The following is a 576,716-nucleotide window of genomic DNA, read 5'->3' as shown; positions in this document are numbered from 1 at the left end:
AGACCAATCTGCTGGTCAAGCCCTTTGTTTGGAGAGAAAGAGTGGTTCTGTGTGTTGTATACAGAGTACTGGACTTGCCATTTCAGCCCTGTGAGGGGATGGGGGGATTTGTAAATAAAAATTGTGAAAACAGTTCCTCTGCACACTGCCATACAGGGGTCCAGCCAACACAGCCTGGAGATCCATTTACAGACTATGGCAAAGGAGATGGAGGCATCCTTCTTGGGGCCCTAAGACGGCGTGAGTGCATGTATGATGAGCCTGGTGGAACAGAGGTCTGGGAGTGGCCTCACTGTGGTGAGCACGTATGAAATTCTCTTACGTGTACAATGGTCCCTGATTCTGTTTTTTTACAGGCTTAAAAAATAGCTTCCTGGGTATTATTTTATTGAATGCTAACAGCAATCTTTGGCATAGGCTTGTTAGATACATGAACCTCTGAAACAAAATGCTGGGGGAGCCCCAAACATCTGTCACCCTCTGTTCTTTGCTGATTGTGTCCTTTGCTGTCAACAGATAAAAGTGGACTCAATCTTTAAGCTATAATGTTATTACCACATTCTTGTTCTCATCTCCTAGACAACACTCTCCTTTATAGCATTACCAGAGTCTACTCTCTGGATACCTCCTATACCGTCAGCCCCCTTGTAAAGAAGTGATATCCACAGATTTTTTCCTTAAGAAAGTTGGTGTAGAAGAGAACAAGATGGCAGAGGAGGAGGTGGATGTGGAGTACATCTCTCTCCAAGGATACATCGGGAATACACCTTCAGACACAGAACTGCATGAAGAACACCAGCGGAGAGTGGACAGGAGAGCCTGACCAGCAGAAAAGAATATATAGAACCATGCAAAACGTGGTAGAAGGAAGGAACTGGGGGAAAAACAGGAGTGTTAGTAGGCCTGGACCTGCCCTCGGTGGGTGGGGGAACTGAGGCAGGGGTCCAATCCCTACATCCGGGCAATTGTCTGAGTCAGAGGAGAAGCATTTAAGGCTGAGAGTGAAACAGCTGATCTGTGGCAGCCTAAATGGAATGAGAATCAGACAGTCCTTGCCACAGTCATACATACCCTGGACAGGGAAGCAGGTCCCCTGGAAGGCTCAGCGGCTGGGAGCTGGAGTTTAGGGATTTTGGAGCAATCCCAAGGCGAGGGCTGCTGTTGACTGTGGAGAGACGGATCGAGGGGAAATGGGGGAGGAGACTGTGGTGGGAAATACCTGTGGAGGAAAGCCAGGCAGCCATGGAAGCAAGGCGATACTGCTGAGTCATGTACAGGGGATGGAGCCATCACCATAGCCTCTCTCTCTCCCCACACACCAGCATCGGCAGCTGAAGAATAGAGAGGCTGGCCCATCAAATGTCTGACTCACTGAACTACAGAGTAGGACCCCAGCCAGGGGGACCCCTCTATGTGCCTGATGTGCCAAACAACAGAGACAGACCCCAGGCAATGGAGCCCTTAAGTGCCTGAATGGGTGGAGCTACAGAGAAAGACTGGCCAAAGAGGCCTTCTGATTGCCAACTACAAGAGGCTTGAAAAAAGACTCCGATAGGGCCATAACTCCTGCAGCGGAGGCAGTCCATGTCCCTGCACACTTGGTGCCACCAGGGTCCCCACAAGCCAAGTAGCTGCATCACTGTCTTGCTCAACCCTCACTGGGGCAGAGCTGCCACAGGCAAAAAAAGTCTTGCATCTATGCCCACAGGATCACTTCGGTCCTGTCCAACTCTTTGCGACCCAGTAGACTGTGGCCTGCCAGGCTTCTCTGACAGGCGGCTTCTCCAGGCTAGCGTGTATTGGCCAATACTGGTTGCCATACCCTTCTAGAGCACTGTATTTCCTGCTACCCTAGCCGTCAACTTCCCTGAGTACCTGGTGCTGCCAGAACCCCTGCGACCCAAGCAGCAGACCACCTCCACACCTGGCCCTCACAAGGGCAAACCCAAGTCCTCCCAGGCAGCCTCAGGAGCAAACTCCAGTGCAGAGGTGGAAATAACACCATAGGTTTAACCCATGGGCAGTGTGGCTAAAAACCTTTCCACTAGCTGTAAAAGCTGCAGATTAAATCCACACGATCAACTAGCCAGACTCTATGTCTATGGAATATATAAAAGGTCATTGAGAGCTCCCACAAAAGAAAATGCACTAGTTCTCATAGCTGTGGACACTGAAGGCAAGTACACAGAGGAGAAGGACCAGATTAGAATCTGAGCTGCCCCCACAGCAGGTCCAGAAATCAGCACAGTGTTGGAGGGCATCCTAGGGAGGTGAGGTGGACTGTGACTCCCAGCGATGGACAGGACTCTGACAGCAGTGACTCAAGAAAAATATTTTTTATTCTTATGTTTTGACTTGTTCTGTAGATTCTTTTGGATTCTTCCTCTTTTTTTTTCCCTTTTTTCTTTCCCCCCTCTGTTGTAGTTGTCAATTTTATTGGCACTATGAAATCTAATTAAGTTTTTAAGCTTTTTTTTCCCTCAGTCACATTTTTTATTGATGGTATAAACCTCTGCCTCTACGTTGGGCTTTTGCAGTTGTGTGGAGTTTTCCTTTATTTTTTTCTTTCTTCTTGCTTTTTTTCATTATTTTTTTCTTTTCTCTTTTTCATAATTTAAATTTTTAATTTTTTTAAACCTATTGTATTTTTCTACATTTATATCTCTGTTTGCCTTTCCTACTGTTCTTTCCCCTTTGCAGTTAATCTTTAATATATATAAATCTTCTTCATCTACCCAATTTAACTTTGCATATCTATTCTTTCTTTTTCTTTCTTTCCTTTCCTCTCAACATTATTTATTAGATTTGCTTTCATGGCTTTATTCCCCACGTGGCACCTTGCTTTAGTTTTGTTTTCCAGCTTGTGCTTTAGTTAGTTTTGTTCTTAACTGGTAAATATAATTTTTTATTTCCTTTGTTCTCCAGGTCAATTTACTGTACTTTATTTTTGTTGGACTATTTTGACTTTGCTTATGGGTATACATGTATATGTGTATATTCCATTATTTTAATTATTATTTGCCTGATTTTACAACTGCCATTGGTCTGGGGTTCCTCTGGTATTTGTTTTAATTTCACTTAAAGCCATAACAAACCACTTGTGGAATCTTTGTTCCTGACCAGAGATCAAGCCCTGAGTCTTTAGAGTGGGAGCAGTGACTCCAAGACCCTAGGCTACCAGAGAACTAACCTAGGGAGTATCAAATGGTGAGAACTCACACAAAGGAAGCCACTTGGATACAAGACCCGGCATCACCCAATCACCAGTAGCACCCTGTGCAGGACGCCTCATCTAAACAACAAACAAAACAAAAATACAAACCCAGCCATCAGCAGACAGGATTACCTCACTCAGCCTTGCCCGTCAGAGGAAAAACAAACAAACAAAAAACTCAGCACAAATCTCACCCCATATGAAGCTTACACAAACCACTGGACCAACATTCGGTTCAGTCCAGTTCAGTTCAGTCACTCAGTCGTGTCCACCTCTTTGCTACCCCATGAATCGCAGCACGCCAGGCCTCCCTGTCCATCACGGACTCCCGGAGTTTACTCAAACTCACGTCGATTGAGTCGGTGATGCCATCCAGCCATCTCATCCTCTGTCGTCCCCTTCTCCCCCTGCCCCCAATCCCTCGCAGCATCAGGGTCTTTTCCAATGAGTCAACTCTTCTCATGAGGTGGCCAAAGTATTGGAGTTTCAGCTTCAGCATCAGTCCTTTCAATGAACACCTAGGACTGATCTTCTTTAGGATGGACTGGTTGGATCTCCTTGCAGTCCAAGGGACTCTCAAGAGTCTTCTCCAACACCACAGTTCAAAAGCATCAATTCTTCAGTGCTCAGCTTTCTTTATAGTCCAACTCTCACATCCATACATGACCACTGGAAAAACCATAGCCTTGACTAGACGGACCTCTGTTGGCAAAGTAATGTCTCTGCTTTTTAATATGCTATCTAGATTAGGAGGGCAGAAACCAAAAGGAAGAAAGAATTCAGCCTTGAAGTCTGGGAAAAGCAGACCTCACACAAAACAAGTTAAAAAATAATAATAATGTAAAGGCAGAGAAATACTACACAAATGAAAGAACAAACTAGAAACACAGAAGTCCAAACAAATGAAAAGGAAATAGGCAAACTACCTGAAAAAGAATTCAGAATAATGATAATAAAGATGGTCAAAAACCTCGAAAACAGAATGGAGAAAATGCAAGAATCAATTAACAAAGACCTAGAAGAATTAAGAAATGAACATACAGAGAGAAATAACACAATTACTGAAATTAAAAATACTTACAAGGAATCAATAGCAGAATATCTGAAGCACAAAAGCGAATCAGTGAGCTGGAAGATAAAATGGTGGAAATAACTTCTGAAGAGCAGAATAAAGTAAAAAGAATGAAAAGAACTGAGGATAGTCCCAGAGACCTCTGGGACAATATCAAATGCACAAACATTCAAATTATAGGGGTCCCAGAAGAAGAAGAGAAAAAGAAAGGGTATGAGAAAATTTTTGAAGAGATTATAATCGAAAATTTCCCCAACATGGGAAAGGAAATAGTCAATTAAGTCCAAGAGGCACAAAGTCCCATACAGGATAAACCCAAGGAGAAACACACCAAGACACATGCTAATCAAACTAACAAAGACTAAACAGAAAGGAACACAAAAGCAGCAAGGGAAAAGCAACAAGTAACATTCAAGGGAAACCCCGTACACTTAACAGCTGATCTTTCAGCAGAAACTCTGCAGGCCAGAAGGGAATGGCAGGATATATTTAAAGTACTGAAAGGGAAAAATCTACAACCAAGATTACTGTACCTGGCAAGGATCTCATTCAAAATTGATGGAGAAATAAAAAACACTTTTCAGACAAACAAAAGTTAAGAGAATTCAGTACCACCAAACCACCATTACAACAAATTTTAAAGGGACTTATATAGTCAAGAAATACAAGAAAAAAGATCTACAAAATCAACCCCAAACAATTAAGAAAATGTCAATAGGAACATATATATTGATAATTACTTTATTTTTTTTAAATTTTTTTTCCTGGGGTTAAGTTTTTGTTTTTGTTTTTTAACTTTACAATATTGTATTGGTTTTGCCATATATCAACATGAATCCGCCACAGGTATACACGTGTTCCCCATCATTAACCCACCTCCCTCCTCCCTTCCCGTACCATCCCTCTGGGTTGTCCCAGTGCACCAGCCCCAAGCATCCAGTATCGTGTATCGAACCTGGACTGGCGACTCATTTCATATATGATATTATACATGTTTCAATGCCATTCTCCCAAATCATCCCACCCTCTCCATCTCCCACAGAGTCCAAAAGAGTGTTCTATACATCAGTGTCTCTTTTGCTGTCTCATATACAGGGTAATTATTACCATCTTTCTAAATTCCATATATATGTGCTAGTATACTGTATTGGTGTTTTTCTTTCTGGCTTACTTCACTCTGTATAATAGGCTCCAGTTTCATCCACCTCATTAGAACTGATTCAAATGTATTCTTTTTAGTGGCTGAGTAATACTCCATTGTGTATATGTACCACAGCTTTATTATCCATTCAGCTGCTGACGGACATCTAGGTTGCTTCCATGTCCTGGCTATTATAAACAGTGCTGCGATGAACATTGGGGTACATGTGTCTCTTTCAATTCTGGTTTCCTCAGTGTGTATGCCCAGCAGTGGGATTGCTGGGTCATAAGGCACTTCTATTTCCAGTTTTTTAAGGAGCTGTACTAGTTTGCATTCCCACCAACAGTGTAAGAGGGTTCCCTTTTCTCCATACCCTCTCCAGCATTTATTGCTTGTAGACTTTTGGATCACAGCCATTCTGACTGGCATGAAATGGTACCTCATAGTGGTTTTGATTTGCATTTCTCTGATAATGAGTGATGTGGAGCATCTTTTCATGTGTTTGTTAGCCATCTGCATGTCTTCTTTGGAGAAATGTCTATTTAGTTCTTTGGCCCATTTTTTGATTGGGTCATTTATTTTTCTGGAATTGAGCTGTAGGAGTTGCTTGTATATTTTTGAGATTAGTTGTTTGTCAGTTGCTTCATTTGCTATTATTTTCTCCCATTCTGAAGGCTGTCTTTTCACCTTGCTTATAGTTTCCTTTGTTGTGCAGAAGCTTTTAAGTTTAATTAGGTCCCATTGTTTATTTTTGCTTTTATTTCCAATATTCTGGGAGGTGGGTCATAGAGGATCCTGCTGTGATGTATGTCGGAGAGTGTTTTGCCTATGTTCTCCTCTAGGAGTTTTATAGTTTCTGGTCTTAGGTTGAGATCTTTAATCCATTTTGAGTTTATTTTTGTGTATGGTGTAGAAAGTGTTCTAGTTTCATTCTTTTACAAGTGGTTGACCAGTTTTCCCAGCACCACTTGTTAAAGAGATTGTCTTTAATCCATTGTATATTCTTGCCTCCTTTGTCAAAGATAAGGTGTCCATAGGTGTGTGGATTTATCTCTGAGCTTTCTATTTTGTTCCATTGATCTATATTTCTGTCTTTGTGCCAGTACCATATTGTCTTGATGACTGTGGCTTTGTAGTAGAGCCTGAAGTCAGGCAGGTTGATTCCTCCAGTTCCATTCTTCTTTCTCAAGATTGCTTTGGCTATTCTTCACAGAGCCAGAACAAATAATTTCACAATTTGTATGGAAATACAAAAAACCTCGAATAGCCAAAGCAATCTTGATAATTACTTTAAATGTAAATGGATTAAATGCTCCTACCAAAAGACACAGACTGACTGAATGGATACAAAAACATGACCCATATATATGCTGTCTACAAGAAACCCACTTTAGACCTAAAGACACATTTAGACTGAAAGTGAGAGGATGAAAAAATATATTCCATGCAAATGGGAAGCAAAAGAAAGCTGGAGTAGCAATCCTCATATCAGACAAAACAGACCTTAAAGAATATTGCAAGAGATAAGGAAGGACTCTACATAATGACCAAGGGATCAATGCAAGAGAAAGACATAACAATTGTAAATATCTATGCACTGGCACCCCACTCCAGTACTGTTGCCTGGAAAATCCCATGGATGGAGGAGCGTGGTAGGCTGCAGTCCATGGGGTCGCTAAGAGTCAGACATGACTTAGTGACTTCACTTTCACTTTCCACTTTCATGCATTGGAGAAGGAAATGGCAACCCACTCCAGTGTTCTTGCCTGGAGAATCCCATGGATGGAGTAGCCTAGTGGGCTGCAGTCCATGGGGTCACACAGAGTCAGACACGACTGAAGCGACTTAGCAGCAGCATGCACCCAACATAGGAGCACCTCAATACATAAGACAAATACTAACAGACAAAAAAGGAGAAATTGACAGTAACACAAGAACAGTAGGAGACTTTAACACCCCACTCACACCAATGGAAAGATTATCAAAACAGAAAATTAATAAGGAAACCCAAGTATTAAATGATACATTAGATGAGATGGATCTCATTGATATCTTCAGGACATTCCATCCAAATGCAGAAGAATACACCTTCTTCTCAAGTGCACATGGAACATTCTCCAGGATAGACTACATCTTGGGACACAAATCAAACCTCAGTGAATTTAATAAAATTTAAATCATATCAAGCATCTTCTCCAACCAAAAGGCTATGAGACTAGATATCAATTACAAGGAAAAAACTGTAAGAAACACAAACACTTGGAGATTAAACAACACATTTCTAAATAACAGGTTACTGAAGAAATCAAAAGGGAAAGAAAAAAATTTCTATAAACAAATGACAATGAAAACACGACAACCCAAAACCTATGGGATACAGCAAAAGCAGTTCTAAGAGGGAATACAATACAATCCTACCTCAAGAAACAAGAAAAACATCGAATAGACAACCTAACTTTACACCTAAAGCAGCTGGAGAAAGAAGAACAAAAAAGCCCAAAAATTAGTAGAAGGAAAGAAATCATAAAGATCTGAGCAGAAATAAATGAAAAAGAAATGAAACAATAGTAAAGATTAATAAAACTAACAGCTGTTTATTCGAGAAGATAAACAAAATTGATAAACCTTTAGCCAGATTCATCAAGGAAAAAAGAGAGAAGAATCAAATCAACAAAATTAGAAATGAAAAAGGAGCGGTTACAACAGACAGTGCAGAAATACAAAGGATTATAAGAGACTATTATGAACAACTATATGGCAATAAAATGGACAACCTCGAAGAAATGGAAAGTTTCTTAGAAAAGTTCAATCTGACAAGACTGAACCAGGAAGAAATAGAAATTATGAACAACCCAATTACAAGCACTGAAATTGAAGCTGTAATCAGAAATCTCCCAAAAAACAAAAGCCCAGGACCAGATGGCTTCACAGGAGAACTCTGTGAAACATTTAGAGAAGAGGTAATGCCTATCTTTCTAAAACTCTTTCAAAAAACTGCAGAGGAAGGAACATGTCCAAACTCATTCTATGAGGCCACCATCACCCTGACAACAAAACCAGACAAAGACAACACCAAAAAAGAAAACTACAGGCCAATATCACTGATGCACACAGATGTAAAAATTCTCAACAAAATTTTAGCAAACAGAATTCAGCAACACATCAAAAAGCTCATATACCATGATCAAGTTGGGTTTATTCCAGGATGCAAGGATTCTTCAATACACACAAATCAATAAATGGGATACACCATACTAACAAATTTAAAGATAAAAGCCATATGATAATCTCAATAGATGCAGAAATAGCCTTTGACAAAATTCAGCACCCATTTATGATTAAAACTCTTCCAAAAATGGGCATAGAAGGAACCTATCTCACACAGTAAAGGCCATATATGATAAGCCTACAGCAAACATTATTCTCAATGGTGAAAAACTAAAAGCATTCCCCCTAAGATCAGGAACAAGACAAGGGTATCCACTTTCACCATTATTATTCAACATTTCTGGAAGTCCCAGCAACAGCAATCAGAGAAGAAAAAGAAATAAAAGGAATCCAGATCAGAAAAGAAGAAGTAAAGCTCTCACTGTTTGCAGATGATGTGACACTATACGTAGAAAACCCTAAAAATAGTATCAGAAAATTACTGGAGCTAATTAGTGAATTTAGCAAAGTTATAGGATACAAAATCAATACACAGAAATCACTTGCATTTCTATGTACTAACAATGAAAAATCAGAAACAGAAATTAAGGAATAAATCCTACTCACCATTACAACAAAAAAAATTAAATATCTAGGAATAAGCATACCTAAGGAGACAAAAGAACTGAACACAGAAAATTATAAGACACTAATGAAAGAAATCAAAGATGACATAAACAGATGGAGAGATATTCCATGTTCCTGGATAAGAAGAATCAATATTGTGAAAATGATTATACTACCAAACAAAAACTACAGATTCAATGCAATCCCTATCAAATTACCAATGACATTTTTCACAGAACTAGAGCAAAATACTTCACAATTCATATGGAAAGGCAAAAGACCCTGAATAGCCAAAGCAGTCTTGAGAAAGAATGGATCTGGAGGAATCAGCCTTCTTGACTTCAGATTATACTACAAAGCTACAGTCAAGACAGTATGGTACTGGCACAAAACAGAAATATGGACCAATGGAACAAGATAGAAAGCCCAGAAATAAACCCATGCACCTCTGGGTACCTTATTTTTGACAAAGGAGGCGAGAATATACAATGGGGTAAAGACAGCCTCTTCAATAAGTGGTGCTGGGGAAACTGGACAGCTACATGTAAAAGAATGAAATTAGAACACTTCCTAACACCACACACAAAGATAAACTCAAAATGGATTAAAGACCTAAATGTAAGACCAGAAACTATAAAACTCAGAGGTAAACATAGGCAGAACACTCAATGACATAAATCAAAGCAAGATCTTCTATGACCCACCTCCTAGAGTAATGGAAATAAAAGTAAAAGTAAATAAGTGGGACCTGATTAAGCTTAAAAGCTTTTGCACAGCAAAGGAACTATAAGAAAGGTAGAAAAACAACCCTCAGAATAGGAGAAAATAATAGCAAATGAAAGAATTGACAAAGGATTAATTTCCAAAATATACAAGCAGCTCAATAGCAGAAAAATAAATGATCCAATCAGAAATGGGCAGAAGACCTAAACAGACATTTCTGCAAAGAAGACATACAGATGGCTAACACACACATGAAAAGATGCTCAACATCACTCATTAGTAGAGAAATGCAAATCAAAACTACAAAAAGATATCACCTCACACCAATCAGAATGGCCATCATCAAAAAATCTAAAAACAATAAATGATGGAGAGGGTGTGAAGAAAAGGGAATGCTTTTGCACTGTTGGTGGGAATGTAAATTGATACAGCCACTATGGAAGACAGTATGGAGACTCCTTAAAAATCTAGGAATAAAACCACCATATGACGCAGCAATCCCACTCCTAGGCATATACTCTGAGGAAATCAGAATTGAAAAAGACACGTGTATCCCAGTGTTGACTGCAGCACTATTTACAATACCTAGAACATGGAAGCAACCTAGATGTCTATCGAAAGATGAATGGATAAAGAAGTTGTAGTACATGTACACAATGGAATATTACTCAGCCATAAAAGGGAACACATTTGAGTCAGCTCTAATGAGGTGGATGAACCTAGAACCTATTATACAGAGTGAAGTGAGTCAGAAAGAGAAAGATAAATATAATATTCTAATGCATATATATGGAATCTAAAAACATGGTACTGAAGAATTTATTCACATAGCAGCAATAGAGAAACAGACATAGAGAACAGACTTATGGATATGGGGAGAGGGGAGGAGAGGGTGAGGTGTATGGAGAGAGTAACATGGAAACTTACATTGCCATATGTAAAATAGACAGCCAATGGGAATTTGCTGTATGGCTCAGGAAACTCACACAGGGGCTCTGTATCAACCTAGAGGGGTGGATAGGGTGGGAGGTGGGAAGGAGGCTCAAAAGGGAGGGGGTATATGTATACCTATGGCTGATTCATGTTGAGGTTTGACAGAAAACAACAAAATTCTGTTAAGCAATTATCCTTCAATAAAAATAATTAATTAATTAAAAAAAAAAAAAAAGAAAACAGCAGAAGAGATCCTCTGCCTGGAAAAGAAAAAAAGAATTCAAAGTGGATGTAGCTAACCCATTAAACTACGGCTATGTCTGGTGCCATGTACCTCCACCACCTGACTCTATGTTTTGGACCAGGAGAGGGACCTGACTCACAGACAATAGATCCCTGAACTGACAATCATCCCATAAGAGGCCTGACAGTTCAGTTTTGTCCAACAAGGATGACAGAAGTTAGGCAGACAGCAAATTCTTAGACTTCTGGAATTTGGAGTTTACAATACAGAATTTGGAATGGAGTAAGGGAAGCTGAAGCAGAAAGACCCAGAGAATACAGGGCATAAGGGCCACTGCTAAATACTGGCTCCCCAACGTATCACCAAAACAACCTGCTGATGAGACAAAGCTGAGCGTGTTCTTTACCTACTGGGAGAGAATACTACCTTGGTAACACCTTAAATGACAGTCAGGATATTGAATGAGATTCTAAACTCTGGTTCTTTTCATGAGTGGAGGGGCTTATAGCTCCTCACACACAAAATGGTACCAAGGGCTGTCGCACACCAGACATCTCTGTGACGATTAAGTTCTTCCTCTTACTTCTCCAACTCACCTTTTTTTCCTTAGAGCCTCCATCTTTCACCAATATATTACATTTGCTTAATTAAAAAGTTACAGAAAATTGTTTATCATTGAAATGACAATACATACGCCCCTATCATTCTGTTTGCTTGCCTATGAGCATGGCACCCTACTCCAGTACTCTTGCCTGGAAAATCCCATGGATGGAGGAGCCTGGAAGGCTGTAGTCCATGGGGTCGCTGAGGGTCATACACAACTGAGCAACTTCACTTTCACTTTTCACTTTCATGCACTGGAGAAGGAAGTGGCAACCCACTCCAGTGTTCTTGCCTGGAGAATCCCAGGGATGGAGCATCCTGGTGGGCTGCCATCTATGGGGTTGCAGACAGTCAGACACGACTGAAGTGACTCAGCAGCAAGCTACATAGCACAAAGAAAAAAAAAAGAGTCTAAACTCCAGCTTTTATTTATTCCAGGGACATGGAGAAGAATTTTGTTTGGTTCACTGTATTTACCAAAGTACTGGAGTGATGTTTAGGGCAACTGATAGAAGGTTACTGTTCCTTGAGTAGTGTGACACTGTATAATCCCAGCTCTACAAATAATTGGCTCTGTGGCCTTGCATTAACCACTTAAAATTCCATCTGTTCATTTATTAAATAATTTTTTTTTCAGTTTAACTATGCCTTATCACAACAGTATGAAGATTTCTACTGTGTTGCGTATTTTAGTGGTAGATACCCTGCAAGGCCTGTTCCAATTCTCTAGCTTGTTCAGAAGAATCCAGAATCTCTCTCTCTCTCTTTTGGCAAATGTTTGGGTTACCAGTGGTTCTGAGAGCTCTGTTCCTGAAACACGGGGTGAGAATGGTTCACCAGTCTTGGTGTCCTCCAACTACTTCTGACACATCCAACCTACAATCCTGGAACCTAGGAAGTCCCTGGAAGTTCAGTGGGATCGTTTCCCATCAGATGATGGGGCTGGAATCAGTCTTGCCATCCTATATACAACTACATACACTGTACATGTAGTGAACTCAAAAGCTTTCAGAATGACAGCCCCCCCTCTGACCCCAAAACTACTCCCATGTCTGCTTAACCCCCAATTTTCCCAAGACTTTCTAACTATCTCCCTATTTTCCAGTACTTAGACTTAAGCCCATTACAAGCTTATTTTCTGGGACCCTGAGATGTATCTTGCTCTAATTTATACCACCCAGTGTAGGTTGGATCTTTTCCTCCAAATACAATGGATTATCCAGAAGCATGATACTGTTACCTACCTGACTGCAAGTATGGTCAATTTCTGGAGACTCTTGATTCATAAATAACTCACTAGATTAGATATTGGGGACTTCCAATACTTTCACTCCACTCCTTAAGACACCATCATTTGGGAAACCCTAAATTACTAGGTTGGGCCCAAGCACCTGATATCTCTCTCTCCCACTGGCCCATTCCTATGGCCCAGTATGCCTCATAGAAAACCTGGTTTGCATTTGCCAGGAATGAATCGGGGCCTGGTTTGGACTGACCTAAAATGGATCAGGGCCATTCTTGGATTTTCACCTTTATGGCTTCCACTGTATCCTAAATCAAATGTACTCTTCCACCATATGGGAAAAAGAGAATTTGGCCAACTGAGAGTTACTCCAGCCCACCTGGCTTGATCTTCCTCTTGGGCGATGTAATCTCAGCAAATAGTCCAAAACCAATTAAGCTAAAGTACATTACTTTGGCTTTATTCTGAAATAATTCTGCAAATATTTTCTGTGGAAAACTTTTATACATTCCTCTGTTTCTGTTGGTTTCCTCTCTTCTAATTGGCTATTACTTAAGGGTGAGAAGAAAAGTAATGGGGCCTTGCAGAGTTTTTATCCAGGGCCCTCCATTGAATTAAAGTCTAAAGTGATGTAAGGTAATGCAAACAAAAACAAGGTCCCAGTTGATCATATCCCACACACTGTTTATACTTGCTCCAACTGTATCATGATTTTTGACATTTTTTGTAGCCAAGGATGTATTCTTTTTTCTATTTAAAAAGAAGATGAAGCTATTTTAAGCATGCAATAAGATGGAATCAATCAAATACCTGTTGAGCCTAGTACGTACATTGGTTCGCTCATTCCACAGCTATTTCTGGAGTGCTCTACAACAGGCATCATCAGGGCGGCAGCAACAAACAGCAAGGCATAATCCTATAGCTCTGGAGTTCCCCTGGGAAGGTGGTGGTGGTATGAATCTTTGTGATTTTACGTCTTTTGTGAGGGGGATGGGGGGAAATGAGTATAATTTTACCACCTGTTATTTTGGGAAGTTGAGAAGGATAAATGAAAAACATTAATTAGTTTATGGATTTAGGAGAGTGACATCACCAAGATGGTAATATTGGTCATTACCAACTCAGCTTTCTCTCATAAGAACAATGTGCAACTATTCACAAGATAACATTGAGAAAAAAATCCTAGAACAAACTTGGCAGTAGCTTGGGCTTCGAGAGAAAAATAGGCTAAAACTAAAGGCCAACACATGTATTTATTGCTACCTATGTTCTCCTAGAGTCCCAACAGGGACTTTATGGAAAGAAACTGAGAGCAGAAACAATTTTACCACTCAACAGGGATATTAAAAAAAACAACAGCCTCTAAGATCAAAGCTGCCTCCTCTACCTTTAGCCCACTTGTTGTCTCATTCTTGCCTCTCTCCCACAGACATACCATTTTCTAGTCCTCACACTCCCACAGTACGTCAACAGAAATGAGAGCGTGTACTCAGCAACTGCAATTAGCCAGTCACTGAGACAGTGCAAATCCATTCACCTCCCCCGTTTAAACTAAGTGACATTAGAGCAGCATCTGTGGTACCAGAGAAAAGGCAAGCAGAATCACAGATGCCTCTGCCACCTCCAGATAAAAAGGGCGATTCTTAGTGTCTTACCAAGATAGCAAGCCTCTTGACGAAAGAGAAAGAGGAGAGTGAATAAGGTGGCTTAAAGCTCAACATTCAGAAAACTAAGATCATGGCATCCGGTCCCATCACTTCATGGCAAATAGATAGAGAAACAGTGACAGACTTTATTTTGGGGGGGCTCCAAAATCACTGCAGATGGTGACTGCAGCCATGAAATTAAAAGATGCTTACTCCTTGGATGCAATGTTATGACCAACCTAGACAGCATATTAACAAGCAGAGACTTTACTTAGCCAACAAAAGTCTGTCTAGTTAAGGCTATGGTTTTTCCAGTAGTCATGTAGGGATGTAAGAGTTGGACTATAAAGAAAGCTGAGCGCAGAAGAATTGATGCTTTTGAACTGTGGTGTTGGAGAAGACTCTTGAGAGTCCCTTGGACTGCAAGGAGATCCAACCAGTCCATCCTAAAGGAAATCAGTCCTGAATATTCATTGGAAGGACTGACATTGAAGCTGAAAATCCAATACTTTGGCCACCTGGTGTGAAGAACTGACTTATTGGAAAAGACCCTGATGCTGGGAAAGATTGAAGTTAGGAGGAGAAGGGGACAACAGAAGATGAGATGGTTGGATGGCATCACTGACTCAATGGCATGAATTTGAGTAAACTCCGGGAGTTGGTGATGGACAGGGAGGCCTGGTGTGCTGAAGTCCATGGGGTCGCAAAGAGTCAGACACGACTGAGCAACTGAATTGAACTGAACTAACTGAAGGTAGCTAGCAGGGAGATCATTCAGGACTCTGACACATGAGGATGGGCTGTCATTTGCAGACCGATTCAGCCACATCTTGCTGTGGTTAGCAGTGCACTGTGGACATCAGCATGCACCCTTAGGAGGGAGGAATAGAGAGCTGGTCAGCAAACCACTGATTCTGGAGCCAATGCTACTGCCTCTGGCTTGTGAGTGTCAGTATCTCTGCCAAGTGAGGACAGTGACATCCACCTTCCCACAGTCAAAAGGCATGATGCCTATCAGAACCACAACCACTGAATGACGTTGCTGAATGTCAAAGGGGGATTCAAGTACAAAATGAGGCAACTTCGTAAGAGGTTATTATACAAGATGATACTGAACTGCTGGAGAGGTTAAATAGCACTTGAAGAAGGACTGGCAGAGACTGGTGGGATCAAAACCACTGGCAAGGATAAATCCACCGAATTGGAGGAACAGAAAAAACAGGAATGGATGGAATTGTGGAAAAGGCTGAGTGACTGGCATAACCAAACCCAGATGTCCATGGATGGAGAGAACGGGGAATTGCTGGGACTGGAATACACTAACAGGCCCTGGGTCACCGGGTATGTAAGAATTTTCTTCATAACTCCATAGACAGAGTGGGTTCTGCTGCTGCTGTTGCTGCTAAGTCACTTCAGTCGTGTCCGACTCTGTGCGACCCCATAGACGGCAGCCCACCAGGCTCCCCCGTCCCTGGGATTCTCCAGGCAAGAACACTGGAGTGGGCTGCCATTTCCTTCTCCAATGCATGAAAGTGAAAAGTGAAAGTGAAGTCGCTCAGTCGTGTCCAACCCTTAGCGACCCCATGGACTGCAGCCTACCAGGCTCCTCCGTCCATGGATTTTCCAGGCAAGAGTACTGGAGTGGGGTGCCATTGCCTTCTCTGAGAGTGGGTTCACTGGTACCCAAACCAAGAAGCAGATTGGAACTCATCATTTCCTTTGCTCATCTGTCATCCAAAAATAATTAATACAACTTATTGCTGGAAAGAATCCAAACATCTACCAACTGATAAATGAGCAAACAGAAGTGGAACATCCATTCAATGGACTATTATTCCACTATAAAAAGGAATGAAGTACTGTTACTTGCTACAACATGAATGAAGTTTGAAAACATTACACTAAGTGAAAGAAGCCAAACCAAAAGACCACATGGTGTACGATCCCACCTGTATGAAAAGTCCAGAACAGGCAAATCCATAGAGACAGAAAGTAGATTAGAGGCTGCCTACTGCTGGAGGGAGAGGGGAATGGGAAGTGAATGTAAATGGGTAGTCTTCTGGAGGTGATGAAAATTCTCTCAAATCAATTCACATATAATCTGTGAGTACACTAAGCACTATTGAATTGTATGCTTTACATGGGTGAATTGTATGACGTATTCCAAAAAGCTCCATAAAGTTGTCATGGAAGAAAAGTCATACTCCCTTTCCAACTCATTCCCAGCTGACACTGGCATTCTCTGGTCAAGGCCAAGAGCACCACCCAGTTAAATCCCCCTTTCCCGGGAATGTGCCTGCCAGGAGGTGAGGAGCAGAGACAAGGCTGTCCACGTAGGGACAGGGCTCAGAGACCTCATCAGAGGTCCATGGTGGTGATTCTAGGGTCTGGCTTCTTCAAGGCATGTTTAATATTCTGTCTTCCTTCAAACCTCTATTACATTAGAACAATTTAGATATTTTGCTTCACCTGTTTTCTTACCTGGTTACTCAGAATCAGAATAAAGAAAAGAAAATTAACCATCTACCTGCCTTTCCAAATTTATGATAGTTTAAAGATCTGTCTCGGTTAGGGCCAACCTTGGTCTGCACCAGCGACCACATTTCTGCACAAACCCGTATTTACGTCTGCCTTTGAATTCCATGGACAGAGGATAGTCTAGTCCATGGGGTCGCAAAGAGTTGGACATGACTGAGCGACTTCACTTTGTCATTTTGGTGGCTCATACAGTAAAGACTCTGCCTGTAATGCAGGAGGCCTGAATTGGATCCCTGGGTTGGGAAGATCCCCTGGAGGAAGGCAGGGCAACCGGCTCCAGTGTTCCTGCCTGGAGAAGTCCATGGACAGAAGAGCCTGGCAGGCTACAGTTCCTGGGGTCGCAAAGAGTCAGACATGACTAAACAACTAACACTCACTTTTCACTTTTGCTCTCACATATGCCAGGTGACAAGTGTCCCACCTACCCAAGATCAGTCATTCCTATTAAGCTCTCTCCAAGGGCCATTTTCCTTCTTAGCACTTATCTCAGTTTTACATGGGTGTTTGCTCCTATCTATCTCCTCCATTAGCCTTGTAAGGATCACCACAGTGTAGCAACCTGACAGTAAAGTTCACCACCTTGGCTCCTGCATCCTGCACCTGGCACAGAGCCGGGCACAGATAAGAATTTCTGTGGGCATTTGCTGAAGGAATCATCAAGCCCTGGTACGCTCCTTTGGAGATGTGCCGTGATCAAGATCGCCTTGTTTCTTTTCAGTAATACTTCAGTCAAGAGAGTCAGAGCACCTCTACTTTCTCCTTAATGAGCATGCATTTTCCCCCAAGCATTCTACCCTTTGGGGACTGCCCCTATTTAATGTGGTATAGATGGGGTTAACCATGAGGCCCTAGCAGTTGCTATTATGGCCAATTTGATTGGTTCAAAGTTGGGTGTGTGCTGTGCTTAGTCCCTCAGTCATGTCCGACTCTTTTCGACCCCCTGGACTGGAGCCTGCCAGGCTCCTCTGTCAATGGGGATTCTCCAGGCAAGAAAACTGGAATAGGTTGTCATGCCCTCCTCCATGGGATCTTCCCAACCCAGGGACTGAACCCAGGTCTCCCTCATTGCAGGTGGATTCTTTACTGTCTGAGCCGCTAGGGAAGCCCTAGTTGGTACATGACCCAAACTGGGCCAATCAGAATCCCCCAGAAACTTCTCCACCAGCACCTTCAAAAAAAGATGCTCTAAGGCAGATTTTTCCAACATCAGCCCTATTTACATTTTAGTCAAGATGATTATCTGCCCTGTGCATTCTATGATGTATATTGTACATTGCATGCTCAGGCGTGTCTGACTCTTGGTGACCCCACAGGCTGTAGCCCCCCAGGCTTCACTGTCCATGAGATTTTGCAGGCAAGGATATCTGAGTGGGTTGCCATTTCCTTTTCCAGGGATCTTCCCGACCCAGGGATCGAACCTGTGTCTCCTACATTGGCAGGTGGATTCTTTACCACTGAGCCACCATGGAAGATATTTATTAGCATTCCTAATACATTCCAGTAAGAAGCCCCAGCTGTGACAGCAGAAAAATCCTTTTCAGAGATTGCCAAAAATCCCTTGGGAAGTGCAAGATTAACCCGTTAAGAACTGCTGCTGTACGTTGTGCCGGTGAAAATAAAATAAACTGGGTTTGCCTGCATCCGTGTTCCCTGGGGCTTCCTGGAAAGAAGCTTCTGTGCAGAAGCCATGTGCAGGAGGAGAGGCCAACAACAAGAGTTTGCAAGCTGAGAGGTGGAGAGAAGCCTAATGACAGCTAAATCTCATTTGGGTGTGATTCTTAGTGATTCTAAGGTTATCTTCAACTAAAGCAGATTCCTGACACATGTGTCGATAATTAACTATCTTCTGTGAAGCCAGGTGTGACCACAGTATCTCTTGCAGAGTCATAGTTGCCGATTCCAACCACAGGTGACCTGGTTTAAAAAGGTTAATAATCAGCCAAAAACAGACACAAAAAGCAAAGACACAAAAAGGGGGCATCTTTTACAACTGTTGCATTCTTTGTATCTTTTTCAGTACAGGGTGGGACACAAAGCAGCTATGCCTAGAAGTGGTTGAAGGATAGTGGGTGTGTTAGTTTCCGTGAAAATTTCTTCTTTCACAGTTCTAGAGTCCAGAAGTCTGAAATTAAGGTGTCAGCAGGATTGTTTCCTTCCAGAAACTCTTAGGAAGACTCTGCTCCATGCCCCTCTCCTAGCTCCTGGTGGATGCCAGCAACCTTGGCATTCCTGCACCAGTCACCGCATCACTCCAGGCTCCGCTGCACACGGCCTTCTCCCCTGTGTGTCCGTGTATACAAAGTCACCTCTTACAACACTGGTCATTGGATTTGGGGCCCACTCTAATTCACTATGACTATCTTACCTAATTACATCTGCAAAGACCCTAATTCCAAATCAAGTCACATTCTGAGGTCCCAGGTGGATATGAATTTGTGGGGGACACTATTCAATCCACTACAGATGGCATAACAATATATTAGAAAGCTGTACAGCTTTTTCAGCATTTTCAAGAAAAGAAATAGAGCAGACTGGCATGCAAGTTTTTTGTTTTTTCAAGGATGCTCTGAAGAGAACTCTTGAGTTCCACAGAGTAAGTTAGAAAATCACCTTACAGCATCAGCTGGGAGACTGGAGACAAGCTGGATTGCCTGTCCACAGACCATTATGCTTTTCTTTCCTGCTCTGCCTCAAATTTTATCTGAAGCCTCAGCATGAGGATCTAAATGCTGGTTATATTGTTTCAAGAACCATCTCAGCTTATGTTCCAAAGACCTGTTTTAAGCAAACAAAGTATCCTAGCCAAAAGACATAATAGGCAATACTTTTATAGGCAATAATTGAATCACCCAAATCAGAAGAGAAAAAAAAAAAAAACACCTCATCTCTCCCTAACCTTCTGAAGCTACACCAAACTATATAAAAAATCCCACCCATAAGAAGTGAAGAACACATATTTGGTCTTGACCTGTAATGTGTAATTCATGCTTTCAATATCCCACGTGTGCTTATGCAAACCTCTTTAACCATTCTCCCCAGATAATTGTATCCTATGAGTGTGCCTTCCATAATATTAATTGATGGCTTTTTATCCTTTGAATAAAAGAATAATGCAAGTAGCAACCTGAGCTGTAAACAAAAACTTAAATCTCAAAACAGAATTCTAAAGCTGAAGTTGATAATTCTACTTGTCTTGGTGGCTTCAACCCACACAGTTCCCCTAACATCCAGTCAATTGTACTAGTTGCCAGAGATCCAAAGTCCTTTTTATCCTTGGCAACGTCTCTGGGCTCTCAAACAAGAATGTTTCTCTTCCTCTATCTTATTTCCTTTCAGCATATTTCCTCTATGCCTTTCGCATGGCAGTTGTGAAGTAATTTTGTTGACTCAAATTCCAGTGTTAGAAGTTAGTCAAACCCACAGAAAATTTTATTGACCTCATGGACCACAGCCTTGTTGTGGCGAAGGGGCTTGTGTAACTCAGTGAAGCCGTGAGCCATACCATGAGGGCTACCCTAGAGGAGCAGGTCATAGTGAAGAGTCCTGACAAAACACGGTACCCTGGAGGAGGAAATGGCAGCCCACTCCAGTGTTCTTGCCCAGAGAACCCCATGGATAGTATGAAAAGGCAAAAAGATATGACACCAAAAGGTGAGCCCTGCCCTCCCCAGCTCAGAAGGTGTCCAATATGCTACTGGGGAAGACTGGAGGCCAGTTACTAATAGCTCCAGAAAGAATGAAGTGGCTGGCCAAAATGGAAATGACAACTGGGGCTGGGGCTGTTTCTGGTGATGCAAGTAAAGTCCGATGCTGTAAAGAGCAATATTGCTAGGGAACTTGGAATATTAGGTCCTCGAATCAAGGTAAATTGGATATGGTCAAGCAGGAGATGGCAAGATTGAACACTGACATCTTAGGAATCAGTGAACTAAAATGGACAGCAATGGGTGAATTTAATTCAGATGACCATTTTATCTACTACTGTGGGCAAGAATCCCTTAGAAGAAATGGAGTAGCCCTCATAGTCAACAAAAGAGTCCAAAATGCAGTACTTGGGTGCAATCTCAAAAATGACAGAATGATCTCAGTTCATTTCCAAGGTGGTCCTGAAGTAAGGACTGGCATTTTAGGCAAGGCCAAAATCAAATCTAAAGAACAAAAGAGGTCAAACATTTCAAAGGCAGGTAAAAGAGTTTTAACTTGGAGATGGAGGCTGAAATTTAAGATTCTGAAAAGCACATAGAGCAGTAAGAAACAGGCGATCAAATTTTGTTTTGCAGGTCAGGGGTTATCAGGCCCTAAACTGTTTTTAATGGACCAGCATGCTCAAGACATTCTGGGTCTGTGTCTTATCATAGATCCCTCCTAGCCCCACTCAGATCTCTGCAACACAAAATAGGCAGTGCCAGCTCCTAGTCTAGACACAGCCTAATAAAGATGAAAAGGGAGAAGGAAATTTATTCTACAATTCAATTATGCCAGTCAGTGGCACGTTTCTTTCCCAAGTCACAAACACATTTACATAGTCTGAGATTGCAAAGCAGATACCTCAAAAATAAACTTCTGGAATAAAAGAAAATGGATTTTAAATTGCAGAGATAACATTTCTATTTCATGCCATCTGTTATAACTCAAGTTTCCAGCAAATAGATTATTCACCAGAAATGATGCAAAAAAAAATGGAGATCAAAATTATGTTACAGGAAAGAGATTTTAAAATGATGATAAATAGATAATTTTTAAAGTACTGAATAAATTTTTTAACTTAAAAATGTACTTAGAGATTACTGATTACACATCAGTGTTCTTGGATGGACCAAAATGATGATATATTAAACCCAGAACAAGCCTGCACATCGTATCTATTTTACAGATCTCCCAGCACTAATATAAAGTATGGGCATGTGCCTTATGAGTGTCCTACTCTGCAGAGTCCCTGAAATCTGCAACGGTAGATAAAGGCACCTGGTCAAGGATTATGAGTTCTAAACATATCTTGTTTCTCCACCGCAGGCACAGGTAAACCCAGTGTTTGAGTCTGATCAATAACCAAAGTCTCAAAGACCCTAGTTTTTAGTGCAATCAATATCAGTTACTGATTGGTGTCAGATGAGATGGTTAGATAGCATCACCAACTCAATGGACATGAATGTGAGCAAACTCCAGGAGACAGTGAAGGACAGGGAGCCTAGCATGCTGCAGTCCATCAGGTCACAGAGAGTCGGACACGACTAAGAGACTGAACAACAACAACAAAATTAGGGCTGGGACAGTACCTCAGAATTAAAAAGGACACAGTCAGTCCACCACACAGCATGCTAAAGAATAAGGAACAACAACAATTGTGTGAGACCCCACCATCAGCTACCCCCTCATCCACACAGCAGTGCTGTTCAGAGAAGCAAAGAGCCCTTCAATGCCATCCTGACTCTGATATCTACACATGCCCAGCTAGAAACAAAATGAGGGAAGGCTTTCTTAACATGAGAGGAGCATCACTGGGAGTCCTGCACTCTGCTAACACTGATGCAGAGGCCCTGGCCCCCATCAGCAACAGGCCTCTCCCCATGCAGTAGTCAGCAGGCCCTGAAGTCCAGGGCAAAGGGTACCCGTGGTATTCTCACTTAGGCCAGTTCTTATTCTTGTTTCATTGAACCTCACAGGAGCCTCAACAGGGGAGCCTAGGCAAAGAGGTATACACTCTGTAGACCCCCAGTTCAGAAGACAACATTCATACCTTCCTCCAAGCAGGGGATCGACCTGGTGGCATATAAGTGTTATCATCATGCTACCATCTTGTTCTTTTTTTCCCTTTCTTTAATCAGTGGTGGAATAATGGAGGTTTATAGAAATAGGGTGAGCATTTGGGATAGTATGCAGGGAAGCATCAGCTTTGAAGGCAGCGAGGCTATTGCCACATACTCTCAAAAGCAACGGCTAGCCGTCTTCCCCGCTCTGCCCAACCCAGGGAGAGAACAAAGGTGGCTGTGCACTATTCTATAAGCCTTCACTGAGTTCTATACATAAAATAGATTTGCCACAATGGGAGGAGGTTTGCTAACACTCACGGCTCCTTGAACAAGTGTACCTGCTTTGCAAAACACTGACTTAGGCAAACAAAGGAACAGTGGCACTCCTTGAATGTTGACTTCATTTTCATATATAACTTAAAGTCTAACGAGTGTATGATTTTCATTAGAAGGAAGGTGTGCAATGTATTAGAAAGCACAGAGGAGGCCAGGCATCTCATTTTATATATTAGTCTTATTGTTGTTCAGTCACCCAGTTGTGTCCGACTTCATGACCCCATGGACAGCAGCACGCCAGGCCTCCCTGTCCCTCACCATCTCCGGAAGTTTGCCCAAGTTCACATCCATTGCATTGGTGATGCCATCCAGCCATCTCATCCTCTGACATTCTCTTCTCCTTCGTGCCCTCAATCTTTCTCAGCATCAGGGACTTTTGCAATGAGTCAGTTGTTCACATCAGATGACCAAAATACAGGAGTTGCAGCTTCAGTACTAGTCCTTCCAATGAGTATTTAGGGTTGATTTCCCTTAAGATTGACTGGTTTTATCTGTTTGCTTTTCCAAGGGACTCTCAGGAGCCTTCTTCAGCACCACAGTTCGAAGGCATCAATTCTTCAGCGCTCTGCCTTCTTTATGGTCCAGCTCTCACAACTGTACCTGACCACTGGGAAAACCATAGTCTTGACTATGTGGGCCTTTGCCAGCAGACTATGATCTTATATGATCTTGGGCAAGTGCCTAAACTTTTGAGGCCTTCCTTTCTTCAAAATTAGGGGGACTAGAATGGATTAGTAATACTTAAGACTAACTATGCATTAGAAGAACCTATGGAGCCTATAGAAACAGAGATGCCGTTGGCCAGTCCAAGCCCTTAAACTAGCATCTCTACAACACGACCCTCAGACAGGCATTAAGCTTCCTTCTATTTTACAGTCCTTGAATGCCATGATAATTGTGAAATCATTTATTCATTCTGTATATACTTATTCAGTGTCTACTATTTGTCAGGGTTTTAAACAGGCTGAATTATGTCCCCACAAGTCATATGTTTCAGTCCTATGCCCTAAAACTCAGGATGTGACTATATTTTGCAGATTAGATCTTAAAGAGGTAATTAAGTTAAAATTCAGGCGATGGCACCCCACTCCAGAACTCTTGCCTGGAAAATCCCATGGACGGAGAAGCCTGGGAGGCTGCAGTCCATGAGGTCGCTAAGAGTCGGACACGACTGAGCAACTTCACTTTCACTTTTCACTTTCATGCATTGGAGTAGGAAATGGCAACCCACTCCAGTGTTCTTGCCTGGAGAATCTCAGGGACGGGGGAGCCTGGCGGGCTGCCGTCTATGGGGTCGCATAGAGTCGGGCACGACTGAAGCGACTTAGCAGCAGCAGCAGCAAGTTAAAATTAGGTCATTAGGGTGTGCCTTAATTTGACTGGTGTCCTTACAAGAAGACACAGATATACAAAGAGGGAAGACCCGGTGAAGACATGAGGAGGACATAGTCCTCTGCAAGCCAAGGAGCAGAGTGTCAGAAGAAACCAACCCTGAGGACGCCTTGATCCCAGACCTCTACCCTCCAGAACTGTAAGGAAATGAATGCTGTTTAAGCCACCCAGTCTGTGGTGCTTTGCTGTGGCAGCTCTAGCAAATGAATAATAACAGAGTAATATGCAAAACTCTGGGTGCTGCACAGGGAAAAACACAGAAATGGCCCCAGTCCCATGGAGTTTTTGGTCCAGTGGAGGGTCAGAGAAGAAATCCTATGTTGTCGTAGGTCCTAGGAAGCTCACATATTGGTTGCTGGAATCAATAAAGACAAGTGGGAGCTGACCTACTTTAGATGAAGTCGACAGAAGAACTCCCCGAGGCACTGACCCTGGAGCCATCAAGCCAACACCTGCAGGAAGAGAATGAGGCAGCCACTTGAAAGCTAAAGGAATTGAGCTGTAGGAGTTGCTGGTATATTTTTGAGATTAGCTGTTTGTCAATTGCTTCATTTGCTATTATTTTCTCCCATTCTGAAGGCTGTCTTTTTACCTTGCTTATAGTTTTCTTTGTTGTACAGAAGCTTTTAAGTTTAATTAGGTCCCATTTGTTTATTTTTCTTTTATTTCCAATATTCTGGGAGGTGGGTCATAGAGGATCCTGCTGTGATATATGTCAGAGAGTGTTTTGCCTATGTGCTCCTCTAGGAGTTTTATAGTTTCTGGTCTTAGGTTGAGATCTTTAATCCATTTTGAGTTTATTTTTGTGTATGGTGTTAGAAAGTGCTCTAGTTTCATTCTTTTACAAGTGGTTGACCAGTTTTCCCAGCACCACTTGTTAAAGAGATTGTCTTTAATCCATTGTATATTCTTGCCTCCTTTGTCAAAGATAAGGTGTCCATATGTGCGTGGATTTATCTCTGGGCTTTCTATTTTGTTCCATTGATCTATATTTCTGTCTTTGTGCCAGTACCATACTGTCTTAATGACAAACCACTATGAGGTACCATTTCACGCCAGTCAGAATGGCTGCGATCCAAAAGTCTACAAATAATAAATGCTGGAGAGGGTGTGGAGAAAAGGGAACCCTCTTACACTGTTGGTGGGAATGCAAACTAGTACAGCCACTATGGAGAACAGTGTGGCGACTCCTTAAAAAACTGGAAATAGAACTGCCTTATGATCCAGCAATCCCACGGCTGGGCATACACACTGAGGAAACCAGAAGGGAAAGAGACACGTGTACCCCAATGTTCATCGCAGCACTGTTTATAATAGCCAGGACATGGAAGCAACCTAGATGTCCATCAACAGATGAATGGATAAGAAAGCTGCGGTACATATACACAATGGAGTATTACTCAGCCATTAAAAAGAATACATTTGAATCAGTTCTGATGAGGTGGATGAAACTGCCTATTACACAGAGTGAAGTAAGCCAGAAGGAAAAACACCAATACAGTATACTAACGCATATATATGGAATTTAGAAAGATGGTAATGATAACCCTGTATATGAGACAGCAAAAGAGACACTGATGTATAGAACACTCTTTTGGACTCTGTGGGAGAGGGAGAGGGTGGGATGATTTGGGAGAATGGCATTGAAATACGTATAATATCATATATGAAATGAGTCGCCAGTCCAGGTTCGATGCACGATACTGGATGCTTGGGGCTGGTGCACTGGGACAACCCAGAGGGAGGGTATGGGGAGGGAGGAGGGAGGAGGGTTCAGGATGGGGAACACAGGTATACCTGTGGCGGATTCATTTCGATATTTGGCAAAACTAATACAATATTGTAAAGTTTAAAAATAAAATAAAGTTGAAAAAAGAAGGAAAGAAAGAAAAATGGCAAAAAAAAAAATAATAATAATATAAACTCACAGGAAAAAAAAAAAAAACAGCTAAAGGAAGAGGCTTCCACTCTAAGGAAGGACCAGATATAAATACCCAAAGGGGAGAAGGAAATGTGCTTATCTGGGGAAATGAAATGGCCTAGCGGCCAATTTGTGATGAAGGACATGACATTAAATGGAGTTGGGTAAGTGGGCAGGGGGAAGCGGTACCTTTAAAATCCACAGTAAAGAGCTTAAATTTTATTTCCAAGTACCAAAAAAATAAAACCCGGAAAACAAAAAGCAGATGATTTAAATTTTATTTTTTCAATGCAAAGTAGTTTTGAGTTCAGCCTCAAATAAACCAAGCCCCAGCATAATTTTTTTTTTGGAGTCACAAGTTTGTGATCAAAGTGTTCCTCCCTGCTGGTTGCAATGTACTAAAGTGCCCCTTTAGTTCTTTTATGGTAATAATAATGGTAATTATTATTATTATTATTAATGGTAATAATCCTCCTTTGACAGGTTCAAAATTTCCATGATGGACTGAGATGAAATGTTAAAAGTATAAAGAAATGTAACTTTTAAAATTTGCTATCAGTTCAGTTCAGTCACTCAGTCGTGTCCGACTCTTTGTGACCCCATGAATCACAGCACACCAGGCCTCCCCGTCCATCACCATCTCCCGGAGTTCACTCAAACTCACATCCATCGAGTAGGTGATGCCATCCAGCCATCTCATCCTCTGTCGTCCCCTCTTCCTCCTGCCCCCAATCCCTCCCAGAGTCAGAGTCTTTTCCAATGAGTCAACTCTTCGCATGAGGTGGCCAAAGTACTGGAGTTTCAGCTTTAGCATCATTATAGCCAAACACAATTTCTGAGATTCTTTTTTTCAATTATAGTCAAATAAAAGTTTATTCTTATTTTTTAAAAACCTCACAATTGAATGCTTTTGAGCAGAGAACTAACATTTAAGAAATGAGAAGTAAGATGAGGTTCTTGTTACCTCAGATTAGGCTGCAGCATCAAGAAAAGAGACACCATATTTTGAAGTCAGATCCATGCTGAGAGTTCAAAATAGGTGTCTAAAAAACTGGTTAGATGAAACCAATATTTTGTATACATTTTGAGTATAAAATGATTAGGATCTAGAGATTAAAGAAGAGGGTTTTTTAAAGGATTTCTGGAGAGAGCTGTAGGAATGCCCTAAATTCCATCGTTGATTGCCCAGACCACCACATTAGTCCACGATGTTAATTTCACTTTGACCAGATGAGCGAGAAGCAACAAGTATATTGGAAGCCTTCTTATAGTACTGAATTCCAGAGAATGAGAGATAAACTGACAAGATGCAAGGTCCTGCCCCATCTGTGAAGATTTTAGGGTCCAGCGTGCTGTGACATGCCGGGATACCCCCTCTAAAATGAAGGACAAATTGCTACATCTTGCACTTTCCACCACTAAGGAGGAAGCACCATGCCTGGTAGGTGTAGGTTGACCAACCATCTCAGTTTGTCCAGTTCTGGGCCATTTTCCAGGGCACAGACTTCCAGTGCTAAAACTGAACAGTCCCAGGCAAACTTGGATGGGTAGTCAGCCTAGTAGTCCTCTTATATTTTAAAAGCTTCCGGAGTCAAGTCTTTATTCCCTGCAGCTATAAACATTTTAACTTAATACTACTCCAGAGTCTCAAAGAGACCTGGGCACAAAGTAGGAACTCTGTTAAGTGTCTGCTGAATGAAATGAGCTCACAGTTGAACCATTACTAAGCAAGTGAGAAGAACACCTCCATCGATTAGATCCTAAGTGTCTGGCACAACCGCTAGACCAGAAAAAGTGTTTGGTAAATATCTACTTAAAGTCAGAATGGCTTCAGGATCTTTGCAAGCAAAAGAGAAACTTTAGAAGTCTGGATGAAGGCTGAAGATGAGAAAAGAATTAAGTGAAAACTCAAGTGCTGGAAGAATCTTTCTGCTCAAATGGACAAAGAAGGAGCTTCCCCAGACAGGGTTAAGAAAAGAAAAGCTGAAGAGGTCTCTAGCCTCCTCTCGTGACTCAGAGGGGAGGCAGTGTGTCACTTAGGAGCCTGTGCAAGGGCGAGGTGGGAGTGGAAATAACCCCCCGAGACATCCCTTGGTAAAAAGAGGCAGAGTCTGATGTCTGGAAACTTCCTTAGAATGGAAACAGATGAATGAAAGGAAATTCCAAACTGTCTTGCCTATACCCGCTCCATTAGCTCGTGGCAGCTGAGAGCTCTCAGCTGGGTCCATCTCCTGGACCTGCCCTCAGCTAACTAGAGGGGACTTACTCAAGGTCAAGTCCCCTTCCTGAGGGCCACTCAAATACAGACTTGTCCGTGCAAACAGCATACAGGCCAAACCCTTCTCTCGAGCTGGGACAACAGTGAAAGGCCATCCTGGCTTCAGAACAGGCCATGGAACTGACTGAGGCTTGCGGCTGCACTGCAATCCAACAGCTTAACTTTTCCATCAGCCCAGCCTTCTTTCCTTGATCGCCTTCTTTCCAAGATCACCTCCCACTGACTTTGTGCTTGCCAATCTCCTCCCAGTCTGCTTCTCAGTGTCAAAAACTGAAGGGTCTGAAATCTTTACCTGAAAGCTAGCAAGTTAATCTGCCACAGGCTCATAGATTCTAGAAGAAGACATAAGACACCAGGGTCAAAGACAAAGACTGTTGTTACTTATGGCCCAGTGGGCAGCATGAACTTCACGTTCACAGGGTCCTTGCTCTCCAAATCCTACAGGGTGATACAGAACACAGGGTAGGTTTGCATCACAGCCAAAGAACCCTGAGTTTAGGAAACCCTATCTTTTATTTTATTATTTATGAATATAATCAAAGGTTGTCATGTTTATTTTTAAAGTCTTGAATGAAGTTGCTAGATATTTTATATTTTTATTTTATACTGGAGCATAGTTGATTAACAATGTTGTGTTGCCACAAGTTGGGGGGGGGGGGGAAGAAACTCTATCTTTTAAAAGGAGTAACTAGAAAATCTTAAAGCTCAACATTCAGAAAACTAAGATCATGGAGTCCAGTCCCATTACTTCATGACAAATAGATGGGGAAACAGTGGAAACAGTGTCAGACTTTATTTTCCTGGGCTCCAAAATCACTGCAGATGGTGATTGCAGCCATCAAATTAAAAGACGCTTACTCCTTGGAAGGAAAGTTATGACCAACCTAGATAGCATATTAAAAAGCAGAGATACTACTTTTGTCAACAAAGGTCCGTCTGGTCAAGGCTATGGTTTTTCCAGTGGTCATGTATGGATGTGAGAGTTGGACTATAAAGAAATCTCAACGCCAAAGCATTGATGCTTTTGAACTGTGGTGTTGGAGAAGACTCTTGAGAGTCCCTTGGCCTGCAAGGAGATCCAACCAGTCCGTTCTGAAGGAGATCAGTCCTGGGTGTTCACTGGAAGGACTGATGTTGAAGCTGAAACTCCAATACTTTGGCTACCTGATGCAGAGAGCTGACTCATTTGAAAAGACCCTGATGCTGCGAAAGATTGAGGGCAGGAGGAGAAGAGGACAACAGAGAATGAGATGGTTGGATGGCGTCACTGACTCAATGGACATGAGTTTGAGTAAGCTCTGGGAGTTGGTGATGGACAGGGAGGCCTGGCGTGCTACAGTTCATGGGGTCGCAAACAGTCAAACACAACTAAGCGACTGAACTGAACTGAACTGAACTAGAAAATCAGCTTACACTTTGCCCTGCAAGGAGACATTATATTTATTCTACTGGTCAGGAAACAAATCCACTGCCTTCTGTCCTGGAGGCAGAATCTCTCTCTAGCTTCTGAGTCGGCTTGCCATATAAACATCCTTTAAATTTTTAAAAAAATTTTATACAACCTTTGGATATGTACTATTCCATTGTATATAAATGGGCTTCCCTGGTAGCTCAGCTGGTAAAGAATCCATCTGCAATGTAGGAGACCCCAGTTCAATTCCTGGGTCGGGAAGATCCCATGGAGAAGGCATAGGCTACCCACTCCAGTATTCATGGGCTTCCCTGCTGGCTCAGAGTATAAAGAATCTGCCTGCAATGCAGGAGACCTGGATTCAATCCCTGGGCTGGGTAGATCCCCTGGAGGAGGGCATGGCAACCCACTCCAGTATTCTTGCCTAGAGAATCCCCATGGACAGAAAAGCCTGGCAGGCAACACTCTATGGGGTCTCAAAGAGCTGGCCATGACTGAGCAACTAAGCACAGCACATTGTATGTAAATATCACATCTTCTTTATCCATTCATCTGCTGATGGGCATTTAGGTTACTTCAATATCTTGGCAATTGTACATAATGCTGCTATGAACATTGGGATGCATGTATCTTTTCGAATTAATATTCTTGGGTTTTTCTGGATAACCCCAAATGGAACTACTCCAATCTTCTGTCTAAGAGGTATATAGCATTCTCAGAGCCAAGAAGAAGAGACTGAGGATGGGGCTCATCCCTCAGCTTATGGATTTTCATTTAATTCCCTTGCCTTATTTTTAGTCCAGTGCCATGCCACTGTACCCATCTATGTCTGGTCTCCTTGACACCTGACTTCATATGGCTCAATATCTCTAAGACAGTGAACATCCAGCCTTCTGCTATGGGGAGAATTGGCTGAGCGTGCTTACTGATTAGCTGAGGGGGTTGGAAGAAGGAACCTGGAAATCTAGCTGACTCTTCAAAAGGCTTTCAACTAGTTTTCTGTTTGGGGTTCTGCCCTGTAGTCTCACCTTTAGGAATATCTGGTTTCTCTAATTCCTGAAATTTTCTAGGGTTCAGTGATGCAAAAATTACTTTCTCCTTATTGATTTCTCCCCTACAGTGTCACAAGTTTCAGCTTTCTTTGGCAGGCTAACTGTTTTTACATTTATCCATTTGTTTTCCTTATTCCAAAATGGCAGTCATTATCTCTCATCTGCTGCCATAATTTCTTCCATTCTCAGCATCTCTGTGGTTCTTCACCTTTGTTTATCCTTTGATTGTCATGTTAGTAGGAGAGGGAGTCGAGAAGAACTAATGTGCTCACGCTATCATGTTTAAGAGGAAGGCTAGGGATGCCATCATCTTTTCGTATCTTATGATCTCCAAGATTTGTGAACTAGCCTTGAGGAGATTTTGTCAAAGCAAAAACTACTCATTAATCACTTACAGCCTCCCCAAAGGTTCAAAATAAGTTGGTCTGGTTCGGAACACATACATATTCATGTCTTATAAGGAGGAAATAACTAAAGATTATATAAGCTAGGAAATAATAACAACATACTCCAACTGGATGATACAAATAAAGACAAGACCAAGGGCCTCCCTCATTCCACACCTCTTGGAGAGGATCTGTGTGGTACTTGGTGTGAGTTTGCAGGAGAAGACAGGGGACCGGTCCTGAAGACTCTCAGAGAATACTTGGAAGCTCTATCTCCTGGGAGATGTGTAGGAAATAAAATAAATTTTGAAGAATTAAAACCTCAGAAATCTTAGAAGCAGAAGCCTATGATAAGATAGCGCACATATGCAAGTGTTTTAAAAAGAATTTACTGAGTAAAGAGGCTTCCCTGGTGGCTCAGTGGTAAAGAATCCACCTGCCAAGCAGGAGATGCAAGTTTGACCCCCTGGTCGGGAAGATTCCCTGGAGAAGGAAATGACAGCGCATTATAGTGTTCTTGCCTGGAGAATCCCATAGACCCAGGAGCCTGGCGGGCTGCAGTCCACGAGGTCTCAAAGAGTCGGACGTGACTGAGTGACAAAACAATAACCAACACCTGAGTAAATAGTACAGCTGCAGAAAGAAGGCAGCTAACAATAATTTTCATCTTTGAGCAATGACCCACTCACTTTTAATCTTTCTTTTCTCTTATTTAGACTTGCTAACTTCTAGCGCTCTATTCCCTCCCTCTTGAGCACAATGTTATCAAAGAAAATCATATTTCTTTAAGTGAAAGTGAAGTCACTCCGTCATGTCTGACTCTTTGTGACCCCATGGACTATAGCCTGTCAGGCTCCTCCGTCCATTGGATTCTCCTAGCAAGAATAATGGAGTGGGTTGCCATTTCCTTTCCGGGGATCTTCCCAACCCAGGGAATCAAACCTGGGTCTCCCGCACTGCAGGCAGACTCTACCATCTGAGCCACCAGGGACTCCATATTTCTTTAAATATGTTGTATTATTCAGATCACTTGTTAGCACAGGCTGATTTTCTCTGCTCTTCCATTTCCTGCCCGTTAATAACTTTAAAGCCAGAAACAGAAGTGGAATTACCAGGGGCAGAGGGCAAAGGTCAAGCAGAAGAGAAAGGTAGGCTCAGAAAGTGACAAGGACACAGGGAATAAAAAAGGACTCAGAGGAGGTGATTGATATAAGTGGAGAAGGTGGGAGTTGCAAGAAAAAAGGGGAAACAAAGGGATGGAATAAGCAGAGACGACACAGAACAGGGTGAGGAGCTAGCACAATGGGAGATTCCCCTGCAAAAGGAAGACCTCAGAGCAGTTGTTAGACAGGAAATGCAAATGTTCCAAGCTCCATCCGTCTTCTGAGAAAGTCTGTGGATTTCAAGGGTTCCAGGAATTAAGTGAGGAACACTGATTTATGAACATCAAGTCTTATGAAAATGTCTCTTAATCATGAATTATTTTTGCACAAAAAGAGGTTTTGATTTTTATCCTTTTTTTTTTAAGTTTTAAATTTTCATAAAAATAAAAATACAATGTTTAAAGAACCTGACAGAACTTGAGCCAAACACCAATTTGAGAGATTGTTGTGGCAGAAGGCCAGGCAGAGGTGTTCACAGAAGTGTCACCTAAAGAAGGCTCTGGAGTGTTGGGCAGAGAACACAGCACACCCTGACATCTCAGTGAAAACAGACCGGTGGTGCTGCCTGCCTGGCTTATCGCTTAAACAAAGCAGGAGTGTAAGAACAGTGATGACAGAGGCCAAGGCAGGGAAGAAAAGCACACACAGAAAATGAGTATTACTTTCTCTAAGGATTTACCGAAGTCTCCAAAAACGTGGTCACTAATGCCCACAGTCATAGGCCAAAAAGGACTCAACAAGGTTGTTTAACCTGGCTCTTTGCTTCAGATATTCTGGTAGTCAAACTCCCAGGGAGGGAAAAAAAGGTCAAGTCACAACAGATTGGCAGCTATCTAAATGTGAAATTCTGCTTTCTTTACCAATGTGAGCAAACACTATTATAAATACAGCTTGTTTTAAAAGCCTTTATTTGAGAGTGCCTTGCAATAAACAAAAGAAATCTGCAGCCCAGGGCACTGAGTCAGAGCTTGTATGCTGTACTATCTAATTGCAACCAAAAGCAAGACTGGGAGACACTGGACTGTTTGTCCAGCAGCCACCCCTGCAGCCACACTCACACTTGGTTTGGTCGTGGAGCAGGGAACACGCACTACGAGTAGATACCCACAGGGCACTGCTCCAAGGAGGTGTGCTAGGCCTCCAGAGTAAACTGCCTGAGAGCCCCGCGTCGAGTCTGGCGGGCCCTGGCTTGAACTCTGACTCTGCAACTTAGAGCTTTGTGATTCCAGAGGAAGTGGGAAGACAGAGAAGAAGGTAATAAGTAAGAAATAACGTTACATGCCTCCTAGGTCTATTGTAAGGGTAAAATGAAGAAATGTGTAAGATACTAAGAAGAATGCCTGCAAACCCCTCCAGAAAAAAAAAAAAAAATGTCAAATGCTATTAGCATTAGCAGCAGCAATAGCACCAGTATCACTAGCAGCTTTAGAATCTCTCTATTAAAAGATTTCTATATTATTGTAAGACTTAGAAGGGGCAATTTAATTAGAAACAAAGGGAGTTTGGTAGGATGGGATCTTAAGCTGTACTTGTGTAGTAAGAAAATTAATATGTGTGTGTGTGTCTGTCTGTGTGTGTGTGTTAGTCACTCAGTCGTGTCCAACTTTTTTCGATCCCATGGATTGTAGCCCACCAGGCTCCTCCGTCCATGGGATTCTCCAGGCAAGAATACTGGAGTGGGTTGCCATCTCCTTCTCCAGAAAAAAATTAACAATGTGTATTTATTTGGAATGGTTTAGCAGGGAGACAAATCGCTCTAGGCACTACCACCTAGCATTATTATTTTGCTTTGTGCTTGTAATTACCACACTGACTACTACAATGTTTGATACCCGAAGAAACATACCTGGGTGCCATGTTTGGAGAGAAATGGCTCCCGAGGATTGATGCTTTACATCAAAGCCCTCCATGGTCAGTGGTGGAACACAGGGAAAGAGAACTCAAAGGGAATAATCAGGCACTGAGCCACACAAGAAGTACAGAAAAATCACAGACATACACACAAGTGCATTTGTGTACATTTGTGTACATATACATTACAACAAACCCTCTGGAGTCCTGGGAACTTTCTATAAGATATCTTATTAATTCTCTGAATAGTTCTGTGATCCAAGTATTCTTAGCCCCATCTTTAGAGAGCCAGTCTTCCTGGCTTTGCTACTTATTAGTCATTTGACCTCAGCAAGTCATGTACCCACTTTCTGCCTGTTTCTTCATATTTAAAATGGGGACAATAATTTACCTATCTTGTAGTGTTCTTATTGAGGATTCAATGAGTTAAGGAATGTAAAGCATCCAAATAGTGTCTGGCACATAACAAATGCTATACTAGTTGAGGTGAATATTATTTTAATAGCTAAGTCGACACAGAGAAATTGCAGAATGTCCCATCAGTGCAAAACATTAGACATCCCTAGACTCTAATTAGGGCTTCCTGGGTGGGTTAGCGGTAAAGAATCCGCCTGCCAAGCAGGAGATCTGTGTTCCATCCCTGGGTCAGGAAGATCCCCTGTAGAAGGAAAAGGCAACCCACTCCAGTATTCTTGCCTGGAAAATCCCATGGACAGAGGAGCCTGGAGGGTTATAGTCCATGGGGTCGCAAAAGAGTAGGACATGACTCAGGGACTAAACAACAACAAAGACAGACTCTAATTAGGGTTGGGGGTGCAGGGGTGATAGGATGATGAGGGGAATATTTACTTGGTAAATCCCTATAATTTTCTTTGTCACAAAGAGCCACGCTTTGGAACAATGAGCACTAAATTTCTTGTATGTGTCACATCTCTAGGATAAACAAGCCCTGTAAAACCTTCACATGTTGAGTCACAAATGCATTACGGGCACTCAAAATAGCCTCTCTTCTATTGTTTCCTTGTTTTTGTTGCCTTGAATTTCAAGTATTATTTAGCATCTTAAATGTCACAAAGGTTTTTATTATTATCACTAATTGTGCTGTGAAGATCTAATACTGTTTGCACACTAGAATGAAGTATGTTGTTATTGAGTTCTATAGAGTTTTTTTTACAATGTGTTTTAAATTCATTATTTAGGTAAGTCTGCAACATACTCCGGAGAAGGCAGTGGCACTCCACTCCAGTACTCTTGCCTGGAAAATCCCATGGACGGAGGAGCCTGGCAGGCTACAGTCCATGGGGTCGAGAAGAGTCAGACACGACTGAGTGACTTCACTTTCACTTTTCACTTTCCTGCACTGGAGAAGGAAATGGCAACCCACTCCAGTGTTCTTGCCTGGAGAATCCCAGGGACAGGGAAGCCTGGTGGGCCGCCGTCTATGGGGTCGCACAGAGTCAGACACGACTGAAGCGACTTAGCAGCAGCAGCAGCAGCAACAAACTCAACAAGCACACCTCAACCCAGTTTTACATTGTGAAATAAGAATAAGCAAGTCTATCAACCCTATGAACAGTCAGAAAAGGCAGGGCTTCCTTGAATGGTTATATTAAACCATTATTCTAGAACGTAAGGATGTGGCTTCTGTAGGATATTATTTAGCCATATAAAAACAAAGTGTATTATTTATTATTAGAGTTAAAATAGTCTCTTATTATGCACAGTTTGAGATCAATAACCTAAAAGCAATTACAGTGCAATCAAGCAAAATGGCATTGTTGGCAGGTTCCACTTATCATTCCAAAATTACCACATTAACAAAAGTCAAGCATTTATGAGGCTACTGAAAGCCAATCAGACAGTCCATTCGCATGGCCCCTTTGGTGTTTCTAAAGTTGTGCTCACACCTGTGGAGCATGATTAAGTCAGAGTGTTATTTTTCTGTTTGCCCTCCCCAAGAAAGTGCCCCAAGATTGGAGTTAATCTTTCCAAGTTTAGCAGAACCCAAACGCACTTTTGTTGAGCCCCAGATTTTATTAATTTCTTTATTAATCAGAATTTTTATTTTCTTGCATCTTCAATTATTGGAGTGGCTGGTAAACAATAGCATTGTGAAAATGCCTTGAATAGAATTTCAGACAAAGCTCAGCTCTAGTGAATGCTATTTCCCAGTTAACAAACCAGAAATATACCTGAAACAATTCAGTCTGTTGAAAATTTTTCTAAAATAATATTATGTACTTTCAAGATTTAATACATTTACTAATAAAAATAATACCTCACACTATGTAGTACTTACCATGAGCCAGTCACTATGCTTTACACATATTAACTCACTTACTGTTCAAAGTAAACAAGGAGGAAGCTACTACTTTCCTCTTCATTTTACAGAGAAAATGACTAATTTCCTCAGATCAGTTGACTTACCCAAGGTGAAATGAATGGTAAGTCTAAGGGAGGATTTGGACCCAGCACTCTGGCTCCACTCATTTAGGCATTACAGTATATGGTATGGCCAGTGTAGGGTTTATGTTTATGTTTAATAGCTCTAAATGATTTATTATCTTATATTATGTCAAGACCACTAATTATGGACATGAATTCTCACTGCTCTTATGGTTCAATTGCTCAGATGTGTCCAACTCTTTGCAATCCCATGGACTGCAGCACGCCAGGCTTCCCTGTCCTTCACCATCTCCTGGAACTTGCTCAAGCTCATGTCCATCGAGTCGGTGATGCCATCCAACCATTATCATCCTCTGTTGTCCCCTTCTCCTCCTGCCTTCAATCTTTCCCAACATCAGGGTCTTTTCCAATGAGTCAGTTCTTCACATGAGGTGGCCAAAGTATTGGAATTTTAGCTTCAGCATCAGTCCTTCCAATGAATATTCAGGACTGATTTCCTTTAGGATGTACTGGTTGGATCTCCTTGCAGTCCGAGGGACTCCCAAGAGTCTTCACCTACACCACAGTTCAAAAGCATCAATTCTTCAGTGCTCAGCCTTCTTTATGGTCCAACTCTCACCTCCATGCATGACTAATGGAAAAACCATAGCTTTGACTATACGGACCTTTATCGGCAAAGTTAATATCTCTGCTTTTTAATTTTTTAATTCTGGTGGTGAAAGAATTCTCACTGAGAACCTATGTGCTAGGGAAGGAGAGGAAGTGGTTTAGGGCTTGAACTAAGTTAATCTGGGGATTTAAAAATTGTTGAAGCTTTCTCTCTGAAATAATACCAATCCATATTGATTGGGGAAAATAATAAAAATATAAAAAAAAAGAATTACCCATTTTCCTGCCATTATAGTATTTTAAAGGATATTTTATCAGTCTTTCTATGTATTACATAGATGTATTTAAAGAAATTAAAGGAAGTAGATTCTCAAAAAGAGACAGACCTTTTCTCCTCTGCAAAATGGGTATAAGACTTGAACCTACACGCAGTGAAGGATAGGCAGATGTTTCAGGTACAATATAAGTATGATGCTTGGCATTTAGCAAGCCCTCAACAGATGTTATAGACAGTTATTAGTATCAGCAATACATAACACTGTCAGTTTGCCTTCCACCCAAATCTAGATTGTGTTTTCTCACTTTATTGAATATTCTTCAAAAATATTTTAAAATGTTCATTAGAGATTTAATTGGTCCTTCCTTTTTTTTTTTTTTTTTTACATTTTAAATATGCTGCAATGAACATCCTCATAAATAACTCCTTTGTGATTGTCTGATTCTTTTTCCTTAGGATAAGATTCCAAAAGTGAAATGGCTGTTTCCAACATAAACACAAATGTTTTGAGACTTTTAATGTATATTCCCATAATGCATAAACCGATGTCTAGAACGAGTATGTCACAACAATATTATCTCGGGTATGAGAACACAGGACTCTGTGGGATTAAAGTACTAGGATTATTTCTAATATTTGCCAATTTAGTTAAGAAATGGTGACTCATTTTAACTGGATTTATCTTATACTAATGCAATTGAATTTTTTATATGTATGCTAAGCACTTGTATTTCTTTTGTGAAATTGCTTTTCATGCCCTTTGCCCTCATTTCCACTGGGACTTTACTGTCTTTCTCATTGTTTCCTAAAAGTGCTTTTCATTTCCACTTATTGATTCATATATTCAACAAGTATTTATTATTGGCACCTACTGTAAGCCAGTTTTATAACCTCTTTCACAGATTATGACATATTTTGCTTTCATTACTTTCATGTTTTGTACATAATGATTTTAACAGATAATTTTAATTTTGAGGTAGCTAGAATATACTAATGTTCTCCTCTGGTTTCTGACTTTGGTACTAAATTATATATTCATCTACATCTTTCTAATTTTCTTAATGACTTTATTTTTCATATTTCTATATTTTAACTACCTGGAATTTATTTCAAGGTAATGAAGTAGGAATCTAACATAATCATTTTTATTTCTAAATTAGCTGTTGTTTGAAACCTATGAGCTTTATTTCTCTAAAATACTTACATCAAATATGATATTTTTCTGGTTTGCAGTTCTCTTCTTTGAATCCACCTATACCTTCTCATTCCAGAGAGAATGAGCAGATATTTATAGATGTTTTAATTATTGTATTTTTTAAATTATATTTTGATATCTGGTTTTCCCCCCCATTATATTGTTTTTCCTAGAAACTACTCTTCCAGAGAAACTTAAGAATAATTTTGTTTGAATATAAAAATAATCAAATTTGGGTCTTAATTGGAATTGACTTCACGAGGTATAAATTAATTTGGGAAGAATGTGTATCTTTTTGGGAAGAATGTATAATTTTTATTCTTCCCAACACTAACCATGATGTCTCTTTATTTATTCAGATCTTTTTCTTACTACTAATAAATTTAATAAATGCTCTTATATTGGTCCTACACATTTCTTATTATGATTTTTACAAGTTATTTATTTGGCGTTTTTGTCCTATCATGAATGAAATTTTCCCTTTGTAATTTCTAACTGGTTGTTTGCAGCATATAACAAAACAATCTTATTTTTATATTTATTTTTAAACTAGTAACAATAAGTAGTGTTTCCCTTATTTGGGGAGGTTTTCTAGGTAAATAGTCTTGTTATTTTCAAATAAAAATAATTTGTATTTTTCTCTTCCAGTATCTGTATTTCTTAACTCTTTTTCTCACATAATTGTAATAAGAACTTCCCAGAAAAAAACAATGGTAGTATCAGGAATTCTTGTCTTGTTCTTATTAATAGCAATCCCTTCACTGCTTCAGTATCAGGCATGATAGTAGATTTGGATTAAAAAAAAAAAAAAAGCTTCTTTCTACTTATTATTCATTATAAACATTTTAAAGCCAGAAGTTGGAGTTGAATTGTATTAAATGCCTTGTTTTCTCTATCTGGAACCTTTTTTTTTTTTCCCCCTTTGGCCTCTGATGACATACTGCATGAATAGATTTCCTAATATTAAACAGTCCTTTCAATTCTGAAATAAACCCACCTAAACTTGGCATATTATTTTCACATTATGCTACTGAATCAATTTACTTATTTTCCCCCCACATTTTAAAATCTATATTTATATGAAGCTATCCTGTCATTTTTTTCTGCTATATCCACCAGATTTTGACATTAGGCTTATGCTAAACATGTTTAAATAAATGGAAAAGATTTCCATCTTTTCTATGCTCTACCATAAGAAAAACAGAAGAAAAGAACTGTCCTCTAGATGTTTAATAGAACTTGATAACAATATTTATGCACATGTGACCTTCCATTTTCTTAAAATGTAGCATTTTATTTTTAAATTCCTCTCTCAATGTCTATGTAGTAAAATCTTTGTGTCACATCTTTCTCCCTCAGAAGTCTGTAACAGTTACTCCTTTCTCTTTAGACATTTGGTAGTAGAGAAACCCTGGGGCTTTTCCTTCCTGCTGCTGCTAAGTCACTTCAGTCGTGTCCGACTCTGTGCGACCCCATAACGGTAGCCCACCAGGCTCCTCCGTCCCTGGGATTCTCCAGGCAAGAACACTGGAGTGGGTTGCCAGTTCCTTCTCCAATGCATGGAAGTGAAAAGTGAAAGTGAAGTCGCTCAGTCGTGTCCGACTCGTAGCGACCCCATGGACTGCAGCCCACTAGGCTCCTCCACCCATGGGATTTTCCAGGCAAGAGTACTGGAGTGGGGTGCCATTGCCTTCTCCATTTCCTTCCTAGTAGATAACTTTTTATGAATAGGTGTAGATTTTTCTCTCGGAGAAGGCAATGACACCCCACTCCAGTACTCTTGCCTGGAAAATCCCATGGATGGAGGAGCCTGGTGGGCTGCAGTCCATGGGGTCGCGAAGAGTCGGACATGACTGAGCAACTTCCCTTTCACTTTTCACTTTCATGCACTGGAGAAGGAAATGACAACCCACTCCAGTGTTCTTGCCTGGAGAATCCCAGGGACGGGGAGCTTGGTGGGCTGCCGTCTATGGGGTCGCACAGAGTCGGACACGACTGAAGTGACTTAGCAGCAGCAGCAGCATAGATTTTTCTCTAATCTTTGAAAGTCAAAATATTTTCCAGGCTCTGTCTAGGGGTTGATCTTATTTAATTTTACCAGAACTTGTTGACCTCTTAATCTGAAAACAATTAATGTTTAATATTTGTTCAGCTCCAGGAAGTTTTTAAATCTATTTCCTGGTTATTTCTCTTCCTACACCTACTGTACTGTTCTCTTTTTCTGAGATTCTTGTTCAGTCTTTCATTACTTATCTTTAAAATTTTTTCACATTATTTTATCTCTTTATTCCTCTGAATCCTGGATGAATTCCAGGGGTTATCATTTACTTCACTAATTGAATTTTCTGCAACCCCAAACCTGATCTTCATTTAGGCTTTAACCATGACAATCAGTCGTTTTTCTTCTGTTCTCTTTTTTCCAACCTCAGATTGTTCTTTGTGACCACTTTCTTTACTTTTGTAGACTCAGTAACCTCTTCTCTATTATGTGAAGATCATAAATTTAAAACTTGAACTTCCCCCCTGTATTCTGAACAGTAACTGCAGTTCATAAGAAGGCACTTGCTTTGGCTCTACAGCATAGCTCCCTCTTTTAAAACAGCAATATTTTTTTACATGTCAGATGGATCTTTCCTGTTTGCTCATCCTTAAAGAGGTACATCTGTACTTGTTCAGTTGTGGAGGCGAGAAGGAGTCTGTCAAAGATTACTTGGATCTTCGTCCAGATCTCTCAGGCCCAGATAAAAAGTGAAGCGTAAGGTTGGGATTTAATACAATTTTCCATTCAGAGTGTAAATACTGAACTGCCTGGGTCACTAAGCCAGAGTCTAAGCCAAAGGCAGTCACAGCACGAAGAACAGTGCTTAGGCTGGCGCTAAGCTCTGAGTTTACTGAGCAGCCAGGAATTAGCTGCAGCAATACCCGGAGTCCTTGTTTGGCATGTTTCTCCTCACGAGGAGCCAGATGAGGCCTTTGTTGGGGACAGATGTCTGTGTTTAGTACACACCGGGAACAAAATCGCTCCTGGCCCCACTCAGTGTGGCGTGTCCCAGGGGCACAGGCCCCACCTGTCACCCACTGCCAGACCACAATGCCAGGCATCCTCCTAAATAAGAGAAGGAGAGGAAGTTCTGCTGAGAACTGTGTGCCTCGACTCCCCGGGCTCCAAGTTGGACAGCCTTGATTCACCTTAGTCCAGCCTTCATTTCAGTCTCATCTGCCCAACAGACTGACTTCCTGGCAAACTGGGCCACCCTTTCATATCTTCCATGATCAGTTTTTAGTATTTCTATTGGACTGTTTTGTAGGTGTGTAAGTGGAAATCTACAGAACCTGTGGTCTTCTTGTCTGTGCTCCACTTGTTTCTGACCCAGGGATCCCTTATTTCTTTTCTTTTTTTTTTCCTTATTTCTTTTCTAACCTGCACTGAGGAAAGTGCTATTGTACACTGCTAACGGGGAATGGGGAGAAAGCCATGACAATTTTATTTACAGACAAAGGGGAAATTACCTTCTTTACTTAAGGAAACTAGCCATACTCTTAGTATGGTGATCTTCACAAGCTGTTTTTTTCTTCTTTCTTTTCTTGATTGAACGAAGCAACACAGAAAAACTAAGATAAAAGAGTGTCATGTGAACTGCACAGACTTTTCTAATTTGCTAAACTTGCTAAAGATTAAAATTTAATTCATTTCTTCAGCCTAAGCCAGTAAAAAATATTTCCTTTGGCTGAGACAACAAGTAACCACTGCTGAAACTACACAAATCTGGTTTTTTATAGAATTCATGGTGAGTTAAAATGAAACATTATTAAAGTAGTCCAAGAACAAAATTGTTAAGAGGTGTGAAGGATTAAGGAGGAACATACCCAAACGTGTTTGGCATTTCTTTCTAATTAAAACTTGTTAGAAAACAAATGCTTGCTTGGCTGCTCCTTTTTAGGTTTGTCTTAATAAAATATTGTCTCCGATAAATAAAGAAGGAAAACTCAGAATTCTGAGAGAAATCTCTCAAGCAAAACCTGTACCTTGCAATTCATGCCATGAACCAGAGAAGGCTTGTCAGGGGAATGCTGTCGACAGCTGTGGCCGTGCAGTAGTGTTGGCAAACCAGTCTGGTGAGCAGGTCCCAGGAGCAGAAGGGTGCTGGTTTCCAGTCTGCCTTCCCTTTGATGCTGGCACCACCCAGCCCTGGGCTCTGTGTCTTCACCTCCAGTTCCCTTCTCAGCCCTCAGCAGCATGACTCTCAACTCACAGCACAACAGCTTTTTATTGATGGGCTCAGTGAAGAGAAGGTTTTTAAGTGAGTCTTGCTAAGCAAACTGCTTCAGGAGTTCTATTCCAGGAACAAGTATTTCCTGGTCTGACTGTTTAACACAGAGATTCCCTCCCTCCAGTCTTCGCCCCTCTCTGACCCACTTCACATACAGCAGACAAACTGCTCCCTTCAGAGAACAAATGTGTTCTAATATGAACACTCCTGGTTTTGTTTTTAAATACTGTCACAAATGGCAGAGAAAAAAAAATCAGTCCCTGATGAGTTTCATATTCAAGTGTTTTATGAATTGATTCCCACCACATCACTCCTAGGGGAACTTTCCAGGCCCTGCTGGTACATGCTAGTTAATTCTCGCTGGTCCTTCAGAGTGTGATTTCTTACCCCCCTTAACAGCTGGTTATGCCAGGATTGAATCCCTGGCAGCCTGTAGAGGAGGTAGTTGGGTTCTTGAGGAAATAGTTTTTTTTTTTTAAATAGTTTATAATTAGCTGTAAATAATATAACTTTGAACTCTAGTGCATGCCACTAGGCTGGGTGGGACTCCAACAGTGTGGACTGAGACTTCAGGGGAGACCACAGAGCCAAATTCCCCAGGGACATCCACCCACATGGTCCTCAGCCTTATTTCAAGGTCCCAGTTTTCCAGCCAAGCAAGGTCGATGTAACGGATCTGTCTTGGCTGTCAATTTCCATCTTTTTGGGAAACTTGATTCTAACTATCCAGCCTGGAATCCAACCCCCACCTGTGTCAGCTTTCACTGAAGGAGCTCAGAGCAGCTACACAGTAGGTTCTGTTTGGTAAATAAATAAGTGAATGGCACTCAACAAGTAGTTTGGAAAACCAGAGATGTCATTACAAAACTCAGTTTTGTATTATTTCTAAACAAAGCAGAGAATATCAGAATCAATTTTTCTAGAAAGTCCTCTTGTCCTTTATTTTCTCTTATTATACGATAAACATAACCACAAATTATTAACCAGAATGTGTTTTTTATATTGCTTCTCATCTCTTTGGCAAAATAAGAAACTGTAAATAGGATGTTTAGAATATTACATTAAAATTGTTTTAGAATAATTCAAATTATTGTGAATTCAAACTTATATTATTTTGGACTAATTGTAAACTTCTTTCCCTATGTAATGGGCAGAAAGTTGAGTATGTCCAAATTTATATTAGCCATGTATTGAAAATTGAAAGCCATGTATTGAAAATTAATATATTTTAAAGTTTCTCTAGTAAGCAAATTGAATCGGCAGACTAAATCAACAGAGGAAATGTAATTAGGGGTTCTGGAAAACAATAGGAAAAAGTGACACTCAGCTCAGAAAGATATCTGGGCACAAAATCTTGTTTGGTAAATGAGCTATTTCACTATCAGAATATGAGTCTTCTAAAACATCTCAGACACTAATGTCACCAAGTGAGTCAGAACCAAATAGTTGAAATGTGAAGCCATGATATGGCATAAAAACCCTTCCGAACCAGAGCAGCTGAAGGTAAAGGACAAGTTAGAAAAGCCACAAGTAAGGGAAAATGGTCCCAGAACCTCATAAATGTTCTACATAAATAATCAGATTATTTGCAAATAAAAAGACATTTACCTCTACATTTCCAGTATTAAAAGCAAAGGCAATCAATACTCAAAAATCATAACTTTCCAGTTTTACAGCTTTTTGTTCTCTATGCCCTTAAGATATCTGTTGTTCAAAATGGCTTAAAGAGTTAAATATAGACATGACATCATAAAACTCCTAGAAGAGAACGCAGGCAAAATATTCTTTAACATAAATTGTACCTATGTTTTCTTAGGTCAGTCTCTCTCAAGGCAGTAAACATGGGAGGAAAAATATAGAAACGGGGTCTAATTAAACTTACAAGCTCTTGTACAGTAAAGCAAGCCATTAAAAAAAAAAAAAAGACAACCTATGCAAAGGGAAAAAATATTTGAATGATGCAACTGAAAACAGCTTAATTGCCAAACTATACAAACAGTTCATACAACTCAGTAACAAAAACAGCCAACCTAATCAAAAACTGGGCAGAAGACCTAAATAGATCTTTCCTCAAAGAAAACATACAGAAAGCCAACAAATGCAAGAAAAGATGTTCAGCATTGCTAATTATTAGAGAAATGCAAATCAAAACTACAATGAGGTACCACCTCACACTGGTCAGAATGGCCATCATCAAAACTTACAAATAAAAAATGCTAGAGAGGGTGTGAAGAAAAGCGAACCCTCCTACACTGTTCATAGGAATGTAAATTGGTGCAACCACTATAGAAAGCAGTATGGAGGTTTCTCAAAAAATTAAACATACAGTTTCCATACGATTCTGCAGTCACACTCCTGGGCATATGTCTAGACAAAACTATAATTCAAAGAGATACGTGCATCCCGGTTCTCACTGCCACACTGTTTATAATAGCCAAGACAACTTAAGTTGTCCATCAACAGACAAAGATGTGGTAGATATGTATGTACAACAGAATATTACTCAGCCATAAGAAAGAATGAAATAATGCCATTTATAGCAACATGGGTGAACCTAGAGATTGTCGTACTGAGTGAAGTCAGTCAGAAAATCAAATGCCATAAGATATTAGTTATCAGATCAGATCAGTCGCTCAGTCGTGTCCGACTCTTTGCGACCCCATGAATCGCAGCACGCCAGGCCTCCCTGTCCATCACCAACTCCCGGAGTTCACTGAGACTCACGTCCATCGAGTCAGTGATGCCATCCAGCCATCTCATCCTCTGTCGTCCCCTTCTCCTCCTGCCCCCAATCCCTCCCAGCATCAGAGTCTTTTCCAACGAGTCAACTCTTTGCATGAGGTGGCTAAAGTACTGGAGTTTCAGCTTTAGCATCATTCCTTCCAAAGAAATCCCAGGGCTGATCTCCTTCAGAATGGACTGGTTGGATCTCCTTGCAGTCCAAGGGACTCTCAAGAGTCTTCTCCAACACCACAGTTCTAAAGCATCAATTCTTCGGCGCTCAGCCTTCTTCACAGTCCAACTCTCACATCCATACATGACCACTGGAAAAACCATAGCCTTGACTAGACAAACCTTTGTTGGCAAAGTAATGTCTCTGCTTTTGAATATGCTATATAGGTTGGTCACACCTTTTCTTCCAAGGAGTAAGTGTCTTTTAATTTCATGGCTGCAATCACCATCTGTAGTGATTTTGGAGCCCAGAAAAATAAAGTCTGACACTGTTTCCACTGTTTCCCCATCTATTTCCCAGGAAGTGGTGGGACCAGATGCCATGATCTTAGTTTTCTGAATGTTGAGCTTTAAGCCAACTTTTTCACTCTCCACTTTCACTTTCATCAAGAGGCTTTTGAGTTCCTCTTCACTTTCTGCCCTAAGGGTGGTGTCATCTGCGTATCTGAGGTTACTGATATTTCTCCCGGCAATCTTGATTCCAGTTTGGGTTTCTTCCAGTCCAGTGTTTCTCATGATGTACTCTGATATTAGTTATATGTGGAATCTAAAATATGACTTTTATAGAACTTTCCCACAAAACAGAAACAGATTCACAGACATAGATAACAGACTTGTGATCGTCAAGGGAAATGGTGGGCAGGGGAGGGATGGATTGGGAGTTTGAGGTCAGCAGATAAAAAATACATTAGAATGGATACATCAGTTCAGTCAGTTTAGTCGCTCAGTCGTGTACGACTCTTTGCGACCCCATGAATCGCAGCACGCCAGGCCTCCCTGTCCATCACAAACTCCACCCAGACTTGACCGTACATGACCACAGGAAAAACCATAGCCTTGACTAGACGAACCTTTATTGGCAAAGTAATGTCTCTGCTTTGGAATATGCTATCTAGGTTGGACATAACTTTTCTTCCAAGGAGTAAGCGTCTTTTAATTTCATGGCTGCAGTCACCATCTGCAGTGATTTTGGAGCCCAAAAAATAGTCTGACACTGTTTCCACTGTTTCCCTAACTATTTATGGATAAATAAGGTTATTCTGTATAGCACAGGATTATATTCACTATTCTGTGGTAAACCATAGTGGAAAATAATATGAAAAAGAATGTATACATGTACAATTAAATCACTTTGCTGTATAGTAGATATTAACACAACACTGTAAATCAACTATACATCAATAAAGATTTTTTAAAAGTTTATGTCTGTTTTGTCTCTGTTGTGGAAATGCTACTTCAGGTTGTTCCACCATGCATCTCTACCCAACTTCAAGTTCATTAATATTACATTGGTAGCTTGAAATCAGCCATGTTGGGAGTATCTACATCACAGAAATTGGTAATAGTATAATACTGTTGGAGTTTTTTCTTTCTTCAGAGACCTGGTTAGTAAACACTTACCATCACACCCTGGCAACATTCTTCACCAATCTCCCCTCATCTCCATGTTTGACACCCTGCTGCTAAGCTGCTAAGTCACTTCAGTCGTGTCCGACTCTGTGCAACCCCACAGACGGCAGCCCACCAGGCTCCCCGTCCCTGGGATTCTCCAAGCAAGAACACTGGAGTGGGTTGCCATTTCCTTCTCCAATGCATGAAAGTGAAAAGTGAAAGTGACGTCGCTCAGTCGTGTCCAACTCCCTGCAACCCCCTGGACTGCAGCCCACCAGGCTCCTCTGCCCATGGGATTTTCCAGGTAAGAGTACTGGAGTGGGGTGCCATTGCCTTCTCCTAGAAGTTCTCCAAACCTATCCTTCAGGGGCTTTATGGAGGACTCATTAGATAGGCATGATTGATTAAATCATTGGTCACTGGTGATTGAACTCAATTGCCAGCCTCTATCCCCTCCCAGGAGATAGGGCAGGGGGACAACTGAAAGTTCCAACCCTCTAATCCCATGACTGATTCCCCTGCCCATCAGCTCCCATCCTTAGGTGTGGGTCCAAAAGTCACCTCATTAACGTAAACACAGTTTTTGTGGAAAGGGGCTTATCGTGACTAGCAAGACCCCATCTCACCTTTATGGCTCTGAGTGATTTCAGAAAGCGAGGACAAGAGACCAAATGTTATGACAAAAGATGCTCCTATTGCTCTTATTTTTCAGAAAATTCTGAGCATTTTGGGGACCCATGAGCCAGAAATCATGGGCTAAGGCCAAATTTATATTTCTTATAAACCACAACATCACACTTCTACAACCTAGCCTGAAGTGGAAGTGCCTACACCAGTTATTTTATTTTTAAATATAGTCTTTTGTGAATAGTATGGGCTTTTTGATTCAGATAGATACAAATTTAAAACTTGGGCTCAAAGTTTTTATAGTAATTCAAAACTATACTTACTAGCAGAATATACTTCAGTTAGCAGCTAATATATAAAATATTATCTAGTTGGTAAAAACCATTTAAGATATCTCACTGAAGCATCCTTTATATCAAACGGTCACATTGTATGCTTTAAATATATTCCAATTTTAGTCATCAGTTACACCTCAATAAAGCTGAAAAAAGTCAACTTTGAAAGATTAAGAAAAAAGATATTGCACAGAAGAAGAATGAACTGTGAGAAAACAATTTCTGCTGAAATTTCCTGGGTCACTTTGCATAGCTAGAATTGAAACTAGTGACTCAACCAAAACTGAATACTAATCTGTGTGACAGCCTGGGATTTAACAATTAAATTCTGACTAGTGTTAGGTAGCCATGGTAACAAATCGGTCATTTTGATCTCAGAAATGAAAAGTAATGGTCCACTCCAAAAGTTGATTTCATATTATCGATTAAAAAAATAAGAAGCTGCAGTTTCAAAGCCTATCTTTAAAAGCCTAATAAAAACAAGTCTTTTGTGTTTATTAAAACGAATACATTCCAGAAAGTGTCTTCTTTTTTTGCATATGTATATCACAAAGCAACAGAAAATCAACTTGCCTCAAAGGTGAAAAGCATGATCACATCAATCATCAGAGTGGACAGTGCTTAAATATATTTATAAAACCCATCTTTTGATTCAGAGCATATAATTCAGTAAATAATTCTGCAACAGAAAGAAGTACTTAATAATCATTTTGGCCTCTTCCTAACATATGATTTTATCTATTAAATCTGCTTAATAAAAATCTGCAGTCAATAGGGAAACAGCAAATGTTCTACTCAGAGTAGTGATCTCTGAAGTTCTAATTCCACCTTAGTTAGGACAGGGCTCAACTTCCATTCACTGGTAAGTTTTTTGAATACCTTCTGTGTGTCAGACTCTGTGTTAGAACTGGGGGTACAGCCATGCGTAAGAATTTTGTGGCCTCTGTCCTTTAAAAATATACAACGTTCCAGAAAGACAAACATTACTACGGTGACAAATGCCACAAAGACGTACAGAGAACTGCAATAGTATTACAACAAAGGCTAACCTAATCTGGAAGCTCCCGTCCAGGAAATGAAGTTCAACCAAGGCCTGAGGATACCCTGAGGTTAACAGATTCCTGTGAGCATAGAACACTCAAGGCAGCAGAAACAGTCAAAAAGGAGAAAAAGCAATTCAAGCTAACTTCTTGGTTCCATTCTTGCTCATCTTCAGCTATCCTAAATAGTTTGATGATCTAAATTTATTGCATTCATCTTTTCATGGAATATCCCTGAATTGGATTTCTTTTTCATTTAAATTTGCCGCATCTACTAAATCAGTTCTATTCAAATCACAGTCCACTTACCTGAGCATCTGCTTGTAGGAAATGCATGTTCTTGATCTACACCTGTTTAAGTAGCCTAGGGCTGCTGAAGCAGTTTACAGTAAAGCAACAAAAATTTATTCTCTTACAGTTCTAAGGGTCAGAAGTTGGAAACAGAGTTGTCAGCAAGCCTGTGAGTCCTTCCAAGTTCTAGGGAAGAATCACTTTGCCTCTTCCAGCTTCTAGTGGCTCCAGGTGTTCCCTGGCTTGTGGCCACAAAACTCTAACCTCTGCCTTCAAAATGGCTGTCTCCCCTCTGTGCCTTTTCCTCTTCTGTGTATCTCTTATAAAGACCCTTATCTCTACAGATTTAGGGCCCACCCTCATAATCCAGGATGACTAAATAAGGTCATATTCACAGATTCTGTGGGACAGAATGTGAAATATCATTTTGGAGACCACCATTCAGTCAACTACACTATCCAGTAAATGAAAATCTCTGGGTACAGGGCTTAGAGATTTGCAGTTTAACAAATTCTTCAGGTGTTTCTCATAACACTAAAGTTCGAGAATCACTGGACCAAATCCTTCCCACTCAGTTGGATTCTATTAGCTTCCCCTAAATAACTCTTTCCTGCTATTGATCTCAGAAAACGATCTTTACGGAAGCATGAAACGTTTGTTCTACCTTATTCAATGATGACATATTCAAATAGTTATTTTCAAAGAAAAAAAGAATTAATCTTTTCTCACAAATAAAAGAGCACTTATGTATAGCTTGATGGAATTGTCATAATATTAGGGCAGACCACTTGTACATAGGGCATTCCTTATGTGGCAAAGAATATGGAAATCAAATGAGGAGGACTTTCAAGAAAAACAGTGTTAAACAGCATCACTATGTCAAGGGTATTAAACCTCTTTAAATATTAGAAACATAAGATTTTATTCCTTTTGAAAACTATTACCCATAATTTCTGGCAATTATGATAAAATAATAAAAACTCTAGTTTCTAAGTGTTTTATATTTTTACAAAAGGAGAAGAAAGAAAGAAGGTACACTATGTCCTAATCCCATTAGCCTTTACAATTTTGCTCTTATTCCAAGGTCAATCCTGTTACCCATTTTATAAATGAACCAGGTCTAAGGGCTAATTATATTCTAAAAATTTACAGTGGTCTTGAAGTGTCAAATGAAAATCTTTTCAAATCTTCTTCATCTTTACAAGCTCTTAAAGCTTCTTAAAGCCATGCTGCTGTTGCTGCTAAGTCATTTCAGTTGTGTCCGACTCTGTGCGACCCCACAGACGGCAGCCCACCAGGCTCCCCCGTCCCTGGGATTCTCCAGGCAAGAACACTGGAGTGGGTTGCCAGTTCCTTCTCCAATGCATGAAAGTGAAAAGTGAAAGTGAAGTCGCTCAGTCGTGTCTGACTCTTAGCGATCCCCTGGACTGCAGCCTACCAGGCTCCTCCGCCCATGGGATTTTCCAGGCAAGAGTACTGGAGTGGGGTGCCATTGCCTTCTCCTCTTAAAGCAATAGAAGTTTTTTTAAAAACAGATTCTTAAAGTGTTAGTACTGATCTTGTGATATGGTTAAATTCTATTGTTTACATTTTTCATGTAGAAAAACCCATTTTTCCTAGGACAGATGGATAAATTAAATAGATATAGAGATCTAAAACAAGCAAGTCAGACTGAAAAATCTAGTCTAAGTCTTTTACAGACACTCAGAAACACACAGTAGAAACAGACACAGATGCACGTCCCCATAAAGAGGAAAACTTGTTGGAAAATACAACCGTGCGTGTGCGCTCAGTCGTGTCCAACTCTTTACGACCCCATGGACTGTGGGGACCTCCAGGCTCCTCTGTCCATGGAATTCTCCAGGCAAGGATATTGGAGTGGGGTGCCATTCCCTTCTCCAGGAGATCTTCCCAAGCCAGGGATAGAACCCACCTGTCCTGCATCAGCAGGAGGATTCTTTACCACTGAGCCACTGGGAAGTGATGAAAAATACAACAGTGGTCTATAAAGGTATTTAATTGCTCAGGAATTTTTTGTCCATGCACACCATGGATAAATGTTCCCTTTCTGTTGAATACATATGTGAGCATATGACCATGCTTATTTTCTGTGTCCTTCCCTTTGATTACAACCTGCTCTCCTGAGACTCATTCACAACCATCCGCTCTTTCATTTACCTCACTGAAGTCATTTGGGACTTACCCAAGGGCTTCCCTGATAGCTCAGTTGGTAACGAATCTGCCTGCAATGCAGGATACCCTGGTTTGATCCCTGGGTTGGGAAGATCCACTAGAGAAGGCATAGGCTACCACTCCAGTATTCTTGGGCTTCTCTTGTGGCTCAGTTGGTAAAGAATTCACCTGCAATGCAGGAGACCTGGGTTTGATCCCTTGGTTGGGAAGATCCCCTGAAGAAGGGAAAGGCTACCCACTCCAGTATTCTGGCCTAGAGAATTCCCTGGACTGTATAGTCCATGGGGTCACAAAGAGTCAGACACGACTGAGCGACTTTCACTTTCAATAGGGAGAACCCACTTTAATACACTCAGCTATCTCTCCAGACTCCTTTCTAAATTATTCATTCAACAGCTATTTATTGGGCATCTACTTTGTGCCAGACACTGTGGATACAGACGTGAATAGGGAAGAAGTTCTACCTGTGTGGCACCTTCTTTTATGCTGAGGGGTGGGAGGGCTTGGAGGTGGCATGAGGATGAAGGAGCAAACTGGAGGTCAAGAATATGATACTGTTTCTCTGTTGATGGACACTGACGTTGCTTACATGTCCTGGCCATTGTAAATAGTGCTGCAATGAACACTGGAGTGCCTGTATCTTTTCAAATTGTGGTTTTCTCTGGGTATATGCCCAGGAGTGCGATTTCTGGGTCATGTGCTAATTCTATTTTTACTTGTTTAAGGAACCTCCATACTGTTCTGCAGAGTGGCTGGACCAATTTACATTCCCACCAATAGTACAGAAGGATTCCCTTTTCTTCACACCCTCTCCAGCATTCATTGTCTGTAGGTGTTCTGATGATGGCCATTCTGACCAGTGTGAGGTAGCACCTCACTGTAGTTTTGATTTGCATTCCTCTAATAATTCGTGATGCTGAGCATCTTCTCATGTGCTGTTTGGTCATCTGTATGTCTTCTTTGGAGAGGTATCTATTTAGGTCTTCCACCCATTTTTCGAGTGGCTTATTTGTTTTATTATATTTAACTGCATGAGCCGTTTGTATATTTTAGAGATTAATCCCTTGTCAGATAAAGAAGATGTGGTACATATGTACAATGGAATATTACTCAGCCATAAAAAGAAAAAAATAATACCATTTGTAGCAACATGAATGGACCTAGGTATTGTCATACTTGTTTGAGTGAAGTAAGTCAGACAAAGAAAGGCAAATATGATATTGCCTATATGTGGAATCTAAAAAAATGGAGGGGTACAAATGAACTTATTTACAAAACAGAAGTAGAATCACAGATGTATAAGTATGGTTACCAGGGGATGTGGGGGGGTGATAAATTGGAAGACTGAGATTGACATATACACACTACTATATATAAAATAGATAACTAATAAGAACCTGCTGTATAGCACAGGGAGCTCTACTCAATATTGTGCAATGTTCTATTTTGGAAAAGAATCCTTTTTTAAAAAAGCAGATATATGTATAACAGATTCACTTTGCTGTACGCCTGAAACTACTACAACATTGTAAATCAACTTTAATAAAAATTTTAAAAGAGAATATGTTACTGTGATTTTATTCTAGACACTATGTGCCAAAAGTGTGGTATATTTCATCTCATAACCTCCCAACAGCCCTATGAAGTTGAACACTTCATATTTCTGCTGATGAGAAAGGCCAAACTGAGTAGAGTCAAATAATCTGCCCCTAAACAGAAAACTAGTTTTCTGTTTCAAATTGTTTACTCTTAATCATAGCACCAAACTATTCCATCTAGGACAGAAACTTCACCGTCATCCCCTCAGCCTCTGCCATCTTGACACAATAGCAGGCTGAGCACACAGATACAGGTTAACAGGGTACAAACATGTTTGCTCTATTTGTATAACAATTAAATCTGTTTCCCCTGTCTGTACAAAGGGAGGGAACTTAAAACAAGAAGTTCCTGGATTTTCTTGGTCCAGCAGTGATTTTTCACTCAATCAATTCCAACTTGTAATCAAATCATTTACCAAGTTAAACTTTGGCAAACTGAATGTTCAGTCTTCCTCCATCCTTGTCTCTGGGGTACTATCCGAGTCCATGCAGAAGCATTGCAACATCGGTAGACTGGATGTCACCTGTCTGAGATTGCATCTCTGCTGATGTCTCCTGGGGATGTAACTTGTCTGTCCTCTTGAAGTGTTCAGTGCTTCCTCAGACAGAGCTCAGGTTCAGTTCTGCAATCTGCCTTGTTCTTGGCTGAAACTGCAAACAGCATTCTTACTGTGAAGACCTTCTCAACCCTATGGGCTTCCCTGCTAGCTCAGGCAGTCAAGAATCTGCCTGCAATGAAAGAGACCCCAGTTCAATATCTAGGTCAGGAAGATTCCCTGGAGAAGGGAAAAGCAGCCCACTCCAGTATTTTTGCCTGGAGAATTCCATGGACAGAGAAGCCTGGCAGGCTGCAGTCCAAGGGGTCGCAAAGAATCAGACACAACTGAGTGACTAACCCTTTCTTCCTTCCTTCCTATTTCTCAGTCCTGTAAAGTGGCCTTCTGGCAGATGGTTCATCAGCTCTCACTCAGCACTAACTTCCGTGTCCTCATGCTGGGGACCCAGGAATAACTGGATCCCAGGAACCATGGGAAATGTGAGTGTTCTGCCATTTTTTTGAGACAGCATGGACCAAGGTATTTCTCTGGCAGGCTTGCAGCTGTTTCAAACTTTCCTGAGACTCTCCTCCCTGTGATCTTGAAATGTAAGGAAGATTTGAGAGGGTGGAGACATACGCTTGGGTGTGAAGTCACTACATTGATTCTAATTTCCATTGTCCCCTCTCTAACTCTCTCCTTACCTCTAGCTTGGATGTCAATTATTGAGTTTGGGGATTAACAGGCAGAAATATAAACATATTGTTTCAGCTCCTCAAATCCATTTCTGGTCTCTTCTATCTCACAATCACCTCAAACTCAGAATCAAAGAATAAGTCGGCTTTGACCTCAGCTGTGAATTATTCCTACATCAATAGTTCTTCCTGCCACATGATAAAAAGTGGGCAGCTATACAAGGTGGACTTGAAATCAGATCAGATCAGATCAGTCGCTCAGTCGTGTCCGACTCTTTGTGACACCATGAATCGCAGCACGCCAGGGCTCCCTGTCCATCACCAACTCCCGGAGTTCACTGAGACTCACGTCCATCGAGTCAGTGATGCCATCCAGCCATCTCATCTTCTGTCGCCTCCTTCTCCTCTTGCCCCCAATCCCTCCGAGCATCAGAGTCTTTTCCAATGAGTCAACTCTTCACATAAGGTGGCCAAAGTACTGGAGTTTCTGCTTTAGCATCATTCCTTCCAAAGAAATCTCAGGGCTGATCTCCTTCAGAATGGACTGGTTGGATCTCCTTGCAGTCCAAGGGACTCTCAAGAGTCTTCTCCAACACCACAGTTCAAAAGCATCAATTCTTCGGCCCTCAGCCTTCTTCACAGAAATATTATCCTCAAACACTAGCAATAAGTGTTTAACAGAACTCTAGCTTTGGCGCTTTCCTCCTTCAAGTCAGTGTGCATATGCAGACACAACTGTAAAAACTGAAGTTACGTGCCAGGTGTCCGCTTAGACGCCACATTTTTTTAAATAGCAATATAGACATTTGATTAATAACAAGAGGTGGGATGAGGGACAGAAGCAAAGAGAACATTCATATGGTGCACATTTTGAAACATGGTTAAAGACTGGTGGTGTGTGAAAGCATTTAGAATTATTTGGAATGGAACCGAAGATTTTCATGATTCTTCACAAGTTTCTACCCTCAGCTGTTTAAAAAAGGCAATATGAAAAGATATACAGAAAAACAATGAAGGAAATGACAATGTACAATCATTTGGAAGTCTCATTTTGTTCAAAGGCAAATAGTGGTCACAACAAAAGTGGCTCACCTTAACAGAATTTAAAAAGGCAAATAATTTGAAATTAAAAAAACGAGGGTGTTTAATATGTTGAGTTGCTTAGAGAGTGGTTCAATGCAGATTAGCTGGATCAATGTTTCCCTGGAAGAGAGGCAATTACACTTAAGAAACTTTTAAAAGGTGGTTACTAAGCAACGACATTCAGCCTACCCACAGTGTTCATCATCTCTGGTAAATTACAGAAAATGACAGCCTGTCATTATAGAACAGAGACATACAAAATTAGAGCACTGTTACTCTATGTTCCCCTACAGGAGAAAGATCAATTATATCTTTGGCACAATGGTTAGGTTAAATAGCTACAATAAGTATTAAATGTTAGTGTGTCATGGTGAACATGTGTAAAAGGCACAGGAGTTTTTCAAAGAACGACCCTTGTTAGCAGGTACAACCCTCCCCTAATCTGACTTCATATCATACAATATCTATTAGCATTATTCACAACTCAGAATTCTTTACTCTTTCTAATAAGAAGATGATATTCTTGGTGTCAATGCTGTTTCAGTAGTGGTACCTTGCTGCTGCTACTGCTGCTAAGTCGCTTCAGTCGTGTCCGACTCTGTGTGACCCCACAGACAGCAGCCCACGAGGCTCCCCGGTCCCTGGGATTCTCCAGGCAAGAACATTGGAGTGGGTTGCCATTTCCTTCTCCAATGCATGAAAGTGAAAAGTGAAAGTGAAGTCGCTCAGTCGTGTCCAACTCTTAGCGATCCCATGGACTGCAGCCTACCAGGCTCCTCCATCCATGGAATTTTCCAAGCAAGAGTGCTGGAGTGGGGTGCCACTGCCTTCTCCAAGTGGTACCTTAATGATTGCTTAATTATTTAAGGGAAAAATACTAATATATGCCTTTTTCTTACAGATCTCTTTGACCACAGACTCAGAATTCTGCGAATAAAGTTGCACTTTTTGAGCTGCTCTTGCTGTGAGAGTAAAGAAATAATCTGAAATCGGGTCAGGGGAAGGTTGTACCTGCTAGCAAAGATCATTCTTTGAAAAGCTCCTGGGCTTTTTACATACTTTCACATGACTCACTAATATTTAATACTTATTTTAATTATTTAAAATAATCATTGTGCTTAACTATCCCTTTAGATAAGAGGGTCAATATATACCAGTAGCTGAAATCCAAACACCCCATTTAAGACTACCCTGGGAACATCTAGTTTCTTGGGTAGCAAAATATTTCTTTGAAAATTGTGTATCACCCACACATCCAGACAAAACTTGTAGTTCAAAAAGATACATGCACACCTATGTTCACAGAAGCACTATTCACAATAATCAAGATATGGAAACCTAAATGTCCATCAACAGATAAATGGATAAAGAAGATATATATATATATATATATATATATATATATATATAATGGAATACTACTCGGCCATAAAAAAGTGAAATCACGCCTTTGCAGCAACATGGATGGACCTAGAGATTCTCATACTAAGTAAAGCAAGTCAGAAAGAGAAAAACAAATACCATATGATGTCACTTATATGTGGAATCTAAAATATGACACAAATGACCTTATTTATGAATAGACTCATAGACATAGAGAACAGACTTGTTGATGCCAAGAGGGAAGCAGGCAGGCAGGGATGGATTGGGAGTTTGGAGTTAGCAGGTACAAACGCTTCTATGTAGAATGGATAAACAACAAGGCCCTACTGTATACAGCACAGGGAACTATACTCATAAACCACTATGGAAAAGAATGTGTATAACTGAATCACTTTACTGTACAGCAGAAATTAATGTAACATTTTAAATCAACTATATTTGAATAAAATAATTTTAAAGCATATGTCACTGAATTAAATAGTCATGAAACCATCATACCAGATAATGCAAATGTTCTCGAATTTCAGGGAAAGCCTATTGAATAAATATATTTTGAAGTTTTTTCATTTCTTATTTACAAATATAATCCCTGTGGTTACATAAAACCAGATTTCTACTGGTTATTCACTGCCATTTCAAAATGCATTTGAAAACGATCCATCTTTAGAAATAACACATTATTTTCTTGTGCCCACTTCCTACTCCTCTTCCTAGCCTCTAATGATCAACTTTAGGTGGACATAATGAGCAGAGTGGCTCTTTCTCACCACTCAGCAGTACCACTTCACACAGTAATTTCTCTCTAATGGTGCTTCTCAATCATCATGTCAGTAACAACTCTGAGAAAAGAGGAAACTTGTTTCCCAACCTCATTCATTTCAGCATGTCTTGCCATGTAGCACACTGTTATTAACTGTGACCTAGAAAACCGGGTAAGAAAGATAATCCCATTGTGAAAAGCAACGCATGAACTGGAACTGAACAGGAATTGCCAGACAGGAGGCCATTCTAGACAACTCCTGTCTTATTATGGCCCTTCCCCAGGGCACATGAATTTTACTTCATTTCTCCTTCTCTCTTCATTGTATCTCTACTCAACAGACGTTCTGCTGTCTCATGGTTTCTGCTTCTTCATAACCTTGGTTTACCCTTGGCCTTGTCTATTTGTCAAGTTATTCTTTTCATCTCTACCTCCCAATTCTAACTATATAATTCCCTTATATTACTCAGTTTAAATTTTCAAAAAAGAGAAAATAATTACTCCAGTTCATCTCTTTGGACCAGGCCATGTTACAGATCAATACCTAGACTACGGGTTGTGTGATAGATGGTAATTTAAGTGCATCCAAAATTCCTGAACACCCCTCCCATCCAAAGATGAGACTGTATGTCTTTTCCCCTTGAATTTAGGATGTGTGACACAACAGAAGTGACACTGTGCAGTTTTCCAGGCCTTAAGAAACTATTAGCCTGCTCTTGGAATCCAGCCACCATGCTATGAGGAAGCCCCAGGCCAGGCAGAGGAGCCAGATAGGTGCCCCAGCTGAGGTCCCAGCCAAGAACCAGAGTGAATCACCGCACATGTGTGGGGGAGCTGCTTCCACACGATGCAAGACCCCAGCCATTCAATCATCCCCAGCCTCCGAGTCTTTCCAGCGTATGCATCAGATATCATGGAGCAGTGACAAACCATCCTTACTGCATCTGTCTAAATTCTTGATTGACAGTATCTAGGGCTTCCTGGGTAGCTCAGCTGGTAAAGAACCCACCTGCAATGCAGAAGACCCCAGTTCAATTCCTGGGTTGGGAAGATCCCCTGGAGGAGGGCATGGCAACTCACTCCAGTATTCTGCCTGGAGAACCCCCATGGACAGAGGATCTGTCTATTCTCATGGGTCTCAAAGAGTCAGGACACAACTGAGCGACTAAGCAAAGCACAGCATATTAACATAAAAGAGTGCTTTATACCACTAAGCTTTGGAGTAGTTTGTTATCTACCAATAAATTTTTGGAAAATATTTTGGTACTGTAAGTAAACTGTCTATAACTGTGTCAGTTAACAATATACTTTAGTGGCTTAAAACACCAACCATAATTTTCTTTTCTTTCCTGTTTCTGGGGGTCAAGAATTTCAGAAGCACTCAGCTGGAGAGCTGTGGGCCAGGGTGTCCATGCAGTTGTAATAAGATGAAGGTGGAACTAGAAGACCACCAGGCGTGAAGCAGCTGGTAGCTAGCCAGGCACCTCTCTTTGTCCTGAGGTTTCAGGGGCTCTCTGTGTGGTCTCTCTATATGGATTGTTTGGGGTTCATTGCAGAATGGCAGCCTCAGGATGATAAAATTTTTACATGGTATGCAACAGCCTAGTGTGACCATTCCAGTGAACCAGGTGAAAGATACATGACCTTCTCTGACCTAGCTTCCTAATCATATAATATCATTTCTACCATGTGTGTGTGTGTGTTAGCTGCTTAGTCGTGTCCAACTCTTTGCAACCCCATAGACCACAGCCCACCGGGCCCCTCCATCCGTGGGATACTCCAAGCAAGAACACTGGAGTGGATTGCCATTTCCTTCTCCAAAAGAAACTATAGAAAGAAAGAAAGTGAACTCACTCAGTCGTGTCTGACTCTTTGCGACCCCATGGACTGCATTTCTACCATACTCTACAGGTTAACTGATTACTAAGTTCAGCTTAGACTCAAAAAGAGGGGACACAGACCCCATCTTTCAAAAACAGAAGTTTCAAAGAATTTGCTAACGTCTATTAAACCACCACAGTTTAGTTCTAGGTCAAAGTGAATTCCTCTTCTAATGAGCTATGCCCAGGGTGGGATCATAGTATACCTACCAGTGCTCTTGTTGTGGGCTAGGGGCAAGGAGGTCTCCCTTAGAAGGAGCTCTGCTGGCCTGTTCAGAGCATGACACCCCTTTCCCACCTGGTACCTAGGATCCTTCTTCCTCTTCTGTATGCCCTCTGCCCTCTACATCCTATTGATGCCATCTGTTGGAATTCTCTTGAACTTCTTTTCACTGGCATTTATAAGACAGTCTTTACACAAAATTTGGAGAACACAGAAAACTGAGAGGAAATACCTCATTGTACATCCCAGCATGGTCTGACTGACATGTTTACAATCATAAATAGGCTGAACTTCGATAACAGAGGAAAGCAATCCAAAGTCATAGCCAGTTATAGCAGCCAGAAAAAAAACTATCAAGGACTGCTTTCAAAGCTGCTTGCCTGTCAGAGTTCCGTGTCTGCAAAGGTATGTAGCTCTAGTCTATTCTCCTTTGGCTCTGCTTCCACCCTGATGTTATTTCTTACCCCTTTATAGACTCAATCTGACTATTGGTAAACATCAAAGCACTGTGAATACAATGAAGAAAAAGTAAATAATATTTACAATAACAATTTTTATTTGAGTATGGAGAGAAAATAAAGAATCATCTTTTAATCTTGACATTCTAGACTTACATATCTGGGATTGAGCAATATCTACAAATTTGTATTCTGCATTTTCTGAGTATTTTAAGTTTTTTATTATTATAATCTCTTGCCATCTTCTCCTTATTTTCTTTTTTTTAAATTTTATTTTTAAACTTTACATAATTGTATTAGTTTTGCCAAATATCAAAATGAATCCACCACAGGTATACATGTGCTCCCCATCCTGAACCCTCCTCCCTCCTCCCTCCCCATACCATCCCTCTGGGTTGTCCCAGTGCACCAGCCCCAAGCATCCAGTATCGTACATCAAACCTGGACTGGCAACTCGTTTCATACATGATATTATACATGTTTCAATGCCATTCTCCCAAATCTTCCCACCCTCTCCCTCTCCCACAGAGTCCACAAGACTGTTCTATACATCAGTGTCTCTTTTGCTGTCTCGTACACAGGGTTATTGTTACCATCTTTCTAAATTCCATATATATGCGTTAGTATACTGTATTGGTGTTTTTCTTTCTGGCTTACTTCACTCTGTATAATAGGCTCCATTTTCATCCACCTCATTAGGACTGATTCAAATGTATTCTTTTTAATGGCTGAGTAATACTCCATTGTGTATATGTACCATAGCTTTCTTATCCATTCATTTTCTTGAAATAAATTAGTCAAATGAAGAGAAAATTAAAGTAAATATCTAATAATGTAAGCAACTGTTTCCATTTTTCCTCATCATCTTACTATTAATAGCAAAGCATTTTAAGTTGAATTAGGCATAAAATTAATTTGCCTAACTATAACTATCAATAAAATCATTTCTTCTTATAAGTTCTTTTCATTATTTAAAATGTAATAATGTGACATTGTGATAATACATAAATATGTGAGTAAACTTGGTGGATTGAATATAATTATTTTTTCCTTGTTTCCTCTGAAATCCTACTAAAATGAGAGGAAAGGGAATTTAAAACTATACATCCACAGGGAAAAAAATAAAGGATAATTATAGCATACGAGTATCCCAAAGAAAGACAATGCCAAAGAATGCTCAAACTACCGCACAATTGCACTCATCTCACATGCTAGTAAAGTAATGCTCAAAGTTCTCCAAGCCAGGCTTCAGCAATACATGAACCGTGAACTTCCAGATGTTCAAGCTGGTTTTATAAAAGGCAGAGAAACCAGAGATCAAATTGCCAACATCCGCTGGATCATTGAAAAAAGCAAGAGAGTTCCAGAAAAAACATCTATTTCTGCTTTATTGACTATGCCAAAGCCTTTGACTGTGTGGATCACAATAAACTGTGGGAAATTCTGAAAGAGATGGGAATACCAGACCACCTGACCTGCCTCTTGAGAAATTTGTATGCAGGTCAGGAAGCAACAGTTAGAACTGGACATGGAACAACAGATTGGTTCCAAATAGGAAAAGGAGTACGTCAAGGCTGTATATTGTCACCCTGCTTATTTAACTTCTATGCAGAGTACATCATGAGAAATGTTGGGCCGGAGGAGGCACAAGCTGGAATCAAGATTGCCAGGAGAAATATCAATAACCTCAGATATGCAGACGACACCACCCTTATGGCAGAAAGTGAAGAGGAACTCAAAAGCCTCTTGATGAAAGTGAAAGAGGAGAGTGAAAAAGTTGGCTTGAAGCTCAACATTCAGAAAACGAAGATCATGGCATCTTGTCCCATCACTTCATGGGAAATAGATGGGGAAACAGTGGAAACAGTGTCAGACTTTATTTTTCTGGGCTTCAAAATCACTGGAGATGGTGATTGCAGCCATGAAATTAAAAGACGCTTACTCCTTAGAAAGAAAGTTATGACCAACCTAGATAGCATATTCAAAAGCAGAGACATTACTTTGCCAACGAAGGTCCATCTAGTCAAGGCTATGGTTTTTCCATTGGTCATGTATGGATGTGAGAGTTGAACTGTGAAGAAAGCTGAGCACCAAAGAATTGATGCTTTTGAACTGTGGTGTTGGAGAAGACTCTTGAGAGTCCCTTGGACTGCAAGGAGGTCCAACCAGTCCATCCTAAAGGAGATCAGTCCTGGGTGTTCATTGGAAGGACTGATGCTGAAGCTGAAACTCCAATATTGTGGCTACTTCATGCGAAGAGTTGACTCATTGGAAAAGACCCTGACACTGAGAGGGATTGGGGGCAGGAGGAGATGGGGACGACAAAGGATGAGATGGCTGGATGGCATCACTGACTCGATGGACATGAGTTTGAGTGAACTCCGGGAGTTGGTGATGGACAGGGAGGCCTGGTGTGCTGCGATTCATGGGGTCGCAAAGAGCTGGACATGACTGAGCAACTCCACTGACTGACTAGACAGCATATAAGAGATGTCAACAAAATCTGAATACTGAAAAACAATAAGTGAAAAATAGCCTAATAGACCAGAGAAAAAATACACTGGAACCTATAATGAAAACTCCAATAAGTAAGCTAATTATGTGTCAAAAACTTGATTAATTACTGAACCTTGGGAATTTTCAAGAACTGGATAAGCCAGATATCACTGAGTCCAACACTTTAGGTTGGGCTAACAACAAGAGGATTGACTGTAAGTTTTTCCAAGTAGATAGGACCCCAATGCCCAGAGTACTTCACCAGCCCATTCAGACAAGGTGTGAAGAAGAGCAAAAAGACAAGAGATCAGAAGATCTCTCTAGCCTGGGCAAGATCAATCACAATTGAGGGCATGGATGGGGTGAGTTAGTAAAAATATAACACTGTTAAAATGTCAGTACTACACAAACAATCTACAGACTTAATGTAATCTAAATCAAAATCCCAAAGGAGATTTTTTAGAAATTAAAAAAAAAAAAAAGAAAGAAATCTGTCCTAAAATTTATATGAAATCTCAAGGGATCCTGAATAGCCAAAACTATCTTGAAAAAGAAGAATAAAGTTGAAAGTCTCACACTTGTAGACTTCAAAACTCATTACAAAGCCACAGTAATCAAACACTGTGGTACAGGCATAAAGAGAGACATACATATCAGTGAAACAGAATAGAGATCCAAGAAACAAACCCTCACATATATGAGCAAGCAACTTCTGACAAGGGTACCAAGACCATTCAATGGAGAAAGAACAGTCTTTTCAACAAATGGTATTTGGAAGACTGGATACCAACATGCACAAAGAATGGTTTTGCACTCTTAAACCATATGCAAAAGTATACTCAAAATGGATCAAAGACCTAAATGTAAGACTTAAATCTACAAAACTCTTAGAAGGAAATATAGAGTGAAAAGTTTCATAACATTGGACTTGGTAAGGATTTTGGGGGAATCATACCAAAAGCATAAACAATAAAAGTAAAAATAAATCACTAGGCTACATCAAAACAGAAAACTTCTTTATGTCAATCAGTGAAATGAAAAAGCAACCTATTAAAGAGGATAAAATATTTGCAAATCACATATCTGATATAAGGGATTAATATGGAGAATATGTAAAGAATACCTACCATCCAACAACAAAAAACAAAAAACCTAATTTAAAAATGGGCAAAGGACTTGAATAGACACTTCTCCAAAGAGGTTTTAAAAATACCCAAGAAGCTTATAACAAGATGCTCAACATTACTAATCATTAGGGAAATGCAAACAAAAACCAGAATGAAGATATCATTTCACATCTATTAGGATGGCTGTTATAAAAAAGACAACAGAAAGTAACAAGTGCTGGGAATTCCCTAGAGATTAGGACTCTGTGCTTTCACTGTCATGGCCAAGGTTTGATCCCTGGAGGGCAGGAGGAGAAGGGGACGACAGAGGATGAGATGGCTGGATGGCATCACCGACTTGATGGACGTGAGTTTGAGTGAACTCTGGGAGTTGGTGATGGACAGGGAGGCCTGGCGTGCTGCGATTCATGGGGTCACAAAGAGTCAGACACAACTGAGTGACTGAACTGAACTGAACTGAGAAACAAAGATCCCTCAAACCACATGGCACAGCCAAAAGAAAAAGAAAGTAACAAGTGGTGACAAGGTTGTAGAGAAATTAGAGCCCTTGCACACTGTTGATGAGAATGTAAAGTAGCACAACCACTATAGAAAACAGTATGGTTCCTCAAAAAAAAACTAAAGATAGAAATACCATATGAACCCACAATTTCACTTCTGGATATTATATCCAAAAGAACTGAAAGCAGAACTCAAAGAGACAGTTGTACGTGCATGCTCATAGTGGCATTATTCACTATAGTCAAAAGTGGAGCAACCCAAATAAACAATGATGAATGGATGGACAAACAAATACGGTACATACATACAATCCAACATTACCCAGTCTTTAAAAGGAAGGAAATTTTGACACAACATGGGTGAACCTTGAGGACATTATACTGAAACAAATACTGTATAATTCCATTTACATGAGGTATCTAGAGTAGTCAAATTCATAGAAACAGAAAGTAGAATGATGGATATCAGGGGTTGTGGGGAGGGGCAAAGGGGGAGTTTCTGAGTATGAAAAAGTTCTGAAGATTGGTTACACAACAATTTGATACACTTTACACTACTGAGGGCTTCCCTGGTAGCTCAGCCAGTAAAGAATCTGCCTGCAATGCAGGAGACCCTGGTTCGATTCCTGGGTTGGGAAGATCCGCTGGAGAAGGGATAGGCTACCCACTCCAGTATTCTTGGGCTTCCCTGGTGGCTCAGATGGTAAAGAATCTGCCTGCAAATGCGGGAGACCTGGGTTTGATCCCTGCATTGGGAAGATCTCCTAGAGGAGGGCTTGGCAACCCACTCCAGTATTCTTGCCTGGAGAATCCCCATGGACAAAGGAGCCAGAGTCAGACATGACAGAGTGACTAAGCACAGCAGAGCACACAACAGAACTTAAGTGTACACTTTAAAGTAGCCAAGATGGTAAATTTTATGCTATGTGTATTTAACCATGCCAATGCAGGAGACATAAGAGACACAGGTTCAGTCCTTGGGTTGGGAAGATCCCCTGGAGGAGGGCATGGCAACCCACTCCAGTTTCCTTGCCTGGAGAATCCCATGGACAGAGGAGCCTGGCAGGCTACAGTCCATGGGGTTGCAAAGAGTCAGACACGACTGAAGTGACTCAGCATGCACACACGTATTTAACCACTGGGCTTCCCTGATGGCTCAGCTACAGACAGGTACATACATATTCATAATATTGTAGCACTCATTTATTTAGACAAAAACTGTAATATAACTACATTTATAAGATAGAGGAAACTTAGTATGGAGAAGGAAATATTCCATCATTCTATATTTCATCCTTCAGCTACTATGTTCTATCTAATAAGGGAGGTAATTTGATCTCAGCAGGTTACATTCTCCATGCTGTCATGTCAGTTGAAAACAGCTGGTTTGGCCAATGGGTGGCATTGTCAGAAAACTGAATGGAAGAGGAAGAGAAGATAGTATTTTTTTTTTTCTTCTCCAATGTCATAAAAACCATTTCAAGCAGTGTTTGTGTTATCCCTATGGCTCCAGCTCCCACCAGACAAGCTCCCCCCCCCCCCCCCCGCAATGGTTTCAGATTCTGCTTGGTTACCCTAGCTACTGGAACAGCACCTCCTCCCTTCATGTCCCAGACTAGGCTTCCTGACATTGCAAATCTTTGATTTGCTCACCAACCCCTATTAATTGGCTTCTCAGCTTTTCCATTATAGATTCCTGTATTAAAATTCCTCTATTGTGAGAATTTTGTTTCTGCCTAGCAAGTAGCTGGAAAGGTATCATTCTCATCCCAAGAACAACAACCACCACCACCAAAGGATGAATTGCTAGTTTACAACTTTTTAAAAACTCATCAGAGAGCTGAGATCAAAGGCCAGTGAAGCAGTTTGAAAGCCAAGGAAAGACAGGAGCCTCCAAGGAGGTAGAAAACGTTGGCTTACTTGTGGCTGAGTATGGGAGAGAGAGACGCTAAACGCAATACAAGTGGGCAAGAAGAATTCAGCTAAAATTCTTAACAACTTGCTTAAAGCCCCAGTAGGGACTAGTGTGATATCACAGACTTCGTGGGAGCTTCAGACACAGGTGGAGTTCATATTCACTTGCGATTCTTCCATGCAGACCTCCAAAGGGTGCTCCTGAGAAAGACTAAGCAGGGGGAGAGGCAGGAGAGGGCTTCCCTCGGTCAAGTGGGAAAGGCACAAAGCCCATCTGAACCTCATTTTCTGTTGAAGTCACTGGGGAAAGAGCAACCAACCGTGTGCATGCGTGCTCAGTCGTTTCAGTCGTGGCTGACTCTTGACAACCCCATGGACAACAGCCCACCAGGCCCCTCTATCCATGCGATTCTTCAGGCAAGAATACTGGAGTGGGTTTCCATGCCCTCCTCCAGGGGATCTTCCCAACCCAGGAATTAAACCCGTGTCTCCTGCAATTCCTGCATTGCAGGTGGATCCTTTACCGCTGAGCCACCTGGGAAGCCCCTAACAAATTCTGCCACCTGTCAATGGAGGGTGACAAGTAAAGGTGTGCATTCTAAACTAGAAAATAACCTCTAAAAACAAACAAATCAAGGATAGCTAATAAGTCAATTGTGGAAATAAATGAAATATTAGAAAATACTCTGTCCACGGAATTCTCCAGGCAAGAGTACTGGAATGGGTTGCCATTTCCTTCTCCAGGGGATCTTCCTGACCCAGGGATCGAACCCAGGTCTCCCACATTGCAGGCAGACTCTTTACCAACTGAGCCACAAGGGAAACCATATAAAATACTCACTTAACCCCCAACAAGAGGAACAAAGAACACAGGAGATTAAAAAAAAGATTACAAAATAGTAGTTTTAAATCCAACCATATCAATAATCACACTAAATATAGATAATCTGTACATTCTAATTAAAAGAGATTATCAGAGTGAATTAAAAGAATTGTACAAGAATGTTGTTAGAAGTTCCATTCATAATAGCAAAAATTGGGAGAAATCCAAATGTCCATCAACAGGTGAACAGATAAACAAGTTGATTTGTTCCTGCCCTAGTGCCATCATGCTTTAATAACTATAGATCGTGGGACTTTCCTGGTGGTACAGTGGTTAAGAGTTCCCCTGCCAATGCAGGGGACATGGATTCTATCCCTGGTACAGGAAGACTTCCACTTGTCCAGGAGCAACTGGGCCCCTGCACTGAAGTTACTGAATGTGCCTAGAGCCTGTGCTCCACAACAAGACAAGCCACCGCCGTGAGAAGCCCGAGCACCCCAGCAAAGTGTAGTCCCACTCACCGCAACTAGAGAAAGCCCGCACACAGCCACAAAGATCCAGGGCAACCGAATACAAATAAGTAAATTATTTAAAAAATAACTATAGATTGTAATATATTTTCATACCTTGTCTGGGAACTCTCCACTGCTTACTACTCTTTCAACTATGTGTGTGTGAATCCCTATATGTTTTCCTTTCAAATTAACATTAAGACATTCTTTTCAACTCACCCTTCACACCTACCCAAACTCAAGTCTTGATTTAAGGGGAAAAAGTTTCAAACAAGGTTAAATCTACCTACCCAAGGTATAGATTATTTTTTCAGGTGCATCTCAAGAAACAGAACTGCCTCTACTGGTTACCTGCTAAGCTATAACACACCTCACTCCTAATATCCTATCTAGGATACTTTAATTTTTTTATTAACAGAGCTGTTTTAAAGAGTTTGGGGCTATGGAGATGAAGAGATTTGCTGTCATCTTAACAGTTCTTCATGGGCTCTGAACCAGTTCTTCACAGACATGATCAGAATTAGAAAGCAGGATGTTTGTTATTTTATTAAATTCAGTTTAACGTAATTCAGTGATCATATGTCATCCACCTATTTGTGCCAGACAAGTCGCTAGTATCTGTGAGTGTCACAGATGAACTAGCCATGGGCTCTGCTGTCAAGGATCTTCTGCAATATGATGGTAGCAACCACATGAACCAAAAAGCTTCATGGAAGGCAAAAACCTCCTAAAGATGCAGAGAGGCTGTGTGGGCACAGAGAAGAGACTTCCTCTTTATGTAATCAAGAAGCAACACGATGAACTATAACATTCTGTGTGAAAATACTGATTCAGCTTCTTGTATCTTCTTCCTAACAAACTCTAAGTCCAGAATTTTGCTGAACCTGGTGCTTTGGTGACTGAATCCAATTTACTTCACTGCTCTTCCAACTCCAACGTTTACAACATCCTGAGCTTGTCTTTTGTTTTGCAATCATATTCCTCACATTACCTATTTAGGTGATAATTTTTTTTTTTTTTTTAGCTAAGAAAAGAATTTGCCAAAGAAATTAAAGAGAGAGAGTAAGGTGGGGGGGAATGAAGGGACAACTCTCCATTCAAAACTTTATTGTTAATTATAAATTTGCGGCATAATTTCAGTTCCTAAGGAAGCTTAAATTCTGTTCTAATTACAAGAGACAAGTGGTGTGTATCAGAAGCAGCTGCTCCAGAGAGGTTTTGCTAATAGTCATTTTCAAATTGCACACATGCCAATGATTCAGCTTTGCTTCTTTCCATTTCAATCTTGATTGAAATGTTTGAATTTTTCATTTCATCACATACAATGTAAGAAAATTGGTTAATCTCTCAAGATTTTATTATACCTATTCACTTTATTTTCTCAAATCTATGAATAACTGTGTAGGATAACCCAACTAAAATCACTTTTTAAAATACAGGGATAGAGAGAAGAAGAAAGGGAGGGAGAAAGGGACTAAGGGAGAGAAGGAAGAGAAAAGACGAAGGCAGCAAAGGATAAAAAGAATAAATGGAAAGAAGTCTGAAGAGAGGGCAGACTATGGGAGGAGTACAGAATGCAACTTCTTGCATTGTTTATGCATTTTAATAACACATCCAGGCCTGAGTCAAGTGTTAGCTAAAATGTTATAGCTTGGAATTGAGTTTCTCCAGGATCATTCCTGACTTCTTGTCCTCTACTAAGTGTGAGGCCTTGGACAAATTATTTTCTAAGTCTTACATTCTCCATCTATAAAATGGAGTTGATAATAATACCTGCCACCTAAGTTTGACATCATGTGAGGAATATAAGAACTATATTCAGTCATACCCATCAGATAAGCAAATTGTTAATATCCAATAATAACAAGTGTTACTGAGGAGATCAGGAAATAAGATTCTCATACGGTTGATGGGACTATAAAGTGGAAAGCAATTTAACAATAGAAGAATTTAGAAATGCACCATACTCTGACTCAGTTATTCCTCTCCTAGGACGTAGCCTAGAAAAACTCTTGTAAAAGTGAATCAAGAGACACACACAAGAATATTTAGTACTGTATTATTTACAATTGCCAAAAACAGAACAATTCAAATGTCCCTCAGCAAAATGGGCAAATCACAGTATATTCATAGTGAAAAGGAATGATTTAGAGCCACATGTCAATACAGAAGATTCTTCCATACAAATTAAATGAAAGAATCAAGTTTGAGGTTTTAGAATGTCAAGGCAGAATCATAGTGGAATGAGAAGAGGGATGAACTCCACCCAGAGAGCCTAAACTTGAAGCTTAGGTTATTAGCTTACAATAACTAATGTGTTCTTGGTCTTTCATAAGATATTTTTAATATTAGGATAAGGCATTAAAAATTCTCCCTGAAAATCCATGTGAGATGTGGAGGGAAGGGAAATGAGCCTAAAAGTGGTATTTGTTCTTATCTACCCAGGATTCCTAGCCTATTACTTGTTAAACACACTTTTTGTTCCGGTCAGTCATAATTCCCCTAAAACCTGCACCCCAGCCAGTGATTGATGTATTATTAACTAAAGTCCAGAGTTGCTCAGATGGTAAAAAAAAAAAAAAAAATCTGCCTGCAATGCAAGAGACCCAGGTTTGATCCCTGAGTTGTGAAGATCCCTTGGAGTAGGGAATGGCAACCCACTCTCGTATTCTTGCCTGTACAATTCCATGGACAGAGGAGCCTGGTGGACCACAGTCCAAGAGGATGGCAGAGAGTCAGACATCACTGAGGGACTAACACTTTCACTTTCATCGTTAATTCAGATTCCCTTACTTTTTACTTAATGTCCTTTTTCTGGTCTAGAAGCCCATCCAGGATACCACATGACTTTAGCCGGCACGTCTCTTTAGGCCCTCTTGGCTAAGACAGTTTCTCAGACTTTCCTTGTTTTTGATGATCTTGACAGGTTTGAGGTGTACTGATCAGATATACTGTAGGAAGTCACTTCATTTGTCTAATATGCTTCTCACAGATAGACTTTTGGGGAGAAAGATCATAGAGGTGAAGGATCACTCTCATCATATCATATTAAGGGTACATTTTGTCAGTATGATTCGTGGCCACTGACACTGACCTTGATCACCTGGCTGAAGCAGTGTCTGACAGCTTTGTCCACTGAAGTCACCCTTTTCTCCCATCACTTTCCACACTGTCCTCTTTGGAGGAAGTCACTATGTGCAGCCCACACATAAGGAGTGGGGTGTTACGCTCTCCCATTTTTAGGGCAAGGTACTTACATAAATTATTTGGGACTCTTCTGCATGGATGATCCTTAATTATCCAATTCCAGTATACATGCAGAGTAGTAATAGAATTGCTAACCTGCACCCCCATGAAAAACAATTTCATCCACTAGAGTAAGCACTCATAGACAATTCTTTTTTCATTCATCTTACAAACTCCTCTCATTTCCAACGTGATTGAGGTCTGTTCATCTCCCTTTACTCACTTGGGTGAGATTGTATAAAATATTTGAAATACATTCAGATTCTCTTGTCCCAGTCTGCATTCTATGCTGAGATCCCCTGACCTCCTATTATAAATGATTCTTTCTTAATTTTTATACATTAAGAATTTGTGCTGCAAAATTTTATGGGTTTTGACAAATGTATAATATCATGAATCCACTACTATAGTATCATACAGAACAGCTTTACCCCACCCTAAAATCTGCATTTCCCCTACTAATCCCTCACTAACCACTAATATTTCCACTATCTGTATAGTTTTGCCTTTCCAAAATGTCATATAATTGGAATAATGCAGGATGTAGCCTTTTCAGACTGGCTTCTTTAACTTGGCAACATGCATTTCAGTTTCCTCCATGTCATCTTGTGGCTTAATGGCTCATTTCTTTTCATCCCTGAATAGTATTCCATTGTATGAATGTACCAGTTTGTTTATCTATTTATCTACTGAGGGACATCTTAGTTGCACAGAACTCTTAGAGATTGTGAATACAGTGCTACAAATATTCATGTACAGGTCTTTGTGTGGACAGAAATGCTCAATTCATTTGGGCAAATATCTAAGCAGGTGATTTCTGGGTCATATAGTAAGACTACATTTAGCTTTGTACGAAACTGCCAAACTGTCTCCCAAGTGGCTACAGCAACCACTTTACATTCTTACCAGTAATAAATGAGAGTTGCAATGACAGTTCTTATAGAAACTGCAAGTACTAGCAAACCTTCAATTACATAGACTCTCATTGCTGTAAGACAGGTCTGGGAATTAGGTAGACATTCAGTTTTCACAGTCACGCCTTCTTGGGGGTAAACCTGCACTTCTTGCTATAATTGTGTGTAGACAGGATTTATATTTGAGGGAACACAAAGGTATAATTCTTTTCCTCTTCTGCACAGAAAACACATTCTACACACATCCACATTCACAGTTTTCCCCAGAACTGCCATAGCAGCATACACTGGCTAGCTTCTTACTGTGAGGGGCTGCTGGGAGAACTGAGCAAATAAATCTAATCCCAAGCACACTGGTATTCTATCAAGAAGGGAAATGATGTACTGTTAACATCACCATTTTAAGTTTAAGAAATTCCAACAATTAAAAGACTGATTGTCACCAGGAAACTAAAAGCAAGACAAGCAGAAAAGGATATTCCCTGGGTTTAAACTCTTCTTTTCCTATATACTAACCATGTGCCTGTAGGCAAGTTTCTTAGTCTCACTAAGCCATGATTTCTTAATTGTTAAATAGGAATAACAGTAGTAATACCCTTCTCATTGGGTAATAATAATCAACCAATATATAATGACTATCACTTCCCCGCTTTCTTGCTCAATTCAGGACAGCTCTGAAGGGTCATCCTAGCTCTGTAAAATCAGCAGACTCTTCTGTTGCAACTGTATCTTATTTTCACATTTCCCTCTGCCCAATCTTGCCTCCTTCAATCCCTGACAAGTGTTATTCCTGAGAGCTCTTCCTAATGAACTTCCTGCATACACATCTCCAGCTAAGAAAATCTGGCCTAAGCAGCTAGCATCACACCCACTATTGTTGTTTATTCCAAGGCCCTGGGTCTACGGGGGTAAATGTACAAGCTTCGGTTCTTCATTTGAAGACCCACCTCTTCCTTGAGGACAGAGTGGTCCTCATATACCCCAAAATGATGCTGCACCTGAATTGTTCAACCTACTCTTAAGCGTTAGTCATCTCCCTACCATAGCTAGTAATGGTGGAGGATGATGGGCAAGGATGAGCAAAGAGAGCAGGAAAGAGACTAAATCAATAGAAGAGAATAAAATATGAGATTTCAAGGAAGTTTAATGGCAAGAGGCAATTTATCAGAAACAAGTCCCTTACCAGGAAAGCTGAGCTGTCCGGAAGTGAGTTATACAAAGAGAGATTAATAATAAGCTCCAGGAGGTAGCATTTCCAGAGCTCTGTTAATGTGCACACAGCCAAAGGCCCAGGGAAAAGTCCCCGAGAATTGAACCCATGCCTTGGAATGGCAGCAACCTTAAGTGGGAAATTAAATGATTCCTAATGGTACTGGGGTCCAACTGGACCATACAAAGAGAAAATCGTATTATTAAATGTCAGAGTTCAGTGATTCCTTTTCCTCCCATCTAGCAATTTATAGAATATACATATATTGTATATATGAACACGCAGATATGTTTCCTTTAAAAAAATTCAGAGATATTTGTAGTAAACTTACCTTTGGTCATCCTGTTTATTAGTGTATTTCCCTAAAAAAGTATATATTCACTCTTAAAACTATGGTCTTTAAAACAATAAGGCTTCCCTTGTGGCTCAGCTGGTAAAGAATCTGCTTACAATGCAGGAGACCTGGGTTCTGTACCTGGGTTGGGAAGATCCCCTGGAGAAGGGAAAGGCTACCCACTCCAGTATTTTGCCCTGGAGAATTCCATGGACTGTATAGGCCATGGGGTTGCAAAGAGTCAGACACGACTAAGCGACTTTCACTTTTAAGACAGTAATAAAAGGGGCCTCAACACTAGCAGTCAAACTGTCAAGAAATCTTTCTTATTAAACTTGGGATGTTGGCTTCTCCTTTCTGCAGAAAGCTTTAATTATCTGATGACTACAGTTTGCAGATTTACTCTAAATGGCTTTCAGGAATAGTGGCTATGAGGGCACAAACAGTGGGCCCTGGGCAAAGCTGTCCAACAAAACAAACATATTTGGAGACCTCGAGGAGTGTACCACTTGCAGTGAACCCATTCCAAATGTATAAAACATGCTGTCCCTCATTTCAAATTTTCATCTCAAATCTCATTGCAAAAGACACTTATGTTTAAACTACTTATGAAAAAAAAAGAATTGCAAGAAAATGTAGGGACAGATAAGAGATTCAATTAAGGCAGCTCTGCTACCCTTGAATTCACCCAGACATGAAAATTACCCTTTCTCAGTTAGCCAGTGTGCTAAAGGCCTAGCTCATCAATCAGGTTGTGTCTACTGATGAACCAAATGCACATTTGCCAAGTTCAACTCTCTCTATAGAGACCAAAAGGAGGACCACGACTAAGGGCAATCAGAGATCTGAAGGGTGTGTGCTCTGGGCTCCCGGGGAGCCAGCAGAGGTAATGAATGCCCCATGACCCTGAACACCACTGGGGACACCGAGACAACTGGACGAGCAGACACATGCTGAGACTGAGGCCACGCTCAGACAGCTCACTGGGCCCTGAGGTGAAAACCAGACTAGAATCTGATGCAACTCAACAGTCGAAAGGAAAGGCGCTGAAGACAGAGTGACACACAAGAGTACTTGCTATACACCATGCAAACATCAACCAATGGAGAGAATAAATAGTAAAGAACTTGTTTGTAACTTTAAAAGAAAAATAGAGGGGAGGAGCCAAGATGGCGGAGGAGTAGGACGGGGAGAACACTTTCTCCCCCACAAATTCATCAAAAGAGCATTTAAACGTCGAGTAAATTCCACAAAACAACTTCTGAATGCCGGCAGAGGACATCAGGCACCCAGAAAAGCAACCCAACTCTTCGAAAGGAGGTAGGAAAAAATATTAAAGGAAAAAAAAGAGACAAAAGAGGGAGGGACGGAGCTCCGTCCCGGGAAGGGAATCTTAAAAAGAGAGAAGTTTCCAAACACCAGGAAACCTTCTCACTGCCGAATCTGTGCCGAGCTTCGGAAGCACAGAGGGCAACATAACAGGGAGAAAAAATAAATAAACAATTAAAACTCACAGATTGAGAGCCCTATGGTAACTCCCCCAACGGAGAAGCAGCACAGACGCCTGCATCCGCCATTAGCAAGCGGGGGCTGGGTAGGAAGGCGCGGCGCGGGCTGCATCGCTGAGAGTAAGAATCTGGCCTGAATACCCTGAGCACTATCTGAGCGAAATAATTTGGGCTAGCAAACCAGACTGTGGGATATCTACCACGCGAAAAGCCAGTCCTAACCTAAGACCGCCAGGACCACACACGGAACAAAGGACTGAACAGAGATAGCCGGCTGCAGACCTTCCCCCTCCGGTGACAGGCAGCCAGAGCCGGAAGGGGGCAATCGCAGCCCCAGAGAGACATTATCTATAAAACTGTAAGCAGGCTTCTTTGCTAACTAAAACTTCTTGGGGGTCTGGACGGTCAACATCTGCCTGAGAAGGTGCGCCGGTTTTACACCCAGATAACCGAGTGGCGGGGAGGCGTTAAGTCGCAGCATTGGCGCTCGCCAAACACCTCATCACCTGAGCTGCTCGGACCTGGGAAGAGCACAAAACGCAGGCCCAACTGAGTCTGCGCCTCTGAGGACTACCCGAGTGCCTGAACCTGAGCGGCTTGGACCTGGGAGGTGCAGGCAACCCAGGGCAGGCCTCAGATTGTTCCCAGCGGAACAACCTAGAGCCCGAGCAGTGTGGGCAGGGTGGCTACATGCGCCGTGAGCGGGGGCAGACCCAGGGTGCCTGAGGCACTGCGAGCCCACGCCAGTGTTAGTTGTTTGCAGCATTCCTCCCTCCCTCCCCACAGCGCGACTGAACAAGTAAGCCTAAAAAAAAAAAAAAAAAAAAAAGTGTCCTCCACCGTCCCCTTTGTGTCAGGGCGGAAACCAGATACTGAAGAGACTAGCAAACAGAAGAAGATATAACAGAGGGAAACGCCTTGGAAGCTACAGGCAATAGACCAAAACCCTGTGGTCACTACGGACTACATAGGAAGGGGCCTATAAATCTTGAGAAATATAAGTCTGACCAAGGAACTAGCCAAAAATGAACTGAACCCACAACAACACCAAGAAAGTCCTAGATATATTTTTATTATTTTTACGATCATTCTTTTTTTTTTAATTAAAAAAAATTTTTTAAGTCCTCTATTGTTCCTTTAATTTTCACTTTTATAACCTATTACTTTGCAAAAAAAAAAAAAAAGACCCTATTTTTTTCTTCTTCAGCAAACTTCATATATATATATTTCATAATTTTTTGACCTTGTTTTTTTTTTTTTTTCCTTCTTTTCTTTAACATTGTATTTTTGAAATTCCAAACTCTACTCTAGATTTTTAATTTTCGCTTTTTGGTATTTGTTATCAATTTTGTACCTATAGTTTTTTTTTATATAATTTCTGTGACTTCTTTTTTTCTTCTTCTCTGTTTCTTTCTCTTCTTCTTCTATATAACATTGTATATCTGAATAATATCAATTTTGTACCTGTATTTTCTTTATAATTTTTGTGACATTGTTTGTTTTTGTTTGTCTGTTTTCTCTCTTTATTTTTCTTCTTCTTCTTCTTTTTTTTAACATTGTATTTTTGAAATTCCAAACTCTACTCTAGATTTTTAATTTTTGCTTTTTGGTATTAGTTATCAATTTTGTACCTGTACTTTCTTTACAATTTTCGCGACCTTGTTTGTTTTTGTTTGTTTTTTCTCTCTTTCTTTTCCTTCTTCTTTTCTTTAACATCGTATTTTTGAAATTCCAAACTCTACTCTAGATTTTTAATTTTTGCTTTTATGTATTTGTTACCAATTTTGTACCTTTAAGAACCCAATCTTCAGGACCCATTTTTCACTAGGGAGCAAGAATACTGGCTTGACTGCTCTCTCTCCCTTTAGACTCTCCTTTTTCTCCACCAGGTCGCCTGTGTCTCCTCCCTAACCCCTCTACTCTACCCAACTCTGTGAATTTCTGTGTGTTCCAGACAGTGGAGAACACTTAGGGAACTGATTACTGGCTGGATCTGTCTCCCTCCTTTTCATTCCCCCTTTTATCCTTCTGGCCACCTCTGTCACCTTCCTCCTCCTTCTCTTCTCTGTATAACCCCGTGAACATCTCTGAGTGGTCCAGTTGTGGAGTGCACATAAGGAAGTGACTACTGGCTAGCCCACTCTCTCCATTATTGATTCACCTCATCTCATTTGGGTCACCTCTAACTCCCTCCTCCCTCTTCTCTTCTCCATGTAACCCTGTGAACCTCTCTGAGTGACCCTCATCGTAGAGAAACTTTTCATCTTTAATGTAGATGTTTTATCAATGGTGCTGTATAGAAGGAGAAGTTTTGAAACTACTGTAAAAATAAGACCGATAACCGGAAGCAGGAGACTTAAGTCCAAACCCTGACTCCAGGGAACTCTTGACTCCAAGGAACATTAATTGACAGGAGCTCATCAAATGCCTCCATACCGACACTGAAACCAAGCACCACACAAGGGCCAATAAGTTCCAGGGCAAGACATACCAAGCAAATTCTCCAGCAACAAAGGAACACAGCCCTGAGTTTCAAGATACAGGCTGCCCAAAGTCACCCCAAAACTACAGGCATCTCATAACTCACTACTGGACATTTCATTGCATTCCAGAGAGAAGAAATATAGCTCCACCCACCAGAACACCGACACAAGCTTCCCTAACCAGGAAACCTTGACAAGCCACCTGTACAAACCCACACACAGTGAGGAAACGCCACAATAAAGAGAACTCCACAAACTGCCAGAATACATAAAGGACACCCCAAACTCAGCAATTTAAACAAGATGAAGAGACAGAGGAATACCCAGCAGATAAAGGAACAGGATAAATGCCCACCAAACCAAACAAAAGAGGAAGAGATAGGGAATCTACCTGATAAAGAATTCCGAATAATGATAGTGAAATTGATCCAAAATCTTGAAACTAAAATGGAATCACAGATGAATAGCCTGGAGACAAGGACTGAGAAGATGCAAGAAAGGTTTAACAAGAACCTAGAAGAAATAAAAAAGAGTCAATATATAATGAATAATGCAATAAATGAAATTAAAAACACTCTGGAGGCAACAAATAGTAGAATAACAGAGGCAGAAGATAGGATTAGTGAATTAGAAGATAGAATGGTAGAAATAAATGAATCAGAGAGGATAAAAGAAAAACGAATTAAAAGAAATGAGGACAATCTCAGAGACCTCCAGGACAATATTAAACGCTACAACATTCGAATCATAGGGGTTCCAGAAGAAGAAGACAAAAAGAAAGACGATGAGAAAATACTTGAGGAGATAATAGTGGAAAACTTCCCTAAAATGGGGAATGAAATATTCACCCAAGTCCAAGAAACCCAGAGAGTCCCAAACAGGATAAACCCAAGGAGAAACACCCCAAGACACATATTAATCAAATTAACAAAGATCAAACACAAAGAACAAATATTAAAAGCAGCAAGGGAAAAACAACAAATAATACACAAGGGAATTCCCATAAGGATAACAGCTGATCTTTCAATAGAAACTCTTCAAGCCAGGAGGGAATGGCAAGACATACTTAAAATGATGAAAGAAAATAACCTACAGCCCAGATTATTGTACCCAGCAAGGATCTCATTCAAGTATGAAGGAGAAATCAAAAGCTTTTCAGACAAGCAAAAGCTGAGAGAATTCTGCACCACCAAACCAGCTCTCCAACAAATACTAAAGGATATTCTCTAGACAGGAAACACAAAAACAGTGTATAAACTCAAACCCAAAACAATAAAGTAAATGGCAACGGGATCATACTTATCAGTAATTACCTTAAACGTAAATGGGTTGAATGCCCCAACCAAAAGACAAAGACTGGCTGAATGGATACAAAAACAAGACCCCTACATATGTTGTCTACAAGAGACCCACCTCAAAACAGGGGACACATACAGACTGAAAGTGAAGGGCTGGAAAAAGATTTTCCATGCAAATAGGGACCAAAAGAAAGCAGGAGTAGCAATACTCATATCAGATAAAATAGACTTTAAAACAAAGGCTGTGAAAAGAGTCAAAGACGGTCACTACATAATGATCAAAGGATCAATTCAAGAAGAAAATATAACAATTATAAATATATATGCACCCAACACGGGAGCACCACAGTACGTAAGACAAATGCTAACAAGTATGAAAGAAGAAATTAACAATAACACAATAATAGTGGGAGACTTTAATACCCCACTTACACCTATGGATAGATCAACTAAACAGAAAGTTAACAAGGAAACACAAACTTTAAACGATACAATAGACCAGTTAGACCTAATTGATATCTATAGGACATTTCATCCCAAAAAAATGAATTTCACGTTTTTCTCAAGCGCACATGGAACCTTCTCCAGGATAGATCACATCCTGGGCCATAAAGCTAGCCTTGATAAATTCAAAAAAATAGAAATCATCCCAAGCATTTTTTCTGACCACAATGCAGTAAGATTAGATCTCAATTACAGGAGAAAAACTATTAAAAATTCCAACATATGGAGGCTGAACAACACGCTGCTGAATAACCAACAAATGACAGAAGAAATCAAAAAAGAAATCAAAATTTGCATAGAAACGAATGAAAATGAAAACACAACAACCCAAAACCTGTGGGACATGGTAAAAGCAGTCCTAAGGGGAAAGTTCATAGCAATACAGGCACACCTCAAGAAACAAGAAAAAAGTCAAATAAATAACCTAACTCTACACCTAAAGCAACTAGAAAAGGAAGAAATGAAGAACCCCAGGGTTAGTAGAAGGAAAGAAATCTTAAAAATTAGAGCAGAAATAAATGCAAAAGAAACAAAAGAGACCATAGCAAAAATCAACAAAACCAAAAGCTGGTTCTTTGAAAGGATAAATAAAATTGACAAACCATTAGCCAGACTCATCAAGAAACAAAGGGAGAAAAATCAAATCAACAAAATTAGAAACGAAAATGGAGAGATCACAACAGACAACACAGAAATACAAAGGATCATAAGAGACTACTATCAACAATTATATGCCAATAAAATGGACAACGTGGAAGAAATGGACAAATTCTTAGAAAAGTACAACTTTCCAAAACTCGACCAGGAAGAAATAGAAAATCTTAACAGACCCATCACAAGCATGGAAATTGAAACTGTAATCAAAAATCTTCCAGCAAACAAAAGCCCAGGTACAGACGGCTTCACAGCTGAATTCTACCAAAAATTTAGAGAAGAGCTGACACCTATCCTGCTCAAACTCTTCCAAAAAATTGCAGAGGAAGGTAAACTTCCAAACTCATTCTATGAGGCCACCATCACCCTAATACCAAAACCTGACAAAGATCCCACAAAAAAAGAAAACTACAGGCCAATATCACTGATGAACATAGATGCAAAAATCCTTAACAAAATTCTAGCAATCAGAATCCAACAACACATTAAAAAGATCATACACCATGACCAAGTGGGCTTTATCCCAGGGATGCAAGGATTCTTCAATATCCGCAAATCAATCAATGTAATACACCACATTAACAAATTGAAAAATAAAAACCATATGATTATCTCAATAGATGCAGAGAAAGCCTTTGACAAAATTCAACATCCATTTATGATAAAAACTCTCCAGAAAGCAGGAATAGAAGGAACATACCTCAACATAATAAAAGCTATATATGACAAACCCACAGCAAACATTATCCTCAATGGTGAAAAATTGAAAGCATTTCCTCTAAAGTCAGGAACAAGACAAGGGTGCCCACTTTCACCATTACTATTCAACATAGTTTTGGAAGTTTTGGCCACAGCAATCAGAGCAGAAAAAGAAATAAAAGGAATCCAAATTGGAAAAGAAGAAGTAAAACTCTCACTATTTGCAGATGACATGATCCTCTACATAGAAAACCCTAAAGAGTCCACCAGAAAATTACTAGAAATAATCAATGACTATAGTAAAGTTGCAGGATATAAAATCAACACACAGAAATCCCTTGCGTTCCTATACACTAATAATGAGAAAACAGAGAGAGAAATTAAGGAAACAATTCCATTCACCATTGCAATGGAAAGAATAAAATACTTAGGAATATATCTACCTGAAGAAACTAAAGACCTATATATAGAAAACTATAAAACACTGGTGAAAGAAATCAAAGAGGACACTAATAGATGGAGAAATATACCATGTTCATGGATTGGAAGAATCAAAATAGTGAAAATGAGTATACTACCCAAAGCAATTTATAGATTCAATGCAATCCCTATCAAGCTACCAACAGTATTCTTCACAGAGCTAGAACAAATAATTTCACAATTTGTATGGAAAAACAAAAAACCTCGAATAGCCAAAGCGATCTTGAGAAAGAAGAATGGAACTGGAGGAATCAACCTACCTGACTTCAGGCTCTACTACAAAGCCACAGTTATCAAGACAGTATGGTACTGGCACAAAGACAGAAATATAGATCAATGGAATAAAATAGAAAGCCCAGAGATAAATCCACGCACATATGGACACCTTATCTTTGACAAAGGAGGCAAGAATATACAATGGATTAAAGACAATCTCTTTAACAAGTGGTGCTGGGAAATCTGGTCAACCACTTGTAAAAGAATGAAACTAGACCACTTTCTAACACCATACACAAAAATAAATTCAAAATGGATTAAAGATCTAAACGTAAGACCAGAAACTATAAAACTCCTAGAGGAGAACATAAGCAAAACACTCTCTGACATACATCACAGCAGGATCCTCTATGACCCACCTCCCAGAATATTGGAAACAAAAGCAAAAATAAATGGGACCTAATTAACCTTAAAAGCTTCTGCACATCAAAGGAAACTATTAGCAAGGTGAAAAGACAGCCTTCAGAATGGGAGAAAATAATAGCAAATGAAGCAACTGACAAACAACTAATCTCAAAAATATACAAGCAACTCCTACAGCTCAACTCCAGAAAAATAAATGACCGAATCAAAAAATGGGCCAAAGAACTAAATAGACATTTCTCCAAAGAAGACATACAGATGGCTAACAAACACATGAAAAGATGCTCAACATCACTCATTATCAGAGAAATGCAAATCAAAACCACTGTGAGGTACCATTTCACACCAGTCAGAATGGCTGCAATCCAAAAGTCTACAAATAATAAATGCTGGAGAGGGTGTGGAGAAAAGGGAACCCTCTTACACTGTTGGTGGGAATGCAAACTAGTACAGCCACTATGGAGAACAGTGTGGAGATTCCTTAAAAAACTGGAAATAGAACTGCCTTATGATCCAGCAATCCCACTGCTGGGCATACACACGGAGGAAACCAGAAGGGAAAGAGACACGTGTACCCCAATGTTCATCACAGCACTGTTTATAATAGCCAGGACATGGAAGCAACCTAGATGTCCATCAGCAGATGAATGGATAAGAAAGCAGTGGTACATATACACAATGGAGTATTACTCAGCCATTAAAAAGAATACATTTGAAACAGTTCTAATGAGATGGATGAAACTGGAGCCTATTATACAGAGTGAAGTAAGCCAGAAAGAAAAACATAAATACAGTATACTAACGCATATATATGGAATTTAGAAAGATGGTAACAATAACCTGGTGTACGAGACAGCAAAAGAGACACTGATGTATAGAACAGTCTTATGGACTCTGTGGGAGAGGGAAAGGGTGGGAAGATTTAGGAGAGTGACATTGAAACATGTATAATATCATGTAAGAAACGAGTTGCCAGTCCAGGTTTGATGCGTGATACTGGATGCTTGGGGCTAGTGCACTGGGATGACCCAGAGGGATGGTGTGGGGAGGGAGGAGGGAGGAGGGTTCAGGATGGGGAACACATGTATGCCTGTGGCGGATTCATTTTGATATTTAGCAAAACTAATACAATTATGTAAAGTTTAAAAATAAAATAAAATTTAAAAAAAAATAAAAAAAAAAAGAAAAATAGCTGGAAATCATTTTTTTCCCTATGATACATCTTCCTCTGATGAAGTCAGAACAATTAACACACCTAATAAGTCTTCACAGTTTGAGTTTCTTCATAATTGAGAAGATTTTCCAGGGATTCTATCCACTATTCCCAGAAGAGATTCTGAAGGAATGCTTTTTAAAAGCAAAGACACGTTTATAAATCTAATCAGGTCACTTCTGTCCTCTGTCTGGTGGCAGAAATAATGGTCAGTCTGGAGTTCTCCTGAGTGTTGTTAGGCCCAGCACACCCCTGGTACTGGGTTTGAAAACCTCTTGTGTGATGTCCCTCATTTGGCAGTATTGGGAGCTCTAAATAGAGAGGCACCAAGAGATCCAATCACAGCTTAGTGGGGAAGGATGATATGGTAAGTTTCTATCTCATGTGAACAGAGAAGCAAAAAAAAAATATCTGAGAGCAAGCTTGACTGGAAAAGGTCAGTTTTCAATTCAGTCCCAAAGAAAGACAATGCCAAAGCATATTCAAACTACCACACAATTGCACTCATCTCACACGCTAGCTAAGTAATGCTCAAAATACTCCAAGAAATGCGTCAACAGTACATGAACCATGAACTTCCAGATGTTCAAGCTAGATTTAGAAAAGGCAGAGGAACCAGAGATCAAATTGCCAACATCCATTGGATCATCAAAAAAGCAAAAAGAGTTCCAGAAAAACATCTCTTTCTGTTTTATTGACTATGCCAAAGCCTTTGACTGTGTGGATCACAACAAACTGTGGAAAATTCTTCAAGAGACGGGAATAGCAGACCACCTGACCTGCCTCCTGAGAAATCTGTATGCAGGTCAAGAAGCAACAGGTAGAACCAGACATGGAACAACAGACTGGTTCCAAATCGGGAAAGGAGTATGCCTGCTTATTTAACTTATGTGCAGAGTACATCATGAGAAATGCTGGGCTAGATGAAGTGCAAGCTGGAATCAAGATTGTCAGGAGAAATATCAATAACCTTAGACATGCAGATGACACCACCCTTATGGCAGGAAGTGAAGAAGAACTAAAGAGCCTCTTGATGAAAGTGAAAGAAGAGAGTGAAAAAGTTAGCTGAAAACTCAACAATCAGAAAACTAAGATCATGGCACCCAGTCCCATCACTTCATGGCAAGTAGATGGGAAAACAATGGAAACAGTAACAGACTTTATTTTGGGGGGCTTGAGAATCACTGCAAATGGTGACTGCAGCCATGAAATTAAAAGATGCTTGCTCCTTGGAAGAAATGCTATGACCAACCTAGACAGCATATTAAAAAGCAGAGAATTACTTTGCCAACAAAGGTCCATCTAGTCAAAGCTATGGTTTTTCCAGTAGTCATGTATAGATGTGACAGTTGGACTATGAAGAAAGCTGAGCGCCGAAGAATTGATGCTTTTGAACTGTGGTGTTGGAGAAGACTCTTGAGAGTCCCTTGGACTGCAAGGAGATCCAACCATTCCACCCTAAAGGAAATCAGTCCTGAATATTCATTGGAAGGACTGATGCTGAAGCTGAAACTCCAATACTTTGGCCACCTGATGCAAGGAATTGACTCATTAGAAAAGACCCTGATGCTGGGAAAGATTGAAGGTGGGAGGAGAAGAGGACGACAGAGGATGAGATGGTTGGATGGCATCACCGACATGACAGACATGAGTCTGAGTAAGCTCTGGGAGTTGGTGATGGACAGGGAGGCCTGGTGTGCTGCAGTCCATGGGGTTGCAAAGAGTCGGGCACGACTGAACTGACTGAACTTGCCCTAAGATCTTCCCTAGTAGCTCAGCTGGTAAAGAATCCACCTGCAATGTGGGAGGCCTGGGTTCCACCCCTGGGTTGGGAAGATCCCCTGGAGAAGGAAACGGCTACCCACTCCAGTATTCTGGCCTGGAGAATTCCATGAACTGTATAGGCCATAGCGTTGCAAAGACTCAGACACGACTGAGCAACTTTCACTTGCCCAAAGAGGCTCTGCTAGAGAAGATGAGTTCCAGAACTGACAACTTCTCCATGTTACCATGCTGCCAATGAGAGCAACTATATGGTAAGGGCATATTACCCTTACCTAGCTTCACAGAAACTGGGCCAGGACCAACAATAACGTAAAGAAAAGGTATGGAATGATGGGTGTCCAGGTGCCTCACCTTGGGGCAGGGTGGAGTTTTAAAATCCCTCCATCACATTCCTTCCCAGGAAGTTGGAAAGCTTTCAGTAAAGCTGTTACACCATGAAAATCAATCCTTATTAACAAGAGAAACATTTGCTTATGATTTGGATGTTCCTGTTGTGACGAAGGACTTGAGGAAGCTGCTGACTCCAAAGTGAAAGTCGCTTAGTCCTGTCCGACTCTTTGCAACCCCATGGTACAGTTCAGGGAATTCTCTAGGCCAGAATACTGGAGTGGGAAGCCTTTCCCTTCTCTGGACTCCAAAAGCCTACTGCTATCTGTTCAGGATATGACCACTGGATTCACTCCCTGTGGCTGTATGTATCAGCACAAATTGGTACTCAAAGTAGCACACATGCTTTCTCAGCACTTACAGTTTTGGAGGCTTAAATCAGTTTAATTTAAACTGATTTAAATTTATTAATTTAAACTGATTTAAATAAAATTAAAAGTCTTAAATCAGTTTCATTAGACTGATATGAAGGTGTCTCAGGGCTGCTCTCTCTTTAGAGTCTCTAAGGAAGAACTCATCTCCTTTCTTTTCCAGCCTCTAGAACTGAGTCTTTGCATCCCTTGGCTCATGGCCTCTTCCTTCATCTCCAAAGCCAACAGAGTGTTGTCTTGCTTGTCTTCACATTGCCTTCTTCTGGACTCAAATCTCCTTGCCCCCCTCTTATAAGAATACTGATGATTACATTTAGGGCCCAGCAGATAATCCAGGATGATCTCCCCTATCACAACATCCTTAACTTAGTCACATCTGCAAAATCTTTCTGCCTTGTAAGGTTCCAGGGATTAAGCTCTACATACCTTTAGGGGTCATCATTCAGCCTACCACAGCTAGGAATCACGACTCCCCTGCGTTCACCACACTAGTAAAATAAAGCTAGGCATGTGCGGAAAGGAAGAGGATAGGAAAGGGAAATGAAGGGCCCCAGCACAGGGGGACTGTCATCTGAGACAGCGATTTTAGGGCCTCAAATACCCACCTCTGGGCTCCATATTGTTATGGAGTGAACCCACTTGCTCTTGTGTATAGATAGCAGGCTGCCATTTATATAAAAGGGAGAAAAAAGAAATAGAAATATGAATGTGATTTTATACAGTTAAAATATCTCTGAAAGTATATAAACAAAACTGGTAACACAGATTAATCCTGGAGAAGGTACTGGGGAGCAGAGGGTCAAGGGTAGGCAAATGAATTTCCTCAGGATACTCTTTTTGAATATTTTGAATTTTCTACCATATGATTGCTTTATGTGTTTAAAAAATTAACAAAAATTAAAACTTGGACATCCTGGAAAGGCCATTCTAGTTCGAGTTCTTCGTAAACTCAGGGTAACAATTCAACTTCTCTTTCTGCCCAATCTTGCCTTCTTCCATTTCATCCACAGGTGTTGACCCCAAGGGCACTCAATAATGAACAAATGCACACTAAACTCCTTCTCCGAGTGTGTCCAGGGAAGGAATCTTATATTCATTTTTTCAGCAAATTTGTAAAATTTTCAAAAGTCAGATATCTTAGCTATAATTGATTAAGGTTACTAACAGTTAGAACTCGACATGGAACAACACACTGGTTCCAAATAGGAAAAGGAGTACGTCAAGGCTGTATATTGTCACCCTGCTTATTTAACTTATATGCAGAGTAAATCATAAGAAATGCTGGGCTGGAAGAAGCACAAGCTGGAATCAAGATTGCTGGGTGAAATATCAATAACCTCAGATATACACATGACACCACCCTTATGGCAGAAAGTAAAGAGGAACTAAAAAGCCTCTTGATGAAAGTGAAAGAGGAGAGCGAAAAAGTTGGCTTAAAGCTCAACATTCAGAAAACGAAGATCATGGCATCTGGTCCCATCACTTCATGAGAAATAGATGGGGAAACAGTGGAAACAGTGTCAGACTTTATTTTTCTGGGCTCCAAAATCACTGCAGATGGTGATTGCAGCCAAGAAATTAAAAGACACTTCCTCCTTGGAAGGAAAGTTATAACCAACCTAGATAGCGTATTGAAAAGCAGAGACATTACTTTGCCAACAAAGGTCCATCTAGTCAAAGCTATGGTTTTTCCAGTGGTCATGTATCAATGTGAGAATGGACTGTTAAGAAAGCTGAGCGCCGAAGAATTGAAGCTTTTGAACTGTGGTGTTGGAGAAGACTCTTGAGAGTCCCTTGGCCTGTAAGGAGATCCAACCAGTCCATTCTAAAGGAGATCAGTCCTGGGTGTTCTTTGGAAGGACTGATGCTGAAGCTGAAACTCCAATACTTTGGCCACCTCATGCAAAGAGTTGACTCGTTGGAAAAGACTCTGATGCTGGAAGGGATTGGGGGCAGGAGGAGAAGGGGATGACAGAGGATGAGATGGCTGGATGGCATCACCGACTCGATGGACGTTAGTCTGAGTGAACTCCGGGAGTTGGTGATGGACAGGGAGGCCTGGTGTGCTGCGATTCATGGGGTCGCAAAGAGTCGGACACGACTGAGTGACTGAACTGAACTGAACTGAATTGACTCTCCATCTCAGCTTCTGCTCCTTCATGTTTCCCATCATGCTGTGGAGTGCTGGAGGGGCTGTGGCTCTTGAGGACTCCATTAAGTTTAATTGGGAATACAACCAATGAGGTTTAAGTCCATTTTTCTTGGTTAAATTACATTTATTAATTTTTCCTAATGATAATATCATTTTGGAAACTACAGAAAATAAAAATCACCTATGACACCTCTACCATTAATCATTCTGTATATTTCAAGCCATCTGCACCCACCATACTTGAACTAAGTAAGTCCTTGGATCATTTCAAGTTCAGTCCTGTCAAGAAATTCTTACTCAGAAAGTCAGAGACAGTCTTTAAATATGTAGTTTTTGGATGGAAACACCAAGATAACAAAAAAGTGAAGTGCGTCATCTAGAATCATTCAATAGGATCAATTCTAAACAGTGAGGCTTCAGCCTCTTCCTTCTCACTACTGTCTTCCAGTTGTCATCAAAACCTTCCTGTGTCCCACACGCAATTAAACATGCGTCAACCCCTAGTCAGGATCTCAGTGGTTCATTTGTTTATACATGCTGATAGCCCATCAACAGTTTAACCATTTTTTCCCAAGTCATAAATCAATATCCTCCTTTCTCCAGTCAGAAGCTCCACTGCTATTCTAAATCATAAATTGGGACACAAACTGATAGATTATTTAGCCTGTTAAATCTCTAAGAGAAGAGCAAGAATAAACGTTAAGCAATTATTTTACTGTTGTCGAGCGTGCTTTTAATGGTGAGAAAACAAACAGGTGTTTTCCTTCTCCACTAGTCAATTTGAATCTCACCCACAAATAAGTAGAATCAGCCTTAGCTATTAGACAACAAATCAATCACCACAGTGCTGTTACTCTTCAGGGTGAGTTTTTTCCTTTATTGACCAAAGGAGACTCACGACAGAGGGAAGAGTGCTTAATGAGCTTGAAAATGAAGCCATTCATTTGAACTGAACAGATCACCACATTCTCCTTCACCTCATATTAACCTGCTTGCTCCTGTTATGGAGAAAGCCGGAGGCACCAAAAACGTGGAGGGCCCACGTCTGCACACTCTCTGAGTGCAGTACCTTCCAGGTCTCCAGCGCTGCTGGATAAACACTAAGCAAATTTTCCTTCAGTGACTCCTCACTTCCTGAAATCCTCACAGATAGATTGCAGTATGTTTCTGTTTTATTCCATCCTATTTTGTTCAGTATAATTCTGATCAGACTGCTAGGATTTAAATATTCCCAGAAGTGGATTCAGACATGGGCTACCAAGCAGCAGTCAGCTATAATGGGCATTAAAACAGATCTGAAGTAAAGCAGAAATACAGTGCCACTAACTCAAGCCTCCAGAATCAATTCTTTACATAAGTGGCAAAATGTAATTTGGCCCCCCTTCCTCTAAAGGAGAAGTAACCGTGAGTGATGGAAAAAATGCTCTTTGCCAGAGCCAACCCATGTTCCTTGAGTATTTTTGTGACGTACAAGTTGTTTGGCCCAACACTTAATAGCCGCAACACTGAGACTAGCCATTCACAGAAGCTTACAAGCTAATGAAACAACTGAGCTAAAATGATGTACAGCATAGTTTATTTATTGAGAAGAAGAAAGAAATTTTAAGTTCTGTAATATACCTCTCAAAGACTTGTTTCGTTTCTTGCTTGCCTAAGAGAACAGAAGGGAAGACAAGATGCACAGACAAGTGGGAAAAAATAGCTTTAAAACATGAGTAAGACTCCCACCAAATCCTGTTACCACTATCATTAGAGAACTGGTTACAAGGCACAATAGGAAGAACTGGTAAATGAAAGATAACTTAAAACAAGTATGAATTTTTATGAATAGTCAATATATATTTAGAACATGAAAAAGTATAACATTATTATTAACAGAAAATCATCTTCTTCATAACCCCATGAAAATTTGTTTTTTTTTTTTTTTAAGAAATATCTATCGAAAAAAAAAAAAAGAAATATCTATCGGCTTTAAGGGGGCCAAAGGTGTCAGGTTGCCTAGGATACTGACATGTCTCACTCTAGGCTGTCCCCATGTCTGGATCTTTCCTCTGCCCCATAGTTACACAGTCTCTCTCAGCTTTCATTTATAATGACTAATCCTACAAGCACAATTGCTACAGCCAAATCACTGGACCCAGATCTAGACTTGGCCACTTTTTACTTCTATGACCTCGATTACATTTCTTAATCTCTGGATGCTTCAGTCTCTTTATCTGTAAAGTGTGATCATCACAGTACTGCTTCACATGGTTAGTGCAATAACTGAATGTCCATAAACATACAAAGTGCTTAGAATTCCCGGGAGGGTCGTAAACACTCAACAAATTATAATGTTGAGCATTATCATGACTTTGGTGATGATACATGGATTTAATTCTACATTAATTTACTATTTATTTAGGTGTTACTATTTTAACAAAATAGCTTTATTGGCGTATAATTGACATATAACAATTACATATATTGAAAGTGTATAATTTGACAAGTTTTGACATATATATACCCTAAACCATCACCACAATCAAGATAGTGAACATATTCATCACCCCAAAGTTTCCATGTGTCCCTGTGTGATCTCTCTCCTGTATCCAAATTCCCTGGTAGCTCAGACACTAAAGAACCCACCTGGAATGCAGGACACCTTGATTCGATCCCTAGACCAGGAAGATTCCCTGGAGAAGGAAATGGCTACCACTCCAGTATTCTTGCCTGGAGAATTCCATGGATGGAGGAGCCTGGAGGGCTACAGTCCATGAAGTCACAAAGAGTGGGACGTGACTAACACTTTCACTTTTACACCCCCAACACAAGACGACCACTATTCTGTTCTCTGTCACTATGCATTTTTCTATATACTATTGGCCCTACAGAAATGTTTGTCAACCCATGACAAAGGCTATCAAATAATTTGACTCAATATAAAACATCAGCATATCCAAACTCCAATTTGGTTGCTAACATACTAGCCAGTTGGAGAAAACTCTTGATCTTGATGACTGGTTTCTGACATATTTTCTGTAAGAGAACATTTATTCTCTTACTCATGTCCCTCAATTGCTACATAATATCCTGAGTTAAGAATGTGATAATAAAATATAGTTTATTATTTGTAATATGTGATATGGCTTTCACACATAAAGCATAAGATAAGTGTGAAATATCATTTGTGGACTTGCTAGAGTATTTTTTCTGAATTGCTTTTTAGAGGCACTTTTTGTTTTGACAGGAGGAATCCTCCTAAATTATTTATATAAAATGTATTATCATCTTTTTGTTGGATCAGTGAACTAGATGACAGCTCAATTTGAGGCATTAAAAAAACCTTTAGGGGAACCATTTGTGGTCTTGGCAAAAAAAAAAAAAAAAACTGCCTTTCAGAATAGATATCATGCGATACTGAATAAGAAAACTGTAAAAGAATAAATACTTGTGTGACAGCAACATGCCTACTCACTGAAATGAGATTTTTTTTAGTAAGCAGCAACTGAGGAAAATAAAAAGGGAATGCAAATACATTTTCAATCAATTTGCTACAGTCCATGAGGTCGCAAAAAGTCAGACACAACTGAGCAACTAAACAATGACAACAATGTATTTAGAGTCTTGAAAATATTCATACCTTTTAAACTCAGTTAGTTTCCTGTGGAAATAACCTACAATGTGGATGGAGATATTGCACAGTGATGTTAATTGCAGCATTACTCATCAGCAAAAATAGGAATAACATAAATTAATTAAATGTCTACTATAGCTCAGGCATTGTGCTAGATGTTGGTGATTGACTACAACGGGCTTTGGTGAGGGAATAACATTTCATCTGAGACCCAAAAGAACTAGAAATTAACCACCCACAATAGTGAAGAGAGAAAATGTGTGTCTTTTGATGACTGTTCTGTTATATAAGATGTTAACTCAAGGGGAAGCTGAATAAAGGTACATGGAAACTCTGTACTATTTTTGCAACTCTTCTGTAAGTCTAAAATTAACTCAAAACAAGTTTTTAAAAAAAAATGAAGAACCTAGTGTATAGTATGCTGCCATTTGTATACAAGGGAGAAAAAAAGAAATAGAAAATTGAAATGTGATTTTACATGCTTAAATATCTCTGAAAGTACATATACAGAAGTTACACCGGTTAACTCTGGAGAAGGTACCTGGGAACTGAAGGTCAAGGGTAGGAGAATGAATTTCCTCTGGGTACTCTTTTTTAATATTTTGAACTTTCTACCATATGACTGTTTTACCTCTTTAAATAAATAATGAAAATGAAAAGCTAGACAACTTGGAAAGGCCAAGGACTCTTCGAAGGCTCCAGAGTTCTTCATGAAGTCAGCAGAGGCAACTCAACTTCTCTTTCTGCCCAATCCTGCTTTCTTCCATTTTACCCCATAAGTACTGACCCTAAGGGCACTCACGAATAAACACACTGCATGCAAAACTCCTCCACAGAGTGTATTTCCAGGGAAGGAATCTTACATTCACTCTTTCACAAAATTTGTAAAATTTGCAAAAGTAAGCGATCTTGGGTGTAATTGGTTAAGATTATGACTCGCCGTCTCAATTTCTGCTCTTTCATGTTTCCCATCATGCTGTATAGTGCTGGAGGGGCTGTGGCTCTTGGGGACTCACCTAAGTATAAGTTCATCTGGGGATAAATTTCATCTGAGTTGATGGGATACATTTATGCAGTTCACAGACAACTCCTGTATAAGCAAGTTATGGATAGCTATCCTCTTGTGGGAAAGGTTTCCAGGAATACTACCACCACCCACTGAAGTGCCAGTTCAGCATCAGGACACAGTGGTGCAAGTACAGTCATTGTATTGAGATGTGACTGTGTCCTATGGCACATGACACTGAAATTCTGTAGGCAGTGGTAGGAAAACAGTATGATAGGTGAGGATCCAGCTGCTAGTCTGTGGAAATCCTTTCAACATCAGACATATACAATAACAAGTAAAAGATATTCTCATCAATGCCTAGACAAAAGGGAAGTTCTCTCCTGTCAGATAATGTAAAACTTGTAATATGCTAGGAAAATTAGGACAACACTTGATGACCTGGTAAATGAGTGTTAATGACTACTTTCTGTCAGTTCAGAAAGTACTTAAGATTCATTACTGCACAAGAAAACTTAAAATGAGATCTTATAGCTCATATGTAAAAGAAGTTTAACAAAGATTTTCCAAAATTTAACAAGAACCCTAAATACTACCTGATATTACCAAGAATGAGTAGTCAAAGACACATTTTTTAACTATTACAAAATAAATTCTAATCAACTACAAGTGAAAAGAACTAAAGAGCCTCTTGATGAAAGTGAAGGAGAAGAGTGAAAAGGTTGGCTTAAAGTTCAACATTCAGAAAACTAAGATCATGGCATCACTTTACCATCACTTAATGGCAGATAGATGGGGAAACAATGGAAATAGTAACAGATTTTATTTTGGGGGACTTCAAAATCACTGGAGATGGTGACTGCAGCCATGAAATTAAAAGACACTTGCTTCTTGGAAGCAAAGCTATGACCAACCTATACAGCATGTTAAAAAGCAGAGACTTACTTTGCCAACAAAGGTCCCTCTAATCAAAGCTATGGTTTTTCCAGTAGTCTTGTATGGATGTGAGAGCTGGACTATAAAGAAGGCTGAATGCCTAAGAACTGATGCTTTTGAACTGTGGTGTTGGAGAAGATTCTTGAGAGTCCCTTGGACTTTAAGGAGATCCAACCAGTCCATCCTAAAGGAAATCAGTCCTGAAAATCACTGGAAGGACCGATACTGAAGCTGAAACTCCAATATTGACTCCCTGATGCAAAGAACTGACTCATTTGAAAAGACCCTGAGGCTGGGAAAGACTGAAGGAGGAAGGAGAAGGGGACGACACAGGATGAGATGGTTGGATAGCATTACTGACTCAGTGGACATCAGTTTGAGTAAACTCCGGGGGTTGGTGATGGACAGGGAGGCCTGGCATGCTGCAGTCCATGAGGTTTCAAAGAGTCAGACATGACTGAGCAACTGAACTGAACAACAGAGGAAAGATTAAATTATCTTTCTATTTTTTCTACAGAAAACATTACAAAGTCTTTGCCATATGAAGAGTCAAATACTGGTCAAATACTGTGTAGATAAAAAAAAAAAAATGTAGGGGTAAAAAGTACTAGAGAGGTTATGTTAAACATAATGTTATATACTTTTCTGGATTTTTGTGATACCTGTGTATTTGCCACCTTTTTAAATTTATCAATTGTCTTTATTATCTTCTCTCATTATAAGTAAGTTTTCACATTTACATCCATTTTATATTCTCTTCTTAAAGAAGGCCTGTTTTTTTAACTAAGTTTCAGGTCCTGCAAAACCTAGATCCACCCATGAGAGCCATACTTTGAAAATGTCTTTTTAAAATATATAAAATAGCATTATTACTACATGAAAATTCTATAATGGCTCTCAGAGTGCCTTTCAAAACAGAAATTCTGGTAGTGAGAAATCATATGTTCCCAGGGGATGGTTGTGGAGGAAACTAACAGAGCACTTTCCTGAGTATTAGTGCACACCACTGCAGTTCATGCTGACAACAATAATGCTCACTAAAGAGATTATTAACATCTCTATTGAACATCATTTATATGCTCATTTTATTTTTCAACCATATCTTATAGGCAATAATTGGGCAGCGAAGTACTAACCATTGCTATTTAACAGCTAAATGCTGTTGTGCATACTTGAGAAACTTCCCTTATCATCCCCATTTCCTTTGCCCCATTTCTATCCAATTGACAATCTCTAACTCCTGTGCGTTAAATAAAATGACAGACGTATGCCACAAATATCACCAGGTAAAATGTGAAAACCAAAGAAAAGTTTAGGGTTCCCCAATGACTGTACACACAAAAGACAACAGATATCGTCATTCTTACTGGGAGCAGTCATACGATTCAGCTCACACGTATTTGCATACAAATTGGTCTCCACCAAAATGGTGATATGAATTGAAGAGTGTGAATGCACAATGATGTTACACTGAACAAAAAGAAAACAAGACATTTCTGGTCCCGTCATTGCAAAACTGTGCAAGAACAGGACAGTGGCATACACTGTTGGTTATCTACTGATATCTAATCTCCTTCCTTATGAACAGTATTCTGATTTTTAATGGGCTGGCAACTGTGCAGCTGATAAACTACATCTCCCAGCTTTCTTGAAACCAGAAGTATCTATAAGATAGACTTTGGGTCAACTAAATGAAAGCACAGGCCACTGGGCAAGGCTCCCAGAATGCTCTGTAGAAGAAGACCAATCAGCTAACATCTTTTGCCCTTCCCTTACCTGGAATTCAGAGATGATACTGTAGTAGAGGGCTTCCCAGGTGGCACAGTGGTAAAGATCCCACCTGCCAATGCAGGAGACATGAGAGACAGGGGTTCTATCCCTGGGTTGGGAAGATCCCCTGGAGAAGGAAATGGCAATCCACTCCAGTATTCTTCCTGGAAAATTCCATGGACAGAGGAGTCGGGAAGGCTACAGTCCATGGGGTCAAAAGAGTCAGACATGACTGAGCATGCACACACACACATATATATACTGTAGTAGAGGCAGTCATCTTACAACCAGAGGCATCAAAAATGAAGCTTAAAAGCAGCATGACCTGCAGCTATGAAGGCATGGAGGAAGCATTTGACCAAATGATCTAAAACTAGACATATGAGGTATTGGGGGAAATCTGAAAAAGAAGGGACTAACTGAAATCTAGCACCTCCACAATTAAAACATCATGTGGTGGCGGTGGTTTAGTTGCTCAGTCATGTCCAACTCTTGTGACCCAGTGGACTGTAGCCCGCCAGGCTCCTCTGTCCATGGGATTCTCCAGGCAAGAATACTGGAGTGGGTTGCCATTTCCTTCTCCATTAAAACATCATAATTTTCCATTAACTTGGCCCAGACTGTAAAGAATCTGCCTCTGGGGCAGGAGACTTGGGTTAGATCCCAGGGTCGGGAAGATCCCCTGAAGAAGGAAATGGCAGCCCACTCCAGTATTCTTGTCTAGGAAATCCCCTGGCCAGAAGAGCCTGGTGGGCTACAGTCCTTGGGAGTCACAAAGAGTTGGACATGACTGAGTTACTTTCACTTATAAATATATGACCATCCAAGACTAATAAACATCAACTAATGGAACAGATTAGAATACTGAGCTAAACACAAGTATAAATAAAAATTTAGCTAATGATAAAAGGTGGTATTTCAAATCTGTGAGGCAGAAATATTGGAGCAACAGGCTAGCCATTTGGAAAAAATAGCTGGATTCCTAACCCACTCCTTCCACCAAAATAAATGTCAAAGAGATCAAAAATTATAATAATTGCAAATGGCACAAGGACTGTTTTGGGGGTAATGGAAATATTCTGAAATCAGACCACAGCAGATGACTGCATAACTCTGAATTCACTAAATGTTATTGAGTTGTACACTTCGGGCTTCCCTTGTGGCTCAGCTGGTAAAGAATCTGCCTGCAATGTGGGAGACCTGGGTTCGATTACTGGGTTGGGGAGATCCCCTGGAGAAAGAAATGGCTACCCACTCCAGTACTCTGGTCTGGAGAATTCCATGGACTATATAGCCCATGGGGTCGCAAAGAGTCGGACAACTGAGTGACTTTCACTTCACTTCACTTCAGTGGGGGAACTTGGTAGTATGAAGGCAACACAAATTTCAAAATGTATGTGTGGATAAAGGCACTAAACAAAATCCAAAGAAAAAGGCAAACTATGGAAAAATGTGAATATGTATGACACGGGACTAATTTCCTTTGTACAGTCAATAACAAAACCAACTCAGTAAAATAACAATACAAATAATCCTTGCATCTACCCTGTCTCCACACATGATAAATTATCACTATATTATCACCAATTCATACCAAGTTTTACCAATCCAATAGCCCTCAAAATCTTTTTTTCTCCTAATACAGCATTGAACAAAAACAGCAAAATTACTATTCTAGGTTCAATTCCATGGTGTTTTTAGTCATCTCTGCAGTCAGTTTACAGCTGGGACGAACGTAATTGACTTTCAGACTATTATATGTCCTGTGTGTGGGCAAAATGTACTTGACAAGTGAGTCACAAAAAAAGAGGAGATCATATGCCCAGAAAAACACAAAAAAGGTTGGTCAGATGCTTGTCCAAACATAATGGACTTCTTTTGTGGATTCCTGTTTTGGCTCTAATCTATCCCCAAGGGGCCATTTCATGTGAAACAGATTATGTCACCCAGTTCTCCAGCAAAACCTTGTATTAGATGACTGTGCAAAGAGAGCATGATCTCACGTGGCTTCCTTCCTTTGGGATTTTCATGTTCTGTACAATATCCTCTCAGATTTATAGACAGTGGCATAGCATCATTAAGTAATTCCAGAAGCACCGAGGACTTCCCACATATAAATCAATCACTTGATGATAAAAGGATCTGCAATGTTCTATTTCCATTGCCAAGAAATGGATTCCAAAAGTATTTCCAAATTATTTATAAGAAACCTTTTTCAGTAAATCTTGTTTTCATCACTGTCCGCTGGCAGCCACTCACGCTGCACTAGCCTTGTTCAACTGGCAGCCACAAGTATTGCAAAGGTGAAAAATAGAGAGGAAACACTTTTTAATTCTGTGTAACCGTCCAGCTGCACTTCCACACAGTTTGTTCAGAATGCTTCTGGGTGAAGTATAATAAATACACTGTTCTCTTGTGCTTCCAGATATGCTCCCAGAGGATAGCTTTCCAAATAGCTTAGAACATCAGTGTGGCTCATGACACATCAGCATTACCCAGGAGCATGCAAGAAATGCAGAATCTCAGGCCCTACCCCTGCTATGCTCAACCATAATCTGCATTTCAACAAGATCCCAGGTGATTCGTATGTTCATTCACATTTCAGAAGCACTGCCTCAAAGTATCACATTCCTTTTCTGCTGGACAATTTCTGCTTCAAAGGCAAACTTCTCACCTAACAGTCTTTGGGGTCTTCTAATTTAGGTATACTGCCTTGGAATTGATCATTGTATGTAGAAGGGAACCAGGAAAACATCATCTGGAAGGTTTCTCTGAATAGACCAGCAAATGTGTGTTCCTCTCCATTGAGCTAAACCAAGAAATCTTGATGAAAAAAGAAATCTATTTCACAGGAACAATCTAGACTTTTGGAGTTTTTCTTAAAGTTCCAATCCTACCTACTTTACTGTAACCATCAAGACTCTGAACAGACATTGGCAACATCAAATCATTACTAGACACAGTTGTTTCTGACCATGGAATCATAATTTCTTAGCTAAGTTTAAAGAATCTATGGTCAGCACCAAAGAATTGATGCTTTGGAATTGTGGTGTTGGAGAAGACTCTTGAGAGTCCCTTGGATGGCAAGGAGATCAAATCAATCAATTGTAAAGGAAATCAACCCTGACTATTCATTGGAAGGACTGATGCTGAAGCTGAAGCTGCAGTACTTTGGCCACCTGATGCAAAGAGCCAACTCATTGGAAAAGACTCTGATGCTGGGAAAGACTGAAGGCAGGAGGAAAAGGGGATGACAGGATGAGACAGTTGGATGGCATCACCGATTCAATGGACATGAGTCTGAGCAAACCCCAGGAGACAGTGAAGGACAGGGAAGCCAGGCATGCTGCAGTCCATGGGGTGGCAAAGAGTTGGACATGACTCAGTGACTGAACAACAACCACAACCTTATCAGAACCATCACCATTCACGCTTCATCACCTTCAAGTAAACAGTCAAGCTAAGCCCTAAGGATGGTGCAGACGTCTACGCAAGAGCCTCAGAAGCAGACTGTTGGAGTAGATTCTGCAAGAAAGGTGGCCAGGTTTCTCTCCACTCAACTGTCACTCCATGTACAATCAGTGTCATTTCTACCAAAATACTAAAAGGGCAGTTTAGTCTGTTTATTTCCCCAGATTAAATCCTTCTATACTTGAATTGCAGATTCATAAAATTATTCTGTATGCTATCCTGTCATCTACCTTTCATTAAATTCCTTAAATAGCATTGTTTTTATTTAAAAATAAAAGGTAACACATTCAGAAAAACTAACTTTGTTAAAGTAGAAATCTGGAAGAAGAAAAATTACTGGGTTTTGCTTGCCTTGGGCACCAGAATTTGGGCTCTGAAGTACAGGTAGACTATATTCAGTTCAGTAACTGAACAGCAGCAGCATATATAACACTACCTACATGGATTATCTGAGTTGATCTTCACAGAGCCAGCAAAAGCTTAACTGGAACACCCTGAGCCCATGGTGTCTAAAGGCTGATCCATAGAATGCTTCTGGACTGGCTCATAATTACTACCAGGGAAACATTTTCAAAGTATAGATCATAAGACCTGATCATCTGGATTCAGATTTCTTAGATTAAGGATGAGATCTGAAATGGGCATTTTTTACAAATTTCCAGATGACCCTGATGCACTAGAGTTGAGTACATTTATCGGAATTCTGGATTCTGATATCCAGTTCTCACGGCTCTACATTATATGGTGATAACCACTACCGTGGCATTTCCATAATGTATTCAACAGGACACACTTTCCATTAGATATAAACAGTCAATATCTAAATAAGGTTTTATATTCAAAAAGTTTGAGAAACACTGGGTTTAAATGAAGTTAGAATGCTTTTTTACTTCACACAACTCTACAGTCTATTATACACCTCCACCTGGGAGGGTATGATAGGAAGTATCTCCTAATTTATTTGATCATGGAATCCTCTTTTTGGTGTGTCCTATCTAAACAGAACTGGTATTCTGTAGAACACAGGAAACTACCTTAACCAGAGTGATCAGGAAATAGTATCTGGGATGCAGCTGTCTAGATCCTCTACTATGAGCCCAGTTGTTCCTGTCCCTTCTCCCCTCTTTCTCTTCAGTGTTGTGCTGTCTCCTTTCCCCAGAGCCCCTTGTGTCTGATCACAGACAGCCCTCATTCTTGTTCCATGGACTTCATGGTGAGGATTAAATCCACACCATTGATTAGCATGAAAGCATGAAAGTCTCTCTTCCTTCTAGTCAGCTCTGCAGTACTGCTGTGGCCATGATGGTTAGAGCTCACTGCATGTATGTGTGTGTCTATCTGTCCATCTCTGTCTCTCTTTCTCTGTGTGTGTGTGTGTGTGTGTGTGTGTTCCTGTTTCTCTGTGTGTCTCTCTCTCACTGGAGGGCACATTCTTTCTTCAGGTATCAGCATTCTTGCTGAAAGAGTAGTTGGAAAGGGGTCCTCCAGTTGAGATTCTCCATTCCAATTCTTGCTTGACACCATTAACACCCTCAAACAACCACAGGATATTACAGTTTTCCTTCTTCGTGGCAAATGTATGAGTAAAACTAAAACAGCATTACAAATGCAAGAACATATTCCCCATCAGCCACAATCTCTAAAGTCCTGAGAGGATGCAAAGGGACTTTTTTAGAAGATGGTATTCTTCACAGTTACAATAGGAATCAGCCAATGTCCAAGTCAGAAATAAATTTCACATGGATTTTATAAGTTCTGGTCCTTTCCCAATTCTACTCCCTTCCTATCACCATGGCAATTCATGAAACAGATTAGAGAGGTTTCTGATCCTATCTTGACCAGCGGTCCTTATATTACTTTGATGATGAAAACAGGTGGTCACTATACATGAAAAATGTATATTCCTTGTATTTCCTAATCCTAATACTCTACAAGTATCTAATGTAAAGAATCAGAAGAGAAGAAAAAAAATAAAGCGACCCAGAAAAACCACCATGAAAGTATATAGCCACTCAAAACCAAGTTGCCCTGGGGAGGGAAGGTCAGATAATGAGAGAGAGGAAATTTGAAAGCTTTTTACCCCTCAATGCTATTTCAATATCAGACCTCTGTATTATGATTATTAGTGCTCTATGTGATTGATTCATAATTACATATAAAGAGAGTACAAGCCTGGCCTAAAATCAAGGTCTGTGAAGTCTGGGTCACCTCAGAGTGAGAATGAATATTTACCCATGTGGCATCACCATGGTGACCACGCTTGAAACTGTTCCTCCAAGGGTGTCTTGACAAGGATAGCAACAGTGCCATTAACAAAACTCCTCTAGGGGAGAATGGAATTGATGATTTAATTGTAACTGATGAGGACAGATGAAACTCCAAGGAGAAAACAGGAATTGATCTTCTCCAGCCTTTACAAGTGCTTATTATCCCTAGGTCTTTACATTTCTCCAAAGTAGAACTCACTGCCAAGTAATAGTGATTAGCCACTGGAACTGGAGGTGCTTTTATGATTAAATATTTCTGAATTTCTGTTCCTTTGAATTCTTACATGTTGCAATATTTTGGAAGTGGCTGTGCCTGAGAACTTTAACAACAGTGAGGATGGTTCACTAAAGTCTTATCTCTATTCCTCATTTTTTTAATTGTTCTTTAATCCAACATTGGAATAACCGAAGACCAACCTGTCAGTTCCAAGCAGTAAATGCTCATGAAGAAGTGAGATCCATATTGTCTGGAATATTCAGTAACCTGATGGCAAACACAAGTTAGGCCAAGAAGTTTGGTAGCATTATTGAATGAACTCAGTCAAATTCATGGAGGAACATATATGTCATTAATTACAAACTAGTCAATAAAAATAAAAAAATATGGGCCCTGCCCCCAGCACTGTGTATAGATAAACTACAGTATGTTGGACAGATGATACACTTCTAGATTTCTGGGTGTGAATGCCATGTGAATGCACCACTCAGCTCTCCTGCTGGCATGAGCACAATGGATCAACAGCCTCAGCTGCATCCCTTGGGATCCACCACCATGTTTGCACCAAGGTCTCGCTTTCTTTCCCCTGGGCCCTCCCCAGTCTTGGTTCCACATGGCAGTGGTCCTAGTGTAGGTCCATCTTGCAGGATATGAAACTCCTCTAATGGGTGGCAGGCTGGAGAACTCTTCATTGATTTGCTTGGCACATTCTTAGACACATAATGAAGTCAGAGACTTTTCTGTCAAATTCTCCTTCCTTTTCGCTGTCCTTCAAAAGTGTCTTAATTGCCTCACAGTCTGAAGAATTCCCCACCTACTCCAGCTTTCTCCCCTTTATATTTAATATACATTTTCCTCAAAAAAATCTCCTGCAAATCTGAACCCATTCTGGTGACTGCATCTCAGAGAATTCAAAGTGTTGCAGAGAACTTACATGGACTAGCCAACATCTGAGTAATTATTTTAACACCTTGCAAGTCTCTTTATGTATGTAATCTTTATTGCATCCATGGAACTATTTGTGAAGTTTTCTTGAGATCTTTCATGAATATAGAATTTCTTCTTCCTTAAATGAGTAATAATACTCTACCAGTATCTGTGACACATGCAGATATTAAGAATAAGCTGTTGTTATTCAACAAATATTCACTTCAATAAACACTGAGTCACTTCTATGCACCCACTGACACAGAGTCTTTGCTTGACCAAACTTTAGTCAGGCTTCTAAACACTTCTCAAAGGCTCATCTGTGTACTCCTTGTAAAATTCAGTTTTAAGAAGAACTCTGCTAAGTCACTGAAACAAGAACACCCCACCCACCCAATATTTGATGATACTCCTCATCGTCTGCCAACCACCAGGTGGTATCTGATCACCCTGGCCTATCTTCCATAACACCCCTGTTATACAGGTGTAGCCAGAATTCCACATTGCTCTTGGCATTTTCCTTAGGGATTTTTCATCCACTGATCCCCATCCTAAATTCCCACTTGCCCATGCTCTATTCAGAGCTGAGCCCAATCTCTGTTCCCACTGAAAAAGTCTATCAATGTGGTCCCTATATTTGTCACAACAAAACTAAATAAAATCTGCCTTATCATCTTTAACAAAAGCCATAAATAATTTCTTTTCACTGTCTTTAACACCATCTCTGTGCTGGACTCTCTTGGCAATACAGCAGTGAGCAAGATGGAACTGGTACTTGCCCTAAAGGACTCACAATAAATAAATAAATAAATATATATATATATATATTCAAATTTTAAAGTTCTAACTGGCGTAAGAGATACTCAGGAAAAGATTAAGGTGTTAAGCTATTAAAGAGAAGTCTAGGGAACCTACTTTTGAGAAATGACTTAGAGAAGGCTTCTGTAAGACCTTACACTGAAGTTTGGTTCAGAAGGATGAGTGGACATCATCTGGCTAAGGGTAGTTGAGTTAGTTTTGGGGGCAGAGTGGTGCCATTAAGTAGATAAGGAAGGAGGAAAAATCCTTAGGCAAGAAGCAACTTGAAGCATCCAGAGAACTAAAAAAGAATCATTGAGCTTTGGAAGAAGAAAGTAAACAAGAGGAAAGCACCTGATAAGGCTGGAGACAGGCAAATGCTATGACAGTCAGTGCTTCTTAGCCAGAGGAGTTTCCAAGATTTACTTATATTTCCCTTCAAAATAATTATGAAAAACTATGTACCATTCACCAGGTGTTAATTCACACCTAAGTTATTTCATTTTAAGTTTGCATGGTTGCTGTAATAGGGTAGTCAGGTATAGATTTTTTTTATATTATTTTAGCAAGAAATTGAGGTCAGAATACTTCAAATACTGAAGAATGAAATGGCAACCCACTCCAGTATTCTTGCCTGGGAAATCCCATGGACAGAGGAGTCTGGCAGGCTACGTCCATGAGGAGGTCACAAGAGTCAGGCATGACAGCAACTAAACCACCACCATCACACATCAAATATAGACTTCTTCATCTTCTATATCTCCACACAATGTATGTAATGAACTTTATAATTTAATCATTTAGAATAATGATGCAGAATTTCTACAGGATCTTAAATTATCAAACATTTCACCATGTTCACTTAAAGTGAATATAAACTTCAATTGAGAATTTCAGTCAAGACTGTAATAAAACAGAGTTTCTGGACAAAAAAAATTTACATGGTTGCAAAGGATTTGATTTTTGGTATGTTGTAAAGTTGACATTTTAAAATAATTAAATAATTAATATATCAAAAACATATAAATACCAAAGCTGCTGTATTAATACCCAAATACCATGCATTGAAATATATATATTTATATGAACAATCTGATCATCAACACTTGTTGATATTCTAGAAATGTTGTATCATTCTTTATTCTCCTTGAACTTGTGTTTCCATTCCAGCTTTCCTACAGAGTATCTTTATGTAAAATATTTTCATTCTTGAAAATCTTTTCCTGATGTGGTTTTATCTTTCCAGAATTTTTCCTCCTAGATTGAATCATAATTATCATTATTACTAATATAGAGTTTAACAAAAGCAATATAATATAGATTTTAAACATAAAAGAATTTAGAAATTCTTTCATTAATGGAGTAGATGAAGATTTTTTTTATCTCAATACACGTTTTAGTGGGTGAATATTACTTATTGCTACAATGAGACTGGGTTCAGTAACAATTATAAAGTGTTTTTTGTGAGCTCTGAGAATCTTTGTTCACATGTATAAATAAATGGAATTGGAGAAAAATTTGTTATAGAAATGTCATTCATCTCTGAACATCTTTTACTTTATATTCCAAAACCACACAATGGCACATCTTCAAATATTACTTTTGTGATCCACGAGTTAACAACTCAATTAGACATTCCTCAGTTTTGTTGAAAGCAAAGAAACAGAAATCATCCTGAATTGTGAAGAGATTTGTTATCTATCATTAGAGACACCAAAAAGTTTTTTCTAAGACTGATCAAATAACTATTAACTATATCTCTTAAGCTTTCATTTAGCATCATTTCCTATAGCCTAAGAACAAGCTGGGAAAACTAAGACATTGTTAATTATATTCAATATTGTCAGTATTGTTAATATATATTGCTTTTGTTAAACTTTCAATAAACTGACTTAAGTCTTCAGCTTGCATATTTTTAAGAAAGGTATTAACAAAGTATATCAAGAATACTCATCACATAACCTAATTATCAAAACTATTTGTCATTGTCAAACCAATAATCAATAAGCATCTGACTCTATTTTTCATTTCATAGAACTCTGCCTTCTGAATTTTAATTGTAGGTGTATAGGTAAACAAGTCCTGGAGTCCTGCCTGAGTCTGTCATCTGGATATGAGAGAGGTGTGGACAGCCTCTGCTCTAGGAGCAAATACGGCTTTTGATGTGAATCTTAATTTTTGAACAGGTATCATATTTATTGTACTATTTAAGTATAAAGACATTTACTGAGAACTTTTAAAATTGGCATTTGCAATAAAATATTTACATTATTACTGACATGTTATATTCAACTAGGAATGCTTAATGATTAGGTTGATGGCATAGTTACAGAGTATGATCAAATAGAAAATCTTTTTAGATTCAATTTTTTAAAGTGGGAAAGGACAAAGGATGAAATGGATGAAATATTTATCATCTGCTACATGAAAAAGGCTGCAGTAGATTCCTGTGTGGTGATCAAGAGCAGGGATAATTTTTCATCACCTCAGTTCAATTTAATTCACTCATAAAATATAGTTGGTTCTCACCCAGCACTGTACCAGTATTGCATACAGAATAAGCTATGGTCCATGTCCTAGCAGAACTTATATTTTTACTGACTGGACAATACATATCCTTATCAATTTGAATTTTAAAAGCCAAAATAATGGTACAGAATACATGCTATCCTCCAAAAAAACAAAAGGAGTAACTATGAACCTGTATAGTTAGGACAGGCTTCAGGGATCTTGATCTGTGCCTTGAATGTTCAGTGGAAAGTCAGCATTCCAGGCAGAAGGGAATATATTAAAAAAAAAAAAAGACTTGGAGATAGTTCAATGATCAGTAAAGAAAGCAAACAGGCTGGCATTGTGGCTTTTGATTGGGAAACAATGTAAGTGGCTTATGAGAAGCCTGAAGTGAAACCATAAAGACTGGGGCTTGCTTGTATAGGCAGTGGAGAGCCATAGGAGCTTGCTATACCAAGGAACACAAAATACCTTCTGTTCCGTAGATGAGGCTGTACAAGGGGAGAAATCAAAGACAGCTAAGAATGTATTGCAATAAGCCAGGTCTCTGGTGGCAATGGCACCCCACTCCAGTACTCTTGCCTGGAAAATCCCATGGATGGAGGAGGCTGGTAGACTGCAGTCCATGGGTCGCTAAGAGTCGGGTACGACTTAGCGACTTCCCTTTCACTTTTCACTTTCATTCACTGAAGAAGGAAATGGCAATCCACCCCAGTGTTCTTGCCTGGAGAATCCCAGGGACGGGGGAGCCTGGTGGGCTGCCGTCTATGGGGTCGCACAGAGTCGGACACGACTGAAGTGACTTAGCAGCAGCTGGTGGTGATAGCAATAGTTAAGGGTGATGGATCCAAAGGGCTCTAAATTGTAGCAACTTCTAGTCTCAGCTCTGCACTAGCTGTCTTAACGATCTTGGACAAGACACTTAATCTCTGGACCTTTGTTTAATAAAGTATCTTTGAAGGTGACAGCAAGCCAAGAAAAATGGACCAAACAGATAGAGGTCTATGACCTTCCTGTCTACCCTTACTTCAACCAAATCAGACTCAGCAGTAGTAACAGCGGTAACAGTAAATTGGGGGCTTCTAGGTATCATTCAGAGAAAAGGTTCTGTTACTTTAAATAAGTCTTGAAAAAACTGGACTACAGAAACTTTCTTCTAAGACATAAAAATCTGTGATTCTTTGAACGTTTTTCTTTTTAAAAGAGAAAACTTAGAAAAAAAATTTTAAAAAAAGAGAAAACTTACAACTATATTCAATATCTTGTAATAAACTATAATGGAAAAGAATCTGAAAAGAGCATATAAAAATATATTCATGTACATATAAATATATGAATCACTTTGCTGTATACCTGAAACTAACACAACACTGTAAACCAACTATACTTTAAAAAAAATAAAAAGACGACGACTTGGTAGGACATGGTAACTGATTACATAGAGAAGGAAAGTATAAAAGGTCTCAAAGAAGATCCAATAACCAGAATATATTAAGTAATAATGATCAAAAGGAGCAGGAGTCTGTTCCTGGGAGAAAACATTCAGTTTTGCCTAGAGCTTGAAGGAATAAACTAATATAAAAATATGTGTTTTCCCTTCAAATATGTTACATCTCAAAGTAGGTCTTTCTCTATAATATTCAACATCCAAAAAGAGAAAACTTATATTCTAAACATACTTTAATATACTAGATATGATGCATTTTATTATTAAAAATCAATACAATCTCCAATTAAAGATAAATTTTCTTTATTGTGTATCGAGGCAAAATGCTTTTGCTTCAGTAATATAGGTATTTGCAGTATACCTTTCGGGCTTAAATTATTGGCTCTGTTTCCCACATTTAAACAAACTCACACTCTCACAAAGTATTTTTCTCTTAAGATAATTCTGTTAACAAAGAAGGAATATTAATTTGCCATATTCTTTTTTGAAATGTTACCTTTGCCCTGGGTTTTCATACTATATTCTAGAAGGTATAATATAGTCAAGAATGCTTTGAACAAGTGAAACTATAATCCTTCCAAATGTAAAGTCAGCATATATTTTAAATTTTCTTTCATAATCAACAGTGTCACACGCAACTGGGAACAAAAGCTGCAGGGAACAAAGTGTAATGGATCGTGATGACTATTTTAGAACAGCTTGAACCTCCTTACAGCCTACAAGACGGCTATGTGAGCTGAATTCTGAAGTGCTCAAAATGGATTTTACTGCAAGCTACACAGTTTCGGGGGCAAATACGCTTTTTTTCAAATATGCTTTTTTATAACTTGTAACTATAGAAAGATTCTCAAGCAAAAGGATCATATCATGCCAACGAAAACATGTTTTATTCCCTCACATCCTTCCATTCTATGTATTTTTCCCTTCACACAAAGCACACACATAATTACTCACAGAATGATTTCTAAATCAATATGTTTTGTTCCAACTGCTCACCATTAATGCAATAAATTGCATTTTCTGTCATTTTACTACGTGCTATTGTTCCTGAGTCTTGTGAAGGGAATTATTACTGTTATAGCAAATAAATTAGATTTCAATGCTTTGAGGCAAAAGAGAGGTCAAAGAGTGATTTTTGATTCATTGTCTCCATCTTCTAAATGTATCATACTTACATTTGAAATAACTGTATTAAGCACAGAAAGAAGGAGGAAAGAAGAGAAATGTACCACACTTCCATCCTATTCCAGCTTTCAATATCCTCAAGGTATACTGCCCTTGTCCTATATCCTGGGAAGTGACTCCCACTGAGTTCAGGGTCATTATGTTCAGATTAAACTCATCAAGGTACACTCAGCTTCAGCTTAACGAACAGAAGGCTCCCACATCCTGGAAAATCATGTCTTTTCAGTGAGACTGGATGACATCCTTCAACTCCCCACTGAGGGATTAGATGAATATGTATATGGGGAAGACTATTGACCAAGGAGATGTGACATTTGGTAATGCTGTTCTGCCACTAAGGTGATCCCTCCCCCCAGCCTACATCGCCTGCCTAGGAACCTGGTATGCTCGAACGGAATCTTCCATCAGGAGAGAATGCCACTGTTAAAAGCTATTTGGTTGTTTGAGAATTTTGACACACAAGAGATTTCACAAACATTAGTTCATTATTTTTTTTCCTAGGAAAACAACGAAAAACTCTCTTAGTTAATCTCATTTCTACTAATCCTGCCTTTTCAGGCAGAATCCTCATACTCCCATTTTTCCCCGTGTCGTGACTCTCCAAACTATTTCTTATAGGAAGACTCAAGCAAGCATTTAATGGTGCAGAACAAGCGAGGCAGCTCTCTCTGCAGTGTACCCCATCACAATGAGAGTGTGCTCCCCATGACTCAGAATGAAGCAGATGGGGAGGGAAAAATAGCAGCACAAAACTGCAGCTTAAGAAATAAAGGGCAACCTGTGATCTTAAGAAAGAAGCCTGCACTGCCGATCACAGTTACCCAAGAGCTAGTTGCCCAGGCTTCGACATTCTTCAAAGAACAGGTCAAACATAGAGCAGGTTTCTCTTCCAGAGGAAATCAAAACTTCCTGTTGTTTTAAACACACTCTGGAAAAATCAATCATTTATCTCTGTTCTCCCCAACTATGTTGTATCAAGAGTAGAGATACATGTCAAAAACCTGTTCTTTACATTTGTATTTTTTATTGCCTCAATGTTCTGCTCTTTGTACTAGAAGTTTATTATGTATACACAGACATATACACACTCTAATACAAAATGCATGTGTGTGTTGTATATATGTGTGTGTGTGTGTGTGTATTTGCATTTCAAAATATTGGAAAGGGTAAGTTCCTCAGGTTTTACACCTACTTTCCTTTTCATTATTTCTTTTTTTAAATTTTTTGTATTATTTTTTTTTACTTTACAATATTGTATTGTATTAATACAATATAATATAATACAATACAATATTGTATTATTTCTAATTGAAACACATTATTTCTAATTGAAACACAGAAAGTTCTTCACCAGGAACAGCCAGCAAATTTGCTTACGTGCAAAGCCTTTGACTGTGTGGATCACAATAAACTGTGGAAAATTCTGAAAGAGATGGGAAAACCAGACCACCTGACCTACCTCTTGAGAAACCTATATGCAGGTCAGGAAGCAAAAGTTAGAACCGGACATGGAACAAAAGACTGGTTCCAAATAGGAAAAGGAGTACGTCAAGGCTATATATTGTCACCCTGCTTATTTAACTTATATGCAAAGTACATCATGCAAAATGCTGGGCTGAATGAAGCAACAAGCTGGAATCCAGATTCTGGAGAGAGATATCAACAACCTCAGATATGCAGATGACACTACCCTTATGGCAGAAACTGAAGAGGAATTAAACAGCCTCTTGATAAAGGTGAAACAGAGAGTGAAAAAACTGGCTTAAAACTCAATATTCAAAAAACGAAGATCATAGCATGTGGTCCCATCACTTCACGGCAAATAGATGGGGAAACAATGGAAACAGTGACAGATTTTATTTTCTTGGGCTCCAAAATCACTGCAGATCCAAAATCATTGCAGATAGTGACTGGAGCCATGAAATTAAAAAATGCTTGCTCGCTGGAAGAAAAACTATGATAAACCTAGACAGCATATTAAAAAGTAGAGACATCACTTTGCTGACAAAGGTCCATATAGTCAAAGCTATGGTTTTCCAGCTGTCATGTATGGATGTGAGAGCTGGACAATAAAAAAGGCTAAATGATGAAGAACTGATGCCTTCAAAATGTGCTGTTGGAGATGACACTTGAGAGTCCCTTGGAGTGCAAGGAGATCAAACCAGTCAAACCTAAAGGAAATCAGTTCTGAATATTTATTGGAAGGACTGATGTTGAAGCTGAAACTCCAATATTCTGGCCACATGATGCAAAGAACTGACTCATTGGAGAAGACCCTGATGCTGGGAAAGATTGAAGGCAGGAGGAGAAGTGGATGACAGAAGATGTGATGGTTCGATGGCATCACTGACTCAATGGACATGAGTTTGAGAAAACTAAGGGAGATGGTGAAGGACAGGAAAGCCTGGCATGCTGTAGTCCATGGGTTTGCAAAGAATCGGACATGACTGAGCAACTGAACAACAACAACAATCTCTGAAAATAAATTAGAATATTGGAAACTCATATTCTCTACCATGAGCTTGTCAGCTTCCCAATACTTAGATTTTTTTCTTATTTTACTTCTCAAATGGTAAATATGAATAGATATAACACACATAAGCAAAAGCTCTTTGGTTTGTTCGATAATTTTTTTTTTTAGTTTTTTTTTTTTTAAACTTTACATAATTGTATTAGTTTTGCCAAATATCAAAATGAATCCACCACAGGTATACATGTGTTCCCCATCCTGAACCCTCCTCCCTCCTCGCTCCCCATACCATCCCTCTGGGTCGTCCCAGTGCACTAGCCCCAAGCATCCAGTATCGTGCATCGAACCTGGACTGGCATCTCGTTTCATACATGATATTTTACATGTTTCAATGCCATTCTCCCAAATCTTCCCACCCTCTCCCTCTCCCATAGAGTCCATAAGACTGTTCTATAATTTTTAAGAGGGTAAGGGGTCCTAAAAACAAAAAGTTTGAGAATGGATGATTTGTCCCAATTATTGTGTTACCGTTCTTGTGCTGTACAACCCTAACTACTCCCAAGAGTATGTGACACAAGAGAATACACTTAACCCTTGCACTTTCACACTAGGACCCACTGGCACTCTAAATCATTTATTTTTGTTGTACAACTAAGGGTTGTTTTTAAGGTAGGGCCTCTATAACTGAGATCATTGCTCAGTGGGAGGGGGAGGGGCTGGTGATCAGGAGAGACCAGGGATTTGCTCTAAGACTCACCAACCCCAAATGAACTTCTGAGGTTTCTAAGGCCAGACATTATCTGATACCTCATGATTTTCAGACAAATTCCCAAGGGAATAGCAAGAACCACTTGATTTACTGTACAAAGTAAATATAGCAGATCAACAAGTGCTTTTCAAGCTTAAAGTTCACCTCAGACCCTAATTCCCCAACCCATGGAAGTACAGTTGCATGTACAAAATAAAACAATAAAACTTTATATATTATATATATATATATATATATCACACATGTATATATACATTCGCAAACTAATTTCGAATTGGAGGCTAGGAGACAAAAATATCTGAATATCTGTCACCACTGAGCCCACTGAGTTTCCCTGGAAAAACAAGATGGAATCTAGATGATAAAGTTTAACCTCTTCTTTTGTGCTTAGACTAGTTCCACATACCTCTAGGGAGCCATATGCAGAGGCCTTAAGAGTTTCCGGTGCAGAACTGCCACACCAACACCCCAAGTCCACGAACAGTGTGCTGAAGAGTTGCTGCCCGCACCTCAATACAACATGGCTGCGCCCGGCACCTCCGTCGGAAGTGCAGAGAGCAAAGCGCCTGCGCAGCAAGGGCAAAGGCCACGGCCCTCTCCGCTCCCGCCACCACAAGAGCGCCGCAGAGCAGCCCTGCGGAGGGCTTGTGTGGAGAGGCTGTGCTCAGGAACCAAGCTCCTGCCTCGCCAATACTAGAACTTTTCTTTGCTTCTGAACCAGACTCGATCTTATCTTACTGGAGTGAGTGACAATGGGCAGGAGGATTCTTGCTGGACTTCGACTCAAAACAGTCAGTGACATCCAGGAGTAATTTTCTTTCCTGAGTGCTTAGTCGCTCAGTCTTATCTGACTCTTGCAACTCATTGGACTGTAGCCAGCCAGGCTCCTCTGAACCTGGGGTTTTTCAGGCAAGAATACTGGTGTGGGTTGCCATTTCATTTTCCACGGGATTTTTCTGTCCCAGGGATCAAGCCCGCATCTTCTGTGTCTCCTGCATTGCAGGTGGATTCTTTACCTGCTGAGCCATCCAGTTAGTTAGCATAAATATTAACTATCCTTTCCTCTCAGGGGTGTTGTAATGCAAGAGCCATTGAAAGCATCTGTTATAAAAAGATGCGCCGACAAAAAGCTTCCCACCTCAACATGAGACAGAATTCCTGCTTATCTGTACTCACTGTTCCCACAGTTGAACATCATCTTATAAAGACAATAATGAAGTTTTTGTAAATCTAATGTGAAGAACTGACTCATTGGAAAAGACCCTGATGCTGGGAAAGATTAAAGGCGGGAGGAGAAGGGGATAACAGAGGATGAGATGGTTGGATGGCATCACCGACTCAATGGACATGAGTTAGAGCAAGCTCTGGGGAGTTGGTGATGGACAGGGAAGCCTGGCATCCTGCTCTCCATGGGGTTTCCAGGAGTCGGACACGATTAAGCAACTGAACTGAACTGAACTGAGTGTTTGACTTATAATATTTTTCAGAATTATTACTCTATAATTTTAAAAGTTGTCTGATTTGAAGAACTGGAGTAAACTCACACTAGAAAATAAATTTCCTCTTGTTTATCCTATCCTATCTGACTATTCAAAAGAGAAGAAATTCAAACTGGCAGTAAACTGTTACAAAAATGGAGACAAGGTTGAGTTAGACAATTCACTGGATAACTTATGTGAGAAATAAACCATAGGTAAGTAGAATGTAAGGGTTTCCCAGGTGGCACTAGTGGTAAAGAACCCACCCGCCAATGCAGGAAATGTAAGAGATGAGGGTTCGGTCCCTGGTTAGGAAAATCCTCTGGAGGAGGGTGTGGAAACCTACTCCAGTATTCTTGCCTGGAGAATCCTACGGACAGAGGAACCTGGTAGGCTATAGTCCATGTGTTTGCAAAGAGTGGGACACAACTGAAACGACTTAGCATGCACACACACAGGTGGAATGGGAATAGCAATTAGGTTTTTTTCCTCCAGAAACATTGTAGACTAATGTTTCCAGATGTTAGTATAGTTAAAGTCATAATTGTCTCTTAATTTTGTGAAAGGATTTCAATCCAAACTGGAACCAGAGTATGTGAAACGGAAAATCTCACGCATGGACCCTCAGGAAAATGAAACTTAATAACAGGAATAATGATTTCCCCTAGAAGCCTGATTTACAGAAGAATGGAAACTTATTTTCTGACCAATAAACATGCGCCAAGAGTCTCTCGTCATACTTAAGCCAATGGACTTACTGCTTGGACTTTGGCTGGATGATCTGCTCTTTATATACCTTTTCCATAAATACAGTCTGCCCCAAATCCTCAACAGCTAGACATGCTTAAAGCTAGCTACAATTTGCATTTCCTAAATTACAATTCCTCTTTTATTCCAGAGTAAACTCTTTGGCCATTTAAACTTGCCTTGGTTTACCTCTTTATTTAGGTTGACAATTTGTTCTCAAATGCAAGTCTACAGATCATAGCATCCCCGTGTGATGGTCTCCAGCTGCAGTGGACACTGCTGGTGGCCCACCCACATCCCCCTGCCAGCGTCACTTCAGTGCATACAACCTGTTAAATTGATTAAGCAAGGAGGCCATTAGACTAAGGCTTTAATGCCATGGCAGCCGGCATAGGCAAACCAAAATCTAAGCCTGTAACCATCTCAAGGTTACGAAGTGGAAACCTACAGACAGCAGATCACAAACAGCTGGAAATGCTTTAAGCCATAGCCAATCAATAATGTCCTTAGTTAGCTTCTGCCTTTCTCCATAAAGGTCTCTCCTCCAGCTCCAGCTGTAGTGGTTAGAAAACCACTTGCATTGTCATTGCCATATCAATTTTTCGCTCAAACTCTTTAATTTTAACAGGGCTCAGTTTCTCTTTTAACATGACTTACTTCCACCTTACCAGGACCCCCATTTCTGTCCCTAAGGGCCTTCTCCCGCCACTTATGCACACAGTGCCCCACGTGGGCAAGTAGAAAGTACAGAGATGCTAGCATTTCATCAACTTCATCAGTAATGCTCGAGATTGCAGGGACTTTGCTGGCATGGGGTCAGCTGTGGACTGAAATTCAGCTGCCCAGGGCAGGGATGGGGAGGGTAACCAACTCAATAAACACACGCTCTTTTGATCACCTTCAGCTCCTTCTCTCAAGCCCATGTGGCCCTGCCTTCACCTGCCAATTAAACCTCAGTAAGTCCTCCTTCGATATGAGGGGATTGGTTTTAGGACCCTTGCAGATTCCAAAGTCCACAGATGCTCAAGTCCTTATATAAAATGGCATAGTATTTGCATATAACCTATGCACACCCTCCTGAGTACTTTAATTCATCTTTAGACCACTTATAGTATCTAAAACAATGTGGGGGCTTCCCTTGTGGCTCAGCTGGTAAAGAATCTGCCTGCAATGTGGGAGACCTGGGTTCGATCCCTGGGTCGGGAAGATCCCCTGGAGAAGAAAATGGCTACCCACTCCAGTATTCTGGCCTGGAGAATTCCATGGGGGTCACAAAGAGTCGGACACAACTGAGCAACTTTCATACAAAAACTAAACTAAACAAACTTTTGGGGCTTCCCTAGTAGCTCAGATGGTAAAGCATCTGCCTGCAATGCAGGAGACCCAGGTTCAATCCCTAGGTGGGGAAGATCCCTGGAGAAGGAAATGGCAACCCACTCCAGTATCCTTGCCTGGAAATTCCCATGGACAGAGGAACCTGGTGGGCTACAGTCCACGGGGTCAGAAAGAGTCAGACACGACTGAGTGGCTGACACACAATACAGTGTGAATGGTATGTACGTCATTGGTGACCTGCAGCAGATTCAAGTTTTGCTCTTGGGAAGTATCTGAAATTTTTTCACATATTTTCTATCTGAATCCATGGATACAGAGGACCAACTGTACTTTTATTGAGTCCTTAAATCTCAGGATCGGCTTCAAATACAAGAGACAAAAAGAAAAAAAATAAAATGCCAAATTTTGAGTTGGCCAACTAGGTTTTTCCTACACTTTTAAGTACACAGAACATGCCCCCACATCTTTATGAGGTATAGTTGAGAAACAAGTATATAAGGCGTGCAACGTGATGATTTAATATTTGTACACACTGTGAGTTAATTACCAGAATCAAGTTATTTAACACATCCATCACCTCACACAGTTACCATTTATGTGTGTCTGTGTGGTGAGACCATGTAAGATCTACAGGTTCATCAAATTTCAAGTTTATAATACAGTATTATTAACTATTAGGGGCTTCCCAGTTGGCATGATGGGAAAGAATCTACCTGCCAATGCAGGAGACACAAGAGATGCAGGTTTGATCCCTGAGTTGGGAAGATCCCCTGGAGAAGGAAATGGCAACCCACTCCAGTATTCTTCCCTGAAAAATTTCACGGACCGAAGAGCCTGGCCGGCTACAATCCATGGGGGTGCAAAGAGTCGGACACAACTGAGCAACTGAGCACACACACATTATTAACTATAGTCACCATGTCACCATACTGTACATTCAGATCAGATCAGATCAGTCGCTCAGTCGTGTCCGACTCTTTGCAACCCCATGAATCGCAGCACACCAGGCCTCCCTGTCCATCACCAACTCCCAGAGTTCACTCAGACTCACGTCCGTAGAGTCAGTGATGCCATCCAGCCATCTCATCCTCTGTCGTCCCCTTCTCCTCCTGCCCCCAATCCCTCCCAGCATCAGAGTCTTTTCCAATGAGTCAACTCTTCGCATGAGGTGGCCAAAATACTGGAGTTTCAGCTTCAGCATCATTCCTTCCAAAGAAATCCCAGGGCTGATGTCCTTCAGAATGGACTGGTTGGATCTCCTTGCAGTCCAAGGGACTCTCAAGAGTCTTCTCCAACACCACAGTTCAAAAGCATCAATTCTTCGGCGCTCAGCCTTCTTCACAGTCCAACTCTCACATCCATATGTGACCACAGGAAAAACCATAGCCTTGACTAGATGGACCTTTGTTGGCAAAGTAATGTCTCTGCTTTTTAATACACTATCTAGGTTGGTCATAACTTTCCTTCCAAGGTTCCCAGAATTTATTCATCTCGTAACTGCAAAAGTTTAAAGTACACAGATCTAATCCAGTAATGTACCCTGTCTCCAGCAGCTAGGCTTTTGCTATGTTTAATTAACTGGGAGACCTATAGGAACAAAATTGAGAAAACCTGTGATTATTATCACTTGACTCCTGCATGAAAGCATTTAGGGTCTCCCTTGAGCCCCTCTTCAAAACCAAAATGTCAAAGAACGTAAAGTGAAGCTAGTAATGGGGTCACCAAGTCTATCAGGTTCCCTGAATCAACCCTCAATCTTCCTGAGTTGAAATGGATAGGTTAGAAGCAAATGGCTGTGGGAGGGCGGAGGACAGGAGGAAAAAGGAAGATTCGCCATTGAGAGTAGGGCCCTAAGTTACTGTGTTGCTCCCTCCTTTGATCACCTTGGTCTCCATGAATTTTAACAAATTTCAAGGACAACATCCCTGGGTGAACTGATGTGCATGATTATCACTTGTAGGACATGTAGATTATATTCTATATGTTCTACTAAGATGGCAGGAAATCTAATATTACATTTTTGATTGAAGAATAATTGATTTATAATATTATATTAGTTTCAAGTGTACTGGGCTGCCCGGTGGCTCAGACGATAAAGAATCCGCCTGCAATGCAGGAGACCTGAGTATGATCCTTGGCTTGGGAAGATCGTCTGGAAGAGGGCATGGCGACCCACTCCAGTATTCTTGCCTAGAGAATCCCTACAGACAGAGGTGGCTGGTGGGCTACAGTTCATGGGGTTGCAAAGAGTCAGACTTGACTAAGCAACTAAGTATATCAAGGGTACTACATAGTGATTCAATACTTTCATAGATTATACTGCATTTAAAGTTATTATAAAATATTGGCTATATTCTTTGTGCTGTGCAGTACCTCCCTCTAGCTTTTTAAATTTTATGCATAGTAATTTGTACCTCTTAATCCCCTCCCTGATCTGGTCCCTCTCCCCAAGTTTTAAGTTTAAAAAGAGTATTGTATCACTTGTTAAAAGAAAAAAGGCAGCTCTTGAAGACATAACCTTGAGGTGTTCAGAAAACTTATTCTAACAAATTCTTCCCCCCAAAGTCATAGAAGATATTTATATTGTGCTCTAAGATCATATTCCCTCCAATTTTTATTTCCTCTTCTCAATTAAATATTTTAAAGCAAGTCATTAAAGCCCTTGTGTTTTACATATAATGTTACATCTAAGTGATGTTTGGCAAGTACTATTCTAAATGAGCTGTTCTAAAACAGAAGGTGTTTTACTCACAGTTGCTCATAGATAATCAGTATAAATATACAAACAAAAGCCTACAAATATTGTACCCCTGCCACAAATAATCACAGACTTTAAAATACCAATTTACCTTAATTGTCCAAGCAACTCATGAAAATTCATTGTTGGGGAGAAATGAAATGAGCCAAGAGAACAATGTGTTCTTTGTCTTTTACTTCAATTATCTTTATGTAATTTCTAATTTTGTTATGAGACATTTTGGAATCTTGATTGCTTTCTTAAAAATTTGCTGATTGACTCAGTACAGCTGAGTATTTAAGTATACAGGAAAGAGCGGTTCCAGTAAATTAATTATAAATCTTAACTCGGAAAGATGGCAATCTTCTATATCTTAATTTTGATTGTAATTACGTAAGCATTGTGTGTTCAGTCACTCTGTCATGTCCAACTTTTTGCAGCCCCGTGGACTATGGCCCATCTTCTGTCCATGGGATTCTCCAGGCAAGAATACTGGAGGAGGTTGCCATTTCCTCCTCCAGGGGATCTTCCCAACCCAGGGGTAGAACCCATGTCTCCTGCATCTCCTGCATTGGCAGGTGGATTCCTTACCACTGAGCCACTTGGCAATTACATAGGTGTATATATTGGTCAAGTCATCAACCCACATACTTAAGATATGTGAATTTTATTATAAATCATATATATATATTATTTAAAGAAAGAGTATTATTGAAAATGGATGAACAATATCTTTTTTTTACCAAAAAGCCTTTTTTTCATCTCAATGCCAGTGATTCCATTCTCTGACGACCACTTTCTCCCATTCACTTTGTATACTACCTGTGCACTGACACCAGTGGGCTTTCCAGCTTTTCATTCTCCCTCACCTACCTCGTGTCCTGCTTTTCTCCCTTATCACACTAAGAGTCCATTGTCTGTCTTTAGAATCCCTCTCTCGCATCCTTCACTATATTTGCCCTGCACTTCAACTGGCTAAACAGTATCCCACACTAAATTATTCTACCTGCTTCACACCCACACCTAATCAGCTGAGCATGATTGGACAGAAACCACATAACTAGAAGGACTGAATTCATTTTAAATTCATGACACTGTGCTGGCCCATGGTACTGCCTCATGGCCTTGGGTAATCCTTTGCCTCACTTTCTTCAACAGTTATTTCTTATCTTCTCATAAATAATCCCATACCAAGCCTTTCCTATAATAAAGAGGGATTCTGTAACTAGAAGAAAAACGGGGTACTGGTCAAACAAAAGCAAGTCTTCTATTTTGCTCTGCTAAAAGACTGGTACTTTGCTAAATTACTCTTTGATATCAAGTTAGAGTGTTTCCTAGTACGAACATTAAAATTCTTAGTTCTGAACGTTAGGGTTATTTCCCCCTTATTTTCTTTTCTTCAGGTAAATTTCTATTTGTTCAACTCCTCCCAAATCTACACTGAAACATCAGAAAAGAACATTTTTAAAGGACGCAAAATCACAAGGACAAAGAAAAAAAGGGACAATTGCAGCATAATTTTGAAAGCTAGATAAATGGGAAAGAATCTAAAGAAAGCTCAATCCTAAACCAGTCGTGGAGGAAGCCAGGAAGAAACTGAATAGATTTGCAGAATCCACAAAGATTCTGGAATTGGCAACATTAGGTCCTCTATTTCCTTCTTATTTATAAAAAGCATTTTACTTATAATTATAAATATTAAAATGACCTCTTGTTAACTCAGTTTTGGTTGCTCTATCTCACTTGTTAGATCTTTATCAGTTCCAGATTATAATATTATATTGTATTATATCATGATATTGTAGTCTTTCTGTTTTCCTTTCTTGGTTTCATATAAAACTTTCCCTGGACTTACAAAACAGTAAAGTTTTTACAACTTTTCCCAAAATTTATGTCTAGGAAAAAAATGAAAGTGTTGTCGTTCAGCCATGTCCGACTTTTTGCAACCCCATGAACTGTAGCCCACCAGGCTTCTCTGTCCATGGGATTTCCCAGGCAAGAACATAGGAGTGGGTTGCTATGCCCTCCTCCAGGGGATCTTCCTAACTAGGGATTGAACCCATGTCTCTTACATCTCCTGCATTAGCAGACAGGTTCTTTAAGACTAGTACCACCTGGCAAACCCCAAGAAAAAAAGAGTATGTTCTATCATTCCTTGTTTCTATCAGGATTTTTTAAGTGACAAACAACTTAAAAAAGGTCACCCTTTTTTAAGGACCCTTAAAAAAAGCCCCTTCCAGGGTCCACCTTGGAAGGTTTAAGTGGAAAAAAATTAATTAAAGGCTGTATGAATCTCTCGGGCTTCGCAGGTGCTGCTAGTGGTAAAGAACACGCCTGCAATACAGGAGACATAATGAGACATGGGTTCAGTCCTTGGATTGGGACAATCTCCTGGAAGAAGGCATGGCAACCCACTCCAGTATTCTTGCCTGGAGAAGCCCATGGACAGAGGAGCCTGACAGGCTACAGTCCATAGGGTTGCAAAGAGTCGAACACAACTGAAACAACTCAGCACTCATGCATGTGAGCACAGGTAGCTCACAGAAGTGTCAAGAGGGTTTGAGAACCAAGTCTGGATGCTGAGCAGACAGGAACGATGTCCAGTTACTCTGCAGTGGCCCCTGCAGCTCAGACACCCCTGGTACCACTGGTTGGTGCCTCCACCTTGACTTGCACAGATGTCCAACTCATGCTGGTGATGCTCAGTAGATGCCAGAAATGGCAGCGATGCCCCTGTAGAACCCAATACTACTGTTGCCATACTTGCCAGATGACAAGTTCTACAAGCCTCCTTCTCCATTGTTTGCTGCTGATCAAAGTCATGTGCGAGAGCATCCGATTGTTGGAATCCAGGCCATACGCACCAGTGCCGTTACAGCAAAGGAACCTGGCAAAGTTAGTTTTCTACTTCAACCTGGGCAAGGGGAACTCATAAGACAGGACGTTTTCCTAACATTAGAAGAATGCTCATAAGTGAAAGTGAAGTCACTCAGTCGTGTCCGACTCTTTGCAACCCCATGGACTGTAGCCTACCAGGCTCCTCTGTCCATGGGATTTTCCAGGCAATAGTACTGGAGTGGATCGCCATTTCCTTCTCCAGCGGATCTTCCCGACCCAGGGATAGAACACAGGTCTCCCGCATCGTAGACAGATGCTTTACCGTCTGAGCCACCAGATAGGTAATCTGAAATGCCCTACATAACAAATGTCCACGATAACACCTAATAACAAATGTCCACAATAACATCTAAAGGAGAGACTTCTCTCTGTTGGTGTGGCTTCCTATATCTTATAGTTGCAAAGAGTACTCAGAAAACCAACTGAAATGTAGACATGATAATAACTTGCCAAGCGTTGCAGACTCTGCTACTACATGGAGGAATATGGTAGATACCAAAATAATCCAATTATCCCTTATCCCACTATATCCCACATTCAGAGGGACTTCAGTTATAATCCCAACTTTAAGACAATAATACATGCATGGAAAACATTTTGCAGAAATTAATGATTTCTGCACCAGAACTCAACCATTTTATAACTTAAAAAAAAAAAAAGACTTCTTGACAATCAGATTAATCTCTTAATTTTTGATAGGTAGCATAGTCCTGACAACTTGAATCCCAAAGAATAACTGTGCCTTTAACAGCTACTCTCATATTTAAAAAATCATATAATAGCAATAAATTTCAATATGATCACTTTTATTCCCTTATGTAATACAAATATTTACTCTTGTTTGCAAGGATACATATTTATTAATTCTCTGTGTACCTGTTGGCAGCACAAATAACAAACTTCCTTTTTTCACTTTTCCCTGTCAGCAGCTATCATATAAATCACACACATCTTGGAAGCTCTGATAAAAATATAGAAAGTTGAGTTCAATTATCCCTTTTGTGTTATGTTATTTTCAAACGTTTTCTTTGTGAAATCACTGCATTGTTTTTCCTCGTACATGAACCCTGATGGCCATGCAGCCGTGGCCCACACTGCCACCTGGCGTGGCTGGGACAAACTTCCTTCCGCTTTGTAGAAGCTACCAAGCCGGGACAGCTTTGCTGAGTCATGTCAAGCTACCAAGCCGGAACAGCTTTGCTGAGTCATGTCACAGGCTGAACTTCGCTCTGGAGTTTGTGGGTCTACATGAAATGAGGAGAGAGGTTTACATCAGTAGACACCACAAATCCTGTTATAGAGGAGGGGAAAACTGTACATATTCAGCATTTTTGATTCAGCAAGTGTTTATTTAGGTAAGGTAAGGTATTTACGCAGGTAAGGTCTGTGCTTAATCCCACAGGTGACACAAAATTGAGGAAGGCACAAACACTCTTCCAGAGGATTTAGCAGCATATGACAGAATACAATATGAGTTAAGCGTGCAAAGTGCACAAGTTGGGAAGAGATCACAAGAAATAATACAAAAACAAAAATGGACTTCTTAAAGAAGTGGTGTTTGGCATAGGCATTGAAAGAAATTTGGGTGTTTACGGGCTGCGACAGGAAACTGAGGAGAAAGGAAAAACACATACCCAAAGTAACAAAATGATAAATTAAAAGCCCTTTTTATGTATTCATTTTTTAAAAAAGACTCACTTAACTTTTATTTTGACATTCTATCATAGGCAAAGTATAGAAGACAAAATTTATAGTTTTCACAGACACTTGTGATTAGAATTTTATTATTAGAAGAGTGAGTTATTTAAATAGAAATACTGAAATATTTTGCTTTCCCTGAAAAGTAATTCTTAAATGATAGTGTTGGATAACAATACTTCCATTAAGTTTTCTTCAAATCTATTTTACATCAAAAAAAAAAAAAAAGACAAAACCCTTCCCATACAAATGTTCCATAATTTTAAGACAAGGTTATTTAAAAAAATTTTTTTAATTTAAATTATATACTTATCATATTTATAATATTATATATTCACTGACCATAAATGAATTAATAGTTATTTACTTTTAAAGCTTTTTAAGAAAACAGTGCTTAGGGGAATGACTTCCCTGGAGGTCCAGTGGTTAGGATTCAGTGTTTTCACTGGTGGGGTCCAGGTTCAATCTCTGGTCAGGGAGTTAAGATCCCACAAATCCAGCAGCTGTGGGGGGTTGTACTGGGTGGGGGTCAGGAGGCCTAGAAGATGTTTGAGTAGTCAATGTTACTTGACTTAGAAATTCAGCATAACCATTTCATTCCCTCATTTACTTACATGGTAAAATTAATACTTTTATACTTCACACATTTCTTTCCACAGCTTCAGCTGAATTTCAATTATAAACTAGGCAGATCTATCATGATATTTAGCAATCTCGAATTTAAATTTTGATTTTATAGAACAGCATTTTCTTAACATTTTCCTTTTAGAATTCTGAGGTGTTTACAGAAATTTTGTAACTGTTCAGTGTCATAAAAATAAAAAATGACTTGAATTTTTACTAGAATAGTCTCTAAAGTCATGTCCACTAATCTTGAAAAAAATGATTGAATAAAGTTGAATAATAACTAAAGCAAAATGATTTTAAATATAAAATTCTATCAACCATAACTTTTAATGTTTTATTTTATTATTTGTTTTATTTATTATTTATTTGGCTGCACTGGGTCTTCATTGCTGCCACCAGGCTTTCTCTAGTTGCAGCCCCAAGCAGGGGCAACTCTTTGTTTCCCCACGCGGGCTTCTCATTGCAGTGGCTTTTCTCATTGCAGAGCATGGGCTCCAGACACAGGGGCTTCAGCAGTTGCAGCACATGGGCTTCAGTAGTTGTGGTTCATGAGCTTAGTTGATCAGCAGCATGTAGAATCTTCCCAGACCAGGGATCAAACCTCTTTCCCCTGCCCTGGCAGGCAGATTCTTATCCACTGTACCATCAGGGAAATTCCTCAACTCATAATTTTTAAAATGAACTTTCCATTTTTATATTAGCAGAATTATATATATATGTGTGTGTATATATATATATGTATACACACATATTTTAAGGTATATGATAGAGCATGCTTTATATAATATTAGGATTACGTATCTTACATATCTCAAGTGGGTAAAAATGACACTTGAAGAATATTATAAAATCTCAGTTTTCAATATCATTTCTCTTCTAGGAAATAAACAATCTTTAATTGACCTGGTTTTATTCGTTTGCTTTTTTTATTACTAATAAAAATTCTAAAATGCAAATAGCATTCTAAAAAATAATTCTATACTTTAGGGATAAATATACAATACAATATTGTAAAATGTAATAGTGGTTAATATTGCATCACATTTCCCCATATATAATCAAATTAAATTTTCAGTTCTTCTCCCATGGCTTAATTATGCAGAATTTTATAACAACTAATAGCAAAATATACATTAAATGGTCCAGCAAATTGCTTGATACATAACAATTACTCAAGTACTTTTGGGGTTGAGTCCTCCAAAATATAAGAATCTGCCCTTACTGTTTGAGTGGAAATTACATCTGTTATTAATGTAACATTTTCTATTTTGTAGTAAGAAGCTCATGTCAAACTTAAATTATCTACCCAAGAGTCGTCTATATGTGGGTAGGACTGGAGGTGCTATGAGGTATACCATCAGTAGTATCAGAGTTAAAACTTAGGTAGCAGCGATGTGTGCTCTAGCCAGGTGTGTGTACTGTCTCTTTTGGTCTACAGAACCCTCATAAGAACCTTTGAAAGTAAGTAATGCTATTGCCCCATTTAGAGGTTAAGACAACCAAGACACACAAAGGTTAAGTAACTTGCCCAAGGTGACACAGCTAGTAAGAGGAAGAGCTGGGTTCAAATCCAGGCACCTTGTCCTGGAGTCTTTGAGCCAAATCACTATTCCAGAATAACAGGAGTGTTTCTAGAAAGGTCTTTGAAGATGTGCTAAGGGAGTCCAGGCACAGAAAAACTTGCCAAGGACAAAAGGCCAATGTGAAAAAAGAAGTGAAACTTGGAGTGTTGCCCCTGATACATTCTGTGCGAGAGTTATACCACGGTTCTAGGAAATGAAGTCTCAAATAAAACAACTTTAGGGAGTTGAGAGTCAATTTGGGTAATGGTAGCTGCTGTACAAGTAAACATCAAATTTTCAATAACTTATCACAGTAGTAATGTATTTTTTAAATTGTGGTAAACTATGCATAACATGCAGTTTACCATTTTAAATGTTTTTATGTGTACATAAAATATTGGGCTGGCCAAAAAGTTGGTTTGGATTTTTCTGTAACATCTCATGGAAAACTATTTTTCTTGCTTACAGCAGAGTCTGAGGCGGATGTCCTGTTTCCTTCCATCCTACACTGTGACATTCCCTGAGGTCTTAGAGCCAGCCCGAGGGAAAAGAAAGAAGAGAAAGGAGGCACGCCTACTTCTTAAACTCCTTGGCCTGAAAATGATGTACATCACGCTCTGTTCACATTGTGGGCAACCAGTTCCATAACTCCACTGAATACAAAGGCGGAGCAGGGAGTTCAGGAAAGTTTTAAATTTCTATGCAGAGACTTCTTGGCACTAATTCTACACAGTGGAATTCTGGGAGGCGGACAGCCATTTCTTCCAAAGGCTCCTTCACTGAATTCTCTCCTGTCACAGGGCAACATCAGGAAGCACTACCTGGGAACCCAGGTAAAAGGCACTGGGCGATAGATACAAAAGGATCCTTCCCACTTTATGGGGACTTCCCTGGTTGTCCAGTGGCTGAGACTCTGAGCTCCCAATGCATGGGGACTGGGTTTGATCCTTTGTCAGGAAACTAGATCCTACAGGCCTGCCGCAACTCAGAGTTCGCATGCCACAACTAAAAAGGATCCGAAAGGACTCGGTGAAGATGCAAAATCCTGAGTGCTGCAGCTAAGACTGCAGCCGAATAAGCTAATTAAGAAATAATAAATATTAAGGCTCCTTTCCACTTTAGCAGAGAACCTATCGTCTTTATCACATGAAAGCCACCATCTTTTTTCGCATCAAAAAAGCAACTCTGGCCGCAAGAGGGCCAGTGCATTCAGCAGAGACGTTGGCAGTTTTGACCAGTGCTGTTTTGCCCCTGCTGTAGCAGAATGGCCAGCAGTGCCTCAGGGGTCTGAGAGAGCAGAGCCACCGTGGGAACAGATGGGTGTGGGGGGTGATGGCATGCTGGGCTGCAGCAGTGTCTCTGGGAAATGGGAGGTCTCAGCTGCAGGCCATTTGAGGACAGGGATGGTGGAGGCGCGGGGAGAAATCCTGAGTGAGAAAGGAAGAAAATGGCAAAACCCTTCACAGGACCTGACGGGAGGCTGTTTGTGACTCACAGAAGGCAACTAAGAAGAAGGTTTTGTCATCAGGTTTGTGGGGACCAAACAAAAGTAATATTATTGAGATTTTGGCTTTACTCCAAGGCTGCTGTGGGCTTGAAACTACAGCTCTGAAAAACCACTTCTCTGAGAGAAAGGTCAACGAGTGAGTGATGAGACGTGGGAAGTATTTGAACTTATCAGGGAACCAAAGCTGTAGAACTAGTCTCCCCAGAAGCCAGTTCACAGCTTCTATTACAGCAGCTCTGAGGCAAGGGACAGAAGTCTGGCTAAAAGCTATTGGAGGGAAAAGAGGTGACATAAGCTGGCTTTCAGGATCACATATCTGTCACAGACAGGATGAATTAAGACCTGGTGCTACTTAGAAGAGGTGGCAAAAAGCTGCACTTCAGCAGAGCAGATTTGCTGGGGGTTGGATGTGCCACAGACAACTGAAAAGAGCAGAGGAAACTGGGGTGAAGAGAGAGTGAAACTTCCAAGATTCAGGACACCAGAGATCTCCTAGGTGAACAGCTATCAGAACTGGGGCTCCACAGTCTTTAGTCTGGAAAGGTATCTTTGGGACTTGGGAAGAAAATGACCTTCAACCTGCAGAGGATCAGATACAAAGCTTGGAAGGTCCAGGGCAGAGCCAAAGAAATGTCTGACTGTGACAGGCTGGGAAGGCTGAAACTTGTACCCAGAGAGCATGCGGCTCACAGGGAGCGGCAGGACAGGTCTGACCCAGGGCAAAGTGTGGCCCCCAGATCCGCAGCATCACGTCGTCACCTGCAAATGTGTTTGAAATGTGAATTCTTGCCTCCCCGCCCCCCCGCCCCTTAGCCCACTTAATCAGAAAATCTGAGAGTTAAAGCCCAGCAAACTGTGTTTTAGGAAACCATCAAGTGATTTTGATGCAGGCTAGGAGAAGGCAATGGCACCCCACTCCAGTACTCTTGTCTGGAAAATCCCATGGACGGAGGAGGCTAGTAGGCTACAGTCCTGGGGTTGCTGGGAGTTGGACATGACTGAGTGACTTCACTTTCACTTTTCACTTTCATGCATTGGAGAAGGAAGTGGCAACCCACTCCAGTGTTCTTGCCTGGAGAATCCCAGGGACGGGGGAGCCTGGTGAGCTGCCGTCTATGGGGTCAACTCACGAAGTATTTTGTTTGAGACCAGCACTCACAGATGCTCACAAGGGCTAGGAGCAGGGAAGCTTCCGGTATTATCTTAGAGCAGAAAACATACATCTGTTTCATGCTAATTTCACCATGTCTTCTCCTCTCCTGCCATCCCCCCATCAATTCCCCAGGCCTTCAATAATATTTTCCTGTGGCCGTCTTCAAAAAAAGTGCATCCTCACACCCACCATATCACCCTTTTTCTTTCTCATCAGCATTCAATATAAGAACACAATAAAATTGTCATTTGGTATTATTTCTCCTCTTTATTACATCTACTAGTGTTGCAAAAATGTTGTTTTCTACTTTTTTTTTTTTTTTGACTTCTGAACATTTCAGCCCTATTATGGACTCAAAACGGAGCTGACCTTGAAGTTAAAAAACAGTTTCATTTTTTTGGTAGAAAAATGCATTTCAACTACAAACAATAAATTTGCAGTTGAACTTTAGAACGTGTACATAGATAGAGGTGGACTGATTGGCATGACCCATCACATACAAACTGGAACAACAACAAAAATCTATTCAAATGGTACTATCAAGGAGATGAAACAAAGTCTATGACAATAGTGTTCAAATCTGCTTCGAAATGCTGGCTCTAGCTTCTCTCCCCTTCCCTTCATAAAAAAAAGGGGGGGGGGTGGACAGGAAAGAAGGAAGGCAGGAGAGAGGGACAGAAGGAGAGAGTCGTAATTTAGAATTGCATAGATTTTCATAAGATCTAAATAGACATATCTCCAAAGAAGACATACAGATAGCCAAGAGTAACATAAAAAGATGCTCAACATCACTGATTATTACAGAAATGCAAATCAAAACTGCGAGGTGTCACACCAGTCAAAACGGCCATTATCAAAAAGTCTACAGATAATAAATGCTGGAGAGGGCATGGAGCAAAGGGAACCCTTCTACACTGTTGGTATGAATGTAAATTGGTGCAGTCACTATGGAAAATAATATTGAGGTTACTTAACTACCAAAATAGAACTACCATATAATCCAGCAATCCCACTCCTGGGTATATATCAGCAAAAGATGAAAACTTTAATTTGCAAAGACATAGGGGCACTATTTACAATAGCCAAGACGTGGAAACAGCCAAAGTGTCCATTGACATATGAATGGATAAAAAAGGTGTGATAGATACAGATTAAAATGGAATATTACTTACCATAAAAAAGAATGAAATAATTCCATTTGTAGCAATGTGGATGAACCTAGAGATTATCACACTAAGTGAAGTAGTCAAACACAAATGCTATATACACTTATATATGGAATCTAAAAAATAGTATAAATGAACTTATTTACAAAATAGAAACAGACTCACAGACACAGAAAACAAACATGGTTACCAAAGGTGTTGGGGGGTGGAAATTAGGAATATGGGATTAACAGGTACACACGACTATACATAAAATAGGTAAACAGTAAGAACCTACTGTATAGCACAGGGAGCTACATTCAATGTCTTATAATAACCTATGATGGAAAAGAATTTTAAATAAGAACATATATGTATAACCTTATCATTTTGCTGTATACCTAAAACTAACACAATACTGTGAATCACCAGAAGGTGAAAATGAACGTCGCTCAGTTGTGTCTGACCCTTTGAGACCCCATGGACTATACAATCCATGGAATTCTCCAGGCCAGAATACTGCGGTGGGTAGTCGTTCCCTTCTCCAGGGGATCTTCCCAACCCAGGGATCGAATCCGGGTCTCCTGCATTATGCACTAATAAAAAAATTATGGATTGAAAAAAATAATTGCACAGATTCCTATCACTGAGCTGAATTACTCTCATCTGCAAACCTACCCTCAGAAGCCCTAATGACTCAAGAATACAGCATCTGTATAGTACTCAAAATACCAGTGGGACTCAGTAATACTGTGCTCTGAAAAACTAATTAATCTACCTCTCGCAGCTAGTTCTAGATTGTTTTATCAGAAGAAAGAAATGCTAAGGATAAAGAAGTTTTTATTTGACTAGAGAATGCTAACTGAGAGGTTCAAGGGCATGTCTTCATAATTAGGAAAAACAGAAGGCAGATAATGAGGGCTAAGAAACAAAAGGCCATTAAAAGGCCATGGAATGCTGTGTTGCAAAATGCAACTATGGATTCCAGGAAATAAGATATTCTGAATAAGCTCTTATTGCACTGCAAATACCTGCCTTGCACAGCGCTGCCACAATGCCTCGTCAGCGCCCATGATGCACACCACCTCCCTTCATCTTCGCTTATTGACAGTCTTTCTCCCTCTTCTCTCTCTCAGTTAAATGTGTTCAATAAATCCATCTTTTTGGCTTTCAGTGTGCACAGGCATTCTAAACAGATTGTGTAGTCCAACTACAGAACTTCTATGTGGGGACACGCACTGTAAGCCAACTGCCCAAAAATAGTCTACCATGTTTTTTGCAAACCTTCCTGAGGAAACTCAGATTTCACCAAGTCACGGTGTTTTAGAGCATTGTTTCCAGAAGGCCAGTACTCATAGTTCATAAAGAATGGACCTCTCTGGAGACGCCACAGATGGCCTCTCACATCTGTGGAAGTTAATTTGCTATGCCAGCCACTTATAACCTGAAGAAACAAAGCCCAGCCTGAGAGGCTGTGACAAAAGCAGGTTCATTTGAATGGAGGAGTAGATGATGAAAAAGAAGGGAGGGAAAATCTGTGAGCCAGCAGTCTTGTTGGAAAAAACATTCATTGGGCTAGCTGTGATACATCAAGATCTCGGGGCACACCATGGCACTCTCACCCAGTATAACCCTAGCAAAGGTTCTAACCCTGAAACCTCTCCCATCTCCACCGCCTATTCGTTTTCCCTGGACTTCTCTTTACTTGCCTCTTTCTCCCTCTCTCTAGATTTGCAACTCAAAGAAAGCAATTCTTTAAATACTCATCCTTCAGGTCTCAGCTAAAATGTACTTTATCACACAGGCATTTCCTGATTTCTCCTCACTTCAAACATAATTCATAATTATTTATGCATTTGTGAGGGAGGTTTGTCATTGTTAACTTTGTTTTTTCCAGTTAGACTAAGTTCCATGACAGCAGAGTATGTCTATTTTGCTTACCATTATATTCCTAGTACCAACAGAATGCTTTGTACATGATGACTGTTAGATAAATATTTGTTGAATGAGTAAGCATACAGGGTTCAAGCTGGCAATTCAATTTTTATGGATTTGTGGGAGTACTAGTCTCCTCTCTTTGGCTCCCCCTGTAGGAACCTTGGAAAAGAGTCTGTTCTAAATTAATAACATAGAGACAGGTTTGTTCTCTCTTTTAAATGTGGCTTCATGGAAGAGTGGTGATGGCTTACCCATCAATTTTCTATGAAAATCTGCCCCTCAAAGAGATAGAGAAGAGAAACATGGAGCCAAGTACAAGAAGGCACAGGGATAATGAATCAGAAACAATTACCTTGTAAGGGGTCACCATGTGGCAATCCAATTTAAAAACAGATTTTTGAACCAGTTGTGAATTTTTATCTATCAATAGGAATTTGTCCTTATAATAAGCATGGAAAAGATGGAGGACGGGGAACAAATATAGCTTGTGCCAAAGAAACTGCTGGTGCTCTTCTTATTTCATTGCTTGCATAAATAGAAGTCTGGCTCTACTCACAGGTAAGTAGGTGAGATCCAGGTTATGCCACTTCTATCTACAGAAAAAGAAACGGATACTTCATCCTCTAGGTACCACAGGGAGCCTGAAAATTCACCAGGATCTCATTATTTGCTCTTCAGCCTGGAACATTCCCTTTGCAATGTGGATCCTAACGTACCTCTAGCAGTTATGCCAATACAAGCTGAAAGGCTAGTTTTTTGATGTTTGTGTGATAGGTATTTTTAAATATAGTAAGTCATTTAATCCCCCTACAACCCTATATGTGGATAGCATTATCCAAGGTGACAGTAAGTAGGTGATACAACCAGGATGTACTTAACAATGACTCTAAGGGCAACACTCACTTCGCCAGAAGGGCTTGCCTTGCAATCTGACACGTCGGAAGTCATTAATATAACCTAGTCTAGCAGTTTCGTAAAGTGTGGTCCGCAGACCCCTGCAATCATAATCACTGTTCAGTTCAGTTCAGTTGCTCAGTCGTGTCCGACTCTTTGCAACCCCATGAATCGCAGCACGCCAGGCCTCCCTGTCCATCACCAACTCCCAGAGTTCACTCAGACTCATGTCCATCGAGTCAGTGATGCCATCCAGCCATCTCATCCTCTGCCGTCCCTTTCTCCTCCTGCACCAATCCCTCCCAGCGTCAGTCTTTTCCAATGAGTCCACTCTTCACATGAGGTGGCCAAAGTACTGGAGTTTCAGCCTTAGCATCATTCCTTCCAAAGAAATCCCAGGGCTGATCTCCTTCAGAATGGACTGGTTGGATCTTGCAGTCCAAGGGACTCTCAAGAGTCTTCTCCAACACCACACTTCAAAAGCATTAATTCTACATTTGAATCAGTTCTAATGAGGTGGATGAAACTGGAGCCTATTATACAGAGTGAAGTAAGCCAGAAAGAAAAACACCAATACAGTATACTAACGCATATATGTGGAATTTAGAAAGATGCTAACAATAACCGTGTGTACAAGACAGCAAAAGAGACACTGATGTATAGAACAGTCTTATGGACTCTGTTGCAGAGGGAGAGGGTGGGAAGATTTAGGAGAATGGCATTGAAACATGTATAATATCATGTATGAAATGAGTTGCCAGTCCAGGTTCGATGCACGATACTGGATGCTTGGGGCTAGTGCACTGGGACGACCCAGAGGGATGGTATGGGGAGGGAGGAGGGAGAAGGGTTCAGGATGGGGAACACATGTATACCTGTGGCGGATTCATTTTGATATTTGGCAAAACTAATACAATTTGTAAAGTTTAAAAATAAAATTTAAAAAAAAAAGCATCAATTCTTCAGCACTCAGCCTTCTTCATAGTCCAACTCTCACAGCCATACATGACCACTGGAAAAACCATAGTCTTGACTAGACGAACCTTTGTTGGCAAAGTAATGTCTCTGCTTTTCAATATGCTATCTAGGTTGGTCATAATTTTCCTTCCAAGGAGTAAGCGTCTTTTAATTTCATGGCTGCAGTCACCATCTGCAGTGATTTTGGAGCCCAAACAAATAAAGTCTGCCACTGTTCCCACTGTTTCCCCATCTATTTGCCATGAAGTGATGGGACCAGATGCCGTGATCTTCGTTTTCTGAATGTTGAGCTTTAAGCCAACTTTTTCACTCTCCACTTTCACTTTCATCAAGAGGCTTTTTAGTTCCTCTTCACTTTCTGCCATAAGGGTGGTATCATCTGCATATCTAAGATTATTGATATTTCTCCCAGCAATCTTGTTTCCAGCTTGTGCTTCTTCCAGCCCAGCGTTTCTCATGATGTACTCTGCATGTAAGTTAAATAAGCAGGGTGACAATAAACAGCCTTGACGTACTCCTTTTCCTATTTGGAACCAGTCTGTTGTTCCATGTCCAGTTCTAACTGTTGCTTCCTAACCTGCATACAGATTTCTCAAGAGGCAGGTGAGGTGGTCTGGTATTCCCATCTCTTTCAGAATTTTCCACAGTTTATTGTGATCCACACAGTCAAAGGCTTTGGCATAGTCAATAAAGCAGAAATAGATGTTTTTCTGGAACTTGCTTTTTCCATGATCCAGCGGATGTTGGAAATTTGATCTCTGGTTCCTCTGCCTTTTCTAAAACCAGCTTGAACATCAGGAAGTTCATGGTTCATGTATTGCTGAAGCCTGGCTTGGAGAATTTTGAGCATTACTTTACTAGCATGTGAGATGAGTGCAATCATGCGGTAGTTTGAGCATTCTTTGGCATTGCCTTTCTTTGGGATTGGAATGAAAACTGACCTTTTCCAGTCCTGTGGCCACTGCTGAGTTTTCCAAATTTGCTGGCATATTGAGCGCAGCATTTTCACAGCATCATCTTTCAGGATTTGAAATAGCTCAACTGGAATTCCATCACCTCCAATAGCTTTGTTCGTAGTGATGCTTTCTTTTTTTTTTTTGTAGTGATGCTTTCTAAGGCCCACTTGACTTTACGTTCCAGGATGTCTGGCTCTAGGTGAATCACTGTTGGTCTTTGTTAAAAATTCAGTCTTGCCCAAGATTGAAGTAATCAGCAGGTGGCGGGGGTAGTGATTCTGTCGTGGTGCACCGGAGGAAGGAGACAATTCATATGCCTGAGGACCACACGCATAGACTACGGGCATTTTCGAAAAGACAACAGTATTCCACTCTAGCTGACTTCAGTCCCGCTTGGCAGTCTAACCAAATCGGTTCTCAGGGTTGCCCGGTAACCCGCAGGCCAGAACCGCACTGATTTCGGGCTTCTGACCGCGGGGCGGAGCTACCTAAAACTGCGCCCTCTCCGAACCAGCCATAGCCAGGCTGCTTCTCTCCGGAAGCAACTTCACTCCGGCTTCACCCTCCCCCGGTCCGGAGCCCCGCCCCCGACGCCCGGACCAATCAGACGGCAGGTTGCTGAAGCTCGCGGCCAATGCCCAGGGCCGTCTTTACTTCCTCTTTGCAGTTTGAAACTGTCAGGTTGCTGCTGGGGAAGCTGTTGGACTCGCTGTTGTTGCAGCGGCGACGAGGGGAGAAGACACGGAGCGTGGAGTTGGGGTTTGCAGAGAGCCTCGGAGGTGGGTAAGCGGCGCCCCTGGCGGAGGCTCTGGAGTGGGATTTAAATAGCCTCGGCCGGGGTTGCAGCCCCTGGGGATCGGACACGACGGGGTTGGGGGCGTCTTCCGAAAAGTAGGGCCCTTGAGCTGCTGCGGGACGGCAAGATCGAGAGATTTCCCCTCCTCCGCGTCGGGGAAGAGAGGGCAGGAAGGAAAGTTGCCTGAAGTGTAATAACGGTATTGCAGCTGCAGGTTCGGGTCATTTAAGACGTATGGGGTAAAATGACCGTGTGTGACACTTCATTGTATTTAAGTAACAATTTGATGTGACACAGCGGTAAGAGAACTTGTAGCCCTGTGCTTGCTCGCAGCTGCCTTTTCCTCTGCCTGTAGTCCGTGGCGTGGGGAGGGGCTGGCGCACCCCCTTGCCTGCATTTAGGACCGGTCAAGGCCGCAGGAACCTCACTCAGCTGCCAGCTTGCACGTTAATTCACTCTTCCAGTGCCTCCTGGGGATTAACTTGAATTCCTGGACCCCGCTTCCAGTAACAGCCAGGTAATTACCAAGATCTAATTTGACTTCTTTGGCCTTAGACAAATGCTCAGAACTTTTTATCTCGTGATTTCTGAGCTCTTGGGTTAGAGAATTCTGAAAATTTGATTGTCTGATGTCCATCTGCTTTCCATCAAAGCAAGTTTGATTTTCTCCTTTGTCTCAGAACTAGAAACAATAAGGAAATACTACTGTTGTAGGGTTTTAGATAAATTGTCATACTTTTGATGTCATCAAAGCAGGACAGATGGAAGATTTATAGCATATTTTCTAAAAGTATACTGTTTTGCATCTGCAGGATATATATATATATATATATATAAAAAGAAGCTCTTTTTGAGATGTGACCATGATTTTCAGCTTATTTGTGTACCCCCAATCCCAGCCCCCTTATTACCAGTCTTCAGACACATCCTAAAGGAAGACGTGAATGGAAATAGAAAGGACAAAGTTACCACAGTGGTGGATTTGAGTCCCTTAAAGCAGCCTTCCTTGCTGCAGATGCATGTGCTTATTTTATCCTCCCTAATTGGCTTAACTAAAGTCAGTCATGCTGAGATTTAGTTTACTTATCTTGTGTCTACACAGTAATGCTCATTGAATACAGTTAATATTTCCTTTCCATAGTCTAGCCTCAATCTGTATTTCCATTCTAATACTGCACTTCTACCTGGATCTGCCCTTTCTCCTTCAATTTCTTCATCTGGTAATTTTCAGCCTACTTGATTAAGACTTGTTCTACTTTGCACTGAAATTGTTCAGGCAAATGCCCCAGCGACTTCTGATTACCAAACTCAAGGGATTCTGCCAGATTCTCATCTTCCTTTGGCATCTGTCTCTGACCATTCCCTCCTGGAAGTTTTTGTGATGCTGTTCTCAATGTTCTATTGTTCTGACTTCCTTTTCCATCATTTTCGGTTCCTCTTCACTTATCCTTTAAATATTAGCAGTTCTGATTTTAACTTTGCTCTTGTTACAGTGGTGGTGGTGTAATCACTAAGTCATGTCCCACTCTTGCGACCCCATGGACTGTAGCCTGCCAGGCTCCTCTGTCCATGGAATTTTCCAGACAAGAATACTGGAGTGGGTTGCCATTTCCTTCTCCAGGCATCTTCCCGACCCAGTGATTGAACCAGTGTCTTCTGCATTTCAGGTGGATTCTTTACCTAGTGAACCGCAAGGGAAGCCCATCCCAGCTACAGTAGTGGTCCTTAACTTTACTAAGGCTTTAGTACCCTCCGGACACATATTGGAAGATGAGGAGCCTCTTTCTAGAAAAAAATATGCATGCGCTAAAAAATACTGCACATGGTTTGGGTCTAGGGACCTCAGAATAAGAACTCACACTTCTTTTCCTAGGTGATCTTAACATCCCCCTTTTATCAGCAGTTCCCATTATGCTGATTCCTCAAAATGAATTTCCAAACCTTTACCTCCAGTGTAAGGCTCCCACTTTGCTTAACTCCATGAAGCACCTTTCACCTTGTAGCCATTGTGAGTGGCGGTACTTGGAGTTGTGCGTCAAATAACTGGCATGGCCAGATACTGCATACGTGCAGCCTCACTTCAGTGCCTTAGAGTCACCTCACCCCAGTAAGTCTGATAATGAGACCACATTACCCTTCCCCCAGCCTACTCATCTTCCTGTATTCCTTGCCTTGGAGAGTATCACTACCAACCATCGTTGCCAGCCAGAAATCTGGGCCAGACCAGCATTTCTTCCCTTTAACCCCTTAACTGATTATTGATCACAGTCTCGAATTTCCACTGCCACGACGCAACTTAGAGTCATACCTCTGACCCCGTTTATCTCCTCGGATTACTACCAGAAGGAACATATATGTCTTGGACTACTGCAGTTGGCTCTCAGTTGCTCTCTCTTTAGTATCCCACCTCTCAAATCCATCCTGAAAGCTGCCAGAGTGATCTTTCTAAAAGACAAGCCTGATCATGTTATCACTTGTTTAATTAAGAGTTTAATAACTTCTCCTAGAAAAAAGGCGAAACTTTTTAACATGATGTAACTGTGATCTTCCATGATCTGGCAGCTCCTCACCTTGCCTGTTTCATCCTTAGCCAAACCCTGATCTGTGCCCTTTGCTCCAGCCTCACAAAATACTTGAAGTTCCTGGCATATATGTCTACATCTCTTTGTCTTTGCCTATGCTGCACTGTTGCCGCACATATCCTTTAATCTTTTATCTGTCTTTCAGGTCTCAACACCCCAGTCGGCTCTTCCCATTTCTTCACACCCTCACTGTCCTACCCCATGAAACAGGCTACTCCAACCTTTCTACTTTGTGCTTCTGTTGTTTTAGTATTTAACAGCACTTTTTTCAAAAGTAATTAAATTTATAACATCCTTAAAATCATACTGCTGCTCAAAGCAGAGAAGGCAGTGGCACCCCACTCCAGTACTCTTGCCTGGAAAATCCCATGGACAGAGGAGCCTGGTAGGCTGCAGTCCATGGGGTCACTAAGAGTCGGACACGACTGAGCGACTTCACTTTCACTTTTCACTTTCATGCATTGGAGAAGGAAATGGCAGCCCACTCCAGTGTTCTTACCTGGAGACTCCCAAGGACAGAGGAGCCTGTTGGGCTGCTGTCTATGGGGTCACACAGAGTCGGACATGACTGACACGACTTAGCAGCAGCAGCAGTATATGCATGTCTAGCCCTTCTTGTAGATTGCAAAGTCCTTGAGGACAAGGACTTCTTCATCTTACCTTTTTCCCCAAGTCTTACATATAACTGGTATTCAGATCATTTTGAATAGTCATTATTTGCCTTTTAAATAATTTATGTACTTGTCACTAATAGTACTTATATCATTACTTATTTTTTGGTTAAGATCTTAAACAGTGTTTCTTTGCATGGTATTAGAATTTGTTGTTCTGTATAATCTTGCTTTTCTTAAAAGAGTATTCCCAAAAGGTCAGTTCCCCAAGCAGAGAATTTACACAAATCGTTCATTCCCTCTGGGTTCAGTGTCTCGTAGGAGAAGACACAGCATCTAGGTGCTCATGCGTTGTTCAACATCAGTCACACTCTATGATGATCCACACCCCCCGCTGTGGCTGTTTCTGAGGAGCTTCCATTTTCCTTTAGTCTTTTCATGTGTTTACCTCATCTCCTTGACCACATCATAAGCTCCCTACTTGGGAGCTGAGTATTTTTTTCTTACCCAGTGATTTTTGTCTGTGGGTGTTCAGTATGTTGAATGATTTTAACATGTTGAATGATTATTGTTTCCAGGATAGGATGTAATTACACACAATACACACACACATACACTCATATTTAGAAAGCATTTTATTTTAGTTTAAATATTGCAAAAAAATAAACTAAAGTTAGCTTTTACTGTTTTATAGTATTTATACAGAATGTCATCAGACGGGGAGATATGCTCACCTCCGGTTTTGCAAAAAGACTCCGACCGAGGCAGTTCTGTCTCCTCAGATCTTCAGGTAGGAAGACATGTCTAAATTTACTATGACTTTCTTATTTCAAATACATGACGGTATGAGGAAAACCTAAGAATACATTTCTCATTCATTCATGCCTTTACATTCATAACTATAATATGTTTATAATGTGTGTAAAATTATAATGATATCAAATGTTGGGAATTATTTTACACACTTGGAAAAATACCTTGCATTGTTTTAATTAACCTTTCAGAAAATAATCATGAACTCTTTTAGCATTCTCTGTACCAAAGCTCCAAAAAATAAAATGAGAGGAGAAGCTGAAAATCTGAAGAAACACTTTTTTGGTTGAAATTTTCTCTTTGTAGCTCTGTCTCATGAGTGTTGCTTTCACTTTAATGCAAATCAGCCTGATGTGGAAACTGTCCAGAGTTCTGGGGCCCTAGACTCCCCAGTGTTCCACTCTTGGTTCTGGCCCCTGTTGCCGCACCATCGAGCACCCGCTGGTGCCCAGGACCTGGGCAGTGACAGGTACACCGACTATGCAAGGTGTGGCTTTTATACGAAATGTTTTAAATTCCTGTTAATTCTAAACGTTTTACCATCAAAAATATGGATTAAGATTTCTAGAGTAGATTTTAAATGGGAGAATACTGACATGGTCTATCTTGGGTTTTCTCCCTCTTAAGAGGGGAAAAGCTGGATGGTATGTTTATGCCTAAGTAGAATAAGTGGCGTTTGACACCGTGGAAGATGACAGAAGCTTTAGGGAAATATTTTATGAAACAAATGTGTTCCTTTAATTGAAATTACAGGTTGAGGAATTGGGAAGCTATTGGAAAAGTATCCGTGAGTTTTTACTAGGGTAAAAGTGGTCTGAAATTGTGACATAGATGTTTCATCCTTGCCTTCCTTTTGAATGGTATCTCCCCCATTTCGTGCTTTCTTTTTAGGTGACAGTGCTTTACTGCATCCTTCATCTTTTCTGTATTCCAACTTCTTCAAAAGAGAACGGTTTAACTTAGGCATACCAGTGATACTGTGATTTATAATAAAAATATTTGGTCATCCTCACATTTCTGGCACAGAGCTCCTAAAAATATTGGAATTTCCTAACTAGTGAGGAAATGAAGGTATTTTTTGTTACATTGATGACATGACTTTTGGACTTCAGCCAAGGATGAAGACTGGTTGCCAGGAGAAGGCCAACCACATGATTAGCTGGTTGGAAATTGCCATCACACACACTCCCCCACTGTGAGGGAGGGGAGAGGGCCTGGAAGTTGAATCAGTCGCCAGTGGTCAGTGATTTAATCAGTTGTGCCTATTAATAAAGACCCATAAAAACCCAAAAGGACTGGGTTTGGGGAACTTCCCATTGGAGAACGCGTGGAGGTGCGGAGTGACTGGCCTGTCAGGAGAGGGCATGGAAGCGCCACACCCCTTCCTCGTACCTTGCCCTGTATATCCCTTCCCTCTGGCTGTTTCTGGAGTACAGCCTTTTATAATAAACTGGCGGTCTAGTATTATGTTTCTCTGTGTTCTGTGAACCCTCTAGCAAATGAGTCAAACCCACTCTGGTCCATAGCTGGTTGGTCTGAAGCACAGATGATAATCTGGCTTTGGACTGGCATCTGAAGTGTGGGGCAGGGAGGGCAGTCATGGGACTAACCCTCAACCTGTGGAATCTGATGCCGCCTCTGCTGGAAAGTGTCAGAATTGAGACACCCAAGTGGTGTTGGAGAATTGCTTACAAATCACACTTTGTAATTGTTGGGTCCAGAACCCTTATAAGACCTTATAATGTGAACACCTTGTAAGATCTCGTGTTGTCATTTTTGTCGAGAAACAAAGCTTTATGTCAAAAGAAATCTCTAGAGTAGAATTTTAAGAGATGGAGGGGGAAGAATCTTCTAGACATGCCAGAAATCATTTTGTGTTATTGGTTACCTGTGCTTAGAATGCTACCCTAACTGAGATTCTGTTTTTAGTAACCCTCAACTTATGACTCTACTGGTCCTTGACAACAATTGAAAGCCTTCCCATATTCCATTACTGGAAACATTTAAAAATATAAATGCCAAAAATAATGTTTAAAATAACATAAAGTAACTATATACTTTGACATATATAGTAAATATTTAACACCAGACACTTAGTACAAAAGCCCCTCATAAATCAGTATTCCCCGTAAGGGCATTTTCATTACTGTTTCCAACATGTGAATGCTTCATAAGACCGATGATGATAAATGCTGAAGGATGGGCAGCATCCGTAGTACTTATTGACTTATCATTTCCTCTAATCACAACTTTGAAGTGTCAGCCAGTTGCCCTGACCGCACTTGGTAGGCATGGGTTCAGCTCTATTATAGGGTCACATCAGTCCAGCGATTGAGGGGGGAGGCAGAATTACAATTTTTGGTCATTAGGGTTCTTTTTTACCTTAAGGCAGGTTACCTTTGACAGTTAAGGAGAGATTATTAAGCTCAGCTCAGTGCTCTTTGATGACCTAGAGGTGTGGAACAGAGGGGTGGGTGGGAGGGAGGCTCCAGAGGGAAGGGATGTATGTATACCTATGGCTGATCCACGTTTCTGTACAGCGGAAACTAACACAGCATTGTAAAGCAGTTGTACTCCAATCTTAGACACAGACGTAGAGAGCAGACTTAGGGACATGGGGTTGGGGCAGGGAGGGAAGGAGAGGGTGGGTTGTATGAAAGAGTAACATGGAAATATACGTTACCACATGTAAAGCAGATAGCCAAATGGGAGTTTGCTGTATGACTCAGGAGCTCAGACTGGGGCTGTGTAACAACCTCGAGAGGTGGGATGGGGAGGGAGGTGGGAAGGAGGTATACGAGGGAGGGGACATGGGTATACCTGTGGCTCATTCCTGTTGATGTTTGGCAGAAACCAACACAATACTATAAAGCAATTAACCTTCAATTAAAAATAAATAAATTCATAAAAATAAATTATAGTCCAATTTTTTTAAAAAGGTACGAAAAAGGAAGATGGTATTATTTATATTTATCCTAAACTAAAAAATAACCCATGTGGCCTGTGTCTGCATATATGAAATGTAAATAATTGTTTAAATGACTAATTTTTCCATTTTTTCCCTTAAAGGCAGTTAAAATATATATGTATATTAAACATTATTAATGTATACGTATTTACATCCCCTTTAACTCATACTGATTGTTGTGGGAACTTAGAAATATGTGTTTGGATCTTTCTCCCTTTTCTGAGGTCAAACTAGGGAAGCCTCAAGTTAAAGTCATTGACTGTCCCTTCCCCTCCATTCCTTGAGGCACAGTTTATTCCTGTGGTAATAAGCTAACTGAGCAGAGCTGATGTGGCTGGCTAGTTGTTACTGCCTCCAGAGGAAGTGGATTCTAAAAAGTTAAAGATAGCAAAATACTTGGGTGTGTTTAGTTAAGTATTCTTACTCACAGAAACCCATAGGGAAACAATACGGGTTACTAATTTTCAAACACCCATACTGTATCCTAATGTTCTTATTAAAGGTGGGGCTCTTTCTTTGATGTAGACAATCTCTGTTAATTCAATTCAGCACGTAGTTACTGTGACATTTCAAGGAGGTAATTTGGAGCATCACTTAACTCTTCATCCTGATGGTGAATCAAATAATAAGACACTTATGACTAATGATGATAATGGAATTTTCTGTATCTGAACTTTTTATGGAGAAAAATTAATATTAAATAATAGAGTAAGACACTTCATAGCTTTTAAACCTTCCCCCAATTCCTAATGCAAAGACGTTCTCTAGGTCCGTGCCATAAGACCCTTAGAGGGACTTCAGCTAGCTGCATGTGCAACTAAAAATCCTGCATGCCACAACTAAGACCCAGTGCAGCCAAAATAAAGAAATTAATTTAAAAAAAAAGACTCTTAGAAGTCCTTAATAGGAATATATGTGGCCTCAGTGACCAGCCCCTTTTGAACAGAGACTAAGTTCCAGTACTGAGAGAATTTTTTTTGACTTGGCTAAACAAATATCTATCTATCTGTATCAGGAAATTCCTTTTTGCTTTAACCTTGAGGAATATTCCTGTAGTGCCTACCCTTGGTGACCTGCCATTTTTTAATCCTCTTTTCTCATGTGCCATGATGTTGCCAGCAGGTAGAACTGAACAGGTTGGCATTCGTGTTCTCTTTTTCACCTTATTATTCTTTCTCTACCAGTATTTCTCTTAGACTCTTTCCATGCTTATATATGAAAAGAGACTCAGGGTGGTTGTAGAATTGGGTGGGGCAGGAGGCGATAAGAGCCAAAACTACTTTTCATCCCTAGACCCTCCCACTGTAGAGTCTTTGGGAACAGCATCATGGAACTAAATTCCAAACAGGCATGACTGGGTCTTTTTCTCCCCTGCAAGCAGTTGCCAGTTGAGAGAAGGTTCTTGTGTGTTGTAGCTGCTGATAGGCTTCAGGAAAATGCCCCAGTAATCTTTGTGTCACTGCTTTAAATTGACATGCTGAAAGCATATGGGTGCTAAAGCATTATCACCAGAAGAAATTGGGGTAGGTCTATTTGTTGAATTTCTTGCTTGTTTTTAAGAAATTTCACTTACTACAAGAGAGTAAGTAAATGATGAATGAAAAACATAAATCCCAAGTACACATTTCTTTCTGTTGTTTGGGCATACTGTTTTGGAAACTGGAGTAGAAAACATCTTTGTGACCATTCCTTTACCAGAATGTCCATTGTGACAGGGGTATAATGCATTTTTTTTGTTGTTGGCTTTTCATAGGAAGAGTATGAAGAACTGCTTCGTTACGCTATAGTGACTCCAAATATTGAAGCAGGTGTTTCACAGCCGTCTCATTCAAAGGGAGAAGCAGTGCCAGATATTAAAATTCCTGCTACAATTGATGATATTCTTCAAAATTCAGGTTATGTATATTTTTCAAGATGTCCCTTAATTTAAGATGTTTACTGAGCTTTTTAATTCTGTTGATTTATGATAGTGAAAATACTTCTGTAGTGCTTCTTCTCAATCAACAGTATATGTCTGTCATCTGGGGGAGAGTTTACATTTTAATATGTTTTTCTTGGCTCTTATATGACAGTTGAATTTTTATTTGAACTTCGTTTGACTGTCATGAAAAATCATAAAATTAAAGCAAACACTGTAGCAATTACATGTCTCTTAGTGTAGGGTGTTGCATCTCTTTCAATACAATGGTTTTATGCCGAGAAACACTGGAAATGAAATTCCCAAGCCCCCAAACTGGAGATAGTCCATAGATAGCCCGCAGAACCCCTTAAGTTCATGACCACGTGATCGGACTTTGTCAGCAGCATTTATCTGGGCCTGGAGGACTGTCTGAATTGTCACCACGAGGACGAACCCACTTGGGAACTGTGTTACTGAAAGAACTGAGAACTAATACAAACCAGGATGTGTGTTGATAGATGAGTGAGTGAAAGGTGGAGAAAGGAGGATGAAGCTCCTTTTACTGTCTGTTCCTTATTCAATACAAGATCCCAAACAGCTCACTCAAAATGAGTGTTTTTCAAGGGGCACAGACTACCCTCCTGAATCAGCCCTGATAATGATCAGTTATTAGCAGTAGGTAAACCCCAAAAACCCTCCTCCAAGCGCACAGCACAGCCAGCTCAGCCACAGGCTCTCGGGCGCCTTGGGGGCCACAGCCCTGCTGTCTGCCATTCCTCTCCCCCGTAGTCGTGGAGTCTCATTGCTTCTCATCCTACAGCACAAGATCAACGAACAGGACCAGAACCTCAAAACGTGTATTTCTTCTAACACTGAAACATACTAGCACTGAACAGTTTCTGCCCAAATTTTGTTGATCTTCAAGAGATATGACACTTGGATTTATTCATTCTCTATGAGTGATCTTGACCATGTTTTAATTACGTGCATTTTCTACTGAGCAAACCCAAACCCAAATACTCTCCTACAGCAATCACTTGGGGCTTTCCAGGTGGCTCAGTGGCAAAAGAATTCGCCTGCCCATGCAGGAGACATGAGTTCAATCCCTGGGTCGGGAAATCCCCTGGAGGAGGGAATGACAACCCACTCCCATATTCTTGCTTGAAAAATCCCACAGACAGAGGACCCTTGCAGGCTGCAGTCCATGGGCTTGCAAAGAGTCAGACATAACTGAGTCCACATGCACATACGCAGAGTCTTTGGGACCTAAGAATGCTTGTCTTTTCTAGCATCTACAATATAGTCAAAGCTATGGTTTTTCCAGTAGTCATGATGGATGTAAGAGTTGGACTGTAAAGAAAGCTGAACGCCAAAAAATTGATGCTTTTTACTGTGGTGTTGGAGAAGACTCTTGAGAGTCCCTTGGACTTCCAAGGAGACCAAACCAGTCAATCCTAAAAGAAATCAATCCTGAATATTCATTAGAAGGACTGATGCCAAAACTGAAGCTCCAGTACTTTGGCCACCTGATGTGAAGAGCCGACTCATTAGAAAAGACCCTGATGCTGAGAAAGATTGAAGGCAGGAGGAAAGGGGATGACAGAGGATGAGATGGTTGGATGGCATCACTGACTCAATGAACATGAGTTTCAGCAAGCTCTGGGAGATGGTGAAGGACAGGGAAGCCTGGTGTGCTGCAGTCCATGAGGTTGCAAAGAGTTGGGCAGGACTGAGCGACTGAGCAACAACAATGACAGTATTTGTATTTGCTCTGCCCTTTCCAAAAAGTATTTGAGATCAAAGTGCATAAATTCAGTGAATTTAGACATTCTTATTCATACATAGACTTAGTTAGAGTGAACTTTGTAAATTTATCACCCCATTCTCTTTACTCTTGGTATTGCCATTGCTTGGTGTAAAGAAGGTTGTGTTGAAGCTGGCCAAGTATCTAAGCGTCTGACAAAGCCATCCTTGTGAGGTTCTTTTCCAGTTTCCTTTTTGCCATGTATTGACTAAAGGTTTCTGAGGTAGAAGTGAAGAAGTCCCTATTTGGAGGGAACCAGTGTCACTTAGGTTTTAGTAGAGCTAGTGAAAAGCAGCAGACCCTAGAAATGTCCAGTGTTGTAGGACATGACACTTACACTATATCAGTATGAACTGAATGCCACTAGTAAACTGAATTCTTTTTCATCCATATTTGTTGGGTGAATTAAACTTATTAATGATGCAATAAGACTTTTTTAAGTCTCACAGTTTTTCCTTCCTTCTTATTCTTTGTCTTAGTGTTCCTGTCCCTAGCCTACTGTATTTTCCTTGTTCTAAAATCTTACTTACGCACAGCTACCTTCTTCTATTAGGTATGTGTGATTAGGTATTTTATATAAGACTGATTAGGTTTAATTAAAAGAAAAACCTCTTTCTTTTCATCAGGAAATAGCCCTGCAGTGAGAGAAACAAGGATGGAAGTTGGAAAAGGATGTGATTTAAATACTTCAAGTCATTCAAAGACAGATGGTATGACTTTTCCTTAGCTTGTTTTTGTTAATATACAACATTTTGTGCTTTGGTGAATATTATCCAGGTAGTGAGGGGAATAATTTCAGCATATTACTTACTGCAAGGATTTTTAAATGCTACTATGGATAATTTGTTAAGCAGTACTTTTAAAAATAATTATATAAGATGCACAGTACACTTAAGACAGATTTAATGCATTATAATGTGTGGCGTTTTTTCTTAAAACTGCTGGATTAGAACGCAGATTAGATTACTCCAACTTTCCTTTTCTTCACCAGCAGCAGCATCCCCAAGGAAGCCGCCTCACCCGGTCATGGATTTTTTCAGCTCAAATCTTTTAGTTGACTCTTCCTCACCAGGGTCTAATTCCAGTCCTGTCGATGCCCATGAAATAATTGTGACCGATTTTCTTATTTCTGATGAAAACCTTCAAAAGATGGAAAATGTGCTTGATCTCTGGAGTTCAGGTCTTAAGGTATTACAGTTGTTTAATATGTAATGTAGCAGTTTTGCTCGAGACCACTGTTTATTCTTCATTTCTTTGAATTAAAAAGTTCAAAACGAAACAAACTGTAGCTGCCAAAGGTCAGTCCAGTGTTGTAAATCTGTGCTTCTCAGTCGTTACTGTCCATATGAGTCACCTGGGGATTCTGATAAACTGCAACTTCTTAGTCAGTCCTGGTTCAAGATGGAGCACTGCCTAACAAGCTCCCGGGTGACAGTTCAGAAGCCATACTTGGAATAGCACAGTTTTAAATAGTTGCTGGAACAGCTCTGCATATTCCCCTGAACTTCTCCAGTATTTTGAATGGCTCAGCCTGTGTGTGACTGAGAGAGACACTTGTTGAACCTTTCCCACGTCATACCTATGACTAATGGAATGGTCTCGTTTTATATGAAGCACAAGACCCAATCTTAGCAACATGTATTCATTTTATAGCCACTTACAGCAACCACAAGGTATAACTGATAAATTGATAAGAACTTATTTTTATTTTGGTGATGTTAGTGATCCCTAAGTAAAACAAAGTATTCCAGAAATGGCAGTTTTTCTGCAGCTTAAAATATAGTGGAGAAAATGACAGTTTTTTCTGAAACATAGTTTGAGAAAACTAAACTGAGTATTCACATACACGGAGAAATTATGATCATCAGAGTTTTGTGGCATCTATATTTTCTCCAATATTTGAAACCTTAAATTCTAGAAGTAAAATTTTGGTATAATTTTTCTCCATGAAACAGGTTTCATGCTTCTAACCATGGTGTAAGTCCACTGAGGTAGTACACCACCAACCATTTCAAGACTGTCACATGTTCAGTTAACCCTACTGTTATCCCTACTGTTTTTTGATAACATGATTATTTGGTCTTTTTACTTATGCCAGTCAGTAGGGTAAAAAGCGATCAGTCTTAGCAATTCATTGTAAGGTGCCCATTGTGATGAATGATTTGCAGGAAGAAAACATCAACTCTGATGGTCTCCACTGTTCATCTCTGTCTAAATACCATCCCAGTCCAGTGGCTTGACCTCAGCCATGGTCCTGCATTTCCTTTTTCTCTCATTCACCTAAATATGGATATTTAAGTCCTTGACTTTATTTGTCCTAGTTATTAATGAATGAGACCTAAAAAATTTTAATGACAGTTGAGTTCAGTCGCTCAGTCGTGTCCGACTCTTTGCGACCCCATGGGCCGCAGCACGCCAGGCCTCCCTGTCCATCACCAACTCCCGGAGTTTACCCAAACTCATGTCCATTGAGTCAGTGATGCCATCCAAGATTTCATAAAAGTAACTTAAAATGGGAGAAAAAAGTATGTACTTAGTATGGTGTGTGAACTAAGAAGAGCTGTGGCTTGTTGAACATGCACACGTTTTCATTAGTGGATTTTTTTTAATAGCTCTTATGTTGAATGCTTGTTTTGAGTTTTTTAACTTTTTTCCTAATTTCAGTGTCATTTTATGAGGAGCATTAAGGAGCAAACTACTTAATTGTCAGCATATTTATTTTTCAGACAAACATCATATCTGAACTAAGTAAATGGAGACTGAATTTTATTGACTGGCACCGAATGGAAATGAAAAAAGAGAGAGAGAAACATGCAGCAGATTTAAAACAACTGTACAGCCAGATCAACAGCTTGAAGGAGCTGCAGAAAACCTATGAGGTCTCCATTGGGAGAAAAGATGAGGTCTTCTTTCTCATACTGCTTTTTAAGTGAGAGTCAGTAAATGTCTTGTTAGGTAATAAATGCCAGGAACTGAGTGTTTAGATTGTACAAGATACAAAGGGAAGATCACTTCAGAAACTAGTAGAAAAGTAGATACATAAAAATAAGATTTATTCTTCATATTAAATGTGCTAGGATCATGTCATTTTATCTTGGCCACCACATTCAGTGTGCTCAAAGAGTGCTATATTGAGTGTGGGAACACTATTTTTTTCTTCCCCATCTTTTCTTCCTAACTGCCCTAAAGAGAATGTCAGGGATCCAGCATTACCCACATTTTAAACCATCCTTTTAGAGGGGTATAGATATCCCACGTTCCATCTGTGATATTTCTTTATTCATTCATGAAGTCCTGTCTTCATTATGTTGATAAGCACAAGAGCACTGTGTGTTTTGCTTTCTGTTAGCCTCTTAAAGAACTTGAGAGTAGGGTTCTGCTGCTGCTGCTGCTGCTGCTGCTGCTGCTGCTAAGTCGCTTCAGTCGTGTCCGACGCTGTGCGACCCCATAGATGGCAGCCCACCAGGCTCTGCCGTCCCTGGGATTCTCCAGGCAAGAACACTGAGTAGGGTTCAAATCTGTGCTAATCTGGGGCTTCCCAACAGCGCCTTGAACAAAGCAGATGGGCAGCAAACCTACAGCTCCCCTAGGAGGACGGTGGCTTTTGGAGAACAGCAGACAGCTCAGCTACTTGTCTGCAGATGCAGCCCTCACTGTTCTAGTGAACTAGATAAGACTGTGGTTATTTTTTAAATACATTTTTTGAGAGTGTCATAGGATGCAGTGTAGAATCAGTCATTTTACATAACTTGCTTGCTTTTTTGAAACAATGATACTAATGTCAGTCATTTTCTATATTACCCTCAAAACCCTGTCCTTGACAGTTTTAAAATATTTTATTAAATTTTTTTGTTTCAAAGTGTATCACACAAAAAGAGTATACATGCATATCTAGTTTTTGAAAACAAAGTGAACAGCTATGTGCCACTACACAGCTTAATAGAATACTACTAGTATCTTAGAATGCCTGCCCTTTTCCACTTTTGGAAATTATTTAAAGAACCAGAATAAATATCTCTCAGCAAATATGCCTAATTTACTAAATCTCTTTTAATGGGCCCAGTTGTTCAGTTCTTTATAAGAGAGAATATTATCTCAGGATTTAAAAGCCTTCATAGATTTTTTTTTAAAGAGAACAGGAATACTATCGCCGAAAAAGTACACCAAAATGTAACTATTATTTACTTTTATGAGTTTGTTGAATCCAGAAAATCATTAAACAGTTATTGAGGAACTTCTAATCCAAGCTATTAAAGGTACTTAGGGACTAGAAATATATTTTAAAACTGGTCTCTGCCCTCAAGTCTAGTGAATAAAAACATTTTGTATACATAGCAAAACTCTCCAATGTATGATGATTTTTCTTGAATTAAATGCCAGTGATCATATTAATTTTCATACACCTAAACATTTTATTGATTATTACTAGGATACACATAATGAAGATTTCTTTCCTCTTTTGTTCCCCTTCATTCATTGATAAGTAGTGTATTCACATGGGGAAGTTTTTTGGTCTTTTTAAAGATAATGAGGTTACCTAGATGAATACAGTAATGATCCGTAAGTATTCTTTCTAGCATTTTTTGATATATGAAAAAGTCATTTTACTCGTTGCTGTTTACAGGTGATTTCTAGCTTGTCTCATGCAATAGGCAAGCAAAAGGAAAGGATAGAGTTGATGAGAACATTCTTCCACTGGCGAATCAACCATGTCAAATCAAGGCAGGATGTAAGTGTGAAAAACAAAAGCTGATTGATATTTATTAGACTTCTGAACTCAGAAGCATTTAGAATCACGTATTAGAACTCTTGTTCAAGTCAGAGAAAGACTTGTTTTTTAATAAGTCAAAATTAATTTAATGTTACTCTTATTTTAAACTTGATGTTGGTACAGTTTGGGGAAAAAATACTTCCTTATATTTTGTTGACTTGTTGATACACATTTTCTGCCTCATGGTAGGTTAAATACAGAGTGTACCTAAATTACATATGTCCTGGTTATGGAACCCCTTTAACTAATTCGACCTCAGATTTAATTACATGAATTTATCATCTTTAGCATATCATAAGCTTCCTATATTGTTTCTACTTCTAAAATGCCTGAATTATCATCTTTAAAGAGGCAGTACTATATTTATACATTATAAAGTTGCATAAATGTTTGTTGTGTAATTTGCCTCAATAAGAATTTTAAAAATCCATGTCCATAAAGATTTTTTAAAATTGTTCTGAGTTTATGTATAATTTAAACTTGAATATGTTTGTTTTAATTACGTGAATATGTTAAATTTTAATTAATTTATTAAATTTTAATTAATTTATTTTAATTAAGTATATCAGTGTAAATATAAATTGAAAATAGTAGATGATTGTATCAGAAGTAGAAAAGTATGAAAGTATATATGTATCCCACAAGAAGACAAAGACTCAAGAATGTAGGGGATGGAGATACATACGTATAGATGTATTTTATTTATGATAATCATGTGAGTCATGGAGTAATCTTTATGCATTTAGTTCCAAGAGAGTAATATTTAAGGAAAAGGCTGTTACTGTCATGGAGTACGATTTCTCCTTTAAGAGTGCTTCTTAGTGCTTTCCTTTATTTCCCAGTAGATTAAATCTACATTAACCATATTTAAAAGGGCTATTTAAAATTGAGTCCTATTTGGAAGGTTATTTATTGGGTGACATAATGATAATATATTATATTCAAATGTTAGTTGAAAGAGTTTAAGTTGCCATCACTTTTTGAATAAAAATTTTTTTTAAGAAAATTGAAAATTGGAAATGCTTCTTCAGGAGACTTTAAATTCTTTGATAGAGGAATAGCATGTGTTCCTGCTAGGATCAATTTGCTATAAAATATGATGGCAAAAGTTTGCTGTAAAATATGATGGCAGAGTGTGTAAACTCATCTGCTTACGGTGGCCGCCAAGCTGGAGAGAAAGGGCCGTCTCGAGCCACACCGCCACCCTTTCTGCCATCCAGCTCCTAGTCCTGTTCTCAGCCAGAAGGTCATCAGATTCATAACCAAGATAGCATGGGCAAGTCACTCATTTTCTTCCATCGGGTGTTTTGTGTCTCCCCTACCTTGATGAGTTGCATGAAGCCGTGATGTAATGGATAGGAGCTTAGACTCTGGAATGAGGCAGGGCTGGCTCTGCACTTTCTGCCTGTGTGGGCTGGGCGTGTCGCTTAACCTCCCTAAGCCCGTCCCGTCTGCACATGAGAAGAGCGTGAGTACACGCTGTGAAGTGGTAACGCAGGCACCCCGCTTACCCCACAGGCTATGTTCTGTATTGCTGCTGCCAGTGTATTTACCAGTCCACTGTGTTTTGGGTTTGTGTATTACTTTCACTCAGGTTTATGAAAGTAAACTAGCTGACCAGTATTTTCAGCGAACTTTACTGAAGAAAGTCTGGAGAGGCTGGCGGGCCGTAGTACAGAAGCAGTGGAAAGAGGTGGTGGAACGAGCTTGTCAAGCCAGAGCTGAAGAAGTCTGTGTCCAGATTTCCAATGACTATGAAGCCAAAGTTGCTCTGGTAGACATTTTTTGCTTTATTTTCTCCTTTTTAAGTAAAAATTAAAAAGTTGAGTAGCCATCACTCAATGGCGAAGAAACCTGTTTCTCAAGTTTCATTCACTGTGGTGTGGGTTCAGATAGACTGTTGGGAAGGAGCAGCGCTGAGTCAGACTTACAGACTTTATTCTTTTAGCCAGTTATAATTTTGACCTCCAGACCTGTGTAAATCTCTTGTATGTACATTTCTCTTAGAAGTGTAAATCACCCACAGATCATTACCTCTCTAAGAAAGTGTACTTTATTAGGCTTCTTCTGGCCTTTATTTAGCTAAAAATGAAGACTAAAAACAAAAATGTTTACACCCATGGCAGATCCACGACAATGTATGGCAGGAACCGCCATAATATTGTAAAGTAGAAAGTGAAGTCGCTTAGTCGTGTCTGACTCTTTGCAACCTCATGGACTGTAGCCTGCTAGGCTCCTGCATCCACGGGATTCTCCAGGCAAGAATACTGGAGTGGGTTGCCATTTACTTCTCCAATTGTAAAGTAATTAGCCTCCAATTAAATAAGTTAGTTAAAAAAAAAAGTTTATCCTTATGTTATTTTAAATAAACTGTGTTTTTATAAGTTTGATAAAGCAGTTATATATAAATTGAAGTTATTTAGACTTATAACAATAATATAACATTGTTTCCAAGTGAAAACATTTGAGACACAAAATGAAAATAAGCACCATATTGAAGAATGCAGTAGGCCTCTTGAAATCAAATATTAAAAGGAAAATTTTTTTTCATCATTATAATACTAAATTCTTAAAAGTTTTATTATGCAAATAACATTCTGTGATTGACAATGACATGCAAAAAAAACGTAGTCCCTTTAGATTTGGTCTGTGGGTAGGTGTTGTACCTAATGCCACTTTGCACTTTAAATTCTGTAGATAACACTTAGCTAAAAAAAAAAGAAAAGAAATCAGGTACTGTTGCTGGCAGGATATTTTACTATCCAACATAAAAGTATATGGTAAGAAATAACAGCCTTTTGTATAATTAGAATACACCAGTCCTGATTGAAGCCAGTATGAAATTCCCTTTGTTTAAACCTTGACCTTATAGTTAAGAATGAAAATGTTGTGTTGATGGAGACACTGGAGGTAAAATGCATCTTTTAAAATAATTTGAGACTCCGTGGAAGAAGTATGCTAAAGTGATTTTAGTATTTCATACGAAAATAACTTCACAGTATAAGAAGTCTCTTTTTTAAAACAATAAATGATATTCTTCCTTGTAGCTCAGTTTTTTTTCTTCTTTTTAAAAATTCTCCTGATTTTAGTTAACTGGAGCTTTGGAAAATGCAAAAGCTGAGATCCAAAGGATGCAGCATGAAAAAGAGCACTTTGAAGATTCCATGAAGAAAGCCTTCATGAGGGGTGTGTGTGCGTTAAATCTTGAGGCCATGACGATATTTCAGAACAGAGGTGATACAGGTTAGTGTTTATTTAAGATTCTCTGCCTACTTTCAAAAAGGATTTGAGGAGATTTCAGTGACTGGTGTGGTCTGCAGCACTAATTTTCTTAACCAGTATCTTATCCAAACACTATTTTAAATATCATAATGTTATATCCAGTTTTAAATCTGCCATGAAAATTCTCTCTGTCATGGTTACTTACAGTATCTTATATCTGATCCAGTAAACTGTTAATATTTAGGCTCAGTGCTGTAATAATGCTTTGAATATATAACATTATTTTAAAGCTCTTTTAACTATAATGGTAATGCCTTTAAGTATAAAATTTCTGCTTGTTTCCTAAGTAGCCAAATGCCTTGAACTGTTTTGTTGATTAAATATTTCTTGTCTATTCATGGTTCCCCGTTTTTGCTTGTCTTCCAGTGTAAGAGAGGCCTCAACTAAAACTCATTTCAACAAATACAAATATAGGCCTATCTGTAGAAGTCAACTAAAATAATGCTGTGTCAAGAAAAGTCCATGTATTGGCTCAGATCTGAATGATTCTTATCATCCTCATGACATAAAACAGCTTTGCCACCAATTTACAATGGGGCCTATTTTGCTCACTGGGTTTTAGAAAACTAAAATTTCTTCTATGAACAAAGAAGATAATATAAATCTTCATTACCTGCTTTATAGCGGGTTCTTGTGAAAATGCAATGAAATACAATTGCAAGCACTTTAAAAGACAAAAAACACTTAACATGTAAGAGGCTAGTAATGATATAATTGTTGCAGTCTTAAGTTGGCCTCATAAACTTAATGTATATAAATATGTGAACATTTTTGCAGTATTTTTAAATCCTGCTTGAAAATCAGATTATTCATCAGTGACACAGTTTTATTTTGTAACATCGTTAATATGATTTCAGTCCTGTGAACAACTTGTCTGTGCTTGTTATGCCCTCATTTCAAAGCACCAACAAATATTTTTTATTTCAAATGTGTGTGCTGTGGATGGTGGTGAGTTCAGGCAAGTTGTGTTCTTTCTAAAGCAGTCGTGGTCTGTGGACCCCTGGCAAGTTAGAGACTTAGGCTCAGATAGACCCTCAAGACTGAATCTTTATCTTGCTGATACCCAAATGAGTACTGGATTTCTCCAACAAGTGGGCTTTTAATTGAGTAGTAATGCTGGAAACAAATGTACCATGTCCAGTGATTGAAGAATCTGCTTTCAGTTTTAATTGTTAGCAAGTTGAATATATTAAATTGAAGAAGTTAACTATCTACTTATAAAAACATGTACTGGGTTTCACAAGTGCAGTGAGAACTTAGAATCATTAGAACTTGCTACATTCGATTACAAGAAGTCTAACATAACCTACTTAAGGTTGTGAATTGACTTAGGATACAGTGTTTTACCACCTCAATATATTTACCATCTTAAATTTTTAAATTCAAATACAGCAGTGTCTCCTACGGGCAAATATGCATAGTAGGATTTCTGATGTGTATTCTGATCGTTATACAATGTGACTTATTTTGCTCCTGTTGCCTTTAAGTCTATTGTCATCTGTAGCTAATGCCAGGTTCTGGAATCTGAGAGGTTTTGCGTGGCCGTGTGCTTTGTTTATTATAACAATGGAAGAAAAAGATGGCAGGAATAGTAAGACACACATCAGCAGTACACTCTAGTATTGATGAAGCTACCAAAGGCAAAAGCTCATTGTAATCTAATGCTGGGCTTGCTCTGTGATAATTAAGTCTTGTGGCATTTTAATAACAGCTATTAAAATAGAATTTTTAAAATTCTCAAGAGAAAAGAAAATTATTCCTGGTCCCCTGAAGATAATTGTTTTTTATAATTTTTTAAATTTCTTCCAATAATTTGCTAGCCATAATCCTCAGTGCATCATATTGTACAGTGTCCTAATAAATCTTATAGTTCAGATAGAAGTTTCTCCTGCTGCTGCTGCTGAGTCGCTTCATTCGTGTCCGACTCTGGGACCCCATAGACAGCAGCCCACCAGGCTCCGCCGTCCCTGGGATTCTCCAGGCAAGAACACTGGAGTGGGTTGCCATTTCCTTCTCCAACACGTGAAAGTGAAGTCGCTCAGTCGTGTCTGACTCGTAGCAACCCATGGACTGCAGCCTACCAGGCTACTCCGTCCATGGGATTTTCCAGGCAAGAGTACTGGGGTGGGGTGCCATTGCTGTCTCCGAGAAGTTTCTGTGAGGTAGACAAATTGTGACAATACAAATGGCCTTTAAAAGGATACCTGCCAATTTTTAAAGTAGTTTTAGGAACAGTATAAAAATACTTTCTAGCTGAAAAATGTGTCCAGTTAGAATAATTACGATACTGGTTCCATACCTGATAAGTCTGCCGCCCACCTAAAAGTAGACAATCAGAGTCACTTCATGAAAAACATGTTAAAACTCAGTGTGTATGTGTGTTTTCAAAGCAAAAGCAGTCTTTTTATTTATTTTTATTTATTTATTTTTTTTTTGGTTAGAAATAATATTTATTATTCCCTCCCGCCATGTACAGATTACTTTTCAGAAACATGAACATATTATCCATGTCTTCATCAATAACAGTTTGTAGAAAATAAACTTAATTCATATCTTGTCAACAATATAGTTCTATCATTTTTTTGAAACAATAGCCATTTTATTTTTCCATGTTAGTTCAAGAATAGCTTCAAGTTTTACATTTCAGATCAAACCAAGACAATCTTTGTTTCTAGGTAATTGCCTCACAGAGCCCCCCCACCACCCCCTAAAAAATTCTATACCCTAAGTGATCAACTCTTCTTGTACATTCAGCAAACTTTATATTGGAAAAGAAAAAGAATAATTGAGATAGGTACTTACTCTCGTGCACAGTAATAAATCTAGCTGAGCTTCTACTCCTTGCTTTGCAATGATGTTTACATAAAATAAATCGTATCTTATCAAGTTACAATGGTAATTTCTTGAAATGTGTTTATGGAAGCTATACACTTAATCCACTGAAATTTCCTTCTGGTTTTTGAATCTGCAATTAAACCATCGCCATAAGGAAAAGCTTCATCCCAAGAAGCTTTTCTCTCTAAAGGCTTGAATCGTCTCTCAGATCATGTAAAGAGATACGTTAAAAGCACAAGAAAAAAATGTTTAGCTTGCTGACATAATGCCCTTAAGTTTGCTGACATAATGCCCATGTCTTAACTTTTTATATTGAATTAGTCTCTCCAAATTATTTCAAAGGACCTAGGCATTATAATCCTCATTAAAGTTTGTTAATGAAGTAACTGTTGCTCAATTTTATATAAAGATATTCTCAAGACAAGAACTTACATAGTAGCCCAAATTTCTAGATGGAAAGAGGACAACATAGAAAACCATTTAAACATAGGGTTACACAATGCCCTCTATTCAAATATTCTGAAACATCTCAGTGACTGAATATTGAAATCCTCACCTGATGTTTGATATCAGGTATATATGGATTTCCCTGGTGTCTCAGATGGTAAAGAATAAGATCTGGGTTCATTTCCTGAGTCAGGAAGATCCCCTGGAGAAGAGAATGGCTACCCACTCCAGTAGCCTTGCCTGGAGAATCTGTGCACTGAGGAGCCTGGCAGCCTACAGTTCATGGGGTCACAAAGAGTCAGATTTGACTGAGCGACTAAGCACACGTGCATATACAGTCTCAAATGGAAATTTTAACCAAATCCTCATACTGAGAGGGAAAAATCTAGAATAGGACCCTTCATCCTAGCTTCTGGAAGCTGACATTTTATATTTCTTTGATCTAAGACTAAGTTTCAGTTCTGAGAAAAGGTTACTATATGTCACTAAATCAGTTGTGTACAAATATGCTCTTAATTCATGACATATAATCTACCTGCAAGAATTCATTTCTTCTACAGGATCAAAAGTAAAGATTTTCGTGTTACAAACTGATCTATTACTGTTTGCTGAAAAAATCAAGAATTAAAAATACATTGGTTTTTAAACCACAAGTTGTGAGTGACAGTGATGTGTCAGTGTTGGTTAATCGACTGTAACAAATGTATCACTGTGTGCATAATATCCATTGTAGGGGAGGTTGTGGGTATGTGGGAACAGGGAGTATATGGGAACTCCATACTTTCATTCAGTTTAGTTGTAAACCTAAAATGTCTCTAAAAAGTTTATTTAAACAAAAATTCATTGGTCTTGTTAGAATAGCAGTGATAGATGGTAAATGAAGAGGGTAGGGTGATTATCAGAAAATTATTCTAAAGATCTAAATACCAGGCCATTTATCAGGGTAGTTGTATGAAATAATGGAAAGAACATAAATCCTTAGGCACAGTGTGACTGTATTATTGTAGTGGTTGTAAGGTCCCAGGTGAGTACCTAATTTTTTTTTTTCTTTTCACATAAAAGCAAATCACTCATTAACTGTCATGTGTCAAAGTGGTCTGAAGTCTTTAATGGTTAATGCTGACATTAACCAGCCAACACTGACATAGTGTATTCACTGAACCCTATTGACATATCCAGTGATAACACATTTCTGTATTTCTGTGGGACCAAATTTTAGCTAGGACGGATTTTCCTTGTCGGGAAGAGAAAAGTAATCTTAACTTGGAAACGTGTTAATGGAATTAATGTGTGGTTTCTAGGAACAGATTTCACAACCAATAAAAGGGAAGAGTATGGGCCTGGTGTTCAAGGGAAAGAGCCTCCTTCTGCTCATTTGGATGCTTCAGCTGCTCCGGTGCCTTCAGCGGGCGCAGTGCCGCCGTCCCCACCAGCAGCGGCCCTCGGAGCCACCTGCGCGGCTGCCTTTCCCTCGGCGGCTTCCGTCACCTCTGCCGGCGCCACTTCCTCTTCCTCAGCCCACGTCTCGGTCTCTGCCCCCCATGGCGCTGGGCTGATAGCTACAGCTTCTGCTGCACAGGAGGAAATGGTCAGTACAGTAATGTAGGTGCTTGTGCTGGGAAAAGGGTTCCAAACTTCTTTGTATAGTGGATATTTTGAACTCAGAACCTATTTTGCCATGGAGAAAAAAAAATCTAGATGGTCTTTAGGCCAATCCACAGAAAATATTTAATATACAAATTAACTAAAACATTAATTTATAGTGAAAATAATACCTGACAATTCTATTACAGGAGTGATAATTAAAAATGAAGAACGTTTTAATTTTAAAGGAAAGAAAGTTTCAAGGGTCTAGGAGGCTAATGGCTCTTCTGTACATTTTCTGTTCAACTGTCTGTGTTAGTCACTCAGTTGTGTTCGACTCTGTGATTCCCATGGACTGTAGCCCACCAGACTCCTATGTCCATGGGATTCTCCAGGCAAGAATACTGGAGTGGGTAGCCATGCCCTCCTCCAGGGAATCTTCCGGACCCAGGGATCAAACGTGGGTCTCCCACGTTGCAGGGAGATTTTTTACTGCCTGAGCCACCAGCGAGGCCTTCCCTCTTCATGGATGGCAGATACTAATGCTACTCTGTAGTGACTCTATCTTAATTTGATTAGGTTTTAAGTTTTCATTTATAATTGGAATGAAGATAGCAATTGTTTTTCCTAAAGTCACTAGCTGCTAATAGAGGGGTCTATAGAGGGGGAGGAGAAGGCAATGGCACCCTACTCCAGTGCTCTTGCCTGGAAAATCCCATGGACAGAGGAGCCTGGTGGGCTGCAGTCCATGGGGTCGCTACGAGTCAGACACGACTGAGCGACTTCACTTTCACTTTTCACTTTCATGCATTGGAGAAGGAAATAGCAACCCACTCCAGTATTCTTGCCTAGAGAATCCCAGGGACAGGGGAGCCTGGTGGGCTGCCGTCTCTGGGGTCGCACAGAGTCGGACACGACTGAAGCGACTTAGCAGCATAGAGGGGGAAGAGTACTGAAGGAGGATGGAGTATTTGTGGGAGAATTTACCTGAAGTTCAATTAATCAAACTATTTATCTGCATATCATGGTTCTGACTTCCTGGCCTCCTGTTGTGAAACCTGTATTCTTCAGTGTCTCTCAAAGGGCATAAGGATACTGGCCAAGTTTATCAAATTCAACTCTGCAGGGCTTTTTAAAAATAACCATATGCCCTTCTTCCCTACTCTGGCTTGGATCTGGCACAAAGCCTTCTATAAAGGCACTGGGATGATTCTTACTTGCTTGTCTCCCTCTCCTCCCTGACCCTAACCACTTACATGAAAGGAAGAAAGATGGCCGAGTAGGTTTTAGGTTTTAAAAGAGTTAGATTGGAGATGTGCTCTCATAGTGCTCGGCAGCTCTCTGTAGCTAAGGGAACATATTGAGTCAACTGGACGATTAATCATCTGAAGTATTCCTGCTGACTTGAATTTCTGCCTTTGGAAAGCTACTAACTTTAGGGGGAAATTTTTAAAATCTATTTTTGCAAATCTCAACGTATTTTTGCTCCTCATTCAAAGAGGCTTAAAAAAAAAATGACTTAAATTTGAATGTGTCGGGGAGTTTTGATTTAGAAAGATACTACAGTTCTACTGGCATGTGTTCAGCTGTGTTTATTTTTCATGATTACACATTTTGAAGTGAGATCCTATACTAATGATCTCATTTAAATAAACATGGTGGTTTGTCATTCATATGCATATCCAGATAACACAGAGAGCTAGATTTTTCAAAATTCCCTTCTAAAATATGACTACACGTACATTTGTACATCTGGGTTTGTATCTGAATCTGAATGTGTGTAGGAAGAACCCAATGAATGAGTCTGTTTACCACCCTTTTTTATTACTTTTTGAAACAGTTTGGTTACCTGAGACAATTTTGAAGTCTTTGAAACCTAAAAAACACAATATTAGATAGGCCTTTTTCTTCCCCCATCCCTCCAACTACATTCTGCTCCTTCAGAACAGTCACACATTCCATTTCATTGACCTAAGTACAGCCTTTAGAGAGAAAGGAGAATGACAAACTAATCTGTAGGTATCATGCTAGTTTTCTTCCTTTTCTATTTAATTAAATACTCAGTTCAGTCGCTCAGTCATGTCCGACTCTGAGACCCCATGGACTGCAGCACACCAGGCCTCCCTGTCCATCACCAACTCCTGGAGCTTACTCAAACTCATGTCCATCAAGTCAGTGATGCCATCCAGCCATCTCATCCTCTAAATTAAATACTCAGATTTACCTCAAATATGTCTTCTTGCTTTTGGAAAGAACCATAATGACAAAAGCAGAAACAAATACAGTACTTGGATTACTTACCTTACATGAAACCATTGTTGCTGGACACAGGAAAAGAAGAGAGATTTGTGGTTCAGGACCGGCTGTCTTTCTCTTCATTTGAATCACAGAAACTTCTTTCCTTCCAAAACGTTTTCTAGTCTTCCTCAATATTTCCAGGACCTGAAGGAGGTGTGTATAGAAAGTAAACTGCAGAGTATCAGGAGACAAATAACTGAAGAAGGGAGGTATACTGTTCTAGTGAAAGAACGTTTTCATCTGTAAAATTATTTCATTTCTGCAGACATCATCAGTGTGTTAAAATATCATAATTTCATGATGAAAATAATTTTCAAAAAATATACGTGCTCGCTTTGACAGCACGTGTACTGAACGTGTGCTGTTTAGCAAATGTACTATTGTAGTTCACAAAGTGGAACAGTAGATGGCACTTGACTTTTTATAACTCCAGTTGAAATAATTGGAAGAGTTTGAATTAAATTTTTAAGCTGTTCAGTAAGGTTTCTCTTTACTCTTCATCTGAACGGAAAGTGAAAGGCTAGCATTAGTCAGCTGGGGCTGCTCTCCCTGTTTCATAAATGAGGAAGCTGAGGGCTAGGGAGAATAACTTGCCAGTGGACACAGTTACTAATGCAGTTTGAATTCAGAGTTTGACAATCTGGCTTCAGAGCCCTGTACTCTTGAGCAATAATCTGCATTGTTTTCATGTCAGATACTAAATACAAATATTAGAGTTGTCTAAATATGCCATTTCCCTTTTTTCTTACTCCTTTTAATTTTTGCCCAGCTGGAGTATTGTCCAACTGTAAGCAACAAAAGCTGTAAAACCTGGCATTACCTTTTGATATGATCATCCCATTTTTTTTGCAATACACTGCAAATAGCTCTCAAAGGAAAAGGAAGGTCCAGTGGTTAGGATTCCGTGCTTTCACTGCTGAGGGACTGGGTTCCATCGTTGGTCGGGTAACTAAGATCCCACAAGCCACATAGTGCGACCCCCCCCCCCCACCAAAAAAGAAAAACCTATTCGTGAAGAAAAATTATATTAACAATGCCATAAGGAAAAGGGGAAGACAGAAAAGCATATGTGTACTGGTAATTTATCCATAAGGGTCGTTCATTAAACAGATTAGTGGTTCTGAAGAATAGGGATTGTTTGGGAAGGGAGATGGATATGACTCTAAAGAAAGGACAGTGTGAGGGAGAGCCTTGTGGTGATGGAACAGCTGTGTATCTTGATTGCAGTGATAGTTACGGAAGTCCACATGTGATAAAGTGGCATCTGTGCCAGTGCCGACTTGCCGGCTTTGCTGCTCTAAGTATGCAGTAATTGTCTAAGGTGCAGTCGTTGGAGGAGGCTGGGTGCAGCACACGTGGGGCCTCTCCGTGCACTCTTTGCCGCTTCCCATGAATCTGTAGCTGTTTCAAAATAAAGCTTTAGAAGTTCCTAAAATCCTATAAAATAGCTGGAATACCAAGGTTAAAGGGGTATTTGAAATGGTTGGTTTTATGTTATGTTTTTTGTCTTGTTTAAAAAATTTTCCCCATATTAGAGTTGGTTGAATGTACAATTATTTTAAGCGCCTGTGTATTTTCAAGTTACAGAAGCAAAAGTACCGTAGATTTTGCCATAGATTTTCTGCCAACCAGATATTTCTTTTACAGTATGGGCCCAGGGTGGTGACATCAGCGCAACAGAAAGCTGGGAGAACAATCACGGCCCGGGTCACAGGGAGGTGTGATTTTGCTTCAAAAAACAGAATCAGTAGCAGTTTGGCTATAATGGGAGTTTCTCCTCGCATGAGCTCCGTTGTTGTGGAAAAACATCATCCGGTCACAGTGGTGAGTCTGCTTTTGATAACTTTTGGTCACAAAACCTTTTTCCTGAGAGATGATAGACTAATAAGCACTTAAATGCCATGTTGAGGAGAAGATCAAAATCCATGATAACTGGTACTTGTTGTGCCTTTACGACCACAGTCTTTATATACTTAAATGGTCACATCTGCTTTATATGTGTACCTTTCCTATTTTAAGAGATGAATTTCAGAGACTTGTTTCTTGTCAGTTGTGTGCTGTGTGTGTGTCACTCGGTCGTGTCCGACTCTTTGCGGTCCCGTGGACTGTAGCCCCCCAGATTCCTCTGTCCATGCGATTCTCCAGGCAAGGATACTGGGGTGGGTTGCCATTCCTTCTCCAGAGGATCTTCCCGACCCAGGAATCGAACCCAGGTCTCCGGCGTTGTGGGCAGATGGTTTACCATCTGAGCCACTAGGGAATGAGGGTAGGGGCTCATCCGGGATAGTATAAAAATTATCAAATACAAAAAGTAATCCAGTGTGTTGATGGCCAAAAGGGTAAAATACATAAATGATTTCTCAATAATTTTTTTAAAAAGACAAAAACTGTTTACTCATTAACTGCTATCCATATAGCATATTTTTTACCCTAAGAAAAACTTATCTACTTTTATGGTGTTTAATTTTTGCTCCTTTTTTTTTTTTTTTGGAAGTCTTCTTCCTACTTTTTCAAATACAATTGTCAACATATTTCTAACTTGGGGAAAAAATGAGGTTGCAATAAATTCATGGGATATAAAGAAAAGTACATGGAATTTAAGCAAAAATAAATGAGAAAACCTGAGTTAATGCCTTAGTTTAGCTAATTACTTCCTTTGTGATCATATACAAATCAAAAAATATTAGAGCCTCCATTTTTTTGATGTGTAAAACAGGAGCAATAAGAGTACTTAGCTCCTAGAGTTAACTGTCAGGATGCAGGATTAAATGAGGTACTGTGAAAATTAAATGAGATGCATAAAGGCACTTTGTAAACTGTAAAGCCATAAACAAATTTAATTTAATAAAAATTACTAGAGAAGGACACATGGGATATCTCCTGTTATTTCTTACAATCATACATGAATCAACAATTATCTCAAAAAGTTTAATTTCTAAAAGTTATGAGAACATATCCCTAAAGAGAAATAAAGATTGATTTTATTATAACAGAGAATGCCCTCTATATAAACTTGCAGTCTTAAAAAACATTCCTGTCTACTTAATACATCAAAAAGATGCAAGGAATGATTGTAAATGCTTTTTTTTGTGGATACTAGATTGTTGCTAGATGATTAAGTCAAAAGAAGCTGGATTGATTGTTTAAATTTAGCCTCAGGTAAAGTCCGACAGTGAGGCTGCAGACTGAGATGGAAGTACCGAGTCCAGACTGAACACGTGGAGGGTGGAGAATCATCTTAGCCTCTGTAGGTTGGACAGACTTTGAAAGTCCTTAGATGAGTTCTCTACGTATTTTTGAAAATGTGAGCTTAGTTATCAAAGATGAGAGGAAATGAACTCATTTCTGTTTTGATCAGCACATAGGATATTTATATAGAAATGGGGGAGAGAGACTGTCCATTTGTAAGATAAGATGTAAAGAGAGCACCTGTGTTTATTTTTAATTCCGACAAACTGTGGTTTTGTACTGATTGGAGTGATACTTTACAGAAAAAGAACCAAGAAACTATAAAGACTTAAAACCCCTGTTTGATATTTATCTAACTGCCTTTTGTTTATTTAGTATGTCCAATGACTCTTCAGTAATTGGCCATGAATTAAATAGCCATAAACTGCTTCCATTATTACCTGCTTTGGATTGTGTAACAGGCACAGTGGCAGTCCTCTGTACTATTTTTCATTTTATTCCAGGATCCCAAGAACTAGAACTATTAGAAACAGTTACTTACTAATAAACCATTCTCCAGATTTCTGACACTGGAGCTCCGTCTGCTGGATAATTGCTTACCCCTAAGGCTACTTGCAGAGAAGGCAGTGGCACCCCACTCCAGTACTCTTGCCTGGAAAATCCCATGGATGGAGGAGCCTGGTGGGCTGCAGTCCATGGGGTCGAGAAGAGTCGGACACAACTGAGCAACTTTACTTTCACTTTTCACTTTTATGCACTGGAGAAGGAAATGGCAACCCGCTCCAGTGTTCTTGCCTGGAGAATCCCAGGGATGGTGGGGCCTGATGGGCTGCCATCTAATGGGGTCGCACAGAGTCGGACACGACTGAAGCGACGCAGCAGCAGCAGCAGCAGCAGGGCTACTTGGTTCTGTGCTATGTTTTGTAGACACGATGCCAGTGGTGCCATGGTCTGTTTCTGCAGTTCTCTTGCCTATCATCCCTAAGGAGAAATAGCTCTTTTTTTATGGTCAGATCAGGTGGTTAGCAACTAAAATTTCATACCATTTGCAAAAATCTCTTCCATTTGTAGCGGTTATCCAGTTATTTATGTACAAAGAAACATTTATATAAAATACTTCAAGAAAGGAGCTTATTTTTTATTTCTTTAAAGAGGAACTCTAATTAAATGGAATCTGACATGAGGATCTTTGTTTCAAGAGGTTTTGTCCATTTCCTAAGCAAAAGCTGTATCATAGAGCTTTTGGAATGCACAGTGAATGTTTTGATATGATATGTATAATTTTACGTCAAAGTATTTTAAAGATGACTTTTCTAAATGGAAGACCCTAATAGGAATCTACATGTACTAATGTTTGTTGGGTTAAACTGTAGATAATGAAATAATATTGAAATAATATTTATTATGTATAATTTTATAGAATTGTTTAAAGTATATTTTTGCTTTTCAGCAAACCATTCCTCAAGCTACTGCAGCAAAATATCCGCGGACCATTCATCCTGAAGGTAGTACCTCAGCTTCCAGGTCTCTTGGAGCCAGATCAACTCACACCCAGTCTCTCACAAGCATTCAGTCCATAAAAGTGGTTGACTAAAATGAATATGTTCATGTAGAGGACTTTTAATTCTGGCTTTACCAAGAATTAGAAGTCTTTAGTTTTTAAAATTTCATATTCTTAGAACATTATGGATATATCATGTTCATTTTTTCAAAGTTACAGGAGACTTTTTCAAGCTGTACCATCCTTTGTAACTATATGTAGAATTATTTTAATGTTATTTTTTATTTAAGCAATTAAGTAAAATGTTTTTTTTTTAATTAAAAAAGAAACTGGACTTAATTTTTTTAATAGGGTCAACGTGTCACTGATTATATCAAAGTGCATAAATCCTGTTTTTGTAAAAGGCTAAATCATTTCCAGTGTTACCAAGTAAACTCTGAAAGAGAACTTGATTTTAAAAAATTATTTATACTAATAGAGACTAAGGTATTATTTGAAAATTTAAAAGATAAAAGCCAAGAATAATAATACCACAGAGTTTTTTTGTGACTTTAGTATATTAGTCCTCATTTTTCTAGGATTCTAACAATTAAAAATAGGGGAAATAGCAATACCTATGAGTAAAATTTTTAATGTTAAAAGAGGAAAAACATTTTACTAGCACAAAAACAGAGTCACCGGAACATCAAAAAGCGGTTTCCTAGTAGAAGGATTCTATTTCTCATGTTCTTTCTCACCTTGTTGAAACTCTGTACCTTTGAACCCTTTTTTGCTCTGAACATGCAGACATTGTCCTGTGGTGGTATAGCCCTGGACAATTCGTCGAGACTTGTCCTTCCAGGCCTGGCAGAGACTTGTCCATGGCTGGACTAAAGGAAGAAGCCATCTGGACAAACAGATTTAGGAGAACAGAGACCAGGCTTCTGATGGTTTTACTGCTGGCTGACTGGGCTGTCTTGAGCCAGATACTTAATGGCAGGATCCTTACCTGTGAAGTAATGAGATCTACCTACCCCACCTCTTTCCCAAAGTTCTTAGGCTTACATAAAAATGAGCAGATTCCAAAGAACTTGTGTAGAGCCTAGGTTTCTGTATCTTTCATAGAAGTGGGTGGTTTCAGCCTCTTTCTGTCTGAACATGACCTAGCCCTGTGCTCTAATTTTACCACTGGAAATACAGTTTTTCTTACTGCCTCGTGTAGTAATAGGACTAGAGAATAAATGTGAGGTCAGTAAATATCCCATTTTCTAAAGGACACACCAAGGCTTTTTTGAACTATAAAAGCATCTGGCTGTGTCTTAAAGATTGTTCACCAGGGAAACCCAGGAGAGTATTAGAGCCTTCTCACGCAATAGCATACGATCCTCCCTATACTTGCTGTGGGTTCTGGCTGACGACAGCCAGCTTCTGCTGTGGCAGGCAGCTCTTGGTCTCCAGTGAGCACAAACCCACAGCACCTCCTCTCCCGCCGCCTGCACCACAGGCCTGTTCCTCCCAGGCCTTCCCTGCCCACCAGAGAGTCGAGACATCTGAAGTCTCTGCTCACCTGCAGCGTGGAGTCAGCACCCCACTGGGGCAAACATCCGTTCTTAACTTTCCAAACCCTGTATAAATTGTCCATCCTTGAGGTCAGTCAGTTGTACTTGATACCAGGTGTTGGCCAGTTAGATAAATCGTGCTGGTCTCAGCTCTCCCTCCTTCCCCATCTCACTTCCTTTTTCATTCACTCCTGCTTCCCGGATTTCACTCCTGAGAAAAGCGGTTGCTAATTACTTTGGTCTTGGGCTCTGCTTTTTAAGGAACTTACATGACAGCTAGGGATGGTCTTCAGTATCAGAGCCGCAACCACATAGACAGACTAACGTCAATATTAAGAATACTGTAATTAAGAATATCATAAACATCTTTTAAAGCTTTAAACTCTAGAAATTGTATATTGTCTGCAGCACCAAGTAATTAGTATTAGCCCAATTCAACTGAAATTCAACAGTTAAAACACTTAAACAGTAAAAATATGTATTCAATCTTTGTTTATGATTGCATAAAGAAGTGACCCAGATTTTGAAGCACGGTCCGTGGAAACCGTGGTCTCAGGCGGCAACAATGCTCTAAACTTTTTAGCATCATGTGAACATCATACCTGTTTAAAACCTGTTTTAAAAGTTAAATGTACCATTTACAATCAGCATGAGATGAAATGTAGAACTATAAATTCATGATATAATAACTGGAATTGCTCACGATTTTATTTCTGGCCTTACAGACTTACAGTCAGAATTTGATAATGGAGAGCCTTAAGTTATAATGAATAGGTACACATAAGCTGATAGAAATCAATACTTGATTTCATATTTCAGAACTGTCTCAGATTACAGAAATAATGCATGGTCAATATGAAAAAAAATGGAAAGTACTGAATCACCTGTAACTACATCACCAAGAGATTAAAAAACATTGGTGTATATACCTCTGGTTTTAAGTAAAATATTATATTACATATAGGTGTTATTTAAAGGCAACAGCTACAAAATTTCCAAAGCAAGTTTCTCTTGTGGACTAGAAATCAACAGTTCATTTCAGTACTATAGATACGAGGTTAGGCATTTCACAGGCATGGCACCCTCCATCATCACTCAGCTTTACAGAAGAGACAGCCCTTTCCCCCAACCTATGGAGAAGGAAATGAAAGATCTGAGAACTTGAATATTAGACCAAAGGCTCACAGCTAATAAATTGCAAACCATGTCTGTCTGTTCTAAAACCCTTGGTTTTTTTCATATACCATAATGTTCCCACCATCATAATTTTTAAAACATGATATACAAAATCGTAGATTATTCTATCACTAGATAAGCTATCAGGTGTTGCATCAAATGACAGAAATGGGAAAATCATATACAACTTGCTTTAAGCAAAACCAAAATTTTTTTGAGTTCAGTGGTTGGAAAGTATAATAATACCATTTCATCATCTGTTAGAGAATCCTGTCACTGCCATCTTCATAGTTGAAAGGAAAATGAATACTTCTGCTGAAGAACTTGATGACATTTAAAGAACTGAATTTAAGAGGATTGAATACTGAATGGAAAATCATTTTAGTTTCATTTCTTTAGGCATTTATGAAACTGCACATTTCTTGGGCCTTGAGTCAGCTTCACTTTTAAATTGACGAATCTTTTCTGGAAAAAATCAGATAGCATGATTAATAGCTGACCTTTATTAAGCACTTGCTATAAGTCAGGCACTATCACTCAATCCCACAACGGCCCTTTGACACAGACGCTTTTCTAGTTAACAGTTGAGAACACTGGTGGAGTGAGTTCTCTAGAGAACTTGCTCAAAATCACACAGCCCATTATCTGTCGGAGTTGAGCTATAAGCTCACACAGTCTCACCTGGAGTGCATGCCCTCACCCACTGCAGTGGGCCGCCTCTGAGGGCTCTTGCGGACACTCTTTCAAAGAAACCAAATTCAAAGCATAGGGAACAACCCGGAGCTAGAAGGATAAGACCATGGAAGGTAGACATCATCCATGCACTATTCCTTTGTACCTGCCACTGCTTGAAACAATACTGGATTCGTAACCTGATGTGCTTTTATGTTCTCAGTTTCAGGTAAAACTATACCAGCGAAAATAATGGCAGATGTCCCTATATTTTGCTTAAATGATTATTACATGAATTATAAATAACACCTCTAACATGCTGATAAGGTTTCAAACCATCTTCCCTGACAGTACGGTCCCTGGTAGAGTGCTTTTTAGCTGTTAATCCCAGCTGGCAAAATAATAGCCCATGAGCTCTCTCCTCTCAACGCAGAGAGAACTTCTTCAAACACGCGAACCTGTAGAGGTCCCAAGAGGAAGAGGCATTCTGAGCAAGACCATTCGTAGCTGTGGGGCACTGTCCTGTAACCGCATGAGACGGTTCAGCTCTCTTGCCCACCTCCCATCCCACACCCACCGTGCCCCTCACAAAAGTTCTACACTTTTCAAATGCTCAGCTGGGGAATGACACTGAACCGTCAGGCTGACAGTGGGACCAGAGTGACTAAGTCACCAAAGGAGAAGCTGCGTGTTCAGACACCTAGCTGGCACTGCCGTGGCTCAGGGGAGCACATCTGCCAACTGTCCTCGACCATTTTAAGGGAGCAGCGGTTTCCACCTGTTTGTTGAAAAGTCTAACTCATCAGCTGGTTCTGGAAAGTCCGTGCGCACCAGCTCCTTGTCTAGGTGTTTGACCGGCGTGGCCTGTGTCGCCAGGGCCCCATGCAGCCAAATAAGCAGAGCCCTGTGGCCGTGTTTGCAGAAGCTCTCCTTTCCAGAGCCAAGCACAAAGGGCAGGTGCTGACGCCTCCTTCCTGGGAACTCAGTTCTAACTCAGTTTCCACATGGCTGTGGTTGCAAGTTCATTCCCCCTCTGGCAGCTGTGAGATAGGAAGCCCAGTGCATGAAAGCCCTTCCTTCACTGGTTCTTCTAGGGGGCACCAGAGTTTGGAGTTCTTGTCACACATCTACTGTGCTTAACACGGATCAAAGCTGAGGAGAAGGGAGGGAAAATCTTAAAGCAACGTGGAGCTTTTTCTTCAGCATTCAAATGGCCCTGGGATAGGCTGGCGCTTCTGGTTCAGCAAGTCTGGAGTGAGGATCTGCAGGTCAGTAAGCTCCCAGGTCCTGCTGCTGCAGCACATTAACCACAACCTGGGCAGCCAGCATGCACCCACCTGCCAGGCCAGCTTCCAGAAAGCTCCTCGGATGGAATCTGCAGCTCCTGGCCAGGCAGGACTCCACTGGGCACGTCTCAGTAGACTTTCTACCCCTAAGAGGTGTGGGGGAAGTGCTGGGTGTAGAGATGAGAAGCCATGGGCACTTCTGCCTACAGGTCACAGTTACAAACCCCTGCCAGATGCTGAGGAATGGGGGGCCCGAGCTCTGGGGAGGAAGTCGACTGTTAGACGGACAGGCATTTCAGGGGGAGCAAACTGTACCCATAAAGAATGTACCCCTAGGTAAATCTGGTGCCCCTCCTTATCCTGCTGCCTCCAGACTAATTTTTCTTAAATACCATAATCAACATGTCATTCCTTTGCTCAAACGCCCACCGATTCCTGGGCTTCCCTAATAGCTTAGTAAAGAATCCACCTGCAGTGCAGGAGGTCGAGGTTCAATTTCTGGGTCAGGAAGTTCTCCTGGAGAAAGAAATGGCAACCCACTCCAGTATGCTTGCCTGGGAAATCCCACGGACAGAGGCTACAGTCCATGGGGTCACAAGAGTCAGACATGACTGAACGACTAAGCCACCACCACCACTTCCTTCATGCCAGCTACAGTGTAACTGGATTGTGACTGTTACCATTGATACTGTCATGCCAACCTGATTATCAACTCCATCAAACATGCACCGCAACTGACAGAGCTGACGTATGGATCCCCTCACAGCACTAGACACATTCTAGGCACCCTGTCATGTGTAAATGCAATACACCAAAACCTTTATCCTGACAGCAAGTACTCTGAAGGCATAATGTATTTCCAAATCAATTTTTTAGGTCGAGAGAAATTTCCAGAAGGCAATTCCATTTTTCTGAAGACTTTGCAGAACACTATATGACTAATTAGCAACAAGGAGAAATCTTAACAATACAAAAGAAATCTTTTTAGAAACTGTAATCAATATTCAACATTTTCAATGCATTATCTTCCTTTTTTTTCACATGAAAATGTATCCTTAGAATTAGCAATAAAAGTGCCATAATGTCCTTGTATGTGGTGTAAGTGAACTGACTGCCTCTTGCCCACGTGGCCTGGGCCATGCTGACCTGACCACTGCTCCTCGATGGCTCTAATCTGGGCGTCCGTAAAGTTCCGCAAACGGGCAGCCTCTGCTGCTCATTGGCCTTCAGCTGACAGTAACCAGGTGCCAGAGCAGACTGCGAATGTGCCTGGTCTCCGGGTTGTGAGCCTGCTTGATCTGGTAGAGCTGGTTGATGTATCCCTTCATGTTCTCGCTCTGCTCCTACATTAAAAGGAACCATATCAGATGATTTCAGATGTTTTCTGCTGATTGCCTCATTTCAGAGTATATATGAATGTATTTTTTTCAGATGGAATCTATAAGGTGGTAACCAAGACTATGCTTTCAACATTAACTGGATTGATGTTTTTTGTCATCCAACATAGAGACAAATGTCTGAAACAAGCTGGGGTCTGTCTGACTCAGGAAGCGTGAGGGACTTTGCCACGCTGTGTCCCATGCCTCTACCCCAGCCTGCTTACCACTCCTAAGGAAACAGACGGGGGTGCCTTGGCTATGGGAATGTCACCACAGCACATGCACCTTTAAATGCCTTACTTCCAGCCAGTATTGCTTTTTCTTCTTTGGGGTGTTTAATTTTCTCCTGTCAACATTTCCATGGGGCCCAGAGAGGATATATTCTTCATGAAACCCCATAGTCGATGCTTCTGTCCCTCCTGCTCTCTGATGACTGTGGGGAGAGTGAACGGGCACCCTGACTCTCAGGGCTGCAGAAGACAGGGCTCCTCCACGTTGTATGTAATACAGCTGCACAGTACATGACACAATCACGTATACAACACAACTGCACTCTATGTAATACAATCACGTTGTGTGTAATACAACTGCACTGTACGTAATACAACCACATTGTGTGTAATACAACTGCACTCTATGTAATACAGTCACATTGTGTGTAATACAACTGCACTCTGTAATACAATCACATTGTATGTAATACAATCACATTGTATGTAATACAACTGCACTGTATGTAATACAATCACGTGTGTAATACAACTGCACTCTATGTAATACAGTCACATTGTGTGTAATACAACTGCACTCTATGTAATACAATCACATTGTATGCAATACAATCACATTGTATGTAATACAACTGCACGGTATGTAATACAATCACGTGTGTAATACAACTGCACTCTATGTAATACAGTCACATTGTGTGTAATACAACTGCACGGTATGTAATACAATCACGTGTGTAATACAACTGCACGGTATGTAATACAATCACGTGTGTAATACAACTGCACGGTATGTAATACAATCACGTGTGTAATACAACTGCACGGTATGTAATACAATCACATGTGTAATACAACTGCACGGTATGTAATACAATCACGTTGTGTGTAATACAACTGCACGGTATGTAATACAATCACGTTGTGTGTAATACAACTGCACGGTATGTAATACAATCACGTGTGTAATACAACTGCACGGTATGTAATACAATCACGTGTGTAATACAACTGCACGGTATGTAATACAATCACGTGTGTAATACAACTGCACGGTATGTAATACAATCACATGTGTAATACAACTGCACGGTATGTAATACAATCACGTTGTGTGTAATACAACTGCACGGTATGTAATACAATCACGTTGTGTGTAATACAACTGCACGGTATGTAATACAATCACGTGTGTAATACAACTGCACGGTATGTAATACAATCACATTGTGTGTAATACAACTGCACGGTATGTAATACAATCACGTGTGTAATACAACTGCACTCTATGTAATACAATCATGTGTGTAATACAACTGCACGGTATGTAATACAATCACGTGTGTAATACAACTGCACGGTATGTAATACAATCACGTTGTGTGTAATACAACTGCACGGTATGTAATACAATCACGTGTGTAATACAACTGCACGGTATGTAATACAATCACGTGTGTAATACAACTGCACGGTATGTAATACAATCACGTTGTGTGTAATACAACTGCACGGTATGTAATACAATCACGTGTGTAATACAACTGCACTCTATGTAATACAATCATGTGTGTAATACAACTGCACGGTATGTAATACAATCACGTGTGTAATACAACTGCACGGTATGTAATACAATCACATGTGTAATACAACTGCACGGTATGTAATACAATCACATGTGTAATACAACTGCACGGTATGTAATACAATCACGTTGTGTGTAATACAACTGCACGGTATGTAATACAATCACGTGTGTAATACAACTGCACGGTATGTAATATAATCACATGTGTAATACAACTGCACGGTATGTAATACAATCACGTTGTGTGTAATACAACTGCACTCTATGTAATACAATCATGTGTGTAATACAACTGCACGGTATGTAATACAATCACGTGTGTAATACAACTGCACGGTATGTAATACAATCACATGTGTAATACAACTGCACGGTATGTAATACAATCACGTTGTGTGTAATACAACTGCACGGTATGTAATACAATCACGTGTGTAATACAACTGCACGGTATGTAATACAATCACGTGTGTAATACAACTGCACGGTATGTAATACAATCACGTTGTGTAATACAACTGCACGGTATGTAATACAATCACATGTGTAATACAACTGCACGGTATGTAATACAATCACGTGTGTAATACAACTGCACTCTATGTAATACAATCACGTGTGTAATACAACTGCACGGTATGTAATACAATCACGTTGTGTAATACAACTGCACTCTATGTAATACAATCACATGTGTAATAACAACTGCACGGTATGTAATACAATCACATGTGTAATACAACTGCACGGTATGTAATACAATCACGTTGTGTGTAATACAACTGCACGGTATGTAATACAATCACGTGTGTAATACAACTGCACGGTATGTAATACAATCACGTGTGTAATACAACTGCACTCTATGTAATACAGTCACATTGTGTGTAATACAACTGCACGGTATGTAATACAATCACGTGTGTAATACAACTGCACGGTATGTAATACAATCACGTGTGTAATACAACTGCACGGTATGTAATACAATCACGTGTGTAATACAACTGCACGGTATGTAATACAATCACATGTGTAATACAACTGCACGGTATGTAATACAATCACATGTGTAATACAACTGCACGGTATGTAATACAATCACGTTGTGTGTAATACAACTGCACGGTATGTAATACAATCACGTGTGTAATACAACTGCACGGTATGTAATACAATCACGTGTGTAATACAACTGCACGGTATGTAATACAATCACGTGTGTAATACAACTGCACGGTATGTAATACAATCACATGTGTAATACAACTGCACGGTATGTAATACAATCACATGTGTAATACAACTGCACGGTATGTAATACAATCACATGTGTAATACAACTGCACGGTATGTAATACAATCACGTTGTGTGTAATACAACTGCACGGTATGTAATACAATCACGTGTGTAATACAACTGCACGGTATGTAATACAATCACGTTCTGTGTAATACAACTGCACGGTATGTAATACAATCACGTGTGTAATACAACTGCACTCTATGTAATACAATCATGTGTGTAATACAACTGCACGGTATGTAATACAATCACGTTGTGTGTAATACAACTGCACGGTATGTAATACAATCACATGTGTAATACAACTGCACGGTATGTAATACAATCACGTGTGTAATACAACTGCACGGTATGTAATACAATCACGTTGTGTAATACAACTGCACGGTATGTAATACAATCACATGTGTAATACAACTGCACGGTATGTAATACAATCACATGTGTAATACAACTGCACGGTATGTAATACAATCACGTTGTGTGTAATACAACTGCACGGTATGTAATACAATCACGTGTGTAATACAACTGCACGGTATGTAATACAATCACGTGTGTAATACAACTGCACGGTATGTAATACAATCACGTGTGTAATACAACTGCACGGTATGTAATACAATCACGTTGTGTGTAATACAACTGCACGGTATGTAATACAATCACATGTGTAATACAACTGCACGGTATGTAATACAATCACGTTGTGTGTAATACAACTGCACGGTATGTAATACAATCACGTGTGTAATACAACTGCACGGTATGTAATACAATCACGTGTGTAATACAACTGCACGGTATGTAATACAATCACGTTGTGTGTAATACAACTGCACGGTATGTAATACAATCACGTGTGTAATACAACTGCACTCTATGTAATACAATCATGTGTGTAATACAACTGCACGGTATGTAATACAATCACGTGTGTAATACAACTGCACGGTATGTAATACAATCACGTGTGTAATACAACTGCACGGTATGTAATACAATCACGTTGTGTGTAATACAACTGCACGGTATGTAATACAATCACGTGTGTAATACAACTGCACGGTATGTAATACAATCACGTTGTGTAATACAACTGCACGGTATGTAATACAATCACATGTGTAATACAACTGCACGGTATGTAATACAATCACATGTGTCATACAACTGCACGGTATGTAATACAATCACGTTGTGTGTAATACAACTGCACGGTATGTAATACAATCACGTGTGTAATACAACTGCACGGTATGTAATACAATCACGTGTGTAATACAACTGCACGGTATGTAATACAATCACGTTGTGTGTAATACAACTGCACGGTATGTAATACAATCACGTGTGTAATACAACTGCACTCTATGTAATACAATCATGTGTGTAATACAACTGCACGGTATGTAATACAATCACGTGTGTAATACAACTGCACGGTATGTAATACAATCACGTTGTGTGTAATACAACTGCACGGTATGTAATACAATCACGTGTGTAATACAACTGCACGGTATGTAATACAATCACGTGTGTAATACAACTGCACGGTATGTAATACAATCACGTTGTGTGTAATACAACTGCACGGTATGTAATACAATCACGTGTGTAATACAACTGCACGGTATGTAATACAATCACGTGTGTAATACAACTGCACGGTATGTAATACAATCACGTTGTGTAATACAACTGCACGGTATGTAATACAATCACATGTGTAATACAACTGCACGGTATGTAATACAATCACATGTGTCATACAACTGCACGGTATGTAATACAATCACGTTGTGTGTAATACAACTGCACGGTATGTAATACAATCACGTGTGTAATACAACTGCACGGTATGTAATACAATCACGTGTGTAATACAACTGCACGGTATGTAATACAATCACGTTGTGTGTAATACAACTGCACGGTATGTAATACAATCACGTGTGTAATACAACTGCACTCTATGTAATACAATCATGTGTGTAATACAACTGCACGGTATGTAATACAATCACGTGTGTAATACAACTGCACGGTATGTAATACAATCACGTTGTGTGTAATACAACTGCACGGTATGTAATACAATCACGTGTGTAATACAACTGCACGGTATGTAATACAATCACGTGTGTAATACAACTGCACGGTATGTAATACAATCACGTTGTGTGTAATACAACTGCACGGTATGTAATACAATCACGTGTGTAATACAACTGCACGGTATGTAATACAATCACGTGTGTAATACAACTGCACGGTATGTAATACAATCACGTGTGTAGTACAACTGCACTCTATGTAATACAATCATGTGTGTAATACAACATGTATTTCAGCACTGCAGCCAGGCTGTCCAACAGTACCATGCCTGGATTGAGTCTTGTTTTCTGACTTGTCAAAGTTCCTTTTGTCCCTTTTAAGAATACACACACACACACACACACACACACACACAAGAAGATTCCACCAGAGTCCTACAGAATCCAACCAGAACAACTGGAGGAAATCACAAAGTGGAAGCAGAGGTCATGGTTCCCTACGACTGCACCTGCCGTGCATGTGCCATCAGGGCTCCAGACAAGCCTCCCTCCGGAGGGAGGGAATACGGGACTCCCAGGACACACAGCCCACCAAGAGGCCTCCTTCCCTCTTTTATGTATAGTGACTTCTATTTTTGTCTTTCTTTTTAATAAAAGTGAATCTTAGTGAAAGATATTCTGAACAGCAATCTGGAAGTCAATGCTGGGGCAGGAAGTGGACTAAAGGGGTGCGGGAACCTGGTTTTCGAAACCTACGAAAAGAAAGTGGGTGGGCTTGTGCCCCAGCCTCCAGCATGGACCAGGCTGCACCCTCACAGCATCAGTAAACTCCTCTGGAAGGTCCACAAAAACTCCCGGGAAACTTGACCTAGGGGCACAGCAAGACCTTTTTCTAGCATCTGGACGCTAGCATCTGAACAGACGCTGAGATAAGAATGGGAGGAATGACTGTGCCATAATTATTTAAGGTTTTAGAATGCAGGGTCTTTTTCACCCCAGCCTTTCTCTACCTAAAAGAGGTAAGGGTGGGGGTGGCGGACTCCAACAAACAGGAGTGGGGGCTGCCCTGTTCCTTTTCTTGTAATCCCATCTCCTGAAAATGGGAAATCGAAGATGAAAACCCCAAACACCACCAGTTAAAGAGAAGGTTACAAAATGCCTCTGCTCTCAACTCTGCACTACAGCACTTTCATTTCTCTGGAAGCATGCCTGCTGTGTGCATTCCAGGACTGGGCTGTCCTTCAGGCTTCCACAGAAAGGGCCAGGGATTTGGAAAGCCCAGGTCTTTTTCAACAGGCAGTAAAAGCATTAATAGCTCATCCATAAAGCACTGCACTATTTGCGGGAATAACATAAGCCAGAACTGGTGGAAATTAAAATAGCATAAGCCAGATGTTAGGAAGCTCCCATTTGAACCATTGAATTTAATGATGATGATTAGGTGGTTAGGTAGATGAGTAAATGGATATGAGACAGAGAGGAAATTTCAATGGTTTCTCTAATTTTCTCATTAGGAACCATTTTATATTAGGTCAGGATATAAACTTAATAACAAAAAGAGTTTAAAATAATAAAATAACAATAAATAACTTTGGTTTAAAAAATGTTAAGGATATATATTAAAAAAAAATAAGTCTTCCTCCAACTCCAGACTTCAGGATCCCAGTTGTCACCAGGGGTTAACAACTCTTAGCATTTTCTGTGGGTCTACATCACCAGCTATAGGCGTGCATTATTTATGATTTTCAAAGTTCATCTAATTCTCCAATCTTAAAGATTGGCAAGGAAAGAGGCCTTATTCTTCTGGTAGAAAAATGATTTATTCTCATCTAGGAGAAAGAATCTAAAAATGCTAACAGGAATTAAAAATAGAACCAGTGAATATTACTATTTTTGAAGAAAATGTGAAAACAACCATTTAAAAAACAAGCAAAAAGATGGAACCTGGGAAAGTCATCCTCAATTAAACATAGTGATGATCTAAGAAAGTGAGAGTGAGGCTAGACAAAGAGGGAGAGGAAAAAGAAGAGGGAATAGAAATCAGAGGGAAAAGAGCGATTAAACAGAATTCTAATTGTCAAGTGTTGTCAACTTTGTCAAGTTTGCTTTGTCTTAAAGGCAAATAAGAAAAGTCTGGGGAGGACAGAGTGGACTCTGAAATAATCCCAATGTACCAGGATTATTGAGCCAATTAAACAGTACTGTGAGCAAAAAGGCAAATCAGTGCATTCTGCCTTAAAAGGCCTTAAGGGGACATTTCTCAGCATTGGCAAATTAGACATCAATCCAGGTGTGAGGTTCTTCAGGGGAAGAGGGACTAGGACCTAAATTCTGGCTCCAGCCTATTGGACCAGGGATTCAGTCTAGGACAGTGGAGGGTGGTTGTTGGTGGGGTGGGGGGGTGGGGGTGGGAATTCTATTGAGATGCTACATGAGTGGCAGCTATCGGAGGGAATACTGATGCAAGAAGGCAGAGGAATGTCCTGGAGACCAGTTTTTGTATTCTCAAGATGAATAAGGTTTGCATGACCATTGCAGAATACTTGAGTACTGAACAGCCAGCACAGTGGTATGTTGCAAACTGCAAAACTCTAAGTAGGAATAATATCTAATAAAAATATAAAGCAAAAGATTTGATTTTAACAACTTTTAACTTAGGATTCCTAAGGTATCTGAATAATCACTGGCTGCTATTTCAGCTCTTCTATCCCCACCTAACAAAAGCTTCACCATTTCTGTGCAGCACATAAAAATGTCAAACATTTGAGACGTGGATAGGACTGACCTTTACTAATGGTCACAATCATTTTCATTATTGGTTTCTTACTAGAATACATGTATCCTCAGTAGTATAGTTCATCAATGCATTTCTCTAAGATTGGCAGGGGTCACTCTGGCTCACTGCACTGGGAAGTCCTCAGCAAATAAATAATGTGATCACACACATTTCTCCTCCAAAAGCTAACTCCACCTGTGGCACAGACTTTAGCTAATATCCCATGCCTACTTCCCCCACCAAATTGCCTTTCTTCCTTTCTTCTAAAACAGATCTCCTGATTTTAGCTGAGCATTTGGCCACCCGAGTATTTCCGTATGTGAACTAAGTACTGGCCAGCGTCATGTAAATGAAGCAGCACATGCAACTTCTGGGAAGTATCCTTAAAGAGAAGAGGGGTGTCATTCCCCTTCCTTCCCTCCTCCTCCCCAGGTGGAATGCTGACATGATGCCAGGAGCCCAAAGAGCCACAGTAGATCAGCAAGTGAAGGCCATCTATTGAAGAGGGTGGAGTAATAAAACAGAAAAGGGATGAATTTTATTCAGAATAAATATCAATAATGGTAACACTAAAACAATGTAGAATTCAACTTCCTGGACTCCTATCCAGAGATTTTTCTATTCTATCATATCACCTTTAAACAAAGATGAGGGGTTGGAATCTTAACCAAATCATTCATGCATGCTCAGTTGCTCAGTCATGTTGGATCCTTTGAGACCCTATGGACTGTAACCTGCCAGTCTCTTCTGTCCATGGAGTTTTCCAGGTAAGAATATTGGAGTGGGTTGCCATGCCCTCCTCCAGGGGATCTTCCCGACATAGGTATCAAACCCCCATCTCCTGTGTCTCCTGCATTGGCACGTGGATTCGTTACTACAGCGCCACCTGAGAAGCCCTTGGAATGAACAATAAAGGATGTTTTAGACATAATTTGGGGGCATAAATCCTTGGAGCCCATATGGCGCCTCATACAAATTACAAACGGCATACCTTTGTCAAGGTGGATATAGTTCAAGTTCCCCTAGATTTTGTGCAGTGCACAAGCCACACATCTATACTGTTTCCCCAAGCAAAAGATGCTGGTTCTCATTTGCTTTCCAAAGGACCCGTGGAAAGTCTGCTCAGAGACCCTGAAGATGATTAAAATGAATGGTCAGAAAGAATCTCAGAAGGCACTTCCCTGGATGTCCTGAGGCTAGGACTCCCCGTCCCCAATGCAAAAGGCCTAGGTTTGATCCCTGGTCAGGGAACTGGATCCCACATGCCACACAAAGACCCAGAACAGCCAAATAAACAAATAAATATTTTTCCTTAAAAAAAAGAAGAAGAAAGAAAGAAAAGAAATAACCTCGGAAGAAGTTCCAACCTCAGAAACCCATGTTTCTATGCTTAGAGATCCAAAAACTTATCCTGATAAGTCTCTCATACGGCTGAGTATTTGTGAAATGCAACTCCCACCAATTCAAATGATTTGTCTGCTAGTCCAGACACTGAGACCCAGGTGAACCTGAAAATTAGAGCTGAAAGTAATCAGCTTCTAATCAAAAGAGATAGTAATGAAATTAAGAAGAACTTCATTCTGCAGGCATTTAGCAAGCATCTAATTGTATGCTCTCTAAATTCTGGCTTGTAAAGCCATCTGAATCACCATAATTAGCCTATTTGGGAAAGGCAGCATTCTGAGAGCCAGAGGTTTCAAGCTCATAGGAAAACCTTTGCAGGGAGCATGGCTGGAGTAGAAATGCAGATACTTGTGCTGTTGAGGGTGCGTGGCCCTCTTGGGAGCTTTGTGACACCAAAGGCTGAGAGGACAGGGAAAGTCAACTTTACCCCAAAACTTGGCTCCTTCTTTTCCATCCAGTGTGTGCATGTGTTAGTCACTCAGTCGTGTCTGACTCTTTGTGACCCCACGGACTATAGCCTACCAGGCTCCACAGGATAGACCAGGCAAGAACACTGGAATGGATAGCCATTATCTTCCTGACCCAGGGCTCGAACCCAGGTCACCTGCATTGCAGGCAGATTCTTTACCATTTGAGCTCTAGGGCCAGTCCAGACCTTCGTTCAGTCTTAGAAACAGTCACTTATCTTTGGTAAAAATCATGGGAACAGGGAGAAAAGAGAGTTTTTATCATTAATTATATACATCCTGGATGCCAACTAGGTACCAGACCTGATGAGAAAAGAGGGAGGAGGAGAAAGGAAACCTGGAAAACAGATCATGAGGCCCAGGAAACTGTGGCTTTTGTTTTGAAAAGAGAATCGAGCTGTAGCAGAGACATGTTCACTGCAATATTCAATCCACTTGCGTTAGGGGCCCAACATAAGTTCCCTGCCCAATGCTATGGATTCTCTACTCACCAGACTGCCCTGGAGGTGTTGTTAACGAAAAAGTAGAACAAAGCACAAAAAGAAAGCACGAGAAGCTACTAACGCTAAATGTTAATATCGGGCTGGACGAAAGTTCCTTTGGGTTTTCTGTAAGATATCGTGACAGAAAAACCTAATTGAACTCTTTGGCCAAACCAATACTAGCACTAAATGTTAATGGAAGTTAATGAGCCACCACTGGAATTTCACCTAAGTGATGGAAATATGGCTGGTTTTGTTTTCCTCCACAAACTGTAACAAACATGTTTTCCAAACTGTATTACTTTTATGTTCAGAAAAAGAAAACTGACATACAGAGACAAGCAAAATAACATTTCACCACTTCAGAATCCACAAACATGAAATGTGTGGTCCTAAAATAGACTAGGGAGGATGCAGCCTTGCAATGGGAATTAGGGATGCCCTGAGCTCATGACCAGTGAGGGTAGAGATCTGGAAGGAAAAACTGCAACTTCTAGAAGTGCTGGGGAGCCAAGCAGCCAGTAGCTTTGGCTTTGATGCTCAGCCGCCTCTTACAATGGCCCTGATGTCATCAAAAACCTCCCAAGTCTTCTCTTAAAAACTGGGATAATTCCATCCACCTCACAGAAGAGATGCAAGAATTGAACAAAGATGTGATTGTGAGTGAGTGTGAGTACCTAGCAGAGCTGCCGCACAATGACTTCTTTATATCTTTTCAGGAAAGCTGGGACCTAACAGGTGGTCACCCGAGCCCCTCCATGGTTGAGCCTGCAGAATTGCGTCACTTGCAAGATATAAAGCTGGCCATCTTTAAAAACAAATATACAACACGGCTTAATGGTGCAAGCAACCCAAATGTCCACTCACGGATGAGCAAAAGGTGGTATATTTACAAGGGAAACTTCAGATCAGATCAGATCAGTCGCTCAGTCGTGTCCGACTCTTTGCGACCCCATGAATCGCAGCACGCCAGGCCTCCTTGTCCATCACCAACTCCAGGAGTTCACCCAGACTCATGTCCATCGAGTCAGTGATGCCATCCAGCCATCTCATCCTCTGTCGTCCCCTTCTCCTCCTGCCCCCAATCCCTCCCAGCATCAGAGTCTTTTCCAATGAGTCAACTCTTCGCCTGAGGTGGCCAAAGTATTGGAGTTTCAGCTTCAGCATCATTCCTTCCAAAGAAATCCCAGGGCTGATCTCCTTCAGAATGGACTGGTTGGATCTCCTTGCAGTCCAAGGGACTCTCAAGAGTCTTCTCCAACACCACAGTTCTAAAGCATCAATTCTTCGGTGCTCAGCTTTCTTCACAGTCCAACTCTCACATCCATACATGACCACAGGAAGAACCATAGCCTTGACTAGACAAACCTTTGTCGGCAAAGTAATGTCTCTGCTTTTGAATATGCTATCTAGGTTGGTCATAACTTTCCTTCCAAGGAGTAAGCATCTTTTAATTTCATGGCTGCAGTCACCATCTGCAGTGATTTTGGAGCCCAGAAAAATAAAGTCTGACACTGTTTCCACTGTTTCCTCATCGATTTCCCATGAAGTGATGGGACCGGATGCCATGATCTTCGTTTTCTGAATGTTGAGCTTTAAGCCAACTTTTTCACTCTCCTCTTTCACTTTCACCAAGAGGCTTTTTAGTTCCTCTTCACTTTCTGCCATAAGGGTGGTGTCATCTGCATATCTGAGGTTATTGATATTTCTCCCAACAATCTTGATTCCAGCTTGTGTTTCTTCCAGTCCAGTGTTTCTCATGATGTACTCTGCATAGAAGTTAAATAAACAAGGTGACAATATACAGCCTTGACGTACTCCTTTTCCTATTTGGAACCAGTCTGTTGTTCCATGTCCAGTTCTAACTGTTGCTTCCTGACCTGCATACAAATTTCTCAAGAGGCAGAGTCGACCCTAAAAAGTAAGGAAATTCTGATACATGTTGCAACTTGGTTGAGCCTTGAGTACACAGTCACAAAAGGGACTATATCATATGATTCCACCTAGATGAAGTGCCCAGAGCCATCAAATTCAGAGACAGGAGGTAGAATGGGGCTAGGAGAGGAAGAAATGAATGTTATAGTTTATAGAGTTTCAGTTTTGTAAGATGAAAACGTTCTGGAGGTTGGCTATATAACAAAGTGAATATTCTTAACACTACAGAACTGGACATTTAAAAATGGTTAATGGGGACTTCCCTGGTGGTCTGGTGATTAAGATTCCATGCTACCAATGCAGGGAGCGTAGGTTCGATCCCTGTTCAGGGAACTAAGATCTGACATGCTGCACAGAGAGGCCAATAAATAGCTAAATAATTTTTTTTAATAAAATAAGAAAATCAAAATGGTTAAGATGTACATCTTATATTGAATATATTTTACAATTAAAATATCTAAATAAATTTAAAAAGCAAGTTTAGACACATATAAATTTATTCATTGTAGTTCTGTTTATAATAGCAAAGGGTTAAGAACAATTTGAGCTTCCCAGATAATGCTAGTGGTAAAGAACTCGCCTGCCAATGCAGGAGTCATAGGAGATATGAGTTCAGTCTCTGGGTGGATCGGGAAGATGCCCTGAGGAGGGTATGGCAACCCACTCTAGTACTGTTGCCTCGAGAATTCTACAGACAGAGGAGCCTGGTGGGCTATAGACGAAAGGGTTGCATTGAGCTGGACACAACTGAAGTGACTTATCATAAGCATATAAGGATAATTTAAATGCCCATTAGCTGGAAACTAAACAACTTGTGTTATGTTCCCACCACAGTCCATTATGTAACTGTAACAAAAGAAGAAACTCTCTCCATGTGCTTATATTCTTATACCTAAAGTATACTGCTTTATACTGGTACGGGGAAAATGCTAAATATAGGACAATGTGTTGTCGTTCAGTCCCTCAGTCATGTCCAACTCTTTGCAACGAATGGACTGCAGCACGCCAGGCTTCCCTGTCCTTAACCATCTTCCAGAGCTTGCACAAACTCATGCCCATTGTGTCAGTGATGCCACCAACCATCTCATCCTCTATCATCCCCTTCTCCTCCTGCCTTCAGTCTTCCCCAGCAACAGGGTCTTTTCCAATGAGTCAGCTCCTTGCATCAGGTGGCCGAAGTATTAGACTTCAGCCTCAGTATCAGTCCTTCCAACTAATATTCAGGTTGATTTCCTTTAGGATGGACTGGTTAGATCTCCTCACAGTCCAAGGGACTCTCAAGAGTCTTATCCAGCACCACAGTTTAAAAGCATCAATTCTTTGGTGCTCAGCCTTCTTTACAGTCCAACTTTCACATCCATACATGACTACTGGAAAAACCATAGCTTTGACAAGAAGGAACTTTGTAGGCAAAGTAATGTCTCTGCTTTTTAATATGCTGTCTAGGTTGGTCATAGCTTTTCTTCCAAGGAGCAAGTGTCTTTTAATTTCATGGCTGCAATCACCATCTGCAGTGATTTTGGAGCTCAAGAAAATAAACTCTGTCACTGTTTCCACTGTTTCCCCATCTATTTGCCATGAAGTGATGGGACCAGATGCCATGATCTTCATCTTTTGAACGTTGACTTTTAAGCCAACTTTTCCACTCTCCTTTTTCACTTTTATCAAGAGGCTCTTTAGTTCCTCTTTGCTGTCTGCCATAAGGGTGGTGTCATCTGCATATTTGAGGTTATTGACATTTCTCCTGGCAATCTTGACTCTAGCTTGTGCTTCATCCAGCCCAACATTTCACATGATGTGTCTGCATATAAGTTAAATAAATACTTATATTTATATATATATATTAAATAAATACTTATATTTAACAAATACAGCCTTGACGTACTCCTTTCCAGATTTTGAACCAGTCCATTGTTCCATGTCCGGTTCTAACTGTTGTTTCTTGACCTGCATACAGGTTTCTCAGGTGGCAGGTACGGTGGTTGGTATTCCCATCTCTTAAAGAATTTTCCACAGTTTATTGTGATCCACACAGTCAATGACTTTGGCATAGTCAATAAAGCAGAAGTAGATGCTCTACTGGAACTCTCTTGCATTTTCTATGATCCAATGTATGTTGGCAATTTGATCTCTGGTTCCTCTGCTTTTTCTAAATTCAGCTTGAACATCTGGAAGTTCTCAGTTCACATGCTGTTGAAGCCTAGCTTGGAGAATTTTGAGCATTACTTTCCTAGCATGTGAGATGAGTGCAATTGTGTAGTAGTTTGAACATTCTTTGGCATTGTCCTTCTTTGGGATTGAAATGAAAACTGATGTTTTCCAATCCTGTGGCCACTGCTGAGTTTTCCAAATTTCCTGGCATATTCAGTGCAGCACTCAATATAGGACAATATATGTATATACTATTGTAAAAAAAGGATGGAGGAATAGACTAAAGGTATAATATATTTATGTTTGCTGTTTATACATAAAGAAACTCTGGGAAGAAAAGAAGAAATTTATAATAATGGGTATGTATGCAAGGATAGCGTGAGAACCAGACAATAGAGGGTATGGGTGGATGGGAAATGTTTACTGGAAAACATTTACTAATTTGTAAATTCTTGGACCATGTGAATTTATCGTCTTTTCAAAAAAATAAATAATTTGCATTTTAAAATATATTTTTTATTGTTGGGAATAAACATTATTAACAACTTATCTCAATTAAAATTGGGATGTTAATATCAAGATACAGGTTTGTCCAATTTAGGTCCATTTCACAAAAGGATAGACTACACAGAAGAACTGTACAAAAATGATCTTCATGATCCGGATAATCAAGATGGTGTGATCACTCACTCAGCCATCCTGGAATGCAAAGTGAAGTGGGCCTTAGAAAACATCACTATGAACAAAACTAGTGGAGGTGATGGAATTTCAGTTGAGCTATTTCAAATCCTAAAAGACGCTGCTGTGAAAGTGCTCAATATGCCACTCAATATGCCAGCAAATTTGGAAAACTCAGCGGTGGCCACAGGACTGGAAAAGGTCAGTTTTCATTCCAACCCCAAAGAAAGGCAATGCCAAAGAATGCTCAAACTACCGCACAATTGCACTCATCTTACAGGCTAGGAAAGTAATTCTCAAAATTCTCCAAGCTAGGCTTCAACAGCACATGAACCGTGAACTTCCAGATCTTCAAGCTGGATTTAGAAAAGGCATAGGAACCAGAATCAAATTGCCAACATCCGTTGGATCATAGAGAAACCAAGAGAGTTTCAGAAAAACATCTATTTCTGCTTTATTGACTATGTTATGTGTGAATATCCTGTTCATTATACATAGACATCCTAGAAAGAGTAGAAAAATGGCAAATTTTTACAGCAGAACAATTTTAGGAACAAAAAAGAGGAAAGGAAACTAGAAAGGAAGGGAGCAAAAGAAATAAGCAAGGATCTTTGAAGGTAATGCCTAGATTAACTGTTGAAAAAGTAAAGCAATAATCATTTTTCTAAACAGCAGGAAATAGATTTTCCAATGTACCTTTCGTTGTACCTTTCAATAACCCTTTGAAAAATTTTCCATATAACTTTCTGATATTTTAAACCATACTTTTATATAAAAGTACTTAATACAGGGGCCTTGTTCACCGAAACTTGGTCTCACCATGTCGTTCTTTCTCTTACCTTCTGTCCGAATTATTCAGCCTCTTTTCTCCACTGAATTTCCTCACTGAGCTATCCTTATTCTATTACTCTTTATATCCTTAATTAAAGTTTAATTAAGCAGTTGTTTCCTGATCCTCGCTGACGCCGTCCCCACTTCGAATTCCCTGGATCCACTGGGGTGGACCCCGGCAAGTGGTGCCCGGAACAGGCTAATTCGAAGGATGCAGATTCTCCAATTTAGATCCAGGACAGGTTGATTCGCCATGTTGCAGACCCCCAGACATCCAGTTCCCCCATTGCTTCCAACACAAAAGAGAAGCCCACCGGAAGGGGAGGCAAGATAAACATCGAGATCCCAGCGAGACCGACGGGGCTGCTGCAGCGCGAACTCCAACCAGAAAATAATTTTACTTATTCTGTTTTGGCTCATCTACCCTCTCCTTATGTTTTTCTCTTTACCAATGGTTCTGGAAAACTTAATGTACATGTGACTTTCACTGGTGGACCCAATGTAGTGACTTGTGAACAATGCATGCTCTCATCTTGTTTAAACCCTCAATATAATGTCTGCTCCTTTGTAGTGTTACAACGTCCACCTTATCTTATGATGTAACCACTTATTCATATAACTATAGTCTTGCTGTGTTACAACAACTACAAGATTAAATGTGATCATGACAATTTGTGGGTACTTATTTTAGGAATATCAGCTTTAATAGCAGCAATTACTTCTGTTACTGTGGCAGCAATATCATTGACTCAACAAGTGCATACTGCTCAATATGTTGATGCTATGTCTAAAAATGTCTCTTTAACTCTAGCAACACAGGAAGTTATAGATAGAAAATTGGAGATGAGAGTAGACGCCTTAGAAGAGGCAATAATGCATATTGGGACCGAGTTACAGGCTTTAAAAGTGAAAATGGCTCTGTCTTGCCACGCTGATTACCGGTGGATATGCGTGACATCTTTAAAGGTAAACGAGACAGATTATGAATGGGAAAAAAATCAAAAATCATATCTCAGGTGTTTGGAACAGCTCTGACATTGGCCTGGACTTAGGGAAACTTCATAATCAAATACAGACCCTGGAACACTCTCAACTGGATTTTACCGCCGCTGGAGCAGCTAATGACTTTTTTCACACTTTCTCTAACTTCATTTCAGGAAAAAACATTCTGTCTAATATCCTTGGATACATTGCTGCTGGTGCTTTAATCTTGCTTCTCATAATCATTCTTCCTTGTATTGTCAGGATTCTTCGGCAGAACATTCAGAAGCTCGCAACTGAGCTGCATCTGGCTCTTTTAAGAAATAAAAAAGGGGGAGATGTGGGGAGCGAGCTCTGCCCCTGGCAAAGGTCTTGAGGAAGGAGGCTTGGCATACGCAAAGGCGGGATCAAGCCTCAGGAGTCTCCCTGGAAATTCTCAAGCATCTACCCCCCAAACCAGAGTCTGCCTACTTTCTGCTTTGTGCTTTCACCTACACCTCTGACTTTACGGGGGGCTGTCCCCCACTACCTCTCTCTGAAAAAGAGTTAGCTTACAGCTCCAGTTAATAATTCCTGGGTGTGACAGTGTTTCAACCTACAAACTCCTTTGGAAGTCCTCTAGCCTGCCTGAATAGGTTTTTCCGGCCACATGTGATTGCTCAGAGCCTCCCAACTGTGAGAGGCATGAGATGTTCTAAACTGTCTAAATACAGATTCCTTTGAGCAGTTAAAAGATTGATTAGAAATTGTATTGGTGAAGGGATTTTCACTTGTTGGGCCAATGTTTGCTGCTAAGTTTCCATATCCCTTACCTGCTGTGTCCCTGGCAGTGTATTGATTAATATAATTGGTGTAAGTAGTAGCTTTAATGTTTGTAACCTGGGACCCTTGAGTTAATTCTTTTTCTTGTTATAGCCCACCACACCTTTGCTCTGTAGGAATGCAACTTTATCTAATGCTTTTGGAGGGTGGCTCCTGACCAATCACCTTTAGAGAAAAATAAGTTTTCTGAAGAAAGGGTCTTAAAATGTTAACAGGCCTCCGGGCCAGAAGATGATGCAAATCACCTAAGCTTTTGCATATGATAAGTTTGCAGGAAGAAAGCCTGGCTTGCTGCATGACTCTACCCCTTCTCCCATTATCCTCTATGCATAACTTAAAGTATAAAAACTACTTTGGAAAATAAAGTACGGGGCCTTGTTCACCGAAAAATAAATAAATAAATAAATAAAAGTACTTAATACACTAAAACTAACAGCCAGTGTAGCAAGTTATTATAAATTCCTGGTGAATTATATTATAGTTTCTAGTGACATCTTTTTTAGTCCTGTTTACAGCAGATTGCTGACATGGTTGCTTGTAGAGTTCTTTACAATCGGTGATGACAAAGATGAAAAAAAATGGAAGTGGTTTTACTGACTTACCTTGGATGCTATTTTGGTTGTATCCTTATTCACAAATAAAGTTAAAGGGGAGTTTCTAAGCCCAAATTGGACACACTAGAATGTAGCTCTAGACTGCAAACTATAGCAAGGGTACCTCATGTTCTATCAAACCTAGTTTATCACCGATTTCGCTACTAAGGAAATCAGATGTTTAAACAGTTCTCAATGGCCATATTTTTGCAATAATTTATTAATGAGAAGCAAAGGATAGTAAATTCTTTGGAAGCAAAATCAATGTCCAGAATGTGGGGAACATGACATGTGTTTTACTTAGAAGCCAAACGTCCTTTGTCCGAAGCACATCAGACCGTCCCCAGACATCCTGGGGGCACCAAGTTGGCTTTCTTTGCAGCAGAAGATAGTCATGCTTTTTCTTCTGCACGTGTCTTTCCTTCTTTCCTTCCTCTCTCCCTCCCTTCTTTCTTTTTGTTTCTTTCTTTCTCTTTCTTGATTTGTTTGATTCAATACAATTTACAGTCCAAAAAACTACAGGGGAAAGAGCCACATATGGACTGAACTTCTAGGAAAATTTTTTGTTATGCATTATGAGTATATCCTACCATTATTAATGATTGCATACAGGAAAAATACAGCTTTTACACTCTAGTTGAAATCTATTATATTGTTACAATCAGTCATAGGTTATGCAATGGATTTCAGCTTGATGTATACACTCCAGTTGGTTGCTAAATTCTCTGATGTTGTCTAATAGTACAAAAATGTCAGATTATGCTGGATACAATTCTCACTGCTTTTAAAGAAAAGGCAAAGAGTAGATAATTAAAACACAAACACCAGGTAAAAAAAAATTGTGGCCACTTCAAGAACCAGGAATCTTAAGAAGGAGAAATACTAATCAGATGACTGAAGACACAAATTATGTTTCCTCAGAAGAACCTCACAGTCTTGCATTTTGCAGTGGGACAAATCGTTTATCTGCTGTGGATTTCTTGCTTAATCACAAGGTCAGGGTGGTTATTGCTGATAAAGTAAGCCCATCATTTGGTAGAATGGATTCAGTTCAGTTCAGATCAGCTGCTCAGTCATGTCCAACTCTTTGCGACCCCATGGACAGTAGCACACCAGGCCTCCCAGAGTTTACTCAAAGTCATGTCCATTGAGTTGGTGATGCCATCCAACCATCTCATCCTCTGTCGTCCCCTTATCCCTCTGCCTTCAATCTTTTCCAGCATCAGGGTCCTTTCCAATGAGTCAGCTCTTTGCATCGGGTGGCCACAGTATTGGAGTTTCAGCTTCAGCATCAGTCCTTACAATGAACACCCAGGACTGATTTCCTATAGGAAGGACTGGTTGGATCTTCTTGCAGTCCAAGGGACTCTCAAGAGTCTTCTCCAACACCAGAGTTCAAAAGCATCAATTCTTCGGGGCTCAGCTTTCTTCACAGTTCAACTCTCACATCCATACATGACCACTGGAAAGACCATACTCTTGACTAGATGGACCTTTGTTGGCAAAGTAATAGCTCTGCTTTTTAATATGCTATCTAGGTTGGTCATAATTTTCCTTCCAAGGAGTAAGCGTCTTTTAATTTCATGGCTGCAGTCACCATCTGCAGTGATTTTGGATCCCAAAAAAATAGTCTGACACTGTTTCCACTGTTTCCCCATCTATTTCCCATGAAGTGATGGGACCAGATGCCATGGTCTTCATTTTCTGAATGTTGAGCTTTAAGCCAACTTTTTCACTCTCCTCTTTCACTTTCATCAAGAGGCTTTTTAGTTCCTCTTCACTTTCTGCCATAAGGGTGGTGTCATCTGCATATTTGAGGTTATTGATATTTCTCCCGGCAATCTTGATTCCAGCTTGTGCTTCTTCCAGCCCAGCATTTCTAAAGATGTACTCTGCATATAAGTTAAATAAGCAGGGTGACAATGTACAGCCTTGATGTACTGCTTTCCTATTTGGAACCAGTCCATTGTTCAATGTCCAGTTCTAACTGTTGCTTCCTGACCTGCATACAGGTTTCTCAGAAGGCAGGTCAGGTGGTCTGGTATTCCCATCTCTTTCAGAATTTTCCACAGTTTATTATGATCCATACAGTCAAAGGCCTTGGCATAGTCAATAAAGCAGAAATAGATGTTTTTTCTGGAACTCTCTTGCTTTTTCCATGATTCAGCGGATGTTGGCCATTTGATCTCTGGTTCCTCTGCCTTTTCTAAAACCAGCTTGAACATCTGGAAGTTCATGGTTCATGTATTGCTGAAGCCTGGCTTGGAGAATTTTGAGCATTACCTTCCTAGCTTGTGAGATGAGTGCAATTGTGCAGTAGTCTGAGCATTCTTTGGCATTGCCTCTCTTTGGGATTGGAATGAAAACTGACCTTTTTCAGTCCTGTGGCCACTGCTGAGTTTTCCAAATTTTCTGGCATATTGAGTGCAGCACTTTCACAGCAGCATCTTTCAGGATTTGAAATAGCTCAACTGGAATTCCATCACCTCCACTAGCTTTGTTCATAATGATGCTTTCTAAGGCCCACTTGACTTCACATTCCAGGATGTCTGGCTCTAGGTGAGTGATCACACCATCGTGATTATCTGAGATAACCAGTGTTAACTGCTAGCTGGTTCCTTTCACACTTGTCTGCCTGCTCCTCTGGTGCACAAGTCTGAGTCCCCCAGCATCACTGCAGGCCAGTAGGTCTTGAGCAGAATCTCAGCCTCTCTTACACACATGTATGTGTATACACACACTTATATGATTTTATATAGCGAGTGTATTTTAAATAATTTATATATAAGAAGAATTCTTTTTTGGAGAAGGCAATGGCACCCCACTCCAGTACTCTTGCCTGGAGAATCCCATGGACGGAGCAGCCTGGTAGGCTGCAGTCCATGGGATTGCGAAGAGTCGGACACGACTGAGCGACTTCACTTTCACTTTCATGCATTGGACAAGGAAATGGCAACCCACTCCAGTGTTCTTGCCTGGAGAATCCCAGGGATGGCGGAGCCTGGTGGGCTGCCGTCTGTGGGGTTGCACAGAGTCAGACACGACTGAAGTGACTTAGCAGCAGCAACAGAATTCTTTTTAGAACTTCAGTCTTCTCTGGTTTTTCTTTTTTTGTGTAGCCTCCTCTTCTCCAGTAACTTCATTTAGTAAGTAGGATCTGTGTGTTTATTTCTGTGCTTTTTCTCTTGCTCATATAATCATATCCACATTGCTATCTTTCCACCTACTTACCCACTTACAATAGATATAGATACATACATAAACACATATGAGTTTTTTTGGTCATTGTGTGTTTTATAAAAAATGGGATTGTACTATATTTTCTCTGCATCTTATTTTCCACATTTGGAAATCTCTCCAATTGTTATAGCCCTAATTAATTATTTTTAATGCTTACATGATGTTGTGTGACTGTTCCCTGATCTGTTCAGTGTTCCCATATTGATGGACATTTGCTTACCTTGCTGTCAGTTTTAAGGATTGCAATTAATAACCTCGTTTAAATAACATTCAGTTCAGTTCAGTCGCTCAGTCGTGTCCGACTCTTTGTGACCCCATGAATCGCAGCACGCCAGGCCTCCCTGTCCATCACCAACTCCTGGAGTTCACTTAGACTCACGTCCATCGAGTTGGTGATGCTATCCAGCCATCTCATCCTCCGTCATCCCCTTCTCCTCCTGCCTCCAATCCTTCCCAGAATCAGAAACTTCTCCAATGAGTAGATCCAGAAATGCAGGAAACATAAGAGATGCGAAGGGTTGATCCCTGGGTCGGGAAGATCCCCTAGAGGAGGGCATGGCAACCCACTCCAGTATTCTTGCCTGGAGAATCCCCATGGACAGAGAAGCCTGGTGGGCTGCATACAGTCCATGGGGTCGCAGAGCTGGGCATGACTGAAGCAACTACACACCACTTACTGAATGTGTATCAGTGTGCTTGGCCCAGAAGAAAGCTGCATCCACACATTATTTCAGTAAGAGCTCTAGAGCTTGGCACATATGGATGCTTCACAAATCATTGCTGAAAGACTTAAACTGTTAATCCCCATAGTAATCCTATAATGAAGAAATACCTTTATTTATATTTGAGGAAGTCGAGGCTCAGAGACACTAAGTACCTGGTCTGAGGTCCCAAACTGGAAGGTGGCAGAGCCAGGCTTGAATTCCGATCTGGTGAGTCCAGCCACCGTGCTGTACTGTCCCCCATCTCAGAGGACCACAAGGCAGTGCCCTCTGTGGGGTGGGCATCTGGATTTCAAATGGGACCTCCTCTTCACTGTGCCTGTTGAACTTCATTCTCCATTGAAGACTCTCTAGAAGTTAATCAGTAACATTCATTTTATTTCATCTCTTTCAGGAAACTTTCACATTTTTTTTACCTCAATCTTAAAAATAATAACAAAAGCTTTTGACAAATGAAGTCTATACATTTCTTTTACTTCCTCTAAGTATGACTGAGCAACCATACATTTTATAGCCTGGAGCAGACAGACTTGGCTGAGGTCTGGGCGTATATTAAATATGTGGGTTGAGCAAGTCCTGCAACTGCTGAAGTCCTCAGTGCTTGCCTCTGGGCAATGGGAAGAATAAAACCTATTTCACGGTGGCACCAAGGCATGATTTTGAGGGATGTCTTGACCTCCATGTCTCTTTCGATCAGCAATATCTCCATTCTTTGATGTAAATGATTTTCATACTTCCTCAATCTTATGTACAGATACCTCTGCCTGTGAGCAAAATGGCAAGCCATTCTCCCACCCCTTTCCAATCCGACACCAACCCTAAGCCATTCCCATGTAGCAACATCAAAGCAGTCATTGCCGGGATGCTTAAATGAGTTAATGATGACAGAGCACTCAGCAAAGAGCTTGGCCCATGGTAAGTGCTCACTGAATGGTAGTTGTTATAACAATTATGATAGGGTGAAATGCTGTCTTGTTTCCTCAGACTGACAACCATCATCAAACAGCATTTAATGTCAGGATGAAGAAGTCAGACACTCCAGTTTGATCCATGCTAACTAGGAGCGTGGCCTACGATTGAATTCCATTCAAATCAGCAGATGTGTGTTCACAGCTGGTTTTGTAAGAGACACAGGACTGTCTTCCTTTTCAGTGGGCTCTGGATGCTTTCATGGGAGACAGCTGTGTGTGGGGAGGATCAGACAGGCTGAGGGGGATCAATGACCAAAGAAGGTTTACGGGGCGCCTTCCCCACTTCTGCAGCTTCTGCTGGGCTTCCTGTCTGTTATCTCTTCAGCTGGCTCTAAGTTTGCCCTGTCCCACTCCTCTCCCTCCAACTCTGACCATTTGCTGGGGAAAAGGCTGAAGAACCCTGACTATGCAGCCAGGTGTTCAGCTGAAAGATCCTAAAACGAAGCTGCAATGAGAACCATATGCAGAATGAGCAAATCATGAGTCCCCTGGGTCATCTAGGGAGAGGAGTCTCTGAGTCCCATTCCTAAAGAAACCTGGATTCTTCCGTGGGAGAGACAGTCTGTCCTTTTCCTGAGATCTGTGAGTGGGGTCAAGGATATTAGCCAAAGCCAGTGGGAACTGGGATCCAGAGCTCAGGGTCCGCTAATTCATTGTTGGTACCACATTTGTATTTGCTTAAAGGTACTGTGGAGCTCATGAAATTCACTGAATGGAAAAGACTGCTCCACCTTCACAACTGCCTTTCTTGCCCAGTTTCTTATCCACAGAAAGTGACTGAGAGCCTGTACACCTGCCCAGAGTTACTAATTCTTCTCATTAGCCTTGGAGGGAACTCCAAAAGCTCACAAGAAAAGCCCAACAGGGAGGAGGTTTTTATTAATCAAATGGATGTAAGTAGGCCCAGAAGAGATTGGGTAGGACGGCAGAGATGGAGGGCACCGGGAAATATTTTGAGGTTTCTCCCAACTCTGTAGCTCTAAAAAATATGTGGCCTCTCCAGAAGAGAGAGATTAGAGCAGCCAGGAGAAGTTAAGCATTAAGTAGTCTAGATATTTTGACTGTATGTGTAACTTCCACCCAGTGATCAAAAATAATACTCAGACCAAAAAGTTTGGAGAGGGAGGGACACTGAAGGGAAGGGCCTCAGAGGCCACTCATGTATCTGGATATTTACAAAGTCTGGTGGTACAACATGAGGTTGGTTGCAGCTGTGTAAAGAGAGGACCTTCCATTGGTTTAAAGGAATCTTTACAGGAAGTCTCTAGAGGTCCAAATGCAAAGAAACTCACCCTTGTTGAGAAGGCTGGAGATAATGAGCACGAGGGTCTGAGAAGACAGCTTCTTCTGTGGACCTGTGGGCCACACCTCACAGCCTTGGATTTCATCAGACCTGTTGCCTCTCGTCTGGGGAGAACTGACCCAGAGGCTCCCATTCCCAGCATTTCCATGACTTCAGAAGCAATGTACTGCTCTTTCAAGCACTTTGTGCTGAATGTTCTTTTTCTCTCTCAAATATCCAGTTATGTAGGGACCCACTGCTTTCCCCTTTTGCTGAATTCAGCTGCGAATTCCTCATAGCAGGGTGAAGGGAAATTTCAGGAGGAAGATACGCCCAGGAGGCACCAAGCTCCTCGTGCTGGTCTCCACCGGCCTCCTCTCCTGGGAAGCCGTCCAGGACACCCTCTCTGGGATCCCTGTGGGAAGGGATGGTCAGGTTGGACTTTGGGTGCCCAATTAATGGCTGTTTGTGAAACTTTTACTCAACTTGGTAACTTGTCAAATAACCCTGCTGCTGCAAAGTCGTTTCAGTCGTGTCTGACTCTGTGCGACCCCATAGACGGCAGCCCACCAGGCTCCCGCGCCATTTTTTTTTTTTTTTGGCCTGCGCAGTTTGAGGATCTTAGTTCCCCTACCAGGAAAGGAACCAGCAGGGAGTGAAAGCTAGAGCCCAAACCACTGGACCCCCTGGGGATATCCAACGCTCCAATCTTAAACAGGACACGGCTATGAATTTTTCTCAAACGGCAGAATATTCCAGAGTGTACATCTTGGAGGTGCACGGTACAGACAGACAAAACACCTGTGCGCCCACCACGCAGTTCAAGAAAAAGGAAACTGTCAAACTTTGATAACACTCAACCCACCGAAGGGAGGAACCACGGTCATGAATTTTGTGCCAGTCACCTGCTTTTTTTTTTTTCTTTTTCAACTTAACAGCAAAGTCTGTAACAGAAATCAAACTCAGACATACACAAAACATCTGAAACCCGGGTCTCCGCTGAGTGCGGCGTGTGAACGCCAGCCAGCCCGCCCGCCGCTTCGCCCCCTAGTGCTGACACAGGGGCGCTGCGTGGAGACAGCTTTCCCGAGCGGAGAGGCCGCCCACTTGCCTTATTTGCATACTCACCGTGCACTGCACACCATACACGTTTAAAATTATAAAACTTCAAATTTTCTTTTACCTATGTGTTCTGAAATTAGACCCTTGTTTACAGAGTAATCTAGAAATTTTTGCTCAGCCACTGGCTCTCGGTGTTATCTAGTCACTCTCACTGTTCTAGGAGTTTCTGTTACCCGCGCTAAGAATTGCAAGGCTGTAGGCCATACTCTGGTTTCTCTTCAGACCGTATAAATCTTTCGCCTTTTACTAAAGATTTCCGTGGAGAGGAACAATTCTGAGTCTAAAACTAATTTTTTGAGGCCTTGCTTTGGCAAGGCTACTTATATTGGTTAATGAAAGACTTGTGATGGTTGATTACAAAAGTGGCTCAAGTTGTAAAGGGTCTGCCTACAATGCGTGAAACCTGTTGATCTCCGAGTGAAAAATACTCAACCCACTCCAATATTCTTGCATCTAAAGCCCCATGGGAGGATTTAGATAGGCTTTATATAGTCCATGAGGCAGCAAAGAGTCAGACACGATTGAGGCACTTCCTTTCTTTAGTGAAAGTGTTTGTTTTTTCCGTTGGTTTTGGGGGGGTTATTGTATAATCCCCGGTGGTTAAAGTAAAAATGTATGCATGTTATCTTTAACTTAGTCGGTTCGTTTTGTCAATGAGTCGGTTCTTCACATCAGGTGGCCAAATTATTGGAATTTCAGTTTCAGCACTGGTCCTTCCGATGAAAATTCAGGACTGATTTTCCGTAAGATGGACTAGTTAGATTTTCTTACTAAAAGACTCTCAAGAGCTTTTCCTGACACGTTAATTAAAAAGCATCAATTTTTCAGTGCTTAGCCTCCTTATATAGTTCAATTCTCACATCCATACATGATTGTTGGGAAAAGCATGTGTTTGACTAGTGGACCTTTGTTGGCAAGGTTAGTGTCTCTGCTTTGTCATATGTTGTCTGATTGCTTATACCTTTTCTTCCAAGGAGTGAGCGTCTTTTAATTTCATGGGTGCAGTCACCATCTGCAGTGATTTCAGAGCTCCCCCCGCCCCACCCATATATTTGCTCTGAAGTGATGGGAGCAGATGCCATGACCTTCGTTTTCTGAATGTTGAGCTTTAAGCCAACTTTTTCACTCTCCTCTTTCACTTTCATCAAGAGGCTCTTTAATTCTTCATTTTCTGCCAGAAGTGTGGTCTCATCTGCATATCTGAGATTATTGATATTTCTCCCACAATCTTGATTCCAACTTGTGCTTCATCCAGTCCAGCATTTCTCATGATGTACTCTGCATATAAGTTAAATAAGCAGGGTGATAACATACAGCCTTGACCTACTCCTTTCCCGTTTTGGAACCAGTCTGTTGCTCCATGTCAAACTGTTGCTTCTTGATCTGCATACAGATTTCTCAGGAGGCAGGGAAGGTGGCTTCCCATCTCTTGAAGAATTTTTCCACAGTTTGTTGTGATCCCCACAGTCAAAGGCTTTGGCGTAGTCAATAAGGCAGAAGTAGATGTTTTTTTGGAACTCTCTTGCTTTTTTGATGATCCAATGGATGTGGGCAATTTGATCTCTGGTTCTTCTGCCTTTTCTAAATCCAGCTTTTCTAATCACAAGCGATTAATGAGAAAGCATATGTTTATTTTCCTTATTTGAATATCAGATCACCTGACCTGCCTCTTGAGAAACCTATATGCAGGTCAGGAAGCAACAGTTAGAACTGGACATGGAACAACAGACTGGTTCCAAATAGGAAAAGGAGTACGTCAAGGCTGTATATTGTCACCCTGCTTATTTAACTTATATGCAGAGTACATCATGAGAAACGCTGGGCTGGAAGAAGCACAAGCTGGAATCAAGATTGCTGGGAGAAATATCAATAACCTCAGATATACAGATGACACCACCCTTATAGGCAGAAAGTGAAGAGGAACTCAAAAGCCTCTTGATGAAAGTGAAAGTGGAGAGTGAAAAAGTTGGCTTAAAGCTCAACATTCAGAAAACGAAGATCATGGCATCTGGTTCCATCACTTCATGGCAAATATATGGGGAAACAGTGTCAGACTTTATTTTGGGGGGCAAAATCACTGCAGATGGTGATTGCAGCCGTGAAATTAAAAGACACTTACTCCTTGGAAGGAAAGTTATGACCAATCTAGATAGCATATTGAAAAGCAGAGACATTACTTTGCCAACAAAGGTCCGTCTAGTCAAAGCTATGGTTTTTCCAGTGGTCATGTATGGATGTGAGAGTTGGACTGTGAAGAAAGCTGAGTGCCAAAGAATTGATGCTTTTGAACTGTGGTGTTGGAGAAGACTCTTGAGAGTCCCTTGGACTGCAAGGAGATCCAACCAGTCCATCCTAAAGGAGATTAGTCCTGGGTGTTCATTGGAAGGACTGATGCTAAAACTGAAACTCAAGTACTTTTCCACCTCATGCAAAGGGTTGACTCATTGGAAAAGACCCAGATGCTGGGAGGGATTGGGGACAGAAGAAGGGGACGACAGAGGATGAGATGACTGGATGGCATCACCGACTCAATGGACATGAGTTTGAGTAAACTCCGGGAGTTGGTGATGGACAAGGAGGCCTGGTGTGCTGCAGTCCACGGGGTTGCAAAGAGTCAGACACGACCGAGTGACTAAACTGCACGAATTCTAATACTGCCTCTCAAGGCTTTCATCCAACAGGGAGGACTCAGCAACCAGCTCAGTTAAACAGAGTGAAATCCATGGACTGACCTTGTAAACAATCTTCAAGTTATAGCCAGCCTTCAGCACGGTTTCAAGTTCCATGTTTCCAAAATCAGCAGCTACATGCAAAGGAGTCTGCAAGCCTCTGCTATGAGAAATTTCAAAAATATAATTCAAGCATGTTAAAGAGAGAAGAAACCTACATAATGAAAAGACACAGGAAAGCAAAGGTGTCCTCCACAGGCATAAGGGAAAACAGATAAGCTTATTTTTAAACAGGAACAGGAGACATTAATTGCTGTTTATTTATAACAATGAAAAATTGAAAGGAAGTTACATGCTTAATAAGGAGACTCATGAGATAAATTATGGTATATACACATATTGGAAAAGTAGGCAACCATCACAAATGACTTTTTAAAATAATTTCAATAAGGGATACCTACAGTAGTAAGTTCATAGAGATACAGCGAAATGGTGTGTCGAGGAGGAGGGAATAAGGAACTACTGTTTAAAGAGTATGGAGTTTCAGTTTGGAACGATAAAGCTCTGGAGATAGTGTGAGAGTTATGTACATGGTCAATATGCTTAATGCCACCAAACTGTACACTTAGAAATGGTTATAATAGTTAAGTTTTATGTTACATCTATTTTTCCAGAATAAAAAATAATTTCAGAGATTTGTAAAAATGAAAAAGTGCTTGTAACATTTAAAACCTTAGGAAAAAAACACTATCTAGCTGAGCTCAATTTATATATAAAAATAGAGAAAGAGAAGAAAATGCGTTGGTGATGTTAAGAATGATAACATCTAGATCGAGGGATTAGAGGTTATTTTTATTGCCTTCTTGATGCTTTTCTCTATTTTGCAAATTCCCTACATTATAGTGTATACAAGGAGTGTCAGCTTTTAATTCCTTTCTGAAGTAACTATTTTCCGACAAAAAGGACAAGAGTGTCTCAGAGAAATAGATGAAATCACAAGAAAATCACCCATCTTATACCTCCCACCAAAAGAAATTCTGATGTGAAGACATTTCTAAAATATTAACACAGAAAGGGACACTGGTTGCGACCCAGCCCAACTCCTAAACCGGAGGGAGGAAGCAACTCCCTCAGTGTCACACAGCTGGGCAGTGCCACCTGGCTCAGGACTCTTCCTCCTAGCGCACAAGGCCAACCTGCTTGGGATGTTAGCAGAATTAATATCAAAAGGCATTCACTAAAGACCCACTTTAGGTGGCAGTGTGCCCCTCTGGCGGCTCATTACCTAAGATACGGAACTTACACTGACAGACTGATCAAAAGTGTATACCAACATGGAACAGAGACTAGTGTCACACACCAAATACTCAAAACCTCCCTATGGCAAAACTGCTAGAAGTCTAGAGGGCAGGAAATGCACCAAAATATTAAGAGAGCTCTCTTTTTTGGGGGGGATTAGAACCAAATTGTAAGTTTTTAGCTTATTTATGTTTTCTTACTTTTATACATTGTGTGTATTCTTAGTCTAACAAAAACCATCAATGATGAAGAGTTTGATACCCTGGGTGGCAGTCTAGTAAGCCTCGTTCGCTGGAGTGGAGCTAGTGAAACCAGAACCACTTGTGAGTTCTGTCCATGTGGAGAGAAAGATGCTGCCCATAAGAAAAGATCTGGGGCATTAACATAGCTGAACACACATGTATGTTTAATAACAAGGGGGATTTTTCTTTCCATCACTTTTGGGATAGTAAAAGACCAGGGAGGAGAATGGTCCCTGGGGAAGGAAGGGACAGACAGGGAGTTAAGTCCCCATTCACCTCAGGGCACCAGTGACCTCACAGGTTGGAGCTGGAGCAGAGATGGGCATCAGTGCTCTGGCTTCACAGATGAGGAAACCGAGGACTACCCAGTGGGTAAGTTCAGGCATCCTCACCAATCATGGCTGCTCCTGACCTTGGAGGGGGCAGCCAGGAAGGAGGGAGAGGTCCCGAGGCTCATGGGTTAAGACCCCTCTCTCTGAGAGTTTTCCTTCCCACTCCTGGCCTCTGGAGGAGTGCAGCCCGTCCCACAGCAGGACCCAGTGCAGACAGCACCCACCCCCATCCTCTTAATTCTTCCGCCTCAACATTTCTATTTCTAGCCAGTGATGGATGCCTTCTATGGAGCATTTGGTTCTGCTCCAATGACTGAATTCATGGTGATTTAAAAAAAATTTTTTTTCAAGAGGTCTCTTTTGCCTTTGGGCAAAAAGAAGATACATTCATTTACTGTCTGTCATACAGAAACAAAGCTTCCTTCTGGGGGAAAAGGGTTCTCTGCCAACTACAACATTTCACACTGGGGGAGTAGCTTTTGATTTAAAGAGGCTCTGGTGATTTACCGCCGAGCTACAGTTTATCTATCTGAAGCACTGGGCCTGTTAAACGTGAACAGTTTAATAATGCACTGGCTGAATCCCAGTTGTGCATTTGAAAAAGACAGAATATGTGTGTGCAAGTGGGAGTGAGGGTGAGAGGAGGAAAAGGATAAAAAATAGATGTGCCTGTTCCTCCCAGGAACCTTGAACTTGATCAAAACTACCCCGAAACACACTGAGTTGAAACAAGAAAATTGACTCTCCAGGTTCTGACTTGCTGGTTTACCTGATTTAAGATATCAGTGTCATGCTGTGCACTTAATAAGCTGTTCACCACTGTGACATGGTTATTGAGAACAGCTAATGAAAAGGGGACGCCTTAGGCTGCAGAAACAAATGACAATGTCAAATTCAAAAAATTCTGGCTTCAACATTCAGATCAAAAAGTGACTCATTTCAGCAGATAATCCCCTGAACACTGACACTGCCCAGCGTGGTGGTGAGTCCTTCACTAAGTCTTCAGCAATCATTTGCCTGCCAAGGCCGCACAGCTAACCTACTCACCAGCAACCCACCCTCCTGCATCATTTATTCTAGAACTTGATTCTGAGCACCTACTATTAGCCAGGCTCTTTTCAGGACGCTAGGGGTTCAGTCAGCATCCCGAAAAAGAGCCTGGCCTATGAATGAATGGAAACTATGGCTTTTCCAGTAGTCATGTATTGATGTGAGAGTTGGACCATAAAGAAGGTTGATCACTGAAGAATTGATGCTTTCTAACTGGGGTGCTGTAGAAGGCTCTTGAGAGTCCCTTAGACAGCAAGATCAAATCTGTCAATCCTAAAGGAAATCAGACCTGAATTTTCATTGGAGGGACTGATGCTGAAGCTGAAGCTCCAATACTTTGGTCACCTGATATAAAGAACTGACTCACTGGAAAAGACCTGATGCTGGGAAAGACTGAGGGCAGGAGGAGAAGGGGATGACAGAGGATGAGACAGTTGGATGGCATCACTCATTCAGTGGACATGAGTTTGAGAAAACTCTGGGAGATAGTGAAGGATAGGGAAGCCTGGTGTGCTGCAGGCAATGGGATCACAAAGAGCTGGACACGACTGAGCGACTGAAGAAGAGCAACACGGGGTTCAATGGTGAACGTGGCCCAGCCTCAGGAATCTTTCATTGAGTAGGGAAAGTAGACATTGATTTTTTTTAAGTCACAAAATAAATATACGGTTACTAATTGTGTTAAGTACCTTGGAGGAAAACTGCAGAGTAGTAAGATAACATATGTTGGGGTGGGCTGAGGGCCAAACTTTCCGGAGGGCAGAAAAAAACTTTCTTGAAGAACTGACGTCTGAGCTCAAATATGAAGACTAAGAAACTACTGAATACCTTAATTGCAGGACTTCGCAGAGCCTTCAAAGAGCTAAAGTGCAGTGGGAGTAACTACAAGGAGGAAATAGCAGTCATATTCCATATTTCCTAACTTGCCTTGAACTAGGGCTTTTTCTCCCTCGAGCGGGTTGTGGGACTAACACCCCCTCACCTAGGGTACGGTCCATGCTCAGCCCTCCCACCTATGTAGTCTGACCACCGTGTATTCACTAGGCCCGACAGTCTGCTTTCCTCCCACTTTGTGGCTAAAATGCCTGTCTTCCGGCCACGCACTACTCACCTCCACCGCGGGCTCCTTACCAGCTCTGGCAAGCTCAGTGCCCGCCTCCACAGTCACACACAGCCTCTTGCTGCCTTACTCCCACCCAGCTGCCCCTGGTCCCGGGGGCTCAAGAGAAAACACCTCCCTGGGGGTGGACAAGGCAGCTGCAGGGAGGAAAAAAGGCGAGGAGAACACAGCTAAGGTGTGAGAGTGAGGTGAGGGGCATCTAGTGGGGAGGGGCGGGGTTGGGGCACAGGGAAGACAGAGCAGCAAAGGGGATGCAGTGAGACCCTGTGGACCACAGAAGCTGAGCTGAGAGGAGAGAGAGTGGAGAGAAGGGGTGCAGATGCCTCGAGGGTGGGTGCAGAGGACGGCGCAGGGTGCTCAAGCAGAGACGATGACGTTAGTCTGCATCAGGAAGGCACATACAACACATCCTCCTAATGGCACCACTACACACTCACGGCCCCAACAGTTCAGTTCAGTTTAGTCGCTCAGTCGTGTCCAACTATTTGGGACCCCATGGACTCCAGAATGGAGAAGGCAGTGGCACCCCACTCCAGTACTCTTGCCTGGAAAATCCCATGGACAGAGGAGCCTGGTAGGCTGCAGCCCATGGGGTCGCTAGTCGGACACGACTGAGCAACTTCACTTTCACTTTCCACTTTCATGCATTGGAGAAGGAAATGGCAAGCCACTCCAGTGTTCTTGCCTGGAGAATCCCAGGGACGGGGGAGCCTGGTGGGCTGCCGTCTATGACAACATGACTGAAGCGACTTAGCAGCAGCAGGACTCCAGAATGCCAGGCCTCCCTCCATCAGCAACTCCCAGAGCTTGCGCAAACTCATGTCCATTGAGTCAGTGATGCCATCCAACCGTCTCATCCTCTGTCATCCCCTGCCCCTCCCATCTTCAATCTTTCCCAGCATCAGAGTCTTTTCGAATGAGTCAGCTCTTCACATCAGGTGGCCAAAGTATTAGAGTTCAGCTTCAGCATCAGTGCTTTCAATGAATATTCAGGACTGATTTCCTTTAGGATGGATTGGTTGGATCTCCTTGCAGTCCAAGGGACTCTCAAGAGTCTTCTTCAACACCACAGCTCAAAACCATCAATTCTTCAGTGCTCAGCTTTCTTTATAGCCAACTCTCACATCCATACAGTTAATACTCTCATATCCCCAACAGTTAATACTGTTTAAAAAAACGAGGCTGACAGCTTTTCATTCACAACCACCCCAGCAGTTAGGTCTTCTATTCCACACTTTACATACTGAGAAAGTCAATTCCTAGGCAGGTTGATAAGAAGTCCAGGTCCTTGAGGAGGAGAGAAGGGCCTGGGGCTCTTGAAGAGGAGATAGGGGCCTGGAATTCTCAAGGAGGAGGAAAGGACAAAGTCTTTTTTTTTTTTTCTCTCTCTTTCTCTCTCTCTACATTCCTTAGTCTTAGTCACATAAAACATTTTTTTCCTTAAGCCCAGAACTGATGATTACACAACAAACAACTCAGTTTAAACTCTGTACTAAGGATTATATCGGAGAAGGCAATGGCACCCCACTCCAGTACTTTTGCCTAGAAAATCCCGTGGACGGAGGAGCCTGGTAGGCTGCAGTCCATGGGGTTGCTAAGAGTCGGACACGACTGAGCGACTTCACTTTCACTTTCCACCTTCATGCATTGGAGAAGGAAATGGCAAGCCACTTCAGTGTTCTTGCCTGGAGAATCCCAGGGACGGGGAAGCCTGGTGGGCTGCCGTCTATGGGGTCGCACAGAGTCGGACATGACTGAAGTGACTTAGCAGCAGCAGCAGCAAGGATTATATAACAACAATGTATCCTGCTTGAGGACAGTTTCTCCTTGAAAAACCTTCTGACTAATCCTGATACCTTAAAATGTATATCATGGGAGTGGGTCTGGTAAGATCTTTAGATTGTTAGTTCTAATCCTGTCATCTTAAAACGTAAATTGTGGGAGTGGGTCTAGTAAGATCTTTACAACCTTGCATTCTTTTGATTCACTGTGTGTGAGTGAGTGAGTGAAGTCGCTCAGTCTGACTCTTTGCCACCCCATGGACTGTAGCCTGCCAGGCTTCTCCATCCATGGGATTCTCCAGGCAAGAATACCGGAGTGGGTTGCCATTTCCTTCTCCAGGAGATCCTCCCAACCCAGGGATTGAACCCAGGTCCCCCACATTGTAGGCAGATGTTTTTAAAAAGTATATAACTCCCTTGCTGACACTAGCAAGGGGGTCACTCTCTGCCCCCTTCTGATGTCTATGTCAGAAGCTTTCTCTGTCCCTTTTTATACTTCAATAAAACTCTGCTACACAAAAGCTCTTGAGTGATCAAGCCTGGTACCTGGTCCAGAAGCTAAATCTTCTTCTTTGGAGATCCTGAATCACCTAAGCTATCAATTCAGAGGTTAAATCACCTCCTGAGGCATCTGAGCTAGGAAGTGGAAGAGACAGGATTCAAACCCAGATCTTCCTGACTCCGACATCAACACCAGCCTCCTTCCCACAGGGGTAGATGGATGGAAGAAAGGTGTAGTGATTGAGCAAAGAACACAGCAGTACTCAGAGGAGGAGGAAAGGAGGGGCAGATGGGACCTAAAGCTGTGTGCATCAGACTGTCCAAGGGTGAGCAAGGGCAGTCGGAGACAGATGGGGTGGAGGGGCAGGCTTTCCGTACAGACCTCTTCTGCTCTGGGAGGACCTGGTCTCTATGACACCAAGCATGAAAAAAAAAAGAACAGATCCCCTAATCCCAGGGAGGGCCCTTCCTGCTGGGACTACCAGCCTTGCTGTGGCCCCAAACCCTCCTGAGAAACAGGGGGCATCCTTGGATAGACCGGACAAATTCAGAGCCTCTCGTGCCATTCTCCAAAAACTACCAATCCTGGTTTAAATCACATCCCTTCTCTCCAGTTAATACAATAAATAGCAATGGCTTAAACAAGAGCAGAGGAAAGAATATTCTCCGAGGAGAAATGAAAGTAGAGTGAAAAATAGCATCTAATTCCAGCACAGATGGCCTTTGTTAATTCTGCCAGGGCCAACTTCAGAAAACCTAAATCAGTACAAATGACTGACTTTCAAAAGAAAAACAAAATCGGTCAGCGAAGGGGGAAAAATAATCCTTCTCCTTCCTATTAACAGCAGTGTCATCATTTTCCCAGACTGATAAATTTAATACAAGAATGGCATCTCCAGACACTTGAGAAAGTTTAACTGCGGCAAATATAAATATTTAAAACACAAAGATTTCATTTTGTTCAGGAACTGCAACAACTTTCTAAAATTCAGCCCTCGGATTCTATTTCTCATGATTAAAACTCAGTCTGCAAAAGGAGTTGGTCAGCCCTCCCAGAAAGAATTCCTCCTTTGTGGTCACCTGTTCTTCCCTTCCCTCTCCCCAGCGTATCTGCAGGCAGCATCTTACGGCACACAGAGCCTCACAGAGCTGGGATCAAAGTCCATGTTATCGTAATAGACTCACTTCCATCTTCTGGTGCAGATCAACGTTCTCATTGAGAAGAAAGCTGACCAATGATGCATGGCCATTCCGAGTTGCTGTCTGCAAAGCACTGATATTGATCTGTAACAGACAGGTGGAGAGAGAAGGCAGGGAGGGATTTCCATTAGAATCCAGCTCGCTTTCTGCTGTTCTTCTCATGGTTATCAATGAATACAATGAAACCGTATGACTCTTTTAAAGAGAAAATCCAATGTGTTTCTTATTATTGTGTGGGGGGTGCTCTTTGCTGCTTCTAGGTAAAGAGTCAGGTCCTAGGCATGCCTCAGGCAAATATGAGCTAAAGCCAGGAAGTACCAAGTGAACTGGGACCAGGTCTTCTCTCTATATACCCTGCTAACCCTCTCCTTGAGCCAGAAGAAATGAACTTGCTATTGGCCCCAGAAATGTCTCAACCCTCTTTCATTCTGTTTACTAGTAACTGTCCCCTTGCAGGTACCACCTCAAAACAGCATGAAAGTGTTAGTGGCTCAGCTGTGTCCAACTCTTTGCGATCCCACGGACTGTGGTTCACCAGGCTCTTCTGACCATGGAATTCTCCAGGCAAGAATACTGGAGTGGGTTGCCATTTCCTCCTCCAGGGGATATTCCTGACCCAGGGATCAAGCCCACGTCTCCTGTGTCTCCTGCTTTGCAGGGGGATTCTTTACCACTCGGCCACCTGGGAAGCCCCTGATTATCCCATCCTCTTGCAAAAGTCCTTGCAAGAAGAAAAGCTTAAAGATAATAGTGTATGGTTCTAAGCTGTGCTTTGGGTTGGTTGGTTTTAAAGTGATAGGCAAGTGGAACAAATACTCACAGAACTGATACACACTCCAACCAAAGGGAATCTAGCTTGAGCTGATACTAAATGCCTGAATGACCTTGAATAAATGGCCTCATAGAGGCTCAAGGATGGGCCTCTATGTCTTCCTCTGTGACAGTAACAGAACCACCTATATTATTAGTTTTCTATTGCTGCAAATAACAAATTACCACAAATGTAAGTGCCTTAAACAATACAGATGTATTATCCTACAGTTCTAGAGGTCAGAAGTCTGAAATGAGTCTCACTGAGTGAAGAGAAAGGCCTATAGGGAGGCTTTCAGGAGAATCCATTTCTTTGCCTTTTTCAGTCTGTGGAAGCCACACACACCCCTTGGCTCTCAGCCCCCTCCTTTACCTTCAAAGTCAGCAATGGGGTGCTCAGTCCTTCTCATGTTACATCCCTCTGACCTCCCTGCTGGCCTCATTGTTCTGCTTGAAAGGATCCTTGTGATTATATTAGGTTCACCTGGATAATCTCGTTGTAGGGTCAGATGATGATCAACCTTAATTCCCCTTCGCTCTGTAACTTCACAAACTTACAGGTTCCTAGGATCCTAATATGAACCTCTTTGGGGGGCTGTTATTCTGGCAACCACAGCATCCTACCTCTTTTCCTGAAACCATCACAGTACTTGGGAAATACATGAGCTAGTAAAGGTGAGCAATGATCTTCAATATCATCTCAATAAAGCCACAAAAATTTATTGAGCACTTATTATGTATCAGACCCTATGTTAAATAGTGGGGGCGTGGATATGATTAGACTGACAATATCTCTGACATTACATTCCAGTAGGGGTGGACAATTGATATATAGATCGGTAGACTGGTAAATCAGTAAATCAACAGATTTAGAATAAATCCATCTATTAGATTCTAGATGTTATTAGAAGAATAATATCAGCTAGTGGTAATGAGCATGCTACAGTGCGAAGTGAAATAGTGTGACTGGATGATTATTTTCCAGTGAGTGATCAAGAAAACCTTCTTGGATTGGGTGACATCTAGACTGAGATCAGAATGGTAGGAAATGCCCCCTAGTGGAAGGATGTGATGCAGAAACAGGTTTGTAAAGAGCCCAAAGCCAGGAACCCAAAGAGCTGTAGGGGCCTGTGGCATCTCATCCACGAGACACAAGAGGCACAGAGTGTATGACCTTCAGACTTTTTAAGCACCAAAGAAATATTTGAAACCTTAACAACAACAACAACAAAAAAAAAACAGTTGGTTCCAAATGCCAAAAGAAAACCACCAAATTGAAGTGAATAAATATTTAATCAACATAGTCATACATCATTGATTGTTAAATGCAATATTCATAAAGTATTCAAACACTGTAAACAATTTGCAGGTAAAATTTTTTCACCTCCCTCAAATTTTCAAGTATGAGCAGAGTTCTAAGAAATCAATCATAAATTCAATTGAGTTCAGTCGCTCAGTCGTGTCCAACTCTTTGCGACCCCATGAATTGCAGCATACCAGGCCTCCCTGTCCATCACCAACTCCCAGAGTTCACTCAAACTCACATCCATCGAGTTGGTGATGCCATCCAATGATCTCATCCTCTGTCGTCCCTTCTCCTCCTGCCCCCAATCCCTCCCAGCATCAGAGTCTTTTCCAATGAGTCAGCTCTTCGCATGAGGTGGCCAAAGTATTGGAGTTTCAGCTTCAGCATCATTCCCTCCAAAGAAATTCCAGGGCTGATATCCTTCAGAATGGACTGGTTGGATCTCCTTGCAGTCCAAGGGATTCTCAAGAGTCTCCTCCAACACCAGAATTCAAAAGCATCAATTCTTTGGCGCTCAGCCTTCTTCACAGTCCAACTCTCACATCCATACATGACCACAGGAAAAACCATAGCCTTGACTAGATGGACCTTTGTTGGCAAAGTAATGTCTCTGCTTTTCAATATGCTATCTAGGTTGATCATAACTTTTCTTCCAAGGAGTAACAGTCTTTTAATTTCATGGCTGCAGTCACCATTTGCAGTGATTACTTCCTTACTTCCATAATGAAGAAAAACTGAACAAAACCTAAATGGCCAAGAGCTAAAGAAGGGTTAAAGGCATTTTGGAAAGACCCTAAAAATATGCATGCATCGGAACACAAAGAAAACTCAAAGGAAAACATATCAGATGTTTATAAGATAATCCTTTCAGTGTAGAGAAAATATGAAAATTGCTATTTATGTTTATTTTTATCTCAATCTTTAAAATTTATATTTCTGGCATATGTTTTATAATATATTGATTTAATGATAAATGCACCTGTGATAAGGCACATGCTCACATTTTCTTTACTGATATGAGTTTGCTACCTAGAATGTTTGGAGAGCACCACACTCAAGCCTAGTCCCATGAGTCACTCCATGGTCTGGCAAGGGCCTATGTCAGAAAACAGAGGCAGCCCAAGACCGTATGTACCTTATGGGCTTCATCCAAAGGATTAATAGTATCACTAGATACTTTGTGCAAATAAAATCTATCACAGTCTACAAGTACAGTTTGTTAGACTTAAAGACTTTTCTTCAATGTGCCCTGACTCAAAAATAGCTAAAATGTGGATTAAATCCAGGTGCACACATTCCAGTGGTAAAGTATTAGAATAGAAAAGGGCCAGCATGACTAAGACTTTAAATCCTATGACTATAGGACTGGATCTCTATATTTGTGAAGGCCAATCAGGGCTAAGATTTTTGCTGGGTGAATCCAGTTCTCCTAGAGTTTCTCACGCATCATTCATAACTTTTATTCAAGAAGATCACATTCCTAGGATCTTCATAAAGTTAAAGCACTTCAATCTGATCATCACTACTATGAAGTCCAAGAGGACTCAAATCACCTGGATCTCCAAACAGCCAGCTCCAAAGGCGTGGACCCAGAGGTTAAAAAGTGACCTCCCAGAGCAGATGACTCACGGTCTGCCTCCGCAGCCGCAGCCTCTCCGCTGAACCCAGGCCTGCTTTCTATCTCCCCGCTCCCCTCACCTGAGTTATCCCCTCCCCCAGAGTCTCAGGGAGAGCCCGCCCACTCCCTGGTGACTGAGGCGCTCCCCCTCCTCCCCTCCTCTCACCCTCCACAGCTCAGGGATGGGCACCCCACCGTCCTGGGAGTGCAAGCCAGGGAGCTGCGGGGCAGAAAGTCTCCCCTCTCCCCAGCCCCTGCTCACAAGTCCTGTGACCTCTACCTCCTCCTCCCACCTCAGGCTGTGTGCTGCCCCTGAGAGTCTGCCCAAGAGCCCTTGCCCCTGTCATTTCGGGTCACCTGAAGGGACGCCCCGCCTCCAGCTTTCCAGGCCCCAGTCCTCCCTTCAGAGCACAGCGTCAGTGTCCTGCCCCGCCTGCGAGGGGTCCCGCCGCTCTGTGCCGCCTGAAACCCTCCCGGGTCTCTGCTCCCGGTAAGCGCGGCCTCCCATTGCTCCACCCCAGCCGTCCTCAGGTTCGGTGCTGTCGTTCCCAGTACTCACCGTGCTTTTTCATGCCTCAGTTCCCTCACTTGGGCTCCGTCTCCTGGTACCAGTGTTCACTAGAATGCCCAGAGCCATATAATATATCACCTCGTCTGTGTGAGGTATTTCTGAAACAGATTTTCCTTTGTGTTCCCATAGCACACTGCATATACATCTATTAGTGTATTTAACCCAATATAATATTTATTGTATGCCCATCTTGCCCTGTAGGCTTCCAGAATAAGAAAACACTCTACGTAGCAGGGTTCAGTCATGGTTCGGTCACTAAGTCATGTCTGACTCTTTGGGACCCCAAGCACTGTAGGCTCCTCTGTCCACCATCCCCCAGAGCTTACTCAAATTCAGGTCCATTGAGTCAGTGATGCTCTCTGCCTCATACTGTAACCATTATCCAGAGTACACATTAAATATTTTTTGGTGAATAAGTGAATGGATTAACAAATGAACCGCTGTGAGTTCCTTTAAAGAAAAAGGGAGGAACCTTTCTGCATCACCTTTTACACCCTGTGGGCTTCCCTTATGGCTCAGCTGGTAAAGAACCCGCCTTCAATGCAGGGGACTTGGGTTCAATCCCTGGGTTGGGAAGATCCCCTGAAGAAGGCAAAGGCTACCCACTCCAGTATTCTGGCCTGGAGAATCCATGGACTGTGTAGTCCATGGGGTCGCAAACAGTTGGACACGACTGAGCGACTTGCACTTCACTTTGCAGCCTGTGGCACAAACACTTTTGTTTGCCCCCATTCCTTTCTCGAAAGCCGTTCTTCTCACTCTTCCTCTTCTGCACCGCATGCTCACCTGTATGAGCCCCTGCACATACCTCATTGATCTCATGTATTTCTGGTGACTGGGTGAGCAGCACTGGCCACAGGGCTGTGACCACGCTTTTCTGCGAGGTGCAGGGCAGCGCTCTCCCCCCCTAGAACCGAGATCCCCTCAGGAGAGCTTCCCAGGAACATGCTGCACCCACAGGCAGGGCTGCAGAATGGCTTCCAGGGGCAGGGGTCACACTGGATAAAGCTGTGGCTCCAGTGCTGGCCATGTTTTCCATAGTTTTAAGTGAAATTCATACTTTTAAAGTTTTAAATTGAAAATACATAGCTGTTTGAATGTGAAGGAAACAAACCATCCATGTTTCTTTTTTTACCTTCGCTGCTAATCTGCTAGTAAAAAATGGAATAATGCAAGTAATTGTATATAACTTTTGGGAAGGCAAACTGTCGCAAGACTTCTGGGAGGTAGTTTTAGCAATATTAACCCGACGGGTTTTACAGTGTGCGGCACTCTTTGACCCACACTTTCACATCTAGGAATTGCTCCTTAAAAAAAGCATCAAAGACATGCACAAGCACATGGACATCCACTCGGTGTTTCCTTCCCTGGTCAGGTGGGACTGGAGTCCCCAGAAGATCTCAGGGCAAGAAAAGAACAACTGGGTGACAGTAGAAAATTCCATGTAGTCCTCTGATTTCAGACATTTATGGAGCAAAATTGGTGATTCGGACAGTCCACTGAAAAAGTGGGTTGATTTCATTGGGATATCCCATGATCTTTCCGACTGTAGTAACAAGTGAAGAACTCAACTGCTCACCAGAATGCCATTGCCAAATCTATACCTCAACTGCCACTTCCCTTTCTCTAGTCCTTGGTGAAAAAATAAACTTCCATCTCACCTTGTCCTTTTCTGCAGTATGCAGATTAAGGAAGAGAAGTGTTCCTATCATTTCGACGTGGCCCCTCTCTGCCGCCATAAGAAATGGTTTTCTTCCCTTCTGAAAATCAGTCACAAATGCCAGTATTATTACACACTTATTAAACACACAAGACAACTGGCCAAGTGGGGAGCATTTTGAGGAGGGCAAGAAGGCCAAGGTGGTGATTCTGGTCATGGCATTCTGGGCTCTTCTTAGAGGCAGGTCATAACAACCTCTCTCACTTCAAACCAGATCCAGTTCTGAGTTTTCGCCCCAAACTCCATCAGCACAGAATCATTTTCACCGGGGCAGGGAGGTACGTACGTTCAGACATGGCCTTTCCTAAGCGTCTGGGGAAGGCCCCGCCTTACAGCCAGACCATCTTCCCTTTCAAATGGAACATTTTTACCAACTTTCTGCATTTATGCAACAGGTCTTTCACTCAGCTATTTATTGAGAAGCTGATTTTGTGCCAGACCTCATCTGAGTCATCTGCATATCACTCAGTAAGCCTTGCCTTACTGATAAAAATGCTTGAAGCAGACATTCTCCAGGGTTTAATATTTACATGACTCATTGAGACATGAAAGAAAGAAAGTGAAGTCGCTCAGTCATGTCCGACTCTTTGCGACCCCATGGACTATAGCCTACCAGACTCCTCTGTCCATGGGATTTTCCAGGCAAGAATACTGGAGTGGGTTGCCACTTCCTTCTCCAGGAGATCTTCCCGACCCAGGGATTGAACCCGGGTCTTCTGCATTGTAGGCAGACACTTTACCATCTGAGCCACCAGGGAAGTCTTGACATGACAAGTCTTGTCTTGAGACATGACATTGTATCAACTGCTTCTTTTCAGGCCCTCCCTGCTTGTTAATGGGGCTTCCCTGGTGGCTCAGATGCCTGCTCATATACTTCTCTTTGACATTCACTAAGGATCAACAGGAAAACTCTTGAGAACAGGTCTGTATGATGTAGGATGGAGAAATTAGGAATTATCCAGAGAATACAGCTTAAGACAGATGTTTAGGTGTGATTTGTTAGGGAGGAAAGTTCAAGGGTAGAATCTTCTGATTATGGTAATTTCTCCAAATTTTCACATTGCAAAGGGAGACTGCATTTTCGATAGCCAAAACGTCATTTGGCTATTGAAAGAACAGTGAAACACCTATAGAAAAACTCAATTTTCTAACCTGAGATATTTAAAAGCAGGAAAACAAGTTGGGGTGGCCAACTTGGTGGGCAGCAGAAGTATTTTCGTCAACTAAAGAAAACATTCACAAATTGGCCTGCTATGTTGTTAACCAAAAGCTTAGCAAGATGTTTGAAATGTTAAAAGCAAGACACAAGACTCTTTATAAGAAGTTCCCTGAATCTGAGATTTGTTATCTGATCTCCTGCTAATGTAAGATAATAAAAAGTAATGCTTACTGTTTGCTTGAGATAATAGCTCATGATTCTCCAACAACTCAAAGAAAAAGGAAGGAAAAGTGCTAAAATAGTAAATGGCTTCCAGAAAAGTATGTATGGATCAGTCCTATGGGACTCTATACATGCCAGAGTAACAAACAGGCACCAAAAATTCACCTTATTTATATTTTTGAGCCAAATATGTTGCCAATTAGACCTATATCTCTAGCCCTTCAAAGTCTGAAATTCTGTCCTCATTGAATCACCAAGAAAGGACAAAGCAAAAAGACAGAGAATGCTTGGTGCCCACTTTTGCTGCTTGTGAGACTAGATCCATAATTGGAGATAAAGCTCTAGTCTTGAGCCACAAACTGGTGTTTAGTCAGTAAGTCATGGCCAACTCTGTTTGAATCCATGGACTATAGCCCACCAGGCTCCTCTATCCATGGGATTTCCCAGGCAATTATTGGAATAGGTTGCCATTTCTTCTCCAGGGGATCTTCCCCACCCAGGGTTCATCTCCTACTTGGCAGGTGGATTCTTTACCACTGAGCCACCTGGGAAGCCCCATGAGCCATCAACAGCTTTTGGGAAATGACAGAATGATTGTGTCCAGCTTATACAAATACCTGCAGAGAGCGCCAACAAAGATCCATATAAACCAATCACAAAAAGAAAGATGAGAAACGCTGATTATATATTAGATGAAAACATTTAGTCACACATTCTTACAAATTAGTCACTCATTTATTCAACAACTATTAACAATTATTAAGCATTTATATATATATATATATCTTAGATATTGTCCTAAGCAAAAGTGGCCAAGATAAAAAATATGACACCCTATCCTCAGGAAGCTCAGAGTCCGTTAAGGAAGATGAGCAAATATGCAAGTGATTGTAATGAAATGCAATAACCAAATTGGTGATATGTGGGGGTACGTAACTCAGTTTGAGTTTGTGCCTGTGGTTGGGGAGGCAGGTGATAAGAAATGGTGGCTAATGCCCTGGAACAGAAGAAAAGAAGTCACTGAACTCAGAGATGCCCAAAGTATGGTTTCTCCTCTGGCATTCACAATTCATCTGTAGTTCCTCCAAGTCCAGATGCAGCTTACCGATCAGGAATCATTTTTATCATAAGCAATGCTGCTTAGTAAGAGTTAATATTGTACTTTTGTTTGTAGAGACACAGAGCCAGAAAGTTAACTGAGGTTTAAATTCTCATGCAGAAAGGAAAGGTGATTTGTTAGCCCTTTATGCACAAAGGGCATGAATAACACGTGACGGTGTTCTGTCTGCGCGTGGACATCTGCTGCTTGTGTCTTTGCTTTTCCTTGGGAGAACCGCTCCCCTGCCCCTCTCCCTGCCAACACACACACACACACACACACACACACACACAACCGTTAATTTAGCCCATTTACTGCTGTCAATGGCCAGGCTTTACCTGCCACGATCATATAACCCATGGTCACAGGAATTGGTTCAGGATTGGGCACATGTTTCAGGCAGGGCCAAACAGAATTATTGTGATTTATATATTTGATGATAAATATAAATATTTATATATTCGATGAATATTTGATGAGGGAGAAATTTTCTTTCTTATGAATCAAAATCCATAACACTATTCGTAAGAATTTAGACTTGAGGCTGCTAGCAGCCATCCTTCCCACTACGTGGAGAGTATGCTTCTCAGTAATGCCCACAGAGGGACTTCCCTTGTGGCCCAGGGGCTAAGACTCCATGCTCCCAGTGCAGGGAGCCCGGGTTCCATCTCTGGTCAGGGAACTAGACCCCACATACCGCAACTAAGAGTTCACATGCTGCAAGTAAAGATCTCACATACTGCAAATAAGACCCGGCACAGCCAAATAAACAAATACTTTTGTAAAAATGCCAACAGAAACAGCTAAGAGTTGGGCGGGAGCTGAATCTAGCCATGCCTGCAGCCAGTGAGATACACCCTCAAACTCTTTAGTTAGGAGTTCATAAACTACCTTCAATGTTTTTTCCAGATTAAACTGGATTTTTGTCACTCATAACAGAAAGAATTCTCACTAATACATATTTAGCAATCTGGGGAAAAACACTGCTGGAAATATTAGGAGTCTGTTCAACCTTAAAATGGCCTTACTATGTTATCCTTGGTTGCTACAAAGTCTTGCATTTCTGCATGGTTAAACAAAGTGACAGAGGACCCACCCACAGAGAAAGTCTAGTCTGATAAGTGGGAGGTTATCAAAGATAAAACATTTTTCCTCCCTAACAAAACAGCCATTGCTTCGAACTTTGGATGCTCTTTAAAAAAGGTTATCATCAAAAAAAAAAAAAAAAAAGTGAAAGCCAAATTACACAAAATAAGGACATTTAAAGTAGTCTGTATCTTATAAACGTATCAAAAGGTAGCATAAAGACCAGCTGACAGTAAAATGAGATACAAATCTTTTCTCCCATCTCTAGTACATATTCTAAGCAAAATAAGAAGTTTGAAAACGTGAGTTTTTTTTAATATAGTTTATTGTGTCTACTTTCATTTTTTAACCACCCAACCCTTTTAAATTATGTTTGAGTGGGCCTCTACCCAGTGCAGCTGTCTCCAAGAACGGAGACTGTCCTCACTGTAAGGCAGGGAGATTTTCTGCCTGGAGAACTGTGGAGCCTGGTGTCAGCACCTCAGGCTTCAGACCCCAGACAACCACAACTCAGTATCCTAAATCCCTTTCTTAATTAGCAAAAATGAGAAGGGTTCAGAATTTCTGTTCCTTTTTTTTTTTCCTGTATTAGCTTAATGTGTACTTAACCTAATATGTCTTAATTCAATGCATTTAAATTGTTTGCACATGAATAAGTCTAAGGTGTTGCAGTTATTCATTAAAATTATTTTTCATTTTTAAGTTTACTGCAGGGTTATTTGCGGAGAAGGCAATGGCACCCCACTCCAGTACTCTTGCCTGGAAAATCCCATGGACAGAGGAGCCTGGTAGGCTGCAGTCCATGGGGTCGCGAAGAGTTGGACACGACTGAGCAACTTCACTTTCACTTTTCACTTTCATGCATTGGAGAAGGAAATGGCAACCCACTCCTTGCCTGGAGAATCCCAGGGATGGGGGAGCCCGGTGGGCTGCCGTCTACGGGGTAGCACAGAGTCAGACACGACTGAAGTGACTTAGCATCAGTAGCAGGGAAGCCTTGCGTGCTGCAGTCCATGGGGTCACAAAGAGTCAGACATAACTGAGCAACTGAACAACAAAAATATATATATATACACACATATATAGTGATTCCCTTTACTGTAGGGTAGAAACTAATACAACACTGTAAAGCAATAAAAATTTAAAAAGCAATAAAAATTAAAATAAATCAATAATATAACCAAGTTGGGTTTTCCAGTGGGCTGAAAGTCTGTGTCCCCTCCCACCAAGTTCATATGTTGAAACCCTAAACCCAGTGAGATGAATTAGGAGACAGGGACTTTGAGAGTAATTAGGCCATGAGGGTAGAGCCCTCACGGATGGGATTAGTGCCCTTATAAATAAGAGGAGGCCAGAGTGCTAGCTGGCTCTCTTTTCTGCCCTGTGAGGATACAAGAAGTCAACAGTCTGCAACCTGGAGGACGACCCTTACCAGAACCAGCCCCGTGCTGGCATCCTGACTCCGGACTTACAACCTCCCAAGCTGTGAGAAAGAAGTCTCAGCTGTCACCCGGTTTATAGTGTTTTGTCATAGCAGCCTAAGACAAATTTATCCCAGAAATGCAAAATTGGCTCAACATTTGGAAATCAATGTCACTCACCACATTAACAATTTAAAAGAAGAAAGCACATGATCACCCTAATAGATGCAGCAAAACTTAAGTAAACAGAGAGTATAAGCAAATACTCGATAAAAGTTATCTAATACTTAAAATAAACATCATATTCAATGCAGAAATATTTCAAAGCATTTCTTTAAGATCAGGCATAAGCAAAAGAGGTCCACTATCATTTCTACTTCATATTATATAAGATCAACGTTGTATATGCTAACTGTTCAATAATAAAAGAGAAAAAAATATCAGAAAAGGAGTTTTAAAAAAATTATGTAGTTAGATAGTAAATTCAAATTATGAAAACTCCTCGGTGGTCCAGTGGTTAGGACTCCATGCTTTCACTGCCAAGGGCTGGGGCTTCGTCCCTGGTTGGGGAACTAAGATCTCACATGCCAGGCAATATGGCCAAAAATAAATAACGTATTTAATTAAATAAATAAATTCACATCCCATAGGATTTTCTTTTTTTTTTTAAGATTTTTTTTTAATGTTGACCATTTTTTGTCTTTATTGAATTTGTTATAATATGGCTTCTGTTTTACCTTTTTTTTTTTTTTTTTTTTTGCCATGAGGTATGTGGGATCTTAGCTTACGGCCAAGGATAGAAACCTGCATCCCTTCCTTGCATTGGCAGAAGTCTTAACCATGGGACCACCAGTGAAATCCCCAGTAGGAATTTTCATGGAAATCAGAAGGCTATTCTAAACATATTTGGAAGAACAAAGGATAGCCAAGTTACTCTGAAAAGAAAACCAAAGAGAGGGATTAAGCCTACCACTTTCACGTCTTATTATAAATCCACAGGAATTAAGATGTGTGATATTAGCTCAGGGATAGATAAGTTGGACCCACGGAACAGAATGGAGAGCCCAGAGTGTTTATAACGTTGATTGTGGTAACGATTTCACGGGTCTATACTTAACTCGAGACTCATCAGGTTGTACACCTTAAACATGTGCAGCTTTTTGTAGGTCAATCACACCACAGTAGAGTGGTTTGAAGAAACAAACAGTGAGCACAGAAACATTCCCACTCTTGCAAGGAAAGCTGATGTCTGTCAGAGCTGTCACTGCAGATCAGTGGGGAAGAGACAGCAATAAATAAATGGTGCTGGGTGATTGTCGGAAATAAAAGTGACCCGCACTTCACACCATATAAGTCCCTCACATACAAATGAGTTCCATTCTGAGAGCACATTCGTTTAAGTCCAGTTTGTTCATAAGTCCCGCAAAGTTAGCCTAGGTACCCAATAACACAGTTGGCTATATAGTACTGTACAACTGAAGTGACTTAGCAGCAGCAGTAGCATATAGGTTTATAACATTTTCCACATGAATAATACATAACAAAACAAAAAATAAAGAAAACATTTTTAATCTCACAGTTTAGTACCATGAAAAGTATGCTAGTTTCGGCTACATCACCACTGCTGTTACCTTTGCCTCCGGACATCCTGGGCTTGAAAGAAAGCTACTGTACTACTGTACTCTACATAGCACTATTCAGTAAAGTACACAAAAGCACAACCATTTGTAGAGGATGCACACACATGACAATGTACGCCAGACACGTGAGTCAGCGTATGTGACTGGACATGTGAACACACATTTGCCTCTTTGAAAGCTCACAACATGAAGGTTCATATGTAGAGGACTTACTGCACAAAAATTCAGTTCCAGAAGAATCAAGAACTTAAATATGAAAAGCATAACTTTAAAAGATACAGGACTTCCTTGGTGGTCCAGCGGTTGACTCCCCACCTCCACTGCAGGGGGCACAGGTTTAATTCCTGGTAGAGGAAGTTCTGTACTGCCCTGGTGGCTCAGATGGTAAAGAATCTGCCTGCACTGCGGGAGACCTGGGTTCAATCCCTGGGTTGGGATGATCCCCTGGAGGAGGGCATGGCAAACCACTCCAGTATTCTTGCCTGGAGAATCTCTATGGACAGAGGAGTCTGGCGGGCTATAGTCCATGGGGTCACAAGGCTCTGGACATGACTGAGCAACTAAGCACAGCACACAGAGGAAGTTCTGCATACTGTGCAGTATGGCCAAAAAGAAAAGAGAAAAAAATTACATATATATATATAATATAAAGATATAGAATTTAATAACTAGGCAAAGAAATATTAAACACACACAAAAGCAAAAAATCAGAATACAATTTTTTAAAATAAGATCAATCTGACAATATTAAAATTTAGACCAGTTCACCAGAAGAGACTAAAAAAGTTGGACAGGGAAGCCTTAAACTGGGAGAAGGAAATTGCACCACATAACCAGCAAAGAGTATGTATTTAGACTCTGGAGGACGTCCCTGGTGACCCAGTGGTTAAGAATGTGCCTGCCAGTGCAGGGGCTCAGGTTCCATCCCTGTGGAATGGAATCTTCCATCTGGGAAGATGCTGCCTGCCATGGGGCAACTAAGCTTGTGTGCCACAACTACTGAGTCTGTGCTCTAGAGCCTGCAATTCACAACATCTGAAGCCAGCGTGCCTGAAGTCAGTGCTCTGCAACTGAGAGAAGCCACTGCAATCAGAAGCTGCAACAGGAGAGTAGCCCCCTGCTTGCAGCAACTAGGGAAAGCCCGAGTGGCAATGAAGACCCAGTGCAGCCATAAATAAATAAAAACCAAAGTCTTACTTAAAAAATAAAGTCTCTAGAGTCTGTATCAAAAACTACAACCACTTAGAAAATGACATTGCAGCAAAAGACAAGTACATGCATTTCATGAAAGAGATACCATGAATGCCCAAAACATCTTTAAAAAGATGTTCAACCTCATTAGTAATTAAAGAAATGTACCTTAAAACTAAGATATAATAACTTTTTGACTACCAGATGGCGAAATTTAAAACCTGAATATACCAAGGCCCAGTAAGGCTGAGAAACAATGGGAATATGCATAGGTGATTGGCGGAAGTATAAATGGGTACACTCGCTTTGGGGACAAATTATTACACCTGCCTGCCCTAAGAAATCTGTGACTCCATTTCATTCTTAGGGAAAGCAAGCCTTACACAGTCTCAACAAGAAAAACATTATTCTAATAACCAAACCTGTAATAAGTAAAACAGACAATCCAGCCCTAAAGCCATGAAGGGAGAATAAGATCTATAGTCTATTATACTTTGAGCTGGCTTCTTTTTAGTTACAATCTGGTTGAGCATTTTAAAAACAAAACAGTCCCAATTAAAACATTTCAATCATAAAATACACCCTGGACTTCAAACTTGATACAAAAGAAAAAACAATAACCACGTTTTCTTTCTGAAATTATTTAACTAACCAGCCCCTAAAATAATCAAAACCCCCATCAACTTCACACATAACTAACTGCTCATCAAGAAAGATTGAGTTCAGCTCAGTTCAGTCGCTCAGTCATGTCCGACTCTTTACGACCCCATGAATCACAGCACACCAGGCCTCCCTGTCCATCACCAACTCCCGGAGTTTACTCAGACTCATGTCCATCGAGTTGGTGATGCCATCCAGCCATCTGTCATCCCCTTCTTCTCCTGACCCCAATCCCCATCAGGATCTTTCCCAATGAGTCAACTCTTTGTATGAAGTACCCAAAGTATTGGAGTTTCCGCTTTAGCATCAGACCTCCCAATGAACACCCAGGACTGATCTCCTTTAGGATGGACTGGTTGGATCTCCTTGCAGTCCAAGTTACGCTCAAGACTCTTCTCCAACACCAGAGTTCAAAAGCATCAATTCTTCAGCGTTTAGCTTTCTTCACAGTCCAACTCTCACATCCATACATGACCACTGGAAAAACCAGAGCCTTGACTAGACGGACCTTTGTTGGCAAAGTAATGTCTCTGCTTTTCAATATGCTATCTAGGTTGGTCATAACTTTCCTTCCAAGGAGTAAGAGTCTTTTAATTTGATGGCTGCAATCACCATCTGCAGTGATTGTGGAGCCCCCAAAAATAAAGTCTGGCACTGTTTCCCCATCTATTTGCCATGAAGTGATGGGACCAGATGCCATGATCTTCGTTTTCTGAATGTTAAGCTTTAAGCCAACTTTTTCACTCTCCTCTTTCACTTTCATCAAGAGGCTTTTGAGTTCCTCTTCACTTTCTGCCATAAGGGTGGTGTCATCTGCATATCTGAGGTGATTGATATTTCTCCCAGCAATCTTGATTCCAGCTTGTGCTTCTTCCAGCCCAGCGTTTCTCATGATGTACTCTGCATATAAGTTAAATAAGCAGGGTGACAATATACAGTCTTGACGTACTCCTTTTCCTATTTGGAACCAGTCTGTTGTTCCATGTCCAGTTCTAACTGTTGCTTCCTGACCTGCATATAGGTTTCTCAAGAGGCAGGTCAGGTGGTCTGGTATTCAAATAAGGAAAACAAACATACGCTTTCTCATTAATCACTTGTGATTAGAAAAGCTGGATTTAGAAAAGGCAGAGGAACCAGAGATCAAATTGCCCACATCCACTGGATCATCGAAAAAGCAAGACAGTTCCAGAAAAACATCTACTTCGACCTTATTGACTACGCCAAAGCCTTTGACTGTGGATCACAATGAACTATGGAAAAATTCGTCAAGAGATGGGAATACCATCTGCCTCCTGAGAAATCTGTATGCAGGTCAAGAGGCACCAGTTAGACATGGAGCAACAGACTGTTTCCAAATCAGGAAAGGAGTAGGTCAAGGATGTATGTTATCACCCTGCTTATTTAACTTATATGCAGAGTACATCATGAGAAACGCTGGGCTGGAAGAAGCACAAGCTGGAATCAAGATTGCCGGGAGAAATATCAATCACCTCAGATATGCAGATGACACCACCCTTATGGCAGAAAGTGAAGAGGAACTCAAAAGCCTCTTGATGAAAGTGAAAGAGGAGAGTGAAAAAGTTGGCTTAAAACAACATTCAGAAAACTAAGATCATGACTTCTGGTCCCATCACTTCAGAGCAAATATATGGGGAAGCAGTCCAAAAATTTTGGGGTGTGGGGGGCAAGCTCCAAATTCGCTGCAGATGGTGACTGCAGCCATGAAATTAAAAGACGCTCGCTCCTCGGAAGAAAAGATATAACGTATTACAAAGCAGAGACACTAACCTTGCCAACAAAGGTCCATCTAGTCAAACATATGCTTTCCCCAATAATCATGTATGGATGTGAGAACTGAACTATATAAGAAAGCTAAGCACTGAAAAACTGATGTTTTTTAACTAATGTGTTGAGAAAGGCTCTTGAGTCTGTTAATAAGAAAATCTAACCATTCCATGTTAAAAAAAAAACCAGTCCTGAATTTTCCCTGGAAGGACTGGTGCTAAAACTGAAATTACAATAATTTGACCATCTGATGCAAAGTACTAACTCATCAACAAAACAAACTGGCTGAATTAAAGATAACATGTATACAATTCTCACTTTAATAACCGGGGATTACACTATACTCCCCCAAAACCAACAGAAAAACATACAGTTTAACAGCCTTACTTCCATAAGTGGCTCAGTGGTATCTTACTCTTTGCTTGCAACCCCATGGATTGTAACCTACAACAATTATTCACTTGGGATTTTCAGAAGAGAGTACTGGAGTAATCTACCTTTTTTTCCATCTTTTTCTCCATAAGATTTTTCCCCTTCACAAACCTGGATTTGTACTATCACAGGTACAAACACTTTATAACCAAACCCAACAAGTCTTTCATTAACCAGTATAAGTAGCCTTGTGAAAACAAGGCCTCAAAAAATTAGTTTTAGACTCAGAGTTGTTCCTCTCCACGGAAATCTTTAGTAAAAGGCGAAAGATTTATACGGTTTGAAGAGAAACCAGAGTATAACCTACAGCCTTGCAATTCACAGCTCGGGTAACAGAAACTCCTAGAACAGTGAGAGTGACTAGCTAACACCTAGAGCCAGTGCCTGAACAAAAATTTCTAGATTACTCTGTAAAGAACGGTCTAATTTCAGAACACATAGGTAAAAGAAAATTTGAAGTTTTATAATTTTAAACGTGTATGGTGTGCAGTGCACGGTGAGTATGCAAATAAGGCAAGTGGGCGGCCTCTCCGCTCGGGAAAGCTGTCTCCACGCAGCGCCCCTGTGTCAGCACTACGGGGCGAAGCGGCGGGCGGGCTGGCTGGCGTTCACACGCCGCACCGAGCGGAGACCCGGGTTTCAGATGTTTTGTGTATGTGTGAATTTGATTTGTTACAGACTTTGCTGTTAAGTTGAAAAAGAAAAAAAAAAAAAAAATAGCAAGTGACTGGCACAAAATTCATGACCGTGGTTCCTCCCTTCGGTGGGTTGAGGGTTTTCAAAGTTTGCCAGTTTCCTTTTTCTTGAACTGCGTGGTGGGCGCACAGGTGTTTTGTCTGTCTGTACCGTGCACGTCCAAGATGTACACTCTGGAATATTCTGCCGTTTGAGAAATTCATAGCCGTGTCCTGTTTAAAATTGGAGCTTTGGCTATTCCCAGGGGGTCCAGTGGTTTGGGCTCTAGCTTTCACTCCCTGCTGGTTCCTTTCCTGGTAGGGGACCTAAGATCCTCAAACTGCGCAGGCCAAAAAAAAAAAAAAAATGGCGCGGGAGCCTGGTGGGCTGCCGTCTATGGGGTCGCACAGAGTCAGACACGACTGAAACGACTTTGCAGCAGCAGGGTTATTTGACAAGTTACCAAGTTGAGTAAAAGTTTCACAAACAGCCCAAAGTCCAACCTGCTATGAGGAATTCGCAGCTGAATTCAGCAAAAGGGGAAAGCAGTGGGTCCCTACATAACTGGATATTTGAGAGAGAAAGAGAACATTCAGCAGAAAGTGCTGGAAGAGCAGTGCGTTGCTTCTGAAGTCATGGAACTGCTGTGAATGGGAGCCGCTGGGTCAGTTCTCCCCAGACGAGAGGCAACAGGTTTGATGAAATCTTGGTGGGGCCTTTCTGCCTAGTTAGAAGAGAAACACTTGAGCTTCCCTGGTGGCTCAGATGGTAAAGCGTCTGCCTGCAATGCGGGAGACCCGGGCTTGATCCCTGTGTTGGGAAGATCTCCTGGAGAAGGAAATGGCAACCCACTCCAGTATTCTTGCCTGGAGAATCCCATGGATGGAGGAGTCTAGTAGGCTATAGTCCACGAGGTCGCAAAGAGTCGGAAACGACTGAGCGACTTCACTTTCAAGGCTGTGAGGTGTGGCCCACAGGTCCACAGAAGAAGCTGTCTTCTCAGACCCTCATGCTCATTATCTCCAGCCTTCTCAACAAGGATGAGTTTCTTTGCGTTTGGACCTCTAGAGACTTCCTGTAAAGATTCCTTTAAACCAATGGAAGTTCCTCTCTTTACACAGCTGGAACCAACCTCATGTTGTACCACCAGACTTTGTAAATATCCAAAGATACATGAGTGGCCTCTGAGGCCCTTCCCTTCAGTGTCCCTCCCTCTCCAAACTTTTTGGTCTGAGTACTTATTTTTGATCACTGGGTGGAAGTTACACATAGAGTCAAAATATCTGGACTGCTTAACCCTTAACTTCTCCTGGCTGCTCTAATCTCTCTCCTCTGGAGGGGCCACATATTTTTTAGAGCTACAGAATTGGGAGAAACCTCAAAATATTTTCCGGTGCTTTCCATCTCTGCCGTCCTACCCAATCTCTTCTGGGCCTACTTACATCCATTTGATTAATAAAAACCTCCTCCCTGTTGGGCTTTCCTTGTGAGCTTTTGGAGTTCCCTCCAAGGCTAATGAGAAGGATTAGTAACTCTGGGCAGGTGTACAGGCTCTCAGTCACTTTCTGTGGATAAGAAACTGGGCAAGAAAGGCAGTTGCGAAGGCGGAGCAGTCTTTTCCATTCAGTGAATTTCATGAGCTCCACAGTACCTTTAAGCAAATACAAATGTGGTACCAACAATGAAATTAGCGGACCCTGAGCTCTGGATCCCAGTTCCCACTGGCTTTGGCTAATATCCTTGACCCCACTCACAGATCTCAGAAAAAGGACAGACTGTCCCAGGTTTCTTTAGGAATGGGACTCAGAGACTCCGCTCCCTAGATGACCCAGGGGACTCATGATTTGTTCATTCTGCATATGGTTCTCATTGCAGCTTCGTTTTAGGATCTTTCAGCTGAACACCTGGCTCTGCATAGTCAGGGTTCTTCAGCCTTTTCCCCAACAAATGGTCAGAGTTGGAGGGAGAGGAGTGGGACAGGGCAAACTTAGAGCCAGCTAAAGAGATAACAGACAGGAAGCCCAGCAGAAGCTGCAGAAATGGGGAAGGCGCCCCGTAAACCTGCTTTGGTCATTGAGCCCCCTCAACCTGTCTGATCTTCCCCACACACAGCTGTCTCTAGAGCCCACTGAAAAGGAAGACAGTCCTGTGTCTCTTACAAAACCAGCTGTGAACACACATCTGCTGATTTGAATGGAATTCAATCGTAGGCCACACTCCTAGTTAGCATGGATCAAACTGGAGTGTCTGACTTCTTCATCCTGACATCAAATGCTGTTTGATGATGGTTGTCAGTCTGAGGAAACAAGACACCCTATAATAATTGTTATAACAACTACCATTCAGTGAGCACTGACCTTGTGCCAGGCTCTTTGCTGAGTGTTCTGTCATCATTAACTCATTTAAGCATCCCTGCAATGGCTGCTTTGATGTTGCTACATGGGAATGGCTTAGGGTTGGTGTCCGATTGGAAAGGGGTGGGAGAATGGCTTGCCATTTGGCTCACAGGCAGAGGTATCTGTACATAAGACTGAGGAAGTATGAAAATCATTTACATCAAAGAATGGAGATATTGCTGATCTAAAGAGACATGGAGGTCAAGACATCCCTCAAAATCATGCCTTGGTGCCACCGTGAAATAGGTTTTATTCTCCCCATTGCCCAGAGGCAAGCACTGAGGACTTCAGCAGTTGCAGGACTTGCTCAACCCTCATATTTAATATACGCCCAGACCTCAGCCAAGTCTGTCTGCTCCAGGCTATAAAATGTATGGTTGCTCAGTCGTACTTAGAGGAAGTAAAGAAAGGTATAGACTTCATTTGTCAAAAGCTTTTGTTATTATTTTTAAGATTGAGGTAAAAAAAAATGTGAAAGTTTCCTAAAAGAGATGAAATAAAATGAATGTTACTGATTAACTTCTAGAGAGTCTTCAATGGAGAATGAAGTTCAACAGGCACAGTGAAGAGGAGGTCCCATTTGAAATCCAGATGCCCACCCCACAGAGGGCACTGCCTTGTGAGAAAGCCTGGAAAGGGCTGCTCCCTAGCGCATGGGCAGTGCCCACGGTCCTCTGAGAAGGGGGACAGTACAGCACGGTGGCTGGACTCACCAGAGCGGAATTCAAGCCTGGCTCTGCCACCTTCCAGTTTGGGGACCTCAGACCAGGTACTTAGTGTCTCTGAGCCTTGACTTCCTCAAATATAAATAAAGATATTTCTTCATTATAGGATTACTATGGGGATTAACAGTTTAAGTCATTCAGCAATGATTTGTTAAGCATCCATATGTGCTGAGCTCTAGACCTCTCACTGAGATAATGTGTGGACACAGCTTTCCTCTGGGCCAAGCACACTGATAAACATTCAATAAGTGGTGCGTAGTTGCTTCAGTCATGCCCAGCTCTGCGACCCCATGGACTGTATGCAGCCCACCAGGCTCCTCTGTCCATGGAGATTCTCCAGGCAAGAATACTGGAGTGGGTTGCCATGCCCTCTCTAGGGGATCTTCCCGACCCAGGGCTCAAACCCCCGCATTTCTTATGTCTCCTGCATTGTAGGCAGGTTCTTTACCACTAGAGCCACTGTAGCTGTTATTATTATTACCATACTTCTTATGAAAAGAAAAAAATAGAGACAAGTATGGTGCAATTGCTGTATACTCCATGGCTCATCACAGCACCGCCTTGGGTCAAGTACATTCCCAAAAGGCCAGGCATCACAGAGTAAGATACAGACACCCACACAGGGTGGATGCTGTCCATCCCGTGGCCAGGATGAGGGAGTAGAGAGTGCTTCTTCATTACTTCCTGCCCTGCCCACATGCAGGGGTCAAGGCCACCACCAGCACCGATAACTGCCTTCTGCTCTGTGGTCTGCCAGAGTGCGGGAGGGGTCAGCTACAGGGCCGGGTCCATCTGTGCCGGCTGCTCTGGCAGTTCCAGCAGGGACAGGAAGACAGTGCAATTTAGTGGGGTTTATTTGAGACCCACAGTGATAACACACCTCATCAGGCTGGTCCAGGTCCTCCAGGTCCAGATCTTGAATGAGGTGGTCCACGATGCGCACGCCATTGCTCTGAGCTGCAGAGTGGAGGGCATTCATTCCATCCTAAAGAGAGCCAGGGGAGGGGAGGTAATTACTCTGTAACCTTCCCCCTCCTGCACTGTGAGAGAGGGCTCATGTCCGGGTGTGATCCACATACCTACCTGCCTCTTGGCTCTCTGCTCCGCTCCAGCTCTAATCAACATGAGTATGCTCTCGAGACTTCCAGACCAGGCTGCACGGTGAAGTACTGTCAAGCCATGCTTCCTCAAGAAAAGGGAAGAAAGGAACCCATCACCTGAGCGAGCCACCACACTATCTCAACCAACAAAAGCCAGGTTAATACCTAACTGCTGAAGATCAAGAAATGAGAGAGCTCAGTATTCAGCAAAAGTGATATTTCAATTCTGTGGGGAAAATGAATACATTTAAAAGTAATACAGGTACAAGCGATTCATCAACTGGAAAAAAAAAAAAATTAAATCCTGTATCATATCATACATACGCAAAAATCACACAAACATATACATACTAGAAGAAAGTTTAGATTATAATGTATAGTGTTTTGATTCAAAAGTTATAGAAGGAACAAGTTGATAAAGTCAGTAAACAAAAGATAGATTTTTTAAATGTAACTTAATATGGATACATGGTTACCTTCTATAATATATGAAGTATCCTTACAAATCAACAAGGACCAAAAAAAGTACTCTATTAAGATATTAGTGGAAATGAAACCATTTCAGTTTAAACAATCTGGCAATATCTATTAAAATTTTAAATACAACCAGCAATCCCACTCCTGGGATTCTATCCCGTGAAAATAAATTTCTGGACTTAATGTTATATACACAAGGTTATTAATTGCAACCCTTAAAACCGACAGCAAGATAAATAAATGTCCATCAATATGGGAGCACTGAACAAATCAGGAACAGTCACACCACATCATGTAGGCATTAAAAATAATTAATTAGGGCTATAACAGTTGGAGAAATTTCCATTAGGTAGCTATGAAATGTGGAAAATAAGATGCAGAGAAAATACAATACAATCCCATTTTTTATAAAACAAGCAATGACCGAAAAAACTCATATGTGCTTATGTATGTATCTATATCTATTGTAAGTGGGTAAGTAGGTGGAAAGCTAGCAATGTGGATATGATTTCATGAGCAAGAGGAAAAGCACAGAAATAAACACACAGATCCTACTTACTAAATGCAGTTACTGGAGAAGAGGAAGCTACGCAAAAAAAGGAAAACCAGAGAAGACTGAAGTTATAAAAAGAATTCTACTTATATACAAATTATTTAAAATACACTCTCTGTATAAAATCATGTAAGTGTGTGTATACACATACACGTGCATAAGAGAGGCTGAGATTCTGCTCAAGACCTACTGACCCGCAGCGATGCTGGGGGACTCAGACTTGTGCACCAGAGGAGCAGGCAGACAAGTGTGAAAGGAACCAGCTGGCAGTTAACACTGGTTATCTCAGGGAGGTGGGAATGAAGGGCTGTGACTTGGGGAAAATCGAGACCTGAGCCCTAGGCCCCAAGTTAAAGAAGTCTACAGAGCAGACATTACGAGCATGATCTGTAGACTCAAACAAACTGACCTCAAACTCTGTCTCTACCACTTCCAAAGGTTGCAGTCTTGCTCAGCTTAGCTAACCCTAAGCCTCAGGATCCTTATCTGTAAGTTCATGTGTCTGCTTTTCTATTTCCTTTTATCTCTGTCAAAAAATCTATGAATAAGGTCTAAGGATCTAATGTATAACATGGTGACTCTAGTTGAGAAGACTTTTATACAAGTGAAATTTGCTAAGTGCATAGAATTTACATGTTCTCACCAAAAAAAGAAAGGAGATGATGAGTGTGTTAATTATCTAGATGGGAGGAATCTTTTCACAATGTATACACACACTGAATTGTCACTATGTACATTTTAAATGTATCACAATTTCATTTTTCACCTATACCTCAACAAAGCTGAAAAAAATTCTTAAATAAATCTCTTTTAAAATGAAGGCAAACAACAATAAAAACAAGAAAACCCACAGGGTTTATAGGGGAAATGAGACAGGTACCCAACACTCCAAAACTCTGTCATTGATACATTTTCATTTTTTAAAAATATAGGACCCTGCTCTGGACTGAATGTTTGTGTCCCTCAATAACTCATATGTTAAGTCTAGTCTCCAGTGTGACGGATTTGAAAATCACGCCTTTGGGAGCTAACTAAGTCAGGAGAGTGGAGCCCTGATGAATGGGATTAGTGCCCTTATAAACAGACACAGAGCTTGACTCCTCACTCTGCTCTCCACTGAGAGTGAAGAAAACCAGAAGTGGCTCTCATGAGACACTGGAAGTGCTACCGTCTTGATCTTGGACTCTGCAGTTTCCAGGTCTGTGAGAAATAAATGTTTGTTGTAGAAACCACCCAGCCTATGGTGTATTTCTTACATCAGTCCAAACTAAGACCCTAATAAAAACAGTAGTACAATTGTACATTAAATGGTTAAGTATTTAATCCAATAAACATGGTACTACATTAAAAAAGTCATCTATAACTTCTGTAAATGTGCCTTCCAAAAAGTAAGCCTTCTCAGAACATCTTATTTACCTCTTGTGATCAATTGTATTTGTAAACCTGGAAGACAGTTTGATAAATGTATAGCATACAAATCAGTAAACAAGGAATGAGGTTCTGTGGGGGCCTTCCATTTTGAAGTGTATAAGCCTTTAGCAGTAATTTGGGCTACCACTGAAACTGCATTATGTCTTCTCTTATTTTCAGTAAAGTTCAGGTATGGAAAAGCAAAAAAAAAAAAAAAAGAACACGCCCCAGATTACTGAGACATATGCTGGGAAATAAGCAGGGTGACAATGCACAGCCTTGACGGACTCCTTTTCCTATTTGGAACCAGTCTGTTGTTCCATGTCCAGTTATAACTGTTGCTTCCTGACCTGCATACAGATTTCTCAAGAGGCAGGTCAGGTGGTCTGCTATTCCCATCTCTTTCAGAATTTTCCACAGTTTGTGGTGATCCACACAGTCAAAGGCTTTGGCATAGTCAATAAAGCAGAAATAGATGTTTTTCTGGAACTTTCTTGCTTTTTTGATGATCCAATGGATGTTGGCAATTTGATCTCTGGTTCCTCTGCCTTTTCTAAATCCAGCTTGAACGTCTAGAAGTTCATGGTTCACCTACTGTTGAAGCCTGACTTGAAGAATTTTGAGCATTACTTTACTAGAGTGTGAGATGAGTGCAATTGTGTGGTAGTTTAAGCACAAGCTGGAATCAAGATTGCTGGGACAAATATCAATAACCTCAGACATGCAGATGACACCACCCTTATGTCAGAAAGCAAGGAAGAACTAAAGAGCCTCTTTATGAAAGTGAAAGAGGAGAGTGAAAAAGTTAGCCTAAAGCTCAACATTTTGAAAAGTAAGACCATGGCATCCGGTCCCATCACCTCGTGACAAATAGATGGGGACATAGTGGAAACAGTGGCTGACTTTATTTTGGGGGGCTCCAAAATCACTGCAGATGGTGATTGCAGCCATGAAATTAAAAGATGCTTGCTGCTTGGAAGAAAAGTTATGAGCAACCTAGACAGCATATTAAAAAGCAGAGACATTACTTTGCCAACAAAGGTTTGTCTAGTCAAGGCTATGGTTTTTTCAGTAGTCATGTACTGATGTGAGATTTGGATGATAAAGAAAGCTGAACGCCAAAGAATTGATGCTTTTGAACTGTAGTGTTGGAGAAGACTCTTGAGAGTTCCTTGGATTGAAAGGAGATCCAACCAGTCAATCCTAAAAGAAATCAGTCCTGAATATTCACTGTAAGGAATGATGTTGAGGCTGGAGCTCCAATATTTTGGCCACCTGATGTGAGGAACTGACTCACTGGAAAGATCCTCATGTTGGGAAAGATTGAAGGCAGGAGGAAAAGGGGATGACAGAGGATGAGATGGTTGGATGGCATCAGCAATTTGATGGACATGAGTTTGAGCAAGCTTCAGGGTTGGTGATGGACAGGGAGGCCTGGCATGCTGCCGTCCACAGGGTCACAAAGAATCAGACACAACTGAGCGACTGAACTGAACTGAAAGCAGCTTTGAGAGTAGATGTTTGTATTATCCTCTGAGCACCACCTGCCCTCCACCTGGGAGCCTTTGTCTACATCTGGAGTAAGAACTTCCATTTACCTCGTCGGCCTCTTCCCCAGACTTGGAGGTGCTGCCCACATTGAACCAGAGTCCTCACCTCTGGGTTATGCAACTGATCCTCTGGGCAACTATTTTATCCTTACAAATGCATGCTACTGGACATAAGGTCAACATGGGAAATAAGCAAAAGCCTAAGTCCTATTGGTAATGAAGAAACAGTTTTGTCACCAAATACAAAGAGCACATGACATGCATATTCTTTAAAGATATCTTTCCAAAATGAATACTGTCAATGGAAACAGTTTGTGTGTATGTGGAGAAAAGATAACCCAAGTGACCAGATTTCCCCCTTACAATAGTTATGCTCTAATCTGAGTGCTGAAGAATTGATGCTTTTGAACTGTGGTGTTGGAGAAGACTCTTGAGAGTCCCTTGGACTGCAAGGAGATCCAACCAGTCCATCCTAAAGGAAATCAGTCGTGCATATTCATTGGAAGGACTGATGCTGAAGCTGAAACTCCAATACTTTGGCCACCCGATGCAAAGAGCTGACTCATTTGAAAAGACCCTGATGCTTGGAAAGATTGACGGCAGGAGGAGAAGGGGGCGAAATAGGATGAGATGGTTGGATGGCATCACCAACTCAATGGACATGACTTTGAGTAAACTCTTGGAGGCCTGGCGTGCTACAGTCCATGGGGTTGCAAAGAGTCGGACATGACTGAGCAGCTGATCTGAACTGAACTGAATCCATTCTACCAAATGATGGGCTTACTTTATCAGCAATATCTACCCTGACCTTGTGATTAAGCAAGAAATCCACAGCAGATAAACGATTTGTCCCCACTGCAAAATGCAAGACTGTGAGGTTCATCTGAGGAAACATAATTTGTGTCTTCAGTCATCTGATTAGTATTTTGCCTTTTTAAGATTCCTGGTTCTTGAAATGGCCACAATTTTTTTTAAACCAGGTGTTTGTGTTTTGATTATCTACTCTTTGTCTTTAAAAGCAATGAGAACTGTATCCAGCATAATCTTACATTTCTCTACTATTAGATAACATCAGAGAATTTAGCAACCAACTGGAGTGCATACATCAAGCTGAAATCCACTGCATAACCTATGACTGATTGTAACAATATAATAGATTTCAACTAGAGTGTAAAAGCTGTATTTTTCCTGTATGCAATCATTAATAATGGTAGGATGTATTGATAATGCATAACAAAAAATTTTCCCAGAAGTTCAGTCCATATGTGGCTCATTCCCCTGTAGTTTTTTGGACTGTAAATTGTATTGAATCAAACAAATCAAGAAAGAGAAAGAAAGAAACAAAAAGAAAGAAGGGAGGGAGAGAAGGAAGGAAAGAAGGAAAGACACATGCAGAAAAAAAAGCATGACTATCTTTTGCTGCAAAGAAAAGCCAACCTGGTGCCCCCAGGACATCTGGAGACAGTCTGATGTGCTTCAGACAAAGGATGTTGGGCTTGTAAGTAAAACACATGTCATGTTCCCCACATTCTGGACATTGATTTTGCTTCCAAAGAATTTACTATCCTTTGCTTCTCATTAATAAATTATTGCAAAAATATGGCCATTGAGAACTGTTTAAACATCTGATTTCCTTAGTAGCGAAATCGGTGATAAACTAGGTTTGATAAAACATGAGGTACACTTGCTATAGTTTGCAGTCTAGAGCTACATTCTAGTGTGTCCAATTTGGGCTTAGAAACTCCCCTTTAACTTTATTTGTGAATAAGGATACAACCAAAATAGCATCCAAGGTAAGTCAGTAAAACCACTTCCATTTTTTTTTTTTCATCTTTGCCATCACTGATTTTAAAGAACTCTACAAGCAACCATGTCAACAATCTGCTGTAAACAGGACTAAAAAAGATGTCACTAGAAACTATAATATAATTCACCAGGAGTTTATGATAACTTGCTACACTGGCTGTTAGTTTTAGTGTATTAAGTACTTTTATATAAAAGTATGGTTTAAAATATTAGAAAGTTATATGGAAAAATTTTCAAAGGGTTATTGAAAGGTATATTGGAAGATCTATTTCCTGCTGTTTAGATAAATTATTATTGCTTTACTTATTCAACAGTTAATCTAGATATTACTTTCAAAGACCCTTATTTCTTTTGCTCCCTTCCTTTTTTGTTTCCTTTCCTCTTTTTTGTTCCTAAAATTGTTCTGCTGCAAAAATTTGCCATTTTTCTACTCTTTCTAGGATGTCTATGTATAATGAACAGGATATTCACAGATAACATATCAGACATGCACACAATATACACAGACAGACAAATGCCCTCACATACACCCATGCACAACTGCTAAGCATCCTTCCACTGCACACCTCAGCTTCTATGACTTACTGCCTGGAACAGATCCAGGTTTTGCGGAACGTGAAGTTTACACTTTTCAGGAGCCCTCTTTAAGGCCAGAGTCAGAAAGCTTAACTGATGGCAGTTTAAATTTCTTCCTTTTTCAGATTTTACAAAATCATATAGCAATGGAACACACTGCCAGAGCCCTCCACGTTCCTTGGAAGGAGTCTGTACAAGCAGGTCTCTTAAAGTTTACGCTTCATTTAGCATCCAACCCACCTCTGCCATCCCCACCTTGAACCACTCTCCACAAATCGTCCTAAACAACAGAGACAGCCTCCAGTCTGTTCACTCTGATGAACCCTGCCTTGTGGGGCTGTCAGGAAATCCACAAAACCAAGCAGTAAGCAATCCATTTTTCTGGCAGTGAGACTTCTCCCCTAAACCAGGCACGGAAGAACAAGTGAGAGCTGGGTCTCTGGAGAGGCCTCACTGCCCAACAGGCAGATGTACTACATTCCACAAGCAGTAAAAAGCAAACCCGTACTTTCCTTTGGATTTTATATTTGGAAGGCTCCAACCACAAAGCACATCACTGATGAGAAAACAATGATGCACTGTATAGCAAAAGATGTTCTGCCTTTCCAGAATGTGTGAGGCCAAAGTGATCCACAGGCTATGATCCAGGCCCATAACCTCGACACCTGGCTACACTGCCCACCCATAGACTTAGCACAGCTGCACATAAAGACCCTGGGTACGTCCCCTCAGATTAGAACAATGAAAACACCCAGAGCCTCTTCTACAGCTTGATTCCACTATCAGCTTAAACATTCTGGAATTGCCAACAAAAGAGCTCCCCCTCATCTCATTTAGCAGACTCGCTTTTATTTTTATTTCAGTTGCACTGTGTAAACCCACACTGCTACCACTTGTCACATCTGTGATTTCTACTCACATTGTTCACAGCACTAATAGTAACCTTCTTTTCAAACAGCTTCTCCATAAGATACAAATCATTGCTTTTAGCAGCATTCTGGAAGCTTCTCTCATTTGGCAGCTCTGAAAGCAAGCAAGCAAGCATGACTGTGGGAATCGAAGAGGGTTGAAGAGAAAGCAAACCTCATGTGGCAAACCTTGGGGCTAAAAACCTGAAACAACAGCCTTGAGCCTTTCACAGTCTGCTATTTTGGGTGTGGGAACTTTGCTTCAATATTTTATAAAGCTGTATTATCAAGATTCCACATTCTCCTCACACTGCAAGTGTTTTCACAGCCTTAAACATCTTCCTATCCCAAACAAAACATTATTCTCAAGGACCACCCTGAAGTCAGCAATGCAGAATATAGCTCTAGGAGGTTGGAGGGTGGCCACTGACTTCTCAAGGGGCGTTGTTTATAAAATGTTTGTACAAGATTAGGCAGGGAGGAGCTCAAATACTCTATACAAGCTTACAGAGATAAAATTGTTGTCAGCAGAACCCTGTGGGATGCCAGATCTGCAGAAACAAAACCATGAAACACAGCACATCATATAAATAGTCACGAATGAAGGTTAAAAGTGGTAAACATGTTTTATTTTCATTTACATGAAAGGAGATTTGACTTTTACTAGAAACATTAATATTACTGTACAGTACGAACATCACAGGTCACATGAAGTGAAGTGGCTCAGTCGTGTCCGACTCTTTGCGACCCCACGGACTGTAGCCTACCGGGCTCCTCCGTCCATGGGATTTTCCAGGCAAGAATACTGGAGTGGGTTGCCATTTCCTTCTCCAGGGGAACTTCCTGACCCAGAACCCGGGTCTCCCGCATTGTAGGCAGACGCTTTACCGCCTGAGCCACAAGGGAAGCTTCTAGGTCCTGTATGTACAGGTCACATACATAATACATATTCAGATGGCAGGTTTTATTAAATAGCTTAGAGAAGACTCCAGGATTTACTGAGTTGTTTTTTGTTTGTTTGCTTCTTTGTTGATGTTTGTTGTTATTTTGGAATATAAAGGAGCTGAAAAGGGACTTCCCTGGCAGTCCAGTGGTTAAGACTTCCTGTTCCCATGGCAGGGGGCCCTCCCTGGTCAGGGAACTAGATCCCACATGCCACAATAAAGATGGAAGATCTTGCTTGCTACAACTAAGAGCTGGTGAAGCCAAAGAAATAAATTTTTTTTTTTGTAAATCATAAAACTTTTAGAAGAAAACACAGGAGAAAAGCTTCATAAACTGGGATTAGGCAAAGAGTTCTGTCTTACACATGACTCCAACTGCATGACCATAAACGAAAACAAAAGTGGACCTTAGAAAAATTTCAAACTTTGCTCTGTGAAAAATACTGTTAAGAGAATAAAAAAGACAACCTATAGACTGGGGGAACATATATGCAAATCACACATCTGACAAATGACCCAACAGTAAGAAAACAAAATCCAATTTAAAAATAGGGAAAGACTTCAATGGAACAAAGAGGAACCAAAGAGGATATACAGATGGCAATAAGCACATGAGAAGATGTTCAGCATCATTATCTATTAGGGAAACATAACTTAAAACCACAAGGAGATACCAATATGCACCTGTTAGAATGGCTAAAATTTTAAAACACCAACAATACCAAATTTAAGTTCCTCTCTCAGGGCATCAAGGCCTTGCCTGAACTGGTTCTGTGTACCACACCAATATCATCCGCTCTCCCCTGCAATACCTAATATTCAAATAGTCTGCTCTTACTCCTCTTTCTTTTTCTTAAAATATTTATTTAACTGCACTTGGTCTTAGTTGCTGCACGCAGGATCTTCCCTTGCAGGGCACAAAATCTCAGTACTAGTTGCAGAACACCAACATGTTGGATCTTAGCTCCTCCACCAGGGATCGAACTCAGAATCTCCCACATTGTCAGGTGGAGTCTCAACCACTGGCCAACAGGGAAGTCCGCTTCCTCCTTTTTCAACAATAGATCAGTTTCACTCCTGCCTTGCATTTGCTATTCCTCTTCATTATAATGCTTATCCCCCCAAACTTCCCATGGTTCAGTTCAGTCGCTCAGTCGTGTCAACCCCATGGACTGCAGCACACCAGGCCTTCCAGTCCCTCACCAACTCCCAGAGTTTACTCAAACTCATGTCCATCGAGTCGGTGATGCCATCCAACCATCTCATCCTCTGTCGTCCCCTTCTCCTCCCGCCTTCAATCTTTCCCAGCATCAGGGTTTTTCAAATGAGTCAGCTCTTCACATCAGGTGGCCAAAGTATCGGAGCTTCAGCTTCAGCATCAGTCCTCCAGTGAATATTCAGGACTCCTTTCCTTTAGGATGGACTGGTTGGATCTCCTTGCAGTCCAAAGGACTCTCAAGAGTCTCCTCCAACACCACAGTTCAAAAGCATCAATTCTTCAGCGATTAGCTTTCTTTATAGTCCAACTCTCACATCCATACATGACTACTGGAAAAACCACAGCCTTGACTAGACAGACCTTTGTTGGCAAAGTAACATCTCTGCTTTTTAATATGCTGTCTAGGTTGGTCATAACTTTTCTTCCAAGGAGTGTCTTTTAATTTCATGGCTGCAATCACCATCTGCAGTGATTTTGGACCACCCAAAAATAAAGTCAGCCTCTGTTTTCACTGTTTCAACATCTATTTGCCATGAAGTGATGGGATCAGATGCCATGATCTTAGTTTTCTGAATGTTGAGTTTTAAGCCAACTTTTTCACTCTCCTCTTTCACTTTCATCAAGAGGCTCTTTAGTTCTTTTTCACCCTGCCATAGGGTGATGTCATCTGCATATCTCAGGTTATTGATATTTCTCCTGGCAATCTTGATTCCAGCTTGTGCTTCATCCAGCCCAGCATTTCACATGATGTACTCTGCATATAAGTTAAATAAGCAGGGTGACAATATACAGCCTTGACGGACTCCTTCCCTATTTGGAACCAGTCTGTTGTTCCACGTCCAGTTCTAACTGTTGCTTCCTGACCTGCATACAGATTTCTCAAGAGGCAGCTCAGGTGGTCTGGTATTCCCATCTCTTTCAGAATTTTCCAGAGTTTGTTGTGGTCCACACAATCAAAGGCTTTGGCATAGTCAATAAAGCAGAAATAGATGTTTTTCTGGAACTTTCTTGCTTTTTCGATGATCCAATGGATGTTGGCAATTTGATCTCTGGTTCCTCTGCTTTTTCTAAATCCAGCTTGTACATCTGGAAGTTCACAGTTCACGTACTGCTGAAGCCTGGCTTGGAGAATTTTGACCACTACTTTCCTAGTGTGTGAGATGAGTGCAATTGTGCAATAGTTTGAGCATTCTTTGGCATTGCCTTTCTTTGGGACTGGAATGAAAACTGACCTTTTCCAGTCCTGTGGCCACTGCTGAGTTTTCCAAATTTGCTGGCATATTGAGTGCAGCACTTTCACAGCATCATCTTTTAGGATTCGAAATAGCTCAGCTGGAATTCCATCACCTCCACTAGCTTTGTTCATAGTGATGCTTCCTAAGGCTCACTTGACTTCACATTCCAGGATGTCTGGCTCTAGGTTGGTGATCACACCATAGTGATTATCTGGGTCATGAAGATCTTTTTTGTACAGTTCTTCTGTGTATTCTTGCCACCTCTTCTTAATATCTTCTGCTTCTGTTAGGTCCATACCATTTCTGTTCTTTATTGTGTCCATCTTTGCATGAAATGTTCCCTTGGTATCTCTAATTTCCTTGAAGAGCTCTCTAGACTTTCCCATTCTATTGTTTTCCTCTATTTCTTTGCACTGATCGCTGAGGAAGGTCCCATGGTTGATTCCTTCCTATCATTCAGAGATTTGGCTCAAATATCCTGTCTGCCCTGATCACCACATCTCCTGTTCCCCTGTCACAATCACATCACTCTATTCCATAGTCTCCATAGCGTTTACCACTATCTTAAAATATCTCATTCATTTATTTGCTTACTTATTTCATTATCTATCAACCCCTTACAACAAGAAATTGAGCTTGGGCCAGAATATGCTCTGTCTGTATCTCTACATCTAGAATGTTCATTTACATATTACTTTCTGCATCTTTATGCCATGCTCTCTCTGCTTCTCTACATCTAAAATGTGCATTTACATAGTACTTTCTTGAAAATATTTCTAGAAAAGAACAGCTGGCTAGCTGGATGGATGGATGGATGAACTAACTGAAGACTATCTTAAGAAACTGATGTTCTGCACCCAAGGCTGGTCTTTGGGAAATGAGGCCATCGCAGCGAGCTGACATGGATGGTGTGCCTGTTAAGAGACTCGACGTCATGCTTAACTTTAAAGACTCTTAAACAGCATCTCTCAGTTTATGCTGGAAATTTATTCCCAAGGCACAGAGGAACCCCTCCATGCTTTAAAAACTAAAGTACAGAAAAATGAGGTGACTTATTTGAGGTCACACAATAAATTAGTGAAGGCTCAGGCAGTAGGAGATAACAGCACATAAAACTCTTTCCTTATTTGTAAAAGGGCTGAATCATTTCTTGGAAAATCCTCTTCCTTAATTTGAAAGAGGAACACTTTCCTTCCACCTACAGTGCAGGGTTAACCTGAAATAAAACGTCCTGAGACACGTGAGCCAACCCTTGGGAGGGTGTGGATCCCAAAGCTGAAACCCAGTCCACCTAGGCCGCAGGGGTGAGGATGGGCTCTGGTCCCTGGGGCACACGCAGCTGCTCAACCAGTTCCCCAGGCCCGCCCCGCGCCTCCGCCGAGGGAGTTCCAGGCCTGTATCCGGACTCACGGAACTCGTTTCCGGCCGCCGCCGCCACCTCCTGCGGCCGCTCTTGCTTGCAGCCCCGGGACAGGCCCCTCTAGGGCCGGCCGCCGCGCCCCTCAGGTCCTCCCGCAGCCCCCTCGCCGCCGCCCTGCGCCCTGGGGCGAGCGGACCGGGCTCCACGTCCGACCCCGAGGCCCGCCACGCGCGGGCACCGTGCACACCAGGGCCCGCTCTCCGCTGCGGGCGCCTCGCCCGGGGCTGCAGTCCTGCCCCGGCGCGGCCGCCTTCAGGTGTGGCGCGCCCTGTGCTGGAAGCACCTGCGGTGAGAAATTAAGAGGAAAGTCCCGGCCACACTAGGTGGTTCTGTGTATAATTTGGAGAAGACTCTTGAGAGTCCCTTGGACTGCAAGGAGATCCAACCAGTCCATCCTAAAGGAAATCAGTCCAGAATGTTCATTGGAAGGACTGATGCTGAAGCTGAAACTCCAATACTTTGGCCACCTGATGTGAAGAACTGACCCACTGGAAAAGACCCTGATGCTGGGAAAGATTGAAGGCGGGAGGAGGACAGACGATGAGATGGTTGGATGGCATCACCGAGTCAATGGACATGAGTTTGAGCAAGCTCCGGGAGCTGGTGAAGGACAGGGAAGCCTGGAATGCTGCAGTCCATGGGGTCACAAGGAGTCGGACACGACTGAGCGACTGAACTGAACTGAATAGAATACAATTCGGAGTTGTCGAGGTTAGCTTTATAAAACCAACAGTACTGGATCTTCAGTATTGAATCAATTCTAAATGGGCTTCCAGAATTTTCTTTTGAATAAGGTACGACTCAGTTCCCTCTTTGAAAATGGAAAACCTTGGTATCCCATTTTAACTGCAGTGGTAACCTACTGGCCTCCCCATCTTGGGTATTCTTTCTTTCTTGAAAGTGAAAGTGTTAGCGGCTCAGTGGTGTCCAACTCCTAGCGACCCCATGGACTGTAGTGGCTTAGAAAGTAAAGAATTAATGAAATATAGTAAACTATGCTGGGCAATCGTATGCCTAGCTAAAATTCGAATAATAAGGAAGAAATGTAGAATAGTGAACAGCCAGGATATTGCCACTGAATCCCTACTATACATAAACACAGTGTGCTTGAATTAGGAGTTTCAAAGTTTAGCATATTCTGAGAGTGAAAAAAAAGCCTCATAAAACAGAACTAGATTTGACCCCAGAACTGACCCACCTCTTGTTCACACACACACACACACACACACACTCACACAGAAATAAGAGTGATGTTAGGAAAGCATTGTCTGTGGTTTAGTGAAAGGAAAGAAACTGGTGAAAGCTGAGACATAAATTGGAAGACCAAAGATTAGGCAGCTGTTGAAGACTTGACAAAAGGAATAAAAAGAAATGGTGTAACAAGGGCTGACAGAATTAATAACAGATATAGGTTTGGCAGAGGTCATGTGTGTGTGTTTAGTAGGTATCAGTTCAGTTCAGTCACTCAGTGGTCACCGACTCTGCGACCCCATGGACTGCAGCACTCCAGGCCTCCCTGTCCATCACCAGCTCCCGGAGTTTACTCAAACTCATGTCCATGGAGTCGGTGATGCCATCCAACCATCTCATCCTCTGTCGTCCCCTTCTTCCTGCCCCCAATCCCTCCCAGCATCAAAGTCTTTTCCAATGAGTCAGTTCTTCGCAACAGTTGACCAAAGTATTGGAGTTTCAGCTTCAGCATCAGTCCTTCCAATGAATATTCAGGACTGATTTCCTTTAGGATGGACTGGTTGGATCTCCTTGCAGTCCAAGGGACTCTCAAGAGTCTTCTCTAACACCACAGTTCAGAAGCATCAATTCTTCAGCACTCAGCTTTCTTTATAGTCCAACTGTCACAACTGTACATGACTATTGGAAAAACCATAGCCTTGACTAGACGGACCTTTGTCAGCAAAGTAATGTCTCTGTTTTTTAATATGCTGTCTAGGTTGGTCATAACTTTTCTTCCAAGGAGCAAGCGTTTTCATGGCTGCAGTCACCATCTGCAGTGATTTTGGAGTCCCCCAAAACAAAGTAGGTATATACACACATATTCATGTGGTGTATGTACATCTATGCATATGTACACGTAGGTATATATGAGTTTGCAATAATGACAAACTTAAGAGACTGCGATTAGATGGAAAGGGTGAAAACTATTTGCCTCTGAATTATCTTCTGTCTCCCTGAGGCTTCTGTAGATAGCAACAATTTTAGAAAATAAATTACCTCACACTTGTAAGGGGAACAGTCCAATATTATGATTTAATAAATGTGATCATGTTTTCAATACTCCCTATAATATCACTTGAGTTTTTCTTGAACACTGGTAATTCAACTGTGTATTACAAAGCAAAGGTGATTATCCCTTAATGATCCAACAAAAAAACTCAGTTTTTGCTCCAGGGGTATAAACGCCACCTCTCTGTGAAGTTCACGGACATCCTACCAGCACCGGGGATGCTCTAACATATAATTGTTTTTCAAAATGGGGGAAAAAAATCAGCACCAGATACACTTTTCAAAATGAGAAATTTCCTCAAAAAGCATTTTTTTAAAGCCCTAAGTTAATGGTCATAATTTGAGCCTTTTACCAAATATTTCCAAGCTACCTTGAAAGAACAGAGTAATAAACCATTTCTAAAACAAGCCACTACCCAATAAAGGGGAAGAAGTGCAGTTCTCTGTTCCTGGAATGTCCATCCCTATGACCCAGCTTGAGTGCAGCCATGTATGTCAGCCATCACCCTGTCTTTCCAAAGAAAATATGGTAAGATAGTAATAGACATCAGTCTTTGGACAAATATTATTTATTCATTTATATGTCAACAAATAATAGTTAACGTCTGCTAAGTGCCAGGCTTTGTACTTCATGCTTAGTGTTCAGAGATCAGAGAAAGACAGCATCTCTAGCAGCCTACAACCCAGTAGAGAGAGACCACAGCAAAGTCACAGCAAAGAACATTTCAGAAACAGGGGCACAAAGGAGTGATTGATCAGTTTTCCTAGAGCGCAGGGACCATTTCCTGAAAGTGGTCCCTGGGCTGAACGGTGATCCTTGGGCTAATTGTCTTTTGATGAATGGTCATGTATGTTTACTGTGTATGCAGAGGGCAAAGGGGCATTCAGGAAGCACATTCTGGACAGAGGGAGCAACTGACATTAAACCAGAAGGGAGAAGCAGCTTGGCTTATTGAGGAAACTACAAGCTATGCTGTGTGACTTCAGTGTCCTTGAACATCAAACCTGAGTTTAGTGTGCGCCAGGGACAGTGATTTGTAGGAGCTCATTTGTACTGGCAACCAAAAGCCGATTGTTAAATTTTTAGGAATTTTGTGAACTGATTGACATCATGTCAATAGCTTGAAATCTGTCATGGTATTTGCACATGCATGCGTGCTCAGTCACTTCAGTCGTGTCCGACTCTATGCCTGCCAGGCTCCTCTGTCCATGAGATTCTCCAGGCGAGAATACTGGAGTGGGTTGCCATGTTCTCCTCCCCAGGGGATCTTCCTGACCCAGGGAGCGAACCAGTGTCTCCTGCACTGCAGGTGTTTTCTTTATTGCCGAGCCACCAGGGAAGCCCGTTTGCACCACAGAAATTATCATATGCTGAAAATTCTTTCTTCTCAACTCCCGCTGATCCTGGACAGAGCTGAGAGCTTTTGACATCTTTTGTGTCTAACATAATGGTGACATTATGAAAACGTCATTTGTGGCTAATGTGCAATAATTGCACAAAATGGTTTAGAGCAGGAAACGCCGAGCAATCAGTTGGAAGGTCAGAGTTTAGGCACAGTTTGTTTGTTCAGTCGCTAAGTTGTGTCTGACTCTTTGCAACCACATGGACAGCAGCACCTCAGGCACGGTTCATTAAATAGCAGATACTTTTTGTACTGAGTTGTCTAAAATGTATATATCCATGCCAATACTACTCTATTGTTGCTGTTGTTAAGTCACCAAGTTGTGTCCAACTCTTTGCAACTCCATGCACATCAGGCTTCCCCGTCCTTCACTGTCCCCTGGAGTTTGCTCAAGCTCATGTCCATGGAGTCAGTGATGCTATCTAACCATCTCATCCTCTGCCACCCCCTTCTCCTCCTGCCCTCAATCTTTCCCAACATCAGGGTCTTTTCCAATGAGTCAGCTCTTCGCATCAATTGGCCAAAATATTGGCGCTTCAGCTTCAGCATCAATCTTTCCAATTTAGTAGTAGCAGTACTACTCTATTAGTATGTGGTATTAATTACAACAGCTTTTTAATAAATGTTGATATGTACTAGGGCCTGTCTTTCTACCTTGTTATTCTTGGGCCTTTGCTCTTCCATATAAAATTTAGGACCTACTTAACAACTTCCAAGAAAAAACATGAGAAGTTTTGAGTTTTACTGAACTTACAGAATTAGGGGAGAATAGCCTGGAAGGCTGCAGTCCATGGGGTCGCTGAGGGTCGACACGACTGAGCGACTTCACTTTCCCTTTTCACTTTCATGCATTGGAGAAGGAAATGGCAACCCACTCCAGTGTTCTTGCCTGGAGAATCCCAGGGACGGGGGAGGCTGGTGGGCTGCCGTCTATGGGGTCGCACAGAGTCGGACACGACTGAAGCGACTTAGCAGCAGCAGTAGCAGCAGTTATCTTTAAAATAGCTATTCTAAAAAAACTAAAAAAAAAAAAAAAATAAAATAAAATAGCTATTCTTCCTGACTAGGATCACTCTTTAATTTACTCAGACATACTGTTTGTCCTTCAGTAATACTTGGCAGTTTTAAAGTACTCAACAAATTCTGATAGATGACACCACCTCCCTACCTCCCCAGACCCTATAGGTCCCTTATAGATTATTATCATGAAAGAGATTATATTTACTACATGTCCTAATTTGCTATTTTGTTGTATAGGAATGCTCCTGATTTTGTACATTGATATTGTAGCCATAACCTTGAACTCCTTTATTAAATGTAGATTTTAAAAAATACAAACACATCTGACATAAAGTTTTATTTTTGTTTCCAGTTTTTAATTCATCTTATTTATTGAATTGACTGCAGCAAAACAACAGATACCCTTGTGTTATTCTTAAGAAGAGCTTCTAAAATTTCACCACTAAATGGTATGATTTATATAGTTTTTTATAGGTGAGACACAGTTTACTAACAGAACCTGCTTTTATTTGGATGTAGCAATGGCACCTCACTCCAATACTCTTGCCTGGACAATCCCATGGACTGAGGAGCCTGGTGGGCTGCAGTCGGACACGACTGAGCGACTTGACTTTCACTTTTCACTTTCATGCATTGGAGAAGGAAATGGCAACCAACTTCAGTGTTCTTGCCTGGAGAATCCCAGGGACGGGGGAGCCTGGTGGGCTGCCGTCTATGGGGTTGCACAGAGTCGGACACGACTGAAGTGACTTGGCAGCAGCAGCAGCAGCAATGTGTCTTGCTAAAAATTACATTTCCAGGTTCCCTTTAGTATGAGGAAGCCATGTGACAGTTTGGCCAATGAGATGGAGTGGAAATTGTTACATAGGGCTTCCAGGAAAGCTCCTTAAAGTGGGAGTCCTTTATCATTGCCCTTCTATCCTTTTCACTTCTTGTCTTCCTACCTGAACTCAAGTGTAAGGCTGGACATGGAAAAGCCCACCCATTTTGTGACCAGAAGCTGGCCATGTGAGGCCAAGAAAATTAGACTGTGAACCCATCTTTGAACTACTGAGCTAATGCTAACCAATGAAATTCATGTTTCATGGGAAAACTAGAACTGATTTTTTTAAGAGACAGATTGGGTTTCTATAACTCACAGCTGAAATGAAATTCTGAAGTGATGCTAAAAAGTAGGGTGCTGAAATAAAACCCAATATACAGAACTGACTTAGTGTTTAAGGGAGGGACTTTGAGGAACGGGGACGCATATCATAGGCTGGAAAGATGGTGATTTGTTTGGAGATGATAAAATATTTGGCCAACTTTGACAATTTGACACTGGAGAGTAGACCAAATGCTGCTGTGGCTGTAGCATTGGGGGAAATGTTAGGAGAAAAAGTGAAAATGTTGACAAGGGATGGCTCTTTCTTGCTGTGTTCAGCACAGTCCTAGCAGAGAGAAATGTACCTTTTCTTGATCGAGGCAAATACCTGCAGAGATGGAGGAAAATTTCACCTCACTAAAGAAAGAAGTTTCTGACATTTTTTAAAAAACTTGTGATATAGGTCATTTATGAACAAGAGTGTATAAAATATATATGTACAATTTAAATAATATTTTGGAAGTAAACACCCACAGTCACCACCTAAGACAAGAGAGCGCTGACAGCGTTTCAGCAGCTCCACGTGCATTGCTCAATCACATCCCCTTTTCTCCCCACAGAAAGTCATTATTCTATCTCGGGGACAATAATGTACCTAGTTCTCTTTATAATTTGACTTATATGAATACATTCTTAAAGCGCTATACACTGTTTTTAACTACATGCCTGGAATCTTGCTGACGGCATCCTTCTATGACTTGCTTCTGTTGCTGCACATTACGTTTGTGATGTCCACCCACCTTCTGATTACCTGTTCTTTCATTTTCACTAATGTGTAGAATTCTATTGTTTGAATATACATGAAAATGCAATGGTAGAATTTAGCCTTTCTACCAATGTTGACTATTAGGCTTATTTCCATATTTTTTGGTTATTGCAGTGCTGCTATGTGTAACCTTGCAAATGCTTCCTAAAAACATGTTCAATAGTTACCCCAAGACATTGTATCAGTTATGGTCCTGGCAGGGAAAAGAAGAAAAAAACCTTGTATTTTGAGATGAGTTTTTAAAAGGGGACCATTTACAAAAGCGTGGGCAGCTTGTGTGTGTTGTGCTAAGTTGCTTCAGTCCTATCAGACTCTTTGTGACCCCATGGCTCCTCTGTCCATGGGACTCTCCAGGCAAGAATACCAGAGTGGGTTGCCATGCCCTCCTCCAGGGGGTCTTCCCAACCCAGGGATCCAACTGCATCTCTTATTTCTCTGCATTGGCAGGCGGGTTCTTTACCACGAGCGCCACCTGGGCAGGGTGTGAGGAAAGCACAAAAGATAGGGCAGCACCTGAGGGCTAATAAGGGCAAGACTATTGCCACCTTGTAGGGTGAAAGGGTGAGGGTAAGAAAGGGATTGTCAGAGCCTGGAGAGGGAGAGAGCAGAGAATGACATATGAAGAGGTTGTGACCTTTGTTCAAGGGGCTTAACCAGCTTCAGAAAGCTATGCTGCTACTTCTCCTGCTAAGTCGCTTCAGTCGTGCCCGACTCTGTGCGACCCCATAGACGGCAGCTTACCAGGCTCCCCCATCCCTGGGATTCTCCAGGCAAGAACACTGGAGTGGGTTGCCATTTCCTTCTCCAGTGCATGAAAGTGAAAAATATATGAGAGAATCATTATCAGAAAGCTATATGAGAGAATAAATACCCAACCTCATCGTTTTTCCTTGAAACCTTCTGCAGTGGCTTCTTGCTGCCATGATGCCTCATTGGACATAGCGCAGAATGAAGGGCACAGAATGAGTCAGGAGGGCAAATGGAAGATAACCAGCATATATACAGGAGTGCAGTTACACATCGAGTATACACATCTTCAGAGTTGCTAAAGGGCCGACTGTTTTCCAAAGAGGTTGTTCAAAGTAAGAGTTCATAGGGACTTCCCTGGTGGCCCAGTGGCTAAGACTCCGAGCTCCTAACACAGCGGGCCTGGGTTCCCTTTCCGGTCAGGGAACTAGATCCTACATGCCGCTTGCGGCAAATACAGATTCCATGTGCTGCAATGAAGGTTGAGATCCTGAGTGCTGCAACTAAGACCCGGCACAGCCATATAAAGAATTAAATTAAATTTCTTTCCTTTTTTTTTTAAGGAGTTCATATTGCTCCACATCATCACCAAAACAATATCATTAGATCTTTTCATTCTTATGAATCTGGGAGAGGTGTTATAATATCTCTTTGAGGTTTTTTTCCCATTACTAAAATGGCTGAGGATGTTTTCATGTTTCTTGGACACCTGGATTTCTATGTAAAGTGCCACTTTAAGGCTTTTGACCAAATTTCTATTGGTTGTCTTTTTCTTACTGATTCACAGGAATCATTTGTGTATTCTGGATTATATACATTCTGGATACTAGTATTCTGTAAATTATATGTGTTGCAAATGTGTTCTCCCAAGTGGCTCGCTATATTGTCACCCTCCACATAGGTAAGATTATAGGTGCTTATTCTTTGTGGTTTTGCTGTGTTTTTTTAATGTCCCCCAAATAAAATTATAATAAAATGAGTTGGATTATTAGATAAAACAGAAAAGGATGTGGAAAAAATTCTGGGCAAAGAAAATAAGACTGAAAATAACAGAGGTAGGAAAAGAGTGGAAAAGTAAGGAAAGCATTTCTATTGCTAAAAAATTAAACATTTAAAGTTTCATTTTAAATTTTTATTAAATATTACTAAATGATAGCATTTCATTAAATGAATAATCTAAATGAAAATAATTTAGTATTTACTCTAATGTTGAAAAATCAATAAAAATAAACTTGAAACAAAATAGAAAAGAATATGGTGTTATTTACTTTTCAATACATTACATCAGTGCTTCATTGAACTTAATTTTGTAGAGAATTAATGTAAGCAAATCACATAATCAAGAATCGCAGTTCTATAACTAGATATTCATCATAGCATATAATAATATTAGGCATGAAATTGGTATTCTAATAAACACTAAGCCTAATTTTAAACTATCTAGTTATTTAAAGTCAAATTACCACTTTGGCCAAAGGTTGTGTGAGATCCTAATTTACACTATTCCTAAAACATTATGTCCTTATACAATTAGGTAATGAGCTATAAAATACGAAAAGAAGAAACAAAAATATGAGAATAAAAGATTCAGTTCCTTAAAGCAGTAACAGACAATGGGTCCCATTTGCATGTTTCTATTAAATAATTGTTTTGTTTTTCATAAAAACTCTTGATACCATGAAAGCATTTGGAGCAACTACTTAAGCTAACAATTGTTAAGCTGTCTTCTTTCACGAATATTAATAAAAACATGATAGAAAAAGAACTAAGATAAATGAGGTGTTTTAAAACACATTAATCTTTTGAATTGCACATTCTTCTCTAGAAGATCATGATAAAAATAGTGTACAATTTATTCTTTTTTTTACAGATCTGTGTAAAGTACAAATATAACTGCCAAGAAATGAAATATTGCCATTTAAAAGTCTTAGATAAGAAAATAATGACCTTGAATCTTAAATATTTTTTAAAGTGAATAAGTGCTTATTCATTGGACAAAGAAATTTTAAATTAAAAAAATAAAATGAATAATCATATTTTAAACAAAAGTTCTTTTAACACAGAAAATAACACTGTGATATTATTTTCCTGAAGGTAACAAAAGCATGCAGGCTAACTCTGCTAAGCCAATACTCTTCATAGAACTTATGATAAATACTAGTAACGAATTCTCATGAGGTATCTGAAGATACTAGGAGCTAAAAATAATTATTCAAAGTTGTAGAAGATACTAAGATCAAGCAGAGCATCCAGTGCCAACAAAGTGGTTAAGTGCTAAAAATTCTTATGCTCTGATAGTTTTATCTGAACCTCTGAAAGCCCTTATAAATATATGTTTTTATATTCACTATAAAACATAATAAAGAAATCACTTCCTGATCTCATTCCCAACTTTTCATTTGAAAATTATTTCTAACAGAATTATCTAACTGAAGTATAACTGAAAGTGAAATTCTCATTGTTATCAAAAGAAGTATACAGAAGTAAATTAGTATATATTCCAAATTTATACAAAGGGATTATTGTACTTGCTTTTCACTAAATGAATCTGTAAGCTTGAAACAGGGAAGAATACATTCAGTTATTATAAAATAACAAGTTTCAATCAAAAATTGATAAAATGTTCAACATTCATTTAAAAAATACATCAAGAGTGTGTCTGGGATTGTTTGGTTTTGTTTTCTTTGATGCTGAATACTTTGTCATCAGTCCTGGCCTGGAATAAAACAGAACATGTGATTAATAATACACACGAAGAAAAACAATAACAACAACAGAAAAGCGCAAAATTAAACGCATGGAGAGATTTTTAAAATTGCTTATGCAAATAAGTGATTTTAAAACTTTTACTATTGATTTATAAAAGCAAATTTTAACATTTCCTAAAAATCAGGCCTCAAGATATAACAATTTCATGGCTAGCTTTATTAAAACTCAAATTAGCCATACCTTTTTGTTTTGTTTCCAGTCTTCTGCGCTTTGCCTGAGTTATCTTTAGAGGGAAGATAATGCATAATGAATAACATGAAATAGTAAAAACGGTTTCTAAAGATTTAAAGAGTTGAAGTTAACTGATTAAAGATAATAAAAATCTCTTTAGGATTACATAGTTTGAATTTATAAATAATTTCTTTGTAATTTACTTATTTCATTAGTATTGCAGCTAATTTGGAAGCTGGGTCAGAGTCAGAACTACCAGAAAACAAGTTAAAGAGGCTTTCTGGCCATATAATTACAGTTAATTTACCACTGTGCCTTGGCAAACGTTCTCTAAAGGAGTTTCTTTTTGGATCAGATCACTCAGTTCCCTAAATCTTTAAGTTCACTCTGTGCTAAGGCAAGCCTAAACCAAAGATTTCCCCAAATTTCAAATCTAATGGCTTCAGCTAATTCTAGCCTATGGTAAGGTAACTAACATTTTCCTAAGTGGCAACATACACAAACTATACCTTTAAGGTATATGTTTTAGATTTAATAGCAATCTGAATTTTAATAAAGCATTCCTAGAAAATCAAGCTCTTTAAAAAAACCCCATAAACTCACCAGTACTTTTGGCGCTTTCTTTGGGTTGGTTACATGGATTAATCTTATCCTTTCTCAGTTCCTGGATAATGCCTTTATTTAAGCAAACATCTACATGCACATTGAATAGGGTAAGATCTGAAGTCTTTTGTTCTAGGTTACAAACAGGACAAACTAGAACTTGGTCACTGATTACTTCATATAAATTAGGTTGGGGGGATTCTTGCCTTCTTAATGACCCAACATCTTCATTTTCCAATGAAACAGTACAAGAATTCTGAGGATCCATATTAAATAATTTGCTTGAAAGACCAGAACATTCCTCTTCACTGGGCTTATTACTTAAAGCACTTGTATCTTCTGTATTTGATGGTTTACCGGTAGTCTCTACCAGCTCTATAGGATCTACTGACGTGATCTCTGTATTCTTCTGGTGGGTTTCATAACCCTGCTTCTCACAGAGAGAGACAGAATCACATACATTTTCTTTCTCGTTTACTTCTGTAGAGGAAGCGTGTGAACACGAGGACATTTTGGAGTTTCCACTGATGGAAGGTCCATCAAGACATGCATCTACATGCTTATTAAAGGCTTCCAGACTGACGCTTCCTTGCTCCCTAAAGCAGACAGGACAGGTAAATGTCTGACAGCTATGTGATTTCTCCTCTGTTTCTAAATTCTCACTCATCTTCTTGTTTAAAACCTGGAATGACTGTGATGTTTGCAAACTTTGTTTATTTATGGTTTCACATGTAAATGTGTCTTGGGGGCTCGCTTTCCTTTCAGATCGTTTTTTATCAAAGAAACTCTTCTTATGAGACATTTGTGCAGGTTTTAGAAACTGATCTTTGTCAGTTTTCTCTAATATACACCCGGTGGCTGAAAGGGCTTGGTTTCCAGGCTGTAAGAAGCCAATAATGCTCCTTTGTTGGTGTTTCTTCTCCTCTTCATTGGGAAAACCAGAGAGCCGCACCCCTAAATTAAACCAACCAGAATTAATCCATTTCCAATTCAACAAAACCAACACAACTGTAAAGCATAGACATTTTGCGTAACAGTATTGTGACACTTATTAAAAAGCCTGTTTAGCCAAAAATAATAAGCAACACTGCATATTCTCTGAATTAGATACTTTCCCAAAGGTGGTATTATGAACAGAAATTTACTCTCTTCATAATGCTGGGTATACTAAATAGTAAGTATCTATTGGAGTTAGCATTAATGGAAAGACCTATATATATAGGTCTTTCCATTAATATCTGACTCACGATACCGTTAAATACCGAGTAACTAATTGGAGCCAATTGCATTGATTCTTTAGCTCCTTTTTTGCAATAGGCTCTATTTTTTAGAATAATTTTAGATTCTCAGCAAAGCTGAGTAGAAAGTACAGAGAGTTCTCACATATACCCTGCGACCACACATGCACAAACTCCTCCACGATCAACATCCTTCGCCAGAGTGGAACAGCTGTTACCACCAATGAACCTACACTGACATGACATTGTTATTCATAGTCCACAGTTTGCATCACGGCTCACTCTTGGTGTTGCACAGTCTGGATTTTAACAAAGGTATAAGGACATGTGTCTACCATTATAGCATCATACAGAATAGTTTCTCTGCCCTAGAAATCCTCTGTGCTCTGCCTATTCCTCCCTCCCCCCACCCTTGACAACCATTGATCTCTTCAGATCTCTACCATTTTGCTTTATCCAGCATTTCTGTATTGGAATCATACAGTATTGTAGCGTTTTCACATTGGTTGTTTAAGTTAAAAATATACATCTAAGTTTCCTCCATGTCTTTTCATCATTTGACAGCTCATTTCCTTTCCTTTCTTCTCCCCCATCCTCTATCCCAATAGATCACTTCTTTTCTGTGCTGAATAATATTCTGTTGTCTGGATGTACCACAATTTCCATTTACCTACTATTGGAAGACATCTTGGTTGCTTCCAAGTTTTGGGAATTATAAATAAAGCTGCTATTAACATCTACTCTAGCTCTTTTAGTTAACGTACTATATTCAAATTGACTTCCACGTGTGCTATCTTTCACATGTGAAAGTATGGCTGACGACCCCCAAGCAGTAAAGTTGGCATCTGAGTGCCAACATTCTCTCACTTGTTCACTTTGGAAACGTGGTTTGTTTGTCTTTTTTACCCCATGATGGCTAGAAATGTGGTTTTATAGTGCCACAATCCTTTATCTGTAATTCCGAAATCTAAAAGCTCTGAAAATTGTCAGCAACAAATGGTTAACTGATGACAAGATTGATGTGAAGCTATTTAGAGTCTTTACAACTCAGTGTGAATATTTTTTGTTTTGCTACAGAAATAATAAAATGTTTGATCATAAAGTGCTGCCTCAGATCCCAAAAGAGTATTACACAATATACTCAACATGTACTGAATTTGCTTTCTAAAATCTGAAGTTCAAAATTTTGAAAAATGCCTAACCCCAAGGATTTCAGTAAGTATTGAAGGAAAAGAATGACTCTAACTGATTCTTACAGGAATTAAACTAGTGATCATGGCTTCACGTGTATCAGGTTCTAAGTATCAAGAAAAATGAAAGCAGAAGAAATACAACTCCCTGAATGGGTTCAAGAAATAAAATGGAGGTGAGACTATTTTTCAAATTGACTCTCAGGAAATGTCTTGCAGATTTTAAGGAAAAACAGTAAAAGTTATACCCATAAGTCTTAATCTCAAGGGTTGTGGAAAATCAGCATCAATTTCTGTTCTTAGCAGTTCTTTAGCTATAACAAATATTTCTTCTGCAGTTGAAACAACAGTTGAAACTGTAGAGGCACGAGTTTTTACTTCAAAATTCACATTCTTTAGCTTAATGGTAACAGTTCTACCCTGTAACAAACAGAATATACTATTTTATATAGCTCTTTAACTTCTAGAAAAAAAGTTTTTTACATGTTAGAAAAATTCAGAAAGGTCTCTTATGTACAGAGAGTATGGACATATAATCAATTATTTACAAAACATGGTAATGAATATAGTCATAAAGAATAAGTAAAATCCATAAGTAATCTAAAAATCCCATTTTCCTCCCCAACTGATCTTTTATGAAAGACTTTTATATAAAGGGCAAAGTTAACTGGTCATTTCTGTTAACTTTATTCTGTACTGTAGAAATGTACACTATGATAATATAAGATGTTAATAATGAGGGAAACTGGGTATACTGGAAGTCTCTATTTTCTCTGTAACTATTTTATAAATCTGAAATGAGTCTAAAATGAAAAGTTTATTTAAAGTTTTTTTTAAAAAGAACTCTCTTTATATTTAAGGTATAATAGAGAAGAATTATAAGAAAATATTCATTAGATGGCCCTTTCTTTGCAATACCTTTTTAATGCTTTTGTATTACACTTTGTAATAACTCCACCTCTGTTTTGAGAGTGTTGGAAAAATATTAAACATAGGTTGTTGTGAGTGAAGATTATAAAACACAAAGTTCAAAGACTTCCAGGTTTTGTTCTCAATGTATTAAGCAACCTGGATTAAGGCCTTGAAACAAAATGCCTGTTCCACAAGGTCACTGTCTACCTGACGATGACATTAAAGGATAATTGGAAAGGCATTTAAAAAAGTACAGTTCTAGAGAAATCCTTCTCTTTGCCTTATTGTTTACTGCCAATATAACTCTGATTTTGAACTTATTCAAATGTACTCCCAATGTAATACAAACTCCTCTGGAAATATATTGGAGTCACTCCAGCCTTGTAAGTTGCTCCTCATAAAATGATCTCATCACAGGTTTCAGATAAGGGTTAGAATTCAATTTGTCTCTATTGAGGATAAGAACTCTTTTGATATATCCCAATTTGTTTTTAAATGCAAAATCTAACTCTCAGTTTAAGGTTGCTTTTTATTATTAAAAATTTAGAAAACTAAGAATACCATATAAAAATGAAGTACCTTAAGTCCTTTTTTCTGTAGATCTTGAGCAAGTTCACTGCAAAGTTCTTGGCACAAGCTGTACTGTTCTTCTGCTTTACTTATCTCACTGAATGTCCTACAAAGAGAAGAATGATTTGGGTGCACAAAGTAAACTACAATTCAGGATAATTTAGAAATGATACACTACATGTAAATGGCCTAGCATTAAGATATATTTTCTATAGAACTGAATAAAGTTTTCAGATGTACTAAGATATAATTAAGTAAAAATATTCAAGATCTTCCTAAATAATGGGAGATTATTTATAGCTAAACTGATTAGCAAACGTACATTTGTTCTCTAAAATGTATTTTAAAAGATGATTGAAGTCACCAACATATAAGGATAATGCCCCAAGAACTTACAAAACATTAGGATATATTGGTATACAGACTGTTACAGAGGACTGTCTTAAGAAAGTACAAATGAGAACATCATTCCAATTATTGCATGAATATTGTCTGAAGAGAATTATCTTCAAGTAGATTTTACGGGGTTGGTTCATGGCCCCTATATAAAGTTGTTTAATAGACAATTGGAAATGAGCTGGTAAGATTAAATGTAGAACTTGTGAGTTCATTTGCACAAGGGTGTTGAAGGTCATATTAATGAAAAAGAGGAAGACACTAAAGAGAAAGCAGCATAACCAGTAAAAAACCCTGAGCAAATCCTGAAGAGTCCATTCAGTGAAAAGTGCCCCTTCTCACCCAGTTGCCCACAGCAACTCAGTTCTCCTTCCCGGTGGCAACCAACACTGCCAGCTTCCTATTTATTGTTTATTCATCAGAATACTGTGTGCATATAAAAAGTATGTTATACTTTTATAACAGAGAAGGCAATGGCACCCCACTCCAGTACTCTTGCCTGGAAAATCCCATGGACAGAGGAGCCTAGTAGGCTGCAGTCCATGGGGTTGCTAAGAGTCGGGCATGACTGAGCGACTTCACTTTCACTTTTCACTTTCCTGCATTGGAGAAGGAAATGGCAACCCACTCCAGTGTTCTTGCCTGGAGAATCCCAGGGACGGGGGAGCCTGGTGGGCTTCAGTCTATGGGGTCGCACAGAGTCGGACACGACTGAAGCGACTTAGCAGCAGTAGCCACAGCAGCATACTTTTATAAACGAGCAAACACTTCCCCTATATAAATAGTAAAACATCAGACATCGTTTACCATTTTACTTTTCTCATTCATCCTGGTGAGTTCCCTGTAAGTAAATAATTTCCTCATTTTTATATGGCAGTTGTGCTGTGCTGTGCTTAGTTGCTCAGTCGTGTCCAACTCTTTGTGAGCCCATGGACTGCAGCCCACCAGGCTCCTCTGTCCATGGGATTCTCCAGGCGAATACTGGAGTGGGTTGCCATGCCCTTCTCCAGGGGATCTTCCTGACCCTAGGATTGAACCCAGGTTTCCTGTATTGCAGGCAGATTCTTTACCAGCTGAGCCATCAGGGAAGCCCAAGAATACTGGAGTGGGTAGCCTATCCCTTCTCCAGGGGATCTTCCCGACCCAGGAATTGAACCAGGGTCTCCTGCATTGCAGGTAGATTCTTTACCAGCTGAGCTACGAGGGAAGCCCTTTATATGGCAGCATGATATCCTAATTTAAATATGTAAGATCATTTAACCAATCCTCTATTTGTAGAAACTTAGGTTATTTCCAACCTTTTGCTATTATAAAAAAATGCAATTCACAACTTCGTATACGTGTAAAATGACATGTGATGACATCTGTGGAATGAATCTCTAGATAAAAAAAATAGTGGGATCAAAGTACATGAGTATCTATATCTTGACAGACAAAATCACTTCCTCCCTGTGGCAGGCAAAATAATGGTCCCCAAAGATGTCTAAATCCTAATCTCTCAGAATCTAGTACTTTACATGGTGAAAGGGATTTTACACAAATTAAAATGGGGGTAATGATCCTCGATTATCTAGGTAGGTTCAGTGTAATCCCTAGGTTCCTTATGAGGCAGGAGGGTAAGAGTCAAAGAAAGACAAAATGCGGAATCTGAAGATGGAGAACAGTGCCCTGAGCCAAAGAATGCAAGTGGCCTCTAGAAGCTTTTAGTAAGGAAATGGATTCTGCTCTGGAGCATCTAGAGGGAATGCAACCCTGCTGACACTTTAATTTTAGGACTTCTGACCTTCATAACCACTAATCAGAAACTAGCACACTCTCCTTTAGAGTTTAATACCTTTTTCACTCACATAGTTTTGCCAGTGGAGTGTGTATCTTTGCCAACTTGATTAATGAAAAATGCTATCTCAGATCATTTTTAATCTGTACTTCTTAAATAAGAGACTGGGATTATTTTCACATGTTTGTAAAGCCATTTGTACCTTCTCTTCCATTAACTAACTGGATCTCTGTTCATTTTTTCCTATTGGTTTGCTGCCCCTTTCTTAAGAAATAGTAATATTAGTTAATATTCTTGTACAGCAAGCAATGTTCTCAATAACAAAATAGAAGACAAAACAGGAGGAAAAATCATTAAATAGGAAATAGGACAATGCTCTCTCACATTTGAATGCTTTCCCCTCTTTTCCTTTGGCTGCGTGTGTGCGTGCACGCGTGCTAAGTGGCTTCTGTCTGTCCCTTAGTGACCCAATGGACTGCAGCCTGCCAGCTCCTTTGTCCATAGGATTCTCCAGGCAAGAATGCTGGAGTGGGTTGCCATGCCTTCTTCCAGGGAATCTTCCCGACTCAGGGATTGAACTTGTATCTCTTACGTCCTGCAATGCAGGATGATTCTTTACCACTGAGCCACCAGGAGAGCCCTTTCCTTTGATTGCTCTTATGTAAATCACAGCCTGAAACAGCAATTTTTATCAAGTCATTCACGGAGTGCGTTGTTTTAGAAAAGTTATTCAGTTTTTCTGATCACAAATAATATATGTGCAAAATGAACACAGCCTTACAGTAGGTCCAAGGTTTTTTTTTTTGCCGTGCTGTCGCTGTGTGCAGGCTTTATCTCGTTGCAGCAAGTGGGGGCTACGCTCCAGTTGTGGGGTGAGGGCTTCTCACTGCGGTGGCTTCTCTTGCTGTAGGACACAGGCTCTGGGCACTCAGGCTTCAGTAGTTGTAGTGCATGGGCTCAGCTGCTCTGTGGCAGGGGGGATATTAGCTCCCCCAGCAAAGGATGGAACGCGTGTCCCCTGCACTGGCAGGCAGACCCCTAACCACTGGGCCACCAGAGATGTCTTGGTCTGAGGTTCTTACATGTCTTAGTGGAACTTTAGGAGGTCAGTGAGAGACTTCTCAGACAATGACATACATCCCAAGACAATAAGGTTCCATCAAGATTTCATCTGACTTCCAAACAGGATTGTCAACCACTGAATGAGATCACCTCTAAGCTCTTGTTCATCAGGATCTTACTATTTGGTGCCTTCAGTCATTTACCAGTATTTGAAGAACTTCAGGAAGAAGTTATTCCATTATCATATCTTAAATTAACTACCGAGTATTATTTTTCTTATAAACAAACCTAGAAATTTAGATTTGGAATCCTAAAATTCTTGGTTTTCATTGAATAGGAACAAAACTAACATTAAAAAAAAACTGCAGTTAAATTTTTTTTTCCCCCATTGACAGCATGGCAAGCAAAGATAATAAAGCACTGTACTAGAATATTTACTTTAGGGGTGTCAACTGCTGAAAATTGTTATCTGGTTTACAAATAGATTTTTAAAATTTCAATGATATTTTATTAAAAATTAGTTTAAAATTATACAAATTATGAATAATTAGTAATAAAACATTACCTCTCAACACTCATGCTTTTCCTCTCTCCATCCCTTGAAATGAAAAAAATAAAAAGACTTTTATTTGCTTTCCAAACAACACTGAGTTACTTTTAGTCAACCAAAATGATTAAAGATCAGCTACCCTTTAGAGATCTCAATAATATTTTGGATTAAAAGTTATACATCATTAAATACAGTGAATTTTTTAGTCTAAAAACTATCACCAAAGAATGTAGATAGATAAGCTAATAGAATTACATGCGTGACGGATTAGGTCTATATCTATCAAAGAACACATCTGCAAACAGGATATTATAAATTGTTTCTATTAAAAACCTGAATATCGAAACTCACAACTGATAAAATGAACAGAATGTGGTAGCATAATGGCTTTCAGTTATAAGATATAACTGAATTTTGAACAGTTTGATTTTCTAGTTTCTGGCCTAGGACACATCAATACTAGCCTGTCTATTACTTATACTACTCTGTAGAAGCTCAGTCAAAATGTGGTCTGTGGCAATAGGGTGATGACTGGGGATCTGAACCTTCTAGTTAGGTTGGATTCTAGCTGCTCTGACAGGACTAGTTAGAAGCAAAAAGCTGAAATGACACATAGATTATTCATTTTCCAAATATTTCATGAACCAATTACAAATCGAATACTGTCCTAGGCCTTGGAGATACAATAATGAAGAAAACAGACCAAGTGACTGCCTTTAAGAAACTTCTACCTTGGTGGAGGCAGACAAACACAAAAATAGAGAACAGATTAGAAAGTAGGAAGCACAAGAGATTAAAAAAATAAAGCAAATTAGGGAAACAGAGAATGTAGATAGAAAGGAAAGTAGGTTTGCTATTTTATATTATTAAAAATTACCCATGAGTTTCACTTAAAAGCATTATCTACATCTCTGCTGCTGCTGCTGCTGCTGAGTCGCTTCAGTCGTGTCCGACTCTGTGCGACCCCATAGACGGCAGCCCACCAGGCTCCCCCGTCTCTACCACTGGTTAATATCTGCTATGTTATATTAAAAGCTATATTGTTTTCAAGCACTATGGAAATAAAAAGAGGGTAATTTTTGGAATAAAGAAGACAGTTTTATTTTCCAAAATCTTCAAATACTGGGTTATTTATAGTACTGTGATGTCCTTCTCTTATCTTTCATTACATCCACTCAGCATCAAAGTCAGCTACCTGGATTCGAAAGAATGAGGAGCACAGAAAGATGAGAAAAGCAACAGCATAGGCCTTGCAATCTCTGTAAGATTTAACAGATTTAACTGATTAATCAAACATTTTATACACCTCCTCAGTAATCTTTTAGTTTTAGTTCAGTCACTCCGTCGTGTCCGACTCTTTGTGATCCCATGGACTGCAGCACGCCAGGCCTCCCTGTCCATCACCAACTCCCGGAGTTCACCCAAACTCATGTCCATTGAGTCGGTGATGCCATCCAGCCATCTCATCCTCTGTCGTCCCCTTCTCCTCCTGCCCTCAGGGTCTTTTAGTTTAGTTTAGTGTTAATTCTCATTCTTGTTTAGTGCCTTCTTTTCACCCACCCTAAACAGTGTACCCTTTTAGCTCTGGGATTCTTCTTTTTAAGACCAGGAGGAAAGAGCAGCAGGGAGAAAACACAGGGCTTCTCCTCTAGTTGTTTCCTCTTCTCCGAGGTCTTTGCCTGGCTGGCCCCTCAGACCTCCGCCACTGGAGGAGTACAGCCAGCACCACCTCTTACCCTCCCAAGTCAATTTCTATGCCCCTACTCTGCCTTCCTTTCTTCACTTGGTGTCTTTCTTTTTCCCACACTACTCTGCACACTTTATGAAGGCAGTATTTCATCTTGTTTACTGCTATTATCCCCAGTGCCTAGAATGGTGCCTAACACAATGTACTCAGTAGAAGAGGAGAAATGCAGGAAGTTCATGAAGCTTTTCAAAGAATCATTACATCTACTTGCTTAAAGAGTGAGTACTGGAGCATAAGCCATCTTTCCTTCCTCAACAATCCGACCACCAGTATTCTTATGTTCTAAACAAAGAACAAAGCAGGTTCAGAAAAGAAAGCACCCATCATTCCTCTTACCCATCTATCCAGTTGCTAGAGCCAACAACCTAGGAGGGATTCTTTATTCCTCATTTCTTTTTCTCTCATATCCAATCTTTTGACTCTAATTCAAAAATTATATTCTGAGCTGAGCTAGCCTAAAAGAATTTCAAACATGTTCTCCTTCTAGCCTCTATCTCAATGGTGAAAACTGTTATTTCAGCAGACAATAAAGAAAAAGCAGAATGATTATATTATAGGTGCAGATACCTTGCCAGGTGTGTTGAACCTAGACCCAGGGAAATATGAAGAAAATGATGCCAAGATGTTTCAGAGAAAAGGAGAGAAAGTAATGCCCTCTGTTGGTACAGTTCTGTACAAGTAATAATTCCAAGGGCCTTTAACATTTTCTCTGTAACTTTTCCTATTCCAGAAACCTAGAAGAGAATCAACATTTATCATTAATACATTTTAAAATTAAGGTAAGAACTGATATTATAATCTCATCATACCTTTTATAACTCATAAAAGGTATAAATAATGTCCTCGTTTCAAAAGTCATGCAAGAAAATGGCTTAAATAATTTGTGGCCGTATTTCCTAAACTAGTGTTACATGGGAATTTAAAACTTTAAATTCCATGGAGTTTTTAAAAAGCATTTATAAAAGAGTTTTGTGGTCATATAAATTCAGGCATGGAGAAGGCAATGGCACCCCACTCCAGTACTCTTGCCTGGAAAATCCCATGGTGGAGAAGCCTGGTAGGCTGCAGTCCATCGTGTCGCTAAGAGTCAGACACGACTGAGCGACTTCACTTTCCCTTTTCACTTTCACGCATTGGAGAAGGAAATGGCAACCCACTCCAGTGTTCTTGCCTGGAGAATCCCAGGGACGGGGAAGCCTGGTGGGCTGCCGTCTATGGGGTTGCACAGTCAGCCACGACTGAAGTGACTTAGCAGCAGCAGCAAACTCAGGGAATGGTAGGATAAATGACTTTTTATTCTCTTTTCATTTTTTAAAATCAAAGTTATAGTTGACATACACCATTAGTTTCAGGTGTACAACACAGTGATTCAACATTTATATACATTACAAGTCAATCACCACAGTAAGTCTAGTAACCGTCTGTCCCCATAGAAATTATAATATTATTGACTATAGACTCTAGGCTGTTCATTACACGACTTTTTTTTTTTTAATAACTCCAAGTTTCTACTTCTTAATCCTCTTTAACTATTTCTTCAGAAATCAGAGGGTATATATAGAGGATACATTTCATATAAAATCTCACCTTTCTAATGGGTAAGTCCTTAATGAAGTCCATTACAGCTTGCCTGTTAGGTAGAATTTGGTATTGTCCGTTTGGTTTATTCTTATCACTGCATACTTTTGCTAACATCGTATTGGGTGCAATGCCTTTAAAGAAGAACACTCCAATGACTCAAAGAACATGATGTGTATAATTTTAAAACATGTGATAACAATACATAAAAAAATTAAATACAAAAATCTGAAATTATGTGGAATGCTACTTTAAAAATAGCATTTGATTACTCTCTATCTCCCCAAGACTTGCTATGGTTTCAGGAAAGGAAACTGTATTAGTTACTGTGGCAGCAGAAATGAGGAATATTTAAATCTCCATGGTATCTTAAAGTTTAATTTTTGAGTTTAAGTGATAATATTAGTTTCCTACTATATTTAGTAGGAATACAGTCTGTCTTATAGAAAAGATTGATAATATAATTTAGGATGAAAGCTTTCTCTTTGAAAAGATCTTTTGTATAGATTACCCAAATAAAGAAAAAAAAAATCAAAGATCTGGTTTCTAGTATATTTGAAACAATGATAATGAAATGTGTGCATACTTTATATGCACACAAAGCAAATTACCACCACTTTTCAGAGAGGTGTTTTATAATTTCTAGGTGTCTTAATAATTAAGATAATTAGAAATAGGTATATTCAAATATAATAAATAGTTTATTTCAATTTTTATACACATCATTCTACAATTTATTACTTATTCTCATGCTTTGCCATAGGAAGAAAAGACTAACCCAATTATAATATGGCTTTGTTAAAATAATCTAGGGTCTTCATGAATATCTGTTTCTGCACTAAGACTCAGAGCTATCCTCATGAGTGACTGACATATGGAAAGCTCTTTTTCCCTTTACCAGATGATCCTAGATTGCTATGCAGCTTGCTGGTGTTTTTTCTGTCTTGTCCATACCTTGTATGGTCAGCTGGGCCCTTTTTTTGTACTGTTAAGTCTTCAAAGGGAAAACTGATAAAGTATTATGTCCAAAACCAATTAAAATATATTTTATGTTTCGAAAAAGATAGCTACACGAGCTTTATGGTAAGTTTTTGCTTTGGACACATGGATGTTTCTGCTTAATTCCCGTTTATCTATAGTTCACAGCATTCTAAATAGGCAAACTATCAGAAGTTAATTAAAAAATGGCCAAGCAAAATTTGTTAACTATACACTTTATAATGAGAAACTACTAATATTACATTTGAATTAGCTAGTCTGAAAGTTTTTAGAACCACCAATATCCTTTTAAGTACCTGCACTGGCTGTGAGTGTTGTTTTCTGCTCAATTCTGAAACGAATTTCCTTTACCACTTCCTCTGCTGATGTTCCAAAAACAATTGAGTTTTGGTGTATTTGAGGATTATTTGGCTCTTCAAAGTTCACTTGGGAAGGATTTCCTGGGGACTGCAAATCAGGAGGACTATCTTCAAAAAGGAGTGGAGAGATGGATCCTTCATGCTCACTCAGTTCATTAACTTCCTTTCCTGGTTTATCTAAATCGTAAACAGGAACAGTAATTCATCTTCATTCTAAAAAGTACATATTTCATAAATTATGTTTCTGTCAATCTTTTTAAAGACAAAACAAATCTCATTTAGTTTTGTTTCTAAGAACCAAGGTCAGAAATATTATCATTTATATTTTTAACTGTTCAACAAAGAAAACACTGATTCTAAGCTTTTCTTAAAAAGAATGTCACCCATTTCCATTGTATACAGTTTAAAAAGAAATACCTTACGTAAAATTCACTAATTTTTGAAGAAAATTGGTTGAAAACTAGAGTTGGAATTAGATTCACAGTACTTTTTTCTTTAAAAAAAAAAAAAAGTTTTTTTCCCTTTGCTCATCTCTAGGAGAAAAAAGAACCTTAAGTTAGAATTTAAGAATAAGGAAAAGGCATTAGGCAATCTAGAGTAATTATGCCTGAAAGATAGATTTTATTTTTAGGGGAGAAAAAAAACCTTATCATTTTCTTCATTCATGGAAGAACTTTCCAAGTGTTAAAATAATCTGAATTTTATTCTTTCAGATGCTGATTTTAATTTTGACTTTTTTTTTTTTTTATAAAGTATCACTCTTACTAACAGCACATTTGAAATAAATAGAAATTATTTTTGGAAGTTATATTTTGTTAAATATATAAATTCTTAAGGTTTAATCAGATTAACAATGATCCAAGTTTAAGGGTGAGAAGCCTTTATTACCAAAGGGCTGTAGACTAATATTATTAAAAAGTAAAGCAAAAATACTAATCTGGTTATTACCTCTTTTTTTTTTCTTTTTTTATTGCGTTTTTAATGAATTTAAACTATGAAATACATTTAAATCTATACCAATACTAAAAATGTCCTCACGAACAAATCCATGAACTTTACCTTCTGGGCTTACTGGAGAAGAAATCGGTTTAAGTGTAAAATTTATAAAAACAAGATTAACAACAGAGCTTTCTGATACATTCCATAATTCTTTTTTATTTTTAGCGGCCCCACGTGGCTTGTGGGATCTCAGTTCCCAGATCAGGGATTGAACCTGGGGCACAGCGGCCAAAGCACTGAATCCTAACCACGAGACCACCCAGGAACTCCCTCCAGCTCATAATTTTGTTACACATAAACATTTTCCAAATTAAGGTACATACAGAAGCAAAGATTAAATTTTTAGTTTCAAGACACAAACAAATGCATTATACTTAAAAAATGAAGTTGGTTTTTTAGAAAGAGTTTACAGATAACACAAATAATATGACAGACCCCTGATTAGTATCAAATTTTTAAATATGTAATATGAATTAAGTCAGAGATATTTTCCAAATCTGAATTCCCAGGCCACTACAAAATAAGCCTTATTTTCAAATTATAAATTAGCTGTTATTTATGTACTTCAGTTCATTTTCCATTATCTGGTTTTGAAATACAGAGCAATTCACAGGGGATTAAGACTGTGGCACAGTTGAAATGGCATCTACCTGGACACTTTCCCCACCTAGACATGTAGCAGTCAAGGTAAAGAGCTACGGCAAACCTGCAGGTCTGGGAAGAAACGTTCACAGCCCGCTTCTGCAGCCTCTTCTGCCATGTTCTATACCGCCAGCTTCTGTCACAGCATCCTCAGGGGAGGCGCTGACTATGGAACACTATGACAGAAAGCAAAGCCTGCCGTCCAGGTTCATCGTTCAGTCACTGCTCAGTGGTGTCTACTTCTCTGTGAGGCCTGGCTCTGCAACCAACCACTAGTGGTTTCTCATTTGCTTGCTGAAAGAAATATCTTTATAAGCCCCTTTGATCTGAGATGATCAAAGTGCAAAATTAAGGTTTCTGATAATCTGAAATACTAAAGATCCCATCTGGATGGCAAGTGCTAAAAAGTATTCGGTACAGTATTTTAGTTTTTTATATTGGCTAGCACCATCCAGATTTATGAGAGAGAATAAACATAAAATTATTATCATTATTTTATTTCTATCTAGACATGGTAGTTAACAATACTTTTCCAAAACTGCACCTTTTAGAAAAGGGGCAAACAACAGACAAATGCCTTGGACTTTAGAGGAAGCTATGTCAACCACCTGCCATGACTCCAGTTCACTGTTGAAAGCTTCTCTTGGCATAATGTGAAATCAGACACGCCTGAAAGGCCAGTCCACAGGGACTTAGATATGAAAAAAAAAGCTAAACTATTTAAATTGCTTAAGAATATGAAATACATGAAGAGGAAAGTACATAGATACATATTACGAATGACAGATATTAAAAATCCACATCCTCATAATGAGTTTGGATGTACAGTAAATGAAAAGAACATTAGTAGGGAATAAAAACACTTATCTTAGCCCCAATATACTTTTTTATAACTTATTGTGAAAGTAATTGTTATGGTGGCTTCTCAGGTGCACAGTGGTAAAGAATCAGCCTGCCAATGCAGGAGACGCAAGAGACGCAAGTTTGATCCTTGGGTCGGAAGGTCCCCTGGAGTAGGAAACAGCAACTCAGCCCAGTATTCCTGTCTGGAAAATCCCATGGACAGAGGAGCCTGGCAGGCCCATGGGGTTGCAAAGAGTCGGACACGACTGAGCATGCCACACCAAGAATATAGGAGACCCTCAGGGAGTGATTCAATGTAACTATTGATATTTAATGGTTCCCCTCCTTTCTCTTGTGAAAAGTTAAGGAATAGAGTAAGATTTTAAGCAATCTCAGGCTTTGTGTGTCACTTCCCCAAACAAGTTCTACTAAGAGCAAAACACCTTTTGCTTCAAGACTCTACATCCAGAAACTGTTTACTGCTTATATTGTTTAATGTTTCCCTTAAAGAGAGAGACCTTAGAGCTCTAAGCAAGGTGATAAAATTATGATTTGATGTCCGTATTAAATTTGCTCCTAAGATGTGAGCCCCAAACCATGGTAGCCTGTCCCCTCTGAAGCAGTTAATGAGTTGTGCACATGAAACGTGGCTGTGGGTTTCAGGCAAACCCTCTATTTCTACCTTTTCATCCAGGTGAACTTTGCCCAGGGGTCCAGGGCAGCGCTAGCATCTGAAGTAATCCCACCTCAAACAGAGAGTTGACAGAGTACATGTACTATCTGCATGTTTTTTGGCATTGTTTTGGATAGATGATAAGGGTCCCATTTGAAAAAACCCTTAGGGTCATAAAACTTCTGTTTCATTATATAGAAAAAGAGTCAAAATAAGGTCTAAGGCAAAGAAGGGAATTGGAGAATCACTAATTTTGGCAAGGTTAAAAACAGTAATCACAGTAACCAGATTATGGAAAATCTATCAAATAAAGGGGAAAAAAATCCCATTCAATGTTTTAGTATGTTTGAGACTAATTTTTTTTTTAAAGTCTATTTTCTATTATTAACAGCTACAACCAAAGGCTACCTTAAACAGAGACCCTCCTCAGATTCAATGCAATCCAATCCTCAGTTAGGTTAGATCTTAGGAAAAAGCTGCTATGAAATTACTTTGGGTAGGGACTCTGCACACTCAAAGTCTAGAGATTTAAGAATTTCATTCGGTTTAAAAGTGACATTTATCTCAGAAATCCCACTGGTATATTTAAGTTTCTGATTTTCATTTTTAATACTTTTTCATAATAAAGATATATCTAGTCCTACATCTATGCCTGCTAACTGGTTAATCCAAATAATTTTTTTTTTAAAGTCTGATCATTCTAATAAATTGCTTACCATTTTCTAGAGAGTTCCCTGCTGTGATGAAATACTTCCTTTTGTCCTCAGGCCAATTTTTTCTTTCCTCTAAATGCTTTGTTATATTCAGGTAGGCTTCATCAAGACTCATGGCCATAAAATTGGGGTCATAATCAGTAAGGATTTCCTTAACCTTCAAAAGGAACATGTTTAACATCATTCCGATAGGCAGAGAAAAAGTTAAGCAACATAATTTTTAGCTGAAGTGGGAACAATAGGATCTTGTTCTCCTTTTCTGACCTTTTTTGTTCATTTTAAAAAGGAATAATCTTACATGAAGGTACTATGTTGCTTTAGAAAGTGGTTCTACTTCAATTAATTATATCTATAAAACTCCACTCAATAATGCATGTATCCATTCAGAAAACAAAACAGCTGCCAGGATTCAGAATGGAAAAGATGACAAAAACTGTAGTGTTAAGTCTATGACTATATTAAATGATGGGGAAAAGTCTGGAGTTGCATCTTGGAATAAAAGAAATATGTAAAGACATCAGAATCTCTGTATGATTCCAGAAATGCCTTTTATAGAAGATAATTTTATTATATGAAACTATGAAGTTTTTTAACCACTGAAGTATTAGCTGAAATTAAAGGAAATGGTTGCCAAAATAACATATATATTAGAAAAACATATTTGCTGAAATATGTAATGTTTCATCTAGTGTTTTAAAGCTGTCTGTGGTATCATGAGAAAATCTTTTTAGATGTTTTATAAAAAGAAAGCTTTTTGGCTTAATATAACTATGAACAGCTGAATCAAAGGTAATTTTAGAAAATGTGACAAAAAACTTGGCCAAGCTCTACTCAGAAAGCACCTTAATTAGCTTTGTTCTTATAGAAGAAATCATTTTTACAATGTGCTCAGATGGAATCTTTCTCGTGAAAATGGAACTGGAAAGTCAGTCGTTGGCAGCCAACTAAGATGATTCTGAATGAGAAGTGTTCTCTGGAGACAATGAGTACTCACTAACTTCCTTTACATAAGATACTTCTTCAAGAACAAAAATAGACAGGCTCCAGTAAAAACGAAGTACCAAGGCTTGGAGAACAGTTACAGCAACTTCATTCTTTTGGAGAAAACAAAAATGGCTTTTTCTTAAACTTTTAAACAAGCCATAAATATGAACGCATTTGCTGTCAGTGAATCTGTACTGTAGTTCATTTACAGATAAGAACCCACTTGTCATCTGCAAATAAACTAGTTAGATCCTGTTCAAATTTGAAGACAGATTTCTCTAACTTATGTAAATGACTAAAGGGAACTCAAACAATTTGGTTCTCATTGTTATGCTGCCAGAAGTTTTACTGACTTAAAGCAGAACTTAAAAGTCTTTGAAGGATTTTCAAACTTATTAGTATTAAAAGCCTAGGTGGCTCAGTGGTAAGAATCCTCCTGCTAATGCAGGAGATGTAGGTTTGATCCCTGGGTCAGAAAGATTTCCTGGAGAAAGAAATGGTAACCCACTCCAGTATTCTTGCCCAGGACATCCTATGGGCAGATAAGCCCGGCGGGCTACAGTCTATGGGGTTGCAAAAGTGTCAGACAGGACTCAACAACAACAGATACATGGTAACCCATGTGAATGCCTCCCCTTCCCTACCAGCTTTGCAGATGCAGGCACCAAAGCACTTGCTTCCACAGACTGGTTTTTGAAAGAATTGTTAAAAACTTAAAAAAAAAATTGGGGTGGAATATCATTTTAATCTGGGGGAGCTTTCATTTCCAGGAGAAATGAGGTGGAGCACAAATAAGAAGAGTGACTCTAAAGACAGTTTACATGACCAAATGGTAGTAAGTGTGAGGCTGGAGTTTTTAAGTGTTTCGATTCAGACAGCAGTCTTTAACACGGTGTGTTTTGCCACAGTAGTCTAAACATATTTTGACATCATACACTAAAATTTCAATTTCTGACTTAAGTTTTAGCACTGGCATGATGGTCCAGCTATTACCAAAACTAGAGGAAAGGACAGTTTTTCATATATCACACTTTAGGCAACTTTCGTGAATAACCAAATCTCTATTTTTCGGAGATCCTCTTCAAAGCAATAGACTATTCCCCTTTTTCTTTGATTATGGTTTTTGGGATATTAAATGCTCATAAGCACCTTCACTAGATTATGGGGCCAGGAGAGCAGCTAATCAAAATAAGTTAATTTTGTTAAAAAACATTGATAAAAATTTTACTTAGAAAAGAGCTTGGGGCTGGTGCACTGGGACGACCCAGAGGGATGGTATGGGGAGGGAGGAGGGAGGAGGGTTCAGGATGGGGAACACATGAGAAATAAAGGAATAAAAAATTAAAAAAAAAAAAAAAAAAGAAAAGAGCTTGGAATTAATGTTATGGGATTAAGTCTGTAGATTATAAATATAAGGTGATTCTAGAAGAAAATGTACATTGGACATTAACAGAAAAATAGCTAAAGTTAATTTAGGTTATAATTAAGGTAATTCAGGGTTTTCTGGGGAGATAAGAATTTTCCATGCAGATGAGAAAACACATGGAAAAGCAAAAAAAAAAAAAAACCAAAAAACAAAAACTGGGAAATATAAGGGTATAGTCTGGACATATATGCAGCTCAATATTCAATACATAAGCTGAGGAAGTGGTAGAAAGGAGACTTACAGGGATAAGCTAAGGATAGATTCTGATGTGCTATGGTATTTGGACCTGTCTCTCTATATGACGCGAAATCAACAAGAGGCTATAAGTAGGAGTGAGATAGCAGACTTACCTCTCTACTCACAGCTTGGTATTTGTCAAAGTTTGGGGGCACTATAATAAGCTGTGGGCAGAGTCTTTTAGCAATAAATCCTGGCATGGCTGCACGAACACCGAATCTCCTTGCGTGGTAATTTGAAGTAGACTGAAAGAAAGTGGACCACATAGGAAAAAACATTCAAACCAAAATTGACATATTGATCGATGCTTTCAAAAGAAACACATTACTGATGTGCATTTTCAATTCAAAGACATTTCTTTTATAGGCCACTGTCTCAAATCAAGCTTTTGACTTTGTCGTATCATGGTATAGTACCACGACCCTCTCCCACTGTTTTCTCATATTTATAATGTGACATGAGGTAAAAAGCAAGACTGTGCTATTAAAAAGGTTCTTTTACATTTCAAGTAACTAAACTTCATTGGCTTTAATGAATATCTGTAATACAGTACATATAAAAGTTTAGATGATAGAGGGAGATGTTACATAAAAGTTACAGTAGTATAAAGCTATATAGTACAAACAGTATAGCAGTTACAGAAAGTAAAAGTATATAAAGTAATAGTATAGTATAATAGTATGGATTTAGAATTTGCTCTATTTAGGATTTGGGAAATTTTTCATCTACAAAAAAAAGAAATATATGGTGTAATATATGGTCAGTTAAATGAAGTCTCAAACATGAAATGATTAAAACACAAAAGAACTTTTAAAATTAAGCTGCATTTCTTAAGGCTGGAATACCTTTTTTGGTGAACACATTTTAACTAGGAGATGGCACTTAACAATTATGACAGTAAACAGGAAAACATTAATTATTAAATCCTGTTGATGAAAATACCTGGCAACAATCTAGGCTAATGTGGTAGGCCACAGTACCATTTAGAAAAAATTAATCACAAATGGAATCCCTGGAATCCCTGAAAATTCAAAGAATGTAAAACAAAATCTACCAAATGAAAGGGTATTTCAGAAATGATAATATATTTGCCATTTATAGTTTTCAAGTGGCATTTAAAGAATCTTGATAGTAATCAAAACTATGCTAATCCTTGGTCAACATTCTGGAACAGAAAATGCAGACAGCACTTGGATGACAAACCAATGCTTTAAATGTTAATATGAAGAAATCTATTGGGATTGATATTTAAAAAAGCTAGATCTACAGTAGAGTAGAAAAACAATTTTATATGTGATGTCTTTTAACTTTTAGGTTTGTGGGGGATTGTAAATCACAGTCACAATCTTTTACAGTTCCTCCTGTCAAAAGGTGGGTTCTAGTTCCTCTTACCAAGAGACTAGTGTTGTGACTTGCTTTGACCAAAGGAATGTCATTTGGTGACATTATATGAGTCCTGAAACCTAGGCATAAAGAAGTCTGCAGCTTCTGCCTTTGCTTTTGTGGGGTCCAGCAACTATGTGAAGATCTCGTGTTAGATTACAGAGATCTTATTAACAGGATTTAAGACCATGTGGAGGAGAAAGCACCATGTGGAGGGGAAAGCTCATAGCTGGAGGGACGTTAGTGAAGCCATTTGGGATCCTTCAGCTCCAGGTAAAGTCCTAGCCGACCCCAAGTGGGATAAACAAACCCTCCCCATTGTACTCTGCTCAAATTACAGAAGCATGAGCCCAAATGAACATTCACTAAGTACTAAAGGGGTTCATGTGCATAATTTCACATAAAAACACGGTGATATGTATTCTTAATAACGTTGAATACTTTTTTCAAGTATTAGTTGATGATTTGTAGGAAAGGGGAGTATACTTTCCTATAAAGATTATTTTAGAAGCAGGACTGTCAGTTGCCTACATACTTGTGGGAGTAGAGAGAATGAACAAACAGACTGTAGTTTCATAATAAAACAACAACTCAGGAATCATGTTAATAGCTATCGAAGGCACTGAAAAGAGTTAGAACAAGGAAGAACCTTCTTTATTTCTCTTGTGTGTTTTTTTTTTTTAAACCAAACTCATCTATTTCAGTTGCTATTTCTAATTCCCAACACATTTTTGGCTACACACAGCTATTCTGGTCACTTTTACCTGCTATGGTGAGGGTGGCAATAAGGAAAAGCCACACAGTAACAGAAATGCAAAGGTTTCAAGTCATGGAAAGAACTACTTAGTTACAGTACTTATATTAATAAAAAATGTTACTCCAAAACTGGTGTTGGTAAACTTATTCTGTAAATGTTCAAACACCTTAGGCTTTGCAGATCATATGGTCTCTGTGGCAATTACTAACTCGGCTCTTTTAATGAAACAATAATAAATGAGTGGGTGTGAGTGCTCCAATAAAATTTTTTAAAATTTTTATTGGAGTAGATGCCACGGTGGTAAAGAATCCTCCTGCCAATGCAGGAGGCACAAGAGATGTGGGTTCAATCCCTCGATTGGGAAGATCCCCTGGAGTAGGAAATGGCAACCTGCTCTAGTACTCTAACTTGGAAAATTCCATTGACAGAGGAGTCTGGCTGGCTGCACAGTCCATATGGTCACAAAGAGTCAGACACGACTGAGCCACTAAGCACGCACATACAGTTGATTTACAATGCTGTATTCAATAAAATTTTATTTACAAAATAAGGCAGCAGGCTGGATTTGGCCTGTAGGCCATTGTTTGCAAATTTCTGCTTTAGCATAACATTTCTTTTTCTTTTTCAATTCTCTTTAACTAGAACAGTTACTTAAGAAAAATATAATTTGCAACAGAAAGATAAAACGCTACTCTATCATTTACCAGCTTTATAACATTTTCTTGAGAAATCTGTATGCAGGTCAGGAAGCAACAGTTAGAACTGAACATGGAACAACAGACTGGTTCCAAATAGGAAAAGGAGTACGTCAAGGCTGTATATTGTCACCCTGCTTATTTAACTTATATGCAGAGTACATCCATCCTAAAGGAAATCAGTCTTGAATATTCATTGGAAGGACTGATGCTGAAGCTGAAACTCCAGTACTCTCTCTGGCCACCTGATGGGAAGAACTGATTCACTGGAAAAGCCCCTGATGATGGGAAAGATTGAGAGCGGGAAGAGAAGGGGACGACAGAGGATGAGGTGTTTGGATAGCATCGCCAACTCAATGGACATAAGTTTGAGTAAACTCCAGGAGTTGGTAATGCACAGGGAGGCCTGGTGGGCTGCAGGTCATGGGGTCGCAAAGAGCTGGACATAATTGAACTGAATCGATAACACTGGGAACATTATAAAACACTTCTTTGAATTTGTCTTCCTATCTGTCAAATGGAAATAAAAATGTGTACCTCAAGTGATGTTGAAAGGATTCAGTAAGTGAATACCTATAAAACACCTAGAAAAATATTCTGATAGAACTCGTAGAACTTAATAAGGTCTTTTCCCTTCATGAACCGATTATTTGAATATGAATATGTCATGAAACTTCTTTTTTGTCTCCAATCTTACCTACTTACCAGCATACTCATTGATCCTACAGCAATGGGTTTATCCTTCAGCTCTGGATTGTCCCTCATTTCTACAGCTGCGTAGAAAGCGTCCATGTCAATGTGCACTATGGTGCTGTTCAGATCCCGGCTCTGCTCCAATTCCACTGCAAATCTGTCAACCTCAATGTTTAAAAGGTTAACACATTTTAGGAATAGAATATCGAAACACCAGTAATCCTAACACTAACCTTTTTCCCCCGCCTCCACTTGTGGGATCTTAGTTCCCTGACCAGGGATTGAACCCAGGCCCATGGTGGTGAAAGCACCGACTGCCAACTGCTGGACTGCCAGGGAAGTCCCAACACTAATCTTATTTTTCGTAGGTGTCTGTTTGTCTCTGTCCATCCATCTGGCCAGCCACTCATCTACCCATTCCCATACCTATCTATGTATATTTGATTATTGTTCATTAGGCTTTTATTTCCATGAGCATAGGCAGTCTGTTCTCAAATATCATTCCCTACCAACTCTTTCATTTTTCAATACCCACAAGTACATAACAGGTACTTAATAAATATTTACTGAATGAATAAAGCATTCCAACTGCTTATATATCAAATAATTCTACTGCTTTATAAATTTGGAAAACTTACTGTAACTAAAAGCTTCTGTTTAGGTAAAATAAACAACTTCCATCTGACTCATAATATTAATGTCTTAAAATACTAAGAAAGGAAATGTACAATAAATGATTATATTTCTTTGGCATATGATGTTTATGTTGAATAGTACTGTACAACTGATTGTCTTAAGGCATGATGTAAACATTTCCTCTGTAGAATTGCTATTTTAAGGTTAAAATTTGATAATTGGTAGTCTATTTCAATCAAAATTGAAAATTTAATTTACGATTTATTCTTTCATGAAATTTCAACAATAACAATGAGAAATTTTGATGTTTAAACAATTTTGTTTCTTTAGAGAAAAACAGTTGGACTGATAAGAAAGAAGAAAGAGAAATGAAAGAAATAACCAGAACAGGGCAGTGAGAAAGGGCTTATGTAGCAAACATACCCATTCCCAAGTGTTTTGTTTTTGTGGCATCTACTGTGCAGGTTGAAAAAGCTAAATATACAATATTCTAGCTTCCTCTGCAGCTGAGGGTGGCTATGTGACCATTTTAATCTAGTAACATATAAGGAAGTCAGTAAGACCACTGAGTAAAATCATGAAGAGAAGAGAGAAGAAAGCTACTGAATGAAACAGAATTACATGAAGAGCGTGGAGGTGTGTCTGGCACACGGCCCAACTTTAACAAATGCAAGTTTAACTCATAAAAGGATCACTGGAAAACTTCACAACAAAGCAATAAAAAATTAAGAGAAAAGCAGCCAGAAATAAGCAAGTGGGGTGAGCTCTGAATGAAATGTGACAATCCCTAGAGTAGGTTTTATAAAAGGTGGAGACTTTCAGGGGCATATAATGGAGCCTTTCCCCCTTGTCTGACTTCTACCTTGTTTTCATTCTGCAGAAATTTTCTTTTCAAGGTCTTCTTTCTTAATGTTATAGTGACACTAGTTAACTCCTAGGTACAAGTTAAAACCGTAACTCCTTTATCCTCCAATTAAAAATCATTTTAGAAAAAGTAAAACCAAAAACAAACAAGCAAACAAACAAAAAAACCCCTGAGAAAACAAACAAAAAACTGCAATTCCTCTTTTATAAACAATCACTCTGATTCATATTTGTCTCCAATAGCCACAGTGAGGCTTTCTAGAGGATCCAACCTTGTTTAGCCTAAAACTCACTGAATAACCTAGCTGCTCTGTGTCTTCTTCAGGCTGTTCCTCTGCGTACAATGCCCTTCCTAGTTCTGACACCAACCCTTCAAGGATTGGCTCAGACATCCCTCAATGACAACTGGATCTCTGTCCTCTGTGCCACAGAATTCAACGTTCCCTTATTTGTTTTCTTGCTCTTATCATGGCACTTACCATACTAGATTCTAAATTGTGAGTTCCATCAGGAGAAAGACCTTATCTGCTATGAAATTTTTTCCTCATTGGGAGATTAAAAGCTACAAACTTCCAGTTACAGAATAAATGAGTCAGGACAATGAAATGTACAACATGGGGAATATGATGATAGATGGTAACTATAGACTTATCATGGTGATCATTTTGTAACATACAAAAATCAAAACACTATGTTGTACACCTGAAACTAACACAGTGTTATAGGCCGACTGATCTACTTCAGTTAAAAAAAAAGATGAATAAGATTTGGGGTCTAAGGTACAGTACGATGGCTACAGCTAACAATGCTCTACTGATTTGTGAAAGTTACTTAGAATGTAAATCTTAAAGGTTAGCAACCTGAAAATAAATAATGGCAACTATACAAATAAATTCCTCATAAAAGAGAAAGGGAAGAGAGACTTATATACCCTTTTATATTTATCAGTATAAACTTTATTCTTTTATATATGGACATGATTTAGCATTGAACAACATATATATACACTTATTACATACATATAATTTATATATATCTCATTTAAAAAGAGAAAATAGTATTTGTAGAAAAAGTTTGGAGAAGGCTGATCTCATGCAGTGAGACACTACATCTAATAACTAGAACTTTTTAACATTATTCCAATTTATCATCCAGATTTAAAATAACTATTTCTTCCAGTACTTCAATTTTAAAATAGAGAATAACATCCTGACATTAAAAATATGTAAACAAATCATGGAGACTAATAAAAACAAGGGTAGATTAACCCAGAAAATGTGCCTAAGAATTGAGTCGACTGAGTATAAGGGAGCAGCATCTGAAATATCTTAACCCAGAAACACTGAAAAGGAAGAAGACAATAAATAGAAAGCAAGCCAAATGGAGGGAAAAAAACACCTCTCCTTAGACTCACAAGTTAATCCTCTGACAGTTTCTTGAACAATCTCTTGTCTTTCTGTGCTTACAGCAAGTGTACAGTTGCCAAAAGGAAACCTCGCCACTGAATGACTCACACATTCCACTTTCCTTTACTATCTCTCATTGGTCACCCTTGTCTGAACTCTTTTCTTCTACATCTACCAAATGCACACCACAGCTTTTTTCCAGTTTCATCTGCTGAAATCCTCATTCATGGTTTCCTTCCCTCCATTTTTCCTTCTGAATGACTTCCAAGTCTGAGTATATAACATGTACCTCGTCCCTCTTGCTACAGCTCAGAGCCAGTGTGTGTCACAGTGGGTAAGCGCTTTGTTTGGGTCTTAGGCCCTGCCACTTACTAGTTAAATGATAGTGGGCAACTCAACCCCTCTCATTTTTACTTTATTTGTAAAGAGGGACTGGCGTGCTACAGTCCATGGAGTCACAAAGAGGCGGACACGACTGAGTGACTGAACTGAACTGAAGGAGAGACTAAACCAATTTCAAAAGATGGAAGGAATTAAAAGAGATACCCATGTAAAGCACTTATCTAGGGATACGGTAAGGGCTTAGTGATATTACCTATAGTTTTTAAGGTAGAAATGATATTTGTTGATTATATTATATGTAATATGCAAAATGCTTATGTTAACTCACCTACTGGTCAAATTAATTGAGAGGATACTTATCCCCATTTTATATATGAAGCTAAAGCTGAGGAAGATTATGTAATTGGCTCTAAGTCATAGAACTGGTATATGTTAGAACTAAACCTGGAAATCAGGTTTCTCTAAAGCCCATACTCTTTCCATTATATCATGATACTTCCCTAAAACAAAATTTTTTTAAAAGTATTTAACACTGAAATAAGCTCAAATAGAGTTCTAGTGGCATATTTTATATCCATATTATATCTTATTTACATTTTAAAAATTATTTTTAAAAGGTTTAGGAGATTACTTCAGAAATAATGTTTTTCATTTTCTTAACTTAGTATTAACTAAAAATTGTGGAATAAATATGAGTTCTCCAAATCAACCGTTAAAGTGGTCAAAATGCACTGATTTACTGAGTAGTTGCCATTTAATATAACATGGATGCTTATCTATTTGATCCATGAGCCCAAGTTACAATAAGATGCTTTGACAGCTATAAAAATGATCATGCTTTTAAGAAGTTTAATGAGGATGGGATTGGGTAGAGATACTTAAGGTTCTGAAGAAACATCAGATGAGTTTATGCCTTCAGAGCTTACTTATTACATATAATAAAATATCTATTACATATAATAAAATATAGTAAAATAAAATACTATTTGGAAATTTCATTACTTCAAAACAGAAACACGTTTCCCATGAAAACCTCTCTGTTCTTTCAGATCTTCTAGCCTTCTTAGGATTTCCTCAATCCCCTCCCACTTATATAACTTCCTTTAAAGGAAGCTCAAAAACTGAAACAATTTTACAATCAACAAAAAACACACTTCCTGCCATTTCCCTTGCAAAAGATGTCACAGAGCCTCCCATGGAATAGTCAACTAAAACCATTAACAAAACGTGAAGTTCCGCTACACAATGTAAGGGATTCTCTGTTTCTTCAGATTATTAGCATGTTTAAGGATATGAGTTTTAAAAGTAGTATAAACAGCAAGACGTTGCTATGCCACTCCCAGGTATTACATCTTTAAAACTTTATTAAAGATATTTGTGGGCTATAAATAAAAAAGAGTTCCAGAAACTAAACTGCCTAAGGAGTAACATCAACTTAAAAACAGTGTTACTTTGGACGGAATGGAATTTCTTTTCAACTTGATGAAATAATGCTTAATCTTGTATAAAAAAACAATGGATGAAAAGAAAATGTTTTTCTAAAGAAGAATGGTGAGGGGGAGCATTAAACTATGTTATTATCATTCAATAAATAAAATTACATGGTACATATTAGAAAAATCTTTACAAGTGACAGACAAAAAAATATTTATTATACAATACTCCAGTGTTCTTGCCTGGAGAATCCCATGGACAGAGGAGCCTGGTGGGCTGCCGTCTATGGGGTCGCACAGAGTCGGACACGACTGAAGCGACTTAGCAGCAGCAGCATACAATAAGATCTATAAATGAGGAGAAATAAACTCTAGAAATGTGAGCAAAGAATATTACTTTGGACTGCAGTTGAACCCTGAAATCTATTCTCTTCCTTCCACAGTAATAGATTTTCAGCTGAGCATATGGCTACTCACTTAGAGAATATATTTTATAGCTTCTCTTGCACTTAGGTGTGGCCATGAAACTCAAATGTGAGTTAAGGTAACACGTGTATTAAAAAAAAAAAAAAAGGTAACACGTGTAACTTCTCTTTCACTTGCTTAATAGCAAATTACTTTCCTTCAATTAAGTTTTCTCCTTCTTGTTTCTTTCAATGTATAACAGAACCTGAGTCTCTAAATTACTATGGTGATCAGAACCACCAGAGCAGCTGGACTACTTAACCTATAATATGGGAAAGAAATAAACTTATTTGAACCATTATATTTTAGGGTCTCTTGTGCCAGTTATTTAGCCTATATCCTAACAGAATAACGGAGGCTCTTCCCACAAGAGGGAAATACTGATGTCTAACTTACATGTGAAAAGACATTCTTTCTCTGTTGTAATCAAAGGAGGGCAAATTAAAACAACAATAATATTTTGGACATTGTATCAGCAAAAACTAAAAGACTGATAAAGTTGATAAAATTGAGTTTTACACAAGTATGTGAGGAAACCAGCATTTTTATGTTGAAAATGTAAAATGGTACAATCTTTGGTGAAAATAACAGGACAAGAGTGCAAAGATACACAAATACCAACGATCATCACAATGTCATGTACCTCCATAGGCTGAGCTGCCACGAAACACTAAAAATGATTTGACAAATTATCTTCAGTCACGATAGCAGACTACTTAACACAGAAGATCAAAAACTAGCTTGTGCTCTAGGAAAGCATATGTCCAAAAAAAATGACATACTAGTTTGGTAAAGAAAACAAAATTTATAATATCTGAACTCCCATCATGAGAAGAATTTTATAGCACACTTGATTAATGTTATAGTTTTATTGCTATGTTATAGCTTAAAGTACTTTGTATAACTGAATCAGATTTTGATAGAGGGTAAAACTCTCTAAATGTAAACTTTAGTTTTACTGCCTTGAGTTCTCAATCTACCACCTAATGCCTTATTGACTGGCTCTTCTCAAACTTTTCTATTGAAAGAACCTGTAATACCACAGGAAATTAAGCATTTATTTCCCAAAGACGCCAAAGAAGCCAAACGACCCCAAACTTTTAGAAGTCTTGTGTTTTATCTTAAAAATTCATGTACATTTGGCATTCTACCATTTACGTGACTTTTACTGTAACACAACTACATTTCAAAGTACTTTCAAATTTAATTAGTTAACATGTTCCCCCAAATCTTTTTTGAAAAATTAGTTTTTCAAAAAACATGTCACATTTATCTTGGGGCCTTTTCCAGCTGCAACGTATGTATATAATAAAAAGAACAAACGCTTTGGATTAAATCCTAGCTCTGGCAACTACCTGTCATATGAAACGGGGTAAGTTACTTAACCTAAGGCTCCATTTACTCTAATAGAGGTGACAATACTTAGGTGTGGTTCTTTATGTAAAAACATAGAGCAATTTTTACAAAGTTGTATGCACATTTGTTACATTTTTATCCCTTACAATGTAACAAACATTTACGTTTCACCTTGTTTTCAGTTATAATTTGACCATGATGCATTTTAACTACCAATTATTATTCTACCAGCTCCTACTATATTTAGCAATTGAATTAATACCTGTAATTGTGCTTTCCTTAGCTGCTCGCTGGTAATTTTAGCTTTTTGTTGCATCATATTTTCAATTCGTTGGTTGACTTGCTTTTCTTTCTTGAGCTCATTTCCATAAAATCTGGATCCCTAATGTAGGAAAAGAATGCATAGCGTAAGAGAAAGGGCTGAAGGAAAGCATCACTGTGAACTGATGGCTAAGAGGACAGACTCTAGAAAGAGAATGGCTTGAATTCAAAACTTACCTCCATTACTTACTAGCTCGGTGACCCTAAAGTTCATCTTATTATGCCTCAGGCTCCCTAATCTGTAAAATGAACTTATAGTTACCTAAATCACAAGATTGTTGTGAGGCAGTAAGCACAGCACAAACTCTCCAAGATGAGTATAGATCTGCATTTGGGAAATAAGAGCATATCCTAGGTGGGATCCTCTGGGCACATCACTTAGTCAGCTGGGTCATCAATTATCTCCTTTACGTTCATTGAAAAATCATTGTAAAAAATTAACAGAAACCTCAATTAAATACTCAGAGATCAGAAGAAGGAGCTCTGGCCCCCTTCGATGATAGCAGAAAGCAACAAAAAGAACAAAGACTTTCCTGGCAACAACTCAGCCAATGAAAAGTAATGGCCTCTGTTTACTATATACCCTTGCCAACTTCCTTTTCTCCTCTTGGAAAGAGTTCTCTTTATTTTTGCTGAGCACTTGCATGTGGCTTACTATGGCTGCAGTCTTTGAGCTGCAATTCTCTGCTAATCTCAAACAAACCCATCATTTTTTTTAATGGAGAAATAATTAGTAGTCTGTTCTAAGTAAACAGTACTTTTAAATATTTAATATTAGCCATTAAATAAAATATAGAAAGTAACTTTTAGAAAATCATCTATCATTCCATCAGTGACCATACTGTCTACCTATTTATAAGACTGATGGACCCTGAGATCATTTTTACATTATGGCTATCATGAAAAATGCTGCAATGAACAGTTGTGTACATATTTTATGTGGTCAGATGTTTTCATCTTCCTTGGATATGTACCTGGGAGTGGAATCTCTGTGTTACATGGCAACTCCCTACTTAACCCTTTGAGGAATTGCAAAACTGTTTTCCAAAATGGCAGAAGCATTTCACAAGTCTACCAGCAATGTATGAGGATACCAATTTCTCCATATCCTTGCAAAATCTGTTACTGTTTGTCTTTATTACAGTGATTCTAGGCTATAATACTATGAATGTATCTCATTGTGGTTTTTGTTTTTTTTTAGCTACATTGGGTCTTCATTGTGGCATGCAGGGGGCTTCTTTAGTTGTGGTACATGGGCTTCTATAGTTGGGCTTAGTTCCCCAACCAGGGATTGAACTCGTGTCCCCTGCATTAGAAGGTGAATTCTTTTTTTTTTTTTTAATTAATTTATTTTAATTGGAGGCAAATTACTTTACAATATTGTGGTGGGTTTTGCCATACACTGACACGAATCAGCCACGGGTGTACATGTGTTCCCCCATCCCAAACCCCCCTCCCACCTCCCTCCCCATCCCACCCCTCTGGGTTGTCCCAGTGCACCTGTTTTGAGTGCCGTTTCATGTATCAAACTTGGACTGGTCATCTACTTCACATATGGTATTATACATGTTTCAATGCCATTCTCTCAAATCATCCCACCTTCACCTTCTCCCAGAGTCCAAAAGTCTGTTCTTTATATCTGTGTCTCTTAAGCTGTCTTGCATATAGGGTCATCGTTCCCATCTTTCTAAATTCCATATATATGTGCTAATCTACTGTATTGGTGTTTTTCTTTCTGACTTACTTCACTCTGTATAATAGGCTCCAGTTTCATCCACCTCATTAGAACCTCAAATGTGTTCTTTTTAATAGCTGAGTAATATTCCATTGTGTATATGTACCACAACCTTCTTATCCATTTGTCTGCTGATGGACATCTAGGTCGCTTCCATATCCTGGCTATTATAAACAGTGCTGCGATGAACACTGGGGTACACGTGTCTCTTTCAATTCTGGTTTTCTTGGTGTATATGCCCAGCAGTGGGATTGCTGGGTCATAAGGCAGTTCTATTTCCAGTTTTTTAAGGAATCTCCACACTGTTCTCCATAGTGGCTGTACTAGTTTACATTCCCACCAACAATGTAGGAGCATCCTGTTTTCTCCATACCCTCTCTAGCATTTATTGTTTGTAGACTTTTTGATAGCAGCCATTCTGACCAGTGTGAGATGGTATCTCATCGTGGTTTTGATTCGCATTTCTTTGATAATGAGTGATGTTGAGCATCTTCTCATGTGTTTGTTAGCCATCTGTATGTCTTCTTTAGAGAAATGTCTGTTTAGTTCTTTGGCCCATTTTCTTGATTGGGTTGTTTATTTTTCTGATATTGAGCTGCATGAGCTGCTTGTATATTTTTGAGATTAATTCTTTGTCAGTTGCTTCATTTGCTATTATTTTCTCCCATTCTGAAGGCTGTCTTTTCACCTTGCTTATAGTTTCCTTCACCGTGCAAAAGCTTTTAAGTTTAGTTAGGTCCCATTTGTTTATTTTTGCTTTTATTTCCATTACTCTGGGAGATGGGTCATAGAGGATCTTGCTGTGATTTATGTCAGAGAGTGTTTTGCCTATGTTTTCCTCTAGGAGTTTTATAGGTCCTACATTTAGATCTTTAATCCATTTTGAGTTTATTTTTGTGTATGGTGTTAGAAAGTGTTCTAGTTTCATTCTTTTATAGGTGGTTGACCAGTTTTCCCAGCACCACTTGTTAAAGAGAATGTCTTTTCTCCACTGTATATTTTTTCCTCATTTATCAAAGATAAGGTGTCCATAGGTGTGTGGATTTATCTCTGGTCTTTCTATTTTGTTCCATTGATCTATATTTCTTTCTTTGTGCCAGTATCATACTGTCTTGATGACTGTAATTTTGTAGTATAGTCTGAAGTCAGGCAGGTTGATTCCTCCAGTTCTGTTCTTCTTTCTCAAGATTGCTTTGTCTATTCGAGGTTTTTTGTATTTCCATACAAATTGTGTAATTATTTTTTCTACTTCTGTGAAAAATACTGTTGGTAGCTTGATAGGGATTTCATTGAATCTATAGATTGTTACGGGTAGTATACTCATTTTCACTATATTGATTCTTCCAAGCAATGAACATGGTATATTTCTCCATCTATTTGTGTCCTTTTTGATTTCTTTCATCAGTGTTTTAGTTTTCTATATATAGGTCTTTTGTTTCTTTAGGTAGATTTACTCCTAAGTATTTTATTCTTTTCATTGCAATGATGAGTGGGACTCCTTAATTTCTCTTTCTGTTTTCTCATTGTTAGTGTAAAGGAATGCAAGGGATTTCTGTGTATTAATTTTATATCTTAAAACTTTACTATATTCACTGATTAGCTCTAGTAATTTTCTGGTGGTGTCTTTGGGGTTTTCTATGTAGAGGATCATGTCATCCACAAATAGAGTTTTACTTCTTCTTTTCCAATCTGGATTCCTTTTATTTCTTTTTCTTCTCTGACTGCTGTGGCTAAAACTTCCAAAACAATGTTGAATGGTAGTGGTGAGAGTGGGCATCCTTGTCTTATTCCTGACTTTAGGGGACACGCTTTCAATTTTTCGCCTTTGAGGATAATGCTTGCTGTGGGTTTATCATATATGGCTTTTATTATGTTGAGTTATTCGTCGCTCAGTCAGTAAAGAGTCTGCCTGCAATGCAGGAGACCTGGGTTTGATTCCTGGGTCAGGAAGATCCCCTAGAGAAGGAAATGGCAACCCACTCCAGTATTCTTGCCTGGAGAATCCCAGGGAGCCTGGCAGGCTAAAGTCTATGGTGTCGCAAGAGTCAGACACGACTGAGTGACTAAGCACACACCACACATGTTCCTTCTATGCCTGCTTTCTGTAGAGTTTTTATCATAAATGGATGTTGAATTTTGTCAAAGGCTTTCTCTTCATCTATTGAGATAAATATATGGCTTTCATCTTTCAATTTGTTAATGTGGTGTATCACAATGATTGATTTGTGAATACTGAAGAATCCTTGCATCCCTGGGATAAAGCCTACTTGGTCATGATGTATGATTTTTTAAGTATGTTGTTGGATTCTGTTTGCTAGCATTTTGTTAAGGATTTTTGCATCTATGTTCATCAGTGATATTGGCTTGTAGTTTTCTGTTTTTGTGCCATCTTTGTCTGGTTTTGGTATTAGGGTGATGGTGGCCTCACAGAATGAGTTTGGCAGTTTACCTTCCTCGGCAATTTTCTGGAAGAGTTTGAGTAGGATAGGTGTTCAGTCAGTTCACTTCAGTCACTCAGTCGTGTCCGACTCTTTGTGATCCCTTGAACTGCAGCACGCCAGGCATCCCTGTCCATTACCAACTCCTGGAGTTCACTCAGACTCACGTCCATCGAGTCAGTGATGCCATCCAGCCATCTCATCCTCTGTCGTCCCCTTCTCCTCCTGCCCCCAATCCCTCCCAGAATCAGAGTCTTTTCCAATGAGTCAACTCTTCGCATGAGGCAGCCAAAGTACTGGAGTTTCAGCTTTAGCATCAGTCCTTCCAAAGAACACCCAGGACTGATCTCCTTTAGAATGGACTGGCTGGATCTCCTTGCAGTCCAAGGGACTCTCAAGAGTCTTTTCCAACACCATAGTTCAAAAGCATCAACTCTTTGGTGCTCAGCTTTCTTCACAGTCCAACTCTCACATCCATACATGACCACTGGAAAAACCATAGCCTTGACTAGATGGACCTCTGTGGGCAAAGTAATGTCTAGGATAGGTGTTAGCTCTTCTCTATGATGGGTCTCTTAAGATTTTCTATTTCTTCCTGGTTCAGTTTTGGAAGGTTATACTTTTCTAAGAATTTGTCCATTTCTTCCAAGTTGTCAATTTTATTGGCATATAGCTGCTGATAGTAGTCTCTTATGATCCTTTGTATTTCTGTGTTATCTGTTGTGATTTCTCCATTTTCATTTCTGTTGATTTGATTCTTCTTCGTTTTTTTCTTGATGAGTCTGGCTAATGGTTTGTTTATTTTATTTATCTCTCAAAGAACCAGCTTTTAGCTTTGTTGATTTTTGCTATGGTCTCTTTTGTTTCTTTTGCGTTTATTTCTGCCCTAATTTTTAAGATTTCTTTCCTTCTGCTAACCCTGGGGTTCTTCATTTCTTCTTTTTCTAGTTGCTTTAGGTGTAAACTTAGATTATTTATTTGATTTCTCTCCTGTTTCCTGAGGTATGCTTGTATTGCTATGAACCTTCCCCTTAGCACTGCTTTTAGTGAGTCCCATAGGTTTTGGGTTGTTGTGTTTTCACATTCATTCATTTCTATGCATATTTTGATTTCTTTTTTGATTTTTTCAGTAATTTGTTGGTTATTTAGAAGCATGTTGTTTAGCCTCCATATGTTTTTATTTCTAATACTTTTTTTCCTGTAGTTGACATCTAATCCTACTGCACTGTGATCAGAAAAGATGCCTGAAATGATTTCAATTTTTTTGAATTTACCAAGGCTAGATTTATGGCCCAGGATATGATCTAACCTGGAGAATTTTATGTGTGCACTTGAGAAAAAGGTCAAATTCATTGTTTTGGGGTGAAATGTCCTATAGATATCAATTAGGTCTAACTGGTCCATTGTATCATTTAAATTTTGTGTTTCCTGCTAATTCTGTTTGGTTGATCTATCCATAGGTGTGAGTGGGGTATTAAAGTCTCCCACTATTATTGTGTTACTGTTAATTTCCCCTTTCAGACTTGTTAGCATTTGTAGAAGGAGGATTCTTAACCACTGAACCACAAGGGAAGTCCCTCATTGTAGTTTTAATTTGCTTTTTCCTAATGACTAATGTTGAACATCTTCTCATGAGCCATTCTTATATCTTCCTTAGTAAAGTGTCTATTTATATGTGTTGCACATTTTTTGATTGGGTTGTCTTCTCATTAAGGAGCTGTAAGAATAATTCATATTTTCTGGATATAAGTCCTTTAACAGATGTGTGTTTTGCAAATAGATATTTTACTCTAGTATGTTACTTATCTTTGTATTTTTAATGGTATCTTATAAACATTTTGAAATTGGATGAGAAACATAAATTAACACTACATTGCATTACTGAAGACTGGCAAATCCAAAAGTACAGTAACACACTGTGTTGGTATGGATTCAATATATTCTTATATATTGGCAGTGGAAATGTAAATTGATACAACTAATAAGGAGGGCAATTGAGCAATTCATTGAAAAATACACATGTGTATATCCTTTCAAGCTATCTGTATTTGGTTCAGGGAATCTCTCCTGTAGTTATATTTGCACATATGTAATAAAGTTATGAAATACAAGGTTATTTACTGTAGTATTATGTGTAAAGATGAAAAGACCGGAAATGACTTATATGTTCATTAACAAAGATTCTGGCTAGTTCAATAAATCATAGTATATCCACCTATGCAGGCATAAAAAAGAGGGAAGATCTTTACTTTCTTATACAGAAAGACTTCCAAGATATAACTGAAACAAAAACAAAAAAACCTGCAATTGTAGTATTCTCCTCTTGAGGTGGGAAAAAAGGGCTGAAAAAGAAGACACACGTTATTTTGCTTTAACAAGCATACTATGTGCGTGTTAAGTACCAAGCAGAATGCAAAAGCATTAGCAGAGAAAGAAGATTATTCTACATGCACTGGAGCTTAACAATTTTATATATTTAAATACTTAAAGTGTCATCTAGAACTTAATAATTTCCTTTTTTTAAAAAGTAAAAAGGTTACTAAATTAAAGATATTGAAAGGAAGAAGAAACATACCTTTGTGGCTTCCATTATAATTTTGTTGATTTTCTCTTTGTCTAATCCTTCCATTCCAGCTTTATTATCATTAAGTCCCATCCTAAGCAGAAGATCGTCTTTGTAATTGTCATTCTTCTCCTTTGTGCCATCACTCTTCTCCTTTGTGCTACCCATGGTGTAAACCTGAAGAAAAGAAAAAAAGTTAATGGTAAAATGGCTCTTTTTATTATCTGAAAAAGCATACAAAACAAACATGTTTTTCAAAGCATTCATGGAGGGCAAGGGTTTGGGAGAGGGGTGTCATTTTAAAATGACATAGAAATCAGCAAAACAAAAATGACAGTTAAGATTTTTTGGCTACTGAGAAATAATTAGTACTCAGATTTTAAAATTATTATCCCAAGATTTATACTCATGGAGGGAAGAAAGGGTAAAGTTAACATTTCCTGCCAACACTGTGCCAGTCACTACACATGGTGCTTTACACTTGAATTTGCTTTACACATGGTGCTTTACACATGGTGCTTTACACTTGAATACTTCCATCAGCCCTGGAAGGTAGATATTATTATCCCCAATATAAAGAGGAAAGAAACCTGAGTTATGGAACATGCCTACTGACAGAGATTTGATAAGTGACAACATTTGTGTCCAAAGTTCATTTTTTCCCCCTATTTAATGCATTGTATGGGCTTCCCTGGTGGCTCAGACAGTAAAGAATCCACCTGCAATGTGAGAGGACTGGGTTCGATCCCTGGGTTGGGAAGATCCCCTGGAGGAGAGCATGGCAACCCACTCCAGTATTCCCGCCTGGAGAATCCCCATGGACAGAGGAGCTCAGACACAACTGGGTGACTATAATCACTGCACAGCACAATGCACTGTATGAGAAATAAATACAAAATAACACTTGCCCTGCCAAATGTAAGTTCAATAGCATTTACTAATACTGTTTGCAGAGTTCCATTCTTAAATCAGTGAAAAAATACAGGAAAAAAACATCTATCCCCTTGCAGGAAATCATTACACTTTGCAATGTCATGTCACTTCTGAGGTTAATTTCAAATAATAATTCTTTAGGATCTTAATATAACTCTTTATAATTTACCTTCACATACATTAGCTTTTAAAAACAATTAAAACCACCACAGAAAATAGCTTTGCTCATTTTCATTCAGGGAGAAAGAAATTTGAATTTCAGGAAGGTTAAATGAATTGCCCACCATGGCTTTGATAAAAAGCAAAAGATCTAGGATTTCACTCCAAGTCTTCTTACTCCAGATCTAATGCAGCTATCATGACATCACAGCTGCCTCCAGTTTGGGGCTCTTCTACCCTGGTGGCTCAGACTGTAAAGAATCTGCCTGCAATGCAGGAGACTCAGGTTTGATCCCTGGGCTGGGACTACAGTCCATGAGGTTGCAAAGAGTTGGACATGACTGAGCGACTAACACATTCACTTTTTTCACATACTACAAATAAATAGCCAGGTGAATAGCTGCCATGAATCTACAACACATTATGACCATAACTTCTCATTTGGATGATTTACAGCAGTCTCGTTTATTCTACTCTGCCTTAAGGCCCTTCTCTCCCCATTGACCCCCTGCTCTCCCCTTCCCTTTTTTCTATTTTAACATCACCATCAGTTCAGTTCAGTCGCTCAGTCATGTCCGACTCTTTGCGACCCCATGAATCTCGGCACGCCAGGCCTCATGTCCATCACCAACTCCTGGAGTTCACTCAAACTCACTTCCATTGAGTCAGTGATGCCATCCAGCCATCTCATCCTTTGTCGTCCCCTTCTCCTCTTGCCCCCAATCCCTCCCAGCATCAGAGTCCTTTCCAATGAGTTAACTCTTTGCATGAGGTGGCCAAAGTACTGGAGTTTCAGCTTTAGCATCAGTCCTTCCAAAGAACACCCAGGACTGATCTCCTTTAGAATGGACTGGCTGGATCTCCCTGCAGTCCAAGGGACTCTCAAGAGTCCCTTCTCCAACACCACAGTTCAAAAGCATCAATTCTTTGGCACTCAGCCTTCTTCTGGCCACTGGAAAAACCATAGCCTTGACTAGATGGACCTTTGTAGGCAAAGTAATGTCTCTGCTTTTGAATATGCTATCTAGGTTGGTCATAACTTTCCTTCCAAGGAGTAAGCATCTTTTAATTTCATGGCTACAATCACCATCTGCAGTGATTTTGGAGCCCCCCAAAATAAAGTCTGACACTATTTCCACTGTTTCCCCATCTATTTGCCATGAAGTGATGGGACCAAATACCATGATCTTCGTTTTCTGAATGTTGAGCTTTAAGCCAATTTTTTCACTCTCCACTTTCACTTTCATCAAGAGGCTTTTTAGTTCCTCTTCACTTTCTGCCATAAGGGTGGTGTCATCTGCATGTCTGAGGTTATTGATATTTCTCCTGGCAATCTTGATTCCAGCTTGTGCTTCTTCCAGCCCAGCATTTCTCAAGATGTACTCTGCACATAAGTTAAATAAGCAGGGTAACAGTATAGAGCCTTGACGTACTCCTTTTTCTATTTGGAACCAGTCTGTTGTTCAATGTCCAGTTCTAACTGTTGCTTCCTGACCTGCATACAGGTTCCTCAAGAGGCAGATCAGGTGGTCTGGTATTCCCATCTCTTTCAGAATTTTCCACAGTTTATTGTGATCCACACAGTCAAAGGCTTTGGCATAGTTAATAAAGCAGAAATAGATAGTTACAAATGGTTTTCTTGTGATGAGAACTTTTAAGATCCATTCTCTTAGCAATTTTCAACAATACAATGTTGTATTAACTATAGTCACCATGTTGTGCATTACATTTGCATGACTTATTTTATAATTGAAAGCTTACACCTTTTGACTCCCTTTACCTATTTCCCCCACCCACTACCTCTTACCCCTTCACTCCACTCCCCATCACTGCCACTGGCAACCACCAATCTGTTCTCTGTGAGTTTTCTGTTTTTGGTTTTAGATTCCACATGTAAGTGAGATTATACAGTATTTTTCTCTGACTTATTTCCCTTAGCATAATGCCCTTAAGAGGACCTTTTCTTGAGAGTTGCTTTCATTTTTAGTACCAGCAAAGAAAAAAGTAAATTATAAAATGAAATTTGAATACTGTGATTATTAGTGATGGTTCCATTAGAAAAAAATAAAAACCTGTATATCACAATAGTTATCAAACTTTGCTACACATTACATCCACCGTAGAGATCTTAAAACCCTTGATGCCCAGCTTATATGCCATACCAAGTAGGTCAGAAAGTCTAGGAGTAGAAGTCAGATATAAATATTTTTAAGAGATGCCCAAATAATTCCAGTGTGCCATGAAGTATAAGAACCACTGGTAACTAAGGGAATACACGTTGATTTTCTGTTATCCTTTGAATATTCTTCTCTTCAGCTTTCACATTCAGCATAATATTATCCTGTATTTTGCCTTACGCTTTAGTAATCCAATAGCCTCATTTTCTAGTAAAACAGGTGAGTGTAATTCATTCATAATTTTCCCAGACCAACACTACTGAAGAATGAAGAGGCCAGATGCAGACAGCCTACCTTTAAGCTGCATTTTCCTTTAAATGGTGAAATGTATGAAAGGAAAAGAAACAATTATTGAATGCCTACTACTTCACATATAGTATATTACTTAGTCCCCAATCTCTTGAGAATTGATTTTAGTCCTTAATTGGTGAGAAGGACTGGGCTATAAGCAATATTGGCGCCAGGCAAAGTCGTGAGACACGTAGTTTTCAGTTACCTTTGCTGCCTTGTTGATGCCCCATTGCAACATGATGCCCCATGGCAACATATATCCAGTTTCATGGGCACAGATTTACTTTCATCTACATGCTAATGACTTCCAAGTTTACAGCTCTAGTCCAAATGCCTGCCTGACATCTCAAATTTAACAAGTCTGAAATGGACCTTCTAATCTGCCTCCATCCCCCAAACCAGCTCAATTTTCAGCCTTCCTCATCTCAGCTGACGGAGAAGGCAATGGCACCCAACTCCAGTACTCTTGCCTGGAAAGTCCCATGGACGGAGGAGCCTGGTGGGCCGCAGTCCATGGGGTTGTGAAGAGTCGGACATGACTGAGCGACTTCCCTTTCACTTTTTACTTTCATGCTTTGGAGAAGGAAATGGCAACCCACTCCAGTGTTCTTGCTTGGAGAATCCCAGGGATGGGGGAGCCTGGTGGGCTGCCGTCTATGGGGTCACACAGAGTCGGACACGACTGAAGCGACTTAGCAGCAGCAGCAGCAGCAGAAGCATCTCAGCTGGGGGCAACTCTAATCCCTTCCAATCGATAATGCAAAACACCTTGCAGTCATTCTTGACTCTCCTTTTTCTCATACACTCCGCATCCCAACTGTCAGGAAATCTTGTGGGCTCTATTTTCAAAGTCTAACAGGAATGTAACTTTCTCTCACTATTTTCACACTAGTCTGAACCACCATTATTTTTTTCCTGGATTATTGCAATAGCCTCTTAAATCATTTCTGTTCCTGCCCTTGCCCTCCTATAGTCAATTATCAACACAGTATCCAAACTGATTCTTCTAACCATGAGTTAGGTCACATGACTCCTCTGCTAAAAACTGTATAATGGTACCTCACCTCACTCTAGAATAAAACCCCAAATCTTTACAGAATCTGTATCACTCTTACCTGTTACCTGTCTACCCTCATACCTAATGTTCTCCCCTGCTTGCTCACTGCTGTCCAACTTTGCTGTTCTCAAATCTGTGAGGTGCTCTGACCTTGAGGCCTTTTGCACCGACAGTTCCTTTCTCCTGGAGGGTTCTTTGGCCAGTTCTTTGACTAGACTCCCTTATCTCCTTCAAGTCTTGGGTTAAATGTCACCTTCTTAATGAGGGCATACCCTGACTCCCTATTTAAAATTGTAGCCTGGTTATCCCTCCCATCCCTCTTCCCAACACCCTACTGTTTTGCATAGTTCACTTACTACGTTCATCACTCCCTGACATACATACTTACTAGGTTTGCTGTCTGCCTCCCCATGGAAACGTTAAGTTCCATGAGGGCAGTGAACGTGGTTCTCCCACTGATGTATACCAAATGCCTCACACAGTGCTTGGCACAGAGTAGGTGGTCAATAAATATTTATTATATGGTTGAACTCAGTTTATATCATTTTCTTAATTCTTTTATTCACATAGCAAGGTCACTTATTCACATTAAAAGACTGGGAGAAAAACTGCTTTTCTGAAGTTAATTATTTAAAAATACTATTAATTTTCCCTTATTTTAATATATACATAAGGACAAGTCTATAGCTTAACAACTTTTGATTTTATAAGCCTTATTTTCCTATGATATTTAATGGTTAAACTGGTTTATTAAAGCTTTTGAGACTTATAATGTAAGAATATTTACAATTTACATGCTTGCCAGGCTCCATTAATATTAAAAAATTCTAGCTTATATTTCTACCTTGGGGAATTAAGTTACTTTGTTAAATCTAATTTCTTTGATTAAATATTCTTCAATTCTATCTAAATATAAGAAAAATCATTGAAGAAAGATAAACATCATACTAAGCTTTAGTATACTTGGATCTCTACATGCTACTTTTGGTACTATCATTTATGTTATTATGGTGATTCTTCTTTTGTTTTTAGTATTTCTCTTATTTTCAAATTTCTAAAATTTCTCATTAGTACTGGTTATCTGTATTCTTTCCATTAGTTCTCACTGAGTTTTTTTACCTAAAAATCCAAAATTGAAAGGGGGAGCTCCTAACAGAGGTGATCACATACTATAACAAAGTACAATAATTTTCCATATTTTTCTGGGAAGTGAGATTTAGTATTATTTCAAACAGCTTTGTGAGGGCAGCATATAATGGAAGTGCCTAGTATGGTGTTTCTTCCCTTCGCTCAGTTGTGTCCGACTCTTTGCGACCCCACGGACCTCTGCCGTCCGTGGGATTTTCCAGGCAAGAATACTGGAGTGGGCTGCCATTTCCTTTTCCAGGGGATCTTCCCAACTCAGGGATCGAATCCAGGTCTCCTGCATTGCAGACACTTTTCGGTCTGAGCCACCAGGGAAGCCTAGAAATGCTGATCTTCCCTTTTATTATGTACCAGTATGGTGTCTGCTGCTGCAGCTGCTGCTAAGTCGCTTCAGTCGTGTCGGACTCTGTGTGACCCCATAGACAGCAGCCCACCAGGCTCCCCCGTCCCTGGGATTCTCCAGGCAAGAACACTGGAGTGGCTTGCCATTTCCTTCTCCAATGCATGTCTGGTACATGATAAAACCTCAATCAATACTTATTATTACTAAAGTTAAGCCAAATACCCAAAGCTGTGATAATCACCTGTCCTACTTTTCTCTCTTTAAGATAAAGAGACCCTAAAAGGGAAGAGGGTACACTCTGAGTATCCTTGAAAAAAGCTGATGTTCATAGATCATACAGAATTTTGTTTGTTTTCTTCCAAAGAAGTATTTGTCCTGTGAATACTATGCATTCACATATAGTCACATATATAGTCCCAAGGCCTATGAATGGATATAACTGTGCCTTATAAACAAAAAGTTTCTTTGAGAAAGAAAACAGTCAAACATTTTTATTGTTTGATATTATAGAATACAGTCTGTTTCACTTCAGCTCAGAAGCACAAACAGTAAATGTACAGCTCAAAGGAAAGAACTCCAGGTCCTTGTGGTTTAGCATATTGGTTTAAAAGTGCATTTTCTCTGCAAATATTCAAATTTTTCCAGTCTAATTCTACCACTGACTATTCAGGTTACCACTTAAAAAATGCAAGGCCAACCTCTATTTTTGGTGATAGTAGACTGGAAAATTAGAAGTTTTCAGAAGGAATTCTAAGTAAGTTTTATGTGCTAAAGTTCCTACTCCTTATAAAAAAGCACACAAAACTATATAAATAATATCACAAGTGCTTAGCATATTGATCAAAGTCACCTGGAATTAATCTATCAGGAAACAGGCAAAATATACAAAGGGTAATAAGAGAGATAAACAGAGGACTGAACAGGAGAAGAAGGAAGAGGGCAAAGAAGAGAAAGAGGGAAAACTAAACTATAGTAGGTTTCAAGGTGGAACTTGCTTCTTATTTCTAACATATGATAATCAAACTCAATAACCCCCTCACCTCCCTCAAAAAACCATTATGTATCTTAAGAACAAATATTTTTAAATTCCTCAAATATTCAAAATGTTTGTTTGAACAGATTAAGTACCCATAAAAACTCTAGACTGTGATTAAATTACCATTACTAGAGTGAATTAAATGTAATAAATTAAGAATACTACTCAATTTTTTTTTCTTACTACTCAAATTTTAATGTAGTAATTTTCAAATTAATGTCTGACTTACTTTTCCACTTTCATTTTTATTTATTATAAAAAAAATACCTTTTAAAATGTCAAGAAAATGAAAAAGTCAAATCCCAAGACTTTAAATAACAGATTGTGTTAATTTGTTAACATGTTCCTCTCCAATTATTTTACATACACATATGTGAACACATACACACAAACCACGTGACTACAACTTTTATATGCTGGGAATGAAAGCACAGAGGAATCTCTGTATTATCAGCTTTACCTTTTTTTATGTCCTGGCAAAATAAGATGGACAAAAATTTCAAAATAATTTGAGATAGGATTATTTGCAAGATCTAAAAATTTATATGCATCACTAAGAGAAATAACAGAACTAATGTAACCCCACAGTTCATAAATCAAGGGATGTATGCTAAAAGAAAACTCAAGTTCAAAGCTCCCTGGTGGTCCAGTGGTTAGAACTCAGGCACGTTCAACTACTGTGGTCAGGGATCAATCCCTGTTCCGGGAACTAAGATGCCACAAGCCACACAATGTGGCTAAAAAAAACCAAACAAACGAGCAAACTCAAGTTCTCATTAAGGAATTAAGGTCAACTCTTTAAGAGAGAACCATGCATGTATTTTCTTCCATTGCCTTTTTACTTCCTGAGTTGCTTATTTAATTTATTCCAAAGAGAGTTGGATATAACTATGAGCCATGCTGGGTAGGGCCACCCAAGACGGACAGGTCACAGTGGAGAGTTCTGACAAAAAGTTGTCCACTGGAGAAGGGAATGGTAAACAACTTCAGTATTCTTGCCTTGAGAACCACATGAATAGTATGAAAAGGCAAAAAGATTGGACACTGAAAGATGAACTCACCAGGTCAGTAGGTACCCAATATGCTACTGGATATCAGTGGAGAAATAACTCCAGAAACAATGAAGGGATGGAGCCAAAGCAAAAACAACACCCAGTTGTGGATGTGACTGGTGATGGAAGCAACTGATGCTGTAAAGAAACCTGGATAGAAACCTGGAATGTTAGGTCCATGAATCAACACAAATTGGAAGTGGTCAAACAGGAGATAGCAAAAAGTGAACATCGATATTCTAGGAATCAGTGAATTAAAATGCACTGGAATGGGTGAATTTAACTCAGATGACCATTATATCTACTACTGTGGGCAAGAATCCCTTAGAAGAAATGGAGTAGCCATCATAGTCAACAAAAGAGTCCAAAATGCAGTACTTGGATGAAATCTCAAAAATGACAGGATGATCTCTCTTCATTTCCAAGGCAAACAATTCAATATTACAGTAATCCAAGTCTATGCCCCGACCAGTAATGCTGAAGAAGCTGAAGTTGAATGGTTCTATGAAGACCTACAAGACCTTCTGGAACTAACACCCAAAAAAGATGTCCTCTTCATTACAGGGGACTGAAATGCAAAAGGAGGAAGTCAAGAAATACCTGGAGTAACAGGTAAATTTGGCCTTGGAGTACAGAATGAAGCAGAGCAAAGGCTAACAGTTTTGCCAAGAGAATGCACTGGTCATAGCAAACACCCTCTTCCAACAACACAAGAGAAGACTCTACACATGGACATCACCAGATGGTCAATACAGAAATAAGACTGATTATATTCTTTGCAGCCAAAGATGGAGAAGCTCTCTACAGTCAGCAAAAACAAGACCAGGAGCTGACTGTGGTTCACTCAGATCATGAAATCCTTATTGCCAAATTCAGATATATATTGAAGAAAGTAGGGAAAACCACTAGGCCATTCAGGTATGATTTAAATCAAATCCCTTATGATTATACAGAAGTGACAAATAGATTCAAGGGATTAGATCTGATAGAGTGCCTGAAGAACTATGGACTGTACAGGAGGCAGTGATCAAGACCATTCCAAAGATAAAGAAATGCAAAAAGGCAAAATAGTTGTCTGAGGAGGCCTTACAAATAGCTGTGGAAGGAAGAGAAGTGAAAGGCAAAGGAGATAAGGAAAGATATACAGATTTGAATGCAGAGTTCCAAAGAAGAGCAAGGAGAGACAGAAAGCCTTCCTCAGTGATCAATGCAAAGAAATAGAAGAAAACAATGGAACGGTAAAGACTAGAGATCTCTTCAAGAAAATTAGAAATACCAAGGGAACATTTCATGCAAAGATGGCACAATAAAGGACAGAAATGGTATGGACCTAACAGAAGCAAAAGATATTAAGAAGAGGTGGCAAGAATACACAGAAGAACTATATAAAAAAGAACTTCATAACCCAGATAACCACGATGGTGATCAGACATCCTGGAATGTGAAGTCAAGTGGGTCTTAGGAAGCATTGCTATGAAGCTAGTGGAGGTGATGGAATTCCAGTTGAGCTATTTCAAATCTTGAAAGATGATGCTATGAAAGTGCTACACTCAATGTGCCAGCAAATTTGGAAAACTCAGCAGGGGGCACAGGACTGGAAAAGGTCAGTTTTCGTTCTAATCAGCAGTGGCCACAGGACTGGAAAAGGTCAGTTTTCATTCCAATCCCAAAGAAAGGCAATGCCAAAGAATGCTCAAACTAACGCACAACTGCACGCATCTCACATGCTAGCAAAGTAATATTAAAATTCTGCCAGCCAGGCTTCAATAGTATGTAAACTGCAAACTTCCAGATGTTTAAGCTGGATTTAGAAAAAGCAGAGGAACCAGAGATCAAATTGCCAACATCCATTGGATCATTGAAAAAGCAAGACAGTTCCAGAAAAACATCTACTTCTGCTTTATTGGGGAGAAGGCAATGGCAACACACTCCAGTACTCTTGCCTGGGAAATCCCATGGACGGAGGAGCCTGGTAGGCTACAGTCCATGGGGATGTGAAGAGTCGGGCACTACTGAGCGACTTCATTTTCACTGTCCTGCACTGGAGAAGGAAATGGCAACCCACTCCAGTATTCTTGCCTGGAGAATCCTAGGGAGGGGAGCCTCAGATCAGATCAGATCAGTCGCTCAGTCCTGTCCGACTCTTTGCAACCCCATGAATCGCAGCACGCCAGGCCTCCCTGTCCATCACCAACTTCCGGAGTTCACTCAGACTCACGTCCATTGAGTCAGTGATGCCATCCACCCATCTCATCCTCTGTCGTCCCCTCCTCCTCCTGCCCCCAATCCCTCCCAGCATCAGAGTCTTTTCCAATGAGTCAACTCTTCGCATGAGGTGGCCAAAGTACTGGAATTTCAGCTTTAGCATCATTCCTTCCAAAGAAATCCCAGGGCTGATCTCCTTCAAAATGGACTGGTTGGATCTCCTTACAGTCCAAGGGACTCTCAAGAGTCTTCTCCAACACTACAGTTCAAAAGCATCAATTCTTCGGCGCTCAGCCTTCTTCACAGTCCAACTCTCACATCCATACATGACCACAGGAAAAACCATAGCCTTGACTAGATGAACCTTTGTTGGCAAAGTAATGTGTCTGCTTTTGAATATGCTATCTAGGTTGGTGATAACTTTTCTTCCAAGGAGTAAGCGTCTTTTAATTTCATGGCTGCAGTCACCATCTGCAGTGATTTTGGAGCCCCCCAAAATAAAGTCTGACACTGTTTCCACTGTTTCCCCATCTATTTCCCATGAAGCGGTGGGACCGGATGCTATGATCTTCGTTTTCTGAATGTTGAGCTTTAAGCCAACTTTTTCACTCTCCATTTTCACTTTCATCAAGAGGCTTTTGAGTTCCTCTTCACTTTCTGCCATAAGGGTGGTGTTATCTGCATATCTGAGGTTATTGATATTTCTCCCAGCAATCTTGATTCCAGTTTGTGTTTCTTCCAGGCCAGCGTTTCTCATGATGTACTCTGCATATAAGTTAAATAAACAGGGTGACAATATACAGCCTTGATGTACTCCTTTTCCTATTTGGAACCAGTCTGTTGTTCCATGTCCAGTTCTAACTGTTGCTTCCTGACCTGCATACAAATTTCTCAAGAGGCAGATCAGGTGGAGCCTGGTGGGCTGCCATCTATGGGGTTGCATAGAGTCGGACACGACTGACATGACTTAGCAGCAGCAGCTGCTTTATTGACTATGGCAAAGCCTTTGACTGTGTGGATCACAATAAACTCTGGAAAATTCTGAAAGAGATGGGTATACCAGACCACCAGACCTGGCTGTTGAAAAATCTGTATGCAGGTCAGAAAGCAATAGTTAGAACTGGACATGGAACAACAGAGTGTTTCCAAATAGGGAAAGGAGTACATCAAGGCTGTATTTTGTCACCCTGCTTATTTAACTTACATGCAGAGTACATCATGAGAAATGCTGGACTGGATGAAGCACAAATTGGAATCAAGACTATTGGGAGAAATATCAATAACCTCAGATATGCAGATGACACCACACTATGGCAGAAAGCGAACAAGAACTAAAGAACATCTTGATGAAAGTGAAAGAGGAGAGTGAAAAAGTTGGTTTAAAACTCAACATTCAGAAAACAAAGATCATGGCATTTAGTTCCATGACTTCATGGCAAATAGATGGGGAAACAATAGAAACAGTAACAGACTTTATTTTGGGGGGTTCTAAAATCACAGCAGATGGTGACTGCAGTCATAAAATTAAAAGACCCTTGCTCCTTGGAAGAAAAGCTATGACCAACCTAGACAGCATATTAAAAAGCAGAGACATTACTTTGCCAACAAAGGTCTGTCTAGTAAAAGTAATGGTTTTTCCAGTAGTCATGTATGGATGTGAGAATTGGACTATAAAGAAAGCTAAGCACCAAAAAACTGATGCTTTTGAACTGCGGTGTTGGAGAAGACTCTTGAAAGTCCCTTGGACTGCAAGGAGATCCAACGAGTCCATCTTAAAGAAAATCAGCCCGGAATATTCATTGGAAGGATTGGTGCTAAAGCTGAAACTCTGATACTTTGGCCACATGATGCAAAGAACTGACTCATTGAAAAGCCCCTGATGCTGGGAAAGATTGAGAGTGGGAGGAGAAGGGGACGACAGAGGATGAGATGATTGGATGGCATCACCAACTCAATGGACGTGCGTTTTAGTAAGCTCCGAGAGTTGGTGATGGACAGGGAACCTGGCATTCTGCAGGCCGTGGGGTCACAAAGAATCAGACATGACTAAGCAACTGAACTGAATTGAAAGTTGAATGAGACAGAAGGCATTCAAAAACCTACACTCCACATAATCATACAGACATATAAAATTCACAGATACAGAATAATTTACCGAAACTATCTGCTTCTTAGTACAGAATGAAATATATCCTGATACAAAACACATTTACTAATCAATTCAAAGGTAAAGTCCCAAAGTTCAGTTTATACACTCCTATTTCGATGATGAGTTGTATATTTTGTAAAATGTCTTCTAGGTTCTTTTTACAATGAAAATTTTGTTTACACTCACATGAAGGTGGAAGTCTAAGAGGTTCTTTCTTGGATATCATAGCCCAAGTCAGCAAAAATATTTACTTTATCTAGTTCGGTTCAGTTCAGTCGCTCAGTCGTGTCTGACTCTTTGCGACCCCATGAACTGCAGCATGCCAGGCCTCCCTGTCCATCACCAACTCCCGGAGTTTACCCAAACTCATGTCCATTGAGTTGGTGATGCCATCCAACCATCTCATCCTCTGTCGTCCCCTTCTCCTCCTGCCTTCAATCTTTCCCACCATCAGCGTCTTTTCAAATGAGTCAGCTCTTTGCATCAGGTGGCCAAAGTACTGGAGTTTCAGCTTCAACATCAGACCTTCCAATGAACACCGAGGACTGATCTCCTTTAGGATATACTGGTTGGATCTCCTTGCAGTCCAAGGGACTCTCAAGAGTCTTCTCCAACACCACAGTTCAAAAGCATCAATTCTTTGGTGCTCAGTTTTCTTTATAGTCCAACTCTCACAACCATACATGACCACAGGAAAAACCATAGCCTTGACTAGACAGACCTTTGTTGACAAAGTAATGTCTCTGCTTTTTAATATACTGTCTAGGTTGGTCATAACTTTCCTTCCAAGGAGTAAGCATCTTTTAATTTCCCTTACCTAGATGTGATACCAAACAGACTAACTTTGTTTTAGCTGAGGTATACAGTAAAGCACATGAATCTTAAGGAATAGTTGAACACATATGTTCTTAGAATAGAGGAAAAGGCACTCTTTTTGGTATGGTAATCATTTTTTAAGTTCTACAATCTCAAATGTTACTGTTTTAATATAGAATTGCATAAGAAGCCAGAATAATAAGGAGTATTACACTACTAATGGGAAATCTCAACTATTATATTATTACTATACTATGTCTTATATTATTGTAAGGAAAATATTTAATAAAGTCAGAAAGAGTTATATAGGATATTATGTTATTTTCCTATCCTGGAAAAAATGATCCTTTCAATTACCTCCTCTGCCAAATTGCTCCAATTTTTTCTGAGCCCTAACCTTGATATTATTTCTTGATCCACTGTTGCTGATTTCTAGATTTCTTATAGCTCTAACAGTCTATGGCAAGAGCTTGAAATACTTTTCACAATGTAACCCTTTCATGTGAAATCTTAAGTAAAATCTCAAACTTTTTCTCAAATCTTCGTTCTACAAATGCTGTACAGCTGTCATAATTTCTTCATATATATTCTATCACTAAAGTAAAAGAATAAATAGGCAGCCTACAGAAAAGGGAAAGTTAATAATAATCTTCATTTCTTTGGTTCTCCTTATTCCTTAGAAATACCTAAATGAACACTGATATATACTGAAATGTTACCAACTCCAAGACTGTATACTAACAGTTATCAGAAAACAATTGTTTACTATTGATGAATTTTAATTAAAAGATGGTTTCCATAAGAAGTTAGGCTCTAAAAATCATTATTATTATGTCTTTGTCCGGGTTTTATACATGCCTGAAAATCAGAAATAAAAAATTAAACATCCAGAAAATTTGCCAATCACAGGAAAAAGGAAAATTAGCAAGAATTGTGATTTTTGGAGTTGTTAATCCAAAACGATTTAAAATATATCCATACACCTACTCTGTGCCCTAATGAATTAAAATTATCTGACTTTTGTTCATATCATACCATGTTAAAAAGAATTAGGATTTAAAAATTAATGATCTATTTCTAAATTATTACTAACACAGTTATAAAAATACATTTAGATAGATACAACATAGAGGACTTCCCAGGAGCTCAGCTGCTAAAGAATCCGCCTGCAATGCAGTATTCTTGAGCTGCCCTGGTGGCTTCAGCTGGTAAAGAATTCACCTGCAATGCAGGAGACCTGGGTTTGATCCCTGGGTTGGGAAGAGCCCCTGGAGAAGGGAATGGCTACCCACTCCAGTATCCCGGCCTGGAGAATTCCACAAACTGTATAGTCTATGGGGTCACAAAGAGTACATTTAGATAGATATGACATAGAAGAGCAGTTGATAATGTAGAATCTGGAAATTTATATTAAATTAGTAAAAATAATTATTCTTGATGAGATGATCTCTTTCCAGGGTTATATCCTATCAGTGGTGGGAGGGAGACAGTGACTTGGTTTTAGTGATACTGAATGTTTTGAAGTTTCAAATAACTTTAAAGGAAGGTTTGTGAAAGGCAGCTGGAATTAAAAATAAAAATACGTGCAAAACTACCTAGCTAGAATAATTTATTAAACTATCATCTGTTATACAAATAATTTATGCTAACTAAATTTATTGAGAGTTATTGGCTTCCCAGGTGGCTCAGTGGTAAAGAATCTGCCTCCCAATGCAGGAGATACAGGAGATGCAGATTCAGTCCCTGGGTTAGGAAGATCCCTTGCAGGAGGAAATGGCACCCCACTCCAGTATCCTTGTCTGCAGAAGCCCATGGACAGAGGAGCCTGGCAGGCTACAGTCCATGGGGTCGCAAAAGACTCGGACGTGACTGAGCATAAGACTTAGGGCAAGGCAAGGCAAGGCAATGAGAGTTATTAACAAACAAAAGCAAAAGGAGTCCAGACTTACTAAAATCTTTTTCCATCAGTTCAGTTCAGTTCAGTCACTCAGTCATGTCCAACGCTTTGCAACCCCATGAATCACAGCAAGCCAGGCCTCCCTGTCCATCACCAACACCCAGAGTTTACCCAAACTCAAGTCCATCGAGTCAGTGATGCCATCCAGCCATCTCATCCTCTGTCATCCCTTTCTCCTCCTGTCCCCAATCCCTCCCAGCATCTGGGTCTTTTCCAATGAGTCAACTCTTTGCATGAGGTGGCCAAAGTATTAGAGTTTCAGCTTCATTATCAGTCCTTCCAATGAACACCTAGGACTGATCTCCTTTAGGATGGACTGGCTGGATCTCCTTGCAGTCCAAGGGATTCTCAAGAGTCTTCTCCAACACCAGAGTTCAAAAGCATCGATCCTTTGGCACTCAGCCCTCTTCACAGTCCAACTCTCACATCCATACATGACCACTGGAAAAACCATAGCCTTGACTAGACAGACCTTTGTTGGCAAAGGAATGTCTCTGCTTTTGAATATGCTATCTAGGTTGGTCATAACTTTCCTTCCAAGAAGTAAGCGTCTTTTAATTTCATGGCTGCAGTCACCATCTGCAGTGATTTTGGAGCCCCTCAAAATAAAGTCTGACACTGTTTCCACTTTTTCCTCATCTATTTCCCACAGAGTGATGGGACCAGATGCCATGATCTTAGTTTTCTAAATGTTGAGCTTCAAACCAACTTTTTCATTCTCCTCTTTCACCTTCATCAAGAGGCCTTTTAGTTCCTCTTCACTTTCTGCCATAAGGGTGGTGTCATCTGCATATTTGAGGTTATTGATATTTCTTCCGGCAATCTTGATTCCAGCTTGTGCTTCTTCCAGTCCAGCATTTCTCACGATGTACTCTGTAAGTTAAAAAGCAGGGTGACAATATACAGCCTTGACGTACTCCTTTTCCTATTTGGAACCAGTCTGTTGTTCCATGTCCAGTTCTAACTGTTGCTTCCTGACCTGCATACAAATTTCTTAAGAGGCAGGTCAGGTGGTCTGGTATTCCCATTTCTTTCAGAATTTTCCAGAGTTTCTTGTGATCCACACAGTCAAAGGCTTTGTCATAGTCAATGAAGCAGAAATAGATGTTTTTTCCATAACTAGAACTAAATATGCTGTTTATTTTAACATACAGAAGACTTAAGAAAAGAATTAAATTCTAAAAGGAATTTTGACATAGTGCAAATAGTATGTGCTTTGAAGCCAGAAAGACATGGACTGAAGTTTAAACTCTGAAATATAACCAAGTTGTGTCATCAAGGGTAATTTAAGGTCTATAAATTTTGGTAATTTGCTCTGTAAAACTTGGGTTTCTGAATATTAATGTGTGATATGTAAGAGACCACAGCGCAGTAAACACATAGCAGGTACACCACAAATCTGGACTCTCTCCTTCCACTTTCATTATTACTTATTTCTCTAAAATGTGATGAAACCTACAGGCCTAGCTGTAAATACAAGCCTGGAATTGACTGAGAAATCATATAAAACTAATAAAAATCTTCATTACTAAATACATGGTAAGTAAAAAAAAATCACACACAAACTGTCCCCTGTCTCCATACACACAATATGCCACCCAACTTTAGGGAAGTTGGAAAGGACAAACAGTACCCACCCCGTGCATACTGTGGAACCTAGCAGACCGAAAGGAAATATTCTTCATGGCTTTTAAGGCTACAACACTGATATGGTTCTAAATTTCAAATCAAGATACCAAGGAGTTATATTTTAGTTTACCTTAAGTGTATGAATATAATATTAAGGTAATCAAGTCTAGACATGTATGAAATTTCAGTATTAATACCTAATGTGGAATTTGACCTCATAATAATTAATTGTATAAATGCAGTCATGTTTGGCATGACTGATTTAAAAATAACATACATTAATGTGTAGAATGTGTACAGAAATAGTTTGTATTAATGAAGTTTGACACATAAATGCATTTTTAATATTAAAAAAAATCACATTAAATATATTTCTAAGAGTAAATCAAGTTTTTTCAGAGTAAGGTTTTAAATCAAATCACAGAATATCCTCAAGTCAATCTCTGGAACTTTAGTTTAGAACATGCATATTTTAAAAATGTATATATCTAAAAAAAAAAAAATGTATATATCTGCTATTTACAATGCTCACATTAACAGATAATTTTAATCCCTTAATCTAAAAATGTACTCGTATTATATAACTTTCACAAGTAAGCAAGATGTCCCTCCTTCTGTAGGACACCATGATTTTCTTAAAAAAAAGGAAAATGAATCCTAATGAGAGAGTCATTTCCTAGGAAGGTTGATAAGAAGTCTAGGGGTCCCCAAGGAGAGAGGGGTCTGGAATTCTCAAGGAGGAAGAAAGAACAAACTTTTTCTTCTTCTACATTCCTTAGGATTATAAAACAATAATGTATCCCGCCTGAGGACAGTCTCTGGATTAAACCTTCTGGCTAATTCTGTTATCTTAAAATGTAAACTATGGGAGTAGGTCTGGTGAGGTCTTTACAACCTCCAGACATTCTTTGGATTCATTGGAGAGTATATAACTCCATTGCTAACACTAGCAAGAGGGTACTCTTTCTACCCTCTTCTGATGTCTATGTCAGAAGCTTTCTCTATCTCCTTTATATTTTCAGTTCAGTTCAGTTCAGTCGCTCAGTTGTGTCTGACTCTTTGCGACCCCATGAATCACAGCCTTTATACTTTAATAAAACTTTATTACACAAAAGCTCTGAGCGGTCAAGCCTCGTCTCTGGCCCCAGATGGAATTCTTCTCCTCCGGAGGCCAAGAATCACGGCGTCTTTGGGTCATTCAGCAACAACCTTTCACTATGCTCTGGTTTCCTTATGGAATTTTTCTTTTTGATTTCCAATCTAGTAATCATTGGAAATGTTTCTATCTTCCTTACCAGCTGACTCTGAAAACTGCATCCATTTATTTTAACAGAGATTAGAACCATATAGCTTGTTACCGCCTTTACTCTAAGCTAAGACTAATAGCAACTCTGTCTTGGGACTTAAAATCTGGCTTCTTGCTATGTAAATATAATTATAAAAGGTTAAAATAAAGTATTGGTCTTTATTAAAGGGACAGCTTAAATTTATCAAGGTTTAAGAATTTTAAACCATAATGGCATTCAGTTCAGTTCAGTTGCTCAGTCGTGTCTGACTCTTTGTGACCCCATGAATCGCAGCATGCCAGGCCTCCCTGTCCATCACCAACTCCCAGAGTTCACTCAGACTCACGTCCTTCGAGTCAGTGATGCCATCCAGCCATCTCATCCTCTGTCGTCCCCTTCTCCTCCTGTCCCAAATCCCTCCCAGCATCAGAGTCTTTTCCAATGAGTCAACTCTTTGCATGAGGTGGTCAAAGTACTGGAGTTTCAGCTTTAGTATCATTCCTTCCAAAGAAATCCCAGGGCTGATCTCCTTCAGAATGGACTGGTTGGCATTAGCATATTTGTAAAACCTACTAAGATAATATTTTTGCCAAAAACCACTTGCCCAGTAACAGTAAGCTATTATGGTTAACTCAGTTCAGTTCAGTTCCATTGCTCAGTCATGTCCAACTCTTTGGGACCCCATGAACTGCAGCACACCAGGCCTCCCTGTCCATCACCAACACACAGAGTTTACCCAAACCCATGGGTTTATATCCTGATACAAAACACATTTACTAATCAATTCAAAGGTAAAGTCCCAAAGTTTAGCTTATACACTCCTATTTAGATGATGAGTTGCATATTTTGTAAAATGTGTTTTACGTTTTTTTTACAGTGAAAATTTTGTTTACATTCTCCTTTAGGATGGACTGGTTGGATCTCCTTGCAGTCCAAGGGACTCTCAAGAGTCTTCTCCAACACCACAGTCCAACTCTCACATCCATACATGACTACTGGAACTAACCCTGTTATTAAATCTGTACATAGTACTGAATTATGAAAATTGATCAAATTTAGCAGTAGTTTCCAGCATGTGAAGCACTCATTTTTATACTGCCAAGTACGGTAAGAAACAAAATTTCATTTACAAATGAAATATGCATTTCCTAATACTACTAAAATAAACTTTAATAATACATCATAGATGCTAGGAAAACTAAGAAAAAGGAACAACAAACAAATACCATAATGTATAATAAAGTGACTCTCTTCTTACAAAAAATATATAGCAGAAGCAGAAGTGATAAAATGTTATATACAAAAATGGGTTATAAAAGACAGTGACTTCTATCTCTAATACTCTCATTATCACTTGGATTACTCACTCTGGGGAAGTCAGCTGCCATGTGAGGCAGTCCTGAGAGGAGCTCCACGTGTGTGAATGTAGAACTAGATCCTTCTCCATCAAGTCTTCAGACAAGACTGGAGTCCTGCACAAGAGTTTGACTTCAACCTCACAAGCCAAAGGTGCTCAGTTAAGCCCAGCCAAGATTCTTCATGCACAGAAACTTGGAGATAGTGAATATATATAGCTTTTAAATACGTAGAGCTTCCCTGATAACTCAGTTTTTGTAAGGAATCCACCTACAACACAGGAGACCCGGTTTGATTCCTGGGTTGGGAAGATCTGCTGGAGAAGAGCTAGGCTACCCACTTCAGTATTTGTGGGCTTTCTTTGTGGTTCAGCTGGTAAAGAATCTGCCCGCAATGCAGGAGATGTGGGTTTGATCCCTGGGTTGGGAAGATCCCCTAGAGAAGGGAATGGCTACCCACTCCAGTATTCAGGCCTTGAGAATTCCATGGATTGTATAATCCATGGGGTCGCCAGGAGTCGGACACACTGAGTGACTTTCACTGCACTTTAATACATACATATATATATATATGACTGGTCATGTGTGTATATATATCTGTGTGTGTATATATATGTGTATATATATATATATAGAGAAAGACGTTACTCTCAAATTCAGTAATTATCTTGTTAATGATTAGTACTGGTCTACAGGCCACATTTTGAGCAGTAGTGCTTTAAAACAGCTGTATAATAAAGATTATTACTGTTTTTTTTTGACCACCCTATGCATCCCATGGAGCCAAAGCGAAACAACGTCCAGTTGTGGATGTGACTGGTGATGGAAGTTAAGAACAATATTGCATAGGAAACTGAATGTTAGGTCTGTGAAACAGGGTAAATTAGAAGTGGTCTCACAGGAGATGGGAAGAGTGAACATCAACATTTTAGGAATCAGTGAACTAAAATGGACCGGAATGGGTGAATTTAACTCAGATGACCATTGTATCTACTACTATGGGCAAGAGTTCCATAGAAGAAATGGAGTAGCCCTCATAGTCAATAAGAGTCCAATATGCAGTTCTTGGGTGCAATCTCAAAAATGACAGAACGATCTCTGTTCGTTTCCAAGGCAAACCATTCAATATCACAGTAATCCAAGTCTATGCCCCAACCAGTAACGCTGAAGAAGCTGAAGTTGAACGGTTCTATGAAGACCTACAAGACCTTCTAGAACTAACACCCAAAAAAGATGTCCTCTTCATTATAGGGGACTGAAATGCAAAAGGAGGAAGTCAAGAAACACCTGGAGTAACAGGCAAATTTGGCCTTGGAGTACAGAATGAAGCAGGGCAAAGGCTAACAGAGTTTTGCCAAGAGAATGCACTGGTCATAGCAAACACCCTCTTCCAACAACAAAAGAGACAACTCTACACATGGACATCACCAGATGGTCAATTCAGAAATAAGACCGATTATATTCTTTGCAGCCAAAGATGGAGAAGCTCTCTACAGTCAGCAAAACCAAGACCGGGAGCTGACTGTGGCTCACTCAGATCATGAAATCCTTATTGCCAAATTCAGATATATTTTGAAGAAAGTAGGGAAAACCACTAGGTCATTCAAGTATGACCTAAATCAAATCCCTTACGATTATACAGTGGAGGCCACAAATAGATTCAAAGGATTAGATTTGTTAGAGTGCCTAAAGAACCATGCATGGAGGTTCATGACACTGTACAGGAGGCAGTGATCAAGACCATCCCCAAGAAACAGAAATGTAAAATGGCAAAATGGTTGTCTGAGGAGGCCTTATAAATAGCTGTGAAAAGGAGAGAAGTGAAAGGCAAAGGAGATAATGAAACATATACTCATTTGAATGCAGAGTTCCAAAGAACTCTTTGTGGATCACAATAAACTGGAAAATTCTGAAAGAGATGGGAATACCAGACCACCTGACCTGCCCCTTGAGAAATCTGTATGCAGGTCAGGAAGCAACAGTTAGAACTGGACATGGAACAACAGACTGGTCCCAAATAAGAAAAGGAGTATGTTAAGGCTGTATAGAGTCACCCTGCTTATTTAATGTATATGCAGAGTACATCACGAGAAACGCTGGGCTGGATGAAGCACAAGCTGGAATCCAGATTTCTGGGGAAATATCAATAACCTCAGATATGCAGATGACACCACCCTTATGGCAGAAAGTGAGGAACTAAAGAGCCTCTTGATGAAAGTGAAAGAGGAGAGTAAAAGTTGGCTTTAAGCTCAACATTCAGAACACTAAGATCATGGCTTCTGACCCAATAACTTCATAGCAAATAGATGGGGAAAAAGTGGAAACAGTGTCAGACTTTATTTTGAGGGGCTCCAAAATCACTGCAGATGGTGAATGCAGCCATGAAATTAAAAGACACTTACTCCTTGGCAGGAAAGTTATGACCAACCCAGACAGCATATTAAAAAGCAGAGACATTACTTTGCCACCAAAGATCTGTCTAGTCAAGGCTATGGTTTTTCCAGTAGTCACATATGGATGTGGGAGTTGGACTATAAAGAAAGCTGAGTGCCGAAGACTTGATGCTTTTGAACTCTGGTGTTGGAGAAGACTCTTGAGAGTCCGTTGGACTGCAAGGAGATCCAACAAGTTCATCCTAAATGTGATCAGTACTGAGTGTTCATTGGAAGGACTGATGTTGAAGCTGAAACTCCAATACTTTGGTCACCTGATGCGAAGTGCTGAGTCATTTGAAAAGACGCTGATGGTGGGAAAGATTGAAGGCAGGAGGAGAAGGGGACGACAGAGGATGAGATGGTTGGATGGCCTCACCGACTCAATGGACGTGAGTTTGGTTAACTCCGTGAATTGGTGATGGACAGGGAGACCTGGAGTGCCACAGTCCATAGAGTCACAAAGAGTCAGATAGGACTCAGCGAGGGAACTGAACTGAACTGAATTGAAAGAATAGCAGGGAGAGCTTTCATCAGTGACTAATGCAAAGAAATAGAGGAAAACAATAGAATGGGAAAGACTAGAGATCTCTTCAAGAAAATTAGAGATACCAAGGGAAGATTTCATGCAAAGATGGGCACAAAAAAGGAGAGAAATGGTATGGACCTAACAGAAGCAAAAGATATTAAGAAAAGGTTGCAAGAATACAGAAGAACTATACAAGAAAGATCTTCATGACCCAGATAACCATGATGGTGTGATCACTTACCTAGAACCTGACAACCTGGAATGTGAAGTCAAGTGGGCCTTAGGAAGCATCACTATGAACAAAGCTAGTGGAGGTGATGGAATTCCAGTTGAGCTATTTCAAATGCTAAAAGATGATGCTATGAAAGTGGTGCACTGAAAATGCCAGGAAATTTGGAAAACTCAGCAGTGGCCACAGGACTGGAAGACATCAGTTTTCATTCCAATCCCAAAGAAAGGTAATGCCAAAGAATGATCAAACTACCGCACAATTGCACTCATCTCACACGCTAGCAAAGTAATGGTCAAAATTCTGCAAGTTAGGCTTTAACAGTATGTTAACTGTGAACTTACAGATGTTCAAGGTGATTTAGAAAAGGCAGAGGAACCAGAGATCAAATTGCCAACATCCGCTGCATCATCAAAAAAGCAAGAGAGTTCCAGAAAAACATCTGCTTCTGCTTTATTGACTACGCCAATGCCTTTGATTGTATGGATCACAGCAAACTGTGGAAAATTCTTACAAGATGGGAATAGCAGACCACCTGATCTCCCGCCTGAGAAGTCTGTGCAGGTCAGGAAGCAACAGTTAGAACTGGACCTGAAACAACAGAGTGGTTTCAAATCGGGAAAAGAGTACATCAAGATCGTATATTGTCATGCTGTTCATTTAACTTATATGCAGAGTACCTCATGTGAAATGAGGGCATGGATGAAGCACAAGCTGGAATCACGATTGCCAGGAGAAATATCAATAACCTCAGATATGCAGATGACACCACCCTTATAGCAGAAAGTGAAGAAGAACTAAAAAGCCTCTTGATGAAAGTGAAAGAGGAGAGTCAAAAAGCTGGTTTAAAACAACATTCAAGAAACGAAGTTCATGGCCTCCAGCCCCATCCCTTCATGGCAAATAGATGGGGAGACAATGGAAACAGTGACAAACTTTATATCCTGGACTCCAAAATCACTGCAGATGGTGACTGTAGCCATAAAATTAAAAGGCACTTGCTCCTTGGAAGAAAAGTTATGACCAACCTGCTGCTGCTGCTGCTAAGTCGCTTCAGTCGTGTCCGACTCTGTGCGATCCCAGAGACAGTAGCCCACCAGGTTCCCCCGTCCCTGGGTATCTCCAGGCAAGAATATTGGAGTGGGTTGCCATTTCCTTCTCCAATGCATGAAAGTGAAAAGTGAAAGTGAAGTTGCTCAGTCATGTCTGACTCCTAGCGACCCCATGGACTACAGCCTACCAGGCTCCTCCGTCCTAGACAGCATATTAAAAAGCAGAGAAATTACTTTGCCAACAAATGTCCATCTAATCAAAGCTATGGTTTTTCCAGTAGTCATGTATGGATGTGAGAGTTGGACTACAAAGAAAGCTGAGCACTGAAGAATTGATGCCTTTGAAATGTGGTGTTGGAGAAGACTCTTGAGAGTCCCTTGGACTGCAAGGAGATTCAACCAGTCCATCCTAAAGGACATCAGTCCTGAATATTCATTGGAAGGACTGATGCTGAAGCTGAAACTCCAATACTTTGGCCACCTGATGCAAAGAACTGACTCACTGGAGAAGACCCTGATGCTAGGAAAGATTGAAGGTGGAGGAGAAGGGGATGACAGAGGATGAGATGGCTGCATGGCATCACTGATTTGATGGACATGAGTTTGAGCAAGCTCAGGGAATTGGTGATGGACAGGAAAGCCTGGCGTGCTGCAGTCCATGGGGTTGCAAATAGTTTGACACAACTGAGTGACTGAACTGAACTGATGCAGCTTGTGGGATATTAGTTCTCCAAGTTCTAACAGCCTGGGAATTCCCCAATTGTTTTCATTGGAATAAAGATGAAAATTGTAAAGATACTAATAACCTGATCAACTAAATAACCAAAATAAAATTCAAGAGGGCAAAATCTGGGTACAGTGATAGGTCATTGAGCCTGTTATTTAATAAATGCATGTTGAATAAATGAATGATATGCAGATTAATAAACAGAAAGTAATAAAATTAATGGTAACAACTTGTTAAATCTTTTTAAATGCAATAACTGTAAAAGTGTTTTGATCTTACAGTATTTAACACTCATTACCCTATTTAATTTTCATAAGAGATGAGGAAACCAGGGCGCATATTTAGTAAGTACCTTAAAGTTACAGAGATTTGATACTATTTCAGATTTGGCTTCAAAGGTGTCACACTTAACACTATAAAGACAAAAAAGGTGAAGTAGAAAATTGTTGAAATTTTAAAAAAGGAAGAGTAGTTGTTTTGCAGACTAATATGGAAGTAACATCAAAGTGGTATGATTGGTGATGATAATAGTTGTAATACATAAAATATCATACATTTGCTGTAATATTTTAAATGATATTGCAGTCTTGAAAACTCTCTAAAAGCCCAGGAAGTCTTCAATTGAAGAATACGAAATAATGACAAAGAAACTAAAATAAAACTATGAAAATATGATGTTCATTCAAACTTTTCTAAAAACTAGGAAATTTTAAAGAGTATCCTGAAATGTTAGAAACAGTATACAAATAAAAATACATTTGGGGATCAACTGCAGATCTTCCTAGTAATCTGAAGGGCAATTTCTTCAATAATCATAGTAAAATCAATTATCAAAATAAAAAGCCCTATATTTCTCCCTAAAGCAATGCAGAAAATAAAGGGAAAGCATTATTCATAAAAAGATTTTTTTATGAAAATGAGAGTTTCCTAAGTATGGTCTTTGTACAGGTCAAAGTAGCAGTAAAAATGACTTCGCTTTCACAACACTATCAGTGTTTCTTCCGTTTTCAAGGATAGCCAAATTCAGTAACGTTAAGGGAAAAAATAGAACAGATGAAAATAGAAAATATGAAATTCCATAAGGTTAGCTACATTTTCTAAAAACACATATGAGTATACGATAACTAACATGTTCTAACAACTTACCATATGTTAGGCACCTGCTTAAGAAGCATTCTCTAATTTATTCTTCATGTTTATTCACTAGTTGATATATTATCCCAACAGAGTATATGACCGTAAGATATATAAGGAGAAGGTGTCCAAGCCTGAACTCAATTCCAGATTCTGTGTCCAGAGCCCACATTTTAAATGTGTATGCCAAATATATAAACACTGCCTGAGATGCCAGTAGATTTATTTTACCTCTATTCTTGAAAGATATTTTCATCAGATATAGAACTGAGTTCATTTTCTTTCAGTGAATTTCAGATGTTGCTTCACTGTTTTCTAGTTTCCATTATATCTGTTAAGATCATAATCATTCAAGTTGTTGTTCCTTACATGTGATATGTTCTTTCTTTCTGACTTTCAAGTTTTTCCTCCTCATCTTGGTTTCAACAGTTTGGTCATGATGTGCCTAGACACATACCTTCCTTTAAAGGACAGATCTAGACCAGGTTCCTAAATTCTCCGTGAACACTTCCCTCTCTACTCCTGCTTCCTCTTCATCTGCTCTTTTAAAGAACTGAAGGCTTCCTCTGTTTCTGATATGCAGCACAGCTGTCTTCCTTATCCCCTCCCACCCTTCCCCTGCATTTGCTTTTTTCTCTTTTTCCAAAATATCCCCTTTTGAGAAAGAGAAAACATGCTTCCAAGACTTCAAAAATTCCCAACTCCCCCGCGCCCTGCCAGGAATATGACTTACAAATAGATTTGGATTATGTACCTGTTTAACTGGGTTTCCCAGGTGGTGCTGTGGTAAAGAATCTGCCTGTCAGTGCAGGAGACATGAGATGCAGGTTTGATTCCTAGGTCAGGCAGATCCCCTGGAGAAGAAAATGGCAACCCACTCCGGTATTCTTGCCTGGAAAATTTCATGGACAGTGGAGTCTGGTGGGCCACAGTCCATGGGGTCACAGAGTTGGATACGACTGGGTGACTGAGCACACACACATACATCTGTTTACTATCTGAAATATCAAGTATTATACTTATCTTACTCACAAAATAGTCTGGGTTCTTATTCCATAAAAAAGTACCAACAAAACAAAACAAACTACCAGTAATCCCTAGAAATAAGCAAAGAGAAGGGCTTTGCCTCTGAAATTCACCAGTATTTACTTCATACATCTTTCAACATGTCTGACTGAGGCAAAAGTATTATCCCATGTTGCTTATTGATTCCCTTGAATTCTTGTTGGTTTTTGATAATTTTCTCAGATCATGATACATAAAGTACAGTTCCACTGTGAAATGCTTGCTACAATGGTATATACATGACAGCTATGCTTTTCTTATGTGAAAAACTGAAACATTTTTAGTATTTTAGTTATTTCTAACAAAAATGAACTATTGTGATGTCCCTAAGGTCAAATTTTTATCATATACTTTATACTTGATTTCTAAAAATTACTATAACTTTATTTTTTATTTTAGTTCATGCTGTGTGGCTTATAGGATCTTAGTTCACCCACCACAGATCAAACCCACACCCCTTGCAGTGGAACTGCAGAGTCTTAACTACCAGACTGCTAGGGAAACCCCTACACGATTTTTTTTTAATACATCTATTCTTACACTTTCTCCATCTAATTTTTAAAAGTGCAAAAATTCCACTGGATTGGGAAAAGAGAAATGAACCTGTAATATATTAAGATATGCTTTGATACTTAAGGTGTGTCTGTCATTTGGCCAAGACATTATCTTGGAATGAATTACAATGGCTAACCTTCTGCCTGAAATTGGAGAAGGAAATACAAAAAAGTTTTTAACTTTTTCACCTGAGACAGGAAAGGAAACAGAAACTAGTTCAGGTTTGGTTATGAAATAACAGTAAGGAATGTGGTTATATTAACCCTTGGTATACCACAAAGACTATTAGACTCAATTTTAGTTTTTGAGTTTTTTTCTTTGAGCAACTTTATTATAGGAATTGACATTTCAAATCTTATTCCTTTTTAGGAATCTTCCAAGGAACAAAAACAGATTTACACTTTTAAAAATAATTTATTTGTCTGCACAGGGTCTCAGTAGCAACATGCAGGCTCTAGTTCCCTGACCGGGGATCAAACCCAGGCCCCCTGCATTGGCAGTGCAGAGTCTTAGCCACTGGACAACCAGGAAAGTCTCAAACTTACTTTTTTAAAATCAGAATAAAATTCACCCTATTTTGAGATTTCTTTATGGATCTATTTGAATCTTTCACAAATTGAAGATACATTATGGTGATCTCTATAAATTGAAGATATACCATAAAATATCTTAGGGATCTTATTTTTCCTATATTTTGTTATTTTATCATCCTGTGAATTAATCATTAATAATCAATTATTTTAAAAATTATATGGAAATGGAATGGAATCATCTAGAAAGATGATCTAGTAGTGAAATAAATTATCACTATTACATCATTCTTTAGTTTTCTTACTGTGTTGCCCATAGTATTATGTCTTTGAATGTAAGTATAAAAGAAGCATAGAGACATTTTTCAGGGTTTGTTGTTGTTTTTGGTGGTTTTCAATAAACATAGTTGAGAGTTCTAAATTTTTCACTTTCTACCCATACAGGCAAAAAGAGGAAATTTGACAGAGGAGTTTCACAATTATCAGACAACTCTAAAAATAAACATAAAGAGACTAATAGTATTATAGACCATAGTGATGGTGAAATTCATATTATAAGCAAAATCTCAGGCTATGAAATTTCAGATGATTCACATAGATATATTTTATCAAACTCAAAAATCAATGAGTGAACAATGCACTTTTAAGAATAAAAAGCAAATGTGGCATTTCCACCCAGTTTGTCATTTAACAGGGAGGCCTTCATCACAGGGTATTTTGCAAGAATAATTTGGAACATCCCATTTTGTTAACAGGATGTATGACAGTGTTCTTTCATCCTTTATGATGTTTGTGCACTGAAAGTTACTTAATATAATTTGTAAGTGTACAAATGCTTAATGTAGATATTACACAAAGGAAATAGGAAGTGATGGTGAAGAAATTAAAATTTTATTGGCCTTCATTCTAACTGGTGTTTATAAACATAAAATTGAAAATGTTTCACAATTATGAAGGAAAGAAAATGGTTGCTTTTTCAAAAACTAGATTATGAATGTCAGTGTTTGTAATGTCATTGCATTTGGATGATACAAATGCAAGATAAAAGCCAGAAGTAATGATATACTAGAAGTTACTATTAAAGATGCATATGAAATCTGGGATCTTTATTTTAAAAATGGATAGTTCCAGGACCACACATAAAAGTCAGTGAGCAACTAGTTACTTTCAAAGGACATGACCTATTTCAGGAAAATATGAAATAAAAACTTGAGTTTACTATGTGTTATTATAATTTCTAGTAATGTTGTTGTTCTCTATCCCTTTATTGTTACTTCTCAAGATTACTCCTAAATTACTCCAACAACAACAACAAAATATATATAACATGATGATAAATGCCAATGACTACTTTTCATGACATAAAACTTAGATCAATATATAACTCCTTTACCAACATTAGACAAAAGGATGATTGCAACAGGCTCTGCTGCTGCTGCTGCTAAGTCGTGTCAGTTGTGTCCGACTCTGTGCAACCCCATAGACCAAAGCCCACCAGGCTCCCCTGTCCCTGGGATTATATAACTCCTTTATCAATATTAGACAAAAGGATGATTGCAACAGGCTCTAGAGATCACTTAAATTATTTATGGGTAATTAGAACACAGCCTGGCTAGCAAATACACGCCTTTAGTTATTAGTCAGAAAAAAAATTGTAAACTGGCTTTATTATATGTTGTTGCACCCTAAAAACATATGTGGGTGAATTTTCTTTTAAGAAAATTGTTGAACTAAAGAAAAACCATGCAACGTACCTAGAAAGTAATCTGGCTCTAACAAATGCTTAAATGTTTAATAATATTGATCACAGCTGTTGTTTGTCTAAATAAAGTTGGCCCTCTGTATCTGAAGTTTCCACATCTGGGGATTCAACCAACCGATGGATCCAGGTTGGCTGACTACGCAGATGTGGAATGCAGATAGGGCAGGCCAACTCTTTTGTTGTTCAGTTGCTCAGTCATGTCTGACTCTTTGCAACCCCATGGACTGTAGAATGCCAGGCTTCCCTGTCCTTCACCATCTCCTGGAACTTGCTTAAACTCATGTCCATAAAGTTGGTGATGCCATCCAACCATCTCATCCTCTGTCATCCCCTTCTCCTCCCGCCTTCAATCTTTCCCATCTTCAGTGTCTTTTCAAATGAGTCAGTTCTTCACATCAGGTGGCCAAAGTATTGGAGCTTCAGCTTCAACAGGAGTCCTTCCAATGAATATTCAGGACCAATTTCCTTTAGGACTGAGTAGTTTGACTCCTTGCAGTCCAAGGGACTCTCAAGAGTCTTCCCCAACACCATAGTTCAAAAACATCAATTCTTCGGTACTCAGCCTTCCTTGGAGAAGGAAATGGCAACCCACTCCAGTGTTCTTGCCTGGAGAATCCCAGGGACAGGGGAGCCTGGTGGGCTGTCGTCTCTGGGGTCGCACAGAGTCGGACATGACTGAAGCGACTTAGCAGCAGCAGCAGCAGCAGCAGCAGCAGCAGCCGCCTTCCTTATGGTCCAACTCTCACATCCATACCTGACTACTGGAGAAACCACAGCTTTGACTAGATGGACCTTTGTTGGCAAAGTAATGTCTCTGCTTTTTAGTACGTTGTCTAGGTTGGTCATAGCTTTTCTTCCAAGGAGCAGGCGTCTTTTAATTTCATGGCTGCAGTCACCATCTGCAGTGATTTTGGAGCCTAAGAAATAAAGTCTGTCACTGTTTCCCCATCTATTTGCCATGAAGTGATGGGGCTGGAGGCCATGAACTTCACTTTTTGAATGTTGTTTTAAGCCAGCTTTTTCACTCTCTTCTTTCACTTTCACCAAGAGGCTCTTCAGTTCTTCTTTGCTTTCTGCCATAAGGGTGGTATCATCTGCATATCTCAGATTATTGATATTTCACCTGGAAATCTTAATTCCACCTTGTGTTTCATCCAGCCTGGCATTTCGCATGATGTACTCTGCCAACTATACCATGCCATGATTATACAAAGGATTTTAGCATCCATAGATTTTGGTATCTTTGCGATCCTGGAAACAAATCCAACGCCCAAAGGATATAGAGACAACTGTGTATGTATAAAAAGTACATAGTATAAGCCTATGAGGTTCAAAAATCTGGGCTAGACTATTCGCTAGCTAGGACTTTGGGCAATTTATTTATTTGAACTTTAATTTCTTTATATGTAAAATAAGGATAATGTGTATGTTGCAGGGTTTTTGTGAAAAATGAATACTAAATGTGATAAACCTAAAACAATGCCTACACTGAGTAGGCCCTAACAAATGATACTTCTTCCTTACAAAAAACTATGATGCTATTTGGTTCTTTAGTCCCTCATTAAGTTTAACTGTGCTTAGTGATTTTTCTCCTGGTCTTTGTTAATTGCAATCCCTACAATTTCCCTTCAATCATTAACCAACTAAACTTATTCCATTCATCCATATACACTGATCACTTACTATGTGACAGGCAATTTTAAAGCTCTCCATGCTCTTTAATAATAATGTGACTGTTAAAACCATAACAACAGTTTTATTACTTATTTTTGTCTATATTTCTAAATAGTCTTAGTATTACTGTCTGTATCCTTAGACACATTTCTGTATGCTAGAATAACGGGTCTATGAAAGTGTGGTATGTATCTCATTTTTACAGCACCCTAATTAGGGTCCCCATATAGCAAGTTCTTAACAAATACTTTAAATGAAGATGAAGGTAAACTGTATCACCATAACAACATGTGTATTTCATAATGATAATTTTCAGTTTATGTGACTAAGGAAAAGAGGATCTGAAATTACAGTAAAAGTGAAACAATGAAAGGGCTGGGAAGAAAAATAGAAAGCAAACACATTGACAAAATAATTATCATGAGGATTCTATCAATACTTAAGAATATAATGCTTTATGTAGTATGGCTTTAATACATTACCAAAAGAATTTCTCGATGCAATGAAAAGAGGCTACAAGACTCAAAAGCTTGGGGAGAAAAACAGAAGGAAAAAATATATATGCAGAGACTAGACAGCAATATTCCTATTTATCTATTATAGATGTATGCTATGCTATGCTAAGTCGCTTCAGTAGTGTCCGACTCTGTGCGACCCCATAGACGGCAGCCCACCAGGCTCCCCGTCCCTGGGATTCTCCAGGCAAGAACACTGGAGTGGGTTGCCATTTCCTTCTCCAATGCATGAAAAAGAAGAGTGAAAGTGAAGTCACTCAGTCATGTCTGACTCTTCGAGACCCCATGGACTGCAGCCTACCAGGCTCCTCTGTCCATGGATTTTCCAGGCAAGAGTACTGGAGTGGGGTGCCATTGCCTTCTCTGATAGATGTATACTACATACTTATTTTTCACTTTCTAAAATTTTTTTTTAATTGAAGCATAATTGCTTTACAATGTTGTGCTGGTATCTATCATACATCAATATGAATCAGCCATAGGTATGCATATGTTCCCCTGCTATTAAACATCCAACCCCACCCCACTACTCTTAGGTCATCACAGAGCACCATGTTGAGCTCTCTGCGCTATAGGGTAAATTCCAACTGGCTCTCTCTTTTACATAAGGTCATATCGATGCTTCATGCTACGCTCTCAGTTCAGCCCACCCGCTCCTTTCCCTGCTGTGTCCATAAGTCTGTTCTCTCTGTCTGGGTCTCTCACTGCTGCCCTGCAAACAAGTTCACTGGTACCTTTTTCTAAATTCCATATATATGTCTTAATATATGATATTTGTTTTTCTCTTTCTGACTTATTCACTCTGTATAAGAGGCTCTAGGATAATCTACTTCACTAGAACTGACTCAAGTTCATTCTCTCATTTCTTTTTATGGCTAAGTAATTTTCATTGTATACATGTAACACAACTTCTTTATCTATTTATCTGTTGATGGGCATTTAAGTTGCTTCCATCTCCTGGCTAGTATAAATAGAACTGCAGTGAACCCTGGAGTATATGTGTATTTTAGAATTGTGGTTTTTCTCAGGGCATATGCTACAAACACTACTTTTAAGACTAAAGGATTTTTTTAGTGTTATAGTGAGACCTATTAAATACCAACTACTTCTGATACATTTTTAACCCTACAAAACCAAACATATAAACAAAAGTTAATGAAATACAATTTTAATTTTATTCAACAGTAAGAAAGAATATTTCTGCTTGGAACATGCCTGGCTTGGCTCTAAGGGTGGCCTACATGTTCTTTAAAATTCTTTTTCTGAAATCAGTCTTATTGATGAATGTTAGAACTTTCCATGGGATATGACATATTCCTAAGCAGCTGTATGCAATGTATTACCAACAGGTACCTTTCCCTTACTCAAATAAAGTTGTTCTTAGAGAGTTACATGGTAAAATATCAACACATAAGTGAGTCTAAGATATATATGCAAGTAACCTTAAGAATCAGAGTAACAGGTGAGTCCTAGCAGTATGAGCATAATAACAATAATTGATGTCAATAAAACAAGTCTTTCAATCCAAATGGACTGTGGGTAGTTAGAACAAAGAAAAAGAAAGTAAGTAAGGTAAATATTGACAATGCCTAGTTAGATAGCCATCATATCATCATAACATGGAAAACCCAAGTAAGTGGTCCTAATCATTTAGAATCATAATTGAGGAAAATAAAAATATGAGACAGGGATATAGTAAAAGGACATCAAGTCTATATTTGAAACCAAGAAATGAAGAGCAGTTGCAGGGCCTGGAAAAATGGTGAGACTATTTAGGGACTCTTGAGAAAAAGAATCAAAGTAAGTGGGAAAATGAATCTAAGTAAGTAATTAAGAATAGGTAAAGCATAATCCCTATGCCCATGAATCAATTAAAATAGGATGGAAGGCATGTTATGAAGGTTCTATTATAGCTCATTTTCCTCCTAGCTTCTATTTCTCACTGACTCCCTCCTCTGCTTTTCCCATAACTTCTGCCAATGACTATAGAGGAGGAACAGAAGAGGAAAAATAATAGCAGACAATAGCAATGCACAACACATATAAACAACAGTAATACAAAGGAAGGGTGGAATGAAGAGAAAGAAAATAGTGCCAGCGTACACAGGAAGGAGAGAAATTCTGCAGCTGTCTGGCTGTGAGGACCATTCACATATAAAGAACGCACATAAATTCATCAGATTAATTACAAGGCTCCTTTTTTCTTCCAGGTTGTTTTAAACTTACTATTTTTAAATTAATTTCTATTGGAGTATAGTTGCTTTACAGTGTTGTGTTAGTTTCTACTGTACAGCAAAATAAATCAGTCATACTTATCCATATATCCCCTTCCTTTTGGACTTCCCTCCCATTCAGGTCACCACAGTGCATTAAGTAGAGTTCCCTGGGCTACACAGTAGGTTCTCATTAACTACCTATTTTATACATAGTATCAATACTGTATACATGTCAATCCCAATCTCCCAGTTGCTCCAACCCCTCTACAAGGCTCCTTTTATTCAACTAGATTTTATGATCAGCTTTTCATATTTTTCTCAGTAACTGGAAAATTTGTTTTATTATTTATGCTAATTCATAGACTAGTACATTTGGGTTACTTACACTGGATATGACTATATCTATAAAGATCTAAGTCTAACAGAAAATTACTAATGTGGGAGATACGCATGCCAGATGCTGACTACAAACAGGTAACATACAACCATTTTTTGGTACCAACTCAAAAGCTTAAGATACACTGGGAGGCAAAGCCATGAATAGCTTCTTTACATTCACTTTACACACGTTTGTATACTACTCCCTTTTTTGAATACAGTCACAAAGATATTACAAAAGAATTCTGTACAAGGTCACAAAAGATGAACACATGCAAGTTTCTTGCAGCCCCTAATATTTCTGAAACTAGTGTTTACATTGTCAGGAATGGATATAGATGCATTCACCTCATTTCACATAAATGATTATCTACTTTGATATACTTATGAAAATAGCATTTTACAAACGCATATAACACCACAACAACTGGGATATACATAGCAATAAAGAGAGACTGGTTATACTGATGCCATTTATTAAGTTAGCATTTATTTAATACACACCAAAGTCAAAATGGTTATTAAGGATGAAGTCCTAGGACTCACACTCAGGGACTGTCAGCTTGTTCACTCTGAACTCAGGGAGAACCACCAGAGTGGCAGAAACTATGATTCTTTAACAGGCCTGACAGGAACACTAAGCCTAACAGACTAATATAATTTATTAGTAGTCAAAACAGGAAAAGTGGGAAACAAAAGCATTCAAAAGGGCAAGCGGTTCAGGTTAAACTGGAAAAGGTTTGCAGAAGAGCTGTTAAATCTTTTAAATCTCTGAACTTTATTTAGGGCACATGCTGAATGTCACACACACAGTTACACGTTAAAAGAAAAGGAGATCTATCAGTTTATGATATTTCTAATGTGACAAGATTCATAAAACAATTAAAGTGATAACTTGATGGTAAGAGATCAGCAAGCAAAGACAATCCTTTTTTCTTTAAAATCCCAAACAACCATTGTTTTAACTAAAAAGACCTGGGGCAAGTGGCCTAAGGATTAGAAAATACATTAGAGAACAGGAGTTATCACTGTCAGATCCTAGGGGTAAAAGGTGAAAGTGAAGTCGCTCAGTCTTTGTGACTCTTTGTGACTCCCATGGACTGTAGCCTATCAGGCTCCTCCATCCATGGGATTTTCCAGGCAAGAGTGCTGGAGTGGATTGCCATTTCCTTCTCCAGAGGAGTAAAAGGTACCTTCTTTTAACTTACAAAATACTAGCTCAACTCATATGTATACTTTCTTACCTTGTTTTCTGTTATAAACTCCTTGAATGCAGACCTACACAATTCCCTTCTTTTTTTAATCTATAACTATTTTAAACTTATTCATAGTAGTCAGCATAATAGCTTACATATCGGATACTTGCTGAATTAAACTATTAACTGAAAAGATAAGGTAAAATACATTAATTAATTAATTATATTGACTGCCTTCTAAGCACTATTTTGGGGACTAATATTTGAAAAAAGTAGATAAAAAAATTTTAGTCATGTTTTTAGTAGAAGAAAAAATAATATATACAGTCTAATACAGTCATTTAAACATTATCATGTTATTCCTTTTAAAAGAATATTTGTGATTTGACAATTAGATTTTCTTATACATTACATAATTCTTTCCCCTCAGAATGCCCCCTTTCCCACCCCTACAGCTATAAACAGATTATAATGTAAATTATATATATACTAGACATGCCTATTGCTTCTAGTTGGCCTCCAACTCCCAACAAACCACAGAAGGGGCAGACATATTCCATACTTTTGGGAAGAGCTAATTACAGCGCTGGCTGGCTAATTACCTGAGAATTTAAACTTAGACACTGAGTGAAAGCGAAAGTCACTCAGTCTTGTCCGACTCTTTGGCACCCCATGGATTATACAGTCCATGGAATTCTCCAGGCCAGAATACTGGAATGGGTAGCCTTTCCCTTCTCCAGGGGATCTTTCCAAACCAGGGATCGAACCCAGGTCTCCTGCATTGCAGGCAGATTCTTTACCAGCTAGCCACAAGGGAAGCCCAAGAATACTGGAGTGGGTAGCCTGTCCCTTCTCCAGGGGATCCTCCCGACCCAGGAATCAAACCAGGGTCTCCTGCATTGCAGGCGGATTCTTTACTGACATGGAGAGGGCCCCGAAACTGACAGGTAGTTAAAACAAGTTGGACAACATGCAAGATGAGATATGAAGAGACAAATAAACTGAGACTGAGAAGACAAGAACACAGAGATGAAAGATACCATGAGGCCCCACAGATGAACAGAAAAACACCAAGACCTCATTTTCCAAGGACTGAAATATGCATACAAGGCCCAGCTGAGGATTCAGAGAGCTCTACAATAACATCTCTTATTTGAGCTACCTGAAATACATTTCTGATCCCTTCAGTTGAAGAGCCTTGATAAAATCATGTAATTTACTCAGTATAGCACTGAAAGTGAAAAGCAGAACAGGTTTAAGGGTACAGAATTGTGTTGTTTACCCTCATGATCACATGGCTGACTAGGACCTGTGACTCACTGACACTGCCCAACAGCACAAGAGAGTATCATATTACATACTGCTAGCCTGGGAAAAGAGAAGAAATAAAGTCCAAAAATCCTAAGTTGAATCATTCTAAGTTGGGGACTGTATGTATGTTTTTATATTCTAAAAATTAAAAACGGAGGAAAAAGGAAGGGGAAATGCTTAAAAAAGCAAGTACAGACCTCTCTCAGTATCCACAGGGGATTGGTTACAGGACTCTTTGCGGATACCAAAATCCATGAGTATTCAGGCCCTTTATGTTAAATTGTGAGGTATCTGCATACAACCTGTGCATAGCCTCCCATATACTTTAAATAATCTCTAGGCTACTTATAACACCTAATATGATTTACAAATAGCTCATGTAAATGACATATAAATATCATGTAAATTATATATAAATAGCTGCTGGTGGGCAGCAAATTCAACCTTTGCTTTTTGGAACTTTCTGGAATTTTTTTCCTGAATATTTGTGACCTAAGGTTGGTTGAATCCAAGGATGTGGAATCCATAGACAGGAAAGGCTGATTGCACCATATCTCACTGCTTCAAGAACACATCTCTTTTTCATATTTTAACTTTTCAAAACTTGGGATGTTTCATATACTCCTTGTCAGTGAGACAGCAGTTATGACCTAACTGTCATTACCTGTGCATCAAAATGTGAATGGGGTCGCCAGCTTGGGGAAAATAACTCTGAAGACACAATGGGGCATTCTTAAGAAATGCTGTAATCATCAATTCGCTTTATGTTAAAGAGGGAAATGTATGGAAAAACAGGGACATTAACAACTCTAAGTTGAAAATTAACTTAGAACACTGTATGTAGAGATTAATCTTTAATTTATATCATTTATAATTAAACAATTTCTTCTATTACAAAAGTGATACACAGGCACACACATACTCACATGACATACTTTTTTTCATACCAAAGGGTTCAAAGAGGAAATTGAAGTGGTCCATAATTTCATTACCCAGATTATTATTCAACACATTAAAAAGCGGAAAAAAATATCAGCTGTATTGCTTACACGCTGTATTTTGTTCACTTGTACTTTAGTTTTTAGACTGTTTCTATTCATAGATCATTACCTCTACTTCACGGATTAGTAATTCTTAAGTTTTAAAATTCAGGTTTTGTATGTAAATCTCCAGTTTTTAACTGACTATGTTTCAGTTGGGAACAGTATTATAAAGATTACCATGAACAGTTAAATTCCCAGGTTAGCTAAAAAGGACTATTTAACTCAAAATGTATCTTTACCGTAATAAAGACTGTGGGAATACAGAACCTGTAAGCACTGTTATGGACTAAATGTGTTCCCCTCAATTCATATTTTGAGGACCTAACTCTCAATATGATTGTATTTGGAGACAGGGCCTATTAAAAGATAATTTTGCTTGTTGTTGTTTAGTCATTAGGTCATGCCTGACTCTTCTGTGATCCCGTGGACTGTAGCCCACGAGGGTCCTCTGTCCACAGGATCTTCCAGGCAAGAATACTGGAATGGGTTGCCATTTCCTTCTCCAGGGGATCCTCCTGGATCAGGGATGGAACCTCAGTCTCCTGCATTGGCAGGCAGATCCTTTACTGCTAAGCCATGAGGGAAGCCCTATAGATAAGGTTAAGTGAGGCCATAGGATGGGGCCCTAATCCAATAGGACTGGTATTCTGAATTAGAAGAGATAATGAGACCAGGGCCACCTAGCATGTTGTATTTTGTTATGGCAGGCTAAGTGGACGAATGAAGGCTCTTTATAACATCATTTTTAAATATTAGACAATGACCTCAGTTTCAACTTGGGACATCCTCTGCTACTATAATTCCAGCAACAAGAAGACATATTTACTTCTAGACCCCTACCTGGTGATTAGTAAAACTGCTAGGTTTTTGGTTTCTGTGTCATTGCAATGGGAGAGGGAGGCAGGGATGAAGGGATTGGGGTTTTGTAGAAAGAAAAAGGTGGGAGAATGAAGCAAGGTGAAGATGGGGAGAAAGAAGAGGAATTGAAGAATTGTAGTGGGATGACAGGGCTTCCCAGATGGGTCAGTGCTAAAGAATCACCTGCCAATGTAGGAGATGCAAGAGATGCTGGTTTGAACAACAACTATTCTCTTTGATGTTGTATGACCTTTGGAAAGTTATCTAAAATCTCTGGGTTCAGTGTCTTCATGTGAAGACATACTAGAAATAGAAAATAATTATATTAGAAATAGAAAATAATATTAGAAATGTAAATAATTATATTATAAATATAATATAGTTTCTATATTAGAAAAATAATATATTATTTCTATATTAGAAAAATAATATATTATTTCTATATTAGAAATAATAATAGAAATAGAAGAGCACCTAATAAATTCTATATTAGGGTTAAGTAAGACAGCATAGATGTAAGGGCTGGGTAAGTGAAAAGATATTCAAAACCATTAACTGAATTAAGAGCACAGTTGCTCTGATATACTCATCTACAGAATAAACTATTTACACAATTCTTCCCACCTTTAGGGGTCTCCTGAATCAAATAAAATGGTATGACCTTTAAAATCAGATCTGTTTTCAAATCCTAACCCCAATACTTAGTAGCTATTTGCCACTGGGTAAGTTACTTGGCAGCACTGAGCTTCAGTTTCATTATCCTTAAGATGAAGCCAACAATGCTTACATTATGTGGTTTGTAAGGAGTAAGTTAGATCAGGTATATAAAGTATCTGACCAAGGCTAAGAACTAATAATGTAAAGATGTCATTTGCTTCACAAATTAAGTGCATTCTTAATCCAAATTCCAATAGAGTGTTTCATGTAATTTGACAAAATGTTCTAAAAACTCACCTGGAAGAGAAGATATACAAAAATATCCAAACGAGAAAGAACATTAGGAGTTTTGTTATTATATATATGAAAATAGGATAAAGTTAAATAATTAAAACAGTATGGTATTAGCACAGCTACAGACAAAATAGATAATAAAAATGAATGAAGTCCAGAAACAGACCTAGATATAATATATGGAGATTTTGCAAATCACGTAAATATAAGCGTAAGAAAAACTATTAAATAAAACAGTGGACCAAGTGGTTGTTCTTAAAACAGGTGAATTCAAGTTTAAAAGTTAAAAAAAAACAACTAAGAGACAATATAGAATATTGATAAGGTTGAGGATGGTTCTAAGTAAGAGAGAAAACTCAGAAGCTATCATTCTCACAACAGAATAAAGAGAAAGCTTGTGTATTTCATTCTTGTATTGCAGTTTCTTACCATTAACAGAAGAGAATCCCAACCTCTAAAATGGTATTCTGATCAGTGTACAAAAATCATTCTGTACTTAAAAACATTTAAAAAATAGTTGTGTAAGTACAGAGACACACACAAAGAAGCTTTTTTAAAAAGGCAATTTCTCTCATTAATTCTATTACAATTCTATTACAATTAAACAATTCCCTACTGATTAAATGGGCAACTTAGTGATGTAAGCATTGGTGCTTACAACCACACAACTTAGAAATTCATAAAATACAACAGAAAGTTCAATTTAAAAATAAATATATACGATGCTCTCATGATTCTATTGATAAATTGCAATATGAAGTGGATTTTTCAACATTTCATAATCATTTCCTTGAGACTTATGACATTTTAAAACCTAGAGTTAAAAGAATCAGAGATAGGAAGTCAACTATATTAGGTAACTGAAATGCAAAGCAAAATTTGCTACATTTGACACTCTAAAGGTGAAGTGAAAGTAGCTCAGTGGTGTGCAACTCTTTGTAACCAGGAATTCTCCAGGCCAGAAAACTGGAGTGGGTAGCCTTTCCCTTCTCCAGGGGATCTTCCCAACCCAGGGGTTGAACCCAGGTCTCCCACACTGCAGGCGGATTCTTTACCAGCTGAGCCACAAGGGAAGCCCCAAAATACTGGAGTGGGTAGCCTATCCGTTCTCCAGGGGATCTTCCCTATCCAGGAATGGAACTGGGGTCTCCTGCATTGCAGGTGGATTCTTTACCGTTGAGCTACCAGGGATATAATTTAGTAATTCAATAAAGAGGGAAAATGTGCTAAGTTAATTTTTTCTATTTTTCTGTTTTGAATGACAAAATTGGGATTATCTCCTAATTAACATGTTGAAAAAGTATTTTCAAAAGCTTATCTCAAGGTTTTATTCATCTGAATGGCTTTCAATTATGCGTTTTCACTTGATTTCACAACAGAAAAATAATTTGTATCTGATTTACAACAGATTCAGCATTTCGTGTCAATCTAGGAAAACAAAACCCTTTTTATCATTCCGTTTTTTTTCCTGAAGATTGCAGTTAAGTTGACCTCTGTGGCGACTAGAGCCTTCTGGCCACTGAGCCTTTTCCCACAGATTGAAAATTTCACTTCTATCCTCCTGTCACCTGCAGTAAGCAGGTATTCTTTCTAAGGTTTAATAAGGAATTGTACTCTTGGCAATTATTAGGAAGTTGACAAGATGGAAAAGAAGCAAACAAGATGAAAGAATTGATGCTACAAAGTTAACGATCTCCCCATAAAAATTATCTTAATATATGCAAAAAAGCAAAATGAAATCTGTTAGATCTTCTCTCAGTCTTTCCACTAATTCTAGTCTTCAGGCAAAGCCAACCTCCTACTGCTTAACCCGTTATCACTCAATAAGATTACTGTACTTTCATCTCTGTTATGCAAGGAAGTGGCCACGAAGCATGTGGAATCCCCGACCAAGGATCGAAACTGCACCCCAGCATTGTTAGGCGAAGTCCCAATCACTGGACAATGAGGGAAGTCTCATCTCATCTCTCTCACCTCACATTCTTATTTTCCTTTAAAAACTCTTCAATGTCATTTATTCTCCGACATCTCCAAAATTACTTTCCACAATTAAAAACTCTGTAAATCTAACAAAGAAAAGTTCTTGCTCTAGTGAGAAGGGACTAAAAATTCTCCCTTCTAAATTGGGAAACCTCAGGTGAAGTCTAACTTCTAAACGGCGAGACGGAAGATCTTCGAAATTTGCAGAGGTGGTTTGACGGAAAGAAATGCCCTCGTCATTAGAGAGGTCGCAACCCCCCGGCCCGTGGTTGAGGCAGAAAAGCCCGGTATGCTTCTGCCCAGGCAAGCGGCAAGATGCTATCCGGCTTTTGGGAAACGGCCACGGAGGGCAGGCCCGGGCATCCCCCGCAAGCTGTCTCACGTCCCGGTCCACAAGCCCGGCGGGTTCGTCATAAACACGCTAGGCACAGATAGGAGCGTGGCACAGGGGACGGGTCACGCAACTATCAAACGAAGCCCACCCTCCCTCTGACGGTCCCCAAGGCGACCAGCCCTCCTGGCGCGGATCACTCACCAGTTGCCTCCGGACCGCGACTACAACTCCCAGGAGGCTGCGCGGCGCACGGAGCAGCGTCCTTCCCAGAATGCAGCACAGCGGGGTCCCCATCCCGCCTTCTCCTTTCTCCGCTCCTCCTACTTTCCTACCCGGCGTCACCCGGGAGGGCCGGAGGTAAGTTGCGGGAGGGAACTCCGAGCCTCGGCGTGACGCGTCAGACGTTGGGAGGGGGACGGGGCGGGGAGCAGAGGGGAGAATGGGAGGACGAAAGGGAGGGAAGAGGGGAGGGGAGGGTAAATAGTGGGCTAGGCAGGAAGATGGCGGCCTAGCGGAGGTGTGAGTGGACCTGGGTCTCTGCAGCTGGGTTTTCCCTCTTCCCGTCTTCCTCCTCTTTTCCTCTCCCCCGAGGTTGGCATCGAGGGGGCCAAATTCGGGCGGCGGCGCCGGGCGCAGCGCAGGAGTCACAACGACGGCGACGGCTGACGGTTGGAAGGGCAGGCTTCCTTCGCCCCTCGACCTCCTTCCCCGGTCCGCTTGGTGTCAGGCGCGGCGGCGGCGGCGGCGGCGGCGCGGCGGGCGGACTCCATCCCTCCTCCCGCTCCCTCCTGCACCGGAGCGGGCACTCCTTCCTTCGCCATCCCCCGACCCTTCACCCCGGGGACTGGGCGCCTCCACCGGCGCAGCTCAGGGAGCGGGGGCCGGTCTCCTGCTCGGCTGTCGCGCCTCCATGTCGGATAACCAGAGCTGGAACTCGTCGGGCTCGGAGGAGGATCCGGAGACGGAGTCCGGGCCGCCGGTGGAGCGCTGCGGAGTCCTCAGCAAGGTGAGCAGCCCGCGAGGCTGAGGGGCCCTTTGCCGGGACTCACCTGCCGCGAGGCGAGCAGCTGAGGGCACGGGGTGGGGCTGGCAGCGAGAACACGGATTGTCCCGGGGCGGGGGCTGCGGAATGGGCCCGGGGTGTGGGGCCGAGTCCTGCCGCTGAAGTGCCCGGACCGGCGCCGCGGTGGGGGTGGGGGCAGAAGGGGACGGTCTTCTTCGCCTGCCCTGGGTCTCGGCGGCCTAGGACCGGGGGAAGCTCGTCCCAACCCGGGGATCCATCCAGTTTGGGAACGGGATGCGCACCGCGACTCGGGACCCCGGGCGGCAGGCGTCCTGGATATAGGAATTCGGGATGAGCAACAGCAGTATCCGAAGGAACGAGTACGGTAGAGAGGTTTGTCCAGAGATGCCGAGCAGAGCAGGGGTGGGGGATTTTTGTAGACGCAGTTTTTGAGAAAGAAGCCGGAGCAACTTGGCTTGGTGCTGAAATCTGAGGTGGGAAACTATGCCAGCCTAGATGTAGTGAGAGATCTAAATGAGGAGGACGTTTTGTACTTTCCTTTCACCCTTTACCCCAATTCAGAGGGAGCTATTGAATCGGCAGGTGATAGGTACAAGAAATATTCGTAGTAACTTGAAACATGTCAGAATGGAAACCGACATTTATTTAGTCCAAGAAGAGTGTTATTTAGTAAAGTATTCTTGCAGACAGGGGGCAGAGTTAGGAAAAGACATCTTACTTTTCCTGTATTTTTTTTAAAAACATTTTTTCCAAAATTTTTACGAAGTAGATAGTCATTTGTAGAATTTGAAAGCTAGTTAACGAAAATGGATGAGGCCCCTTTTAAGAGGGAAGGTGGGTAATCTTTTCCGTTGGTAGTACGTGGTTTGGGGTTTGTTGTTAAGGTTTTGTTTTCTTTCCTTCTTTTCTTTCTTTTTCTTTTAGGTTTTTGCTGTGATAAGATCCACATTGCCTTTTTTACTTCGTTTTCTCTTTCTGTTAAACTTTTAGAAATGGCTGGAGCTGGCAGTTAACTTGGAGAAGGGGAGCAGGGTCCAGTCTTTCAACAGGCTGGTCATAAGATACTAGATCATGTGCAGCCACTGCCTATTAAGAAATCACCATGCTTCCAGTATACCTACTTTGGCTAAGCTTTTGGACGTCGTTTGTGTAATCGTTTCATATTAGGCTTTTATATTGTCTTTAGAAGACTGAGAAAGGACCTACGAAAGGCATGAGTATGTCAAAACTAAGGCTTGCACGTGTTAACTTTTATTTGTGTATGGAAAAATTACAGTGTGTTGATAATGTAATCATTATTGGAATTTCAGTGAAAAATTTTCAGTAAGGTGAAACTCCCCAGGGTCTCTTTGGATTAGATGTATCTTGTAATTTAGGAATCTGGATTGAACATGTGTGATGGGTGTACATTTTCCTTTGGAACTGTTAATGAATCTTTTTTGCTTCTCAGTGATTCCAATAATTTCACCAAATTAGTATGGTGGTGTGTTAAGTATTTTACAAAAACAAGCTGTACTTTTGAACTATTGATTATCCCTTTTTGTGGGATAGGAGGATTGTAGTGAGGGGTGGAGTCACCAGTGCTCTGAGTATGCGCTGTGTGTGAGTATCCAAGAATCACTTAAGCAGAGTGTTGTAGTATATACTTTATGACCAAAAAAAAAAAAAAAAAGATTTGTCTCCGTGATATTTAAGTGCATAGAGATGTAGTATTTGACCACTTCTTTAGTAGGCAGATAACTTCCATGTTGCTGTGTACCTGGAATCAACAGGGACGTAGGTTTTGGTATTCTTGTTAACAGCTAAGAAGGAAATTTCCCTGAAATTTAGCAATTTATGGATACATATGTTTTCTTGGAAGCTTTTCCATCAAGAATGTTTTATAGTGAATGTATGTTTTTAAGTTTCAAGTACATATATATTTTGAATCTTTGTATTCACTTGGTAATTTTAAACAAAGGTTAGAACTCAGTGTCTGTTGTTTAACTTCTGTTTAGTAATGTAGTTAAATCCTAATGCTAACTTGTTTTGTTCCCCCACGAATGGAGTGAATTTGAAATGGTGGTGGTAGAGTAAACTTGTATGAGAAATACAGCAGCCCAGCGTTTTTTTAATATGAATATATTTTCTACAGGCTTGTTTCTTAGACACGTTAAGTTCCAAAAATACTGGGTTGACAATAATTCTAGGTGGTTATAACAGATGTCAAGTTGGGTTATGGATGGGAAAAGATTCAGGCCTTAGATGGACTTGAGAGCAACTAAGCCTGGATAAATCTCACCCAATTTCTTCTGAATTCTCTCCAACTTTATTACCTTATCTTTATCTAATGTTTTCTTCACACACCTAACTATTGGCTGAAATTCTGTCCATCTCTGGAGTCCATCTCAACTGTTCTTTCTATGAAGACTTTTATTTTGCCAGCCATCCCAGCACTCCTTTCCTCAAGGGTGTTATCTCCTATGAATATAGTATTCATTCATATAGCATTTTATGTGTGACTTGCTTCTGATCCTTATTATAAATGTGTTTTTTTTTCCTCCTGAATTTATGCTTGCTGGACTACTAGGAAGCAGGATCATTTAATTCTCTTGCAGTGCCCACATATCGCCTTGGCTCTGTTGAATGGGGAAGAGTGAAGAAATGTTGTGAGGCTAGGAGGAAAGGCAGAAGTCTGCCGTCTGGTTGTGAATAGAGTTAACACTTCCTGGGTAAAGGGCCTGAAGTTTATGTGATTATTGGGTCTTCTATAAGAATATAATATAAAAGTATGGGCACAAAATTGTTAGTGTCTTGTCTGTCACTTTGAAAGGGATCTGTTCTTGTGAGGTTCCCTGAAGGATTCTAAGTTTCATTTTTGGGGAACCCGGATGTCTCAGCCAGTAAAGAATCTGCCTGCAACGCAGGAGACCTGGGTTCAATTCCTGGGTCTGGAAGATCCCCTGGAGAAGGGCATGGCAACCGACTTCAGTATTCTTGCTTGGGAAGTCCCTTGTATAGAGAGCTTCATTAGCTATTCATAATTCTGCTTCCAACTGAGAAAATACTATGTGCTTGGCAGTGTTCTAAGTCTGTTCATGCTTAATCTTAAAAAACTTTAAGAGGTAAAATGTGACAAACAAACAGAGGATAAGTAACTTGACCGTAGTCACACAGTTACTAGTTTTCTGAGAGGCAATAATTGAATACAAGGTAGGATTAAGGTATACCAGTCTAAACAGTGTCTATTGTAGGCAATCAGTTGTTCATGTAAGTTTTGTAACTGGAGACTAAATGAGGTTAATATGTAAGATAAATAAGCAAAATATGCCTAATAAATAAGATTATGTAAGTTATGAAATTAAAAGCAGAAGATATTAGAGGTAAGGTTATTAAGCCTTCTCAGGAACCCAGAAAGTATTATTTGGTCAGTCGTGTCCGACTCTTTGCGACCCCATGACCTGTAGCCCGCCAGGCTTCTCTGAGCATGGAACTCTCCAGGCAGGAATACTGGAGTGGATAGCCATTCCCTTCTCCAGGGGATCTTCCTGACCTAGGGAATGAACTCAGGTCTCCTGCATTGCAGGCAGATTCTTTACCGTCTGTGTCACCAGGGAAGCCCCTGATAATTTGATTGGATTACTTGAAAAAAGATAAGAGTCAGATTAAGGGTTTAATAGGCAGGAAAGATGAAGTTAAATAATTTGTCAAAACTTTTCACACAGCTAGGAAAGTACTTGAGCCTCTCTGATGTTGTATCCACTGCTCTGTCCATGCTGTACCAGAATCCTGAGCCGGGTTTGAGTCTGAATGACTGAAAGTAGCAGTATAGCCAAAGAAATAGGAACATAGTGGGGTAGTGCACTCTATGGTAGAGGTAAATTTATTTTTGTGTCTATTTGTTGTCATTTTAAGTCGCTGTCTTAAGTGGTGGTAAATCTCAAGGCGCTTATCCTGTGTGGATAAGTTCTCAGGGAGGGCTTGTAATGGTGGAGTTTAGAAGATGTTAAGAGCCAAACAGTCTCAAACCTGTTGAATTAGGAAACAGTAAAGAAAAGATTTCTCTGAGCCAATGCAGTATATTTTTAACAATCCATTTAGAGTTAGTTTTTGGCAGATAGTTTTTGAATTGTCTACTTAAAACCCCAGGGCATAAAAATATACAATATCAACAATTCCGATAGAGGTTACATTTCTGCCTTTGTAAGTGTATTGGTTTTGATCTTCACTGTGCAGCAGCAGAACTTTAGCAGCACAAACCATTTGTAGGTACTGGAAACAGATAATCCAAGTATGTTTTTGGAAACCAATTTTATGTTTGTATTTTACCCTTGAGTTTGAAAAATAGATCTTCAAAGAGTGCTATGGAGGTAAAAGTAGTTGATAGATATGCCAAAGAGGTGATCTGTATTTTTACTTTAATGTAGTCAGAAACATCATACATTTTCATATAGGAATAACTTAACAACAAAAACAGAGTTTTGGGCATGATTGGCTTCTATTTTAGAATGCTTCATGCATGAGGGGAGTGAGAGACTGTGTAGCCAAACTTATTTTGCTGTTGAATATGTCGAATGTGACAGGGACAGAAACAAATTTAAGTCTTGAAGGTGGTGAGGAGGGGAGGATGAAAGCACACCAGAAAAAAAAAAAGCAGAATTTTTAACCGAAATGTGCTTCAGTTTTTATTCTTTAGATGTTATGTTTTATTTATTGTCTATTTTATCTATAATTTTGAAGAAATTATGGAAAATCATATTTAATCTGGAAAATCTTAGCTTTTTTAATTTTAACTGTTTGTAGTTAGAACTTTTCACATTTTGGTCTTAAACTTAGATTGACTGCTGTTTAAGAGTGTTTGGATTTCTAAAATACTGACTTAATTTTTTGTTTTCTTTTCCTTCAGTGGACAAACTATATTCATGGGTGGCAGGATCGCTGGGTAGTTTTGAAAAATAACACTCTGAGTTACTACAAATCTGAAGATGAGACAGAGTATGGCTGCAGAGGATCCATCTGTCTTAGCAAGGCTGTCATCACGGTGAGTTCCTGTTTCCCTTCATTCAACAAATGTTGATTAAGCATCAGCTATACACTAGGAACTCTATTCTTGGGGCTTATGTTTATGAAAAGAATAGATTAAGATCCTTGCCCTTGTGAAGCATAGTCTAGTACTTTTTTCCGTAGAATTATTTTAGAGTATATCACTGGACACTATTATTTTGTTTGTGTGCGTGCATGCTCAGTTGTGTCTGACTCTGTGACGCAATGGACTGTATCCTGCCAGTTCCCTCTGTCCATGGGATTCTGTGGGTTGCTGTTTCCTCCTCCAGTTATTTTATTTAGACATGTAGGATTTGTCTAGTTGGTTACAACAAGCCCTTAAACAAGGGCTTCAGAAAAACATGTTAGATGGCTTCATATCTGATAGGTTGGCACAGTTACTTAGTGAGTTATTGAAAAAGTTAAACGAGGAAAGTAAAAAGATACATATTGTAACATTTTGAAATTTTGACTTAAAATGTAATAGACCATAAATCTAAATTCACTTAATCAACTTTCTGATGTAGAGCTAACAATATCTCTTTGAAGATCATGGTTGAGAGAAGTTTTTGTGTAAAGTAGTACATCCATAATGCATGATCTGCAATTTCCAGTTTTGATTCTCTAAAGTGGAATAAAGCCTTAAAGATACTTTTGAAAAACCCTAAATATAGGTTCCTCTTTTTGACTTTTAATGTTTTTCTCTAATATTTTACAGATGTCTCACCTTTATCTAATTTAATACCTTTTAAAAGAATGACTCACCTTTATTGAGTCATTCTCCTCAGCTTGCACTCAACTTCATTTACATAGATATAACTCTTTGCTTTTGTGTTCCATAGGCTTACATAATGTTTAAGTTATGTAAGGACTACAGCAAGTAAACTGATATAAACAGGTTTAGGAACAACCAAATGAATTGTTAAACATGTAACTCAACTAGTAGGTCAGAAGTACCTGAATGTACTAAAAATAACATACTAGTTGAGAGTGATTACCATTCATGGCATGTTTAATAAAGGTTAAAAACATGTTATCTAAGTCAGGTTGGGAAAGTTTCCCTAGGAGCTCAGAGTAAAGAATCTACCTGCAGTGCTAGAGATGTGAGTTTGATCCCTGGGTCAGGAAGATCACCTGGAGAAGGAAAAGGCAACCCACTTCAGTATTCTTGCCTGGGAAATCCCTTGGATAGAGGAGCCCGGTGGGCTACAGTCCACAGGGTCGCAAGAGAGTCGGACACAGACTTAACCAAAACAGTAACAACAAGGCAGATTAGTTAAGTGGAAGTCAGTTAAGGAAGCTGTTGTAGTTAAAATCTAAAAATGAGTGTCTTAAAACAGTCTTAGATTTCACTGATACATCCAAAGAGAATTCACTTTATGAGAGAATTTATATTGTTTATAAAAAGCAAATGGTATGCTTTGGATATGTGTTCATATCTAAATGACTTAACATATGTTTATGTTACACATTTAAGGAAAATCATGTAGTATTTTTCCATCATTTTTCATACATTCTGCCCTTAAGTGTTCACAGTTTGAAAACAAATACTTAGTTGAATATTGAGTTGGAAAAATTTATGGAGGATTTATTTGGAAATGTTCAGAATGAAACTACTGCTCTCCATTCTTAAAGACAATTTTAAAGAAATAGGTTGAACGTAAAAACTCAGTGTTTGTTTTGACTGGTTTGTGGTTCATTATAATGAACTTTTGAAATTGTATCTAGTTTAGCATTTTAGAGTTTTCTTTCTTTTGAGATGGATCACTGCTCATGCTCGAGGAAAGAATGAATCAGGGATAGAAATATATTTTATAATCTTGAAATGTCTTCCTTTGGTTCTTCCCTTCTTCCTTCTTTTGCATATTGTTAGATGCTTGTTAGTTACAGTGCTTGTTTGACTCTTTGAAAATAGTTTATTGATTGGTGATGTGGAAAGAGACGAATGAGGTTTTATATCTTCCTAAGAAATACTATTTGTAGAGTACCATGCTAATTTTTGTGGAGTTAAATTTAGTTACGTTGTCTTGAATTATGGATTGTGTTAATAGTGCCTGGCTTATTTGGGAAAAAGAAAAAGTTTCAGTAAATATTTACATTGCATCTACTCAGGAAAAAGCCATGTGTTAGTTCTTTGTAGATTTCTACTGTTTTTAGATCTGTAGTTGCTTACAGAACTTTTATTGCAGTTCATAATCAAATAAATGAGTAGGAAACCAAAATGATTTGAAAAGTTTGGAAGAACCTAGTGGAAGTATTCACTGGGCTAGGTGGTAGTACAGAAGGTTAAAAAAAAAAATAAAGCAGCAGAATCTGAGGGGTAGTTAATCTTCACTATAGTTAAGCAGGGCTTCCCAGGTGGCACTAGTGGTAAAGAACCGTCCTGCCAATGCAGAGACATAAGAGACTCCTGTTAGATCCCTGGGTTGGGAAGATCCCCTGGAGGAGGCCTGGCAGCCCACTCCAGTATTCATGCCTGGAGAATCCCCATGGACGGAGGAGCCTGGCGGGCTGCAGTCTTTGGGGTTGCTAAGAGTTGGACATGACAGAAGTGCCTGAGCACCCACGCATAGCTAAACAGGTGGCGGGGGAAACAGAAGCATTTACATTCCTGAACTCCTTCAACTTTGCTCCTACTCTGTGGGTTCCCAGGTTCACTGTTACATAATATTTCAAGGAAATTCCAAAATATAACTGAATTCAGTGAGCTTCTCAGAATGAAGTTGACAAATAGAGTATGTATTTGAGTTAAATTTTTAAAATACAATACTGCTGCTGCTGCTGCTAAGTCACTTCAGTCGTGTCCGACTCTGTGTGACCCCACAGACGGCAGCCCACCAGGCCCCACCGTCCCTGGGACTCTCCAGGCAAGGACACTGGAGTGGGTTGTCATTTCCTTCTCCAATGCATGAAAGTGAAAAGTGAAAGCGAAGTCGCCCAGTCGTATCCGAACCTCAGCAACCCCATGGACTGCAGCCTTCCAGGCTCCCCCATCCATGGGATTTTCCAGGCAAGAGTACTGGAGTGGGGTGCCATTGCCCTCTCCGAAAATACAATACTAACCTCTGTTAAATAGTTATCTTTGCTTTCCTTAAATGTGGGCTATTACCTGTATCAATTAATCTTTGAAGGCAAATAATAAATATGTTTGAATTCACACACATGACATCCTTAGGAAATCATAATGCTCATATGTGAGGAAGTCTGGACTTGAAGAGTTGTGACTACTGTAATTCATTAATGTATTTATTATTTGTTAGTGAACATAACACTTGAGCCCACCTTTTCCCATAGAACCTAATTCATTGTTTTCTTATTTTAGCTTAACAATGAAGTCATTCTTTATTTGAATCATGCTCTTTAACTCTGTGATAATAAATTGAGTGAAATACTTTCAAGGAACTTTGTATTTCTTGGGAGAATTTGTTACCTGGAAATAATTCTTAATGTGAGGGGTTGGGAGTAAGTTAATAAGAAAAACAGTGCTGTGTCACTTTGTGGGAAATGATGTATGTGTATCTTGAATAAATGAGTGTGGTAAGTTGAATTTTTCAGTTATTGTAGTTTAGTAGTTATTTGCTTAAGACTCAGTCTCTGCTACAAACCTTTACATATAGATGTTCAGTGAATGTTAGTTGTATTATTAGTTGTATTTCATCAATCAAAAGCAATGTTTATGGAGTATTTAAACTTATTAATTTTTAAGTTCTGTTTTAAAATACCTATGGTGAAAAAAATATAAACCATACCATGAAAAGGTTTGCAAAGTAAGTGCTTCTCTTTACTGTTAGTCCGGTACTCAAGAAATAACCAAAGTTAAATTTTTGGTCTGTTCTTCCAGATAATATCATGTCTATATAAGCATTTATTTGTTTCTATCCTTCCTTTTTCATTTACACAGATTGCATCATACTAAACCTATTATTCTGTACCTTGTTTTCATTTACTATGTCTTGGACATTTACTACATTTTGTTGAATTATGTGCCTATAACATTTATTTGCCATTTCCCTGTTCTTGGACATTTAGCTCATGTTTAAGTTTGTTTTACTGTAAGCACTCTTGAAACAAACATATGTAATATTTTTAAATTTGTTTATAGTTTACTGTCAAATGCCCTTTCAAAAGTACCACTTTTCATTCCTACTGATTGTGTATGAGTGTCTCTATTTCCCAATACCTTCAAGTATTGAGAAAGTCGGGTTTTGGAAATGTTAAATATTTGTCAAACTGATAGATAAAAATAGTGTCTCATATTAGATTTTGCACTTCTTTATTCAAGGGGCTGAGTAACTTCTTATGTTTAGAACTCTTAGTTTTTCCTCTTCTTGTCGCTTGTTCATATCTTTTTCAATAACTGATTTGTAAAAGCTCTTTATATCATATTTGGCAGTTTGTCATATTTATTGTAAATGTTTCCCCCTCAGGTTGTCATTTGTCGCTTTCTTCTTGTTTTATAGTCTTTTTTTAAGCCTAACAGAAATTAAACATTTTGGGTCCTTTTTTTGACTTTTTCCTTTATGGCTACTGTATTGTGTTTGGATAGGTGTTTCCCCCTCAAAAACTATTTGTTGTTATTGTTGTTGAGCTGGTCAGTCATGTCTGACTGTTTGTGACCCGTGGACTGCAGCCTGCCAGGTTCTTCTGTCCATGGGATTTCCCAGGCAAGAATACTGGAGTGGGTTGCTATTTTCTTCTTGAGGGAATCTTCCCTACTCAGGGATCGAACCTGCATCTCCTGCCTTGGTAGGTGGATTCTTTACCACTGAGCCACCTGGAAACCCCTTAAAGACTATAACTCATGTAGTTACATTTTCAACTACAATTTCATATTTGAATTTGATTTCTGTGAGAGTTACTTTAGTAAAAGGAGTGATGTGGGGACTTCTAACTTTTTTTCAAATGGCTAACATCTAGTCAAATACCATTAATTGAAAAATTCACCTTTTCCCCACTGACTTGAAATGTCATCTTTATTGTATATTACATTACCATGTATATTTGAGGTCGTTTCTGGACTCTTTTTTGTTCAGTTGGTTTGCCTATTCCTTCTTTTTGTATCATATTTAAAAATTACATTGCTAGCATTTCTTTAATCAGTTCTTTAAACTGCTAATGCTCCTTTTGTAAAAATAAGTGAAATGGTTTGTTTGTAGTTATTGAGATTAGACAATGTTTCAGGAATTAGCTAGTACAGATTTTTGGAATAATGGAAATAGTAATGTCTTCAGAATTGGTTTGGGGACTTTGTTGGTGGTCCAGTCACTAAGACTCTGTACTCCTAATGCAGGGGGGCCCAGGTTCCATCCCTGTTCAGGTAACTGGATCCCACATGCCACAACTAAGAGTTTGCACATCACAGCTAAAGATCTGGCAGGCCACAACTAAGACCCAGTCCAAAAAAACAAAAAGAATTCGTTTGTCTAAGCTCTGTCTGTAGCCCCAATCTCATCTTAGGCATCTGACTTTGTATACCTACTATCTAAAACTTCTTTAAGTGAATGGGTTTTCTATTACTATAGGTTGGATATAGTGAAATTCGGGGCTTCCCAAGTGGATGGTAAAGGATCTGTCTGCCAGTGTAGGAGATGAAGGAAACACAGGTTCAACCCCTGGGTTGGGAAGATCCCCTGGAGTAGGAAATGGCAACCCACTCCAATATTCTTGCCTGGAAAACCCCATGGACAGTGTAGCCTGATGGACTGTAGTCCGTCTATGGGGTCACCAAGAGTTGGACACGACTGAGCACACACACACACAACAGTGAAATGTATACACCAATTTAGTGTTCTAATATTTTCAGACAGAAAACAAAGGTAATGCAAATCTTTATTGCTACATTGGGGGAAAAAAAAAGTAAGCCAATAGCTCTTAGGTAAGTAAAGGTTTTAAGGGAGGAAATGAAAGATCTGGCAAAATCAAAGAAGCCAACAGGAAGGGGAAGAAGTATTCAAAATTGAAGATGATCATTAAACAAAGAATTGTAAAAGTGCCAAATAAAGAGTAGTCAGATCTAAACAGTTTTTGAGTTAACTATCTCTCAGTAAAACTGGAAGAAAAAAATTTTGTTTTTAATTTTTAAAAATTTTATGTGGGATTTTAAAGTAGAAAATAATAATTTAAGTTGATATTCAGCAAATTGGCTATCACCAGTCAGGAAGAGGGCCATAACTGATCATCGTATGAGGAACTACAGATTAGTAAGAAATCCGAGAAGTTGGCCTTTTATCAAATGTGCAATTTTGTTCTGTTGAACTGAGTTAATAAGAACTCAAGGAAGGAGGGGAAGGTCTGTCAACCGTAAAAAGCACTAGATAGTACTAGTTGATAATTCTCCTCATTTGAGGAACATTTGCCAGTAAATATCGAAACAAATTAGAACCTTATACTGCTAAGATTTTTGTCTTTAGACTCTAATAGTATCTGTTCAGCCGTTCATTTGGAAATATTATCTTCATCTTAAGTTGAGTATAACTCAAATAATGTAACTCTAATATTTAGATACAGTGAGAAATATTTAAAATATTTGGTGAGAGGTTTTAGAAGAAAACAAATATTTAAAAAGATAGCATTTGAAATGTAGAGCCCAGAATTTTGAAATAGCATATCCAAAATTATATAATTACAAAATGCATTAGTTTGTTAGGGTTGCCATAATAAAGAACCACAAACTGGGTAGCTTTTAAAAAAATTTTTTTTAATATATATGTTTAGATTCTTTTCCATTATAGGTTATTATAAGATATCTAGTTCCCTGGGTCCTTGTTGTTTATCTATTTTATATATAGCAGTTTGTCTCTGCTATTCCTAACTCCTAATTTTCTTTTTTTTAATTTACTTATTTATAGTTGAAGGATAATTGCTTTATAGTACTGGGCTGGTTTCTGCCATACATCACCATGAATCAGCCATAGGTATACATATGCCTCCTTCCTCTTGCAGCTCCTAATTTACCCCTCCCCCCTCCCTTTCCCTTTTGGTAAATAAGTTTGTTTTCTGTAGCTGTGAGTCTGTGTCTGTTTTGTAAATTCATTTGTATCATTTTCTAAGATTCCACATGTAAGTGATATGATATGTATATCTTTGTGTTTCCCTGTCTGATTTACTTCAGTTAATAGATAATCTCTAGTTCCATCCATGTTGCTGTAAATGGCAATATTTCATTCCTCTCTATAATGGCTGAGTAATATTCCATGTGTGTGTGTGTATATGTGTGTATGTGTATACATCCACATCTTCTTTATCAGTTCATCTGTTGGCAGATATTTAGGTTGCTTCCATGTCTCAGCTATTGTAAATAGTGTTGATGTGAACATTAGAGTGCATGTCTTTTTTCAAGTTATCATTTTCTCTGGATATATATACACGCAGTAATGGAATTGATGCATCATATGGCAACTCTATTTTTAATTTTTTAAGGATCCTCTGTACTATTTTCCATAGTGGTTGTACCAGTTTTCCCATCAACAGTGTAGGGGGTTTCCCTTTTTTCCACACCATCTCTGCCATTTGTTATTTGTAGACTTTTTAATGATGGCCATTCTGACTGGTATGAGGAGATATCTTATTGTAGTTTTGATTTGCATTTCTCTAATAATTAGTGATGTTGAACATCTTTTCATATGCCTCTTGCCATCCTGTATGTCTTCTTTGGAAAAATGTCTGTTCAGGTCTTCTGCCTGTTTTTTTTTTTTTTATTGTTTTGGCTTTTGTTTTTTTGACATTGACCTGTATAAGCTGTTTGTATATTTTGGAAATTAAACTCTTATTGGTTACATCATTTGCAGACATTTTCCTCTCATTCCATAGATTATCTTTTTGTTTTGTTTATGATTTCCTTTGCTGAGCAAAAGCTTTTAAGTTTACTTAGGGCCCATTTGTTTATTTTTGCTTTTGTTTCCATTATTCTTGAAGATAGATCCAAGAAGATGTTGCTGACATTTATGTCAAAGAGTGTTCTGCCTATGTTTTCCTCTAGGAGTTTTATAGTATTCAGTCTTACATTTAGGCATTTGATCCATTTTGAGTTTATTTTTGTACATGCTATAGAAAATGTTCCAATTTCATTGTTTTATATGTAGCTGTCCAATTTTCCCAGCACCACTTATTGAAGAGATTTTTTTTTCTCTAGTATGTAACTCTGGCTGCTTTGTTTTAGATTAATTGACCGTAAGTGCATGGGTTTGCTTCTGGACTCTATCCTATTCCATTGGTCTATTTGTCTGGTTTTGTGTCCATGCCATACTGTTTTTATGACTGTAGCTTTGTAGTATAATCTGAAGTCAGGGAGTGTCATTCCTCCACATCTATTCTTCTTTTTCAAAATAGTTTTGGCTCTTCAGTGTCTTTTCTATCTTCATAAAAATTTTAAGAATTTTTTTGTTCCAGTTCTGTGAAAAATGCCATTGATAATATGATAAGAATTGCATTGAATCTGTAGATTGCCTTGGGTAGTATGGCCACTTCAACAATATTGATTCTTCTGATCCAAGAACTTGGTATATCTTTCCATCAGTTTGTGTCATCTTTGATTTCTTTCATCAGTACCTCATACTTTTCTGAGTGCAGGTCTTTTGCCTCCTTTCAGTTCAGTTCAGTCACTCAGTCGTTTGCTTCCTTAGGTAGGTTTATTCCTATGCATTTTTTTCTTTTTCATATGACAGTAGATTGGATTATTTCCTTGATTTCTCTTTCTGATATTTTGTTAGTATGTACAAATGCATCTGATTTCTGTATGTTAATTTTGTATCCTCCAACTGCACCAAATTAAATAACATTTATTGTCTCATAGTTCTGGAGGCTAGACGTCCAGATCAAGATGCTGTCAGGGTTGGTTCCTTCTGTTGCTTTTGATGGTATGCTGACAGTCTTTGGCATTTCTTGGCTGATAATGCATCATCCCCATCTCTGCATTCATGTTTACATGGTATTCTCCCTGCGCATGTAACTGTGTCCAGATTTCCCCCTTTTATGAGGACACTAGTTAAATTAGAGGCCTATTTTACTCCAGTGTGACCTCATCCTAACTAATTACATCTCCAGTTACCCTATTTTCAAATAAATCCACTTTCTGACATGTTTCAGGCTAAGGCTTTAGCATATAAATGTGGGGGTACACAATGTAACCCATAACACAAACTATCAAGAGTTAAAATTAGAACTCAAGCCTCCTGATTCCCACCTGGTGTTATTTTATCACTTAATGAGCTTAGGAAAAATGCATATGCAATGCACTGTATTTGGTATTAGACTTACAGGAACATGACTGTTAAATGTTTATAAAACAATGGTTTAAAGCATCTTATTAAGATGAAAAGGGTTTTTTTTTTCCCGTTTTAATCCTAAGAAGGTCTGTTTGAGATACACGCTTCTTATATGTAAATTTTACTAATTTTTTTTTCTAAATAAAGTGAAAAGGACAAAAATGTGTGATTTGCTATTACTGTCTTCTATTAAATCTCTAATAAATATAGTTTGTATTTTAGCATTCAAGTTTCCTTAAAACAAGGAATACACAAAATTTCCTAGATTTGCCTGCTTTAAGTAATTAGCAACAAGCTTCTATTTTAGTTTCTCTCAAGATCTTTTAAGATCTTCTCTCCAGTTCTTATACAGGTTTTTGTTTAGTATTTTTTCTTTTTTTAATTACAAAGTGAAGTTGATTTACAATATATTGCTTGCAGCCATACAGCATATTGATTTTGTAGTTGTGCAGTTTATACTCCATTAAAAGTTATAATGGCTTTAATTCTCAATGCTATACATATATAGTTTTTTATTTAGCATTTTATCCTAATTTCTGAAATGCTTAAAATATCATTAATGCCGTAGCTTTGTAGTAGAGTCTGAAGTTAGGGAGCCTAATTCCTCTAGCTCTGTTTTTCTTTCTTAAGATTGCTTTGGCTATTCAGGATTGTTTGTATCTCCATACGGATTTTGAGATTTTTGTTGTTGTTGTTCTAGTTCTGTGAAAAATGCTATTTGTAATTTGATAGAGATTACACTGAATCTATTGATTGCCTTGGGTAGTATAGTCATTTTGACAATATTGATTCTTCCAGTCCACAAACATGGTGTATCTTTCCATCTGTTTATGTCATCTTCAATTTCTTTCATCAGCATCTTAACAGTTTTTGGAGTACAGATGTTTTGTCTCTTTAGGTAGGTTTATTCCAAAGTATTTTATTCTTTTTGAAGCTCAAAATGGATTAAAGACCTAAATATGAGACCAGACACTACTAAACTCCTAGAAGAAAACATAGGCAAAAACTCTCTGACATAAATCTCAGCAATATCTTTTTCCATCCATTTCCCAGAATAATGGAAATAAAAATAAACAAATGGGACCTGCTGCTGCTGCTAATTCGCTTCAGTCGTGTCCGACTCTGTGCGACCCCATAGACGGCAGCCCACCAGGCTCCCCGTCCCTGGGATTCTCCAGGCAAGAACACTGGAGTGGGGTGCCATTTCCTTCTCCAATGCATGAAAGTGAAACATGAAAGGGAAGTCACTCAGTCGTGTCCAACTGTTAGCAACCCCATGGACTGCAGCCTACCAGGCTCCTCCGTCCATGGGATTTTCCAGGCAAGAGTACTGGAGTGGGGTGCTATTGCCTTCTCCGAAATGGGACCTACTTAACTCAAAAGCTTTTGCACAGCAAAGGAAACAGTAAACAAAATGAAAGGACAGCACACAGATTGGGAGAAAATATTTGCAAATAATGTGACTGATAAGGGATTAGTCTCCAAAATTTATAAACAGCTCGTGATGCTTCCCTTGTGGCTCAGTTGGTAAAGGTCTGCCTACAATGCGGGAGACCTGGGTTTGATCCCTGGGTCGGGAAGTTCCCCTGGAGAAGGAAATGGCACCCCACTCCAGTATTCTTGCCTGGAAAATCCCATGGATAGAGGAGCCCAGTAGGGTACAGTCCATGGGGTCGCAAAGAGTCAGACACAACTGAGCCACTTCACTTTGTGATGCTTAACAGAAACAACACATTCAAGAAATGGGCAGAAGACTAATTAGACATTGCTCCAAAGAAGACATATAGATGGCCAATAGGCACATGAAAAGATGTTCAACATACTTAATTATTAGAGAAATGCAAATCAAAGCTACAATGAGATATCACCTCACACCAGCCAGAAAAAAAATCCACAAACAATAAATGCTGGAGACTGAGTGGAGAGAAGGGAACCATCCTACACTTTTGGAAGGAATGTCAATTGATACAGCCACTATGGAGAACAGTATGAGTGTTCCTTTAAAAACTAAAAATAGAGCTGCCGTAAGACCCTGTGGACATATATCTAGAGAAAAACATCCAAAAGGATACAATGTTCATTGCAGCACTATACTCAAGACATGAAAGCAACCTAAATGTCCATCAACAGAGGAATAGATAAAGAAGATGTGGTACATATAGATATGGTGGAATATTACTCAGCCATTAAAAAAGAATGAAATAGTGCTATTTGCAGCAATATGAATGGACCTAGAGAGCGTTATCGGAGAAGGCAGTGGCACCCCACTCCAGTACTCTTGCCTGGAAAATCCCATGGGCGGAGGAGCCTGGTAGGCTGCAGTCCATGGGGTCGCTAAGAGTCAGACACGACTGAGCGACTTCACTTTCACTTTTTCACTTTCATGCATTGGAGAAGGAAATGGCAACCCACTCCAGTGTTCTTGCCTGGAGAATCCCAGGGACGGGGGAGCCTGGTGGGCTGATGTCTATGGGGTCACACAGAGTCGGACACAACTGAAGCGACTTAGCAGCAGCAGCAGAGAGCGTTATACTGAGTGAAGTAAGTCAGAGAATGAGAATATCATATGACATTCCTTATATGCAGAATCTAAAAAGAAATGATATGAATGAGTTTACTTACAAAACAGAAGCAAACTCACAGATTTCACAGATTTAGAGAAGGAGCTTATGAAGTTTATGATTGCCGAGGGCAGGGTTGGGGGAGGATAGAGGAAAGAGATAGGGAGTTTGGGATGGACATGTATACACTGCTTTATTTAAAATGGGTAACCAACAAAAACCTATTGTAGACCACAAGAAATTCTCCTCAATGTTATGTGGCAGCCTGGATGGGAAGGGGGTTTGGGGGAGAATGGATACACGTATATGTATGCTGAGTCCCTTTTCTGTGTTAATCAGCTATATCCCAATACAAAATAAAAACTGAAAAAATATATCATTCATGGGTTTTCAGGTCAAACCCAGATTTAGATCTTGGCTCTGTTTCTTATGGCTAAAGGTGCCTTCAAATGATTACTAAATTTCTCTGAGCTTCAGCTTTCTTAAGTGGTGAAAGGATTGAATGATTATGTGTATTAAACAAAATAACATAAAATACTTGTACTTTTGTTCTTGGCAACATAAGAGGCAGTCAGATTTCTTTAAGTTTATTTTGTGATATGCTTGTATTAGAAATAAAGCCTGCAGTTTTTAAAGAAGAAAGGAGAAGCTGGCAAAGCCTTTTGTTAAAGGGAGACAAAGACGAAGATGCAAGCGACTTATTAAAGTTGAAATATGTGACATGCCATATTTGAACAGTTCTCATGCTTTTCCTGTAAGCAGTTTCCTTGCACCAAGGAGTTCTATTTCACAACTTAAAAGAAATTATATGTGTTTGTATAAAATATGTAGTATACTAAACAGCTAGCTCTTTTTATGCTTTCTGCATGCTCTGACTACTTTTTTCTTTGTTCTACTGCTTATTGTGTGCGTGTATGTGTGTTAAGGCATATTTTGCCTTTTTAAAAACCATGTTAGGTATAATTTATGCTTGGTAAAATCACCCTTTTAAGTGTACAGTTACAGTTTTCACAAATGTATATAGTCATGTGATCATTACAACAGAGCATAGATAATTTTCATCATCCCAAAAAGCTCTTGCCTGCCCTCTTTGTGATTATTTATCTCTCCATCCCCAATCTCTGGCAACCACTGTTCTTATAGTTTTACCTTTTCCAGATTGTTATATAAAATGAAATCATACAATGTGCAACTCTTTGTGTCTGACTTTTCATTTAGTGTAATACTTTTGGAGACTCATCCATGTTCTATGCATCCCTAATTTACTCCTTTTTATTACTGAGTACTGTTCCACAGATTACATATACCACTGTTTATTTATCCATTCCCCACTTGATCTATGCTTCCAATTTGGGGCTACCATAAGTAAGCTGCTAATAATTCAAGTACAGGTCTTTGTGTAAATATAATGTTTTATTTCTTTTGGGTTTGGAATTGGTAAGAGTGTGTTTAACTTTATAAGAAACTGCCAAGCTGTGTTCCAAAGTGGCAGTACCATTTTATATGTCTACCAGCAATGTATTACAGTTGCTCAACATTTTTTTCATTGCTTGTTTTTTTTTTATTTTTTTATTTGGTTGATTTTTTATCTTAACTATTCTAGTAGTTGTATAGTGATATCATTGTGGCTTCAGTTTGCATTTTCCTAATGACTAATCATGTTGTACATCTTTTCATCTGCTTGTTATTTGTATCTCTTTGGTAATGCATCTTTTCAAATCTCATTTCTGTTTGCCTTCTTGCTGTTGAGTTATGAAAGTTCTTTATATATTCTATATATCATAATTTCAGGTATGTGGTAATATTTTCTGCCAAACTAACAGACTGATTTTTGTCACTGTCATTAGAAAATAACATATTTAGAACCTATTTGTATGTATATTTTGCTTAATTTCAAGATTTTTAGTTTGGTCTTCAGTGGCACACAGCCACTTAATTAAAATTACAAAGCTTTAGATTGAAAATTACAAGCTAATGACTCATCATGTAGTGATTTCACTAGGGAAATTGGTATTACTCTTGAGCTTCTTCCTTGGAGTGATTGCTGTGTAGACTTAATCTCTGTCCTTTCTTCATTTAAGGAAGGAAACATAGCTGATAAAAAGAATGAGATATGTTCTTAGTCCCTAAGTTAGAGAATATATATTACCCAAAAATTACTTCCAAAAATATGCTTTCCTATATTTTCATCTTTTAAAAAATGAGGATTTATCTCTTAAGAAAGAAAAAGATCATTATAAATTGATTATGAGGGTACAAGAAACTAAGACATCATGACCAGTTGACACTCATCCAGAAATTCAGGTTATCTCTACAAGGATGGTGTCTTGAGGGAAGGAGACTGGATTGGGTAATAATTCTTGAAAACTTAAATACAAACCCAATTTCATAAAGTGAGGTTTCATTTGGCTTTTAAAAAATTAGGAAGTTCTTCTAGGTAAAGATTCATGTACTGTATCTCTTTGCCCATAAAAAGAATAGTTGTTCAGTCTCTCAGTTGTGTCCAACTCTACAACTCCATTGGACCACAGCACCAGGCTTCCCTGTCCTTCACCATCTCCCAGAGCTTGCTCAAACTATGTCCATTGAGTCAGTGATGGAATCCAACCATCTCGTCCTCTGTCGTCATCTTCTCCCCCTGCCTTCAATCTTTCCCAGCATCAGGGTCTTTTCTGATGAGTCAGGTCTTCGCATCAGTTTGCCAAAGTATTGGCGTTTCAGCTTCAGTATCCGTCCTTCCAATGAACATTCAGGGTTGATTTCCTTTAGAATTGACTGTTTTGATCACCTTGCAGTCCAAGGGACTCTGAGGAGTCTTCTCTAACACCATAGTTCAAAAGCATGAATTCCTTGGCACTCAGCTTTCTTTATGGTCCAACTCTCACATCCAAAAATGACTGCTGGAAAAACTATGGCTTTGACTAGATGGACCTTTGTCAGCCAAGTGATGTCTTTGCTTTTTATATGCTGTCTAGGTTTGTCATAGCTTTTCTTTCAAGGAGCAAACGTCTTTTAATTTCATGGCTGCAGTCACCATCTGCAGTGATTTTGGAGCCCCCCAAAAATAGAGTCTGTCATTGTTTCCATTGTTTCCCCATCTATTTGCCATGGACTGAAGGGCTGAAGGGACCTCATGCCATGATCTTCATTTTCTGACTATTGAGTTTTAAGCCAGCTTTTTTACTCTCCTCTTTCACCTTCATCAAGAGGCTCTTTAGTTTAGAAATAGAGTTAAAAAAAAGATTTTTAATCCCGAAAGGGAGAAAGGTAAGGAGATAATGTATGTGTTAGTCACTCAGTTGTGTCTAACCTTTTGCAATCCCATGGACTGTAGCCTCTGTCCATGGAATTCTCCAGGCAAGAATACTGGAGTGGGTCGCCATTCCCTTCTCCAGGGCATCTTTCCGACTCAGGGATCAAACCCAGGTCTCCCGCTTTGTTAGCAGATTCTTCACCATCTGAGCCATTAGGGAAGCCCCAAGGAGACAATAGAAGACAGAGTTTTAGAAGCTGGAAAAACATGGACAAGTGCTAAGTGAGTTTGTAGATCTGAGAAATCCAACTCCTAAGCTATGAGTTGGGAATACTGTGAACTTGATTTATGTCACAATCATGTAATACTTCAGTAGTACCAGATACCTCTTGAAATAAGAATTGAGAGTGGAAGTTGTAAATAAGCAAGATGAGTCAAATGTGAGCTTAAGAAACAATCACATCCTCAGATTTTTCTCACACAACTTTGTGCAGTTGGATAATTGACCCACCCCTCACCTGACAAAAGATGGTGCATTGTTCTTTTACAGTGGATAAAATAGTGTTTTCTGGGTTGGAAAGTGGAGGAATGTGCACTAGAAAAAAATTAAAGCAAGGAATCACTGAATAAAGGGAGATTAAAGAAAGTATGCTGATAAAATATTGAGAGCTCCCTCTAACCCATCCCATTCCTATTCCCAACTTGATTCCCAAAACACTAGCTAATAAACTTTCATCCTCAGAGGAGGAGGTTGATAGAGTCTTCTAGAGAATCTGACCAACCTTCAGAGGAAATACCTAACAATAGCACTGGAACTTCCCCAACAAAGTCACCCAACTACCTAGATTATCCCACAGTGAATCCCATCTTTGATTAAACTACCCATAGCCTTACAGCTTCCAGGCAGCTTTTAGATCCCTCACTTTTAGAAATGAACAGTCAACACTACCAGGCCTGTGAGGAAAGTTTTCAGTATAAATGAAATCAAGAGAGTAAATGTAATACTAGGCAATAGATTACTCAAATATTCCACAAAATAAGAAAATTTGTTACTTTTCTCAAAGAGCTAAAATGAGTATTTGGAATCATTAATCCAAAAAAGTATACTATAAGAAAGGAAGAAGGTAAAAAAGAGCTCTTAGAAATTATTAATATGGTCAGTGATTTAAAAAAATCAAACGAATTGGAAGGTAGAATTATACACATTTCCCAACAAGTAGCAAAAAGCAAAAGGATAGGAAATAGGAGAAAAGGTAAACTAAAGAAAGAGATTTGATATGTGAACTGTGGGAGCTTCAGAAAGAGAGAAAAGAAAGCAACTTTCAATGCAAGAATATGAGAAACATTTACAGAAGTTGAGAGCATGGATTCTCACACTGAAAGGGCCAATGAAGATCCAACACCATAGGTGAAAAACAAACAAAAAAATCGTGAAAGACATATTTTGAGGTGAGTCAGACCACTTCGGAGAAAAAATATCCTGAATGGTTCGGCGGCAGGTGGGGGGAGATCACAACAAAGGACAAGGATTCAAAATAGCTGTGGGCTTTTCGAGAACAACGCTGGTAGGTAAAATAGAAAAGGTCATACTTGCCTTGTGAAGAAATATTTTCAACATAGAGTTCTGTATCTAGCTGAACCACTAAGGAAGTATAAGGGCAGATAAAAGCATTTTAAAATATGAAGGTCTTAAAAAATTTACTTCTTGTGGTTTTTGAAAAATGTTTTATTTTAGAGATACGTAATTAAATATCTATGGATGAAATGATATGTTTTGAATTTTCTTCAGAATAATCCATTTATTCAGGCATGAATTGGTGGAGGGTGTTGATGAAATGAAAATGACGGTGAGGTAATTGTTGAAGCTGAATAGTGGCATGGGGGTTCATTATTTTTGCATATGTTTGAGAATTCTCATAATAATAAGTAAAAAACATTCCACAGACGTTTCTTCTGGGAAATGTGCCACTTCAAAACAAGGAAATATTAAATAAAAGGAACATAAGCAGAGGGCATTGACATTATACCTAAAATGTGATATCCAGGCCAGTAGTATCAGTATCAGCTGTGGGCTTGTTGGAAATACAAATTCTCAAGCCCTACCTCAGACCTAATGAGTAAGAAGCTCTGGTTATAAAGTCCAGCATTATGCTTCTTTGACTACGCTAAAGCCTTAAGATTGTGTGGATACCACGGTCACTGTGGAATATTCTTCAAATGATAGGAATACCAGACCACCTTACCTGCCTCCTGAGAAATCTATGCAAGTCAAAAAGCAACAGTTAGAACCAGACATGAAACAATGGATTGGTTCCAAATTGGTAAAGGAGTATGTCAAGGCTGTATATTGTCACCCTGCTTATTTAACTTATATGTAGAGTACATCATGCAAAATGCTGGGCTGGATGAATCTCAAGCTGGAATCAAGATTACTAGGAGAAATATTGATAACCTCAGATATACAGATGGCAGAAAGTGAAGAGGAACTAAAGAGCCTCTTGATGAAGGTGAAAGAGGAGAGTGAAAAAGCTGGGTTGAAACTCAGCATTCAAAAAACTAAAATGATGGCATCCTGTGCCATCACTTCATGGTAAATAGATGGGGAAAAAATGGAAAAAATGACAGGTTTTATTTTCTCGGGCTCCAAAATCACTGCAGACGGTCACTGAAGACGTGAAATTAGAAAGACTCTTGCTCCTTGGAAGAAAAGCTGTGACAAACCTAGACAGTGTATTAAAAAGCAGAGACATTACTTTTCTGACAAAGGTCTGTCTAGTCAAAGCTGTGGTTTTTCTAGTAGTCATGTATGGATGTGAGAGTTGGATTATAAAGAAGGCTGAGCACCAAAAAATTGATGCTTTTGAACTGTGGTGTTGGAGAAGACTCTTTGAGAGTCCCCTGGACTGCAAGGAGACCAAACCAGTTAGTATTAAAGAAAATCAACATGAATATTCGTTGAAAAGACTGATGCTGAAGCTCCAATACTTTGGCCACCTGATGTGAAGAGTTGATGCTGTGAAAGATTGAGGGCAAGAGAGGAAGGGGATGGCAGTACACCTTTCTTATCTGTAGTTGCGGTTGAAGTTTTGCAGTTCTTATGATTTGGTTAATGTGAGCTCTGCAGTTAGGAACTGTGTCTGTTCTTCCTCATCACTGTATCCTGGGTGCCTTGACTAGTACTTGGTAAATCAGAGGTACTCATAACCATTTTATCTGTTAGTTGGTTACAGATAGATGGTTAGTTGGTTAGTTAGATAAATGAATGCTTTACATCATGTTTGTCTTATAGAAATATAATGTGAGTCCCAAGTGCAAGCCACACGCGCTATGTGCTAAGTCGCTTCAGTCGTGTTGGACTCTTTGAGACCCTATGGACTGTAGCCCACCAGGCTCCTCCATGGGGATTTTCCAGGCGAGAATACTGGAGTGGGTTGCTATGCTCTCCTCCAGGGGATCTTCCTGATGCAAGGCTCGAACCCACGTCTCTTAGGTCTCCCACATTGGCAGGCAGGTCCTTTACCACTAGTGCCACCTGGCAAGTCACATATATGTAATTAAAAGTTTTCTATATGTATCTAAAATATTATCCTGATTTATAGTCATAAAATATTATTACTAAGATGTTTCATGCCAAGTCTTCAAAATGCAGAGTGTATGATATTTTACACTTCTAGCACATCTTGGTTCAAATCAGTCACACCTGGCTAGTGACTACTGTATTGGACAACACTCATGTCAAAGCATATTAAAAACGAAAAAATTGAGGCTGCCTGGATCATGGTCAGCCCTTGATTTGAGGATAGAAATTGAAACCATTTTGTTTATTCAGAAATTATCAAAATTGAGGTAAAAATAAGAGACAAACAACCCAGAGGGTATATTAAGTCAATATGTTAAAAGAAAAAAGTTGAATAATGAATACTTATAATTTTATCTTCCTGTATATTTTTCTGAAGATTTGCAAATTAGGTTTACAAAAGTGATCCTGTTACAATGATCAAATCACTCCTCTGTTCAAGCCTCCAATAACTTCCCAGCTCACTCAGTATGAAAGCCAAAGTACTTATAACAACTCACAGTAAGGCTCCACATGGTCAGGTCCCACAACTTCCTGCCGCCTTTGTCTACTCCACTCCAGCCATACAGGCCTCCTTACAACTGGGGGGAACAAAAACAAAAAATTGGGGGGAAGATAGTTTGCAGCTAGGGGCCTTGAAGTTGATCAGAGTGACCTTGTCTGGGAATCTGTTCTTGAATCTGCTCTCTTACACTAACACATATTTGTTAAGAAAGTTTTGTTTTTTAAGCATCGTTTTTTATAGGGTGATCTGGGAAGGTTTCCCTGGCAAAGTATTACTGGTATTTTAATGAGTTTGATGCCACTAAATTTACAATAAGCCATTATTTTATATGCCACATTGCCAGTTTTAGTTGATATCAAATTGTAAGATTTGTCCATATTTTAGAGATAAAGGGGGTAGTTTTTATAATAAGTGAAATGGAGTATTTGAAAAAAAATTTCAAAGAGGAAAAGGAGTAAGGGGAGAGGTGACTGGGAAAGGAACAGCAGTTGTAAAGACCCTCCTGGACCACTTGAAGCAATTGTAAGGAGGCCTGTATGGCTGGAGTGGAGTAGACAAAGAAGGCAGGAGGCTGTGGGACCTGACCATGTGGAGCCTGACTGTGAGTCGTTATAAGTACTTTGGCTTTCATGCTGAGTGAGCTGGGAAGTTATTGGAGGCTTGAACAGAGGAGTGATTTGATCCTTGTAACAGGATCACTTTTGGCTGCTGTGTTAAGAATAAACTGTCGGAGGCAGGAATGGAAGCAGGAAAATAAAATCAGGCAGCCGTAGGAGGCTCTTGCAAGTAATGCAGATGAGAAATGGTGGCTTGGACCAGAGTTGTGTTGGTGAAGATTATGAGAAATGGTTGGATTCCAGATTATTCTGAAGGTAGAGCTGATAAAATTTGCAGATTTGTTGATGGATTCCTTGTGAGGTGTGAGGAACATGAGGAGTCAGATGATTTCAGGTCTAAGCAACCCATAGTTACCATTTACAGAAATGTGAAAGGAAGCCTGCAAAAGGAGACATTTTGGAGGTAAATCAGCTAATCAGTTTTGGATATATTGAGGTGCCTCTTAGGCGTTCAAGAGAAGATGGAGGAGGCAATTAACTCAAAGTCAACATGTCAAGGAAGAGGGCCTGTTTGGAGTTACAAGTTTTGTGCATGTTTGTGTGTGCATGAATCACACTGTGTGTATGTGTGTATGAATTTATCTTTTGGTCCTTACATCATTGATTTCTTCAGAATTCTTCCCCCTAATCCACCGCCCCCCACCGTGCCCCTTTAGTCTTTGATTTTAATGTTAAAAGTTTTCTCAAATGTTTGATGACATTGGCTCCCCTTGACAATGAGATACAAGGAGAGACTGAGCAACTGACTCTCACAGGGAACTGTTGACAGTAGAGAAAGCACAGAGTTTATTACTGGTATCTTTTAATGTATCATTTTTAACTTTTCATTTTAAAATAACTTAATACAGAAAAGTTGTCAGAGTAATGTAGATAACTCCAAAGAACACCTAGATTCACCAGCATTTTACTCTTAGTCTTAGCCAAAAGGCCAATAAGCAATCAGTTCAGTTCAGTCGCACAGTCATGTCCGACTCTTTGTGACCCCATGAATCGCAGCATGCCAGGCCTCCCTGTCCATCAGCAACTCCAGGAGTTTACTCAGACTCATGTCCATTGAGTCAGTGATGCCATCCAGCCATCTCATCCTCTGTCATCCCCTTCTCCTCCTGCCTTCAATCTTTCCCAACATCAGAGTCTTTTCCAATGAGTCAACTCTTCGCATGAGGTGGCCAAAGTGCTGTAGTTTCAGCTTTAGCATCATTCCTTCCAAGGAAATCCTATGGCTGATCTCCTTTAGAATGGACTGGCTGGATCTCCTTGCAGTCCATGGGACCCTCAAGAGTCTTCTCCAACACCAGTTCAAAAGCATCAATTCTTTGGCGCTCAGCTTTCTTCACAGTCTAACTCTCACATCCATACATGACCACTGGAAAAACCATAGCCTTGACTAGACGGACCTTTGTTGTCAAAGTAATGTCTCTGCTTTTCAATATGTTATCTAGGCTAGGTTGGTCATAACTTTTCTTCCAAGGAGTAAGCGTCTTTTATTTCATGGCTGCAGTCACCATCTGCAGTGATTTTGGAGCCCCAAAAAATAAAGTTTGACACTGTTTCCCCGTCTATTTCCCATGAAGTGATGGGACCAGATGCCATGATCTTCATTTTCTTAATAAGTGATCAACAGTATTTTAACATTATTTCTTTCACCATTCTTTCCCTCTACACACACACACACACACTTTTTTTTTCTTGGTCATTTGAGAATACGTAGTATACATCATGCATACTTTAGTGTATAATTTCCAAAAGATACTCTTTTACTAAATATGTAATTTGGCTATCAAAAATACAAGAAGTTTCATGTAATACCTTTTTCTAATCTACAGTCTACATTTATCACTTAGTCCAGCAGTTTCCTTTATAGCATATTTTTTCCTTCCAGTCAGAATCCAGTTCAGAGTATATATTGCATTTAATTTTCATGTCTCTTGGTTTCTTTTAATCTGGAGCAGTTCCTTAGCCATTCTTTGCCTGGCATAACATTCATGTTTTTAAAAAATATAGACTAGTTATTTCATAGAATTTTATTCATTCAGAGTTTGTCCTACAGTTTTTCCTGATTAGACTCAGGTTGTTCATCCTTGGTAAAATAACTACCAGATGATATGATATCCTTCTCATGATACTACATCAGAGGCACATGTTTCTGTCTGCATCTCATGCGATGTTAATTTCAATCATCCAGTCAAGGGATTGTCCAGTTTTCCTGCTTGTAGTGACTGTTCTTCTCCTTGAACTTAAAATGTTAGCTCTCTGGGAAGACGTTTAAGACCATGTATAAAAATCCTATTCTTCATCAGACTCTTCCCCCTTTTTGATTTAATAATCTTTTATGATGCCTGCCTCACCCAGTGATTTCTGTAATGATTGCAAAATGGAGATTTTCCAGTTCTATGAACCCTTTTCACATTTATGTCAGCATTCTTCTTTTTTGTTCTTTAAAAGCCCTCTGTTTTTGTTCCATTTGTTAACAGAATGGACTCATACATTCCTGAATTATTCAGTGAACTATAATCCACTACTGTACTTACGTATTTTGATGATCTAATTGCCCTTGATTTGGGTAACTGAAGTCCTTTGAGAGCTGTTTCTTTGGTCCTTTTGACATTCTCCCCCAGGACCACCTCCCCACCGCTAAAAAGTACCCCCTTACTTTTAGGCTCAAGATTTTCTAAGTTCATTGTGTACCTTACCTATTCTAGCCCAGGAATCACCCATATCTCTAGGAGCCTTGATTGCTTTCAGTTCAGTTCAGTTGCTCCGTCATGTCCGACTCTTTGTGACCCCATGAATCGCAGCATGCCAGGCCTCCCTGTCCATCAGCAACTCCAGGAGTTTACTCAGACTCATGTCCATTGAGTCAGTGATGCCATCCAGCCATCTCATCCTCTGTCATCCCCTTCTCCTCCTGCCTTCAATCTTTCCCAGCATCAGAGTCTTTTCAAATGAGTCAATTCTTCACATCAGGTGGCCAAAGTATTGGAGTTTCAGCATCAGTCCTTCCAATGAATATTCAGGACTGATTTTCTTTAGGATGGACTGATTGGCTCTGCTTGCAGTCCAAGAGTCTTCTCCAACACCACAGTTCAAAAGCATCAATTCTTTGGTGCTCAGCTTTCTTTATAGTCCAACTCTCACATCCATACATGACTACTGGAAAAACCATAGCTTTGACTAGATGGACCTTTATTGGCAAAGTAATGTCTCTGCTTTTTATTAAGCGGTCTTGCCTGGAAAATCCTGTGGATGGAGGAGCCTGGTGGGCTGCTCAGTCGTGTCTGACTCTTCGCCACCCCACTTTCACTTTCACTTTTCACTTTCATGTATTGGAGAAGGAAATGGCAACCCACTCCAGTGTTCTTGCCTGGAGAATCCCAGGGACGGGGGAGCCTGTTGGGCTGCCATCTATGGGGTTGTACAGAGTTGGACACTACTGAAGCGACTTAGCAGCAGCAGCAGCAGCAGATTGATTATAACTTTTCTTCCAAGGAGTAAGTGTCTTTTAATTTCATGGCTGCAGTCACCATCTGCAGTGATTTTGGAGCCCCCCAAAATAAAGTCTGTCACTGTTTCCACTGTTTCCCCATCTATTTGCCATGAAGTGATGGGACCAGATGCTATGATCTTAATTTTCTGAATGCTGAGTTTTAAGCCAACTTTTTCACTATCCTCTTTCACTTTCATTAAGAGGCTCTTTAGTTCTTCACTTTCTGCCATAAGGATGGTGTCAGCTGTGTATTTGAGGTTATTGATATTTCTCCCAGCAATCTTGACTCCAGCTTGTGCTTCATCCAGTCCAATATTTCTCATGATGTACTCTGCATAGAAGTTAAAGAAGCAGGGTGACAGTATACAGCCTTGACGTACTGCTTGACTGCTTTGGAGGTGGAATCTTGTGGTGGGAGTGGGGTCTTATTACTCACTGTAGACTTTGTCTTCCTCTTTTAAATATTGAACCCTTTCTTCAGCCTTCCTTGATAGCTATTAGTTTAGGGGTTCCTATAGTTCAACATACCCAAATAGAAAACTCTAATCTTCTGCTGGAGTGGTAGTTTGGCTATTTTTAGAGCTGTTGTCTAGGCAGACTAATTGTTTCTTTTAATCAGTCTGTCTGTAGCTTCAAATTACTGATTCTCATTCTTTTATTCTTTCTGTAGTTCTGTGGCACAAATAAGCATGGTGCTTAGCCTGTCCTCCCCCACCCCTTATACTTCACCGAGTCTGGTTCCGGGAATTCTAAATGAGTATGGAAACTGGAGCTGACTGCCATTGCCAGGGCTAACAATCTCTGCTGGATAGATCCTAATGGGGAGCAGTAGACAAACGCACAAGTTTTTTCTGCCTTCTTTATTGCTATCTGGGGCTGCTGGAGAATGAGGGAATCCTGCAAATGAGAAGCCAAAGAAGGGGAACTCAAAATTGTGTGTATAAACTCTCCCCAAGTCTCTGGCTGACTCCTGAGCCATGCACGCATGAGACAGATGGAAAGCAGTCTGGGGTGTTACCTGAGTCACTGATACTGTGGCAGAGACTTGGGGATGTTAAAACTCCTTTAAAGAAAACTGCCATCTTTTTAGCTGTAAGAACCAGGAGGGGTCCAGTTAATGAATAATCCAGAAAAAAAAAAAAAGAGCCAGAGAAGAAGAACCCCAGATTCTGAGTTTAACTCTCTGCGCAGATTTGTACTTGATCCTCAGCAGTGTATGTACAGGCCAGACCAAAACCTTCTGAACTAAGGTCCTAGATGCTGCCCATTAAACACACAAAAGAATTGGCCTGCAAAAATTTTTGCCCACTGAAACAAAATAGTATTTTTCAGAATAATACGATAGAATCCAGAATTCACAACCTAGCATTCGCAATGTCCAAGATAAACTCCCTCAACATACAAAGAGCCAGGCAATTGAAATACATTCTCAAGGGCAAAGACATGAATAAATGCGAAGTTAAAGATATTGGAATTATCTGACGAAGGTTTTAAAGTAAAATTATTTTTATAATAATTTGAGGTAAATTATAATTATAATTTTTTTAGGTAAAAGAGAATACGCTTATAATGAATAAAAGGTAGTTTCAGAAGAGACAAAGAATACATATAAAAGAACCAATAGGACTGAAAGGAATGCCATCTGAAATGAAAAACATTCACTGTATAGGATTTGTAGCAGATGAAGATGACAGAAAATCAAGATTTTGAATTTAGAGCAAAAGAAGTCATTCTTAATAACAGATGTTTAGGATTTTGTGTTTGTTTTTAAATGAACAGAATGTCAGGGATCTCTGAGGCAATTTCTAATTAAATGGCCTTTAGAAGTCTCAGGAGAGGAAAAAGGGAAAAAAAAAAACTGACGAACTTATGGTAAAATCTTAGCAAATTTGGTGAAAAATATAAATTTACAGATTCCCCAAACTTAACAGACACGTAACAGGATAATCATAGTAATCATAGTCAAACTGTAAAAACCAAAGGTAAAAAAATGCTGCAAGTAGCCATAGAGAAATACCATACATATTGGGGGACAGTGATTCAAGTTACCATACACTTCTCATTAGAAACCGTAGAGGCTCAAAGACAAAAAACTTTCCATTCAGAATTCTGTATTCAATGAAAATTATCCTTCAAAAATGAAATAAAGATGTTTTCAGATGAAGGAAAATTAAGAGAACTTGTTGTGGATGGGCCTGCCTTAACAAGAAATGCTAAAGGAAGTTTTTCTTGCTGAAGGGAAATATACCAGAGGCAAAGTCAGATCTTTAGGCGCTAATGAAGAGCATAGAGAAAATAAATATATGGGTAAATAATAAGGTTATATTTCCTGGAGAAGGGCATGGCAGCCCACTCCAGTATTCTTGCCTGGAGAGTCCCCATGGACAGGGGAGCCTGGTGGGCTACAGTCCACGGGATCTCAGAGTCAGACACAACCGAGAGACTAAGCACAGCACAGGGTTATATTTTCCCCTCTTACTGCTTTTAAGATACTAAAAATGTAAATAAAGCAATGTCTAAAACATTGAATTTTTAAATTCCTGCCTAACCAAGAAAACACACCCATAGGATTTCACCACCGTATTCTTTCATATATTCAATGAAATAATCCCAATCTTACACAGACTCTTTACAACACACATTATGTGGGCAGTATAACCATGACACCTAGGCCTATCAGACAAATTGCAAGAATATAAAATTACAGCTTGGTATCTCTGGTAGACATAAACACTGTATTCCTTTGCAAAATATTAGCAAATCAAGTCCAATAGTACATAAAAAGGACTAAGTGTTGTTTATCCCAGAAATGCAAGGTTAATATAATTTTATTAAATCAGTCGTTTTAATTCACTGTATTAACAAATGAAAGAGAAAAATTTGTAACAAATTTCAGTAAAGGCAGACAAGTAAAAAAGAAGTGTTTGACAAAATTCAATACTACTTAGTATTGAAAATAAAAATTCTTAGAGAACTAGAAATAACATCAACCTAATGCAGCCATGAAATTAAAAGATGCTTACTCCTTGGAAGGAAAGTTATGACCAACCTAGATAGCATATTGAAAAGCAGAGACATTCCTTTGCCAACAAAGGTCCGTCTAGTCAAGGCTATGGTTTTTCCACTGGTCATGTATGGATGTGAGAGTTGGACTGTGAAGAAAGCTGAGTGCCGAAGAATTGATGCTTTTGAACTGTGGTGTTGGAGAAGACTCTTGAGAGTCTCTTAGACTGCAAGGGGATCCAACCAGTGATCAGCCTTGGTATTTCCTTGGAAGGAATAATGCTAAAGCTGAAACTCCAGTACTTTGGCCACCTCATGCAAAGAGTTGACTCATTGGAAAAGACTCTGATGCTGGGAGGGATTGGGGGCAGGAGAAGGGGACGACAGAGGATGAGATGGCTGGATGGCATCACTGACTCGATGGACGTGAGTCTGAGTGAACTCCGGGAGTTGGTGATGGACAGGGAGGCCTGGCGTGCTGTGATTCATGGGGTCGCAAAGAGTCGGACACGACTGAGCGACTGAACTGAACTTAACTGAATGAAAGCATCCACAAAAACACACAACTGACATCAAGCTTAATGGTGAAATACTATGCCTTTCCCCTAAGATTAGGTATAGGCCAAAGATATCTGCCCTTACCACTTCTGTTTAACATTGTTCTGGACATCCTGGTCATTTCAGTAAGGCAAGGGGAAAAAAATATTAAAAGACATAAATATCAGAGAGGCTAAAGTAAAGCCGTTTGCAGGTGACATCGTTCTCTGAAAGTGAAAATGAACGTCGCTCAGTCGTATCTGACTCTTTGCGACCCATGAACTATACAGTCTTTGGAATTCTCCAGGTCAGAGTGCTGAAGTGGGTAGCCTTTCCCTTCTCCAGGGGATCTTCCCAACCCAGGGATCAAACCCAGATCTCCCTCATTGCAGGTGGATTCTTTACCAGCTGAGCCACAAGGGAAGCCCAAGAATACTGGTAGCCTATCCCTTCTCCAGGGGATCTTCCCTACCCAGGAATTGAATTGGAGTCTCCTGCATTGCAGGTGGATTCTTTACCAACTGAGCTATCAGGGAAACTCGACGTTGTTCTTTATTCCTTCAAATTTATTAGGTAAACAGTTTTGAGAACTACTAAGTAAATTTTGCAAGATTGTAGAATATAAATGAAACTTGCTTAGTCGTGTCCGACTCTTTGTGACCCCATGGACAGTCCATGGAATTCTCCAGGCCACAATACTGGAGTGGGTAGCCTTTCCCTTCTCCAGGAGATCTTCTCAACCCAGGGATCGAACCCAGGTCTTCTGCATTGCAGGTGGGTTCTTTACCAGCTGAGCCACAAGGGAACCCCGTAGAATATAAGGTTAATATACAGTTAAAAAATGTACTATCATATACACTAAGCAAACTGACTTTTTAAAAATACTTATTTGTTTGGCTGTGCTGCATCTTGGTTATGGCATGTAGGGTCTTTGATTTTCATTGAGGCAGGCAGGATCTTTCCATTTGTGGTGTGCGAACTCTTAGTAAACACTACTTGAATTTTTAAAACAATTCCATACACAGTAGCATAAAAAAATTACTTCAGGAATCAGTCTAACATTGTATACTATACTTTGGACACTGTTACCTGCAAACTGTGTGAGATTGTCAAGATAAAGAAGAGCTAAATGGAGAGATATTATGTCCATAGATTAGAAGGCTCAGCATTGTTACAGTATCACATCTTAATATAATAATCTATAAAAAATCTAAGATATTAATGCCCTTGTTACTACAATTTCTAATGCAAACTGCCTAGACTAGCCAAAGCAGGTTTTTAAAAAAAGAGTTTAGTTTGAGGACATAATACTACATGATTTCAAGATTTGCTGTTAAGCAACAGTAATTAAAATACTGTTATTGGAGTAAGAATAGACATTATAGATCAGGGGAACAGAATAGAATCCTATACGTAAATCAAGCAGGGATGTGGAGTAAGTAGATGTGATAAGACTGCCAGTGAGAATGTAAAATGGCTGCAGCTACTTTCATCAGTTCTTTAAAGTTGACTGTTTATCTGTTTTATGAGTCAGCCCATTTCTAAGTCAAAAGAAGTAATATTTGTATCCTTACAAGACATGAACTTTTGACCAACCGCAGGTATGAATAAGTAAAATATGTTATATCCAGCATTATTAAACTCTTCTCAGCAATAGGAAGAATAAGTTATCAATAAGACACAGCAGAATGAGTAAATCTCAAGATAGTTATACTAAAAACAGTATTTACTATCTGATTACATTTATATAAATTTAGAAAAAGTGAACACCAATATACAGTGAAAGGAAGAAGATCCTTGGTTTCTGGAAGCTGGTGACAAAGGAATAGATGTTCTGCAGGCAGGATAAGTCCTTTGGGGGCTACAGAAATGAAAACATTTCTGTCCTGATATGGTATTGATTTCATGGGTTATATACAAGTGAAAATACCATTGAATTGTACACTTTAAATGGATAGTTTATTATATATTAATTATATGTCAGTAAACTTTATTAAAATTTGGTTGGCTTTCTTTGAATTTCTAGGGAAATCTTCCTACACCCTCTCCACTGAGTTTAACTTTTTTAGTTAATCTTTTTATTCTACTTTTCCTCCCACTAGAGAAATTCCTTCTAAATCATCCTGTCATACTGTTCTAATCTAGACTTTTCCATCTTCTACATAACTCTGCTGTGGGCATTTTCCTTAATGTCTTCCTGGGAAGTCCCTTTGCTGCTTCTTTTCCTGGATCTCCATTGCTTCTTACTTCTCTTGGTTACTTCTCCATTTTGGATAAAGCATATCTTCCAGTTCTGAAAGGTAATTTTTCTATGTCTTTGTGGTTTAGAACTTTCATACTGATTTAGTGTCCAGTTATGAAACCCCTAAGTATTATTACTATATGTCTTTTCTCTCGGATTACTTAGTTTTCTTGCAGATGAATCTTCCTCACAGGCAGAAGGAGATAGAAGGAACAAGTATGGGTACAGAACTTCTGGGAACCAAGTAAGGGAAAGAATCCTTTAATATGAACACTTTCCCTTATCTGCTTTTTCACCTTTCCTTGTTTATAGGAATGTCCCTTCTTCCTACACCTGTCTGGTACCAACTCTCTGAGAGGTGGGGCCTCTAATGTTACTGCACAGTGGGATAGGCAAATGAGGTTCCAGGGGTCTGGTTCCACTTTTTAATGACTCTTGATTAGTTTTGTTTTCAGCTCTTCCCATGCCTTTACCTTTAGTGCTACTTGATGCCTCCAAAACAAATTGGCTTTTTTTTTTTTTTGTCTTTTTCCTTGTATATATTTATTTTTCAGCATATTCAGGCCTGTTAATGTCAGTTATCACATTCCAGCTTTAAATTTTGTTGGCAGCTGTTTTCCTTCTTTTTCTTTGTGGATATATGCCTCTTTTCTTGTAAGGGTATTTTGATAGATAATGGATGCTGTGGTATGTGTTAAAGCCTTAATTCTCACTGTGATGGTAATTTGGAAGTGGGGCCTTTGGGAGGAATTTGGATTTAGTTGAGGTCATGTAAGTACAGCCCCCATGGTGACACTGGTACCCTTATGAGAGGATGAAGAAACCCAAGCGCTCTCTGTCCTCCACATGAGGACAAACCTAGACGGCAGCCATCGGCAAACCAGAAAGAAGGCCCTCCCTGAGCGCCCTCCCGTGCTCATACCTCCAGAACTGAGAGAAATTTCTGTTGTTAAAGCTACCTTGGGGGCTTCCAGGGCTCAGAGGTAAAGAATCTGCCTGCCAGTGCAGGAGACATGGGTTCCACCCCTAGGTTGGGAAGATCCCCTGGAGGAGGAAAATGGCAACCCTGTCCAGTGTTGACAGAGGAACTTGGCGGGCATCAGTCCATTGGGTCGCAAAGAGTCAAATGCGACTTAGCGACTGAGCATGCAGCACACGCCGCGTAGGTAGATTGTAAAACTTCACTAATAAAACAATCAAAAAAGCTACCCATCGAACCTGTACTGGCGATTCGTTTCTTATATGATATTATACGTTTTAATGCCATTCTCCCAAATCATCCCCCCCTCCCTCTCCCACAGAGTCCAAAAGACTGTTCTACACATCTGTGTCTCTTTTACTATCTCTCATATAGGGTTGTCGTTACCATCTTTCTAAATTCCATATATATGCATTAGTATACTATATTGGTGTTTTTCTGTGGCGGATGCATGTTGACGTATGGCAAAACCAATACAATATTGTAAAGTAAACAAAAAAATAATAATAAAAAAATTTTTTTAAAAGGCTACCCAGTGTATGCTGGGTTTTTTGGTTACAGCAGCCCTAAGAACAAATAAGGCAGACCAAGAGTAGATACAAATGCCATTTCACCTTTTGGTATATCTGTTGTTGACAGTGAATGTTGACATGGTAAAGGATGAGGCCCATCTACGTTTGCCTTTATGTTGTTGGCTTTCTTCCCTAGCATGTGCGTTCTCATTCTCAGTGGGCCCCTATACTTGGTTTTTGGGAAAGTGAAATAATCTTAGGTATTTACAATATCTAATGTGGCCTCCAAGAAAAATGAACTGGACAAAATCTTAGTTCTTACTGTTTGATCTCTCTCACTAAGGAGAATTTGTGTTTTCTTGGAGTAGGGGTGACAATGGAAAAAGCTTAAGAATCGTTTTCTTCTTTCTTAAATTGATTTCACAAAATAAGCCTTCACATTGAGTTTATTTCCTGCGACCATTTTTCCTGGGTATAATATGTCATTTGGATCTGTGATTGAACATTTCATTTAAATATAGTATCGGGACTTCCCTGGTGGTTCAGTGTCAAGACTCTGTGCTGCCAATGCAGGGGATGCAGGTTTGATCCCTGGTCAGAAAAGATCCCACATGCCTGCCTGGTGGCCCAAAAGATTAAAAAAAGAAGAGAAGATAATGTCTTTGAATTTTTTGTTACATTTGTTGCATTTTCCTCTTTTAAAACACCAGTTAAATCATTTGCTTAACCTCCTTTGTTCACTCATTATATTTCTTTCACTTTGTATTTTTCTCAAGTCTGTTTAGAAAACAGACTTATTTGCTTTTTATTGCTGCTTCTGATGTGGTTTCCACTCATTTCTTTTTTCTTAGCTCTTTTAGCTTACTTTTCATTGCTTGCTGCTTTATCTCTTCTTTAGATTTTTTAGTTATTTTTTTTCTGAAGGTAGCTCATGTCATCTCTTACATCTACCACCTCTTGTATTTTTTCATCTAATTTTGTTCTTTATCCTTTATTGGTTTTCTTCTAATCATCTGTCAGGGCTACAACTAGGATAAGACCAATGAGGGACTAACTTAAGTTGTAAAATTTAAGATAGCATCAAAAAACTCAGTAATCAAGATAAATAGTATTTTGATGTGTTTTTTTAGAGTAATCCATGACTTCACTTTCACTTTTCACTTTCCTGCATTGGAGAAGGAAATGGCAACCCACTCCAGTGTTCTTGCCTGGAGAATCCCAGGGACGGGGGAGCCTGGTGGGCTGCCGTCTATGGGGTCGCATGGAGTCGGACACGACTGAAGTGACTTAGCAGCAGCAACAGCAGCATGATGAATAAAATATCCACAATGAAATTCTAAGTAAAGATAAGATTAGTTTTCTTTGAATTAAAGTCTAACTATCCACAGTAGTTCCTTCCAACCCATTAGCAGTTTCGATTTCTGCAGTTTTAGTTACCTGTAAGATCTGAAAGTGTTAAGTGGAAAATTGCAGAAATAAACAGTTGATAAATTTTAAATGGCACATTGTTTTGAGCAGCATAATGAGATGTCATGCAGGCTGCTCTGTCCCTGGTGGGCCATGGCTTGTTCCTTTGTCCATATCCATGCTGTGTATACTACCTGCTCCTTAATACCTGTATAGGAAAACACATAGGGCGGTTGACCCTTGAACAACACAGGTTTGAACCCCACACATCCACTTACACTCAGGATTTTTCAGTAGTGTATAATACCTACAGTACTGCCCAATCCAGGAGTGGTTGAATTCGAGGATGGTGACCCCAGATGCAGAGGAATGACTGTAAGACACTCAGGCTTTCTGCAGCACCAGACCCCTAATCCTGTTGTTCACAGGCCAGTTCTCTCTGTAGGATTTGGTACTACCTACAGTTTCAGGCATCCACTGGGGGTCTTGGGATGTATTTCTCTTAGATAAAGGGAGACTGTTGTATTGTGTGTTTGAGTGTGTATGTGTTGAGACATGGTGTAAACTTTTTGTCTAGACTTTGATTTACCCTCCTAAACACACCTCTTAACAAATCTGTCATTTCTTTAGCCGCTTCCTGCACATCTTGACTTTTTAGGGATTCAAAACTTCTGTGTCGTTTACATACTGCCACCTGAAAATTGGTAGACCCCCTTCTGTGTCACCTATCCCTCAGACTGCTGATGGTAGAAATGGCTACTTTGTGTACACGTTCTGTCAGCTCCATCTCTATGAGCGGATATTGAGATACTGCATCTCATATAAATGTGACATTCAATGAAGTTTTCAAATTCTTTAATTCTAGATTTGCAGAGTATCATTTTATTCCATTCCTGTGTATAACATTTTTATCTATTAAAAGCTTAAAGTTCTCCATATATTGAAACTTTGAAACATAGGGAAAAGAAAACATAGTTGATATACTTAACAGATTTAGTAATTTGGCAAAGTTTACTTACGTTGATTTCAGGTTTTATTAAGTCATTCACACCCAGAGAAAGCTTAATGGCAAGTTTCTGTTTTTAGGAATATTTAAAATGTGGCATGGGACTCTTTGGAAGATTATAAGGAAATTTTGAAGATATGAAAGCTGGAAAAAGAATTGGCTGGGGAAACTAGTAAATTTTGAACAATAGGTGACCCCCATATCCACTAACTCAGGGTCTGCAGATAAGGAGAGCTAGTTGTACTGAGCTGTTTTATGTGTCGGACTTAGGCATCTGAAATTTTGGTGTCCAAAGGAGTCCTTGAAACAGTCCCCAGCAAAAAATAAGCAATGACTGTATATATATATTACCTTTTTATTTTCTAAAGCTTTAATGAAAATATTGAACACTATGAAATATAAATCCTTTTTAAGAATAGTCACTAGAAATATAATAATGATTATATCTCATAGTAAAAGTTTAAAAACCTCTGGGCTATTTATTTACAACAGTAGACTGATCAGATAAATTATTTACTTAGTTTTTCAGATAGTACATATGCGTTCCTTCCTCCAAGAAGCTTTTCTTAATGACTGGACTTCATTCTTAAGATTTATGAATATTTAGCTTTCAGTTAAGTTTACAGTCATATTTTTGAGTGTTGAAGTTGTCTTTTGCGTATTTCCATATTCATAGTACTGAAGCAGGGTGTGCACTGTCTTGTCCCTTCCCTTCCTGTCTCTTCTTTCCAGCATGCACTCCCTCCCTGCGATGCCCAGCACATAGTGACTCAGAGCTTTAACTTTTATCTTTTAGCCAGAGCCATGAATTAGTTGTCTTAATATTAAAAGAGAAATTGTTTCATAGGTAAAGAACATTGTGGAATTAGCTTATATTGTTTTTGTTGAATAAACTGATAAGGAGATAAAAGATTGATACTGTTAAAGGTGGGAGAGAATAAACACAATATGTAGATTGCATTCAGCTAGTAAGTTTATTACTATATAGACCAGGGAGGAGTCTCTTTCCTCTAAGGCTAAGCTAGTTTACAGAAGAGGACATTGTACTTTATCCAGTAGAAGAAGAGGTTGTATTTGTGATATGATCCTGTCATATTTGAACTCATTCATTGAGAGAAAAACAAGTATATAAAATATTTATTTTATATATTGTTTTGAAGAATGTGAAACACTGAACCAGATATTTTACATTTGCACTAATTGCTTACATTTTGATGAAGGCAGTTTCCTCTAACATGGATCTGATGTAGTGTTCATTTTACTTTTGCTTTTCATTAGAGACTCTCCTGGCTATTAAAAGATATAAAAAAGCCTAGAAGTTAATTTGAGATATTTCAAAGGATGTTAATGTTATTTTTTGATAGAATATAAAAATATCTTACTTATCAGATTTAATGAAAGACTATTGATGATGAGAATTTACTTTTGAATAATGAAAGCAGAAAAATATCAGTAAATGTCTTTAGTAAAACTTACTTTTGCCCTTTTTAAAATTGTGCTTTCAGTGATATTCCCACTACTTTCAGTTCAGTTCAGTTCAGTCACTCAGTCGTGTCCGACTCTTTGCGACCCCATGAATTGCAGCACGCCAGGCCTCCCTGTCCATCACCAACTCCCGGAGTTCACTCAAACTCACATCCATCGAGTCAGTGATGCCATCCAGCCATCTCATCCTCTGTCCTCCCCTTCTCCTCCTGCCCCCAATCCTTCCCAGCATCAGAGTCTTTTCCAATGAGTCAGCTCTTTGCATGAAGAGGCCAAAGTACTGGAGTTTCAGCTTTAGCATCATTCCTTCCAAGGAAATCCCAGGGCTGATCTCCTTCAGAATGGACTAGTTGGATCTCCTTGCAGTCCAAGGGACCCTCAAGAGTCTTCTCCAACACCACAGTTCAAAAGCATCAATTCTTTGGCACTCAGCTTTCTTCACAGTCCAACTCTCACATCCATACATGACCACAGGAAAAACCATAGCCTTGACTAGACGGACCTTTGTTGGCAAAGTAATGTCTCTGCTTTTGAATATGCTATCTAGGTTGGTCATAACTTTTCTTCCAAGGAGTAAGCGTCTTTTAATTTCCTGGCTGCAGTCACCATCTGTAGTGATTTTGGAGCCCCCAAAAATAAAGTCTGACACTGTTTCCACTGTTTCCCCATTTCCCATGAAGTGATGGGACCAGATGCCATGATCTGAATATTGAGCTTTAAGCCAGCTTTTTCACTTTCACTTTCATAAAGAGGCTTTTAGCTCCTCTTCACTTTTTGCCATAATGGTAGTGTCATCTGCATATCTGAGGTTATTGATATTTCTCCTGGCAGTCTTGATTCCAGCTTGTGCTTCTTCCAGCCCAGCAATTCTCATGACGTACTCTGCATATAAGTTAAATAAGCAGGGTGACAATATACAGCCTAGACATACTCCTTTTCCTATTTGGAACTAGTCTGTTGTTCAATGTCCAGTTCTAAATGTTGCTTCTTGACCTGCATATAGGTTTCTCAAGAGGCAGGTCAGGTGGTCTGGTATTCCCATCTCTTTCAGAATTTTCCACAGTTTATTGTGATCCACATAGTCAAAGGCTTTGACATAGTCAATAAAGCAGAAATAGATGTTTTCCCACTACTTTACACTGATTCAAAGCATTTGATGGAAAATATTTTACCTCTTTTTTAAAAACATGTCTGTAGTTCATGTGTCAGTTCATTTGTAGAAATAGTGAATGAGCATGGTTTTTGGTAATTATACCCTTGCTGTGCTCTTTATCTGAAATATCTTCAAAAAGTTATTTGAGTACAAAAAGAATAACAAGAGTCTCTCACCGGGCAGAATGGGTATGTTCATGTTTTTTCTGTGGAGTATAACACTTCTAAGAATATAATTACCTTTGCTTTTCCTTTTCTCCCTTTTTCTTCCACAGCCTCATGATTTTGATGAATGCCGATTTGATATTAGTGTAAATGATAGTGTTTGGTATCTTCGTGCTCAAGATCCAGATCACAGACAGCAGTGGATAGATGCCATTGAACAGCACAAGGTGGGTCTCTAGTGTTTACCTATCTAAAGAGACTTAGGCAAGAGACTCATGGTAAACACCTCTAAAAGAATCTTGATCTGTACATGTGTACTGAATAGTTGAACATAATGTTTTGGGTTGTAAAATAAAGCAATACAGGTGTAAATTTTTGAAATGATTTTGTTTCTAACATTTGAATTATACTAAGGGATTGCCATGATAAATATTTTAAATTGATGATTAAAGCAAAATATGCCCTTGTATATAAATTTGTTTTTTATTTAGAGTTTGCTTCATAATGAATGCCTTTTATGTCATCTGGGTAAAAGAATTCTTGGAATAACATCAGATTGTAAAATCCTAATGTTGAAAGCTTCAGTGTTAATTTTTATTGTCATTTGTAACCATTTGGGTAAATTCTTAGTATAATCATTTGTAAATTGTTAAATTTTGGTAAATATAAAGTTTTTAATAAACTTTGAAAAAGGCTTTCTTAAATACGTGTATAAGTCATAGTCTTGATATTTAAAGCTAGTTTTTGACTTCTGTATGAATAATTGGTATATAGACTAAAGAAATATTTTTTTAAAATCTCTATTATTAGCTAATTCAGTATTTCGTGGTAAAACAAGGAATAGGGAAAGTTACAAATTCACCATGCCATTCCTGATTGTGACTTAAGAAAACTGAATTTGTTCATATACTTGTCTGTACTTGTTCATTTGGGTTTCACAGAGTTGTAGCTGAAACACCTGTTTTGGTTATTTAACAGACACAAAACATGTACACACATACACACAACAAGAAAAACTGGTCAGGCCTGGGGTACTGCAGGCACTTTCTTCTTGATATTGATCGTGCATTAGGTTTATTTCTTCATTATAAATTTTCCCAGCCTAAGGAAATCTGGCTTTCATGCTTTCCTTTTGTCCTTTTTTTAACTTTAGAATTATATTACTTTAAAGCATTTTGTGAATCTTAGTTACCTTGATATTATTACCTCAGGAAATGGTGTAAAAATGGTAAACAGTTTTGTATTATTTAAAGAAAAGATGACCCAGTAGACATGGAAGCAACAAACTAAATGTCTATCAGTAGATGAATGGATAAAGAAGATGTGGTACATGTAAACAATGGAATATTACTCAGCCAAAAAAGAATGAAATACTGCCATTTCCAGCAACATGGATGGACCTAGAGATTATCACACGAAGTGAAGAAAGTCAGATAGAGGAAGACAAGTATTGTGTGATATCACTTATATGTGAAATCTAAGAAGAAGATACAAATGAACTTATTTAGTAATACAAAACACAGACTCAGATTCATAGGTGCAGGAAACAACTTGTGACTCCTAAAGGGGAAACAGAAGGGGGAAGGACAAATTAGGAGTATGGGATTAACATACACACACCACTATCTATATGATAAACAACAGGGATTTATTGTGTAGTACAGGGATCTATATTCAGTAATTTGTAATAGCCTATAATGGAGAAGGATGTGAAGCCGTATACCTGAACTGACACAGTGTTATAAACCAACTATAGTTAAGTAAAAATTAAAGCAAATAAATAAAAGTGAGACAAGCTAGAATTCTAAAATCTCAGTACTTTGGAACGGGGCTAACCTGAATTCTGACACTGCAGACTCTGCCATGCATGACGTATGTGACCTTGCTGTCATCTCTTCTTAATGTGTTTAAAGGAAGACATGAAATAATATATGTAAGGTTACTTACCAGAATGGCTGATGTTTTTTCCCATTTATGACATAGTGGGAAAAGAAACAGTTTTGAAGTCACAAATTGACTGAAATTATACCATGTTTTTTATGGATAAAGAGTTCTACATTCAATGAGAGTTGCTAAATGTGCATTTAAAGAGAGTGGTCTGTTTTGTGTAGTTTTCAGGGCTAGCCCTCTTAATAATGATTAAAGGCATTATTAAAACTAATTTCGGTATTTTTAACTGAGATGATGTTTGTTGGCTTAGTTGATTTAGATTACAGCACTAGTTTTTTTCTGTTTTAAATAAGCATATTTGATTTTGTTCATTCTTCATAGTGAAGCTGGTTCAGGAATCTTTGCAGGTTGTCATTTTGTTTCTTCTCTTTGTATGAAGAATGATGCATAAAGCATATATTTCTTCTATATCATTGATTTCTTTGCACCTTTGAATAATGGATAGATAGGATCTTTAAGTCTCCATCAGAACATTGTGACTTACTCTGGGTAACAGAGTTTTGGTAAATTTAATTTCTTAGATTCAGCAGCAAGGTTCTAGATACAGTATATAAACTTTCTTTTCTTATTTCTAAATATAGTTTATTCATAAACAAGGAAGGAAAAATCATTGTTATTCTTATTAATATTTGTTAAATTTTAATGTAAAATGATATGTACCAATTTAACATATCAGTGAAGATTTAAACTGAATTTGAATTCTAAAAATAAATTGAGTTATTAAACCGACATGGGAAGGAGAAAATTCAAAAGCTATCATCAAACATAACCAGAAAAGTTTCCTCTCTTTTTTTTTTCTTCCCATAGACCAGGAGCAGGAAGATAGTGAGATGTTTTCGGATTCATGCTTCAAAATCACTAAAAAATATTAATGTGGAACCTAAACTTGGTAATTTTACTATTTAAGCAAGCATTCTTAGATTGATATTCAGAATCAAATCAAATTGTTAAGGTATCTTGATGAGGATAGGAGGTATTGTTTATTTTGAGGTTCACCAGGTACTAATCATTGCATTATTATACTTCAGGTACTTTATTTTCTAGCTACTGCCGTGAGAGATGAGGGAAATATTATTTCACAGACACGGTAACTGAGGTTTAGATTAAACTTAAGTGACTTGCCAGAGACTATACTGTGTTTTCGTAAATAGACTCTTAGGATTCAATTTTATGTTGATTGTGCTATTGGTTACCGTTGGCGGAATGCTTGAAAATAGTTCCTACAGGTTCACTTCCTGCAGGTTAGTGTGTGTTGTCTGAGTTCTGCTACCATATACATACCATATATATATACACAGGATAAATATGAACTCATCTTTCTGCCTATGGATTGCCATAACAGTGTTACATTGTAGTGTTTAAGCACTGGAGACTGGGGTCTGACATATATGGGATTAAATCCTAACACTATTATTTAACAACTGTGTGACCTTGGTAAATTACCTAAAGAAGGAAAGATGACATAATGCATTGTTTACTTCCCCGAAAAAAAAAAAAACCCACAAAAGACAAACAAGCAAGCGGAATAACCAGATCATGATAAAGCAAGTACTTCAGAGATGACCTGAGTTCCTATCATTCCAGTTCACTCAGTTCAATTCAGAGTTACTTCCATGGCACCACCTGTCCTTACGATGGCTGGACAGTACACTTGGAACAGTGGACTTTCTCTTCTGATGTCGTCAGATGGCCCTGCCACTCCATTGCCTTTTCTTGCTGTTAGGCCTTTGTTAGGGCTTCCCTGATAGGTTTGGCTGGGGAAATTGGAGGTTTCTGTTCTTTTCTTTCCAGGAAGCTGTTATTCTCATTATGATAACCTTTATATATCAATCAATTTCACACATACATCCATACATAGATACTTACATACATATCTGGAATTCTATTTTACAGAACCTCTTCAACAAGAATAATATGGTAGAGGTGATGTTGATGATAGCAAACATTTCTGAGGATTACAGTGTGCCAGATAGAGTAATAAACACTTCATATGCTTTTTCACATTTTGCTCTCACAACCTTGTGAGATTAACATTACTGTCCTGTTTTTACACATTAGGAAATTGAGACAGAGAGAGGTTAAGTAACTTGTCCAAGGTTAAACTGCCAGTGAAGGGCCAGCATTCAGACCCAGGTCTGTATGACCTGGGAACCGGAACTTCTGTCCAGCAAACACTTCTGCCATCGTATAAGTGTTCATGGCAGATGTATTTTGTTGACTGAAATCTTGAGCTTCTTAAATCACAGTGTTCTCATATTTTTTATATGTCCTTCATATCTCTGGTGTTTGTTTTGAACCATAAACTTCTTAAAGGCTCAGGGACACAACTTTTTTGTAGGAATCGGCAAGGCGTTAGACACATATGTTTTCCAGTTGAAATAATTTACAGTATTGTAAACATTTTAGGGGGGAAATTTGTAATTTAAGGAGTTGTTTTTTCTCTTTAATCTTTACATTTAGTGTTAGAATGATTACTGACAAAAATACACTAGGGTTCTGTGTTCTTTGTCTGCTGCTGCTGCTGCTGCTGCTAAGTTGCTTCAGTTGTGTTCGACTCTGTGCGACCCCAGAGATGGCAGCCCACCAGGTTCCCCTGTTCCTGGGATTCTCCAGGCAAGAACACTGGAGTGGGTTGTCATTTCCTTCTCCAATGCATGAAAGTGAAAAGTGAAAGGGAAGTCACTCAGTCGTGTCCGACTCTTCATGACCCCATGGACTGCAGCCTACCAGGCTCCTCCATCCATGGGATTTTCCAGGCAAGAGTACAGGAGTGGGGTGCCATCGCCTTCTCCGTTCTTTGTCTAACTCTGTTGTTTTGTCCTCCTTGGTATTCATTCCATAATAACTTGCTCAGTACAAGAAAAGTTAATATGATTTCATGATTTAAATTTTTGCAGTGTATTAGAAATAACATTAAACAAGTAGTCCCTCAAGTAGTCCCTGTGGAAAGAAGGTATTTCTGAGGTCTTTCTTAAATTCAGGGATTCTATTTTAATATAAAATATAGAAAGAGGCATATGTATACAAAACCAGTAATTTTATTTAAAATAATGTGCTGCCTTTATATATGTGGAATCCATTCATACTTTGCATTTCCCCTTAGGAATTGAAACAACACTAAATAAATCTTTAAAGACGGGGCTTGCTTGTTTTTTTAATCTCTTAGCCATCTGCCATGCTGTCTTTGAGGTCTAATAAATTGTTTTTGAAAATTATTTTAAAACTAAAAACTACAAATGTGATGGCAGGTTGGTTATTTTTTATTTGGATAAGTTAATATTATTTTTAGTAAAGATGTATCTAGTATTATCTAAAGGCTTCTGTGAGCATTTTCTGTGTAATCAGTTAATAAAGGAATTATGATAAGCCATCTGTTGACTCTATGATTTAAAAGAATCATAGGATTACTCCTAGAATCTTCTACAGTTGCAGTGCATGTGATTTTGAATAAACAGGGTTTCTTCCTACCATGAAAGAAACAGACTCCCCTACATCACCACCGCATCCAAACAAGAAAACTAGCAGGAATGCTCTCCCTGTACTAGCAGATGTAAGAATCACGTTGATAAAGTTAAGTTTTTTTGCTCTGGTAAGTTTGTAGTAATCATGACATTGCTTTATTTCCATAAGGGAGCAACCTTAGTAGATGCTGAAATTTTGGTGGTCATGGACCAGCCATATTCCCTATATTTTGTAAATTGTCTAAGACCTAAGCAGTCATAGGAAAGTATACAATTTAGGGAGGAAGAATGCAGATAATTTTGACAGACGTTGATTTTCTGTGGTGAGCATCTACAGGCAGCTGTTTTACAATTTGGTGTTTGTGCCTTTGTTCCTTTGTGAAGGCTCACTAATTCATCTGTAAAGCTCCGTTTGATTACTTTCAGAAGAAAGGTGTATTCTTGGCCTGAGAAGTTAAAGGATTTCTGTCTGAGGAAATTAAGTGCAATTTTTTTTTTAAGGAATTGATATATTTTACTTGAAATGGGTTATGAAAAAAGTTTCCCCACCAGAAGATTCTCATGGTTGAGCAAACCTAAATGATGCCCAAGACTCACTTTAAAGATCTTTTAAAAATGGTATTGCTTTCTGCCATAATGAGTTTTCTTTTTCCTATGGTATGTCAGGGTCAGTTTGATCTTAGTGCTTTTTCTCTACTTCTAAAAGAAGCAGTTTCTGCTTACTTGACATCTTAATTGCTTTTATCTTAAATTTGACATAAATTTATTAGAAAACTATTTTTAGTTAGGTGGCAGAATATACCTGTTTTCTTTCTAGCAGTTTTTAAACATCAAAGTCATATAAAGTCATCCCATTTCTGTTTGCTGCGGGATCTTAGTGCCTCAACCAGGGATTGAGCCTATGCCCACGGTAATGGAAGCTCAGAGTCTTTCACTGGACTGCCAGGGAAGTCCTCTGCCTTTTTTAACCAACTATAATATTGGAGAAATTTCTGAACAGGTACTAGAGGCTCATTCTATACTTGTTTGCTTTATAAATGATTATCATGTAAACTTAGCTTTCCATTTTGAATCTGATTAAATTGATGAAGGTTTAAGTATGCAAATAAAACTTTCACAACAACTAGTTTTTAGTGTATACTTTATAAAAGTAATTTATGGGCTCAGTGGATTAGAACCAGTTTTTCTTTTACCTTATTTGCATCACACCACAGTGATGAAGAAGATGGAATCAAATTTTACTTTTCCTTTATATTAAAGAGTTCTAATCGTGCTCAGTCGCTTCAGTTGTGTCGAACTCTGCAATTTCATGGACTACAGCCCACCAGGTTCCTCTGTCCATGGGATTTTCCAAGCAAGAATACAGGAGTGGGGTGCCATTTCCTTCTCCAGGGGATCGTCCCAACCCAGGGATCGAACCTGTGTCTCTTTTGTCTTCTGCATTGGCAGGCAGGTTCTTTATTACCACTAGTACCACCTGGGAAGCCCTTTAATTGTTGAGGGAAGTGCAGACCCAGTACTAGCTGCTGGAGTAGTCAGGGCTTTGCCATTTTCTCAGATAAGTTGTAGAAAAACCCAAGTAGGTGATATAACAACTGAACTTTATTAACCAGCATTTATTAAGTCTCTGGATGTTTCTCTCCTTAAAACGAGGAATTTGGTTGATTCTAAAAGTGGTAGTTACTCGATTGATTGCTTGCAATAATCCATCAGTTCAGTTCCATCACTCAGTTGTGTCCGACTCTTTGCAACCCCATGGACTGCAGCACGCCAGGCCTCTCTGTCCATCACCAGCTCCCAAAGCTTGTTCAGACTCATGTCCATTAAGTCGGTGATGCCATCTAACCATCTCATCCTCTGTCGTCCCCTTCTCCTCCATTATGGATTATTGCCTTTTCCCATGGACAGTAGGAAAAGGCAATAATCCATAATGGTTAGTAAAATGTTTTAACACTTAAATATAGATAATGTCTAACTATCATGATTTTTAAGGTTAGTGAAATCAAGGAAGAAAACAAGATACTAACTCTCTTTAATAGTCTTAGTGTTTTAGAATAAAAATACTTGTGTCAAAGGCTTTTAAAATAACTTTTTTAGTTTCTGTTGCCTGCAATTTTGTTGCAGTCAAAAGCAGAATTCACCTGAATTCATCTGCACTTTGTGCTTCCAAATGTTGCCTAAATACTTAATGAAGTTTATAATCCAAAAAGAGGGAATAAATGTCATTGATTTGTAGTTTTCAGCCAGGTTCTTCTGTCTAGGAAGGTGTTTATCTTTTACCAGTTATTAAAGGAGGAATCAGGATTTTACAAGAACAGTGAACCAAGGAGATATTTAGGTAGCTAATCTTATTAACCATGTGGCCAGTTGAGGAGAAATAACTTGACAACATTTTATGTCATAAAGACAGGGAGGGTCTTACAAATTAATGAGAAAAGTTTACACAGTGCAAATGAAAAAAAAAAAAAAGACCAAGAGACTTGATCTGGTACTTCATAAAGAGCATATCCAAATGGGTAATGAGCATATGAAAAGGTAGTCAACAGTTAATGCCATTAGATGTCAGGGAGCACAGTGATACCACCATATGCCTGAGTAGCTTAAAAAATAAAAGATTTAATACCAAATGTTGATGAGGATGGTGTGCAACAGATATCCACTGGTAAAACAATTTTGTACTGTCTTCTAAAGCTGAGCACAGTGGATTAGTCACTTAAGTCGTGTCTGACTCTTTGTGACCCCATGAACTGTTATAGCTCGACGAGCTCCTCTGTCCATGGGATTTCCCAGGCAAGAAGACTGGAGTGGGTTGTCATGATCAGGTGAATATTGAAAATTTGAAAAGGTCTTACAAGTATTGATGTCATCAGTTCAGTTCACTTGTTCAGTTATGTATGACTTTTCGTGACCCCATGGACTGCAGCGTGCCAGGGTTCTCTGTCCATCACCAACACTCCCAGAGTTGACTCAAATTCATGTCCATCATGTTGGTGATGCCATCCAAACATCTCATCCTCTGTTGTCCCCTTCTCCCGCCTTCAGTCTTTCCCAGCATCAGGGTCTTCTCCAATGAGTTGGTTCTTCTCATCAGGGGGCCAAAATAATGGAGTTTCAGCTTCAGCATCAGTCATTCCAATGAATATTCAGGACTGATTTCCTTTAGGATTGGCTGGTTTGATCTCCTTGCAGTCCGAGGGACACTCCAGAGTCTTCTCCAACACCACAGTTCAAAAGCATCAATTCTTCGGCTCTCAGCTTTCTTTATAGACCAACTCACATCCATACATGGCTACTGGAAAAACCATAGCTTTGACTAGATGGATCTTTGTTAGCAAAGTAAAGTCTTTGCTTTTTAGCATGCTGTCGAGGTTGGTCATAGCTTTTCTTCCAAGGACAAAGCGTCTTTTAATTTCATGGCTGTGGTCACCATCTGCAGTGATTTTGGAGCCCCCCAAAATAAAGTCTGACACTGTTTCCATTTTTTCCCCATCTATTTCCCATGAAGTGATGGGACTGGATGCCATAATCTTAGTTCTCTGAATATTGAGTTTTAAGCCAGCTTTTTCATTGTCCTCTCTCTTTGACTTTCATCAAGAGGCCCTTTAGTTCTTCTTCACTTTCTGCCATAAGGGTGGTGTCACTTGCATATCTGAGGTTATTGATATTTCTCCCAGCAATCTTGATTCCAGCTTGTGCTTCATCCAGCTTAGCGTTTCACATGATGTACTCTGCATGGAAGTTAAGTAAGCAGGGTGACAGTATACAGCCTTGACATACTCCTTTCCCCATTTGGAACCAGTCTGTTGTTCCATGTCCAGTTCTAACTGTCGCTTCTTGATCTGCATACAGATTTCTCAGGAGGCAGGTCAGAGGTCAGGTATTCCCATCTCTTGAAGAATTTTCCACAGTGTGTTGTGATCCACACAGTCAAAGGCTTTGGCATAGTCAGTAAAGGAGAAGTAGTTTTTCTGGAAATCTCTTGCTTTTTTGCTGATCCACCAGATGTTCGCAGTTTGATCTCTGTTCTGGTTCCTCTGCATTTTCTAAATCAGCTTCAACATCTGGAAGTTCACAGTTCATGTACTTTTGAAGCCTGCTTGGAGAATTTTGAGCATTACTTTGCTAGTGCGTGAGTTGAGTGCAGTTGTGTGGTAGTTTGAACATTCTTTGGCATTGCCTTTCTTTGGGATTGGAATGAAAACTGACCTTTTCCTGTCCTGTGCCCACTGCTGAGTTTTCCAAATTTGCTGGCATGTTGAGTATAGCATTTTCACAGTATCATCTTTGAAGATTTGAAATAGCTCAACTGGAATTTCAACTCTCTTCTTAGTGATGCTTCCTAAGGCCCACTTGACTTCACATTCCAGGATGTCTGGCTCTAGGTGAATGATCACACCATCGTGGTTATCTGGGTCATGAAGATCCTTTTTGTATAGTTCTTCTGTGTATTCTTGCCACCACTTCTTAATATCTTCTCCTTCTATTAGGTCCATACCATTTCTGTCCTTTGTTGTGCTCGTCTTTGCATGAAATGTTCCCTTGGTATCTCTAGTTTTCTTGAAGATGCATAGAGTTTACCAAACTTGCATGTTGTTGTAATGCTTACCACATATTTGCTACTAACAATTCAGGTAAATATTACTAGATTTTTAGCTGATTCCTTGTATCTTTTTAAGTCTGTAAATTGCTTGCAAAATGTTTCTTTAGATAAAAAAGATGAGGGGGGAAAAGGACAGTTAATCTGGAGTTGAATAAAGGTTCCATATTGCTAGTTTTAGAAAATATTAAAGATAAATGAAGCTTTGTAGTATTAAAGTCCTTGTTTGTTTTTGTTTTTTTTAAACAGTGTTCAGTATTGTATTTGAATTTTTATTTAATCAGGAGGGAAGATTTCTGACAGTCACCCGGACAGATGTGATTCTGCTTTTGTTCTATCTGATATGGAAATGTAGTGGTGGGTGGCATGGCTTATGCATATTGACAGCAGTGGAAATTATTTTCTCATTTTACTTGCTGAGTGTATCGAACATTCACTGGAAGAAAATGTTTCTTAAAAAATCAAGGTACATAAAACTATTCGTTTTCATCAAACATGCCTTTTTACCAAATACCTGAAAAACAGTTTTGCTTCCATTGTCTTAATTGTGTGATAGATACTCTGGGCTTGTGTGGTATTGAGGTATGAAAGACATCATTGTGTTAAGAATCATAAGAATAGGTAGCAAAGTAGATGAACTTTAAGTTAAAATGTTATCCTCAAAAAAAAAAAAATTCTGTCATTTTTCAGTCATATATCAAGTTCATGTTCTTGACAGACAAGTCATGATCATTGGCAGGAATATGTATGTATCAGTGTTTATTTCTTAGCCCGTTGTTCTCTTCAGTAGCACCCGCCTTGACCTGTAGAAGGATAGACTGTAACTAGCCAGTGTTATCATTTAATCCTGTGGGAAGTCTTTCAGTGTAGGTATTATTCCCATTTTGCATAAAAGTGAGATTGAACAGATTATGAGAACATTGATTAGTGCGTGGTAACATTATTCCAAGAACCAAACCTCAATTTTTTGTAATACACCCCGCTTTGTAGTTAGTTCCAGCTTTTTTCTCATGGGTGCATAGTTGAATACTAAGAAATAAATCATCAATCTCCTTAAAAAAAGAATCTTCACCATACAGTTAGATCTAAAAATTCTTAAGTCTTTTAAAACCATTCCTGCAAATAGTTGTATTGATCAGATTTCATTGGCTCCCCTTGCCCTGGGTTTTTTAAAAGTAACTTTTATTAATTAAAAGGAAAAAGTTACAAAATTACCATCAGTCTTATAACCAAGACAGTTCTTCATTTTGGTATATTTCCTTCTTATTCTCTGTACATTTTGCCCCTGTAACTTTATGGAAATAATGAAGTTTATATCCTGTTGTTGATTTTTTAACTCTAACATCATTTTCTCCTTATAACACAACTTCATTAATATTTCATTACATTTTAATTTTGGTACTCATTTGCTTATTCTTAGGCCTTTAGATGGTTTCAATTATTTTTTGCATTTAGTTTTTACTCCCTTCTACATGAAGTATTTTTCTGCAATTTGTGTCCTCATAAAGGATTCTCAGAAGTAGGACTGCTCTACTTAAGGGTATTAGCACTTTTGTTGTATGTTGTCAGGTTATTTCCCAGACTGGCGTTCATTCTACCTACAGAATGTGTAGGTCTTCCTTTCTCTGCTCTGCGTCTCTACCAGCTTCATTAATTTTTAACCTTTTCTAAGTGAGATAGATTAAACATGTGTTCTATGACTGCATTTTTTTGTTTTTATTTTTGTAGAGGCGATACATGATTACTGTAAATAATTCAAACAATACAGCCAATACTGAAAACTATATAAAAGAAATTGAAAATTCTGGCCACAGAGAAATGACCACTCTTCATCTTTGGTAAAGATTTCTTCCAGATAATTTCTTTGCATGTACACCTTAGATTCCATACTACTATGTAGCTTTTCCTTCACTCAACAGTAAGTTACAAGGATCTTTTTGTGTTTGAAATAGATTTCGTTCCTCCCTTACTCCCTGAGAAAAGAATGCATGTCCTTTTTAGAAAAGTTTGGTTTGCGATCAAAGCCCCAGAGTAATTAAGAATGTTCATTTGCTGACTGTTGTTTTATGTGCATGTATTTCTTTCAGGATCCTTGCAGGAAAGAATTAATAGTTCAGGTCCCCTGGCCAAATACCATCTTAACATTTCAACAGTCCTGCAAATACTACTTGGAGAAGGCAATGGCAGCCCGCTGCAGTACTCTTGCCTGGAAAATCCCATGGATGGAGGAGCCTGGGAGGCTGCAGTCCATGGGGTCGCTAAGAGTCGGACACGACTGAGAGACTTCACTTTCACTTTTCACTTTCATGCATTGGAGAAGGAAATGGCAACCCACTCCAGTGTTCTTGCCTGGAGAATCCCAGGGACGGGGGAGCCTGGTGGGCTGCCGTCTCTGGGGTTGCGCGGAGTTGGACACTACTGGAATGACTTAGCAGCAGCAGCAGAAAATACTACTTAGACATATTAACCCTGTTTTTTCTCTTATTGGGACATTTAAAGGAGTCTCAAAAAGTAGCGTTAATTATTTTGCCACTCTCATCTCTTTGTAGTTAGATAAAAAGAATGAAATTATGACCTTTTTACTTTATACCTATGAAACTTCCTTCTAAAAGCAAATATACATTGGCCCCCTTTTCTTCAGCAAATCATAAAATAGTTAATGAGCAGTGCTGGTATTTTGTTACATCTGCTGCTAGCTACTTTTAAACTTATTTTCCTCTGTAAAAGTGTGTCTCAAGTAGAGATATAAAGGAATATCCTGACTTTGTGCAAAGGTGAAGAAGCAATGGTAGCTAATACTTACTAAACACTTATGATGTAATATAAATATTAGAAAGAGTTGTTAAAGATTTCTTCACTATAAAGCACACTTTTTATATCCTTGTCTACTTCTTCAAGTTCCACTGTTTCAAAACAGGTATTTCCCTACAAAAAACAGGCTAGAACAAAAGACTTTATTATAGCTTTACTGAGTAAACACATTTTAAATAATAGATAATAAATGAATAGGGAGGCTGACAGTAGTTTAGTTTAATTGTACTTCTGCCTCTAACAGGGACTTACAAGCAGTGTGTGAACTTGATCCAAGGAGAAGTATGAGCCAAATAGGATTTAAAACAGAAAGTGGAGTATCAGATGTCTGTTTTTAAAGTACCACCCTGGCTACACTAGAAAAGATTTCAAGAGGAACTAGACTAAAAGTAGTTAGAAATCTGGAGGATTTATCCAGGTGACCACAGCTGGAAAACAGCAGTGGGAAATGGCAGTGGGAAAAGAGTGAAATGGACAGATTTAAAAGAAGTAGAAGCAGAATCTCTGGATGTTGAGGCAGTACAGTAATGATTAACATCATGGGCTCTTGAATTTGGAATTAAATCCTGGCTCCCTTACCAGTTGTGCAACTCATCACATAAAATCACCTACAAAATGGGTTAATATTAGTACCCATTTTACTTAGGCTTTTAAAAGGATTAAATGAGATAATTCACTTAAAGCTCTAGCATCAGCCCTGGCACAAAGTATCCTAAGTATTAGCTTTTACTATTGGTATTGGTGTTATAATTTATCCAGCTTGGCTTTGTGGGATTTATATATAAAATATCCATGTAAAATTGCTCAACTCTTTCATCAGCCTTCCTCTCAAGGCAAAACAAGAAAGATCTCTCTTATTCTTTAGTACTTGTTTTCTAAAGCTAGAGTGGAAATATTGTTAAACAACTTGCCTTTATACAGCCTCGTTTGATTTATCTGTTATTTCTTATCTCCATTTTAATGTAATTAAGAAAAAACAGCTGGGCTTCTAGACTCCCTACAAGGGGAAGAATTTGAAAAACAGATAATGACTGAATTTCAGAGTGTCAAAATTAGTTTATTTGGAATCATCTTTTGTGACACAGATTGGGTTCTTAAAAAGCTTTTGGTGGACTTCACTGGTGGCGCAGTGGGTTGGAATCGACCTGGCCAGTTGCAGGGGACACGGGTTTGATCCCTGGTCCAGGAAGACTCCACGTGCCACAAAGCAGCTAAGCCTGTGCACCATAACTACTGAGCCTTCCTGCTGCAACTCCTGAAGCCCATGTGCCCCAGAGCCTGTTTTCCACAACAAGAAACGCCCGTGCACTGCAATGAAGAGTGGCCCCTGCGCTCTGTGACTTGAAAAGGCCTGTGCACAGCAACGAAGACCTAGTGCAACCAAAAATCAGTTAATTAATAAATGTTTTAAAATTCCCATTAAAGAAAGCTTTTGGTGCAGAGGATATACTTGGTAGCTTTCTGAAAAGTCTAATTTCCCCTACAGATTAAACAAGATATGTATTATTATAAGAGAGGAATGTCTGAAATCAAGGAGAGTGGGCACTGCTGTTGGTGTACTCTACTTCTGTAGTATCGTATTGGGGCACTGTGGTAGTTCTTTGGATTGTGGTAGACAGTGTCTTAATTTTCTTTTACCCCTCTAGCCTTCTTTTAATACTTAGATAAGATGTGCAGTAAGGCTGTAGTTAACCCTTTCAGCCTTATCTCACTACAATACTACTTACTTAGATACTTCTATAAATGAAGGCCTATCTCATGCTTATTAGAAGAAAATGAAAAATGAATAACTGAGTTCCATAAATGACCTTCAAATGAGGTATTTTATTTGATAATTTTTTTTTTTTATTCTTTAATTGAAGGATAATTGCTTTACAGAATTGTGTTGTTTTCTGTCAAACCTCAACATGAATGAGCACCATGGGTATACATATGTCCCCTCCCTTTTGAACTTCCCTCCCATATCCCACCCCATCCCACCCCTCTAGGTTGTTGCAGAGCCCCTCTTTGAGTTTCCTGAGACATACAGCAAATTCCTGTTGGCTATCTATTTTACATATGGTAATGTAAGTTTCCATATTACTCTCTCCATACATCTCATCCTCTCCCCATGTCCGTAAGTCTGTTCTCTATGTCTCTTTCTCAATTGCTGCCTGAAAATAAATTCTTCAGTACCATTTTTCTAGATTCCGTATACTTGTCTTAGTATACAATATTATTTTTCTCTTTCTGGCTTACTTCATTCTGTATAATAGGCTCTAGGTTCATTCACCTCATTAGAACTGACTCAGATGTGTTCCTTTTTATGGTTGAGTAATATTCCATTGTATATACATACCACAACTTCTTTATCCACTCATCGGTTGAGATAGTGGTTTTTCAGTTGTGGTTTGAGAAAAATATCTTGAGAGTAAGCAAATATATTCTATTCATTTAGCCATATTGCTGCTGGGTTCTAGGCAGTCAGAAATGGATGAAATCTTCTTTAATACAATTTTTCAGAATATATTTTAAATTTTCTTTGATATATGAGATAATGCAATTTTCTGGAAATCATTGTAAGTTCAACCCTTCCTCATCTGATACATTGTTAGTGTCATTTTCTGAATAAATTGTGTTATGTTTTATCTTTCCAGCTGGTTCAACCCCTTTGTTGAACAATTGGGCCTCCACTGGATATATGCATTTTTAGCCTAAGTTTTGGTGTTTTCAGCTTGATATAGAGAATTGTAGTTCTAGACTAGCCATATCGTTTTAAAGATAAGAAAAATAAGCCCAAGAAAGTAATGACTGACTGGTCTGGCTGTCTAGTGGTGACAGTGACACTCAAGCCTGTGTCCTCCCTGTTCCTGTGTTCTTTGCACTTCAGAGGCTAGTGCTTCTGAAGGGGGAACCATACATATTTGAAAGGCTAAACAGATTTTTAATATAAGTGAAATTGTACCAAATTTTATTATAGCAAATATTAATAATTTGTTTACTTAGAATCATAAGCAAAATTATTGCCATTGCAACTTATTATGATACTTAAGCCATAATCCTGTTGATTACATCGTTCTCTTGGCTATGGTGTCTTGCTTCTCATGTGGTTTGCTTTAAAATGATATTGAAAGTAGATGTGTGGATACTGGCAACACGGCAGGCGCATTTGGTTTTATTAAGAGTTTTAGAGTTTCAGTTTCTGGAAAATACTCCTTTGTTCTTATGTTAACATTTAGTCTTACTTCTCTTTTCTCTTTTCCCATAATTAAAATGGAAAGGGACAATGTCAGGGGTAGACCTGTGCCACTAAACAGAGAATTCTTGACACCATGAGGAAGTTCATTTCTTTCTCAGTTTCTTTGGTTGCTTCTTCCTGGAGAATATTATTAGGACAAGGAATAAGCTCTTCAGAAGGCAAGTGCTATGAAAAAATAAATCAGCTTTTTTCTTGTATCTTATACCACTGTTTTCAGAGTGTAGATGGGCTGATGAAAAATGAGACTGTGCAAAATGAGAATAGATGTTTATCTCCTGTGTGAATGAGCCAAACTAATGTGACATGTGGCATGTGGTGTGGCGTGTGGGATATCTTAGTTCCCCAACCAGTGATTGAACCTGGGCTCCCTGCATATCTTAACCAGTGGACCACCAGGGAAGTCCCTAGAGTTCTCTTTTCAAATTAGTTCTTAGGCATTTCTGGTCCTTTTTAAAACTTGTAACTTTGAACTATATGATTTAATTTATTGTGATCTTCAGTGTTCTCAAAAAATCAAGATACAGAAGGTAAAAGTAAGGGATTTAGTATGAAGGTTACTGTCGTACTTTGACCAATAGTAACCTTTGTATCAACTTTCCAAGTATACTGCTTGGAAAGCACCAGAGTGCTACTGACCCCCTCTGGTGGTCAAAAGATTATGCTTTTTCCTCCCCCTAAAATGAGGAGGAGTATTATAATAAAGGTGTGGTCTCATTACTGTAATATTTAAAAGAACCCCACCTTGTACTATATAGGACATGTTCAGTAAGTATGTCATTGAACCAAAATGGCATTTTATGTTTATATAAAACACATTGATGAATACTGCTTACAAAACAGCTATCCCATCATGGTTTTTTTTTGGTAAAGCAATTTGTGTGAGCAATTTGTGTAATATATGTTAAAGGGGGGAAATATTCCTATAGTGACTGCATTTGAATTCCACATTATTAATTTTAGATGGAAATCGATGTTTTAAAAAATACTGTTTTGGTAATTACAGGTTGTAAATAAGTTCCACTTTTTTTCCTGTGGAAAAGCGGGATTAAGAAAAAAAAGCTATGTACCTTTAATGTATTATCCCTAAAATTGTACCAATGAAATTTTGAAAGCATGTCACAATTTTTAAGAACATTTAACAGTGTATATCCATTGTGACCATAAAGAAATTTATTCCCATTTTCCTCACCCCACCTTCAAAACACAGATGATAAATTCAGGGTGAGTATTGTTGCCTTTAAGGTGAACATCTTAGAAAGCCCAAATAGATGTCAACAACATTGCAACTTTTCAGAATAGTTTTATATCTTTTAGAATAATTTTTAGCCCCTGTGACAAAATGTTTTTAAAATATTGATATCCCTGGGGGACGTCCCTGGTGATCCAGTGACTAAGACATTGTGCTCCCAGTGCAGGGGGCCCAGCGTCGATCCATCCCTGGTCAGGGAGCTAGATGTCACATGCAGCGAAGAGTTTGCCTGCCGCAACCAAAAAAGAAAAAGATCCTCCATGCCACAAATAAAACTCAGCGTAGCCAACTAAATAAATAAATAATAAAATTTTTAATTATTAAAAATAAAAGAAAAATATTGATATCTTTGATAGAGTTTTGAGAGAAATCCAGTACCAAATGAAGCCATGTCATGTGAATAGGAAAGGCAGTCAAGCTTAATTCTACAGTTTGTAGCTAGTCCTTTAAAGTAGTAAGACCATTTTAAAATTTATATTCTGCAACTCCCCAAAATGATTTTAGATAGCTCCATTTTGCGGCTGTATCATAAAATCACTCTCAATGTTATAATAGTACCTAGGAATCTTTGATGCATTGTTGCCAGAATGATAGGCATTTCCAGAATGACTGGTTTTTAAACAGGGGTGATTCATTTGTATGTACATGTATATGTTTGTTAAGCACTTAGATTATTTTTAAAGTTGTCCCAGTGCAGTTACTGACATAGAATGACAAATGAACCCCCATTATTTAAACTGAATAGAATGAAATTGATATTCATGAGTATACTATATTTTTTCCCTTAGAATGATATATATAATTTATAATACAATTTATTTAAGTGAAACTTTGTTAGAAATAGAAACACGGTTATTCTAAATGCTCAGACTCAACATTCATTTACTATCCACTACTTAAAATGTACAGCAACATTATTGCTATATTAGAGTCTTTTGTTCTGTCATGCCTTTGTTGTAAGGAGATATTACTGTTTTGAAATAGTGGAACCTGAAGAAACAGACAAGAATATAAGAAGTATCTTTTAGAGTCAAAAAATGTTTAGTAAAGCTTTGTAGTGTTTGTATTTTGTTTTAAGATCTTAAAGTTTTGACTTACTCTGTTTAGGACTCATTGATATAAAGCATGTAAATGGAGAGGGTAGATTCATTTGGATTTGAATTTCAAATTGTTTGGTTCTAAATATTTTAAAATAAATATCTAAAATTGTTTTAAAATAAAATTTTGAAAATTATGAGTTTTATATTTAAATGGACAGTTCGAATTAATTACTAGTTAGAAATGAATGACATACAAGTATCTGAGATAAGTGACTTCTGAAGTGCTTTATATTTTTAGTCCATTACATTTAATAGTCCATTAAATCTATTTAGTCCAATAGATTTTTCTTATTTTTAATTCCAGTCTTCTATATTTAAATCTATGAAAAACTTTACCAAAACAGTACAACAGTTAAAATGTAGAAACACTGTGCTCAGAAAGTTAGTATTCCTTTCAGATGGGAAACAGAAACTAGAGCCACGAGAAACCTAGGTCAGTGCCTTTGTTCCAGGACATTATTTGATAAAAGAAAAAGTCTTATTTTTTTAATGAATTATATGATTTCTGTAATTAGAATTCTCTTTTATTGGGATTCTGTTATACTGAAACAAGCTTACCTTTTTTTCTTTAGCTATTTTATTGAGGTATAATTTATAAAATGTATCAACTTAACTGGACACTTTGAGTTTTGACAACTGTAATGTGTTCTCACCAAAATTTATCTTTAGAGTTAGTGTCCCCACTGTCCCCTGGCCTGCTTTTCTCATGAACTATAACTTTGTCTTTTTTTAATAATCAGTTTTCTTGAGGTAGCATATATACAATGCATATACTTAATCCTTTCATTAATAGTTTCCCTGGCATCAAAATGCTTACTTTGTAATTTCTACCTCATTAGTAAAATATTGCTTTGCTTTGAGATAGGGAGTGGTATAGGGTGATACAAGTCTTGGAGAAGAGCTTTGATTCCATCTAGTCATAACTTTTATGGAGTGCAGGAGGAGAAGAGGGTGACAGAGGATGAGATGGTTGAGTGGCATCATCAACTCAATGGACATGAATTTAAGCAAACTCTGGGAGATAGCGAAGGACAGGGTAGCCTGGTGTGCTGCAGTCCATGGGGTCGCAAAGAGTCGGACACGACTGAGTAGCTGAACAACATAAGTGTGTAATTTCTTGGTAAATTCACAGTTAAGAACATATTGCAGTACCTTTTATAGCTAGAATGTTTTATGAACAATCATTATTACAGTATGACAATTTTATTTTGAATCTTTAACAACCAGTATGTACCTGAAGCTTGGACTTTGGGAAGCATATGCTAGATAGGATGCTAAAAATGATTAGGTATTATTTTACTTCTTAAGTTTATGACTAGGATTAAAATTATGCACAGTACTTCTAAAATCTATAGAAAGTAATCAGATACCCTAAATACTTGAACAGGTTTTAGGTATTTGAAACTTATTTTTTCCAAATGTTCAATTCCTTTGTCTATATTTTTGAAAAGTGAAAATTAGTAGCTCAGCCATGTCCAACTCTCTGCGATCCCATGGACTGTGTGTAGCCCACCAGGCTCCTCGGTCCAGGGAATTCTCCAGGTGAAAGAGTACTGGAGTGTGTTGCTGTTTTCCTTCTCCAGGGGATCTTCCTGACCCAGGGATCGAACCCAGGTCTCTTGCATTGCAGGCAGATTCTTTATCATTTGAGCCACAAGGGAAGTACTGCATTTTCCTAGGGAGGATGAGATACAAAATTGATACTCCTAAGCAGGGGTCCCCAACCTTTTTGGCACCAGGGGCCTGTTTGATTGAAGGTAATTTTTCCACAGATGGGATCAGGGGATGCTTTCAGGATGATTCAACTGCAGCAGTGGGGTGCAGCTGTAAATACAGATGAGGTTTCACCCACTTAACTGCCTCACCTCCTGCTCTGCAGCCTAGTTCCTAACAGGCCACAATACTGGTACCAGTCTGTGGCGCCATGGGTTGGGGACCCGTAAAGAGTAGCAGTTCTTCAAAATTAGATCACAGTGCTGAGTCTAAATAAAGCCTTCTATCGTGTGATGACAAAGTAGGTTGGGAAAATTGGGGATTTTCTTTGTGTCATGAACTGTTAAGGTCACTCCAAAAATGGAAAAAATTGCAACTGTCTTACAGAAGGTCGAAGTCCAGTAGTCCAGGAGTAGTAATGAAATGTAACTATTAAAATTGGGTAGTAGATGCCATAATCATAATAGGTTAAGAATGTTGAGAATACAGAGTCAAACTACCTGAAATAATAGGAAAGGCTTCATTGAGACAGGTATTTGAGCTATGTGAGGATAAGTAATTTGTTAAAGTAATTTGATACAGAAACAGTACTCAAAGTTTCCTTTTTCTTTTGGTCCTTGTTCCACCAAAATTTTTTACCATGGTAAAATATGAATGACGATCTATCATTTTAGCTTTTTAACTGTACAGTTCTGTGACATTAAATTTATCCACATTGTTATTCAACCATCATCACATCTATCTCCAGAACTTCATCTTATCCAGCTCTGTACCTAGTAGATTCTAACACCTCATTCTCCTATCTTCCTAGCTCCTTGATAACCACGACTCCACTTTCTGTCTCCATGAATTTACCTACTATAGGTAGCTCTCCTATTATAAACGGTTAGCCCACTAGCCCAGCGTGTAGTTGGTATTCAGTAAATTTCTAAATTAATGGCAGTTAGCAATTGGAACACATTGCTTATGCCAGTGCATTACCTATGTTTCTTGAGTGAACTCTTATTTCTAATTATTGTTCCAATAACCTTATTTTTTAATTTTTTACCATAACCCTTATTAGTTTATGTGGAAACTTTTGTTTTCTCAAGTATTTTTTCCAGTTTTATAATTGATCATGTAACATTGTATTAGTTTAAAGTTTACAGCATAAAGATTTGATATTTGTATATAATGTGAAATGCTTATTACAATAAGTTTACTTAATGTTCCTCACCTGACATGGTTAAAAAGTTTTTTCTTGTGATGATTAAGTATTTTTTATTTAATTTTTTCATGTAGTTTACTTTCCTTTTTAGACTGAATCTGGATATGGATCTGAATCCAGCTTGCGTCGACATGGCTCCATGGTGTCATTGGTATCCGGAGCAAGTGGCTATTCTGCAACATCCACCTCCTCATTCAAGGTTTGTAATTATGAATGCTTTAAGTTAAGGCAGCATAAATTGAGTTTAGTACTGAATGTTGTGAGCAGAACTTATTTAATAGTTTTTTGAAAAAAAATTTTTCATAATTTTTCATCACAATGTTAATTTGAAAATATTAAATATTAGCAAGTTGTCAGGCTTATTTCTCTCATTTCCTTCAGGCTTATCACTGTCAAACAATTAATTAGTTTCAAGTCTTTCCTTGGAAATACTACATTGAACTTGACAACTCTTCTTACCCCAAGCCCTCAGTAGTAAGATATAGACCTTAAATTAAAAGATGATGAAATCCCATGGGACTAAGTAAATTTTAATTTTGTTAACTTGGATTCCATCCTCCCATTTTCTCTGTTGCAGAAGGGCCACAGTTTACGTGAGAAACTGGCTGAAATGGAAACCTTTAGAGATATACTGTGTAGACAAGTTGATACTCTACAGAAGTTCTTTGATGCCTGTGCTGATGCTGTCTCCAAGGATGAATTTCAAAGGGATAAAGGTTAATTAGGCTATTACCACTATTTTTACTTGGAGAATGAATGGATTTAAAGCCTCTTGATCTTAAAGGGTAATGTCTTTTAAGTGATGAAGGTAATTATAGTCACTTTTGCTGCACATCACTAATGTCACAGATTTCAGTGTCCATGTAACTTGTGTACTTTAATAGCACCTTAATTAATCTGATCACCCATACCAGATATTATTGAGGATTTTAAAATGATTTTTGAACTCTTTATTTTATTAAAAAATGTAATATCATATGGAGCATTTCACATGATTATGTCTAATAAATTGCACCCTATGACAAGTCATAAGAGACAAGCATATGTTTATGTTAAATCCTCCACATCGGGAATCAGTCAGTCTTTTTTCCCTCCCTCTTCCTCTTCTTCCTCTCCCTCTTTCCTCTCTTTCTCTTCCTCTGCCTTCCTTTCCTCTGCCCTTTTTCTCATAGAGGAAGAAGTCTGGGTAATGGAATAGAATAATCATGGAATGACATGTACATATATAAGTAATTTCTAGGGAGATTTTTTCCTTTAAGAGGTAAAAGAGAGAGATGATATTTAGTTAACCTGTAATATGAATTCTAAAGATACTTTTCATTTGTTAACTGCTGAATGTTACTGGTGTAGTATCTATTCTTCAGTTTTTCTCTTAATCTGCTATATAGGCAAAAATGAACTACTCATAACAGTTTTACTAAATAGTGCTAAGTTCGTTCTCAGTATGACTAGGTTCCCTGACATGGTTTTGTTTTTTGGTATTATTAAATGTGTTATGTGGGTTTATATTCTTTCTGTTAACTTGCCTGCAAGATGGCGAGTAGAAGAACATGAGCCCATCCCTTCTTACATATTCTTTTCCTATTCTCTGTTCTTTTTTCCCTTTCTCTACCTTCTTTTGGATTGAATATTTTTTATAATTCTATTTTTTATCTCCTTTGTTGACTTTTTGTTAAATTTGTTATTACAGTGGCTATTTCAGGGTTTATAGTATACACATTTAAGTTATTACAGTCTACCTTCAAGTAATATACCACTTCTTTTATTGTGTAAAAACCTAGAATAATGTATTTCCATCTCTCCCCACTACTAAGGCAAAGCAGCTCAGCATTCTCTAGCCAGTTCTCTATGTATTGTCCCAGGTCTGTGTTGTAGGGACAGACACTTTGCCTGCTCCACATAGGCTTTGGGTCCTTTTCCCAGGAATCCTTTCAGATGGTTCTTTCTATGACCTCTGTAGTTCCTCAACTTATATGTGCTATCAGTACTCTACACAAGACTCTCAGTGGGACCTTCTGCCCCTACCCAGAGTTCTGTCTCTGTACAGTACAGCTCTCTTCTCCCAAGTACTCAGCCTTCTGAACTCTAGTGACCTTTGTCTATCTGGATTTTCAGCTCCATTTTCTCACCTCAGAAGAGTACCAGCTCCTCCGGAGTTCCTCCTTACTCCGCAGCTTGGAAACCCTCACCGCAGTAGACTGGACCAGTCACAGGGCTCACATCATTCATTCCCCAGCCCTTAGGGATCACTGTCCTTTGTTGCCTCATAGCCAGTGTCTTGAAAACCATTGCTTCATATATTTTGTCTGATTTTTTAGTTTCATGCGAGAGGATAAATTCTCTCCTTGTTGTTCCATCTTTGTCTGAAGCAGAAGCCCATATTCCTCTTAAAATACTTAATTTTATCTACAGTAGACTTGAAATTCTTTATATTTGATACACTTCAAGTTTTTGGCTCTTTAATATTTAATGTTTATCTCTCTAAAAAATAAAGACGGTTGAACTTTTATTTCTCATTAATTAAAAAAAAGTATACTTATTTTTCTGTCAAAGTAGACCTTACATATCAGCTTTCATTTGTTTGCAGATAGCAAGCAAACTGTCCTTTAAACTAAAACAAGGTAGATACAGAGTAGAATTCTTCTTAATTTTTAAATGGTCCATGTCTCCATGTCAATAATACATAGCATTTTAAGGAGGAAAGTGATGGTGGAAGGAGCAGAAATTGGCATGCATTCACAACCAAGTTGTGTAGAAGATTTGAAAAATATCTTTAGACACTATTTGTGTTTGACTATATAGCAACAGTGATGTGTGTGTGCTCTGTCATGTCTGATTCTTAGTGATTCCATGGACTGTGGCTGCCAGGCTCCTCTGTCCATGGGATTTCCTAGGCAAGACTGTTGGAGTGGGTTGCCATTTCCTTCTCCAGGGGATCTTCCTGACCCAGGGATCAACCCCACACCTCTTGCATCTCCTGCATTGCCGGTGAATTCTGTACCACTAGCACCACCTGGAAAGTGCAACAGTGACAGACTAACATATTGGTTTGTTAAGGCTGCCGTCACCAAAGTACTCCGTCACCTGTGCCTTAAACAGCAGAAATTTATTTCTCCACAGACTGGAAGCTAAAAATGTGAGATCATGGTTTTGGCAAGTTTGGTTCCTTCTGAAACCATGAGGGTCATGAGGGAAGGATCTGTTCTAGACTTCTTTCCTTGCCTTGTGGATGAGCATCTGCTCCACATGTCTTCACATTATCATCCTTCGTAAGTGTCCATGTCCAGACTTCCTTCTCCTATAAGGACACTGGTCATCTTGACATATTGACTGGGCCCATTGTCATGAACTCATTTTAACTTGATTACCTCTGTGAAGACAATGTCTCCAAATACAGTCATAGTTTGGAATATAGGAAGGTTAGGATGTCAACATATGAATTTAGTTGTGGCACAATTCAGCCATAACAACTAATTTCCCTATAAATGGCTATTTTGCAAAATTTTATTTTTAAGAGTACGTGCTGGGTAAAGCTGAAATAAGAACATGGAATAAGAACATTAAGGGCCATAGTTTCTTGCTTCAACTACACATCAGAATTGCCAACCTAAGGATCTCTGTAGGTGTAGTAATACTTTCACTAAATTACCAAGACATTGTGTGTCACTGAAATGATAGTAGCAAGCTCTCATTTTAAGTGTTCAGTGTTTTTATTTAAAACATTTTATTATAATTGCTAGTAAGACTGAATGCCCGCTGCCCCCCCTTACCCCCCAACCCCCCCTCCCCGGCCACACACACACACACACTATTCAGTAAGATTTAATTAACCATTTAGGTCCAGCTGGATGGTGCTGGAGAAAGCAATGGCAACCCACTCCAGTACTCTTGCCTGGAAAATCCCACGGGCGGAGGAGCCGGTAGGCTGCAGTCCATGGGGTCGTGAAGAGTTGGAGACGTCTAAGCAACTTCACTTTCACTTTTCACTTTCATGCATTGGAGAAGGAAATGGCAACCCACTCTAGTGTTCTTGCCTGGAGAATCCCAGGGACAGGGGAGCCTGGTGGGCTGCTGTCTATGGAGTCACACAGAGTTGGACAGGACTGAAGCGACAGCAGCAGCAGATGGCGCTAATGGTAAAGAACCTGCCTGCCAATGCAGGAGAGGTGGGTTCCATCCCTGGGGTCAAGAAGATCCCTTGGAGGAGGAAATAGCAACCTACTCCAGTATTCTTGACTTGAGAACCCCATAAAAGAGGAGTTTGGTGGGCTACAGTCCATAGGGTTGCAGAGTCAGACAGGACTGAAGCAACTTAACACACGCACAAAAACAAGATATATATTCATATTGAAAATAAAGGTTCTGATCTTATTTTTCTATTCATTATTAGTTTGATGACTTGAAATAAATCACTTATCAATTTCTGCATATCTCTTTCCTTTGTAACATGGATGTTGTTACACAAGCACGATTGTGAGATTTAAATTAGAATATGTATGTTAACACCGTGCTTAGTAGCAAAAAATCAATAATAGCTGCTGTTATTAATATGGTTAATTTGGATAATTGCAGGGATAATGAAAGCAGGAATGTATAAGATCCAAAGATGGAATTTAGCATAATAGATAATGGGTGTTAGTGAGGGTGAGACTGGTCTGATAGGGATGGGAGATTTGTATTAGGACAGTGTTTCAAACCATGTCAGACATCCCTTAAAGGTGCTTCAGTATGGACAAGGAGTCCTTGATTGTGAAGGGAAGGGGGAAGGCCACGTTTTTACCTGGAGAAGCTTTTGTTTTCATCAGTTTTATATGTTGATTATTTGCTTTAAAAAAAAAAAAAAGGTTGAAAATTTCTGCTTGATAGTACTAGGCTACTGAATGGTTAGGGAGATGAAAGGAAATCTTTAGTAACCCAAGGTAGATGCTGAGGAGATGAAAGAAGTGCAAAAATTTTGGTATTGAAGACCAGTTAATCATAGTAGTATTGAGCCAAGGTCAGGATCTTGTCTGAGGATGACTAATGACTTAAAGTCAGAGCAGCTTTGTGGTAGTTAATTTCTTAAAGTCAAAGTGAAGTCCCTCAGTCATGTCCGACTTTTGCGACCCCATAGACTATAGCCTACCAGGCTTCTCCGTCCATGGGATTTTCCAAGCAAGAGTACCGGAGTGGCTTGCCATTTCCTTCTTCAGGGGATCTTCCTGACCCAGGAATCGAACCCGGGTCTCCCGCATTGCAGGCAGATGCTTTACCCTCTGAGCCACTGTTTCATAGAATTGACCTTATTTGCAAATTATTGATGAGAAGCCAGAGATCCACAGAATCTGGAAATTTTGAAACTGAAGTATTTGCAGAAGCTACAGTATGGATTTTGAAGTCTGTAGGAATAATGATGGGCGTGGAAAAGAAAAATGTTAGTTGGATACTGATAGCAGTTAGCTGCTGATAAAATAGTAGGTGTTAATATAAATAGATAATGGCAGCTTGTGGTTTGAAAATTATTATAAATAAGTACGAATTTTCAGGTAATAAAAAAAAGAAAGAGCCCAGTAATTAGAAAATGGTAATACTGAATAAAGCTATTTTCCATTTAGTCAGGGAGGGAATAAGAAATAGGAATAGGCTTTGCTTCCATTAGAGGGAGAGTTAAAATAGATGAAATGTTCCTTGTAGACCCAAATTGCTCCTGACGTAAGATGATATAGACAAGAAGTAAGACATTAGTTTAATGTGAAGATTTCTCTTGTAGAAAAGGAGTTCAGCAAAAGATAATATTAGGTTGCTATAAACGTAATTGTGATTTCAGACCATGAATTTTAAATCATTATTGTTGTTCAGTTGCCAGGTCGTGTCTGACTCTTTGCAGCCCCATGTACTGCAGCACGACTAGACTCAAACACATCTTTATTAATCAAAATAAGAATCATTACAATTAACACATTTTTGCCAATGAGAAATAAATTGGTTTATTCCTGCAGCATAAAAGTCCGTGCTTTGGGATTCAGTGAACTCTTGGAAAGATTTTCTCTATCTTGTTAGTTGTGGAAGTATTTTCCCTGCAAAAAGTTGTCTAGATGCTTGAAGAAGTGATAGTCAGTTGGTGAGAACTCAGGTAAATATGGTGGTTGAGGCAAAACTTTGTAGCTCAATTTGTTCAACTTTGGAAGCGTGGGCTGTGCAAGATACAGTCGGGCATTGTCATGGAGAAGAATTGGGCCCTTTTTGTTGACCAGTGCCAGCTGCCAGCATTGCAGTTTTCAGTGCATCTGATCAATTTGTTGAGCATACTTCTCAGATACAGTGGTTTTGCCAGGATTCGGAAAGCTGTAGTGGATCAGACCAGCTACAGACCATCGAACAGTGACCATGGCCTTTTTTTGGTGCATGTTTGGCTTTGGGAAGTGCTTTGGAGCTTCTTCTTGGTCCAGCACTGAGCTGGTCGTCATTGCTTGTCCTGTACAATGCACTGTTCATCACATGTCACAGTCCGATCAAGAAATAGTTTGTTGCTGCTGCCTAGATTAAGAGAAGACAACACTAAAATGATGATTTTTTTTTTATTTCCAGTCAGCTCATGAGGCACCACTTATCAAGCTTTTTCCTTTTCTAATTTGCTTCAAATGCTGAATGACCATAGAATGGTTGATGTTGATTCTTCAGCAGCTTCTCGTGAAGTTGTAAGAGGATCATTTTCAATGATGGCTGTCACTTGTCATCGTCAACTTCGATGGCCGGCCTCTAGGCTACTCATCCTCAAGGCTCTTGTCTCCTTTGCAAAACTTCTTGAACCCCCATTGCACTGTATGTTTGTTAGCGGTTCCTGGGCCAGATTCATAGTTGATGTTGTGAGTTGTCTCCACTGCTTTATGAACCATTTTGAACTCAAATGAGAAAATTGCTCAAATTTGCTTTTTGTCTAGTATCATTTCCATATAAAATAAATATAAAGTAAACAAGTAATCATTAGCCAAAAAAAGCAAGAAATGTGCATTAAAATGGTATATAACATAACCACATTTATTTAGAATGTATTCTAATATCAAACGGCAAATTTCAATAATGCAAAAGCTGCGGTTACTTTTTGCTCCAACCTAAAACTGAAGAAGCCATTCAAAAATAGAGACTAAGGTTGGTGGCTGAGGTTTAGAAATTGATGTTAAGAAGCAGAATACATAGTGCAGAGGATTCATATGTTAGGCAGTGTAAAAGGAGAGTATTGTATAGAAGAAAGAGGTATGTTGAAGAACACAGGGGATTCTGTATTTCCTGGAATTGGATAAGTTAAAAGGAATATCCAGGCACAGACATACTGGGATGAATTAAAATCAGTATCAGAACTGTAAGTCATTATATTTTCCCTGTGTATCCTGGAGGCAAGATAAAGTATCTTATTTATGTATTGATAGCATTACCATCCTCTTCAGTCTTTGTAGGTCTCTGGTAGAATTAGAAAATCTCCCCAAGGTAAGGAAAAAGAGATAGGAAGACTTAAAGGACAGAATAATTTATATCTCAGTACTATCCCTTACAAAAATGAGGATGGATATGGTTTTTATAATGTATTTAAAGACATTTCACAGCATACTTATTGGACATCCATTGATGAGCACTGGAAATACAAAGATGAATAAGATCGTGTAGTCATGGAATCCAGAGATATTTAATCAGTTGAACATAAGAATAAACTGGTTAATTTCTGTGTGCTTTCATCCTGATATTCTTAAATATATTTTATTTAGTGGTAGAAGATGATGAAGATGACTTTCCTACGACACGTTCTGATGGAGACTTCTTGCATAATACCAATGGCAATAAGGAAAAGGGTAAGTAGTGAAGTTTTCCCCCTAAGGTATTTGGAAAAAATATACTTTCTAAAGTGTCAAAGTAACTAACTATTTAACAGGAATAATTATTTAATGGAGTAATTGGAAAAAGTCTTTTTTAAGTTGGAACATGAACGTTTCTTCTAGGAAAAGACATGGAGGTAAAATACAGTCTGACATTAAATAATGTGACAGCTTATCTGATAAATATTTCATTCTAAATTTTAGACATTGGCCAGTTATTTCAGTAGTGTTTGATAGAATCAGTTTCTAGTACTGAAAAAGTATTTCTTAGGAAAGATTGTAATGGAACTTGAATGTTTCTTTAATGCCTATGTCTGTCTTTAGTGTTCTTTTCTCTTTCCACTTGATAAACTGGTGTTGCGATGTATTTAATCAGTGTTACTAAAGGAAGATTATTGAAATAGCTGCTTTCATAGCACAGTTGTTCATAAACTCAGGAACAAAGTGGTTTATTTCATTTATCAGTTAATAACGAGTTACTTTCTGGATGGAACTCCTAATTGTTCACTAGAAATCTGTGTTTTTAACAACACAGATGAACATGGAAGGCATTCACGAAGTCGCTCAGTCGTGTCCAACTCTTCGTGACCCCATGGACTGTAGCCCACCAGGCTCCTCCACCCATGGAATTCTCTAGGCAAGAATACTGGAGTGGGTTGCCATTTCCTTCTCCAGGGGATCTTCCCAACCCAGTGATTGAACCCAGGTCTCCCGCATTGCAGGCAGATGCTTTACCGTCTGAGCCACCAGGGAATCGCATTGGAGGGCAATGGAGGGCATTATGCTAAGAAATAAACCGAAGACAAATAACACATGGTATCACATATATGTGGTATCTGTTGGGAGAAGTTAGGTTGTAACAGAAACCTGTGACACTCATAGTCAGTGCTTTCTTTTAATATATTCTAAGAAAAAGCTGACATGGATTCGTAAAACTTTTTTTTAAGTTGCAAATAAGCCTTTGTGAGAAAAATAAGTTAATCTAATTATGTTTATTTTTGCTGAAGTTTTGAAAGAATATGAAGTAAAATCTGTGGCCATGGCATATTTTCAAATTGTTTTTCAGTTGCTTAGTCCTGTCTGACTCTTTGTGACCCCATGTATTGCAACATGTCAGGCTTCCCTGTCCTTCATTATCTCCTGGAGTTTGTTCAGATTCATGTCCATTGAGTCAGGGAGCCTATCTAACTATTTTGTCCTCTTGCGCTCGTCTCCTTTTGCCTTCATTCTTTCCCAGCATCAGCTCTTTTCCAGTGAGTCAGCTCTTTGCATCAGGTGGACAAAGTATTGGAGCTTCAGCTTCAGTATCAATCCTTCCAGTGAATATTCAGGATTGACTTCCTCTAGAATTGACTAGTTTGATCTCCTTTCAGTCCAAAGGACTCTCAAGAGTCTTCTCTAGCACCGTAGTTCAGAACATCAATTCTGTGCTCAGCCTTCTTTATGGTCTAACTCTCACATCCATACATGATGACTATTGGAAAAACCATAGCTTTGACTATATGGACTTTCGTCAGTAAAATAACGTCTCTGCTTTTTAATACACTGTCTAGGTTTGTCGTTGCTTTTCTTCCAAGGGTCAGGTGTCTTTTAATTTCGTGGCTGCAGTTACCATCTGCAATGATTTTGGAGCCCAAGAAAATAAAGTCTGTCACTGTTTTCATTGTTTCCCCATCTATTTGCCATGAAGTGATGGGACCAAATGCCATGATTTTAGTTTTCTGAATGTTGAGTTTTAAGCCAACTTTTTCACTCTCCTCTTTCATCTTCATCAAGAGGCTCTTTAGTTCCTCTTTGCTTTCTTCCATAAAGGTGGTGTCTTCTGCTATCTGAGGTTATTGATATTCCTCCCAGAAATCTTGATTCCAGCTTGTGCTTCATCCAGCCCGGCATTTTGCATGATGTACTCTGCATATAAGTTAAATAAGCAGAGTGACAATATACAGCCTTAATGTACTCTTTACCCAATTTGAAACCAGTCCGTTGTTCCATGTCCAGTCCTAAGTGTTGCTTCTTGACCTGCATAAAGATTTCTCAGGAAACAGGTAAGGTGGTCTGGTATTCCCATCTCTTGAAGAATTTTCTGTACTTTGTTGTGATCCACACAGTCAAAGGCTTTAGAGTAGTCAATGAAACAAAAGTAAATGTTCTTCTGGAATTCAAGGAAAGATATGTACAACAGTGGAATAGAATTGAGAGTCCAGAAGGAAACCTTATTTCATATAAAATAAATATGATCTTTTATAAGAGTGAATATAAGAAAAAGAAAATAGGTTTTTAAATAGCTTTATTGAGATGTAATCAACATACCATACACTGTATATATATTTAAAGTGTACAGTTTGGTTAGTTTTAATATTATCATGATGCTATTGCCACTGTCAAGACTGTCCTTCAAAAGTTCCCTGCCTCCATCCCTTTTGTCTTCCCTTTTCTCCACCTCTCAACCAACCGCAACCCTTCTTTCACTGTAGATTAGTCTGCATTTTCTAGAATCTAATGAATTCAACTTTTCTTGCCTGATCTCTTTCTTAGTTTGAAATTTCTCGTTGTTACACATATCATTATTCAGTGTCTTCATTGCTGAGTAGTATTCCCTTGTACAGATGACATGACAGGTTTCTTCAGTCCATTTGTCTGTTGGTGGAAATTTGCATTGTTTATGGTTTGGAGCTATTATAAATAATGTTCCTGTTAACATTCAAACACAGTTTTTTTTATGGATATATATTTTATTTCTTTGGAGAGATGGAATGGTTGACTCATATGGTAGGTATATATTTAACTTTTTTAAAACCTTCCAAACTACTTTTCACCAGTCATATTTGAGAGCTCAAGTTCCTCCATATCCCCACTGACTCTTGATGTGGTCAGTCTTTTAAAATTTTAGTCTTCTAATAGGTATATAGTGATATCTCACTGTAGTTTTAATTTGCTTTTTCCTAGTAACTATAAATGTTGAGCATCTTTTTATCTGCTTATTTGCTGTTCATATTTCTTCTTTGGTGAAATGTGTATTCAGATCTTTTGTTCAATTTTCAATTAGATTATATTTTCCTATTGAGATTACTGTGTATTGTATTGATATATTAATATACTGAGATATCTATATTAATATTAATATATATATATGGATAGATAGATAAAGGATATGTCCTTTATCATATGTATTCTGTGCAGAGATTTTTTTTTCCAGTCTGTGGCTTGTTTCATTATTCTTTAAAAAAATTTTTTTATGGATATTATATATATTTGAGGTGAGACTTCCCGGGTAGCTCATTGGTAAAGAATCCACCTGCCAAGCAGGAGGTGTGAGTTCAGTCCTTAGGTCAGGAAGATCCCCTGGAAAAGGAAATGGCAACCCACTTCAGTATTCTGGCTTGGGAAATGCCATGGACAGTAGAGCCTGGTGGGCTGCAGTCCTTGGGATCGAAGTGCGTCGGACACAACTGAGCAACTAAACAACAGCAACATATTTAAGGTGTTCAATATAGTGATTTGGTGTATATGATTATGGTGAAATGATTACTGCGGTCAAGTTCATTAACATATTTCCTCAGTTACCATTATTTTATTATTAACTGTAGATTAGCTCTCTAGACTTACTTATCCCACAACTGCAACTCTCGTTCTTTTAACAGTGCCTTCAAGAGTAGAAATTTTAAAGTTGGATGAAGTTTAGTTTGTCAGTTTATTTTTTGGATTGTGGCTTTGCTGTCATATCTACATTATGAGTTTTTAAAGTTGGAAGTATTATTTCATTTATAAGAATTCTATTGAAATGGTTTCTTATAACTATAGTGCCCTGGGACTTCCCTTACTGTCCAGTGATTAAGACACCACGCTTCCAATGCAGGGGGTTGTGGGTTCGAACCCTAGTCAGGGAACTAAGATTGCACATACTGCATGTGGTGGCCCAAAAATAAATGAATAAAGCTGAAAGATATTATGCTGTCTTATTTGCATCTTATGAGTTTTTTTTTTTTAAGGTTGTTCATTTAATTCAAAGACTAACTTAAAATTATAATATAACATAACCATTTTTATGTATGCATTGGTCCCAGAATTATATTCAGACATTTACTTAAGTTTTTTGTGTTACGTTATTCATTTCAGCAGTTTCTCCTCAGATTTTTCTTTTAAATTCCTGGTTTCTCAAAATATAAGATAGTTCTTGCCATAATTAGGTCTCACTCTAGGCTATCTGTTATTATTAAATTATTACTTCTCTTACCACTTATTCACTGGGTACAGCATAGCAAATAGATTTCAAGAAACAGAATTCAGAGAAAAGGACTTGGGAGTACATATGTTGTCCCAGGCTTCTTTGCTTGTAGAGATGGATGGAAATTTTTAAGTGTTGGCCAACAGGAAGGCAACTCTATTTTGAAAGTTCTGCTCTTATAGTTTCCTAAAAAATATCTAATTTTAAGTTGTAGTGAGGAATGATTTCTTTGTTATAAAGATTTATAGTGAATAATTTTTTTTTTCAGTATTTCCACATGTAACACCAAAAGGAATTAATGGTATAGACTTTAAAGGTGAGGCGATAACTTTTAAAGCAACTACTGCCGGAATCCTTGCTACACTTTCTCATTGTATTGAGCTGATGGTAAAACGTGAGGACAGCTGGCAAAAGAGAATGGACAAGGTAAGATTCTCTTTTTACTTTTTAAAAAATAATCAGATTTTGTTTATATACCAATCAAACATTTAAACCTAACCAACTTCTTAGGGAAAGATCGTTTGGATTGTTAGAAGTAGCAGGTGGTACTAATCCTCTAAAACTTTAGAACATCTTAAATTCATTTTTCTAATGAGATTCACTGGTTATGTATTTGGTTATTGTATGATACGCATTCATCATTGGATTTTAACATAAAAGTTTTTCTAATGATAATAGTAATGCTTTGAAATAGAAGTATGAACCATTTAACATTTCCTAGTTTTATTCTCTAACACATGAAAGTATACCTAAGTTATATGAACTACTTGGTATATATAAAAAAATACCAATTTATAAAGTTAAATATTAACTTACTGCATTCATGGCCGTGTATATTCTCCAGCATCACTGGTGTCACTTAGCACACATTTTGTTGTTCGTTGAACATTTGCTTTATGTTCACCTTTCCTCTGCTAAGTCACTTCAGTCGTGTCTGACTCTGTTCGACCCCATAGACGGCAGCCCACCAGGCTCCCCTGTCCCTGGGATTCTCCAGACAAGAACACTGGAGTGGGTTGCCATTTCCTTCTCCAGTGCATGATAGTGAAAAGTGAAAGTGAAGTCGCTCAGACATGTCCGACTCCTAGCAACCCCACGGACTGCAGCCTACCAGGCTCCTCCGTCCATGGGATTTTCCAGGCAAGAGTACTGGAGTGGGGTGCCATTGCCTTCTCCACCTTTGTTTAAACTGCAGCACTGATAATAATGTTATAATATGAATCTTTAGTTATAAGTGTGAAGTAGAATTTGGCTCAGTGAATTTGTTTAGTAGGAAAACTTTTGTTTATAATTTAACATCATAAAAATATTAGAACCAAAGTACATCTTAGAGAATTTAGTTCTAGTGCAGTGCCATCATTTTATAGAAGCAGCTGAGGCCCAGAGGCTTGTCTAGAGGTATTAAGTAGCAGAATTAGAAGAATTTTACTCTTCTGTATTTCATCTCTGGATATTAGGGCAGGTGTCAGTCAGAATCTTATCACCCGTTAGTGAGTCATATTGCTTGCAGTATTTGGAGGTCTTAGCAATTTGAGCAGAACACTAAGGAAAGCAGTGTCATCACGGATGTAATAGCAGAATGGCTATAGATTTAATGGCACTTGATGTTTACAAAAGGTTCCCATGTTCTCAGGTGCAAGTGAAAGTAAGCCAGGTTGGTTGACTATATGTTTTCTTTTAAAACCAAGCAGTGAAAAAATCCATTTAAGGTACATATGTATACTTCATTATTATTCTGGAGTCAAACTGTTAGACCATCAGCGATTTCAATTGTGGATCATGGTGAATTTTTAGAGGAGTCACACACAAAAAAGTATGAGGAAACAGCATAACCCCTTAAATTCACTAGACTACTGGTTCAAGAGAATCTTTCAACTTTTCTGGATTAGCTTATTCAAAACTTTTTTGGTAGCTTTCTCTTAAGTGCCCCCCCACACCGGCCCCCCATCTACTAATCCTTCCCTAGAGGGTCACCATCTCTAGTCATGTGCTCTAATGACACTGCCTAAAAAAATCCATTAAGTATAACACATGGCTCCCCCATCTTTTTGGCAATCAGATTTCTTATTTGAAAAGGGACATGGATTTGCAGTTGTCTCAATATTGGTAATCTTACCCATGCTCTTTCTTTACTGGGTAGCACCAAGTAGACTGTATCAAAGAACCTGTGAAGAACAACACTTTTTTTGGTACCATATTTAACCAAATAACAGCACAAAATATGGTAGTATTAATTGAAATCTGCAAACAATTGTAATTTATAGTGCTCTTACAAGTTTCATTCACCTTTTCCACCATCACGTTTTTTCTTAAGGTTGATACAGGATCCCAGTTACATTTTACAGGAAATGTAAATGCATGTGTGCATATAAAGTATATGCATATATATTTAGTGTGTGTATGTATATATATGTATGCACATGTATGTACATATATACTCATATATATATATACACACACACTCTGTAAAGATTAGGAAATTCTTGAATAGAGAGAGTTGTTTATCAAGAAACATATCCTTGGCTCAGCTGGTAAAGAATATGCCTGCAATGTGGGAGACCTGGATTCAATGCCTGGGTTGGGAAAATCCCCTGGAGAAGGGAAAGGCTACCCACTCCAGTATTCTGACCTGGAGAATTCCATAGACTGTATAGTCCATGGGGTCACAGAGAGTTGAACACGACTGAGCTACTTTCACTTCACTTAGGTAATTGATATAACTGGGAAGCAAAGTACAATGATAACAATATGGTTTAAATGAATTTGTGTTTTTTTCAAGAAGTATTTGTATGCTTGTGTGCTAAACTGTAAACTAGAAATGAGGAAACAGTAATGAACAGGAAGTCATTCTTGAAGGATCTTAAAATCTAATGAGAGTAATTAAATACGTGATAGTTGATAAAATAATAGCTATTTAAAAGCTATATACTTTTTATGTAGATTTCTAATATATGTTTATCTAGTAATATATAGTAGATATGTATAATATATATGTAAATCTCTGTAGTCTCTAATTTTATGTTTAATAGCTCTTATCTAACATTATATCCATTGTTCTTACAGTTAAATAATTTAAAATTAATGTTCGTCAGTGGTGATGATTTTTCTCAGTTACCTGTATAAATAATTCCTTCTTTTATAGAAGTATACTTAATTTTTAGCCAGTTATGTCCAAGAATTCTAAGATTAAGTAATTTTAGTTGTTAACAATATTAGTAAGAGAAAACCTATTCATCAAAGATGTTAGCTTATATTAATAGATTCACAGGTGTGTAATTGCACGTTTATTCACTTGCCTCGAAGTCTTTTTAGTGTTATTGCTGTTCTGTGTGTTTTTGTTTTGTTCATTTTTTAAAATTAAGGTTTAATATATATACAGTGAAGTGTACCACTCTTAAATGTACTCCTAGATGAGTTTTATACATATGTATACTCCCCTGTAACCACTACTCAAATCAAAATGTAGAACTTTTATAACCCCCCAGGTTTTTCATGCCTCTTTCTACTCCATACCATACCACTGCCTCAAGAAGTAACCACAGTTTTAACTTATTAATATATCCTTATAGATTAGTTTTGCCTGTTCTTGGACAGCTTGTAAATGGAATCATACAAAATATACTCTTGTGTCTGGCTACCCCCTCCCCAATACTGATTGTGAAGTTCCTTCATCTTGTAACTTTTAGTGATAATTTGTTGTTTTTTATTGTTATATAGTATTATTACTGTATACTGTTCATTGTATGATGCATTTTCACTCTATGACTTTACTGTGTTTTTTCCTTTTTCCTGCTGATGGACATTTTTAAATTTTGACTCTTGTGAATAAAGCTGCTGTGAGCATTGTTATGTGTATTTTTGGTGGATATATGCACTGTTTTCATTTGGGCATATACCAAACAGTAGAATTATCAGTTCATGAGGTATATACTTAGCTTTAGGTCTACAGAGGTAGACAGTTTTCCAAAGTAGTTATATCAGTTTATAGTCCCACCAGCAAGTAAGTGAGAATTCTAATTGCTTTTCACCCTTGACAGCACTTGGTATTGTCTTTTTTTTGTGAGTGATTTTTTATATTTTGATTTTAGCCATTCTGATGGTTCTGTAGTCCTCTCTTCACTTCAGTACACAAAAATCAGTTTGTAGGCCTAGTATACTAATTCATTGATTTGCACCAGCTTAATTCAGATAGGGTTTTTAGAAGTGGGTGAGCTCTGTGAGTTCTGTTTGGACTTTAATCCTTAAATATTTGAGGTGAAGGAATAAAGGTGTTAGGGAGAAGGCAATGGCACCCCACTCTAGTACTCTTGCCTGGAAAATCCTATGGACGGAGGAGCCTGGTAGGCTCTAAGAGTCGGATACAACTGAGCGACTTCACTTTGACTTTTCACTTTCATGCACTGGAGAAGGAAATGGCAACCCACTCCAGTGTTCTTGCCTGGAGAATCCCAGGGACAGGGCAGCCTGGTGGGCTGCCGTCTATGGGGTCACACAGAGTCGGACACAACTGAAGTGACTTAGCAGCTTAGCAAGCTCTGTGTGAGTTCTGTTTGGACTTTAATCCTTAAATGTTTGAGGTGAAGGAATAAAGGTATTAGGTTCTTTATATTAATAATAATTCTGTTAGGCTTTAATATCAGATTTGACCCATTGCAATCCATTGTTCTAAAAAAGAAAGTTTGAGGTTGGTGCCAAGGCCAGCCTTCTAAAATTTTGTCCTTGGATCTTATAGCAGATTCTGAGAGCTATAGGCCTTATCTATAAAAGCAGAAGGTTAAAGTAGAAATCTAAGCTCTTTTTCAGCTCTAAAATAATTTAATCCAGCAGTTGGAAAGTATAAGAAACATCTCTTAGAATATCTTTTTTGTAGTGATTGGTTTTACCAATTATTGAGTTATTTTCTTCCTGGCATCCATTACTTGCTTTTTTTTCTCTATAACAAAATAAATTTAGCTCCTACTGGGGAAAACAGACACATGAATATATATTATAGATGTTTCTCTGATGCTAATTTATCTCTTTTTTTTTTGACATGTAGACACTTTGGTAGTTACTTAATCCATTTAAATATGTAACATACCTAGTGTGTGTGGGTTAGGTGCTCAGTTGTGAACAACTCTCTGCAACCCCATGGACTACAGCCCACCAGGTTCCTCTGTCCATGGAATTTTCCAGGCAAGTATACTGGAGTGGGTTGCCATTTCCTTCTCTCAACCTATGGTAGCTTGTATGTGATATATGGCCCAGAAAAACAGTGTTTTCTGGAACAGAAGAATACTCATTTTTTTCTTTCTTTCTTTCTTTTTTTTTTTTTTTGAGCAGAAGATAAATTCTTACTGCAGTAAGAATTACTTTTTTGGCCAAATTATAAAATTTTGGTGAAATGTAAAAAAAATCCCATATCACATGATAAATTCTTCGTCTGGTTTTATTTTTTAAAGGAAACTGAGAAGAGAAGAAGAGTGGAGGAAGCATACAAAAATGCCATGACAGAACTTAAGAAAAAATCCCACTTTGGAGGACCAGATTATGAGGTATGAAATTATAGTTTTGGTCTTAGAAACACGTAGAAAAAACATAATATATATTTATGTCACAAAAGTGATTTTTATATTATGCTTTTGTAACCTTTAAATATTTTGAATATTTTATAATATATGCTAGGCTTACCCTGAAAAGATTTTTTTCCTACAAAACTTTAAATAAAGAGCCTTAAAGGGCTCATTACTAGGCCTGTCTGCTTTATAGGACAAGTTTTTGTCTCGCCTGTGAGGGTTATACTTATTGATATTACCTTGTAACTCCTTTTTTTTTTAATTTTATTATTTGAAATCAATAGATGCATTATTTTTTTGCTTGCACTATAAAGCATGTGGGATCTTAGTTCCCTGACCAGGGATTGAACCTGTGCTCTCTGCATTGGAACTGCAGAGTCTTGACCACTGGACCTCCAAGGAAGTCCCTAATTGTTTTTTTGTTTTTGTTTTTTTAAATAAAAGCAACCTACAGAGGAAAACTCCAAGAACTTGACTGGTGAAAGATTTTAGTCTGTGCTGTATACTGTGAGGTCTTATCCATAGCAGAGCATGAACTGTTCTAATTGCCTCACCTTTATGTTTGAAAAATGTCTGAAATCAGTTTCTTTCCCCATTTTGTTATTTGTTAAGCAGTTAGTAGAATCTGCCTCTCCATATACACACACATATAGGAGTACAAGGAGTATCATTGACATGGAAGTAGAATGTTTAAAAAAAAGACATTAGATTGTATTTAAGAAAGTAGAAGAAAAATTCCTTGCCGTTGTTATTCTAGAAAGGAAAAAAAGACCTGCTATTGATAATATTTTTTATGTTGGGACTGATTTCCAGCTGTGAAAATCTGTAGTATGAAGACTTGAGCGATAATATTTTTAAATTAATAAGCTGTTATTTTGTTCCTTCTAGAATGTATAAAAATTACATAGTCAGCTATTGTCTTGGATTTTAAAGTCTAGATTACTGAAATATTAGCTGTTAAAACAAAAATTTTAACTTTTACTCTGAAGCTGAGCAGGTTGATTTGCTATTTTAGGTTTGTTTGGGGGGGAACTGTGAGCCTTTAAAACTTACCCTATTTTTTTCATATTGCAAACATGCATTTGCATATCCAGTCACATCAGTTGGTTCATGTATGTGATGTACATTGCCATGTGTGTGTACATCCTCTACAAGTGGCTGTGCTTTTGTGTACTCTATAGTAGTATGTATTATTTGTGTGAAAAGTATTATAAACTTATTACAGTGCAGTACTGTATAGCCCATTGTGTCAGTTGGGTACCTGAGCTAACTATTTGAACAAATTGAACTTAGGAATGCACTCTCCAAATGGAACTTGTTTGTATGATTTCATATTTGTCTCCCCTTTTGTTATTTCAGAGGAGAGAGAAGGAGGGTCCTTGTGATAGGTTTATGTTCATTAAAGAAATTGCTTTATTGATGTGATTTAGGCTTTCTGTTAAAAATGTTCATCGTTTATTTGCATTTCTTCTTTAGTGGCTCTCTTATACACATCCCTTGACATTTTTATTGTTAGAATTTGGGTGTTTTTCCTCTCTTGATTTAGAAGATGGACAGGATTGACTTCATTTCTCAATTTTCTTCTTTTTAATAGTTGAAAAAAAATCTTATTAGTTTTGCCATGTCAAATTTTGTGCTTTCTTGTATTTAACTCACAGTCTTGATACAGTTATCTTTATGTTTTTTCATGTTTTAAAAAGCGTTCTTTTTTTGGCCTAAAGATGTAAACTGAGGTAGTCTCAAATTAACAGAAATTGAGTTTATTTGGGAATAGCAGAGATTATGATTTGGTAAATCTATGCCAAATAGAAAGTTACAGGCAGTTTTGTAGAGGCTGTCGGGCAAGCTGTATTTTATGGGCAAGGAGTGCAGACAAGGGAAGTCCAGCCAGAGTCCAAGCAGTAAATTCATTAGCTTGAAGATGGGGAGAGATACTTGGCAGATGGTCATTGGTCTGGAGATAAGGCTCTGTGTTCTGTTGATCTGACATTTACGGAAATCATTCTCTTAGTTAAGTTCCATTCTTTAGGTACAGGTATGAGATTCCCATTTCACATCCTCAGATTCCATTTTAGATTGAAATCCTTTCACACTGTACTGCAAATAATTATCTATATTTTCTGTTCTTTTTTTTAATGATCTCTTCTAAATATATTAACACATCTGATTTTTTTAAAATTATGATGTAATGGAGGAATCTGTAATTTTATATTCCAGTTGGAATTGTTGACTAAACCATCTTTTTCCCACCTAGTTGAAATGCACCTCCCCTCTTTCTCTTTTAATAGTTAAGGAGACTTCAGTTTTTTTCTCATCAATTCTCTGTTGATGAAAAATTAAGAAAGAAATGGAAATTTTTATTGGAGCCAAATTGAGGATTATATCCCAGGAACAGCATCTCAGACAGCTCTGAGAACTGTTCCATCCATTAGAAGTGTTTTTGAGACAGAAGGCTCTACATCAAATCAGATGATGTAATACTGACAGTTTACACAGCTCTCTTCTGCAAGTCTAAACTGGTAGGTAACATGACTCACTCCAAGATCAAGAAGGAAGGTTATCTTTTAAGGAGTTGATGCTAGGAGAACATTGTGTTTTAGGATTGGGCAGGTGTTTTTGTCAATGGGGAAAATTTGGTCATGATGCAAGATGCAGATAATACAGTATACAGTAGCCGGGAAAGGGGAGGCCAAAGAGCAGAGAAAAAGTTTTTTTTTAAACATTTAATTTTTTTCTCGTCTTGCCATAAAATATTAATTTTACTTCACAATTTCCCTCTTTTGATCTTTAATCTTTTGCTAGAAAGCATTAGGCAATCAAAAATTTGGTCCCTTGATGCCAGGGTTCTTGCTCACCTGCCCTTGATCATCATGTCTCTCAGCGCTGGGTCCAAATAGCTGAGTTCTCTTTTGGCAGAGGGAATTATACTAGCAGAATATTCAAGTACTGAGAGCTGATTCCAGGTTGTCCAATATGATTTAACCCAAATTTCCTCACATGTGCATTATGTATGCCCATTATTTTATAGAGCACTATATAGACGTGATCTACAAATTCAGGTTGTTTAGACATCATTGTTTTACTGTTAGCAGGTGATACACAGTATGGAAGGCAAGAAACTATCACTTTGTAACTCCACAAACTGTAATTTAAATTGTCAGGAGGACCAACATCATCATTAATAGAGATTTAAGCCAAGATCCTCCTAAACTGAACTCTTTTCCTAGTGTTTCCCCTGAACTGGGAAGAAGATTGTTCAAAGTGGAAATTTAGCTCTTCATGTGTCATGAAATGAGTTACCAAATATTGTGGCCAAATGGTCATACCATTGGATACCTGATAGAAACCAGTGTACTCACATTACAGATTAACAGAAGCTACCCATAAGGGATCTTAAGCCCAAGGCAAATGAACTATGTGTATTCCTAACCAACCTGGGAAAAACCAAGGTCATGAATTTGTTCTATAAATCCATTGGGTCCTTGTAGGAGCTACCCAGTATTCACCATCTAATGAAATGGGCTGTTTATGGCCAGATTCAGAATAGGCATCTTTACTTGGTCAGGTAAGAGCATCTCACTTAGGGATATTGGCGGTGATATTAGCTTGCATGGTGCTAGAGTTTCTTTAAAATAAAATGTCCAAGGGCCATCCAGTTAGAGCCTTGGAAAGGAGAAATCCAGCAGGACAACCTGGGCCATAGGTAATTGGCCCCAAACCCAGTGATTAGATTAATTCTAAACTTGCAAATATTGAGCCCAAGAAAGAAACTGAAACCAAAAAACTGACTCATTAGAAAAGACCCTGATGCTGGGAAAGATTGAAGGCGGGAGGAGAAAGGGACAACAGAGGATGAGATGGTTGGATGGCATCACCGACTCGATGGACATGAGTTTGAGCAAGCTCCCAGCATTGGTGATGGAGAGGGAAGCCTGGCGTTCTGCAGTCCATGGGGTTGCAAAGAGTTAGACTCGACTGAGTGACTGAACTAAAGAAAGAAATACATTTGATTCATAAGCAAAGATATGATTTCCCCCCACCCCACCAAAAAACGAGTGTAAGTAGTTGTCAAAGTTACCAGTATACAGACCTGGTGCAGCATCTTGGATTAGCTGTCTCCTTCAGATGTCTTCTTGTGCTGGTCTGGTAATACTGTTTTTAGTTGAAGTCAGGTGTCAGAAACAGGAGTTACAGTTTATTCAGAAGAGGAGGCCTAATACAGTCCCTTCTAATGTGACTGAGTCCTTTATCTGAGACCTTTCCCAGTAGGAATAATCTCCTGGTTGCAGGTCATGGCACATCCGATCTTCATCCAAAATTAAATTACTGTGATAAGCTTCAGAAACATACTTTGAGTGCCCTTTTAATAACTAAACTTTACAATAATATGACAACAAGGAAACTATCTCAGAAAAGAATCTTAGACAGTAGTGAAGACCTCATTCAATAAAATTAGAATTTAATAACCACTTAAACATTATCTTTCTCTAAAATTACCATAATTTCTACCAAATACAGCCACATTAAGACTAATTTGTTCACAAAATGTCTGATTAATTGACCACATAGACTCTTTAAATTGGCTCTGATGGAACTTTTCATAATGAATCTCAGTTGAACTTAAACTCTCTAGGCCAGGAAAGCCACACCAAAGGCATGTCATGGATTCTTCCTGTGATAAATGTAGATTTGGGTGCTGGGTTTAGGTGAATTTCTCTCTTCTCTGCTGCTAAGTCGCTTCAGTCATGTCCAACTCTGTGCGACCCCAGAGACGGCAGCCCACGAGGCTCCCCCGTCCCTGGAATTCTCCAGGCAAGAACACTGGAGTGGGTTGCCATTTCCTTCTCCAGTGCATGAAAGTGAAAAGTGAAAGTGAAGTTGCTCAGTAGTGTCCGACTCTAGCGACCCCATGGACTGCAGCCTACCAGGCTCCTCCATCCATGCGATTTTCCAGGCAAAAGTACTGGAGTGGGGTGCCATTGCCTTCTCCGCTCTCTTCTCTAGATTCCCTGAATACCTTGAGATTCCTGCACCTATTAGTAGGTGGCCTTCCTTGTATACCTGGGTAAGCTAAAAATCTAAGAGTTTACAGATTCTGAAGGGATCAGATAGAGAGAAAAGATAAATGTTTTATTTCTATATTCAGAGGTATAGTAAGGGTTTCTTTATATCTGGAAAGCAGATTAAAAATGAATAGTATTTCAGACAAAAAAAATTATAACCATACTCATAAGTTCATTCAGTCCTGCGAGACTAATCCTAGATCTTAATCTTCAGTTAGCAGTTTTATGAAACCATCCAGTTTTCCATCAGAAGTCTTTAATTTCTTACCCAGTTCAGTGGTATGATCTGAAAGTTATCAGAAACCTGTACTTGTAAAAAAGTTCTTTTTATGAATATTCTTGAAGATGAAGTATTTTTGCCTAAACATTGGAGTAAAACAATAACTGTCCATAAATTACAAAAGCTTTGAAAAGTTAAAGACCTGATTCCAGTCCAGTTGACAAACTTCATTACTGCTGTGACATAAAACAATTTAAGATAATTTCTGGAATTATTACTGATAACATGTTACCAGGACATTTTAGGAGTTCCATGTAATTTCTAGAATTTCTACAAAAGTAAGAGTTAGTTGCTCAGTCATAAACAACTCTTTGCAACCCCATAGACTATAGCCCGTCAGACTCCCCATTGACTGTAGCCCACCAGGCTCCTCTGTCCATGGAACTTTCCAGGCAAGAATACTGGAATGGGTTGCCATTTCCTCCTCCAGGGGATCTTCCCAACCCAGGGATCAAACCTGCGTCTTCTGCATTGCAGGCATATTCTTTACCGTTTGAGCCACCAGGGAAGCTAGACTTTCTAGTAATAACATTTACCCATTTAATAGGCCCTCAGAAGTTTTATCACCACTAAAATTTGACAATACTTGCCATGTAATTTAACATACCAAATAAGCCTAATAGTTAATTAATCTTTTCTCTGAGATGGAGAGAAAACAAATAATTTAACATATACCAGGGACCCTTTGAAAAACTTCAACGTTAACTAAAGGTCCGGTGAACTTCATTTAGAAGTTGATCTTTGGAAATTTTGTCAAAAATACCAAAAACTTTCAAAAACCTGGTTAAATAGGATCATAGGTCAGTGTCATTTAACCAGCACGACAGTAAAAGAGCTCAAAGGTTGTCGTAAATCACCAAAAGGCAAAGAAACTCACACTCTTACTAAAAGCAGCTCAGTGTTTTAAGGAAACTGTCTTCTCAGAGAGAAAACTAAATTCAAGTTTCGTATACTTACCTTTAAAAATCACTTTCTTAATTCAGTCTTATCTTAGCCATTCCCAACCATGTACAGAACTCTTTTCTCAGTATTCCTTTTCCTCAACCCTTTAACAGCTTTCTGTATCCGTATTATTTTTTCCGTTATTTCCATTCAGAAACAACCAGCTAGCTCTAAGACAAAACTATCCCGTCTTCCCCTTTTAAAAAAAGCCTTTCCATTCCTCATACTTTTTATTCATGTATTTAAACTTTTTTATTTATGTATTTATTTGGCTGCACCAGGTCTTAGTTGGGGCACATGTAATCTTTAGTTGTGGCATGTGAACTCTTAGGTGCAGCATCTGGGATCCAGTTCCCTGGCCAGGGATCGCACCTGGGTCCCCTGCATTGGGAGTGTGGATTCTTAGGCACTGAACCACCCCTGAAGTCCCTCTCATCGTCTTTTAGTGAAAACATGCTTCCCATCTTCCTTGCATACTAAAATGTTTCCTGCCGGGGTCCAGCCCCGGTGGATCCAGGGGTGGATCCAGGGAATTCGAAGCGGGGACGGCGTCGGCGAGGATCAGGAAACAACTGCTTAATTAAACTTTAATTAAGGATATAAAGAGTAATAGAATGAGGATAGCTCAGTGAGGAAATTCAGTGGAGAAAAGAGGCTGAAATAAGGATAGCTCAGTGAGGAAATTCAGTGGAGAAAAGAGGCTGAATAATTCAGCCAGAAGGTAAGAGAAAGAACGACATGGTGACACCAAGTTTCGGTGAACAAGGCCCCGTACTTTATTTTCCAAAGTAGTTTTTATACCTTAAGTTATGCATAGAGGATAATGGGGGAAGGGGTAGAGTCATGCAGTAAGCCAGGCTTTCTTCCTGCAAACTTACCATATGCAAAAGTTTAGGTGATTTGCATCATCTTCTAGCCCGGAGGCCTTTTTCTCTAAAGGTGATTATTCTAAAGTCAGGTGCCAGCCTCCAAAAAGCATTAGATAAAGTTGCATTCCCACAGAGCAAAGGTGTGGTGGGCTATAACAAGAAAAAGAATTAACTCAAGGGTCCCAGGTTACAAACATTAAAGCTACTACTTACACCAATTATATTAATCAATACACTGCCAGGGACACAGCAGATAAGGGATATGGAAACTTAGCAGCAAACATTGGCCCAACAAGTGAAAATCCCTTCACCAATACAATTTCTAATCAATCTTTGAACTGCTCAAAGGAATCTGTATTTAGACAGTTTAGAACATCTCCTGCCTCTCACAGTTGGGAGGCTCTGAACAGTCACACGTGGCCAGAAAAACCTATTCAGGCAGGCTAGAGGATTTCCAAAGGAGTTTTTAGGTTGAAACACTGTCACACCCAAGAATTATTAACTGGAGCTGTAAGCTAACTCTTTTTCAGAGAGGTAGTGGGGGACAGCCCCCCGTAAAGTCAGAGGTGTAGGTGAAAGCACAAAGCAGAAAGTAGGCGGACTCTGGTGTTGGGGGTAGATTGCTCGAGAATTTCCAGGGAGACTCCTGAGGCTTGATCCCGCCTTTGCGTATGCCAAGCCTCCTTCCTCATGACCTTTGCCAGGGGCGGAGCTCGCTCCCCGCAGTTTCCCTTAATATTTTAGTAGCTTTAGTTATATATATTATAATTCTTAACCTTAAAACCTAGTTTCTAGTAAAAAGTAAGCACTTATAAACTGTGTTTTACATTATTCTTTAGATTGGCAAGTTTATAAATACTGTTTGTTCCTAGAAAACATTCACTTTCTTACAGAAAATGTCGTAATGCAGCATCATATTAATAATCCTCTAAGTACCTTTTAGAAGTTTCTCTGCAAAAGGAAACCTGTGTTCTGTAAATAATGTCCGAATATCTTACTTGGAAACAACTTGGGTATGCAGTGGATTCCATTTAAGTTAATTAAGCGCAACTCTAAAGTTCAAGTTACCAAAATCTAGAAGGAGTATTTTATATAAACATACGCAAAACATAAATTGTTCCTAAAGGGTTAAAAGTTTCATCATATTGTTATTTTTACTTGCTGAAAAATTTTCTAACAGGAACAGTAAGATTTTATTTGATTTCTAGTAAATTTAAGTATAATAAAAGTATTATGCTCTAAAGTGTTCAAACAAGAGATGGCAAGAGTGAATGTTGACATTCTAGGAATCAGCAAACTAAAATGGACTGGAATGGGTGAATTTAGCTCAGATGACCATTATATCTTCTACGGCGGGCAGGAATCCCTCAGAAGAAATGGAGTAGCCATCATGGTCAACAAAAGAGTCCGAAATGCAGTACTTGGATGCAATCTCAAAAAAGACAGTGATCTCTGTTCATTTCCAAGGCAAACCATTCAGTATCACAGCAATCCAAGTCTATGCCCCAACCAGGAACGCTGAAGAAGCTGAAGTTGAACGGTTCTATGAAGACCTACAAGACCTTTTAGAACTAACACCCAAAAAAGATGTCCTTTTCATTATAGGGGACTGGAATGCAAAAGTAGGAAGTCAAGAAACACCTGGAGTAACAGACGAATTTGGCCTTGGAATACGGAATGAAGCAGGGCAAAGACTAATAGAGTTTTGCCAAGAAAATGCACTGGTCATAACAAACACCCTCTTCCAACAACACAAGAGAAGACTCTACACATGAACATCACCAGGTGGTCGACACCGAAATCAGATTGATTATATTCTTTGCAGCCAAAGATGGAGAAGCTCTATACAGTCAACAAAAACAAGACTGGGAGCTGACTGTGGCTCAGATCATGAACTCCCTATTGCCAAATTCATACTGAAATTGAAGAAAGTAGGGAAAACCACTAGACCATTCAGGTATGACCTAAATCAAATCCCTTATGATTATACAGTGGAAGTGAGAAATAGATTTAAGGGCCTAGATCTGATATAGTGCCTGATGAACTATGGAATGAGGTTCGTGACATTGTACAGGAGACAGGGATCAAGACCATCCCCATGGAAAAGAAATGCAAAAAAGCAAAATGGCTGTCTGGGGAAGCCTTACAAATAGCTGTGAAAAGAAGAGAAGCGAAAAGCAAAGGAGAAAAGGAAGGATATACCCATCTGAATGCAGAGTTCCAAAGAATAGCAAGGAGAGATAAGAAAGCCTTCTTCAGCTATCAGTGCAAAGAAATAGAGGAAAACAACAGAATGGGAAAGACTAGAGATCTCTTCAAGAAAATTAGAGATACCAAGGGGACATTTCATGCAAAGATGGGCTCGATAAAGGACAGAAATGGTATGGACCTAACAGAAGCAGGAGATATTAAGAAGAGGTGGCAAGAATACACAGAAGAACTGTACAAAAAAGATCTTCACAGCCAAGATAATCATGATGGTGTGATCACTCATCTAGAGCCAGACATCCTGGAATATGAAGTCAAGTGGGCCTTAGAATGCATCACTACGAACAAAGCTAGTGGAGGTGATGGAATTCCAGTTGACCTCTTTCAAATCCTGAAAGATGATGCTGTGAAAGTGCTGCACTCAATATGCCAGCAAATTTGGAAAACTCAGCAGTGGCCACAGGACTGGAAAAGGTCCGTTTTCATTCCAATCCCAAAGAAAGGCAATGCCAAAGAATGCTCAAACTACCACACAATTGCACTCATCTCAGATGCTGGTAAAGTAATGCTCAAAATTCTCCAAGCCAGGCTTCAGCAATACGTGAACCGTGAACTTCCTGATGTTCAAGCTGGTTTTAGAAAAGGCAGAGGAACCAGAGATCAAATTGCCAACATCCGCTGGATCATGGAAAAAGCAAGAGAGTTCCAGAAAAACATCTATTTCTGTTTTATTGACTATGCCAAAGCCTTTGACTTTGTGGATCACAATCAACTGTGGAAAATTCTGAAAGAGATGGGAATACCAGACCACCTGACCTACCTCTTGAGAAATCTGTATGCAGGTCAGGAAGCAACAGTTAGATCTGGACATGGAACAACAGACTGGTTCCAAATAGGAAAAGGAGCCCGTCAAGGCTGTATATTGTCACCTTGCTTATTTAACTTATATGCAGAGTACATCATGAGAAACGCTGGACTGGAAGAAGCACAAGCTGGAATCAAGATTGCCGGGAGAAATATCAATAACCTCAGATATGCAGATGACACCACCCTTATGACAGAAAGTGAAGAGGAACTAAAAAGCCTCTTGATGAAAGTGAAAGGGGAGAGTGAAAAAGTTGGCTTAAAGCTCAACATTCAGAAAACGAAGATCATGGCATCCGGTCCTATCACTTCATGGGAAATAGATGGGGAAACAGTGTCAGACTTTATTTTGGGGGGCTCCAAAGTCACTGCAGATGGTGACTGCAGCCATGAAATTAAAAGACGCTTACTCCTTGGAAGGAAAGTTATGACCAACCTAGATAGCATATTCAGAAGCAGAGATATTACCTTGCCAACAAAGGTCCGTCTAGTCAAGGCTATGGTTTTTCCTGTGGTTATGTATGGATGTGAGAGTTGGACTGTGAAGAAGGCTGAGCGCCGAAGAATTGATGCTTTTGAACTGTGGTATTGGAGAAGACTCTTGAGAGTCCCTTGGACTGCAAGGAGATCCAACCAGTCCATTCTGAAGGAGATCAGCCCTGGGATTTCTTTGGAGGGAATGATGCTGAAGTTGAAACTCCAGTACTTTGGCCACTTCATGCAAAGAGTTGACTCATTGGAAAAGGCTCTGATGCTGGGTGGGATTGGGGGCAGGAGGAGAAGGGGACGACAGAGGATGAGATGGCTGGATGGCATCACTGACTCGATGGATGTGAGTCTGAGTGAACTCCGGGAGTTGGTGATGGACAGGGAGGCCAGGTGTGCTGGGATTCATGGTGTCTTGAAGAGTCGAACATGACTGAGCGACTGAACTGAACTGAACTGAACTGATGCTCTAAAGACATTTCTGTATTAGTTAAGCAAACAAGCTTAAGCTAACTTAAAAACATATATAAAGTCGGTACTAAATATATCATGGACCATATAAACCTGAAATTCATTCTGACCAGATTCTTATATATTTCTGAGTACACATAAGAGCTTAATTGCCTTTAAACCAATTAAATAGAGCTCTTTTACCAAATAATTCTGACAGTACCACACATCTACAGCACTTATATAGAGATACGAGTAAACACACATATTACTGAATTTCAGCCAAAAATCAGTTGTAGTGATGTAAAATCCATCAGTTATAAAAGAGGTTGAATTCTATTTGGGTTTCTGCCAAATGGAACAAATCAAGATCACCTGTTTAGATTGTTAAACTCTTTGCTAGTATTTATGAGAGACATCACCGATTCGGTGGACATGAGTTTGGGTGAACTCCGGGAGTTGGTGATGGACAGGGAGGCCTGGCATGCTGCAATTCATGGGGTCCCAAAGAGTCAGACACGACTGAGCGACTGAACTAAACTGAACTGACTGATGAGAGACAATTCACATTTCTATTTGAGAAGTCAAGTAACAAGTTATTTACCCCATCTCAAGGCCAGAATTATTATTTTTTTCCTTTATTTACAAACCTCTTAAGATAATTAGGGGACATTTTGGTAGTGGTAAAAGGATTGGTGGGCTTTGGGTTGTTTCTGGAGCTACCCTTCTGATGCTGTAAAGGCTAGATTTGTAAAATAAGGTTTTTGGTTTGGCTTTCCCCCCCCCGCCCCCTTTCTCAAAGAATTGGGTGGCCATCTCAGTGACACCAGCAAAGGACTGACATACCCATTCACTTTTGTTGGAATCTTTCTTTCCTTCATTTAGCTTACAGGGGGCGGGGTGGGGGGAGAGCCTCTTCCCAGCTAGCCCTCTCGAATTCTGTCAGGCTTCAAGTATCACCTATGGTCAGTTTAGTCAGACCATTGGCCTCCCACCTCCCAACTTGGTAATCCATTTGTAAACAATTTTGAGGATTCTCCCTGGTTTTAAGAAATTCTAACTGTGGCCCTTGTTTGGCCTTTGATCTGAAGAGGCTTGCCTACAAGCCTCATGTGTTCCTGTTCCTAAAAGTAACCATTTGATAGTGTTTTGTGAGTAGAAAGGCAATTCAGACGGAAGATTATTAATAGTGGGGAACAGTAGTTAAAGTTTTAGGTACCTTTTATATCATTAATCTTTTTTTTAGCCTTTTACAACAAATCTTTCAATGAGACTTGAAATTTTGAAGTCTTTGGGGGCTTATGTTTACCAATTAAAATAGGTACGATATTTAAGATGAGAACTCTGTAAAATTTTAACAATTTAGTAGACCTTCCCACTCAAAGGGTCTAAGAAGCTAGCCTGATGAATATTTTTCCCTGCTAATATAATTTTAGAAAAGAAAAACTTACTGCTGTTGCAAAAAATCAGTTTGGAAGTGCTAAAAGAACCTATTTCGACCATTTCAGGGCTGAAGTCATTCTAGTTGCATTTAAGAACTTGCAAGCATACATAAACCCAGTTGGTATTCCCAATGGTGACTGCCCACCCAAAGGGTTTGGCTGTAAGGCACAATTTCTCACTATTTTGTAGCCTAATTCAGATGTGGGATATGAGATATGATCTGAAGAACATTCTGAGGACAGAGTGTCAGATCAGATGTGTGCTTGTTCTGAGTCTGGCCCCAAGGAGCTCACCTCGCAGGGCGTGGTTCTCCCTGTGACAGCCTGCAGCTACCACTGGTGCCTGGACCATAGGTGATCAGCCTCGCTTGTGCTTCCCCTCAGTTCCCCCCATGAGTAGTGTTTACTTAATTTACTTAATGATTGTAGTGGAACTCCCTTATTCTCAGAGCTGAGTAATTCATTCTCTCATTTCACTAACAAAAGCTTTGTTCAGACCATATATCAACCTTTTTTTTTTTTTTTTCAATTTAAGCCAAATTTAACAAATACCCAGCCATCTGTGTTTCCCTGGGCCCCTTGTCCAGAATCCCTAGGTCCTGCCTAAGAAGTGCACAAGTGCCCCTTGAGACTCCAAATCTGAAGTGAAATAGCATGAATAAAATTTTCAGGATCGTCATTCAAACTATGAGATTGGATTCTAGGAGAGCTCACCAGAACACCTGAGGAGTCCTGGTAAGCTGGTGGGGCTCTGTGGGCCCATGCTTGTCACTGAGCATGGGTTCTGTGTGGACTCCCAAGTGTCATTTAGTGGGCATCTCTGACATCCTGCCAGCTAAACCATGCATGTTGATAAAAATTAATCAGTCTGTCTGAGAAAGAAATGGAAAATTGTATTCAAGCCAAATTGAGGAGAACTGTTGTGCCCATTAGAAGTCAAAGCATAGTAGAATAACTTGAGATGGGAGCAGTACATCAAATGATGTAATATCGACAGTTTGCACAACCCAGTTCTACCGGAATAAAGTGATGTCATGTGATGCCTTACAGGATCAAGAAAGAAGTTTATCTTTTTAGGAGTTGTCTTGTTGATACTAGGAAACTATTGCGTTAGGATTGAAAAGTGAAAGTTCCTCAGTCATTTCCTACTCTTTGCGACCCCATGGACTATACAGTCTGTGGAATTCTCCAGGCCAGAATACTGGAGTGGGTAGCCATTCCCTTCTCCAGGGGATCTTCCCAACCCAGGGATCGAACCCAGGTCTCTTGCATTACAGGCAGATTCTTTACCAGCTGAGCCATCAAGGAAGCCCTTGCTGCTAAGTCGCTTCAGTTGTGTCCGACTCTGTGCGACCCCATAGATGGCAGCCCACCAGGCTCCCCCGTCCCTGGGATTCTCCAGGCAAAGTGAAAAGTGAAAGTGAAGTAGCTCAGTCGTGTCCAACTCTTAGTGACCCTATGGACTGCAGCTTACCAAGCTCCTCTGTCCATGGGATTTTCTAGGCAAGAGTACTGGAGTGGGGTGCCATTGCCTTCTCCGAAGGAAGCCCTTAGGCAGGTATTTTTCCTGATGGGGAAGATTTGGTCATGATGCATAATGCAGATATATAATAAATAATGGAGGGGAAAGGGGGGCCAAAGGGAAGAGAAAAGTTTTTTTCTACGTTTAAATTTTTTTCTTGTCATAAAATACAAATTTTATGTCAAATCCCTGTAGTTTCAAGTTATATAATCCTTAAACTAGTGCCTGTTCTTACACATTTTTCTCCTTTTCAAGTTTTGAACCATTGGATTTTAGACACTAATTCAAACTTTGACTTTGTTTTGTTCTTATCAAACATTCACAGTGTACTAGTTACTGAACAAAGATTTAGCTGTTTCTGTCATCTGTAGCCTCAGAAATTATAATCTTAAATCCATTCCGTAAGATATAACTAATGCAAGACACTGCTAGGCATAAAAGTGAACAAGCAAACACTTTAAAATCATTAATGAAATTTTAAAAGCCCATTATCGTCATCATCATTTATCTTGGTTTTATAAACACTGAATGTGAAAGTCATTCAGTTGTGTCTGACTCTTTGCAACCCCATGGACTATACAGTCCATGGGATTCTCCAGGCCAGAATACTGGAGTGGGTAGCCTTTCTCTTCTCCAGGGGATCTTCCCATCCCAGGGATCAAATCTAGGTCTCCTGCATTACAGGTGGATTCTTTACCAGGTGAGCCATCAGGGAAGCCCTGCTGGGCATGGGTGATATTTTAAGAATAAGACAAACAAGGATCCTGCCCAGGGACCTTGTTGTTGTTGTTTAGTCAGTAAGTCATGTCTGACTCTTTGCAACCTGGTGGACTATAGCCTGCCGGTTTCCTCTGTCTATGGGATTTCCTAAGCTAGAGTACTGAAATAGGTTGCTATTTCCTTCTCCAGGGGATCTTCCCGACCCTGGAGGGTCGGGATTGAACCTGTGTCTCCTGAATTGGCAAGTGGGTTCTTTACCACCAAGCTCCGGGGGAATCCAACTAAGTACATATATAATGGGAACACAGAGTAGTTAATGGGTGATTAGAATAATGTTTGTTATGAAACACTTTAACACTGGGAGGATATTAAGTCAGGGATGGCTTCCAGGTATAGTAACATCTGAGCTAAAACCTTAAGAAGGACTGAGCTTAGTATTTATTAACCAAGTAGATAGCCTGGAAAGTATTTGCTTATAGGCAAGCAAATAGAAAAGAAAACATTTGAAGACCCAGAAAGAAAAGAGAGCATTTTGCCCCAGGGTAACACAAAGCACTTATATGTGGAGGGTGGGGCCTGTACACAGTAGGGAGTGGCAAGACTGGCTAGAAAAATCTGCCTCAGGCAATGGGTTTCAGGTACAGGAACTTACCAGATCTACAGTTTAGAAAGTCATTCCTGCTTCCTGCAGTGAGGAGAGTGGACTGAAGATGACATTTGTGACCAAGGGCTTGGAGACTCTTTTCGGTATTAGAGGTAAGAATTGAAGATAGCTTAAATTCAGATTTCCCTACTTTCTTCAATTTAAGTCTGAATTTGGTAATAGGGAGTTCATGATCTGAGCCACAGTCAGCTCCCAGTCTTGTTTTTGTTGACTGTATAGAGCTTCTCCATCTTTGGCTGCAAGGAATATAATCAATCTGATTTCGGTGTTGACCATCTGGTGATGTCCATGTGTAGAGTCTTCTCTTGTGTTGTTGGAAGAGGGTGTTTGCTACGACCAGTGCATTTTCTTGGCAAAACTCTATTAGTCTTTGCCCTGCTTCATTCCGTACTCCAAGGCCAAATGTGCCTGTTACTCCAGGTGTTTCTTGACTTCCTACTTTTGCATTCCAGTCTCCTGTAATGAAAAGGACATCTTTTTTGGGTGTTAGTTCTAAAAGGTCTTGTAGGTCTTCATAGAACCATTCAACTTCAGCTTCTTCAGCGTTCCTGGTTGGGGCATAGACTTGGATTACTGTGATATTGAATGGTTTGCCTTGAAAACGAACAGAGATCATTCTGTCATTTTTGAGATTGCATCCAAGTACTACATTTCGGACTCTTTTGTTGACCATGATGGCTACTCCACTTCTTTTGAGGGATTCCTGCCTGCCGTAGTAGATACAATGGTCATCTGAGTTAAATTCACCCATTCCAGTCCATTTTAGTTTGCTGATTCCTAGAATGTCAACATTCACTCTTGCCATCTCTTGTTTCACCACTGCCAGTTTGCCTTGATTCATGGACCTGACATTCCAGGTTCCTATGCAATATTGCTCTTTACAGCATCGGACCTTGCTTCTATTACCAGTCACGTCCACAGCTGGGTATTGTTTTTGCTTTGGCCCCATCCTTTCATTCTTCCTGGAGTTATTTCTCCACTGATCTCCAGTAGTATATTGGGCACCTACTGACCTGGGGAGTTCCTCTTTTAGTATTCTATCATTTTGCCTTTTCATACTGTTCATGGGGTTCTCAAGGCAAGAATACTGAAGTGGTTTGCCATTCTCTTCTCCAGTGGACCACATCCTGTCCAGGAGCTGACCGTGGCTCAGATCATGAACTCCTTATTACCAAATTCAGACTTAAATTGAAGAAAGTAGGGAAAACCACTAGACCATTCAGGTATGACCTAAATCAAATCCCTTATGATTATACAGTGGAAATGCGAAATAGATTTAAGGGCCTAGATCTGATAGATAGAGTGCCTGATGAACTATGGAATGAGGTTCGTGACATTGTACAGGAGACAGGGATCAAGACCATCCCCATGGAAAAGAAATGCAAAAAAGCAAAATGGCTGTCTGGGGAGGCTTTACAAATAGCTGTGAAAAGAAGAGAAGCAAAAAGCAAAGGAGAAAAGGAAAGATATAAGCATCTGAATGCAGAGTTCCAAAGAATAGCAAGGAGAGATAAGAAAGCCTTCTTCAGCTATCAGTGCAAAGAAATAGAGGAAAACAACAGAATGGGAAAGACTAGAGATCGCTTTAAGAAAATTAGAGATACCAAGGGAACATTTCATGCAAAGATGGGCTCGATAAAGGACAGAAGCAGAAGATATTAAGAAGAGGTGGCAAGAATACACAGAAGAACTGTACAAAAAAGATCTTCACGACCCAGATAATCACAATGGTATGATCACTGACCTAGAGCCAGACATCCTGGAATGTGAAGTCAAGTGGGTCTTAGAATGCATCACTATGAACAAAGCTAGTGGAGGTGATGGAATTCCAGTTGACCTCTTTCAAATCCTGAAAGATGATGCTGTGAAAGTGCTGCACTCAATATGCCAGCAAATTTGGAAAACTCAGCAGTGGCCACAGGACTGGAAAAGGTCCGTTTTCATTCCAATCCCAAAGAAAGGCAATGCCAAAGAATGCTCAAACTACCACACAATTGCACTCATCTCAGATGCTGGTAAAGTAATGCTCAAAATTCTCCAAGCCAGGCTTCAGCAATACATGAACTGTGAACTTCCTGATATTCAAGCTGATTTTAGAAAAGGCAGAGGAACCAGAGATCAAATTGCCAACATCCGCTGGATCATGGAAAAAGCAAGAGAGTTCCAGAAAAACATCTATTTCTGCTTTATTGACTATGCCAAAGCCTTTGACTTTGTGGATCACAATCAACTGTGGAAAATTCTGAAAGAGATGGGAATACCAGACCACCTGACCTACCTCTTGAGAAATCTGTATGCAGGTCAGGAAGCAACAGTTAGAACTGGACATGGAACAACAGACTGGTTCCAAATAGGAAAAGGAGCCCGTCAAGGCTGTATATTGTCACCTTGCTTATTTAACTTACATGCAGAGTACATCATGAGAAACGCTGGACTGGAAGAAACACAAGCTGGAATCAAGATTGCTGGGAGAAATATCAATAACCTCAGATATGCAGATGACACCACCCTTATGGCAGTAAGTGAAGAGGAACTAAAAAGCCTCTTGATGAAAGTGAAAGTGGAGAGTGAAAAAGTTGGCTTAAAGCTCAACATTCAGAAAACGAAGATCATGGCATCCGGTCCCATCACTTCATGGGAAATAGATGGGGAAACAGTGGAAACAGTGTCAGACTTAATTTTGGGGGGCTCTAAAATCACTGCAGATGGTGACTGCAGCCATGAAATTAAAAGATGCTTACTCCTTGGAAGGAAAGTTATGACTAACCTAGATAGAATATTCCAAAGCAGAGATATTACTTTGCCAACATCTAGTCAAGGCTATGGTGTTTCCAGTGGTCATGTATGGATGTGAGAGTTGGACTGTGAAGAAGGCTGAGTGCCGAAGAATTGATGGTTTTGAACTGTGGTGTTGGAGGAGACTCTTGAGAGTCCCTTGGACTGCAAGGAGATCCAACCAGTCCATTCTGAAGGAGATCAGCCCTGGGATTTCTTTGGAAGGAATGATGCTAAAGCTGAAACTGCAGTACTTTGGCCACCTCATGCGAAGAGTTGACTCATTGGAAAAGACTCTGATGCTGGGAGGGATTGGGGGCAGGAGGAGAAGGGGAGGACAGAGGATGAGATGGCTGGATGGCATCACTGACTGGATGGATGTGAGTCTGAGTGAACTCCGGGAGTTGGTGATGGACAAGGAGGCCAGGTGTGCTGCGATTCATGGGGTCTTGAAGAGTCGGACACGACTGAGCGACTGAACTGAACTAAATTCGGATAGAACAGTAGGAATGTACATAGACAAATCAGGTATTTGGAAAGTAGTATGTGGTAACTGAATGAGGGAAAAAAGGATTTCAAGAACAGGCAGGCCCAGGTTTCTGCCTAAGACATATTGATGTGGAGAGGCAAGAACAGGTTTTAGACCTGGTGCAAATAAGTTTAAACATTCACATGAGGAGTCTATCTTATGTATTATTAGATGTAAAGATCTGCATTTAGGAGTGAGATGACAGGCTGTGAACTTGGGAATCTTCAGATGATGACTGAAGTCATAGAAATAGTAAGAATGCTGTGGGGAGAGCAAAGGTGGAACCCTGAGGAGCACTCACATTTACGGAGTAGACAGAGGAGGAACCTGCTCGGGAACCCGAAAAAGTGCTTGCTTTTCCCAGTGCATAGGTGAATGCTTAGTTGTGTCCAACTCTTTGCAACCCCATAGACTATAGCCCACCAGGCTCCTCTGTCCATGGAATTTTCTAGGCAAAGAATACTAGAGTGGGTTGCCATTCCCCTACTCCAAGGGATCTTCCTGACCCAAGGATGAACCCGTGTCTTCTGCATTGGCTGGTGCATTCCCAGATGGCATCACCTGGGAAGCCCAAGTGCATGCTGAGTTGCTTCAGTCATGTCTGATCGTTTGTGACCCTACAGACTACGTAACACACCAGGCTCCTCTGTCCATGGCCATAGCCTACCAGGCTTCTCTCTCCATGGGATTCTCTAAGTATGAATATTGGAGTGGATTGCTGTACCCTCCTCCTGAGGATCTGCCCGGCCCAGGGATTGAACCCTGTTCTCTTATGTCTCCTGCATTGGCAGGCAAATTCTTTACCAGTAGAGCCACCTGGGAAGCCTAAGAGGACTGGGAAATTACAAATCCCAGAGGGAAGCTATGACAAACCTAGACAGCGTATTAAAAAGCAGAGACATTACTTTGTCAACAAAGGTCCATCTAGTCAAAGCTATGGTTTTTCCACTAGTCATGTATGGATGTGAGAGTTGGACTATAAAGAAAGCTGAGTGCTAAAGAATTGATGCTTTTGAACTGTGATGTTGGAGAAGACTTCTAAGAGTCCCTTGGACTACAAGGAGATCCAACCAGTCCATCCTAAAGGAAATCAGTCCTGAATATTCATTGGAAGGACTGATGCTGAAGCTGAAGCTCCAATACTTTGGCCACCTGATGTGAAGAACTGACTCAGAAAAGACCCTGATGCTGGGAAAGATTGAAGGCGGGAGGAGAAGGGGATGACAGAGGATGAGATGGTTGGATGGCATCACCGATTTGATGGACATGAGTTTGAGCAAGCTCCGGGAGTTGGTGATGGACAGGGAGGCCTGGGGTGCTACAATCCATGGGGTCACAAAGTCAGACACAATTGTGCAGCTGAACTGACTGAACTGAGGAGGATGATGGCACCAATGAAGATCATTAGCATAAGAAACTCTGCTAATAGGGCAAGTAAGATAAAGACTCTGCAGTGTCCCATAGACTTAGCAATAAATAGCTCTTTCCTTTGGCAAGCTTAATGAGATAGATAAGTTTTTTGTTTTTACTTCAGAGGACATTTATTTATTTACAACTTAGTTGAAATATAATTAACATATAACATTGTGTAAGTTTAAGGTGTATGATGTAATGCTTTGGTACACACACACACACACATACATACATACATACATATATGGGCTTCCATCACTGCAGATGGTGATTGCAGCCATGAAATTAAAAGACGCTTACTCCTTGGAAGGAAAGTTATGACCAACCTAGATAGCATATTAAAAAGCAGTGACATTACTTTGCCAACAAAGGTCCATCTGGTCAAGGCTATGGTTTTTCCAGTGGTCATGTATGGATGTGAGAGTTGGACTGTGAAGAAAGCTGAGCACCAAAGAATTGATGCTTTTGAACTCTGGTGTTGGAGAAGACTCTTGAGAGTCCCTTGGACTGCAAGGAGATCCAACCAGTCCATCCTAAAGGAGATCAGTCCTAGGTGTTCATTGGAAGGACTGAAGCTGAAGCTGAAACTCCAGTACTTTGGCCACCTCATGTGAAAAGTTGACTCATTGGAAAAGACCCTGATGCTGGGAGGGATTTGGGACAGGAGAAGAAGGGGACGGCAGAGGATGAGATGGCTGGATGGCATCACCGACTCAATGGACATGAGTTTGGGTAAACTCCGAGAATTGGTGATGGACAGGGAGGCCTGGCGTGCTGTGATTCATGGGGTCGCAAAGAGTTGGACATGACTGAGCAAGTGAACTGAACTGAATTGATAGCTCAGTTGGTAAAGAATCCACCTGCAATGCAGGAGACTCTGGTTCAATTCCTGGCTCAGGAATATCCGCTGGAGAAGGGATAGGCTACCCACTCCAGTATTCTTGGGCTTCCCTTGTGGATCAGCTGGTAAAGAATCTGCCTGCAGTGTGGGAGACCTAGGTTCGATCCCTGGAGAAGGAAAAGCTACCTATGCCAGTATTCTGGCCTGAAGAATTCCATGGAGTGTATAGTCCATGGGGTCGCAGAGAGTTGGACATGACTGAGCAACTTTCAGTATACATATATGCTGTAACATGATCACAACATCTGTCACCTTACATTTTTACAATTTTTTTTTTTGCCGTGAGAACTTAAGTATTTTAATAAAGGAAAATTTATTCCAGTTCTTTCTCAGATTTTTAGCACTGTAGTTCCCAATTGGTAGACTCCTGAGACTCTGACTCTTGAATAGATTGAATGAGCATTAGAACTTCTTAAAGTATAGATGTGGTTATGATCAGTGGAATTTAAAAATCATTAGAAAACATTTGAGTTCAGAATAGATTTTTGGTATTTTATGGTTTTGTAACATCAGCAGAGACCAAAATGATTCTGTTGACATTTGAGTGTCTGAAATGTTTTGGCTTTATAAAGGGCGTCTTGCAGGACTCTTTTTCATGATATAGCTGGTCATTAGATGGTTATGTTAGGGAGGGATAAATCTTCCTCTACCTTTCTTTGTTTTTTCTGGCTCATCTAAAAAATTAAATTGACACAGGACAGATGAACAGGAGAAAATCAAGGTTTAATGATATGTCTATGTGGGAAAAATCCAGGGAAACTGAGTAACTCCCCTAAATGGCCGAAATTCTCACCTTAAATAGCATCTTCAGCTAAAGACAAAAGATGGGGACATAGTGGTTTGGAACTTAAAAGACGGGTAAGGTAATTCACATGAAGAGGGAAAAGCAGATGTTTGGTAAACCATTGTTTGCTGGGCCACGCAGAAAATGTGGCACACTGCAGGCTCTGGTCTGTAGATCCTGCTGAGTTTCCCTCATAACATCTAGCCCACATTCCGTGCAGATCTCTCTAGTGATTGCTGTGTTCTCGGCACAGAAACTTTGTCTAAAACCTTTTTAGATCATGAGAGGGGAAAATCAGAATTTCTTCCTGAATCTTTCAGGCCTTTGTTTGTTTTTAGCTAGCTCAGAATAATCCACGTGCCAAAAAGATATTTTGGTAATTCATTGAGATGTGCACTTTTATGTGTGTTGTAGTTAAATTAAAAAGTTCAGGGGGGTTTTGAAGTGACTTTCATGACCCTCTAGAACTGTTGCACTGAATCAGGATTTCTGATATGCCTGTGCCAAATAACAGAAGCGCTAGAGCACAGTTCCTCCTGGTCTTCTTGTGGGGCCCCAGGCTGTGGCAGGGTAGAGATGAGTTACTACAGACTTCTTAATGGAGTTGTGGTGACTTGGAATTTTCAGTCTTAATTGGGAAGATTCCAGACAGACCCACAATAGTCCATTTGTCTTATTTTGTATATTTAAAAATTTAGGAAACTTAAACCCAAGCCTGCCTTTTCAGCCTTCAGTTTAACCATAATATGAAGCTGCTGGGGAGAGGAATATTCCCCCCTCTACCCTCCTTGAGTTCTTGTGCCTGGACTAATAATAAAATTGACATGAGACAGATTAACAAGAGAAAAACAAATTTTAATTCATCTGCATGGCGGAGTCTCACAGAAATGGGACCTAAAAAGAGGCCAAAGCATTCAGCTTTTATGCTCATTCAACAAAGAATAAATTTTTGAGGAATTGATAGGATGATAGGGCCTCGGATGGTGGCTCAGTAGTAAAGAATCCACCAGGGCTTGATCCCTGGGTCAGAAAGGTCCCCTGGAGGAAGAAATGGCAACGTACTCCAGTATCCTTGCCTGGAAAATTCCATGGACAAAGGAGCCTGGCGGGCTATAATCCATGCGATCGGAAGTCACACGACTTGGCAGCTAAACAGCAACAACAAAGCAACCTCTGGATGCAGGGAATGCACGTTTCACATGAGATTTGTTTCCTGTTTTCAGGGAGATTGGAGTGTCAGAGTGTTCCTCTTGCATCGGCCATTTCTTATGTAACTTTAATTCAAAATACTCAATATGCCATTAAGAACCATGAGGTAGCCTCCTCTGGACCCCAGTGGCGCTGTTGTTCCGCTTGTAGTCTACTTGTTGTTCAGTCCACTTAAATGTGTTTTATCACCGCAAGACACCTTGCTTGTACATACCTTGTACATACCTTGCTTGTTTCCTTTTTGCTGTTATTCTTTGTATTTTTATCTTGTGATGCAGCTGAGGTTCTACTTGCATTAGAACTACTAGGAGGACTTATTAACATGCATATTCCTGGCTCTACCCAAGACCTACTAAAAAGTAACTTCTGTGAATTGGGGCCTGGGACTTTTCATTTTAATAAGTTCCCCAGGCAGTTCCTCAAGTGATTGGGAGCCACTGCTTTACTGTTCTAAGCAGGCTTTCAAGCATCAGTTCAACTTTTTTCTCTATGACGTAATTGTCTTTACTTAGGAAGATCCCCTTCAGAAACCCTGTTGGTACTTTTCATCGGCTATAGACCTTCTGCAACTTTGTTCTTAAAACCTCCCTGCAATTCTATATGGTTTCTGACAAGTACTCACGTCACAGGTACTCAACTCTGCCACTGTAGCGTGAAAGCCGACACGGACAGTCTATGAATGAATGGGCGTGATTATGTCCCAGTAAAGCCCTAATTTCATACAATTCCCATGTCATGATTTGGGCTTGGGGGCACACCGCTCCACTTGTGGGGTCTTACTTTCCCAACCAGAGATTGAACTCGGACCTTCGTCAGGGAGAGTGCAGAGTCCTAACCACTGGACCACCAGGAATTCTTGGAAATGTTACTCTCTTGTTTCTCAACCACTTAAAAATGAAATGCTGAGCTTAAAGGCCATTCTGAAAGTAGACAGTGGACTAGAATTGGCCATGTAGTTCACCAACCCCGTTAAACTGTATCTGCCCTAACACAGTCTTGGTGAATATATAGTAAGTATTTGAGTACCAAATGAGTGAATTAATTGTAACACCAGTGATTTTGTATAGAGCATATTGGCCATAGTTCATTAACCCCCTGCTAACTATATTTGCCCTAACACAGTCTTGGTGAATATATAGTAAGTATTTGAGTACCAAGTGAATGAATTAATTGTAACACTAGTGGTTTTGCATAGAACATATGTTGTTCATCTTTGTGTATTACCTTAGTGTACTAACTGGTTCCAAAATGTTTGACGGCTCACTTCTAAATTTTCTCCGAGAGTTAATGCCAGGACTATCACTGTTTTCTGTTTTCTTGAATCAACTGCTTTTTTCTCCCTCTCCATGTGTCTAAATAGGAAGGCCCAAACAGTTTGATTAATGAAGAGGAGTTCTTTGATGCTGTTGAAGCTGCTCTTGACAGACAAGATAAAATAGAAGAACAGGTATGTAAATTAAAAAAATTTTTTTAAATCCTTGATGTATATTTCATATAAATAGAATTTGAAATCATGATCCTAATAACCTAAGAAATGAACTACATTGAGTCTACAAATATAGAAGAACCTTTATAAGTCACTTTTTTCATTGATCAATTTTCAAGCAATAGAAAGAAGACTAATAATTGTTGAAACGAAGCATGCATAAATAACATGGAATTGAATGGAAATATTCTGCCTGTTCTCTTTGAAGTATCCAATTTTCAGTTCAGTCCAGCCATTTAGTTGTGTCAGACTCTTTGCGACCCCATGGACGCAGCACACCAGGCTTCCCTGTCCATCACCATCTCCTGGAGCTTACTCAAACTCAAGTCCATTGAGTCAGTGATGCCATCCAATCACCTTATCCTCTGTCATCCCCTTGTCTCCCGCCTTCAGTCTTTCCCAGCATAAGGGTCTTTTCCAATGAGTCACTTCACATCAGGTGGCCAAAGTATTGGAGTTTCAGTTTCAGCAGCAGTCCTTCAATGAATAAATATTCAGGACTGATTTCCTTTAGGATGGCCTGGTTGGGTCTCCTTGCAGTCCAAGGAACTCCCAAGAGTCTTCTCCAGCACCACAGTTCTAAAGCATCAATTCTTTGGCACTCAGCCTTCTTTATAGTCCAACTCTCACATCCATACATGACTACTGGAAAAACTATAACTTTAACTAGATGGACCTTTGTTGGCAAAGTAATATGTCTGCTTTTTAATATCCTGTCTAGGTTGGTCCTAGCTTTTCTTCCAAGGAGAAAGCTTCTTTAAATTTCATGGCTGAAGTCACCATCTGCAGTGATTTTGGAGCCCCCCAAAATAAAGTCTGTCACTCTTTGCATTTTTTCCCCATCTATTTGCCATGAAATGATGGGACTGGATGCCATGATCTTAGATTTCTGAATGTTGAATTTTAAGCCAGCTATTTCACTCTCCTCTTTCACTTTCATCAAGAGGCTCTTTAGTTCTTCACTTTCTGCCGTAAGAGTGCTGTCATCTGCATATCTGAGATTATTGATATTTCTCTCAGCCAATTTTATTATAATTCTATTATCATTATCCAATTTTATTATCATTCTGTTAATAAAAAAACATATATTTGCTCTGAGTTAAAACAGTCTCTTTGAATTTCTCTTCATCACCAAATACTATATGAATTCGAAAGGAAGATGACCAAGAATTTATTTTTCTTCTATGTTAGTACCATTCAGTTTTTATTGTTAACTCATTTATTGCTTTCACTACCTTCACCATAATTACTTCCTCACTTTTAACTTTGCTTAGTGTTTTTTTTTTTTTAATTTTAAATTTTATTTTATTTTTAAACTTTACATGCTTAGTGTTTTATCATCATTAAATTCACAGCAATTATACCAAGCCCTTCTGGGAAATTGAAGGGAAGTATTTCTTAAATCCTTCAACTCAGTTTCAAGATTAATTTGGGTCTTCACCTTCTTTAGAGGCTTCCCTGTGACTCAGATGGTAAAGAATATGCCTGCAGTGCAGGAGACCCAGGTTCAATCCCCAGGTTGGGAAAATCCCCTGGAGAAGGGAGTGGCTACCCATTCCAGTATTCTTGTCTGGAGAATTCCATGGATGGAGGAGCCTGGTGAGCTACAGTACATGGGGTCCCTAAGAGTCAGACACTTTTGAGCAACTAGCACTTTCTTTCACTTTTTCACTTTACCTTAATTCTGCAACAGTGCAGTTACCATGTTTTACCACTAGATGGTACCATATATTACCACTAGGTTCCTAACATTGTACAGGAGGCTGTGATGAAAACCATCCCCAAGAAAAAGAAATGCAAAAAGGAAAAATCGTTGTCTGAGGAGGCCTTACAAATAGCTGAGAAAAGAAGAGACACAAAACGCAAAGGAGAAAAGGAAAGATATATCCATCTGAATGCAGAGTTCCAAAGAATAGCAAGGAGAGATAAGAAAGCCTTCCTAAGTGACTGGTGCAAAGAAATAGAGGAAAACAATAGATTGGGAATGACTAGAGATCTCTTCAAGAAGGTTAGAGATAACCAAGGGAACATTTCATGCAAGGATGGGCACAATAAAGGACAGAAATGGTATGGACCTAACAGAAGCAGAAGGTATTAAGAAGAGGTGGCAAAAATACACAGAACTATACAAAAAACATCTCTATCACCCAGATAACCATGATGGTGTGAGATCACTCACCTAGAACCAGACATCCTGGAATGCTAATTCAAGTGGGTCTTAGGAAGCATTACTACAAATAAGGCTAGTGGAAGTGATGGAATTCCAGTTGAGCTACTTCAAATCCTAAAAGATGATGCTGTGAAAGTGCTACACTCAATATGCCAGCAAGTTTGGAAAACTCAGCAGTGGCCACAGGACTGGAAAAGGTCCGTTTTCATTCCAATCCCAAAGAAAGGCAATGCCAAAGAATGCTCAAACTACCGCACAATTGCACTCATCTCACATGCTAGGAAAGTAATGGTCAAAATTATCCAAGCCAGGCTTCAAGAGTATGTGAACTGAGAACTTCCAGATGTTCAAGCTGGATTTAGAAAAGGCAGAGGAACAGGAGATCAAATTGCCAACATCCGTTTGATCATAGAAAAAGCAAGAGAGTTCCAGAAAAACATCTACTTCTGCTTCACTGACTACGCTAAAACCTTTGACTGTGTGAATCACAGCAAACTGGAAAATTCTTCAAGGGATGGGTTTACCAGACCACCTTACCTGCCTCCTAAAAAATCTGTATGCAGGTCAAGAAGCAACACTTAGGACTAGACATGAAACAACAGACTGATTCCAAATCGGGAAAGGAGTACGTCAAGGCTGTGTATTGTCACCCTGCTTATTTAACTTATATGCAGAGTACATCATGAGAAACGCTGGGCTGGGGCTGGAGGAAGCACAAGCTGGAATCAAGATTGCCGGGAGAAATATCAGTAACCTTAGGTATGCAGATGACACCACCCTTGTGATGGAAAGGAAAGAGGAACTAAAGAGCCTCTTGATGAAAGTGAAAGAGGAGAGTGAAAAAGCTGGCTTAAAACTCAACATTCAGAAAACTAAGATCATGATATCTGGTCACATCATTTCATGGCAAATAGATGGGGAACCAATGGAAACAGTGACAGACTTTCTTTTCTTGGGCTCCAAAATCACTGCAGATGGTGACTGCAGCCATGAAATTAAAGACACTTACTCCTTGGAAGAAAAGTTATGACCAACCTAGATAGCATATTAAAAAGCAGAGACATTGCTTTGCCAGCAAGGTCTGTCTAATCAAAGCTGTGGTTTATCCAGAAGTCATGTACAGATGTGAGAGTTGAACCATAAAGAAAGCTGAGTGCTGAAGAACTGATGCTTTTGAGCTGTGGTGTTGAAGAAGACTCTTGCGAGTCCCTTGGACTGCAAGGAGATCCAACCAGTCCATCCTAAAGGAAATCAGTCCTGAATGTTCATTGGAAGGACTGATGCTGAAGCTGAAACTCCAATACTTTGGCTACCTGAAGGCAGGAGGAGAAGGGGATGACAGAGGATGGGATGGTTGGATGGCATCACCGACTCAATGGACATGAATTTGAGCCAGCTCTGGCAGTCAGTGATGGACTGGGTGGCCTGGTGTGCTGCCGTCCATGGGATTGCAAAGAGCCCAGATATGACTAACTGAACTGAACTGAACTGAACCACTAGATGGTACTTATGCTTGAATTTTAGTTATTCTCAAGACTATAAGCATCTTAGAAATAAGTCATGTGTGTCAGTTGTATATCCTAAATTAACTTGCATAAAAAATTGGCTTGTTTATTCCTTTTGATTTTAAAGGCAGTGAAGGCTATTATGCTGTCACCTGCAGATGGGCACTTGCCGCCTGCCTCTATATGGATTAAATCACAGGTGCTGCTGCAACTGCTGTCCTTCAGCACTCCCTAAACAGAGTACAGGTTGGAGAGGAGGAATGAGGCACTCCGTGCTCTGGGGAAATTGGCAGAATAGGCCTTCAGATAGATATCTTTAGAACGTGATTTTATGAGCCCAGTTCACTGAATTCCTTCATGGTGATTTCTGCTACTGGTGACTAGCTGACATATGCAAAAATGCATTTGATTACATATACTCCCCCTTCACCAAAATCATAAATATGCTGACCTTCCCTCACTGCCTCTTTGGAGCAGTGTCTCAGAGCTATCTGCCATGCTCCTTCCTAGGCTGTGGTCCTCATTTTCCCCAAGTGAAACTTGGCTCCGTTTTTAAGTTGATAGTGCCCATTTACTGATCTGTCTACCCAAGGTAAGTCATCTGCAACAGTGGCTGTTTGCTTTTCATGTTCATTTTATAGATCTCATTTCCCGTTTTTTAACATGCAGAACTCTAAAACTTCCAGTTCCTAAGTGAGTTCTCATTTTGGGTGCCAAAAATGTAGCATCTGAAATAGCATCCTTGTATTTGGGTGGTTTTTTTTTTGGTGTTTAGGGTGTTTTTGGTTAGTTTTTTCCCCTTCACTGTGTTTTTCCTTTTGTTTTAATCTGGGTTATTTGGGGAAGAGTTTTGAACTTTTCAAGAGATCAAGACAAGTTAGTCTTGAGTTTTGCCACTAACTATGTAGCTCAACACTTATTGCTTAAATCCTCTGGGACTTGGTTTTCTAATCTTTGAAACAAGTGCTTGGACAGGATGATTCAGATCATCCCTTCTGGCTTAAAATGCTCCTCTACTGAATATCAGTATGGTGGTTGAGTTGGAATTGAAGAGAATCAATGAAAACTTCTTTAGCCTTTGAAAAAAGAAATATTCAAGGGGCTATCCATATCCTTGGTCTAAGGTTAGTATCTTTGGAATCTGAAAGAAAATCAGGATACATCAAGTGTCAAGATTTGGCAAGACTTGTGTCTTTAGAAGTAGCTTCATAATTCAAATATTTATAAATACTAGATTGAGGGCAGGAGGAGAAGGGGACGACAGAGGATGAGATGGCTGGATGGCATCACTAACTCAATAGACGTGAGTCTGAGTGAACTCCGGGAGTTGGTGATGGACAGGGAGACCTGGCGTGCTGCGATTCATGGGGTGGCAAAGAGTCCAACACACTGAATGAGCGACTGAACTGACTGAACTGAAACTGTTAAGTAATTAAATGTTACACTGTCCACTGTTAAGTTGCAAAATACACTTTGTAACCTTCCTATTTAAAATTATGTGCTTTCTTAGTCGCAGAGTGAAAAGGTCAGGTTACATTGGTCTACTTCAATGCCATCTGGAGATGCCTTTTCTTCTGTGGGGACTCATAGATTTGTCCAAAAGGTAAGCTAATGCCAGAGTTTACTGAAAGTATATGCTATATTCTTCACTGTTGATGAAACTACCCTGTTACATAAGTTTTCTTCATTTTTCTGAATTTAAGTAATGAGATTTTTTTTGTTTGGTATTACATGTTTTCTTCCATAGACATCCTCCAAAAACTGTTAGAAATCTTCTTCTGACTGTAATGTTCTTCCATTTTTATTTAAGGGAAAAGAAGGGTGGGGGATAGGGAATGGCTTGTCCAAAACAGTTAACCAGAAACGTGGCCAGCAATATTAAATCTTTTTTCTGTGGGGTTAAGTGATACCATTTTGTATTTTTGGCAGCCTGCATTCTTTATAGAAGGATTTTGGAGCATTACACATAATAGGTGCATGAAGTCAGCCCTCGCTGCTGAGCCTGTTTCATATAGTGCTTTGTTCTCTCTTTCTTTATCTTGTGTTTGGAAGTTGGTACTGAATGCTCTGTTGCGCCTTTGTTCTGATTACTTGGTTTTTTCTTTGTCTGTCTCTGGTAGCCCTATAGTCGCTCTTCCTCCATGTCTTCCATTGATCTAGTCAGTGCCTCTGACGATGTTCACAGATTCAGCTCCCAGGTACTGTATGAATGTATAGAGTGGACTTGAGTCTGTCTGTGCTATATTTCAGCCTGCTTTCCCAGTTCCTAGAAGTCTTTTGATTAGGCCACTTGTTTTGGTTTGAATTTTAAATAGTAACATCAAGCATTAAACAAGCCTTCCTTATCTGCTAAATAGTTTCTCTGTTAGGCATGCATGTGCCCTTTGTATCCTCTGTTGTTGAATAGCTTGGAATTTCACCATATAGGAGGTACTCCTGAAAGATTTCAAATTGAACTGAAGCGAGTAGAAGGTATCTGGTTTTTAACTATGCTGTGATATCTGTTTCTTCAGACAGCATTCAGCAACTTTTGTGGACATGGTCTATAGGATATGTTATAGCATCAAAGTGGGTTTCAAGTCTCACTTCCAATATAATTTAAAATATCTCATAATATATTCAACAGGGAAATAACTTTTAAAATAAAATTTGTCTCATTACCATTGTAAGTTTTGTTGAACTGGTTGTATTTTCCTTAGGTAAATTACCCTTGGAAATGAGTATTCCTGTCCATATGATAAATCTATGGAAATTGATTTTAAATTATTTAGTATCAGCATCATTTAAGAATTTAGGATAGGGATTTGGATGCGTGCCGTCTCTGCCCTCATAATAAAATCAAAAGTACCAACAGAAGGATATTTTTGCATCAGCATTAGGTTAAAAAAATTTTTTTAATCTTTACATACTTGCCATTCAACCTTGTATTTTTATGGTGATGGCATTTGGTTTGTGATATGTCATCATATGTTAAGAACCTGAACTCTACTCAAAATGACCACGTTTAAATCTGGTTTCCTACATAATATTTGACAGCTTTTCTAACTCCTCTGTGCTTTGCTTCTGTCATCTAGCTAGGACTGTGTTAGAGCTGGAACCTAGCATGTAGGAAGTGCTCAATAAATGAGCTTTTATCATTGTCATATTATTTCTTTGAGCTAATCAAAATTATCTGAATTATTTTTTTCTCTCAGTTTTCCAGTAAATGATTTTTAAAAATCAGTTTAAACCAGGTGTATGAATAAAATTTACATTAGTTTTCAACTATGTAATAAAGAAGAAAATTGTTTATGACTCAGATTTCTTTTCTGACTTTTGTAGCTTTTTTCTCGAACATTTTTGGGAAAGAGATATATCAGTTTCTCATCAGAAATTACCCTTAGCCAGATTTATTACAGTATTTCTCACCTCCGGCTAATTCATTTATGCATGCTTTTAAAATAGTGACTTTTATTTTACAATAAATGAGTGACCAAACTGGATAATACCGGGAGACTGGTTTATTTGCTAAGCTTCACCTTGCATTGAAATAATAAAATAACAGACTCTTTAAAAGACATCATTACTGGTCACTATTTTCTTTTAAAATATAGAAATATACAGGCTATAAATTAAAGAAAATGTAATGAGAGCAAGAAAAGAATTTGAACTGTCTATAGGTGCCTAAGAATTAGGGCTTCAGAACCCAGATCTGGACCTTAGTTATAGAGTATATAAAACATTTCGGATACAAGTGAAATGTCGAGGAGCAGGTGCCCAGATTTTTACAAAACTTCCAAATGTAGCTTACTTCTTCACCTAATTTCTTGTATAACTCAGTTGAGAAAAATCTTTCTAGTATTTTTTCCTGATGTACAATGCTCATGATTGATCTGGTTTTGTTTTTAAAGCTTTTGATTATTCTGCTCTTTTATATGCCCGAAGGGGAAATTAAGAGCAATAGCATTGAGGTCTCTAAGTATTTACTGTCTTGCTAACGTATTTGTTGTCATTAGCAGACTTGGCAGTTAACTATTGATTAATTTGGCTATGCCATCTACATACAAATACTGGCTCATGATCACTTTGTTCTTGTTGATATATAATGGTCATAGTCCTGCTTAAAGAGGATAATTAAAGGTAAAACTGAGATTGCCCCTGAAAATAACTTCAAATAAAATATATGACTCTCTTAGGAAATTGGGCTTCCCTGGTAGCTCAGCTGGTAAAGAATCGGCCTGAAGGAGTGCATGGCAACCCACTCCAGTACTCTTGCCTGGAGAATCCCCATGGACAGGAGCCTAGCAGGCTACAGTCCATAGGGTCACAAAGAGTTGGACATGCCTGAACGACTAAGCACAGCACTAGGAAATTAGTAGTAACACATGAATCTTTTGGACAGGTGTTGGAAATGAAGTAGCTCTAAATGAAAGGGTATAGAAAGTAGGAAAGAATTACATTCCCAAATGGATTTTTTTGGCCACATTTATTTTTATAACACAGTTACCATGTAAAGGTGGCAACTCACAGACCAAAGGAAAATAAAAAGCATCCTTAGTTGGAAAGAAAAGAGAGAAAATCAAAGGGTGGGTAGTACATCTACAGGTTAATGTATGATGAGAATTACCATTGCCAAAAAAAAGTCTATGTAAAGCTTTTGCCCACTTTCGTCCTTAGTAACTTTACTGTTGTGGTAATTCTCTATTTCACCCCTCCCTTTTTTATTATATAAAATAAAATCGCTAATTACTTTTATGCTGATAAGTGCTAATTTAGCTGAACTAGAACATAGTCTAAAATAATAGATCACTATTAATATTTTTATACATATCCTTTTTTCATATATATGTATATTAAGTAAAATTACATACTTCAGTAATAGTTTTTTCCTACCAATGTAGATAATTCTATATATACTGTTTTGTATAAAAACTAGCATTTTTTGTTTTGTTTTATTTTTAAACACCTGTAATTGGACCCATCTTCCCATCAGTAAATATAGGTCTAGATCTCCTTGTCTGTTGTATGAATATGCATGTTAGATTTACCACCTAATATTGAACATTTATTTTCAGTTAGTCTCTATTATTTAATAAATAGTGCTACCTAGGCCTCCCTGTATATACACCTTCTTTGTATATACATCTTGGTACATTTATCCACTTATTTTCTTAGAATATATTTCTAGAAGAAGTTTTAGGACAGAGGCCATGCACACGCCTAAGCTTTTTTATTCTTATTGCCAGACTGTCCATTAGAGAAGTTGAACTAGCTACACTCCCGGGTCAGTTTTGTTTTCCTCTCCTGACACTGAATATTATAATTTAGTTAATATTTGCCAATGTGATAGACTAGAAGTGTTATTTTTGCTCGTTGACTATTTGCATTTTTCAGTGAATTGACTATTCATATCCTTGACCATTTTTCTTTTGGGTTAACAGTATACTGTTAATTTGTTATTAATAAATTACTGTGTCCAGCAGATCCCTTTATGACCCTGTAACAGTAAGCTTAGTTGTATTCCTTTCACATAGATAAGAAAAAGAGGTTCAAACTCTGTTTGAGCCCTTCTGAGACTTCTGTTCATTACACTTTTGTTGTGCCATCAAAGGACAATTTTCTTTAGAGCTAGCCTTCTAAAATGGCATACTGAGTGATTGAAATGTGAAGTGAAAGAAAAGGTAAGAATTGGAGTGCCATCACCTCCAAATGTGTTTTATCTCCAGTCTTTTCATAGTTCATTTGCTATGAAGATGCTGTTTATGTCAGCTTACCATTTTCAACTCAAGGTGCAAAAAACCAAGGACACAATTCCTGAAATTACGCTTAGGCTAAAATTCACCCTTCTTGTTTTTAAGGGTGAATTTAACATTATTTTCTAGTATATCAGATTCTGAACCTGATAAGGTAGAAATTTGGGCAAATGTTTATTCATGTCATCCAATTAATGGTCCCTAGCGTTACACTTATTTTTGATATAGAGTTGTAACTGGAAACAGTAAATGGAGCATCTTTATATCTGAAATATGAGTGTGGTCACAAAGGCCCAAGCCACTGCCCCTGTAGTAACATTGCTACTGCATATTTTAAGATAAAATTTATACAGTGAGATTTTACTGGTGTCACCTTTCTTTGTAACCTTACTATTATTACTTCAAGGAATATACCGTAATGGATAAAGATTCCTTGGTGAGGCTTTGAAGACATGGCTAATATAGTAATTCGGTACTTTATTAGTTTTGTTAATTTCCTAGGAGCACAGCTGTGAATACATCCTGTTTGTTTCTCTGTTGGATGTTTTCAAGCCCTCTTAAGGAAGTAAATGAGGACAAAAGACTGAAAACTTTTCCATAGATGCAGTGGTAGCTATAATAGGAATTCTGTTACTTCATCTATCTAGCAAGACGATGTTAAATGCATTTACCGTACACTGTTTCAAACTTAAGTTACTTCCTATCAGTTTATATTTGTGGAATCTGGTTTCTTTTGCATCAAAAGACAAATCAAAAACAGCTTCTCATTTTTCAGACATTTGAAATAACTAATTTAAGAATACTCTCCCAAATAGAAACACAATTACCTGCATATTTTTTCAACAAAAGAGCTAAATGGCACTAAAGTTCTTTTAAACAGAACTCTCTTTGTTTTTTTAGCAGAATAAAATCCTTAACATTCTTCTTAAACAAATAATCCATTTAAAGTAGGGCCTCTTTGGGAGAAATATTTCTTTCTACCTCTAATCTCACGATAAATATAGGTGTTCTTAACTCCTAGTAGCCTACAGAAAAAGTATGTACATACCCGGATCTAAAGATTTCTAAGATCTTGAAATCTAAAAGTGATTAAAAATAATCTCCCAGTGTGGCCGCAGACTAATGCCTTAGGCCAGGCTGCTGTGGAGGCTCTATTTGTGCATGCTAACTGGGACTTGCTTTGTTCTTCCTCTAATAAGATACCTTTGGTGTGTAGTATTTGTAACTTGGAATTCTACATTAGTCATCCTGAACCTCTCAAAGCAGATTTCAGAATTTTAGAGACACAAAGATTTTATTCCCAGTCAGCCTTTGAAGTTATGTTTTCTAATTAAGGCTTTATAAAATTATAGATGGACTAGTAGTCATGTTTTAAATTTTCTTCCAGTTGTCTAACTCAACACCCTTCACGTTAAAGATTATGGATAAAGAAATAAGTTACTATGTAACATTTATTTAGTACAAACATAGATTGTAGAATTTCAGCCTACACACTATTACCAAAAACTTTTCTGATGATCATTGCCAATTAAAGAGACATTTTTAGTCATAACTACTTTCAGTTATTATGAAGCCAAAAATGCCTTCTGAAATCCAGGAAACTTGGTATACACATCACAATAACATATTAATAACATCCTTATATGCAGAAAAATGATATCTTCAAAGTGACTAATTTTAAGAGCTCTGCTCCCAAATCATTAATGTATTTAATTCAAAATACATGTAAACCTGGTTCTTATGTTTCCCTAATGAATGTAATAGACTTTATGTACAACAAGTTGTTAAACTTAGGAATAAATCTTAAAATTGAAGCTTAATATACATATTTTTCAATTCTTTTCTGCCTTCTTTTAATATTCTGTAAAACAAAATTATGAGTAAAAGTTAAGAAAATAGGACTTAGAAACTGTTTGTGTAGATGGAAAAGGTGACAGTTCCTTCAGAAACAATCTGTTTATCACTTCATTTCTGTTTATAAACATGTTTCATACTAGGAGGGTTTCCAGAGAACACTTAAATGAGATCTTACCAATGAATCTGATTGAGGATTCTGGGAGGAAGAACTATTTGACTCTATTTATAAAAGATGTGTCAGGATAATTTGATAGTTAAAAGCAGAGGTTGCAATTTAAATTTAGTAAAAGAAATTTAGTTAGAAATTTAGAAAGAATATAGAATAATGAAATGGAATCAGATATATGGAGAAGTTGGTTATTTTTTTAAGTTGGCTTATATTCATGATAAAAGAGGAATTGAATAAAATAACAAAAATTTTCTTTTTGTAGAGAAATCTTGACACACAAACAAGCTTTCTTTCTGTGTAGTATTTAACTACAGAAACACTGGACTAGATGGTCTCTTTGTGCCCCTTTTACGCTTAATGTTCCATGATTTTATGCTTTAAGACGACGTCTCTGTAAGAATACATATTGTAGGAAAGGAAGGAGTAGTTCTTTCTTCCAGAAAACACATATTTTGGTCACTTGATGGACATTAGGCCAGTGTTAAGTAGAGTGAAGCACCTTCTTTCCCCACATTTCTCCTTCCTGTCATTAACCTGGATATGATATCTGGAATGTGGACTAAAACTCTTCAACACTGTATAAAACCTACTAACCTTTGTGCATTTGGTTGCTTACCTTTCTAAAAACATCATTTCTGAACTGAAATAACTGAATACCATTCTGTTTTAGAGATTATTGGACGTGGATTCTTACAGTTCTGTTTTTCTTTTTAAGGTTGAAGAGATGGTGCAGAACCACATGACCTATTCATTGCAGGATGTAGGTGGCGACGCCAACTGGCAGTTGGTTGTAGAAGAAGGGGAGATGAAGGTAATTCCCTGCAGGCTAATTGCAGCCCCTTGCAGTCATACTGTATTATTATTATTGATCTAAGTAAGATAGCACTTACAGTTTTCCTTTAAGTAAACTATTACGTATGATTGAAGAAGCTCTAAATAGTGAGAAATAAAATGTCTCTTTGCTTTCTTGATTTAGCTTTTACATAATTTTTTATGATCATAGTATAAATCTGTACACAGATTTTTCTGTTTTACCTTGGCCTTGGAGAAAATGGGTTTTGATATGAACAGCTCACAATTAGCTAATGACTCTCTGGATATTTCTCTCTTTAAATATACTGAATGTTGTGCCCAGGTGTTAACTTTTTTCCCTTTTTGGTCTGTACCTCACTTCTTGTTCTTTCTCTTACTGCTTCTTTTTTTTGGACATTGATTAGCTAATCTTGCCCATATCCCTAAGCTGTAAGAGAGTAAGAGCAAGGGACAAGAGATTGAGTGTTCAGTTGAAAACCAACAACATTATCATTGACTTTTGGATTACTTTATGCCCAAGGCACAATGCTAAAGATAAAGAGATATTTAATAAGACTCCCTCCAAGCTGAAACTTTGGTTGGAAGGAGGATATTGATATTTAAAAGATGCAATTATTTAGCTCTACCAGATAATATTGAATGAAAAGTACAGGTGAACAGTGGAGAAAAATTGAAAGGGATCTCAGATTTGAGACAGATTGTTTTACATCAAGGACTATGATGAGAAATGGAAACAAGGTTATCACAAAGGTGAGGCGAGGGCATTTATATTCAGGAGTTTTGTACAGATTTTTGACCAGAATTATTCTCACAAGTGAGATACGTATTAAATGTTGGAATTTACTGTCCTCCTGAATAGGGAACAAATTAAGAAATCAGAAGAGATAAGCAAATGAGAGACCAGGATGTTAGTTATAATTCTGACAATGTGATTTAGAAATAAAGACCAGCTGTCATGAGGTCTTACTAATATGTTACCCCAGAATGAAACATAATATTTCTGACATAACTAGGTAATCACAGGCCTTCCCCCACAAGAGCATGCCCCAAAAGCAGACCAGCATACATCCTGCCCACAGGAGAAGGGATTCAGCCAAGCCTGCCTGGCCCTCCTTCTGTGTTCACCATTCAGGTGTCCCTGTTTCCCCCCTCCCAGGAGGGGGAAGTGAAAGGCTGGAGAAGCCAGGAGTCACTGTCTAGGTGGAGGTCCTTCACCTGAAGTGAGTGGTAGAGAAGAAGTGCTCCTGCACCTTTAGAGAGAGTCATTGGGGCTGGTTTATGGGGTGTATAAAATAACCCACTAAGCAAAATGTGTTACTGTCTGTAGCAGTGAGCTAGCCATTGTATACAGAGTGACATTTTAGAAGGACTAGGCTCGTAGGGATATGCAACTAGAGACCAAGAAAACTACTTAGGAGATTCAGGTACAAGGTGATGAAAACATACCTAAAAAAGATACACAATAGTAGAAAAGCCAAGTTTTGGATGTCTTATAGATTACTAATAGATTAAAAGCTATGTGAAATGTAAGGGAGGAAATCAAAAGTCTAGAGTTTCCAGTTTTGGTTACTGGAAAAATATCAGTCCCAATAACATAAATAAATATGTAAGGAAAGGTACTTTGGAGAGAAATTAGGTGAAATGCCTAACAGTGTCCGGCTCCATAGGCACTCCATAAATTCAGAGCTGGTTTCCTCTGTGATAACTTGTTTGTTTTTCAAAAGAACTTACTAAAGAGCTGTCTAAAGTACCAAATCCTCTGTAATTTTGAAGTAATTAATTTTGTTCAGGAGTTTATGTATATAGTCTCAGTATTTAAAGCAAGATAGATCTTAAGGCATGCAACCTCAGTATTTAAAAACAAGATATCATTGATCTTTATGCGATGTTAGCGTTCCATCATTAGTTCAACAAATAATTGAGTGCCTTCTGTGTTTCAGATACTGTTCTAGATGCTGGGGATACAGCATTATCCCTAAGGAGATAATGTTTAACCAGCGTATTTGGCCTTTTTAGCCATGATGAATGGTCTTTGAGAATGTTCAATAAATAATGTCTAATTTAAATTGATGTATTCGTAGCTCTCACTCATTACATATGCATACTTTGGAATTGTAGTTTTAAATATTTTTATGTATTGTCTCTGTTAATAATTTGAAATTTTAATTTTTCTTTTGGCAGAATATTTATGTTCCATAAGTGTTTTTCAAACATATTTTAAAATATATCCTCTAGGTATATAGAAGAGAAGTAGAAGAAAATGGGATTGTTCTGGATCCTTTGAAAGCTACCCATGCAGTTAAAGGCGTTACAGGACACGAGGTCTGCAATTACTTCTGGAATGTTGATGTTCGCAATGATTGGGAAAGTAAGCTGCCATTATTATATTTTGATAGTTTTTAATTTTAAATTGAATACCAAATCTAACCTGGTTTTCTTCGTCTGAGCTGTAGTTTACAAAGTCATAAAAACTCCAGATAGTTATAAAAACTATCTGGAGAATCATACAGGGGACTGATAGTACCTGAGCTTTTCATTGTACAAAATGCTTCTCAGTGAATTACAGCATTTAATCCACTACAGTCCTGTGTGATAGGTAGGTAATAAAGTAAACTTCAGATAGCCTAAGTGACACGTTAAAGACCACAGAACTAGTTAGTGGAAAAGCCAAGGCTAAAATAAAAGGTTTCTATTTTATCATCTTCTTTTTTTTCTATACTGCTTTGTTTACGTCATAAATTGTAGATTAAGGGGGGCTGTGGGGGGAGTGGTGTCGGTGGAGGGGGGTGTGTTCTCCTCAGGCTTACAAACATAGTCACCTGAACCTTGGTGAACAGCTTATTCAGCTTCAATAAATTAAGGATGATAGGGAGGGAAGGGGTCATGGTGTTAGGGAATAATTTGTGCCCTAGTAATGAAGCCATGATTAGAACTGCGTTCTTGCAGTGGGAGCTGGATACTGGGCCAAAGAAAATGAGGTTTCCTGGTGATTAGATCTCATTGCCACCATCTATAACCCCTAATACTAAATAAATATAAACTCCCTTCCATGTGGATGTAGCCTCAGTAGAACAAGATCCTGTTCATTTTACTATAATGTCCATTTGTAATGTAAGTGAATTAGTCACATACTAGGAAATGGTAATACATTTTTTTGACTACTAACATTTTCTCTTCATTGCAGCAACTATAGAAAACTTTCATGTGGTGGAAACATTAGCTGATAATGCAATCATCATTTATCAAACGCACAAGGTAAATATCTTTTAATCCCAAAAGGATTCCAGCGTAGTTTGAACAGAGACATATAAAATACTCTCTAAAGTAAAATTTGGCAGGAAATTAAGTTGCACAAAAAGATTCAAAGACTTTATTAATCACGAATTTCATGTATTCGAAAAGTAAATCAGATTATTTAAACGTTTCTGCTTTAAAGCAGAAATGGGTGCAAATACAAACTTGAAAAATATCCAAAACATGTTTGAAGAAGATATATAGTAAGTCTGGAGAAGAAAGTACTCAAATCTATTTAAATGTTTTTCTAGTATCTAGTCTCTAGAGGAAATAAATGAGTAACCAAATATGAATCGGTTTCCTGCAACAGTAATAGAAAATGGAAAGTATGTTATTAGTCTGTGTTAAGACTCAAAAGTGAACATGATCTAAATGGATTATCTGACATCAGGGAAAAATTTCTGAGCATCAGCTATTGAGAGGTTGTTGGTCATGCCCCAGAACACAAAGAAACATTGTCATTTAAATTGGTTTCCTTTCACTTCATTTCTTCCTCTGTTAATCTAAATATTTAAATTAGAGAATATTTCTCTTAACTTATTCTGCTCTATTTCCATTCTTAACATTGCCAAATATTATGTTGAATAAACAATAATAAATTAAAATTTTGGAGAGATCCACCAAAAGCAGTTTTGTACGTTATATAAGAAACATGATGATTCAGTAAGTACTTCATTTTTCTTTTTAAAATAATTTTTAATTGAGTTGAATATTTGATAATATTTTCAGTTTTGTTATGTATTTCTTGAGTTAGTCTTGTTATCTGAGGCATGTAATGTTTAATGACTCTGACTTAGGCTTCATTTACATGACAGCTACTCAAGAAAGGCATAACAAGATTCTGTTTTAACTTACTGATTTAGGGGGTTTAAAGTAGAGTCTGAAATTTATTAGACTTTAAAATATTAGTCGCTCTGTAATTTGCAGTGAAAATAAATGACCAGTCATTTAGAATCGGAGAAGGCAATGGCACCCCACTCCAGTACTCTTGCCTGGGAAATCCCATGGACGGAGGAGCCTGGTAGCCTGCAGTCCATGGGGTTGCTAAGAGTCAGACACGACTGAGCGACTTCACTTTCACTTTTCACTTTCATGCGTCGGAGAAGGAAATGGCAACCCACTCCAGTGTTCTTGCCTGGAGAATCCCAGGGACGGGGGAGCCTGGTGGGCTGCCGTCTATGGGGTCACACAGAGTCGGACACGACTGAAGTGACTTAGCAGCATTTAGAGTCAGAAGGCTCTTATTTTCTAAAGATAATTGATCCTGGAAAATGGGCTGCAGAAATTATTTTACTTGTTAAGTAGTAGATGGAGGGGAGGAATCAGATCAGATCAGTCACTCAGTCGTGTCTGACTCTTTGCGACCCCATGAATCGCAGCACGCCAGGCCTCCCTGTCCATCACCAACTCCCGGAGTTCACCCAGACTCACGTCCATCGAGTCAGTGATGCCATCCAGCCATCTCATCCTCTGTCGTCCCCTTCTCCTCCTGCCCTCAATCCCTCCCAGCATCAGGGTCTTTTCCAATGAATCAACTCTTCGCATGAGGTGGTCAAAGTACTGCAGTTTCAGCTTTAGCATCATTCCTTCCAAAGAAATCCCAGGACTGATCTCCTTCAGAATGGACTGGTTGGATCTCCTTGCAGTCCAAGGGACTCTCAAGAGTCTTCTACAACACCAGAGTTCAAAAGCATCAATTCTTCGGCGCTCAGCCTTCTTCACTGTCCAACTCTCACATCCATACATGACCACTGGAAAAACCATAGCCTTGACTAGACGAACCTTTGTTGGCAAAGTAATGTCTCTGCTTTTGAATATGCTATCTTGGTTGGTCATAACTTTCCTTCCAAGGAGTAAGCGTCTTTTAATTTCATGGCTGCAGTCACCATCTGCAGTGACTTTGGAGCCCCCCAAAATAAAGTCTGACACTGTTTCCACTGTTTCCCCATCTATTTCGCGTGAAGTGATGGGACCGGATGCCATGATCTTCGTTTTCTGAATGTTGAGCTTTAAGCCAACTTTTTCACTCTCCCCTTTCACTTTCATCAAGAGGCTTTTGAGTTCCTCTTCACTTTCTGCCATAAAGGTGGTGTCATCTGTATATCTGAGGTTATTGATATTTCTCCCAGCAATATATAGGTCATATTAGGATTATTTCTGGAAAACTAACTACAATTGTAACTTAAAGTGTGTTATATATAAAATACATTACTTTAATAATCTTTAGTTTTAGTTTTCCAGAAATAAAAAATATTGTACACTTAAAAATTAAAGCATTTTATGTTACGTATATGTTACCAAATTTAAAGAGAACTATAAATAGCAGAATGTTATTCTTTTGGTGTATTCTGCAAAGTCATTAACTCAGTTTTCATAATCAAATCCTTTGGTGTGGGTGCTTTCCATTTAAAATCTGACAGATATTACCTTCTACTAAAACATTTTACTAGTCTTACATTTGTTTCTTTGTTAGTTCCATATTAAATGTAAATAAAAAGTAGTTCAAAGTTTTAGGACTTCCCTTGACAGTCCAGTGGTTAAAACTCCGCTCTTCCACTGAAGGGGGTGCAGGTTCGATCCCTCGTTGATGAACTAAGATGCTGCATGCTGTGTGAAAGGGAAAGGTGCTCAGTCGTGGCCGACTCTCTGCGACCCCATGGACTATACAGTCCATGGGATTCTCCAGGCCAGAATGCTGGAGTAGGTAGCCTTTCCCTTCTTCAGGGGGTCTTCCCAACCCAGGGATCCAACCCAGGCCAACTGAGCTATCAGGGAAGCCCAAGAAAACTGGAGTGGGTGGTGCAGCCAAAAAGAACACGAAAAACGGAGTTCAGACTTGCAAAATATTTGTACTTCTTCCACAGAGAGTGTGGCCAGCTTCTCAGCGGGATGTCTTATATCTGTCTGCCATTCGAAAGATACCAGCTTTGAATGAAAATGACCCGGAGACTTGGATAGTTTGTAATTTTTCTGTCGATCACAGCAGTGCTCCTGTAAGTACAGTGTATAAACATGTTATAATTGTACACTGTGAAGTTAAATACACAACACAGCACAGGGCAAAAGTGATCAGCACACACCACACATAAAGATTTGATAATGCTTCTTAAATTTTTATTAAAGTTGACTTCTTGGAAGAGTACAGCTAGTAGTGTTACCTGAGAGCAACAGTCATGCCATGAACATCCCAGCAGGACTGTTTTCCTTTCCTCTTGAGGGTCGATGATGCAGCTGGATGGGTCACTAGGTAGGCTACTTCTCATAGTTACCTCAAGCCATGATCAACTGCAGGCAAAGCCTCTGTGGTTTCTATCTCGTTTTAGCTACTTTTACTACTTAGGAGGAGGGGAAACGTTCCTGATGTCAAATCAGCTTGGCATCTATTCTTTTTTTTTTTCAAGAGACAGTTTAATGTCTGCACACAGTTTCCTGTGTAATACAGCATCACACCATGCAGGGCATTTACTCTTATTGTGTACATTCAGAAATGTTTGAAACACTTCTTAAGGCTGTAAAACAGAACATAGAAAAATGAACAGGAGTATATTCAGTACTTACGAAACGTGATATGATAAAGAATATAGAGTACTACTTTCCTTTCCAATACTTCAAAAGATGTATTAATATATATACTTTTTTTCTTGAACAAGTAACATCACAAATGATCACATCTTCACATGCTTGGAGTATTATTTATATTCAATGCAAGACTATTACCATCTTTCATACACAAATTTTTTTTCTAGCTTTGTGACAATGCAACCTTTAATCCATTCAAGTAAATTCAACCCCACACCCCACAGTTGCTGTCCCCCAGCATTCAGACATTGGTATGTGTCCTTTATTGGTGTATATAAGATTTTGTTGGAGATGATGAGTTATAGTTTTGGTGAACTTAATGTAGAATTAGACCAGAAGAGGTTACAAAATACTGGATATCTACTACACTGGTGGTGGTATTTTTTCTTTTGGCAGCTAAATAATCGATGTGTCCGTGCCAAAATAAACGTTGCTATGATTTGTCAGACCTTGGTGAGCCCCCCAGAAGGAAACCAGGAGATTAGCAGGGACAACATTCTATGCAAGATTACATACGTGGCCAATGGTATGTATTTTGTTTTTGGTGTTTGGTCATATGGATGTTTTTATTATGATCTACATGATAACTGACAGTTTGGACAAATACCATTTACCAATGTCATTTTAGTTTTTATCCATTAGATTTAGTAATTTTTAATTTGGAGAGATATATATCAAAATTATTGGGACTCTTTCAAAATATACATGTCTGAATAATTACTGTATCAGAATTTCTGAAGCTGGGGCTGGAAAGGTAAATTTGTAAACTTCATCTTTAGATCACTATTACATGTACAGTTGTAAGAACCATTGTATTAGATACATGTCTTATAGAATATTTGTGTAATTAGGAATATAAGCAACAGTGAGAAAAGAAATAAACACTTCTTTTTTACCCAAATTTTCAAAGACCATTTAGTGACTTAGAAAAATGTTTATAACTTAAAGTTAAGTGGGGTGAGAAAAAGCGTATAAAATACCATTTCAGTAAATTTTAAAAGAAGAAAATATGTACATATGAAAAGTTGAAATGCTAATACTGACTTGTTGCTTGATTGTTGGATTACTGGAAATTATTGTTTTCTTCTTTTTTACTTTATAATTTTGGGTTTTTGTAAAATATAGTTGATGTAAAATATTATGCTAGTTTCAGGTGAATAGTTCTTTTTCTTATTGTCAGACTTTTTAGTTTTCTAAATCTTTGTTCCCTGTCCTTTAGTAGCTGCTAGTCGCAAAAAGTCGGGCATGACTGAAGCAACTTAGCAGCAGCAGTGATATATTTATTTCACACTGGCCTAGGGCTGGACAACCCTGTTCATCACTTTTAATGGTTCCTCATTCCCCCCATTTCCTACCTGCAGTAAACTAGAGTCCCTCTAATCAAATGTTCAAACCTTCTTTATACAGAACCATCATTGCTGGTATGTTTACAGAGACAGTTATGCCTGAGCAAGTTACTATTTGATTATAATAGAGTTTAATGAATAAATCTGCCTTTAGTAAGCTGAAGTGCTGCTGTACTAATATTTGCATATAGTTCAGGAAACCAAGAACATTTTAGAACAGTAATAAATGCTTTCTAGTTTGTTATCTGTTCTCATCTGGTGGTTGGTACAGTACTAAGGACTGAGTGGTCAAGACTTTTTAAGAGGCGCTGTTTTATTGTGAGGAATAGTTTTTAAGGCAGAAGAACAAAGTGAGTGCTTTACACATGTGGGGAATTACCTTAACAGTTTGCATTTTCCTCTGTCTCACAGTAAACCCTGGAGGATGGGCCCCAGCCTCAGTGTTACGGGCAGTGGCAAAACGAGAATATCCAAAGTTTCTAAAGCGTTTTACTTCTTACGTACAAGAAAAAACTGCAGGAAAACCTATTTTGTTCTAGTATTAACAGGTACTGGAAAATGTATTTTATCCTTTTTTTAAACTTTATTTGATTAACATGGCTCTTGCAGACATAATAAGTAAGTACAATTTCCCTTATTTTTCCCTTCCCAGAAAATAGTTTTAGGTTTTTGTATATTCTTCCAGGCTTATATGTATGTACTGACATATATCTTTGATTTTTTTCCCCAAAGTATTGTCTTGCAGCTTGCTTTTTCTATTTAATGTATCTTGACTATTAGTACATAGAAAGATATATAAAACTATATCATTCTTTTAACATCTGTTGTATAAATGTTGTAAAATTTATTAAGCACTGGCCCATGTTAATGTCTGGCTGGTTCCATATTTTTATTGTCAAATGATGCTGCACTGAATATCTTTGTGCTAGGCACTGAAATCTTTTTTTTTTTTTTTTAATAAGTGGTATGTTAACATGGTTCAGAAGTCAAAAGTTTGAAAAGATGCGCAGTAAAATTTATCCCCTGTCTCCTAATCACCCAGTTTTGCACCACTGCCGCATACCCCACATACCAAAGTGTATAGCTGCTACTGGTAGTTTTTTGTGTTTTTCCAGAAGTGTTTTATTTTCACTTAAATAAGCCAATACAAGTATATTCCTGCCGTACATACACCTTTACTGTTACTGGTAAAAGGCTGCATACTGTAAGTGGATTCTGCATCTTGCTTTTCTTACGCTTTATCTTGAAGGTCTTTCCACATTGGTGCAGAGCTGCTTTATTCTTTTTTTATGGCTGTGTAGAATCCCATTGTATGGATGCACATAAATTTATCTAACCAGTTCTCCACTTGCAGATGTTAAAGTTGCTTCTAGCTTTTGCTGGAGCAAACAGTATTGCAGTCATATCCATGTGTCATTTAGTTTGTGAATAAATTACTAGCCGTGGCACTGCTGGCACTTCAGAGGTCTTGTGCATTTGTAATTCAGGTAGTGCCCTCTGTAGAGGTTGTATTAATTTACCATCTCACCAGCACTAACATGTCGGGAGTACTATTTCTCTGACACTCACACAATGTAGGAAATAAACCTTTCTGATTTTTTCCAACTCGATAGGTGAGAAATATTCTCCCAGTGCAATTTAAATTATAGTCCTCTTGGGAGTTCCCTGCTGGCCTAGTGGTTAGGGTTCTAGGCTCTCACCGCCCTGGCCCAGGTTCAGCCCCTGGTCCGGGAACTGAGCTTCCACAAGCCACGTGGCAAGGCCAAAAAAAAATTACAGTCCTCTTGTTACACATGAGTTCTAGCATCTTTTCATCCAGTTGAGAACTACTTCTATAATTACGTCTGATTTCTGATTCTGTTTATATTGTGTTACTTCTGTTTTAAAATAGGCTTAATTTACTTTCAGACACCAACACAGGGATTATTGTATTGAAGTCCCAGATATGTAGCTTTTCCCAGGAAAATAGGTTACATGAAAATGTTAAACAGGTACTGGTCTTCTCTGAATGGTTAGTGTTTGGTACAAAGTCTGACCTTTGAAGGACTCTCTTAAAGCATAAGTGTACTATCTAAAGGCACTATTTTTAGAATATCTTATACAGTGTATGTGTGTGTGTAAAGACAGAACTGGACTCTTTGAGTCCAGATTGAGCTTCTTTCTGACAGAAAATCAGATTTTCATTTACCTACATTAAATCTTCATTTACCTAAAGTAACAGTTTGTTTCATAATAATTTTGGGAGATGTATGTGTGAACTGGATCCTAGCATTGAAACCTTAGGAAAGCTACCATTATTACTTTGATGATGGAGAAATAGTAACTTTCAATAGTGTCCATAAAGAGTTAGTGAGGCCCAAAGATATTTAAAACTTAGAACTCTTAAACTCATTTGACAAGGTATCTCTTAAGATAAGGCAGGCCTCTTTCCCATAGCCTAAGTAAATTCTTGATACTGTCTAGCACAGTTTATATTGAACACTAAGACAAAGGAAGTTCCAGTCTATGAGGTGCAGATCCAGAGACCTCTGCTTGATTCCCTTTTCGCTTCCTGTAGCACATTGTCTGTCTTCATTTTTTCTAGCCTTCACAAGATTTCTTATGCCTTCTTTTCTCATGATACGTTTCAAATATGTAAAGTTAATAATTTTATATTCCTTAAGGTGAAAAATCTGTAAAATGTAAAACTCCAGTAGAGATTCTGTGCATGCCATGGATTCAGAAGGAAGGAGAAGTCTGTTCTGGTAGTCCCACAGGTGTTAGTGGTCATAATAGTACTGAATGTTTTACTTGTTATTTTCTTTCCTACAGTGACTGAAGCAAGGCTGTGTGACATTCCATGTTGGAGGAAAAAAATTAAAAAACAAAATTGAATGCTCTAAGCTGGAACATAGGATCTATAGCCTTGTATGTGGCCCAACACCTTGGCCTTGTGTTCAAAAATGAAGAAATACCGCAATAGCAAAGCTGAACATCTTAACACTAGCTGTCTTCTGCTAGATCTCCTTGCTCAGCATATAACTATAAATACATGTAAAATTACATGTATATGGCTATATTTTTATTTGCTTGCTCCTAAAAGAGAGGAAAAAAAATCAACTTTGAATCACAACTAGGAATTGATGCTTTAATTTTTGGAAACTTTTTCAGAATTTTTAATTTTCTGTGGTTCGGCCTGAGACCCTCAGTTGTTATCAGGCTCCGTGCGCAGAAGAGAAGCACACAAGTTGGACGCACGTGGGCACGCGCTTTCTGTGCGCCAGGTGCCTGGATGGGGTTCTGTTTTTAGGCCCACAGTCAAGTCTGTGTCTGGAATTTTTTGACTTTTTTGCTTTGTATAATCATAGAATTCGTTGCTGCTGATTTCTATAATAATTCATGTTGTTATGTACAGTGTCTCTTAATAACTGAGGGCTGTCAATAACGTGTGATTTCGCCTTTTCTATAGTCTTACTCCCATGAAGAACCTTGGTTCTGATGGAGAAAGAGTGAAAAGCTTTATTTTTTCTCCAGATACCTTTATATTTCTATTGTATTTTTAGTTGTGTACTGTGTGCTACAGATTTTTTTCAGTTTATTACAAACACAATTTGGTAATTCCTGAATTGGTTCTGTCTGCCTCCAAACAGAAACACCTGTACAACCTTACTAGGTATAAACTACTTTCTGGTAAAACGGTCAGAATAAAATGATGTCATGTTTTCCTGACACACGTGAGAGGGCATACGGTATTGTTCCAGCAAATCTCACTGTTTGGCATTTGATCCAGTATTTCTAGTATTCAGTAACGTATGTTTTTTCATTCTAATTTGGGTTGGTTTAAAAGCTATGTTACAAGATAGGCATAGAAAATGTGGGTGTCACTCCTGTTTGCCTCTTGATCAGAAACTTTAGCAGGGCAGAAAAGAAGTCCGAGTGATTCGAACTGAAATTCTTTCTTTAGTTGCTGTAAGAAGTTAAATGTAAAATACCTTTTTTAGTTTTAGGCCTCCCTCTTTGAAAACCTTGACACATGGAGTTGAGGCAGGGAATGGAACTCACTGAAGTGGAAATGACTGCCCACTTCAGAACCTTCATTTTGTTTATACACAAGTGTGCTTACACAAATCAGAGGCATTTTGTAGATGCTTTGCTGACTTGTTCATCTCTATAGAAACACAGAAACCAGACCCATTTTGTAAAGCAGAAAGTCATGTCATGTGGAACATGTCCTGTATATATTTCATACATGGTAATGGAGTCTTAATGATAAATGCAAGGTGATAACTTAATGATGGGATTAGTCTGATCACTTAATATACACAATCCTGGAAGTTAATTACTTGCATCAAATATAGTGGTATTTATTATTCTGTACAGAGAGAAAAATACATATAAAGCATATGCTCACATTACATGCACGCAGATTTCATGCTCCATAAATCTTTTCTATTTTTTAATTTACCTTTCTCTAAATGATGTGCATGGAATATGCCTTATTACAGAAAAATGCCGTTCATAATTTGACTATGTGGAGAAGTGCCTATATGGTGGTAATGCTAGTTAAGGCAAATAAAACAAATTATCTTATCAGTTTACTACATCACCGGTAACATTTTTTATCATGATGTTTAAGAAAGAAAAATTTATACCTCAAATGTGTATTTTATTTTACAATCAGTTCTGCAGTTGGGATGGGAGGGTTGGGGAGGGAAGGGTTATTCACCATAGCCACTGATGGGAATCTTCTAAAATGTTCTATATGCCCACTGTAAATGTTTCTCTGTTTGCCATTTCTGATAACTATCATGACTAAATTGGGCAGCTTTATCTTACAAAGGTATGGACAGTTTACAGAGCAGTGTCTAAATCTTCACTAGTTGCATTTGCACTAAATGTTAATGATATACTTTTGCAATTTATTCTGTAAATAAAATGATTAAACTAAAAATATTTGTATTAAAGAAAAGAAAAAGATACATTTTATCCTCAGATAATTGCACTGGAACTTCACTAGGGTTAATCCTGCCCAACCAGATTTAGAAAATGAGTTAGGGAATACGAAGGATGTTTAAAAGAAATCAAAATTTGGAGCTGTACTAGCCCTTTAGACAACATTCAGACCCTCTAGAATTATTTCCGTATGGCTAATTCCAACATGCTGAATATACATGATACTTTCTTTTCTACAGTTATTTCCTACTTCTCTTTCCCAAGCCAAAAAAAAAAAGAAAAGATTTAACTCTTTCCTACTCAGTTGCTCTTTTGTGCTGTGATAGAAGCATGAACAGGACTGGCGATGAGGGGTTTTGTCCCTGAGTCCCCACTGTACAGTTCAGGAGAGCACGCTGTTCCACAATTCAGGAGTCCTGATTTTGAGGTGGAGGGTATGTCACAGCAGCTCTTGATTTGGGTTCGCCACAGGGGGAGCCAGACCAAGGAGGGCGGTGACTGGGAGGGATGTCAGAATACAAAAGAAGGAAAAGGAGGAATGAGGTTCCCATTTCTTCAGTTTCATCAACTAATTTGTACTCCTCTACAACATCAGTGTCCATTGCTATTGAGAAAATTTTAGTTGGGCTGAGCTGGTTCTCTTGTGAAATTGTGCTTGTTATCTTTAAACTTATTAGTTGTTGTCCAGTTAAACACTTTTCACCAGTATTCATCCAGAAGTTGTACAGACTGTATTTCGATTATTGTCATTGTTCATCTACAAACTCAAAACATAATCATTTTACGTACCTTGGGAGTGTGTAGAGTGTAACTATTCTAAATAGCTTTATGATCCTGATGATGTTTTTAAAAAAATAATAAAGTTGGATCTTCCATGTTACAATCACAAAATTAAAACCAGTATTTAAAAGTGGAAAAGTATTAAAATATTATGACAAATGTGCTTGCTTGGTTGTTTTTTTTAACCCCCAGGTACGGACCTACATAATTCTACATAATTCTCTGTTAGTTAAGAGCTTGAAATACTCCAGTTTAATGGTCTTCAAACTATAGGTTGTCACCCCAGTTGGGCATCAAGGAAACTGCTGAGTTGTTACCTAAAAAAAAAAATTTAACAGCATGGAATAGACCAAATACATAGGAGGTTAAGGTAAATATTTTTTGAATCTTTTCACATATATATGTGTATGTGTGTATATGTATGTACTGTATATACACACATATACATGTGTGTATGTATATATGGTCGCTCAGTCATGTCCAACTCTTTGCGACCCCGTGGACTTCAGCACGCCAGACCTCCCTGTCCATCTCCAACTCCCAGAGTTTACCCAAACTCATGTCCATTGAGTCAGTGATGCCATCCAACCATCTCATCCTCTCTCCTCCCCTTCTCCGCCTTCAGTCTTTCCCAGCATCAGGGTCTTTCAAATGAGTCAGTTCTTCACATCAGGTGGCCAGAGTATTAGAGTTTCAGCTTCAGCATCAGTCCTTCCAATGAATATTCCGGACTGATTTCCTTTAGGATGGACTGGTTGGATCTCCTTGCAGTCCAAGGGACTTTCAAGAGTCTTCTCCAACACCACAGTTCAAAAGCATCAATTCTTCAGTGCTCAGCCTTCTCTATGGTCCCACCTCTCACATCCATACATGACCACTCGAAAAACCACAGCCTTGACTAGACGGACCTTTGTGTCAAAATAATCTCTCTGCTTTTTAATATGCTGTCTAGGTTGGTCATAGCTTTTCTTCCAAGGAGCAGGCATCTTCTAATTTCACGCAGTCACCATCTGCGGTGATTTTGGAGCCCAAGAAAAGAAAGTCTCACTGTTTCAATTGTTTCCCCATCTATTTGCCATGAAGTGATGGGACCAGATGCCATGATCTTCATTTTCTGAATGTTGAGTTTTAGGCCAACTTTTTCACTCTCTTTCACTTTCATCAAGAGGCTCTTTAGTTCTTCACTTTCTGCCATAAGGGTGGTGTCATCTATGTATCTGAGGTTATTGATATTTCTCCTGGAAATCTTGATTCCAGCTTGTGCTTTATCCAGCTTGGCATTTCACACGATGGACTCTGCATATAAGTTAAATAAGCAGGGTGACGATATACAGACAAGACATACTCCTTTCCCAATTTGGAACCAGTCTGTTGTTCCATGTCCAGTTCTAAATGTTGCTTCTTGACCTGCCTACAGATATCTCAGGAGGCATATAAGGTGGTCTGGTATTCCCATCTCTTGAAGAATTTTCCACAGCTTGTTATGATCCACACAGTCAAAGGCTTTGGCGTAGTCAGTGAAGCAGAAGTAGATGTTATTCTGGAACTCTCTTTTTCTATGATCCAACAGATGTTGGCAATTTGATCTCTACTTCCTTTGCCTTTTCTAAATTCAGCTTGAACATCTGGAAGTTCACAATTCATGTACTGTTGAAGCCTGGTTTGGAGAATTTTGACCATTACTTTGCTAGCATGTGAGATAAGTGCAGTTGTGCGATAGTTTGAGCATTCTTTGGCATTGCCCTTCTTTGGGATTGGAATGAAAACTGACCTTTTCCAGTCCTGTGGCCACTGCTGAGTTTTCCAAATATGCTGGTATATTGAGTGCAGCACTTTCACAGCATCATCATTCAGGATTTTAAATAGCTCAACTGGAATTCCATCACCTCCACTAGCTTTGTTCGTAGTGATGCTTCCTAAGGCCCATTTGACTTCACATTCCAGGATGTCTGGCTCTAGGTGAGTTATCACACCATCGTGATTATCTGGGTCATGAAGAACTTTTTTGTACAGTTCTTCTGTGTATTCTTGTCATCTCTTCTTAACCTCTTCTGCTTCTGTTAGGTCCATACCATTTCTGTCCTTTATTGAGCCCATCTTTGCATGAAATGTTTCCTTGGTATCTCTACTTTTCTTGAAGAGACCTCTAGTCTTTCCCATTCTATTGTTTCCCTCTGTTTCTTTGCACTGATAACTGAGTGCAAAGTGAAATGCTGAGTGAAAACTTTCTTATCTCTCCTTGCTATTCTTTGGAAGTCTGCATTCAGATGGGTATATCCTTCCTTTTTGCCTTTGCCTTTTGCTTCTCTTCTTTTCTCAGCTATTTGTAAGGCCTCCTCAGACAGCCATTTTGCCTTTTTGCATCTCTGTTGTGTTGCGTTTATTGACAAATAGTATTGTCTTCATGACACGTTTTTCAAGAGCAGTTCTAACTTTGTTGAGTTTTTGCCTTAGGCTTGACTTCGGACTGTAACCTGGAAATGTGGTATAGTTCTAACTGGCTACTTCGAATTGTTTTTATAGGATTGCCCAGATTTTCTTGTTATCGTTTTGATCTACATCACAGGGCTCTCACATTGTTAGCATTTGCATTGTTTTCCCATAAAAATTTTATGAGCTTTCTATGTTTGTACACTTTGAATAGCCTTAAACAATATCATAAACTATTTTGTGTGGCCTCCTTGTTCTCCTTCAGAGAATTCTATGAGTTTAGTGCTAGAGCAGATCTTAAAGATGTTTGAAATTACTTAAGATTCCCAACCAAGATTTTATTGCCCAGAGTTTAGGATCATTGAGATGCCAAATGAGGATGTCTAGAACAAATCTTAAAGACGTTTGAAATTACTCAGGATTCTCATCCCAAGATTTTATCACCCAGATGTATGATAATTGAATTGCCAAATGATGTCTCCATCACGTGTGCCACACACCTTGCCCACGTTTTATCCAACTTCTCCCCTTAGAACCCACTGGGTGGCAGCGGGTGATGGCACCACGCAGTAGGTGGTGGTACCACTCATAAAGACAAGAGAGTGGGCCAGGGTTCCAGGCCCACTGAGTAACTCAAACTCCTTCTCTGCATTAGACTACTTTTTAGTGTCTTATATGTTAATATTTAATATCTATAATACAGTGTTTGACAGAATAGAAGAGCTGATGGGCTTGAAGACTAGAACTTTGGGGTAAAGGTCTTAACACCACACTTCAGTGTCAGCTTCACAAAGCTACAATACCTGTTACAAAACCCCGCTAGATAAATAAATTTTGTCTTAAAGTTGAAATTTGACCATCATTTCCTTTTGACCTCAACTTCCTTCCTGTCTTCTAGTTTGGAAGGATGAAACATCATCACAAACAAGCCCAAGGAGAATATTTTAATCTTGAATTTTTCAACCCAACGATGAGATCCAACATAGCTGTCACTTTTGTGGACAGCCTACTGCAAAATGACCAATGAGGTAGTGACTAAAACATGCTTTGGATCCATACCTGGTCAGCTGACTGTAATTCTTTAATGTCTCTACTCCTTGTGATTGGGAGACCCAAGTGGTACTTGGGCCCGGCAGCAGGGAATCCTTGTATGGTAGCTAAATCAAGATGTAGTCAACATCCAACCGTTTCAGCAATGTCGATCGACAGCACTGAAAACAAGTTGCAGAGTAAATGTTTATTGAGCACCTGCTACACACCACGCAGTGTTCTAGGACTGGGAATATATACAAACCACATGTAGCCTGCATTTTTGTCATAACCAAGCTTTTTAGAGATGTATCTACACTAAAAGGAAATAGGCTTTGTAATCAAGAGCATTTTAATAAAGTGCATTAATGGTAGACTTAACCACATTTGAGGTGCGTGAAAGTCTTTGATTCTCGGTTTTCAGTTGTGGCCTCAAAAGGTAAATAGGGCCTGGATTGTCGCTGTGTTTTAACAAGTTCAACTCTCCTCTGCCAATTATTTGAATTTAAAACTATAATTAATTTGTGGCTTGTGACTTTATCTCTTAATTCCTAACATCCAGTAGATTTTTCTGTCCCTTCTAAGTGAATTTTCCCCCATGTTTCTGGATACCATGTTTTCAACATACTGAAAAGCAATGAAATTTAGAGGCCAGAAGACCAGAGTTTTTCTTGGTCTCTCGCTTGGAATGACTTGATCTTGCCATCATTTCAATGTTTCCGTCTATTTTTCTCCTCTATAAAATAACATGAAATCACCTACACTGCAGAATCGTTTGGGGAAGAGTGAGATAATGTATTCAAAATGCTTTGAACTCTACAGCACTGTGCAAATGTAAGGAGCAATTTGGTCAACCACAAATACGTGCCTACATGCTGTCTTTTGAGTGCTGAAGGCATGGAGCTGAGCAAGACACAACATGACGAAAGGGACACACACATTTTGGGGCTTTGAGTCAAACGGTAAGTCACTCTGTCTATGTGGGGTTTAGCCTACAGGATATGTCTGGTAAGGGAGAAAACGAGAGAGGCAGAGGCAGTTCATGGAAAACTTGGCTCTGTGAAGTAACTTGGTCTTCTTTTTACCAGCAGGGGGAGCACTGAGAGCCTTCTTGAGCATTATTGTTTTACATATCTAAGAAAAATCAGTGGGACTTGGTTCCTGATTTGGATATAGAATAAGTCAACCATTATTGATGTTTTTACTTGTATATATAATTCTCATGCTAATGTCAGAAATAGTGACAATTATGTCAGTAATATGGAAGTGACAGTGCCTCGAGCTGCCCAGCCGTCACTGCTGTGTTTGTAAATGAACGGGGAAGCACTCAGAGCTGGAGAATCAGAGTAGCCTTGAGAGTCTCCTATGTGATCTCTTTTCTGCTGATCAAGTAATCCATTCATACCTAATGCCTTGAATGTGCATGCTAAGTCACTTCAGTTGTGTCCAACTCTTTGTGACCCCATGGACTGTAGCCACTGGGCTTCTCTGTCCATGGGATTCTCCAGGCAAGAATACCGGAGTGGGTTGCCATGCCCTCCTCCAGGGGATCTTCCCAACCCAGGGTTGAACCCAGGTCTCCTGCGTCTCCTGCATTGTAGGTGGGTTCTCTGCCACCTAGGAAACCTAATGCCTTGAATATCTAAAGCTAAGTGTTTCAGCAGTGCCTTCATCTCCAGGACTGAGTCCACATTCCTGGACTTAAGTCTGGTAGATGGATTATGTAACTACTATGACATTGCTGTTGTATTATTCTAGCAGCTCTACTAATAAGCTAGACCAGCTTATCAGCCCAATGGACTCAAACATATACATGAGGAGAGAGTAAATAAAAGCATTTTCTGGAATATAGGCCTTGAAAAGTGGGGAAAAAAGTGAAAATGTTAGTCGCTCAGTCATGTCCAACTCTTTGTGACTCATGGGCTATAGCCAGCCAGGCTCCTCTGTCCATAGAATTCTCCAGGCCGGAATACTGGAGTGGGTTGCCATTCCCTTCACCAGGGGATCTTCCTGACCCAGGGATCGAATCAGGTCTTGTGCACTGCAGGCAGATTCTTTACCATCTGACCCACCAGAGAAGCCCAGATAACGCATTGCTGCTGCTGCTGCTAAGTCACTTCAGTCGTGTCCGACTCTGTGCAGCCCACCAGGCCCCGCCATCCCTGGGATTCTCCAGGCAAGAACAATGGAGTGGGTTGCCATTTCCTCCTCCAATGCATGAAAGTGAAAAGTGAAAGTGAAGTCGCTCAGTCGTGTCCTACTCCTAGGGACCCCATGGACTGCAGCCCACCAGGCCCCTCCGTCCATGGGATTTTCCAGGCAAGAGTACTGGAGTGGGGTGCCATCGCCTTCTCCCAGACAATGCGTTAGAAGCTAGCAAATCCGAGACTTTCCCCGTAGTCATGTACGGATGTGAGAGTTAGACTGTAAAGAAGGCTGAGTGATGCTTTCAAACTGGTGCTGGAGAAGACTCTTGAGAGTCCCTTGGACTGCGAGGAGATCAAGCCAGTCAACCCTAAAGGAAATCAACCCTGAATATTCATTGGAAGGACTGATGCTAAAGCTCCAGTACTTCAGCAACCTGATCCAAAGAGCTGACTCACTGGGAAAGATCCTGATGCAGGGGAAGATTGAGGGCAGGAGAAGGCGACAACAGAGGATAAGATGGTTGGCATCACTGACTCAATGGATATGAGTTTGGGTAAACTCCAGCAGATGAAGAACAGGGAAGGTTGGCATGCAGAAGGGACGTCTGTGGGGTCGCAGAGTCGGCAGTGTTGACTTAGTGACTGAACAACAAGACTGAGGGAAACACAAAGCCAAGGAACCAAGGTTTCACAGCTGGTTAGTGACAGAGCCACGAGTGGAATCCCCAGCTCCCTCAACACTGCTGTCCTCTTCCTATTGTAACATATTTTTCCCTTTGGAATAAGTCCTAATTACAACAGTTTATTGTGTCAGTCATTCAACAACAATAGAGGACCTTTAAACTTAAGGTACTGTACTAAGTTACAAGAAAAGACATGGTCCCTGTCTTCAAGAGGCCTGGATCTGGGGGGAAATGTGGGCAAGATTTACCACTGAAATATGGAAACAAAAAATTTGAACTTTTATTTGTACATGTTTTTTATCATTTTAGTTTTGTTTTCTCTAATGGAGTAGAGTGCTCAAGTTTGTTCAAGGTTTGGATTCTACTGGCCTGGGTAGGTACTGTCCTAAAAGCAAGTTAAAGATGGACCTTTCCTCAATAGCTTCCATTTAAAATTGTAATTATCCAGGCTGTACCAGCAAACCAGCTTCAAGCTTTGGCTACTTACCGAGGGTTGTGCAGTATGGGTGAGAGCATCCAGATTCGCTGACGGAGCCATGGGCCAGAGGTGAGCTGGCTGCTCATAAGACCTGGCTTGACCTTCCTACTAAGAGTGATCAAAGTTTCAGAAGAAGACCTGGCTTGACCTTCCTACTAAGAGTGATCAAGGTTTCAGAATGAGGTAGGTTGTTCACAGGTCATACCCTAGAGCCGAAGAGCCTGAGGCTACAGCCCTTGTCCCCATGGTGAAGTGGGCAGGGAGGTGGGGCACCAGCACCTGATCTCCTTTGCGACCCCCCAGGCTAGGAGACAGCTGGGGAGAGAGGTCCTGCCATCGCACATCATTTAGGGCTAACAATACTCCGAGTCTGCTTTACAGGTTCTCACATACAGTCCCAGCTTTTTTTACAGGGGCGACCGAGACAGACTTGCTCCCTTCCGGGTCCCTCCCACCTCATCCACTAAACCTTGTTTTCCATTTCAAGTGAAGTGACGTGAAAGTCGCTCAGTCGAGTCCGACTCTTTGCAACCCCATGGACTATACAGTCCATGGAATTCTCCAGGCCAGAATACTGGACTGGGTAGCCTTTCCCTTCTCCAGGGTTCTTCCCAACCCAGGGATTGAACCCAGGTCTCCTGCTCTGCAGGCAGATTCTTTACCAGCTGAGCTATCAGGGAAGCCCAGTTGCAGTAACAGGCAAGCAAAGGAGGCAACACAGGCTAGGCGACTGTAGCCTTCTCTCGGATTCCGGTCCCGCTGCTTTCCCGCCACGTTTCCTGACAATACACACAGGCGCCTTGTGTGTGCTTTGTTAGCAGTTGGTACAGGGCCCTCCCACCTTTAGGCTCATGGCCATCTGGCTTCAGAATTAACCAGTCGAATGGTTGGTGGAATGATCAGCTCCTTGCCTCTGGGTAATCTTACTCCAGTGCCACCATCCTGGGAAGTTCAAGTGCAAGGCAGTCAAACTCAGGAGCTAGAGGGTGGGGGAGGTGAAGTGGGGAGTGGGGAGTGCTATCCGTGCAAACCTCTTGAGAGGTGGGCCTTTTTTCCCCTTTGGTCCTCTACTGTCTTATTTGGCCCTTTGGGGGAGAGCAGAGACCAAGGGGAAGGAAAGTGAGGGGGATGGGGGGCTAAAAATGCCTTTTTCTGGGACATACCATTCTTTGAAAATGTGGAGAACTCAGGTGATTTGGAGGTGGGCGAGGTGGGATCACAGGTGGCAGACACAAACCCAAATAACGTACTAGTTTCTATTTGCTTATATCTCCAAGATTACTTCTTTTTTTAAGATTAATTCTAATTGTCTTTAATATTAAGCAGTACTTGGCCTCTCCGTGGGAGTCTGCTACCTGCACTTCCGGATAGACACAAGTTTCTCATACAGCTTGTTCACAATAATACCATGACCCTCAGACTGAAATCCAGGACTGAGAGAGCAGCAGCAGCAACAGTAGAAAAATCTGCCAGGGTCCTGGCCCCACGCCAGACCAAGGGTGTCAGGTTGAAGACACCTACAGTGTAACTCCACCTGATTCCACCCCAACCCCAGCTGGAAGCGCCAGGCCTCCCCTGGCCTTAGGGAACTACTGTCTGAAAGGGCCACCGCCTGAGAGGGGCCACACCGCCTTCAGCAGCTTGCCAACTTGCTCAGGAGGAAAAGAACAAAAAGCATACGTGTGTGTGATGAGGCAGGGGTTCCATGCACATCATAATGAGAAGGGAATCTGCTGAAATATAAACTAAATCACTTGCTATCTTCTTTTGGCTTACAGTATAGAAGTTTTCTATTATTTTTTGCTAACTGGGCAAAGTTCTTAACAAATTCATGTCCGAATAGAAAGAGGACAGCTTGAGAAACTGTGGTGTTAAAAGTTCCTGTAAGTGAATTTACTGCTTTTACTTCAGTCTTCTGTTCCCAGTGGATTTGTATTGAGGTTTTACTGTTCTGTGGCCTCTCGTGAGCTCAGACCCTTCAGTGTGGGAGGTTCTCTTTGGATTTAATTCATCAGCCTCTGAGATGAGGAAACCCTGTGCTGCCACATGCATCTCACTGCTCAGCCAAGCAGTAAGATGAAATCCCTTCCCTGTCTCCTGCCCAGCCTGATGCTCTCTCGAGGGGGCCACCTGGACAAGACACCTTGGGAGAAAAATTCAAAATGATTTTCAAGTATCTGGGCTTGGTTCTTAGGGATTCATACACAGCTGTTTAACTATGGCAGTAAAGTCAGAAATCACGAGTAAATGGGAATCAGCTTTTGAAGAGGCCTACCTCAGCTATATTAAGCTGAACTCAGCCGGAAAAGCTTATATGCACTCCTGCAATGGCCATTTGGTTTTGGCTGTCCAATCTATGGCTCCTTCCTCTCAACTAACCGTCACACCCCCAATATCCAAAAGTAGTCCAGTTGAGATGATAAATCTGAACAATTCAAAGTACAAGAAAGATAGTCTTAATGCATGTGTTAAACTGGCCTGCCGCTCCTGTGGAGTTGGAGAAGATTATGGAGAATGATAAATGGTCTTAGGACACCAATTCACATTAGAGGTACCACACTGACCAGACTTTAAAAGCTTCTAAATCTCAGACAGGCCTATAGTTAATCCAAACAAAAAAATAGTTACTGCTTACACTTATTAGTATTAACTTCCTTTTCATAATTTACTGGAACTGGGGGGAAAAAAGTATAACAAAATGTATACAGTTTAATAATTGTACAAAACATCAGTTTAGCAAGATGATATGTGTTACAGTCACCAAAATGAGGACCCAAAATATTTTTCACTGCCACTTCCATAAAAAATCCAGATAAATAAGAAGTCACTGGATGAAAAGTCACAACAGAAACAATTTAAACTTTTATATAACAACAGAAAATGTCAGTCTTCCCCAGCAATAAAGCAGACACCACCATTCAGGCTCTCCATGCTGCCATGGCATGACTGGAATGGTTCTCAAAGTCCATCTTCTGCATGAGCCTCCAGCCTTCCAGGACCAACACTTGAAGCATTTGATGTAATACAAAATAAGGAGTTCTTTATTATTTATACAAAAGTTACATTAAAAAAAATTAAGATTCAACAACTCTGCTGACCCCCTGAGGAAGCTTTTTTGGGTCCATCAAATAGCCCTGTGTGAACCTTTCAGCCACCAACCTCCTGGCCACAGGACAAGGGACACTCCCTCCAAGGCCATTCATGCGGTGCCTTCACTGGCTCTGAAAGAGGACTCTCCCCTTCATTAGGCTCAACAAGCAAGCCAGGGTTTCCTGGACAACATTAAAGAATACTGTCTGCTCTGGCCCAAGCTGAGAGTATTTTACCAGAATATCAGTTGATTTTTATTTATTTCTTGAACACTTTCAATAAACTCCTAGCACAAGAAACTTTATTACAACATATACAGATCTGGTACAGTTCTTTACAAAAACTACCTAGATTTTTCAGCTAAATAAATTTGTCTCTTAAGAAATTTAAGTTGGCTTCAAGAAATGGTAAATTTCTTCCAAACCTGTCCTTTTCCACCCTCTGAGTTCTGAGAGAGGTCACAGACTTGTATTTCATTGATAAATAGTCACCTTTGTCTAAGCAATATTAAGAGCTCTTGTATCTTTAATAAAGAGCACAAAACTCTGCTTCTTAAAGCCTTATATACTGAAAGATACGTTATAATCAATCTAGACAAACATTTATATTTAGACAAGTCGTCTCTGAACAAATAGCCTGCAAAAATAAATGCAGTGATTTGTTTTCTTGAAAGAAAACTGTTTAGCACTGCTTAGCACATAATTCTGTAATCTGGGAATAAGAGTAATTCTTCCTTTTAAGAAAGCAGGTCCCTTTCTGAAGAATTATGTTGGCTATTCCCCGAAATCAAAATAGACCAGCACCAAATGAAGTATTAGTTTACAAAAAATAAACTTAGCTCCTATTTCTTAAAGGTCTACAACCCAGACTTAATAAATTAACTATGAAATCAGGAGTTTTGTCAGCTACAATATAATTTAAAAATCCATTTTCAACCCAGGGTTGGGGCCGGGTGGGTGTGGACAGGAGGAGGGTTCAATCTCACACTGATCTCCATGAGTTCCATGAAAAGAAAACAGTTTTTTTTCCAGCTGTATTCTCCTTCAGAAGTGTGCTGTAGATTACCATCTGTGATGCTATAAAGGCATAATATCCATGTCGAGATCTTGCAGAGGACACAGCATGTAAAGCATGTAAACTGTTTTCAGATCTGAGAACTCTGCATGGAAAGAAGAACCTCAATCATTCTGAAAGAGCCAGAAACCAAGCAGTCGTCTCACTGATCATGTCTACTCATTCTCAACACGACATTGCATTGAGTTTTTTAATTCACAGATTTTACGTTAGTCCTTTAGAACCCAACGCCCATTTTTTAGTTCTGAATGGTCAGGCTGTTCAAGCTGCCTTCTTAGTGCAAGTTCCTTGGAGGTCTTGCAAATTTATCTTTGACCTATGGCAGAAAAGCAGATATGCAAAATATCAGGAATGCAAAATGTTAAGCTGGGGCTTATCTGACAGGTAGGTTTTTTATACTGCATATTTTAAGCATGGGGAAAATACATCAAACCAATCTGTCAGTCTTACCTGTTGTGAATCATGTGACTTCTGACCAGGTGGCCTGCTGCCAGTGCTGCCATCAGAGACAGCTCCCCAGCCATCACCGTGCCGCACACAATTCGGGCCAGCTGCCGCGCATTTTCCCCGGGGTTATCTCTGCATGCTCCTTGGACGCCTAGCATCTGCAGCCAGGGACAGACACAGCAGGACTCAACCTTCCAGTCATGGCAACAGCTTCCTACTCGATCAACTAAAACGAGGGCAACTAGGTCACCAACTCCATGGACATGAGTTTGAGCAAGCTCCGGGAGATAGAGGACAGGGAAGCCTGGCGTGCTGCAGTCCATGGGGCCGCAGAGTCAGACACGCCTGAGCAACGCAGCAACAGCAACACCGTTAGAACAGAACCAGGCCCCACAGGATGTGCTACATTTTCAAAATCTCCCAGCCAGCATACGGTGGATACACTACAATGAACCTGACACCTGTGACCTGGCTAGCGGTACACTTATTCACACTGGGTTAGACGGGTGGGAAATGAATGGACACACTGGCTAAAATGAGAGGAGAGTGATGCGCGGTATCAGGTAGCAATACGGAGGACCTCAACGAGTCAGAACCGGGCTCGAGGCGACTGCAGGCGGTGCCCCCACGCGTCTCACCTGCAAGCAGGCCTGCTGAGGCAGCAAGTTGGTGCCCCCGCCCACGGTTCCTATCTCTATAGATGGCATGGTGCAGCTGATGTACAGGTCTTCGTTCGTGGGACCGCTTGCTTCCATTAAAGTAATACAGTTCGAACTACCAACATTCTGTGCTGCATCCTGACAAAAAAATAGAAAATCAAAATAAAAAACTTCTCTTTCTTTAAGCAGCAAAAGACAAGAAAGGTGGCGGCTGGAGCCCTCACCTGTCCGCAGGCAATGTAGATGGCAGTTACGATGTTTGCTGCGTGGGCGTTGTAGCCGCCGATGCTCCCAGCCATGGCAGAGCCCACCAGGTTTTTATTAATGTTGACCTCAATCATAGCCTCTGTTGTAGTCTTTAATACCTAGGACACAGAGTTGTGCACATTTTACATCTTCCCCTGAAGATTAGGAATGGGTTACCAGATCTACTCTCAGTGCCTCCAGAACACAAGGGAGTGTGAAGGTTTGGTCTGTGAATGAAGCAGTCATCTTGAACATGAAACATTCACCTGTCTGTTCAAGTTTACTTAGAGTGTAACTATTTCTCTTCCCAATTCTGTAATCCAGTGAAAGATTAACAAAATAAACTAGTCATCCACTCACTTCTCTGACAACCTTGGCTGGAATGACAGCTTCACAGACCACAGACTTTCCTCGTCCCTCTATCCAGTTGATGGCCGCAGGTTTCTTGTCTGTACAATAGTTCCCACTGACGGCCAAAATCTGCATTTCGGGGAAACACTCCTGAAGTTTGGACAGTGCTTTCTCTGTACCCTATTAGCCAAAGAAAGAAAACAACAAGAAAAACTACATTAAAACACACAAAATTATTTATGAATCAGAGGCTGTTTTTGTATCTAATAATACTAACACTTCTAAATACAATAACTGTAATAATCTTTTCCTAATATGTTTTTTATATGAAAATGAAGCTCTTCGTAGTCATTGATGAATCATATGATGAGGATATAATAAGGATATAATACTATTCGTGTCACTGGGGAGTGAGGACCCCAATCCATGACCAATGTGTCATAAATCCCCTCTTCTAGTTATTAAATTGTTACCTACAAGCCCAAGTTACCAAAGCCAGTAAAGAGAACTCAAACATTCAAGTAAATCTTGTAAATGGATGTCATTAGGATTTACACAGAATATAACAAAACTTCCAAGGACTTCTAATCAAGTTAGATCAATTAACTCACACTTCAAAAACCCAATTTAAAAAAATTTGGAATTAACAAAAATGTTTTTTTACCTGTGGTAAAATACACTTTACAGAATTTACCGTCTTGACTATTTTCTAGTGCATAGTTCAGTATTGTTAAGAACTTTCGCATTGCTGTGTCAGCAATCTCCACAAATCATGCCCGTTAAACACCTCCTCATTCCCCACACCCCCTGGCAACCACCCTTCTTTCTGCTCCTATGGATTTAACTAACCGAGCTAACTCTTCAGGGGGAATCATGTAGTACTTCTTTTTATGTGACCAGACTCTTTCACTTAGTACATGAACCTCAAGGCTCATGCACATTTAGCATGTGGCATGCTTTCTTTTGGGGGCTTCCCTGGTGGCTCAGATGGTAAAGCGTCTGCCTGCAATGCAGGAGACCTGGGTCTGACCCCTGGGTCGGGAAGATCCCCTGGAGAAGGCAATGGCACCCCACTCCAGTACTCTCGCCTGGAGAATCCCATGGATGGAGGAGCTGGGCAGGCTATAGTCCGTGGGGTTCCAAAGAGTCGGACACGACTGAGCGACTTCACTTTCTTTTCTTTCTTTCTTTCTGCTTTCTTTTTAGGACTGAACACCATTCCACTGTATGTACATCCCACACTTTATCTGTGGGTGGACACGTGGGCTTCTTTTAGCGACTGTGAACGCTGCTATGAACGTGGCTCTACCAACATCTTTTTGAGACTGTTTTCGGTTCTTTTGGGTGTCTACCCAAAAGTGGAATTGCTGGGTCAAAGTAATCCTATTTGTAATTTTTTCTTCAGGAACTGCTATTTACTGGAAATTTTTAAAGCATATGTATTTAGTCACTATACTCTCTTTCTGAATAGTCCTTATAACTGGGAAAGCATAATTAGCCTGACTAGTTGACTTTAAAATTTTACATTTCTATCTGATAAATAACAAATATTAGTAGAAAAAAGATGAGCTATACACAGTCTTCTTATAAAGAGATAATTAAAGGAACTACACAGACATGAACCTGGCTTCTTAAATGTGTGTTTTGAAGTCTCTAGAAGAAGTCAGCTTTCAGGATTACAGGACAAAGTTCTGAAGCACTAATCCCCAGATTCCTCCCAGCCCTTCAGTGTAGACCCAGAGCATGCCGAATGCTAACTCTAGATTAAATATCCCAAATATGAACAATACCAACCAACAAATGCCTGATTTATATAACATGACCTACATGTATCAATACTGACCTTTCAATAAAAATCTTTCAATCAATTAACTCCTTGAGTAGTATGTACACAGGGTGTAAAATTCAAAAATATAGGAGGGCATACAGAGTGAGTCTGCTCCCCTCTTCAGGGATAATCACTCCAGCAAATTCTGTTACAGTCCATCCATGCTCACCTTTGAAATCATGTTCATCCCCATGGCATCACCTGACCTGGACTGAAAACGGATGTAAAGGTTGCGTCCGGCCACACTCATATGCAGTTTCTGTAGACGTGCAAACCTTTAAACAAAAGAAGCAAAGACTTTTTTTTTTAAGAAAATGGACATTATCCTAAAGTCTAGCTTATTTGATTCATTTTATACTTAAGAGAAAACTCATGGAGACTACATATTAAAAGTATTTTTTCTTTAATTAAATATTCTATTAGAATACTGCTTCAGCTGTATCTCATTCTTACATGTTGCAAGAAGGAAGGGATACAGAAAGTCATGTGATGACAAACTTTAAAAGGTCATATAAAAACAAGCATAAAACCTTGAACTATACTGGCGTTATCATTTGTATTGACTATCCTTATCAATTTAATTTTCTGTAGTCAAAGTACATCTACTATACTAATTTATTTACCTCTATCCTGCTTGGAAAATCTTTTTCTCAGGCAATCCTGCCCTAGGGCAATTTTAGATCAAAACTGTTCTAGGGCAAAGTAATAGCCTAATCAAAATAAGCCTTCTAAATCCAACATACAAACTTACTAGCTCGCACTATTTTTTCATTTTTTTTAATTTTATTTTATTTTTAAACTTTACATAATTGTATTAGTTTTGAACTACCTCTATGTAGCTATTCACTGAAATCAATATTCTACTCTGCCCACCCCATCCCACCCCACCCACTCCATCCCAACCAAGAATTAACATCACTATTCTGAAAGCATGGATTTAAAATTGATGTTTCGTTACATCATCTTAAGAAGGCAATATGTTTACAGTTATATTTCGTCATCCTAGGTATGGCGCTGGTTCTGAAATAAATGTGAATGCACATATAAGCCCCCACGCCCACCTCCACACACACCTGCTGGTGCTGTCGAAGGCTTCCTTTATCACTGTGAACCCTTCAGGCGTCTCAAGCCAGGCCTTCACTTCTGCAGAGTCACAAGCACGGGGAAAACGCACCACTGGGCCACGAGTCATCCCGTCTGCAAGGACTCGGCTGCTGGCACCTCCACCAAGCTATCCAGAGGGTGTGACAAGAGCAGACATTAATCCTGAAAAAAATTCTGCTTGTCCCAAAAGGTCTCCTTGACTGTTCCCAAATCTCATCTCACCGCCTAGAGTATCTTGACAGGCAGACACATAAATGCCCACTTACGCCTATTGCTCTGCAGCCTCTATTAGTGCTGGCCACAAGACAGCCTTCTGTTGTTGCCATTGGAACCTGAAATTCTTTTCCATCCAAGCACAGAGGTCCTGCCACTCCAACAGGGATGGGCATATATCCAATAACGTTCTCACAGCAAGCTCCCATCACCTAAAAGGTAAAGTCAGGCACCAAGTGAAAATCTATATACCAAATACCCAGCCCCTGTCATTCCTTCAAACTTAATCCTTTAGTGTATTATTTTCAACCAGTTTTTTTATTTACTCTTTAAAAAGTCTTGAAAACACTAAACTCTTGAGTAATGACTGTAAATAACAGGGAAAGTATTTTTGAATTTTGATGACCTATACCATAAGTAGAATACAAAATTACAGTAAGATGAATTCAAAAGGAAAATGTTTTATAAAAGTATGAAAGTTTAAAAGACGAATCAAGAAGAAGACTGAAAGACTAAAGCTATAAAGAAAACCTGCTTGAATACAGAAAATAACGTACCAAGGAGTAATTATAGTCCCTGTAAGGTAGATACTGGAGAGAAGAAGGCTCTGGAAGTTTTTTGGAAAGTAGCTGTCGGCGAATAGATACACCTCGCTCATGGGTTTCCATCAGAGTTTCCAATTTGTAAGCTGGGATATGCTTTGCATTGACCAACTGGATGATCTCAGCATCACTAAGGAATTTTGCACCTTTCTAAAGAAATGGAAAAAAAAAATGGAAGGGGGTTGATAGAGGGAAATAAAAATAGACTGGAAGAATCATACTTCATACTATTAATAAATAGACCATGTTATACAAACAGTGCTCTCTGCAGAACTAAAATACAAGTACTTTGAGAACCCAAAGGAATTTGAAGTTCTAAAGAAGGAGATGATTTGAGTAGAAATGAGAACATCAAAATAAAAATTCTTTATAAAAACGCAAAGCTAAACAAAATGTTAAGCCAAAACACTAAATTTTGCAAGTGACATACATAGGGGGAAAAAATTTCATAATTAAGATTCTGACACCCACCCTGTAAGTTTTGTATGTAGCATGGCAGCTGAGACACTGGTACACGTATTAATAAGAATGAGGGAAAGTGATAAAACCTACTCTCACTCATATGCACATACATTTGGAATGAATCGGCGTAAGCAGACAGGAATGGAACATAACAGTCATGCTAAACCCCTAAGTCAAACAGGGATTGTCAGCAGGACATCCTGTCCAAACATCAGAAAGAAAACAAGCCTCCTCAGGAGCATCAAGCTTACTTTAAAAACTCAAAAAGCCCCTCAAACCTCTCTTCTTTCTCTGAAATTCATTTCTGTGTAGAAGTGCTCCTAGGCCTTAACACACATACAATACAGTAGCTGCTCCTCTCTCTATCAAACGGCAGTAGAAAGCGCACCGAGTCTTCAGTCGGTAAAGCCTGGACTCCTGAGCCCAGCTTTAGCGTTTTCTGTTTTACTTTGGGACATACTTAATTAACCCTCCTAGAGCCAACATTTTCTCATCTGAAAAATGGAGAAAATTATACCTATCTTACAAGGTTGCAGGGAATAAATAATAAGACCAGGACCTGTAAACCATGAAACACTGTGCTGAGAACTTACAGGTACTCAGAAGCTGTAACTTCCTTCCTACCTTTAATAAAAAACTCCTTTTCTTAAGAAAGATACCAGCTTGAGTCTGCTTTCTCACCTCTGCATTCTCAAGAATCTGCAGACACTCTTCATTAGGCCGAGGCTCCACAGGGAGTTCCATTTCAGGCTCCTGTGTCTCTAGTTCCAGCGAAGTACCGAGTAAGGAGGAGTTCCCCACCACGAATGTGGCTCTGTGTGAGGTGTCATTTTCTGCCAGTAAGGGTTTTATAACCTCAACTGTTCAAGAGATCAAAAGAAATCTCAGACACTGAATTTGTGCTTTAAAAAAGACTCAACTTCTTGACAAATCAACATTGGAAGAACGGAAAATGAAGAGAATAAGAAATCACCTTTTCTTTCTCTGTTTTTCCTGGTCTCCTCCTCCATTGCATGGAATTTCTGGTCATTTCTGACCAGTACAGGGTCACGTCTACAACAATCGTCTGTGATTTTCTTTTGGGTCACTACAGGAGATGTGATAGGATTTTTTAACGAGAGTGTAGATTCTGTCTCTGCTTGTTCAAAGAAGATGTACTTGACAGCCAGAAGGAGAGCTAAACTTAGGGTAATAACTTGTTCAATATCCATGCTGATCATTCTAAATAGAAGAAAGCAAATGAAAATGTTATTACTCAGAAATAAAAAAGGCATAACCTAAACTCAGAAGCACAGAGTGCCATGATTCAAAGTAGGGCTCAGGGAACTTACTTAGAGAGATAAAATTGCCAGAGGGAAACACTCGGTTCAATTCTCTTGGACACATTTTCATCCAGTCCTAAAGAGACCTTAGAATTGTCTGCTGTGCTGTTTTGAGGAGAAGGATCAGCTATCCAGCGACTGTGAGCGTGAACAAGAACCAAGCCTAGAGACTGAAATAAAAGTTTAAAAATCATGTACCCTCTACGTATCAATGGAGCCTAAACTCACATTTTCCAAGTGGATAACCGAACACTGTCTTCCTCCCATGCCCTCCCTCACCAGGTAAAGAAAGCCCCAGGCTCGCTACGTGACTGAGCAAAGGGACAACCCCCATGAAAGGCTGAGAACACCGCCCCAAAAGAACAGAGCTGCAAAGAAAGAGAAAGTGGAAGGATTTGAAAAATCTATTTAGGGCAGAGAGAAGACCAGAGATCTCATAAGGAATGAGGAAAAAGATAAGAGGGGGGAAAAAAAGGAAGAGGAATATCCATGCAAGAGCCAAAAGTTGTAGAAAGACAAGAAGGGGAAAAAAAAAACTGAAAAGCAGAATATGATATTGGAACCAAAGATAATGAAAGGAAAAGAAATCATGTAATTACCATAATCATCTTAACCCTCTGAGTAACAGGATTTGGCTTATTTTCTTCTTCTTCTAAGACTCGGGCAAAATGGCTGAGCTGCCAGATTGGACGGCCCTCGCGGCTTTCCCGAGAAAGCTACAAAGGAAGTCAGTGTTACGTTAGAAGGTGCCGATTGTCTTTAGGTGAACTAACGTAATGAGAAATCTTCTTCTTCTACTAGTGCCATAAATAAGAACAGCTCTTACCTCCAGAACCAAGGACACACAAGCTGGGAAGAAAGTCATGAACACAAAGTAGTTGGCGAGAACCGACATGCAGCCAAAGCAGCACATGATTTCGAGCTGACGCACCCCTGGTTAGAGAAAAATGAAAAGCGTGAACCAGGGAGTAAGTAGCATGTATATTTCTGCGGCTGCCTGCATCACAAGGCTCTTCCTATAGGTAGACAAATACGTGACAGTATTGGCATACTAAGCCCTTTGCCATCTACTGGAAAAGGAAGCCAGGAGCTCAGAAGTGCTGTGAAGCCCGAGTGCAAGAGGGACAGCTCCCTTGAGGGCAGAGACCCTGCCTCCTCCCATGTCCCCAAAGTCACAGTGCCAGGCACGGCAGTGCTTAATGCCATCCGATCACCCCCTTGTATCAAATGGCAGTACTCTGTTTTGAGATAGGATAGATATCAGGGACAGAACTCTAATGGGGCAAATGCCTTCCACCAGGTTATCCCACTTGTCCAATCCCATTCATCACCACAGAAGCAATTCACCTGCGGACCAAGGACTTTTTGTAAAACACACTGCCTGTTGTATCATTCTTGATATAGTATCATAATAAATATTTTATGTGCACTACTCAACTGTCATTTCAATATAACCTCTGTGGTATCTATTGACAGTCTTAAAACTTCAGTTCATTTCATTGATCTCTTTGAAAAATGATGTAACACAGAAAGGCAACCCAACATCCAAAATTAACAAATGTTTCAGGTGTCATTTGGTAATCTCAAATAGAAGGGAACAGAGCTAGGAAGAGATTAGATTATCAAATCCTACTCCCTCGCTATACAAATAAATTTGAATATAAAACATATTTGACATTATTCATATTAAAAATAAAAATGTTTTGAAAACATATAAAAATTGATTACCTTCTCCCATAAAAACTGCTAACTAGAGTAATACAAAACTTAAAAAAATTCAACATTGGATTTTATTTTCTGAATTGTATTAGATCATTGGACTAAATGAAAGAAAAAAGCATATTCTGTATTTCCTAAAAATTCTATAGCTATTACTCTCTGAGACAGAAATTCAAGAGAATGCAAAATTACAATGCCAAAAGCATTATGAACAACTACATTTAAATAGTAGCCAAACAGGATCTCAGGATCTTTTCAAACTGGAGACTATCAAAACCGTGCTTGCCCAACGCTCTAAGCCCCGCTACCCGCGCTTCCGCTCTGTGCAGCCGTCAGCTGCCCGCGCTTCTGCTCTGTGTAGCCACTGCTGCCACACGCCCTTCGGCCATTCTTCCTCACTCTGGCCCAGGGCACAGTTTCTTTGTGCCCCTTTGTTGCTACATGGGGACAGCACTATATACTTCCAAGAAGTACAGAGTTTTTTCTTTTTTACTGGCTTTCCCAAGCGTTTGTTCCTTGTTGCTGCTGCTGCTGCTAAGTCGCTTCAGTCGTGTCAGACTCTGTGCGACCTCATAGACGGCGGCCCACCAGGCTCCCCGGTCCCTGGGATTCTCCAGGCAAGAACACTGGAGCGGGTTGCCATTTCCTTAAGTATTAAATCTGTCCTTTTATTCTACTCTAAGCCAAATCACTGATTTTCCCATTTCTGTATGGCTGTAAATGCCTCCTTGCTGGCTTTTCCAACATCAAATTGAATCACTTCCTTTATCCATGTGCCTTATCCTGACCAAAGTCATCGCCCTATTTCCCATATCAGTTTCCATTGCTTTCCACATTCCCAGATAATCCTCTCATCTTCTTATATACTGTTCTTCTTGACTAAAATCACATAGTTATATTTTCACCTGGTCAAAAATGCTTTCTGGACTGTGGTGGCAGTTATATGACTACATCTTTGTCAAAACTTAAAACTGTACCCCAAAAAAGTAAATTTTAAGAAATACACATTTTAAAACTTAAAAAATATTCTTTGCTGAATAAGTTTTGAGTAAGTTCTGATAGATTAAATAACTGAATAAATAGAAGTTAGAAGAAACATTATATATACTTATACACAATCTAGTGAACAGATCTCAACTAATAATGACAACTAACTCTTAAAAGTTGATTTACTTCTGAAAGAATCAAATCCCTTACTGAGGACACCAAGGCACCAGGAAATACACTAGAAGAGCAGTTAGCCAAGTGTGGCCCTCATGAGAGGGCCATGAAGTCTAGTCTCAATAATTAGGAAACCTTGACAACAGCATGATATATTCTTTCTGGCAAATTTCCATGAGGCCACGATTTCTGTCCTATATAATGGAGTCCTATGTTTGATGTTTAACATCTAGTTCTCTACTATCCAGTTAAGGATGAATAAACATATATTTTAGGGTCAATGCTGGCTCAGTGCTAAGACATACTGCATACTGATTAAATCTTCCTAACCACTCTGTTAGGTGGACCCAACTCAGATCTGTCCAACTCCCAACTTTTGCATTGTCTCCTACATGATAGTTAAAACAGAAGGAACTGACTCCTTCAGTCAGTCCAGACGATATCAGGGGCTGGAAGATGGCTTTCTAAATGAGCCTAGAGTCCAATCTTGGTTAAAAACCAGACAAAAACATCTTAAAGTCATCAAAAAAGTGGAGCACCAGAGAAGATGATGAGATAGTAAGAGTGAAAATAAATCAGTAACCTGCTCAGTTTTCACTAAAGCAGACAGACAAAAGGTCAGATCAGATATACCTACATATTCATACAATTAAAATTTTTAAAATTTTTGTAATGTCAGACTTTTAAAAGTCAGACTTTAACTAACATAATGTGTTCCTCTCTCTCTTCTACAAATTAATTTTAAAGTATATTAAAAATGGTTTGCAAACCTGACATGGTACCAACTCCAATCACAAGACATTCTACAAGAGCATCCAGGGTGAAGGTGGGACCTAAAATCGCCATCCCACGAGCAATGTTCTCCCTCACTTCATCCTGAAACAGACAAACAGAGCAAATGAGGAGAAGGCAGGAAATCATTTTAAGAACTTTTGGAGCATCCCAGGGCTTTTACTAAATCGAATATACTATATGAAGAATAAAATACACAATATGATAAGACTAACAAGCATTCCAGATATAAAGGACACTAACAATATAAAGGTCTAAAAAAAGAACATGTACACTCCTCTGCGTTCCCCACCCACTGACTGAGTTATTTCTTAGGAAGATTCCTTTGAGGTGGTATATGAGTCCTGCCATGTAAATCCCACATAAACCCCTACATCATTTTATATTTTGGCTACCACTCACTGACACAAGTTCTTAGTTTCAAATTTTTTGAGATTATGTTAGTATTATGAAACTTAAATATCCTGGTCAAAATGCTCAAATGATCATAAATATACATCAAATACATGCTCAGGGCAGAAGTACATGATATTTTATACTCAGTATTACTAAAAATGTTACATTCTTTAAAGTGACTAATGAACACCAAGATGAAACGTTTGATGAAATAATGCTAGTGTTAATTCAAGGGGTTTAGAAATCAATCTACCCTGAGATTCTTCCCTTAGATCCTGTCTGTGCGCTAATGCGTTTCAATAGGTAGATACTGTAATTTATGCAAAAGACATAATACCTTACGTTCTGAAACCTTCAAAAAAGAAAATGGAGAAAATTCCAAATTTTAGAAGCTGTGGAATTACAATTGAGTTGGCAGAAAAATGGGACAGTTCCTAGGGTACCTAAGAAGACCAGTCTTAAGACTGGACAAAATTATATGCAATTCCTGAATCATGGACTAAGAAGAAGCTCTATTAATCTTTCCTATTAATGTAAACAACCTGAGAGAAAAGAATACCACGTACATTCATGTCTCATTAATAATACCTGTGAGTTAGAACTGAGGGCGAACTTGGCTAGCGCACTTGCTCTAGAAAGGTCGACCAGCAGCAGGAAAAAGGGCAAAGCTTCACTGGGGGGAAAAAACAACATGATCAGGTATATTTAACAAAAGAGAAATACCAGTAAAAATCCCTTCCTAAAACAAAACTTTGCCCTGGTGTACCTTTTACAGACCAAGACGTATACCCTATACCCCTCTGACAACCTCAAAGCTAAATTTATTAGCCAAACTATTTAAGAAGATTTTCAGTGTTTAAAAATGTAAATACACAGAAACACCTTTGGATAATTTTAGAGCAAAACAGCATCATTAGTGAAAGAAAAAAATGCATTCTTGTGTATTAGTATGGGGGCAAACAGTGGAATACAGGTATCCCCCACTTTTCAAAAGCTCACTTTATGCCACTTCACTTTTAAGAACGACTTACATAGTACTCATTTTTGCTTAACCAAAAGAAATCCAAAGAGGGTTTTCACTCTTACAAAAAAAGGTGAAAAGTGAAAATAGCACGCAGTGCTTGTTTTGAGGGAGCTGATGCAGAGGCCGTGGGCACCTGGAGCAGAGTGGCACTGCCCAGGGGCTGTGGTCAGCATCTCGGCACCAAGCTGCCACGGCTCTGAAGCACACCTGCGCTGCATCTCGGCTTACTGCGTGCCTCCAGAGCTTCCCCATGGCTCAATGGCAAAGAATGCACCCGCTATGCAGGAGACCTGGGTTCAATCCTGGGTGGGGAAGATCCCCTGGAGGGAGAAATGGAAACCCACTCCAGTATTCCTGCCTGGGAATTCCCATGGTCAGAGGAGCCTGGAGGGCTACAGTCCACAGGGTCACAAAGATTCGAACATGACTGAGTTCAGAGATAGACACTGTGTGCATCCATTAGGAAGATGTGTTCTAAGGTGACTGCTTCTTCACTTACAAAAGGTTTCATAGGAGAGGTGTATTTTCAGGTAGTAGAGAAAACCAGTGTACTGTATATAATTCTTTTCTGATTAATTAAAATACTATCTATGGAAGGATAACTTTTCTGGAGAGTTAAGTTGGCAATAATGACCCTTAAAAGCCCTAAAGACCTACAGTGGCTACTGTTTCACTCCTACAGATGTATCCTAAGAAAATAAGAACAAAAATTGCTAGGACGACACTTATCACAGTATTGTTATTAATGGAAGAAATTAAATGACCTAAAAAATCCAACTCAGAGGATTAAGTACATAAACTACAATATATTCATATAGGAAAATACTACACAGCTAGCTGTTAAGGACATGCAAAGATGTTTATAACTTCCCATAAGCATAAAAGTTATAAAGCAGTATACAGAGTATCATCTCAGAGGTTTTCTTTAAGCATAAAAAAAGTGGGGAACAAAACACAGCAAAACATTAACAGGTATCAGCTAACTGATTTCGTGAAAAATTTCCCCCTATTTTCCATAAATTTTTGCTAATTTAAATATTACAACGCTTTATAACATGGAGTAGAAAAGTTCTTAACAATATATTTTGGAAGAAAGTATATTTATGCTTTAAATACTTACTTCAAACCTGTCAATTCTTTATCTAAGAAATGAATGACAACTGTACTGAATACGAAACTGGAGAAAATTGTGAAGAGTCCAGCAATACCTATAAATGACAAAATTCAACAAACTGAAAAAATTTCATCCTTATACACACATAATAATATACAGTCCTACAGTATTCTGAAGGAAGTATTATTTTCTCCAGGTTATTAAGGTCTCAAAGAGCAGAACGTCTAACTTGAATGAAAAGAAACTATTGAATAGACGCAGCACACGCTAAGCAACGCACACGCTCCCGCCCATGTGACTTAAACAGGCAAATTCCCACAGGAAATAAAAAAAGCTGATAGCACACAAAAAGGTTCATACATAAAATTATTACCCAAAATATATTTTGATCCAAGTTGGCGTAAATTCTGGAACTGGAAGTAAATATACAATATTGCTATGCATCGTGTTATTGTCAGAATTATGATGTCGCTGCTCAAAACATCCTATCGGGAGAGATAGGAAAGTCCAAATCAAAAATAAGAATTTTTATTTTGTATTGGCATCAGTAGTTTATGTATCATCATGATAATGCAGGCACAAGTAAAATATTAAAATGCAAATAAAATATTAACTCCCAAGTTTTAAACATCCAATGTTTAAGCCAATCATTTTTTACTGTTAAGTCACTTAGGAAAGCTAGATTTCTCAGGTCAAGTCAATTACACTCATTTGTATATCAAAAGCAAAAGGAAAGTATCTGTATAAGTAAATACAAGTAAATATAAGTAAATGAAAATTTGAGGTACGTTATGAATACTGAAATAAAAATTTTACTCCTAAGTTTTTTTGATTACATGGTCTCTAAAAGGAGAAATTTAAAATGTAATTGAGTCAACAATCAGATTAGTCTCACAAACCTCTTCAAACTTCGGACATTCATAATTCCACCCGCAGATCTTATTGTTGCCAGTAAACATGTTCATGGACATCATGCAGATGGTCAGCGTCACTGTCCCCACTATGACTTCCCAGGGATGGGAGGCCACGAAGAGGCCATGCATTCGGAAAAGTCTTGACAGCATTGCAGCTGCAGAGTCCTCGGGTCCTGGGAGGAGCACCAAGTATGAACACTTAATATACAGCTCACTGGATTTTTAGGAAAACACTTTAACCCTGCTTTGAAAACCCTGCTTTTGTATGCAGTGTCTTGTACCTTAAGGATAATACTATTTGGGAGTGTTCCTTGTAATTCTGGGAAATAATTACAAAATTCAAATGACAGGATTCATTACTCTTTTATTTACAATATTTAAATCCTCTATTATTCACTAGCAAACAGCTTAAAAGCAGCTATTTCTTACCACTTGTATGAATTTGAGCATTTAAGATCAAACCAAATAATATCTCAGCTCCTGATTATTATCTAAGCCAAGGAGGAGAGCAATAAAGTAGAAAACGAAAGTGAGAAACAACCACTCCCGTTCATTTTCTGATTACCCTGACACAAAATGGGTAGAAGCACCGTCCTCACTCTACATTCTAGTTGCGCAAAAGGTAAGCACCAAACCATCTTCTCCGTCAGTGTCCTATAAACCACTATCTTAGTTTATAAAGCTCCTCAAGGGCACGAGTCCATTAGACCTTTCCATCCCATACAACACATGGCATAATGTCACTAGCAAAATGATGTTTATTAACCTTCCTAATGTTGCTGTCACTAGAGGTCTTTCCCCAGACCTTAAGAGTTAATAAAAATGCTGGACCAGTATAAGAATAAGGGGCTGGCTGGCCAAAGCAGACATATGTGGCATTCAAAAATTTCCAACAGAACTTGGGTTATTTTGGTCTAGTGAGTATCATAACTAAGCTTCTCCATGTTTGTTGACTAAGTAATATAATTTTGATATTCTGATTTTTTAAAAATCTAATATAGTTATTGATCTCTAATATAGGAACTTATAAGCCTTCTTACACTAAAATTAATGCTTTTGATAAACCATATTAACCACCCATTAAAATCAATTAAAAATTAAGATTAAATTTTAGGCCCACTGACTGACAATCAAGATTTCAAATGAATCTTTCATTTAGGCTAATTAAGCAAGTGATTTGTGTATGGAAGAAGAAAATAAAAAAGCATCAAATTAAGGAAAATAAAGGATTAATCTATTTAAAGGATTCGGGAAAAGAAAATTAGAGACACTTAGGAAGCAGAGCAGTTACTAAGCATCACCTCTCACTGCATCACTCAGAGCGCTCTACTCTTTACGCTTTGGCCACAGCAGACCACCAGAGAGAGATGTGGTTTCCAAACTGCAGGTCATAATCCCTTCACTGGATCAATGGGACCATGAACACAAGTTTATGAGTCAGAACAAACATTTTACAATGCAAGAAGAAAACAGCAATGGGTTAGACATGTGGTATGGGTAGGTATTATTTCCTGAAACACTATGTTTCATGAAATGATAGATATGAGTGTATGTCCTGGCTTCTGACATAACATGTATTTCTTAATGTGGGTCTCAATTTCAAAGGCTGGCAGGCACTGAGATATGTGGCATGCATCCGCCTGTGTCTCTTCAGGTTTTCAACCTTCCTCCCTGAGTTCTAGTCCTCATTTCATCCTCCAGTGCCTTGCACTCATGGATCTTAATAGCACTTGCTCGAGAAATACCTGCTACTTAAAAATAAATTCTTAAGCTACAACAGCATGCATGTTATTGACACATCTTGAACCTAATCTAAAGATGACTTTTTTAAAGGCCTCCTTAGCAGCAGCAGCAGGGTATGGATAGAATTCCCCCCTCTTCAAGGGCCCCAGTTCTCTGCATTCAGAGAACATATTAAGGAGGAGGAGGGGGTGGGGGGAAAAGTTATATTTTCTATACTATCCTGGAAAATGAACAATAACAAAAATATCTTTTGTTAAATTAGCAAGGACTTGAAGTACTGGAGAATATTAATCGTATCTTAGATTTGAACTCTACTTCATTTCAACTAAAAACCTCATAAGAGCCTAGATTTTCATGCTGGCCTTCTATCACATAACTTCCTTATATTTAAAAACAAAAACAAAAACCCTGTAAACTAGTCTAATAGCATCAATGTTCCAGAAGATGAATTAACTGAAAATACATTTCAAAATTAGGTCAAAATTTTTAATACTCCTTTCTCCCCAAGCCTTCTCAACTTAGAGTACTCCCTTATTGAGTCAATATATTTTTCACCATCAAAAAGTGAATTCAGCAGAATTAAAATCTGAGCTGCTAGCAAGAAGGCACCCCGATTTGATCACAAATAGGTTGAGCATTATTAATCCATAATTATATGTTAGGAACATTATGTTTTTCCTCAAAAGCTTCATGGTAACATTGTCAATTCTGGGACATTTCTTTCCTAGGTGTAAAGTCATCTTTGCAACATTCAGGTAAAGACTGACACAGAAGCCCATGAACCATTCCCAAACACAGAGAACCTCACCTATTTGGAAACAAAATGAGTAACCAAATGTATAAGGGTGTGTCAAAAGTCACCATAATTGCACACACATCTCATTTCCCACTAGCAACCTCCCTATATCCCTGTGATTATGCAAAGCATGTACACGTCATGGAATTCAATCCTCCAACTTCATCAGCAGTTGCAAATGGCACCAGCAGGCAATAGGGATGGCTCCTGCAAATTCAAAGTGTTTAGGCCATGCTGCAATAAAAATAAATTTTAGTTTAAAAAAATCAAGTTAGGCAATGTGTGCCTTGCCCAGACAGACAGAAGTATGCTGCAAACATTTCATATATTACTCAAAAGAATGGATAATTTAAATTAAACTGAATCCCCAAACTCTAACCCAATGTGCTACAAAAACCACCTACGGTGGCAAACTGCAGAAAAGGATGCTTTGGCATCCTACTCTAATCCTTTCTCCCTCTCAGTGCTCTTCGTATGCTGTATATTCCAGTACTTGATTATATACTATCTTACACTGTTCTTATATTAATTGCTGTGTATGTTTTGTCTCTTTGAGGGCAGGAACCATGTCTTGTACTGAGTCATTTTTAATTCCAACAGGATTAACATTCTGCGGCTCAACCCAGTATCTTAGGGGGGGGAAAATTCTTGCACTGGAATCAGGAAACCTGGATTCTACACTCAATTCTATGGCATTATGCCTCTTTGTAAATCACATATCTTTTTATTCACTTATAAAGCTAGAGCTCCAAAGTTCCTTAACAAAGGCAAGTATTAAGTGAACCATATGAAACTGCTATTTTTTGTATGGGGAATAATGGTCAAGTTTCAAATATCGACAATTTCATATGGTCAACCTGAACAGCTACTGATACAGATGTGTTTACCTATTCATAGTCTAGATCATACAAGAATAAAAAGAGAACATGAAACATGAGCGCACACACTTCATCTTGAAATGTTCATGCCACACACACGAAGTTTTCACATGTTAATGATTTAATCTTTGCATATTTTTTAGCCTTCATATTACTGTCAGTGTCTTTACTCCCAAGTTTTATCACAAATTGGAAAGACGCTACCACCAAGAAGGCCCTCAAAATCCAGTCCGTCCCCAAAGCACACTCTGAGTCTTCGCTAGATTACCTCTAAATCATAAACTGTTTCTCGCTGCATGAAGAGAAAAATCAATCCACAAGCAAACAACAACAAGAACAAATACACTGTGTGATGCTGAGAAGGCAAGTCTTCAAGCCCTGAACAATTTCAAACGACCACTTAAGATGGAGTACATCAACTTCCTCCCACCGTAAAAACTGACTTCTATTTGTGAATCTCCAAGGTACGTTTCTCCTAGCCAAAATACCAAAACCAAATAATTCAACCTACAGGATTTAGATTAAAGGACATCAGTAATCAACACCAAGGAGAAGACGCCTCTCGCAAAAAGAAGAATCGTTTCAGTCTTTGGGCAAGTCTCTACCTTGGGCTCTCGCATCCTCTCAACTCGCTTCTCCAAGAAATAACCGGATGCATCTATGCAGATCCACAGCTCTGAGCTAGTCAGCAGCATTTATGGAGATCTCATCCGTCACTTTACGGAAAGGTGCTGACGAACAGCAGCGCCAGGGCGTGAACCCAGTAAGAACAGCAAGCATGGGCGTGAACCACGGCACCGTATAGACTTTTCGCGTCCTTTCCTCGAGCTGCGGGCCGGTCTGCCCCACAACCCCCCAGCATTTATCGAATCAAGGGGACCCCGAGGTCACCCCGCCTGGCACCGTTGTCGCCCCAACGATCACGACTGCGCGGCCAGCACCGCCGGCTTCGGACAGGACCAGGGAACGCGGCGACGCCCCGCCGGTCCATCGACAGCGACCGCAGCCCCGAAGAGGCTGGCCCCCTGTCCGCCCCTTAGGCCTAGCCTGTCCCGCGGCTCCCCGGCATAGATGCGGGCCGCCGCTCGGCCAGCTGCGCCTCAAGGACGTCTCCTCGCAGTCCCCGCCGGACCGAGGCGCCACCCTGGGCAAAGCCTCACGCTCAGCTCCCCTCCGGATCAGCCGACGGTGCCAGGTGCCCCTTCCCGGCAGGGTCGGACGGAGCTCGAGAACCTCCACCTACACGACCCCAACTATCTCCCACTCACCGCCCTCCTCACCTCCGGATCTCACTAGAGGCCACAGTTCCCGGGAGCCGGCGCTCCACCCGTCTCCAGTCAACGGAGACGCGGAGCGGAAGGAACCTTCGCTCTACGCACGCTCGGCACCGGAGGACACCACGACCAATAAGGAAGGATCGTCCGATCGTCTAGCCAATCATCTGGGGCTGGCTCGGCCTGACGGGCCTACGTCACGAACGGTCGCCTTAACAACCGCCCACAGCTCTCGCTGGTGCTGAGAACCTGCACCGCACCATCTCTCACCATGGCTCCGCCAACCAATAGCGAGTCGAATCCCAGCACTGGGGCCTGCCTATTGGTCATAGAGCCGTGGAGGCGCACTCATGGAAGCTGCCTAGGCGAAGACGATAGGGGATCTGGCGGGTGGAGTGTCCTCCAGTCCAGGATCTGACCTGGGGTCATTTTGGCTGGGAGAGTACTATAGGGAACAGAATAAATGGGGCCTGAAGATAAGCGCAGGGTTGAGAATGAGAATAGAAGGCACAATGTCTTAGTGGATAGAGGAGGAGGGAAGTGGAGGTGGCCCTGAAAACCTAGATATAAAAAAGGGAAGGTGGCAGAAAGGAGAAACTCAGACCTCAAGCTGACCCATTTCCGAAACCTAACCCCACACTTCCCTGTGACATACCCCTTTCTGTAAATAGTGTCAATGGCTTCAGTCACCGGGTCTCTCTCCCCAAACCACTTGCCCCCTCTCCTCTCCCACTCCCCTTCTCTCCCTCCAGCGCCTGGCACCAGTCACAGACCCTCCATTCTCTGAAATGTGCCTGCTTTGTTATGTCTACGCTGCCTCTGACCACTCCCTGCTGCAGGCCTTTATTATCTCTTCGCTGAAATAATGCAATAACCTCTCCTAACCTGTCTCTCCACTTTGGTGTTTCCACCTTCAAATCCTATAATTCCGTTGGTCTGCACCCAAACCATCAAGAGTTGCTCCTTGCCTACTGGATTAAAGAAACTGGCAACCTCAGTATGGCCCTACTCCACGTTTCTTGCTTGTGTCTCACTTCTTACCTCAGCCCTGCTGCTGCTGCTGCTGCTAAGTCGCGTCAGTCGTGTCCGACTCTGTGCGACCCCATAGATGGCAGCCCAACAGGCTCCTCTGTCCCTGGAATTCTCTAGGCAAGAATACTGGAGTGGGTTGCCATTTCCTTCACCAGTGCATAAAAGTGAAAAGTCAAAGTGAAGTCGCTCAGTCGTGTCCGACTCTTGGCGACCCCATGGACTGTAGCCTACCAGACTTCTCCGTCCATGGGATTCTCCAGGCAAGAGTACTGGAGTGGGGTGCCATTGCCTTCTCCGACCTCAGCCCTACGTTCAGCCAAAAGAATAACTGACATCTCAGTACTTTTTTACCTTCCCGTTTATGAGCTCTGTGTTCCATCTGGATATGCCTGCTCATTTTAACTGGTGAAATCCTAACTCTCCTTCAAGGACCATTTCATATATCACCTTGTTTCCTAATTCCCTTAAATATACGTCATCTCTTCCTACTTTGAACACCCAAACAGGTCCATATTATATGACCTGTGTTATTATTTTATTATGTGGAAATGTCTTAAGAACACAAATTGCAATCCAATTTTTAAAGCCGTGTATTTTGAAATGCAGTCTGTGATACGTACTATACACTCAGGAGAAGTTTTATTAAACTGTTCTCTTGCTAAATTCTCATGACCCTTATGAAATAGATATTATTTACATTTACAAGGAAAATGAGTTTGTTAAACAACTTACTTTAGATCAAATAGGTAATAATTAGGAAAACTGGGATTTGAACCCAGAGCTAAAACTTAGACTGCGTCTTCGGTGTAGGATCTTTATTTGTATTTCTTTACCAAATACTTGTGAACACCTATTATACGCAGTGCACCTTGGTTGGCACTGGAGCTACAGTGGCAACATGACAGACATGGAAACTGCCTTTTCTGAATCTTATACCTCTTTGTAGGATTAGATGATTCTTAATTATTTGTTGAATTAATTATAATGGAAGGAAAGAGTTTTCACAGTGAAGAAGACCAAAGGGAACTAACCAAAAATTGAAGTATCCTATTATGAGTTTTATCAAAAGAAAGAAGAAAGATTTGTATAAGAGGTAGAAACTTTGTCATACTTTTAATGTCCCTATAAGTCAAAAGGACCAGATATCTCAGAATTATTAGTTACAGTTTATACAAATGCTTACTAATGTAAATTCAAATAAGGATTATGAAGGTTTTTCAAAAAAAGGCTTTAGACCAAGATTTGGAAACTGTACTCCCAAATTCTGCTTAATTATGAACTCCAATAAAATTATGAGTTCAAAAGCAAGTAATAAAGAACATGTATGGGTGTGAGAGTTGGACTGTGAAGAAGGCTGAGTGCCGAAAAATTGATGCTTTTGAACTGTGGTGTTGGAGAAGACTCTTGAGAGTCCCTTGGACTGCAAGGAGATCCAACCAGTCCATTCTAAAGATCAGCCCTGGGATTTCTTTGGAAGGAATGATGCTAAAGCTGAAACTCCAGTACTTCGGCCACCTCATGCGAAGAGTTGACTCATTGGAAAAGACTCTGACGCTGGGAGGGATTGGGGGCAGGAGGAGAAGGAGACGACAGAGGATGAGATGGCTGGATGGCATCACTGACTCGATGGACGTGAGTCTGAGTGAACTCTGGGAGTTGGTGATGGACAGGGAGGCCTGGCGTGCTGCGATTCATGGGGTCACAAAGAGTCGGACATGACTGAGAGACTGATTTGATCTGATATTCTTAAAACAACTTATATATGATTCCCAAAATTTATGTGAAAGAATCTTTTCACTCAACAGGCATTTACAGAACACCTACTACATTCTAGGAACTCTTCTACGCCCTGGGGATGCACTATTAAAATAAAATGAAAATCCTGACCTTGTGGAGCTTACATCCTTATGGGGAGAGGCAGACAGTAAATAAATAAACAAGCAAACCAGTAAAACAAACAAACAAAAAAAGAATCTTTACCGCTCTTAAAAATTTGTACTTAATGAGAGATCACAAAATTTGGTAAAGACACAACGTAGAAGGGGAAAGTGGGATGTCGGGTGGTCAAGGGAATCTGTGCGTCTTCTTGTGTGGCTTTGACCTCACAGCAAAGTACACTTACAAAAGTACAGTTTTTGGTTTTGTTTTTTATATTTATTTGTTTTGGGCTGTGCTGGGACTTCACTGCCATGTGCGGGCTTTCTCTACTTGCGGGGAGCGGGGTCTCCTCCTCATTGCAGTGCACGGGCTTCTCAGTGCCGAGCACAGAGCTATAGGGTGCAGGGGCTTCAGCAGTTTCTGCGCGTGCGCTCCGTCCCTGTGCCATGCGGGCTCCAAAGCACAGGCTCAGGGACGTAGTTGCCCCACAGCATGGGATCCTCCCTGACCAGGGACCAAACCGGTGTCCTATGCACTGCAAGATGGACTCCCAATCACTGGACCACCAGGGAACCCTATAAAAGCACAGTTTTAAGAGACACTTTTAAAGTAGCAAGTGGCCCACATTGCCATCTTGAACATAGCTCTTAGTATTAATGTTTATTTACATAAGTATGTTAGCCCTCCAACCACCACTTTTCCTTCTTGTTGTCATGGGCCATGTTTAGAATGAGGAATTATAACAGGAACATTAATAATAATAGTAAAATCTTATATAGTTCTTTCTATGCACTAGCCACTTTTCTAAGTGTTTTATTTATATTAACGCCTTCAATTCTCATAACATTAGGAAAGCATTAGTAGAATATGCATTTGACAAATGATGAATCTACAGAAACAAAGAAGTTAAGTAATCGGCTTAGGTTTACACATTTGGAATATGAACTTTGAAATCCATTTGCTAAGCACATGCTCTAAATCCCTCCACTGCCTTGATCTTTGGTATTAGCACATATCATGATTGTTGAAGTTTCTGATGATCCATTGTGAAAGACCTTTCATAACATCGAATTTTACTTATCTATTAATTTCTCATTCACAGTTTCCAGATGCATCCAAATTTACATCTTCTCATGTTGGGTAATTTCCTCTCTCTCTTTTTCTTGCGTACACACACACTTTTTTTTAATTTCAAGGATTTTTTTTTTTTAACTAGTTCATTGCAAGTGATAACTGGCCACTTAGCTTTTGGCAGATACTGTGATTATCACTCCTGCTCAAGGTCAAGAAATAGTCAATGAGGAGCTACTCTGCTAAGCCAGGGGCTAACACTCAAGTTTCAGTTTGCTTTTTAATATATTAGCCACACTTTGCTGCATGTGGGATCTTAGCTCTCCAACCAGGAATAGAACCTGCGTCGCCTGCCATGGAAGTGCAGAGTCTTAACCACCAGACCACCAGGGAAAGTCCCTCAAGGTCAAATTTAAGTAAGAAAACATACACAAACAGGTCCTTCCAGATAACATGGTAAGGGTTTAGCATGAGGTATACAAAGCGGAGAAGGCAATGGCAACCCACTCTAGTACTCTTGCCTGGCAAATCCCATGGACAGAGGAGCCTGGTAGGCTGCAGTCCATGGGGTTGCTAGGAGTCAGACAGGACGAGCGACTTCACTTTCATGCATTGGAGAAGGAACTGGCAACCCACTCCAGTGTTCTTGCCTGGAGGATCCCAGGGACGGAGGAGCCTGGTGGGCTGCCGTCTCTGGGGTCGCACAGAGTCGGACACAACTGAAGTGACTTAACAGTAGCATACAAAGGGTTCACTGAGGAAACAGGTAGGGCACAGAGTTGGGGTTCAGGGTGTTTTGAGTAAAGGGAGGAAGTGGTTTGAAGGAAGGCTGTTCAAGGCGCTAGACTCAAGATCCTGAGCATGATAATGGAGGTGGCATAAATGCAGGAGCAGAACATTTAATTGAGCAAAAATCTTGAAGCACTGCAGGATATGAGATATGTCAGAGGTGAGGAAGTCATAAACAGATTGGTAGATCTCAGATTTCTACGGGGGCATCTCACGTAAGCTAAAGTTTTGGATGTTCCTCTTTTTTTTTTTCTTTTTTTTGCTATTTTACTTCAGTAGCAAAACTTAGAATTCTGCTTCTTGATTCTAAAACTTTGTAGACAGAAATCAACAGCTGGAGCCTTTCTTGAAGTTGGGAGCAAAGGTCTCTTCAGGAGAGGGTGCCCACAATTAAAGACTTCTACGCACCAAAACTGCTTGCACTGTTTAATGGAGATTTTGTTTGTTTTATTCATGGTTTCCCCACTCTTCTCTTTAGGCCTTTCCCCAGCTTTGTAGAATCAATTGAGGAGTAAGTATGCATGCGTACATGCTAACTTGCTTCAGTCGTGGCCAACTTTTTGCGACCCTATGGCATGCAACCTGCCAGGCTCCTCTGTCCATGGGATTCTCCAGGCAAGAATACTGGAGTGGGTTGCCATGCCCTTCTCCAGGGGATCTTCCCAACCCGGGAATCGAGCCTGGGTCTTCTGCTTGGCAGGCCGATTCTTTACCACTAGTGCCACCTGGGAAGCTCAGGTAAGTGTGAGATATATTCAAATACATATTTTTTCTTTTAAATGAATTTACTTATCTCAGGGGGAAAAAAAATTGCCCAGATAACAGAGAAACAGCTTATCTATAAAGAGGAGTAAGCATACGTTCCTGAGACTCTTAGGGATTCTTGGCTTGGGTGATTGGTTCCCAAAAAGTCAATGAAAGACCAAAAAAGAAAATAAATAAATAAATAAAACAAGGAGGAAAGAAAAAAAAACACACATTTTGACCCAAGTACAAGCACTACTTTTCTCCTTCAATAACAAAACTAGTCTTGGTCTTAGGTGATAAGAGCACAGGGAGCCGTTTACTATGAAAGCTGTATCCAGCTGAGTTTCAGGTCTCCAATATCTTCCTTCTTTTCAACTTCACTCTCCCACTTCTGGCCTATTCCTTCAGCTTTGTATTTTCTTCCAGTTGAGGGAGGAAATAGTAGTGGTGGGGGAAAAAAACAAGGCAAATGCAAAAGAAAATGAAGAAGGAGAGGAACCCAAAAGAGCTCTACTCAGCTTTCCTGAGCAACTCCACTGGAAGAGAAGCCAAAGGACAATTGCCCAGACCTGCAAATATAGGCAAACTTTTAATATGAAATTACTGTCACTTGTAGATAAAGTGGCCCCCAAAATGGCCCCCTTACTATAGCTGCTACAAATTGCAATGAATCTGTTACAAGTAACAAAGCCTAAACTAGAAGTGGCTTCAATAAGATGAACATTTCTTTTTTTTAAGCCCTTGGGTAAAGGAAACTGGAAATAGATTGTCCAGAATTAACATGGAAGCAAAAGATACCCTCAGGGACCCTTCTGTCTCTCTGCTTCACTATCCTCAGCGTGTGTTTTCCATCCTCAGGGTCACCTTACGGGCCAAGCTGGTAACTGGAGCTCCACTCTTCAAATCTGTATTTCAGTCCTCCTGGGAGAAGCAGAATAACAACAAAAGGGCAAAAAAAGGACCCATCCCAGCTTAGTCAACTCCTTTTCACTGTTTATATCTCAACGGCCAGAAGTGCAAGGCCATATCTAGCAGCAAGTGAGTTGGGGAATGTAATCTTTATTTGCAGAATCAACGTGCCCAACTCAAGATGGAAGAAAGGCCCCTGCCTCTAAATCTTCCGTATTGTCCCCATACTGGGTGAGTACCCAATCCAGTTGCTGATCACTTAACTCAAAAACAGGAGACAGTTTTACTATCAAGATTTTAAGGGCATAAGAAAAGACACAAACCTAAGATCAAAGATCTGTTGTTTTTAAACATTAGCTTGAAACGTCCATAGAATTCTCATTAACACCTAGACAAATCCACCAAAAATGTATATTATGAAAGGTTGAACATAAAAAAGCAATCTGGGAAACTAGCAAAGAGGACTCTCTTTTCAGAATAAAGGATCTCAAGAATTCCCTGGTGGTCCAGTGGTTAGGAATCTGTGCATTCACTGGCAAGAGTGCAGGTTCGGTCCCTGATTGGGGAACTGAGATCCCGCAAGCCAAGCAGCGTGGCAAAACGTAAGTGAAAAAAAAAAAAAAAAGAATAAAGGGCCTCACTATTTTCATTGCTCTGTTCCAACACCTGTAACAATGACTGAATAGTTCACAGAAGCTTTCAGTCAGTCTTTTGTCTTGATTTCCCCGCTTTTTCTTCTGCATTGTTTAATACCTAACAATCCTAACAGTGATCTCCACGCTTTTTTACCACAATGGCTGCATCTTACTCTGAAATTTCTTAGGCCTGTGAGTCCTGCCTCCCTTAGAAAATTTCCAGTTCTTTCCACATTTGTTTCAGCTGGACTGAACTGAAACCACAGCTGCTGATGCTTGGTGCAGGGGCAGGGGGCAGGGATCAATGAGCACCAATAGGTCCTCTAACCTTGTCTCATTCCCCAATCTTACTTCTTTCCTTCAAACTTACATTTTTCTAGGCTTTGAATAATTTGTGCTTCTTGAATGACACTATGTTATGAGATGTTCTTGATAAAACCTCCCCAGGTGGGTCCAAACATCCCTAAAGCTAATTTTTTCCTTCTCCTGGAGAATGAGTGGAGTTAGCAAATTAACCTCTGTTTTCAAGAAAGGTATTGCCAAGTTCTCTCTGTTTCTTCTAGAAAGATGGGTAGTTCATCTTCTCCAAGGGAGAACATAAACACCTGCAAAGACTCTGCTCAACGACTCTCTGCTCACAACCCCCACTTGCTTGTCCTTTGACACACATGTTTAGGAAGAAATCTGACCTGTGTACACCAAGGAAGCAGCTTCCCTGATGGTTCAGAGGGTAAAGCATCCCCCTGCAATGAGGGAGACCCGGGTTCAATCCCTGGGTTGGGAAGGTCTCCTGGAGGAGGAAATGGCACCCTACTCTGGTACTCTTTCCTGTAAAATCCCATGGATGGAGAAGCCTGGTAGGCTACAGTCCACGTGGTGGCAAAGAGTCAGACATGACTGAGCTACTTCACTTTCACTTTGACACCAAGAAAAATTAAGATCGTTATAGTCGATGTCACCAATAGGCTAATAATTTCTGCCCTTGAGAAGGTAATGAAAGCAGTTGGAATGGACCCTTGCCCAATCCTTGATTGAAATAGAAACAGTTGCCCGGGAAGTTCTTCAGGAGCTTGGTTACAGGTTGTGGAGAAAGCCTTATGTCTCTGTTTTATTCCTCACTCAGGGAGACATCTTTATTTTGTAATCTAGGACTGGATGGACCTCCAGATAATCTCAATTTTGGTAAGAAGCTCAAAGCTCAACTTGTAATTATCTGGCCATTGCATGATATTGGATTTAACAGAGAATCAAGTGAGAGTGAAACTGTTTGATCTCTGTCTTTAGGTACCCTTCTCATTTCATTTCAGTAAAAACAAAAAGTATAGTCAGGTACAGAGAAGGGAGACCTTAAATATAATAGAAACATGTCTTTCCACTCTCCCCTGCATCAGCATGATAGAGCCATTGCTCTCTGGTACCCTATTCTTTTCAAGCAGGTCTGACTGAGTCTAAAAACTTCAACCTGCTTTTTCAGTTGATCCTATTCTTCCTTCACATAGAGTAGGATCACCTTGATTTGGGTTCCCCAAAGGCAAAGACTGGGTCAAAAACTTTAGAGCAATACCTTATTAGGGGGTGACTCTAGGAGGTCAGAATAAGTATGCAAAGAATAACAGGGAAGAGGAAAAGGCCAGTCTCCAGCTAGCCACCACTGTGGGCAGTGGGGCTCAGCTCTGTGGGGGACCAGCTGGAGAAGGCATCTCCAAAGGGTGGCGGATCAGGAGAGGTGGGGAGGTGGGATCACTTACCCCTGCCTGTTTGGTTGCAAAGTGCCCTCTGGGGCACCAACTGCACATATGCAGGGCACATCCTGAGGCTTTGGACAAAACCTTGAGGCAAATAAGTTGAAAGACTTGATAGTACATGTTTGAAGGGGACACCTTCTGTCTGCCAGGAACTGCCGCTGATGATGACACAGGAGCAGGAGATGTGGCAAGAGGTGTGTGTGCTGTGAGCTCAGTCTTGTCCAACTCTTTGCGACCCCATGGTCTGTATGTAGCCCACCAGGCTCCTCTGTCCATGGGATTCTCCAGGCAAGAATACGGGAGTGGGTTGTAAGAGGTACCTTCGTCTGCTGCGAGGATGGAATCATGGGTGGCCATATCAGCCTTTTCATTCCTTTTATATTCCTACTAAGCCTCTTTTGAAACTGTTATAATTCCTTCCCAATGCCCGGGCCATGGTATTCCATTCACACACCACATTCTGAAGGCCTCTTATTGCCTCTCTTGGCTTGTTCTTGGCCTCTGAGTAGACCTGCTCCCTGCAACTGGTGGATGTCCACATTTTGAAACTCGCAAGTACTCTAGTGGAAAAGTGGTCAATATGTACTTATTGACAATTCTAAAATATAGTGAAACTCTGACTGTGGTTATAAGTACTGCTAAGCAGGAACTTACCCTGTCAAGTGAAGTCAGCAAACATTTCCTGCCCTTGGTATTTCATAGAAAGGACAAGCGGGCTGATGGACAGTTAAGGAGGAATTCAAGAAGCTTCTACATCCCACTGGAGTTACTATGATTCCAATAAGTAAAATCTTGTCTTTGCTGGAGAGAAGAAGCATATTATTTGTGGGAGTTATTTTCTAAAATCAGTGCAAAACCATAACTCCAGCAGAATCTCAAGGCTTTTTCATTTTTAAAAAACCATGTGAGGTGGGGTGGCGGGGAGGGAAATGTCAGTGTCAAAAATATCTTTGAAATCTCCTTGTATTTCTTAAAACATAGGGTGCATATTTTGTTTTTACAGATTTGACGGAAATTCTTCTGCACACTAGATTTGAAATAGTCTGTTGAAATACCCTGTCTGTAAACAGGTAAGCATTTCAAACTTTCTGCCAGTAAAATTTAACTATAAAGTCATAAAATGCATGGGAACTAGTGAGTGAATGGTAATCTATTCCTGTTTGTTTAGAGATGTTCTAATCTGTGTCTGTGTTCCCCTTCTGTTTGCTGTTAGATTTGAGATGTGCAGCTTATAATGAGAGTTAGATCATCATTTGTGATATATTTTGCAAATGTTTTCTTCCAGCTTGTCTTTTGACTTTGCTTATAGTCATTTTTGCCATGCAGAAGTTTTGGGTTTTATTTCTGTTCATGTTAATGTAGTCTTGTATTGTATCTAGATTTTAAATTATAATTCAAAAGCCTTCACCTACACCCAGGTCATAAGGAATCCATCTGTGTTTTCTCTTACTACTTGTTGGGTTTTGCTCTTTACTTTAAGATCTCTGATCTCTTTGGAGTCTATTCTTGCATGTGGTGTGAGGTGTATTGGTTTTCTTATCACAGAACACTGTTTTCTCTGCAGTCACATCTATAGCTCCCTTTTAGAGTGAGTCACTTCTGCCTTCATTGAATCACGCTGGGGTTTTTTGTTTGGTTCCAAAGGGTACTGTTTTCTGAAACCGTTTGCAGATTCTGGAGTGCACCTTATCTGGAAGGCTAGTGCTTCATGAAAAGAATACTGTGTTTAAAAAGCACTTTTCTTTTGCATTTATTTCTGCCCTATTTTTAAGATTTCTTTCCTGCTACTAACCCTGGGGTTCCTCATTTCTTCCTTTTCTAGTTGCTTTAGGTGTAGAGTTAGGTTATTTATTTGACTTTTTTCTTGTTTCTTGAGGTGTGCCTGTATTGCTATGAACTTTCCCCTTAGGACTGCTTTTACCGTGTCCCACAGGTTTTGGGTTGTTGTGCTTTCATTTTCATTTGTTTCTATGCAAATTTTGATTTCTTTTTTGATTTCTTCTATGATTTGTTGGTTATTCAGCAGCGTGTTGTTCAGCCTCCATATGCTGGAATTTTTAATAGTTTTTATTCTGTAATTGAGATCTAATCTTACTGCATTGTGGTCAGAAAAGATGCTTGGAATGATTTCTATTTTTTTGAATTTACCAAGGCTAGATTGATGGCCCAGGATGTGATCTATCCTGGAGAAGGTTCCATGTGCACTTGAGAAAAAGGTGAAATTCATTGTTTTGGGATGAAATGTCCTATAGATATCAATTAGGTCTAACTGGTCTATTGTATCTTAAAGTTTGTGTTTGGTTGTTAATTTTCTGTTTAGTTGATCTATCCATAGGTGTGAGAGGGGTATTAAAGTCTCCCACTATTATTGTGTTATTGTTAATTTCTCCTTTCATACTTGTTAGCATTTATCTTACATATTGTGGTGCTCCCGTGTTGGGTGCATATATATTTATAATTGTTATATCTTCTTCTTGGATTGATCCTTTGATCATTATGTAGTGACCGTCTTTGTCTCTTTTCACAGCCTTTGTTTTAAAGTCTAGTTTATCTGATATGAGTACTGCTACTCCTGCTTTCTTTTGGTCCCTATTTGCATGGAAAATCTTTTTCCAGCCCTTCACTTTCAGTCTGTATGTGTCCCCTGTTTTGAGGTGGGTCTCTTGTAGACAACATATGTATGGGTCTTGTTTTTGTATCCATTCAGCCAGTCTTTGTCTTTTGGTTGGGGCATTCAACCCATTTATGTTTAAGGTAATTACTGATAAGTATGATCCCATTGCCATTTACTTTATTGTTTTGGGTTCGAATTTGTACACCGTTTTTGTGTTTCCTGTCTAGAGAATATCCTTTAGTATTTGTTGGAGAGCTGGTTTGGTGGTGCTGAATTCTCTCAGCTTTTGCTTGTCTGTAAAGCTTTTGATTTCTCCTTCATATTTGAATGAGATCCTTGCTGGGTACAATAATCTGGGCTGTAGGTTATTTTCTTTCATCACTTTAAGTATGTCTTGCCATCCCCTCCTGACTTGAAGAGTTTCCATTGAAAGATCAGCTGTTATCCTTATGGGAATTCCCTTGTGTGTTATTTGTTGTTTTTCCCTTGCTGCTTTTAATATTTGTTCTTTGTGTTTGATCTTTGTTAATTTGATTAATATATGTCTTGGGGTGTTTCGCCTTGGGTTTATCCTGTTTGGGACTCTCTGAGACCCATAGCAAAAATCAACAAAGCCAAAAGCTGGTTCTTTGAGAGGATAAATAAAATTGACAAACCATTAGCCAGACTCATCAAGAAACAAAGGGAGAAAAATCAAATCAATAAAATTAGAAATGAAAATGGAGAGATCACAACAGACAACACAGAAATACAAAGGATCATAAGAGACTACTATCAACAATTATATGCCAATAAAATGGACAATGTGGAAGAAATGGACAAATTCTTAGAAAAGCACAACTTTCCAAAACTGGACCAGGAAGAAATAGAAAATCTTAACAGACCCATCACAAGCACGGAAATTGAAACTGTAATCAAAAATCTTCCAGCAAAGAAAAAAATTTCTTCAGCATTTTTTGCCCCTGTGTTGCATTATTCTGTTCCTGTATAATATTTGTGGTCCCCTGTTTGGTGCCATATGTTTCTGAATTCAGGTAATATAAAATGTTTCTGTGCTTACTGGATACTGTAGGTAAACCAAATTTTGATATTATTTAATTTTAAAAGAATGAGAGTCTTTATAACTATATGTATAATTATTTAGCCACAGAGCATAGCTTATTAAATGGCCATTACAGATGTGTTTCCTCTTCCCATCTCACCGTCCCCAGTTCCAGCTAAACTTTAGGAAGTGGAAAATACAAAGCAGCTGGGAAAATGATTGTAAGAATTTAACAGCTGTATTTGAATGACTTAAATATTTTAGAGTCAAGTACAAAATAAAAATTATCTGATTATAGTTTAATAAAATTTTTAAAGATATTTAAATGAATTAGGTCTTTGAATTTGGCTCATTTTTGGAAATTATAGAGGGGCTTCACTAAATAAACATATTTACTTTCAAAAAAAAAATAAAATAAAATAAAAAGCACTTTTCTGATAGTCCAGCCCTGCTCAGGGATTGTGGAAATTTTAAATAAGGTAGATGACATGGTTCCCATGATTAATGGGGTTCATGTGGAGTGATTAGAAAACAATTAAAGGTTTCCCAGAACAAGCAAAATTACATTTTGGCTTACTGCCTCAATACTAAGAAGTACTTTCTCTGCACCAAGGTGAGTTTAAAAAAACGTTGAGATGTAGCTGATTTATAACCTCCTATTAGTTTCAACATAGTGAGTCACAGTTTTCAAAGATGATACTTCATTTATAGTTATTATGAAATATTGGGTATATTCCCTTTTATATATATATATATATATATATATATAAATATATATATTTCCCAGAACATTCTTGTGCCTTATTTACTTTTTACATAGTAGTTTTTCCCTCTTAATCCCCTACCCCTATCTTGTCCCTCCCAACTTCCCTCTCCCCACCAGTAACCACTAGTAACCACTAGTTTGTTTTCTATATTTGTGAGTCTGTTTCTTTTTTGTTATATTCATTAGTTTTATTTTTCTAGACTCCACATATAAGTGATAACATACAGAATTTGTCTTTTTCTGACTTATTTCACTAAGCATGATACCCTCCTTGTTGCAACTCCATCCATGTTGTTACAAGTGGCAAAATTTCATTCTTCTTATGGCTGAGTAATGTTCCATCATATATATATATATATGTCACATCTTTATTCATTCATCTGTTGATGGACACTTAGGTTGCTTTCATGGCATGGCTATTGTAAATAATACTGCTTTGAACTTCAGGGTGCATGTATCTTTTCAAATTAGTGTTTTTATTTTCTTTGGATATATATGTGTGTGTATGTATCAGTTCAGTTCAGTCACTCAGTCGTGTCCAACTCTTTGCGACCCCATGAATCGCAGCACTCCAGGCCTCCCTGTCCATCACCAACTCCCAGAGTTCACTCAGACTCATGTCCATCGAGTCAGTGATGCCATCCAGCCATCTCATCCTCTGTCCTCCCCTTCTCCTCCTGCCCTCAATCCCTCCCAGCATCAGGGTCTTTTCCAATGAGTCAACTCTTCGCATGAGGTGGCCAAAGTACTGGAGTTTCAGCTTTAGCATCAGTCCTTCCAAAGAAATCCCAGGGTTGATGTTCAGAATGGACTGGTTGGATCTCCTTGCAGTCCAAGGGACTCTCAAGAGTCTTCTCTAACACCACAGTTCAAAAGCATCAATTCTTCGGCGCTCAGCCTTCTTCACAGTCCAACTCTCACATCCATACATGACCACAGGAAAAACCATAGCCCTGACTAGATGGACCTTTGTTGGCAAAGTAATGTCTCTGCTTTTGAATATGCTATCTAGGTGGTCAGAACTTTCCTTCCATATATATATACATATATATATGTATATATATAGGGTAATTAGTCTTCATGGATGAGTTGCTTTTGAATTATTCATTTCAGCTGCAGGTAATGGGGACCCTAACTCACAGAGGTTTAAACATTTCCCCCCACCCTCACATCAAGAAATATGGAGGTAGGTGGTTACTAGCATTGTCAGGGACAGCACCTCTACAATTCTGTTGGTCTTTGAAGATGACAGCTGAAGCTCCAGGTATTACATCTGGGTTCTGAAGAGTAGTAGAAAGTGCCATCCCCGAACATGCCACTTTGGCATAAGGATAATTTTGAGCTAGAGGTACTTGAAAATAGCAGATGAAGGAAAGGTGCTGTGACCTCCCTTTTTCTTCCTGAAAGCACTTTTTCTTTCATGTGGAAGATGGCCTCTCTACACCAGGAAGAAAACATTCTTATCACCAGAGATCAGGAGCTGAGTCTAAGGGAAACCTGTACAAACAGGTTAACTCTTATTTTCCTTTAGTTAAGTTAACTCTTATTTTCCTTTAGCCTCCCTGTATATTTCAGTTACTTTTCCACAATTAGTACTCTGTTCAACCTGGTGTATAAGCACTTGGGTGTAACTGCTTTTGGGGTCTTCATTTTTATGTGAAGTCTCCCACGTAGGGATAAAAAATAAAATTTGTACATTTTTCTCATGTTAACCTATCTTATGTCAACTTAATTCTCAGGTCCAGCCAAAGACTCTTAACAGAGTCGAGGAAAAGTTTTGTCTCCCAGAGTTTAAAGGAGAAATAAGGTGAAGGGGCATACTGAAGCTGTCTTTTTCATCAGAAAAACAATTTCCCCAAAGTTTTTCAGAACACTTCTGCTTGTATCTCTTTGTCCAGAATTCTGTCACATGGCCACCCTTAAATCCAAGAGAAGTAGGGAAATAGAACATTTGAGTCTTGTAATCTCTTTGATGGGGGCGGGGGGCGGGGAACAGCACAGGAAAGGGGACTGGGACTGACTACTCAACCAGCCAGTGGATCGACCACAGTGAAGTAGCTCATTTCTGCTGGCTGAAATAGTGCCTGGTGTGATATAGATCTGATGCTGAACTTGCAATATCAGATCTTATGCAATCTAAGAAAAATTTAAACAAGCAGACGGTAGGAAACTCAAGAGCATGAACTGAGGGATCTTCTGCTCAGAGCTCTGCCCTTGATGCCAAGCAGCTCCCAGCTCCGGGTCTCTATGTCCCACAGTTCAAGTTCAGATGGAAGAGGCTGGCTGTATCAGGTTGGGTTGTGCCGGAGTCCAGCCCCGGCTGATCCAGGGTATTCGAAGGAGAGACGGCGTTGGCGACTATTTATTTATTTATTCATCAAAGATATAAAGAATAATAGAACGAGGATAGCTCAGTAGGAAAATTCAGTGGAGAAAAGAAGCTGAGTAGCTTGGTTTACACGGAAAATCAATATAACCTGTGACACCAGGTTAGCTCTGACCACGGAGGCCGTAGGTGCCCTCTCGAATAGCGGAAGGTGCCCTACCTTAGACACCTTCTCGAGTGGGTCTTAGAAGCCCAGGCAAATAAATGGTCGCAGAGGATATCCGCGCTCCAGATGGAGACTCAGCTGGAAATTGAGGGGAAGAATGACATGGGGGGACCAAGCGTTGGTGAGCAAGGCCCATAGCTTTATTTTCAACAGGGGCTTATATACCCTAAGTTACACATAGAGGATAATAGGGGGTGCAAAGTCAGCAGTCTTTGATCCTTATCAAAAACCAGGGTTTCTTTCCTGCAAATTTATCATATACAAATGGTTTAGGTTTTTACATATACATATACAAATGTAAGAAGATTTACATCATCTTCTGGCCAGAAGGCTTATTAACATTTTATGACTCTTGACAAAGACTTATCGACAAAGACTTATTTTCTCTAAGAGTAATTATTTTAAGGTTTGGCACCATCTTCCGAAGATAAAATTGCATTCCTATAGGGCGGATGTGTAATGGGTTTACAACAAAGGAAAGAATTTATTATCTTAAGGGTCTAAAGTTACTAACACCAAGGCCACTACTTATTTTTTCTACATACCAACTATTAATTAATACACATTCAAGGATACAACACAGGGGATGTGGAGACTTGGCAGCAAGCATTGGTTCATCAATGAAATCTTTTACTAGTTTTATTCTGATAGTTTCTAACTCTCTGAGAGGCTCTAAGCTATTTGAATATCTTAAGCTTCCCGTGCCTCTCGAGGCTGGGAGACTGTGGACAATCGTATGCATAGCTGTAGGAGTCCGGGTAAACTTGTCAGGCAAGTTAGAGAGCGATCTGAGGGGTTTGGATTTAAACACTCCTAATTGCCCAGGAACTTTTATTAATTGGAGCTGTAAGTTAACTCTTTGTGACAGAGAGTGAGATGGTGGTAGGGGACAGCCCCCAGTAAAGTCAGAGGTGAGAGCACAAAGCAATAAAGTAGGCAGACTCTGGTTTTTGGGGGATAGATGCTCGAGAATATCCAAGGGGATTCCTGAGGCTCTATCCCGCCTTTGCGTATGCCAAGCCCCCTTCCTCATGACCTTTGTCACGAGTGGAATGTCTCTCTCTGGCTCCCGGCAGGGTTGGCAGCTCACTTCTACTGAGACCACAGCAGGTCACCTTTGGAATGTACAGAATAATAAGAGTGTCCTTTGTATGCTGATTAGATGACTGGTGGTTGGGGTCCCTGGATAGGGTCAAGGTGAGGGCTGGTTCACCAGAAAGACCCCGGCAAGATGAGAGGGTTGAAATTTTCACCTCAACACCTTTCCCCAGGCCCCGTCCTCCCACCTCAGGAAAAGAAGAGGGGCTAGACATTGAGTTAATGACCAAGGACCAGTGATTTAATTAAGCATATCTATGTAATGAATGGAGAAGGCAATGGCACCCCACTCCAGTGTTCTTGCCTGGAGAATCCCAGGGATGGGGGAGCCTGGTGGGCTTCCGTCTATGGGGTCACACAGAGTTGGACACGACTGAAGCGACTTAGCAGCAGCAGCAGCAGCATGTAATGAAACCTCCATTAAAAAAAAAAAAAAATCCCTCAATGATGGGGCTCAGAGAGCTTCTGGGCTGCTGAACACATCAAGGTGCTGGGAGGGCGGTACACCCAGAGAGGGCCTTCACCCACCCCCAAACCCTGCCCTATGCATCTCTTTCATTTGGCTGTTTCCTGAGTTGAATCCTTTATAATAAACCAACAAATTTGTTTTCCTGCATTCTGTGAGCCTTTCTAGCAAATTATCAAAACTGAGGGAGAGTCTATGGGACCCCCTACCCCGAATTTATAACTAGTTGATCAGAAGCATCTGTGACAACCTGGGGCTTAAGACTAGCATTTGAAGTGGGGCGGTTGTGTGGAATTGAGTCGTTAACTCGTGGGCTCTGATTCTAATTCCAGGTGGTGGTGGTTGTTCAGCTGCCAAGTCATGTCCAACTCTTTGCGACCCCATGGACTGCAGCACGCCAGGCCTCCCTGTCCCTCACTATCTTCCGGAGTTTACCCAAGTTCATGTCCACTGAATTGGTGATGCCATCCAACCATCTCATCCTCTGTTGCCCTCTTCTCCTTCTGCCTTCAATCTTGCCCAGCATCAGGATCTTTTCCAATAAGTTAGATATTCACATCAAGTGGCCAAATTATTGGAGCTTCAGCTTCAATTCCAGGTAGGTAGTGTCAGAATTCAATTCGTTTGCAGGGCAGCCAGCTGATGTAGCAGAGTTAAAGAAGGGGTGTTGGAAAACACCCGACACCTTTGTTGCCAGAAGTGTTGGGAGTAAAAGTAGCTCAGAGATACCAATAGAGCAAAAAATGGAGAGGATGAGTTAGAATGACTCTGAAGGCGTTCCACTGTGACCAAGGAGGGCCAGCTTACTCCACCAGAGGGTAGCAGCCTTGACCTGGAAGGGTAATCCGCAGGACTTACAGTTTAAAACAACAAAGAACTTTGAGAAAGACAGAGACAACGATTCTGAGAGATCAAGGATGAGTAGTTTAGAAGGCTTAAGGTAAGTCAAGCCAGTTGATTAATGGCCCTGCAATGGCTGGTTTTGGCCAGGTGTGAGCTGAGGTCAGAGACCTGGGAAGCAGACTAGGCTCAGGAACAGGTTGTCAATGCCAGAGCCTGGAATGGGCAACTTGCTAAGGGCCAGAGTGGGTAGTAAGGGACCAGTGTTTGGGAGGGAAGTGGGCTCTAGGTCATGTCCCTGAAAACGATTTCATCAAAAGCCAGTTTGCCAATTAACAATTTGCTGACAGCTGCCAAACAGCCTAGGGTTCCCAGGTGGTTCATTGGTAAAGAATCCACCTGTCAACGCAGGAGACACAAGAGACACGGATTTGATCCCTGGGTCAGAAAAACTTCCTAGAGCAGGACATGGCAACATACTCCAGTTTTTTTGTCTGGAGAATCCCATAGACAGAGGAGCCTTGCAGGTTACGGTCCACAGAGTTGCAAAGAGTCAGATACGACTGAGCATGCATGCAAGCCAAACAGTTGACATGAGTCTGCAACAGAGTCAGGTTTCAAACTTTCAGAAACCAAAGGAAACTCTAGGGATGATGAGGGTCTGCTGTCTGATTTGGTCACATCTCCTCAGCCTATCCTGAGCGGGTTAGCCACTGGTTGAATTCCAAGAAACAAATAATTGAAAAATTATTTTCCTACCAGTTTTATGGTGGCTAATATAGCTACCATACCATTTTATGGTGGCGGCTGCGACCGGCGCACTAAGCGAAGCGCGGCCGTGAGGAGCTACCCCACGTCCGAGGTCAGGGGCAGAAGCCGGGAGGACCCCATGCCCAAAGGGCAGCAGCCAAGAGGAGTTATCCCACGTCCGAGGTCAGGGGCAGCGGCCGAGAGTGCCAGGCTGCGATGGCGCAGGAACGGCGGAGAGGAGCTACCCCGTGTCTGAGGCCAGGGGCGGCGGCCAGGAGGAGCAACCCCACGTCCAAAGAGCCATGGCTGCGCGGGCGCAGGAGGGCCTAGAGGAGCTATCCCATGTTAAAGGTCAGGAAGGGCGGCGGTGAGGAGATACCCCTTGTCCAAGGTAAGGAGCAGCGGCTGCGCTTTGCTGGAGCAGCTCTGAAGAGATACCCCACGACCAAGGTAAGAGAAACCCAATTAAGACGGTAGGTGTTGCAAGAGGGCATGGGAGTGCAGACACACTGAAACCATACTCACAGAAAACTAGTCATTCTAATCACACTAGGACCACAGCCTTGTCTAACTCAATGAAACTAAGCCATGCCCGTGGGGCAACCCAAGATGGGTGGGTCATGGTGGAGAGATCTGACAGAATGTGGTCTACTGGAGAAGGGAATGGCAAACCACTTCAGTATTCTTGCCTTGAGAACCCCATGAACAGTATGAAAAGGCAAAATGATAGAATACTGAAAGAGGAACTCCCCAGGTCAGTAGGTGCCCAATATGCTACTGGAGATCAGTGGAGAAATAACTCCTGAAAGAATGAAGGGATGGAGCCAAAGCAAAAATAACACCCAGCTGTGGATGTGACTGGTGATAGAAGCAAGGTCCGATGCTGTAAAGAGTAATATTGCATAGGAACCTGGATTGTCAGGTCCACGAATCAAGGCAAATTGGAAGTGGTCAAACAAGAGATGGCAAGAGTGAATGTCGACATTCTAGGAATTAGTGAACAAAATGGACTGGAATGGGTGAATTTAACTCAGATGACCATTATATCTACTACTGCGGGCAGGAATCCCTCAGAAGAAGTGGAGTAGCCATCATGGTCAACAAAAGAGTCCGAAATGCAGTACTTGGATGCAATCTCAAAAACGACAGAATGATCTCTGTTCGTTTTCAAGGCAAACCATTCAATATCACAGTAATCCAAGTCTATGCCCCAACCAGGAACGCTGAAGAAGCTGAAGTTGAATGGTTCTATGAAGACCCACAAGACCTTTTAGAACTAACACCCAAAAAAGATGTCCTTTTCATTATAGGAGACTGGAATGCAAAAGTAGGAAGTCAAGAAACACCTGGAGTAACAGGCACATTTGGCCTTGGAATACAGAATGAAGCAGGGCAAAGACTAGTAGAGTTTTGCCAAGAAAATGCACAGGTCATAGCAAACACCCTCTTCCAACACCACAAGAGAAGACTCTACACATGGACATCACCAGATGGTCAACACCGAAATCAGATTGATTATAGTCTTTGCAGCCAAAGATGGAGAAGCGCTATACAGTCAGCAAAAACAAGACCAGGAACTGACTGTGGCTCAGATCATGAACTCCTTATTGCCAAATTCAGACTTAAATTGAAGAAAGTAGGGAAAACCACTAGACCATTCAGGTATGACCTAAATCCATTCCCTTATGATTATACACTGGAAGTGAGAAATAGATTTAAGGGCCTAGATCTGATAGATAGAGTGCCTGATGAACTATGGAATGAGGTTCATGACATTGTACAGGAGACAGGGATCAAGACCATCCCCATGGAAAAGAAATGCAAAAAAGCAAAATGGCTGTCTGGGGAGGCCTTACAAATAGCTGTGAAAAGAAGAGAAGCAAAAAGCAAAGGAGAAAAGGAAAGATTTAAGCATCTGAATGCAGAATTCCAAAGAATAGCAAGAAGAGATAAGAAAGCCTTCCTCAGTGATCAATGCAAAGAAATAGAGGAAAACAACAGAATGGGAAAGACTAGAGATCTCTTCAAGAAAATTAGAGATACCAAGGGAACATTTCATGCAAAGATGGGCTTGATAAAGGACAGAAATGGCATGGACCTAACAGAAGCAGAAGATATTAAGAGGTGGCGAGAATACACAGAAGAACTATACAAAAAAGAGCTTCACGACCCAGATAATCACGATGGTGTGGTCACTGGCCTAGAGCCAGACATCCTGGAATGTGAAATCAAGTGGCCTTAGAAAGCATCACTATGAACAAAGCTAGTAGAGGTGATGGCATTCCAGTTGAGCTCTTTCAAATCCTGAAAGATGATGCTGTGAAAGTGCTGTACTCAATATGCCAGCAAATTTGGAAAACTCAGCAGTGGCCACAGGACTGGAAAAGGTCAGTTTTCATTCCAGTCCCAAAGAAAGGCAATGCCAAAGAAAGCTCAGACTACTGCACAATTGCACTCATCTCAGATGCTGGTAAAGTAATGCTCAAAATTCTCCAAGCCAGGCTTCAGCAATATGTGAACCGTGAACTTCCAGATGTTCAAACTGATTTTAGAAAAGGCAGAGGAACCAGAGATCAAATTGCCAACATCCGCTGGATCATCAAAAAAGCACGAGAGTTCCAGAAAAACATCTATTTCTGCTTTATTGACTATGCCAAAGCCTTTGACTGTGTGGATCACAAGAAACTGTGGAAAATTCTGTAAGAGATGGGAATACCAGACCACCTGATCTGCCTCTTGAGAAATTTGTATGCAGGTCAGGAAGCAATGGTTAGAACTGGACATGGAACAACAGACTGGTTCCAAATAGGAAAAGGAGTACGTCAAGGCTGTATCTTGTCACCCTGTTTATTTAACTTATATGCAGAATACATCATGAGAAACGCTGGGCTGGAAGAAGCACAAGCTGGAATCAAGATTGCTGGGAGAAATATCAATAACCTCAGATATGCAGATGACACCACCCTTATGGCAGAAAGTGAAGAGGAACTAAAAAGCCTCTTGATGAAGGTGAAAGAGGAGAGTGAAAAAGTTGGCTTAAAGCTCAACATTCAGAAAACGAAGATCATGGCATCTGGTCCCATTACTTCATGGGAAATAGATGGGGAAACAGTGGAAACAGTATCAGACTTTATTTTTCTGGGCTCCCAAATCACTACAGATGGTGACTACAGCCATGAAATTAAAAGACGCTTACTCCTTGGAAGGAAAGCTATCACCAACCTAGATAGCATATTGAAAAGCAGAGACATTACTTTGCCAACAAAGGTCTGTCTAGTCAAGGCTATGGTTTTTCCAGTGGTCATGTATGGATGTGAGAGTTGGACTGTGAAGAAAGCTGAGTGCCAAAGAATTGATGCTTTTGAACTGTGGTGTTAGAGAAGACTCTTGAGAGTCCCTTGGACCGCAAGGAGATCCAACCAGACCATTCTGAAGGAGATCAGCCCTGGGATTTCTTTGGAAGGAATGATGCTAAAGCTGAAACTCCAGTACTTTGGCCACCTCATGCGAAGAGTTGACTCATTGGAAAAGACTCTGATGCTGGGAGGGATTGGGGACAGGAGGAGAAGGGGACGACAGAGGATGAGATGGCTCGATGGCATCACTGACTCTATGGATGTGAGTCTGAGTGAATTCTGGGAGTTGGTGATGGACAGGGAGGCCTGGCGTGCTGTGATTCATGGGGTCGCAAAGTGTAGGACACAACTGAGCGACTGAACTGAACTTAACTAAACTGAATATAACTATGGAATTAATCAGTTGAAAGATTTCACAGAATTTCTTGAAGTTTTCAGAGTCTTCCTGGAACTTCAGTGGTTGGGAGGCTGGCCACTTGGGGAGAAAAAGGGCTGATCATTTCCTGCCTCTCTATCTGCTGCTTTCTTGGCCTACAGCCAGAAATAGCTCCCACCTGCTTTCAGCCAGCTTTATGATCTCTCATGAACTGTAGCTGTGGAAGAGAAACCAGCAAGCCAAAGCCAGATAGAGACAGCCCTTGTGGAGTTGACCCTCTCCTGGCTATGAAAAATGAGTATTTATGTCCAGCTGCTAGGTCCTCATTGACTAGAGTCTAGCAAATTTGGAGGCATTCCAAACGCAGCACATACAGGGAGTGCAATGTTTTTGTGGCCAGAAATCCTGCCAGGGTGTTGGCTGGGCTGTCTGTGGAGCCGCCTCTTTGCTCAGCTTTCCCCCTGAGCATTGCAGATGGGAGGACTGCGTCTGTTGGCAGATGGTGCCCTGCATGCTGCCTTTCTCAGGGAGTAGCTGTTAGTGAAGGTGAATGTTGAAAGCTACAGAGCTCTCGCCAGTGATCAGAACAGTCAGCACATCTGTGTGCCAGGCCTGTCCGAGGCAGAAAGACTGGACTCTGAGGTTCAGAGGTTTGTGGATTCTCCCATCCGAGTACTAATCAGGCCCAACCTTGCTTAGCTTCCAAGATCAGATGAGATTGGGCCTGTTCTGGGTGGTATGGCCATAGACTGTCAATTCTCCCATGTGTTTTGAAAACTATATTTGACAAGTGAGTATACTGATTTGTGGCTTCCTGGGTGGCCTGGTTTCATAGCCATCCAAGATTGATAATAAAGTAATATTGGCATAATAAAATATTGAGTCAGGGCAATATTGAGCAATAATTATTGAGCAATAATACCTATTGCTATAGTAGGAACATTGGAGGGAAAGAAAACAGACTGAACACAAAGATCTCCTGTTCTTACCACCTGATAAAATCTTCATAAAACAGAAAGAGAGAGAGATTGAGAGAGAGAGATAGAGAGGTTTCACCAATAGCAATAAAGCAAGGAAAGGAGTACAACTTTAGGTCAAAACTTCGAAAAGTAAGTAGTAGCCAAGCAATAAAGAGATTCTTACCGTTGACCCTCTCTTCATCTTATCCCAGCCCAACTGAGCAAGGCAAAAGAATTAGGTTGTTTGATCCAATCTCAACAACTTCCAGTGGTTTCCCAGATGGCACTGGTGGTAAAGAACCCACCTGACAATGCGGGAGACCTAAGAGACGCAGATTTGATCCCTGGGCTTGGAAGATCCCCTGGAGAAGGAAATGGCAACCCACTCCAATATTCTTGCGTAGAAAGTTCCATAGACAGAGGAGCCTGGTGGGCTGCAGTCCATGGGGTCGCAAAAAGTGAGGCACGACTGAGCTCACCCAAACACACACAGGCGAGAAATGGACTGAGGTGGTCAGCAGATAGACCAGGGAAAAGTCACAGATCCCTAAAGAGAAGCCACCATCACCACAGGATGGCCACAGAGGCAGGAAAGGGACTTCCCTGGGGCCAGTGGGGCCCAGTGGTTAAGAATCTGCCCTTCCACTGCAGCGGGCACAGGTCTGATCATTGCTCAGGATCCTACATGCCATGCAGTGCGGCCAAAAGAAGCCCCACAAAAAACAGGCGTCAGAAGAACTGCACGATCTCACCATTTTCTTGGTTTCATGCTGAGTTAGGAATATGATTGGAAGCCATAGAAATAGATACTCCTCCACCCAGGGAGAGGCTTCCTGGTTATAAGAAATCTCAGAAAACAGAGCAAAGCCCGGGTACCATAATAACAGGTACACGCAGTCCCCGAAGGACTCTTCCCTTCTCCCCTCCAGTTATACAGAGAAACGAGGAAAGCCCAGTAATCAGCTTGAAAGTTCTTCTTTTTAAAGGAAGAGAAATATGGAAGAATAACAAGGACAGTGGCTTCATGTCATAGATCAGACATCAGATGAACAGAAGCCCCTAGAGCAGGGTTTCTCAACTTGATCACTTAACATTTTCAGCCAGATAATTCTCGGTTGTGGGGGAGTGGGGTACCGTGTGCATTAAAGAATGTTTAGCAGTATCCCTGACCTCTACCTGTTAAAGGTCAGTAGCAAACCCCCCCCACCAACTCCTACCCGAGTTGTGACAACCAAAAATATCCCCATGTTTTCTGGGGTACAAAATCACCCTGAGTTGAAAAACACTGCCCTAGAGTCTAGACATGGCAGCCCACTTCAGACATGAGCAAGAAGAAAAGAAATGGTATGGTAACTAGAGAAACATACCATAATTCATTTGAACCATAAGTGAATTAGATTAAGGAAGTGAGCAAGTGAAGAGATAGACAATGAATCTACTCTAGAAGAAAATATAACTCAAGGAAAAGAAGAAATGTCTCTCACTCTTTCTCATTTCAGAACAACGGATGATTTAGAGCAATTAATAATAGTATTGACAATATAAATTCACTAAAGTGAAAGTTCAAAGACTAGGTGGTAAAATAACAGAGAAAGGAGATTTCAATACTATGGAAGTGAATTGAGACTTAATATCATTACAGAACTAATAAATAAGTTATAACTCTCAGGGAACTCATTAGCAAGGATTTCAAATAGAATTGGTGATAAAGAGAAAAGCTTGAGATATAAAAGAAAATGCAGTGAGAAAACAAATCAGCTAAAGCAATTAAGAAATAGAATAGAAATATGTAGGCCATAAAAAGATCAGCTAACATGATAAGTTTCTATCCTTAAAGAACTCTGCAAATGAAACAAAACAAGTATTCAGAAAGAAGATGGTGGGATATTGATAAATAATGGTGCTGAGGCTCAAGTTCCAAGAGTCTCTACGAATCAGTGATTATTGTGAAAGGAATCTATAAAGCATACATCTGCTGGGACTCTTCAGACTGCAGTGACAGGAAAACGAGTACAAACTGGCTTGCCCCCTGAAGGGAATTAAGTGGCTCAGTTACTAAGAAGTCCAGGAGTGAGATCTGACTTCTATTACATTAGATTCAGGCCTCCAAAGATATTCATTCCCAGGGTTTATTTTCCCCGAGTTCTCTGTTCTGCCTTCTGCTGGCCTGTTTTTCTGGCTCCAAGTGTGGCCCTGGTGTCTCCAGGCTCTTCCTCATTCATGGAAGCAGGATACCTGTGGGCTCTCTTGCTTCAAAAGCTCTCAAGTTCAAGTCTAGCGAGAAGAGAGGAGTAACACCCAGTAGCTTCTACCCCAGTCTTGAGATTCATGCTAGTCAGCCAAGCTCAAGTCATATTTCCATGAAGGATGCAGGGCTTTGTCCACCAGGCCTGATTTGGAAGGTGATATGGGATGCTCTCTAGAAAAATAATCTTATCGACAGTAAGTATCAGAGAGATGGAGTCAGGACTTGAGTGAGGAGTACAAGTGAAAAGCAATGGATTGTGCTAATTCTGAGATGGGGAATTGCCGGGAGCCGGCATATTGCATATTGAGTGCATATTGCATATTGAGTGCAGCACTTTTCAGGATCTGGAATAGCTCAACTGGAATTCTATCACTGCCGGGAGCCAGCGTGAGGAGCTCCGCCCCTGGCAAAGGTCATGAGGAAGGAGGCTCGGCACACGCAAAGGCGGGATCGAGCCTCAGGAGTCCCCCTGGAAATTCTCGAGCAATCTACCCCCAAAACCAGAGTCTGCCTACTTTCTGCTTTGTGCTTTCACCTACACCTCTGACTTTACGGGGGGCTGTCCCCCACTACCTCTCTGAAAAAAGAGTTAGCTTACAGCTCCAGTTAATAATTCCTGGGTGTGACAGTGTTTAACCTACAAACTCCTTTGGAAATCCTCTAGCCTGCCTGAATAGGTTTTTCCGGCCACATGTGATTGTTCAGAGCCTCCCAACTGTGAGAGGCAGGAGATGTTCTAAACTGTCTAAACACAGATTCTTTTGAGTAGTTAAAAGATTGATTAGAAATTGTATTGGTGAAGGGATTTTCACTTTTTGGGCCAATGTTTGCTGCTAAGTTTCCATATCCCTTACCTGCTGTGTCCCTGGCAGTGTATTGATTAATATAATTGGTGTAAGTAGTAGCTTTAATGTTTGTAACCTGGGACCCTTGAGTTAATTCTTTTTCTTGTTATAGCCCACCACACCTTTGCTCTGTGGGAATGCAACTTTATCTAATGCTTTTTGGAGGCTGGCACCTGACTTTAGAATAATCACCTTTAGAGAAAAAGGCCTTCGGGCTAGAAGATGATGCAAATCACCTAAACTTTTGCATATGATAAGTTTGCAGGAAGAAAGCCTGGCTTACTGCATGACTCTACCCCTTCCCCCATTATCCTCTATGCATAACTTAAGGCATAAAAACTACTTTGGAAAATAAAGTGCGGGGCCTTGTTCACCGAAACTTGGTGTCACCATGTCGTTCTTTCTCTTACCTTCTGGCTGAATTATTCAGCCTCTTTTCTCCACTGAATTTCCTCACTGAGCTACCCTTATTTCAGCCGCTTTTCTCCACTAAATTTCCTCACTGAGCTATCCTCATTCTATTACTCTTTATATCCTTAATTAACGTTTAATTAAGCAGTTGTTTCCTGATCCTCGCCGACGCCGTCCCCGCTTTGAATTCCCTGGATCAGCCGGGGCTGGTCCCCGGCAGGGAATGAATTCAAAGGATGGTCTTAAAATAGGGTTTGACTTCAAAAGGTAAAGCTCATTTTAAAAGAAAAAGGAAAAGGGACTGCTCTAAACTAAAAGAGACTAAGTGAAGCAAAGCGAAATTGCTCAGTTGTGTCCAACTCTTTGCAACCCCGTGGACTGTAGCTTACCAGGCTCCTCAATCCATGGAATTCTCCAAGCAAGAATACTGGAGTGGGTTGCCACTTCCTTCTCCAGGGGATCTTCCCAACCCAGGGATCGAACCTGGGTCTCCTGCATTACAGGCAGACACTTTACCGTCTGAGCCACCAGGGAAGCCCATAAAGAGACTAAAGAGACAGTTAACTGCCACCTGTAATTCTTTGATTGAATCCTTGTTCAAAAGAAAAAAGCAACACAAAGTGTATTCTTGGGACAACTAGAAACATCTCAATATAGATTGGATACTAAATGGTGGTGTGAAATTACTGTTACTAGTTTAAGTAATGATATGCAGTTATCTAGGAGAATGTCTTCTTCAGAGGAGATGCATGCTGAAGTCTTTGGGGGTAAAGTGCCTCGATGTCTGCTTCTTACTTTCAAATGGTTCAAAAGAAAAAATGTATATATAGATGATTGATGGAAATAAAGCAAAATTTTAGGATGTTAACGGTTATTCAGTCTAGGTAGTAGGCATTCAGGTGTTCATTTCATTACTCTTTCAACTTTTTCATGTGTTTGAAAGTGTTCATAATATTTTAGAAAGATTTATTCATTTATTTTTGTCTGTGCCAGGCCTTCGTTTCTACATGTGGGCTTTCTCTAGCTGTGGTTACGGGGGGGCTACTCTTTGTTGCTGCTCACGGGCTTATTGCAGTGGCTTCTCTTGCAGAGCACAGGCTCTAGGTCCGTGGGCTTCAGGAGTTGTAGCTCAAGGCTCTACACCACGCAGGCTCAGTAGCTGAAGCAAAGAGGCCTAGTTGCTTCGTGGCATGTGGGGATCTTTCCAGAACAGAGTTCCAACTTGTGTCCCCTGTATTGGCAGGTGGATTCTTAAACACTAGACCTCCAGGGAAGCCCTCATAATTTTTTTTTTTTCTAAGTTGAGGAGAAAACATGGTCTGAAAAAGAGGAAATTGCTTTTCCTATTCTAGAACTTAATTTCCTTTTCAAGTTCTAAAAGTTTTCATCCTTCAGTCTGGTTGTTTGGGCAGATTGAGAGTTCTCAGACCCTGAAGGTATACAGGAAGGATGAGTGGGAGGAAAAAGTGAAAAGTCACTACAGAGACTCAAACGAGTCCAAGAGGAAACTGCCCAACTGTGGTCAGTGGCTGCCTTGGGGTAGTTTGTTTATCACTGTTTCTTCTTCTTTTTTTTAAAAAAATCTGCTTCCTTACAGTTTCCCATAATTTCCAAATTTGTATAGTGACTGGTGATTATTTTTTGATGAGACAAAAGAAAAGAAATTTAATTAAATGGGACAGAGGTAAAAGAGTGAAACTGACTTTGCTTACACAAAATATTTTAAATTGATTGGAGTTTGGACAAACCTACACTTTGGGACAGAGATGCTAGCTGACACTTGCTTCCTTTCTTAGAAGTAGAGAAAGCATTTAGAGTGAAAAGTGTTTTGTCTAGAAGAGGGAATGATTACAGTCTCAGAAAAACTGAAGAGTGTAGAACTTTAGACATGAATAGGGTAGAAGGGAATTTAGAGGCTAGATGAGAAAGGAGGGTTTTCTTTTTAAGATGTCTCTTTGACTTTGAAGAGTTTAGAGCCTCAGAGGGCTGGTTCTAGGTGCAAGGGAAATGGTGAAGGGGATTTTCAGGTTTCCTTCCAAACTGCCTGATCCAAGTTAGAAAGAAGACAGGAGTCTAGAATACCCTTTGAAAGTAAACATGAATGTCGAGGGGTATCTAAACTGTGAGCGGTGAAGGGCAGTTTGGAAGTGAGACTTGTTCTTAGACATTTTCTACCTTAATTCTCCTATGAGGACTTCCTGAGACATTAAGTGACTCACCCAAAGTCAGCCATTTAATGACAGAAGCCAGTTTGAAAAAAAAAAAAATCTCATGTAAGGATCCAGCTGCGAAATGATTAGTATGTATACACTACATGGGGCGTCCCTATACCTCAGACGGTAAAGAATCCGCCTGCAGTGCAGGAGACCTGGGTTGGATTCCTGGGTGGGGAAGACCCCCTGGAGGAGGGCATGGCAACCCACTCCAGTATTCTTGTCTGAAGAATCCCCATGGACAAAGGAGCCTGGTGGCCTACAGTCTATGGGGCAGCAAACAGTCAGACACGACTAAGCGACTAAGCACAGCGCAGCATAGCACATGTGCTACATAGGAGGAGGGCATGGCTACCCACTCCAGTATTCTTGCCTGGAGAATCCCACGGACAGAGGAGCCTGGCAGGCTACGGTCCGTAGGGTCGCAAAGAGTTGGATGCATCTGAGGCAACTGAGCATGATGCACACACTCTATAGAAAATGAATATTTTAGGCCTCCAAAAATGTACAGTAAAGTAACATGTGAATCTGTAAGTTCATATATGTAGTGTAACCGATTGGTAGCAATCTAGATTGATTAGTAACTATAATTGAAGTCAAACATAATTATATAACTTTAACCTGTTCTAGTTTAATGTCATTCAAATTAGATCACTAAATTGAGATTATGAAGATTAGTAGACTTGAAAATAAAACTAAACACGAATAAAGCCTCCAAATGACTCAGGTTGTCATATGCCAACCTTGAACTTTCCCGACACAACTTTTAAGCAATGAAAACTTTATCTAGCCTTCAAGATCACCACATAGACCATTATTAGAAAAACTTGAATGTCCTTGGAAAAATAAAGATGTGTGTTTGTACAGTTCTAGGCTACAAGATCCTGTGGTTTGGCCTCAGCTCTGCCATAACAAGTTGTGTGTTTCTTGAACAAATCACTTAAACATCAAAGACCTCAGGTTCTTGTCACTTACTTTTGACAGGGAATATTTCAAGCTGTCTACTGAGAACTGACATAAGCCAATTCGTTCAACAGTTGTTAGTTCAGTTCAGTTCAGTCACTCAGTCGTGTCCAACTCTTTACGACCCCATGAATTGCAGCATGCCAGGCCTCCCTGTCCATTACCAACTTCCGGAGTTCACTCAGACTCACATCCATCGACTCAATGATGCCATCCAGCCATCTCATCCTCTGTCATCCCCTTCTCCTCCTGCCCCCAATCCCTCCCAGCATCAGAGTCTTTTCCAATGAGTCAACTCTTCGCATGAGGTGGCCAAAGTACTGGAGTTTCAGCTTTAGCATCATTCCTTCCAAAGAAATCCCAGGGCTGATCTCCTTCAGAATGGACTGGTTGGATCTCCTTGCAGTCCAAGGGACTCTCAGGAGTCTTCTCCAACACCACAGTTCAAAAGCATCAATTCTTCAGAACTCAGCTTTCTTCCCAGTCCAACTCTCACATCCATACATGACCACTGGAAACACCATAGCCTTGACTAGATGGACCTTTGTTGGCAAAGTAATGTCTCTGCTTTTCAATATGCTATCTAGGTTGGTGATAGCTTTCCTTCCAAGGAGTAAGCGTCTTTTAATTTCATGGCTGCAGTCACCATCTGCAGTGATTTTTGGAGCCCAGAAAAATAAAGTCTGGCACTGTTTCCCCATCTATTTGCCATGAAGTGATGGGACCAGATGCCATGATCTTCGTTTTCTGAATGTTGAGTTTTAAGCCAACTTTTTCACTCTCCTCTTTCATTTTCATCAAGAGGCTTTTTAGTTCCTCTTCACTTTCTGCCATAAGGGTGGTGTCATCTGCATATCTGAGGTTATTGATATTTCTCCCGGCAACTTTGATTCCAGCTTGTGCTTCTTCCAGCCCAGCGTTTCTCATGATGTACTCTGCATAGAAGTTAAATAAGCAGGGTAACAGTATACAGCCTTGACGTACTCCTTTTCCTATTTGGAACCAGTCTGTTGTTCCATGTCCAGTTCTAACCATTGCTTCCTGACCTGCATACAAATTTCTCAAGAGGCAGGTCAGGTGGTCTGGTATTCCCATGTCTTTCAGAATTTTCCACAGTTGATTGTGATCCACACAGTCAAAAGCTTTGGCATAGTCAATAAAGCAGAAATAGATGTTTTTCTGGAACTCTCGTGCTTTTTTGATGATCCGGCGGATGTTGGCAATTTGGTCTCTGGTTCCTCTGCCTTTTCTAAAACCAGCTTGAACGTCTGGAAGTTCACGGTTCACGTATTGCTGAAGCCTGGCTTGGAGAATTTTGAGCATTACTTTACAAGCATGTGAGATGAGTGCAATTGTGTGGTAGTTTGAGCATTCTTTGGCATTGCCTTTCTTTGGGACTGGAATGAAAACTGACCTTTTCCAGTCCTGTGGCCACTGCTGAGTTTTCCAAATTTGCTGGCATATTGAGTACAGCACTTTCACAGCATCATCTTTCAGGATTTGAAAGAGCTCAACTGGAATGCCATCACCTCTACTAGCTTTGTTCATAGTGATGCTTTCTAAGGCCCACTTGACTTCACATTCCAGGATGTCTGGCTCTAGGTCAGTGATCACACCATCGTGATTATTTGGGTCGTGAAGCTCTTTTTTGTACAGTTCTTCTGTGTATTCTTGCCACCTCTTCTCAATATCTTCTGCTTCTGTTAGGTCCATACCATTTCTGTCCTTTATCGAGCCCATCTTTGCATGAAATGTTCCCTTGGTATCTCTAATTTTCTTGAAGAGATCTCTAGTCTTTCTCATTTGATTGTTTTCCTCTATTTCTTTGCATTGATCGTTCAGCAGCTGTCAGGTACAAATAAATACTCTGGTGATTAAATAGGTGGAGGGTGTCTCTGTTCCACAAACTTGCTTCCAAGTTATAAGCTACAGTGAAAGCAAATCTTCAAACAAATTCTGCCTAATCATTTGTAAGCAAACAAACACAAAGTTATCTTGTAACCAACACTAAGAGCAGATCTCAGTCTCTGGCTTCAGGCACTCTGACTTGTATCTGAAGTTGGTGGTTCACTCTTAGTGGACTGGGCAGAAATTCACCTTGTAGTTATCAGGAATGTTTTCTGAAGTGACAGCTGCTGGATAAAGCAAAGCTCTAGACCTCAGATGCTCCACCAAGAGTAATAACTTGTTGGGCTTCTTGGATTCTGACACCCTATTCATGAATTGAACACCACTCATCTCATCAATAAAGTGCAGTGAAAGTGTTAGTCGCTAAGTTGTATCCTACTCTTGGCGACCCCATGGACTGTATCCTGCCAGGCTCCTCTGTCCATGGAATTCTCCAGGCAAGAATACTGGAGTGGGGTTCATTTTCTTCTCCAGGGGATCTTCCTGACCCAGGGATTGAACGCAGATATCCCACATGGCAGGTGAATTCTTTACCATCTGAGCCACCAAGGAAGCCCAGTCTTTGAATCTTGACCACCACTCATTTCACCAACACAAGTTATACATTATGTCCCTCAGCTAATTAGCAAACCGTTGGGTAGATTTCAATAAGTTATTTTGAATGCTTGTGTATCTATCTCAGGAGTACAGATTCTTGGTTGGAGTATTTTAAATATAAACTAAATACCTCTATGGTGAGGTGAAAATTAACTTATACATGTACACAAGTCTTTATTCTGTTGGACACCATAACATCTCTCAACATCCAATAATTGAGACATGGTTAAGTAGACAATTATTTAAGACCATGGAAGTTCATAAAAATATCTACTATGTGGCTACATCAATATTTGGAAATCTGTGTACAAAAGAATGTTAAATGGAAAAAAGCAAAATATGTAAAGAAATGTATATTAAGGCATTTTTTAAAAATTCAGATTATGTACATTATCAATATGTATTGAAGGATCTCAAAAGATGTAATGTCTTTCCTGCTAATATTTTTCAAGTACAAAATAGGAAAAAAATGCCATGATACTATGATCTTTCAAGTTATTCAGAAACATTCTTAATATTCAGATTCCAAGTCACAACCATTCATTCAAATCAATAGTTATTAAGCATTTACTCTGTGTCAGGCAGGGCTTCCCAGGTGGCTCAGTGGTAAAGAATCCAGCTACCAACACAGGAGCTGCAGGAGACTAGGGTTTGATCCTTGGGTCAGGAAGATCCCCTGGAGGAGGAAATGGTAACCCACTCCAGTATTCTCACCAAGATGATCCATGGACAGAGAAGCCTGGCAGGCTATAGTCCAAGGGGCCGCCAAGAGTTGGACTTAACTCATCATCCGTGTTGCTCATCATCCGTGTTGCTCATCATCCATGTCAGGCACTAAGGGCACAAAGATAAATAAGACCAATACTGGGCTTCATGGATTGAGCAATCTGGTGTTTGGAAACAAGTACATTGGTCATTATCAAGGCTGTATATTGTCACCCTGCTTATTTAACTTCTATGCAGAGTACATCATGAGAAACGCTGGGCTGGAAAAAGCACAAGCTGAAATCGAGGTTGCCGGGAGAAATATCAATAACCCCATATATGCAGATGACACCACCCTTATGGCGGAAAGTGAAGAGGAACTAAAAAGCCTCTTGATGAAGGTGAAAGAGGAGAGTGAAAAAGTTGGCTTAAAACTCAACATTCAGAAAACGAAGATCATGGCATCTGGTCCCATCACTTCATGGGAAATAGATGGGGAAACAGTGGAAACAGTGTCAGACTTTATTTTTCTGGGCTCCCAAATCACTGCAGATGGTGACTGCAGCCATGAAATTAAAAGACACTTACTCCTTGGAAGAAAATTTATGACCAATCTACATAGCATATTGAAAGGCAGAGACATTACTTTGCCTACAAAGGTCCGTCTAGTCAAGGCTATGGTTTTTCCTGTAGTCATGTATGGATGTGAGAGTTGGACTGTGAAGAAAGCTGAGCGCTGAAGAATTGATGCTTTTGAACTGTGGTGTTGGAGAAGACTCCTGAGAGTCCCTTGGACTGCAAGGAGATCCAACCAGTCCATTCTAAAGGAGATCAGCCCTGGGATTTCCTTGTAAGGAATGATGCTAAAGCTGAAACTCCAGTACTTTGGCCACCTCATGCGAAGAGTTGACTCATTGGAAAAGACTCTGACTCTGGGAGGGATTGGGAGCAGGAGGAGAAGGGGACGACAGAGGATGAGATGGCTGGATGGCATCACTGACTCAATGGACGTGAGTCTGAGTGAACTCTGGGAGTTGGTGATGGATAGGGAGGCCTGGTGTGCTGTGATTCATGGGGTCACAGAGAGTTGGACACGACTGAACGACTGAACTGAACTGAACTGACGTACTGTAAGAGACATGAAAAATGCTGCCCAAATTTCCGAAACTCTAGAACCCAAAACTTCCCTTAGCCTGTAGGACATATGGATGGGACTAGACTACAGACAACCAACGAAACAAAACCCTTGTTGTGACTCCCCATCCATCCCACTTTCTCAAGTTCTTTCTTTCGTGTCTTAGTACCAGACAAGCCTATGTGGCTATGTCCGCAGGCTCCTTCCATGTCTGGTATTGAACTTTTCTCCCCCAAAGATCTTGCTGACTGTAGAAGTCCTAGATATTTCCGTAATCCATAGACTTAGCCCTGTGATTATTAAATCTCCTGATAGGAAAACTCTATTTTAATGGGGACAATGTTTGGTGAAGCCGATTCTCTTCCTAGGAAATTTGAACTGTAGGTCTGAAGAAGGAACCAAAGAGTTGGTGGTAGTAACAGAATCCAAAAGACTCAGAGTATGGTACATGGAAGCTATGAGTAAGCAGAAACTATGAGTAAGTAGGAGATATGAGACAGAGGATCAGGCGGTTGGTTGGTAGTAAGAAGGCAGTGACAGAGAGAAGCTGTCAGCATAAACACAAGGGCCCATCAAACTGCTGCAAGAACAAGGATGGTGTTTGGGTTTTAGAGTATTAGGCAACCTGCTGCCCTCATTAGACTTCTCCCTAATCCTTTTCTTCCCAACTGCCACCAGCTCTCCTCCTTCAGCTTCTTTCTCTAGGCTGCCTATGTCATCTGCTCATGAACACTGCCTTCAGTTTGAAAAGGGCCACCATATTGAGAAGAATAGCCAGCCAAAGATCATCCAGCGTCCTTCAGTTATGGATTATACATGGAAAAGAAAAGCATGTTTGGCAGCATGGATTTTCTTTCTGAATTTCCTTTGGGAGCCTGATCATTAACACAGAAGACATTTCCTTCTATGTAACAGTAAAGCCATCAAATGGTCCACTTGTCACCTTGCAAAAAAAAAAAAAAAAAGATCTTGCCAAAACAGATAAATATTAAAACAAAACAAAATAAACCCCCCTACCACAGTATCAATTGCTACTGGGTATTCCCAGTGGTTCAGAGGTAAAGAATCTGCCAGTCAATGCAAGAGACGGGGGTTTGATCCCTGGGTTGGGAAGATCCCCTGGAAAAGGAAATGGCAACCCATTCCAGTATTCTTGCCTGGGAAATGCTATGGACAGGGGAGCCTGGTGGGCTGCAGTCCATGGGGTCGCAGAGTCGGAAGCAGCTGAGTGACTAAACGACAGCCACCACGACCACTCTCATACCTACAAACCTCACTGTTGCTGCTGTTAAGCTGTTTGGAAATCTAGTAGAACGTAGTCTCCCCTCCCGTCTACTCTGTACACCTAGACACGGTTGCTCCATTGTACCATTGTGAGGATACATAGTTTTTTGCAATGCTGTGTAGCTGTTCCCTTCAACATAGCAGGAAAAATAATTACCTTGATGAATGTTTATAAAATGCTCAATAACAACAACTTTACACTGTTAACCCACAGAAAACAGCAAAATTCTGAAAAGCCATTATGCTTCAATAAAAATTAATTAATTAAAAAAAGTAAAAAAGGATAAAAAAAATATGCCATACCAAAGAATCTTGTATTTTCCTTTAAATGTTGGCAGATGAGGAAATACACCTGGGAGGAATTAGAGTTATGTAAGAAGATACGGTATTCCTATGCAGGAGACCCTGGGTTGATTCCTGGGTGGGAAAGGTCTCCTGGAGAAGGACCAGGTACCCACTCCAGTATTCTTGGGCTTCCCTGGTGGCTCAGATGGTAAACAATCAGCCTGAAATGCAAGAGACCTGAGTTTGATCTCTGGGTTGGGAAGATCCCCTGGAGGAGGGCATGACAACCCACTCCAGTATTCTTGCCTGGAGAATCCCCACGGACAGAGGAGCCTGGTGGGCTAAAATCCAGGGGGTCGCAAAGAGTCGGACACAACTGAGTGACTAAGCACACAGCACACAAGAAGATATGGTATTATTCCATGTAGAATAAAAGATAGATGTAGCTGAAAGTTCTCTGTTCTTTGGGGGGTATTGTTTATCTTCATTTTACTACTGTATCTTTTTAAATCCTCATTAATCTGCATTTAATTAACATCTTGATTTTGAAATTGCTGTTGTTTAAACTTGTACAGCTAAAAGGAAATCTTGAGTTACCCAACCATCAATTATTAGTTGAGTAATAAAAGCTATTGAAGGGAGTCTTGCTTACCAGCCTGCACACACAGTGTTCCCTCCCTTCTGTTATGAACTCTATACATACTGATATTTAATATAAAATAAACAGCTTCCTCAGTTGCTCAACAGTAAAGAATCTGCCTGCCAATGCAGGAGATGAAAGAGATGCAAGTTCGACCTCTGGGTCTGGAAGATCCACTGGAGGAGGAAATGGCAACCCACATGTAGCAGTACTGACAGGAAAGCCCCATGGACAGAGGAGCCTCATTGGCTGCAGTCCATGGGGTTGCGAAGAGTCAAACGCAACTATCTGAGCACTCACTCAAACAAAGATGGGACACACCGCAGTTCTCCTCTTGGTCTGAGTTCCCAGTTCTTTGTCCCTGTCTGAGTTGGGCAACAGACGAGTAAAACAATTATTGCAATGCATTGTGTTCAGTGGGAGGCATTTGACTCACACTGGTGTCTGGGGCATGAGGTAGCAACTATTAAGAAATACTTTTGTATTTATGGTTCGGAATAGATTAGATAAATAAATGACATCAAAGTCTTAAACAACTAATATTTTTTCTCAATAGCTAACCCTTGTCCCCAATTGTTCCTTGAATAATCCATTTCTTCCCAATTAAATTATAATATATAAAATAGCTATTATATTATGATGTTTATACAAATATATGGGAATTTCCTTTTCTGTTTCATTCATTTTTGTATTCTTTTGCTGTATCTTAACCTTTACTTATCGTGGCTTTAGAATGTTTTGGTAGCTAGGGAGCCTAGTCCCCCTAAATGTTCTTCTCTGTAAAATTTTCCTTGCCATTTTACAAGTTCTTTCACATGAATTTTAGGATTATTTCATCAAGCACTCTTCTCCCTCAATAGTTCCTGGTGGCAATTCGATAAATCCACGTATTAATGTGGGCTGAACTGACGTGTTTATACTCTTCAGTCCTCTCTACCAAGGACATCAATAGGATATGTCTACAAGGAACAAAAATTTATATGTATTTTCTTACAAAAATTAGGAGTTTATCATGAGAAAAAGAGGAGAAGGGGACGACAGAGGATGAGATGGCTGGATGGCATCACTGACTTGATGGACATGAGTCTGGGTGAACTCCGGGAGTTGGTGATGGACAGGGAGGCCTGGTGTGCTGCGATTCATGGGGTCGCAAAGAGTCGGACACGACTGAGCGACTGATCTGATCTGATGAGAAAAAGTGACAAAGACATTTCTTTGTATTTATATATTTCTGAGGTTTGCTATTTTTCTCTTCATGGCACATTTCTTTTTTTTTTTTTTTAACTTGCCTATGATGGTTTGGGTATTTTGTTTGCCATCATAAACAGATTACTTTTCCCTTCTATTTCCTTATAAAGGAAAGATATTTTTAAAAAATGTTTTATTATATTCAACCACTTTACCAAGTTCTGCTATTTTTAACAGTTTTTCTGTGGGTTTTCTTAGGGCTTCTATGTAAACAAATCATTTTCACGCAATGAATATTTAGGCTCCTTTTATAAACTTGCTTATTAAACCACTTGGAGGTGGAATGAAAAATGAGAAAGTGGGACTTGAAGGTCTGGAAATTGGATGAGAAATTATGGTGTTTAAGAACCAAAGCAGAGTAATAAGGGTTGAATGAAAAGGATGTATTAAGAGAAATTCAAAAGGTAGAAGAATGTGAAGGACTCAGTGATTTGGGAAAAGGGATTAGGAGAAATAAAGGATGATTTATTTTTAATTAATTAATTTTTATTGAAGTATACTTGACTTACAATGTTGTGTTAGGTTAGATTCTGGTGTATAGCAAAGTATATTTATATATTAATATACATATATATTCTTTTTCACATTCTTTTTCCATTATAGTTTATTACAAGATACTGAATATCTTGTGCTATACAGTAGGACCTTGTTTTTTATCTCTTTTATATGCAGTAGTTTGTGTCTGTTAATCTTAATCTCCTAGTTTATCCGCTCTGCCACCGCCTTTTCCCTTTGGTAACTGTAAGTTGGTTTTCTGTGTCTGTGAGTCTGTTTCTGTTTTGTAAATGAGTTCATTTGTATAGGATGACATTTAAAACTAATTTTGCTTATTTGCTTTTGGCTGTGCTGGGTCTTCACGCTACGGGCTTTCCTCTAGCTGCGGTGAGCAGGCCTCCTCTCTAGTGGCCTCTCTCGTTGCAGAGCGCAGGCTCTAGAGCAGGCGGGTTTCAGTAGCTGTGGCATGTGGGTTCAGCAGCTGCAGCTCCCTGGCTCTAGAGCGCAAGCTCAATACTTGTGGCTCAGGGTCTTAGCTGTTCCTCAGCATGTGGGACCTTTCCAGATCTCTTGCATTGGCAGGCAGATTCTTTACCACTGAGCCACCAGGGAAGTGCAGGATGACTTTTAGGCTTTAGTTTTGGGTGACTTTGTAGAAAGAGAATTCAGTAAACAATATTTCTGATAAAGAATAGAGTTACTCAGTTTACCGTTAGGAGATATACAGTTCGTGTGTTCATAAGTAAAAATAAGGATTTTTTTTGTTTGTTTGTTTGTTTTTAACTGATTCTTTGGGATTTTCTAGTATAAGATCATATTATCAGCAAGCAATGACAATTTTATTTCTTCCTTTCTGTTTTGGATGCCTTTTATTTCTTTATCTTGCCTAATTGTTCCAGCTAGGACTTCCAGGACTACAGTGAATAGGAGTGGTGAGGGTGGGTATCCTATCCTTGTTTTTGATCTTAGAACAAACATTTAAAATTTCTCTCCATTGAGTGTCATGTTGGCTATTAGTTTCTCCTACACACCTTTTATTACACTGAGGTATATTCCTGCTATACCCAGTCTATTAAGTGTTTCTACCATGAAAAGATGTTGTATTTTGTCAAACACTTTTTCTGTATCTACTGAAATGATCATGTGATTTTTATTGTTCCTTTTATTGGTATGATGGTGGTGGTGGTGGTGGTTTAGTTGCTTCAGTCATGTCCAACTTTTTGCAACACTATGGACTGTAGCCCGCCAGGCTCCTTCATGGAATTCTCCAGGCAAGAATACTGGTGTAGGTTGCCATGCCCTCCTCCAAGGGATCTTCCCAATCCAGGGATTGAACCCGAGTCTCTTATATCTCCTGCATTAGCAGGCGAATTCTTTACCACTAGTGCTATCTGGAAAGCACATTGTTGTCATATGTTACATTTATTGATTTGCATATATTGAATCATCCTTACATCATCCAAGGGATAAATTATACTTGGTCATGGTATATAATCCTCAGTTCAGTTCAGTCGCTCAGTCGTGTCCAACTCTTTGCGACCCCATGAATCACAGCACGCCAGGCCTCCCTGTCCATCACTAACTCCTGGAGTTCACTCAGACTCATGTCCATCGAGTCAGTGATGCCATCCAGCCATCTCATCCTCTGTCGTCCCCTTCTCCTCCTGCCCCCAATCCCTTTCAGCATCAGGGTCTTTTCCAATGAGTCAACTCTTAGCATGAGGTGGCCACAGTATTGGAGTTTCAGCTTCAGCATCAGACCTTCCAATGAACACCCAGGACTGATCTCCTTTAGGATGGACTGGTTGGATCTCCTTGCAGCCCAAGGGACTCTCAAGAGTCTTCACAAACACCACAGTTCAAAAGCATCAATTCTGCACTCAACTTTCTTCACAGTCCAACTCTCACATCCATACATGACCACTGGAAAAACCATAACCTTGACTAGATGGACCTTTGTTGGCAAAGTAATGTCTCTGCTTTTCAATATGCTATCTAGGTTGTTCATAACTTTCCTTCCCAGGAGTAAGTGTCTTTTAATTTCATGGCTACAATCACCATCTGCAGTGATTTTGGAACTCAAAAAAATAAAGTCTGACAATGTTTCCATTGTTTCCCCATCTATTTGCCATGAAGTGATGGGACCAGATGCCATGATCTTAGTTTTCTGAATGTTGAGCTTTAAGCCAACTGTTTCACTCTCCTCTTTAATTTTCATCAGGAGGCTTTTTAGTTCCTCTTCACTTTCTGCCATAAGGGTGGTATCATCTGCATATCAGAGGTTAATGATATTTCTCCCGGCAATCTTGATTCCAGCTTGTTCTTCTTCCAGCCCAGCGTTTCTCATGATGTACTCTGCATATAAGTTAAATAAGCAGGGTGACAATATACAGCCTTGACGTATTCCTTTTCCTATTTGGAACCAGTCTGTTGTTCCATGTCCAGTTCTAACTGTTGCTTCCTAAGAGGCAGGTCAGGTAGTCTGGTATTCCCGTCTCTTTCAGAATTTTCCTCAGTTTATTGTGATCCACACAGTCAAAGGCTTTGCATAGTCAATAAAGCAGAAATAGATGTTTTTCTGGAACTCTCTTGCTTTCTCTATGATCGATCAGATGTTGGCAATTTGATCTCTGGTTCCTCTGCCTTTTCTAAAACCAGCTTGAACATCTGGAAGTTCACGGTTCACGTACTGCTGAAGCCTGGCTTGGAGAATTTTGAGCATTACTTTACGAGCATGTGAGATGAGTGCAATTGTGCAGTAGTCTGAGCTTTCTTTGGCATTGCCTTTCTTTGGAATGAAAACTGACCTTTTCCAGTCCTGTGGCCACTGCTGAGTTTTCCAAATTTGCTGATATCTTGAGTGCAGCACTTTCACAGCATCATCTTCCAGGATTTGAAATAAATCAACTGGAATGCCATCACCTCCACTAGCTTTGTTCATAGTGATGCTTCCTAAGGCCCACTTGACTTCACATTCCAGGATGTCTGGCTCTAGGTGAATGATCACACCATCATGATTATCTGGGTCGTGAAGATCTTTTTGTACAGTTCTTCTGTGTACTCTTGCCACCTCTTCTTAATATCTTCTGCTTCTGTTAAGTCCATACCATTTCTGTCCTTTATCAAGCCCATCTTTGCATGAAATGTTCCCTGGGTATCTCTAATTTTCTTGAAGAGATGTCTAGTCTTTCCCATTCAGTTGTTTTCCTCTATTTCCTTGCATTGATCTCTGAGGAAGGCTTTCTTATCTCTCCTTGCTATTCTTTGAAACTCTGCATTCAGATGCTTATATCTTTCCTTTTCTCCTTTGCTTTTCACTTCTCTTCTTTTCACAGCTATTTGTAAGGCCTCCTCAGACAGTCATTTTGCTTTTTTTGCATTTCTTTTCCATGGGGATGGTCTTGATCCCTGTTTCCTGTACAATGTCACGAACCTCCGTCCATAGTTCATCAGGCACTCTGTCTATCAGATCTAGGCCCTTAAATCTATTTCTCACTTCTACTGTATAATCATAAGGGATTTGATTTAGGTCATACCTGAACTGAACTGAATTGAACTGAATGGTCTAGTGGTTTTCCCCACTTTCTTCATTTTAAGTCTGAATTTATAACCCTCATGTGTTCTTAAATTCAGGTTGCTAATATTTTGTTGAGAATTTTGGCATCTATATTAATCAAGGATATTGGTCTATAGTTTTCTTTTCTTGTGATACCCTTATCTGATTTAGGTATCAAAGTAATGCTAATTTTGTACAGGATGAATTTCTAAGAGTTCCCTCCTGCTCAATATTTTGGAAGAGTTTGAGGAAGATTGGTGTTAATCCTTTAAATGTTTGATAGGATTCTCTGGTGAAGTCATACTAGCTTTGGAGATTTCTGTGTTGAGGGTGTTTTGATTGCTGATTCAATATCTGCTTTTATTATTATGTTCAGATTTTCTGTTTTTTCCTTATTCTGTCTTCATGGATTATGTGTTTCTACAAATGTATCCATTCCTTCTATATAGTTTGTTGCCATATGACTGTTCATAATAGTCTCTTATGATTCTATGTATTGCTGTAATATCATTTCTATTTTTATTTAGTTGAATCTTCTCTCCTTTTGTCTTAGTTTAGCTGAAAGTTTGTCAATTTTTTTTATCTTTTTGAAGAACCAGCTTTTTGTTTTATTGACCTTTTCTATTGTCCTTCTGGTCTCCATTTCAATTATTTCTGTTCTGGTTCTTATTATTTCCTTTCTTTTGCTAACTTGAGGCTGAGTGTGTTCTTTAGTTCCTTGTGTAAAGTAAGGTTGTTTATTTGAGACCTTTCTGATTTCTTAACGTGAGCATTTATTATTAGGTTGATGCAAAAGTAATTATGGTTTCAGACCCTGAATTTTAAATCATAACTAGGCTCAGGCACATCTTTATTAATCAAAATAGGAACCATTACAATCAACACACTTTTGCCAATGAAAAATAAATTTGTTTATTCCTGTAGCATAAATATTCATGCTTTGGGATTGGATGAAGTCTTGGAAAGCATTTTCTGCCTCCTGCTGGCTGTGGAAGCATTTTCCCTGCAAAAAGTTGTCAAAATGCTTGAAGAAGTGGCTGTCAGTCGGCGAGAGGTCAGGTGAATATGGCAGATGAGGTAAAACTTTGTAGCCCAATTCGTTCAACTTTTGAAGCTTTGGTTGGGCGATGTGCAGTCAGGCATCGCCTGGGAGAAGAACGGGGCCCTTTCTGTTGACCAGTGCTGGCCGCGGGTGTTGCAGTTTTCAGTGCATCTCATCGATTTCCTGAGCATACTTCTCGATGTGGTGGTTTCGGCTGGGATTCAGAAAGCTGTGGTGGATCAGACAGCCAGCAGACCATCAAATAGTGACCATGACCCTTTACAGGTGCAAGTTTGGCTTTGGGAAGTGCTTTGGAACTTCTTCTCGGTCCAGCCACTGAGTTGGTCTTTGCCGGTTGTCTTATATATCCATTTTTTGTCTCACATCACAATCCAATTGAGCAATGGTTCATTGTTGCTGTGTAGAATAAGAGAAGACAACACTTCAAAAGAACGATTTTTTTTGATCTGCGATCAGCTCATGAGGCAGCCACTTATTGAGCTTTTTCACCCTTCCAATTTGCTTCAAATGCCAAGTGACTGTAGAATGGTTGACTTTGAGTTCTTGGGCAGCTTCTTGTAAGAGGATCGGCTTTGATGGTGCTCCCAATTGGTCATTGTCAACTTCCAGTGGCTGGCCACTGTACTCCTCATCTTCAAAGTTCTAGTACTGAAGTTTCATACAATTATTGTATTGTTGTCTATTTGTCCCTTAATATCTGTTATTAATTGCTGAATATATTGCACTGCTTTACATAACAATTGTTATATCTGCTGAGAAATCTGCTGATAGCCGAATGGGGGTAACTTTATAGGCTACTGTCTTTCTCCCTGGCTGCCTTTAAAATCCTTTCTTTATGGTTGTCTCTTGACAGTTTTGATACAATATGTCTTGGAGAAGGTCTTTTTGGTTGAGATAATAAGGTGTTCTTTTAGCATTGTGGACTCAAATTTCTAGTTCCTTCTCCAGGTTTGAGAAGTTCTCAACTATTATTTCTTTAAATACACTCTGCTCCCTTCTCACTCTCTGCAGCTGCTGGGACAGTCATTACACTCATTATTCTTATGTTGACTTTTTTTTTTTTTTGGCCATACCACTTGGCTTGTAGGATCTTAGTTCCCTGACCAGGGATCGAACCTTAGCCCCAGGAGTAAAAGCATGGAGTCCTAACCACTGGACCACCAGGGAGTTTCTTTCTGTTGGCTCTTCTAATGGAGTCAGGTTTTCTTCACTTTCTAAAAATCTTAATACTCTCTCCTTTTCCACCCCAATCATTTCTATATTCCTACCTGCCGGGGTCCAGCCCTGGCTGATCCAGGGTATTCGAAGGAGAGATGGCTTCAGCGACTATTTATTTATTTATTCATCAAAGATATAAAGAGTAATAAAATGAGGATAGCTCAGTAGGAAAATTCAGTGGAGAAAAGAAGCTGAGTAGCTTGGTTTACGCGGAGAATCAATATAACCTGTGACACCAGGTTAGCTCTGACCACAGAGGCCGCAGGCGCCCTCTCGAATAGCGGAAGGTGCCCCACCTTAGACACCTTCTCAAGTGGGTCTTAGAAGCCCAGGCAAATAAATGGTCGCAGAGGATATCCGCGCTCCAGATGGAGACTCAGCTGGAAGTTAAGGGGAAGAATGACATGGGGAAACCAAGCTTTGGTGAGCAAGGCCCATAGCTTTATTTTCAACAGAGGCTTATATACCCTAAGTTACACATAGAGGATAATAGGGGATGCAAAGTCAGCAGTCTTTGATCCTTATCAAAAACCAGGGTTTCTTTCCTGCAAAATTATCATATACAAATGGTTTAGGTGATTTACATCATCTTCTGGCCAGAAGGCTTATTAACATTTTATGACTCTTGACAGACTTATCAACAAAGACTTATTTTCTCTAAGAGTAATTATTTTAAGGGTTGGCACCATCTTCCGAAGATAAAATTGCATTCCTATAGGGCGGATGTGTAATGGGTTTACAACAAAGGAAAGAATTTATTACCTTAAGGGTCTAAAGTTACTAACACCAAGGCCACTACTTATTTTTTCTACATACCAACTATTAATTAATACACATTCAAGGATACAACACAGGGGATGTGGAAACTTGGCAGCAAGCATTGGTTCATCAGTGAAATCTTTTACTAGTTTTATTCTGATAGTTTCTAACTCTCTGAGAGGCTCTAAGCTATTTGAATATCTTAAGCTTCCCGTGCCTCTCGAGGCTGGGAGACTGTGGACAATCGTATGCATAGCTGTAGGAGTCTGGGTAAACTTGTCAGGCAAGTTAGAGAGCGATCTGAGGGGTTTGGATTTAAACACTCCTAATTGCCCAGGAACTTTATTAATTGGAGCTGTAAGTTAACTCTTTGACAGAGAGAGTGAGATGGTGGTGGGGGACAGCCCCCAGTAAAGTCAGAGGTGAGAGCACAAAGCAATAAAGTAGGCAGACTCTGGTTTTTTGGGGGTAGATGCTCGAGAATATCTGGGGGGACTCCTGAGGCTTGATCCCGCCTTTGCGTATGCCGAGCCTCCTTCCTCATGACCTTTGTCACAAGTGGAATGTCTCTCGCAGGCTCCCGGCACCTACCTTCAAGTTCATTCACTCTCTCTTCCACATGACCTGTTCTATTTCCATTGCATTCTCATTCACTCTTCATCTTATCTATTGGGTTCTTCACCTGCAGAATTTTTATTTGCTTATTTTTTTAGAATTTCCATCTCTTTGGTAAAGTACTCCTTCTGTCCATTAATTTTATTTTGGGATTCATTGAATTGCCTTTCTGAGCTTTCTTGTAGCTCATGGATTTTCTTCGTAACAGCTATTTACATTCTTTATGATTTACATCTCAATATTCCATGTTTTTGGCTTTGGCTGTTGAAGAACTGTCATTTTACTTTTGTGATACCATATCACTGTGACTTTTTATGATGTTTGATGAAAACTGCCTCTGCTGCTGCATTTGAAATAATGCACACCCTTTTTTTCAGGCAAGGCTTTGTTTATCTAACAGGTTGGTAGTTAGGAACTTTTCTTATGTTTCTAGAAGGTGGTGATACAGCACAGGTTTTAGGCTTCTTGCTCTGGAACTGACCCATGGTGCATTAAAAGAAAAAAGCGAATGTGGTGGCAGCATAAGTGCCTATTTCAGGGTGCAGGAAGTGGGGAATGTGCGTACTTAGCACTTGAATATGCCTATGGCCAGTAGAGGGGCTTCCCTAGTGGCTCAAAGAATCTGCCTGCAATGGAAGAGACCTGGGTTCAATCCCTGGGTTGGGAAGATCCCCTGGAGAACGGAATGGCTACCCCCTCCAGCATTCTTGCCTGGAGAATTTCATGGACAGAGGAGCCTGGTGGGCTACAGTCCATGCGGTTGCAAAGAGTCAGATACAACTGAGCGACTAACACATAGCCCAGTAGGGGGATCCTCAAGCCTGGGGTGATGTCAGAGGTCTATGAGCCTTCTCCTTGCCTCCCAAGGCAGGCAGCAAGAGATATGAAAGCGTCTCTTTTGTTCTCGCTAGTCACTGTGGTCTCTCCTTAGAGAGAGCAACTGGTCCCTGCAGCTGCAGCTTGCATGGCCAGGCACACTCCCATTTAGCGCCCTCACCCTCCACCACCTCATGCTGGCTTGCTTCTGGACCAGCCACGGCCTTTGCTGCCATTGGCTCTGCCACCACGTCTCTTGCTCTGCCATCTTCTCTGTGGTCCAGTCAACCCAGTTTCCGATGCATAGATGGATAGATCTTTCAGGTGTCCTGGTGTGCTCTGCAGAGGCATTTTTTTTAAAATTATGAATGTTCACTTAACTGAAATCAAAGGGGAGAGAAAAGTAATAACTCACACCACCATAATGCAGACATCCAGCATCCTGTCTGTAGATTTACCCTTATTAGATTGTTCCTTTAAGATGGATGCTTTTCACTATATTTACATTTTGTCTCAATAACAAAAATTTTGTTTTTGAAAAAGTGTTTTGCTTTCAAAAGTTTGGTAAAGCTGAGTTCTTTTTAATGAAAATGAAGACATATTAAATCCTTCCTCAAGGGGTTGAAAAAATATAGACTGAATACTAAGGAAATTAGCATATAAGACGGAAGAAAATGCAGTCTAAAAAAGGAAGCTAGAAGACAGTTATAACAATAAAAGGAAAGCTTAGAATTTCTGCCTTTGTATCAATTTTGGGGTAATGTATCAATTTTTATCAGAGAATCCTTTTAAGATAGAGTGTGTATATATATATGGTGAGAAAGACTAAAATGTATTAAACTATAAAAATAAGACATGATCTCTTCCCTCAAGGCACTTACATAGTAATAAATGTACCTGTCTTGGAAGTTCCTGCTTCAAAACATATTTACATGTGTGTTCTCATATATTGGCTTCCCTGGTAGCTCAGACAGTAAAGAATCTGCCTGCATTGCAGGAGACCTGGGTTAGGTCCCTGACTTGGGAAAATCCCCTGGAGAAGGGAATGGCTACCCACTCTTGCTTGGAGAACTCCATGGACAGAGGAGCCTGGTGGGATCCTAAAGGAGTCATAAAGAGTTGGACATGACTGAGTGACTAACACTTCTCACGTATTGAGACCATTATTTTAGCTGAGAAGGTATTTTCATTTTCACATTTTACTCAAGAAATACTAAGGCAAAATCTAAAATATGATGCTACTTCATAAATGAAACACTATGACATGAGATGCACGATAAAGTCACCTTAGCCTCTGACTTGATGTGACCTTCAACTGATAATGTGACCCTGTGAAATAATGGACCTTGACATATGTCAAAAAGAAAAGTACCAACAACCCAGAAAAAATGGGCAAAAGATGTGAATAAAGAGATCATGGGAAAGGAAATGCAAATGGTTCTTCACTATCCTAAAAGAGTCTCAATATCACTCACAGCAAGATAATGCATATTAAAACTATCATTGGACACCATTTTACCCATCAATCTGGCAAAGGTAAACACATTTTGATAATATTCTGTCTTGTGGCTGGCACACGAAGACACGGGCCTCACATGTTGCTGCCAGTTGGAGTAAAGATTGGTACCACTGGTGTGAAAATAATTCTGGGAGTATTTATTGAAATTAGAAATGCATATACAGGGACTTCCTTGGTGTCCCAGTGGTTAAGAATTCACCTTGCAATGCAGAGAACGTGGGTTCAATCCCTGGTTGGAAAACTAAGGTCCCACATGCCACGCAACTAAGCCCTTGAGCCACAACTAGAGAGTTCATGCACCGCAAGGAAAGATCTCACCTGATGCAAGAAAGATCCAAACCAGCCCAATAATAATTTTTTTTTCATGAGTATACAGAGATTCCCATTTTTGGCCGAAAAGGAGTAACTGATGTCAAATTTACCTTCATATTAATATTTAACAACTGTAAATTCAGACCAAGTATATGAAATCATGACTTTCAAAATATTGGCCACCAGGCAGCCAAGAAGAGTGATCTGAGAGACTGGGAATACAAGCAAGGTGAATGCTTTCAGTGTCCAAGATCACTGCCTGCAGAGAGGTTCCAATTTGACAAGGCAAGGGAGGCTCAGGGGGTCTCTGGTGTGGGGAATAGGGTTTAGACCATGGGGAGGCCAGGGCTCATGATGGAAGTAAAGTCCGATGCTGTAAAGAGCAATACTGCATAGGAACCTGGAATGTCAGATCCAGAATCAAGGTAAATGGAAGTGGTCAAACAGAAGATGGCAAGAGTGAACATCGACATTCTAGGAATCAGTGAACTAAAATGGACTGGAATGGGTGAATTTAACTCAGATGACCATTATATCTACTACTGTGGTCAAGAATCCCTTAGAAGAAATGGAGTAGCCATCATGGTCAACAAAAGAGGCCAAAATGCAGTTCTTGGGTGCAATCTCAAAAATGACAGAATGATCTCTGTTCATTTCCAAGGAAAACCATTCAATACCACAGTAATCCAAGCCTATGCCCCAGCCAGTAACACCGAAGAAGCTGAAGTTGAACAGTTCTATGAAGAACAACAAGACCTTCTAGAGCTAACACCTCCAAAAGTTGTCCTTTTTATGATAGGGAACTGGAATGCAAAAGTAGAAGTCAAGAGATACCTGAAGTAACAGGCAAATTTGGCCTTGGAGTACAAAATGAAGCAGGGCAAAGGCTAACAGAGTTTTGCCAAGAGAATGCACTGGTCATAGCAAACACCCTCTTCCAACAACACAAGAGAAGACTCTACACATGGACATCACCAGATGGTCAATACAGAAATAAGACTGATTATATTCTTTGCAGCCAAAGATGGAGAAGCTCTATACAGTCAGGAAAAACAAGACTAGGAGCTGACTGTGGCTCAGATCATGAACTCCTTATAGCCAAATTCAGACTTAAATTGAAGAAAGTAGGGAAAACCACTAGACCATTCAGATATGACCTAAATCAAAGCCCTTACAATTATATAGTGGAAGTGACAAATAGATTCAAGAGATTAGATTTGATAGAGTGCCTGAAGAACTATGGACAGAGGTTCGTGACTTTGTACAGGAGGCAGGGATCAAGACCATCTTCAAGAAAAGAAATGCAAAAAGGCACAATGGTTGTCTGAGGAGGCCTTACAAATAGCTGAGAAAAGAAGACAAGTGAAAGGCAAAGGAGAAAAGGAAGGATATACTCATCTGGATGCCGAGTGCCAAAGAATAGCAAGGAGAGATAAGAGAGCCTTCCTCAGAGATCAATGCAAAGAAATAGAGGAAAACAATCAAATGAGAAAGACTAGAGATCTCTTCAAGAAAATTAGAGATACCCAGGGAACATTTCATGCAAAGATGGGCACAATAAAGGACAGAAATGGTATGGACCTAACAGAAGCAGAAGATATTAAGAAGAGGTGGCAAGAGTACACAGAAGAACTGTACAAAAAGATCTTCATGACCCAGATAATCATGATGGTGTGATCACTCACCTAGAGCCAGACATCCTGGAATGCAAAGTCAAGTAGGCCTTAGGAAGCATCACTACGAACAAAGCTAGGTGATGGAATTCCAGTTGAGCTATTTCAAATCCTAAAATATGATGTTGTGAAAGTGCTGCACTCAAGATATCAGCAAATTTGGAAAACTCAGCAGTGGCCACAGGACTAGAAAAGGTCAGTTTTCATTCCAATCCCAAAGAAGGGCAATGCCAAAGAATGTTCAAACTATTGCACAATTGCGCTCATCTCACATGCTAGCAAAGTAATGCTGAAAGTTCTCCAAACCAGGCTTCAACAGTACATGAATTGTGAACTTCCAGATGTTCAAGCTGAATTTAGAAAAGGCAGAGGAAAAAGAAATCAAATTGCCAATATCTGTTGGATCAGAGAAAAAGAAAGAGAGTTCCAGAATAACATCTACTTCTGCTTCATTGACTATGCCAAAGCCTTGACTGTGTGGATCATAACAAGCTATGGAAAATTCTTCAAGAGATGGGAATACCAGACCACCTGAAGTGCCTCCTGAGGTATGCAGATCAAGAAGCAACAGTTAGAACTGGACATGGAACAACAGACTGGTTCCAAATTGGGAAAGGAGTACGTCGTGTCTGTATATTGTCACCCTGCTTATTTAACTTATATGCAGAGTACATCATGTGAAATGCCAGGCTGGATAAAGCACAAGCTGGAATCAAGATTGCTGAATGAAATATCAAAAACCTCAGATACGTAGATGACACCACCCTTATGGCAGAAAGCGAAGAAGAACTAAGGAGCCTCTTGATGAAAGTGAAAGAGGAGAGTGAAAAAGTTGGCTTAAAACTCAACATTCAGAAAACTAAGATCATGGCATCTGGTCCCATCACTTCATGGGAAATAGATGGGGGAACAATGGAAACAGTGACAGACTTTCTTTAGTTGGGCTCCAAAATCACAGTGAAATTAAAAGATGCTTGCTCTTTGGAAGAAAAGCTATGACCAACCTAGACAGCATATTAAAAAGCAGAGACATTACTTGCCAACAAAGGTCCATCTAGTCAAGGCTATTGTTTTTCCAGTAGTCATGTATGGATGTGAGAGTTGGACTATAAAGAAAGCTGAGCACTGAAGAATTGATGCTTTTGAACTGTGGTGTTGGAGAAGAATCTTGAGAGTCCCTTGGATAGCAAGGAGATCCAACTGTCTATCCTAAAGGAAACCAGTCCTGTATATTCATTGGGAGGACTGATGCTAAAGCTGAAACTCCAATACTTTGGCCATCTGATGCGAAGAACTGGTTCATTGGAAAAGACCCTGATGCTGGGAAAGATTGAAGGTGGGAGGAGAAGGGGATGACAGAGGGTGAGATAGTTGGATGACATCACTGACTTGATGGACATTGGCCGGCTCCAGGAGTTGGTGATGGACAGGGAAGCCTGGTGTGCCGCAGTCCATGGGGTTGCAAAGAGTTGGACATGAGTAAGAGACTGAACCGAACTGAGGCCAGGGTGGATGGCATTTATGAATAGAGTTCCAGAGAGGAGCATGCACAGGGAGAGTGCCCAGAGATCTGCAGACACATAAGGAATCCACGGAGCTGGGGATAGAACCTCTGGATACTTCTGGGCCATTTTGAGAAAACGACTCTCCTGATAGAGACATACCGGGGCGTGCGATATGGTTGTACAAGTTGTTCATTGCTTGAATACCTTTGGCCAAGGGGCTGAAATTCAGTCTATTTTTTTTTCTAGTTGTGCACGGTGGCCCTGGAGCAGGGTGATAAAAGCCTAGAGAAAGAAGTCTTTTTCAAATTAACACAGAGATGCTATCTACTCACCAAGCAAAGAGAATGCAGGATTGGCTCTGCTTAGATAGAGCGCCTTTTTTTCTGAATTTCACAAAGGCAAATATGACTGATGTTTCTATAATCCCACCACATACCTCAGCCAGCTTGCTGTGGACAGTTTTTTGGTTTCTCAGACTCATCTCAGCGGACAGTAACCTTTAGTGAGCTTCTTGTAGGGGAAATTCAGCTTGGCCCTGAGGGGGAACTAATGCAAGCTTTGTGTAGGGGGGGCATGGGAGGCGGCGGATAAGTGCTCCAGCCTTGTCTCCATGTAAACAATTCTGCGGGTGCTCTGTACATATCTCGGGGGTCCTGGCAACTTCTCAGACACACTTTCATATTGGCATTTCCTCCCCCTCACCTCCCTCTCCCTACTCCCTTTCTGCTGTTTCCTGGAATTACATTTCAATAGACTAACTGCACCCGAGCCCTTTTCTCAGCCTCTGTGGAGTGGAGAGTAAGGTGAGGATTAACTGAGAAAGCAGCCATGGACAACGGGGGCTGTGCTCTCATGGGCAAAGTGATACGCTGTAGTATCATACATGGTAGTGAAAGATTACCTATCACCTTCTAAGTAAATACATTTGGTGCATCTGTACAATGGAATGCCATGCAACTTGAAACAAAATGCGTAAGCAGAGTCGGACATGACTGAAGCAACTTAGCAGCAGCAGCAGCAGCAGCTAGCTATCTAGAATCCACAGGCATGTGGCACCCTTCGGCAGCACTGGATCCCGTTGACTGTCTCCATCTTCAGCCTCATCTTCCACCACTTGACCAATGTCAACATTGTGGCCCAGTCCCACTATTTTCTTCCTTCTTCCACTCTTCTTTATCTTCAAATATTCTATTATTTCCACCTAAAAGAGTGTTCCCACACCTCCTAGCCCCACCATCTCTTTATCATATGGCAAAGTCTAACATCCTTCAGTTCAGATCAGTTCAGACGCTCAGTCATGTCCGACTTTTTGCAGCCCCATGAACTGCAGCACACCAGGCCTCCCTGTCCATCACCAGCTCCCGGAGTCCACCTAAACTCATGTCCAGTGAGTCGGTGGTGCTATCCAACCATCTCATCCTCTGTCGTCCCCTTCTCCTCCTGCCCTCAGTCTTTCCCAGCATCAGGGTTTTTTCAAATAAGTCAGTTCTTCGCATGAGGTGGCCAAAGTATTGTAGTTTCAGCTTCAACATCAGTCCTTCCAATGAATACCCAGGACTGATCTCCTTTAGGATGGACTGGTGGGATCTCCTTGCAGTCCAAGGGACTCTCAAGAGTCTTCTCCAACACCACAGTTCAAAAGCATCAATTCTTCAGTGCTCAGCTTTCTTTATAGTCCAACTCTCACATCCATACATGACCACTGGAAAAACCATAGCCTTGACTAGACGGACCTTTGTTGGCAAAGGAATGTCCCTGCTTTTTAATACGCTGTCTAGGTTGGTCATAACTTTCCTTCTAAGGAGTAAGCATCTTTTAATTTCATGGCTGCAACCACCATCTGCAGTGATTTTGGAGCCCACCAAAATAAAGTCAGCCACTGTTTCCACTGTTCCCCATCTATTTCTCATGAAGTGATGGGACCGGATGCCATGATCTTCATTTTCTGAATGTTGAGCTTTAAGCCAACTTTTTCACTCTCCTCTTTCACTTTCATCAAGAGGTTCTTTAGTTCTTCTTCACTTTCTGCCATAGGGTGGTTTCATCTGCATATCTGAGGTTATTGATATTTCTCCCAGCAATCTTGATTCCAGCTTGTGCTTCTTCCAGCCCAGTGTTTCTCATGATGTACTCTGCATATAAGTTAAATAAGCAGGGTGACAATATACAGCCTTGACGTACTCCTTTTCCTATTTGGAGCCAGTCTGTTGTTCCATGTCCGGTTCTAACTGTTGCTTCCTGACCTGCAAACATCCTTCAGATGTCTATTTTTTTAATAGACATTTTTTTTAACTAACCATTTTATTTGTTTATTTATTTATTTTTGACTGCACCACATGGCTTCTGGGATCTTAGTTCCCTCACCAGGGATTGAACCTAGACCTTTGGCAACGAGAGTGTGGAGTCCTCACCACTGAACCACCAGGGAATTCCCCAGGTGTCCACTTAGATGTCACCTCTGCTGGGTTTCCTTCCCTTCCCCTGAGTTAACTACTGTATCCTTGAACCTCCTTTATTATAGCTTTTCACACAGTGGTTGCAATTGCTTGTCTGATTTCCTGCCTCTGCTACTAAAGTCCACATTCCTTGAGGAAAGAGACCTCATCTGCTTTGTCTCCCATTCACATTCCTCTTCACTCCAGAAGACTTAGTAGTTTTCCCCAGAGTCTAAGATTTCCAAAACTGTGTGTTGGCTGAATGAACGGGCCAAACATCTCTCACTGTAGAATTTCCCAAAGATTTTGGTAAAGTCCGATAGGCGATGCCGAGTACTGAACAGCTCATAGAGTGGTCCCCACACAGAGGCCCAGAGACAATCTTCTGGTCTTGAGACATGTCCTCTCATTCTTATGATTTCTCATTTAAGAAGACTTTCACTAGACATAAAATCCCATGGTGTAGACAAATGTGGTGGAAGACCCCATGATGTCTAAGATCTCCTGATGTCAGTTTGTCCTTTTACTGTCTCCTGAGGAGCAAATGGATCAACATTGTCTGTTGTTCTTTAGCAAAACATGTCAAAGCCTATGTTGATTTTCACAAGTAATAATGCCCACAAATCCCCTGCTGTAACCCCCTTTGTTGAAAAATCATACCTTGTGCTTTCTTTCTTGCTACAGAGATTAGGGAGGAGGTTGACTCTCAGTGTCCTGAATAACGTAAACGACGATGACATTTGGGTGTCACCTGGGCCCACAGTTTAGGCCCGGAGTGAAACTTTGTAATTGGCTATTTGTTACTCTTGCATGGGGTTACCTGATTACGCTCACAAGGTGGCGTCACCACTAGCTTTGAGGCCGAAGGTCAAAAGTAAAGGAATTATGCCTTCAGTCAAACGCAAGAACAATTTAATATCTGGATATTGCTTAGCACTGTACCTGGTTTTTACAGATGTCTGGTTACAGATGTCTGGTTTTTGGTTGTATAATTTCTGTTTTGTTGTGATCAAAGGACTCAGAATATGACTTTGCCCACAGAGGAGAGTCATGCTCCGTTTGGGTGGGTTATAAAGCAGATGTCATGAGGAAAGCACTTTGCAAGAGAGGATCACAGGCATGGGCACATGGATGCTCTGATTCTAATGTAACTTAGGAGACTCCTTGGCATTGGGTTTGGCAGGGGAAAGACTACTATGATACTTGTGCATGTGCTCAGTCGCTCATGTCCAGCTGTTTGTGACCCCACAGACTGTAGCCTGCCAGGCTCCTCTGTCTCTGGGTTTATCCAGGCAAGAATACTGGAATGGGGGTACTGTTTCCTTCTTCAGAGGATCTTCCTGACCCAGGGATTGAACTCATATCTCTGGCATTCTTACATTGGCAGGTAGATTTTTACCACGGAGTCACCCAGGAAGCCCTGCTATGGTGCTCATTGATTGCCAAGTCAGCACATCGTAGGTAAGTGTTATACCTCAAGGGTGGAGATGTAGCTATCAAATCCTACAGACATTCAATGCAGAATCCGTTCTGTGAGAGGCATTCTGCAGGGTAGTGTGGGATATCAAGAAATAGTGACTTCATGTTAGTTAATTTACCATTTAGTGGGAAGACTAGGCATAGATTAGATCAAGATAAGTCCTGTAATTGAAGTTATTGTTGTTTAGTCGATCAGTTGTGTCTGACTCTTTTGCAGCCCCATGGACTGTAGCCTCCCAGGCCCCTCTGTCCATGGGATTTTCCAGACAAGATTACTGTACTGGGTTGCCATTTCCTCCTCCAGGGGACCTTCCTGACCCAGGAATCAAGCTCATGTCTCTGCATCTCCTGCATTGCAGGAGGATTCTTTATTGCTGACCCACTGGGGGAGCCCACAATAACAATGACAACCAGTGCTATAATTGAAGTCCTGAGTGTTTATTACGGAAGCCAATAGAGTGTGCTGGCTAATTCAAATGACATGGGTTCGTGTTGGCTCTACCACCTCCCACCTGTCTGTCTTTAGACAAGTTATTTAACTTCAGATTAATATTGTTTGAAAAAGAGATGATAACAAATTGCTTCCAAATCTTTAAGGTATATGCTCTGAATTGCCTATTGGTGCTAACAGAAGTCTCTAGATAGACATGCACCAGACCTGCGGTTCCCAACCTTTTTGCCACCAGGGACCTATTTTGTGAAAGACAAATTTTCCATGGATGGGGAGAGGGGATGTTTCAGGCGGTAATGCAAGTGATGGGGAGACTCAGAGGAAGCTCACCTCCTGCCATCCAGCTGGGTTCCTACTGCTCCTGCCATGGAGCAGTACTGGTCCATGGCCTGGGGGTTGGGAACCCTTGCGCTAGACCCTTTGAGTATTATTGGTCATTGGTATTTTGGTCATAGGGCTTAAGAGCAGCTTGTACTGCAGCCTGAACTTTCTATCCACTCAGATCTGTCAGCCAAAGTGAAAAAAAAAAGAAAGAAAAACTAGATGAGCTTGGGAACACAAGAGTAGAGGCTACGCATGCCTTGCTTTTCATCACTGTTTCTACAAGACATCTCATGCAGATGAAACTAAGAAAGCTTGAGTTAGGAAGATTTATGTTTTCTACTTTCGGTGGAAATGGGGGCTTGAGAGTGAAGTCAATCTAAGTTCCAGAGAAATAAAGTTTAAAAAAAAAAAAAAGTCTGGAAATCTGTCCAGTTACTCAGTAACTAGCTCTGTATAACGACTCCAGTGTGGTGCACGTTCCCACCAAGCATTCTGCCCCTAGATGGCCTACCTTTAAAAAAGGCAGAATGCTTGGTGGGAATGTGCACCACACTGGAGTCATAGCATAGGAGAAGGAATCTAAAAACTTGCAAATTTCTTGCTCATTAGGCCAATAGGCATAATTAGTAATAGACCAGTGTGATGCTTAATAGAATCGAAGACAGTCAAGATCTCTGCTAATTTTGGCAGACAGCAGGTAAATTGACACATCCTTCAGGCAAGACTGTGACGGTGGGCTGCAGGCCCTGTCGGATAAAAACAAAGGTGCACCACTGCTAACTCATTAAATCCAGAATCACTGGCAAATACACCCACAACAATAACATTTGATCCATCAAGAGTTACATTTCATCCTCCTTGATCAAACCAGTGCATTCACATATTCACCAGCTTTCTGCCAATAGAAAGTAGCAAAATTTTGCCATTATTTTAGAGAGTAAGCTATTTCCTTCCATGTCAGACTTTGTACTTATCTCCTCGAAGCAATGTGCAATCTCACCCTAGTTATGGATCTTGTGACCAGATAGAGTGTAGGGGTAAATCTCAAGGAGCATGAAACTGAAAGTGAAAGTTTCTCAGTCATGTTCACCTCTTGGTAACCCCATGGACTATACAGTCCATGGAATTCTCCAGGCCAGAATACTGGAGTGGGTAGACTTTCCCTTCTCCAGGGGATCTTCCCAACCCAGGGATTGAACCCAGGTCTCCCACATTCTATACCAACTGAGCCACAAAGTCATCCCCTTATGGGCACCCGCTTCATGTAGAATCATTACAGGTTTTTCAAGCAAGTTAAGACTTGCCAACTCAAACAAAAAGAGTGTAAGCTCCCCACACTGCAAGGGGTGTCTCGAGAATCAAGAATCTCAGCTTCACCTTAATCCAAACAAAGGTAATCATTCTAAGTTTCAGCCTCCCACTTCTTCCCAGTCAATGCCCTAAGTTTCATAGGAGAAATTTAATGGCCACAAAACATTGAAAACCTTAGGGCTGCCATAGAAACTCTCTGGTTCTATGATGATGACTTAAGCTGAGAGTTTAAAAGCCTCAGTTCCTTTTCTTCTGTAACTGCTACTATGCACTCAGGAAAATCTGTTCATCACCACATCCTTACAGTCATCATTATTGCTGTAACAGTACCAACCATAGGTGATAATGTGATGAACTGCAGTACCACTGCATACCACGTGTGGTAGACACACTGCAAGGCGGTCCCTGCCTCCCATGGGTTACAGCATTGTATGATCTCTTGGCCCGTGTAAGAGCGACACCTGCTGTTTGCTTTTAACCAGTAGAATGTGCCAAAAATGAGGCGATGTTACCCCTATGATAATGCTACATTAAACCGTTGTAGCAGACTAGAGAAAGGGACTCTCTCACTAGCCTTTTTGTGTGTGGTTTCCTCATTTTCTCTTTTCTAAAATAATTTTTATGGGAGTATAGTTGATTTACAGCATTGTTAGTTTCAGGAAAGTGATTCAATTCTTTTCCATTTGATTCATCACAGGACACTGAAAATAGTACCCTGTGCTATAGAGTAGAACCTTGCTGTTTATCCATTATATGTATACTAGTTTGCATCTAGTAATCCCAAACTCCCAGTTCACCCCTACCCACCCCCCACCCCCTTGGAAACCAATCAGCTCTCTATGTTTGTGAAGCTGTTTCTGTTTTGAATGTAAGTTCAGTTGTGTCATATTTTAGATTCCGCACATAAGTGGTATCATATGGCGTTTGTCTTTCTCTTTCTGACTTACTTCACTTAGTATGATAATCTCCAGGTCCATCCATGATGCTGCAAATGGCAATATTTCATGCTTTTTATGGCTGAGTAATACTCCATTGTATATATGTATCACATCTTCTTTATCCATTCGTCGGTCAGTGAACATTTACATCGTTTGCATGTCTTGGCTATTGTGGATAATGCCGCTCTGAACATAAGGGTGCACATATCTTTTTAAATTATAGTTTTGTCTGGATTTATGCCCAGAAATGGGATTGCTAGATCATATGGCAACTTTCCTTTTAGTTTTTAAAGGAAACTTCGTACTTTTTTCCACAGTGGTTGCATCAACTTCTATTTCCTACCAACAGTGTAGGAGGGTTCCCTTTCCCCCAGCATTTGCTATAGATATGAAGTACTACATTTAAAGTGCAGCTTTTGAATACAAGTATAAAACGTGTTCGTGGTGTGATAAGATCGGTTTCTTGGGAAGGTGAAGGCAGTGTTTTCTTTTTTTTTTCCACATTTCTGAAGTGCGCGTCCATATGGAGATGACTTTACTTGTATGACGTTCCTGATTCTTTCTGTCCTTTTTTCTCTTTTTGCATTTCCCCAGAAAAGAAGAGATGACCTAATAGATTGGTAGGGTTGGAAGTGTAAACTAGCCATGTTCAGCTCAATTACACTGTCTTCCTCTTGGAAGCAAGCTACCCAGCAGAATCATAAATTCTCCCCTTTCCCTACATTCCAGGTGTTTACTGGGAAGGGAGGAGGTGATGAGGGGCACTTGAGTATTCCAGTGCTGGGTGGGTAAGTCCTTTTAATTCTTCAGTTCTATATTTGGAATTCTATGTGCTTGCAGATATAATTCATTTTTCACATTAGCTTTATCACTAATAAAAGTGGTATTATAGTTCTCCATCTGAGATATCCTTTTGTCTTACTCCTCAATTATTCAGAACATGACTATTGAAAACAAGAATGTCTTTAATTGGACCTTGTCAATCCCTGGTGGCTCAGAGGTTAAAGCTTGGAATGCGGGAGACCCGGGTTCAATCCCTGGGTTGGGAAGATCCCCTGGAGAAGGAAATGGCAACCCACTCCAGTACTCTTGCCTGGAGAATCCCATGGAGGGAGGAGCCTGGTAGGCTACAGTCCACGGGTCGCAAAGAGTCGGACACGACTTCACTTTCACTTTCAATGCCAACATTGAGTTTATCTCTTTTTAAGTCTCACAATCATTGTGTGAGGTGGTCAGAGATGCATTTAATGCCCAATTTATAGATGAAGAAACTGAGACCCAAAGATATAAAGCCTGTGGTCTAGTGGAATACTTTCCCCCTTAGAACCAGTGGAAGCAGGTAGTCAGGGAGGCAAGTATAGGCCTAAATAGCAAAGACCCTCACTCTGGAGACCTAGGACAGGAAGTGCCCTGTTTGACAGCACCACGAGTTGTGCTACACTTTTCTCTGTTCATCTTGCGTATTGCTTACTTTCCTGATTAAAACAGTGTAAAGAAGGCAACAGAAAGACACCGGGATTGAATAGATTCCTGAAGTGACTTTTGGTCCTACCGAATCAGTCCCTCTTGCAGGCTTCGATGCTATGCTACACCACTCAGCGTCTCTCAGGTCTAAAAACAAGGTCGTATTTGGGGAAAATTGAGAGGAGGCTCGGGAAGGAAGTACCAGAGCTTTATTTACCTCAAAAACAGTCTTACCAATGGGAGCTTTCAAAATAGTAGGTGGGCTGAGCAGAAGTAAACAGTAACTTGTGCCCTCACCTGCTGCCGGATGCCATTTCCAGCAGAGACAAAGGGTCAGGCGGTCCTACATTATTCTAAGCATTTGCCTCTGGATCTTCTCAGGGTCCCCTCTGGTTTCAGGTGAGAGATAATTGACGTCAAAACCTCTGTTAGCTCTTTGTGTCTCGTAATTGTGTTGATCTGAGTTTGGGGCAAAGGAGTGGCTACTTGACCTTTAGCAATTTCAACTGTGCGCTTATTTGGGTTATGACTTTCTTTTGCTTCTTGTTCTTTTTCTTTGATTAGAACAAAAAGATTCAAGCCCAGGTCTTGACATATTCTCCTCTTTTCTGAGACATTTCAGCTAAATGCATGATTTTTGCTCCCAAGACAGTGCTGTTGCTGAGATTTCCTGCCTCCTTGCTATCCTGTTGCCCTGTGTTGGTCAATCTGGAGGAAATAACATGGCCTAGATCTTTTGCCTCCTTCCCTTGAGTGTACTGTCAGCCGCAAGCACCCAGACCCCTGCATGCTCTCCATTGACCTTTATCCTAACCATTTAAACTCCATTAGCCATATTATTTTAATTGTGAGCAACACAATCACGTATTTTCTTATTGTTAATTTCTTATTGTTACATGTAAGAAAATGTTACAACATTTTCTTATTGTTAATTAAACAGATGATATGTGAGATATTTTTCCCCAACATAATACAAAGGCAGTAAAGAATCCGCCTGCCAATGTAGGAGATGCAAGAGACACAGATTCCATCCCTGGGTTGGGAAGATCCCTGGAGAAGGGCTTGGCAAACCACTGCAGTATTCTTGCCTGGAAAATCCCATGGATGAAGAGCCTGGTGAACTACAGTCCATGGAGCTGCAGAGTTGGACACAGATGACATGACTTAGCACACAGCACAGCACATATACATATATATATATATATATTTCACATATTCCTTTTCATTCATCTATCAGTGGATCCTTAGGTTGCTTCCATGTCTTGCCTATTGTAAATAATGCTGCAGTGAATATAGGAGAGCATATTTATTTTTGAATTAGTATTTTTGTTTTCTTTGAAAAAATACCCAGGAGTGGAATTGCTGGATTTTACGGTAGTTCTATTTTAAATTTTTTGAGGAACCTCCATACTGTTTTCCAATGCTAATGTTAAATATTATTACTAATATTGCCTGAGCCTGAATGTTTTAAAATCTTTCAGTTCATTCTTCTCTGACAAGTACAGGTGTATATATAAGAAATTCCTACCCAACTGGGTTTCTAGCTCCCCTCCCCCCACCTTTCTTTGAACTTCTTTATGTCCTGAGGCACATTTGTTTATTTTTGACACCACAGCATTTGGGAGCTTAGGTCCCCGACCAGGGTCAAACTCACTCCCCCGCATTGGAAGCACGGAATCTTCATTACTGGACGGCCAGGGAAGTCCCATGGACTGCTGTTCTTAAGCAAGGCATGTCAGGATTGCCCTTGGAAATGAGGTCATATATATATATATACGCACGTTCGACCTCACTTTGCTGCTTTTCCTTTTTAGACTTTGGGAAATCCTCCTTGTTATCTTCTAAAACCAAGAACAGTGATCATTAGTAACAAAAAAATAAATTTCCCTTTCCCTGAGAACTGGTTAAGTGTGACTGATAGCCTAATTTTTAAATCTTTACAGGAGGTGAACTATAAATATTTGAATTCGATTTTTCTTGTGCACAAAGGGGAAAAACAGACAAAAAATTATGTTTTATGTTGAAAACAGTTTGAATATTCATGTTGTAGGGAAGGGAAAACCTTTCCCTCCATCCTCCTAGATTCTCTGAGGCCCTTGTACATTAGACTGACCAAAGACAGATTATCAAGGGAAAAGCAAACAAAAGTTTATTGACATGTGCATTGTACACCAGGAACCCAGTGAAAGGACTCCTGAAAAATACCATCGCACACCTTCACCTTCTGCTCAAAGACTCAAAATTGTATTTAGTCATGTTTTGTGTACACATGGAAGGAGAGGGAAGGAAAGAATATCTTTTATCTCTTTTTGTCCCAGGATGGGATTGTTCACTGTTGTCTACATCTTTTCTTGGCCAACATATTGAAAAAGTAGTTGGCATTTCTGCATTGGTCCCGTAAACCTCTATTTTTATTCCAGATTTGGGGCTCTTGATCGCCATAGGTGTTGGTGATGTTGTTTAGTCGCTCAGTCATGTCCGACTCTTTTGCCACCTCATGGACTGTAGCCCACCAGGCTCCTCTGTCCTTGGGATTTCCAGGTACGAATACTGGAGTGGGTTGCCATCTCCCCCTCCAAGGGATCTTCCTGACTGGAGAAGCAACCCCACGCCCGAGGCCAGGGGTGGTGGCCGGGAGGACCAACCCCACGCCGTGGCTGCATGGGCACAGGAAGGCCTAGAGGAGCTATCCCATGTTGAAGGTCAGGAAGGGCGGCGGTGAGGAGATACCCCTCGTCCAAGGTAAGGAGCATTGCTGCGCTTTGCTGGAGCAGCTGTGAAGAGATACCCCATGCCCAAGGTAAGAGAAACCAAAGTAAGATGGTTGGTGTTGCAAGAGGGCATCAGAGGGCAGACACACTGAAACCATACTCACAGAAAACTAGTCAATCTAATCTAATCACACTAGGACCACACTAGGAGTTAGCCTTGTCTAACTCAATGAAACTAAGCCATGCCCGTGGGGCAACCCAAGATGGGCGGGTCATGGTGGAGAGATCTGACAAAATGTGGTCCACTGGAGAAGGGAATGGCTAACCACTTCAGCATTCTTGCCTTGAGAACCCCATGAACAGTATGAAAAGGCAAAATGATAGGACACTGAAAGAGAAACTCCCCGGGTCGGTAGGTGCCCAATATGCTACTGGAGATCAGTGGAGAAATAACTCCAGAAAGAATGAAAGGATGGAGCCAAAGCAAATAGAATACCCAGCTGTGGATGTGACTGGTGATAGAAGCAAGGTCCGATGCTGTAAAGAGCAATATTGCATAAGAACCTGGATTGTCAGGTCCACGAATCAAGGCAAATTGGAAGTGGTCAAACAGGAGATGGCAAGAGTGAATGTTGACATTCTAGGAATCAGTGAACTGAAATGGACTGGAATGGGTGAATTTAACTCAGATGACCATTATCTCTACTACTGCGGGCAGGAATCCCTCAGAAGAAGTGGAGTAGCCATCATGGTCAACAAAAGAGTCCGAAATGCAGTACTTGGATGCAATCTCAAAAACGACAGAATGATCTCTGTTCATTTCCAAGGCAAACCATTCAGTATCACAGTAATCCAAGTCTATGCCCCAACCAGTAACGCTGAAGAAGCTGAAGTTGAACAGTTCTATGAAGACCTACAAGACCTTTTAGAACTAACACCCCAAAAAGATGTCCTTTTCATTATAGGGGACTGGAATGCAAAAGTAGGAAGTCAAGAAACACCTGGAGTGACAGGCAAATTTGGCCTTGGAATACGGAATGAAGCAGGGCAAAGACTAATAGAGTTTTGCCAAGAAAATGTACTGGTCATAACAAACACCCTCTTCCAACAACACAAGAGAAGACTCTATACATGGACATCACCTGATGGTCAACACCGAAATCAGATTGATTATAGTCTTTGCAGCCAAAGATGAAGAAGCTCTACACAGTCAGCAAAAACAAGACCAGGAGCTGACTGTGGCTCAGACCATGAACTCCTTATTGCCAAATTCAGACTTAAATTGAAGAAAGTAGGGAAAACCACTAGACCATTCAGGTATGACCTAAATCAAATCCCTTCTGATTATACAGTGGAAGTGAGAAATAGATTTAAGGGCCTAGATCTGATAGATAGAGTGCCTGATGAGCTATGGAATGAGGTTCGTGACATTGTACAGGAGACAGGGATCAAGACCATCCCCATGGAAAAGAAATGCAAAAAAGCAAAATGGCTGTCTGGGGAGGCCTTACAAATAGCTGTGAAAAGAACAGAAGTGAAAAGCAAAGGAGAAAAGGAAAGATATAAGCATCTGAATGCAGAGTTCCAAAGAATAGCAAGAAGAGATATGAAAGCCTTCTTCAGCGATCAATGCAAAGAAATAGAGGAAAACAACAGAATGGGAAAGACTAGAGATCTCTTCAAGAAAATGAGAGATACCAAAGGAACATTTCATGCAAAGATGGGCTCTATAAAGGACAGAAATGGTATGGACCTAACAGAAGCAGAAGATATTAAGAAGAGATGGCAAGAATACACTGAAGAACTGTACAAAAAAGATCTTCACGACCCAGATAATCACGATGGTGTGATCACTGACCTAGAGCCAAACATCCTGGAATGTGAAGTCAAGTGGGCCTTAGAAAGCATCACTACGAACAAAGCTAGTGGAGGTGATGGAATTCCAGTTGAGCTATTCCAAATCCTGAAAGATGATGCTGTGAAAGGGCTGCACTCAATATGCCAGCAAATTTGGAAAACTCAGCAGTGGCCACAGAACTGGAAAAGGTCCGTTTTCATTCCAATCCCAAAGAAAGGCAATGCCAAAGAATGCTCAAACTACCACACAATTGCACTCATCTCACATGCTAGGAAAGTGATGCTCAAAATTCTCCAAGCCAGGCTTCAGCAATATGTGAACCGTGAACTTCCAGATGTTCAAGCTGGATTTAGAAAAGGCAGAGGAACCAGAGGTCAAATTGCCAACATCCGCTGGATCATCAAAAAAGCAAGAGAGTTCCAGAAAAACATCTATTTCTGCTTTATTGACTATGCCAAAGCCTTTGACTGTGTGGCTCACAAGAAACTGTGGAAAATTCTGTAAGAGATGGGAATACCAGACCACCTGATCTGCCTCTTGAGAAATTTGTATGCAGGTCAGGAAGCAACAGTTAGAATTGGACATGGAACAACAGACTGGTTCCAAATAGGAAAAGGAGTACATCAAGGCTGTATATTGTCACCCTGTTTATTTAACTTCTATGCAGAGTACATCATGAGAAACGCTGGACTGGAAGAAACACAAGCTAGAATCAAGATTGCTGGGAGAAATATCAATAACCTCAGATATGCAGATGACACCACCCTTATGGCAGAAAGTGATGAGGAACTCAAAAGCCTCTTGATGAAGGTGTAAGTGGAGAGTGAAAAAGTTGGCTTAAAGCTCAACATTCAGAAAACTAAGATCATGGCATCCGGTCCCATCACTTCATGGGCAATAGATGGGGAAACAGTGGAAACAGTGTCAGACTTTATTTTTCTGGTTACAAAATCACTGTGGATGGTGACTGCAGCCATGAAATTAAAAGACGCTTACTCCTTGGAAGGAAAATTATGACCAACCTAGATAGCATATTGAAAAGCAGAGACATTACTTTGCCAACAAAGGTTCATCTAGTCAAGACTATGGTTTTTCCTGTGGTCATGTATGGATGTGAGAGTTGGACTGTGAAGAAGGCTGAGCGCTGAAGAATTGATGCTTTTGAACTGTGGTGTTGGAGAAGACTCTTGAGAGTCCCTTGGACTGCAAGGAGATCCAACCAGTCCATTCTAAAGGAGATCAGCCCTGGGATTTATTTGGAAGGAATGATGCTAAAGCTGAAACTCCAGTACTTTGGCCACCTCATGCGAAGAGTTGACTCATTGGAAAAGACTCTGATGCTGGGAGGGATTGGGGGCAAGAGGAGAAGGGGACAACAGAGGATGAGATGGCTGGATGGCATCACTGACTTGATGGACGTGAGTCTGAGTGAACTCTGGGAGTTGGTGATGGACAGGGAGGCCTGGTGTGCTGTGATTCATGGGGTTGCTAAGAATTGGATATGACTGAGCGACTCATATGATCTGATCTGATCTGATCTGATGCATACATATAAAAATGGAAACAATACACTTTTCAAAACAGTGTTTTTTCATTAGGAGACACAAATTCCATCTCTACTCTTTTCAAACCTATTTTCAGCACTTGCTCCTCAGTATGGGATTTTTATCTTGAAAGACAGCTTTGCCTGGCTGTCTTTACATTCATGCATTCCAGTCTGCCTGTGGCCTTTCAGACTTTACTCTGAAAGTAAAGGACCCTGTACTAACCCTCTGTTGCACTGGAGAATACCCTTGTCAGTTTCAGCGGCTGTTCTGAAACGAGTGAATCGTGCTTTCCAGAGACTGTCTCCTGGCTATTTGGGCTTTCTCTGTTCTCAGTCTGTCAGACATGCCCCTGTTCCCCTCTGTTTCTCCCTGCACAGCCCCCAGTACCACAGAGCTCTTGGGGTCATGGGTGTTTATGTCCATCCATTTGTATTTTCAGGTTCATGGAGAGACTTTGGCAAATGGTTGTGTTAAAAATGTTGTCCACAAATTTTGGTCTAGTTTCTCGTTTATATCTGGGAATTTGAGGAGATTTAAAAACTGTGCTATAGAAAACCACAAAATTCTGTAAAGCAACCATCCTTCAATTAAAAAAAATAAGTTAATAGCTAAACTGGAAAAAAACAAACAAAAAAAAACCTGTGCTACTGCCGCTGCTACTTTCAGCTTGATTTTCTTTATAATGTTACACAATCTGTGTATATTTAAGCAGTATATTTTAAATAGTTTTGCTTTTTCCTTTGAAAATTATGTGAATATGTATTTTTTTTTATACCTTCCTTTTGGCCAAACGATATGTTTTTGAGTCATTCATGTTGATGCTTATTACTATTTTCATTCAGATTTGCTGCTGTATTTATCATATTACATGAACATATGTCTGACTCTTTTATGACCCCACGAACTGTAGGCTGCCAGGCTCCTTCTGTCCATGGGATTTCTCTAGAATACTAGAGTAGATTGACATTTCCTTCTCCAGGGGATCTTCCCAATCCAGGGATTCAACCTGTGTCTCCTGCATTGGCAGGCAGACTCTTTACTGCTGAGCCACCAGGGAAGCCCATGAATATATATCACAGTTTATTAATCCATTTGCCTTAATATTTTTTCCAGATTTTGCTAATAATTAACAAGGTGTTAGTGGATATTCTGTACTCATCTTCTCATGCACATTTGTAAGACCTTCCAAGAAAGTATATCTAGGTAAATGTGAAATGGTACTACTTTTAATTTCAGTTTGCATTTTCCTGATTTAACAAATGAAGTTGAGCATCTTATCATGTGTCCAAGTTTCCTCTTGAATGAAATGCTTGTTCATGACCTTTGCACATTTTTCTGTGGGATTGTTTGATTTTTTTTTTATTGATTTAGAAAAGTTTTTTTTTAAAATATACTCTGGATACTAATAATTTCCTGGTTATATGTTCTCCAAATATTTTCCCATGGTATCTGTTTTGCAACCCCATGGACTGAAGCACACCAGACTTCCCTGTCCATCACCAGCTCCTGGAGCTTGCTCAAACTCATGTCCATCGAGTCGGTGATGCCATCCAACCATCTCATCCTCCATCACCCCTTCTCCTCCTGCCTTCAGTCTTTCCCAGCATCAGGGTCTTTTCCAATGAATCAGTTCTTCTTATCGGGTGGCCAAAGTATTGGAGCTTTAGCTTCAGCATCAGTCCTTCCAATGAATATTCAGGACCGATATCCTTTTCATTCATAGAGCTTTTAAAATACATTTTACTATCTGATAGAGCAAGGCTTCCATTTCCCCAACATCGTACTTTTTGCCTCCCCACCATACTGCCTCAATAATTCCTCGTAATGCTTCTATTTCCCTTTCCAATAAGCCAAATTAGGGGAAAAAAAGGTCCCACTTTGCAGAGGAGATTTCCTAACTCATGTGGTACTTGGCCCAGCCCCACATGTTGACAGCCAGGAGTAGGTATTTGCTTCTTAGTTGTGTACAGGAATGCTAACATTACCATATAAACTTTATGGATTTTTCCTAAGAGTAAAAGCATTTTCAGAAATAATAGTTGATTATCATGGAGAAATGTCTATGAAAAGAAACAGGGACCAAATTAATCCCTAATTTGCAGCTAGAGAAGTTAAGGCACAGAGAGATTAAAGAGTTTCTAAGGTAACTTTTTCCCCTTGACTATCAGCTACACGCTATCAACTACCTAGGTCCTCAACTTTTAGTGAAAGGGTGATGGGAGAGGTAATGCATCAAGTCAAAGGGAAACATGGCAAAGATCTTCAGGGGACTGGGTACCTCACACAGGCACAGGGCTAAGAGACACCAACCTTTTGGTTGACAACAGTGGCTGGAGTGCAGTTATGTTAGGATAAACGTGAATTCTGTAAACTTGCCAGTTCCCGTGATTCTGCTTCACTTTGCTCTTCTTCCTTGGCTTCCTCCCTGTGCCTTCCCTCCTGCTTTCTTCTCTCTTACCCTGTGCTTATATTCCTCGGCACTTCTATTCCTTATACATGCATTCTATACAAGCTCTTCCTTTTCACTTTTGAAGGATTTTACATTGCTCTGGTACTCTTGCTTAGGGATCTCTAATATGGTTCTACAAGATAATGCCCATTATATAATATAGTAACAAATGTTTAAATTCCAGCAGGTTGGATGAGGAAATGTCAGCTACATTTTATCTTAAATGTTTACCTACACACCCATATATGTAAAGTTATTTAATCACAGGAGAGATTCCATTTGTCTTGAGGATTTAAGACTTTTTTTTTTTTTTGCTAAGTCACATTTGCTATCAAAACAGTTGCTCTTTAAATTACGTAGGAAACTGCCTTGTTCTGTTTTTAAGTACCCACTAGATGTTGCTAAAGGGCTGTGGGAAAAGCAGTCTTCAGGTTTATCCAAAGCTTCTGAAGTACTGAACTTGAGCTTGAAGGAAACTTGGAGCTATGGGAAATAGGAAGGATAAAAGCCTAAACACAGAACCAGGAAGCATATCTTCAAAAGACAGGAAGAAAGTAAAACTAAGGGCTGAATATTTAAAGACAGTGTTGGCGTAGTTGAAACGTGTTCATTAGCATTTTGACATCTGTCAGCTAAACACAATGTTAAATCTTTACAGATTATCCCTCCTAGGGCATGTGAAAAGAAATTTGACTGACGTTTCTAATCCGGTTTCAAAAAACAGTACAAATGTTCTGGACATTCTAAAAATTACTTTATATTGTAAAAATTGCCATTTTCTGATTATAAAAGTATTACCCTACCATTTAAGCAATTGGGAAAATAATAGAAAATTATAGTGGAGAAAATAATTACCCAGAACTCAGAGATAATCACTCAGGGTGATAATCACTTTAGCGCATTTCTTTCCTTCCAGTTTTTTTCCTGTACTTTTTAAACTATAAAATATTGTATAGATATTGTATATGTGTACACATATGTTTTTTGTTTAATTATATATATTGTATATGTAGACATACATATAAACTTTTTTGTTTGATGATAAAGTATTGCACATATATGGTACATGATGTGTATATACATATATACGATATATACACATACATGCATCCTGTGGAAGCTATGAAACATGACAAAATAGATACTGTGATGAAATGCACATGTCAAGACATAAGATGTTGCCAGTTGTTTTCAGTTATGAACTCTTTCCCGTCCTGCCCATCTCCCTCTCCCAGAGAGGTGGTCACTACCCTGAATTTTTTTTGGAACATCCCTTTATTTTGAGTTTCACCACATATGAATGGACCCTAATATACTGTTCAGTTTTGTTTGTTTCTTAACTTTGTAAGAACGGTTTCTAAAAGTCATCCATGCTGCTAAGTTCATTCCTTTTCTCAGCCATAAGATAGCCCATCTTATAGTATACCGTGATCTGTCCATTCTCCTCCTCAAGAACATTTAGTTCTGTTCTCCTGAGAAGGATAAGTGGGCCGGTTATATTTTGAGGCTGTTATGAGTAACGTTGTATGTGTGTCCTGGTACCGGTGGGTGAAGATTTCTCCAGGAATAGGATTACTGGATTATAGGATGCTTGTCCCATGATTTACTTCAAATTATTTTGTGTATATGTATTGAGATAAAGGACAAGGTTTATTTTTTTCCCATATGGTTGTCCAATTGTGCCCGCAGCGCCTTGTGTTAACATTTCTTCATTTTATGACTTGGCACCTCCGCTTACTTTTATCACAATCATGATATGTTCCCTGATATGTGATGACTGCCAGAGTTAAATATTGATAAAGTATGCATGCTTAGTCACTCAGTCGTGTCCAATTCTTTGTGACCTCATGGACTATGCCCTGCCAGGGTCTTCTGTCCATGGAATTTTCCAGGCAAGAATACTGGAGTGGGTTGCCATTTCCTACTCCAGGGGATTTTGCTGACCCAAGAATCAAACCCATGTCTCCTGTGTCTCCTGCATTGCAGGCTGATTCTTTACCCACTGAGCCATCAGGAAAGCCTGATAAAGTATAATGAGACTATAAGGTAGGTGTTGGTCTCTTCTGACATCATATATAGTATGAAAAAAAGTAAATATGTTTGCTTTAATTTAAAATATCACATTGGGAACTTCCTTAGAAGACCAATGGTTGACTCCATGGTTCCAATGCAGGGAGTGCGGGTTCGATCCCCTGTTGGGGAAATGAAATCCTGCATGTTACATGGTGCAGCCAAAAATAATAAAATAAAACAAAACATCACACTGTGGACAATGATTATGAAAGAGGCAGCTCAGCAGAGGGAAGCATTTAATGAGATGAGGAAGGGTTGAAAGACCAGTTCTCCAGAGAAAGACTGGTATCTGATTCACACCTGAGGAAACTGATGAGTAGGAGACTCTTTGGCTCTGATGGTAGAGCAAAGGGGGTAATCAATGTGCACAAGCAGAATTTGTTTCTCTGAGCTATATAGGGGACATGCTTGTTATATCCTGCCCAAAGGGTAGTCTAGAAGGAGAACAGTTCTCCACAGAAAAGCTGGAGATGGACTTCTGTATTCCATATCCAAGGCTGGAATAAGGGATCATTAAAACAGGGAAATACTCCCAGATCAAGATAACTGAAGTGGCGGGTCAGGTCTCCAAAAATATTACAAAGTCCTATAGGAGAGAGTTGTGCTTTACTAAGTCGCACGACTGTGCTTCAGTCGTGTCTGACTCTTGGGACTCTGTGCACCCTGCTAGACTCCTCTATCCTTGGGATTCTCTAGGCAAGAATACTAGAGTGGATTGCCATGCCCTCCTCCAGGGGATCTTCCTGATGCAGCCATCGAACTCATGTCTTGCATTGGCAGGTGGGTTCTTTACCACTAGAGCTATCTGGAAGCCCAAGAGTTGGCCTGATACAAATCTCAGACCCAGAGAGTACAAAACTACCTTAGAAAAATATCACTAGCACTGTGCTGGCAAATGTTTAATAGCTAGCCCTATGATATGTGGGAGCAGGGCAGGTAGAGGGGAGAAGGGGACTCAGTAGAATTTGTAGATTTTGGTGGTGTAAATACTGCAAAACTTATTCTATACATTATTAGTTCTTCTTTCTTGGTTCTCTTCCTCTGCTCAGTAAAACACAAAATTTGGCCCCATAGTAAAATATAACAAAAGATTTGGGAAGTGATGAGTTTTGGGGATTTATTGCCTTTATTTTTAATATAATTTGTTCAATTATGCTCATATACTTTAATTTTTAATAGTGACTATATTTCCCGTGTTTCCTGTGTAGCTCAGTCAGGAAAGCATCTGCCGACAATGCAGAAGACCTGGGTTCAATTCCTGGGTTGGGAAGTTCCCTGGAGAGGGAAATGGCAACCCACTGCAGTATTCTTGCCTGGAGAATCCCATGGACAGAGGAGCCTGGCAGGCTACAGTTCATGGGATTGCAAGAGTCAGACACGACTTAGTGCTATCTTTCCTTTTCCTTAGTGACCATATTTAATAACTGACTTGCAAATTCCTGAAAATTTAACAATCAGATCTTACAAACTAGTTGAAGCTGGATCCAACTCTCCTTTGACACTACTCTAGAAAGGACTTCCCTGACTCCCTCCCTCATCTCTCTGTCTTCCCCATAGTCCAGTCCTGAAAGGATCAGCCTGAGTTTAATTAAGGGGAAGAAGAGAAACAAAAAAGAAAAAGCAATAATAATGTAGAATAAGTTTTGGAAGTCTCAATTCTCTGAGTCCTACTTGGGGGGGAAAGTGAGTTAATTCTTCAACGTATAGACATAGTAGGAAAACCAAATACGAGGTGGAAGACTAGAGGCGGACAGTAAAGAGAGAAAAATCAGTGAACCAGGGAAGTTGCTCAGTCGTGTCCGACTCTGTGATCCCATGGACTGTAGCCTACCAGTCTCCTCCATCCATGGAATTTTCCAGGCAAGAGTACTGGAGTGGGTTGCCATTTCCTTCCCCCGGGAATCTTCCCGACTCTTTGCGACCCTGTGGACTACACAGTCCATGGAATTCTCCAGGACACAATACTGGAGTGGGTAGCCTTTCCCTTTTCCAAGGGATCTTTCCAACCCAGGGATAAACCCAGGTCTCCCGCGTTGCAGGCTGAGCTTTACCAGCTGAGCCACCAGGGAAGCCCAAAGAAAGAAAAGCAAAAGGTAAAATGATTGTTGAAGGAGAACGGTGACAGAAAGAAGTAACGACCACGCGCCTGGGGCTGGAAAATGATTGTTGAAGGAGAACGGTGACAGAAAGAAGTAACGACCACGCGCCTGGGGCTGGGTAGCTGTGGTCCCTTTGCCTGTGTATAATCTTCCTCCACTGAGGCTCACCAACGGTGACTATTTCTTTCAGCATGTAACTGGCTTGTAAAATGATTAACTAGAACTCAACTTTGAACTGCCACAAAGAAATCATGTTATAAAGAGCCAGTTCTAGATGCAGGGCCTTCTGCCCCTGAGTCATGAGGTTCGGTCTTTCTACCTGGAATGTCCTTTCTTCCTTCTGTGTCTGGAAAACAGTTCAACCTCCCCTCATCTCATTTATCACTTTCCTCTACTGAACCTCTCCTTTCATTATTATTGCCCACAGTGTGAAAATTTAAGCTAAAGGACACACAATCATATTTTTTTTTTCACTATACAGATGATGCAAGAAGAAACCAACGTTCACCTATGGTCTAATTACGCTTTATCAATATTTAATTCTGATAGTTATCATATAGGAAAGATGTCACACCTGTAATAAAAATAAGTGGAAGTGCCAAGCCATAAAATGAAGAAAGGCTAACCTTATAACACAAGGAGCTGGAACAACAGGACATGCATATGGAAAAAAGAAAAGAATCTTGTCCCCAACCTCAATACATACACAAAAAATAATCTGAGATAAAACATAGAATGAAATGTAGGGTTAGAACCATCATGTTTCCAGAAGAAAACAAGGGAAAGTATCCTCATGACTTTGGCTTAAGCAAAGATTTTTAGCGTAAGACCAAAGAGCACTGCATTGGGGTGTGTAGTGTCCTCTCCCACAAACTCATAGCCTTCCAGGAACCTCAGAATGTGACCTTATTAGGAAATGGGGTTGTTTTGTTGTCATTATATAACTTAAGCTGAGGTCAAGTGGAATAGGGTAGGCTCTACTCTAATCTGACTAGTGTTCTTACAAGAAGAGGAGAAGAAACACAGAGAAAGAGATGTACAGGGAGAACACCACTGGATAATGGAGTGGAGATTGGAATCAAGGCAACGAATGACCAGGACTGTCAGGAACAGCAGAAGCTAAGAGAAAGGGATGGAATAGATTCTCACCTGGAAGCTTTGGAGAGAACCTGTCCTGGCCAACACCTTGATTTTAGACTTCTGGCTTCAGAATTGTGAGATAATGAATTTCTATTATTTTAAGCCATCCTGTATGTGGTAATTTATTATGACAGCCTTAGGAAACTAATGTAAGCACTAACCATACAGAAAAAAATCTATACACCAGACATCATCCAAATTAAAACCTCTTGGCTGATAAAAAGGCATTAGTAATAAAATGAATAGGCAAGCCAAAGACACATTAAAAATTATTTATTATAGATATATCTGACAAAAGCTTCACATTCAGAATGTGTAAAGGACTCCTACAAACAAACAATTAAAATACAAGTAGCCAAATTGGCAAGTGGGAAAAAGTTTGAACAGACACTTCAAAAAAAGTACAGCCAAAAAGCATACAGAAGGTGCTTAGTATCCTTAGCCATGAGGGAAATGCTAATTAAAACCACAGTGAGGACTTCCCTCGTGGCACAGTAGGTTAAGTGTTCGCCTGCCAATACAGGGGACACACGAGTTCGACCCCTGGTCTGGGAATACCCAACATGCTGCAGAGCAGCTAAGCCTGTGCACCACAGCTACTGAGCCATTCTCTGGAGCCCATGGCTGCAACTGCCAAGTCCATGAAGTAGTCCACGAGCAATCACTTCAGCCTGTGCACCTGCAGCCCGTGCTCTGCAACAAGGAAAACCATACCACGAGAAGACTGCATATGGCAACGAAGAGTAGCCACCACCCTCCATAACAAAGAAAGCCTGCACAAAGCACTGAAGACCCAGCGTGGCCAAAAATAAATACATAAATACAATTGTTTTAAAAAAGCACAATAAAATACTGTTTCACGCCCACCAGAATGGGTAATACATAGAAGACTGACAGTATCAACTGTTGGTGAAGATACAGAACAAACGGAGCTTTCATATGTGGCTGGTAGGAGTACAGAAAGGTAATTTCTTATAAACATATACCTACCATAAGCCTCAGCAGTTGTACTCTAGGTATTTTCATAAGAGAAATGAAAACATACATCCACAAAAAAGACTTCAATGAGAATATGAATAGCAATCTCTTTATAATAGCCTCCAAAGTGGAAATAAATATTTGTCCACAATGAATGGACTAAATAAATTTGGTGTATTCATACATGTAATAGTACTCAGCAAAAAAAGGAATTAATATAAACCACATAAGTGAATCTTAAAAGCATCAAACTTACTAAAAGAAGCCAATTTAAAAAAGATACATATTATATGATTCCATTTGTATGAAACAGCACTCTGTGGTGTAGAGAAACTACTCTACATGATGGAAATCAGAAAATCTTTGTCTGGGGGTAGGTATCAAGGAAAGGACAGAAGCAATGGAAATATTCTTTATCCTGTTTTAAGCAGTGATTTCCTGAGTGTAAATATATTGTTAAAATTATTGAATTGCATCATTAACTACATCAAAATTCTGGTTAACCTTTTGTGGCTAGGATTTTTGTGTCCTTCAAAAGAGCTGGCTTAAAACTCAACTTTCAAAAAACTAAGATCATGGCAAATAGATGGGGAAACAAAACTTTATTTTCTTGGTTTCCAAAATCATTGCAGATGGTGACTGCAACCATGAAATTAAAAGACACTTGCTCCTTGGAAGAAAAGCTATGACAAACCTAGACAGCATGTTAAAAAAGCAGAGACATTACTTTGCCAACAAAAGTTTGTCTAGTCAAAGCTATGGTTTTTCCAGTGGTCATATATAGATGTGAGAGTTGGACTATAAAGAAAGTTGAGTGCTGAAGAATTGATGCTTTTGAACTGTGGTGTTGGAGAAGACTCTTGAGAGTCCCTTGGCCTGCAAGGAGATCAAATCAGTCAATCCTAGAGGAAATTAGTCCTGAATATTCATTGGAAGGACTGACGCTGAAGCTGAAGCTCCAATACTTTGGCCACCTGATGTGAAGAACTGACTCATTGGAAAAGACTCTGATGCTGGGAGGGATTGGGGGCAGGAGGAGAAGGGGACAACAGAGGATGAGATGGCTGGATGGCATCACTGACTCAATGGACATGAGTTTGAGCAAACTCCGGGAGTTGGTGATGGACAGAGAAGCCTGGTGTGCTGCAGTCCATGGGGTCGCAAAGAGGCAGACACAACTGAGCAACTGAACTGAAATTTGTTTATGTGACTGTTTCAATTATACACAAAAAAGACCCCTACCATGTGTAAATTTGCAATTTTATGAGTCCAAAAATCAATTAAAATCTATATTTTTATTATATATCAACTATGTAAATTATACTTTTAGGATTTGAGTTAGTACCATTTTTATACCTACCACTCCCATTTTCCTCCTATAGGTTGTGTATGCTTTTTTAAGAAATATAGAAATTTACAATAGTTAAAAAGATCCACTACATACTGAGCTGAACTCTAAGTTATATAATATCATTATATGTAAATTATCCCTTAATGAAGGAAAGATATTAAAAAATTATACAGTTCTTCAGTAGCAAGGTCAGGTGGTGGCTTGATATGATTGATACCCTCTTATTTCCTCAATCCCCCTCAGTTCAGTTCAGTAGCTCAGTCATGTCCGACTCTTTACGCCCCCATGAACCACAGCACACCAGGGTTCCCTGTCTATCACCAACTCCTGGAACTTGCTCAAATTCATGTCCATTGAGTCAGTGATCCCATCCAACCATCTCATCCTCTGTCATTCCCTTCTCCTCCTGTCCTCAATCTTTCCCAGCATGAGGGTCTTTTCCAATGAGTCAGTTCTTCACATCAGGTAGCCAAAGTATTGGAGCTTCAGCTTCAGCATCAGTCCTTCCGTTGAATAATGAGGACTGATTTCCTTTAGGATTGACTGGTTTGATCTCCTTGCAGGGCAAGGGACTCTAAAGAGTCTTCAACAACACAGTTCAAAAGCATCAAATCTTTGGCGCTCAACTTTCTTTACAGTCCAACTCTTAGATCCGTACATGATTACTGGAAAACCATAGCTTTGACTAGACAAACCTTTGTTGGCAAAGTAATGTCTCTGCTTTTTAATATGCTGTCTAAGTTTGTCTAGGTTTGTAAGCTAGGGCTGCCCAGGTAACACTAGTGGTAAAGAACCTTCCTGCAAATGCAGGAGATGTAAGAGATGTGGGTTTGATATCTGGGTTGGGAAGATCCCCTGGAGGAGGAAATGGCAACCCACTCCAGTATTCTTGCCTGGAAAATCCTATGGACGGAGGAACCATGGGGTCAAAAAGAGTCGAACATGACTGAGTGACTAACACTATTACTATGAGGAGGTTTGTTATAGCTTTTCTTCCAAAGAGCAAGCATCTTTTAATTTCATGGCTGCAATCACCATCTGCAGTGATTTTAGAGCCTAAGAAAATAAAGTCTGTCACTGTTTCCATTGTTCCCCCATCTATTTGCCGTGAAGTGGTTGGACCACATGCCATGATCTTTGTTTTTTGAAAGCTGAGTTTTAAGCCAGGTTTTCACTCTCCTCTTTCATTTTCATCAAGAGGCTCTTTAGTTCCTCTTTGCTTTCTGTCATAGGGCGGTGTCATCTGCATATCGGAGGTTATTGATATTTCTCCTGGCAGTCTTGACTCCAGCTTGTGCTTCTTCCAGCCCAGCGTTTCTCATGATGTACTCTGCATAGAAGTTAAATAAACACAGGGTGACAGTACACGGCCTTGACGTACTCCTTTTCCTATTTGGAACCAGTCTGTTGCTCCATGTCCAGTTCTAACTATTGCTTCTTGACCTGTATACAGATTTCTCAGGAGGAAGGTAAGGTGGTCTGGTATTCCCATCTCTGAAGAATTTTCCACAGTTTGTTGTGATCCTCATAGTCAAAGGCTTTGGTGTAGTCAATGAAGCAGAAGTAGATGTTTTTCTGGAACTCTATTGCTTTTTCAATGATCCAATGGATGTTGGCAATTTGACCTATGGCTCCTCTGCCTTTTCTAAATCCAGCTTGAACATCTGGAAGTTCTTGTTTCACGTACTCTTGAAGCCTGGCTTGGAGAATTTTGAGCATTACTTTGCTAGTGTGTGTGATGACTGCAATTGTGCGGTAGTTTGAACATTCTTTGGCATTGTCTTTCTTTGAGATTGGAATGAAAACTGACCTTTTCCAGCCCTTTAGAAAAGGAATTTTCCAAATTTCCTGGCATACTGAGTGCAGCACTTCCACAGCATCATCTTTTAGGATTTGAAATAGCTTAACTGGAATTCCATCACCTCCACTAGCTTTGTTTGTAGTGATGCTTCCTAAGGCCCACTTGACTTCACACTTCAGAATGTCTGGCTCTAGGTGAGTGACCACACCATTGTGATTATCTGGGTCATGAAGCTCTTTTTTGTACAGGTCTTCTGTGTATTCTTGCCACCTCTTCTTAATAACTTCTGCTTCTGTTAGGTCCATACTGTTTCTGTCCTTCTAGTCTTTCCCATTCTGTTGTTTTCCTCTCTTTCTTTGCACTGATCACTGAGGAGGGCTTTCTTGTCTCTTCTTGCTATTCTTTGGAACTCTGCATTCAGATGCTTATATCTTTCCTTTCCTCCTTAGCTTTTCATGTCTCTTCTTTTCACAACTATTTGTAAGGCCTCCCCAGACAGCCATTTTGCTTTTTTGCATTTCTTTTCCATGGGGATGGTCTTGATCCCTGTCTCCTGTACAATGTCATGAACCTCATTCCATAGTTCATCAGGCAGTTTATATATCAGATCTAGGCCCTTAAATCTACTTCTCACTTCCACTGTATAATCATAAGGGATTTGATTTAGGTCATACCTTAATGGTCTAGTGGATTTCCATACTTTCTTCAATTTAAGTCTGAATTTGGCAATAAGGAGTTTATGATCTGAGCCACAGTCAGCTCCCGGTCTTGCTTTTACTGACTGTATAGAGCTTCTCCATCTTTGGCTGCAAAGACTATAATCAATCTGATTTTGGTATTGACCATATGGTGATTATATTATAGGGGGAAAATAATCTTAAGAATCCTTACAAAACCCTCATAATCATGTTACAATATTGTTGCTTTTTCATGTCATCATAAATGATAAAATGTTGTAGTTCTCTTTCTTAGACAGATGATCAGTGTGTAACTGTTTCCCCTAACTGGGACATTTGCATTTTCCCTTCTAAAAAAAAATGTATTATTCATGGTCCAGTAGAGCTAAGCAATGAATAACTGTAATAGTAAAGATCACACACAATAGCAACACCTTGCAGGCATCCTGGGGCAGTGGGTCAGGGAGGGTTGTTATGATTTATTACTAGGCATGTCTGATCCTCTGTTTCTCATTTTTGAAATGCTGAATGTTTTTGCAGTCATCTTTTGCTGATTTTATGGACTTCATTATATTTTTTTGTCTGTTATCAGAATAACAGATGCTATTAGTTATTTTTCAGATTTTTAAAAAATGAAGTATTAATTGCATATTAGGCTACTATCTTAACGACTTCCCAGGTGGCACTAGCAGTAAAGAGCCTGCCTGCCAATGCAGGAGACGTAAGAAATGCAGGTTTGATCCCTGGGTTGGGAAGATCTCCTGGGGAAGGAATGGCAACTCACTCCAGTATTCTTGCCTAGAACATCCCATGGACAGAGGAGCATGGCAGGCTACAGTCCGTATGGTGGCAAAGAGTTGGAAAGGATTGATTTACTTAGTGTGCACACGTGCAGGCTACTATCTTAAATTTCAGAGTACTTTTAACTTTCTGAAGTACTTTCATATCTATTCTATGTATGCTATTTTAAAGTAAAATTGAACTTCTCTATTAAATTCTGTACTAAGAAGGGCATAGCCTGTAGGAGTTGTGCTTGGCAAATTTCTGCAGTGAATCAACTATAATGTGACTGCAGAATAAATTTAGGTACTGAACCAACATCTAATCCTGGGCAAACTTGTCTGTTTGTTTTCCCACATTTTGCAGTTTTTGAGAAAGGGTCTCACGTATCCCAATTTTTCTGATTGCATAATATTCTCATTCAATTTTCAATTCACAAAACAGTTCTGATTTGTGCTAAACACCATATAAATTGTTTGGGTTGATGAACATCAACATTTTTTCTTTTTAAATACAAATCATTGAGAAAATGAATGTTCTTTTAGGAAAATGTATTTTAAAATACTTACCATGAAATAGTCAGTGAAATATTTTATCTATCTTTATTGTGGGAGGTGGTAAATAAAGTAATAAAGTGAAATGTGGGTTTACTCTCTTAGATATTCAAGTTTTATTGTATTTATGATTAGTCAAACCTTCCATAAAAGTCTCAAATCGTATAGTTCTGGGATCCAGAGTAACCAGGATAGTTAGGGAGTTTGGGATGGACATGTACACCCTGCCATATTTAAAATGGATGACTGATGAGACCTACTGTATAACTTACGGAACTCTGCTCAACATTATGTGGCAGCCTGGATGGGGGAGGAGTTTGGGGGAGAATGGATACATGTAAATATATGGTTGGGTCTCTTCACTGTTCACCTGAAACTATCACAACTTTGTTAATCAGCTATGCTGCTGCTACTGCTGTTAAGTCACTTCAGTCGTGTCCAACTCTGTGCGACCCCATAGATGGCAGCCTACCAGGCTCTCCCATCCCTGGGATTCTCCAGGCAAGAACACTGGAGTGGGTTGCCATTTCCTTCTCCAATGCATGACAGTGAAAAGGGAAAGTGAAGTCGCTCAGTCGTGTCCTACTCCTAGGGACCCCATGGACTGCAGCCCACCAGGCCCCTCCGTCCATGGGATTTTCCAGGCAAGAGTGCTGGAGTGGGTTGCCATTGCCTTCTCCATAATCAGCTATAGCTCAATACAAAATAAAAGGTTAAAAAAAATAAAGTATCCTGGGTAGAATGGAGATGATATGAAACTATAGGCAGGAAAAAATTTTCATTATAAAAGCCACATATATTGTGTAGCTATAAAATCCTGAGACTTCTTTTTCAAAATCCACACTTCCAAGCAATTCTCGTTACATTACAGATTGTACATACTCCACTTCCTGCTTAGTGCCTGAGCCTTATTCCACACTGCTCTCCCCTGACTCCCCAGCTCCAGGCGCAGAAGCCTCCTGGGATGTCTCAGCCTTTGCACTTGTGTTCATGTTGTAGGTCTTAGGTCAAATGTCACCTATTCAGAGAGGTGGTCTCTGACCATTGTGTCTAATCAGCACCCTCTTTCTTTCAGGCACAGATCACTCTCTGAGTTATCTCATTTATTCATGTACTTGTTTATCATCTGCCTCATCCATTAAGACGAGAGGGCAGTAAAGGAAGGGCCCTAATTCCCAACCCTCCTCCAGGGCATTGATCCTCATGAACATTTGTGACATGGCTCAGACATTTGTGCTGGTGGCTCAGACAGTAAAGCATCTGCTTGCAATGCAGGAGACTGGGTTCTATCCTTCAGTCAGGAAGATCCCCTGGAGAAGGAAATCGCGACTCACACCAATACTCTTGCCTGGAAAATTCCACGGATGGAGGAGCCTGGTGGGCTACAGTCCATGGGGTTGCAAAGAGTCGGATACGACTGAGCGACTTCACTTTCACTTTCATATATGCTATTGGATATTCAAAACAAATTTAGGTCCTGAAATTTGAAATTTTCAGTGCCTAATGGAAATCTGAGGTGGTCAAGCTGACACTCTACTTTTAATTCACCTTAGAGATCAGGGGTGGCGGCCGAGAGGAGCTACTCTATGTTCGAAGTCAGGGGCAGTGGCCGAGACAAGCTACTGCATGCCCGAGGTTAGGGCGGCGGCAGAGAGGAGCTACCCCACATCCAAGGAGCGGTGGCTGCTCAGGTGCAGGAGGGCTGAGAGGGGCTACTCCACATTCAAGGTCAGGAGGGGCGGCAGTGAGGAGATACCCCCTTGTCCAAGGTAAGGAGGAGCAGCTGGGCTTTGTTGGAGCAGCCGTGAAGAGATACCCACGACCAAGGTAAGAGAAACCCAAGTAAGACAGTGGGTGTTGCAAGAGGGCGTCAGAGGGCAGACAAACTGAAACCATGATCACAGAAAACTAGCCAATCTGATCACATGGACCACAGCCTTGTCTAACTCAATGAAACTAAGCCATGCCGTGTGGGGCCACCCAAGATGGACAGGTCATGGTGGAGAGGTCTGATAGAATGGTCCACGGGAGAAGGGAATGGCAAACCACTTCAGCATTCTTGCCTTGAGAACCCCATGAACAGTATGAAAAGGCAAAATGATAGGATACTGAAAGAGGAACTCCTTGGGTCGGTAGGTACCCAATATGCTACTGGAGATCAGTGGAGAAATAACTCCAGAAAGAATGAAGGGATGGAGCCAAAGCAAAAAAAAAAAAAAACAAACAAAAAACCCAGTTGTGGACGTGACTGGTGATAGAAGCAAGGTCCGATGCTGTAAAGAGCAATATTGCATAAGAACCTGGAATGTCAGGTCCATGAATCAAGGCAAATTGGAAGTGGTCAAACAGGAGATGGCAAGAGTGAACGTCAACATTCTAGGAATCAGCGAACTAAAATGGACTGGAATGGGTGAATTTAACTCAGATGACCATTATACCTACTAGTGTGGGCACGAATCCCTCAGAAGAAATGGAGTAGCCATCATGGTCAACAAAAGGGTCCGAAATGCAGTACTTGGATGCAATCTCAAAAAGGACAGAATGATCTCTGTTCGTTTCCAAGGCAAACCATTCAATATCACAGTAATCCAACTCTAGGCCCCAACCAGTAATGCTGAAGAAGCTGAAGTTGAATGGTTCTGTGAAGACCTACAAGACCTTTTAGAACTAACACCCCAAAAAGATGTCCTTTTCATTATAGGGGACTGGAATGCAAAAGTAGGAAGTCAAGAAACACATGGAGTAACAGGAAAATTTGGCCTTGGAATACGGAATGAAGCAGGGCAAAGACTAACAGAGTTTTGCCAAGAGAACACACTGGTCATAGCAAACACCCTCTTCCAACACCACAAGAAAAGACTCTACACATGGATATCACCAGATGGTCAATACCGAAATCAGACTGATTATAGTCTTTGCAGCCAAAGATGGAGAAGCTCTATACAGTCAGCAAAAGCAAAACCAGGAGCTGACTGTGACTCAGGTCATGAACTCCTTATTGCCAAATTCAGACTTAAATTGAAGAAAGTAGGGAAAACCACTAGACCATTCAGGTATGACCTAAATCAAATCCCTTATGATTATACAGTGGAAGTGAGAAATAGATTTAAGGGACTAGATCTGATAGACAGAGTGCCTGATGAACTATGGACTGAGGTTCATGACATTGTACAGGAGACAGGGATCAAGACCATTCCCATGAAAAAGAAATGCAAAAAAAGCAAAATGGCTGTCTGGGGAGGCCTTACAAATAGCTGTGAAAAGAAGAGAAGCGAAAAGCAAAGGAGAAAAGGAAAGATATAAGCATCTGAATGCAGAGTTACAAAGAATAGCAAGGAGAGATATGAAAGCCTTCTTCAGTGATCAATGCAAAGAAATAGAGGAAAACAACAAAATGGGAAAGACTACAGATCTCTTCAAGAAAATGAGAGATACCAAGGGAACATTTCATGCAAAGATGGGCTCAATAAAGGACAGAAATGGTATGGACCTAACAGAAGCAGAAGATATTAAGAAGAGGTGGCAAGAATACACAGAAGAACTGTACAAAAAAGATCTTCACGACCCAGATAATCACGATGGTGTTATCACTCACCTAGAGCCAGACATCCTGGAATGTGAAGTCAAGTGGGCCTTAGAAAGCATCACTACGAACAAAGCTAGTGAAGGTGATGGAATTCCAGTTGAGCTATTCCAAATCCTGAAAGATGATGCTGTCAAAGTGCTGCACTCAACATGCCAGCAAATTTGGAAAACTCAGCAGTGGCCATAGGACTGGAAAAGGTCAGTTTTCATTCCAATCCCAAAGAAAGGCAATGCCAAAGAATGCTCAAACTACCACACAATTGCACTCATCTCACATGCTAGTAAAGTAATGCTCAAAATTCTCCAAGCCAGGCTTCAGCAATATGTGAACCGTGAACTTCCAGATGTTTAAGCTGGATTTAGAAAAGGCAGAGGAACCAGAGATCAAATTGCCAACATCCGCTGGATCATCAAAAAAGCAAGAGAGTTCCAGAAAAACATCTATTTCTGCTTTATTGACTATGCCAAAGCCTTTGACTGTGTGGATCACAGTAAACTGTGGAAAATTCTGAAAGAGATGGGAATACCAGACCACCTGACCTGCCTCTTAGGAAGCAACAGTTAGAATTGGACATGGAACAACAGACTGGAAAAGGAGTACGTCAAGGCTCTATATTGTCACCCTGCTTATTTAACTTATATGCAGAGTACATCATGAGAAACACTGGGCTGGAATAAGCACAAGCTGGAATCAAGATTGCCAGGAGAAATATCAATAACCTCCAATATGCAGATGACACCACCCTTATGGCAGAAAGTGAAGAGGAACTAAAAAGCCTCTTGACGAAAGTCAAAGAGGAGAGTGAAAAAGTTGGCTTAAAGCTTAACATTCAGAAAACGAAGATCATGGCATCTGGTCCCATCACTTCATGGGAAATAGATGGTAAAACAGTGGAAACAGTGTCAGACTTTCTTTTTTGGGCTCCAAAATCACTGCAGATGGTGACTACAGCCGTGAAATTAAAAGACGCTTACTCCTTAGAAGGAAAGTTATGGCCAACCTAGATAGCATACTGAAAAGCAGAGATATTACTTCACCAACAAAGGTCCGTCTAGTCAAGACTATGGTTTTTCCAGTGGTCATGTATGGATGTGAGAGTTGGACTGTGAAGAAAGCTGAGCACCGAAGAATTGATGGTTTTGAACTGTGGTGTTGGAGAAGACTCTTGAGAGTCCCTTGGACTGCAAGGAGATCCAACCAGTTCATCCTAAAGATCAGTCCTGGGTGTTCATCGGAAGGACTGAAGCTGAGTCTGAAACTCCAATACTTTGGCCACCTCACGTGAAGGGTTGACTCATCGGAAAAGACCCTGATGCTGGGAGGGATTGGGGGCAGGAGGAGAAGGGGATGACAGAGGATGAGATGGCTGGATGGCATCACTGACTTGATGGACGTGAGTCTCAGTGAACTCTGGAGTTGGTGATGGACAGGGAGTCCTGGTGTGCTGCGATTCATGGGGTCGCAGAGTCAGACACGACTGAAGCACTCAACTGAACTGAAGTGAATAATGCAGGATGTAGGTGGAGATGTATTAAAAACACAAAGATGTCTAGTTCTTTGCATATTTATTACTATTCTGCCTGGCTTATGGGGTTGAGGTGAGGAATATTCAAGTAAGTTTTTTTTTGTATATTTACTGTAAGTAATTTTATTTTTATTGAAGTACAGTTGATTTACAATATTGTGTTTCAGGTGTACAGCAAAGTAATTCAGATCTTTTCTTAGATTCTTTTCCATTATAGGTTTTTGTAAGATATTGAATATAGTTCCTTGTGCTATACAATAAATCTCTGTTGTTTTTTATATATCATAATATCTGTTAATATCATACTCTTAACTTATCCCTCCCCATCTCCCACTTTCCCTTCTGGTAGCCATAAGTTTGTTTGTATGTCTGTGAGTCTGTTTCTGCTTTGTAAATAAATTAATTTGTATTATTTTCCCCACTTATAAGTGATATCACATAATATTTATCTTTCTCTGCTTTACTTCACTTAGTGTTTATGCCCGTCCATGTTGCTGCAAATATTTCATTCTTTATGACTGAGTAATGTTCCAGTGTGTGTGTGTGTGTGTGTGTTTGTGTGTCTATGTCTTTCTTATCCATTCATCTATCCATGCACATCTGGGTTGCTTCCATGTCTTGGCTACTGTAAACAGTGCTGCTTTTAACATTGGATCAATGTATCTTTTTGAATTAGAGTTTTTGTCTTTTCCAGGTATATGCCTACAAGCATAATTACTAGCTTTAGTTTTTTAAGGAATCTCTATACTGTGTAGGAGGATTCCCCTTTCTCCACACCTTCACCAGTATCAAATAAGTTTAAAAGACAACCACTGTTTTAGATAGCAGTGGCTTAAATTAGATCTAAACAGTAAAATAATAGCATGACAAAGCCATTCCATCTACTGAAAAGTGAAGTAAATTGAGTCAGAAAATCCTATTTCCTAACATTTACATGATAAACCTTCCAAGACCCAATATGGGTACTAAACACTTGCT

General features: G+C 39.8%; 5 protein-coding genes and 3 non-coding genes across 20 annotated transcripts; 3 read left to right on the top strand and 5 right to left on the bottom strand.

The window, feature by feature from the left end:
• Nucleotides 1-133,786: 133,786 nt before the first annotated feature.
• Nucleotides 133,787-164,995, top strand: POC5 (POC5 centriolar protein). 11 transcript variants are annotated; one of them, XM_061429998.1, is made up of 13 exons: nt 133,856-133,946; nt 134,319-134,480; nt 137,851-137,946; nt 142,691-142,832; nt 145,268-145,351; nt 145,633-145,829; nt 147,368-147,544; nt 149,266-149,370; nt 151,007-151,186; nt 152,502-152,655; nt 157,278-157,564; nt 161,506-161,682; nt 164,498-164,995. In XM_061429998.1, the coding sequence occupies exons 3-13, from the start codon at nt 137,863-137,865 to the stop codon at nt 164,639-164,641; spliced, it is 1,731 nt and encodes a 576-aa protein (XP_061285982.1). In that variant the 5' UTR covers nt 133,856-133,946; nt 134,319-134,480; nt 137,851-137,862; the 3' UTR covers nt 164,642-164,995. The 11 variants fall into 11 exon arrangements, with proteins under 11 accessions (XP_061285979.1, XP_061285978.1, XP_061285986.1 ...); XM_061430000.1 differs by having other exon boundaries at nt 133,857-133,946; nt 134,428-134,480; XM_061430001.1 differs by having other exon boundaries at nt 133,858-133,946; nt 134,297-134,480; nt 145,636-145,829.
• Nucleotides 164,996-167,489: 2,494 nt separating this feature from the next.
• On the bottom strand, nt 167,490-246,488 carry ANKDD1B (ankyrin repeat and death domain containing 1B). The gene is given in 21 exon segments (XM_061429877.1): nt 167,490-167,727; nt 168,101-168,209; nt 168,694-168,864; nt 170,347-170,426; nt 170,429-170,461; nt 170,464-170,563; nt 198,976-199,062; nt 201,543-201,646; nt 202,905-202,911; nt 206,423-206,521; nt 211,551-211,593; nt 211,595-211,639; nt 212,359-212,366; nt 212,404-212,502; nt 227,834-227,938; nt 228,037-228,135; nt 232,828-232,926; nt 235,345-235,448; nt 240,142-240,219; nt 240,222-240,434; nt 246,434-246,488. Coding segments are annotated over 21 exon segments (1,800 nt in total). The 3' UTR covers nt 167,490-167,665.
• Nucleotides 196,446-196,561, top strand: LOC133256322 (U5 spliceosomal RNA). Its single transcript, XR_009739189.1, has one exon. It is a non-coding gene; the product is annotated as a U5 spliceosomal RNA (small nuclear RNA).
• Nucleotides 223,342-223,457, bottom strand: LOC133256321 (U5 spliceosomal RNA). The gene has a single exon (XR_009739188.1). It is a non-coding gene; the product is annotated as a U5 spliceosomal RNA (small nuclear RNA).
• Nucleotides 246,489-248,589: 2,101 nt separating the features above from the next.
• On the bottom strand, nt 248,590-329,353 carry POLK (DNA polymerase kappa). 2 transcript variants are annotated; one of them, XM_061429990.1, is made up of 16 exons: nt 329,261-329,283; nt 327,175-327,235; nt 287,010-287,174; nt 280,203-280,322; nt 273,451-273,603; nt 270,024-270,155; nt 267,267-267,420; nt 263,331-263,570; nt 262,045-262,169; nt 261,025-261,191; nt 258,726-258,758; nt 254,935-255,031; nt 253,692-253,863; nt 251,016-251,969; nt 250,422-250,464; nt 248,590-250,188 (listed from the first exon to the last, which is right to left on the bottom strand). In XM_061429990.1, the coding sequence occupies exons 2-16, from the start codon at nt 327,175-327,177 to the stop codon at nt 250,104-250,106; spliced, it is 2,643 nt and encodes an 880-aa protein (XP_061285974.1). In that variant the 5' UTR covers nt 327,178-327,235; nt 329,261-329,283; the 3' UTR covers nt 248,590-250,103. The 2 variants fall into 2 exon arrangements, with proteins under 2 accessions (XP_061285974.1, XP_061285973.1); XM_061429989.1 differs by lacking the exon at nt 327,175-327,235 and having other exon boundaries at nt 329,261-329,353.
• Nucleotides 329,331-460,756, top strand: CERT1 (ceramide transporter 1). 2 transcript variants are annotated; one of them, XM_061429992.1, is made up of 19 exons: nt 329,331-329,416; nt 329,651-330,065; nt 334,969-335,103; nt 370,967-371,083; nt 392,274-392,381; nt 392,760-392,898; nt 399,922-400,005; nt 404,523-404,680; nt 409,696-409,788; nt 434,291-434,377; nt 439,602-439,694; nt 440,212-440,289; nt 446,565-446,660; nt 448,898-449,030; nt 449,847-449,917; nt 452,821-452,949; nt 453,932-454,061; nt 455,293-455,429; nt 457,693-460,756. In XM_061429992.1, exons 1-18 carry the CDS (start codon nt 329,331-329,333, stop codon nt 455,418-455,420), a joined length of 2,280 nt encoding a protein of 759 aa, XP_061285976.1. In that variant the 3' UTR covers nt 455,421-455,429; nt 457,693-460,756. The 2 variants fall into 2 exon arrangements, with proteins under 2 accessions (XP_061285976.1, XP_061285977.1); XM_061429993.1 differs by lacking the exon at nt 440,212-440,289.
• A 9,241-nt stretch (nt 460,757-469,997) lies between these two features.
• On the bottom strand, nt 469,998-490,654 carry HMGCR (3-hydroxy-3-methylglutaryl-CoA reductase). The gene is made up of 20 exons (XM_061429991.1): nt 490,576-490,654; nt 485,864-486,051; nt 485,338-485,449; nt 484,971-485,058; nt 483,415-483,499; nt 482,409-482,514; nt 479,585-479,691; nt 479,358-479,474; nt 478,768-478,928; nt 478,410-478,657; nt 478,118-478,296; nt 476,930-477,124; nt 476,426-476,584; nt 476,129-476,286; nt 475,225-475,330; nt 473,237-473,407; nt 472,855-472,995; nt 472,610-472,768; nt 471,975-472,129; nt 469,998-471,840 (listed from the first exon to the last, which is right to left on the bottom strand). The coding sequence occupies exons 2-20, from the start codon at nt 486,026-486,028 to the stop codon at nt 471,786-471,788; spliced, it is 2,667 nt and encodes an 888-aa protein (XP_061285975.1). The 5' UTR covers nt 486,029-486,051; nt 490,576-490,654; the 3' UTR covers nt 469,998-471,785.
• A 27,506-nt stretch (nt 490,655-518,160) lies between these two features.
• Nucleotides 518,161-518,232, bottom strand: TRNAY-GUA (transfer RNA tyrosine (anticodon GUA)). Its single transcript has one exon. It is a non-coding gene; the product is annotated as a tRNA-Tyr (tRNA).
• Nucleotides 518,233-576,716: the final 58,484 nt, after the last annotated feature.

The sequence above is a fragment of the Bos javanicus genome, chromosome 10, assembly GCF_032452875.1.
Source record: "Bos javanicus breed banteng chromosome 10, ARS-OSU_banteng_1.0, whole genome shotgun sequence".
In the NCBI taxonomy this organism is placed as follows: Eukaryota; Metazoa; Chordata; class Mammalia; order Artiodactyla; family Bovidae; genus Bos; species Bos javanicus.
Note: the sequence above shows the minus strand (reverse complement) of the source record. Positions and strands in the feature narration are given on the sequence as shown.

What these genes read in the sequence shown, in the direction of transcription:
- POC5 (XM_061429994.1), top strand. Translation starts at nt 133,802, where the DNA reads ATGCCCAGGGCCGTCTTTACTTCCTCTTTGCAGTTTGAAACTGTCAGG. An exon ending in ATGTCAAATCAAGGCAGGAT is followed by an intron (nt 149,371 to 151,006) that starts GTAAGTGTGAAA and finishes ACTTTCACTCAG; the next exon opens with GTTTATGAAAGTAAACTAGC. An exon ending in ATGAAGCCAAAGTTGCTCTG is followed by an intron (nt 151,187 to 152,501) that starts GTAGACATTTTT and finishes TCCTGATTTTAG; the next exon opens with TTAACTGGAGCTTTGGAAAA.
- CERT1 (XM_061429992.1), top strand. Translation starts at nt 329,331, where the DNA reads ATGCAGCACAGCGGGGTCCCCATCCCGCCTTCTCCTTTCTCCGCTCCT. An exon ending in ATGCCATTGAACAGCACAAG is followed by an intron (nt 371,084 to 392,273) that starts GTGGGTCTCTAG and finishes TTTCCTTTTTAG; the next exon opens with ACTGAATCTGGATATGGATC. An exon ending in AAGATAAAATAGAAGAACAG is followed by an intron (nt 434,378 to 439,601) that starts GTATGTAAATTA and finishes GTGCTTTCTTAG; the next exon opens with TCGCAGAGTGAAAAGGTCAG.
- POLK (XM_061429989.1), bottom strand. Translation starts at nt 329,353, where the DNA reads ATGGGGACCCCGCTGTGCTGCATTCTGGGAAGGACGCTGCTCCGTGCG. An exon ending in TACAGAAAAAAGGACTTAAG is followed by an intron (nt 253,864 to 254,934) that starts GTACTTCATTTT and finishes TGTTTGTTACAG; the next exon opens with GGTAGAACTGTTACCATTAA. An exon ending in CTTGAGATTAAGACTTATGG is followed by an intron (nt 251,970 to 253,691) that starts GTATAACTTTTA and finishes GGTTTAATTTAG; the next exon opens with GGGTGCGGCTCTCTGGTTTT.
- HMGCR (XM_061429991.1), bottom strand. Translation starts at nt 486,028, where the DNA reads ATGCTGTCAAGACTTTTCCGAATGCATGGCCTCTTCGTGGCCTCCCAT. An exon ending in AATGTCCGAAGTTTGAAGAG is followed by an intron (nt 485,450 to 485,863) that starts GTTTGTGAGACT and finishes CTCTCCCGATAG; the next exon opens with GATGTTTTGAGCAGCGACAT. An exon ending in AAAGAATTGACAGGTTTGAA is followed by an intron (nt 483,500 to 484,970) that starts GTAAGTATTTAA and finishes TTTTCCCCCCAG; the next exon opens with TGAAGCTTTGCCCTTTTTCC.